Source organism: Opisthocomus hoazin, chromosome 3, assembly GCF_030867145.1.
Source record: "Opisthocomus hoazin isolate bOpiHoa1 chromosome 3, bOpiHoa1.hap1, whole genome shotgun sequence".
Taxonomy (NCBI): Eukaryota; Metazoa; Chordata; class Aves; order Opisthocomiformes; family Opisthocomidae; genus Opisthocomus; species Opisthocomus hoazin.
The window spans coordinates 60364809-60941524 of record NC_134416.1 but is presented as its reverse complement, the minus strand read 5'-3'; the positions used below and the strand labels follow the sequence as shown (position 1 = coordinate 60941524).

Genomic DNA, 576716 nt, shown 5'->3' with positions numbered 1-576716 from the left:
GACATTTGGACCAAGCTACTAAAACTGTTTAAAATAACCCCCCCATATTTGACTATATTCAAAACCTGCCGTGCCAGTTCTCAAGAAGTGTGCTTTTTCAGTGAATTGAATGGACCCATATCAACATAATGCTACCAAGCTAATAGAAAATAGCCAAGAAAATAAAAATATAAAAAGAAATACAACATAACAATATGTAAGTAAAAATAAAGAATAAAAATATATAGGGGAGGAAAAAAATACTGTTTGTTATAGTTATTTTGCACTACAAATATTAGAAAAATGAGGCAGGGCTAGCCAAAACCTACGGCAATTATACAAAAATATTTTTCTGTTTTCTTATTGACACCTGAACAAACACAGTGCTAGAGAAGTTAAAATACATTACTTAACATGTGTTAAACTAAGGACGCTATTCTGAGGAGGTGCACATCATTAAAACAAAGCTTGATCGTTGAGTAGAAGTAAATTTTATGATTGAATTACAATTTTAAAAATGAAAGTATAGCCTTGTACTTCAGCTATCAGAATTTTTAGTCCTGACAATATTCTGAATAACGTGTAAAAAATTCATTGCTGTGAAAATGATGACTACCATAGATGAGAAGTTAATAGAATTATTTTCTGCAATAAAAGTATGACATCCTCCACATGTAATGAAAAAGACTTAGTCAATTATCTAATTTATGGATTAATTTGACATTCATATATACTTTCTGAAGACAAAGAGACAGATTGTCATTTTTGCGTCATTGGGAACTTTCAATACCATTGTAAAATCAAATTCATTGTTTCTCTTGAAGTTTCATGGACTTGGTAAGACTTGATAGTTCCTCAGACAGTTTTACAGCTGCCTGCTCCATGCCAGTGACTCACACAGAGCAAAGAAAAGGAAGACGAGGGAGAAGTAATCTTGCCTTCCTCTAGTTCTTGTCACCAGCCCAACATAAAAGCTGCTAGAAAATAATTCTCTTGAAAGAAGAGATACAAAACTTTGGTAAGACAGTGCATGAGCATAAGGAATCATGGTGGGTTGATCCTGGCTGGATGCCAGGTGCCCACCAAAGCCGCCCTGTCACCCCCCCTCCTCATCTGGACAGCAGAGAGAAAATATAATGAAAGGCTCATTGGTCGAGGTAAGGGCAGGGAGAGATCACGAAGCAATTACCATCACAGGCAAAACAGACTTGACTCACGAAAATTAAATTTATTACTAATCAAAGCAGACTAGGGTACTGAGAAAGTAAAAGCGAACCCTAGAACACCTTCCCCCCACCCCTTCCTTCTTCCCGGGCTCAACTTCACTCCCCATTTCTCTACCTCCTACCCCTGAGAGGCAAAACAGGAATGGGGAATGGGTGTTGTGGTCAGTTCATCACACGTTGTCTCTGCCACTCCTCCCTCTTCAAGGGGAGGACTCCTCACACTCTTGCCTGCTCCAGGATGGGTCCCTTCCCACAGGATGTGGTCCTTCAGGAACAGACTGCCTCAGCGTGGGTCCCTCGTGGGAACACAAGTCCTTCCAGCAAACCTGCTCCAGCATGGGCTCCTTGCTCCACAGGGCCACAAGTTCTGCCAGGAGCCTGCTCCAGTGCGGGCTTTCCACGGGCTCACGACCTCCTTCAGGCACCCACCTGCTCTGGCGGGGGGTCCTCCACTGGCTGCAGATGGGTATCTGCTCCACCATGGATCTCCATGGGCTGCAGGGGGACAGCCTGCCTCACCATGGTCTGCTCCATGGGCTGCAGGTGAATCTCTGCTCCAGCGCCTGGAGCACCTCCTCCCCTTCCTTCTGCACTGGTGTCTGCTGGGCTGCTTCTCTCACATGTTCTCACTCCCTCTCTGGCTGCTGTTGCGCAACAGAGCTGTTACCACCATCACTGATGGGCTCAGGCTTGGCCAGAGGCGGGAGCTGGCTGTCATCGACTCTATCGGACGTAGGGGAAGGTTCTCGCAGCTTCTCACAGAAGCCACCCCGGTAGGCCCCCTGCTACCAAAACCTTGCCACGCAAACCCAATGAAGGAATCCAAAGGGAAATAATTCCAAGAGAAACCCCAAGTGGTATATAGAGGGGTGGAAGGAGGTTGTCACTTCAACTGCGAAAGAAAGGAAGCCTGGGAAGAGGGAGCGCAAAGGGGGGTCAGCATTGGGAAGAGGTGGTTGGGAAGCAAGATAAAAGAATGGAATAAACAGGATAATGGAAAACGGAAAACTAAGCTTATTTGATTGATTTTTTTAGTGTTAAGCAGCAATGTTGACAGTGGGAGCTGGATGTTCTCTCAGTGTGGTATCCTGTTGAGATCCTCAAGCAGTATAGGGTTATGAGGCTAGGGAATGAGCCATCTATGATTTTTGAGTGGTAAACCTGAATGTTAGCCTGATGTGTTTAAAAGCTTCTGTTTTATGATAGTGCTATAAAAAGAAGCCAGAATATACCAAGGTGTACACAAACCACCATGAGGCATGGTGATTCTCCTCCCTAGAAAACTAGAAACTCATTTTTATCCCAGTCTGTGAGGTTGCTGCCTTCTCCTTTCCCTTGGAAAGAAGGGGCTTCCATCTCAGTGCTCTGGAAGTGCTGGGAGGGTGATTCATGCGGCGGGTGGCTCTGTTCACTTTGAGCCCAACACAGCTCTGCAGTGAAGCAGCATGCTGTCGTGGGAGGTGCTGGGTGTCGGAAGATGTATTAAAACCAAGGTCTCAACTTCTGACGAACAATTCCATGGTTCTTTTCATGGCACTGAGTATTAACTCTGTAAACTGGCCAAATACATATTTGAATAATTATACTCTGCCTTCTGCAGAACATATTCCAGGTAGTTCAAATTGGAAAACATTTTTCTGTTTTGTTTTATTAAATTCTGGTTTCCAAAACAGACTTGTAAAAAATGACTGTAAAAAATCTGTTCTAGCTCAGTTCCATTCACATTTCAGTGATGGGTAAATGACAGGTCTCAGCTCTTTTTTATGCTTTTGATGAAGTTGTGTTTAATTCTAGTTTTCCTTAGGCTGCTGAAGTGTGTTGTATCAGAAATTCCTAAATTATAGTTTATGGGTGACATGGTCAAAATCAAAACTAGAAAATGCAATTAAGATTAAAAGTGCATTCAAATATATAACGTTTAAGAAAACTGAGAACAAGTCAATATATACATTATAAAATTACTGTACCACAGTGAGGGAATCCACTGGAAATTTTTCTTGAGCACAGTCTTCAGGACTTGACCTCTCTTAATTATTTTCAACAGCATTGTCAAAATATCTTGCTCTTTTCATACAAAAAATATGTCTTTGTCTCTTGGACTGAAACAATTTGATTTTAACATGACCTCTATTATGTCTCAGGATATGCCTGAAAGAAGTTATAATAATTTCTGGAAACAAAATATCACCTACACCATGAGCCTCTCAGGATTTTCTAGTTCTAAAACAATTTGCAAATTGTGTCCACATGTTCTTTGATTGGAGATAACATTTAAAAAAGACGTGTGTGATAGAGTAAGGTTAAGTCTGCAGTGTCTTTTGATAGTGTATTTAAGGCTGAGTACAAGGCTTATGAAAAAACTAATCTGCAGGGTCCCCGTACTGCTGATCTGTTGGGGTGTGTCTTAGCAAGCTGGCTAGTTCGCTTAGGGGAAAACACTCCAGCACATCTGCACTTCACTCAGGCTAGAGAGCTTGCAGTCTGGATGGGCTCTGGCTTTCCGTGCCTGGTGAATTGTTTTCTTGTATGACTTTGTGGTGGTGTTTGACAGCGCTAGAAGACTGACGTCAGGTAGACAAGCCATCCAGCACCATTTCTTGAAGGGCCGTACTATTGTCTTCAGGAAGGGAAAACAGACACCCTGGGAGCAGACTGAACCAGGCTGGCTACAGGGCAAAGAAGAACTTGGGAGGAAGGTTTTGGGAACGCTGCTATTTAGGTCTCTCCTGGCAGCTACCAGAGCAAATAGAGTATAGATGTAGACAGGGAAGTTATAAGGCAGCTTTCACAAGAACTAGGATTTTTGCCCACACTTTGAAGACTTTTCTCACTGGCCATAGATGCCTCTTGGGAAGTAGTGCATTTAATCCTGTTTTCTGTTTCCACTTGTCATTCTCTTAAACATTGAAAAATGTACAGCATTTACTTGTTGATGCAGTGGTGATTTGACTTTCAAATAAATAAAACACTTATAGTGAGCGCAGAAGGCATTGTCTAGTCTAGCGTTTTACAAGTTACAACTTCTGGGAATTTAGTCATAGTAGTTTTTGTAATCTTCCCAAAAAAATGACTAGACCACTTCCTCAGCCCCTTAAATTTGAACTTTTAGAAGCTGGGTGAGCCTCAGAAAGTCTAATAAAAAATCACTGTGTGTTGCTCTTTAAAAACGTAATTTTAGCCATTGTATGGTCTACACCTGTGCATATCTGCTAATGAACTCCTGAACTACTTTTTGGCAGCATGCAGGTGCTCTCTTCTAAAAGCATTGGCTTCCTCAGCTGAAAGTAATTAGTAAAATAGTAAAGATGAATTTTTACTTCCAAAAAAATATTTTTTTTTGCTTAAAACATGGATGGGACAAAACTGCATCAGGGCTCTAATGCTTAAGAAAGAACAAAAAGAGGAACAGCATTAAATTAAGGAGAATTTTAGGAAATGAGTTTAGATGTGAAGTCTAAATAATTGGCATGATTTAGGCCATTAATTTGCATATTTAAATATAGGAATCCCCCTTAGTGGGAAAATTTCAAATTGCTATTCAGGTCTGCTATGCCTACCTGTCAGGGATCATTCTTTCATTATGCACCAGTGTACAAATGGCAACCGATTTGAGGCTTCAGTTGATGGTTGGCACACTTCCCCCATCAGCAGCACATAAAACTACTCGTATAACTCCTGGTAGCTGTCATACTGTGGCAAAAAGAAATCGGGACAGAGCTGATAGGTGCTATAATAGGGAGGACAGTACATTAGCAGGTATCTGAGATGGTGTATTCAGGTGGGTGAGTGTGTATTGGGTTTACACTTGAATTAGCCAAGTCATGTCCTGGACCGCAGCAGCCCCAGGTTCGGAGGCAGCCATCCTCCCTGGCGAACGAATGATGATGGGCTAGTCTCCTCATTGCGAGCTCCAAGCGCCAGCCCGAGTCATACTGGTCCCCGTGAGCTGCGGGCTGGAGCCTCACAGGAGAGGGTGGGTAACACCTGGCACCTCTGCTCTCTGTTGAAACTGGGTAGGATGTAACTGCCATACAGAGCTTAATTCCTAGGCATAGATATCTTATGGTTATGAACTTGTCTTCAAAATCTTGTAAGCTTTGTATTTTTGTTATTCTGTAACTTCACCTGTGTAACTGAGATTGTGAGTTTTGGTGAAAAACAAAGGCCCTCTATCTGAGGAACGTTAATGAGTCCTTATCTCTTTTTTGCCCTGTTATACATTATGCTATACTCAGGAGAAGGTATATCATCACCCAAAGCTTTCCCCCCTTTCCCACCCGTTGAAAACCGCATTTGCCAAGCAAGATTTTGTGGGCAACACTATCACAAGTAAGGGTTAAAGGGCTAAGAAATAAGCTTTATATTTCTTTTTAGCTCATTGTACATGCACAGCACAGGTGGCCTGCAGATGTGTAGTAAATCTGATGCTCCAGCGACATGTTAGGCTTAGTGTTCATGCTCAGGCAGCGTGAGTACACTAAGTCCAGGGCTTCCGAGAGAGTGTGCAGTGTGCAGTTGTGTTGTAGCTCTGAGGTTTCCTAACAAATTGCATTTACGGAGTCTGTGCAATATAACCCCAGGCATGCCAGATTATGCAGTAACAGGTAGGAGTTACCGGGCTTACCTACCGATACGATTAGCCTATGACATGTAAAGAAGTCCTTGACAAATGCAGAAAACATTAAGAACCTCCTAGATATAATTTGCAAGCTTCCATCCAAGAAAACAGTCCAAGAAAATCCCCTGCAGAGACTACACTGAGAATCACCACGGATCTCTTAATACTTTCTGTTTCACGCTCAGAATATTTTGTGATTAGCAAAACCTAAGATATCACACACTGACTAAAAGAAATCCACTCTAGTTATTTGTTTTGGAATAAGAAAAAGAAAGAACATGAACTTCCTCGTCACGTCATGTGTTGTGCTTTGGGAAAGAGCTCCGCTATAATGGTCATAGGTGTAGCATGTGAGACAGAGTAGAACACAAGTCTACTTAGGAAATGGCTGAAACTTTGCATGCATATGTATTCTTTAACAAGGATGTAAAATAACCTTGAAAACTGTAAGATGAAACAGGAGGAGAGGATAAGCAGAAGAATTTTTTTTTTCTCTGATGGATTTGTACCTCCAGTCTTGCTCATGTTTTTGGGAGCTCTGAATCTCTGCAAAGCCATCATGGTTTGCATGGGCTCAGTTCTAAGCAAAGCCCCTTCCCAGCCAGCACCTGAGAGAATGAAGAAGGTCCTTTACTTCAAATTCGATTTTAGGATGTATTTCTTCAATCAGCACTCTTCATCTGCTTCTGCACTTCCTTCCTTAGCTGCAGCTGTCTTGAAATAAGCTTTGAATTAACTCACGATTTGAAAAGCAGCAAAGGAGGCCCTTTGTTTACTACCGAGACATGTGAGAAGCTGTATGCTGATGGTCTTTCACGCACAGACTCAAAAGGGTGTCCCACAGGCAAATTTTGAACTTGACTCCCTCTTTCTTTGCCAATAACTGATATGTCACATGTAAAATGTAGAGACCATGATGATTTATTTGGCATTTAGATTGCGGTTGTACCAAGGGTCATTGACCAGATCAAGGATCCCTAGTGTAGTACAAAGATGCAATGAAAGGTAGTTATGTCCCCGAAAAGAATGTATGCGCACTAAAATAATCCCAAGTTGTTCCTGAGGAAGCAAGTGTTTTAGCGAATTGACTTAGTTGGATTCTCGGAGCACGCATGTGTGTTATGCGTGCTTAATGCGTAACTTAATGCAGCAGCTCTGTTGCGTGAGCATTTCTTCTCCTCTGCCTATACCCAGTGGGGCAGTGTTTTGCATCACTGTGTTGAAATAGTTTCAAATGCAATCTTGGTCACTGGAATTCTTTCCAGCCTTTTTGAGCTTATTATCCGTAAATCCGTTGCTGCCACTGGAGAAGTGGGACTTGGCAGCGCTGAAGCGTGCAGTGCCAACTGAAGTTAGCCAGCGTGATATAGGAAGATGACAAACTGGCTCAGAAAATGCAAGTGCTCTGCCTGCATGTCAAAAGCCAATATCCACTAGACACAAAACCATGAAGTTGGTTAGGAAATATTGTCAAACTAAATAGTTTCTGGGTTTGCTTTAACCCTGATTGCTTTAACACTGCCTGTGGAATCTTTTGCAGTCTACTGAGCTTGTCTCAAACTAGTTGAAGAGGAAGTTTTAACCACATTGCTTTAATTTCTTTTACTCTGACTTTTTAGGCTAACATTTGCAAATGTGCTTCTGGAATCTTCACACACACACTTGGGAGATCACGTTTCCTAGGAAAATCTTTAGGGTCAAATGAATTTTCCATATGGGGATTCTAGCCCCTAGAACCATCCCAAGAAATAGGAACTATCAAGCTTAAGAGACTGTATACATTTAAAATAATATTTTTCTCACTTGAGTGGTGAACAAGTGCTACTTCCCGACAGTGCCTAGCATGTTGAACATATTATGCTGTGTTTGTCCCGAGTTCTGTTGAATTAAATCAGTTGAGCAGTTTCTGGTATGGAAAGGTTTGGTTTCAAGCTTCCTTAAAGTTAGTGATTAAGTTTGCTCTAAAAGTCATGATAACTCTAGTGACAAAGACAGTATGTCTGGAAATGCAGCAAGAAAAAACAGTTTGTGAGATTTGTGGAAATCAGCCTTCAGTCACTTGTTCACAGCTTTCTCTTACACTCTGACAAAGAAGTAATGCAATCTACTTCTGAGTTCAGTATTCTCTTAATGGGTAAAATGGCAATAATATGTACTGTGTTCCAGCCATGCAAGTGGATACACAGATAAAAAGTGAAATGGATTCTGTACAAGGAAGTACTTCTATCTCGGTTTAGCTTTTTTGAATTTTGGTGTGGTGTCCTGAGAATGGTGAGACAGACAGAAAGACAGAAAGACAGACAGGCAGAAAGTCCTCCCGTTGCAGTGCTTGGATCCTTGCAGTGCCGGCTGTGTATCAAACATACATTTCTATGCTATAGACAACATCTGATCTACTTGCCTGGACTCTTTGCAGACAAGAGAAAGGAATAATTGTTTTGAGAGAGGCAATCGTCCTAGACAAACACTCAAACTGTACAGATCAATCTTGGCCTAGAATTTCCTATTTCTTTCCGTTGATGATGAAGCTAGACAACTAGCTGGGAAGGAAACGTTTATACTACAGACATTTAAAGTTGGGTGCAATGAAATCTTATTCTAGGAATTGCAGTATTATAGTATTATAGGAATTAATATGCTAACACTGACCTTTCCTAGTAAACATGTAAATATTATCAGGGCAGGGAGTGAAAAGCTATAATTGAGACTTCACTTTTGGTGGTGACCATAACAGAATTTATTTTCTGCTTTTCCTCATTTCTCCTACCAGAATATTTCTAAAGGAGTAATTATTTTGATGGCAAGAATGTAGTAGTCTTTATTTAAAGTATTTTCTTGGATGGTTTATTATCCACTTTCTCTTGGACAAAATTTCTCTTTATCATAATATCTTCTCCTTACATTTGACATCCATCTCACCACTTGTGTATTTTGGTATTTACTTGATCTCTCTCAGCCTTTGTTTTTCTGGACTAAACGAGCTAGGCTCTTTTTGTAGTTGCTTTTCTGGTATATAGCAATCCCTAATTTCCCTTACGAGTTTTTTGGTGTGCAAATAACTATCCTGAGTGGATCCAGTGGCTCTTCCTTTACTGTGTTTTTTCCAGATGGTGATGTATTTTTCACTAAATTTATTTGGTTTCTGTAACTCCATTTCTCAAACCCGTATTTCTCTATTGTTTTGCAGTCCAGCTCTATGATTGCACAGATTCTTAACTTTCTCATGAGTGAATTTACTAGCACTCTTATGTTTTTGTGCCAGAATGATTACTGCAAATATTAAATAGCCAGCTCAAGAAGGCCATTTGTAGTGTCCTCCCATTTTAATAGTTTTTGCTTTCAGCATAGTTCATTACTCTTTTCCCTTTAATGAGTTTTAAATGCATCTCAAGTCCTATTCTTACCTTTTCTAGTGTTTGTTAGCTGCCCATGTAGAACCACATTTTCTCTTCCTTATCAAGCACAGTCATCACACTAGTTTTACAGCTATAGTTCATTCTGTTTTCCTTTTTTCCATGTTTTTATTATTCTCTTCTGCATAAATACAACTTTCGACTAGCAGACCTGCAGTTGAGATGATAACATCTTTCCTTTTTTTTTTTAATAGAGGCAGTACATTTACTTGAATATTTGAATTCCTTCTTTAGATCGTCATGGTTCTCAGGAGGGTGATAGCTTATAGCATTATCATAAGGTTACTAACCTGCAAAAATGGAAAATTAAGGGAGAGAAGCAAAAGATTACTCGTGAAGCTGCCATTGTACAGGGTCAATGAATCACCTCTGTAAAAATCCCATTAATAGGAAATGAAAGTCTTTTGTTAGGGTGTTTGTATTCCAATTTCTTTCACTTCTTTGTCAGAAAGCCCTGTGAGATGGGTTCATACCACAAATGTATGGAGGATTTTTTTTTTTAAACAGGTATGATTGTTTGAATTTACCATCTAGTTAAAGCTGTTCTTCATCCATCTTCGAGGCTGTGCCGTTATGTAATATGCACAAATGTCCTTTTTACTGTCGGTGAAAGCACCTGGTGTGGTGTAAAGTGGTGTGAGACTGTTAAATGCAGCTTCCCATCATGGTGTCATATTTACGAACAAGCCAAATTATTCTCCATAGAATTTTACCGCAGAACAATTATATTTATACAGTATAAAAATATGTATCACTGCAGCCTGGCTTTTCCTTCCAATTCTCAAAAATGAAACTGCATCAAATGTCGGAAAGAGCTAGACCTTTTTCTTTCCGTCTTCAGTCACTTTCTCCGAGTTGGATGAGTACTCTGTAACTAGACTCTTTTGGCTTCTTTTACTACTGAACTAAAGCCAGATCTATGAATTAATTCAGCTTTTGCCTCTTTTAAAATGGATGAAATCCCAATGAAAGTCCCTTAGCATAAAATTGTTTCGTAAATAGCAGATTTAGGGGCCATATAAATACAATTATTTGGATGATTACATCTCTTCTTGGTAAAGTTAAAGAAAATATTTTAAAATGAATCATTAGCTGCCCGTTACAGTTTTATGTGTAGAGAACATTGTTAATAGTCAATGACACTTGGAAAGACAGCAGAGTTGGATAAAAATCATAGTAATAAAATATAAAAGCTATTTGAGTAGACTTGTCATTCATCAGTTAAAACCAGTTAGAAAAAGACAAAAATACCTACCAGTAATAATGCTTGACCTAATCATTCCTGTGGCAGTTTTTGATTAATGTAATAAGACCATTCATGAAAATCACATATGTACTTAAAATATAATGGAATAAAGTAGATTGGGATGGAATAAATTTTCAAATTGCTTTCAAGGACTGGAGCCTTCATAATTAAAGCTATTTGGAAGATACAGGAAGCCAAAGGATATAGTCCGTATAACTCCTCCATTAACTTGTGAACATATGGAGATACAAACAGATGAATGAAGTAGCTATGCCTAAATAACTTTGGTACTTTATGTAATTTAGATGAAATCCATTTGTGGTGTCATAATTTATTCTGCTGTGGACTACTGTATCACCTATGACATAATCAATATTTTTTTTTAGTGGAGGGCAACTAGCTATGAAAGCTAATGTTATAACAAGCTCACTGTAACTTGACTTACCAGTCAGAATGTAGTTGATGGTATCAGTATACCATACTTGTTCTGTAGTCGACAATAGGGCCTTGCTGAGCTGCTGTAATGAATATTAACTAACAGTGTTTTCACTGCCGTTATTTCGTACTGTGTATTGGATTGTTATCTGAATAGTCAATTTGCTGTTTGTGATTTAAAAAATAATATATGTATTTTTTAGGAAGAACCTCTGGCTTCAGGCTAGTGTTGGAATTTATTTAAAATTCCATTAGCCATAGCCGTAAGGGACTAACTTAAAACTTCCAATAAGTATGTATCTGATAAAAATACAAATATAAAGCCCTTTTTTTTCTTTGCTGGTACCACCCCACCCCTGCAAAATTTATATAGACCCCACAACTCCTATGCACTTCAAGGAACAGAAAGACCATAAAGTTCCAATGAGAAGTCAATGGTAACTGCTTAAAACAGACATGAGAAGACAGAAAGACCTCTGTTTCTGTTTAAAATGAGGCGGAGATGATCTGGATCTCAAACAGGAACAGAGTCTCCAACTGGAGGGTCACCAAAATGAAAGCCTGGTTACTGGCCAACTTAAACACAAAGGAGGGTTTCATAAGACATAAGCAGCACAAACAATTTCTAGTAGGAAATAAAAAGGGAAATTTAAGGCGTTTTCCCATTGATTTGAATTTGAACAGAATTAAGTCCTCAAATTATTGTCTCTCATTTCAGGTCCTTTGCAGTGTGCTCTTTTATGAGTTGGGAACTACTCAGATGGTGCTGTACTGGACTTGAATGTTCATATAGTCTTTCCCTCATTGGCCCCATCTTGTACCTATCTAGGTGAAATCACTCATGTTTTGCACAGAAACAGCAGGTTTTGTTGCCCCTTCAGAAGAGAGGGAATATTTAAAAAAATAGTTGATCCATACATGGCAAAAATGCATTTTTTTAATAATGTCATTTTAAACTTGACTTATCCCTGCAGCAATGAGAGCATTCATTTTACTTATTGGCTTTGAGAAACTATGTAATTTGGATCCCATTCATTCTGAATATATTTTTTAACTGGTTGTAGAGCTTTGTGTTTGGGATTTAGAGTGAACCGAGCCTCAGCTGGATGATACAACTTTAATAAAGGGAAATAGAGCCAAGCTACATGAGAGCATCATTAACACATCCATCATATTCCTGAGACTTGAAAAAGAACACCCAGGAGACTTCACAAGTTAGGAACATAGCTAGGTTATTTAAAAGTTCCTTGTCTGTATAACTATGCTTGCTTAACTATAATATTGAGATCTGGACTGTGTGACGAGTTTTTTATCCTTGTAAGTCTAAAAATAACAGTAAGTATGAGTGAAAAGTTAGCTTTATTTAAAACTGCTTTCTTTAGTTATCAATAAACCTGGCTAATTCCCTTTCCTCCCCCTTCCAGGCTTTGAGAAACAAAGAAAGTTATTATCTCTTGGGCTAGTGAGATTTACATGGAGTAGAGAGTGTGTTTTATAGTAGTGAGATGAATTTCACCTCCAAAATTTCTAAATGCTTGAAATGTTTGGCTTAAAGCCTATCTACGGGCATAAGTCCTATTATTTTATCCCAATAAGGCCCTTAGTACATGGGCATGGGCTCTACACTGAAGATAAGCAAACTGGATAACAATGGTTAACAATGCTGTTTTGTTACTTTTAACAAGTGAGAATAAAGGAAAGATAAACATAGACTGTGAGCAATAAATGGATTGTAGCAGAAATAGTGTGGCCAGCAGGAGTAGGGAAGTGATTGTGCCCCTGTACTCGGCAGTGGTGAGGCTGCACCTTAAATACTGTGTTCAGTTTTGGGCCCATCACTACAAGAAAGACATTGAGGTGCTGGAGCATGTCCAGAGAAGGGCAACGAAGCTGGTGAGGGGTCTAGAGAACAAGTCTTACGAGGAGCAGCTGAGGGAGCTGGGGCTGTTTAGTCTGGAGAAGAGAAGGCTGAGAGGAGACCTTATCAGTCTCTGCAACTACCTGAAAGGAGGCTGTAGTGAGGTAGGTGTTGGTCTCTTCTCCCAAGCACCAAGCAGTAGGATGAGAGGAAATGGCCTCAGGTTGTGCCAGGGGAGGTGTAGATTGGATACTAGGAAAAATTTCTTCACTGAAAGGGTTCTCAAGCACTGGAAGAGGCTGCCCAGGGGAGTGATTGAGTCACCATCCCTGGAGGTATTTAAAAGACATGTAGCCGTGGTGCTTAGGGGCATGGTTTAATGGTGGACTTGGCAGTGCTAGGTTTATGGTTGGACTTAATGATCTTAAAGGTCTTTTTCAATCTAAATGATTCTATGATTCGAAATAATGGCTACACGAGTAACAATTTTTTCCTATAACTCGCGGTGGAGATCTTGCAGTAGAAATTATACATGAAATAAACCCAAGCACTGTGTGCTCAATTTAATTAAAAATATTTTTCTGAAATGTAATGCTGGATGACTCTATCTCTGTATAACTTAGGGGTACAGGAATTAGGGCTACAGTGAACTTTGTTTTCTGAAGATAACCCAAACAGTTTACAAAATATTGGAAGAGAAAGACTTAAAAGATCTGAAATATCTATTGGTTGCTAAAACCTATTTAAGGAAGAAGTTTTCAATAGGGAATTTATTTAATTCAAAGAATGCTAAACTCAGATTTGATTGTACTGTTTTGCATCTCTTATCTAAGAATACGTAGTCTAAACAAGCAAATATTTAACAGGAAAATGTCAATATTCCATAAAAAAGATTTAACCCCCCCCCTACATCAAGTCATTTCATTTATTAGAAATTATCTGCATTTAACAATGCTTTTAAGATTCTGAGAGACTGAAGATGGCAGCTTCTTGGTGCAGTACGGTAACTTTATTATCTCTTGTTTTGTTGCTATTTTCTAGTGTTAGAAACAACATGGGCAGACTGAGCTAAATACTGAGAGCAGAAGGGATACTAAAGTGCTAGAGATGCACAAGTGTTCAGAGAAATGCGTACATTTTTCTTTCCATAACTTAATCCAAGAGGATTACAATGTGAGATGATCTTAATATTCATTGATTCAATGTTGATAGTCATCTTGCTAATATAAATGCATCATCAGCTAAATATGAATCTTCATGATGAAAAGAGACTGTTTAAGCAATACTTTTTCAGTAAAGAATCTGAAGGCTTCAGTGGCTTATTCTCTGAGTCAGAGTCAGCAACACCACACTGTTTTGAAAACAGCAAAATCATTACAGAAGCAGAAGCCTTGTGTAATAACTACATGAAATAATAATCTTTCTGCTCTGCTTAGTGGTGGCAAATCCAGCCCTAGGACAAATCCAGTGTCATTACTGCTCTTCAGAATAGATATGATATTGCCAGAAAGAGAAAACCAACAGGAAGGATCAACAGTCCCGAAACAATCTTAAATCTAAGAGGGAAGTTTAAAGACTCTTGGTTTGTACAGTTTAGAAAAGACCACGACAAGATACAGTAAAAGTCTCCGAGTACATAAAAAGTATTTGAAAAGTGGAAACAAAGATACTGTTATTTATATCTGTGTGGACAACAAATAATGGTTTTAGACTGCTTCAAGGGGAATTTAAACTAAACTCACAGAAGAGTTTTTTATGGGCAGTTGGGTGTTGGAATAGATTGCAATGGTTGCGTTATCTTGGGCAGAGCGACTGGATAAGGGACAAATGGATAAGGGACAAATAAATAAGGGAAGAGTGACTGACATAACCTATCCAGACTTCTGCAAAGTATTTAATATAGTTGTGCACAAAATCTTTGTCTCTGAGATGGAGAGGCATGGATTTGATGGGTGGACCATGTGGTGTATAAGGAATTGGTTGGATGGCACACTCAAAGAGTTGTGGTCAACAGTTCGATGTCTGGATGGCGACCAGTGATGAGTGGTGTCCCCCAGGGGTCTGTATTGGGACCAGCATTATTTAACATCTTTGTCAGGGACATGAACAGTGGGATTGAGTGCACCCTCAGCACGTTTGCGGATGACACCAAGCTGAGTGGTGCAGTTGATTCGCTTGAGGGAAGGGATGCCACCCAGAGGGACCTTGACAGGCTTGAGGTGTGGGCTCATGTAAACCTCATGAAGTTCAACCAGGCAATGCGCAAGGCCCTGCGCCTGGGCTGGGGCAATCCTAAACTTGGATAGAGGCTAGGCAATGAGTGGATTGAGAGCAGCCCTGCGGTGAAGGACTTTGGGGTACTGGTGGATGAAAAACTGAATACGAGGTGACAATGTGTGCTTGCAGCCCTAAAAGCCAACTGTATCCTGGACTGCATCAAAAGAAACATGGCCAGCAGGTTGAGTGAGGTGATTCTGCCCCTCTACTCTGCTTTGGTGAGACCCCACCTGGAGTCCCGCATCCAGCTCTGGGACACCCAGTATAAGAAAGACATGGACCTGCTGGAGCAAGTCCAGAGCAGGGCCAAAAAAATGATCGGAGGGATGGGACACCTCTGCTATGAGGAAAGGCTGAGAGAATTGAGGTTGTTCAGCGCGGAAAAGAGAGACTTTATTGCGGCCTTCCAGTACTTAAAGGGGTCCTACAGAAAAGATGGGGAGGGATTCTTTATCAGGGAGTGTATTGATAGGTCGAGGGGCAAAGTTTTAAACTTTTCAGTATAGATTTAGATCAGATATTAGGAAGAAATTCTTTACCGTGAGGGTGGTGAGGCACTGGCACAGGTTGCCCAGAGTAGTTGTGGCTGCCCCCTCCCTGGCAGCGTTCAATGCCAGGTTGGCTGGGGCTTTGAGCAACCTGGTCTAGTGGAAGGTGTCCCTGCCCATGGCAGGGGGGTTGGAACTAGATGGTCTGTAAGGTCCCTTGCAATCCAAACCATTCTATGATTCTATGAACTTGCTGGATAAACTTCATGTTCTCTTTCAAGCTGAATTTCCTATGATTCTTAAATTTGATTACTAACTGGATGTTTTTCTGCTTTTGTAGAACACTATTTTATACAGGTTTTTGTTTGTGCTTTTTTCAGCTTATTTCATAAAATACCTCTGTAGTCCCATCAAAAATTTTCTTCTAGATGATCACAGACATTCCTCTTTCCTATAAGTAAATAATGCATCTTTAAAAGTCCTTAAACCTGAATTGCTATAAAATAAATTACTGCCTCATCTTTCTTGCAGTGGATATTAATCTCTTCCCAGAAGATATGGTGTAAGTTAAACATTCATGGATAAGCAATTCCCTAAATAAATTTTGGTTGGATTTAAATACTCTTACAGTGCAAAATTTTCATGGAATAATTTTATATAGCCCTTCAATATATCAGCATCTTGAAGGAGGCTTCAGCCTTTTTAGTAATTTGTAGCATAAAAATTTTTAGGAAATGCTTAGTAATGGAGATGTTCTTGTTAAATCTTTGAAAACCAATTTAGAGTCTTTATGAAGTAGGTAATTTTTGAAAAGGATGGCTTGAGAATGACTTATGGGGTATAAAATGAAACATTTTTCCTTGAACAGGTAAGTGACAGAGATCACTTATGACTTGGTGAATGTCCTAGAATCTTAGTGAGTGCTACATCTGAACGTCACTGCGTTGTAATACATAGTCTAATTAATCGACAACATCTTCCCATTATTTTTCATAAATTGATTTCTTTCTAAAATGTAAGACAAATGTCTTACATTTTGTCCCAGTGACAAATATCCTTGTCTCAGGCAAGCTGAAGTATCTTTCCTCTTTGACATCATGATTTGTTGTTTTTATCTCTTTTGACTGAATGGAGTTGGTCACATATGTGTGTAGCTTGTCCCTTATTAGTCATTTAGTAATTTAACGATCTGTGACTAAAAGCTTTTATCAGATGTTCTGTGTGAAGCACGAAAACCAGTTGCTAATGTTTTGCATATATCTGTATACTTTGTTCAAAGGCACAGTACAAAACAGAGTAGAATGCTAAAATGAAATAAAAAACATCAACTTAAAAGTTTAATAGCACAAAATGAATAAAATCTTCTAAAGCAGTGAAAATGTTTTTATTGTTAGGTAGATGACCTCCTCTTCCATAACTAAGATATCTAATGGACTTATCAAATCAGAGATTTTCCGGCAGTTTTTTTCACTTAGGATTAAGTTTTCCTGTAATTTGATGTAAAATATGTAAATATGGGAACAATAATATTATTTTTCTCATATTCTTCCAAGTGATGAACACAAATTCAAGTCTTGAAGATATAAATTAGATGGCATTTCTATGTATGAAGACTGATCATCTTCCTGGACCCTGTGCCTGTTCTTCTATAGAATCTGCATCTGAGCAGCAGCAACCACTGACAGGGCTTCTTCAAACAGGGAGTCCAATTTTCTTTGTAAACAATGGTTCACAAATGATTTCTAACTGGATGCAAATGCCATAATGGACCAGGTTCTGTGCAGTAGTAGCCTGCTGTCCTGGTTTCGGCTGGGGTAGAGTTCATTTTCCTCTCAGTAGCTGCTGTGTTTTGTATTTAGTACCAGAAGAATGTTGATAAAACTGGTGTTTTCAGTTGTTGCTATGAAATCAAGGACTTTTTCCAGCTGCTCACATACATCTAATGAGTAGGTGTGCAGGAGCTGGAAGGGAGCATGGCCAGACAGATAGCCAAGCTGGCCAACGGAAATATTCCATATGGTGGACACCATGGTGAATTTATGAATGGGGGTTGTCTGGGGGGCATAAATCTGCTCTACTCATTTCCATCAGTTTGAATCCTCTCACCTAAGAGTTCAAACTTTTCTGGGAGTTCAGTCTATTTTGGGAGTTTTGCAAATTTTGCGAGCTTGGCATTCTGCTCCTGACTGTGAATCAGTCATCGGGTGGTGAGAAAATTGTACTGTATATAGTTTGTTTTGCATATTCATTATTATCACTATTATCATCATTATTATTAGTATTTGCTTTGTTGCATTGGTAAACTGTCTTTACCTCAACCCGTGAGTTTCCCCTTCTGTCCATTTCTCCTGCCCATTCCTCTGTGGTGAAAGGGGAGTGGTGAGTGAGCGGCTGTCTAGTGCATAGTAGCTGGTTGCTGGGTTATACTATGACACCTACTCATGTCCATGGGGCAATAAAATATTGCCATTTTATGCTACAGGCCCGGTTCAGTGCTTTGGGAAGAATTCTGAAGTATGACTTCAATCTTTCTCTTCTGGACAAAGGAGACTGTAAAAAATATGCTGTGCTCTATAAGACTAGATATTATTCGTGTACATTATGTATATATATATTTAAAATAATTTGGATTGTATTTTACTACTGTATAGTTTCACAGACATGATTTAGATAAACATGCACCTTAATAATCTCTGAGAAGTTTCAAGGGGGATTAGCCAATTGCCTGGAGTCGTGGTCGTCTTGCTGCTATAAAACAAGAACATTTGCTGAGAGGTTTGATTCTCATGGGTCCCTTCAGAGCACCTTTGGGAAAACAGTGGGGCAAGTGAGTTTGCCGTCTTTTAGTGTTAAACTTCTTTTTTACTGAGCTCATGAGCGTAGAATCCATCTATAAACTTTCTGAGACCTTGATTTGCTAGAGCCGGCAGCCAAAGATGACCAAAATTGTTCTTGCTCAGTATTTCTTTACGTTAAGCTTCTGATGAACAGAACAGTCAACTATCAGAAGGTATATTATTTATTAACTATACTCAACATATTGGGAAACCAAAATAAAAAATCTCTGTTTGTACTTCATGGCATAGTGGAGCACATTATTCTACCATGCAGTTCAGATCTGAAGAAATACCTCATAGCTATTTGCACTCATATTATGAATGTGAAATAAATCTCTCTACTGTCTTTGGAGTGCAATGGAGCAGAAGAAACCAATGTCTCTACGAAGAATCTTAATGTATGGCCAAATGTAAAACAGGTTTGCGATTTGAATATTTTCACCAACAGTGGTAATGTCTCCTAAACAAAGCCGAATCGATGCCTGCCAGGCAACCTGGAGACCAATACTGCAGCGTTGTTGCTCATTCTGTACCTTTTCTAGCAATAACATGGGAATTCACTTCTCAAATGTGTTATCTAGTACCACATTAGCCAGCCAGCAAATAATGACAAAGAATGCGACAAATCCAGTCTGTAGAAGCTGTGTGATGTTTTTAACAGTTTCCAGGATGATTCAGGAAGAACAGTAAAAATCATTGCTTATTTGATAACAGATGTGTTATAACAGTGTCTCATCTAGTTTTTGTTTGATTTGGATTATTCCCTTTTTCTGTGTTTTGAGGTCTCGTGACTTCAGAAAATGTCATGTTCATGTCTTTTCTAAAACATTTCTTATATAGGTATACCAGACTTCAATGGGGAAGTTATAGAGGACCCTCAATTGTATCACAGCTACCTAACAGCTGGCTTCAGCATAGATTTCTTGGCTGAAGATAGGAAGTTAAATATCTTTCATACCATGGAATCAGGTGAAAAGACTCGAAGTTTTCCAAAATTCTCCAGAATAACAGGTATGTGTTAAGGCTAACCAAAGAAAACCTCCCTATCTGTAATCTGCCTGTTTTTCTGCTGATAGCATATTTTTCAATATTTAAATATTAATGTCCTTTGGCAAGTGCATTAGGACTCAAGTGATAAATCTGAAACATATAGTTGCTTATCTCAAACATTAAAGTTAGGCTGATAGTCTCCTGAGTATTGGGGATTGACCGTACATACATTATTCATCCAAGAGGGTTACATGTCATTAAGCCCAGACCGATTTTCATTTTACTTTCTCATGTGCTGTAGGCAGCAGGACTAGGTATATATTGACATTTGCAAAGTGTATTGCAGATCAATATGATATACTTTAAGGTAGTCACAAACTTGTGAGAAAAAACTGCCCTTCATGAAGTAGGAGATTAGTGTCAGCGTTTTACCTACATATACACTCAATTCTGCTCTTTCTGTTGTAAAATTAGCTACTTTCATTTCAAGGCTGTCTATTCTGAGAGAATGGATTAAACGATATTTCTTTATTTCTCAAACATTTCCTTTCCTGCCCATGGTATCCCCTTTGGGCTTTCTGAAGATGCTTTGCCTACAGAATTCAGATTGTGCTTCTTTGGTACAACTCTGATGTCAATTTATTACTGCATCAGTCTGCTTATCTGTTGCATGGTCCACCAAAGGCAGCTGCCAGAGCAGGAGACCAGGGTGTGCTTTGCATTAAATTTCTGGTTCTAGTCTTTAAAGAAACATTTAGCAGTAAGTTTATCATGGTGCCTTCTGTAAAAATAGCAAATAAACATGGCTGCTACATCTCTATTGTAATGGAACCACGCAAGAATGTAGATCTGATCTTTGGACGTGACTGCATTGAACTGAAAGTTGCTGGGGTGCACTAGGTGATGACGGTGACGTTGCCAGAGCCTGTCGTGTACTGACTGACTGGCTGTAATACTGCTGAAGAAGACTACAGTACTAAGAACTACAACTACTACAATACTAAGACCAGAATGACTGTTATTGCTGCACTGATGCCGTTGCCTCTTAGAGCCCTTATACTAAATGCAAAGCGGATCTCACATCACCTGCTTGACTCCTCCTTTCTTATTTTGACATGTAGGGCAGCAGAATCAGAATTACTACATGAACAAAATTTTCTAGGAATGCAGTAGGTGTTTTAGGTTTTGCTCTGTCACTGACCTGCCATAAAGAGAACCTGCCAGGCTGGAAATTCTGGAAGAGAATGTTTCATAAAGTTCCTTGGCTTCTACATAACCCTGCACTTTTATGTCCTTGTTTTCTTTTGAAAGTGACTGCACACAGAGTGTCTCGGAGCATGTAAACATACTTTAGCTGCAGCTGAAACAGAAAGGAAATCTAAGCTTACTGATATGCTTGCGTGTTTGAACTATGACTAAGGCCTACAAAGTTATGTTTCTTTCCATTGCTTGGTATTTTAAAAAACTTTCTATTTTTCTTAAGCTGATACAAGAATAATCACCGTCATTAATGATCTGAAAATTCTGCCAGGCAATTCCTCCCTCCTTGTAACTAGAGATCCCTTACGTGACTGTAATGATCATATGCAGCAAGCTGTGATGTTAGCATTTTGTCTATAAAAGAAATATAGGACCTAGATCTGCTCTCAGAGAAGTCAGCAGGTGATTCACTTGCTATTAACACGTGGGGGAGGAGGATTGGGTTGAAATTCTCATGATGGAAAATATGTAAGATCTCCTATGTATTTCTGACAGGTACTCAAGACATATATTTTTGGTGTGTTAGATAGAGAATGCTTTTGTTTATGGGACTAACAATGCCAAGACAATTTCCCAGCAAAATGTTCTGATTTTGTTATTTATGGTTTGTATTATAACTTCTGCTGGAAGCGTCTGTAAAGATATGCAGCCGTGAATGCATATTAACAGTCCCTGCTCCACAGGATTAAAAGTCTAATGAGACAGCACAGATGGTGGATGTGGAGGATCATGGGAGTAAGAGCTGAAGGGTATATTTTAAGAATGGCCGGAATGGAACCCAAACGTCCAGGTCTGCCACCTTGGAGCAACAGAACTCCACCAAATGCTGGCATCGTTCCCTCTCGACACCTTGATTCGTTCAGTTCAAATGCCTGAACTCTACAGGCACCATTTTTGTTTCTGTACTGAAAGCCCTTCAAGAGAAGGACTATCTGTATTGATTATTTCTGCAGAACAAGTTCTGCCTCTGTCTACTGGGGAATTCACCCATGAGTCAAAAGTTCTTCTGTCTGTAGCACATCTTGTAAGAATCATCCACGTGCCAAAGTGCAGGGGATAATCATAGAATCATAGAATGGTTGGGGTTGGAAGAGACCTTATAGATTTATTCTAGTTCCAACCCCCCTGTGAAGGAATTGTTTTAGAATGAGTTTTAAAAAACCCAAGCAAACTCTTTTACAATTTTCTTCCGGTTATAACTCATGCTATGTTACTGGAGAGCCACAGCTGAAAAATGTGTAGTAGTTACACTTATAGGAAAAGCTCCACAATTTGTTACTATTTTTATTTAGAACTAACAGAAAAACACATTGCCTGGCTATAACGGGGGGCTTTTAGAATGGACCCCTGAAGATATATCCTATCTAGAAGTCAGTTAGCTTGCCCAGTGTTCAATGGGAAATGGTGAACAAGTATGATCTAATAATTATATTAAGATTAGGTGGGACACTTATGAACATGGATATATACGTAGAGAACAGAATTAGATGACTGAACAAGTATGAACATCTCAGATCTCTAAGTTCCTCTGGTGATGTGATATGATATCAGGCTTATGCACTAGGCTATGGACCATTTTCCAGGGTGAAATGTTCATTGGCCTTGAGGCCGTAAACAAAGACCTCTTCTTCTAAGCGTCTACAGTCCATTATGTCATAATGTGCATGGGACTCTTATCATGTGAATAATATTCCAGTTAAATATAATAGAAATATATTTTTTTTAAGTCCCTGAACACCAATTTACTTGATATATTGTAAAGGCTCCAAAAATGCCTGTTTCTGAATCATTACAGTCAATTGGACTCTTAACTGGTGTAGTAAGGAGCTGAGAATTAAACTGTTCCCAATTAGGCTGTAAAAAGTATTTTATAAATGAGAAACACACTAGTGATTTGAAGCCAACTTAGAAACAGAGCACTACTGTTTCAAATACAGGACTGAGATGGGAGGGTAAAGGGCTGTTTCAAGAATAGCAGCTTTATACTTCATATGCTTTTATGTTCGAATAAGCCATTATGTTATTCAAAATCCACTGTAATGATTGTATTGGAAGGGGGTAAGAACATGGCAACTCACTTTGTCTGCAAATGGCCAAATAAACCCAGCACATGGCTTCTTTCTGAGAAACTATATCCAAACTTTGCCTTTCTCAGGTTCACCCTCTTATTTGCAATCTTGCTGCAGCTACCAACAACTCTTTCAACTCTGAATGCGTGTGGAATATGCCTGGATTACTTCAGTAGGCGTTGCGTGTCCCTGAGTACTTGTTCTTAGTGGCTGTTGCTCAGCCACAATGCAAAGCCAAAGCCCTGATGCATTTCAACCAAAATTGGTCAGGAATGTGTTCAGATACCCAGGTTCAAAGGGCTTTGAAACAGGTAGAAGGTCTCTGAGCTCAGAGAAGGGCCCTGCTTGAGAAAGATCATGCTGAGGGTCAGAAAAAGTCTCTAGTGATGCAGCTGACCCTCTGACTCAGAGCTGATGACTGGGTCCATGCCTGCAAGCAAAGCATTGAAAAGATACAGCTTAACTAAACTAAGACTGTGTCCTGCGGTCTGCCCTTCACTTAGCAGCGGGAGTGCATTTTCTGTGCTCCTGAATGCACCTTCCTACTTAGTTTTAGCCTAAAAGAAAACATTTTGTGTGCTCCAGGATGGCTCTGTAACATGATGCAAGGGTTTGTCTTCTTTTGAAAACTTCTTTCCCCATTATGCTTCATTGTCAGTGATTGTTTACTTTGATTGAACCAAAAAACTGCTGACCCAGCACTACGTTTTGTAGTGGGCTCCTATTAACACTACAGATAAAAGGTCTTAGAAAAATAAACAAAATGACAGCTGCAGAAATGTTTGCATCATAAAAAAATGAAGCTGAAGTTTCCTGCACTGCATATTAAATAGCACAAATGACTGAAAACTTTCTGTATTATCACTTCAATACTCATAACCTCATTCTAGCAGCAGATAGGCCTATTACCATCCTATTGATACTCTTGTGCAGGGTGAACTGTTCCTTCTGTCCTCATGATGGCTCTAATTTGTCTGTGTTCAAGACCAAACTGAGGACAAACATCTATTTAGAATGACTGTCTCTTGCAGCAGCCACTGCGAAATGCATTAACTGGACTCTTATTTCTGACAGCAGATGTTTTGTGTCTTCTGTTTGTGTTTTCTGGGTGCTTCAGGAGAATGAGAAGTCGCTGACTTTGATAGTCTCAGCCCAGCTCTGTAGCTCTTATCCATGTGAGCTCTCACAGGCAGTATAGCTTCGTACAATGGCCAGCACTGCAGGTCTTGGGATGTTCTCAAACTGAGAGTCTGGAGATCACAGAGGAAACAGGCACCCACTGGAACTAAAGGGCATATGAGGATGCTTTATTCGCCGTGATAGTGCTTTTGGACAGTTTCATGACCCAGAGAATCACACTGAGAAGTACAGTTAACAAGCTGGTCCATGAAGTGTGACTACAGCAAAGGTGTTCTAGAAATTATGAGTGTTAGTGTAGTTCCACTGTCCGCTGAAATTTGGAAATTGCTGACCTCCATAACTGCGACACAAGTTAAGACTAATTTTCAGCGTTACAGAGATATGTTCCCTGAGTCTGCTCCTTAATGTTTGATGTGGTTTGGTATCAGCTGCGACCAAGTACTTCTCAAAGGTCTGCAGTTTAAAATTAAACAATCACTATTATTTTTTTTTGACATCTATCGCTTATATCTCATTTATTAATGATAGTGAGCAAAGATCATAAAACCACACCACCAGAAAATACAGGTGACTATGGATGGGGACTAAAAAAGCATTTGCATTCTTAGCTGGAAAAAATTAAAATTTGGATATTGGCAGAGTTGCCTACTGGCATAACACAATTTCATGTTTATCCTTTTCAATACTTTTAAAATATAGTGGGTCTTTGAGATTTTAAAATTATTATAGATTTACATACACAAAATTTTTAATCACATCTGTGTCTGATTTCTTTTGCTTTTGAAAAATGGGGCTGAGAAATATTTTTTCAAGTAGAGATGGTTATTATTTATCAAAATATTCAAATATTAGATAAACATCCTTTTTTCATATCAAGCTTCTGAATATTGTTTAGTAGAATAGAAAGCAAAAATACAAAGCCTCGATTTTCTACAGAACTTTGAAAAACACAATAAATTCCCAGATATGGAGTAGTGGAAAACAGAATTTGCTGAAAAACTAATACTTTTCTGTATAATAGATATTCTGATTTGGCTTTAATGATTTAAGTGATTTAGATTGTAAAGACAAATGCTTTGATGCTACAGAGAGAGGTGCATTAGTAATCCCTCTTTATAACTCTATTGGCTCAGTAGCAGTCTGTGGACTATTGACATCTTGTTGGCAAGACCGGTGCTAATGCAATACATTGCAAAAAACCAAACCTTTTTCTGACTCTTCTGCATCAAAGTCAAGCTGAAAGAGGCACCTGTTCACAGTAAAGGAAATATAAGGACATGTTATGACCTTGACATCATTTTTCAAGTCTTCTACTGGAACCAGCCACTTTGTGAAGGTTTGCCTCGAATTTTTGTGCTTAAAACTGGCTCTGTGGCTGCTCAGGGAAGTCCATGGTGACATGGGAGGTTGTGGAGTCTCCTTCTCTGGAGATATTCAAGACCCACCTGGACAAGGTCCTGTGCAGCCTGCTGTAGGTGACCCTGCTTCGGCAGGAGGGTTGGACTAGATGACCCACAGAGGTCCCTTCCAACCCCTACCATTCTGTGATTCTGTGATTCTATGCGTCCACCAGTGCAACTGTCTACCTTAAGAGCAACACGTGATAGTGCTTTTGGACAATGGGCAGTCTTGGGCTTTTGGACAATCTTGTTGCCTAAGACCAGTATGAGGTGAATTAAGATGACAGAAAAGCCCCGTTCCACTTCCACTCCCTTAGCTCTTTCCAGTCTGAGATCATTAGAGGAAGACAGCCTCACGTTAGTGCAGAGCCTTTCACTAACATAGCACAAAATGCAATCCATTCTGATAGTTTACATTAAATACTTCTAGACGTCTTTCTCTTGCAGAGAATGTAGAAATCAGTTTGGGGTGTGATGGTCATATGTGAAAGATTGGGGGTCTTTGGGGGGTTACAGATGAAATGTTCAATTAGTAATATAACCAGTCACAATAAATATAAATACTTTTCTGATAAAAATAATAAACTCTTACCTACACACAGTTATTGTAACAAGAATCAAACTGAATGTGAATCAATGTGCATTCTGCAGTGGAAGCCTTAACCAAAATATGTTCTTCTTCTTCTTGACTTTGTTGACCAGAAAATTCCCTGTGCTGGGAATCTTATTAATAAGTTGGGGGAACTCTGTGATTCTCTGTTTGAAGTGATGACACAGCACAAACCTAAGGAGAAGAGACCAAACCGAAGTGTTACAACCATCCCGCTCTCGGACCTGGGGAATAGATGACAGGTAAATAGCTTCCTGCCCATGGATTCAGTGCAACTCAAGAGCTGCTCTATGTTAAGCAAGAAGAATGGGCCCTGGGAGGCAACCTACCAGCCAGGACTGGGAGGTGGCATTGCTCTCCGACTGGCTTTCGGGGTTTTGTCTTCTCTTTGGGATGATGAACTTGGCAATTAAATTTAAACAAACTTTTCTCTAACCTTAAATGCAAGTAAACTGAGGAAAGAAATCTTTATTTCTTCTCCCAAAATGGGAACAAGTCTTGAAGAACAAGAGTCTTCATGTCACTAAACTTTGAGGTCAGTCTGAAGTGACCTTTCAGTTTCTCCATCCAACTGAATAAAATACTTCTTCTCACAGCTTTAATGAAAAGACTAAATTTGTTTGACCAGAACTTTTTTGCTCTTTTTTCTGTTTTCCTCTTACTTCAAATTTCCAAAACTACATTCTATTTGCATATAAATGCACTATGTGTGTGTATGGGTGTGTGTGTATATATATATATAGCAATGAGTATATATAAAAACAACTGAGCTTTATTTCTAAATATTTTTCTTTTAAAAGAAAGCTACTTTTGAATCATACATAGAGATATTTATGGTGCTATATTTGGGAAGGACTTAGATGTAAAATATTTAGTTATGAATCCAATTAAAAGTGGTTGGCAATCTATATGAGCTGCCATTTACAGAAAGACTTTACTTCTACTGAATTTGTCTCTGGGTTACAGCAGTGCACGAATACCCCAAGAAGGACCCAGGAGTTTATGTATAAAACAAAAGATGAGGCAGGTGCTTTTGACCCCACTGATTTTTTTTTCCCCCAGCTGGTCTAAGACTTGTCTCAAAAATTGTGCAGGAAATTTTTCAGGGAATCTTTTTATACAGATTCATAACAGAAATGTTTCACTTGGAGTAGGGAGAATTTTCTGGAACATTATCCCCCTGGCTTTCTCCTACTTGCTTTGTGGCATTATTTTTACGTTCAGCCTCTAGTTATGACAACTGAATGACTACAACTACCCTAACTGCTAAAACATAAACCCTGCTTGATATAACATTATCATATTGCTTAGATTTTCGTTGTAAGTTAATTTGCATTTTATCTAGAATTGAAGTGACTGAGAGTACACTAAGTTAACTGGAAGTAATAAAATAAACATAAAATCCCTATGGTAAAATAGATTATTGGAAGTATTTGAAAAAAATATTATTTATTAAAACTTGAATAACCATGTTAGAAACTGTTACTGAAATAATCTTCTTGCATATCTTTAAATTGGAAGTTATTATTTCCACATTAAATTTTCAATACTTTGTTTCCTTTTGTCTTTCAAGTAAAAACACACTTTAAATAAAAGTAGTTTTAAATGGAGATGTATTAGAAAGGCATATATTAAATTTTATTTATTGATCCATTTACTTAAAATTTGTTGTTTGTCTGTCTAGCCAGTCAGTGTGACAGCTAAAGATAAGGATGAGGATCAGATAAATCTATTTAATAACAGTTGAGCTTTTCACTGAAATGTGGTTTGCCTGTGTTTGTGATTATGGAAATGGATTTTTCACTCTAAAACTCTAGACACTAAGAAAGGTTATCGGAGAACGTTAGATCTTTCAAAAAGATGTTTCTCCATCATTTTATGAAACACCTCATCTCTTAGCAGGCCTAACCAGTAGCTACTTCAAAGTTGCTTGAGCTCATCAACAGAGACCTCCATTGTTTTTCCCAGACCCCGGCTAGCTGGGCTGGGCTCCAAACACCTGGCTGGCAGAGGAGTTGGGCAGCGGGATGCCTGGGGCAGCGGGATGGATGCCTGGGGAGCAGGATACCTGGGGGAGCAGGATGCCTGGGGGAGTGGGATGTATGCCCAGGGCAGCGGGATGCCTGGGGGAGCGGGATGGATGGCTGGGGGAGAGGGATGGATGCCTGGGGGAGCGGAATGTCTGGGGGATCAGGACAGATGGCCCGGGGGCAGGCCGCCGGCAGGTCCCCTGCTGAGCACCACAAGAGGGTGCGAGTGCCCTGCGCAGCCTCCTCACTGCGAGGAGCATTTGTTTTTGTGAATGACATCAGCAGAGAAAGGCTTTTCTGTAACATCGAGACTGAGGTCCAGGGAAAGGAGTCAAATTAGAGGGTCTAAGCCTCAGCTTGTTCCCTCATTGTTGATGAGGCGAGGTTGGTCAGCACCAGCTGTGGGCTGCTCCTGGATGGGCGAATGTGTCCTCAAGGGAGAAGCTCTGCTTCTGGATCGCATAACCCAGCCCCTTATAAGGCGACAGTGGGAAAACCCCTGAAGCTTAGTGTGTCACTGCGAATAGGAAAAATGGCTTGAACTGAATCACTTTCTAGGACTTTCTCGTACTGGAGGAAGTACCTAGTGGGTGTGTAAACATGTCGAGGAAGTAAATTTCAACCCGCAGTAGTAAAGGAGAGCTACCCTAGGGCCAGACAGCAAGAGGTAACACTGATGGCAAAAATGTTCCCTACTCAGGGCTTCAACAGTTTCTCAGTTGTTCCTCAGTTTCCTGATTATTTCACACAGCAGTAGTTAGAAGTGGCTGCCAAGCTGAGAGGCATTATTTAAAGATACTGTGTGCTCTTCTTCAGCTGCTTGCTCTTCACAGCAGCGGCCTTTAGGGGCTACTGCAGTACACGGCAGGCAGTGGGTGATTCAGATCTGCTTTTCTGATGTTATGGGAAACTAACACCGAAATAAATTTTCTACACTCCTCATTTTTTAAGCACTTGGGGTTTTAGTTTCTTTTTTTTTGTTTTGTTTTGGTTTTGTGTTTGTGTTTGGTTTCTTTTTTTTTTAAATTAGGGATAGTTTTTCAGCTTTATAAGCACTTTGCTTTCTCAGGCCACCTTTCAGTTCTAGTGTTTTTATGAGGTAAATTTCAAAGTTTGTTCCTGCGGGTTTTAGCGTTGATAAAGCCAGCAGTAAATCAAGCTGGAAGTCCCAGCGATAGGCAAGGATAAAGCAGAGCCAATATTCCTTCCAAGCTTTAAATACATCATACTTATTTACGCATTTATGCAGGTTTCCCAGAGAAGTTTCTTCATATCTGGTCTGTGGAAAAGGTTTTTCTCTATCTGTGCTTAAACACCCCAGTGCAATTTTTCTGTGAAAGTTTCTGGAATTTAGTAATCCAATATTGGAATCTGATTATATAAATTTTTTTCTATAAGAATTGCATTTGAAGTGTAACTCCTACAATATGATGACAAATGAAGAGTAAAACCAGAACAGATACAAAAGTCTTCTGAAGTACTGATAAATCGGTAAGTAGGAAATGTAACAATAGTGAAATATTGTTAGTCTGTGAATCTAAAAAGCAAAGGAAGTGCAAGTACTTAATGTGGCATACTTGGGAGGGACAAATTTTAATCCAGGAAGAAAACCAGCTCTTTAAGTGCTCTGATTTTACTTCTAATGGAGAGAGTAAAATATTTCTTAAGAAAACAAAAAGAGAAGTTAATAATTTCTAGAGATTTGGGAAGAGTCTGAAGATGGCTACAGCTGTTCTAACTGCAGTTGACATTTTATCTGATGATAAATCCTGCTGCTTAGTTTGCTCAGTAAATACACAGAAGGAAGGATTTTCCTTGTTGATACAAGAAAAACTCAGAAAAATGAAGAAACCGTGTAATGCAGATTCAGAAACTGGTAGTATTTCCTTTTGAACAAATGGAACAGTTCATTTCAGTGTTGAAGTTTCTACATGAAACAAATACTGAACCCGTTAAAGACTTGATCATGGTCACTTGACTAGCCACAAAAATAGAAACATCCATCCCGATCATCGTAATGCTCTTACGTACCTTCTATGGGCATTTTCTAGTGAATGTAATATTGTCAATTTTCTCTGTTTTTGGGCTTAGAAGATCCCACAAAACAAAATGTTACCTAAAGCCGAGGCCTGTATGTAAATGGATGAGTAATCAGTTTTTCAGAATTTGGAGGTTTTTTAAATAACTGTAAATACAGTTTTAAAAATTTCAGGCATCTTTCGTCCCAAATATTGCATTTGCGCCACTTTCAGTATGTATCTACCAGCACTAGCTGTTAATTTTTGATATGATATTTTGCTTGGATTACCTTGATTGAGTATTTTATTCATAGACCCTTTGTGATACTCTAGAGTACCCTCAGGGCTTGCAAAGTGATGAGATTCTCCATACTGACAAATGCAGACCTCGCTATATGTTTTCCATTAAATTACTCATAATCTTAGACATCTGGAAAATATTTACTGGTTGAAGAAGTGTGGGGTAAGACTACACGCATAACCACAAAAAATGCCCCATCTTACGTGTGGAAATAAAGACAATGATGACACAGTTCCTTTTCCAAAGATGTTTTAGGTATTTGGCATAATTTTACTGCCCATTACAATACAAAAAAAATTACATGACATGATGACTGCTTATTCAGAATTCTCTAAAGAAATAATTATTTTCACCGCAGAGGTTTTACTTAGTTCAAGTCAGTTAGACCTCTCATATAGTTCGGTCCTGGATGAGTGTGTGGCTGTGTGTATGTGTACAAAAGTATCGAACATGCATGCATTTCACTGCTTGATCTTGTCATTACACCACCAACAGAAGATTAAGGCTATTTTGCCATACATTTGGAAAAGTTATGCACATATGCGGACATATAGGCATAGACATGTAACATGTAGTTGGATGAATATTCACTCTTTTTGTGTATCCTGGCTATAGGGGTACATTAGCACCAAAGTGCTCATCTGTATGTAGGTTTTTTAACATCTAGAAATGTGATAAATTCACATACTGCTGTAGTTATATCCTTCATTTCCGTTTATTTGAGAAAGTAACTTCCTTACACATGTTCTTCCTCCTTGTAACACATGAAGAATTCTTCCTCCTTGTAACTCTGCTTGTCTGTTACTTTGGGGTAATTTCTCCAATTGTTGTGAGGTATGTTCTTCTTTTTAACATTTTCCGGCTTGTTTGCTTCCTTCCTTCCTTCAGGTGACTCAGTGCTTTTGTCTAATTTTTGTTAGTGCTCTACCACTCTCCACCCGTATCATTTATAGCCTCAATTTCTAGCAGTGCTTTTTTAAAGCTGTTGAAACAGTGGAAACTTAAAAGCAGCTATCATTTTGTGAAAAGAAAGATCTATAATAAATATGTTTATAAATCAGTTGCTTTTCTATTAATGCTTCAAAATGCACATGAATTGACACATTCCAGTTTTACATACGAGGAATCATGGTGGATTATTTTTTAATTCTGTGACATCCTTGTCCTGATGGGGATGTTATACTGGGAGAAAATACTCTGGCAACCAGGCATATAATTCCTTACCAATAAACTTGAAAAAAATAACAGGCAAGCTGAGAGTGGAAGAGAAAGTGATTCAAGTGATTTGGATCACTGAATTTAGAGAAGTCAGACACCTAGAAACAAGGATTTATGGCTTACGTACAGACAGAAATGGAAAAAAATGGAAGTAGTGGTAAGAGTGGCACCGAAAAAATGGGGCTTGTGGTGAGTAACCAGCACTGCAGTGGAGAAAGGATTAATGTGATCTTTAGAAGCACAGGCAGGTGAATAATGTATCAACTGGGAAACTTTCTGGCTTATGTTTGGCTTTTACTTTTGCATAACCGGCCTTCTATCTCCGGTTTTGATATCCACGTTCAAAGAAGGCCATTGGTAACTAAGGAAAACCATAAGAATTATTAAAGAATTGGAAAACATGTTTTATAACGGCAAGTTTGAGTGCGCCTATCAAGCTGTTCTTGTTCTTATCACTGAAATAAAAAAACTATGGAAAGGATAAATATAAATGGAAGATCTTGGAAGGTATATGGGGAACCACTTGAAGTGGCCCACACTTTGGTTGCTTGTACAAGACAGAATTTTATAGCCGATATACCACCAACATTTTCAACAGTACTACAATTTTCTACAGGGCCCCAGAGCTTTGAAGAGCACTGAGGCGTGCCCAGAATACTGCTAGAAGCTCCCTCCACTGCCCCTTGAACTAGTGATGGCTGCAGGTGCTTTGGAGCAGACAGTGTTTGGCAATCTTGCCTTATTCCAGCTTTATTTACATCAGTGAAGTTGACAGCTTCTCAGAGGTGGCCACTCTGAGATGACAGCTTGATAAAATTATTAAGAAAGACCTGCCTCCTGTTTTAAAATTAACATGGGCTCTATCTCTGCTTCTTTGGACTCCATTTACTAGCTTTGTAATTTCTCGAGCTTTCTGAAAAGTAAAAATATTTTATACAAAAATGATTAATTTGGAAGAAGAAATAAACTCAGAGACACTTTCCATGTAATTCAGAACATTTTCTAAAATTTAAAACTTGCTTTAAATGAAACCAGGACTTTATACTATCTCCTCAACAGTTATTTGGCATGAGGTATGGCTCAGGAGACAGTTCATACACATGTTACGACTGAGGGAATAAGCTTTTGGGAGTCTCAAAAGTCAGAAACAGGCTGATTAAACAAGTGAAAACAGAATTCAGAAATGAGCAAATAGAAAATGAAGAAATGCATAATGAAAAAGTTTTACTTTCTGATTTCCTATGTAAAAAGCACCCTAAAATCTTTACCCTGCAGTCTGATATGTATGGGCATGACTTCACCCAGTATTTAAATGGCTATAGATGACACCCCCGATTTTATGTAATTTTGCACAAGGCAATGGCAAGATCCACTAAAGTTAAATTCTCCTCTGTCTCATTATGACAGAACTGCTAATGAAAGCAGTGGCAGTTTCATAGGAGCAAGGCAAAGAATATGGATTCTGAAAAGCTCCAGGACTATTAATTTAGGGATTGTTCTCAAAAGACTCCAGCCTCCATTGAGGCTTATAAGAACTTTGAGCACTCATCGGTTTGTTTTAAGTGCTCAGCATTAGACAAATCACAACAGCACTTTACTCAGCGAGAAATAGTAACGGGTATTTTGTGAGCAGTGGAATAAAACACCATCTTCTGAAATCTTTCAAAATTTTAACAGACAAGTGCGGTATGAGAGAATGTGGTACAATTCACTGTGAAATACTGTTGTCCTACCTTTAAGGAAGGATTGTAACAAAGCGTGCAAAAAGGCCTTTATTGTACTTACTTGGTGGTATTCCTTGCATTTAGTACATTTAAACATTCACTGAGGATATTCAATATTTTGACCATGAGGATGCTTCCTTAGGAAACATCTGGTGCTAACTACAACTGGAAACAGCTTTCTAGAACAGATGGACCACTGGTCTAGTACAATGATGTCTTTGTTCTCAGCGAGTAAATTTAGGCAGATGAAGGGGAAGGAAACAGACTACACACAGAGTGAGGTCAGAAAGCAGCGTGTCTCAGAAAAGCGTCCGCTTGTCGAACAGAAAATTGCTGTTGCAAGATATGAATCAAAGATAAATGAAAACAAGTAGAGGAGAAACAGTCTCCAGTTTTGTACTAACATATGTGTGAACAAAATGATTCCCATGCTGCTTTTGTGGGTCCCCATCATCTGCTTTGTGGGGGGTGATGCAAAGTTCTGTCATTAGTTCTCTTCACAACACAAAATCTAGTCCTGTCTGTGGCCACAGTTTCAACTACCATCTCTTTGTGGAAAACCTTTGGGCATATGTCTGTGCTGCAGCCTTGTCATTGTGAGTCTTGATGTATTTCTCCACCATTTCCGTTGGTAGCTTGGCTGTCAGTCTGAGGTCAGCATAACAAAAGCAGGGCTCTCAGTCCTACCCCGGACATAGCTAATGCACTTGTAAGGCCTTTGTCATCTCAGTTACGGTCACAGTTTCGTTCCATCAGGCGTTGGCTATGGAATTGTGCAGCACTCTTACTCATTTGCAGTGTTGCAGCCCCAGACAGATATTGAGCTTTACATTGACTTGAGCATGCTATTAGTCTGGGACAACTTACAGCTGATGGGGAGATGCAGGAAGCTGTTTTAACTTGGGGGGCCTTTGTAGAAGGGAACATTTTAGCTTGTTACTACTCTTTGTCTTTATCTACTCTCTTCCCTGGGAGCATAAAAAAGAATCTGCCGCTAACCTCTTCTATTTGATTTTTATAAAAATGTCTGTGTTTTATGGAGAGTTTGAAAAGATGTTACAGGTTGAAAAATTGTTGAATGAACTGTGTTCTGCTGTTAAAGGGGGTCCAAAAGACAATTCTGAGAGCTGCTTATTTCTTTTCCTGAGTCTCTGCTGCAAACAGCACGTTCTCAGGTAGTGACTAGTGAAAAAATCTATACCTGAGCTTAGAGCAGTTACACTACATCACTATTTGCTATATTAACATACTGAGGAAGCATCAGAGAAAAAAGCTTTTACAAGAGAGGAGAGGCCTCCATATTTAAATGCCTGTGCTATTCTCAGCTTGTGTTCAGCAAGTCTAAGATTTCCAACAGCCAATGTCTGTTGCTTTACATTTTCTTTTTCAAAAGTGAAGTATTGCAATATTTCTCAGTGGTCTCCTTTATCACCTGGTTCTCAAAGTCATTTCAGGGTTTGCTCTCTGCACTGTTGTCCTTGGTCTTTTATCTCCTGCGGTCTAATCTACTGGCTCTTCCGTGGCCTGCTTTTTTTCTGATGTTTCAGGCAAAGAGCAAAGACAGGTATCTTTTTTATTCTTTTGTGGGAGAGGTTGTTGTGCCTCCCACTCTGTGTACTAGACTGCCTTTCTTTAATTTAAGAATCAAGGAGCAACCTCCTAAGAAATTATCACTTTTTGGTGTCAATCTGCAATGATATAGATGTAGTTTAGATGCAAAAACTTTAGCTCAAGTGATTTTTTCTTGCAACATATATTCTGTTTGATCATTTCCCATAAAAAGGAATTTTGGGAAAATTTTTGATACTTCTGTTTTCATCACCAGTGACCATACAATCAAATAGTCTCATTCTAAGACTTACGCTAGGCATTTCAGATAAAAATGGTGCAGTGACAAATGAAGATCTTGATTTCTTAGCTGTTTAACTGTCCATTCAACAGCTTAGCACCAACGGGAGGCTGCATATTCAGCAGCTGTATTCTGTAATAACTCTGTTGCTAGTTAGTGAGAATAATAATACTGAACCTGTTTGCAATTTTCCCAGCATATGGACATGGAATTTATGCCATGATTGGACCAAAAACCTGACCTAGATATATTACATGGTAAGTTCTTCTGTTTGGCATTTTCTGGATTTTGATCATAACTTTGGGTACAATATCTTGCTCTGATCTTTGTTCTACCTGTGTAGGTTTCTGTCCTTCTACAAAATACATGGAGTGACATTTAAGGTGGGATTCAGTTCTGCTGACATTATATTGTGCATGTCTAGTTCTGAGACTGTCCTCTAGATTTCAAAGAAGAAATGGAAGAAACTGTCTTAATTCATGTAACCATTTAAAATATCTACTTTAAGGCAAGACAGTATGTCTAGAAGTAACTGTCTTTTGCGATGCCTACTTTTGAGCAGATTAATCTTACACAGAATGTCTGACATTTCCAGCAGCAGAAAAGATATTTTGTGAAACAACTACATACCTTATATTTTGGGGGAATTTTTTTTCCTTTACATTCAGCTTGTGCGATGGAACAATTTCTTTGCTGTATGCTTTGAGTTTTACCTGGCTATGTTCAACTAGGTGCTCCTTCAAACTTGCTGTTGTATCTTCAAGTGTCACATAGATCATGCATGAGTGACAAACTTCTGGGTTATTTTTGTTCAAGCTAATATTCCAGTCACTGGATGTAGCTGGCACTGTGTAGTGCCTGTGAATAATAAACTCTTCATGTTTGATTATCTCTGTGCAAAGTGCTGTAATTTTCGTTGTACAGAATGCATATTTTTCTCTCCTTTTTAAGTGCAACATGTTCTTTTCTGCAGGTTTTTTGAAGAAAGATTTTGTACTGTTAAAGTATAATAGCTGTGTCCCAAGTCAGGACACTGCTTATACTTTCATGAGAGTAAAATCCTCCAGTGATGGTTCTTCCTAGGCTTGATCTAGAATATGCTGTAAAGCTTTCAGTTTTATCTGCTGCCGCATTTTGCTGCACATCTGTGCTTTTTTGTCCTAGGTGCATGAGAAACAGTTTTATTTTACCTCAAAATACTTCAGACTGATCTAGTTATGTTCTAAAGTCTGGCAAGTTTTAGTCAGGTTTCTTAAAAGTGAATTATCATCTTTTTAAGCAGTTATTTCTTCAGCAAGTGTTTTCTGAGCTCCATTGCAATCTGGTCTCGTACAACAGATTCTAGAGTTCCTCCAAAACCTCATGTAACACTCAGCAGTCTCAGATCTACTATGATCATTTCAAAAGCATCTCCTTGCTGGATGCTTATATAAAATTGACATGGCTCAGAAGTCTCATGCGTTCTAACTGTGCAATATTCCTGACAATTTTTGGCACATTAATATGTTTTTCACTTAGCAGTACATTAATAAACAAGTATGGTAGCGCAATATTAAAAAGCCCCACTTTCATCCATTGTTTTGTTCAGAAGATCTCTGCTTGCTCTGCAGATAAATCAGATATTGGTTTTGAAACATTTTGCATTTGTCCAGCACGTATCTAGAGAATTCGAGCTGCAGCAGTAGCCTTAGCTGTATTTCACTCTCCGCATTGTGTTGGTTCTTGGTTTCTATACACATTTATACTTCATGGTTTTCCACTGACCACTCACTCGTGTAGGATTCTCCGATGACAGCTAATGAGAAATCTCACATGTTACTTCTAAGAATACAGAGCTTTTAATGTTCTGCCAGATAGGCTAAGCAACATTAGAGAGAAGGACATGGGAAGGAGTGGTGGTGATCTTTTCTGTGCAATGATACTACATGGAACAAACACTAACCGGTTTGAACCAGAGCATTTCAGTGGGTGACACATTTCAGCGTGGTAGGTACTGACTACCCAGCCAGTAGCTTTTTGAATCTACAATGTTCTTCAAGGGATGTTTTAACAGCCTTTGCAAGGAGCATCACCATTTTTTAGTGACAGTCATTAGCTTTCATGCCATGAAATTCAGACTGATTACTCATAAATGGTAGTACAATAGATTAGAAACAAGTATATGGTTTGAATATATGGAGTACAAAAGCTTCATGAGCCATATTTCATGCTTGGGTGATACAGGCTTGTGAAGGACGTGTTGAGACTGAGGAGACTGCCGATGAACTTTGATGACTGCCTTGGTAGGGGCCTCCACTGTGTTTCTTGCATCAGATCCCTTTTCCACAATTGTTCACAAAAGCACAAAAAGAGAATATTCTGTTCTCACACTGGAACTTCATCAATACTTAAAGGAAAATTTAAATGTCATTGTGTGAGGTTACTCTCTGTTGGTGACATGAAAATCTCAACTGACATTTAATCAATTTTTGGACTCTCAGATTTCAGGTACTATGTAAAACTCGTTTTGCAGCAGTTCCGAGTAACATACTGCTGAAGTCGCTCTGATCTGGAGTTATTTACACAAGAGTCAAGTCTGGACTTCTGTCAACATGTATTTTTAACCTTCTAAATTTTCTCTTGTTATTTTAATGCATATTATCAGATTACCTAAGAAATAACGCACATTCCAATTCCAGTCCCAGAATTACATGGTCTAATTTTGAAGCTGTAGAATTTACAGTGTCAGTGATTCCATTAGGCACAGCTGCCATTAAGTAACGAAGACTCCTCATGCCAAAATTTGTTTAAATGAACATAAATGTTAGGGGTAATAAATAACTTGTCCTGAAAGTCACTCTGTTCACCAGCCATATTCCCTTCTTGCCACTACAAAATGGAGTAGATCAGAGCACTTGACCTCTAATAATGCTGAGCAAGATGGAGCTACCATTACAGTGTTCAGTGAGATGGAAAACGTGTTCAGTATTTTGTTACTATTATGACCTATTCTGATCCGTTATATTGCAAACCTTGATTAGATCATGCTGGCATTTTTAGCTCACATAGTCTTATCATTAGAGGTATGGGAATTATGGTCTGTTGATGATCTCACATTTTGAAAGGCACTTCACCTCTACCAAAACAAACCAGCAAACAGTTTATATAGTAAACTTCAAATGTAGCAGAGGAAGGAAAGGTTAAAACATAAGGATGGATACCAATCCCACATATCCACTAATAATTTGCTTCTTAATTAGCTGTTAACATCAAGGTACTTTTCTGATTATGCTTTTAACCTGTGGGATTTCCTCCATTCCCAGGACAGCTGCTGACTTCTGCATGATATGTGGAAGGCAGCTGTGAGTCTTTGGCTATGCCGTGTCTCCCCAGCTAAGTACATTTCTTAGACTAAGAAAGCTTCCCGTGGTAGTCAAAGACCTCTGGTTAGATCATGACTGAAAATCAGGTTTCTTCCTAGAGTAGATAGCATGCAATTTAGTAACCATTATGAACGTTGAACCACTACTTCTACCTTGACTGTACACTGTGTATTAAAGAATTGGAAAATACCCAGCTACACCTCTTTAACACATTTTTATCTATATTTTACATTCCTGTTGTGCAACTTAACTCATAAAGTTTATATTTCCGTATGTAATTCTCAACTTCCATCTTCATCAGATGCCTGATAGTACCCGAACTCAAGGCCTCAGAGTGAATAACAGAATTAATTAGTGCAGGTCCTATGAAATCTGGGGTCTTTGGACTGTATGTGTCCCTCAAGATGTAAGACTCTCAAGGCGAGCTTAGCTGTTCCAAGGGCACAGTCAGCAGAACATGATTTTTTAGTTTTCACATGCGTGATATTCAAAGCTAAAGTGAAGGAAATTGTGTACTAAAAATAGCTCCATGGCTACTATTGCAGCTGTATTAGTGCAGTGCTGTCTGACCAAACCTGATCTACGGTTTCAAGAAATTCCCTATTACATGACTTTTGTAGGCAGGAATAGGAAAGAAAGAAATATGTTCACTGAAGTGGGAATTAATATAAGGTATCTTTTCTTGTTAGTTTTATTAGATGTTATATGTATTATTGAAAAAACCTCTAGGGGCTATCTGAAGTGGAATTTTCTGTTCCTTAATATCCTGCTGCAGGGTCTCTGTACTCTGGCAGGAAAAGGCTTGTCATGGAAGGGATATGTTCATTAGAATTTCATATTTATTGTGCTGAAGGAGCTGGAGACGTTCCCCTTTAATCAATATCCCTTCATCCCTTCATTGTTACAATACTGTTTAATATCTTCATTAACAGCATAGACAGTGTGATTGAGTGCACCGTCAGCACGTTTGTAGACGATGCCAAGCTGGATGGTGTGGTCAACACGCTGGAGGGAAAGGATGCCATCCAGAGGGACCTTGACAGGCTTCAGAGGTAGGCTCATGTGGACCTCATGAAGTTCAAAGAGGCAAAATGCAAGATCGAGCATCTGGGCTGGGGCAATCCCAAACATGGATGGGCAATGAGTGGACAGAGAGCAGCCCTGCTGAGAAGGACTTTGGGGTACTGGTGGATGAAAAGCTGGACATCAGCCACCAACGTACACTCACAGCCCAGAAAGCTTATTGCATCCTGGGCTGCATCAAAAGCAGCGTGGCCAGCAGGTCGAGGGAGGTGATTCTGCCCCTCTACTCTGCTCTGATGAGACTCCACCTGGAGTCCTGTGTCCAGCTCTGGGGTCCCCAGCACAGCAAAAACATGGACTTGTCGGAGCAAATCCAGAGCAGGGCCAGGAAAATGGTCAGGGGCTGGAACACTTCTCCTATGAAGAAAGGCTAAGAGTTGGGGTTGTTCAGCCTAGAGGAGAGAAGGCTTTTGGGAGACCTTATAGCAGCCTTCCAGTCCCTGGAGAAGGCCTACAGCAAAGCTGGAGAGGGACTTTTTACAAGGACAGGACAAGTGGCAATGGCTTTAAACTGAAAAAAGGAAGATTTAGATTAGATATAGGAAGGAAGAAATTCTTGACTGTGAGGGTAGTGAGGCACTGGCACAGATGGCCCAGAGACGTTGTGGATGCTCCCTCCCTGGAAGTGTTCAAAGTCAGGCTGCACGGCGTTCTGAGCAACCTGATCTAGTGAAAGATGTCCCTGCCTATGGCAGGAGGACTGGACTAGATGATCTTTAAAGGTCCCTTCCAACACAAAGCATTTTATGACTCTATGATCAAGGCAGGTGACCATCAGCTCTCACTTTATTTTTCTGTATAACCAGAATGAAAGGCTTAGAGGAAGTCTAAGGAAAAATCCTGCATGAACAGAACAGGTAAGAGACAAAGATAGGAATGTCTTCTTCTGTGAATGGCAATGCAAACCTCTGTTTGCTCTTATACTTCTTGTTTCCTTCACCTTCTCAATAATGAGTGTTCCTGACCGTGGGAGTGGGGTTGGCTGTCCAAAGGAAAGCTTTTGGACTTTTATGGAGAGGAAATATGTAGATGGGCATGTCTGGAGAGTAGAAGCTAAGAAGAATGAAAGCCTCACACCTTCCTTTTGTCCACAGTCAAGTTCTCTTTAGTTGTTTCCTTTCTGCATCCCCTTTGTGGAGTGTTGGCGTGTTGTTCCTTCTCCACAAGAACAGAACAGAGCTCTTAAAGGGCTTGAAGAGCTCAACATTCTTCACCTGTTTTTTTCAGCTTGCTTTATCCTCTTCTTCGGTATTCAAGAAACCCCCAGAGCTGTCTATCCCCAGCATCCTCATGCTCCTCTGCTAATGCCTCTTCTCATCCCATCAGCTCAGCTAACAATAGCAAAGGAGCAGAGAAAAGGAGGAATAATCTCATGGCACACGAACAGGAACCAGTGCCACACAGTGGAAAGCTGCTTGTGAAACTGGACTGACAAGGGTTTGTGCAGGGAAGAATTAGTGAATTGTCTAGGTAGTGAGGAAGGGCAAAATAATTACTTGGTATTTCTTTGTTGGATTTTTAGGTACATTCACAAATATTTAGGCATAGCTAGCAAAGAGAATTGAGGAGGGAAGGAAACAGAAATGAAAGATAGTAATTGTTTCCTTCTTCCTCCATTCCTTTAATGTATCTCACCTAAATCTGCTTGATATTTTCCAAAATTTTTATTCTTCACTCACTTCTTCCTTGCCTTGGTCATTATGGGTAGGCTATAGGCAGAACAATGTCTCTCAAATCATAGAATCATAGAATCACAGAATGGTTTGGGTTGGAAGGGACCTTAAAGGTCACCTAGTTCCAACCCCCCCTGCCATGGGCATGGACACCGTCCACTAGACCAGGTTGCTCAAAGCCCCATCCAGCCTGGCCTTGAACACTTCCAGGGAGGGGGCAGCCACAACTTCTCTGGCCAATGTTTGAAAAGAAGTTATTTTCCTTGAGTCTTGCTGCCGGTCTCTTGCGCGTGAGACCCTGGACTTCAATCCACACTGCACATGTTTCTTTTTTAAAAATTCTCCACGATCAAAAAAAATGTTGATTTACAATTAGTAACTTTACTTTTAGCATGAAACTTGAATTCCCATTCTCCATCTAAAAAAGTCAATTAAGCTGTCAGTTGCCACTTCTCAGACAAAATGGCAGCAGTTCAATTTCTTCAGGTCTGGGGAATATGCAATAGCTGTAATTACTGGCTACAAGTGTTTACATCAGCCAAAAAACTATTAGCCTCCTTTAATTGCTGGTAGCAACTCTGTTTCCCCATTGCAGACAATTAATACAGTCTGTTCTCGCCCCACAGCAGTCTGTGACCCACTTTGAACTTTTTCATGGGCCCTTAGGGGCCATGTTTGTGAAACACAGATACTGAAAGAACTCGAAGTGGTATTATGGAACAGAAAAGAAAATTCTCTGCAGTGTGCTCATGCAAAGAAAGATGTATCCCAAACTGCTGAAACACTTCCCTCGTTTTCACCAACTAGAATGAGGACAGTCCAAATAAGAGCTTCAAAATCTTCTCCCTAGGCATGACTGGAGGACCCAGGACTGTGTGTGATGTGTCAGAACTTCTTTTTCCTCAGCTCTCATGCTAACATGACCATCAGTTGTATTTGTATGATATTGTGTGGTTAAATACATTGCTGCTGCTTCTTTTTTTTTTCATTTCTTTTTTTTTTTCTTTTCTTGACTATGTTGTCTGAACTGGGACGCTTTGCAAACTGTCATGTAATTCAATAATGAATGGGTAGCCAGTGGTGACAGGATGATGCGGGTCCTGTCAACATATATTTGACTTGGCTGAATATGCTGGTGGAGGGAGGGTGAAATCAAACTGGTTTTAATCTGGTTTTCTTCCGTCAGTTAGCTGCTATCTGTCAATATGCTGTCCTCTGTAACACCTCACTATCAGCAACGTACTAAGCTCCACCTCCTCTTTCCCAAACTATGAAATACTTTTGTTTGGACTGTATGGATGACATTTTTGTCTGGAGTAGGGCACAAACTAAAATTTTTCATTTATGATTCATTTGTTCTAAGAGCTGATATTGTACTGCAATTATTGCTCTTTGATGCCCTTCTGAGGGGTAACGGAGGTAATGGGAATATACCATGGGGTTTTTTAATGACAGTTTGGTGAATAGCTTCTAATTCCCAGTCCCTTTTTGGGTTAGCTTTAGTTTGCTGGAGCCTGTTTAAAAGTAATGTATATAAATGTAAACCAACAATATCCATGTTCTTTTATATCATAATTGTCTCACAGGCAGACATCAGTCTGTGCTCCTTATTTCAAACCTTTGATAGTAAGGCAACGTAGACATAAATGTGACTAGATCTCTTACTGCTTTCCCGTTTCTGTCTAGCTTTCCATCTGGAAAAACATTCAATAATCAATTTTCAAAACAGTTGTTGAAAGTCTCCCTTGATTCCCTTTTACAGGTGAGAGAACTTAAAGATGACCTCGTCAGGCTGAAGTATCCTGGGGCTGCTATCAAAAAAATCATCTGATGCAGCAAAGTGCCAAAGTCTTTTGGCTACACATAGGGAGAATCTTTTGTTTTTCTTGCAAGTGCATAAGGGATTACTGGCCCAGGCTTGAGAACCTGGGAGGGAGAATGTCTATATGCTGGAGAAATGTCAAAATATAAGCAAATCCCCATACAACATACTGTAGATTCCTGGTTACTGTTACTGGCTGCTACTGAAGCTCATTTTATTTCACTACAACCTAGAAATGATTCCAGCAATAATCTAATACCTCGTCCTCCACCATGCATATCCACCCTGGAACTCAAAGCAAACCATTTTGTGTTCTGCAACGGTACGTAAAGACCATTTCCCAGAGGCTTGAACTATTATATACCCTATTATGTAATGGTCTATGATACATGAATCAGATCCTGAGTGGGAGAAATCTCCAATGCAAATGAATTTCAAAAAGGATATTTATATTCAGTTGTGAAATTCCTGCTTAATGTTTATGTATTGGACTTGCTGTATTGTGATTTAGTTGCAGGAATACACTCCAGCTTCTGAGGAAAACTCATGATATAGCTAGTGCTGTCATGGATGGATCTTTAGTGAACTTTCCCATCCCTCTTGCTGAAGTAGAAGGAAGTAACGAGACTTTTCTTTTCCAGGGTGGGTTTCTTTTCCTCATCCTGAAATTAAAACTTCCATCATTGAAGCTTTCTTAAAGACTGTGAATTATAATGAATTATAAGACTCTCCTTTGCTGCTTTGAAATAAAAAAATCGATGTATGAGGTGAACAAAAAAACCTTTCCTTTAATTCCAAAGTTTACACTGAATTTTATGGACCCTTGCTTTTTCGAAAAAAGCAACCAAGAGTTATCAGAGCAATGAAGGCTCTGCTAAGACACATAGAGGATGGGCAACAGTGGGAAGGAAGGCAGAACTGGGGCAACATACTGGTGGGGTTCCTGGGAGCCACTCAGCCTGCGATTCAGGCACCATGAGACTGTTCTCAGCATTAATTTAAAGGCTATAAGGCCAAGATGTTGAACACTGTGGAAGCTTTCAAGTAGCAACAGTGAGGTGGAAATGGGTATAATGCTTTATCGTGTGGAACTGGAAAGATCAGCTAAGTTTTAGAAGTTTCCCCATATAAAATCCTGGAAAGAAATGAAGCACCTCCTGCTTCATGCGAAGAGGCTAAAAGCATTTTCTCCAGCCCTGAACTGCCAGTAGGGAACCATAGCACAGTTCAGACATGACCCCTGAAACAAAAACTGAAAAGCTCATGAGTAACACTGAGCTGGGTTTCAAGAGACGACACGTGTTGTCCAGTTGTCCAGTAAAAGCAGTATTATTGCTGCTAGTAACAGGCTACAAGCTTTACCAACCGTGCAAAGCCCTCATCCTGGCCTATTGCATTCATTATCAAATTCTTACATGGACTTGCTCTGTCAGCTGGAGCTTGATACTAAGTGTATCTCATTATGATGTGGTTTTAAATGTGTGTTAATAGTAAAGGTCTTGAAAATATGAGCTGAGGTTGGAAACCAGTCTCAAGAGTACAAGCAACTCACTGGTAGTCAAGTACTGGATGCTGATGAGTATCCTTAAGAACTAGGAGAAACTACTTTAGGGATAACAAAGAAAAGAAGCAGCAGTGAAGCAAGAAAACATAGCTGAGCAGTAGGATAAGACATCTGATGCAGCCTGGGAAAGCAACACCCTTAAGCATAAGGCAGCACATAGATGAGGGCGTGGAAGTGCCTAGAAGCTCAAATGTCTTCTGAAGGGACAAGACATCAAGTGTGGGTGGGAGGTGGGGGAAATAATTCTGCTTTGACTGCCTAGAGCTGCTTGTGGGGTGGGCTGCCTGCTCTCTCTGCCTGCTTCTAGGTCCCTGGGTCTCCTTCTGTCTGCCTGCCCACCCCAAGAACCCTGACTCTTCAAGCATGATTTTGACCTGCCAGCTAATCGCTTGGGACTGTGTACAACAGCATGACGGTGCATCTGCATGTGTGTTGTTTCTCACAGATTCTGCTCTGCAATGCTCTAACTCCTCAACAGAGCATTACTGCATATAAACTTCATTTTGCTAGTAACTCTTAACTATGGTTTGGGACTGAACGTAAAGTCCATACAACAGAAACCACAATGGTGGCAGTGTGTGTACAGTACCTTTCAAAGCACTCTAGGTACTGTACATTTTCCCCTTTTGTTTTAATAAACCCTGAGGTTGTGTCTTTGCTGCTATGAAGGTGGGAATACTAAGAGGTTTGTTCTAACTCATCCCATCTATGCCATCAGTTCTGCAAGCTTCACCCTGAGTGTTCATTTGGTTAGCAGTCTGAAAAAGATCAGCATTGACAAGAAGACAATACTACTAAAAATATTTACCTAAGGCCTGTCTAACTTTTGGTAGATATGCTTGGATTTTATTCTTTTGTCTTCACTCGCTTTTGAAAATTTGTGTAGATAAACACAGGACCTGCTTATATATGCTATTACAGTACTTTAGGTGTCTGCATATGAGTATTTGGAACCCAGATTAAAAAGAATTTGACCTATCTTTTCTGGCTGTACTACACCTATTTTTGATTCATTTTTAATAATGTGAAGATCATTGCTCATTTCTGCTTGATTTTTTTTTTCTGTTTTTTTTTTTTGACTTGTGCCACTACTCAACAGTATCTAATTAAAAACAATGCTTACACAGAAAATGTATCTCTGATTCCCCTAAAAGGAATTTTTTGTTCTGAGACACCAGACAGTTTTGGAACCACAAGTTTTTGTGCAAAATGAGATTTGAAAATAAGTTATTTGTACAAATGACAGAAAACCTTCAAGTTTGAGAAACGGGTTCATAAGAAAGTGTTTTCAAGTAAATTGTTAAAAATAATACATTGTTCTAAAACTTTCATAAGAATGGAAACAGTTTGGATGGCCGCAATGCAAATAATTCAGATTAATATCTGACTGCTTCTTCAGTGGATGCGAACGGTGGGCATTTTTCCAGGTGGACAATATAGCAAATTTGGCATGTCTCTAATGAAAGGAAGTCATGAATAAATCCGAATAGCAGTTGTGGTAGAAGTTTAAAGACGAGGAAGGATAAGTTTATTAATAGCTTCAGTTCACAGTTAAAAAACATTGTAAATTGGATAAAGGATTTGCTTTCCAATAATGTCCTATGTGCTAACAGTAATCATCGCCATTTAAAAAAGTGCCAAGAGGAACTTTAAAGTTATTACACAGGTTTTTATCAGTAACAGGTTCTATTATTTTATTAGAAACACAGACTTCTTTACCTCCGTTAGGCTCCTGTCTGGAGAAGATTTGGATCAGACAGATGAGTAATCCTGATTCGTAGCAGTCTTGGGGTTGTGATTATAAAGGGATAACTAAGTGCTCCACCATTCAAGATTAGAGAAAAAAAGTAATTTATGTACATCTTCTAGTTCTATAATGTGTCAGTTCAAAAGGGAATCTGTTGTTCCGTTCCTGAAGGAAAACCTTTGTGTAGGTGATAACACTACATAAAGAAATCGGGTTTAGCTTCCAGAGTTAGTTCTTTGGCTGCTAATGAAAGGCATATGTAAATAATGAAGATTATTTTTTGCTTTGAGAAGTTAACATGACACTTGTGTCATATGTAATATACTTTGTACCTAATTGTTTTGAATTTCATTCAACTGTTCTCATGCTATGTGGCTTGCTGGCAGAGAGCCTAAGCAATGTGGTAAAACAATCATGTTCAATACCTAGGTACCAAAATTGGAGAAGCGCAGTCCAAATTTCTTACGTTTAAGGATGGAAAAAGTGTGTGGCATTATATATTAGGGTGTCTTCTAGCAAGATTGTGGTTTGGCTTCTACGTTCTCTCTATTGCTGGCTCAGTTGTTTGATTTTAAGATTTTATTTAAAAATAATTTTTACTGTATTTTAATTAGGTTGTTTAAAGATGTTTTTACTTTGTGCTCGAACTTTTAGGTGAGCTTCTTTTATAATAATTTTACATTTTAGTTTCTCAGTATTTATTTTAGCTTGCGTACTGTTAAGAACGTCAGTTTCCAGCAGCCAGTCCAAGTTTCCAGAAGTGTTCAATAGTTTCATGTGACACAATTTTTGGGTGACCTATCTGAGATACTTTGTTCTCAGAAACATTTAGGACCCTTAGCTGCTATTGAAACCAAGTATTAAGGAAGTGTGTTAGACGCAAGTGTGTCAGCTCACTCTGGATGTCAGAGGGGTTACTTTAATGAGTTGCTAAACACTAACCTACCCCAAATCCTGCTCCTGGCTGTGTGAAATTGATTCAAAATCATGATAATAGTTCACTACTTATGCAGCTCCCAAGAGTTTGGTCATACGTCAATAGATCATCTCAGCAAATAGAGAAGACTTGTTGGTTTGTTCCTCATCCTTTTATTTTTCCTTTCTTGTGTGCACATACTTACACCTGCATGCGTATCTATTAGAGATCAGTCAACGTTGGACTATTAACTGTTACTTAGATTATGGAACAGTCACTTGCTTTTAAAATTCATTGCCAGTAGAAGTAAGGAATGTGCCAACATTGGGGACTTTTAAATCTAAATTTAGAAGCTACTTATTTCATTCACCATTTTTAAAATATTTGTTTTGGGTCTAGCCTGTGGCTTGGCAGTTGTACATGGCATGCTTCAGTGTGAGGAAATCAAATTTCAGAAAGACTAGAATTTACTGGATCCCCAGAATTCAGTTTGAGAACTGAAATTGAGTTCTGACTTAGGATCCCCAGCTTGCTCTTTTCCTGGACTGCATCGAGTTTATGCAAGCTTGGGGTCTGGGGACAGCCCTGGAGAGGGGGTTCTCTAGGGAGAAGCTTTCTCCCCTGAAGTAAGTTATGTATTTCCAGAGTGTGCTAATCTTCACCTGTGGTCACTTTTCTTAATGGCACATTGAATATGTAGCTTGCTCTTGGGTAACTTGGATTGATTGTTAGTCTCTTCTCCCAAGTAACTAGGGGTAGGATGAGAGGAAATGGCCTCAAGTTACGCGAAGGGAGGTTTAGATTGGATATAAGGAAAAATTTCTTTACAGAAAGAGTGGTCAGGCATTGGAACAGGCTGCCCAGGGAAGCGGTGGAGTCACCATCCCTGGAAGTGTTCAAAAAGCATGGAAATGTGGCACTTCAGGACATAGTTTAGCAGGTATGGTGGTGATGGATTGACGGCTGGACTTGATGACCTTAAACATCTTTTCCAGCCTTAATGATTCTATGATTCTATGAATATGCAAAAGAAGGGCGTGGGAGGAGAAAGGTGGAAAACTACCTTTTAGCCAGTTCAGAAACAACTGAACCTTCATACAACAACCAACCAACCTTCTTTATTGTGAGCAGCTGCTGTATTAGGAAAAGTGCTGTGAAAAGGGACACTGTAAAACTAAATACGAAGGCTGTCCTACAAAGCTATTAGAGGACACACAATAACGATCACAAAAAGGAGAGCTATTTAATCGTTAAAAAGTTTTTGAGTAACACTAGAACAGAAGTACCAAACCTCCTGCTTATTTCTTGATATATACTTAATGCCATAAATAGTAGTATGTATAATGTTATAAATGTATTTAACTTCAAAGCCAGATAACAAGCAATATATCTGAATCAATATTACTTTTAAATATTGAAATTTTAATACAATCTTAACTAGCATAAGCTCTGTTCTTCTGCTGACTTTCCTTTTAATCTCTTTTTTCCTAGCCTTTTACAGAATCACAGAATCACCAAATGTTCGGGGTTGGAAGGGACCTCTGTGGGTCATCTAGTCCAACCCCCCTGCTGAAGCAGGGTCACCTACAGCAGGCTGCACAGGACCTTGTCCAGGTGGGTCTTGAATATCTCCAGAGAGGGAGACTCCACAGCCTCCCTGGGCAGCCTGTTCCAGTGCTCTGTTTTAGAAGTCACTTCAATATACTGGGTTACACGCCCTGTCTGGGGCTTTCGTGACCGGTTGCAATAGGGTGGTGTGATAGCTCTTTGAATGCTGTCATCAGTCCCTAGCATATTTAGCTGTCTAGTGAAGATCAGTTGGCAATCATGGGTGAATAGCACAATGGTGTTCCTACGTCACGGCAGAAGCCAAAATAGCCTGACAAATAGTAGCAATTTTCAGAGTTTCAAAACGGGCAGCTTTTCTAATGTTTAGCACATGTTCTGTGTTCGGCTGCATCCGCATCAGAGGGTACCATTGGCTAGGAGGAAACCCAGCTTGTTTTCATTAGGCTTTGAAATGGTTTATTCCCAGCATGCTGTCAGGTTTTAATACAATGAAAATGTAGTAGTCAGCTCTCCTGGGACACACTGGTGTCTTAGGTGAAAACAGGACTTCTGGAGGGAGAATATCTGCGCAAAGGGCAGGTGCTATTTTGCTGATGCAGCAGGTTTTCATGAGTCTATAGAAGCCTTGACACACTTCCGTCCTGGGCAGCTGGGTTATAGTTTTGCTGCTGGATTCCACCAGATAACGTCACTCTTGGCTCTAGACAAGAGTAAGAATTCTGTCTGACAAAAGCCAGGAGGAACTGGGTGCATGAGGGGGACGGGAAGATATGACCAACCAGGCTACATTAACAACACTCCTTAACAAAAAAAAAAAAAGTCTTTATGGTGGAATGCATGATTATGACTTACTTAGACTCATGGTCTTTGAATCTATAATATTCAAAAGCATGGAATTAATTGCTTGATAATTTTCACTGAGGACATGTTCATGTACTCCTGGAATTATTATTATTATTTTTCTTTGAAAAACCCACTCTTTAATAGCTGTGGTTTTCTAAAGAGAGTCATATTGAAAATTGAATTGACAGGTCTTCCTTCTCTTCCTGAAGTCATCACCCATGTTCTAGAGGGAATTTCTACAGTTTGGCCAAACATTAGACATTAAATATTTAATACAGAAGAGAAGCAATTCAGAAATACTTGGAAACAGTCTTGTGCCTTATAGCAATTATGATCTCCCTGAGCTACCCTTAAACAAAGAGCTTTGTTCTTTTAAAGCAATTACCAGAAGTTTTTAAAAAAACAAAACCAAGAGAAAAAAAAACACAACATACAGAGCAAACCTTCTAATGCCAGTAAACTTTAAAATGGCACACTTTTGTCCAGAAAGTGTTTTCTGTCATAGGCACTATACGAATAGCTAGTTATCCTATGTGTGATTCACATTACAAAACGAGTATCCCTTACTCAAGCAGTTTTCTTGAACTGACAAAAAATGTTTTTCTCTCACATTTGCTTTAACACAGGAAAAATAAAACAGTATCTGAGCATCATTTCTTTGCTCTGAAGTGGAAAACATTTTAGTTTTTTTTGCCGTCCACCGGATACATACCTTGTGCCTTGTTTAAATGCTGTGACTTGAACAGTGATTGTTAAGTCTGTGTATGCAAACAGCTGAGACAGTTTTACAGGTGAGGCCAGCTTAGGTGTTCATTTTTATTTTCTGTTCCTCCTATTCCGAATGCTATAGGCTAAATTTTTGAGCTTTTTAGGGCTTGTCAACATTCACTGGAATAAACATAATTTAGTCTCAAGCCTTTCTTTAAATGCCAATAACTTTCAAGGATGGATAAACACTAAGGCATGTGATTTACTTCCTGCGAGTTTCTTTATACTCTGAAGTTAACACAGAAGAAGGTTCTGTGCTGAGTTGGCTGCAGCATGGTAGGGCCTTGGTTATAAGACTGTTGCAGACAGTATGTCTAGTTGGTTGGTATGATCATCCCATGAAGCTGAATCATAGTGCTGTGTACTCCTGAGTGAGGGAAATTCATGTAATGTGTTTCCTCAAGCTAGGACAAGCATGAAGCACTCTACTGAAGTATGAGCTGTTCGACCATATGGAACGCCAGGCTCATAGGCCTAGGATTGTAGATAAATCGGGTTATCACCTGTTGCTCTACAGATACTGACTCAATTTCTGCTCAGGTAATAACTTAACTCATTCTCTCTCAGGCAGACCATGATCTTAACTTCTGAATGACACAAACACTGCTGGATATTTTTGAAAGCAGTAAGTTTCTTGGCACGTTAAAACTTCTAGTGCTTATATTCTGCCAGGGCATATGACCCTTTGGATCTGTCTTTGTTTCCCAGGAACTTGTTTCTTGCCTCTTGTTTTGGCATCTTCTGGGAGAAATCTAGGAGTATCAAGTGTCCTCTGCATCCACTCATGAATACCATCTTGATTTCTCCCTTGACACCCATTTCTTCAAGAAGGAACGTAAGTCCATGCTGTTCTGTCAGCTCCATTCCCAGCTTTCTTCCCTTTGGTGCTGGTTTCACCTGTCACTCCTAAGCCCCTACCTCAGGGGCCTTCTACCCTTGTTAGACAAGGAAATCAGCACACAAATTTGCTAGACCTTCAGAATATACAGGGCAAGTTTATGTTTATTTGCACTATCAGTGAACCCAGGAGGCCAGACCACACACCGAGCACAAAGCTGTTCCTCATGTATATACTGTGCAGTGTAGAACAACAGAAGCCTAGCCTGAAACATTCACCAGCTGAGACGAAGATAGGACTCATCTCATGTTTAGAGAAATGGACAGGTGGAAAGAGGGAGCACACAATAAGCCAGCCACAAGATACTACTAACTGCCTTCAAACAGCAGTGGTAGCAATGCTGCCCCAAACCCTGGAGTTCATTTACCCACTGTGCAATACGCTAATATACACACAGAGCAGAGGTATTTTATTTCATATTTGCGCAGATATGGGTGTCTGTCCCAACACAGCACATCTCATTCACAAATCGACAGTCATTTGTACACTGAACATTACCATAATACATATGCATTTTTATTCTATTAAATGATTGGTTAAAGTCTCTTTGTCCAGAATGTAAATTAGTACACATGCTCAGTTTCCTCATCTTTTGAGTCTGGGGTGTGATTGGGGTAGGTGGTCCATGAGTCGGTGGTTGTGACCTCCCCCGGCCAGACTTACCTTTGCCCTAGTTACCTGTTTCTTTTGGCAACTCTAAGCAGCTTTTCATAGCTTGTTAGCTATTCTTACGATTCGTCACTCTCTGGTTCTACTTTGGACAGGTACATCCTTCTTATGAAACAATAACAGTATTCAAAATCCTGTTTCTTAGTTTCTCTAAATCTAATACAGTTAATTTTAAACTTACAAGATTACAAAACTTTGAACTATAATAAGGCTAGGGCTTTACAAAAATACCTACAGCAGCAGTAGTCTGATGAATTTCAATTATAATTTCACATTTTGATTCCCCTTTTTATTTGTTAGTATAACAGCAATGCACGTGTTGTCTGCCCCTTTACAAAGTTTTGACAGTAGTGCAGGGAGACATAGCTTTTGGGAGAAACATCTTTAGGGAGAGACTTGAAAGGCAGTTAGTGAATGTTTATAGGGTGTTCCCCTAATACGAAGGTGAAAGCTCTGAAAGTCAGCTCCGTAAAAAGGTATCTACTTTTGGTACTGAATGAGAGATGAAGAAGGAACAGGCTGTGAATCTACCTAGGGTGAAATCACCGACAGCTGAAGCAGCAGAAAAGGAGCGTGTCAGTGGAGAGAAGCAAAGGGAGAGCTGAAATACCTAAAGCTAAGAAAGCGATCACTGCAGATGTTGTCTGAATAGCCATCACATGAGGTATTTTGTATGGTAAGGAAAGACAGAGCTGAAGAAGGGGTCTAGGGGTCAAGTACAGTTAAATCTCTACTCGAAATTGTGGATGTAAATCTTTCAAGATCAGGACCTTAATGATTCTATGTGAAACAGATTGTTATCTTGCTTAAATTACACATATGATAACCGAAGTTACATTAGAAAATTAAAATTATTCCATCAGGCTTATATTGTTAGACTTAGGCGTATATATGTTTTTTATCCAAACCTAGATGTTTCTAAAGTTATATTCTAGCCACATTTCATATTCATGCAACATGTGTTATTGGGAAGTAAAAAGATAAATTGTACTTTTTGCAGGGGTGGGTGGATTATTATTCAGGTTTACTAAATAGTCTTGTTCACTCTGGTTCCATAGTATACAAGTTATTTGTTTCTGAGTGTTTTGGTTCATGTTTACCTGTATAATCAAGCATAATTCAATATGTAGAAACATTATCTTTTACAGTGTTGACAGTGTAACTCTGAATTCAGACCTTACATGACAACATTAGCTCCAGGTTATTATCATGTTATAATCATTGTGTTAACAAACAAGGAGGGACTGGTGGAGGATGTGAAGGTCGGAGGTAGACTCGGCTGCAGTGACCATGAAATGGTCGAGTTCAGGATCCTGCGTGGAGGAAGCAGGGCGATAAGCAGGATCAAAACTTTGGACCTCAGAAGGGCTGACTTTGCCCTCTTCAAGGAGCTACTGGGAGGAATCCCATGGGCCAGGGCTCTCGACGGCAGGGGGTTCCAAGAGTGCTGGTCGCTCTTTAAACGACACTTCTTCCATGCACAGGAGCAATGCATCCCCCTGAGAAAGAAATCGAGCAAAGGAGGCAGGAGACCTGCATGGTTAAACAAGGAGATTCTAGCAAAGATCAGGCGGAAGAGAAAGGTCCATGGAATGTGGAAAGAGGGGCAGGCCACTTGGGAAGAGTACAGGAACGTGGTGAGAGCATGCAGGGATGCGACGAGGAAGGCCAAGGCCCACCTGGAATTGAAGCTGGCAAGGGATGTCAAAAACAACAAGAAGGGCTTCTTCAACTACATCAGCAGCAAAAGGAAGGCTAGAGACAATGTGGGGCCGACGCTGAATGAGGCGGGTGTCCTGGTGACGGAGGATGCGGAGAAGGCAGAGCTACTGAATGCCTTCTTTGCTTCAGTCTTCAGTGCTAAGACTGGCCCTCAGGAATCCCAGGCGCCGGAGGTAAGAGAAGAAGCCTACAAAGAGGACGACTTTGCCTTGGTCGAGGAGGACTGTGTGAGGGATCGCTTAAGCGATCTGGACGTCCACAAATCCATGGGCCCCGATGGAATGCACCCACGAGTGCTGAGAGAGCTGGTGGATGTCATTGCTGAGCCACTCTCCATCATCTTTGAGAGGTCCTGGAGGACAGGAGAGGTGCCCGAGGACTGGAGAAAGGCCAATGTCACTCCAATCTTCAAAAAGGGCAAGAAGGAGGACCCAGGGAACTACAGGCCGGTCAGCCTCACCTCCATCCCGGGAAAGGTGATGGAGCAGCTTATCCTGGAGGTCATCATCAAGCAAGTGGAAGAAAAGAAGGTTATCAGGAGTAGTCAGCATGGATTCACCAAGGGGAAATCATGCCTGACCAATCTAATAGCTTTCTACAATGACATGACTGGCTGGGTAGACGAAGGGAGAGCCGTGGATGTTGTCTACCTCGACTTCAGCAAGGCTTTCGACACAGTCTCCCATGATATCCTCCTAGGGAAGCTCAGGAACTGTGGGCTGGATGAGTGGTCGGTGAAGTGGATTGAGAAGTGGCTGAATGGCAGAACTCAGAGGGTTGTCATCAGCGGCTCTGAGTCTAGTTGGAGGCTGGTAACTAGTGGTGTCCCTCAGGGGTCAGTACTGGGCCCAGTCTTGTTTAACTTCTTCATCAACAACCTGAATGAAGAGTTAGAGTGTACCCTGAGCAAGTTTGCTGATGACACCAAACTAGGAGGTGTGGTGGACACACCAGAAGGCTGTGCTGCCATTCAGCGTGACCTGGATAGGCTGGAAAGTTGGGCAGAGAGGAACCTGATGAGGTTCAACAAAGGCAAATGCAGGGTCCTGCACTTGGGGAGGAACGACCCCATGCATCAGTACAGGCTTGGGGTGGACCTGCTGGAGAGCAGCTCTGTGGAGAGGGACCTTGGTGTCCTGGTGGACGACAGGTTAACCATGAGCCAGCAGTGTGCCCTGGCTGCCAAGAAAGCCAATGGGATCCTGGGATGCATCAAGAAGAGTGTGGCCAGCAGGACGAGGGAGGTTCTCCTTCCCCTCTACACTGCCCTGGTGAGGCCTCATCTGGAGTACTGTGTCCAGTTTTGGGCTCCCCAGTTCAAGAAAGATGAAGAACTACTGGAGAGAGTCCAGCGGAGGGCTACAAGGATGATGAGGGGACTGGAACATCTGCCCTGTGAGGAGAGGCTGAGGGAGCTGGGCTTGTTCAGCCTGAAGAAGAGAAGGCTGAGAGGGGACCTAATAAATGCTTATAAATATCTTAAGGGTGGGTGTCAGGAGGATGGGGCCAAGCTCTTTTCAGTGGTGCCCAGCGACAGGACAAGGGGCAATGGGCACAAACTGAGGCACAGGAAGTTCCGTCTGAACATGAGGAAGAACTTCTTCCCTCTGAGGGTGACGGAGCACTGGAACAGGCTGCCCAGGGAGGCTGTGGAGTCTCCTTCTCTGGAGATATTCAAGACCCACCTGGACAAGGTCCTGTGCAGCCTGCCGTAGGTGACCCTGCTTCGGCAGGAGGATTGGACTAGATGACCCACAGAGGTCCCTTCCAACCCCTACTATTCTGTGATTCTGTGATTCTGTGTGATTCATTCTCTCATGTTTCCTAACCTGTGTAGCACTCCCTCTCGTTTATGTGAAGATGAGGTAACTATCCTACGATTACAGTTAGAAGTCAAGCTTGCTGATAAGACATATGCAGAATCTTACAGAGAACAGAGGAAACAAAAAGAGACAGGTGTGAGGGAAAGCCAGTCGTAAAATGAAGGGCATTTAGTGAGACCACACAATCAATTGCACAGGAAACCTATCTTCTCCTTCACCATTGTGATCGCCAGGCCTGGATTTTGTAGAAAGATGATAGAATGTATAATAAGAAATGTGAAACTATAACAAAGAAGAGTTAATATTTTCTAGTGGTTAGTAGTTTTGTTATTAGTTTGCATTCCTGCATACGTAGTGATCTAATGATGTTAACTGTTATACTAATCCCTGTTCCTACTAAGGAATGTAGTGGATGAAAGTAGATACAAGTTATCACTTGAAGTTGTTAGACTAAATAATTCAAACAAAAGCTATTTTTGTCCTCAGCGAATAATTGGGATAACTGTAGGATAAAAGAGACTCCTAAACAATTCTCCTCCAGACAGCTCGGCCTTGGGAGGGCAGATGCACCAAGCTACAGAGATAAAGATGCGCCAAGAGGGCGACAAGACCAGAGCAAAACAACCTGGAAGGACACGGTATGCATGATCTTAGAACTGAGTTTGCGCAGAAACAAAGGTCAACCAGTGGACACTGTGATGAAGAGTATAAGCCTTCATCTGAAGACCCTCAACGGCCATTCGGGGACGCTAACAGACATGCGTGAAAGATATCAACTAATTAGTTTTCAGAAAAGTCATGAATATGCAAAGCATTTCTCAGAAATACAATGAATATGTATATTTTGCTTGCATTTAACCTGGAATGACAGGGTGTTTGGCACGCATGTTTGGAGGAGAGATCCCCCGTGTTCCCGGCGCTGTAAAAAAGAATACCTGCTTAACAGTATACATTGTACTGTTAGGTTATTACCGGATCTTCGAATCGATGACTCAGTGGACTAAATCTAATCTGACTTTGCGTCTTTGAGAGCATCCAAGTAAATTTGACTAAAGCAGTGACCTTCACCTGCGGTATAGACTGGGCACCTTTCTGGGGATTTAGTAAAGGGAAACTATATTGATTATGACATTTACAGTCAGAACTCTCTGTAAGGCTTTAACACTGACAGTTTACCTGTAAGTGTCTACCAAAGTACGATCTGCTTAAAACCACCTCCAGAAGGACAGCAGTGTTATTATTGAGCATACCTCCCTGCATCAGAACCAAGGGCTCATTTTATCATTGCAAGGTAAGCTGGAGACAAATAGACTGTGAACTTCGGAAGTAATAGGTATTCCTGAGCAACACTCTTTTTAGATGAGCCCTATGAAATATTACACTATTCATGTTGCAAAAAAGTGTGGTAACTTTGTTGGAACGGCCAAGCTTTGTTGCAATTGCTCTCACACTATTTAAATATGGGATTATAGAGTTGTTTATGAACCCAAAAGGGAGACAGTCAATCCAAATTAAGAAAACAGCAACAAATCAAGAGTTTTCCAGCAAGCATTTCAGTGGTATTCACAGAAAACTTTTCCCAGAAATACTGGCTTATAAATCACTGCTGTGAAGGAGCAATAGTAACTTCGAATAGCATGTTGCTGGCACAGCTTTAATATTTTCTGATCTTGTAATGATATGTACAGTACATTACAGCTTCATTTTGAAAATCCATTATGCCCACTGGGGGAGAGTGTCAGGACAAGTGAAGAGTGAGATATTAGTGATTTTTCCCATTATACCTGTAAGTAGGCTTTGAAACAAAGCACTTGAACATTTTCATCACTTTCTTTTAATACAAAGAAAAACTTTTTTACTTAAAACTTGGCAGAAAAAATGTGGAGAGCAAGTGCTGTCATCAGTATCAAAACCTGAAGTGTCTGCTTTTGTGATATACCTCAGTGCCATGGCAAAAAATGTGGGACCAAGACACAGACCTATAAAAGCTATAGTTAGCTTTCTGAGGTAGAAGAGAATGGATTTCCTGAAGTGGATGAGGTTAACAGCTGGAAAAGTATTTGTTCTAGGTCTGACTGGGATGGAGTTCATTTTCTTCACAGCGGCATGTATGGTGCTGTGATTTGGATTTGTGATAACAAACCAGTCTTTTGGCTACTGCTGAGCATTACACAGCATCAAGGCTTTCTGTCTTCCCCGCTCTGCTCCACTAGTGAGTAGGCTGGGGGTGAGAAAGAAGTTGGGAGGGGACACAGCTGGGACAGCTGACCTGAACTGACTGAAGGGCAATTCCGTGCCATAGAACATCATGCTTAGCAGTAAAAACTCGGGGGAGGTGGTTTCGGGGGAGATAGAAAGCCATTGCTTTGAGACTGGCTGAGCATTGGTCTGCTTGTGGGAGGTGGTGGGTGATTACCTTTGCATCATTTTTTTCCCTTTCTCTTTCCTTCACTTATTAAACTGTCCTTATCTCACACCGTGAGCTTCCTTGCTTTTTCTGTTGATATCCTCTCCCCCGACCTGCTGGGTGACTGAACTACTGCCTAACAGCAGCTGTGCTACCTCCGTGATCTTTAATGTCCCGAGTGCAAAAAGGGGCCTTCCAGGAGACAACACTACCCCTTGTAGCATTTTTGTCTTTATGCAAAGCATGAAATTTGTCAGGAGCATCATATATCCTGAAGCGTCAGTTACTGAATTGAATACGCCCTTCTAAGTATGGGTAGGCTGTGTGTCCTTCTTTCAGAAATGTGATTTAATGGATAGTTTCCCTACTGCCTTGCTAGCTCTTGCTTGCAAATTTAAACTTGTCCAACTGTATTCAAGCCACATTCCATTTACACAGTCTCTGGAGCCATCTTTGTAACTGGAGTATCAGCACAGATTCCTAGGGTGGATTACTGAGTGCCCGTCATGTGTTTTCAGTGGCCTTACTTTCCCACAGGCCAGGCGTGGGTGCAGCACAGTGCTTTGTTTTGCCACGTGTAAAATCACACACAGAATCACACAGAATGGTAGGGGTTGGAAGGGACCTCTGTGGGTCATCTAGTCCAACCCTCCTGCCAAAGCAGGGTCACCTACAGTAGGTTGTAGAGGACCTTGTCCAGGTGGGTCTTGAATATCTCCAGAGAAGGAGACTCCACAGTCTCCCTGGGCAGCCTGTTCCAGTGCTCCGTCACCCTCAGAGGGAAGAAGTTCTTCCTCATGTTCAGACGGAACTTCCTGTGCCTCAGTTTGTGCCCATTGCCCCTTGTCCTGTCGCTGGGCACCACTGAAAAGAGCTTGGCCCCATCCTCCTGACACCCACCCTTCAGATATTTGTAAGCATTTATAAGGTCCCCTCTCAGCCTTCTCTTCTTCAGGCTGAACAAGTCCAGCTCCCTCAGCCTCTCCTCGTAGGAGAGATGTTCCAGTCCCCTCACCATCCTTGTAGCCCTCCGCTGGACTCTCTCCAGTAGTTCTTCATCTTTCTTGAACTGGGGAGCCCAAAACTGGACAGAGTACTCCAGATGAGGCCTCACCAGGGCAGTGTAGAGGGGAAGGAGAACCTCCCTTGTCCTGCTGGCCACACTCCTCTTAATGCATCCCAGGATGCCATTGGCCTTCTTGGCAGCCAGGGCACACTGCTGGCTCATGGTTAACCTGTCGTCCACCAGGACACCAAGGTCCCTCTCCACAGAGCTGCTCTCCAGCAGGTCCACCCCAAGCCTGTACTGATGCATGGGGTCGTTCCTCCCCAAGTGCAGGACCCTGCATTTGCCTTTGTTGAACCTCATCAGGTTCCTCTCTGCCCAACTCTCCAGCCTGTCCAGGTCACGCTGAATGGCAGCACAGCCTTCTGGTGTATCCACCACACCTCCTAGTTTGGTGTCATCAGCAAACTTGCTCAGGGTACACTCTAACTCTTCATCTAGGTCGTTGATGAAGAAGTTAAACAAGACTGGGCCCAGTACTGACCCCTGAGGGACACCACTAGTTACCAGCCTCCAACTAGACTCAGAGCCGCTGATGACAACCCTCTGAGTTCTGCCATTCAGTCAGTTCTCGATCCACTTCACCGACCACTCATCCAGCCCACAGTTCCTGAGCTTCCCTAGGAGGATATCATGGGAGACTGTGTCGAAAGCCTTGCTGAAGTCGAGGTAGGCAACATCCACGGCTCTCCCTTCATCTACCCAGCCAGTATGTCATCATAGAAAGCTATCAGATTGGTCAGGCATGATTTCCCCTTGGTGAATCCATGCTGACTACTCCTGATAACCTTTTCCTCCACTTGCTTGTTGATGACCTCCAGGATAAGCTGCTCCATCACCTTTCCTGGGATGGAGGTGAGGCTGACCGGCCTGTAGTTCCCTGGGTCCTCCTTCTTGCCCTTTTTGAAGATTGGAGTGACATTGGCCTTTCTCCAGTCCTCGGGCACCTCTCCTGTCCTCCAGGACCTCTCAAAGATGATGGAGAGTGGCTCAGCAATGACATCCACCAGCTCTCTCAGCACTAGTGGGTGCATTCCATCGGGGCCCATGGATTTGTGGACATCCAGATCGCTTAAGCGATCCCTCACACAGTCCTCCTCGACCAAGGGAAAGTCGTCCTCTTTGTAGGCTTCTTCTCTTACCTCCGGGGCCTGGGATTCCTGAGGGCCAGTCTTAGCACTGAAGACTGAAGCAAAGAAGGCATTCAGTAGCTCTGCCTTCTCCGCATCCTCCGTCACCAGGACACCCGCCTCATTCAGCGTCGGCCCCACATTGTCTCTAGCCTTCCTTTTGCTGCTGATGTAGTTGAAGAAGCCCTTCTTGTTGTTTTTGACATCCCTTGCCAGCTTCAATTCCAGGTGGGCCTTGGCCTTCCTCGTCGCATCCCTGCATGCTCTCACCACGTTCCTGTACTCTTTCCAAGTGGCCTGCCCCTCTTTCCACATTCCATGGACCTTTCTCTTCCGCCTGATCTCCACTAGAAGCTCCTTGTTTAACCATGCAGGTCTCCTGCCTCCTTTGCTCGATTTCTTTCTCAGGGGGATGCATTGCTCCTGAGCATGGAGGAAGTGTCGTTTAAAGAGCGACCAGCACTCCCTGCCTTCGAGAGCCCTGGCCCACGGGATTTCTGCCAGTGGCTCCAAATGTTGGCACACTTCGGCATGTAGGCCATGCCCAGCTCTGTGCTTGCTTCACATTCACTCGGTATATTATTCATCTTGTCCAATTGCCTAAGTCAATTAACTGTATGAAAAGCCCATCTCAAATAAATCAGGGAAGGCAATGTTATATGAATTCTTATAAAAATCTTACGCAACCTATTTAGATTCTTTTCTGCTGGATTACGTTCAGATTACAGCAAATTAAATCAAATTTTTTTTTTAGTGCAGAGTTACTGGACCTGTCATGACAACTTTAACCCTGAATTTGTAAATATCTTAAGGTTAAATTCTCAGCATTAGATTTGATTTCTCTATGACTTTAACTTCATACTGAATCACAGGTCTGTCTTTTTTTGGACCACTGAACGTGGGGCTTCTGATTCTGTTGTATGCAAACTATACAGGCAACCCTCATTACACCACTGTTTTTTCAAAAAACTGATTTTTAACGGAGTCATTAAAAAAGTGAAGTACTTTTATGGAAAAAGCTGTCAAAGAGTTTATATTTTATAAAGAAATAGAAATATTACACGGTGCCTGCATGTTCCGTATGTACTTATCTAGCTCTTTGAAAAAACCACACAGGTACCAAACTTTTTTATGTTTAAATTACTATGTCCTGTGAATACTAGAAATAATAAGTTTTCCAATAATCTTTTCACTACCACATTTTGACACAGCCATGGTGAACTTCAATACTTTCGCTATATCTTAAATTCGGAAAATCGAACAAAAACCTTATTTAAACTGCATTTTGCCATCAGGTCCCGATACTGGAAAGTACATTAACTTACATTCTGCTCCATGCCTGTCATCACAGTGCTTATCCTTTATCTGTTAACTCAGTTCTAGTCACAAGCTTTTTGTGGATTATCATCTCATCAATACAAGAGTTTTCCAGATACTGTGTAACAGGCTTGTTTCTGGAACATAACCTTTGCAAAGAATTGCTTGGATACGGAACTGGATGAACGGATTTTTTATGGAAGGAAAAACAAATGCAACAATAATAAACACAAATTAATAATTTCTTGTCCAATATTTGAGGCATTCTGGGAACATCAATACTATTTTATATTTGCAAAGTGCAAATATAATTCAGCATGCTAGCAGAGTGCCCAGGATGTCCCAGTTCTTCGTTCACCCCTTGATATGGTATATAACAGTAAGACAAGTACAACCTCAAAATGAGAAGTGAACTTGGGTTTGAGCTTCAAACTGTACTTTTCCTACTTTCAGTGTGATTTTGAGTAGAAAGCTACATGCTGACTGACAGAACCTCATCCTGTGAGAAGCAGGTGGCTGAGATGCAGCTAGGCCTGCTCCTGTCACACCCTACTCCTTCCAGAGGAACTGTCATGACTAACCTTGATCCATGCGTCTAATGTTCCCTGATGTAACAGGCTAGAAACAAACTTTTACTGTAGTGCTTTCCCTTTGCACACTTTCCATGTCAAACTGTCAATCTTGTCCTGAAACAAATCTTCTCCTTTTGAATGTTCTTCAGTGAGGTTTTCTTTTCGATTTACATCTGAAGGTTACCAGACAGTGACATGCCTTGCCTTCTTCTGCGTTGTATCTAGGAATCGTCAGTTAGCATTTTGCCAAGAAGTACTCCAACTAGTTCATGTTTCACCATAAACTCTGAAGCTTAATCTTTTGGTCTTCAAATTTGATGTTCTTCAATTTAACACAAAATAAGAAGTATTTTATTAACGTATTCTTTATGAGATCTGTCTCTGAAATGGCTGCTGTCTGTGGGAAATGCTCAGTTGCTCAGCATGTTATCCCACTCCTTTCAGCAGCATGACTGATTTTTTCCTACTGCTGCAGAGCCCCAGAAACAAGATGTGTGACTGATAACATTCAGTAACATTGAGTTTCCTCTTGTTCCAGTGACAGTGCAGCTTGTGACAAAGGCCTGTTTCTGTATTCTGAATAGTTTGAAAGCTTGAATATAAATGGTCTTTGTTAGGAAGAAATAAAGGCTGTGATAATCAAAATAGTGCAAATAATATGTGAAGATAATTATAGTGAATGTCTGCATGTATAAAATATACACCAATAATGTAAACATCTCCCGAATTCATACAAAGATTTGTTATTTATATATTAACATCAGGACACACACATAACCTTTGTCAATGTGCTTGTTACTTTGCTAAAATATAGAGCCCTAACAGGTAGAATTTCAAGAACTTGGCAATGATAAGAACAATGGTGGGTGTTAGAATGAAAAAACTAACTTTCTGTGAAGCCAACATGGGATGCCAATCAAGACAATCGAGTTCTGGGAAACAGAGTTTGGAAGGACCTCTTTATCTGACTTTGAGACAGTTTATATGCTTGTGCAAATACACACTGGTGAGAAGAACTTGCAAGTCTGTTCACCCTGTCATATTTTATATCAGCTCATATTATTTTGGAACATCCTTCAACCTTAGTTTAGTGAAACGGTTTTGCTGTAATAGTTGTGCCTCATAATCATGCTATCCAGTCATGATTAATGAGCTTTGAAGAATTTTAGGAATTCAGCATTGTCCATCTATCAGGGGCTGGAAGCATTTTCTGGGACAGCAGAAATTTTACAGAAACATTTCCTATAATCCTTAGTCATCTTTTTTCAAAGCTGATGAGTCCTCATCTCATTTTGTGTGAAAGCTGTCCTATTCACATCATTCTTCACCAAACTTTCTCTCTGTTTCTACTATCCGTTATGTGCTTCCTTAGAGCAATTGAGACTGGTATTCAAGAAGTGGGTACACTTGTATTCGTAGTGGCAGAAAAAGATTTTCTGTTTCCTTTCTTACTAGTTTCTTAAATGCTTTTGACTGCTGCTGAGCAGGGAGATACAGTTTTCAGTTTACACCAAAATTTCTGTTCCTGAGTCATAGTACTGATTTATAACCCATCATCTTTATTTATTTCGAAATACTTTTCTCATTTGCAATACTTTGCACTTATCAACACTGAATTCCACCTGCCTTTTTATCTCCTGGTCACTCAGTACCAACGAGAGTCTCTGCAACTCCTCGCAGTAGATTTTTGCCTATCCTGGGTAAGTTTGTACCACCAGGAAACTGTGCCACTTTTCTATTCATCTCCTTGTTCAGCGCATTCAGCAAAACTGAATCCTCAGTATAGGAAAATGCACTTGGTAATTGAACACTGAACTATTTTTGGTCAAGAGCATTTATTGTTGAATCCACAACTTATTGGAAGTCAGCCGTTTTTGGAATACAGAGATACAGTAAGTATCACAGAGTATACTCAGATCCTTTCCCTTCCTGGATCTTTTGGACTATGGGAGCTGAACTGGAACAGAGCATGTCTGCTGATCGGGAAATGCACTGAGATTTCTTTTACAGACTTAGATTCTAATTTCATTTCTAATTTGGAATGGCTCCCAATGCTCTGCAAGGCCTGTATAAATGACTAGAGGGTAAGTCTTTAAAATAATAAACCAAATTAGAGATTTAATAGTGTAAGATGTTAACTTTGAAATGACAGCGGTGATTTCTCCTTAGAGGCATTGCATGGGATATTGTCTGCATCACAGTGAGAAGGAAATTGCTCAGGTAACTCACTGCATTCCTGGAAGCTTTAATGAATACTTAGTCAATTTTACCTTCAAATGGTGGAACAAATACAGTCTTTGCAGCAGCCCCTCAATCCAGATAATAATGATTTGTGGCTGTAGTTGGAATAGACTGTATATGTCTCATAGCTGAGACAGGCCACAGAGCTGTCTGTTCTGAGATTGGGATTTTTTGTTCCTGTAGCATCCTGATTCCAGGCAAGTGGGTTTTTTTTTGGTTTTTTTTTTTCCCCTCATGTAGACAAGTGTCTTCTTTCCCTAAGGGATAATTTGCATGCCAAGTAAGTCCATGTTTGATGGTGTGTTCAAGCCAATTTGCATAATCATGTATGCTGTAGGTAAACATGTCCTCCTGCTCTGAATCTGTCACTGACAGCCAGAATCAACGGTAGCTCAGAGATCAGAACTCCCAAGTTCCCAGCTCTCAGCTGCATGCTTGTGTTGTCAGCCAGTCACCAAATTGTACAAGAAGATAGGAACTCTAGGTTTTGTGTATGACACAGGAATGAATTTGTGAGACAGAAACGGTTCTACATCAGAGCTTTTGCAGGAGAAGTGTGCTTTTGAGGCAAACAGCAGGACTGGCCCTTTTACTATGTTATGGTTTGCACTGTGGAGTGATCTGAAAGCGACCACCTGGATCGCTTTTGAAGGAAGCTAAACTAGGAGGTATGTTTCAGGAGTGAATATAACGTGCTTCAGCTATTAGTAATTGTTTAGTTGTTTAGAGCTAGTCTGATGTAAAATACCTGAAATACACATAGAGTAAATGTTGGGTACTCAGCACCAGCTCTTTCACCTTACAGATCTGCTTCTGTTTCACTACACTACTTTTTCATATAGACATGCTCCTACTGCTCAAAAGTTTAAAGGAGCTGTTATGAAACTGGTCTGTTGAACAAGTCCCTTTCTGGGTTTTGGAGCAGTTGTGAAGAGAACAGAGAGAAGCTACGTCTGACTTTAACACAAATGAATCAATCTGCATAGACTGCTTTCTCAACAAAAGGAACTACTTATAGGTACTACCTATAGATATGCACTAAAAACCCTGTGTAAAGCAGATAAGGATACTGTGGCTACTACTCAAAATGCCCACGAGTTAAGTCTGAAATATAATGGGAGGTCAGTAACACTCTGTATTTTATCTCTTTCCTACTTTTTCCCCCTCTTTCTTATTATTTACTTTTTGAAATACATTCAAAATATATTTTCCCATTTAGCTTGGAAAGGCTGTGACATATGAGTTTCATAGTTGACTCAGCCACGTGGTTCCTCTGTGATTTGGTCATTCATCTGCGAAATGAGAATGATACTTTATAAAGGTGTCATGAAGATAAACTTAGTTAATTTATTGTGAAGCTCTTGGATACAGAGCCTCTGGCTAGGTTGTACGATTCATTCTCTACATCTCCACTAGCAGATATGTATTTTCTATCATTTTCCCTTTCACTAATTTTAAACAGCTACCTTTTCTGTTTCTAATAGTGTAGCTTGCCCTAATTCAAATAATGTAAAATATTGTTTATTTGTTTATCTTGTTCATTTGTTTGTTAGATGGCCTTGTCTATCTTGTACTATTTCATTCTATCTGGATATTGCTGTAATAAGTTTGTCTTGTCTTTGCTGTCTGCCTGAATTTCTTTTATGAAATGATGTATCCGACACATCCGACACATTGTCCTTGACTGATCAATGAATTTCAGGACTAGAGGTCACTATACAATGTGTTAAGCACTGGATTTTCAAGCTGAAATCCTCACTTTGCATCCAAGTTTTTTTCTGAACGCTTCTCATACTTTAGACTACACATGTGCTGACTTTTCCTAGACTTGCTTTTTACTGGGCTCATTGATCTGGTTAGAGTCTACTTTGCAGACAGCTGAATCAGCAAAACTGGAAGTGCAGCAAACTGCATAGATCTTGAGGTGGTTTTGCCACTAGAGAAACCATAAAGTGCTATTGTGGCTCCTGTCAGATTGGCAGTTTTAAGTCTGCATTCAGACTATTTTAGGGCTGACACTGGTATGTACACTAGCTTGCCTCCCTTCAGCAGTCCAAAAGAAACTGCAGATTGTCTTTGAGTAAAACAAAAGCAAGAAAACACCATAACCTGCTTCGGTAGGAAGATTCTGTGTAACCAATAGAAAAGGGACAAGGAAAGGGCAAGGAGGAGTGTAAAGCAATTTGAAACAGATAACTTGGCACCCTTATTGAGGTACCTATCCTGGTGTACCAGGACACTGTGTCGAAAGAAAAGTCTGTGAGGACTGAGAGTAGAATAAACACAACTCCTTCCCTCTCAAAAGAGATGCAGAAACAAACTGGGTACTTCCCTTAGTGAATGTTTAAGGCCTCTCTCAATGTTTATTTGGTAACATAATTTTATTTTTCACACTTATTTTAAACACCTATGAAGTCCCACTTAGTCCCTTGGCATTAACAAGGTATGTTGCAAATAAACAAGGTATTTACTAATAGGATTCCAAATTAATAATTCTGTTTGTTAAAAGTCTCGTATTTCCATATTAAATTAAATGCTCCTATGAAGAGAATGAATTTTTTTAAGTCTCTAGAACTAAGAACACTTTTAAAGAAAAAAATTCTTAAATAGAAAAGTAAAAGATACTTATTTAGTTGAAAATATGTTACATGTTTAGAGCCATATGCATTTGCAGTGTTCTAACAATACACTTCTTTCATAGCTTTTTTTGGAGCATTTTATGGTTGTGTATCTACCTCCTATAACAAAAGTTTTGGGACTTCAGTTGCCCTCTAGAATGAGTTATGCAAGCATTTATGCAACAGCTTCACTTGACGTACAGTGAATAGTACAAGAATCATTCGACAGTGTATGCTTCAGCAATCTGAAGGCTCAAAACAATAAATCAGATCCCAGAAGCTCTGAGATTGACCTAAATTTTTTGAAAGAAAGATTATACTGCACTCTGTTGTCTTTTCAGTGGTTTCTGTCTCTCAAACATTATGTGTTTGTGAGAACACATCTGTATTTGACTGCTGGGATTGCCCTGTTGCCTACTGGGCCTGTCATATTCGTCCTGACATCCTGACTATGAAAAGGCTCATTTTCCAGGTGTGCCTGCTGTTAGCCTGGGACATCTTGCAGGGCATTGGTGGCTGCTGGAAGGGACTCAGTTCTCCAAGGGGCACCACATGCTGGACTGACAAATCCAAGAACATAGATTAGAACACAGCAAGAGGGGAGTATTGCAGTGAATGTGCCCCTCCTCATTGTTTCTGTGTTTTTTTTATGTCTCTGGTAAACTATGCCCTACATGTGTCTCCTAGTTGCCTCAATAAATGTAGTTCTAAAATTACATTTTCCCTGTCAATCTTCCAGTTAGCCAGCCCTGACCTGTTATGTGAGCTCTCAGACCACACCTCACTCTCACTTCATGTTTTTTTGCAACATGCTCTACAAGGCTTTAGAGGGATGAAGCTGCACTGTGGGATCTTACCTCTTATTCTAGGCTGGGATAAACCTGTCCAGAAGCTCCTGTTTTGGAGGCAGGCTGGATGTTAAAGGGAGAAATCAAGACCTATCTAATACCTAGAAGAAGAGGAGAGGCAAAGGAGGGAGGGAGGCTGCCCATAACTGCTTCTTTCTTTCTGTGGCTCATTTACTGAAGAAGTGTGGGGATGCTCAGATGTGAAGGTGGGTGAGCTCTGATGACCTCTTCCAGTGGCCCTGGCTTTTTGGTCTATCTCTCTCAGATGTGAGTGAGCATGACAGGCAGTTGCAGGGGGTGCATTTTGAAAAAGGCTGTTGCTAAGCTGGCTACAGTTTAAACCAAACTTGGATCACATTCTAGCAGAGATCTCAAGAGCTGGCAACACTCAATATACGATAAGCCTTTGGCAGAGGCTTTCAGAAAAATGACTGCCTCTCCTGCTGCTGGGAAGGAAAACTGTATGCTCTGATAAATAAATGTCACAAAAGATGAGCATCCACAAGCAGGGGGGAATTTTACTTTGTCTTCTAAAGGGAAACAAAATGTTATGGAAGATAATTCATCACTATATCAAAATCACAGAATCACAGAATCACAGAATGGTAGGGGTTGGAAGGGACCTCTGTGGGTCATCTAGTCCAACCCTCCTGCCAAAGCAGGGTCACCTACAGTAGGTTGTAGAGGACCTTGTCCAGGCGGGTCTTGAATATCTCCAGAGAAGGAGACTCCACAGCCTCCCTGGGCAGCCTGTTCCAGTGCTCCGTCACCCTCAGAGGGAAGAAGTTCTTCCTCATGTTCAGACGGAACTTCCTGTGCCTCAGTTTGTGCCCATTGCCCCTTGTCCTGTCGCTGGGCACCACTGAAAAGAGCTTGGCCCCATCCTTCTGACACCCACCCTTCAGATATTTGTAAGCATATATTAGGTCCCCTCTCAGCCTTCTCTTCTTCAGGCTGAACAAGCCCAGCTCCCTCAGCCTCTCCTCATAGGAGAGATGTTCCAGTCCCCTCACCATCCTCGTAGCCCTCCACTGGACACTCTGCAGTAGCTCTCCATCTTTCTTGAAGTGGGGAGCCCAGAACTGGACAGAGTACTCCAGATGAGGCCTCACCAGGGCAGTGTAGAGGGGAAGGAGAACCTCCCTCGACCTGCTGGCCACACTCTTCTTGATGCATCCCAGGATCCCATTGGCTTTCTTGGCAGCCAGGGCACACTGCTGGCTCATGGTTAACCTGTCGTCCACCAGGACACCCAGGTCCCTCTCCGCAGAGCTGCTCTCCAGCAGGTCCACTCCAAGCCTGTACTGATGCATGGGGTTGTTCCTCCCCAGGTGCAGGACCCTGCATTTGCCTTTGTTGAATCTCATCAGGTTTCTCTCTGCCCAGTCTTACAATCCACTCATTATTTTCATTTGTCTGAGGGTACAGACACCTCTTGTGGTTGCGTACCTCTCTCCTCCACGTTTTAAAAGGTTTAGAAAAATACTTAGTGCCTACCGGGACTGCGGAAAAATGGCAGTCTGAAGTAAAAATCTCTGTACGGGATGGAATTGAAACTGTGACATGATAATACTCCTTTTGTGATGTCCAGCTAGACAGACTCAGAGTATGGAGCTTTGCTTGCACAAATTAAGCAGGAAAGAATACCTGTGGCATTTCATACCAAACAGGGCTATGTTAAAAGTATATTTAAATTCTGTAGTCTGACACGCAAACATCACAAAATGCGAATTGCAAAGTGCTATTCAAATACTTAATTCTGTTTTCTGGTATTTTTTCTACTTCAATTAATCATGCTGTAACAAGTATAAGCTTTACTTCCAGAAGACTGTAGTAGACAGGATCTCTGAAATAGAATATCCTATGTCTAGTAAAACTGCGGTTTGCTGCAACTCTCATGTAATTCTAGTGACTGAGAATAAGTCCGTGGTAAGAGAACTTGGCTGTAATAATTCACTTTGAATATTTTGAAGTGGCTTGTGCTTTTCTAGTATTAAATCAGAAATTTAATATAGATTTTTTAATTGTATGAAAGCATAAACATGTTGCTGGGTTAGCAAGGAAGAAATTGTATTCTCAGAGGATTCTTAGCTTTCTATACAGCACAAAGCTCTGTTTATCTTATCCTCTAGAATGTGAAATATGACCACTTTTCCCAAAGAGATAGAAAGGTAAAAATGAAAGAAGGGAATAAAGCAAAGAATATTGTCCATTGATTACTTTGAGTTTACTTCTGTTTTCAGCCATGCTCAGACAGTGTTGACTGTAAAAGTCATAAACAGGTACTTGAAAATTCCCACTGTTGCATATGAAACAAAACAAAGATCTCTTTCACTTATAGTGTTTTCAAATAAGTTTTAGAAGCAATAGGGCTTTTCAGTACTGACATTATGAGTTTTGTTTTCAAAGTAGAGTCCCAAAAGAATTGTGAAATTCTCATGGTACCTTACCTTCCATAAAGCTTTAAATGTTTTTTTCTCAGGCATATACTTTCTACTGGCAAGTTCTTGTGGTTTAGCAGAAGCATAGTGAGACATCTGTAAAGTTTTTTTGTTTTTCTTAGCCAAGCTTTTAAAGACATAGAGAATTAGCTTCATGCCACTGCTCACAATTCTGCTTTATGAAGGAACTATCCCTCTGAAACACAGTTACATTTACTGTCATCTCCTTCATCCCATTGTTTCCTAAGGGAAAGATTATATCCATCATGAATACATTTTAGCCTTAAGAATGGATATTTCAGATCCACAAAGAAGACAGCGAAGATAAACCAACAAACATCCATATAAGTGTGTCAAGAAAATTTAAACGTTTTTTTTTTGTTAATAAAGTATTCAGTTGTTAATATTTTCCTCTTGGTACATAAGAAAAATTTTCAAAATATATTACCTATTTCTTCTCAGCTCTTTGCCTTCTTAGTATCTCCAGTGACAGACTGGTATTTCAGTAGGACAAAAGAAATTATGGTTATTCCTGTGCAGGGAAAATTTAGTGATATACATATGCAAATGGTTTTATGTAATCTTTGTTAAGGTCTTTTGTTTCGATCTTTCAAAACCCTTTTGTTTTTGGAATAAGACCAAACCTCATCCATTCAGAAATTTCCTTAAAACCTGCTAGTATTTTGGATAACAATGCTAATGGTTGTTTCTGCTAAAATTTCAACTTGGATTAACTGAGCTCCCTCATTATTCCCTTTACAGTATGTATAGGAATTATAATTGGTTGCCATCTAAAAACTATGTAGTATTTCTGATACACAATTCTGTTTTGTATACTTGCACGTCATTTCCTATTGACCAAATGACGCTCACAAAAGTGGATGGTTGCATTACAGATATTTGCTGTAAGCAAAATCTGTTTTTAGAATTAGAGTTGGGAAGAACTACCTTCTCTTTCCTCACTAGTCCCTCAGTTTCACCTGTACGTATTTTAGGCAGATAACATGTGTAAAAACAGGAATTAAGAAATTTTGTTTGTGCTCAAGGAAACACAACAAGAAACATGTTCCTTTCTAGAGACAGCAAATCTTCTACAATGATGAAGTTAATGCTGTACAGCAGAGTACCCTTTCAGATAAGACATGCTGCATGAGTAACGTATTTAATGCAGAATAAACAATGCAGGAAGAATGGAGCATGTTTGCTGACTCCTGATTGGGGAAGGCACAACAAATTCCATTGAAATAAATAGAGATTGTTGGATTATTTGGAGTTATAAGGGTTACTGTAGAGACATAATATTTAAAGTATATTTTCATAGCTGATTATCCTGGCTATACGTTTCCTTTTCAAGACACTTGAACTTCTACTGACAGAGGAATTTCTAGTATTACTTTTTGTGGATAGGGCTCAAGAAGTAGCAATCAAGAAACAGAATACAAAATTAATAGGCAATCACAGCAGGTTTGTGTGGTTCACATCAAATAGCTGTGATAAAAATCTGATGGTTTTTGTTATTATTTACTGAGGTTTAAATTCTGCAACCTAGTATTCATATTGCTATACTCTCAATGACTTCCATGCAGGCTTGTCACCCACAGAACTGTATCAAAACTGTTGCTCTGAAGCCACAAGGCTTTTACACAATGGCTGGCAGGTTAGATACCTTTGCTGCTCTCTAGTCCCCATTAATTACCCATCTTGCAGTTCTTAAGCAGTGTGTCTACAACTGTATAAATAACAGATTTGTTGTGGGAGAAAAGCTTTGGGTTACAAGTTGAAAATAATTTCTGTTAACATGTTCTGGTTTGGATATCTGAATAAGACTTTATTTCAAAACTTCTGGGGAAAAAGAAATAAATAATATATATTTTCTTCAGTTTTAAGATTTCACCTGGCATGAAAATTTTGCTTGGAAATGCTGAATATGTTCAAAAGAAATTCTGACAGTTCCTGAAGTACACAGTGGAAATATAGTTGTGAAAAAAAAAAAGGTTTCAAAAAAAGGACTTGGAAACTTTTAAATCTTTCTGCAAATACCTCATCACCCCAATTTTCTTGGTTAAATCGTTGCTGTATTCAATCTGCACGTGTAAACAAAGCCACTCCAGCAATTTGCACTTTTAAGTGAACAAAGAATCGGGAGACAAAAATTCTTCACCCCTCACTTACCTTTAAACCTTCTTTATACCAATCATTGTTGTCCTTTGACTTTCAGGAGCTGTCCTTCAACTTCTAGGAGCAACTGTAGTGCTGTGAGAGGCTGTCTGGTCAAAGTGTTTTTTAATTTTAGTGGATACAGAGTGGTTTGTAGGAGGAGGATTTTTTAAAACTGTTAAACATTTAGAAGTCAGTACCCTTCCACTGTATGAGAGCCATGTGTGTCTTTGGTGGATATTAGTCTCATTCCCACTAAGCATTTATTTGACATCTGTTATTGCCTGTGACAGAAAGTGTAGTCTTCACAGTCTTCTTACAGTCTCTTTTTCTGTTTTTCCCAGTATTGGCAAAAAAATTGAATGATACATGCTTTTAGGCTGAAAGCTAGTGTGTGTTCACTATTCACATTTTCTTCTAACTTAATTCAAACATTTCTTCAGAGTTATCTTTTCTAACATAATTGTCTTCCAAACTTACCCTACAGGCCTAACTGCAAAATAACTAATAGGAGTAGTAAATGTTTGAGCTGCTGAGACTGAGGAAGGTAAAACAAGCTTCAACCCCAGCTCCGAATTGCGTGCTGAGTTACAGCCCCCCACCCTGCTGCAGGCCTGTGTAGGATGGTCAGTTCTGTAGCATTTGGCAGTCTTGCTGTGAAAAAATACACTTTTTTATCACTCCCCATTTCAGATTTTTCAACATTGAGCACTGAAGGATTTTATGTTATTTTTGCGGTGTATCAGAGATAAGATCAAATGCATTAACGAACCTTGCGCACAGTGTGCTGCTGGGCTGACGAGACTAGCTAGAGCTTTGTGATTTATGGTTTGATTTGCAAGATTCATGGTCATGCTTGATATTGTATTGATAAAACAAACATTTGTTTCTTCTGCATTACCATTATGAACTTAAATATCGAGACATTATTGAATGCTTTCAGGTTTCCCCCCAATGGCCTGGCAAATCGAAAGTCTGATAGCGTAATTATTCAGAACTTTGGTATATACCTCTTAATGCCGTTTAAAACGTCCATGGTAAAATACAATGAAAGGAACGATATTTTTAAACCCTTTTGGGCCCCAGGGCGTGTGGCTGGGCCGTACAGGCACACTGTCAGTGGCAGCCATGCAGCCGCGCTCTGTGGCTGGTGCCCTTCTACGGGCGCACTCTCCCTAGCCCAGAGCTTTCACCCACAGCTAACACTACAGGCTTTTTCAGCTCTGTTCCTGCTTTCTTGTTTTTCAATTGTGCAATTAGATGTGCACATACAAAGTGTGAAGTGTAAAATATCCACTAACCACTTCAAAGAACTGTAGGGAGAGAGCAGTAAAAGATGGGGTGATCTCTGATTGTCTTGTCTCTCCGTGGCTGCAGGGACGGGACCACCTCCCCCTCCTCTGCCCTTGGTGTCATCAGGGCTGTTTCTCACACTTCTTTTCCCTTATTGATCGCTCCCAGGCAGTGTTTTGCCCTTTAAACCAGTTTTCCAGGCCACCATCTCGGCTGAGGGGCTCAGCCGTGTCCTGCAGTGGGTCTGTTGCAACCGGCTGGAGCCCGCTGGAACCAGCGCAGGGCAGCCCCTGTGTCTCCTCACAGAGCTGCCCCGGCGGCCCCCCGCTGCCAGCACCTGGGCACCTGGGCCCTCTACAAAAAGGACAATAAGCTGGCAAATGAAGGTGCCATCACAGTGACCTGTAAGTAACATGACAGAAAAATTGTGGTGTTGAACTGTCCTGACAACCCGAGGAGGTGGGAGGGACTGGTCCCAGTGATGTTTTGTGGTCTCTCTGGTGGTGGGTTCACTCTGACATGGCTGGGTGGGTGCCACTGGTATTAATGGACCCATAGTCTCATCAGCTTCAACGAGAAAGAAAAAATCAGTTTGCCCTGTTCAAGCTAACAGACCCTTGTTTTTGGTACTGTTGTTTTGTTGTTCAGCATCACCATTAAAGGTATGTAGGTTTAGCAGTAAAAAGCTCTACAGTAAATGTGTTTTACAATGATTCAAATCCTTTAAAACACTGCAAGATTTCCCCTCCCCCCATACAGGAACGAATACTGTCTTTTTGTACTGATGGATCTTGTACATCCAAAATCAAGATCTTGCACACAAAACTATTTGTTTTGCCTGGAGTAAGACCTGAACCATACTGGTACATGGGACAGTGCTATGTTCTCTGCTGGAATATAGGGTTGTTTTTTTTGCCAACATTGGTATCTATTTGGCAGATTCCATTTAGCTTGTTCCTCTGGGAGCTCAGGAGCAAGGACAGCAAATGGACCTGCCACTGCTACAGCGTGTAGCCATTCCGGCAATTCCTACAGGATGTTCAGGTTGTCTACAATGATAAGCTTAAAAATAACCAGGAAAAGGCAAAATGTTATTACTATAACTGTGCCCAAAATACCCAAATAGTGTGCTCATTGGTGCAGAAGAGATTGCAAGAAATGTGGAATGCACTCAACAGTGGCTGGCACTATTGTATCACTCCTGTAATTTTAAATCGTCGTTCCTGATGCTGTAATATTTAGGGATGGGTGAGCTGGTTAAGACCACATAAGCATCTAACCTAAACATTTGAGGTTTGAAATAATTTGGTTAGCTTCCCAGCTCCACTCCCAGTTTTCGTATGCTTCAGCACTTCACTGTTGGGACAAATCCAGAAGGGGAAATATCAAAATACCATGAGAAAGGCTGTTCTCTGAAAGTTGATGGCTCCATGCCAGTGACCTGTGAACCTAACAGCCAGATGAGCCGTGCTCGTAGGTAATGCATCAGTGCAATCCACAATGCACACCTTGTTTAATGGCTGTGCCTGGTTTTTCTACAGTCTGCAACTGTTGGGACTTAGAGATGGGGCTTTACTTTTAGAAAATATTCCTGAAATCTCAAATAGCAAAATGTGTACTTGAAAGTAATATGTGTGATATTGATTTTTTATAGAAAAATACAGAGTTGAAAAACAGAAAAAATTAAAATTATGACTCAGAATGCAAATATGTCTGTCAGAGGCAAACTCTTCATGTACCTAGACAAGTATATCTCATTCAAGATGAATTTGAGGCTGTTGCCCAATAATTCCTGATAAAATAAATTAATAAATTAGTATCAGAAAAAAGAACATTCTCAGAAGAATAGTTTATTTTATAGGTTAAAAGGCAGAACAACACTGAAGTACCTTGCTTAATCCAGGATTTAGAAAAAGTAGGTTAGAATAAACACTATTCATAACTGAGTACTTTATCATGTCATCTATATATTTGTATCTCTGTGCTTGTATACACACTTACATGGAAATGTGGAGAACATCAAATGCTCAAGAAAATTTTACATGATTGTAAAGAACAAGTGGTGAATGTAATCACAGCTTTGGTGCTCTTGGGACATCGCTTAAGGACAGATCTGATCTTACACCCAAAGAATTCCTTTGCTGATATCTTCAGGGTTGTGAAAGTTTTGGGTTTTTTTCTCAGTAGAAAGTCTCTAGAACTTTTGGCAAAGCTATACATCTTTGCATGCCCCATTTTGTGTGTGATATGGCTGTTCATCAACTAGGCTTGGTATAACAGAATGTCTGGGTAACACTTGTAACATCAACACCTCAGAGCAACAGGTCTAGTTTCCTAACAAAGGTGAAGGAGGGAACTGTAGGATCTTCTACCACTTCCATTAACTAAGAACTGGAGAATTTCCCACAGTGCTTAAGAGACATGACTCACACTTGTCACTTCTGGTAGTCATTTCTCTCACTCTTGTCTCTAGGCTCGTGTGTTTTGTTAGAACTTTTCTTTTACTTGTTCTAAAATATATGTGTTGCTTTGCTAGAGAAGGCATGTGTTTATAAAAAGCATGCCTTTTATGTGGATGAAAAGTTTGCAATAGTCGTCAGTTCTGTAATTAAAATACCAGTAGCTATTGCTGCTCTATAGCAGTGCAGGATCATCAACGATTGCACCTCAGTTCTCTAGAGAACAGGGTAGGAGCTGGGAGCAGAGCGTGTCTTCACATGAGGTGATGAATGGGAGAAGAAAAATGGAGAAGAGGAATGCACTGCACCCTTGTTTGCAGCACACATGAAGGCAGAAAACAGTGCTTTCTAAAAGTCAGAGGCTTAAAAACTGAAAAGCATTCTGGTGTTTCCATTGAATATACAAAGCAGAACTGACAAATCCTGATGCTATTTATCATATGGTCCAAGGCTGAAAATTTCCAACCACACATGTCTAAAATTAAGCATCTAAATGCATGAATAAGTAACAGATTTAAATTGAATTTGGAAGCACTCATCACTTGCAAAAGTTAGTCCTTTTGGAAAGAACATAAATGGAAGACGTAGATACTCAGCGTGTGTAGAAAAAAAGTAGTTCTGAACAGGTCTAACTTGGTACAAATTTCATCCTTGTTTTTTTACACTGTCCTCACAGGAAAGTCTTGTATCATAGAGGTGGGGATGGTTATGATTACTTTCTACTTTTTTCCTGACTCTTCTTTCATAACTGAGAACTCATTATGTCTGGACACTTCTGTTTATGCTTTCTAGTCCCTCTGAAACTAAATATTCAACTGAAGGTGAAAGCCAAAATGCAAACTGTCTTAGTACTTGTCTATGTTTTCTTCTCCTTTTATCTGTTCCTTCTGCCTCGATCTGCTGTACTGAAGTTTACAAATCCTTGTATGAGGCCATCTGTCAATTATTATCCTTGTTCCCATTCTACAGGCTTCACATTTGATCTAAAGTCATTGCTCAATTCATGAAAAATCTTGTTGTTTGCTGTGAAAAAGAAATACTGAGGCTGAGGTTACAGGATTTTCGTTACCTTCTGGGGGAGCATATTTGGAACAGATGTGAATGGGCAGCCAGCCAGGTCTTGTCATCTGAGACATGGCACATGGGCACTTTTTGGTGTAAACTCTTTTAAACGTAAAATCACCCAGGCAGCAAAACAGATTGACCCATGTTACAAAAGGACTCTTTAAAAAGACTGTTCTCTATTACAAAACTGGTAGGCAGCTAAGCGCCACACAGCCGCTCACTCGTTTCCCCTGCTCCCCGCAGTGGGATGAGGGCAGAGGAGAGGCAGAGTGAAAGCAAGAAACTCATAGGTTGAGACAAAAAATATTTAATAACTAAAGGAGAAATGGAAGAAGAGAGAAAGAAAACAAAACAAGTGACATAGAGGCAATCATCCACCAACTCCCATGTGCAGACAGTTGCCCAGACAGTTCCTGAAAAAAAGATGGCTGACCTACCTAAATCCCACTCCTCTCCATTTTATTTCTGAGTGTGATGTCATCAGTTTGGGTCAGCTGTCCCAGCTGTGTCCCCTCCCATCTTCTGTGGCATCCCCAGCCTACTTGCTGGCGGGGCAGTGTGAGAAACAGGGAAGGCCTTGACACTGTTCAAAAATAGCCAAAACACTGGTGTGTTATCAACAATATTTTGATCAAAAATCTAAACCACAGCGCTGTATTAGCCACTATGAAGAAAATTAACTCCGTCCCAGCAAGACCCAGGACAGTAGTTTTGCACATCTCTATCATCAGACCTACAAATATTTCCTTTGCTGTTTACCTGAGAAATATAAAGTATGGAGCCATTTCAGGCCACTGCCCTTTTAATAGCATTTTTTAACCTTTACTGATTCTAAAGGTTGATATTTTCATTTTTGTGCCCCTGGGTAAAATTGTATGAGGATTATAAATTTCTGGCTTACTTCCTGACATGTTTTTTTGGAAAACGGGGTATTTTGCTACCAAAATAAAAAGATTCACTGTATTATGAAGTCTAACATACTTTGCATTGTTAATAAAGGTTAAGAGATCTCTGTCAGGCAGCAATGTTCAACCAATGTTTAGTAATGGGTTCCCCTAGTGAATAGATCGTTAATCAAGGCAGGATGTCTATGTACTAGTGGTTTATGTGCCACAGGGAAGGTGAATGATAGATTTAAAAAAAACCCAAACTCAGTTGTGTTTTCTCTTAATTTTGATAAAAATGGAGGAGACTTTTACCTGATTGCCCCAGTGCAAATGAATTCTTTATACTTGATACAAGAGAATTTTGGAAAACATACCTTGCTGAAAACTGTAATTGTGCATTTCCAAAATGCCCCACCCTCTGGCTTCTTGTTCAAAAACTAGTTCAATATACAGCTTCTCTTGTTAAAAAACATTAAAGGATATCCCAAAATGCAGTATTGAAATATGTCCCAAGACTGCTCTGGAATGATGGGTTCTTTATAGCCCAGTATTCATTTATATATGACATATTCTTCCTTAAATACTGTCAGTAAAATTGACTCCCCAAAGGACCCCTTCAAAACCCTGCAAAACCTTGTCGTGCATTAAACTTCAGCTCTTTTTTGTTCAAGTTATTGCAAGCTGTAGTCCTATGTTTGGTTATTATATATCAAAACACATGTCAGCATTATTGCTTTATTTTGATACTGATGTCTTTAACATTTGGTTTGTAGTACTAGACATTTTAATGTATGTGTATTTTACCTTCCATTCATTTTTGTATTTTCATTATCTTATTTTCCAAAGCCAATGTGTAATTTAGAAGTTTTTCAGGCATTCATATTTTATCTTTGATGCACTGTAGCATAAAATGAACAAGGAATCTGATCTAAAAAAATTGATTTGTGCATCTGCTCAGGTACATTTCATAGAGATAGAGATAGATTTGAAAGATTTTTGTTGATTCCACATTAGGTTGCAATTTAGATTTTGTTTTTTAAAAAAACCCACAAAATCCAACAAAAAACTATGGTGAAATCGTAAGATTGGCAGAAATATTTACATTCCTTGATGTAAGAATTCCAGTAAAAAGAGTTTACTAAGTAAATATGGCAGTGCTGAGAGCTCTGCCGGGCAGCATGGACAACCAGAAAGTAAAACTAAATACATACTAAGGGGAGTGTTTTTGTTATCCAGGTTTTGGGAAATGTCAAGAATAAGCAAACAATATAAGGGTACTGAAATTTTAAGCCTGGACTTTGAAGTTCCTTTAACTGTTCTCTTTCATTAGCTAAATGGATGAGACATTAATTGTTTTGATGATTGTGTGTATGTAGTGAGCCCCTATCTTCTTATATGATTGTACTGAGAGTGTATAAAGAAACTTGGTCCCGAGACCTGGAAGTTTCTTAAATTTCAATTATTTTTAAGTAAGACTTTCAAGAATGCAATTTTCAATTAATCATGAAGTTAATTTACTGGGAACATTCTCAACATTTTCATGTGAATTCTTCTGGCAGCAGGTAAGCCTCCTACAGTACATTTGCTGGAGTTTTATCTAATCTAATTTCCTCATCCGAAGGGAGAAGACTGACTCTCCAATTGATTCATCCCTATTCAACCACACTTTTCTTCTTAATCATACCTCCTCATCGTTCCTTTGTGTCTGCTTAACAATTGCATTACTCTCTTTCCTTGGTATTGCATTGCTTCTTTTCTTAAACAGATTGTGAAAAGGGAAGTATCTTCAGTATTTTCTTTTTTTCTTTTTGCACCCTTACCTGTTGCACCCATCAAAATCACTGTGCACAGTTCATGATGTAGCTGTGTTCACTGTTCACCACCAGGTCTTTGTTTTCCATGTTTTTGTAGCACTAAGCTATTTTTCCTTCTGCTCCCAACCTTCCTTGAAGTACATGTCCTTGAACGTTTAAACAGAGATATGTCTTCCTCTCTTTTTCCTCACATTTGTGTGGAACTTAGCTCATCTGCCATTAATTGCAGTGGAGATTGCATGACTGAAAGTGCTGTAGAAATGCTGGAGTTAATGGCAATCAGACTATGAGAAGCTGCCTCTAGCCAACGATGACATTATAAAAGTCCAAGTTGACCTTATGTAGCATTGTGAATAAGCATTAACACAAACCAAATTTGTTTAAATCAGTCTAGCAAATGGAAAAACTTAGCACTTGTCAAATGGTCAGTGTTTGTCTCGGCACTCCGGTGCCAGGGCACTTGCACACCCGGGCACCTCCCTTCTCAGATTGCAAGCAGGCCCTGTCTAATCTTGGGGACCTTGTCCACCTTGTGTGGTCCTATTGGCACCAAGTGCCCGCAGAGATTAATGGGAGTGTATCTGTTCAGCTACAAGAGACTAGAACCCTCTGACTTTGCCCTTTCCTTGTTGTATTTTTTTTCTTTGCCTTTTTCATGCTGGTCTGCAGCCTGGATGCCAGCCAATTTGTACTTCAAATAAAAAGTTGACTTGAAAGTGCTGCCTGCCATAAATGCTACAGAGGTTTGCTGAAAATCACAAAGGAAAATAAATGCAAGGGCCTACTGCATTACCTAATTCACAATAAATACCAATTCATATGCAAGTTTATGAGTAAGAAGGCGTAACTTGTAGTATGAGTTTAAAAAAAATTTTGCCTTAAAATTAGAGAAGAAGGAAATATGATCTTGCTAAGTGCTTGACTAAAGATATTTTCCTTGAAAGTACAATTCATTAACTAGTAGTAATTAAATGCCATTTTGGTGTAGAGTTGTACAGGCTTGTAGACCAAACAAAACCTTGATGATAACTCAACTAAATTTTAGATGTCATATGGTGAAGTGAGAGTTTGCTCTGTACGATAACAGCCAAGATTTATGGTACGTACAAGTATATTTGAATGTCTATTTTTGTCATACAAATTAAACTGGACATAAAATGAATGGTAAATTTTAGCAGTAAAAAAAAAGCATTCATAGCACAGCAAAGATTCATTTGGCAGGACCAGAGGCAATGGGTAGAACCTGATACAGAGGAGGTTCCCTATGAACATCAGGAAACACTTGCACTGAGGGTGATTGAGCACTTACACAGGTTGCCCAGGGAGGCTGTGGAGTCTCCATCTCTGGAGATATTCAAAAGCTCTCTGGACATGGCCCTGGGCCACCAGCTATGGGTGGCTCTGCTTGAGCAGCAGGGTTGGACAGGATGACCTCCAGAGGTCTGTTCCAAGCTCAGCCATTCTGTGGTCCTGTGATAAGGAATACGTAGCTAATGGCAGCAGCACAGTTGACTGTATGCATATGGCACATATAGTCCTGATGTGGTATATTGATGGATCCTTATTGGAAAGCATAACCTCTTATTTTGCTGAGCAATAAAGAATTATTTAATCACATACAGAAAATGCTAGTTTATTTATTTTTTAGAGAAGATATCCACACTGGTTTTAGGTATCTGTTTCTGAATACATTTTCATTTTTGGAAGCCTTTTCAGCTTTTCATATGTTGTAGTGGAGAGTAACTGTGTGATGATTCAAGAGGAGAAATTCTTGACAGACTAAAATTTAACACAGAAGAGTACTGAGATATTCAGTTCCCTATTGTGTAGATTAGATGTAACACTGGAATTTGTATTCCCCTTGTATTAGCTTTGTCATGGTAATGTACATTTATCTTTACTGCTAATATGGTAGTACCTTAGACCACAGGTCCCTCCACTTGTCCTGTGCTTGTGGATTATTACGACCTTTGAGAGTGTCACAGGATCAAGGACTGTTTGACGTCTCCCCTGAACTACAAAGCACAAGATCTGCTGCGTTGATACGGACATTTTCTGCCTGAATTTCCATTTTTTGCTGGCATTCTAATTTTTTGCCTACACCTAAACAGACGTTGCAGGTACTGGGCAGGACATTGTGGATGTGCTAGTTATTTAAGAACACTTGAGAGTTAGCACACTGTTACAAAGTCATTGATGTTATCTGGCTTCTGTGCTTTCATTAATTGCTTTGCGCACAGATGCCTGACAGAGTTCAAAGGATCAGTTATCCTTTATGGAAGGGGACAATATGGATGGCAAGAAACAAACTTGCTTCGTAAATCTGTTGGAGCATGAACATTCATTGTCATATTAATGAAAATGATCATTTTCAGTTCTTTCAGAGTAGGAAATTAAAACATAGTCAGTACAGATTTTGAGGCACAGAATAGACAATTCCTGAAGCAGCCAGTGAACAGTGGTCAGGTCAAAAACTAGACTAGAGAGGGAATAGGAAATGCCATTTATAAATAGGAAGCAAAGATAGTTCACATGAGTTTCCTGTTCTCAGAAGAGACCCCAATCTACAGTCGCCTCCAGAGGCTGGTTAAGAGGAGAAGCCCAATCTAAATGCTTTAAGTCAGCCTTTGGGAGACCTCCTCTTTGCCAATGCATCACAGGAGAGATCCAGAGAAAGTAGCAGCCTGTGCCTTTACATCATAAGTTGTAGTGTAGGACCTGACACCAAGGTACTTTACATTTAGTCTTTAGAAGATATTTCCTGCAAGATGTGTCACCATTTTATTTTATTTTTTCCTGAAGGATTAATTTAAATGCAGAGAATAGTGCTGCCATTTTCCTCCCGTGCAGACAAAAAAGACCCTGGACTATGGAACACATTCTAATATTGTGTCGTGTCCCAGATGGGCACTAGAAAAGTATTTTTGTACTTATCACGCTTGCAAATTCCCTTGTCTTATTCTGTGTGCTAGTACAGAGGATGTTTAACTAACCCAGTTCCTGGTTGGAGCCTTTATCTACTTTTTATTCATTTTGTAGAACTGCTAAATCAGGGTTTGAGTATACCTTAGTTGGAGATGTAACAGTTCTGCCAGGGTAAATAAGATGTCAGTGTTATTTTGAGTCGATGCTCAGGAGAAATGGGCTTAAATGGGTTAGTGTAAATCTAGACTATTTCAAATACCCTCATTGCTGACCTGCCAGTAATCTTTTTGTTTGTTTGTGTTGTGCTATAGTGCTTTCTAAAGTAATCTAATAGCCAAATTCCCTCTCACTTTCCTTCAGTGACTCCACAAGGGTGTGCAGGTTGCTTATTTCTGACTTCATTATCACTGACTCTTTGAACTCTGTCAGCAATTCAGTCATCTGCTAATTAAGGATCTAGAGTTTCAGTTGCGAGAAACGTAAGGTATTTTCATTTCTTAGGTACTCCCAAATCACATTACAACTCAACATATACAGTGGATTCCCTTCGGTCTGTCTCTGAACACTTGAAATGAACTTTAGAGACCACCTAGAATAGAAAATGGCAGTGTCAGCTGGTCATGACATATGCACCGTAAACACACACAGTGAGGCAGATTCCTTCATAAAACATACGAGTTATCAGGCTCTGCCCAGACACCAGCCAGACTATGACCAAAGTTTCAAGCAATACATCTTTTATTGTTCTTCTGGGTGAAGTATTTCAGCAGGTTTGTGCCCCAAGCCAAAAAAGGTTTTGTAGGGTAGTCCCACCTGCTATTCACTGGGAAAACTTATTTTTAAACTGTTTCCATGAAGTATGCCTGGTATGGGATCAGACTTTACAAGCTGAATGAGGGTTCTGCTGAATACATATGCAGTACAGTGCCTCAGTGTGTGCACCGGAAAAGGTTCAATACTGGACTCTCTCCCTCCACACCTCGTTTTTAAACTGTTAACTGTAAGCTCTCATGGTAGCAACGCTGCATCTGTACCTCAGGGGCCATTTTCAGGTGCCAGTAACCTCCTAAAAAGTACCCTTTGTGTACATGCCTTATATAGAAGTTCTCAGGCCAGAAGTGAAATGTGGAAGGTTCTTGATACTGTTCTTCTAGATTGCCCGCACAATGAAAGTGTTAAAATAATATGGAGACATTTTATAGAAAGTAAAATCCTTCTTTTTGTGATCAGATCACTTAACAATGATCTGTTAAAGATTCCAACTTGTCTCTGACTTGTTTGTCGATAAAGAGAAGTGTCCTTTGACTTGACAAATTGGTGTAGTTTAAAAACCAGTTACAATACAGCATGTGATCCTTTACAGAGACCAGGCTTTTAAAATTCAGAACAGGATCAGAAAATAAGTGTGAATAGAACATACATTTTTATTCTTGGAAAAATGCTTATTTACTGGGTGTCAGTGTGATTTGCAGAAAGGTTTCACCAATGGTTTCAGAAAAGTAATAGTCACTACTATCTTTCTAGTTATTTGACATCTTCACAATAAGGTGATGCACTAAAAAGCCAAATGACTAAATGGTTGTTAAAATATTGTCTTCGCTAACATTATTTCCACTCTTTTTTTTTTTTTTTCTGCAGCTCTGTACACTTTGATAGAAAATAAACTTTTCCTGACACAAATAAGCTATTTTGCACAATGATAGGAAATCTTCCCTGTATTCTGTTCATTTTGCACTCCTTTTTTGCCTTTGGTTTTCAGGGTGTGCTCCATGACACTGTTTACATGTTTCATACTGGGAAAATAATCTGCTAATCAATTAAATATGTGTAATAATCTCTAGAACTGTGATCTAAATTGTGTAGGCTTCTTGCCTACAGTTTGTAAAAAACAACATAGCCTTTTTTTTTTTACAATTTTATTAAGCAGTTTTGTATTTGCAGTTTGTATTGTAGCTATTAATTCTATAGTCCATGACTCAAAGAATACAGTAAAGCTAGTGGTGCCTGAAAAGCAAGCTATGAAGTGAATGATGTGGTTTGTGTTTTCAAGTTTATTGCTTTATGCTTTTAATGTCTAGTGTATTTTTATTAACAAGAGTTGCTACTTAATGCTGGGGGGCTGTGAAATCTGTCCTACTGTGATTGGACTTAGAGAAGAAATAATTTTTTTTTGTTTAAAGAACAGCAGAAATTTTCAGTCCAGTGCCTTTCTGTATGTATCACTGGCAGTTTTTTTGGCATACCTTCATTATTATGCCTGCAAGCAGACATTGCCTATTTGCAAAAATATGAATTTCTTCTGGGGCTGCTGGTTTTTAGTATAGTTTGAAGTTATTGTAAGGTCTAAAACTTCACAGATATATCATCCTGCTGAAAGAATGGTATTATTCAAGTGCTGAACCTGTAGCTTAAATTCTTGTAGTTTGAAAGCCTCCTCTCATTCCAGGTAAAACATGGAGGTGGTATCACAGCACTTCAAACTTGGGTGGCCCTTAGGATTTCAGATTGCATTGTTTGGGCAAATACTGAATGTACTGGTGCATATTCCAGAGGGCTCTGTGGCATAAAGTTCTAAGTGTTATAAGAATGTAATGGAAAATTGTAACATAATAAGGTGCTCATATGTATATCTAGAGTTCTGCATGTATACTTCTGGAAGTCTACTCTCTGGGATAAACACAGCTGCATTTATTTGAATGTGTGAAACAGATTTATATACGCTGGAGACTAAATCTTGTGTTGCACTCTTGAATACACCAGAGCACAAAATTTTAGTTGGCTGTGTATCACTGTCGTGAACTTTCTCTTTTTCTGTTGTCTTCTTAGTTGCATGAGAATTACTTCCTCTGATTTCAAGTTCAGAATTTAAACAATCAAAATCCAGGTAATTTAGCTATATACCCCTCCAAACGATTGTTCCAGGAAACAGTGAATAGCACTGCCTTAGTAAGATCCGAGACTAATGACACTTCTTCATAGGTTTAGCCACTGCTGTGAGTGTGAGGCAAAATATTGCAGTGGGAAGGATCAATCTGGGATCTAAATTTAAATAAACACAATGTTGTCAAATCACTATGATATGAATTTTAGTCTTAAATGATTAGAATTGAGTTGTAGATGTTACACTTGCCTCTCTGACCTCCTTTCTCATCTTACAACTGTTATTTGCAAATATAAGCGTATATCTGTTCACTGTTACTTTGAAAGAAGAGTGCAGTGGTGGGATTAGTTCTCATTAGGAGTGAGTATTAGATGCTGCAGATGAGTTTTATCTGCACATCCTCCAGCTCAGACCTCTTTGTTCTGAGGTCAGCCAGGAAGACAAAGGACAAGTCCCCCTTTTTCCTCCCAGACAGAAACATGGAGACAGGATGAGTAACCCCACAGGGACAGAGTGCAGATACGGGTCTGCGGTCACTGCAGAGGAAGTAGCTGATGACAGTAGTTCTGACAAGAACTGCTTAACGAGAAGAAGTTGTTCTTGTTAAAAATCTTCAAAAACATTTCATTAAATAAGGCAGAAAGAGAGGGAATGCAAAGCAAAGACACCAAAGAACCCAATCTACACATTGATTTTCTAGGAGACAAACTGTCTGAATCACAACATTTCCTAAGTGTGCCTGTGGATCCACAATGAAAGATGAATAAATTAAGATTGTCCTTTAAATAGATTAACACTTCCTATACAAACCCCAGTGCTGTGTCCTGCCTGAAAACAGATGCACGTGCATTAGAACAGGATGTCACTGTCTTGTGTAGTAAATAAAACAGAAGTGGTTTTTTTTTTTCCCAAGACGGCTTCCTTTCCTTTCTTGGACAATTCGTCTGCAATGGAACAGCCCATCTGCAGGAAGGTGACTGATAAAAGCTTGTCCATGCCCGGGTAGACCTGCTTTCCAAGAGACGGCAGAAAATAAATGATCTTTCTGAGACAGCTCAGCAATGTTTCCCAGCTTTCCACTCCTCTGCTACACTAGAGCAAACCTTTCTCCTGCAAGAGAGGAGAGCTACTTTTCTCAGAGGCTCTGCCATTCTGCACATAATTTTTAAGTTACTCTTGCTTCTCACTGCCCCAAATGCTCCCCTGAAGGCATGCCAGTTGCCTTTAGTATCGCCCATCCAAAGCAGCCTCAGACGCTTCTGTGGATCCGGGAGGCCTGTCAGCACTGCCACTATATGCAAGCCTGCCGGTGTTCAGCTCTCACAGGCCCTGGTAGTCAGAGGATACAGCTACTACTGATGCCACATATCTATTGTAGTTACAAAGCAATGAAGCCTAGCCGTACCTAGACTGACTTGCTCTCTTTGAGATGAGTCAGTCAGATATTGCAGTCAGACCATAACCTGCAGAGCACCTAATTCTTGCACACATTCACATCATTTCAGCTTCACTAGAAAATTACAGATGTAGGTGTGATGTTAGCAGAAGGAATCCATCTTAAAGCTGCTCTGGAGAAAATGTTATGGGAAAATGGAAATGCAGGATGTTGCCCAGCACTAGCAGGGGTACTCTGCTCAGGCCTAGAGGATGAAATGCCCAAGTAATACAGTTACAGTAACTTTAGTCCACGGTGGACCAATAAACATATACTTTGGTATAAGGATTAAGAATTTGTTTATAAGTGAACTGCAAGGATCTGAAAAACTGCAGCCCAGAACTGATATTTCTAGGTAGTCATGTAAGTGGTTTGCTCAGAGGTAGCCTGTTTAATCTGAGAGGAGGGAAAGAAGTGGGAAAAATTTGTTTTTGTATCAAGTTTGCATTAATTTTGTTAAAAAAATATGTGTATGATCTTGATAGCTTGACTCTTTTGCTCAGGAGCTGTTCCTTTCCCATACTAAAAGAAATGGGACCAGTGCGTACATCTGTGTGACGGAAAAAGGCGGGGAGATAAAATGCTCTAAAGAACTGAAACTTCTGAAGTAAGGAGAGAGACCGTTTGCAGAAAGAAGTAAGGTGGAGTTTTTGGCTTTAAAGAACATAATGTTTTCTCTTGGACAGGCTGTCCTCCCATAAAGCTAGTATTAGCTCTCTGGGACTTATTGGAAGCACTCAGGTACCTTATGTGCCATTAGGTCTGAGTTAATAGGGAGGAGATTCTTCAGCAGAGTGTACAGAACCATTAAGCAATGCGTTTAGTGGATCATGACTAATTGAAAAAAAAAAGTCAGATGTTCCAAATCTGTATTTATTGCAATTACTGGATGACTAAACTGGTATTCCACAGTCCATAGAGAAGGAAATTCCTCCATCCGTTAGGGAGTGTCTGTGACTTATCCAGCCTCATTTTTTTCTGGTTCAAACTTCTTTATGTGACTGGAATAAGAACACTTCCTTGCTGTACTTGTCAGAGCAAAGCACTTCAGCTTCTCGGACTTTTCTGGTTCAGAAATAATTTGCAAGCTGCTGAGATGATGATCCCTAGTTTTTTAGGCTGGCCAAACTGTTATAGACCAGCTTATAAACAACTGTAGCAAAAATGTAAAAGATCTTTCTAATATTAATTTACTCATTGCAGTCATGCCGAGGTAGAGACTTTCTTGAGAAGTCCCTGTGTTGTTCTGCTGCCTGTGAGCAATAGTCTGTGCTAGTAGACTTCTGAAGCTATTCAGTAATTAGAAACACATCTGCCAATCTATTTTTCCTGTACTTATGATGCTGTATTATCATGGTGTTTGAGGGTATTTAAGAATAGATTTTGAGCAGAATGTCTAATATAAACCAAGTGAAAATATGGTTCTATTAAGATCTCTAGAAACCATTGTTGACTAGGTCTGGAATTAATTATTAGAGCACAATCTTTTTTTGTTTTTAAATTTGTTTTCCTCTTTCCCCATCAGTGATATCTATAGCAGTACAAATTGTTCAGTATACGTTCATTTAGAAACAAAGTTTGTTTTTTAGTGTACTTGCACCTATCCTGGGCCTATCCTGGGCTTGCTACCTCAGGAAGTTCTGGCAAACAGGTAGTTGGCAGGAAAGCTCTCACCTCAGATTGCTTTATTCTGCCCTGTTTCTGTTAGTTTCAGCTGTATACTGAAAATGTAGTCTGGTGGTATGAACAGCAAGAAAGAAATCTATAAATTATCTTTGTACCACTTTGTTCCACTTATAAATGATGGCAACTGATCCAAAATACTTGGGTTCAGAGCAACATTTTGCCTCATATATGTACCAGAATGAACAAATAGTCTCTCTTCTACCCATTAGCAATCGGCATTTCCTGGCTTTACAGACAATATATTTTTTGCATCTTCGGTTATATTCTTCTGTGGCCCACAGTCTGGGAAAGAACAGATTAGCCACAGCTTTCTTCATGCTTGGGCAATATTTATGGCTGGTTTAAATTAGCAAAGTATACACTTTCATTCCTGGATATCTGGCCCATAGTGTGATGCTCAGGAAAAAAAATTCTTGTGGGCATTAGGTCAGGTTTCTTAGCTGGAAATATAGGAAAAGCTGCAGATCGATCAGTCTTGTCAGCTTATATGCTGTCATAGAATCACAGAATGGTTTGGGTTGGAAGGGATCTTAAACATCATCTAGTTTCACCCCCCCTACCATGGGGAGGGACATCTTCCACTAGACCAGGTTGCTCAAAGCCCCGTCCAACCTGGCCTTGAACACTTCCAGGGAGGGGTCAGGCACAACTTCTCTGGTCAACCTGTTCCAGTGCCTCACCACCCTCACAGTAAAGAATTTCTTTCCTATATCTAGTCTAAATCTACCCTCTTTCAGTTTAAAGCCATTATCCTTTGTCCTGTCACTACAGGCCCTTGTACAAAGCCCGTCTCCAGCTTTCTTCTAGGCCTCCGTCAGTACTGGAAGGCTGCTGTATGGTCTCCTCAGAGCCTTCTCTTCTCCAGGCTAAACAATCCCAACTCTCTCAGCCTGTCCTCACAGGAGAGGTGCTCCAGCCCCCTGACCATTTTCCTGGCCCCCCTCTGGACTTGCTCCAACAGCTCTATGTCTTTCCTGTGCTGGGGGCTCCAGAGCTGGATGCAGGACTCCAGGTGAGGTCTCACCAGAGCGGAGTAGAGGGGCAGAATCACCTCCCTCAACCTGCTGGCCACCCTTCTTTTGATGCAGCCCAGGATATGGTTGGCTTTTGGGGCTGCAAGCACACACTGCTGGCTCATATTGTTTTTCATCCACCAGTACCCCAAAGTCCTTCTCAGCAGGGCTGTTCTCAATCCACTCATTGCCCAGCCTGTATCCATGTTTGGGATTGTCCCAGCCCAGGTGCAGGGCCTTGCACTTGGCCTTGTTGAACTTCATGAGGTTCACACAGGCCCACTCCTCAAGCCTATACAGGTCCCTCCGGATGGCATCCCTTCCCTCCAGCCTGTTGACTGCACCACTCAGCTTGGTGTCATCTGCAAACTTGCTGGGGGTGCACTTAATCCCACTGTCCATGTCCCTGATAAAGATATTAAATAATGCTGGTCCCAATATGGACCCCTGAAGGACACCACTTATCACTGGTCTCCACCCAGACATCGAGCCACTGACCTCAACTCTTTGAGCGTGACCTATGCTAGTTGTAAAACCACTCCAAATGAAGACATATTCCATCCTTTTGTGCTGGTTTTGGCTGGGGTAGAGTTAATTTTTTTCATAGCAGCCAGTATAGGTCTATGTTTTGGAATTGTGCTGGAATCAGTGTTGATAATACAGGGATGTTTTCATTACTGCTGACCAGTGCTTGCACAGAGCCAAGGCCTTTTCTGCTCCTCACACCGCCCTGCCAGCGAGTGGGCTAGGGGTGCACAAGAAGCTGGGAGGGGACACAGCCAGGACAGCTGACCCCAGCTGACCAAAGGGATGCTCCATGCCATATCACATCATGCTCAGCATATAAAACTGGGAGAAGAAGAAGGAAGGAGGGGCGTTCGGAGTGATGGCGTTTGTCTTCCCAAGTAATCATTACGCGTCACAGCCCTGCTTTCCTGGAGGTGGCTGAACACTGGCCTGCCGATGAGAAGTGGCAAACGAATTCCTTGTTTTGCTTTGCTTGTATGCACAGCTTTTGCCTTACCTATGAAACTGTCTATCTCGGCCCATGAGTTTTCCCACGTTTACTCTTCTGATTCTCTCCCCCATCCCACTGGGGAGGAGTGAGCGAGTGGCTGTGTGGTTCTTAGCTGCCAGCTGGGTTTAAACCATAACACCTTTCTAGTTTGAACCTGCGGGACATACAAAACCTTTATCACTCCCCAATCCTGAAGGTGATAGAGAAAATGAGTGCCAGCATGACAGACAGAGAAATGTAGTGTAATTGTTGAGATGCTATTCTCCTTTATGGTGCTCATTCAGAGCAAGAGCAGGTCTCATGTACTTGGTTCTTGTGCAGGCTGGAAAGGTTAAAAGGTCTAACCACTCCTCTTCCTGTGCTTTTTCAGTCTCTCCACCTGAGGAAACAGAGGAGTGTATAATGCTGTGAGCCCCCAGGGGTGAAAAATGCATTGGCACTGGATGAAGGCTGTATAGCTTGGCTAGTTGTGTGGAAGCAAGCACTTAGCAACTTCTCAGGGGATGGTGGAAAGCATCCCAGTCCATCAGACAGCTTGACACAAGTGCGCACAACCTCCCCCAAGCTCTTTTTGCAAAGGTATAACTCTATGCTGCTTCTTATGTGCTGCATGCAGCAATTTAGACCTGAAAACATTAAATGTCAAATGAACACCACAGATTTTAGGGTACCTGAAAGCCATCAAACCATTTCAACTAGATCCTCTTTTTGTAATAGACTAAATGGTGTGTAATTTTAACTGCTTTGTCTATGGTAGCACCATCCACCAATGTATCTCCAACATGTTATTTCCTAGATACCAGAAGTAGCTTAATACAAGATTATCATGTAGCATAAAACTAACTCTGGCACTTGATGACACTTCACATTTAATAATAAAACATAATGAAAGCCAAAAGATATTGAAAAAAATCACCTGTTGAATATTTGTATATTTGTTTTGACAGGTGTTTTTTGGATGGGAAGTTATTTATGACTTTCAAGACAACGCCCTTTGTCTATAAACAGCGAGTAGCTGGTCCTCATGAACTCTGAGTAGCTTCTTACTTCCCCACAATACTTAATGATAACATGCTCTCTAGAAGTCTTAAAAATAGGAATTTATAAATTTGGATTTGGATTCTGTTACTACACTTATGTTGACAAACGGGGCAAATAATAGGTTTTCTTTTGACTGATGAATACCTGAAGTTTACAATGTTTTGGTTTGAATGATTTGTAACATACCTTGATTTTTTGCTTGTAATGGAAAATATAATTTGTTAGAGTGGATTTTTTTCAATGACTAACCTGACCTGATACATGCATTTTTATGTAAATTGTTGTTTGAAACAGCAAAAACCACAGATTTTCAAGTATAGCTGTCATACAAAGTACTGCGACTTTGAAAGTGAATGCAGAGATTGCAAATGATGACTATTCTGGTTAGTTAGGCCTTTATAATCTAGCTTTTATATGAAAAAAAAAACCTTACACTATGGTAATTTTTTTCATTGTTTTTCTTTTGTAAACTATTTTATTTATCTGTAGCAATAGAAACAAGTGTATTTTGTATCTATACACACACCAGGAAAGCAGATATTCTGATCTGAGTGCTAAAATTCTTAGAAAATATAAAAATTGTCTGAAAGTCCTGTTAGAAAAATACTTCAAACTTCAATGTTTTAATATCAGTAATATCACAAACCTGATTATGTCAAAGTATAATTTTAAATTCATACCATATATACAAAAGACTTCTTTCATCAACAAGTAGTATTTTCTAAAAATAGCCAGCACATTATCATTAATAAACAATATACAAAGTCTCTACCAAAAGATGAGCAGTATGGCCTTTTTTTATCCAAAACGTGCTATTGTATTGCCTCAAAACCTGACTGATTTGCTTGTGTGACTGCCTCAATGGAAAACAAATAAGGTTTTTACCATAGTGTTGTTCTTGGCTTTTTAAATTAACACGACTGGAAGACTCTGATGAACTTGAGCAATGAGGAGAACAGGAGAAGAGGTGAACAGGTGAATAGCCTAACAGACTCCACCATAGATATGTTAGACATGGAAAGTTACGTTATGGTTAATGTTGTGTAGATGTGTTTACATGGTATGTGAAATGGGAGAGGGAACTTTCACTGTCACCTTGATAGTTTGATATAAACCAGTGAACATATAATTGAGCTAAAGATGCAAGAGTTGCCTATGGAACTCAAAACTGTACTGCATACAGAGCTGAAGGGAAGCTGATGGCAGTGGCAGTGAGGTGCCTGTAGACAGAGAAATTTACCTATTGATAAAACATATTCTAGGTTGTGAATGTCCTTTATGTCCTCTTTCCATCAGGTGGAGAGTAAAGGGCATTCACAGGGGCTGGCTAGAGGAAGACTGTATAAATAAAGGAGCTTTCCCTGTGTTTTTATACGAAGAAAATAAGACTGGACAGTGTGCATTACAGCAGAGCTTCATATAGCTCTACAGCTCCAGAGCTTTAAATTATTTTAATACCTAAAAATTATTTTCAAAGACTATTTCCTAAGGCTGTGTTTGCAGTGTTAACTAGTGTGCATTTCTCCTTGCAGCACAGTTGATCAAAACCTGTTATTCTCATTGTTCATTCTGCCCTATTGGGTACATAATGGTATGTGATGACTTCTTGAAAGTGAGAAGTTTAACAGTTATTTTGAATCTGTAGTGAGGTGTAATTCTGATTCATACTTTTTCATCAAAGTGGTTAGACAGTTTTTCAGATCTTTTGAGTTTTAGGAATGCCAGGCAGTGGAAGATTCAGAGTGCTCCAAACATGAACATAGCTCCAGATAACTGGGAGACAGGGTAAAAAGAGGGAGGAGAGGGAATGTTATTTCAGCTAAAAAGCTTTGTTCCTTAAATGACTTACCCTAATACATGCTAGAAATCAGCAACAGATCTAGAAACAGAATGCAGTTATATTGCTTTCCAGTCTGAATTTTGTCCTTGCTCCAGTCACAACAAATCTTTCACTTAAAAATACTTAAATGGTTGTGTTTATACAATGGAGTAGTTTTGCTTTTGCAATGTTATCCCAGTTCTATTTGATATTTTGAATGTAGGCTATTCGGATCACATTTTATCCAAATCTTAATTAGTCATAGTGTGGTATGATTCTGAATAGGATTAGAATAAAGTATATTTTATCAATGCACACATTTTTGTAGCATGGATTGTGAGATAAACTTGGCTATGCCTCTGTTTAAAATTATGCAAGAAAAAAAAAATCAGTCATTTTCTACCCATTTCTTTTCCCTTTTTCTATCCTACTGAATCTATTCCACTTACTAACATTTGCAATGTGCAGATATTTTGTGGATATAACTGGAAACTGGTAGCTATTATACATTGGCTAATCCTGTTAGAAAACTGTGTTGAGAGCAACAGCTCAACAGGAATCTGTGAATCCACCTCAGAAAAGGAATTATTAGTGACAGCTGGTGAACATAGTTATGCAACATAGTTCTATTGGGAGGAACGCAGCTAATTTAACAGATCTGTCTGCTGGAAGAGCTCAGCTGAGCTAGAAGTGTGACTAGAAAAAGTATGTGTAGGTCAGCAACCTAGGTTTAATAGAATTAAAGGCAGGATTTCTTTTTACTCCGTTACAAGGAAAAAAACAGAAATATGAAAGGAGCAGAAAGTCATGCCTGCAAAATGTTCAAGTTGAATTTTCATATTTTTCTGACTGTAAGGAGAAGGCTCCCGTGGAGAAATCCTTGTTCATGGGACACTGAATGAAGAAATATTTTGGAAGAGAAGTCCAGATGTCACACTGAGAAACAATGCTTAGCGTGGCAGTGTTTTAGACTGTGTGGTTTGGCCTCTGATGAACAATTCTCGCTGTAAAATGAGGAGTGCTAAATTGAGTTGTGCTCAGGGCACTGGCTTGTGAAAGAGTCAGGCTGAAGCTGACAGCAGCACTTGTTGGTGTCAACCTTCTGTTGTCCTGCTCTTAACCCAAGGCACTGTACCACTAAGGCAGCTGTTACAGACGTGCTTTGTGTTGCATCTCCAGCCACTGTCGACTAATGGTATATATAATGATAATAATGGGTCAAGGGTATAAGCCAGGCTGCAAATAATGGTAGAGAGCTAGGAAGAAACTTATTTTTGGGAATGGTCTTTGAATATTGTGTCCTGTGGAGCTTATTACTCCTTCCTCTCAAATGTCTGGTACTGGTCATAGCTGGAGGGCAGTACCGGAGCAGGCTATCGATCTGATCCAGTTTAGTGGTTCTGTAGTGCTATTGAGAATAATCTGGTGCACTATGAGCAACTTACTATAATGTAGTTTTTATATTATTCCTAACATCATAACATAATCCATTTTACTTAAAGCACTGATCTTTCTAGTACCACTGTTCAAATGAAGCCCAAGTAAAAATACACAGGGGCTCAACAGCATTATGAACAGAGCTTGTCCCACATTAGAGTTCAGTCAGATTCATAAATTCTTAGACTGTATTGATCGACTATATGGCATGTATTCATTCTCTCTGCTCCTGAAAACTAGCGCTGTCCAGAAAGGAAGTTCTATGTAGTGATAGGAATTCTTCAATACTGCAGCATAATTAACACTGTTTCTACTGTAATACCTTTCTCGCTTCCCCAAAACAGATTTCCCTCTTCAAGTGACGCAACTTTTTCTTGATGATTATGCACCTATCTCTCTTCTACTGATGGCCTTTTTTCCTGTTGTCGCTGGTGCTGCCTTCACAGTGGTTCTCATCTAACCCCATCCATTTGGGCTCTGTGCTGGCTCCGTTTTTTTTCCCGTCTTAGTTGTTATGTCAAAAAAAAGGAACTGGCATGGAGGCCTTGTGGGAATTGTGAAGTGGGGATTGAAAGGGGCATATTCCATTTCTGAAAAGGTATTTAGGGTAGTGAATATCACCCCTTTGTAGTTGGAAGTTCCAGTATTCATCTGTTGGTTGGGCCTAAAGGCGTCCAAGTCTGTTCTGCATGGGGCTGGGGAGTTTCTGGGGTTGAGGTGAGAGGAAGAGAGGAGAGAGACAGTGCAGTTTCTTTCTAGATCTCAGTCAGAAAGGCCCAACAACAACAAATGTCTTAATAACTGCTTTAATGAGACAGAATAAGAAAATAAGTATAGATAGCAAGTAAATCTTACATCCCTTCAGATAATGGACTCTCTGCTTTTGCACAGCATCAGATGGAGCCCAGATGGATTTTCCTCTGGTGCACTGCACAGAGCAGATCTGACACTGTCAGTGGAAAGAACCGCTCCCTTTTGGTCCTTCAAGCTAATACACAATTTCCTTACAAGGAAATGACTCTGTTCCTCCAGGATGTTATCATGAGAATTTCTCGCCGCACTTTCAGAGAAGTGCCACCCAGGCAAGGCCACCCAGGTAGTGTAATTGCTGGTATTGAATGGGAGCTGCCAGCAGGCTCCGCTGTTACAGTCAGCTGGGTGAGTTTAGCCTGCAGCTAGGGCATCTGTGCAGCACAACATAGGCTAGACAGCCATGCTGTACATGCAGCACGGGCCTACACCCACTCAGGATACTGTTCGGTGGATTGCTAACTCTTCAACGTACAACAGTCTCAGACAGGATCGATACAAAGACCTTGAGTGAGAATCAAAGAAACAGAGGTTACATCATGAATTCTGGTTTTAGGTGGTTCAGTTACTCAATAATGAGCACATCACTTCTCTGGGACAGCTCCCACGTCAGCACATTATCAGTGCCAGCTTTTGTGCTGAAACTGGCAGGTGAGAGCATTGATGTCCAGTCTTTCACTGGCCTAGAGCCTCAGCTGGCTTTCCTGTCTCTGGGCTGCAATCTTGTCTCCAAAATTGCTTACTATCCCATACTTCTCTCTTCTGATAACTGTTCAGGGGGTTTGTCTCTGTTGGTCCCCTTTTGGTTTTCCCTGTATTTCCTTTCCTGGTGCTTCAGGAAGCTCTGAGCACACTCCTACCTTTATCCCAGTCTTAAAATTTCTCTAGAAAACCATTTCAGGGGAAGCTCTTTGTTTTGACGTCTCCCTCCACATTTCAAGGAACCAAGACTTTTCTCAACAGACCAGGAAAATCATGGCCAAATATATTCCTTGGAACATCATGGCAACAAGCTTGTCACACTGGGTATCTGATATTGCCTATACCTGCCAAGAGTATGTAATGGGTCTTGGGTGTACCTGTGTCTCCTGCTGTCCTATGCCTTCGTTCTGATGGAGGCACTTCTGCCACATGGTTACCACTTAACTTGTTTGCTAATCACAAGCAGGCAGAAATATGGGACAAACAGGGAGTTCTTACTGTGTACCTGGATGGGTAACCATGGAGGAATAACTTTACTTGTAAGTGAATGCAGAACATAAGGTTATATCAGCTCTGAGTAATCTTTAAGAGTGCTCATTTCCATACAATTCAGCTTATTTCATGAAAGCACATGGTGGCAGAAAGGGCCCTGCTTTATTTGTAGATGAAGAAAAGGGGATTGGAGAGCATTTTGGATCAGGTGAGATCACTTATTTTGGTAACTCAGATAAGCTGAGAACTACCAAAGTATCATTCTACCTGGCAAGGGTTATACATTCTTATATTGCTGAAGAGACAGTCATGTGATTCCATCTTGTGAGTCTTGACTGAAAATGCCTTTAAATAGCAAATATGTCTGTGTTTAATGTGGTTTTGCATTGTTAGACTCGACATACAAACAATGAAATGAGAGGAGTATTAAATATAACTCAGTGCTTGGAATGCCATGCTTATGCAAGAAACCACACCAAACTGCGAGGGAAACAAGGAGAAAAAAAATCACAAGTATTAGTGGGAAAAAAATGTGCTTTGGGGTTGCCAGCCAAAGCATACAGGGGTAATAAAACAAAGGGGATTTTGGAGAGGGAAAAAAGGCAGAGCTGAAACTGGGAGTCTATCCTCTTGTTTCCCTCACCTCTCATTGTAGGTGTAGAACAATGTACCATTCATGTCTGAAATGCCTCACAGATGTTCTGCTGGTGGAATGGGATGGACATGTGTCAAAAGCAAAGTCCACATCCTGTTTATGTTCTGACTGCTGTCTGTTTTAAAGGCTTTCTGTGGGCCTTAAGACAGCAACAAGACTCAACTCCAAGTTGAGTTCTTTCTAAAACATCTGTGTTAGTACATTAATGCTTATTTAGTAATGGTAGTGCCCTAAATCTGCTGGTTTCACTACAGCATGTAAAACCTATCCATCACAAATATTTACCAAGTTATTTGATACTTTAAGATCTCTTTCTACCTCTTCCTTCTGCTGTGTACTTAGAAGTTGTGACTTTCTCTTTTTATAGCAAATGTGGTGATACTGTAGGTTTTGTCATCCCAAGTGTTCACCTATGTAACTGAGGTCCTTCTAACCAGGGGCAGCTCTTGCCCTGGGAATAGTGTAATTCATTCACACCAGCGGTTTATAACCCTTGATAAAGTGTTATTGAGACTCATTTCCCTCTTGTGCTACACAAAACCAGGCACCATGACACACAGGGAACACAGGAAAAGACAGCATGCTATACCTGGACAGTAGCCCTCACTGGATATTTTCCCATCTGTTCCCAAAGCCGTGGAGCTGCACAAGGCCAAGTGTGAAAAGTGACGCATGGGAGAACGTTACAGAGTCACAGCTGTCCTGGATTTTGTTCATGAGACAAGTGGTCATAATTTATTGTACAGTGGTGTGTTTCACCCTTTCATTTTAAAATAATGCTTAACAAAGGTGCTCTTGCATTACAGAGTCCCCATGCATTTGCATATTGGCACAGAAGACCTCAGTGGGGCTTTCATGAGCTGCATGCAAGCTATCACACAGCAACCCAGGCTAAGTGTGAAAGGGACACGCAGGAGAAAGATACAAGGTAATGGCCATTTCTCCTGTTTTCCACTACATAAACAGATAGCATTCTTGCCTCATTAGTGTTATCTTGATAATGAATAACCTATATCATTCTGGCTTTTAAAGTGCTTTCCTCAAATTTCAATTCTTTTGTGTGTGTGCAGAGAGGCACACACATCTGATGTAATGTTTTTGAGGCGATATTCACCAGCTGAAAAGCATTATCGCCGCCACTGCTTTTAACTATTTGTTTCTCAGCATTTAGTTGGTAGAAAACAATTTCTCTGACTGCACTTGGCAATAATGAAGCACCAGAGTCCCTCTAATAATGTTTTAAATAGGAGAAACCACTGCCTACACATCTTCTAATAAGGAGCATCCACTGAGTTTAATTAAATCGCGTAAATGAGAGTACTATTGTTCTTATCCTACACAACCTCCTCCTTCTTAAGCACCAGAAGAGCTCAGTTTTAAAGAATCTGCTGGAAGTTAATAGATCCAGGCTGTGATGACTGGAGTTGAGGAAAGAGTCAGAGACTTTCAGAGAAACTGTCCTGGCAGTAAATACTTTTCCTTAGATTCAAGTGGCTGCATAGCATGATGCATGGTGAACTTGTTTGGCTGCAGTCAATGAATGGTAGCAGAAGCAGCCACAAGTAATACTGCGGGCGAAGGTTGTTTAGTCTTTTTATTTCGTTCCATTTGTTTTATATTATGCTACGACTTCTGAGGAGGGGGGATGTAATAACCTTTCTGTTCCCTGCCACAGAGGGGTATGGAGAAATTCATGAAGGAAACAGCTGGACTGCCATTGCACATGGGTAGTGGGAATCCGTTTTATTTTTGTTCCATGCTTCTGTAATGTTGGGAGAGGAATAATGAGCACTTTGTTTCCTTCAAGTGGTATGTATTGGAGAGAAGGTGAAATGACATGTGAGGTTTTAACAGTTTATGGAAAGCAGCTGCGATGTGAAGAAGAATAAAATGGTTAGAAACACTCCCAGGATATGAAGCATTACTCCAGAGCTTCAATTTTGTGCCGTTACAGACCTGGAATAGACTGTTTTCCAGAAAAAGGGGCACAGTGGCATCCTTGTTTTCAGGGATCAGGTGCTCTGGTTGAGGCCTATCCTTTTTGGTAAAATTTAGAGACATATTTCCCTCTGTGACCTTTTACCTGAGCTGAGTGGGAACTGTGCCCATGCATTGATGCTATTTGGGGAGAAATTTGGTCATTGGTCTTCATATTTTTCCTTTTCTATGAGTTGTCCTGTTTTCTAAGTTTGACTTTCTGAGACAATCAATGATCTGTGCAGCACTCTGTTGCTAAAGAAATGTCCAAAGCACACCTTACCGTGTAAGATACATAAAGGATGCAGAGTTGACAGATATGCACACAATTTTCGTGCTTCTCTGCTATGACCAGAAACTGTAAGTACCTGTATCTAGAGATATTAAAATGTTCCTTTTCTTCCAACTTTGTCCTTGTAAAGAAGAATTATTGGGGTTGGAAGAAACACATCTAATCCAACAACCCTGCTCCAATTAGAGTAGGTTGCTCAGGGCCTTCTCCAGTTGGATTTTTATTATCTCCAAGGATGGAGACTCCACAACTTCTGTAGGTAACCTGTGCCAGTCATCAACCACCCTTACAGTAGAAAAGGTTATGTTAAGTAAGTGTAATTTCCTGGGTTTCAGTTTGTGCCCAGCGCCTCTTGTCCTGTCAGTGGGTCCCACGGACAAGAGTCTATCTCTGTCTTCTTTAATTTCTCCCATCAGGTGTTTATACACATTGATAAGATCCCCCCTAAGCCTTCTGCTCTCCGGGCTAAGCAGTCTCAGGTCTCTCCTTCCATATCAGATCCTCCAAGTCCGTTAATCATCTTCATGACCCTTTGCTGGACTGATTCCAGCATGCCCATCTCTCTCTTGTACTGGGGAACCCAGAACTGCACCCAACTCTCCAGATGTGGTCTCGCCAAGGGCTGTGTAGAGGCGAAAGGTCATCTCCCCCAACCTTCTGGGAATGCCCTACCTACCGCAGCCCAGGATACCACTGGGCTTCTTTGCTGCACCAGGGCACTTTGAAGCTTGTTGGCCACTAGAACTCACAGGTTCTTATCTGCAAAACTGGTCTTCAGCCATTCAGCTCCCAGCTGGTACTGGTGCATGGCATTATACCTCCAAAGGTGCAGGACTTTGTACTTTCCTTTGTTGAACTTCATGAGATTCCTGTAGGCCTATTCGTCCAACCCATCAAGGACTCTCTGAATAGCAGCACAACCTTCTAGTGTATCAGCCTCTCCTCTCAGTTTCGTATCATCTGTGAATTTGCTGAAGATGCACTCTGCCCCATTGTCTAAGACATTAATAAAGAAGTTGAACAGTGCTGGTCCCAGTACTGATCTCTGGGGTACACCACTTATGACTGGCCTTCTGCTGGACTTCATGCTGCAAAACACAACCCTGTAAGTCTGGCAGTTCAACCAGTTTTCAGTCCATGTCACTGTCCACTTACCTAGTCTGTATTTTATCAGTTTGTCTATGAAAATATTATGGGAGACAATGTCAAAAGCCTTTCTAAAGCAAAGGTAAGAAATGTTCACTGCTGTCTCCTCATCTACAAAACAACTCCTCACATTGTAGAAGACTACCGGTTTGCTCAAGCACAATTTACCTTTTATAAATCCACGCTGACTAGTCTTAGTTGCCTTCTTGTCCTTAGCATATTTTGAAATAATTTCCAGGATTACTTGTTCTATCACCTTTCTGGGCACTAAGGTGAGGCTGGCCATCCTGCAGCTCCTCACATTCTGCTGCTTGCGTTTCTTGAAGACAACAGTCATGGTTGCTTTTTGCCAGTCCTCCGGAACCTCCCCCAGTTGCCATGACCTTTCAAAGATAATTGACACTGACCTTCATAAAGGGGGAAAGCATGAAAATTAATCTAGCTGCTCTGGGTGTGTGTTGTCTATCTGCCTGCTTGCCTTGAACTTAAGTCAGCCATTTCAAACATAATTACATAGATTTGAACGTGACACAGCTTTTGTATGCACTTTTCAAGATATGTTATTCACTTGTGTTAAAACATGAAGTGGTAGAGTTTGACTCCGCCTCTAAGACCAGATTCTTGCTGGTGCTGATCAGTATTGTCTTTAACGGCATCACACAAATGAGAACATGATACAGGGGACGGCTATTTATGTGATTATAACTATTCATTGTAGATGTTTTTGATCATGCAAAACCAGTCATCTGTTTCTTTCTGTGCGATTACATAAACACTGAACATCTTGACCCTTCTTTGTAAGAAGAGTGATGTTATGAAAATACCCATCTGTGGTATTAATGCTCAGCAGCTGTGATCCTTTTATACATAAATAAAAATTCGTGTGCCCATCCATGATATCTGTGATATTTCTGATACCTGGTTCTTTCAACAAAACTGTATCATGGGAATCTATTTATGAAAATCAGTTGCTGCCCAGCCTCAACAAGACATTATGTTCATAACTTTAAATGACTGCTCTTTTCCCTTAACAACTCTGCCTGCCCCCACCCCGGCAGTTAAATAATTAAAAAGGAATGCACAAGAGTTCTATTTTTAGTTCCCATATAAGATTTTAAGCCTATTATAATTAAATACAAGCTTACAAATTGCTTTTGGGAGTGTTAAGTATCTACAATTTCAGATAACATTGCTTGTTATCAACACGCCTGTAAACTAGGCCTGAAGATCTCAGATTTGATAGCAAACTAAATTATTTTAAATTAGTGGTCTTTCAGAAGTTTTTTGTTTAAACTTTATTGTGTCTCAGTTCCTAAGCTGTGGACTTAGCCTAGTAATGCTTTATTCATTATGAAGTATCTTGCAGTCTTTCAGAAATGAGTTTAAAAGACAAAGCAAACAGCTAGTGTCGAAGTATCAAGCCACAGAAAAGGAGATTGTTTTCTGGAGAGAGAAAATCAGTCTTTTCCTAACTTAATAGTCTCTACAATGTTAACCCTTTTGAAGATTAATTTTTATTTATATAAAAAGCATGAAGAAATTAATATGTCATGCTTCATTTTATTTCTCTAGGTCTAGATTACAGGATTGGTTCATATGAGCAAGGATAACAAGTTGTTTCTGAAAGAGCAAAGTTGAATTAAAAAAAACCTGAGGATTTATACACAATGTATATATTCGGTGTAAATACATATTTATATAGTCAGTATACAGTTTGATACTGCATCAGAACAGTAGTCTTAGTTAAATCAGAACTGATTGAAATCACTGATGAAACTTAATAAAATTTAATATAAGTGCTTAAGGCTTGAGAAGAAATTAATGTGTATATTAATAACACCATCAATGTTAATGATGAGTTAATAAAAACAATAGAAACAGACAACAATGCTCTTCCCCTTCTGCGTTAATGATCATAAACCAGCATTTTTTCATAAGTTCTGTCTGTGCTGTGGGAGATACCATGATTGACTGCATGAATGGGCACCTTTGGTCCTTACGGAAAAAGGATGAAAAGCTAAATACAATTTCTGCAAACTTAATTCAATTGTTTGATTGCATAATCAGCAGTAGACAGCAGGAGTCGGGTGGAAAATTTACTTAGGTATTTCAGTCTTTTAATTCTACTCTCACAAGTGGTGCAACAATTTCAGAAGGAGATATTGGCCTAGTTGACCAATGATAGAGTGACACAGTGATGCATACGTCCTCTGTGTGGTAGATGACATAAGTGAGAGTAATTCAACTTTCTATAGGGAGAAAATCATGGAGTCAGAAGCATATTACTGTGTTGCTAAGGCGAATCAAGTGTTATCATTCTAAAACTGCGGCAGAGTATATATGAAATCTCCCAACCTCAGACCCCATAGTTTAAATGTCTGCGTATTGCAAAATTACTTCTCTATCTCTCAACTACCATTAAAATATGAACATGCTGCTCATTTTCCAGTTACTTCAGCCAAAATTTTTTTTTTTTTTTACTCATCATTTTGTATGGAGGACAGCTGTGGGGTGTACTTTTATGTCTTGGATCAAACATGAACATTATTTCCATAACTTTCTTGATTTCGGTTGTCTCATATCCCTTAGAGTTATCTTTTGGATTTTTTTTTTTTAATTTGAATTTTCATAAACAATGAATCTAAAAAAAGAATCCTACCTGCTGTCCTTCTCTACCACCAAACCCAACCTTCTCAAGATCAGTTCCAAATGAATCTGACAGAGTTTTAAGGGTTTCAAATTAATCATATTTTTACAAATGTCACTAAAAGTGGATATCTAGATGCACAGCAGAGAGTCTATTAATGTTCCTAGTGAGAGAGAAACTGCAATACATTCATGTTGTTTTTTGACTCTCAGGGTGTCCAGAAAGAAGAGAGACTTCTGGAGTTTTCTAACCACTAGACATAATCATTTGGACTGCTCATTTGTTTGGATGTCAAAGTTAGCTCCAGAAAACCAAATTATTTTGTTCTGATTGATTTTTTAGATTTTTAGGCAGAACAATTATACATTATTTTCCTATTGTGGGTATCTGTCTGGAAGTTTTGTTAGAACTGCTGGTATCATCAGACATGAAGCTCATGAGAAAATTGACCAAGTTATTTTCTAAGTCCAAACAGTAATATGAATACCTTAAAAATGGTTGATACTATGAAAACTCTAAATTACAGCAGGTGGGATTTCTCTTACACACAGGTTTTTAATTATTAGGCTGTGAACCTGCTCTAACGTCTACTGTTCAGGAGCTGTAGTTACAAGTTTTTGAATCACCTTTGAACGTAAGCAAATATTCACAAACATTTCTGTCAAATGCTATAATGAAATGAAATAAACTTAGCTTCCTCCTGAGATCTCATGTGCAAGTAAGGTACATTCAAGACATGAACTGATGAAACGAAGTTATGAACCATGGGGTGTACAAACCTGAAGTTTAAGCCAAAGCTATAGTCTGGGTGGTCTGATTTTGGCAAATCTTCAGGGCTTGCTACAGCAAATAAGAATGGTATTGATGTATTGATGAATTGGAGGATAACAGTAAAGAAACTACATTATTGGGATGAAAACTATGAGGAGGTAGGTGGAAGAAAGTGTAAGGACCTGTTTGAGTAAAATAATGAATATGAAGGATGCTGGAGTTATTGTCTAGGCAGTTGGAGGTTTGTTGATTTAGAATGGAGTATGTTAGGTAGGGAGACAAGAAACTGCCCTGGTAGCACGCAGTGAGGAAAACCAGGATGTGTGTTGCCAGCTGCCTACCTCCCTTCCTTGTCAGACTGGTTCAAAAACTGGTGAATCGTTGCAAAGGGAGGGGTTTTCTTGTTATTCATACACTTCTTGATTAATACAAGAGAGGCAATTGGCCCTGCTTGAGCTGGAGGAGTTGGACAAGACCACCTCCAGAGGTCCCTTCTGACCTAAAGCATTCTGTGATTCTGTGAACAATGGATTTTGCAAGGTTGGAAAAAAAGACTTTTCAGTAAGAACTCTGAATGTGGGCCTACTGAAGAGGCACAGCCTTACCTATGTACAAAATTGCGTTTTCAGATCCTTTGTGGGAATAATTGTCTATGGTGTCTCAAAACTCATATTCGCCTGTCTCCAAGATGACACCACAGTTAATGACCACCGGTTAGTGGAAAGATGGTTGTGCTTCTCTTTCTCAGTCAAAATAGATGTGATACAGACAGGAACTGATGATATATAAGATAGCAACACTATGCAGAAAGTACTAAGTGGTTAATGTACAGTTGATAAACTATCTAAGATACTGCTCAGGATATCAGGTTACATTATTAATGCTACATTGAAAGGGATGTCAAGGGGCTTTTGTGGTTTATGAAGTAAACTGTTTTCACTTGGTAGTAAATACAAGACGATGATGCAGGCAAATAGCAATCATGAAACCACAGCAAAGAAGCTTTAAAAATGCCAATGCATAGACAATGAACTTAGAGGGGAAATTACTAATTTTCAGAATCCTTTATTTTCTTTCACATAAAACTTAAAACTTTGGTGGGAGGTGTAACTGGCTATGAGATAAGTAGACTATTGTCCCAAACTATCAGTCACGTGTGGCTTTCTGTATTGGGAGGACAATCCCTTTCAGAATGACGTCACTTGCACAAATGAATAGGTAGATTGCAGCTGTTAGTCTCTGCCCACATGGGACAAAAGGTATATTTTTCCTCAGGAAATGAGAGCTACCACTTATTCTTTAAGACAATTAATCAAAACCCTTTTAAGCAAAGAATAGGAGGATAAAACACAGACACATACATTTTCTGTCCTGCTACTGTGGTCTAGGTAAGAACTTGACAGTAGTCCAAATGCTTGCTCTGAGAAGGATTTGGTGGTAAAAGTTAATCATCTGCTCTGATTTTCTATTTCCATGTTGGAAGATTCAAAGGAAAATTACTTTTCCTGGTTTTGTAAGATTTTTTACTAGAAATAAAAAGGAATTACCTTTATAGAAGAAACATATATCTTTTTATCCCTAAACCCTGCTGCTGATATTTCTGTGTATTGAAGCCAAAGGATTTCTTGGAACGCATTCGAACTTGCTCCTTCTAGTGTCTTTGGTGTCCTATGCGCAGATGTTTTCCTCCGAAGTGTTAGGATTATCTTGATTTGGGAGGAAACCCATTTAAAGTCGACCATGTCTTTACCTTTCTGCCAACTTTTTTAAAAAAGTCAACTATGATAAAAATAGTAAGGATAATAAACTCATTGACTTCATTCAAACTTCAAAATCAAAACTTGATTAAAAAGACAAAGTATCATCACTTTTCTTACCTTGGAGGTCATTCCTACAAGATGCTTTTATTTGTTGGGGAAAAACCTGGCACTTTATACTCTGGAGCTCTGGAAACTTCCACATTTTGCTACTTAATGTCTAAACTTCTGAATGAGGTTTTTAAAATATCTAAAAACTTTGGAATGCACTTTAAGAATGAGTCATGGGAAGTAATTTAAATACGCTTATCATTTAGGAGCTAGACTAAGTGATTAACTTGCAAGAATCATTCCTTACTAAGATGCTATATTTTTCCATGTATTTTATGTAGACGATATACGTTACATAATTTCTCTGAATAGTCACAGTGATCTCTTATCTTCTTCTCTTATTTTTTTCACCTTAAGTCAAAATCCTCATTTTTCTTGCTACAGAAATGATAGCCAGTTCCTAGGTCTTGTTTTACTTGGAAGTATTCCAGAACAAGCTTTTGGAATGATGTTCCTGTGGATACGCAAAATTCTGCATCTCACTGGACTAGAGGGCTTTTGCCATTCTCCCTGCCACTCCACACAGCATAGCTCCTCATTTGCACCAAGCAGCAATCTTCCTTGTATGCCTGCTATCCTAGGATCACTTGTCTGTATACTTATTCAAAAGCTCTCAACTACTTACAAACCATTTTGTATCTCTCTGTACCACATGCTGGGTGTTCTAGTTATTAGCCCCATTCAGTGCTGTTTGTGAGTCTAGTCGTATGGCATGGCTTGGATTATTTTTGCCCTGTGAGAAGGGAATCTTTCCTTCTCAGCAGTCAAGACCTATGAACAACTGTCACAGCAAATGGTAGCAGAATGTGAGTCAGAGCAAAACCAAAGCTCTTCAGTCAAGCTGTATTTGGGTAACTACAAGTAGTGCTCCTGCTGTATGTACTGAGAGAAAGTGACTGTAACTCTGCAAGAGATGTTGCCACCCAGTTCCGTCAGAGATGTTTGCACTGATAGGGGCAGAACCTTAAATCCAATTAACTTGCCTTCCTCTGCCAGTACCTGCCTTCTGAGAAGGCACAGATCTACTGGACATCAGATTCGGAAAGCACATTACATCTCAACGGAGACACCCATGTTTTCTCGGTTCTAGAAACCAGGCAGAGACTGCTGTGGAGCAGTCCTGCTGGAAGATATAAGAGAAACTGCAATAAAATCCAGTAGGCGCATTTAATAAGCTAGTTCCAAATGATGGCCAAACACTGCTATTTCTGGTGTGTTGGTCCATATGCCTCTTTGTGTGCATAGTATTTTACCAATGCCAGATGGTTAATGGTTGCTTGCTAAAACTAGAAAATTAACTATGTAGCTGACCAAGTATGTTGCTCATTCGTCTTCTTATTGGAAGGCTTAATTTCTTCTGTTTGGCTGGCTGCTTACCCCAAGATGGAGGTAATCATCGGCATTAAATACAATGAATAGCATTGTTGCTTGATTTCTAGAATGGCTTTTACAACAGACAAGAAAGCAAGGGAGGAAAAGTACTTTGGTATACAGTTCAGTGTTTTGAGCTCTTATTTATACTATATGCATAATTCTGGCAGTTTTCCTTGAGACTGAGAATAAAACTCTCTGCATCTTGAAAGGTAGCAACAACCATTAATTTTCTTTACTAAACAAGAGTCCTATGAAAAAAAGATATGGCAAGGTGTCCACTGCCTCTTGCCTGCTTCCCTTTTTGTCTACTATTCTCACTTTCCTATTGGGTGTGGTCAGACAGAGTGAGAGTAAAACAACTTGTGGCATAGCTGTTTCTTCTGATTAACAGCTACATGATATTTCTTACTGTCTAAATACTCCAGGCTTTATGACCCTCAGGCATGCTGATGTAACAACAAAACAGTCAATTTTCATATATCTGGAAACTTTGTTCCATTGGCAGAATTGTGATTTCTTAGGATAAAAGAATGCTGAGAGATCTTCCCTTATCCTCAAACAGGCAACAGTCCAGAGCACTTGCCTTGTACCCAGAGCAGAGTGGCGCAGGGTGGTGTCTATCTGTAACACCAGGTACATCCTTTAACAATGGACTATTCTATGACAAGGGATCTGTTTCTGGATTTTCATGATGCTTCACAGCATCTCTGATTTCTCCCAATAAAGAGCAGGGGAAAGAGGAAAAGGCAAAATAGCAATGTCTTGTGAGATTAAACTTGTTCTGTCTCTGATTTATCATCTCTAGGTGGTAGCTAAATTTTATGTTTAAGCAAAAGAACAAACTTTTATTAGAGCTTTTTGTCAGTGTGCTCACAAAGCAGAAGAAGGGATAGAAGAAGGCTCTTGGAAAAGGCAGAGAGCTTTCAGGAAACTATTCAGATTAAGAGATGGTAATTTGAACAGATATAGAATGCAGTAACTGTGCTTGTGAACCTTGAGACACTACATATTCTCCACAGCATGTGAGGAGATTCAATGCCATCTGTGATTTTTTTCCCTCTCCCGCATAGTTAGCTGATGCTGCTGTAAAATGCCTCCTCTGGAACAGGAAGAGTCTCCTAAGGCTTTCTCAACGCATTGTTTGTGATCACAGTGACTTGGGTATGTCACTGTCATGTACTAAGTACATATGTGTACTCAGCTTGCTGGACTTCTGTTTCTCATGTCTTAAGTCCATCCTGTTGTGTTGAATCAGGGGTTCAGCTTAGCCATATACACAGCCCAAACCAGCAATGACTAATAAATGTTTACACAAATATAGTTAATTTCCTTCTTTGCAGAATGCTTTCTCTCTTCTTACAGCCAGCATTTAATCTCATGAGTTTGGGAGATTTTTAGATGCATCATTTTAATATGACTGGTATGCTTATAAAGCTTCTCTCTTTCCCATTTGTTGAAGAAGCTTTTTCACTTGCTCATGAGGAGTTTGTGCAAAGTGGAACTTATGCTTCAAGAAGCAGATAATGCCTTTTTCTAGTGGGACCCCCATGTTCTCTTTTGAACCCACAGGTCAATGTTTAGCCAATTTATTTAGGTTTTGGATAAACTTGTCTTCCTTATCTGTCATCTAGGAAAACATAGAATATGCTAAATGTCTTGGAATGACAAAAGTACCTCCACCATTCTTACTGAACAGTGTGGATGTGGGAGCAAAATGCTTTTCCATTGCCATCAAGCAGTCCTGTCATTATTCATTACACTTACTACTCAGGAACTTTCCACAGCTGTCAAAACAACCCAAAACACCCTGTAGGATTTGTGACTTGGTGCAAGAGAAAGATTAGGTGCTAGATACATAGGATATCTTGTTTAAACATAATTCAGATAATCAAAGTTCAGAGACTGAGTTCCCTATACAGTTCACGGAGACAGGTAAGTCTCTGAAAAAGAAGGGAAGCAATTCTGAACTCCTTTTCTGTATACCTAAAGCAGACAGTCTGAATAGCACTTCTAATACAACTTTGTGTCACTAAGTGTTGCCTGCCTCCAGGAGAATAACTTGAAGGTTGCTCTAGTACACTAAACTGGCTAGCAGTCAGTTAAAGGAGGCTGCGATAGTAAAGTTTCAAATTGGAATGACCACTTTCTTCACACTGCTAAAGAAACTGTTGATGTTTGTCTTCAGCTTCTGTTGCTCAGAGTGAGTTTGCACTGGTTTCTAGAAAAATGACTTTGCATAACACCATTCCTTGCAGGTCATGCCAGATCTGCATTAATGCTGTGTCCAAGCTGAAATCAGATGTGGTGTTCCACTGAACAATGCTGCTCTGAAACAGGGTTTTGTGGATTTTTCTTGGTCTTATCTTCCCCTGCTATCTCACTTTTGAAGTCTCCCAACTCATCTGCAATCAGCTAGACTCATGGCTCCTAAGACCTATAGAACTGCTGATGGTAGTAAATGACAAGATTGTAACATCTAATAACACCTTCCACATGTTGCTTTACTGCTATCTAAAACCTGGACTGCATTGTTGAAGCAGATGATTTATGGGATACTGGAAGATTTAAGTGAAAAAATTGCTTCCTTTATCCCTTTTAAAGTCCTAGAATCCAATTAGACATTGCACAGTGGGCTACAAAACAATTATCGAGTGCATACTGTTCACTGGAATACTTTGCATCATGCAGTTTTTCCCTCCAAATGCCATGCAACTGTTCTAAAAGAGCACTGAGCTGTGTGTGAACATGGAGATTAGCCTGTGCCAAAATACAGTCAGACATAGGTGGACACAGCTGTAGTAGAGAAAGATGTGCTTAAAAGTAAGATGCTTAACAGAGCTAAGATTATCTTTTGTTTTGCTTTCATTACTGAGATATTTCAGCTCCTAAATAACTGTTGAGGACTTTGGTCAAAGTTAATTGCAAATTAATTCGTTAACTTCTAAACATTTCTGTAAAAAAAGGAATAGGAAGAAATTAAAACCTCAAACCTGAAGTTTAATGCAATCCTGCACATAGATAGCAGCAGTTCCTAGAAAGCACAATGGCGGCGAAATATAGCCAGTGCTGTAACTGTTGAAAAGGTGTCTGTGTCTTAAACCCTGTAAACTGCACACAGAACTTGCTATATTTGTCCTTCTGGCTTCTGGCCTGGGCAGCAGTCAGAGCAGATGTGGCAGTAGAGTTGTGACCCAGCAAATGTTCCTCTCTTCTTGTTTTCCATGCTTTGTAACACAGAAGCAGAGGATTTGGCCCTGGAAGAAGTATTGCCCATATGCTGAGAGAAGGAACACTGGAGCTGTTTGTTGAACAGTATGGGATTTTTCACTCTTACTGACAATCCTGTTGTATTCTTTTTAAACCAATTCGAGCAGATGGAGGATGGTAAGATTTGTTTTTTCAGGAAGTGAAAATTCTCAAGACTCCTCAATAGCAGTGTCAGACAGAGAACTCCAGAGAGGACTCCTGAGAGGAGCTGGGAGTAGATAGCCAAATCTTCGAAGTCATAAAATATCTTAGTGACAGAAACTGAGTGGAGGTTGCTTCAACTAAGATAATTGCTGTTTCTAAGCCTGGGAGCTAAGTCAGGACTAAAAAGATACAATGGCAGGGGGAAAGGAATGTTTCAGTATTTCTTGAGTTTAGGCATGTGTCGGTCATGCCCCCTGACCCCCAGTTCTTTAGTTACTTTTCAAATTTAAAAGTCTATTAGTTTTCCTTAGGGAAGTCACTGAGAGAGAAGATCAAGGCAAACCTACCTTCCTGCTCTGATAGTCTTTTAATCTCATCACAGTTGTCTAGCAGGAATGGAAGGCATTATACCTTCTGAGGATACTGCTTTTCATGCCAGGAATCAACTTCAAACAATTCTGCTTACATGGGGTGTTTTTGTTTTATAAGCTTTTTCTTCTTGCGCTATTGTGAGCTGTTTACTTGTGGCATGCCTAAGAGCCAACAGTAGCTCCGATTTTCTTGTTCCTGCCCTTTGATGGTGCCTAATCTCCAATATGATGGCTGCTGGTGAGTCGGTGCCTCCCAAACCCCAGGGTTGAGCTGGCATTTCACACAGTATGCTGCTAGAGGTGGCTGAGCTTTTGATGCAGCTGTGGTTGCCCTTAGAAGATAGAGGAGAAGTTCTTTACACAGAGAATTATGTTGTGATTCAGATTTGATTTCAAGTAAATAAACCAAAAAAGATTAAAATACAACAGTTCAGCAGAAACATGTATGTTCTGTTTTTGTCAGTCTTGTACTTTGGTCTCTTTGCAGTAACATTTGTTGTTTTAGGTGGAGTGTCTTTTCCAATAATTATCTCATCTGAACAATAATTAAAAAGAATTTCAGTAGTCACCCCAGTTACGCAAGAAGTACGCGAAGGAACCAATACATTTATCTGAAAACAGAATCACAGAATCACAGAATAGTAGGGGTTGGAAGGGACCTCTGTGGGTCATCTAGTCCAACCCCCCTGCCGAAGCAGGGTCACCTACAGCAGGCTGCACGGGACCTTGTCCAGGCGGGTCTTGAATATGTCCAGAGAAGGAGACTCCATAACCTCCCGGGGCAGACTGTTCCAGTGCTCCGTCACCCACAGAGTGAAGAAGTTCTTCCTCATGTTCAGCTGGAACTTCCTGTGCTTCAGTTTGTGCCCGTTGCCCCTTGTCCTGTCACTGGGCACCACTGAAAAGAGTTTGGCCCCATCCTCCTGACACCCACCCTTCAGATATTTATAAGCATTTATTAGGTCCCCGAAAAAACATTTGAGTTTCCTAGTGTGGGTTTTTTTTCATGTGGCTTTTCTGGTACTTTCTCCTGTGGAGTATCCTTTTTGGGAAATTCCATGCTCTCCGAAAAACATATTCCAGCTTCCACTTTTAACCAGAAGACTATGTCTCTGAAACCAGATCCTTTTTCTTTTTATTCAATTATTCTAATTATGCTAGAAAAGCTTTTTATAATGCCTTCTGGGAAATACGTGTTATATGAACAAGACTTTTCCTGATATGGACTGAACTTGTATATGTCAAACATTAAGATGGTGGTGTCCCGTTTCTCCTGAAAAATAAATAACACTCAGAAATCATTTCTAGTAGATAAATGTGAATTGACAAGAGGTTCAAATCCAAAAAATGTACTCAGGGCTATCACTTTCTTCCTTTCCTTCCCTCTCCCTGTGAAAAGCAGTCCTCAAGGATCTGTTTGAGAAAAGACGAATTTGTGGTGCTGTGCAGAAAGCTACTTAAACTGACAGCAATCTTAGGATAATGCTCTGAAGAAGTCCGCTTGGTAAGCTCCTCACTCGTCTCTTGTTTTTGCACCCTTGATGGTTATTGAGTCATTACATTAATTATATCCAGCAGAGGGGAATAATCACCTGAGATACAGGTCACTCGGTTTCACTGTGTGTGCGTGATGGGTCCTTAGGAAGCAGTTATTCAGAGGACTTGCCTAGAAAATGATTTTCTGTAGAAAAATGGCATTAGATCATTATTTTTCCTCAGAATGCCTTTAAAGATCAAGAACAGAGAATAGCATCTCAGAAGAACATGTTTTCTTTCCTCTCCACTCCAACATCCTGTGATCAAAGTTCTTATCTCTTGGTATACCGTATGCGGATAACACTCTTGCTCCTGCAAGGTTCAGAACGCTTGTAAATCTGTCATTTTAATTCATAGCTGATATAATCAATCAGGTTAGTTTTAAGGAAAATGAGTTATCAAATGGACTGGACATTTAATAATGTCACTTTATTCTTTTCTTTGCTGACCTACATCTATAGAAAATGTATGACGTTCAAAATGATAAACATATACACATTGACAAGAAGACAGCTTCCAGTGTTCTGGCTTTTGAGAGTTGTGCAGCTCAATAGATGCTTGATTTGTCATCTTTCCCAGTTATTTATTTATTTGTATGGAGTGAGTTGCTTTATTTTTCAGAACTACTCTCAAAGAAGAGGACTGGAGTGTTGGTGCTGAATGGGAACGGTCCCTTTGCTTTCATTTGTAAAAATCCTCCCCCCCCCCCAGTTTAGTTAATATCAAATCATGAAACAATTTTCTTCCATTTTCTTTTCATTGTGCATTGTGTGACTGAGAAATCAGTCCTTCATAGATTAATGATTTCTTAGAACTCCCCAGAGGATATACGTACTGTTGCCACCTGTAGCATCATTCACCTGGTAGCACGGTTACAGCCTGATGCTTCCTACTGGGAAATCTCCCTTGTGATTTCTGAAGGATACTGTTGCAGATCTGTAAAATTCTCGTTGCAGACATGGTGTGAGACCTTCACAAGATTTGGGGAAGGTCAAATAGAAGACTAGCAGGGCCTGAACCTGTTCTGAATGCTGCTTACTAAAGTGATATAATATAATATAATAGGGTATAATAATATCTGCCTTCTTTTTGCTTTGTAAGTCTATTTAGATGAGTTTCCCGTTCCCATTTCTGCAACAGAGTATCCTGTTTTTCAGCATTGATGAAAGTAAATGTTACACCTTCACCTCCTCATTCCTTATTATGTGTCCTAATGTGCTTACAGAAAGAAAAAAAAAAAAACATGGGCAAGAATATTGTATTTTCTCTTGCAGGCAAAAGACATTTGATGAGAACTCAGGCAAAAACTCCTGTATTTTGCTACTTACTTGGCTGTCATTCTTCACTCCTCCTTTTTTTCCCATGCCTTCCCAACTACCTTTTCTGTGTTGCACTGTGAAGGCTCTGGTGTACTGCATTATGACTTCGTCTCCAGCAAATTATTTCATCCAATCTAAATGAAATGTTACAGCACTGTTTCTTTAAATCTCTCAGTGCCTAGAGTGAAAGCATTTGCAGATTTCTTCATGGATTATTGAAAAGGAAAACTTTATGGGAATGATTGGTAAGGTCATGCTCCCACAGGATAATCTATAAGATTTTGATGTCCATCTACAAGCTATATCATTTATACAGGACGAGCCACCAAATCAGGAAATGAAATTTTTAGGGAGGTTTTCAGGAGCATTTTCAAGCTCTAAAGCATGCTGATAAGAGACACTGAAATGCAAAGTAGACAGTTTGCAGGTCAAACTCCAAATTATTTTTTTCCTTTGAAATTGCTGTAATTATAACAGAGGGAATTTTTTTGTATGTGTGCATTTGTAAATTTCTTTCAAAAAGGGCTGTAATGATAAAATTACAAAGTTGATCAGAAGCAGAATTACATAGGTCCAACACTTATTACCAAAAGTTTTACTAAAACCAGCTGTTGTAATATTGATACGAGACGGAACAGAACGGCTTGTTCATAGCAGGCAAAGTTTCACTGCTTAATAACGACTACTTTGGATTCAGTCCAGTGAATAGTTTAACTCTATAAATAATGCAATCTTGCTACAATTTCCTCTCTCAAGATTTGGTCTCCTTAATGATTTCAAACCTGCCCTGTCCCATGATATTATTATACCACTTTAAATGGCTGTGAATTGCTGACTCTTGGTAGCTATGTGGACTTTTTTCCTGCTCTCTCTTTCCAATCGACCCTTCAGTTAAAAGTAACTTATCATAAAAAAAGAAAAGAAAAAACAGATCGTACTCTCCCTGTGTGACTTTTTCTAGTGGAGATAACCACAAAATGAGACTTTTCAGTTGTGGTATTACTTTATTCATTTCACTTGGCAATTACTTATTTAACTTATCTAATTTCACTATTTTTCAAAGCCAAGGGAATGTGCATTTCTTTTTCATGCAGCTAAGAGAGTGGAGAAGTTGGGGAGATCAGTGGCTGCACATCTCCACTAGCTGAAGGAACACAGCTTCTGGATGTGCACTTTCATGCCAGGTATTGCCCATAAGAATATCTCCCTACCCCGTGAAGTTTCTGGATGTTCTGCTGTAAAAAGTGTGTGCCTTCTTCCATGGTCATACTTGGTCTTCACTATACAAAACACTCACTGTATCCTCAGAGCATACAGTTAAGAATCGGGAGTCATAGCCTCCCAGCTCCTTAGGGCTTAAAAAAAGATGATGACCCTACATTTTGGGTTTGAATCTGTGTGTTTTTACTGGCCTTGTTTCAAAATTTTCTACATGATTGCGGTGGCAGCTTTCATTAGCAAAGATCAATATCTGTGCAAGTACATCTACAAACTGGATCAGAGACATTGCAACACCTGCCAGTGCCCTGGATCCCACTTCAGCCCCTTTTTAGTTGAAAGGGGAATAAAAGCAGGGAGCTGAAGTTTCACCAGCGGAGGAGTAATCTCATGTTTGTGCATGCATTTGTGTATGCTTGGTTTTCGGTTTTGCTACTTTCATTGATTTAAAGATGGCTAAGCAGGATTCAGATATCAGCTTACTCTGACTCCTGTTAAATGTGCTATAAACATGTGTCTTGAGTCTTGTGGTTTGTGTGTGTTTTGAATTCATTCTGCATCATCTCTGTTTACTTGTGAAAGTAAGGCTGCTAACAAGCATTATAATTTCTTAAACCATTGAAAGGAGTGAATAGAGACTTAATGGCTGTGGCAGACTGCACCATCTGTCATTCACTGAGCCTGGAGACAAGATTTTGAAAACTTGAGGCAGCTGAAATGAATTTCAAATGTGCTGGAAACTTACTTGCTGCAGCAACCTCCATCTGGAAGCAGTAGTGAGGGTAGGGTAGGTACTAAGTTGTTCAGCAGGACAGGTAATGGTCAGTGGGTTTATTCTGTATCGTTGCAAGCTGCTTGGACATTTGAGTAGAAAATACAGTGGAAACTGTGGCTGTATCAGGTCTGCCTGCTTTCCTGATTTTATTGCAAGACTTGCTGCTGTTTTCCTCACTCCATCCCAACAATTGTAGTCATAATATTTCACAAGAATTTTGTCTTGATTTATTGAGCAAGAATTTCTAAACCCCAGGTTAGGGAGAGAAGGCATGAAGAAGTGAGACCACATATATGCACGAGATACTCAGAGCTACATAAGAATGAATTTTACATAAAATCTTTTTGTAACTTCATTGTTTTTTTGCTGCTACTCACTAACTTTTGGAAGCTTCCTCAAGATTTTTTCCGTGTTTGAGGTTGGCAGGAGTGGTGTGTTTCCTTTTCAAGGCATATCCTTCACAAGGCAAACAGCTGGAAGAGGCTCCTACAGGAAGTAAGTTCTGTCTGAAGCGGGGCGATTTGGAAGGACCCAGCGCAATGTCTCTCTCTTTGTCTTTATAGATTTTCTGAAGTATGAAAGCAAGCCCACAGTTCAGCAAAAGTCTTGCAAACAGTATGTTTCCTGTCTGACTGTAGTCAGTAGTAGTAACCATCTTAAGTTAAGGCAAACTTGAGCTAGTAGGAATTCCGTGTGTTAGTTTAAGGGACATAGACACAATGGCATTTTTCTGGACTAACTTTCACAAAAGAATGTCTTCTGAACTGTTTCTCAGAGGAGAAAAAAAAGTCTTTTTCCAGAACAGGTAAATAAATTTGTAACGATTTTTAGGTGTACTACCTGTATCTGACTTTCCTATAGTATTCAGGCTCATCCTACATCCACCTCTTCACTTAAATGGACAGTAAAGGCTTGAATGGCAAGATGTCATACAGTCATCATGCAAGCAAGGAACTTTATTTGAGTTTATGCATAGTGGAAATACTGAACAATTATACACAATACTACGCGTTATGACAAGAAAGAATAGAAATGAAAGAACTCAGTAAAGAAGATAACAGAGGTGATGTTAAATATACTAAATTCATGCATATAGTAAACAGAAAAATTCTATAATTATGGAAGGATTTTTTCCTCATTTTCGCTCCCTAACTTGCTTGCAAAATTCACTTAAAGTATAAGGCAAATTTTAAAGTTACACACTTTCCTGTAGTTCCTACTTATAATCATAACTAATTGTAACACAGATTCTATTGTCTAAAATCTTTAATTTCAAAGTCTCTAATCTGCTTCACCGTTTAGATAGGATACAAGAAAATTAAGATTCAGTGATTTTACATTTTTCTATAACTATCATATTTAAAATCACTTACCACTTACATTGTCTGCCTTCTATCATGCTCTGTCTTTCTGCTGAGATAGAATCGTCTGATTATAAATGAAATCTCTGTATTTTATCCTCTCTGTAGAATCCACAGTAGAGATGACAGTGAATAAGAATTTAACTGAAATGACGAAGTTAAAACAAGAAATTTTACTGTTTGAGTCCTAGCATTACAAAGTGTGAGCAAAAAATCCCTGAACCACCATGGAAGAACTCTTTCTCCTTTTTGTACCTTCATTGCTTCTCTATGATTTACATTCTTCAGATGCTGAATTCCAGAATATAAATTGTTAAGCACAGATTTTTATTAGAAGTACCAACACAAACATTTTCGCTGCCGTTTTGTAGTAAATATTTTCTTTTAAAGATGCATAGATAGCTGTTTCAACAATTTCACATGTATATTTAATTTGTAAAGTTTTTTCATGCTTGTGATCTATTTACTTGAAAATGCAAAATTATTGTACAGCCAGTGCTTCTTTTTTTGCCCCATGCCTATCTCATCCTATCCCTAAATGGAACATGATTAGTTTTTAAAAAGCAGAAAACATTCTGAAGCTGAAATCCAGCACATTAAAATTGCCAGTTCTAACAAATGCTATATAAAATTTGTTGGAAAATGGTATTAACTTAAAATAATCTGTTATAATCTGTTCCACGAGCAGTTTGCTTACAGCTTTTAACATTTGTTTCTTCTGATGTTAATTTTTGCCGTGTACATTATTTCTCAAATGCACGCACATTATTCTTATAATGGTTTATTCATTTGCAGAAAACTACAGAAGTACCTAATCATGTCTATTTGGGCCAGACATTCCTAAACCAATTGTCTTAGGCATATCCTGAACACCCAATATAAAAAACCACACTCAGTCTGTAAGTGATTACTAGAGATCATTGCAAGCAATACAAAGATTATTTTTACATATCTTCATATTCTCATTTCTGTCTGTCTCTCTGACACAATCATAACTAGGCCAGTAATTTTCTGAGGAGGAAGAGCGTCACTGGCTGACAGTTCTTTTGGGAAGACCATCCCTGTAATTTTGTCTGTCAGGTGAATAACCTGCGGCTATTGACATTGCAGAGCACAGTCTAAAGAGCAAGCTCTCACTGTGTCTTCTCAGACCTAGTGATGTGAGAAAGAAGATAGCCACAGAGCTGGACAGAAGTCTGGTAGCACATATCAGTCCTGCGCTGTTTGGGTGGGGACTGCAAGTCAGTGCTCCAGAGAGGGCTCTGTCAATGTGTACCTGTTTCAGTGCTTTCTGGAAGGGAGTGATAGGCTTATTTGCTTTGAGACAACTGGTAGATGAGCACTCAAAAATATTAGCTTTCTTTTTCTGACGGTTTCATTGACATCTAGCAGATTGCATTGGTGTACTCAGTAATAGTTTCACATATATTCACTGGCTTCTCGTAGTGTTTTAAACGTAGGCAATGATTACATGCTTCTTTTTGTCAGTATTCTTTTATATCCATTTTATGTCTTACAGCTACCGCTACTTGCAGTGTGGCAGTTGTTTTGGAAAGAAAGAAGTTCTTATGTACTTCTAACCATTGGTCATACTTTCTACATTATCTAGCATTTTCTTCTGTATCTTATGGTAGAATCTTAGATCTTGGATGAAGGTGCAGATTGTCCATTGTCCATGGAAAGACATGCGTATGATTCTTAAAGTAGAGAAATTTTGCAGTTCAGAACAGATGTGTGTTGAAAGAACTCTAGGTTAGTCATACTAGGTAGATTCTTAGCCCAATGTTGGTGTAGTTTGTGGCTGAAAATATGACTAGCATTTAGGAAAATCCAAGAAGTGTCAATAAAGTTGACAGACTGATCTTCACTGGCTATTTGCACATCTGCAGCCATCTATTCCTCCTGATTCATCTGCTTTTTTTAAAAAAAACACTTGGATAGGAAAGTGGGATGTTAACCATAGTTGCAAACTTTGGGTGGGGTTCTTTAAGTAAGAGTAACAGGAGAAGGAAAGATACAATCTGTAGGTAATTTAAAAGAAATGCCTGCCTAGGATTTCTGAAGTCTGAGAACTGTTAAGGCAAGTCTGGAGTAGTGTCTTAGACTGAAGAAATAATTACATAAAAATTCACTTTTACTGGGAGTAAAATAGGATAATTTGGTCCTAGTTTTTTAAGCAGAGAGTAAGCAGAAGTATTGACAGGGAAAGCAGCAACACCTACATGTTTATATTAATTTTACCCAGCTGCTGCCTTCTTATTCTGTTTAAAGTAGTGTATTTATGTTTTGCATGAAAGTATCTGTGTATGGGTGTATAATCTTTACAGGTATAAACATATACTTACATGTACATACAAATGTATGTATATTGTTTCTGTGCCTGTGCAAGTAGTAATCATACAAAACAATACTGCATATAATAGCTTTCACTGTTCAGATTTTCTAAACAATCGACTAAGTACTATTTGATTTTAAGAGATTAGGTTGTGGGACTTGGATGCATTATGTTGCAATATCTTTTGCAACATTCAGCCTAGGAGAAATGAGGGGAAAATAGTAAATCTAACAAGTTACATCCCTTATCAGTTTAATACACAACAGAATCAGGCTCACTAAATGAAAAGAAACTTGATTCACTTTTGGCAGTTCAGTTATGATGCACTATTGCGCTATGAATATGTTTAGATGAAATCTGAAAGCAGTTGCAACAATATTTAATGAAATAATTCCTACAACAAGTTTAGAGGATAATTTTTAATTATCCAGGCTTTGACTGCTTCAGAGGTGGTTAGTAAAATGGATAAGAGAGAATTAAGTTCAACTTTGACTCAAAATTAGAATTAATAATGAATGTAAATTTTTTGAGATTTAAAAATAATTTACAAAGTTCTGTGTTTAGTTTTTGCATCTTTATACTTCCTGAGTCTAGAATCAATAGACTTCTGGGAAAGGTTATTCTAATTGTTCCTTGTCAGACACAAATGGAAAGCAAGGCATATAAAAGTATTTGGTGAGAGCCCATGAATTTGAAATTTCCAGGTCAGTTTTTCAGTATTAGGAGTTTGAATTCTACAGATTACAAAGCAGCAGTGGTGAAGATAATTGTCCAGTGCTTGTTTCGGAAAACCATCAGCTGTTACTCTTGTTACTTTAATGAAACCTTAGGAAGATAAAAACAATCATCTTAATTTAAGAAAGATGTTTCACTTCTGTGCGTTGTGTGAGCTTCATTGATCTCTATACCATTCAGACATGGAGTAAGAACATTAAGTTACTCCTTACAGGGCATGGGAGACTTTCTAATATATCAGCATTTTGACATGGGCATTATTTTAAAACTTGTGCAGTGTTTTTCTTATCTTTGTCCCTGGTTGCAGTAATTGTCTGGGTATGTTTGTAAGGCACAAGTACCAAGAGCCGTTATTTGAGTTTTAGCCCTTGCGCAGTGATGATAAAGGGGGCTAACAAATCTTGGAAATGTGGATTTGCTGTCCTGGTGCGGGGCTGGAGCTCATTGCCAGCACACCGCTGCAAGTTCCCTCCAGTTCTGCTGCTGAGTGTGAGACTCAACTGGGAACCTGCAGCCCTGCGCAGCAACCCTGCTGTGTGACACGATGCAGAGCTATGCCTGTGCTGTGCCCTGTGAGTAAGTAAAATGGGGAGGATTGTGTCCACCCCCAGCCGTTGACATCAGGTGAGCATGTTGGGGGTTGGACTAGATGACCCACAGAGGTCCCTTCCAACCGCTACCATTCTGTGATTCTGTGATTCTATGTTTGGTTCTACCATTCTTAGACAAAGCAAAACCATTTCTGAGCAGGGTTTGAAGGAGCTGGAAGTTTGCTGCAGTTTACCTACTTGCCTCGGTGGATTGGAAACCAGGTATGATTTTAGCTTTCTCTGGAACCCACCAATGTTATAATGCATGTGTAGGAGAATATACCATATGAATACTGAGAGCTTTCTGCAGGCTCCCACACCTAAGCAGCAGACACAACCTTCTGCAGATGAAGTAGTTGCCTGAGAAATTATTTTAGGAAGTATTGAAACAAATAATTCTGGCTGTGGGTCCAGACACCCACAGGCAAATGCAGAAACATCCCAGGACAATTAATGCCTTTGGAAGTGCTCTGCCAGACTGTGCTAATCTACTGGTGAAGATCCCAGGATTATTTGCCCCAGTTAGCAGTTTGTACACAGGCATAATCAGAGGATGGCTTAGAGACATTGCAACAGGCACAGACTTAATCCCTGTACTATTGAAAAGAGCAGTGGTATCACAGCAGGACTTACAGCCGGAAAAGCTGACATGCTTTTGTTTTCCTCATCTCCTTGCAAATTTTAGTAACACATGTCCAGCAAAAAATGGTTGTTAAAGTAGAATTGAACTCCTGCCCTGCAAGCCGTTTCAAAGAAACACTGTGTTGTAACTTGCTCACCTTTGTATTTTTCTCAGAACTTCATGGGAGACATGACAAGCTGTGTTAAAACCAAAATACAATAAAGAATTGAAACAATCATGACTAATCAAGCTAGTAGAAGAATTCAACTGTAATTTAAAGGGTGCATATTTTTTTTTTAGATTAATAGTTTGAATTATGTTTAGAGTACAAACGACTGCAGAAAGTGGTTCAAGGGTTTCCATTTATATTTGAGTAACCAAAACCAGAGACAGTCACTTACCAGCACTGAGGATGTGTTTTTTTGTGGATTTAAAATGTGTGTTTTCAGTGTTAGGAAGGTAGGAGGGAAGACCAGGGTCTGCACTGATGCACCACTGTAAGAAAATGTACACTTCCACTTAAGACTGCACTTACAAACCGGACTACAATGACCCCGGAAAAATTAACTATTCCCTTGTGAATGTCCTTTTCAAATGTTTCACAGAATCACAGAATCACAGAATAGTAACGGTTGGAAGGGACCTCTGTGGGTCATCTAGTTCAACCCTCCTGCCGAAGCAGGGTCACCTACAGCAGGCTGCACAGGACCTTGTCCAGGTGGGTCTTGAATATCTCCAGAGAAGGAGACTCCACAACCTCCCTGGACAGCGAGGGAAGAAGTTCTTCCCCATGTTCAGACGGAACTTCCTGTGCTTCAGTTTGAGCCCATTGCCCCTTGTGCTGTTGCTGGGCACCACTGAAAAGAACTTGGCCCCATCCTCCTGATACCCACCCTTCAGATATTTATAAGCATTTATGAGGTCCCCTCTCAGCCTTCTCTTCTTCAGGCTGAACAAGCCCAGCTCCCTCAGCCTCTCCTCGTAAGAGAGATGCTCTAGTCCCCTCACCATCGTCGTAGCCCTCTGCTGGACACTCTCCAGTAGCTCCTCATCTTTCTTGAAGTGGGGAGCCCAGAACTGGACACAGTACTCCAGATAGGGCCTCACTAAGTCAGTGTAGAGGGGAATGAGAACCTCCCTTGATCTACTGGCCACTCTCCTCCTAATGCACCCCAAGATGCCATTTGCCTTCTTGGCAGCCAGGGCACCCTGCTGGCTCATGGTCACCCTGTTGTCCACCAGCACTCCCAGGTCCCTCTCCACAGAGCTGCTCTCCAGCAGGTCCACCCCAAGCCTGTACTGGTGCATGGGGTTGTTCATCCCCAGGTGCAGGACCCAACAGATATGAAGTAAGAGTTTGCTTCCCTGCAGTAGCCTTCTTTCAGGCAACAATCATCATCCTAATTGGTTATAATTTATACCTTTATTATTAGGAAATCCAGAGAATGAAAACTAGGAGACCACCACAAAATCTGCTGATTCTGGGTCCCACATGTAATGGTGGATAAATGCTTGCACATATCTGCAGAGTGGTGCTTGCACACTTGGCCTCCTTGCTGTAGACATAAAGGATTTGGCTTTAAAAGAGTTAAATCTGGGACCAGCATGTCCACTGCAGAAGCATTCAGAATGCCTATTCCATGGCACCACAATAATACTTGTGATGACTAAAATGCCCTTCAGATGAATACGCTTTGCCTCAAACAAAAAGAAAACAGCATAAGAGTTGCCAAAATACAACTCTCTTTTATGGTGAACATGTTTTGAGGAGCTTTCCAGAAATGTTAAACTGTTTGAAGATAAGCTTGTCACTGGGGAAGAGATAACTACACAAATACTAAGAAGAAACCATTTCCAGCCACTGCTGCTCCAAGAGAAATCTGAATTATTCGGAAAGAAGCTTATACGAAAGTGTATGGAAGGTCTTTTAAAAATGTCAGAAAATGGGAAAAAATATGTAAAGATCGTGTGAGGACAAAGAAATTGGTGAGGGAGATGCAAGAGAAGATTTGGTCAGAAGAATGACATTTTTAGTAATTTATCTGAAAAAATCACAATTACTGTAGGTAATCTGTGGGCTGACAGTGGGTGTTTGCATGTGTATGCATACAGAGAAATGGTAAAGCTTAGTCAAAATGTGGTACGTCAGCCTCCTGGTGTCGTAGCTGAGAATATTCTTGATGTCGAGGACCAGATCTCAGTTAGATGTAAACTGGAGTAGCCTGACTGGCTTCCAAGCAGATCCATGGTTTTGTACCACTGACAATCTGTTGCACACATCATGGGTCAAACAGGACCATCTGCATTGTTTTCTTCCTGCTAGTATCCTGTTTACATAGTTTAGAAGCAATGATTTTGGACTTGCTTTTTAGGCAGTTCCACTTCATGTTTTGCTTTCCTTTCCCATACCTAGCTGATATTGAAGCTACTAAGAAAATATTTTGATCATGATTATAAGCCATTAACTTCCCATGATGAAGATGTGTATATGAGAATGCACTATCTTATTAGATATAAGAATTATCAGGCACTGCACAAATTTTCCTTCAACTAGTAAGCTACATCTAGATTGCTCTGAACTTCTTGCCCTGTCATGTTCGATGAGCAGGCAGCTCTTGGTTTGTTCACAATCATCATGCTGTTGTTTCCTGAGGAGTTTAACATCGGCAAGGGAGTCTGTAGAACTATTTGGAATTTATAATAAAGGTCCTTAATAATATGAGATCCTTAGAGATACTTCTGGATTTTTTTTTTAAACAAAGTACATAAATTTAAAACACTGGTGCAGTTGTAAGCTAGCTGCGTAGTTGTGTTGCTCTTGTCTGCATTTCAGGCTGTTGTTGGCCACCATGATTTTACAAGATGTGGGTGTAGGCTTTTGCCTCTGAGCCAAGAGTAGGAGCCTGCATAATGAACTTGTGTCCTTGATCCTGACTGTAACTATGGAGACTGGGAAAGGAATGAGCTATCTTCAAGGGCTTCTGAGCAGGAGCAGGGTCATAACTGGAGAAAAAGGCCAAGCAACTCTGCACTCAATAAACTGAAGCAGGAAACCGCAGCATGACTCATTTCTTATGCGTAATGTATCATCAGAGCTCTCCTGTTACAGTTCACTGGTGGAAACGAAGTTCATCTTTCTCTGGCTTTCAGGAAACTGCTGAGAGAAAATTCCTTTAGGGAAGCCACAGCTCCATTGCTGGGTGTTTTGCAAGCAGAAAGGCAACACTGGCACCTGACTGCTGTTAGACACAAACTGATAGTTTTACATAATCTTACCCCCAGCTGAAGTGTCAGATTCTCTTCAGAACGTGTTTGCTTGGTGAGAACTTCAGTAGCCTGGTACCTACAGTCTCGTGAGGGATGCCAGCATTGCAGACTGGGTGGATCAACTCCTTTCTTGTTATTCTCTTGCTGTTAATTTTTATGTCTCAATAGTGATGTGAACAGCAAGTGAACTAACTCTGATAATGAAAATCAGCTAAAACAATGAAGTGTGTTGCTGGTTTTTTTTTGGACAACGATTATCAGTTAAACCAAGTCTTTCATGGGAACCAAAGTAGATTTCTTTGCTATTCTGATTTAAGAACTATTTTTGAAGGACTGTAATATGGGACTCTTACTGAACTTCACAACAAAAACAAGTGATTCTCTTTCCAGGTTTCCTGCAGGATTTTAGGTCAGGGGAAAAAAAGCACCAAGGATGTACTGGCAATGCTCAGTGATTTGGGGAGATAAAGAACAGCGCAGAGCCACAGACACAGGCAATGCTGACCTAGAGCCATCTTGCTTTTTCGTTCTGAACCAAAATGTCCATAACAGAAAATTCCCATCCTGAAATATTAAACCCTGGCCCCATGAGCTGCAGTCTGTATTTTAAATCTTTTTTTGTTTTCATAAAAAGCTACAATAATAATATCTTGGCATGGTACTGAGCACCATCAATTGTGTAAAATTCTGATGCCTGCTGTGCTCTTCTATCATTAATAATACATCCTAAGACGGGAGTGAGAACAGTCTTGCTATGCTAGCTGATAAGATAGCTGAAAATGCTTCTTTCATTCCAGCTAGGGAGATAAAAATAAGGAGGAATCTTTTATACCGTAGATCACAGATTCAAAGTTGAACTGAGAGCATCTAACCCCAAAGAAAGTCATGGAATTTTACTGCCTCAGAGGAAATCAAGACTGAACTGAGAATTGAAAAAGGAAAAACATCCTGGAGTCAGTTATATTCCTCAAGCACTGAGTTGAGCCTTGAAATTATCAGCACGATTTTCTTTATGCTCTGGTGATCAATCAGTGTCCCATAAAGTAAGCTGGTGCAATTGAAAAAAATTGTATTTTTTACCTACTTCTTTTTTTCCCCCAGTTTTTGAAGTTTTTTTTCTTCCTGTCCCCTTAAAAGTTGTCTTCAATCTCATCTGAAAATTTTATGAAATTGTTCTTAGAATGTTATTGTTCTTCCACACATGTTGTTTTTGAGAGTAATGTCTATTAAAACAGTGGTAATGAGCTGTTTTTTTGGAGGTTGATCAAGAACCCTAAACTTGAGCCCACAAACAAGACCCTAATCTTCATGGTTTCCAACTCCATCATCTTGGAAACCTATTTTTCATCCAAATGAATCTTGTGCAGCATTAGATATCTTGTGTAGCATTATATTTCCATTCTGTCTTTCTGGAGTGAAAACACTGGTGGTTTTAGCTAATGATGACATTTATTGTTTGCTTAAACTTATTCTGCTTTTCTTTTGCAGAGGACAATTCAGGTAGATCTGGGAGCACTGGTGTGCTATTTTTCATGTTGTGGTATCAGAGAAGAGACAGTTGCCTTAATTTCAAATGAAATTCTGGATCTGTCTCTTAATAGCTAGGGAGGCCAGCAAAAGCTACTTTGAAAGCAAATAAAGATATGTTGTTTCAACTCTTTAACCTGGAGAATAATTTGGCACAAGAAAAACATCTGGACTCGCCAGGAGCAAAAGAATGCAAGAAATTTGGAAAGGGCTTCCAGCCACAGGCATGCTGAGGTTCTGAAACAGCCTTTCTATACAATCATTTAGATTTGACAGGGGTTTCTTTTGCATTATCTTGTTTTCAGATTATAGTTCCATAGTTCCGAATGGGATTACACAGTGTGGCTGCCTGCTTCTGCAGACAAGCAGTATTATTTACTTTGATAAGTATTCCTAACACATTTGGTAATCTGTATTTCAAAAGAGGGGAAAAGAGATTCTTTCTCTGATGTTGCTCTGTGTTGTTTAGTCCAAATATTGCTTGATGAAACATTTATAGACAAATTATTTTTTCTTGTTAAAGAAATACTCTTCATGAACTCTTTGATACCAACAATTAATACCATGGAACCAAATGTAACTTATGAAACGAGGATTTGAAGGGGATTTTTGCACAGTAATTTGCTGCTATGCCTAGAAAACATTTTGGTTTATTCATTACTGTCAAACAGATCTGCTTGTACAGTAGAGGTTAAAAAGTCACTGAAACTTCTTGCCACAGTACACAGTAAAATAAAGAACTCCTTCTTCTGGGAAAGAAAAATGGTTAGTAAGCGGGAGGGTGTGGGTTCACAAGCAATGTGAGCCAATCTAAACTCAGGTTACAACCCAAAGGGGCCTTCTTGTTCCCCCAGGAGTGTTTTTTCCCCACCTTCTCCCTAGTGTTTGAACTCCTATATTAGTATTTTTTTAAGTGAGGTTGAATTGCGAATTAAGGTAAAACTTGGTATTGTAAGACAGGAAGAATATTTGAAAGCATAGCAGAGACTCTGAGACAGAGAATGTTTTCATGTTTTCTGATAGATTATAAATTGCCAATATTAGCTGTTAACTGAATATAGTAGTAGGTGTGCATGTAGGGGCCACATCCAGCTCCAGCAGCGCACAGGCAGAATATGGTGGGAAGCATTCCTCCCTGTCAGACAACAAGGGGGGCACTTGCTGTAGTGACACATGTTTTTCCATTTGATTTCCCAGCAGTACTTGGTCCTCCTTGGAACAATAAGTACTACTGAACATGTCAAGGTATACCTCTTACACTGTATTTTGACTGTTGCTGCGTTCAGATAAAAACTGGGCAAAATGCCTTATCTCGTCCTTCATCTGCTAATCCACAATCCCACAGCTTTGATTTTTCCAAATGGGGGGAAGAGGATGATGCTAGGAAAGAGATCAGAATAATGTTTTGTGGGATTCTGCCCCTTTACTCCACTCTCGTGAGACCTCACCTGGAATACAGCATCCATCCCTGGAGCTCCCAACATAAGAAGGATATGGATGTGTTTGAAGCGGGTCCAGAGGAGGGCCACAAAGATGATCAGAGGGCTGGAGTACCTCTCCTGTGAGGACAGGCTGAGGGAGTTGGGGCTGTTCAGCCTGGAGAAGAGAAGGCTCCAGGGTGACCTTATAGCAGCCTTCCAGTACCTGAAGGAGGCCTACAGCAAAGCTGGAGAGGGACTTTTCACAAGGGTGTGTAGTGATAGGACAAAGGGTAATGGCTTTAAACTGAAAGAGGACAGATTTAGGTTAGATATTAGGAAGAAATTCTTCACCATGAGAGTGGTGAAACACTGGCATAGGTCGCCCAGAGAAGCTGTGGCTGCCTCCTCCCTGGCAGTGTTCAAGGCCAGGTTGGATGGAGCTCTGAGCATCCTGGTCTAATGGAAGGTGTCCCTGCCCATGGCAGGGGGGTTGGAACCAGATGATCTTTAAGGTCCCTTCCAACTCAAATCATTCTATGATTCTATAAAACAAAGCAACAGGTAGGCCAAGAAAATTTCAGACAGCACAAGCCTAAAGAGTGTCAGTTCAGAGGTGCTGCAAAGTCAGACAAAGCTTGTAGTCCGTTACTAGCAGCGGTGACACATATTAGGGGACTACGTGTTAGGTTCCATTTGAAACACATCTGCTTGATAACTCCCGTCCACAGTTGTCAGGACAGCAGGCCCAATGGTATTACCTTCTTCACCTGAACTTGCAATTTCACCTCAAAATTATGTCAGTTTAGTTTGACAAGTTTTGCTTTACAAAAATTAATACTAATATCTATTAATTAGATTACTCTTCTTTGGTTCACTGTTGAGTTCCATATCAGCCATTTTTACTGCTTCTGTCCATAATCAGTGCTTTGCTTACAAGCTTACTGTTACTTGAATTATATCTGAATTACCCTTTAAAACACTCCAGCTTCCTTCCAGTTCTTCGAAACTCTCCCAGTTTTAAAAAGCTTATTAAAAATCAGTGTTCTCAGAGAACTCTTTAGGTGAATAATTTTAAAATCCTGGATTTAAAATATCCAGATCTGGTTTTGACACGTCTGATTTTAGTAGATCAGAGATGGGTGACATCTACCAGATACTACATTTGCATTTTGCTTATAACATCCCCCTCAAAAAAAAAAAAAGTTTCCAACTTATACTACAAAATTCCATGGTGGCACAGGGAAATCTGGATATTGATACCTGTGAGAAGGCCAAAACCTTATCACTGATGAGTTTGTTTGTTCATGGGAGGAGCTAAGCATTCTGAGTCTGAAGGAAAAGACAATGACTCTCTGAAGTGTTTTGTTAATAGACTGGATAGTTAGATATTTCTCATTAGGTTAGCCTGAGAAAGTGACAAGAATGATAAAAAGATAATGAACCCATGAGAGTAAAAAGCGGAGTGTAGAAGCGGGGCTTAGAAGATCGTTAGATGCGACCTATTTGACAATGTTGAACTCTATAGGAAGCTACGCAGGCACCCTCTCCACTTTCAGAGCTTGTTTTTTTTTTGCAAAGGTGTAGAGTGAATCTGTATTTTATTTTTTCAGTTGTACAGAGCCCCTAGAAAGTCCAGTCCAAGTGGGAAAATGTCTGGGAGACTGTGAGGCTGAAATTGAAATTTATTCTGGTCAAGTCTATAGAAATGAATGATCATAAAAACCAATGCAGCTAAATAGAAGCTTTCTTGGAGGCAAGGAGATTTCAGAAAGGATAAATAGTATTAAAAGCAAAACACGAAAACCTAGAATCATGGACATAAGAAGCAGGACTGAATATTTTGATCAAACCAAACAAATGATTCTTCACTTCACCGTAAGCTTCTTTATACAGCAACTAGAATCTCTTGTTCTGCTTCCTAAATGAAAGAGCGGTTCTTAATAGCATATTTTTATCCTGTATGAGTATGCATAATTAACTTTTTAAAACTGGAATCTGAGAATATGTTATTCTTTTCTGTGATTTACATTACACTACCATGGATTATTAGTAGCTTTGAAGTGTTAGTTTCAAGATTTCAGTTGGTGGCTTGATGTTTTCTAAGATGGAAAGATCAGTCCATTTATGTGATTTAGTCTCATCAATTGTTTCTTTATTTTTTGCCTCTGGATAGATTTTTACCAACTTACGTTATTTGACTCTTTCATATAATTCTACTTGTTGAATTTCCCTTTGATATGTGTTCCAGAAATTGTTATGTTTTAGTTCTCCATATTTCAAGGAATTAGCAAGGGAACTAAGTTCATTAAAGTCTATCCAGAGCCTTTCATCTAGGACCAGCTAGTTGTTGATTTGAAATCATATGTCCAATGTTTGCTCTTGTTTATATTTATGCAACTTTTCTAGATTTGATATGGTTGTGCCAGTATAATTAAGGAGAACATTTGTACAAAGAACATTTCTAAAAACAGATCAGTGATCTGACCTGTAAAAGCAGCTTTTTGACCTTATCATGAAAAAATTATCAGTGAAGGTAACTTCTATGTCAAAAAAGGCTGAAGATAAACAGATAACCCAGAAGACTCCTGTACTGAAGTGGTTGTCCAATGTCTGTAGAGCATGGGGAGACGGCAACTTTCAGTCTTGCATGTAAATGGGTAAATCCGGGCTCCCAATACACTCGTTAATCTACACTGGAATGCTGCAGGAGGCTACAATCTGGTGCAAAATCATGAACTTTCTGACTTGCTTCCTGTATCATGGAAGTAATGCAGGACTAAAACTCACTATTGTTCCCGTTGCGGAGTTGCAATCTGTACAGTGTGGGCCAGGAAAATGATGTACTTATGTTGGGAACCCAGCTCCTGCTTGCACTGTGCATCACGTTCTGGTTGGTTGACTATTTTGAGTGCTCCCAGTTTCTGTCATGTGATCTTAAAATTATACATTTCCTGGAAAAGAGAACGGGCTTTCTTACACTTCAAAGCAGATGTTTGTGCCAATGAATGGCATTCATCTTGCATTGACACGCATAGAGTAAATTGGTTTATAATTTGGCTCAGACTTCAACTTTCAGCAGTCAACAGAGTTCCCTTTTGCAGAGTCTGAGGTTATCTTCTTGCACTTGTCCCTGCCATACTGCAGAGTTGGAATAAGCAATCTTTCTGCTGTTAATGTAGGCTTATAATGCTATATTCAGATCTATGACAAATGCAACTTTAATTGAATATACTATTACAGTTAATGGATTTACTACTGCTTAGAGCAGATTTGAATTTGGCTTCTATGTAAGGAAGGATATTTCAAGCCTATTGGTGCAGTTGGTTTTTAGCTTCATTGTGCCAACAAGCGTCAGTGACTTTTTTTTCACTGTTTCACTGCAAGACCTGAAACCGATGTTTAACTTGTGGAAGAGTGGCCTTGTAATTGTCGCTGCTTCAACTGACTATCTTTCCCCTGAATAACAAAAGTATTAGACGAAGATTGTCTTTATTTATCTGTTTATTCAGACTGATATATTCAAGGCCTTTAACTTGGTAAGTACCAAAATCTCAGACTGGAACTCAGTTCCTAATTTGCTGAGGAAAACCCTGAAGGAACGTTATACTCTTCCCAAAGATGATACTGAGTGCTGTTCAGATATCACAAAAGGTTTAAAATGTTCTTGCCAAAGTTGCTACTTAAGAATTGTGTTCAGTAGATTTCACTTTGTTGTAATTGCTCCGTCCTTTCCCAGTTTCAGTCCCCCAGAATGCTAATGTTTTGTTCCAACGTGCTCTGTAAAAGCACCAAAACTGTTGATGTTTTTCAAGGAGGAGATACAGTTCTAATAAAATTGCATGAGGAAGGGGAGTTAGGTGAGAGAAAGAAACTGGAAGCTTTTAAGAGTGGATGTATTCCAGAAGAGATTGATGTAGCAATCTAGAAGCAAATCTGGAAGGAAAAATAATCATTCACTGGTGTATCACATGATGTTTGAAAAAGCTATGGTATGTATTACTATACCCTCCTTAATACTACTTCTTGCAGGCATTATATAGATGGAGGAGTACGTGGCAGTAGTATCTATCATTAATGTCTCTGTCATTACCATATATGTTTCTTTAATCAATTTGTGCTTGCTGATCAGAAGACGGTTTTCCTCTTGCGGAATCATGAGATGCCATTGCCAGATATACCTGTGTTCCCTCCTGGAAGTTCTTGTTTCCCATTAACTACAGAAGGAACAGTAGATGCAAGAACTTGCTAGATAAAGCCTAAAATCTTGCCAAAAACATGCTGCAACAATTTTTTAAAACTTTATGTAACATGTCCTGTCTCCTGGTAGTTTTTGTGTTCAGCCCAGAAAGCAGATGGATGTGTGGGATTTCCCATGATGTTCTCAGCAATGTGCTTTTTGTTTAATTGAAAAAAAAAAAAAAGAAAAAAGAAAAAAGAAGATTTCTTGGGTAGCAAAAGGATACATTTGACTAGTTAATAAATTGCCTGAGTTATAGTCATTACAGCTGGGAGTTTTGCTTCTGTTAAACAGCCCTGTTGTTTGTGATTCCAAGAGCTAGTGCAATTAACTGTTTTTTAAAATGTCTCATCCTTTTACATGTTCTTTGTGTTTTTATGACTTATTCCCTTCTCATTTAAACTGAAATGGGTCTGTTTATGATTTGAGAGCAAGTTTTAATGGCAGCATAATGACAGCCCCCGGCGTGCTAGCCGGAGTAGGCACTCCCTTCCTTCCCATAAATAGGAACCATTTTATAAATGGAAACCCTTTTGCCTACTCCTTGAACAGTGCCTTTGAAAGCATTTACTTCTAAGACATTTGTATGGACCAAGTGTTCCTGAAATCACTGAAAATTTATTCCTTTAAATGTTCTGATGACTTTTTTTTTCAAACGGCAGTTACTCTGGTATAGCTGGAAATAAAGTGGTATTTCAGTTCAAGAGAATAATATGGTTTTTGTATACTGCCATTAAGTGGTTGTGAAAGAAATTCAAGAATTTTTTTCAGTTTCTGATGTCTGTTGGTGTGTGAATTTCTAGGCAATTTACATACTAAGTATAGGAAAGGGAAAATAAAATCTGTGCTGGGGTGTGAGTTGTCACAATATAAGATATCCTAACACCATAGGTTGAGGAAGATATCCATTCATAAAAATCTTTCATTCTGATATGAATCCTTTGACATGAAGACTTCATAGTGAAGTTAAAGAACTGCAGTTAAAATTCCTAGTTGATTTCAGAGTTCTCAGGGGCCTAAAAAATGAACATGTGTTTTGTGTTAAATATTCACAGAAGTATGCGCTCCAGTAAAATGAAACTTTAAGCCAGCTAGTGAAAAAATGAAAATATGAATGAGAAAGCTAGGTAAACAAGGTGAAAGAGTTTGAATGTGTGATATCAACTAGTCTGAGCCACAAGAATTTTAATAACTGTAAAAACATAAAGAGTTCTTAGCTGGAAAGCATGTAACAGAAGATTTATTTAACTATGTTTACCTGAGGTAGCTCTGTAATTAAAATTGCCATATATAACAACAGGAACCAAGGATTTTTAACTGAATGTTTTTTTTTTGCCTAGTGGCTGAATTCTTCTCTGCTTTAAACTGATGGGAATTTTCCCATTGGCTCAAAGCAGAAAAAGGAGTTGATTTTTGAACTTCAGATATCTGCTGGATTTTTTTGTTGTTGTGGCATCAGTTTATGGCTGATTTAGGTTTGGTTCTTGCATCTCAAACATTAAAATGCACCAATAATTGAATGTGAAAAGAATTTGCAGTTTGACTGGCCTGTTCCAAACTTGTCTCTTGTTGACTGTCATATGGACTGGTGTTGGGAGGATCCAGAATGTTTATGCCTACAAGAAAAGAGGTGTTGATCAAACCAGCTGTAAGTTATGTCATGTTCTTGACCTTTAATCAGGAACTGAGCTCTAGGGAAGTGTAACAACTGTCCTTTCTCCTTGAAAAAATAATTTTTTTCCATAGAAATAATAAATCCATAGCAATTAATAATACATGTTTAATGTTTGTTCTCACCTTTAAATTTAATAGTGCCCTTTTTTCTTGGTGCTCTTTTCAGAGGGCTAATATGTGTGTGAGGAAATGCTTTGTGTCAGAAGAATTCAAATTGTGGCTGATGTGCCACATGTGGCCCATTAAACCAGTTTATTCAGCTTATTGCCAGAAGCATCTTGCAAGCCAAATGAGTTGTTCTAATCGGGACAGCAGCAGCAACCTGCTTCCAGTCACTGTCTTTCTTGGCTGTTTGGTGGCTAGTCATGCCTGGTGCTGTTGCTCTGCATTGGCTTGCTGTACCATATGATACGAAACTCGGCAACAGGTACTAAGCAGCTGTCCTTTTTTCCTCTCCAGCTCCCTGTTTCTCAGTTTGTGACCCTCTGACTCTCATATCCACCTCTTGTTTTCATTTGTTGTTTCCTGAAGCCATAAGGCTTATTCCAGGTTTCTTTCTGTATCTCATATTCTTCTGTTTTAGGGTTAAGGGTGGGATTTAGTTCGATAAGGGACAGGCTGATGCCTCTTCTTAAAGAGGAAAATTGACTGCAACTATGAGTAGCTCTAGAAACAATAAGCTCAGGCACTTAAAGCTGAAGGCAAGAGGAAGCCCCTTCATAAGGAGAAGGAGGTGTTGGAGTCACACCTGCCAACACCAAGGTTGGTCAACATCTCTGAGTCATACAGGGGGAGCTTACATATATATATATAAACGAAGAAATACTGTGCTAGCTAATGGAGTACTGGTAACTTTTTCTTGATGATCAGAATATCTCACCTGTAATAACATCCTCACTAATGTGATCTACAGCATTTTCAATAATGACTTCATACAGACAGAGTTCCTGGTGCAGCACTCCAAATTCCGCATTGCCAGCAGAATCATATGGGGGAATGGTACACCAACACCCACTCTGTTGGATGCAGTCAGAGTGCTAACCTGATCCTTGAAGAGATGGAAATCTGAATGAGAGACATTCAAAGAAGATTCAGAAGAAAAAAGAGTAAAAGAAGAACTCCAAAGCAAGCAGAATCGGTTCTAAAAGGGGAAGTTGCTTGTAGTTCTGTTTCTAGACCCTGACAAATGTGTCTGAGCAGACTTCTATATTCTATATTTTATAGACTATATATGTTCTATAGGCTATATATATTCTATATTCTATAGACTTCTTTATTCTGGAAAGCAAAAAGTTTTAAGGACCATCTTAGAGTGATGAAATATCAGGAAAAGCAAAGAAGTAGTTTGCTGGAAGACCAAATTTATTTTAAGAGTTTTGTCTGATAGAAACCATCTCACCTTCCCCTGTAGTACGTAGTGGTGACTCCCTAGAAGAAAATGCCAAACTCCAATGGTTATAGACTGAGGGACTTCTATAGTCTGAGCAGATGTCTTTCTTTCCCTCTCAAATTCAACAGGACAACATTCCAGGCTGTCCTGATTTCAGGTGGGATACAGTCGCTTTTCCTCCCAGTAGCTGTTGTGTTTTGGATTTAGTACAAGAAGAATTTTGATAACACTGATGTTTTTAGTTTTTGCTATGACATCAAGGACTTCTTCCCAGTTTCTCGTATTCAGCTAATGAGCAGGTGTACAGGAGCTGGGAGGGAGCATGGCCAGACAGCCCAAGCTGGCCAATGGAAATATTCCATACCATAGACGCCACACTCAGTTTATGAATTGGAGTTGGCCGGGGTGCAGAAATCTTTCTGATTTTCTTTTTTCTGTGAATTCAAATCCTCTCTTTGCAGGAGTTCAGTCTTTTTCAGAAGTTTTCAAAATTCACAAAAATATGTGAGTTTGGGGTTCCACAGTCACTGCTCAGGGACTGACTGTAAATCCGGTGCACAAGTGAACTTGTATATTCTTCAAAATCACGTGGCAAGGAATTCCACAACTTCTATATACAATGTTGAATAAAAAAAGAAAAAAGACAAAGCTTTTTTGTTCTTGAACCTGCTTCCTCCTGGTTTCATTTGCTGCTCTTAATAATGCATACTGCGTGTTGCTTGCATGAGATCTACTGTATTAATACAGAAGATTATAAAAAATCGACTATCAGAAGTGTGGGAAAAGGGGGATAAATTGTTGAGGAAATTCATGCATTTACATCAATAAAAATATATTCCTGTTTGTAATATTAGAATGCTGATGTTGATATGAAGCAAACTATACAATGACTTGTTACAAGACATGGTTATACGTGTAGTGAGAAGTAAATGAGGGGTTGTGTGAGTATGCACAAGTATCTGATATGTAACTTGTCATCTATCTAGTAAGGTTTGTTTGTTATGTAGGCTACTAGCACGCTGAAGGAGTAAGCAGTCGAACACTTTTCCACTCATACATAAGTTCTCTGAAATTTTTGTCTCTGTCCACTGTTCACGAACTGTGTGTCTTTGCACTTACCATGAGCAACCTTTCACAACTAAGAACATACTTATTAATTATACGTCCATATTTCTTGGATATTAAGGAAATTAAAATTGCGTCCATAGTTTGCACAATAGCATTATCTCTGTGTACTGATCTACATGGGAATTTAGATAGAAGACAATTTAATCTTTCACATGCAAATTTTACCTTAAGCAAAAATCTTTAATGTATTATTCAGCAAGAATTGTTAACAACAGTTCTTGTGGTAACTATAGCCCTAGTTAGCTACAACTAACAGTAATTCCTATACTTCAGTCCAAAATATTACATAAAGTAGGCAAGAAAGGGCAAGCATTTTAATTATGGGATTCTGGATTTCCATAGTAATACCATTTATTGGGTTTTTGATCCACAAGGAACTGAATTATTAGTGAAAGTCTCAGAACTTCATAGAATTCTTGCAGCACCTTTGGAGACTGAAAACATGTGTCACTTACTGGGGCAAAATATCCCTTTGCATGAGGAATGGTTTGGACTTAATAATGGAAAAGCATGACCTCATCTGAACTGTTGTTATGGAACAGAGGGATATAATTTTAAAACAATAAGTAATGACATTTGCCTAATTAAAAACTTATTCTTTAACTGGATCAGATTATTCTCATTTTTTTCTTCAAATTTTTACTTGAATTTACTTCTGTAGGAAGATGGAAAATCAGATTTTATTTCTCTTTAACCCTGTATTTTGTGTACTATGATTTGAATACTGTCATTGAAGGAAGAAATTGGAACATAACTAACAGTCTAAAATCTGAGCATTTCTAGTAAAACTTTTATTTTATCATGCCAGTTCACTTTCCCATGGTCATTCCAACTGAAATTCCATTCTTACATACTTCTGAACAGGTTTTATTTTTAGCTATTCAAAAAAATGTGTATTTGCTAAGCAACGTCACATAAAATCTCTGTGGTATTTTCAGCACTTCCTATTCTTCTGCCACAACCCTTTTTCAACTTGAATTTTATATGGAGTGCATACAATAAGCAAGGGTCTCAGCTTATAAAAGATATATTAATAGGGAAAGTCCAGACTGCTGATATAAGGAAAAACTTTTATTTAACAAAATATCTGCAAGCTACAGAATTCAATGCTTTTAACAATGATTGATGAAACCATGATTGATGCATCTTATCTAGCTTTATAAACAGTCACTACCACATTTGTTGCTATCTTAATCTGTGACTTCTGAATCAAAATTTCTACAGTTGAAGATGACAGAATACAATTTTTTAATGTAATACACCACCTGTGTTTTAAAAACATGGTCAGGGTAGCCATGCTCTAGTAATTTTTGAACAGTGCTGAATTTTGGAAATATGACTGTCTTAGACTTGTAACACAACTGTATATTTTGTTCTTTCTTTGTTGTGCCATCTGGTCCCCGAGTCATCAAAGAGTGACACGGCCATCTTAGAAAGCTATTATCAAAAGTTTGGTAGATAAAACAGAGGCAAAAAGGCCAGATAAAGAAAATGTGTTCACTGGAGGCCAACGGGGAGATCCATGAGTCAGCTGTTGCTTTGGTAAACAAAGAAATCCAAGATCCAGAAGCCTGCTGTATCTGTAAGAACTCGAATCATAGAACAGTTTGGGTTGGAAAGGACCTTTAAAGGTCATCTAGTCCAACCCTGCTGCAATAAGAAAGGACATCTACCACTAGATCAGGTTGCTCAGACCTCCATCCAACCTGACCTTTAATGTTTCCAGGGATAGGGCATCCACCACCGCTCTGGGAAACCTGTTCCAGTGTTCCACCACCCCCATTGTCAAAAACCTCTTCCTTATATCTAGTCTGAATCTAACCTCTTTTGTGTTAAAACCATTACCCCTTGTTCTATTGCAACAGGCCTTGCTAAAAAGTTTGTCCCCATCTGTCTTCTAAGCCCCCTTTAAGTATTGAAAGGCCGCAATAAGGTCTCCCCGCAGCCTGCTCTTCTCCAGGCTGAAACAGCCCCAACTCCCTCAGCCTTTTCTTATAGCAGAGGTGTTCCAGCCCTCTGACCATTTTTCTGGCCCTCCTCTGGCCCCACTCCAACAGGTCCATGTCTTTCCTGTGCTGGTGGCTCTAGCTAGGGCTGGATGCAGGACTCCAGGTGGGGTCTCACCAGAGCAGACTAGAGAGGCAGAATCACCTCCCTTGACCTTTAATTAATTAATTAAATTAATTAAAGAAACAATACCATAGTTTTCCCTCATAACTCTAACATAAAGCTATGCCTGTCTGACCCGTGAGATAATTCTCTCCTCTTTTTGTGCTAGTCCTAACTGTTGTTTGATATGGTTATTGTCAAGCTGTTCACTTTAATTTCTTGTGTACTCATATATGTTTGGCAACCCACATGCACTCTTCCTCCAAAACCTGGGTAGAATTGCAATTGTTTTTAATTAGAAATTATTGAAAACTTGGATTAAAATAATTCCAAAAAATTGTGTTACTTCTAAATCTCACAATGAGACAGTAAGAATTTGCTAACTCTGTTTCCAGGCTGTCCCTCTAACACATTCAGTATGGGATAATATTACTGCTGACATCAGAGGTCTAATTCGTCCTGTGTTTTTTGTTACTAGGGTACTTCTGGCTATTCACTAATGTCACAATTCACACCTACTCTTGCAGTTTCTTCTCTATATATTTTCAGCAACAGTGAAAACTCAGAAGAATTTATTTCTGACAATAGAACACAATCTTTCCTTAAAGCAGGCACTTTTCAAAAAGGAAGAAACATCCTGTGCAGAAAATTACCATAAGACTCATGCCAGTGGAGGCACTGGATATTCATATCAACTATTTGTGGTCTTTTTCTACTAGTTCTATGGACTTCTTATACGTGTAGAAGAATACATACGGACCTGAATGCTGCTGATCTACTCAAATCTGAAAAAGCAGCAGAATGTGAGGAATAGCACGAATGCAGAACATGCACAGATCAATTTAATAACACTTGCAATTTGAAATCGCTCTCTGGTGAAAGTACCAAAACCTGTTATCCTAGAAAAAGGAATACCAGAGTTCTTATTTTCCCTCAAAATGGTTGAAAGTGTGAGGAATGGAAAAGGACATTAAATAAAGGTGAGTTGTTTCTTAGTCATACTTCTTACCTTCTTTTTGTTCTGAAAAGATGCCCACCTCTTCAAATCATCTACTCTTAATAGTTTACTTTTCCTCTGCTTGTGCAAGATACAGACTGAGAATTGGTCTATTCGACACCGTACGAGGCTGGTCACCTGCACTGATTGCAGACTGTGCTATGTAAGTCCCGAAACAGTTTACAGTTTAGTAAGGAGCATTCTGCCCAAGGTCACTGGTTGAATAACTGCTGAGTACTAATAGGGCAGAACAATAGTGTTTCACTGTTACTATTATGTTAAAATAAGTACTGTGTTCCTTCTTAAGAAGTGAGGGTATTTGGTGCTGTAATAGTTGTGGGCTGCACAGGACTCCATTTGCATGTGCTGAGATAAAGGGGAAAAAAAAGTATGCTGCTCATCTGCTTTGTTTTGTTCTGAACTTACCCTACCTTGTGGCAGTCTTTGACATGCAACTTTTTTGTATTTGCTGGAGGAAATTTAAGATCTGGACTTTCCCGCAAAACACAAATATCTCCTTCTCAGATGATACCTCAAGACAAGTATGCAAAACTAAGAATTGTAGCATTATAAGAAGTATTTACTCCTTTATTTGCATTGGAAGTTGTGTTTGTATCCTGAGATGAGATTTCAAAAGTTTTAACTAAAAGGTTACTACAATGTTTGTGATCTTGGCTCAGGTCAATATCTTCTAATTCTGTTTGAATGACTTTGCAAAATTATTAAATAATGTTGATCAGTTAGGAGGAGAAGTAATCAGTTGGTGGCAAAGTATGGTGAATGTGGAAGACATTAAAGCATATAGATTTCCCACTTTTATTTCTTTAACTTTTTTTATATGAATGCTCATTTTAGAACGTTCCATAGTAAATCTCAATTCCCTCTTGACTCTTTAGTACTTAAGAAAAATCTCTTACTCCAGAATCATGAAAAGTCTGAGACAGCTGTCTGTAATGCCAGAGGAAGTCTAACAAAAACCCAACTTTATCTGAGAAAAATATTGTTTAAACTTTGGTTTCATAGGTCTTCTAAGGTCCTTATTAGTAGACGCATAAGGAGTATAGGACTGCAGAATGCATGCTTTAAAATATGTCACCATGCAGGGCTTAAAGAGTAGGTGTCAGTTCACAGAATCACAGAATCACAGAATCACAGAATGTTCGGGGTTGGAAGGGACTTCTGTGGGTCATCTAGTCCAATCCCCCTGCCGAAGCAGGGTCACCTACAGCAGGCTCCACAGGACCGTGTCCAGGTGGGTCTTGAATATCTCCAGAGAGGGAGAATCCACAACCTCCCTGGGCAGCCTGTTCCAGTGCTCTGTCACTCTCAGAGGGAAGAAGTTCTTCCTCATGTTCAGACGGAACTTCCTGTGCCTCAGTTTGTGCCCATTTCCCCTTGTCCTGTCGCTGGGCACCACTGAAAAGAGCTTGGTCCCATTCTCCTGACACCCACCCTTCAGATATTTATAAGCATATATTAGGTCCCCTCTCAGCCTTCTCTTCTTCAGGCTGAACAAGCCCAGCTCCCTCAGCCTTTCCTCGTAGGGGAGATGCTCCAGTCCCCTCATCATCCTCGCAGCCCTCTGCTGGACTCTCTCCAGTAGCTCCTCATCTTTCTTGAAGTGGGGAGCCCAGAACTGGACAGAGTAGTCCAGATGGGGCCTCACTAAGTCAGTGTAGAGGGGAAGGAGAACATTCAGCTAAAATTATATGAACCTTGTAGTATCCATCATCCATGATGAAATGCAACTTCAAGTTCTGCAAGAATGAATCAATTTAAACAAGTAATCTCTGGACTTCCCAATGGATACCAACTTTCTAGGTTCTTCTGTTTTGATTCCAGTCTGCTCAATATAAGGACAATATTTATTTTCATATATTGTGTACTAGCCAAGCACACCATTGCCAATATACAAATGGCCCCCTCAGGTAAAAAATTTTATTCTTTCCAGAGCATTTGGGTCAACAGACATAGACTGAATAGATCCAATTTATCAGACACAAAAGGAAAACTGTTTACTGAGAACTGTTGCTTTCATGGCAAATGCTGACTCAGAAGCTCTATATGTGAGCAGAATTTTCTTGTTATGGATTGAATTTCATAATCTCGTTGGTATCAGTAGACAGATGACCTATATGCATCAGACACTGTTTGTCATACTAATCTGTATTATTCTCAGTGCACAGTAAGAGTGGGGATAGGAACCATCTATTTGCTCTGTGTTGAAGCAACATAGGAAATGGTAACACCTTGAATGGTTTCCAATGCCGGTGGGCAATCCTGTAAGACAAACAAAGAAAATGTCAGGTCGTATAGAGTGCACTAAGAGACTTTGTAAAAAGAAACAGTGAGCATTGTGAATATCATTTAAAATCTGACTCTTTAGGACCTGTTGTAGTTCAACTTCATACAGCAGGTTTGGAATTTCTCATTCTAAACATAGAGGATAACAGGAATACCTTGGTAAAGGTAAATACAACTTTTCAGCAGAGGTCCATTTTACGAGGATACGTACATGTGAGCTTTCCTCCAAATCATAAGAGTACCAATCTATATAGAGTGCCACACATACCTTAGTTACAGGAAAACTGTAATTTGTCTGTAAAATGCCAAGCAGATTACTAGAAAATAGACAAACTGCAAATTGACCTTTTTGCTCCTACCTAAACAGCTTTGATGAAAGAGCGAGATCATATTTCAGAGCATGTAAAGCAGGAAAAGGAAGAAACAAAGACATCTAATCAATCAAAGAATGAATAGAAGCTGAATAATAAAAGTAGCTCAGGTAGTACAATAGGATTAAGAAACTTGTTAGAAGAATTACAAGAATAACACCTACAAACTGTTGACACAGTAATGAAGTAAAGACTTCACAGTGCAAGCTATTATTCCTTAAGTATTTTTCTGATCATTTTTCTGCTTGGAAAACATATTTAAATAAGTTGAAGTTTCCATTTTCTTGCTGGTACCCTGATTTTCAGGTTAAAACTAATATGGTAATTCCAAGCCATTTTGCGGGGTGGGAGTGGAGTATTGGTGAACTTTACTTACCACATTACTACGTTTCCTTTTTGAACCTAAAATGATTTACAGCAGTGCTTCCTCTTGAACCTGGACTTGATGCAGTTTACAGTGTGACATCATTGGCTCCTCTTTTTTGCTCCTAGTTAAAGCACAAGGAAGAGAAGGACAGGTAATTAACAACACATTGAAACTGTGGATTCTCAGGAGGTATCAGAGTTGCCATGGCTGTTCTTGGACACCGTCCACCTTTCTGTTTCTGCCCAAACCTTATCATTTGTTGCTGGAGGGAGGGGAGCCTTGTCTCCATGTGCACACACTTCAAGATAGTCTCATCTGCTCTGTTTCCTTCAGTTTTGAGGAGACAATACATGATCTCTGGATTAGATACATGCATTTTAGACTGTTTATTAATGAGGCAGTAATGTACAGCATGCTGTGAACTCTGATTTAGCCAGCTGAGCTAGTGGCCTTTTCACAAAGCAGCTTGTTACCTACTCCATGCTAGATGATGTTCTCTGCTGCACTTGTCCAACTTGTACTGAATGGGAGATCTCAAATGAAATGTTTAAATCCTGGAGTTCCTTCAGATCTTTGTGTGCTTTCTTGGTTGCTAGGACATTTTTGAGCTAACATCAGTATCAGTTGACAACGAATGGGTCAGCCAACTGTGAAACATATAAAACTGGGTCAAGAACAGTTCTGCCCAGCCCAGTGTGAGTGAGGTCTGAGCCAAAGGAAATAACCTTTTCCCTTGGCTATTCGTTTTCATATAAATGTGGAGCTTATTGTACCGGATTCATGAAAGGTAAAATCAAAGCATGTATGAGCAAATATAATGATTATTAAAACAGGAAAATATTATTGATATTGGAACAGCCTTTGCTGCTTTTAGGGTAAAAGCTGAACTGATCTTGAAGTTATCTGGCAGCGTGTGAAAGCTGATCCACTTATTTGTATTCAAGCCCTAGGTGCAATCATAAGAACATTTTTTGATGAATACGTTGGAAAATATTACAGCTATTTTGAAACTACATCAGCTCACATACGTTCTGAGATATTAACTTGGCGTGTTCCCTCCTGATTGCTTTGTAAAATATGTAAAATATGTCCCTCTTCTTATGATCTCTACATTGGTGCCGAAGGGCATTTGTGCTACGGATACGCATGGCTAACTTCTTATTTTGTATACAAGCTTATCAGGGCAGTACTTTATGTCGGCCTATGCCTGTGCAGTATGCACCACAATGAATCTCTGTGCTTGGTTTGTTCACAGAGATACTGAAATAAAAAAGAGTAATAAAAAGATAATGGGAGTGAAGGTGTAAACATGACTGAAGATGTTTTCTTAGAGGAAGATGGATTTTTTTTTTTAAAGAAATGGCTAGCAAGTGAAGATAGGTGGTTTGGATTGAAATGAGTGCATGTATTGTTCATTAATAAATACTCTGCATTTCCATAACATCAAAAATATATTTTTTTAAAAAAGATTTAATTTTTTTTCAATGTTCTTATTATCCTGCTAAAAGGAGTACTTTTTCTGTGTGTTCATATATCTTGGGAGGGCCTGTCTTCAGCCCTGTCAATTAACGTACTTGGTTTTGTTGTTCTTAAGTATCAAGATTCTCAAGTATTGTGTATTAAATACTTGTTTCTGGTTGACTTTATACAGTCATCCAATTTCATGCTAGTTAACTGCCACCAGAGCAGAGGTGCTTTTGTCTTTACCTTGCAAATTTTTATTTTTACCTTGCAAATATTAATAAGCTATAATATTACTTGTGTGAATATTGCCATAAAAATGTATGGGGCTATTCAAATGATTAAAAGTTTACAGGACCAGAGTTTCTCTACTTCTCTGTTGAGTTTCAGTCATGCTACAGCTACAAAGTCTAATACAACAGTTTTTGAGGCATTCAGTTACTTAACGTGTGACTGAAGGGTATTATTCTTTAGCTGACTACTCTTCAGTAATTGTTGTACAGTGATTGTGACGTCCTGACCGCCCCCACAGAAATACCTACACTTGCTATAGCTAATATTAAGTTTGTATTTTGATGCTTGGATTTAACTCTGATAAAATCACCAACTTTTAATATGTGCAGTGTACTGGCTGTTAAATGCATAAAAGATTTTTATGGCATGTCTGTTACAATTTATGGGCATTGCTAATCCTTCTGGCTGTTTCACTGAAGAGAGGTAACTGAATTTGTGAGCTGAAAGATTGCTTTACTTTAGAGAAGTACACTGATTTTGTAGCTTGCCATGAACTTGCTGCTGATGGATGGGTTTCCAATTATTTTATGTGTCTGGGAAGAGAAAAAAGAGAATGTATGATAGTGAGGCTGAGGGCACCAGATGGAGATTTACATCTGAGAATTTCCTGCCTTTCCTGTCTTCTCCAAAATGTAAGAAAAAACCCATCTACATCTGGTTTTAATCCAAATACTGCATTGTTAGAGAATGCTCTACATTGTGGATGGCAAAAGGTGGCACTGAAAAAAAGTCTGAAGTTGTCTGGTGTCCTTGCTGCTGGATGTGAATGTGCACATCAGGTGCTAGCATCAGCTCTGGAGAGTGAACAGGACTCTGGCACAGTGGAAGACAGATCCCTGGAGTATAACATGTTCTCTCAACCCTTATAATAGGAATGGGAATCTAATGCGCTTACTATTGCTGATGGGGTCCCGTTTACATCAGAGAGTAGTTTCTTTCCTTTCTTAATGAATGTATTTTCTGGGCCCTTTGACTTCAGTGAAACTTGAATCTGCAGTCTGCCATCACCTGTCACGGGCACCCCACAATCCCTTGTTTCATTTCATTTAGTCCACAAATCTTTCTTTTCATTACATTTTCACTATAAATCAGAGACTAACCCATTCTACAGCAAAGTCTGAAGATGTTTTGTGTAAGCTGGTAGAAAGAACACCTCACAGCACCTATAGTCATGTCTAACTAGCACTAGCAGTCATAGGTGGATCCCTCAGGGAGTGATGCAAACGAGGGCTGCATCGTGCTCCACTTCCAAGATAAAGAATGGAGCATTGTGCAGCCCTTTAGAGCTAGCAGCCAAATACCACAAGCAGTTATGTGGATCTGGCTGTGTCCCCAAACCATCTGGCTACATTTCTCCAAGGGCAGGGTACACTGCTGTTCTCCTCACCAGCCCCTGTGCAGGAGAGCTCCAGTCACTGCATAGGGCAGGATGTAGTTGTTTATTTCCACTTGTTCTTGGTACATCATTTGCTCACTCCTGCAGCCAGAATGTCTTTCTAATGTTTGGCACTAATGAACCTGAAATAGGTTTTTTATTGTTGAAGAAGCAAGATTTGTTTTGTTGTGGCCAGCAAAGGGCAAAAGCTTTTTTTCTTTTATTTTTCATTTCAGCATGTTCCTTAAAGCTCCTCTTATTCCCTACTGTGAGTTACATATCTGATGTTGCTTGGTGAATGCTGTTCCCCAAGTCAATAACTGTGGTTTTGGAGGTATTTCCTCTCTGGAATAAGTATACACCTGTCTTGAAAAGAATGAATTATTCACACCACCAAGTAAGCAACAGTAAATCTTCATCCGAACACCTTCAAAAATTGGCATGTTTAAACAAATTGTCCTTATAAATAACATTTTACCCCAAGGTGGAATTATTTTGCATCTCAAGGAGTGTAGGAACCTAAATGTCATAAATAGTGTGGATAATCTTTCCTCTTTGGTACACCTGGAAATCCTTCTCTTCCTCCAAATAATGGAAGTTTTATAGAATACTGATAGCAATAGAACAATTAAGGTAGGATCTGGCTATGTTATCTAATCCGCTTCTTGTGGGTGGTGCAACATGTAGTCCTTTTGGAAATAATTTTGCATTATTTCTAGATGTGAGTTTGTTGAATATACTTTGTTATTCAGGGAACCTACATTTTTCCGTGGTGCCCTCAACCATACATATTATGGAGGCAGTAAGGAAAGTACATATAATTTTAACACAACTTTATAGATCTCTAGTTCACACATTACTGAAGACAGACTGCATACCTGGGAAGCATAATTACGATGTTTGGTCAAAGTCACTCTTTCTTGACAAAAGGAAAAAGTAAAACTAAAGTGAAACACACCCCATGAAATTAAGGCTACTACATGTCTGAATATCTGTATTTTGTCCTCCTTTTTAATATTTGTTTGCATTTTAATCTCTCAGAAATTTTGTCTGAGTGGAGAAGGAGAACTTTGGGCACTTACTTAGGGCTAATGGATGTCTTGCAGCTACTTGCAGAAGAAATAGCAGCTGCAATACCTGTGAAATGACTGGAAGTCTGCTATGTACATTGTGTCATAGCTAGTAAATATTACAAGCATTTTTGTCACAAGCATGGTGTGGTTAGACTGGCTGTAGGTCATTTGTGCAGCGCTAGTATTTCTGTCTGGGAAATCCTCTAGACACACTGGGGAACCCTCCTGTCAAGGCCACAAGTCTGAATAATAAAAGCATTAGATTGTGACTCAGGAGATCCAGTTAGCTTTGGTGCCAGCTCGGGGATGCGGGAAAAGTCACTTTACTACCAGATGTATAAGCTTCCCTACATTTGTAATATGGGTAATGACAGTCACTTTTTTTTTCCAATTGTTTCTGATCTATGGATAAAGCAACTCTGTTAGAGCTAAATGTGCCTGCTCAGTTTAAAATACTTTTCACTCCAAAATAACCGTGCTCCCATTAGAACGAGAAAGCAGTGTTGACTGAGCTACAGCTGTGGCATAAAGGAGGAAATAATAGCAAGGATGGTGAAGACAATTGAAAAGAGTTTTGATAGATGCGTATTGCAAATCTGGAGTAAATCTGCTGATATGTACAGAATCAGTCAAGGGTAAGGCATGTGCTGCTAGGAACATTATCTAGCATTGCAGTTGTCATTTTAATTGCAGAAAATGAATGGAGGATTGGTCCATTTAAAGAGAAAGGAATCAGTTGACTGGCATTTAATTGACGGTTGAAGTTTCAGCCAGAGGCACAAGACAGAGGTATGTGTTTTTCATTAGTCCCTGTTGCTTTCAGTCACTCTGGAATGTTAAGAAAGCAAAGCTACAGCAGAAATTAACACATTGTGTTATCCTATTTCCATGAGTGCTTGTGTTCAGTGCATGCAAACACGCTTCTTGCCAGGCTGAAATGTCAGGACATTGGAGAGATGTGAATTTAATGAATGATCAATGACTCCATGTCTGGATGGAGATCACTGATGAGTGGTGTCCCCCAGAGGTCTGTATTGGGACCAGTACTATATAAGACCTTCATCAATGACATAGAAACTGGGATTGACTGCAGCCTCAGCAAGTTTGCAGGTGACACCGAGCTGAGTGATGCAGTTGATTCACATGAGGGAAGCGATGTCATCCAAAGGGACCTTGACTTGCTTGAAGGGTAGGCCCATGTGAACCTCATGAAGTTCAACAAGGCAAAGTGCAAGGTCCAGCACCTGGATCAGGGCAATCCTCAATATCTGTACAGACTGGGGAATGAAGGGATTGAGAGCAGCCCTGTGGAGAAGGCCTTGGGGTACTAGTGGATGAAAAGTTGGACATGAGCCCAGAAAGCCAACCATATCCTTGGCTGCATCAAAAGCAGCATGGCCATCAGGTCAAGGGAGGTGATTGTGCCCCTCTAGTCTGCTCTGGTGAGACCCCACCTGGAGTCTTGCGTTCAGCTCTGGAGCCACCAGCACAGGAAAGACATGGACCTGTTGGAGTGAGGGCCACAAAAGTGATCAGAGGGCTGGAACACCTCTGCTATGAGAAAAGGCTGAGGGAGTTGGGGCTATTTCAGCCTTGAGAAGAGCAGGCTGCGGGGAGACCTTATTGCGGTCTTTCAGTACTTAAAGGGGGCTTAGAAGACAGAAGGACACAAACTTTTTAGAAGGGCCTGTTGCAATAGGACAAGGGGTAATGGTTTTAACATAAAAGAGGTTAGATTCAGACTAGATATAAGGAAGAGGTTTTTGACAGTAGGGGTGGTGAGGCACCGGAACAGGTTTCTCAGAGCAGTGGTGGATGCCCCATCCCTGGAAACATTCAAGGCCAGGCTGGATGGGGCTCTAAGCAATCTCATCTAGTTGAAGATGTCCCTGCTCATTTCAGGGGGGTTGGACTAGATGACCTCTGAAGGTCCCTTCCAACCCAAACCCTTCTGTGATTCTATGACAGAAAGAAGTCTGTGACTGACTTTCCTGTTCTCCTCCTTCATGACAATCCCAGGATCAGCTTTAGTTGGCTTCTAGAATCCACTCTGCATGGTGTGTCCTAAGAGTAGAAAGACAAATAACAGGTTAAGTAAGGGGAAAGTTTGATTGCTGTCTATGATACAAGGTGAACTAGGAGATTCTGGCAGAGAGGAAGGACTGTTCAGGTACGAGCATTTGGGTTTTTGAGAACTTAAATGATATACTCTCAGCATGACTCCATTCTGCTGTTTCTCCCCTTCCCCCTGACAGTAGATACAGTGAGGTGAGATGATAATATACTTTTATGGAAACTGACTTGTCTATGGCTCATCTGTTTTTAAAACTAAACTAAACTAAATGAAACTAAAACAAAGTCACAGAAAACCTGCCCTCACATATTAATCAAGTCAGTGCTTTTACTTACCATGCAGACATTCACACCCAGAGGCTTAGATGTTGCGTACTGAGGGATAATTTCTTTGTTAATGGTTTCACAGGGTAGTGTAAAGCAGTATGTAAGAAAAGAAGCCAAATTATGGAAATGGCAAGACTTAAAGGTACCAAAAAAGCAGGACTGTTCTTGGGCTCCACGACTGTGCTGTAAGGAAAGATCTGCAGCCAAAGAGGATGAAGAACTTGGCTTTCTGGATATAAAACTACAGCAATATCTGTCCAGTACCAAGAAAGTCACTCTTTACTGGAAAGTGAAGCACAATTTACATTAAGGCAATAAAAGTAGGAAATGAAAACAGATGTGCAACATCTGGGAAGGAGTAGGCAACTCTTTAGGTTTTGATTGTAGAAGTCCTCCAGCCTCCCAGGTGTGGCATTTTTATGTTTACAGTATGTGTGTTCTGAGCATGCCATTCATTATGATTGTCTGTATTCTAGTTTCAGAGGGGTAGGTTGCAGTATGCCTGGACCTGTTGCAATATAAAAGGTGTGATTTGTAACATGTCATGGCCACAGCGTGAATGCCCCACACAGTGGGGCAAGCTGGCACTGGTATCATAGTATTTAATTCCGCATCTCACCAAAGGAATTACACTGCTCTTTTTTAATAATATTTTTTTGTCTTGCTGTAACAAGGATTTCTGCTGTAGGCACCTGCTTGCATATCATTTTTGGGTAGGTGAGGAAAAACTTAGCACAGGTGATCAGACAAGGGAGAGGTGTCAAGACACAGAATGGATGTCCTTGTGCTAAAGCCCTGAGACAGTGTCTGACAGTCCCACTGCCCTTCAGCACTGTCAGTATAAAACCACTTCCAGTATATCACAATGTCAGAGAGGATGGGATGCTGTAACACTCAAAGTGCAATTTTTCGGTTGCTGCAAAAAGTTCCCACACTGAATACGTCCAGTGATGCTAACACCAGTCGCTGTACACTGCTGGTGTACTTATTTTGCATATTAGTAATTGTTTAACTTCAAATCTTATAGAGAAAATGTCACATAAAACAAAAATTAAAGTGGGTAAAAAGGAAAATTTACATGTGTTTTTGCCAAATGAGGAAAGTGTCCAGGCACCACACAGGCCAGGACCTCCCTGGAGACTGGGAGCGATGGAGGATCCCCTGGGGTCCATCAGGGCAGGGCCTGGCATCCAGGGCAGGTCCCACCGCCTCAGCCAGGGGTGAGCAGCCGGGGGCACCGGGGCAGCCCCAGCCCCAGCATCAGGGACCTCCTGGCACAGGGTCGGCCAAGGCTGGGCTGGGATGTGGGCCTACTGGTGTACCTGGCTCAGAAGAGCCCCTGGCCAGGCTGGGCAGGGCAGTGGGGAGCTGGAGACTGGCCCTGCTGTGGTTGTGCTGGGGCAGCGGCTGACGGCCCCAGGGGGCTGAAACGGGGTCCTGGGCTGTGGGCAGGGTGGGGGGGCCACAGGGTTTGGGCAGGGTCAGGCAGGGCTGGCAGGACCTCAGGGCCATGGCAGAAAGAATATGAATTATTCTCTGCTGTTTTTAATTTTTTGAAAATATCGCAGAAGAGAACAAAATGAGTAGTTCTGTATGTATTTACCAAGGATCTTATTTGTGTGGAAGTTTTTCAGAAATCTTACCAGGGTAATTGGTTTGAATGTTAAATTGTGTAATTGCTAGTCCTGAACTTTTTTGCGAAGCCCATGTTTGATTTTTTATGTGACCAAAGAGAGTAAAAAAATCACATAATTGTTTCTTTACCAAAATTTGAAATAGTACTGTAAAATATTTTGATTTGCAGTGAATCTACAGTTGTCTTTCCTGCTTTTTGTTATTACTTGTGGATGTTTTTGTAGTTGTTATATTATAATTGTATATTGTAGAAGATATGTGTAATACAGGCAGATTAACTGTATGGCTTATGACCAGGCTGTCTTGCATCATAAGACTTTACAAGCTCGGGATTAGTAGGTGCTACCAGAATTTTAAGTTACAGCATCTCCAAGAACTTGCTGCAATATATGGAGATGACTTGGAAAGTGTCATCTTTCCCTCAGTACACACACTCAGCTAATATGTGATTCAGAAGAGTATCACATGGCTAAAAGTTTAGACAGATGCACAGGAAAAAAAATCAAGCTGTAGCTGTAACAATGTTACTATTCTGTTACAAATGCTGTTTAGTCAAGTTCTGACACAGATGACTGTATTTTATTTAAAGTTTGTTTCACAGCTTCAGCTAGTTGGAATGCGTTCTTCTTAGCAGAATTGCAAAGAATGCGCATGAATACTGTATTCCTACCTAGGGACTCTTACGCAATATTCCACTTACCAGCTTCTCCCCTTACACAGCAAGCCAATTTATTTTGCTGAATCAAACAGAATAAGGGGTTTATAGAAGTTTGTCATAAACAGTGTGCCAATACTTGGAAAAGTGCAGTGATATGAGTCTAGTATCTGGAGAGCTCAGGTTTTTGCATAGCTTGCTTGTTGACCTTTAAAAAGCTTTGGTAGGTATATCAAATCACATTGAAGATGTAAAGAAGCCTTTGTAGACAGCCAGTAGCTCCATGAACCTGGAATTTCATTGGCATTTAAAAGGCCATCTTTTAAAACATAAGGAGAGGAACTGATCTCTGGAGTTTGCATGATTCAGTATTGCTAACGTTTCAACTTTCTTCTGCTGTAGCTAGAGCTCCCCTAGTTTTAAATCTCTTCAGACTAAAAGTTTCTAGATTTGACATTGTCTGGTTTTGGTTGTATCTGAGAAGTCTTACACGCATATTGTCAAATAGGAAGTAACAGGAAATAATTTAAAAGAACTGCTGCTTGAACGTACTTCTCAGCTAGCATATGACTTGACTACATTTGGCATACCTATTATGGTCTATGTTTTGTTGATCCTATCACAGCTTTTGAATCAAATACAAAGGTCAGTAAAAAGAAAGTCATATAAAATTGAGCTTTCCATTGTTCAATGGTGCTGAAATTGACTGTTAAGTTATTTTCATATAGACTTTTAAAACATCTTTAATACTGAAGAACTGAAGAAGAGAAAGGGTTGGCTACATTGGCAAGTGGGCACAGAGATCCATGTGTTTTCGTCTGCTTAAAAAGAATGTGAGCATGCGATACAGCCCTGAGCAGTTTTTGCCATTTATTTGAAAAGAAAAGAATAAAAAGAGCTGACAAAGTTCAGCAAAATCTGCAGTCGTGTCTCAGGGGATGCTCTGTCTAACTGCTCTGGAACATATCCAGGTCCAAGGAATTCAGACAGCAGCTCCTCAGAGACAGGACATGAAGGAAAATCAGAGAGGATGCTTGGATTAGCTTCTTCCCCTCCCACTCTCTTTCCTCTGCACAATGGTGCATCATTCCTCTGAACACACACAGGACTGGTTCAACCTCCAGCATACTGAATGGAGTTGAGGTCAAGAATAAGGTTTCATCCATGTAAAATATGAGGCATGGACATAACACAGTGTTCATGCCTGCACATGACAGTTGGATTTCTTTTTGTAAGAGCTGCCCTTTGTTATTGGCTTCCTCTACCTTTTGAAAACAATGGCACTTAGGCTTGTCAGATGTCCACAAGGATATTCAAGCCTCAAGTAGAATTAATTTTCCTAGTGACTGGCTTCTCCAGGACACGTAGAGAAATTGCTCTAGGACACCTAAAGCTCATGTCCATGCCTTAGCTGAAATAAGGAATAGAGAGACTGAGTTGTTAAAAGAAAATCTGTGCAATTTTGTAAAGAAAATAGGCATCAAAGCAGTTTTAAGAGAGAAGAAATAAATCATGCAGATTTTAGAGATAAATTCAGTGGCCAGTTGAAAAGTGTTTGAATCAGATTATGTATTTGTGCTATGAAATAGATGTTTCTTAAAATTGGAAGGCATCACTTTCATCCAGTACTGAATATTTATCTCTCATTTTCTGCCTGCCTCTGTTCTTACACTGAACCTGTGAGTGTACAGCATAGCCCAGTTTCACTCTTGTGTCTCAGCTTGTAGTTCGGTGTTTCCAGTGTTTTCTTCTGCTTGATGTGCTCTGTCTGTATGCAAGCTTTTGATGTGGTCTGCATCCTTCCTTCTTTAAAATATGTCATCAATAAATGAATGTGATGCATTTCAAGGTCATTTAGTTAAATCCTACGGAATTAATGTGGATTTTTGTCGAACATTAGATATATTCGAGGGAATGGCAAAAGTGATAGAAGAGTTCAGTCTTTCTGCCTGCTGAAGTTCTGATCTGAAGTCCAGAAAAATCAGTGGAAATATTCCACCTGACTTTTTTTAGGTTTTCATCAGGTGTTTGAGCCAGTCACCCATTAATAGAGAGCAACAAAAAGGAGAAGAGTGAACAGATTTTCCTGTCTGCTGTGCACAGGTTAAGAAAAACTCTTGAATTTTTATTGAAGGACATTTAAGCTAGACATATCTGTCAGTCATTACAGCCTAACTAACTGATTAATTTAACACTGATTGCTTACAATCCATTTTCCTCCTTCCGTTTTTGAGACATTTGATCTTCTGTTGACTGGCTTTTAGTAACCGCTGTAGCCAATTATTCTTTTTATCTCCATTACTGTAAACGGGTCTTTTCTAACAAGCAGGTTTTTCTATCACATTAATATGTTTTCATTTTCTTTTAGAAGATACTCCCAAATACTCAGTTCTTAAATTGCATACATACAGTGGATTTTTGTAACTCAGAAGTTTGGGGCTTAATTGAGCAACCCATAACATACAGAAATCGTGTTTGTTTCATAAAGCAGCTGTGCATGAACTACTACTGTTCATTGTTTTACAGTATAATACCATATTTGTGCCACAACAATGATGAGGACTGAAATGTTAAACTCACAGAAAGCAAGCCACAGAAAAATAAGGACTGAAAGGCTAACTTGTGTTTAAGAAAGAAGAATCAGAAAATCTTTTCATGTCTAAAGGCTTGAAAAAACCACTGAATTTGGGAATGTGCTACAAGTGAATCCTGGATTAAAAAAGAAAGCAAACCCGTTATGAATGTATATACTTTTGTTCTTGTTATTTTCTTTTATCTTTTGCAAGTAGGGAAAGTAATCTCCATGGATGACATGAATACAGGACTTAAGAACTCCAGACTTCTTCAGATTAATAAACAAAGGGTTATGTAAATTAAAGTTCTGTTTTCAGTTTTGATTCTCAGCATAATGTTTTTGTGGAACATTATATTGTCGTAGTGTATCAAACCAGTAGTATGTCTACTCTACTGTCTTTTATTTACACTATTTCTATACACTTCTTACTGACCACATCCAGGAAGTCTTTCTTTTTTTTTTTTTCTTTTTATTTAAACCTTTTTTTTAGCTCTACATATTTTTAAGGACTTCTGTGACTTTCATCATGCTGACTCCTTGGTTTGATTGTACAGGAGTATATAAGTTTGAGTAGTCTCTGATACAACAGAAAAGCATGGAAAAGTGGAGAAAGCTGAATTGTGTTTGGTCCTTGGAACCCTGCAAGTGAGTTATTATGTTTAGAATATCTTTTCTGCTTTAGCACAGTCATTCTTCTGAATGAAGAAAGCTGAAGTTACCAGGGGGAGTGCTGACGAACAAAAGCTATTGGAAAGCTAGGCAACAGAGGAACCAGTTTTGCATGTATCAATAAATAATAGAATCTTAAAATAATTTAGGTTGAAAAAAACCTTTAAGATCGTTCAGTCCAACCATAAACCTATCATTACCAAGTCCACCACTAAACTATGTCCCCAAGCACCACAGCTACATGTCTGTTAAATACCTCCAGGGATGGTGACTCAACCACTTCCCTGGGCAGCCTGTTCCAGTGCTTGAGAACCCTTTCAGTGAAGAAATTTTTCCTAATATCCAATTTAAGCCTTCCCTTGTGCAACTTGATGCTCTTTCCTCTTGTCCTATCGCCTGCTACTTGGAAAAGAGACAGACACCCACTTCTCTACAGCCTCCTTTCAGGTAGCTGTAGAGAGCAATAAGGTCTCCCCTCAGCCTCCTCTTCTCCAGACTGAAGAACCCCAGCTCCCTCAGCCGCTCCTCATAAGGCTTCTTCTCAACACCCCTCACCAGCTTTCTTGCTCTTCTCTGAACACGCTCCAGCACCTCAGTGTCCTTCTTGTAGTGAGTGGCCTCAAAATGGAATATAGGATTCGAGGTTTAGCCTCACCAGTGCTGAGTAAAGGGGCACTCCTGCAGAATCAGTCAGTAGAACTCTTCTGAATTGATTGAATACTGAAATATATCCCTAGATATTACATATTTACAGATTATTTGTATTATACTTTGACTTTGCAGGCCTCCCTCCCTTAATTTTTCTTTTAATGAGTAGTTGAACGAGTTACAGTGAATTTCATGCACACATTAATAATTAAGTCATTTATATTATTATATACATGGACATAATTTCCATAAACTTCAGTCGATCTGTTATGCTAGTGCCTATCATTAAGAGGTTTCAATATTTGCATAGGAAATTTGGTTTTTGTCACTCAGACTTACTTCACAAATGGTTCTGGATGCACGATTCATAATATAAACCATTCAGCTTGGTAATATTTTGCTGCTGAGTACGTGCTATGATGCAAACTGCCTTTAGTAAGGACTTTGCTTTCTGGAGATCTAGTTTTGGTGTGAATGGGAAGTTAACAAAGTCTAGAAAACACTTGGCTAGTTTTCCTCAGCTAAAATTGTGGAAAGCCAGTTTTAGCCAGCTGTGCTAAATGTATGTATTGGTAAATAAACATGAATATGTTTGTTAAGAAATAATAAGCGTAAGATGCAAAGTTTTTCTCTGAATTTCCACTGAATTTAGTAGAAATTTAGATCCAGTTGTCTGTTTCAAGCTCATGTCCACTTTGAAATAGCATATGCGCTGCTTGCATTCAGGCCACATACCCAAAGCAAAGTCACTGTTTTATCTACGGGCCACATGGGTTAAGAAAGCTCCTTAAATAGTGTGCTGGCTGGCATTCAAAATATACGTGCGTGTTGCATAGCTGGCTTCACCTCAACAACCTTCAGTTGCTGTAGTGATTATTCAACTGCCTTTCTCTATTTAAAAAAGGTTGGAAATGTACTTCTCATTCATGTCAGCGGCAGAATTCTGCAAATAGAATTCTTTCTACTGAGGGAGAAAGAAGTGGAAGCTCAGCAGTACTTGTGGTTTATTTCCAGCTCCTACAGCGAAGATAGGCTGGAGACACAGGCCTCGTTCCTTGCCTCAAAGCAAACTCTCCTGTATTGAGTTACTCATCTGGTAGCTCTGGCAGTTTCTCAGCCAGGTTGAATTCACACAGTGGAGAAGGGAAGAGTATGAAGGGGGAATTTAGACACAGAGACTTCTGTTTTGCACAGCAAGCTGTCTCAGGCACAGAGGCTGGATCTGGGTGTAGTCTGTATTACTGACTGAAGAAAGTCCTTCCTCTGCCAGCTCCACTTACTAATGGCTTCCTAGCTGCATGTTTCAGAAAAGAGGCAATGCAAAACAGGAGAAAATCCCTCTGCTTCCTCTTTCCTGCTGTTGGGGCAGAAAGGGAAACAAAGTCTACTCCAATTTCTGTGTTCAGGCCTCTTGATGGATACAGGTTTTCAAGGCTGTAGAAATGGCCTCTAATAACAAAGAACAGCCTATGGCTATTTGACTGGGAACTGCTTTAGAAGTCTGTACGTAGAAAGTCATTGAATAAGGAACTTTAACACAGTTAATCTGAAGCATGCTTACATTTCAGAAAGAACATTTCACATCCCCATCGTGTGATGTTCAGGTGTTCACAGTAGAAAATAATTTTCTCATTTCATATGTTTTCTGTAAAAATCCATACTGCTATACAGATACACAGGACAAATATATTGAAAGAGTCCCAAATTTAAGGAATATATGAATTCTCATAAAACTTTTTGCCCTGGTACAATACCGTATTTCCAGAAGCTGTCAATTTGTATGCTTTAATGGAATATGTAGAGATAATGTAAACATATTTTTGCATTCAACGTGCCCATGAAATGCTTGTTAACTGGAAATAAGCTATTTTCTTATTCAATTAACCATTGCAGAATATGGACTTGAGCCCAAAGAAGTCAGCAGAAGTCTTTCCATGGACTAAAATAGGCTTTGAATCAGGCCTTGTGTTTTTGTAATTAAATTTCTTCATAGAAAGCTCTTTAATTGGTACAGTATGCTCCTTTCATACAACAGGGAAAAGTGAAATTTCTTTTAGTAGCAGATATTCATAGATTAGAAGGATGGAATATTTTCCTTATTTAAGTATCACAAGAGATTAGAACTGTGTAATTGTAAAGGAAGTGGACAATATGGTGTGACAGACAAGACAAATATAAAAACCAATGAATGATAAAGTAGATAGGTAACATTTTTTTTTTGGTGTAAAGAGCAAGAAGTTTCCTTCAGTCAGGGATGAAAACTGATGTGACTGTCTTGGTGTTTATCTGTTTCTAGGAGCTAGAGGATAAGACATATGTTTTTGTATTTTTGTATGCTTAGACAGGCCAAGGAGGTAAATGGTGCAATGAAAGCAATTCTTCCTAGGCTGAAAAAAATTATCATCTACCAAATAGTACCAATCCAAACATCTAGAAACTGTAGCTGTAGTTAAAAAAACATGCCAGAAAAACACAATTTTACCCTTACCTCATCTAATACCCAAACCATGTTGAAAGCTGTGTAAATTAATGACATTTTAAGAAAGAATTCACTTTCATTTCTTTAAGAAATCTTGTAGTTTGAGCCCTTATGGTACACACTTACAAGCCTTTCTCTGTAGACTTGCATGCTAGAGTCTTCTTAAGAAAATTAATAGATGAAGATAGATATGTCCACTTAACTATTACCATAGGAGCTGGGATTAAAAAGAATAAGAATCTAATGTTGCTTGAAGATAGCCATAATGTGGAGTTGTCCTATATTCTCTGAAAGTTTGTTATATAGCTGGCAATAAGTCATGTCTGTTCAGACGTTTCAAATCTCATTAGCTTTTTTGGAGTTTATGATGTTACAAGACCATGATTAAGTAGACTTGGATTTCTAGTGGAGCTGCGCAAGCTATAGTCTGGAAAATGACCTGTGAAATACTTTGGAGAGCAAAGCCTAGAACTTAGCATGGATTTGGCAGTGTGTCTGCAGCATCTAAAAGTTTCTTGCCCAAGACAGGAGCTTAGAACAAATGTTTCAACTTTTCAGTGATGACCACTGTTTCGTTTTAACATATGAGAAAGAGATATCAGCTCTCATATAACATAAATCAGCTGCTAATTTTGTTGCTGGGTGGAAGAAACCTCCCTGATGGCATGTTATTCCACACTTCTTTACTATTGCACTGTTCTTTATAGATTCTACCACAGAAACCTTACTATTGCACTGTTCTTTATAGATTCTACCACAGAAACCCATCCTGCTAAAGGGGATGCTGCACTCTGTGGCTCATTAGACTAATTCAGCATGGCAGTTCCTATGTTTCTCGTAGAAAAGCATGATGTAAACTGAGAAAAACTGAAAATACTCATATGCTTCTGATGGGCGCAACTCCTTTTGGTTAACCACATGCCCAAGAAATTTCGCAAGATTGTGCTACTAACATCTTTATGAATCTACATGCCATATAAGATGTAGTAAGAGTGGGTAAAAGGTAGATTAATCTGAATTTGATGGCATGGATCACCTTTGGTTGCTACAGTTGGCTGACTACCCATCTGTTCACTGATTCAAAGAGGACTGAGGATTTGTTATTCCTTCCTGCAGGAAAGAGAGAACCCAACATCTGGAATTGCCTAGGGCCGTTTGAAGAATTGCTAAAATTTGTCCTGTGACTAATTGCTAGAATCCGAACATCCTGCACTAGATTCTAGTCCCAGCCCTATCTGCTGGGACGTCTGGTGTAAAAATGCAGCGAGATCATACAATATAGCTCCTCTTAAAAAGTAGTTCTGAGCACACTGTGTGAAAAGTGCTAAATAAGGGCAGCACGTGTGGAGTTTCATTATACAAGAATCTCACTGGGAAATAGTTTTCAGTAAATCTTCTTCCCATGTTCTCTAATTTCTGTGTGAAAGCCCTCTGAACAGGAGCATGAAGACCATTTCCTGGGCAAAGAGGAGGGGGCAGCAAAGGTGAAAGAGAAAACTTGGCTCTTAAGGATAAGAAAGAACATGTCTGGAGAATTAATGGAGAGAAAAGTTGACAGCAGCGTAAAGCCATTTTTTGTTGGTTAACAGTGAGTCTACCAAAATGAGTAGTTTCTTCTAAGTAAATGCTGCAAAGTGATAGGTTTAAAAGAATAATAATAAATGGTCAGGAATTACATGACACTTTGATGTTGAAGAGCGTCTCGGTTTACCCACTCTTCATTGTGCTTTAAAATCATGGATAACCCTAATACTTTTCATTTAGTTTAAAATGTAGAACACATGTGCAATACTATCCCCCTGCCCCATCCATCTTAAGTAGAGCCAACAGCAGCCACAGTGGTATAACAACTAGGCCTGGCAGAAGGCCTGGTATTGCTCAGACATTTCTTAATAGGTGGATCGGCTGGCATCTCTAAACATCTGTAGCCTGTCCAAAGTTGTCTGATGTCAACTCAGGCACGGGCAACACTTTAAAAAAAATGTCTTTGAAACCCATAAATTAAAAATAAATGAAATTACCAGCCAAACTGGCAAAAGAAAAAATGACATGCACCGTATACTCTTGACATTACAAAATAGGTTAGAAAGTATGTTATAGTTATTGGCACAGACACTGAGCTCTTCCATCCACAGTGTGGGAAAAGCTACTTTAATCCATACAGCTTGAACACTGGTCTCCCACATCGCAGTTGAGTGGTCTGACTGTGGGCCATAAAATAGTTACTCTCCCTTGCTGCCTCTACCCACTCCAAATTATTACCTAAATGTGTATAAAACACAGAAAAAGTCCAAAAGGGACCTAAAGGGGAAGGTGCTGAATTCTGGCTTCTATATTTGTCAGGGAGGTGGGAGACCACTGATGATGTCAACACTCAGACTGGGGCAGAGTAGGCTTGCATGTCCAGGATCAGCATTTGTGTACGTGCGTTGCTGGCTGCTCTGCTGTGGGCTGGGACTGTTGCTGAGGAAAGAGTTCATGTGCCTGTGAAACCATGTCAACAGAAGTGTAACTGGAATGTAGACAACTCTGAAAAACCTCTTCTCATTTTATAAAAAGCGAAACAAAAAGAGTCTCAGGTAACACTTGTTTTATGGTACCTAAAAACTTGCTGGAAGGTGCTTGGAAAGTTGAAACTGAAATGCTTACGTTAGAAGAACTCAGGAACCAATTATCGACAATGAATCCAGGCAGGAGAATGGGAGATCTGTAACAGGAACAGATACAAATTTCTAGCATTTCAGTCCACTCAGCAGAGTCCAATGAGATAAGACTCTCATTAAGCAGAGAAAGCAAATTGGGGGAGTATTGGATATAAGAACTGGCATTAGAAATCAGCAATGGCTTGACTGGCAACTTTCCAACATTTTCCCACAACCCAGGCAAAGCCTCCCAAGCAGTGTAACATCTGAGACTAAAATTTAACTGAAATTAAAAGATGAACTGCTTGAACTAACCCTGCTCTTGGAACATAATTTGGTTTCTGCAGGTCTAGGAAGACGGGACTTATATGTACTCACAAACTGAAAAATAACCCCTGATGATTTCTAAGCAAACAAATCTGTGCAAAGAACACAGAGTTGCAAAGCACATTGAATTTTTTACTTTACCTTTTTGCTATGTGGTTTGTTGCACATTTGTAGTTCAAATTGAAGCAAAGTCTGTAAGAATCTTGCTTCTTGGACCTGGTACATGGAAAGACATATTCTCATGTAATCAGCTTAGAAAGTTTAATGATACTAGAACTGAGCTGGAAACCTAATTTGATCTGACATCCAAGCCCATTTATAGTCATTTTTAAAAATCATCCTTTACATTAAATTACAACAGGGGGAGTATATGGGGAAAACAAACATTTTTGGACTTCACAGGGAGCAAGATGTGCTCCTGTATTAATTCACAGTATCATTAATCTTGTCTGTTAAGTGTACAGCTTTCTCACCATTAACGTCATTGTGAATGCACACACAATTCACCTTGCCAATTTGGATCTAAGACTTTTTTACTAAATACAAACCACTCTGCTTCTATACCTGGTGTAGATGTAGAAATTGACAGTTATAGGCAGCTAGTTTTCATTAAACCATACTTAGCTGCAGGCTCCAATGCAAAGGAGTTGTAAACCATGAATTTGAGTCTTTATAAATTTAAAAAACCTCACTTTCTGTATTTTTTTCTACATTTATATTTGTGTGCTTATTTATAAGTAGTAACAAAACAGCAACAAGCAAAAAAGAGCAAATAAAGAAGGCTAAAACAGAGAGAAGAGGCCAAATCTTTCTGACTTGCTTCTCACCCTAGTTTCAAAATAGAACTGTTCTTACAAAGGTAGGTGTTTTAGGGGATGGATACTAAAAAGAATTTGTGATGATGTGGAAATAAATAGAAAGTGTGTGCTGGGGTTACAAGAGGATGATGAAAACCACTTGAGAATGAGTGGAGGAGCAAAAGACAGCACAGGAGGCATGAAAATTGGAAGGCGGTTGAAGAAATATGAGAGACAAAGACAGAAGAGGCTCAAGAAGAACAATTGTGAGAAAACCAGATTAAAATGAAGATTTTTGTGGGACTATTCTTTTCGAATATTGCTGTTTCCAGCAGAGATCTAGCCCTCTGGCTGTGGTTTGCATTTTGTCTAGAGACTGGGATCGGTATTTTGCTCTGATATTTCTTGAAGCTATCGCCAGTGAAGTCTGAGACTCAGTTATATAAGTGTTTGGGGTGAAATTAATTTTTTCTAGCACAGTTTTGCAACTCCATGCTTCCCAGTTATTTGTAGCGTAAGCAGTAAGCTTCCTTGGAAACCATGAACTATTTGTGTCAGAAGTTCCTGTTGTGAAACTGGAATGGCAGTCAGCTTGTCTGCTGAAGGACTGTGCTTGCATTTACTTGGAAACATAACCTGTCAGTAAGATCAAAAACATAAAATACAAAAGAACTATGTCTACCCAGTGCGGAGACACTGAACTAATTGCTAAACCCTAATGTTAGACTATCTGCTAAGTCCTGGCTTCTGAAACAGCTTGGGATAGACTCCTGAAAGTTACTGAAAGCATTGCATGTTTCTGAATCATCTAAAAGACTTCCTCCTATCAAACAAACCATCTTTTGGAGAAGTCTCAAGAGAACTCTTAGAACAAAGTTCTGCATTCAATTTTCAAGTGAATTTATTGTTACACTTTCATTTTTCCACTGAGTAATGCTGCTCCTGTATAACTGCACTACAGGGCTCACCAATCCCACAAGTGAGAGATTTCTGTAAGCTAGAAACCTGCAAATTTTCAAAATGTTGATTTGAAATCTGAGATTTTAAAACGGACAAATACATTTCATTCCCTTCCTGAAAATAAAGCACATTGGGTGGATATGAATGTTAATTATTGTTTTTGTAGATAATAAGCTTTCATCCCACAACCTGTACAATTGTAAATTGTCTTGTGGCTCTCGGCTCTTAGTTCTTACAAACTAAGACAGATCCTACAAACTAAGCCACTGCCATATCTGCATCTTATTCATATCCAAGTGCCTGACTGTAGCCAGAACTACCAAAAAATAAGATACACTATCTGTACCAGGTAGATGGAAGGTTTTTGAGCATTTGTAGTGCTACATTATGATTCTGCATCTAAAATGGATTCCCTGCCTGTGTACAGACACTTAATCTCCCTGTCATCATTTGTCCATTAATAAATTTGCCAATGATGCTTCAGATGATATTCATACACTGCAAAAATTTTATTTGTGAGACCATACTCCAAAACACCTTAAAGGCAGGATTTAACTGTTAGACAGCTCCTCTTATGACGGCAGTTGTCCCGTGCAAAACTTATTTACATGTACTCAGTTTGGAATTGAGTTCTTCCCAGGAAACAGCCTTTATTGGTGGCAGGAACATTGCGAACACCTAGAAGTTCACTTCCCCTTATTCTACATGTACACAAATTATAACTTTTCTCTATTAAGACCTATTTCTGTTTTAACATATTAAAACAGATGACGTTCCAAGGGACTTCCGCAAAGGACTGTCACTTAGCCTCCTTGAAACTCTTGAGCTGGTTACGATTTGGGCATGAAAATGTGAACAGCTCCAGTCAAACTGTATGGCCTTTTGCATGCAACTCAATGTCCCGATCCAATGTCGGGGAGGTTTCGATACGATCCCAAGGATGAGATGAAGATGCAAATGAAGTCAGATGCCACACAATCTTGTAGACTTTATTTCGGTGAACTAGGAACCGGAGGTAGGGCAGGGACGCAGCGGGTGGAGGATGGGGGCGGAAAAAGAAGAGAGAGAGGAAGAAAGAAAGGAGTAAAGTCAGACAACCCGAGCAGGCGAGGAGAGGAGTGCAGGGGAGATCGGTTACCACCACCATGGATCCAGCGATGTCCAGCGATGTCCAGTCAGCTCAGTCTCTGTGCAGGCGTGGAGGTCCCAGTGAGGACGGGTTCTGAGAGAAAAGCGGCGAGAAAAGCGTCGAGAAGAAAAAAAGCGGCGAGAAGAAAAAGGCTCCTCAGGGGAGCATGTGCTGTCCTTTTCTAGGGGCATTCACCCATGCGCAGAGCATTTTTGTGTACATGCAGTTCGTGCCATACGTGCTTCCTGCTTAGGCAGCCCTCTCTTGCCAGTTCACACACTGGTCCACACGCAAGCGCAATATGGTTCTTTTCTGCAGGTTGTTGTGACGGTTTCTTCAGAGGTCAAGAAGAGGTGACAACGGCAATGTTGAGACAAAATCAGTTCATAGCGGTCTTCTACACTCAGGCACCAACTCATTAGTGTGATCATTCATTATGCAAATAGGACTGTCCTCACCTTAATAAGTGGGTTGAGTTGTGAGAAAGCAGATGGGCTTTAATGGCTTTAAAATTAGAAAATGTAGAGACCTCTATCAAAAACCGTGTGGCCATCCAGTATATTATTTGATATCCTACTTGCAAAAACACTTCCATCCTTCACTTGGATAATTTTAACTGGCTGCTTCCATAGGACTTCTATCAGCAGCTTATTCCATTAACTTAAACGTGTTCTCTGAGTTACTGATGTGATGGTCTTCTCCTTTAGTTTAACTTGCCATGACTTGGAATGACTGAGTAGCCTGTGCATATACTTGCATTTACAGTTCTGTCCTTACACCCTTTTCTTTTTCTAAATGTTGCATTCCAGGCCACATTGAGCCAAGCTCCTTACTACTTCGTTTTTCATTGCTCTGAGATATGCCAGGCTGCCTTCTGATATGTGTTTCTGCATCAAGAGAACGTAATACCTTACCTAAGCAGACCTACAGCTCCACTAGCCCAGTGTCCTGCCTCTGACAGGTGCCACTAGACGAGTGTTTAAAGCACAACAACAATAAAATGACCCTTCCCTGGTATACCCTCCCAGCTTCTGGCTGTCAGAAGTTTAGGGACTTCCTGAACTGGTGGTTGCATCTAGTGTGTTAATAGACCCTAATGGACCTATCTGCCATGTATTTGTAGTTCTGGCCTTTACAGTGTCCTGTGGCAATGGATTCCACAGCATAATTATACGTTATGTTGAGAAATATTTCCTTCCATTTGCTTAAAATCTGGCACACAGCGGTTTCACACAATTTCCTTAGTTCTCGTCTTATGCGAAATAATCACCCCCTATTCACTCTCCTCATGATGTTTATGATGTCCTTGTCATTCTTTTTGTTTCAATTACATTATAAGAACTCTGTGTTTTAAATGTTTTCTCACTATGACTGGGCTTAGTGTCAGAGTTAAGAATATACTTTCTCAGCACAATAGGATACCAACAATTAATTGTTCTAAAATATTTATATTATATTATAAAACCCCCTGTGTCTAATGGGCTGAAACTTCACAGAGCAGGCTGGTGTTTTGTTCTCCACAAATGACATAGCTCTCCCTGTTTAAATAACAGTTGTAACTTAGTATGTTTATATATTCTGCAAAAGTGGTCAGTTTTGACCCCAAAATTGTTTTTATTATCCATGCTTTTCATGGTACATTTCCTTTGTTCATTCTCTCAGGACACAAGCTATAATACTTCAGCTGCCCTTCCTTTGGGTTTACTGGCCATTTTAAAAGAGAATATAAGACACACATTTCTTGGGAGCTCCAAGCCTTTTAGACACTACTTTAATGTAGCTAGTACAAAGGTACTTTACATCACTTTGGACAAACCTCTGATTTTGGCACAAACAAAATTTTATATTACTTATAATATAGACGCAGAAATAGTCTTGGTTAGTAGCCTCCCCTGAGACTTCTCCATGGAGAAGGAGATTTGTTCTGGCCACAGAAACTGAGAAAAAAGGAGGGAGAATGTGTTACAAAATTTGGATTCTGCTGCTCACTAGGTTTGATGGTATGTGGCCAGCTCGCCTAGAACTTATTGGGATTCACGTCATGTGTGGGGATGGATTTTATGCAGAATTCGCCTGATTATGTCCAGAACAGAAGTAAGCTAGAGCTGAGTTCAGGTTTCCGGTTTCCATGTCTACTAAGGTGGCTATCAGGACTCAGCAAAGTGCTGCTCAGAGAATTAGAGCAGCAGGGTTCAGGACTTTTCACTGTTGCTTCAAATATTGCTTCTGTCCCTCTGTGCTTTGCTCTTTTTCTTTTTTCCTCTGCCTCCTCTCAGTGCTTTACACTCAGCAGTTTAGCAGTGGAACTGGAAATAATCATACCACGTCGGTGACAAAGTAAATATTTGATATTCACATGACTTGCCCAGCTTCTTTTGATTAAGGTGGGAAGAACGTCCGGATCTTCTGATTCCTAATCCATTGGTTAACAAACTAGTTTCTGTTTCACAAAGAGGTCATGACCATCATTTCATGCACAGAAATTCACAACTGCTCTCCCCAAATCCTTGTCTGTTCAGAACTCAATAGTTGTCCCTTTTTCCTAACAGCCTTTATTTTACCATGATCTGATAAGCTGCCTTAGATTGATGTTATTGCTTTCTACATTATTTCTTTAGTTAGAACTTCCATACTTCTTACTAAGACTGGCACACTTTTGTTCCTCTTTGGTGGTTGCACATATTGAATTATAAAGCTATCACTACCAGATACAAATGCATACCATCAGCTTGATTTCCTCTGTCTACTACAGTATAATCTATGTAGAGCTAAGTGAAGCTTCCATTTACCACCACTTTGGCCTCTGCACAATTTTCTCATTTTAACCATGCTGTTATTCATTCTGATCGGCTGGCCAAAGATTCACTTTATCAATTGAATCTCTGAAAAAGCTTTAGTAATAACATAGGTTCACACAGGTACTGCTTTTCTCATATGCTTCTCATACCCTTTAGTAAAGAGAATCACAATTAGAGTGTTTGCTTTTATTTTTCTTTCTGGAAAATCAGCATTTATTATGGTTGCCGAAAAATTTGTCTGCTTGCTTAAATCAAAACATTTTAAAAGTAAAATAATATTAAGGAGGTAGATGCCATTTGGTGATTGTCTTTTTTTAACAATTGGGTAAATAAGAAAATTTAGCAGATTGCATACTACAGTGAATTTCTGTCACTGGAAGTTTTTACCGTCAGAGGTGCAGAGGGCAGCAGTTTTAGTAGCACTGGTTTAGCTTAGTTGATAATGCAGTTCTTGATGACTACAAGACAGAAGTTACAAAGTAAATAACATTTGAGAAAGTCATGATCTATTGGGAAGAAACAGCAGGAATAATACCAAAACCAGCATCACCACAAAATTTTAAACTACCTAAAACCCCTGAGGGTTTTATTTCCAAGTTTATTTGCTTTTTCATTCCCTTGTCACTCTAAAAAATTATGACAACACTATTCTAGACAAGAAATAAAAAATGCTTTTTTTATTATTAAAGATATATATCTGGAGATTCAGAACACAGATACACCTTTATAAGGAATTCTAATATTCTTTTCAATTTGGTCTTCGAAAAGTGCTAGAAAACTTTTAGAATGATGGAGTATAACATCTCCTAAGACTCTTACATTCCTCAAAACTTCTTGAATTTGAGAGCAATAGTGGTTGGATTAATATATAGTGTGTAGAATATGATGGATTTTTTCTGTAAAACTGAATACTTACATTCAGGGACTGTGGGAGGACAGCATTAACATTCCTATTTCCATATTTATTCTTTCTTTTTAACTGATTGCAATAACTTGCTAATATTTCTTGTAAAAGTAATAATTTACACATATTTTAATGCTGAAAGTTGCCAACAACACGAAAGATCAGAAGCTGACACAAGGCATAGAGAAAATGTGGACAAAATTCCAGGTTTCATGCTGTGGGATTGTGAAATACCTATTTCTGGGTCAAGAAAAAGATTTTAAAAATATGTATGGGCAGTAGCTTAAAATTCTGTAGATAAGCAGAAATATAAAACATTTGATGAACACATGATTTAAAGAAATATACAAAACAAAGTATGAGTTGTGAAATGGATTTTTCCTTCTTTTTCTGTCATGTGTCTGTTTGAGATGTAGTTAAGGTCTATTTGGTAAATCTTTAAACAGAATCACATACACAGTTTGTTTTTCCCTGTTCTCCACTGCTTTTCTGTTCTTTTGTTACTTGATTTGATTAAATGATATCTGACAGCTAAGACAACCTCATTTTTGTTAAAATGTGGGGTTTTTGTTTCATTTATCAGATGCTTTGCTCACGCTTTGAATGTAGATGCTATGGTACTAGAGGAAATCTCTTGTATACATACCTGTTTACTTGGCAGAAAAATAAAAAACCCGCTGTTAATGATTGCAGCTTTGAACTTTCCTTTCAGGAATTCAAACAGCAGCTAATTACTTGATCACCTGAAATAAACTCATGCATATCCATGTCCTGTATATCATTTATTCACTGTGGAAATATTTTCTCTACTGTCTACCCATGCACTGGCTGTGCAGCATAATCATTTTCCTGTTACGGCAATTAATATTCAAAACAAATATAAAGAATTCATAGATCACACGGTATTAAATCTTTACTCTTACAGTAAGCAAAGACATGAAAAAATCATTGCCCTTCTGTAGGTGAATTGGTGGTTTCAGGCCAATTGGAGATGCCAGCAACTCTGAAGCACTAATTGATGTTTTCTGGTAGTTTTAGCAGAAAGGTAAAAAATTCTGTGTGAAGAGAGCTTAAACTAACTTCCAAGCTTTACAGATGGTCCCTTCATAGTTGTTTTGAGTCATGTTGGCAAGGTGGCTTCAGAAAGCTTTTGCTCCCTTTCTCACTCAATAGTTATTTCATCCTGTGGCACGAGCCCAGACTTTGAAGTGCTAGAGGCTAGTCAAAGAGTAGATTTTGTGCTTACAGGAACAATTTCCAGAGAGACCTGAATAAAAATATACTGTCTTGAGCAACTGTGAACACAGGGAGTGTTCTGGTCTGAATCTGTGCTTTCTGGTTTTGCCTAGAGCTCTCTAAAAGTATTACCTTAACTATGCCCCTTATTCCAATAGTACATGTTGCAAAATATTACTTTGGTTTGTAAAAAAAGCAATTTCTTTTTACTAACTAATTTTAAATCATGACAATACACTTGCAAGTTAGATTGCTACAGTGGGAAGATACTGTGCTGATGAAAATATCAAAATACTCATATATTAAATTCCTAAATTTAAAAAAACAGTTTTTTTTGATACTTGAATATGTATTTGGTTTTAAAATATTGTTTCAGTTTACTGGCTTGTTTTGATGAGATAGATAATTTGGTACAGTTAGTTATCAGATGGATTTGTGTTTACTGTATCTGATTAAAAAAGAGATAATCTCAATCATAGAACAAGAGTTAAGCCTTTCAGCACATAGTTCCTGCTCAGTTCCAAGCTGACAAAGATTAACTTCTGAAATGTCTATAAATACAGGACTGTGCATATGCTGTATATGATTCATCTTCTATTTCAAAATTCTAAGGTCCTTACCTGATAAAAAAGTTTATAACTGAAAGTCCAGAGAGTAAAAGAGAAAAACTCTGGAGCAAAAATGGTTATGTTAGTACATAAGAAAGGTTGGAAAATAAAAAATTACCTTTGTTGAGCTGCACACGCTCAGTTTGGATCTGAGGGAGCTCACTCCACTTACTGGGGAGGTGAAGCTTTCAGGGAGGTGAAGCACCAGCTGGCTAAGCCCGGGTGCCATGTCAGACCCATACTGCAGCAAAATAATACTCTCAGCTGCACACTCTCCCTCCAGTGTCTTGACTTTTGTGGGACTAAGTACCCATGGAAGTATGATTTGGGTGTCTGTGGATGGTGTGACATGTTATGGGGATGCTTCTGCCTGCTGCCTATGCATGGTCTGTATAAACAGGGTATAAAAGGGAACCAGTAAAACCAAGAATTCATCATGTACTGTCATGCTCAAGATTTGACAAAGCAAATTGTAACTCCTGGCACATACTGTGTTCCAGGGCCTCTAGATGGTACTGCAACAGTAAAGCTCCATTGCTGAGATGACCCACAACTAGAGAATTTATTTTTGGCATGGCTGGATATTAAAAAGACTTTGTGGTTTTTGTTGGGTTTTTTTCAGTTTTGCAGAGATAACCAGGAATCCCCCTGGTTAGAATCTCTTCACCATATAACATGGATATGAACAAATCTTCTTTCATGAACAAATGGAAGAGGATTTTGTTTGTTTTGGAACCTGAACAGACATGGAGGGGTGATGAGCAAGCCATATGTAGATGTAATGTGAGATGTCTGGGGCATGACTTTGCACTGCACTATATATTAAAAAGACTCTAGAAATTGGGGTGAAAAAAACCCAAAGAAATTATTATTGCTGATGGATTTTTTTCTCAGTATTTTCATGATGCTAGTGTGTGGGATATAAATACTCCTGCAAAGGATCTGCTTTGCTTCGGCTTTCAGTGAGCCTTAATCAACAAGCCAAAGAGTTGCCTTTACAAGAGGTGGGTGCACCCATACCCACTGTTCTTGGATATCTTCTCTTGCTAATTGTACACGGTGATTTTCTTTCTGCCTTTGAGTGGCAGGCTACTGAAGTTGTTTCGCGGCAGAATTACCACAAAGGCATGAGGCAGGAATTAAAAGCTAGTGAGCTAGAGCATTAGCTCTTGGTGCAGAGCACCACTACTAACTGTTGCAATGATAAACAGTGCGAAGCTGCCAAGTGCTTGCCATCACACATGAAATATTCACTGAATTCGGTGCATGGTTCAATGAGCTACCTATACCTTTGTGCAATGCGGAAATCATATGTAATTTCCGATGTCATTTTGTTGGCATTAGACATACACACACACATACACACATAAATTAGTGCTGTTCAGAAATTGGACGGGTAGGCTTTGAACTCTTGGGGTGGGGGATATTTCAACCGTTTTCTGGTTTTGTTTCTTCAGGATATGAGCCCTGTTACTGGCTTTGCTTTCTGCCTTCTTCCTCTTTTCAAGGTCACAGCTTTAAAGGGACACGATGGATACTTAGAAGTGGAGGGGCAGAAGCAGGACAGTTTTATTAACATTCTAAAAATACAGAGTTTTATTTATGAAGTGTGTGAAGTATTTTAAAAGACAGTCTCAACACTTTAATTTTTATTGCCACTTGTCTTCAGTCTCTGCCAAAAAGCTTTGACACTATACAAAGGTGCCTTTGTGGCCTAATGCTGTCCATACCTAAACTTCAGAATCTAGCCATTAAATCCAGTTATACAAGACCTGTGTAAATTTTCATTATATCCATTATAACTGATTTCACACAAAAGAGCACATTCTCCACCTTTCAAATGAAATAAAAAAGGAAGGTCCAGAGCAAGTCTAACTATTAAAAGAAAATCCTACGGCACATTTCACAGGAGTAAGCATGTTACTTGGCGTCACTGGCTGTATTCCATCTCCTGTAATTAGATTTTGCCTGCTTGAAATTCCCCCTGTAGTTCTAACAGCATATGTTTATTTTTCACTTCCTGCATGAAAGCATGTACTAATTTAGATTAGCTAACTTCTGCTCTAGAAGTGGCAAAATTTCATGTTAGATTACACTGTTCTATTCATAAAAATTATTTGAGCATGCAAAATGTTTCTTGCAGGCTTTTGGTGTTCCCTAAATGAAGGAAATTCCATCTGTCTTGCTTTAAATTCTTAGTCATGACACTATCGCTAGCAATACTGAGATATGGACTCCGCCTGACTGCTGTGTGAAGTATCAAAAATTCAAAAGCTATCATCTCACCTGGACTAATTCCTTTGAATTCATTGTAATGGTGTAATAGGGGCATTGCCCCCCTGGATCAGAAAAGCAGCCCATTTCGTCTGGTGTGCTGTTGCTCAAGTGCTGCAGATATCTGCAGCTCTTGGTTGTAGGGAAAGATTTTTCCGAAGATCATCAGCTAATAGTTGATGATGCGCTGAAGCATTGCGGGTTTGTATCACTAATTGATTTTTCCGGTTTTGTAGCTGTTTTAAGTACGTATCAGCTCTGTGGTGTTCATTTCTAATTCACTTTGGATTAACTGAGGTCAACATTAAATACTTCTGTTAGACAAAAAAGATTTTGCATGGTGCTTGACACTACCACCCTGGTAAAATATTTAGGTGCAGTAGTGTGGGCTTTTCAAATTGATATGAAGCAGTAAAGAATTTTGGGTTGTTTCTGTCTTTCATGGCTCAGTCGCTTGTAACTGTATACCTCCCTGATGTCAGGCTCTGATCTAATCTTTTGGTCTCATGTAGGGGCAGTGGCCAAGTAGCTTACAGTTTTGAAAAATATATTATGGACATATAATATCCCCATTTTTTCTTCTGGACCCAGGTAAATTATATTCTTCAGGATTATGTGAAGTACTGTGCACAGAGGCATGTCTTGCCACAGCAGCTGGAGACATTTTCTTCCCTGCTGCTGTCTTTTGATGTGGTTTCCTCATCAGTCCAAGCTAAGAGCCTGTGGCACTGCATTGAGCAAATTCGTGACGAAATTTCACCCGATACATATTGCAAAAAAATCCCCCACCACTGAAAAATCCGAACATCTGCCCCCACCTGCCCCATCTTGCAAAATAAAACTTTCCAAAGAACGTCTGTACTGTCCTCAGCATCTTGCACTTTTTCCCAATAAGCTCAGTTCTTTGTTTTAAAGTGTCTGTTTTGGAGTTAGACCTCTCTCTGCAGAGCTCTATTGTACTTCTATCCTATGCTTTGCACTTTGCTCAGGGCACTCTGAGCACTTTATCTGCATAGTGTTCTGCTCACAGCTGGCTGAAATCAGAGGGAGCGCTAGCTTTGGTAATGAATAAGTGGGAATTTATTCAGAGCTGAACATGAATAAAGGATGCATCCATATCTCTAACAAATCAAGGGTGTACTTATTCAAAAGAGAAGCTGTGTCTAAGGAAAATGGATCTACCGCAATCAGCCCACATGTTTTTAGAAAAGATATTGGGGAGGGCTATGCATCATCACTTCTATTGTGATAAATAGTGGTGAGAGAAAGATAAGATGCAGGCCTGGAATTTGGGAGAACCGATTATTTCTTTGGGTATTTTCAAATGCCTTAATAAAGTATATGAATTTCCACATAGATACTAAAAAACTTTTTCATAACTTTTATCTTTCAGCCACCTGGTTTTGGTCAACTACCTGCTAGATATGCACTACACTTATCCACACTTGAATAATAGTGATCCTACATTTTAAAATCTGCTTGAGCCCAAAGTAAGGCTGTTTGCTTTCTTCCACTTAAGGTTCTAGTAGATATCTGTTTCTTTCAGGATGCTCATAGTGAGCAATTCTGTCTTTTACTGAGGATTTAATATCAGGATGCTTACACTATTAGAAATGCCGTCAGTGGGCTCTCTTAGTGGCATCCCCCATGATCTGGCTTAATAGAACCACCATAGACTCAGCAGGAACGTGATTTATTTTGAGTATTTCTCCAGAATACAGTTATTTTTGTATGGTTCTCCCTACGGACATAGGAAAAGTTCCTGCTTTTATAAAGGGGGAAAAGCTAAATGGCAACTCAGACCACATTATTAATGAGCACAACATAATTCACCCCTGAAAATGAAATTCTGCTACAGATTTCCATAGGACCCTAAAAATTTGTTTAACTTTCATTTGCCTCAGTTTCTAAACTTCAAAGGTAGACATCTACAAACAATGTATTATCTATTTAAAACATGTTTTAAAAAATGGACTGGGGAAAATTTCAGGAAACAAAATTATTGTAATGTCTCTCCAAGCAGTCATTACTTGTACGAAGCAGGAACTGTAATACTAGACATTTCATGCCTGAATTCTGAAGAGATTTAACCAGTCCCAGGTTTAAACTTTCAGTATGACTTGCATAGAGATTAGCGTTTAAAGTCCTGCAGTTTTGGTATCTTTCTAGAATTTCCGACTAGTAGCTCTTTCCATATTTTTGTGCAGTTTTTTTTATTTCCTTTTTGCATGTAGGAATGAGGGAAACATGTTCTTTTATGAAACACTAAATCACAAACTGCCACCTCTGTTGGCAGTGGGAAAGTCTGACAGTTGTTCATTTTGCACCCTGTGCACAAAGATTCAAAATAATCAAAATAAAATTGGACCCAAAGATAAGTAGGGCAGAGACTAGGTGCAGCTTCGTTAGTATTTGAGCCCACATAATGGGTGTGCTTCTGAAGCAAAATGTCCCGATTTTCCCTGCTTAGGTTGCAAACCAGTCCCAGTGAGCTTGGACCAGACTCCATTTAGATGAAAGCAAATCAGCAGATGTACTCTGGGAGCACAAACTGTGTGTTCCGCCTGCTCATAAGGGCTCAGTCCACGGGAACAGAGTCAACTGAGTCCGCAGTAGAGATCCCAAAGTGAGTGGAGGATCAACACCAGCCCTTTGACCCCACCAACACAATGCCATTGGGTCTCACTGGTTGTCCCCCGGCGCTCCCCCTCCCCACCCACAATGTAGCACCCCATTTCAGCTCCCCAGGGCTGTCAGCCCCCTGCCCCAGTGACACCACAGCAGGGCCAGTCTCCAGCTCCCAACTGCCCTACCCTGCCTGGCCATGGGCCGCACTGAGCTGGGCCCACACGGAGGCCCACAGCCCAGCCCGGCCTTGGCCTGTTCCTGTCCCCAGTGAGGTGCCCGATGTCCGGGGCTGGGGCTGCCCTGGTGCCCTTGGCTGCTTGCTCCTGGCTGAGGTGGTGGGGTGGGCCCTGGATGCCAGGCCCTGCCCTGTTGCCCCATGGGGGGCCTTCAGGTCCCTACGATGAGTGTCTGGTTCTCGACCCTGCCAGCGGGATCTTTGGGATTTGTTGTGTTTGTCTGCTGTCACAATTTAAAGCTTCCATGTTTCAACCAGTCTGTGTGGGGACTTGTGTCACAAGTGCACACCCTGTTAGATGAGTAATATAGATCCTGCAGGAGCTTGCACTCAGATCCAGCCATCTCCAACCTGTGTTCAAAATATTCAGTACGTCCTGTCATGATTGCTGTTTGCTGTTCGTTTAGTGTTTAAGGGTCAGGCATGTAGATTAAAGTCAAGAACGTCATGTATCAGCATTTCCAAAAGTAAGAGATGTACCATAAGTGTGATGAGATATATACTCATGTAGACATGTTTGGCAGGATAATACAAGATTGCATTATTATCATGTTTTAAATTCATTAAGGACACCTGCAACAGTTAAACCGTACCCCAGTTGTTGCTGCTATGCTCTTTTAGCTCAGTTTTGTAAGCTAAAGTACTGTGAAGCTTGTATGTGCCAAAAACAGGTCAGATTAATCTATTCCCTAAAATTTGATGCCTGTGTTGTACAGGTGGAAGCCACGATGACCACAACGAGTACGTGAGGTTTGCATCTGGAGTTCAGGAGGGAGCTAATGGCCTAGTGCTGCCTGACAAGTTCGTGGAGGAAAAGCTTTACCATACAGACGTGGTGCATTGATTTACAGGGTGAAAGCAAAATGGGGCCACACTTAGGAACTAACCACATGTAGACATGGCCATATTCATTTTGTCATGTTGTTGTTTTCGTAAGAGGTCTGCACTGACCTTAATGTTCTCTGCTTGTGTAGTGCTGGCTATGTCTACTACTAAGTACCCTTTAAAAATGGTTAGCTGATTATTATTAAGTATTGGAGCTGCTGTGACTGAGCTGGGCAGCCTGTGCTGCTGGCACAGGCATCTCATTGCAGAGGGCATGAAATGTTGGTGGGAGCAACACACTCAGGAAAGAGCACCTGAAACCTCTGTCCTTTGGGTCATTCCTTGCAGGTTTGCTTTCCACATATAGAAAATGAGAGAGCTGAGAAGCTGTCAGGGCAAGATGCTCTGTTTTGCATTCCTCTGAATATGAAAGCATGAACTCACCAGAGCTCAGCGCTGGCAGTGTCTTCTGGAGCTGTTACTGCCCCAGATTTGGGGGCAGGCAGGATGGAGGGAAACGGGAATAGTGAGACAGTGTGAGGGCAGTGCAGTGCTCCTGTAGCTCTGCTGCCATTTCCTATGTTTGATGTACTCTCATTACAGCAGCACAAACCCTTGCCTGTCTCTAGATGAGCTCAGACCGCTCCTAACACCTACTAAAATAAAATTAATTAAAAATTACTGATTGTAGAGATGTGTTTGGAAACTGGTATCTGATGACATGTTCCCCTCCATATATGAGTGCTGCTTTTTAGCCGGCTTCCTCCCCAGCTCTCTGTATGTTGTCACAGCAAGGTGTGAATGTTTTGGAGTAGTGATGTACATTGCTTTCTACACATTATGAATGATTGTTTGTATATGAAATGACACGGTATTGAAGACACGAGACTTAAGAAATTGATTGTAAGAGGTAGATTAGAACAGAAAAAATGTTGTAGGGCGGTTGCACACACTGTAGTGTCCTTGAAGCTGCATCACGATACAAGAAGGCTCAGTATGTGAGTGCTTGACTGAATCACAGAGAGAAGTGAAAACCCATGTGTTTAACCTCTGTGTTCAGAGGCATGTTCTTCTTCAAATGTTGCATGGTTTTCCCCTATGTTGCTTCCCTAAAATCATTAATTTTTAACCTTTCTGAATTATGAATACTTTTTGTACACCTCTAAATTCAAACCTAAGGTAGCATTATTTCTAAAATCTCAGATTGTAAACACTTGCAGAGTATTTATTTACTCGTTTTGTTTGAAATTGATTAATTTGATATAATACTTTACCCAATCTACTGCACTGTCACAATCAGCCTGGGGTTTGCTGTTAGGAATAGGCAGAATATTCCTTAAGGTTTGTGACTACATTAGGAGAAAAGCAAACTTCTGTGCCTCAAGGATTTTCCTGGTGTTGAGTATGTATGAAACAGAATAAAAATCCTTTTTTAAAATTTGATTTATTTTCCAGAAAAGACTTGAGTCATATGCCTTGTAACTACAACCACTGCTTCATTCCTTCTTAAGATTCTAGATATGCTTGGATTTTTATTTCACCTTTAAATATGAATTCCTGACAAGAGCTGAAGCACCGTGAAACAGACACTTGCATTATGATGATTCACCTTAACAAGGAAAATGGATCTTCTGATTATTGTTATAGTTGACAAGGCCTTTTCTAGCAATTTGTCCTCTAATCCTTCATAAAGCTGTTTCAGCTGACGTATTTATACTTTATTTGAAATTATTATCATATTTTTACATATACTGTTGATGCTCATCTCTAAGATATTTCAGGAAAAAAGAGGTGATACAGACAGAGCATGAGTTTGAACTGTCAGGTTTAGATGTGAAATTTCACAAAAATGGAAATTGTCAAATAAAATATCTCATGTGTCCCTAGGCAGGATTCAGCCAGGGTGTGCACCCTTCCACAGCTGACATAATTCCTCTCAGGATTGCCCCAATGCCCTGTACAGCAAGAAGGAGAGCACCTGAAAGGCTACTTTTTTCATCTCATGTGTAGACATCTATCTCTACTATGTTCAACTTTAAAAAACCCTACTCTGTTAAAAAAAGAAAAACCTCAAGGAAATATTTATGAGCAAAAGGATGAAAGGGGATGATCATGGAGTGCTAGGTATAAACAGACATGTGAAAAAGAAAGAAGCAGAACTCAGTGCTAAGCTTGCTTACTGTTGTGTGTTGGTTTGCTGCAGCAGTTCAGCCTCTCCATTCTAGCATTTCAGCTGGAAGCCTGCTCTGAGAATAGCCCTGGAATAAAGCCAACTTTAAGAGTGTGCTGCAGTACTACTCCTCTCCAGCAAAACGTGTCAGTGTCTCTTCAAAGTTATGACTTGGGAACTGTGCAGAGCACTTCCATGTGCAGCAGAGGATGACGCAATTCAATGATTTTAGCTCCTTGCTCTCAGCTTCTATCTGTCGTGTTTGAACTCTTGTGGATTAACTCCTGTGGAGCAGCTTTGGCTAATAAGCTTTGGCAGTAATATAAAAAGACTAATGCACATCTAGCTATCTTCCATGTTGTTTGTACTATACAGTCAAAAAGGAAGAACTATAGCCACCTACATATACAGGAACAAATATTTCCTTTTGTCCAAGAGAAGTACTTATTTCTTTTGGTCTAGAATATAAGGACATATTCTGCCTCTTTCTAAATTATCTTCAGAAATGGCATTATATCCTGGAGTAACAGCAAGACAGCGTCAGACATCAGACATGACATCAGAGCTCTTGTGCCTGATGGTTCCAGGATAGTGCCTTCAATGCAAAATCACTTTTTCCCACCTGGTGACCTGAAAGGTAACAGAAGAGTGGTGCTAGGGGAATTCTCGAAAGTCCGGAATCAATGCAACTCCTGACAGTGAGCAACAGCTGAATGGATGAATTCTGATGAATACGTCTAAATGTATTCCAGGGACACAGCTTCAGTACAACCTTGAGAAAATGATGAAACGAATATGACAAAAAAGAAAAGTTAAGTAGAAGGAATACTTCAAATTATGATGGAGAGCACAAGATTACAGAAAATCAGAAAGTTCAGTTATAGGTGAAATGAGCAGTTTCTGTTTAAACAAGCTATATAATAGCATAAGACTGTCCCTTTCCATTTCACCAGGAGCAGGTAGAGCTAGTAAAGAAAAGGATTCCTGTGGTTGAGAGGTCTGGATAACACACCCTTCGTAGCTTGTGTTAATGGCACTAACATGTTTTAAGTAAGATAGATGTATGGAAGTTTATATTGTAGTCCTCTTGCTTTGCATTTTAGAATATATCTGTGCTTTATAATGTTTAGCTGTGTTGACACAGCTTCAGAACATGCTTAAGAAGGAAATGAGATACTTATCTATGCACCAGACTGGCATATTTGTAGGAGAATTTTTTGAGAAGTTAGTATTTTTCTATAGACGTTCAGCCATTTCAAAAAGTTCACCAGGTAGGATTAGCACAGGGTATTATTTCAGGGACAGAGAGATGCCTTGCTCTGAAGAGATTCTCCCCCTGGATTGGACAGCCACATCTTGGACTGGACACTGTCCTGCTTTCCTGATCTGAACCAGGTGCTTTGGACTGTCATACTGCAGGAAAGTATGCTCACCACGAGGTTTTTTAGGAGGCAGATGTCTCTCACACTTTCCTCGTGTTTTGAGCTATTCCTGTTCTTTGGAGCTGAGACTTTACAGAATCACAGAATGGCTGAGGTTGAGAGACACCTCTGGAGATCATCCATGTAAATCCCCTGGTTCAAAGTAGGGTCAGCTATGGCAGGCTGCTCTGGGCTGTGCCCAGCTGGGTTTTGAATATCTCCAAGGATGGAGACTCCACAACCTCCCTGCCTAGAGAAGGAGGCGTTCTGTTCCATTGTTCAATCACCCTTCTGTTTAAGTGGAATTTCTCGTGTTTTAATCTGCGCCCATTGCCTTTTGTTCTGTTACTGGGCACCACAGAGAAGAATCGGACTCCATCTTCTTTATTCTCTCCCACTGAGGGAGCTGGGGCTGTTTAGCCTGGAGAAGAGGAGGCTGAAGGGGGACCTTATTGCTCTCTATAACTGCCTGAAAGGAGATTGTAGTGAGGCAGGTGTTGGTCTCTTCTCCCAGGTAACTAGTGATAGGATGAGAGGCAATGGCCTCAAGTTGCATCAGGGGAAGTTTAGATCAGATATTAGGAAAAATGTCTTTACTGAAAGAGTGGTCAGGCATTGGAACAGGCTGCCCAGGGAGGTGGTGGAGTCACCATCCCTGGAGGTGTTTAAAAAATGCGTAGATATGGCACTTCGGGATATGGTTTAGTAGGCGTGGTGTTTTTCGGAGGATGGTTGGACTTGATGATCTTAGAGGTCTTTTTCAACCTTAATGATTCTATGAATTTTGTGTTTGAAGGTGCAAGGAAATACTGTTGTCTGTTGTTCATTTTAAAGGATGCTAACAGGGAAAATATTAAACACATTGATTCAGGGCTCTTTAAACTGGACTGTTTTAACGTAGACCAGAATTATTTTTCACAAGAAATGCTTTATATTGTGTTCAATTTGTTAAAAAAGGTATGGAGGGTTATTGCTCTTTCCAGCACAGAGAGTGTGGATAGTTAGGGCCTGGCGGTCGGAAGATGTCGTGCTGTACGGAAAGGTAGGCCCCCCCCTCCTCTCCTGATAACCAGTAGCGTTTAGCCCATAGGTGTAAGCAGACGGAAGTGACGCTGTAAACCTAAGCTATATAATACTGTGCTACCCGTCAATAAACGCCATTTGCCGTCCACCACATTGGTGTCTGCGAGCTGATGGCCCGAGCGGCCGGGGGGTAGGTCGCCGTGCCGTTCCTGAACCAGGTCGCCACGCCAACAAAGGCAACAAGAGAGTATCTCAATTAACCCAAACTTCAGTGCCCTAAATGGGTAGACAGAAAACTTTTACTAGCTCGAGAGGTAAATAAGGAAGCAAAGGAGTCATCATGATAAAAGACACAAAGCAGAAAAGTAACATTGACAGCAGCATTTTGAATGGATTTGCGGAAGCCATCTTAATACTGGGAAACAAGGCCAACACCTGGAAGACAGAACAGTTGGGACATGAGATGAGTAGTGACTGGGTAAATCTCAACAGGCAGAACAGACTGTATCTGGAGATGTTTCAAAGGGAAACTAGTAAGACTTGAAAACAGCCCAGATGTGAGAGACTTTGGAGAAAGTGAAGTCCAAAAATCATCTAGGAGAAAAACCAGGGGTTTTCTGATTTTGCTGCCTGCACGCTATCAGTAAAAAGCTTTGCATTAATACTGTGAAAAGAGTGTTTTTAAGATTTTGCTTCGAAATGGCCTTGTAACCTCAACATCAATGGTTAAGGGACAGTTCTTAACAGTGGGTTTTTGTTAGTGGTTTTTTTTTTCAATTTCAAGTCTTCCAGTGATGTTTTACCCTGAAGTTTTTGAAGTCAATTATATTGGGACATAACTTATACGAAATGACATGGCTGTGGTTGCTACTTCCAAAGAATGACCAAGTCAGAACATAGTTCAACCAAAGGTGCACAAGTGAAATGGATTTTGAAATCAAAATACGCTGTTAGATAAACAGCTCAGATCTTAAATACTCTAAATCATTTCCATTCCCTGGCAGTCAGTGTATTTACATAGATTTATTCTTGTTGAGGATTTGTCCTGTGTTTGAGTTGCTGAAATTTAATGTAGGGCCAAAATCATCTTCTAGGCTCAGTGGGGCTTACAGACATCCATCCTCCTGTGTTGGTAGCTGTCCAGCTATGCCAAGTTATGCCAGAGCCCTGAGTGAATGCCTACTGGGAGCTAGCTGGCATACAAAGACATGGCTGTAGTTGATGCCCTTTCACGGGTTGTAATTTATTAATTGGTCGGCTGCTGCTTAGGAAGACTTGGACAGGTTTCCTTATTCCTCTTCCCCTTCCCCCTCACAGCATCTCTTGGGTGTACACCCCCCCAAGTCCACATTTAATGAGTGTTAGACGGATGTTGTATAAAAAAGACATGCATGTACCTCTGAACATGGTTAGTAAGTAATGTCCTGGTAAGTAACACACTAGGAAACTTAGCACCATTCCTAAATTTTTGTAAAATAAATCATGCTGTGTGAAAACAAAACAAAAAAATCTTCCAGTGTGCAGCTTATTCCAAATTGTGTGGATTATTGTTCTTAGCTTGCTCTGGCATCAGCTTTGCAAAAGGGAGTCATGAAGAAGGAGGGAAGGGAATTTCTTATCCCTTCCTCTGTGTGATGACAAGAAAAATTTCATCTACAAGTTTCACAAAGTCTTCATTCATGTAAAATTTCTGTTGGATTTAATGTGCTGTAGCCATTGACTTTTATGAGAGCTTTTCCATGAGCCAAGAACTTCTAAGTTTAGACATTAGTGAGATTTGATTTTGTTTTTGAAGACAAAAGAGAATAGGTCAGGGTATGACTGACTCTCTACATTTATATTACTAACAGATAATTTAGTTATAAAATATGTTTATGGAAGAACATCATTACTGATGCAATCCTTAGTGAATTAGAGTTTTCCAAATTACTGAGTAAGCGAATAAACACAGTGTAAGTGCAAAAATCAGCTAATATATTTTTTGCATTGATTTGGACAATTATAGACCTTTTTAAATTATTTACAATCTTTCATATATTAATAAATGATCTGTGGTGTATTTTATAAATACAATGAAATCTCAGTATTATGTCAGCTCACCACAGACTCCCGTATTAAATCTTTGCTGAAAGGTGGGGAAAGACATTCAATGTTTATACAGATTATACAATATAGCCGCTATATCCCATGGTATTAATTTGCCCACTTTCAGTCTGAATTGTTTTTTTACACAGTCTGGAGTATCTAGAGGTGCCACAGAAGTTCTCTTGCCTGCATATTAAATGTGCAACTTAATTTCCTCTTGAATTGGCAACACAAGCCTTTTTTTTCTTCTGTAGCATTTGACCCTTCATAGAGATATTTAATTTAAGAGTGCTTTTGTGGTAATTACAATGGCCAGGGAATGGTGAGGGCAGGCTGTTCCACCAAGGAGGATGAGCTGGAAGCAAAGGGCAACCCAGATGCCCAGGATCTCACCAAGAAGGCGCAATCCCACAGCATCAGAGCAAGGCCATACTCGTTATAGTGCCAGGTCCTGTGGGCAGTCACCAATCATCAGACAAGATGAAGTGATTACCTGGGATGGGGTTCATCCAGGGAGTGCAGTAAATAGCAGCAGCAGACAGAATTAGACACAGAGCTTTGGACTGGCACTCCTGTGGTGTAGCTCAGGCAGGGACCAGCTGCCCAGGGCTGAGCTGAAACTGGGCTCCTGGACCAAGAGGCAGCAGATATGTGGGTAGGGGTCCCAGATTAGGCTGGTCTGAGCCATTAAGGCCCATCGGTGCATGCAAGCCCTTCACACAAATATTAGGAGTGAGCTATTTTATAGGAAAGTGAGGTCCAAAGAAAATTTGAACTAGGTAGTTTTTTTCCAGCCTTTTTCTAAATAGTTGTACAAATACTCTGTAAGCATACTCCATACCCTTTAAGTATGATGTCATCAGTACATATGTATGTACACCCATATGACAAACTGCATTTGCAGGCCCTGATCCAAGGCTCATGGAGAGGCAACAGAAAGCTGTCTATTTCTATGATCTTTTGATAAGATCTCCATCGACCATACCAGTTATTTCAGGACTAAGGGACTGGTGCCACCTGATGTGAGTTGGACGGTTGTCCTTCTGCAGATTCAGGAAGGAGTTTGGTAGCGCTGTGCTGTCTGAGTCTTCTTTTTACACATGCTGGTAAAAAAGGCCTTTCCCTATATCAGATTGTGCCTCTATCACTTTGTCTGAAGATCACAGAATCCCACACTGCTCTTTCTTTCTGGCACTGCCTTGCGCACTGGTGTGCAGCATCTTCATCCTCCTCCTGTGCCATTCTGCTGTGCTATCCAGCCTCTTCCTGCACAGTTTTCCCTTTAGTCTGCTGCCAGGCTGCTGCCAGGCTTCCGGATGAAGCTTTGTGCAGGAGAAATGTCAAAATTGTGCTTCCCCCTCTTGGCTATGTCAACAACTTGCTTTTGTACCCATAATTTTTTTCTTTTTTTTTTTGATCTGACATGGTTAGAAGTGCATCAGCTGAGCACAGACAGTCCCTGTGCCTCATCTCCCTATGAAAGTCTTCACATACCAGCCTTTGCCAGGTTTGTGTCATCACCGTTTAAAAGCAGGACTGTGAGTATACACATTTTGAGCAGAATCTCTGTGTCCAGAGAACATAGATCTCTTGAAAGTTTTGGCGCTTAGATAGTATCTGCTTATTCTGCTCCGTTAAAACAGAAGAATGCTGGGAGGTAGATGATTGCCAATTGTGCTGCTGAAACTGGATAGCACAGGTTGCTTAAGACCAGTGCTGAAGATTTTACCTCTTCACCAGTGTTTTTTGAGCAGTGCTGGAAACCAGGTAAATCTTTCCCATAACAGTCCACTGCTGTGTACACCAAGTGCATTTTGGTAGTAAGTGCAACAGGTGCATTTGTCCTGCTATACTGGTGTGCAGGCAGTGCCAGGCCCAAGCGTTGTTGCTCTGCTCCCTGTTTGAATGCTGTAATTCACCCTGTTGGGTCCCTCGAGCATCATCCCTAGCCTTGACTCCAAACAGGCAAATGTCCAATTAGACAATCAGCTACTAGCAGATAATTTTTTTACTAGCTTTCCTACCTGTGATGAATGTAAGTCCAACTTCTCCTGTCTTTCAGCAGAGTCCTTTCTTCCCTTTTCCTCCTTAAGTATATTTTCTTAAGTTTTGGGCCAACATTGTCTCTGTTATTGTAAGATGACAAATCTCAGAAATATATTTCACACTCTTCATTGATTACTGAGTAGCAGATGTTGATTTTAGAAACATAATGTACCTTCAAAGTTAATGGAGCATCAAAATATTGCACACTTAGTGCTAGATTTGCCCTTCAGATTAGCAACCTTGATATCTTAATAGTGCGCACAGATTGATTTCGCAGGTTGCATATGTAGCTAGTCCAGGTACGCAGTATCCATCGATAGCCAGTCTAAGAAATCAGTTTTACACTGTACCACCTGCCCAACTATTCTAACATAAATGAATGGCTAGGGAATCTTGGGCAGCTCTGTACATTTTATTTTCTTCTTTTTTAGTTACTATGATCCATTTCTCCAGCCCTCTATGAACCCTCAGTGCTTCTCTATTTTGAAATCTTTTGTTTATAAACAATTTTTGCAATGGTTTAGATTATTCATGTTTACCCAACATGGTATGGAGTTTTATCCTCCTTTGTGGTCAAATTCGAAAAGCACCCAGTGCTCGTAACTTAGTTCACTTATTCAGAAGAGGTTTAAGTTATGAGATATTATCTTGTCTTTTTGATATCACAAGGAACAGAGAACGCTGTCCTCTGGTTGCTGGAACCTGTGTACACTGAACACAGTGCCAAGTTCTCAAGGTCTTGAATTGGGATGCAAGCACAGGGATCTTTTCTCTGTATGTTATCTCATGTGCTAACAAATGTTTAAAAGCGGAGCTCAGTAGGCTTTCCTTAATTAAAATGGGTTTAGGAGCTTATTAAACTACCTAACTTTGTCACTATATTTCCATTCTTACGGTCATTGGGGTGACACAGAATAAAACCTATGTCTTCCAGATGGATAAAAATAACAACGCTGCAATAAGAACGTGTTTTCTTTTCTTTTCCTCTATTATAGAAAACTAGTGAGAATTAAAAGTGAAGTAAATCTATTTTACAGACAAGAATTCACATCTCCAGGGAAGACCATATGAAAGTAGCATATGGAGGAAAAGAGCTTTAAGAAGTAAAAAGCTCTCCTTCTCCTTTGTGACAGTATACAGCCTTTTTTTTGCGTGTCCAGAGGTGTAGTAGGAAAGGCAGTTTTTTTATATCTTTCACAACAATATCTTCAGTACAGTGTAGACGAGGGTGAAGATATTTGCATTTACTTACCTATTTTTGATATCTAATTGATCTAAACATCTATAAGAAAATTGCGTTAAATCTTTTGGCAGAGAGCACTTGAACTCCTCACTCTCCCCTCCTTCTTTCCCACTCCTAGAAAAAAAGCAAGCAAGTCTGTAGGATTCCCAGGCATAGCAGGTCAGTACTGTGAATACCCCTTGCATAAGCTACGACCTGTCTTATTGGTACATGCCACAAAAAATGATGAGAACAAATTGATGGAAAGACTATTTTATTACGACTGCAAAGAATTTCTATTCTGATTGCATCTGTACTTGATTCCTTCCTAGTACATAGAAGCAGACAAGATGATTTATTGAGTTTTTTCTTCCTAGATCTACTGTCCTAAGGTCCTACGCATTTGCAATAGAGCTTGTTGGAAATGTTCAGATGAAAAACACAACCACCAAACATTTAACTGAAAAATGCAGTTTTCACAAGATAGGAACGTTTTGTATGGTATTTTTGATATTTCCTCTCTTCACTGTAATTTCAAATGGAATTTGCCTAAACTGAAACATTTTTGTTCCTTGATATGACTTAAAATTTTTTGTTTTGAGTTATGTCGACATCATCTATCCAGAGACAAAACAAAATAAGAATCTCTTTGCTGGAAAAATTGCCTGTAATCTTGGTACTCAAGCAGAGGGGATTTTCCCTTGCTTTCATCATCTTCCAAACTGAATTCCAGTCAAGTTTCTGCAGCCTTATTTTCTCTGTCACAAACTCATAGACATTAATGTGTAACACACTGTAAGAAAATGCCACTTACATACACGGTTTCTTTGGGAGGGAGATAGATAGACAACATGCAGCAAATGTGACCCGTGTTCAGTAGGATTCAGGCTAGCTGTGGGTGAGTAGCTCACACAAGGTAACTCAGGCTGCCTGAGGTAGACCGGGAATCATAGAATCATAGAACAGCTGGGGTTGGAAGGGACCTTTCGAGGTTGTCTAGTCCACTCCCCCCTGCAATAAGCAGGGACATCTTCAGCTACATCAGGTTGCTCAGATCTCTGCCCAACCTGATCTTGAATGTTTCCAGGGATGGGGCATCTACCACCTCTCTAGGAAACCCTCTCCAGTGTCTTACCACCCTCACTGTAAAAAATTTCTTCCATATATCTAGTGTGAATCTTCTTTAATTTAAAATTATTGCCCCTTGTCCTATTGCTACGGGCCCTACTAAAAAGTTTGTCTTCATCTTTCTTGTAACCCCCCTTTAAGCGCTGAAAGGCTGCAATAAGGTCTCCCTGCAGCCTTCTCTTCTCCAGGCTGAACAGCCCCAACTCAGCCTTTGCTCATAGGAGAAGTGTTCCAGCCTTCGGATGTGGCCCTCCTCTGGACCTGCTTCAACAGGTCCATGTCTTTCCTGTGCCAAAGGCTCCAGGGCTGGACACAGGACTCCAGGTGGGGTCTCACCAGAGCAGAATAGAGGGGCAGAATGATTTGTCTTGACCTTCTGGCAGAAGACATAGAGAGAGTTTTATGTGCATCTTACAGACGATACAGAGCAGCCCTGAGCTGAGCATAAACAGCCTTGTGCTGAGCATAAGGGACGCTAGTCATGTCAGTGTGTCTCTGGAGGTCACACATGAGACTCAGGGCTGCTCATTAGCTACTGCCACTTACTTGGGATGCCAAACCCTGAAAAGCTGCGTCAAGTCCTTGCAAAGAGGTCTCTTGACTGAGGAATTCAGCTACTCTCTTCAGATAGACAGCATTCAAAGCCGCAGCTAAAAATTGCCTTCCTGAGGTCTCATTAAAATACTGAGATAAAACTGTCATCACTGTTATGAAGTCAACAGTATTTTTTTATTTATTTATTGACTTTAGTAAGTCTAGCTGGTGTCCGCCATTGTCTCTTTACAAAATCAGAGGCCACAATGAACTATGCCGGGTAGGATTCAGTTTGGGATTAAGGCGTTCAAATTTAAATGCCTGCCTTGACATACCCCTGTGTGTGCCATGGTGTCTAGGCTGCCCTAATTAAAGCAAGGTCTAGACATACAATGGTGAAGCCTGGAAACAGAGATTTCGCATGTCCCATGGCTATGGCTGGCCAGGTCAGTAACCCTTGGGCTAAGGAGAAGCTTAAATTTCAATGTTATTTCTGAGGTTGACAGTTTTGTACTTATTAAAAACAGAAAAATTCACTGTAGCCTTATGCTATTAAACTCCTTAGACAGTAACAGCATCTCGAACCCCTACCTACACAAAAGATCGTTATAACATGCAATTAACAATACTGTCAATGAGTATTTGAATTTAGCATAACTGTTCTGAAAGTGAAAGAGCACCAAATATGTGATTGCTCCACTACAAGAGATTTTAATGTTAATTTAGAAATTACTGTACAGTTTGATGCAGAAAATCTCATTCCCTAAGAATGATATTGTACTGGCAGAAAGTGGCATGAAATTATCCTCTTTCTCTTAGAGAATAGGTCCTTTGGGTCTACTATAAAATACCCTTGAATGGAATATTCTGGATTTTAATCCCTGTATGTGAAATTGATTAAAAATGTAAATAAACAAACCACATCATTTGAAAATCAAATAATGCTACCACAAATTTGCTCATTTTGGAGTGCTAGTCAACTTTTTTTTGGTCACTGTTTTATACAATGACCTTAAATATCTTAATGTTTGCCTACTCAATGTTATAAAACGATGAATAAAGTGTTCATTGTTTCTTTCAATCAGCCATTGACATATATTTTTACTAAGATAGGTTGATATATTAATACAATACAGCACTTACAACCAAATGAGGTACATAGAGTTCTGTGCATGTACATAGTTTAAGTGGCAAAAAATTTTCACCTTCATTGGATCACTTAAAGATAGTTGTACGAGATTATGAAGCATGACATTATCAACCACAAAGAAGATGCAAACATTTTCTGCAAAATCCTTCATCTAGTTAAAATAGATTTGCATACTTTTAAACTCTGCAGCTGTTGTGGCATATCAGTTGGCTGTCACTATGTGAGCTCTATTTCCTAGCTATTAGGGAGAATCAACACTCTTACATGATTTAATTAGTTACTCAGAAAGAGAATGACTTTCTTTTCCCTTCAACTCATTTTCACTCTCGGCCGTACATTTACATTGACACGGCATTTGAGACGGTAAAATGAAACTGAGATTACTTTTTCCTTAATGGAAAAAAACGGAAAATGTTCTTGTTTCTGCTAAAATTGCTCCAAGGTGAATAATGCTAGGTTTTGATCATTGTAAATAAAGCCATATTTTTTTCACTGATACTTGGAAATTTTCCTGACGAAGAATGGTTTTTGAAGAAAGCATAAGCTTCTGGAAAAAAATCAGTTTTTAAATTAGTGTTAGCCTAGGGCAAAATTTAAAGAAATTAGCAGGACTGCTAAAACTCTGTCACTCACTTTGAGACAAATTAAAGATATTTTGTGTTTACTCTCAGCTAGAGATGGCCATGCGGAAAATGGCAAAGTAAAATAGAAATTGCTTTCCATATGAATTCTGCAGTGTCTCTTTCATCTGCAAAACATTCTAAGATCTTGCAATACACTTCAAAGAACTTTTTAGGGTGATTTGAGACAGTCAGAAGACATGACGATGACATCACTCAACACAGAGAATTATGGATTATGTTTAGAATCAAACTTCAAAAGAAGCCTTAGTAATAAAAATATGTCTGGGGTTCCTTTCAGTTTCTTGTTATTCCCATAGAGACAAATAGGTATGAAGGAGCGACCCGTCATATAAAATTTATCTGTTGTCAGCACAGTCATTTAACATGCTCCGTAATTGCTGAGCTGATCTGTTACACTTGCATGCATCCATTGGAATGGATCTTTCTTTCTCATAAAATGTACACATGCGTACCTGTGGGATGAACTCAAGAACTCTCAGGGGTTTTGTTTCCTTTGACAGGTCTGCAATCTATGACTTTAGCTATAATATAGTGCATTTGCTAGCAGTTGCTGAGGTACCATAATTAAATTTAATTTTTAGTCACTTTTTTAAGATAACCTATACTTTTCAGTCAAGAGGTAATTTTAATCAAATTTGTTTTTCACTTTGCAGAAATGTTTCCAATATTAACCAGCTTGACTGCCCTTTAATTCCGTTATGTCACATTTCTAATTTTTATATTAGCTCCTCTGTACAGATGTAGACAATAAAGTACCGAACGAACTATACTCCAGACTGCAGTTTCATTTGAGATCGTTTTATTTGCAGTAAAATATGCAATATTTAGGAAATTCAAATAACTGGTTAAACTGTACTGAGTTTTCACCATTTCAAAGACTGTCTGGGAATAACAGTGTATTTTCTTTGAAATAAAATGTTGAACAAGAAGGTTTCATGTTTTTGTATGGGTGCACAAAAGCATAAGGTGAGTATTTAGAAAAGAATCGGAAAGTAGGTAACATTCTTCTGAAAAGCCTGCACATGTACTTCAGAAGTTGGAAAATATTAGACTATTCAGTGAAAAATGTTCATCATCTAGTGTATCTCAACATATTAGATAGAGGGGAAGCCACAGAGATAGTTACGTGCAATGGCATTTCAGTTCTAGAAGCCAGGATCACAATTTTACTTGGGCCCAAAGACAAATCTTCCTCATGCCTTTGATCCTGGCTTTACAGTTGTAACGGCAGATCATTTACATGGGACAGGAAGAAACAGAAGATTTGACATGTGGAATGTTGGTAGTTAAGGGAAGCATCGTGTGGAAATAAAACACTAATGATAACTGCTTAATGCTAACTGACTTTTAAAAGACTGACTGACTTGGATTGTCCCTGGTTTGTTTCTTTTTTTTATGTCATAATGAAGGTCTTCACAGACTTTCACTGGAGCTGCTCTGCCATCACAACTGCATCATTGTACAGGGTAGGCTTGGACTGAGTCACAGTGCTACAGTGCCATCACATTGCAATAGTATATTCTCATGTCCACTTTAGTTTAGCATGAGATCATTCCTCTAGCATAAAAATGAATTTAAACTAAATAAAATATCCCATTAGTGTATACCAGTAGGGAAGTTGTCTGTTATGAATCCTAAGTAAATGCATTTTAAACACTTTATCAACTTGTCTGTCTTAAAAGTTAGTCAGAAGCACTTACTGAAATATGATCTGTTAGCAGAAACACTGCAATTTAAAAAACAATATGCATTCTTCAGAAAACATTAAACAAAACATTATTTTTGTGCTAGAGGAGATGTTAGAAACAGGTTATAAATAAATTGCTTAGCATTGCTGCCACAGAGAACGGAATTACCAGAATGCCCACTGATACTTCAGGAGCCCAGTCCCTTATTCAGATGTTTTGGTCAGGAAGTGGGTGATGCCTGGGGCACATACTGAAATAATGTGTGTAATGCAGAGGGGATAATTCATAATATTTCCAATTATGGTTTAAAATGTGTTCTTCTGGAATACCAGAATCCTCTTTTACTCAATATCTCATGGCTTCACTCTGATATGTTGCAAAAGTGGGCCAGGATCCAGCTGTTGGATCCAAACATGTGGTAATTTTGGATCCAGAACTACTGCGTAGTTAGAAACAGGCCCTTCTCTCCCTCATACACTGAAATGAACTAGCTGTGAAGAAACCTGGAGCTTTGATGGATAAGATAGAGATGTTTGTGATTTAATTGAATTGGAATCTGTTATCCAGACTGTATTTAAATTCTAATAGTGATCTAATGTCAATACACATCCACATATAACCATTTTTTTTGAACTCTTATCTTGAGTTAATGCCACTGTAAAATGTATGGTATATTATCAATTTTCCATTTGAAGCTTATTATCTTAGCATGCAATGATACTTAACAGTAGCATAAATACTTGATAGAGATGTCTAATTAAAGCTGTAAAACAAAAGTAGCACTGAATTTTCATTTTGAAAATTGAGTTTTTTTGAGTGTTTTCCATGTCAATTTATTCTGACATTACTGTAAGAATTTACGATTGTTACCATACAGAAGAAGTTAGTCAAATTCCTAGTACTTCATGTGGTTTTGTGAATATTTGCTTGGCATAGAACTGACTGTTTAGTGTACATATTTTAATCTTGTATGGAGGATTTGTGATGTGATTGCAAACAATTCTGCTAGTTTTAGTAAAAATACTATGCACTATATAAATAGAATAAAGCTCTCTTGCCCTGGTAACCAAGGCTTATTTAGCTGTCTAGTTTTATTATTTGAAGTTTTGACATTCTGGACATTTACCACAATACATCAGGTTTTGTAATATTTTCTTTGTAAGGTTTTAGGTTGGCAGGTAATACAATAATATTTATTATAAATATAATAGGTAATTTTCAGTGTAAAATTGAGCAAATAATAGACTGTAAGCTATGTATTGGTGCTAGACCAGATATCAGCTAAGGAAGATGTAGTCTGAGCTGGAGATCTCTTTAAGGTTTAAATTTGAAGCAGGGATAGATATTGATTCTTATGAAATGTGACAAACATGTAATTATTTATGAGCACAGAATTTGTGTTGTTTCTTAGAGTAGCAGCAAAAAGAAAATTAGTTTTTTTTCTATAATGTGAAGAATTCCCCCTCAGAAGTTTACAGCTATAAATATTTGTTACTTTAGTGGAAAATGGAAAAAAAATTCTTTTGTAAAAATATCTGCAAAAAAGTAAGGTTGTCTCTGTAATTTTTCTTTTTGCTTTTTACATATTTTTTCTGATACAAATGGCAGTTTCAAATGAGTGAAGCTTACCTTTCTGCCTTGCTGTTCCGTTTCAGACACCGACAAGCAATCAAGACATGAAATTCATTTTCTTTCCGAGTCAGATACCTGTGAAACTTGAACAAAATTCTTCAGAAGTGTCATCCTGAGTAAATATTCACAAAATATTCGAAGAAACTATAGTCCCTCCTTCAGGAGTTTCACCACTAAGAGAAGGCAGATATTTGAAAAGTGTGCTCATGGTCGAATTATCTCTTCATATTCCTTGGAATTAAATTCTACTCTTCTAATATTTTAATATACTGATTCATTTTCAAAATAATGCAAATCAATGAGAAAGAGGATTCTTTTTTATCAGGAGATAGCTCTGTTTGTCGGAGTACCCATCAACCAAGGTAAAGGAAGAAAAATATCAGATAATAATTTTTTATGAAGTATGCAGGAATGTATACATCAGGTCTGGCTATTTCTTAATGAATACTGGTGAAAATGTAATTTAAATGGTACTCTAATTTTTTCTCTCCTAAGCAATTTTTAATGAAATATATTTATACTTTACCAGGATAATACAATATTCTCCAAAAGTAATTTCCAGTGTGACATTGATAAAAAGCTTGAAGGAGTTGGGTTGGGGTTTTTTCCCCCTTTTTTACTTGATTAAATTGTAAAAGTAATGGAGCGATGTCAGGTCAGAGGTGTAGGAACAGTTTTGTATTTTTTGCATCCACTAATACAGTAAGTGCATAGAAACTGTGACTGGTATTCTGATCACCAGCTCACAGCTTATACAGATGCAGTAGTAAAGAGACTTAAGTCTATGCAGACTGTACTAGGTAACAACACATCTGAAAAGATTTGAAAACATGAACTTTATCTTCAGCAGTAATTTAGTGCCTGAATTTAAGACAAACTTGTTTGCAAAAGAGAGAAGAAAATAGATCTTCAGCATTTTCCTGCACCTTGATGAAAACACAGCTTTTTTTAGGAGTCTGGGATTTCTAATGCAGACAACATGCGTTTCCTAGCTGGACAAGAACAGATCCAGCATAGATGGCTTCAGTCTTTCACTAATGTTAAATATTACTAAACACACCCAAAAAGCAAATAAACAAAATTTAGTTCAGTCTTCAGGGCAAAGTTTGATTCATAGTGATAAGCTTATGAAAAATGCCTTTGTTTTTGCATGTATCCCTTGGTTAACTGCACCATTTGGCTCCAATAGCTGGCCTCAAAGAGCCTAATATACAGGAATTGCTTTCTGTGTAGTTGTTGCTATACTATAGCTGGCAAAAGAACTGAACTGCAACAGAGAGTTGCAATCAGCTTAACACTGACCCATTGTTCAAATTATAATGCTTTATTATTGCCAGACCATGTTAGAACATGTCTATATTTTATTAGCACAATTGCATATGTTGTGTTATCTGTGGAAATATGAAGCATAGAATTTAGATGAAGTGTATCAGTAGGCCATTCCACAATCAGTGAAGAACTGTTACACAATTTTAAATGAGTCTTTAATTTGGTCTTTAATTTGTTGATAAATGTTACAGAATCACAGAATCACAGAATGTTCGGGGTTGGAAGGGACCTCTGTGGGTCACCTAGTCCAACCCCCCTGCCGAAGCAAGGTCACCTACAGCAGGCTGCACAGGACCTTGTCCAGGTGGGTCTTGAATATGTCCAGAGAGGGAGACTCCACATCCTCCCTGGGCAGCCTGTTCCAGTGCTCCGTCACCCTCAGAGGGAAGAAGTTCTTCCTCATGTTCAGATGGAACTTCCTCTGCTTCAGTTATGGAATAGTCATCCCTGGCAAGAACTGGTAGGCATTTGCAGGATCAAAATACATCTATGTTCCTCCCTGCAACACCAGCTCTAGCTTCTTACTTGCTGTTTCTGAGAGGTCTGGACTTTGGTTTTGCTGTATTTCTCCTTGGGACATTGTATTTTTTGTGATACATGATGTAATGAGGGCCAGCTGCTTGTTCAAATCCATCATCTAATAAGAAGATGATAATTACACCTAGCCCTTAAGCTACAGAGTTGACTTCTTGTACACTGTGTCACTTTACGTAATTAATTGACAAAGAACTTGACGTGTATCTAGTTTTCTCAAGACACATCCTGGACTGGATGTGCTATGGTGTACTGGCATATACAGGAGAGAAGTGAACTAAGATTCTGTTTGCAAAATATCTGGCGGCCACTGGTGATCATTCATTTGTTATTAGTACCAGATTCACCCGCAGATTTAAACATAAACCCATTTTCATCACATTAGATTACAGTAAGTATTTATGAAATGTACCACAACACTGTAGGCATAGATGGTAGCAAAAAAACATTAACTTACTGGAAGGAGTTGAGCAGAGGGCCACGAGGATGGCTGGGGGCTGGAGCACGTGATGTAGGAAACGCTGCTGAGAGACCTGTTTTTTCAGTCTCAGGAAGGGGAGGCCAAGGGAGGATCTCTTTGCTGCCTTCTGTTACCTAATGTCTGGTTATAAGGAAGAGGAAGCCATGCTCTTTTTGGAGGCGCACAGTGAAAGGACAAGAGGTAATGGACAAAAGCTGCAACAACAGCAATTCCAATTAGATATTAGGATTTATGTTTCTTTATAATAAGAGTCATCAAACACTGGAGCTGGCTGCACATTTTCCATCCTTGGAGACAGTAAAAACTTGACTGGAGAAAACCCTAGGAAACCTGGTCTAACTTTGAGGCTGGCCTTGCTTTGCGATGGGGGTTGGGCCAGAGGTCCCGCCTCACTTAAATTATTTTCTGATTCTATGAAAATCCATGTATGGATTTAAAAAAAAATGGAAAGGTGATTTTGAGTAATATTATTTTGTGGTTTTCACTGCTGTGCTTACAACAGAATAGATGAAGTGGAGGTTATTGTTTATACTTACCATGTAAATTTTTGTGACCGTGGGCTAGTATCCAAAATGAAGGGAAAATAATATTCAGCAAGAAGTCTGAACCTTTGGCAACTACTCTATAATCCATTTGTTGGCCGTTTGTTTTTCTGTAGATGTAGATTAGTTTGCCTGAGCCAAAGATCTTAGAAATTAATGTGTAAATATGTGTTTTAACCTCGTTGCCAGTAAAAGAAACAAAGTAAAATGAGATCAGTGTATAAGGGAGAGTTTCATTGATGTGAGTGGCCTCATCTTCAAAACAGCCAGGAAACAGCAGAAATAGCCCTAACGCATTTTAATGGAGCAAAGGAGGCACAAATTGTGGTCCGTTTCTCTGTATTAGACCTGTTTTCCCTGTAATCTTTTTCACAGTCTTACTCCAGAAGGTTTCTTGTGAACATGCAATGTAGCAGATGAACCTGAAATGAGACCCCACATAACAGCACAAGCAGTCTACCTTCCTCTATGCTTTTACTAGTTTTCACCCACTTCCTTTTTCTGCTTCTGTATGTAGAATCTAACAGCAGGAAAATGTTCTTTTCCCAGGAAAATACTTGATGCTAATCAAGAAAGAAAACATCAGCCTCACCAACTGAACACCTATTAATGGTATCTCTGCATCTTGCATAGTTTTCAAATACTCTAGAGAATTAAACCTGTCGGACACAGATGTGCATGGAAGCAGCTTGGCAAGATGATTGCGGGGTGATACTAACAGCTGCAGAGTTCAGAAGTGCAAACAGCTTTGGAAGGGTGTAGCAGACACCTGGGTCCATTTGAAGTCGGTGGGTCAAGGTTTCTTCTCCTTTACATTGATATCTGTCCAAGTGCTTGCAATGGAGGTGACACGTGGTTAAACCTTCACCCATTTTTTAAAGAACAACAGACCATCACCTCCCTGTGAATGCAATTACTCAATTCCATGCATTAAGAAACTGGGCAATTAGTCAGCATGGGTTTATTTTTCTCAGTGTAAAAGATGCGGGATCTTATATTTATCTTTATGGATATATGAGGATTCAGAAATTAAGGGAAGACAGAAGAGGAAATTCACATGTCTTACAGACACATATTAAGGCTAACACTGAACCAGAGAGGAAGGGAATTTGAGGCTGAAGCGCAGGCACAGCAGTGGAAATGCATCCTGAGAACGTATCTGTAGATGTTCTGTGTTCATGGAACAGCTGGAGAGGTGGCAGGAGCATCCTAAAGGGATCTGGGGATTCTGAGGTGGGAACACTGGAAGAAACTAGCCCTGCCTGCCTCTTCCACATGCATTTCAGTAGGATGGAAGATCCATCTCTCTTTACTTTGGCTCTTGATGGCTCAAACAACAATAACGAAAGATCCTGAGGTCTCTGTGGCAGTCTCCTCCTCTCATCCTGGGGGGGGCTGATCAGTGCGGGTATGTGGACACTGACAGTCTTCCTTTGGCTTCTGTATGGCAGAATAATACCTCAGGTGATTTGGAGAAAGGTTATGTCAAAGGTGCTCACGAAAGAGTGGCTTTTGCTTGGAAACTGTCAAAACACAGACCTTTGGTGAACTTGATCAATTTTCAGCAGTATAAACTGGGTCTGTAGCCCTCAAAAAAATCCATGGAAATACTTCCAGCACTGGATGGAAAAGCTCAAGATTAACGAACCTTTCACATCTGTTCCCCGTCACCAGCTTAAATTTAACCTATGATAGTAATGAGTGAAAGTCCATGTGCTGTTTGGCCTGTGTAAAGACTTTGTAGTCATTTGTGTACATCACAAATGGCGTTAATTAGCAGCCGTGTCAACAGCCTCTTTGAAGGAATTGGGAGTTCATTAGGCATGTGGACAGAGCTGGTCTTTCCCTGCTAAAAAAATACCCCTTTCATATGAGGCACTTAAGATGGAATAGCGTGGGGAAATTTGCGAAGACGCTGCCTGGTTTCTAGCCATGACAGTAGTCACATTGCTAAGGACTGCTCTTACTCGGCGGCTGTCTCGTGGTTCCGCTGCCTCCGAGGCTCAGAGGAGTGACAAGAAGTCGGGGCTGTGCTCCCTTGTCCGGAGCAGGCACTTGCAGAACTGAGCTCTGCTTTCACTTATCTCCAGGCAAAGGCAGAACTGCCTGCCTGAAACGAAGAGAGAAAATCGTTAAATCCTTTAGAGCTGTTATTGAATGGCATTTTCTCTTTCTCTGTCCTTGTTTCTGCCACCTTTTTATTGTTGCAAACTAACTTTGTGAGAACAGACTGAAATCCCTGAAAAAGCTCTCTTGTAATATACATAGACGAGTTTCAGTGAACAGTTCCATACTCAAAGATTCTTTCTGTCACTTTTTTTGTTAGGGGCATTTGCCCACTTTTTCATTAAAAGTTTGTATAAGAAAACGCACTGGTGAGAGGCATCTCTCTATCTCTTTGTTTCCCCCTTCTAGTTCTTTTACTTCACAAATGTGTTTTTTCAGTAATTCAGTGTGATATTACCTACACCCTTTCTGTGGTATGTAAACGTTCCTTTCCAGAACTGAAGCTTACTGAAAAGTGCATTAATTGAAGGTATTGGTGTACTGAAACTGAGTATGTCTGCCCTGTTTCCCATGACCCCTCACTGATGACTATATAGAGCTATTCTAGAAAATCACTCAGTACCCCTGTTAAACTTTTAAGTCTTACATAGACTTTTTAAAAAAAAGATTGGTGATTCCAGCTGTGTTTGTGAATGACCACATTCCTAAGTTGTTTGTGGAATACCACATTCAAAGGTTTTGCTAAGGGAAAAATAAGACAATAGCTGTACTGAAAGACACAATGGATAACTGTTAGTATAACAACCAGAGGCTTCTGCATAAATGGAGGAATTTTTCCATCTCGTTCCATTGCATTTCTATGGGTTCTCAAGAAAATTGCTTTCATTTCTATGCCTACGTCCTGGCCCATATATTTCCTTGCTGCACCCTCTCTGCTGCTCCAGCAAGTGGAAATGGGCTACTGTGAGCTGTAGGAGATAAATGGGGTTGCTGCATGAGAGAGGGCTGGCGTACCAAAGAGCCAGGTCACAGGCAGCAGAAGTGTGCTTAAAATCAGCACATTAGGTAATCTTAGTGCCTGCAGATACAAGGAAGGAGATACAGGTCAAAGAGAGAGGACTTTTAGTTTTATATTTAGCATAGATACATTATATGGCATAATAGTGAAATCTTTTGTTTTATGCTTCGGTATCTCCAAATGAATAAAGCCTCTTATTGTGTTAGCATTGAATATCAGATTCAGCTTGAAAACATAAAATCATTGCCTTATATTTTTTAAAAACCTCCTAACCCCCTCTCCACCCTGTTGCAGTGGATGGCGGTTCTAGTATTAACATCTGACCTGATGATTTATATCAGATTTGGACATGGTCCTGCGGGTTGGACTAGATGATCTCAACAAGTTCCTTCCAACCTAAATGATTCTGTGATGTGTGGACAATAAGAGCTTTGCCACTGTGAGAAATAAAGACCCATAAATTATTTGTCCCAGCTATGAAGCATCTTGTAGATTAGTGAAAGTGTGTCTCTGTTGCCCCATTAAAAAAAATTACTTTATTGCAGACACATAAAAGCAGAACATAAAGCTATCAAACCACTGTTTTAGTATGGATCACTTGAGCAGTCTGATTTTCTGTACATTATACCTACAATTTTGTTTCAATAAAAGGATAGTTTGATTCATTTGCTTAAATCATCGTAATGATTCTTTTAACCTTCTCCATAAACCACAAGTGAACAAACAAATCTGTGACACAGTGTAGTGTCCTGTGTCCTGGCATTTTTTTTGGTACGTGGAAAATTCCACTGTAAAAATCAGACAAATTTTATATTAACATTTTCTTTAAGCTTATATGCTATTTTGAATTGTATTTCCTTTAAGCAAATGCTATTCTTGAGACTAATTGGCCTAGGAGCACAAATTGGATAGGATAGCACTGGCCACTGTATCTCAGCAACCGACCTAAAATTTAAATTCTTGGAGGAAAACAAGTAACTGTTTAATAAGAATTCACTGTATTCTGCTAAGAACAAAATATCTTGGTTTCCTGAGAGCTTATACATGGGAACAAGCTAGGTCTAAGGAAATCTAAGGGTTGCACAGTGACCACTGGAATTAGTTTATGATTTTTTCCTCCTTTTCCCAACTCAAACTAAAATTTCAGCCAAGAACTTTAAAAGTGATGCATGTATCTCAATTTCCCAATGTCCAGCTTCATCTATCTTGAAGAATCTCAGTTTTAGAAAATGAAAAGCACATTTTCTAACAATCAAAACCCTGATGCGTAAATAATGATAGATGACGCAAATTAGGGCATTTGGAGTCACTAGTCATTTCAGAAAATCCTAAGAATAAAGTATTGTTTTCTAATAACATTTTTCCCATGACCTATTTAAGGCATTGTGCAGTTACTACCTCCTTATCTATATTATTTTTAGTAAAGTCAATGCCCAGAGGAGATAATGTATTGGATTAATTATATGTGAAATACATATTGTGATTTTATTATTTTTTTTTGTACTGGAACTATAATGCCTTTCTACAATTATTAATACAGACAAGCTCTAAAAAAGTCCCCCAAATGAAAAAAAAAGGGCTTGAACTTTCTTTCATCTCTCCTGTCCAAGCCTGTAGAATCAGGAAATATGGGGATACCACATTTTTAACTGTTTTAGAGACTACATTTCTTCAATTACGAGCAGAACTTTAACTTCTAAATTATCTGATGTTTGTGGTCTTTTATATTGTGTTATTAAGTCAGGATCTATGAACACTTGTGGTTAGTTTGATCATTTGTTAGCCGGTATGAAGTGCAGTATAGTTAGGTTATGTTAGCGAAATCAAAAAAGCAAAATTTTGTTCAAGTATTTTTTAATAAAAAAACTGTCAGACTATTCCCTGTTCAGAGTTCATTCATGCAAAGAAAACAGCTAATATTTTAGACCCATACCTAATAGGAAAAAAATAATAATGTCTAAATCTGGAATAAGACACACGCAGATACAATCCTTTGGGGTTTTGTTCCTGTTTCCTGTATAGAAGCTGTAGTTTCTGTAGTATCCTTCCACTTCTTATTGCTTGTGTCTAGACATAAAATGACCATAAAACAATATCAATATTGTATATTGCCCTGGTTAAGCGTTTTTGTTTGGCATCAGGGAAGAACTTTGAACATTTTAATGGTACTTTCTGTAGCACAGTAGTTGTGAATGAGCTTATTTTCATGTAGAAATAAATTGGTTACTGAAGGTATTTTTACTATGCATCTCCTTGTAATTTCTGCCAAATAAACAAAATATTCCTCAGATAATTGGCCTATTAGTCTGCCACTTTCTAACTATTTTTTCTATGCTGAATTAAAGGGCCCATAAATCCTAAATTCTTTATTAGCTTGCTGACTTTGCAGAGTTTGATGGTAAATAAACTGGCACAGCATTAAAAGCTCCTTATTGAAGGAAGACAATAAGTTTTTTTATATCGACTTCTGCATTACTCAATTTTCACTAAGTATCACCATGACCTTTATAACAGCACCGTGAACTCTAAAAGCCAGTATGCATGTGGTGGTTAACTTTCCTTTGTATAATGTGGTTTCAAAAATTATGACCTAGCCTTTCCAGACTTGATAAATGTCCAGCTGATAGTCCAATAATGAAAATAAAAGGTCTTCAAAAGTGCTGAGAGCAATAATTAAGCATTTTGAGAAGTGGTAAATTTGTGGAACTAATTACATGTAAATGATTTCTCAGTTTCCTCTGCAAATTATTTAAGCTTTTTTAACTGAAGGATCTTTCTACTGTTTACATAAGAAAAGGCTTTGAGACTTTAAGTATAACTTTGAAGTTATAAAGCCTGATAACTAAATCAAACATAAGATATCTATTTCCATCACCCTAAATGTTGCTTTTAACTCTTACATTGAACTCATTTCTGTGATATCTGAGTGCGGATGGAGAGTGAGGTCCAAATTTGATAGAGAAAGCTTAATAATTGGGGAAATAACTGGCAATAAATTTTCAACTTTGCATGCTTTTTTTCTTTTTTTTAAACGTGGCATGTTTGGATTTGATTTTAGGTTTAGTTTTTGGTTTATTTAAGTTACTATTAAGACAAATGAATAAACTGTGTTGGCACAGAAAATCTACAAATGTAAGCCAAACTTCATGAGAGAATGCTTCCCTCTTGCATGCTTTGTAAATCCAAACAAACATACAAAATACATGCGGATATCATTTCTGGCTGTAATAGGCAGAGTGCAGGACAGATGTGTAAGCAGAAGAAATTTCTATCTGTTTTGCAAATTCTCTTTGCTTTAAGTCTTGCATACTTTGTCAGGGTTTGCTTCTTTAAACAGTTGCAGTGCCTGAGGTTTAGTGTTGATGTACAAAGTTTTCTTTACTACTGTGCTTATGACAATTATACTGACTAATGTGCGCAGCATTTGTTATAGTTTCATTGAATTCAGAACAAATCTCTCTTCTTCAAAAGTAAGTTTTCATATAGTGATTTTCTTTTCATTCTGCTTTCCTCTTATTCCCCAAGACTATATAGGATTAAAAACAGTCCTGCCTGTGAAATAATAAGGGTCTTTACAGTAGGACTGTGTGATTTATGCCAGGCAATTAAAATCAATTCCTAACCTACACGAGGCACTAAAAACGGAACTGCTCAACACACTGGGCTGTTGAGCACTGTGTGGTAGATTTTATTATACCATAAGTGCTTTACTATACTGTAAAAGGGAGAATGTAATTGCTATATACAAGTAATATATTCAATTAGGTAGGGATAATGTTTAATAGAGCTTTTTGTTGGTTTCGGTTACAACTTGTGAGTTCAAAAGAGAAGCTGGAGTTGGGGAATTTCAAGATGCAGAGCGTTCTAAGTATGACATACTCTTCAACAACACAGCAGCAAAGCTGTCCTGCAAGGACAGGGTTAGTGTGTGCTTCTGCATTGACTGAAGTGGGAGGGCAGTCCTTAGTTCATATTGATCCAATCTGATAACTGGGATAACTGGAAGCTGTTGCAACTTGTTGAAAGGGTGTTTATTTTTCCCAGCGTGCGGCTCCTTAGACACAATCATGTCAGACTGTCTGTATCCTAAAAGAAGATATAGGAAAGCTTCTAATTTTTAAGCAAAGATGTGAGAACAGCTGAATATGATAACAAGTTGTTACAGTGACTTCATTGCGCAGGCCTTAAGTATTGTTTTGTTATACCCCTGTGCAGCTTTGTGAAGATGGGTTTCCCTACTTAGCTATTCTTTGCACAGAACCGTGTAGGGCTATAGCAATAGGACTGTGATAGATGGCCCGGAGCTTCCCTGGGTGTCTCCACACACATTAAGATGACAGATTCTACAAGGCAAGCACCTGCCAAATCTATCTACGAGGACTGCTGAGAACTGGGCACTGGGGTGCCCAGAAGACAGCTTTTTGAGAATTATTTATTCAATGATGGCTAAAAAATGCACAGAACAGCCCTGAGGAGAGTTGAGTTTCCTTTTCTTGCCTCTCTCTATTTCTGTTTTATCTCCTTTCTAACCACTGAACCACTAGTCTTGACAGGCCAGACTCCTCATCTTCCTTAACCCAGCACCTCTATGGTGTGAGAACAACTTTCTTGCTAAACTTCCACCACTGCAAATAGCTAGGGGCTTTTTAAGCTGCCTTCAGGCAGGGCTATTGCCCAGCTAACACCCAATCAGTTTGGTCCTTTAGGATTTCTTCTTCCTCTTGCTTTCTCATTTCTGGCTTTCACCTTACTGCCCAAGGATTTAACCCTAATGCATTTGATAGTAATGAAGGAAAACAGTGAAGAACATATTATACATTCACAGCAAAGTAATTCGTGTAATAAACCCATTGTTCTCTCTAGGACTCAGTTTTCAGTGGGCACTGATCTCTTGCTTACATGGTCACATGTGCAATTTATAGCATTTCCTCTGAAAAGATCCAGATACAATAAGACATGGGGCCAGCTTCCTTCTTTTCTTTTTTTTTTGTTCTAAAAAATCTACCTGTTATTTTTGTTTTATTGTTCACTTGAGGATATAAAAAACGCAAAAAGGAGAGTAACAGTCTCAAAGTTGTTTCTGTGTGCATATGTTTTTTACATAATAGCAAGTTATGATAGCTGAGTCCCCAGTGTGGCTGATTTATTTTTAAAATCTGCTTTCAGATGAGGATTCAACACAAAGAAATTGATATATCCATTTTCATTATTCCTCAAATCAAGAACATTTGCACACCATGGAAATTCATGTGTGCCACAGCAGCAGGGTGTTAGCCTGTCTTATCTCCTTGCCCATTGACAATCCTAAGGTGTCCCAGTGATGCTGATGGGCAGCAATGCCTCTGTTCTAAAAATGGAGTCAAGCAGCAGAAGGTCTCTTGCAGCCTTCTTAAGCTGGGAATGCCAGACTCCAAGCTGGATGGACCTTAAGCTGCCTGACAGCAAAGGCATTTCATTCCTGACCACGCAGTCTAGCGAGGACTGTGCAGTCAGAGTATTCAGTGGAGGGGGAGAATCAAGCACTGAACATAAGCCACTCTCTGCCTCCTACAAGGCTCTTCTTATCGAGCCACTTGGTTTCCGAGATATTTTTGTTCGCCACCATTCTCCTCCTCCACTGAAAGACTGGGGCTAAAGCCAAAAATTCAGTGAATTGTCTCTGCTGTGCACAACAACAACCAAGTTAATTATGTGCTCAATGGCAGCAGTGCTGCCTGCCCATGGTGTTTATAGCAGATACCTGGGCCCTTGGAGAAGACAGGGAGATTTGAACTGGACTGGGTTTTTGTCCTGAAGAGACTTCTTCTGTGCCAGTCTGTCAGTGGTTTCAGGCTTGTCCCTGAACTAGGATCACTGGTGTCATCAATGTGACACTGAAGTCAGTGTCTGGGTTTTTTTTACTGGTAGCTCTGGCCCTGCTCTTTGCTGTCATGGCTATGCTGGTATCTGCTCTCCTGCTACTGTCTGTGTCAGAAAGCTCCCTTGCAGGCGAGTCCACAGTGGCTGGATCACAGCTTCTGGGAAAGGATGCCATGAGTGCTCAGGCTCCCCCTCATTTCTGCTTGGCCTCCCCCTTTGACCCCTCCGAGCTCCCCTTTGAACAGAAATCATGGATAGGAACCTGTCTGGTGAGAGCTCAGACATCCCGACTCGGGCTGGTCACGCCAGCAGCAGTGCAGTTAAGGCCTCTATAGCAGGTCAGGGAAGCCAAGCGCACAGATCTTGCATATGTTTTGTTAAATTTGGCAATATATGAACTGCATCTAACGTGTTCATTTTCACTTGAACAGTGTCCCCGATCTCACCAATCCTTTCCAAAAGTGCAGGCATTTGAGCACCAAAGCAAGCAGTCTGTGGTCTTCTGTCTCTTAGCTCCTTTCTGCAAAGGCTATGAAAGGTGCAGCAGAACGGAGGCCAAGGACGGAGCTCCATGCATCCACTACAGAGGGATTACCTGCTCCCTGGGCCAGGGAGGGGATCACGAAGGGACCGCTTGCTTATGACAACAGGCTGGAATGGGCTTCAAAATCATGGTGGAGCCACTCCCCCAGCCAGGTCTGGACAGGGAGTCCAAAGAAGACTCAGAAGTGTCTGGTTTTGGCTGGGATAGAGTTAATTTTCCTCCCAGCAGCTGCCATGTTTCGGATTTAGTACGAGAAGAATATTGATAACGCTGATGTTTTCAGTTGTTGCTAAGAGATTAAGGACTTTCTTCAGTTTCTCATACTCAGCAAATGAGCAGGTGTGCAGGAGCTGGGAGGAAGTATAGCCAGACAGATAGCCAAGCCGGCCAATGGAAAAATCCATACCATGGACATCATGCCTAGTTTACGAATGGAAGTTGGCAGGAGGGCAAGAATCTTTTTTTCTCATTTTCATGGGTTTGAATGCTCTCTTCCCTCGGAGTTCGAACTTTTCTGGGAGTTTGGTCTTTTTTGGGAGTTTTGCGCACTTTGCAGACTCCACGAGTTCCAGGTTCCATGATCGCTGCTCAGGGACTGCCTGCAAATCGGTCATCAGGTGGTAAGAAAAATTGTGTCATGTATAGTTTGTTTTCCATATTTTTTGTGATTATCATCATCTGTAGGAATAGTAGCAGTAGTAGTGGTAGTAGTAATAGTAATAGTATTAGTAATTCCTTTGTTGTCTTATTGAACTGCCTTTATCTCAACTCATGAGTTTTCCCTTTTGTCCATTTTTCCTCCCCATCCCTCTGTGGGGAAAGGGGAGGGGTAAGCAAGCGGCTGTCCAGTGCTTATCTGCCAGCTGCTGGGTTAAACCACAACAACAAGACATTACAAAAAAGCAATTGCAGTCCCTGTACCTGCTTCTGCCCTGCTTCTCTGTGGTTTTGGGGAGCAGTGCATAGGGACAGTCACACCGGGGGGGTGGGGGGGTGGGTTATGGTACTTTCAGCCTCCATTGCCTCCTGCTTTTAGCCAAAAGCAGTATTTTGTTGAGTACAGGAACAAGTGTGACAGGAAGGTAGGAGTGGGATCCATCCAAGAGTTAGACTTTAAAAGTGAGCTTCTGGAGTGGGGAAGTGCGCTTGGCTCTGCACCTGAACTACCTCTCCCAGAGAAGGGAGGGATGGAGGGAGGCAGAGACAGAGGCACCATGAAATCGTCTGAATCTGAATGCAGTTGTCATATAGTTGGCTTACCCACTGCTGGCAGCAGTAAGATTTCTTTTCATTAGGTGAACTTAAAAATCTGTGGAGAGGTCATCACTTTCTCAGATTATTATTACATACGTATATACATACAGGAGAAATATATATTTCAATAGAATATATACATTCTCAGGGTTTTACAAGCAGGTTACATATTCTTCCCAAAAGGAGAAAAGCTATTCTTCCATGCTGCTGGAAAATATGTTACATTTCTCATTCTCCAAGTCTTTGCTAGCACAAAATGTTATTCTTTTCTCAGTGGCCATGTTGTCTGTGTGAGCTGATCACAGTAAACCTTTGGCTGTCTCCATTTGGTAACTACTTCTCTCCACTGTTTGCTTTGTTTTCATGGGAAAAGGCTCAGCAAAGTGAATTTACAAGTGTAGTAGCCCCGGGTTTTCTGTGTATGTGCCTGAAGAGGGAAGCCAGGATCCCAGGTCTCCAAGGGTAGTGAGGGATGAGTCTCTGGCTGGATACTAGGTCCAAGGAGAAGAGGTAGGTAGTTTCAGGGAATGGTAAGCACAGATGGAGTAGTCTGAAACTAGATGGTATGAATGAAAATATGCATGCACATGCATCTAGAAAAGAGCTGCTATTTGATCTTCCATGTATCAGAGCCTATATGCTTAAAAATAAGGAACTAATTTCTTATTTAGCACTGAAACTCTCTTTGTAGTCATTTATATTCGTTGACTCCATGCCCTGTGTTTAAAATGCCCCAAAACTAGAACAGCTGTTTTCCTAGAGTCATACAGCAATACACATTTTAGCACCAATTCAACTTAGCTCAAAATCCAAAGTAATGCTAGTCTGGAAGCTAATACACTGAATTATATTTTCCCTCTGTAGTCAGAGTTTAGTCTGTGGAGTATCAACTCTTTAAGCTTAGTGACATTTTACGTCCACTTGGAAAGTAAGATATATATTTTCTACTTCTGTGAAAGTCATCCGACAAGGAACTCAAGAATTTGGTTCTCTGATGTGAAAATTACAATATTTTGCCCAGCTGGAAGGTAATGCTAAATATCTTCCTTTTCTGGACCACTTCTCAGGTCTACAGAAATGTCAGTTCTGCTACACAAAGGGAAAAATTGACATTCTTGTAAAACGTGTCTTATAAGAATTGTTTCTAGGTTTCTGCAAGGAAAGAGCTGTGCTCTTGTCTATTGGCACATTCAGATACAAACTGAAAAATGCTCAGTGTAAGGAAAGGGTTAAAAATAAATTTGAAGTACAAAAGAAATCTAATAAATTGGGTGAGTATGGAAAAATTCTGACAGACTATATAATTAAAAGGTTTTATTTACCTTTTTCTCTGTGACCAGGAGTATAGAAAGCCCAAAGGGAGGAGAAGTGGAATGAAAAACAATACTCTGTTAATAACCCAGCTGGTACAGACAAAGGAAGTGTCTGTGAGAGAGAGCAGAGGGGATGTGGGAGAACACTGCCTGCTGTCTCCGCGTTTCCTAGTAAAAACTTAGCAGAATATGATGCCTATATTCACCCCAACTCCAAATTCTGGGGAGATGCTGTCAGCACCTTTCAAGACCCAAGGTACTTGGTATCTAGGCCCCAGTAAGTCGCTGGTCAGAATATACTTCTGGTGAACGTTTTATCTTCTGGGGCAAGCATGGACCCTGAGTCTTTCATTCCTTTCTTTCATCTCTTTAAGCCATAACCTGTTCCCCGAAGTCATTGTTGTCATGTGATTTCCTTTTAGTGACCACAAACTGCATTACCAAATTGCTTGTGTTTTGCCACCATAAGCAATTCTTGCAGTTTTCTGCAGCCATTGGAAAGCGCATTACTAACAAGGAGGGTGAACGGGTCACACAATTTCCTCTTGCTGCTTTTGCAGCCAAGAAGATTTGAAAATGCAGAGGCAGCTCCTTATTCTCGGAAGCATGTTCGTGTATTCTGTTGGTTTCTGGTCAGGTTTAACCTGGTATGATGATATAAGTTCCTTCAAGGAAATTTAGATCTAGATCTAAATTCTGATACTGTGTGATTGCCTTCAGCTTAGAACTGGGCAGCAGCTTCATCCAGAAGACATGAGGTAGAGGTGGAACTAAGCCAGGTGGTAATAGAAATCTATTACGTCATGTCATTGTCCTCAGCATCTTCCTCTCCACCCCACCCCCACCCCCCACTGTGAATGTGTGTGGCTTGAACACTATCCATCTGTATGGATCTAATGGTGATCATGATGTGGGGTGCCTGTGGCAAGACCTAAGGAAAGGCAGCAAACTGAAAGGCAGCTAGCGTGGTTTCACAGACTATGTTGATTTAAACAAACGTGCATGTCTTGGAGCTGCTTGAATGCTCAGTGCTTTCAGAGTGGAAGATGAGAGCGTGGAAAGGGGACATAATATATACATCCTCCTCCTTTGATGGTCAACTTATAACCTTTTTAAAGTAGACACCAAAATTTGATGGCATTTTCAGCATTCATTAAAATAGATTGAAATGAGTCTGAGCCACTCTACTGTAAAATCTCTGCAGTTTTGAAAGGCATGGGGCAGCCCTGATGAAAGTCAGAAAAAAACAGAGAACAAAGAACAACTATAATAAATAATAACCCTGTGAAAAAAAACACCAGAAAGACTGAGAGCCTGCCACCATAAACATTATGTTACAGGAAATGACAGTTCCTTAAAAAGACTGGGAATAATTCTCTAAGGGAGGGAGAAAAACAAAAAACCCCTTTCAATTTTAGAATTGCCAGTGATGTCAAGGCTAAACCATTCCTGTCTTGTGATCTTGACTAGATGGTCTCTGAGTACAAGTGCTGCAAGAATATAAATGCAGCTCCTCCTGTAACACCGGATTCAGCAGCCCTGGTCCGAGCAGGACCTGTACAGTATGACTGCTGATCACGTTAGCAGTCTTTGTGTCTTATTACAGCACCTCACTACAGAGAGGCACAGCTGCACTGAGCTGTTTGCTTGTGGTTTGGACTCTGTTGTAAAGACTCTGCTCTCTCAAGCATGCTACTTACATGCCTTAATGGTTGGCACCTCCATTTTGGATGGGTGTTGGATGCAGATCTGCATCTTGGTGCATGAGGCAGGTAGGAAGCGGAGACATTTGCCTAATGTAAGCCCTGTCCTCTGTACAAAAAAGCCACATTACTGCAGAGATGAGGGATGGCATGCTCCCCTCCTAGATATGTGATGTCTGTGAGGTGACGCATACTTCGCACAGACACACAAAAGGACTGCAACTATTTCTACCTCTGTGTCTTGAGCAGTTTGTTCATTAGAGAACAATTCACTTCTAAAAAATTGGGGCTAAGCCTCAAGTATGCCGCTCGTTACTTTCTTACACTCAAGTAATAGTAAACACCGGGACATGGAAGCTCAGCATTAGTTTAGAAGCCTGTGTTTCACTAAATACTCCAGTCTGTATGCTGGGAAAGTAAACACTAAGCACAACTCCTATGTTTAGACTGCTTTACGAGCACATTTTTAAGTAAGAGAATGGATGTTTTGCCCAAAATTGTGGTTTAATAAATATACAAGCCATGAGTTTTGTATTGATAATAGCTAGTTTACTATTAGAAGATGCTTTCGAGTAATTTCACAGCTTTTTGTGCCATTAAAAGTTTTGCATTGAGCCATTTGATTACTGTCTTCGTAAAAGCTTTTCTTCCAAGGACGAAGCTTCAAAACAAAGCAAACAGGAGACAATAAGGGAAAACATTTCTCTGAATAGAAACTGAAGTTCATTCCTCTTATCTAGTGTCTTTTCATTTGCAAAGAGACATGCAGCATATGTTTAATAAAAAATTTGGTCCAAATCAAAAAATTCCTATCCTCCTCCATGAATTTTAATTCTGTACTCTGTCTGGAAATAAACAGAAGCCACTTTGATATGGGTATGGAAAACAGCGAGAGAAGACGAACCTGGAACATTAGGCTGCATCAAAAGCAGTGTGGCCAGCAGGTCAAGGGAGGTGCTTCTGCCCCTCTACCCTGCTCTGGTGAGAACCCACCTGGAGTCCTGCATCCAGCTCTGGAGCCCTCAGCACAGGAAAGACATGGACCTGTTGGAGCGGGTCCAGAGGAGGGCCACAAAAATAGTCAGGGGGCTGGAGCACCTCTCCTGTGAGGAAAGGCTGAGAGAGCTGACGTTGCTCAGACTGGAGAACAGAAGGCTTTGAGGAGAACTTATAGCTGTGTTACAGTACCTGAAGGGGGCTACAGGAAAGCTGGAAAGGGACTTCTTACAAGGGCCTGTAGTGATAGGACAAGGGGTAATGGCTTTAAACTGAAAGAGGGCAAATTTAGATTAGACATAAGAAAGAAATTCTTTACTATGAGGGTAGCGAGGCACTGGAACAGGCTGCCCAGAGAAGTTGTGGATGCCCCCTCATACAGCCCCAGGCTGGGGTGGGCAATTGTCTCAAACGTCCCTCTTGAGAAACTGATAAAGATGATCGTAAGTGCTTTGGGAACTTCCTCATCTTGATAAGGGAGTGTGGAAGGCAGGCGGAACCCTGCAGAAACAGGGTGTCAGCTTGTGAAACCTAAGTCATGTAGGAAAGCAAGTTGAGCATGTGAGACCACCAAGACCCCCCCGCCCCCATGCCCACTGATTCATTTTTGAGAACTTTCAGGAAGCTATGAGACAGGCACCCGAAGGGTATAAAAGGAGAGGGGGCCAGTCCCTTGCTGCGTGCACCCACCACCAGAACACCCTGGCCACCAGGTGCGCGCCCACCACAGGAGGACCCTGACAACCAGCTCAGAGACCACAGCTGGATCCAAGGGTGGTGACATTTTTTCTCTTCTTTCTTCTCTTGCTCTATCTCTGGCTTTCTCGGCACATAAGGGTAATGTTGGTATAAGTTTATTAGTCTGCTGTACTCTGTGGTTTTGTGGAATCAGACATTGTGTTGTGGAAACCTTTTGCCAAGTCAATATCTGTTTCCAACCCCACTGCACTAGAAGTAATGTTGTGAAGTTCCAAAGTTATTATCTTTTCTAGTTCCACTACCATTCTGAGTAAAGCTTTGTTCTTAGTCAAGCCTCTTGGTCACTGTTATGACTCTCAGTACTGCACAGAGAATGAAAAAGATCACCTTCCCCTATTCCCTCTGAGTGGGACGGGACACCTCTCCCTGGAAGTGTTCAAGGCCAGGTTGGATGGGGCTCTGAGCAACCTGATCCAATGGTAGATGTCCCCGCTCATTGCAGGGGGGTTGGAACTAGGTGACCTTTAAGGTCCCTTCCAAACCAAACCATTTTATGGTTTTGTGATTCTATAACCACTGCAAAGCTATTTGTGGGTATTTTACAAATACACAGAAGGGATTGGAAGAAGGGAAGGACTTATATTTTACTTGCAAGTGCAAGGGACAGGAGCTAAGGGAAGGAGCAGATCTTCCTGTCGCGTCACTAGAATGAAAAAGTTCATCTCTCCCTCCAATTTGTGTGAGATTTGAAGTGACTCATTCTCACTCTGTGCTCAGAGTGGTTTAGCCAGATACCTCCCTGTAGTTCTGGAAGCACCAGTCCCAGGTCTAGGCCAAATCCTACATCCATACTTGGTTGGCTCGTGCTTTGGTGTCCAAGGGGGATAGTGACAGCATTTAGACTGGCTTAGTATTTTTGTCCTTTAACTACAAAGCCAGCATGTTTTTATGACCTTAGATAAGGTGATAAAGTATAAGGTTTAGCCTTATGCTCGATTATGTCCCTCCTGGAAATAAAAACATAGCACACAATGACAGTAGCAAAATATTGTTTTCTAATTTTTATAGGCATTCCTTCCTCTGTTTTTCTGATTTGCCTTTCTAGCCTCCGTATTAGTGCAAGAATATTTTTTTTTATTGCTTTTGCCTCTCTTTTGAAGGAAGCTTGTAGGAAAGGGACAGAACGTCACAACAGATCTTCAGTTAAAATGTCATTGTGCTCTTCATAATTGTTCAGATTTTTCTGAACACGTAGAAGTGAATGCAAATTGCATGATGAGATTCATCAATGGGATGTTGACCATTTGCAATTTGCAGAAAGTCCATGCAGAGTTTTGCAAAAGATGTAATCATGAGCTTGACTGCCCAGGTGAAATACACACTTGGGTAATGCTGTGCCACTGATCTTAATTCTCCATTAGAAGACAGTTTGCTCTATATTCAGCAATTCCCTTAATGTCCAAACTCAACTGTGCATATTGCTCTGGGCTGATCAAGACCTGTTGCCCTCCGCTGTTGCATCTTTGATGGAAGATATGCTGATTTCTCTTTCCAGCTAATCTGAGTTGACCAAGGAGAGGCAAGGATGCAAAGGGCATGTTTGCACAGCCTAACGTCAGGGATCTAGGGCTTTACTTTAGTGACGGCAAACCTTGTATCACAGGATGCTACTGCACACAGGAGCTGGAGAGTCCTGTCAGCCTGCTGCCCTACTGCTCCTACTGCCCTTAAGGGCTTGTAATGGGCATGTAACCCAGGAAGGGCGCTCACTGTCATCCCTCTGCTCTTGCTAAGGAGTCAGCGGAGGGAGAGATGAGAAACTTCAGAGAAAAATCCATCACCTCTAAAACAGGAGCTCAGCTTCCATCTAATTATATGCTCTGGATTGCCCTCTGGAGGCGCCTACAGCTCGCTGTTGGAAGATTGGGCTCATACGTTGAGTGGTGAAAACATCCATAGAGCATTGATATGTAAAACTTATCACAGATCTAATCTTTACATGTGCCCACTACAGTAATTGAACAAGTCACTGTGTGAGCAGAGGTTTGTGCAGCAGCATAAGCACCTGGGAAGGTGAAGCAGAGCAGATCCTTTGGCCTCCTCACTGCTGATGCTACGTGCACGTTTTGGGGCTGGGAACCGCCTACACAAGACCTGTAGGAGTAGAACAGATGCAATGACTTGTGCCTGCATTGTTGCTGTTTGTGCCACTTGCAGGCAGATGCCTCACGGATCTGTCACACATATGTTGCCTGGATGCCAGCAAACCTCTCTGCAGAAGATAGAAAAACCCAAGCAATTGGTTTATAAATCACACATTGTCGGGGAGCTGCAAGACAACATTTGAATCTGATACTGTGGAGCTCCTTGTGGTCCTCTGAAGACGGATTTGATCCTGCTGTGAATGATAATTGACTGTATTCACAAACAGAATTCACTTGTGGTATTAAAACACACATTCCCATTTCTACCGGGCAGGTCCAACAGTGTGTTCAGTTACTATTGTCTTCTTTTCAGTTAGATTTTAGTAATTTTGAGTGCAGAAATATAACCGGAAGAGAAAAAAACAGAGTTAATGGGATAACATAACAACTACCAGGGTAGGTACAAGACCTCAATACTTAGCTTAAAGGATCTATTTCCAGAATGGATTCCAAACCTTCTTGTTTATGCTCTCTCTATAATGTAAGTGGAAAATTTTACGTCCCTGGATAATGTTCCAAAAGACTCAGAAGGAGTGAAAGGAACCTCCACTAGCTATCACTGCAGAACACTAAAAACAGGGCTGCTTCTAAAATTCTCAGGTTTTTTATTTTTTATGTAATGAAACCAGTTTGGAGATGCCTATGCGCAATCCAAAATATTTTTCCTGGTCACTTGCTTGCATCGATTGCACATTGAGATCTCAGTTTGTACCCCAGACCACAGGAACACATAGAATCACAGAATCATTTAGGTTGGAAAAGACCTGTAAGATCATTAAGTCCAACCATAAACCTATCACTGCCAAGGTCACCACTAAACCGTGTCCCTAAGTGCCACAGCTACATGTCTCTTAAATACCTCCAGGGATGGTGACTCCATCACTTCCCTGGACAGCCTGTTCCAATGCTTGAGGACCCTTTCAGTGAAGATATTTTTTTCTAGTATCCAGTCGAAACCTCCCCTGGTGCAGCCTGAGGCCATTTCTTCTCATCCTAGAGAGAGGACGATATTTAGCTTCTTTGCATTTTTATTTTTAGTCTGCGATATAATGCTGAATCAAACTGGTGTCTGAGTGAAGAGTAAGAATTGAGCTTTTCTTAAACAAAAATATTAATTAGGATTGCACCCTGTGCACTCCAGCCATGTGCTGCATCAGTTTTTTATTCCTTTTCCAGTGGCTTTCTTCCTCTTATGAATGAACGTAGTGTTTTTCCAAGACAAACTTTTCCTCTTGCCCCGTGAAACAGATGTGTTACAAGCAGTAGCATTACAGGTTTTCTCGCACTGGCCAATGTGCTTGCTTTTTGCCAGCTTTGGCTCCTTCGCTTGGAGAAGAGTTTGCAGTCCATGCCCATTGTCCAGGTCATCAAGGATGTGATCAGGAGCCAGCTGTCTGACCCTTGGTGTAACAGGATTTTTGAGAGCTCAGCTTGAAGCTCTCTCGTTAGCTCAGCATTGATTCTTTGGAAGCACTGAATTTTCAGTACTAAAGAAACGTCTGTCTGACCGTAGAAATAGTCCCTGTAAATGAATTAGAAAAGTTATTTTTTTTTCTTTAGCTGTCAGGCAGTACATATGACTCTCCCATTTCACCTCAAAGCGGACTAAATTTCTAATACTGTTATCTAATTATAGTACTGCTCATTGGAATGGAAAATTATTGTTACTTGTTTTTCCATTGTTGGTTGCTCCAGGGACAGATACCCCTATCCAAATGAGTTAGTTCTAAAAATTATTTTTGAAAGCACACTACTGTACAGAGCAACTCTTCCAGGTATTCTTTCTTTTGCCTAGAGCTATTAATCAGCTGACTTCCTCTGCTGCTTCTTCTCAACTCTCTGTTTTGTACCTAATACAGGGATGAAACACACATGCACGTGCACGCACAAATCATTTGCTTCCCTTCTCTTCCTCATTGTGCTTCTCTCCTCCAAGCCCAGCCTCTCCTTTAGCTGCTAAGGGAGCTTTAGCTGCTCAAGGAGCTTTGTCCTGCAAGGACAGAAAAATAAGAAAGCGGGAGAGGGAAAGGGCTGAGCGTCTGCTCACACGTTAGGTGACGGGGATGGGACATGCTGGAGTGCTAAGGAAGGGCAGCAGCTTTCCCCGCAGGGCCCTGCTGCAGCCCCTTCCCTTTCTGACCCGAAGTGCTCATCTGCTTCCTTACCTTGCGGAGCTGCTTGAGGCTGCCTAAGGTCTGGTAACAACACAGGCAGGGTTTGGAAGGACTTTTTCAGCATCCCTTTAAAAGGAAGAAACGGGAGAGGATGTGCTTCTCCGGTCCTTTCGGAGAGAGGGTGTTGCAACAGCAGGCTCTGCAGAAAGGCAAGGAGGGATGAGGTGGAAGAGATGCAGTGAAACGGCAAACAGACCGACGGGCCGGAGGCGTTGCATTGTCTCACTTGAAGGGAGTGCTCCCTGCCCGCGAGTCCCGAGTGAGCGGGGAAGAGTGTTCTTGGGACATGCCTGCCCACTGTCCAGCTGTCAGGGATGATGCATTTCAGTCACAGTCAGCCTGAACTGGATCTGAACTAAGGACCTGGAGGAGTTAGTGGTTTCCTTGATTGCATAGGCTCAGCTGGAGGAAGGAGCTCTGGCTGAAACACAGGTGTGTGTAGCAACGTCTGCTCTTTCACTTGGGTAATAAATCTATTATTTTCCTGTTATACTGCTCCGTGGAGAATTCTGGTTTTGGTCCAGTGTGCTTTGGGATCTGCTCAGCCTCATTTCTTGTTGCTCTGAGCTGATGCCACCAGCAGAAGTGTAAATTGCGATGGTGCTTCTGTGATGCAATGGCCTGGCTCTCCGCTGGCCACTAAACCAAATGTAACTCACACCAGCACCTCAGCAGAGCAAAGTTGACAGCCATTACCAGAGGAGTCCAGAGCAATGTTTTATGTTTTTATTCCAGCTAGCACAGATCTGTTTCATAGCTCTGTGTTTACAACTATCTGCGTAGGACTGTCTTGGAACCGCTTCATTTCATTGCGCACGTTATGATCACTTTGTAATTAGCCAGAGTCAAGCCAATAATCTCACTTACAGAGCACAACCAAGAATAATGGTATTTTATGGCATTCTTCCAGGCTCGCTTTAAAATTTTCTTGAAACTACACTTAAAATGTAATGTATTTAACAAATACCCTACATGGTTAATTTTTATTCAGTGACGAGTAGGAAGTTTGTTACCTGTGGTTTTTTCAAGTTGAAAATTAATCTTGACAAACTATGCTCTTATACTAGACAGTTTTAATTATGTGACATGCCTGTTTGTTATTTGAGAGTCTGCTCATGTTTGGACTCTTCACACACAGTAGAAATTCGTAGTTCATTGTTTATTGAACAGTCCTTTCTGATTTTGGACAAACTTTTTGAAAAATCTTTCAATGTAATATGTGATTACACGCAGGCAGGTAACCACGCACATTGAATTAGAATTCTTTTTCCTACTTGTTTTTTCACAACTGAGGAGTGGTGCTTAAAATTCCCTGGCATAATTTGCCCTAGAGATCTTTAAATACTACTAATAAAATTCCCTGGCATAATTTGCCCCAGAAATCTTAAAATACTAATAAACTAATAAGAAATTATTAAGAGTACTAATAATCCTTCTCTATAGAAGCTATCCTGTATTCTTATTCTAAAAAGAAACTTGCAAGCAATCAAAGCAGTGGCTCATCTGCTGAAACTTCTTTGATTTGAAAGGAGCAAACATAATTCAGGTATAACTGCCAAAATTTGCTCCTAGTATGAGTAAATTCATAGGTATGTAATGTCACAGCTCCATGACAAGATCCCACTTTCCTTTCACCTCATCTAGCCTCTTGTGTTAATGGATCTCAAAGAGCTTTCCTGTATTATTGACTCAGCCTCTCGATGCATGCATGAGGAGCTCAGAGATGCGTTTCCATCAGTTCAGTCAGCAGCTCTGTTTTGTTAGTACCCTGCACTAACCACTAGACAATTCCCTTTTTCTAATCACTCATTATGAATGCTGCTCCTAAGAATTAATTTCTGATATATGTGGAAGCATTCAGTCGTCAAGAACAGATTTCCTTTCTAATTGCATCTACAGTTAGCAACACTTAAGAGACACCATTTGGATTCTGCCAGGTTCAATGTCCTACAAAATGTGACTAAACTAGAACTGCTTAAGTACGCAACAGACCTCTCCTATTGGGTTTTACATTATTCTCAGGTGAAGATAATAATGTTTTGATGCTTCCTAATCAACCAGATTGTGAAAACCAGCAGAAAATGACCACAAATCAACAAGGGTTTCTATCAGTATTTACCGTGCAAGAAAAAAATTCTACACAGACCCTGTGACACGAATGGTGAAAATAAATGAAGATTAACAAAGGCTAGGAGGGGAAAAAACCCAGACCTTTAGTAATGCATCTGATTTTAGAAAGTTTTCTGCGAACCTTGTGCCCAGTTCTAACTCAGCTGAAATGAGTGATGAAATTATGGATTAACAAATGGGAGATAAATCAAGTGTGGGGGAAATTTGGAGGCTGCTTGGAGACTTTCCTGCTCTGCTGGGGCAGCCAAACATTTCTAAGGATGTCTACTCAGCATACATTTGAGGGGAATGAATTTCTTTACTGTAAGGCAAGACAAGCTCATCATTTAAGAGGATAAAATAGTTACTGACTACTGCTGGTACTGTGGAGTCAAACTGACTCTGACCCAAAAATCAGTTTGAACTGGTTTTTTTAACTTTTCTTGAACCAGAACTGAACTTGAACGTTATTTTGAAGTTTAGCCGACTTTACGCTAGAAGTGAACAGTAACAGCTTCAGTCACAGCTGAACGTGAACTAAGCTGAAAACCTTGACTCCTGGTGGGCTGCTGTAGGTTGTTCCCCCGGCTGCTGACAGGGCTGAGCAAGAGGAGGACTTCCAGAATAGGTAAGAGGAGCAGAATGTTTTCTTGTAGTCTTAGGGAGCATGGATCAAGAGACATAACACGCCAGTTAATCATCACTGTAAATGTTAAAGCCATTTCCTTCCCCGCAGGTCCCCAAAGCAGGACTCTCATATTGTAAGAATAACAAATATAAACCAGCTTTGTACAGCAGTGATTGCCTTGAAAAGGCTTCAGTAACTTCTTGGGCCTCTCAACGGGACTTCATGCCTTGCCGCTTCTTTGTATAGGGGAGTTTTATTTCTTGAGCTAGTTTAGCACTCATTTATGGAGCTCACCAACTGTATGGATTGTGTAGGCATCTGTATATACACATATATGTGTAGGCATATATATACATATCTATATGTAGGCATATATATGTGCGTGTAGATATATATTTACCCCCACACAAGCCCTTGTTTATGTTATCCTGAGTCTGTGGATGTTAGAACAATGCCACGAGTTCATGATTCAAACAGCTAAACAAATAACATCGCTGAGGCAATTAGAAGATGTTTCTGAACAACGCTATTTTGGACAGTCAGCTCAACACAGTTAATTTCAATTAGCAGTTCTCACTGATTATGTTCTACCTGATAGAATTGGTGATGCGGTATATTCTGGACTCTTTTTCTCCCGGTAACTCTCTTGGGCTCTGAACTCTATTAACTGCAACTGATTTTGCATATTGGGTGAAGCAGGGACAATGTTTTTCCAAAATTCTCCCAAGTTATTGCTACAGGAGAAGCAGCAAGGTGAGGTGGAGCAAATCTCTTCACAGCTGAAGTTTGTTGTTTTATTCTTCCCTCTCTTCATTAAGGCTCCTCAGTTTCCCTGCTGCTAAAATGTTTTCACATGAGGTGAGTGTTACACACCTGGTTGTGAGGGTCTGAGATCCTGGTAGTTGAAAAGAAGGGAAAGAAATGCTGGTAGGCAATGAGATCGCCGCGTCCACTGTGAGCACGTTTACTGTACGTTGCAAGGCTCACACAGTGTGGCTTGCAGAGGGGGAAAAAGAAAAACTGTCTGGCCCACAATGTGCTTTCACTAAGTTGTATGCCCTTAGGCAAGAATATATGTTTATATACATTTATATTTGAATATAAAGCCCTCCTGCTTTATATTCAAATTGCTTTTCATGTCACTTGCAAAACTGGTCTCAGCTAAATCAACTCCCGGCTATCCTCTAGACGTGGTTCTCTATTATGCACATGTAATTCAAGAGACATTTCCCCATTAATTCAGTTTCTCTTTCTGAGTTACATATTTTAGTCAGAGCCCTCTGCTTTATTGCTTCCACGCTGGCTAGCTGCGCTCCTCCAGTTTCCAGGCTAATGCATTTACTGTTCCCGTCACCAGCTGACCTGTGGAAGGTGTACACGACTCCTGGTAAGGCTCCACACGGTTTTCTGTGCTCCTTACTGCTGCAGAGGTACAGTCGGACGATGGATGTGATACCCGTAACCATCGGCTTTTCAGGGTGTCAGATGCCTCGCTGTTCTCTCCGTATTACGTGTGTGCACGCAGCTGACTGCCGGCAGCCGTGGGGAGGAGATGCTGTCGTTTACCCGAAAGACTTTTTAGCCAAAAGGTGGCACTGCGGCCGCACAGATTTTGCAGCAGATGAACAGTCTGGCAGAAGGCAACGAGGCACTCCATAAGTGTATTTTAACTCCGCTTTTCGTACATTTTGAACGGTAAGCATTGCAAACTGCCTAATTATTTCCCAAACATTAGCATAATATCATTGCTTCAGGAAGCAAACAAATTGATAACTGCACTACAAAAGTAATAAATACTTCATCCTGGCTTTAGCGAATCTGCACGACTGAATAAAAAAACCCCAATCGGTATCTGAAAACGTGCTGCCGAAGCGCAGGGACGGGTCCAGCTGTGCACGTATCCGAGGCACGCAGAATCCTCCTGTTTGCTTTGTAGCCTCTGAGGGAAGGAGAGCTTCCTCAGTAACTTTGAGTTCCTGAGGCGGATCCCATGGTCTTAAAACAACGCTGGGGTTGACGTTTCCCATGGGCTGATCAGGTGCTTCTGCGGCAGGTGAAGCGCTGCTTGATCCCAGTGTCTCACCAGCGATGGACATCATTGCTGGGTGTCTTCACGAAGCCCGGTGGGCACAGAAACCTGCGCCAGGAGACCGAGAATCAAACACCCGGGCTCGGCTCACTGTCAAGCCGCACCAGGCCTGAGCGCGGGAAGGCAGGGAATGGTGTTCCCGCACCGTGCCCTGACGCTGAGTTTCGGCGTCGCATTCGTCCCGCCGGGATGGGGCTGCGTGTCAATCTCTGTTAGCGCAGACGGATGATACGGTTCAACTCCACGCACACGCTCACGTCCGCGTGTGAAATAACAGAACCTCTTCCAGGGAGGCTTCGGCTCTTTGTCACACGGATCTGTCGCGACAGGGGTCCCTCGTGACGCGGGTCCTTTTCATGCACCCGTCAGGCACATTGATTAGCCTCTGCAGTTGAATTTTCTTGGCTTTCCTGAGCGTTTTCATACATGTAAGTCTGGAATTCTTTACTTTCCCAATGTGCTAGTATCAGAGTTAGGCCTGTTACACAGTATTTGAATGGCTGAATAACAGCCGTTATTCATAAACCAAAAACTAAGACATCCACACTGTTCAACACATTGTTTGAACCCCTGAAACGCAAAGGTTTTCCTGGTTTCTTCAAAAGTCCCTTTGTATTTTCCCGTGAGTTACACTCACACTTGCGAACAGTTTTCTCTGCAACGAGGATATGAAAACATTATTTTGAACAAAAAGCATGGGACAGCAAAGGATGCTGAAGTAATTCTAAGGGTCAAGAAGCCAGGATGTGAAGAGCAAATCTAAAGCTTCTTCAGTTTGAAGCAAGACTGGATGAGGCCCTTCGCCAAGACGAAGCCCTGAGAATCTACGCGAAGGACGGCAGGGTCACTGCTCCCTCTGCCTCCTGCGCCGGGCCTGGCACGCGAGCGAAGCGCGGTCTCCAGCAGTGCCCCCGCGACCAGGACGCCCCGTCTACACCCACCCCGTCTAAACCCGCCTCGTCTCAGCGGGAGGGATTGCAGTCTACTGCCGCAGATTAAAGGGAATTTTACTTGTATGAATAATAGCTTTAATAACTTTCACCGCTCTTCCGACCCCAGTGATCAGGTTTGTTCAGCAGAGGCACAGGGATGCGCCGGCGGAACCCCGAAACCGCCCCTGTAAGCCCGCAGCGCTCTCTGACCGCGTTTCAGAGGGCAACAAAAGCTTCCCAGAAAAGCCGAACAACGCTCCAGCTGCCGCAGAGCTGGGGAGCAAAACCGCGACAACAATTTAAGTGAAAAATAAATTTAGGGGGGGGGGGAAAAAATCAAGTAAAACAAGCAAAAAAAAACAGTAAAAAGAGCGCCCCCGAACCAACACAAACAGAAGGGTTAGGGAAAAGTGTGAAGTTTCAGGTGCGGACGGGGGGTGGGTGGGGGGGGTGGGTAGCGCAGGGGCAGGCAGCGCGCGGCTGGGTGGGGCGCGGCGTGGGCTGGCGGCGGAGGGGCCCGCGCCGTCGGGGAGGGGAGGGGAAGGGGAAGGGGGAGGGGAAGGGGGGGGCGCTCCGCTCCGCGCTGCCGGGGGAGGGCGGTGGGGGGAGCCCCGAGGGGGCGGGCGTGTGCGCGCCCCGGGCCGGGGGCGCGGCGCTGGTTGCGTGGGCTGCCGCCGGGATGCGGCGCGGCTGAGGCGAGGCGAGGCGGGGCCGGGCCGGGCCGGGCCGGGCGATGCTCCGTCGCCGCGGTGGCCCCGCGCACGGGCGGACATAGGGAGCGGCGGTGGCGCGCAGAGAGGGACGGCTCCCCGGCCAGCCGGCCGCGACCCCCGCCCCGCCGCGATGGCCACCGAGGTGGTGTGCGGGCTGACGTTCCGGCTGCTCCTGCCCATGTGCCTGACTGCCGGTACGTCCGTCCGTCCGTCCGTCGGGACCGGCCTCGCTGCCCGCCGGGCCGGGGGGATGCTCCGCTCTCCTTCCTCGCGGCTGCTCCCGCGCTGTTTTCCCAAGAAACTTTAAACCCCGCAGCTCGTCCCTTATTTCTTAAATGATTCGTTGCGGTTATTATTTATTATTATTATTATTCGGTTTTTGTTGCTGCCCGCCCGGGGGTGCGGGGCTCGTGCGTGCGGCGGGGCTCCGCTCGGGGCGGCGGCACCGGCTGCGCGGGGACGTGCGGGGCTCCGTGGCTTCTCGGCTCGGCGGGAGTTGCGGCGGGGTCCTGCGCTCCGCGTCCCCCCGCGTCCCCGGGCCAGGCGTGAGGGTGAGGAGGGTCCTGGCCCTTGGTTAGGGCTGCGGGGGTGCTGCGCGAAGGCGGGGAGCGACGGTCTTCCAGAGAGAGCAGCTCTCTGGTTCGCGGAGGTTTTTCGGGGAGGGAGATTATTCTTATTTTGAGGGAGAGAAATTTCAGCTTATTAAATCGCGTTGCTTAGCAGGCAGCCATCCGCGAGGCGAATTATTTTTGGACGGAGAACTGCGGTGTCCGGCGGCGGGTGGGCACGTTAACGCCAACCCGTGCCCCCCGCGCAGTTTGACAGCAGACCCCCGAACAAGCAGCGATCGCCCGTTAGCTCGGCAGGACGAGGAGCTCGCCGCCGTGGCGGGGCGGCTCGGCCCCGCGGGGCTGGGGGGGGGACACAACACAGCGGCGGCCGGGGACGGTGCCCGCCGCCCGCACGGCGCGGGAAGAGACCCCTCGGCGGCCGGCCCCGGGGCCGCGCATCCTCCGCGGGCGGCCGAGCGGGGCCCGGCCCCACCGTGCGCGGCCCCGCCACGGGGCTCGCGGACCCGTCCCGGCCACCGACAGCCCCTTCCCCGCCGCAGCGAGGGGGCTGTCGGGGCTGTCTCACACCCCCGGCGGTGCCCAGGGCTTTGCCCTTGGCGAGCCCATGGTGGCCCGGCCAGCGCCCCTCGGTCTCGGCGTCTTCCCCCGCACTCCCTCGCCCCAGGCACCCCCCGCTGCCTCCCCGTTCTCCTCCGGGAAGGCGGACACGGGCCCCGTTTTCAGCCCCGCTGGAGGCGTGCGGGACCCGAGCGGCTCCCCGGTGCCTCCCGGTGCGCGGCCCCGCTTGCTTCCCCGGACTGGCAGTGGAAACGCACTTTCCCCCCCCCCCCCCCCCCCCCATCGCTTTGCTCGAGGCGGTGTGGTGGGCGCTGTGAGCGGGGTTGTACGAAGGGTGGGATGCAGGCAGCTTTCCAGCCCACCGCCAGCACCTGCGCTTGCTTTCTGCGCTTTCCAAAGCCCGTGGGCCCCCTGCTTGGTGGCCACCACTGAGGCTGGGGAGGCCATGGTTCCCCAGGCCCACGGCAGCAGGTGAGGGGCCCCCATCCTTCTTTGAGGCCATCCCTGTGTGACTGGGTGTCAGTGCCTTGGTGGCTGGCAAGAGGGACCACGGTGTGTGGAGGAGCTCAGTGGTGGTGGACGGGGCGGGCAGAGGAGCTGAGTGGTGGTGGATGGGGCAGGTGGCCGGTTGCCCTCAAGGCCAAAGGGTGGTGGTACCGGGCAGGTCTTTCAGTGCCAGGGCTGGGCACAGGGCACCTGCCATTTGAAACCTGTTGGGCCCTGTCGTATTTTCTTTTATGGAAGATGGTTGGGTTATGGATGAGGATGAATTTGCTGGAAGGACATGTGGGAAGAAGGAAAGATTCTAGAAGATAAGTTGTGTTCAGGTGGAATTTGTTGGTACTACTCCTAATAAAGTAATATCTAGCTGTGATAGTAAAATAGCGGAGGTAGTGTTCTCTCAGGTGCTCACTCTGCTTCTTGCCAAACTCTTTCTGTACCAACACAAATTCAGATAAAATTGTTTTGCTGTCCTGGTTCCTGATATTTAGTCATGCAGAGGTACTTTCACATTGCAGTAATACCTCCACAGATGAGAACTGATGTTGTCACAAATTGCTTATGTTTGTAAATCTTGTTCATCTGAAAATTAATCGAAATATAAAACCTGAAGGAGGGACTTCCCGTCTGCAGTATGAAAAACAAATCCCACTGCGGAGCTTTTGGTTTTGGAGCTGGTGATCTTGTTCAGAGAGAGGAATCGGTAAATGGACAAACAACTTCACCCTTACCTTGGTTTACTGTGGGTGTTACTCTATTCCCCTTTAGAAGCTGTGAGCGGAGTCCTCACCAGGGTAGTTCAGCCTGCTTCACTGCTCCACGTTTCTTGCATCTGCACCTGAGTTATGCCTGAGCCAATGCTCTTCTCCTTTCCAAAGCATCAAGGAAGTGTTTCGTGGGCTTCTGGAAAAAGGCTTTTTAGAGTTCATATAGCAGAGTGGTGTTTTTTACGGTGAGGTTACATCCGCAGCTGAAAAGCTGCCACAAGGACTCGCTGTGCAGAGTGATGCCTTGTGTCTCCTACCCCTGTCTGGGCAGTAACCGTGTCCGACTGTGCCAAAAGGGTGGAAATACAGAGTTTTTCTTTTGGTTCAGGATCCATGCGGGTGTGATTTTAAAATGATAGATTACTGTAGTGTCTTACCGCGGTATAATTTGCATTTCTGCTTCTAAGAGTAGAAAGTAACAAGCTTGGAAAACCCTGATGAGGTGTGTGGACGGCAATAGCAGCTGTGGCAAACTTGTTAAAAATAACATCTGCTAAGCCGAAAAATGATTCTTTAAATACTTTAAAAATAGTTAATGCTTTAAATCCTTATTACTTTAAATAGTTTATTTTAAAAGTAAGCAAAATTAAATACTAATACTAGTTATCTGTGCTGGTATGAAATACTTTCCAAGCATTGATTAATAACATGTAATTGAGGAAACACAATTCATAATAAGAATTTTTTAAGATCGGCTCTGTAGCACTGAAGAGTGTCGTCTTGTGCATGTATCCATTTAAACCTGAAGAACGACACGTCTTGAGTCAACTGAAGACAGGAAATTTAAGGTGCAAAATGACAGACTTTGGAGATTGAAAAGCTGAATGTAAGCTTGTGACTTCACAGTTGATCCACCATTGTGTTATTTTCATGATGAAATCTTATATTCCGTTTGATGTGAACCTACAGTTTAAACGATAACTCACAGTAATGTGAAACTTCCTTGCAAATGAAGTACTGTGTTCTGTAAGAAGACAGAGCATTGTGTCTGTTGTTGGTTCTTTTTCTTTTTTTTTTTTGTGAGATTAGTGCAATGTGATACTTTCCTGTATCTTAGTACTACAATGCTGAGAAAACAAATAATAAAATGGATGAGAGGGAGCTTTTGGCACTGGTGGTGGGAAGTGGGCTGTGTGTGTTTTCTTTATTAAGGCTTGAGCCTTGGCCTAAACCTGACTTTTTTTGTTACTCCTATGAACTTGAAACATGAAAAACGTGATTTGTCTCTCTCTGAAGTAAGGCATCAGAACAATCTATTCCTAATTGCTTTATTTGGTTTACAAAGACTTGAACCACAAAGTTGTGGTTTACATCACTTGATAATTTTTAATTATTCTACTTCCAATTGTTTCACTTCACACACAATTCATTCGTTTTCTTTTAAGCAAAATATTATTATTTTCAAATAGGGTGCTGGGGAAAAGAATGCTTAGAGAGAACCGCTTTCTGTGGGTTTTGACTGATGCTGCTGGATTACGTGTTATCAGCAAATCAGCTTCGGTGAGCTGGCTGCCTGGCCCAGGCACTTCCCAGAAGCTGCACTTGCTTTCTGAACTTTTGAATTTTGACCCAGATGAAGTAGGAACTATAGGAGCTTCTAGAAAGTTGGCTTTTTTTTGAGGAGGTGAGCACAGGTATCAGCGTTTGGTAAGTGGTGGCAAGTAAAAACAAAATACTTCAGAGTTTTTATAGGTGATAGAGTTCAGGTATTAGTTGGAAGTTTTTGCTTGTTTCTTCAAGCCAAATCTTTGAACTCCTGGTAAATAGTGGGAATTGCTTTTATTCCTCCTTTCCGTGACCATGATTCATCAGAGTGGTATTGAATGAATCAGAATGATCATCTCTTCAGGATATAAACGATGCGTTACTACTTTTTAAAGCATACACAGTATTTTTAAAAATGCATATATTCAGGTGTTGGGAGCGCCTCAGTGGGACTGAGGTCATTGTTCTGCCTTGGAGGAAAAGGTAGACTCCAGCATGCTTGGGTGCTCTGTGTCTTTTATCCCCAAATGAACAAGTATTGATGAAAACTTTGGAGGGGAAATATCTGCATTGCTGCATTAGCAGGTACTAAAATACTGTTAAAATTATGTGTTTTAAGGAGTATTTCAGAATCCAGTACCTCCTTATATGTTCTGATGCTTTGACTTATTACTGTCCGCATTTTCTACAGATAGATTAAATTGGACAACTCTGCAATACTAAGGCAAGTTCGTGGAGGCAGTGAACCACGCCCTGCTTGGGTTATCGTTTTTTGGGTACTTGTCATTGATTTCACTGGAGGTGGCTGTTTAAAAATGAGGATACAATATGACATTGTGTTGCACTTTTCAGGAGACTGAAGGATTTTTATGTGCCAGTCTGTACAGGTGGTATTAAGTCAAGGTGATGACAAAGCAATTTGTGATGCAGGACTGTGCAGACCAGAGGGTAATTTGCGTAGTGATGTATGTGATAGTATATACATATGAATGTGTGTGTACACATTCGTATGTAAAAATGCTGACATATTTTTCAAGTTAATTTCACATAGTTAGCAAGAGTGCTGCTTGTTATGCTTTAAAATTGTCCAGTTACTGAAAAAAAAAAAGGACAAAGAACAATCAAACTGAAGATATTTTTTTTTGTCATTATGGTGGCACTGGGGAATATTTTTTATGATGTACTGAGAAGAGTGATAGGGAACAGTACGAGAGAGATTCACATAGACTTCCCGTTACATTTTAAACTCTGCTGTTGTCCCAGAACACTCATAAAAATGTTAGTCACAATAACAAAAAGTCTAGGAACCCCTTCATGAGTAGCATGCTGAAAAAAAAAAATGAACTAAGATGCCTGTTTGCACAAGAGATCTCAAAATGGCTGTTAGGTTTCCTTCCCCTCTTCAAACGTTTTGGAAATTTATCTGTCTTCTTTTATTAAAGGAAGTTTTGCTATTTGCCCTCTTCAGTGGGAGCAGGTGAAAGGTGTCAAGGAGAAGAAATATATACAGCCTGGCAGGAGCGATGTTTTCCAGGCTTGTAGACACAGAGCTAGATTTTCTTGTGCACAAAATGCAAATGTCATTTAAATCTCTGCGGCTTCCATCTTAGGTCCATTAAGATCCAGGGAAAAGTGTTTTGGGGAGAGCAGGGAGGCAGCAATCGCCCACAAGCACAGAGCTTGCTCTCTTCTGTAACAACCATCTCATGTTGACTGCATCTGCTTCCCCCTAGCACGCAGGCTGGGAAAGTCTGTTTAAAGATGCACCCCACAAAAAATGGGAATAAAACCTCTCTCCTTGAGTTCTTAACACCTCTGCTTATTTATCCTAAACGTTCTGTGAAGTAGTTTGGATCCGCTTAGTGGTTAAGATGAGATAAAACCCAAACCTATAAATTTGCAGGGCTGAGGGGTTGCCTGGTAGGTGACTTAATCTACAGACAGTATTGAATGTGGGAATGGAAATCAGTGGGAGGCAGCTGACTGGGAGAGAGTTACATGGAGAAAGTGGACGACTTTTCTGTGACTTGTAGGAACTGGAAAGCATTTGAATCCTGTATTGGTAGCAGTGGAGCTCATGGGTATCAGTTGCAAATAGTGTCATGCGTGGAATTCCCTCTCTATCTTTTAAACTGCAGGTACAACACCGAGCTGTATTCTGTTTATTTTAATCAGAGCAGTCGGATCATAGAATGAAATGACAGAACTGTGTGCATTTTGGGAAGAGGTAACTCATCGTCTTGGGGATGTTTCTGAGGGAGCTCAAGGAAGAGAATGGTACTGTTACTGCACTTGTACATGTGTAACCAAGGTGCTCTTCCATTTCAGGTAATTTGTTAAAAGTCCAAAAATGTGTGAGACAAAAATTGTAAGACAGCAGGCTGGGGGCGATGGAGTGCAACAGTTTTAACTACTGAAGGACTGAAAGAATTCCATGGTGCAGCTGTACCGGCATGTTTGTTGGAGTAGCAGAGTTGCAAAGGCTGGCAAAAGCAGACCAACTTCGGAATGGTTGGCACTGCTAACAAGATTCTTGGAAGGGAATATTGTCAAATGGGTCCTATCTTGGAGGGACTTCAAATGATGCGCTCCTTCATAACAGTAAAACCTTTTTCACATGTGTGTAAAGCTGCTGGATGTTTATGCTCCAGCTTCTCTTTGCTCCATCTCTTTTCTGCTTCTCTTTTCACATTGAAATGATAGCCTTTGTGAAGCTGAAGCATCTTATTTGGAGGATAACCTTTCACTTGAAAAACATCAGTAATGACTTTCTCCTCTTGGACTGCAGCACTCTAAGAAACACGCTGTTTGAGGCTGTTTGCTTTCTATCTTGAAGAATGATGGTAGCAAGGGCTAATTAGTGAAAAAGTCTGTGTAGTCAAGTAGATTGTACAAGCCTTTGTAATATCTTTAGGCAGTTCTAAAGATACTCCAAGTACCTCTTGGTAAGCTAGTAAAATGCTTTGGTTTTGTGGGTTGTTTTTTTTTTGGTCCCCCATGCTACAGCAGATTGGTTAATATTTGTTACTAAATCAATCCAAATTTGTTTTCTAGGGTATAAGTTTTCTGTAACATTACTTTTCTGGTGATCACCGGTCTTCATGCTGTCATCTTGACAGATCTCTGAAGCTAAGCAGGTCAGAAGTTGGCAGCATGCAGAGAAGTTTTCAGAAAAAGTGCAGGTGTTGCTGGCAGGAATACGAATGACGGAGTCCTCTGATTCTTGTACTCAGAGAAATTGGTATACTGGGGGTTTCTTTGGTAGATAAAGCAGCTTAAGATTTTGAATATTTTTAAAAAAAGTATACAAGTTGAATTATATATCATATTTATTTTGGTGCGTTTTTTAGAAGTGTATCCTTTGATGCATTGCGTTCAGGATGTGGTTGAATTAATGTACTTCTCCTCTTCTCCCTGAAGAGTCTTACCTGTCCATTTGCCGTCTCAAGTAGGCAGTTGTAAAACCTGAATGTCACATTAAGGTTGCTATTCCATATCTTAATTTCTTTTATATCTTTAATTCCAAGCTGCGGTGTGAGCTTTGATAATATCCTGTAGCAATGAATTCCATGGGTGAACTCTGCTGTGAATAAAAAGGAGTACTCTTTAATCCATTTTCAGTTTGTTGCTTTAGTAAATAATCCTTTGGATGGGAAAAAGTATGTATAATCACTTAAATCAACAACAGTCTAGTGTTCTATTTACTCTAACACTTTAGAATAACATTTGCAAGGCATAAAATCAACCGTTAAGATTAACTGTAGAAATTAACAGCTCCGAGTGTCCTAACAGTTGTCCAGTTCTGAAGAGAAAGGGATGAGGATTATGTAACTCTGCTCTCCCCTTGTAAGTAAATAGTTTTAAGATGCTATACTTTGACAATTTGGATCACTGGAGAGTGCAGCGTAACATGTCTTCTCTGGGCTAGTTCATGTAGTCTTCAGTCTGGAAGCTCTTTTGGAAATGAAGCAAAACCTAAAGAAGTGAGTCTGTGTGTTTGTGAGTGATACACTAATCACTCCCTTTTTGGCAAAATATTATAAAGCACAGCATTGCAGACATTACATACTCTGTCTACTGTTTCCAAGACACTAATTTGTTAATGTAGCTTGACAGAACCATAAGTTAAAACTGAAGTATTTGCGTGGCATTAGAGTGAGGGTCAATCCCGCCCCTTGTTCAGAAGGTGCACGGGAGACTTTCCCAATAAGGAAAATTGTTTCCTTAACAGATAAGGAGGTGTGTTCTGGATTTTCCCTGTGCTGCAGGATACGCAAACCCTGCATGGGTGAAGAGATGCTAAAGAAGTGCTGTCATTTCCCTAGTCATGCTAACACCATTCAATAAACTGTATGTGGATAGATTTTTGGTAAAATGTATGCTATTAGGGAAATTAGCTCTTGGGTAATTTGAGGAATTTTTGTAAGGCCTCTTGCTAGCAGTCATGTATTCCGAGTTGCAAGTATTTGCTTAGCCTTCAACTTCAGTTTAGATTTTGTTGAATGCAGATAGAGGTTGCAATGGTTCAGAAAGGAACGATCAGTGAAACATATTGGATAGTCAGCACACCCCTCGTATCTGAAAATAACCCTTTCTCCAAATTGATAAATCTCCAACTGTAAAACGTGAGGCTGATTACAGCATTATGTATCACAGATATTGTTGATTTGCTTGTCTAGGAAATCACCTGCTGACCTCTAGCAAGTCAGTGCAGTGATATTTACTCTGAATTTCGTTTTGAGACATGCCCATATGTTGGAAAATCTCTGGAACATGCAGAGTGTTTGCATAGTGGCTGCACCTGTCTGCGTTGTGTTTTTCTTCCCTTGTTACACTTGCGGCTTTTTATCACATCTTTCAGAAGAGCAGTTTCCTGGTCCCTGAGAGTAGATTAATTCATAAGCCCAAGGCAAGTGAGGGAGATTTGTCTCCACAAATCCTGATTTATGTAGAAAACTTTTACTGCCATAAATAAATATTAGCTCATGTCATTTTGTTGGCCTACTTCTGTGAGAGTATTGTTAGACAGTATTCATAGCTGTAATGTGATTGCTAAAACGTGTTTCGATTCATTGGTCCTTCGCTCAATGCTTAGAATTTTAAAGACCTGTCCTATTACATTCATTAATAACGCTACCTTTTTTTTTTTTTTTTTTACGAAGATGCATGTGTACATCCACTTCTACAAGATGAAAAGAAACTACATGTTTTAACCTTTTGAAACTTTGTCAGAGACCAGATCACTTTCAGGGACATTTATATTGCAGGGCATCTTTTTAGAAGGAGCGCACTTTCAGTTGCAAGCACAGAATTACAATTACATTCTACATTTTTGCAGGAGTCATCGATTACATCAGTGTTGTTGTTGATGGCAACAGTTGCATGTTTCTGTGTAGAAATTCGTAGAGAAATATTTATACCTTGCTTTAGTGCTAGATTATAAAATTGCTTTCTTCATGTTGTAGTGCTGTGGGTCAAAGAAATTCTGTTGTGACACATTCGCCACCAGCCAGAGAAGCTGCGTGATCTTTTGATTCTTCCTCTTCCTTCTTTCTTCTCTAGACATTTAACACCTGTCAAATTAATGTTTAATTTGGAGAAAAAGATCTGTGAAGTATGACTCGTGTCTCTTATTTGTTAGCTACATGCTAGGCATGTATATTTGCTGTATAGTGCTATGTAAAGAATAAATAACATTTCCATGGCTTATTTTCTCTAAATTGAAAGGAAATCGATAAACAGTTGTTTGTTTGTTTTTGTTTTTTAAAGATTGGGTAAAATGACATCAATCTGTTCTTAAAAACAACGTTTCTGGTAAAGAGAATGAAGTTTAGGTCTTTCTTCCATCATTTCAATGTACAATTGAACAGAAAAAATCCCAGTGTGGTACTGTGCCTGTCTCTTTGTGAAAATATGTTTCAGCTGGAAAGATTGTAATCTCCACGGTTCACAGAATCACAGAATCACAGAATCACAGAATAGTAGGGGTTGGAAGGGACCTCTGTGGGTCATCTAGTCCAACCCCCCTGCCGAAGCAGGGTCACCTACAGCAGGCTGCACAGGATCTTGTCCAGGCGGGTCTTGAATATCTCCAGAGAAGGAGACTCCACAACCTCCCTGGGCAGCCTGTTCCAGTGCTCCGTCACCCTCAGAGGGAAGAAGTTCCTCCTCATGTTCAGACGGAACTTCCTGTGCCTCAGTTTGTGCCCATTGCCCCTTGTCCTGTCACTGGGCACCGCTGAAAAGAGCTTGGCCCCATCCTCCTGACACCCACCCTTCAGATATTTGTAGGCATTTATAAGGTCCCCTCGCAGCCTTCTCTTCTTCAGGCTGAACAAGCCCAGTTCCCTCAACCTCTCCTCGTAGTGGAGATGCTCCAGTCCCCTCACCATCCTTGTAGCCCTCCGCTGGACTCTCTCCAGTAGCTCTTCATCCTTCTTGAACTGGGGAGCCCAGAACTGGACACAGTACTCCAGATGAGGCCTCACCAGGGCAGTGTAGAGGGGAAGGAGAACCTCCCTTGACCTGCTGGCCACACTCTTCTTGATGCACCCCAGGATTCCATTGGCTTTCTTGGCAGCCAGGGCACACTGCTGGCTCATGGTTAACCTGTCGTCCACCAGGACACCCAGGTCCCTCTCCGCAGAGCTGCTCTCCAGCAGGTCCACTCCAAGCCTGTACTGATGCATGGGGTTGTTCCTCCCCAGGTGCAGGACCCTGCACTTGCCTTTGTTGAACCTCATCAGGTTCCTCTCTGCCCAGCTTTCCAGCCTATCCAGGTCACGCTGAATGGCAGCACAGCCTTCTGGTGTATCTACCACACCTCCCAGTCTGGTGTCGTCAGCAAACTTGCTCAGGGTACATTCTAACTCTTCATCCAGGTCGTTGATGAAGAAGTTAAACAAGACTGGGCCCAGTACTGACCCCTGAGGGACACCACTTGTCACCAGCCTCCAACTAGACTCAGCGCCGCTGATGACAACCCTCTGAGTTCTGCCATTCAGCCAGTTTTGAATGCACTTCACCGACCACTCATCCAGCCCACACTTCCTGAGCTTCCCTAGGAGGATATCATGGGAGACTGTGTCGAAAGCCTTGCTGAAGTCAAGGTAGATAACATCCACGGCTCTCCCTTTGTCTACCCAGCCAGTCATGCCATCGTAGAAAGCTATCAGATTGGTCAGGCATGATTTCCCCTTGGTGAATCCATGCTGACTACTCCTGATAACCTTCTTTTCTTCCACTTGCTTGATGATGGCCTCCAGGATAAGCTGCTCCATAACCTTTCCCGGGATGGAGGTGAGGCTGACCGGCCTGTAGTTCGCTGGGTCCTCCTTCTTGCCTTTTTTGAAGATTGGAGTGACATTGGCCTTTCTCCAGTCCTCGGGCACCTCTCCTGTCCTCCAGGACCTCTCAAAGATGATGGAGAGTGGCTCAGCAATGACATCCGCCAGCTCCCTCAGCACTCGTGGGTGCATTCCATCGGGGCCCATGGATTTGTGGACATCCAGATCGCTTAAGCGATCCCTCACACAGTCCTCCTCGACCAAGGGAAAGTCGTCCTCTTTGTAGGCTTCTTCTCTTACCTCCGGGGCCTGGGATTCCTGAGGGCCAGTCTTAGCACTGAAGACTGAAGCAAAGAAGGCATTCATTAGCTCTGCCTTCTCCGCATCCTCCGTCACCAGGACACCCGCCTCATTCAGCAGCAGCCCCACGTTGTCCCTAGCCTTCCTTTTGCTGCTGATGTAGTTGAAGTTCATTCTTTTCACTATGTTTCTTCTTATAAACCTGTATATAGACTTTGATGTTGCATTTTCTCTCATCTTGTTGGTTTTCCTCCTGAAGTCTGTTCAGGTCTCTTCTAACAGAACAGAACAAAAGCCTCTGCTGTCGTTTTAAAGATGCTTTATTAATAATTTTCATACATTTGCTGATTAAGAGAACTTTGGGATTTACTTCTGTGACAAATGAGCTTCTCCTTGCCTGATGTGACACATCTTTCTTTTCCTAGGCTTTCATGTGCTTCTCACCATATGGTACATTGGTCAGGACCTTTGATCTTTGTTCGGCAATAATGTACGTGTCCATATCACTATAAAAATGCATTTCCCTTCTTGCTCCCGAGGAGGGACCTGTCGTTTCCGTGGGGTGGAGTTGTGTTTGAAAGTCTTGCTTATATGAGCCTACTGCTGTGCTTGTTAGCATGGCGGATTGTACAGCTCAGCTCACAGCTTCACTGTTTCTTGCTCTCAGATGAAGCAACCCTCATATTCCCTAAGACAGACCACAGAAAACACAATGAATGGAGGGCAAAAACCTAGATGGCCACACAAGCTGTGTCTGCTCTGTACCACACAAGCCTTAAATTTACTGCCAGCTCCTTTTGAAATAAACCAAATAATTGACTTAATCTCCTTGTTTAACGGCTGGTTGCTCTTAACAGTGGGCCCTGCAATGTTCAGAAGGATTAGCATTCAGTGACGTTTATTTTCCATCACTCCTCTTCAAGTGATGCCTTTGTCATGAGAGAAGTCCTAAGTCTGACCAAATTGACCCTATTTTACGCTTCCTCAACCAGTACAACTTTTCTCCCCAAGTTAAAATTTTTTGATTTGTTTGACTTTGAAACACAATGTCTATGTGTATACTCTGAGGCAAAATACAATACCAGACATACTATGTATATATACAATTTTATTGATATAATGTATCTTAAAATACCCTTCTTCAGTGTTTAACCTGTCAGTCATTTGTTCTTATTGCACTGAGTCAATAAACTCAATCATCATGCCTAATAGTGTACACAAACATGAAAACTTGTTTCTCACAGCTTTTCATCGTCATTTGCAAATACAGCATCACAGATGCTCAAAGACCTTTACAAATATGTTTCTTCTTAATTTACTGAAAGCAAAGGTAAACATACTCTTTTTACATGTGTTTGTAGCGGATCCTTGCAGTTTGCTATATCACTGTGCTTTTAAACAAAAATTGCTCTTAGATACAATAAACTTATATGAAATAAGGCACTGTCAAGGCACTGTCAACCTCTGGCAGCCTCAGTAAATCATTCCTGATATCTACATTTTTATTGTAGCATGCAGACATACTGAGGCGTGTAAGGCAACCCCACTGGGCCATTTTCAGGGTCTAGAGATGAGGGTTAACCTAATCATTGAACAGTTTTACCTCTTCCTGTGGAGAAGTCCATATTAAAATGTTGAAAAAAAAGTAATACATAAATCTTGTTTCTTACAACTTGGCTGCCCAGTGATGAGCTATACTGGCAATAGTAAGGAAATGGTAGGTCCCAAATGGTCATAATGTGCCCCAGAGGATGAAGCAGTTGGAATTGCTAGAATTGCAGAAGAAGGATATCGGGTTATTTCCTGCCTGTATTCACCGTTACTGTGTTTTGTTTGGGGGAATTCTGTTTGTTTCTTTCCCCTGTGGAAGAAGCTGTTGCCCCTGAAATGGAAAAGTAGCATGATTATTCCAACACTACACAATATTGCAAACTGGAAGGAGCAAGAAAATCTCATTACCAGAGTATCCTGCTTGTATAATTAATGCATTTTAGTAGTTGTTGAAATACACTGAAATAAGAATGTAGCAGTTGTTTAAAAAAACCCGAAAAGGGTCAGATAGCTAAGTCACTGAAATCAGCATCTGTTTTGAGAAGAAAGAATAATGTTCTCCTATGGGGTGAGTAATTCCATAGTTACTCAGTTTAGGTTTCTCACACATGCTTTTGAAGCAGTTGAGATTGGCCGCTCCCCCACAAGGTTTCTGGGGTGATGACAAGGTGGACCCTGGGCTGTCTCTGTGTTTCCCTCTTCATAGCGTTCCAGGCTGGAATGAACGTCAGGAGGTATCTTCTCCAATCTCCAGCTCACTGCAATACTGAATTTAAACATGGTTGCTCGGGGCTTTTTCTTGTTGAGTTTTGAAAGTCTCTGAGAATGGAGCTCTACAACCTCTTCCAGTGCTTAGCTAGCTTCACAGTGATTGGGGTTCCACCCCCTGCCCCCCCCCTTACATCCTCCCAACTTCAGTTTGTGGTCATTGTCTGTCAGTGCACACCTTTGTAAAGAGCCTGGCTTTGTCTTTACTATGACCTCTCCTGAGGTGTTGGGGAGCTACTGTGAGGTGCCCCCGAAGCCGTCTTGGCTTGGAGCTGAACGAGCCCTGGTCCTGCAGTCTCTCTTCACGGGGCTTTAAGCTCCAGCCCTGACCGTCTTGGGGGCCCTCCCTAGACTTGTTAAAGTTTATCAACATATTTGCTGTCCTGAGAGGGTCCAAAATTGCATTTCGTACTCCAGATGTGGTTTAGTAAGGGCTGAGTAAAGAGGAATAATCACTTCCCTTGGCTATGCTGCTGTTGTTACAGCCCACTAACTTACATTGAATGTCACAGGGGAAATCCGATCGAAAACTTCTTCACCTTGTTTGAGTGTGAGTAACAGAAAGTAGACATTGACCATTTTTTATTGTTCCTTAAAAGAAAAAAAACAACCCCAGAACTTCTAAACTGGGATCACGGGACCATAAGTAAAAATAAATTTATGTTGGATAATGTGTCTGAACAGTCAGTATTGGTACCCACGCAGAACTTGTAAGAATTTTTCTGTCTTATTTTTTATTTAAGGACCAAAGTATTTAGTCTTTACAGTAAATTCTGTGCTCTCTCTTCTTACAGGAAAGTAGATGCCTAAGTATGTTTCTCAAGATGTCTTGGTCATGGCTTTTGGGTTTTGGTTTTAAACTGTACAGGAGCGGGTCTTGGAAATCCTGCTGTGAGGAATTGTTTCTTCACTCTTTTTCTAAACTCACTGATACCTCAAATCTCAGAGAGTCCGGTTTTCCATTCTTGGTTTGAAAAATAAATAAATAAACCACAGCCACTTGCTGTGCCTTAACACATACAGTATGCATCCGAAGGCTCAAAAAGGTTGAACTTGCGTTTCTCAGCTGGAAGTGCTGATTATTAATGAATGTTATTCTGTAACAGTGGCACAGTCATCTGTCCCTGACTTGCAATGAACGGAATGATGAATTAAGAGAAGACCTACACCATCTCTTCTCAATTCCAAGAACTGTCCAATGCTGGCATTCTCTAAGGGGCTAACTAGCAAGTAAATTATTGGCATTATTTTCCCAGCAATCACGCACACGTACTTGAACGTTTTTAATTAGTCAGTATTTCTTGTTATTCTGTAAATCACTGACAGCTAGTTTGTTTTAAAACCGCAGGAAAAATTCAGTTCTGAATGTTTCTGCATTGCATTCTTTTCTCCTAGATGTCCTCCATCTCATGTAGTATTGACAAATTACTTTTAGCAGTAGTTATTTTACTGTTGGGTTACAATTTTGAAGCAAGAATTGGAAAAGCTGGCTTATGTTTTGGATGTATGAAACACTTGGTGCTAGTCATTCACAGAATCTGTTGTACTGGGTTTTGTGGATCCAGCAGAATGAATGGTTTCCAAATTTTTGCCTGAAAACTGCAAGATTTATGTATTTCTTTGACTGCAGTGTTTAGTTAACTGTGCTGCCTTTAGAGGGTCAACCCACTGTATATCGGAAATTCTCTTCCCTAACCTCTTTCATTCTACCAGAAGCCCTGGAGAAGCTGGAGTTTAACCGCATGAAAAGCTGAAATGTTCATTGCGTGTAGCGTAGCTAGCATCTGTTGCAGAAAAGGCAAGTTACTGGTATCAGAAGTTACATGCAACTACTGTTTTTTCTCCTGTTCTGTACATGTCTGCTCTTAAGTAAGAGATGATTTCAGCATGGAAAACAATAACTGCTGTGGTATACTTGTAGCTGCCCAGGTGACTTTTCTGAGGGCTAGTTATGCTGTTAACTGTTGTGATTGTGGGAGATGTCCTTGTATCTTCCTGTAGCTTTTTTAATTTTCTGCATCTGTTTCTCCTTCCCTTCTTTGAAAGATTACCACCACCCCCCATGCAACACCACAAATAAAATATATACTGTGTCATCTGAGCATATCATTGCAGAAGCATCACACTCAATTATTCTTTTCATTTGGTTGCCTAATTTGGCATCCATTGCTCAAACTGGTGTTTTATTGTGAGACCACCTTCTTTTCTAAATGTAAAACATATAAAAGATGTATTTATATGTACAGGGAACTATCAAGATAATGCGTGTTTTAAAAAGTGGTTTTGAAATATTAGTAACTTTAGAGTTTCATAAAGATTGTATATCCACAATGTTGAAATATTTCTGATACTCTAGCAAGTAGTGTGTGTACCTTTCCTAGCATATGCGAGTAGAAAAATTGCTGAAGAAGTTGCGCCTGACTCTCAGAATTGACAGACTCCATGTAATTTACTGAATCGTGCTTGCCTGGGGATACCCATGCTTTTTGCAGATTGGACCTGATGTTTCCTGTTTGCATCTTGCGTCTGTGCAGGAGGAGCGAGTCAAATCTTGCATAGATGGGGAGAAGGAGCATGCTGCAAAATAGCATTTTACAAACTTGTAAATCAAGGTAAACATGCTGGTTTCACATATAACACCTTTTTTTTTCTTGAAGTGGTGCTTTTGAACCATTTTTTTTCTTGAAGTGGTACATGTGCTCAGGTAATTCGTTCTGTTAGCAACATTTTACTAGAATTGATACAGTTTTATTCTTTGACATGTTATTGTTGGTAGCTAGGATTGGTGCACATTGGTTACGTAATTGATTTTAAAACATCACCTTTCAGATCAGCAGATTCTTTAATGCATGATACAAATGGCTTTTTTAAATTTTATTTTTTTTAAAAAGTAATGATTCTCTAGGCTGTTGTCCAAGAACAAGTGCTGCCAATGCCAGAAGGTTACTCAGAAGGGCCAGTGTCTTCATTCCATGAATTAGATAACGTATAACACGCTGTCTGATCTTAACAAAGTTAAGTAAATCAGAGGAAGATGTAAAACAGAATTAGAGACTGCTGTTGCTGTGTTATGTAACTTAAGGTAACTAATCATTAGCTTGTCATTCCCTTAATTAATTAAAAGGTACGTTTGTATCTAATTAGATTGGTCCTTATACTCAAAATTAGAAATAACTGAGATTCAGCCTCAAAGTCAGCAGTAGCAGTCTGTGGTTAGTGTAAGACCGCAAAAGATGTCAATAAATTAATGATGTCATGGGTATGCACAAACAGCGGAGAAAAAGACATCAGGAATGCAGTCTTGGGCACAAGAGAAGGAAGGTGCCTTTTAAGAAGTGGTTAATCAGAACTACAGGAGAAGATATTAGCAATGTGTTTCACAAAGCTCTAGTTAGCACATTAGAGTGAAGTTGTTTATTTCATGTTGTTTTTTATCAAAATCCTGGTAGAAAACACTGCCCTTCAAGGACCACTGCCACAGGCTGTAACATCATTGTCTCTCCTCACGAACAAGTAAAAAAAAAGATTCCTTAGGCTGGCAGAGTATAGTAGCCTTTGCTGCTAGCCTTTTTTCCTTCTTCTTTTTTATTTTTTTAGCTGTTCCTGTCTGGTTGTATCCAGAATAATACATTCAGGGCCCTCAGGGATGAGTGTTCCAAACAAAAACACAAGTAAATTGCCTCTGTCATTTAATATCCTCTTTTGCACTTTCCTTTATGTGCTTTTGTTGGTAACCGTGCTAAGATTGCATCTTTCATTGCAGTTCGCCCCAGTTCCCTGTCTGTCAGTTTAGTGTTATAGTATAATTAAGCTAATTATATCTTTAGATTGCTTCTAAAAGATCAGTTACTAATAAGGTACAAGTAACATAATAAAAAGTGTTATAGGATAGAAGAGAATAGAATCATTTAGGTTGGAAAAGACGTTTAAGATCATCGAATCCAGCCATTGACCTAATACTGCCAAGTCCAACGCTAAACCATGTCCCTAAGCGCCACATCTACACTTCTCTCAAATGCCTCCAGGGATGGTGACTCAACCACTTCCTTGGCCAGTCTGCTCCGGTGCTTGATAACCCTTTAAGTGAAGAAATTTTTCCTAGTGTCCAATCTAAACCTACCCTGGGCACAACTAGAGACTGTTTCCTCTTGTCCTATGACTTGCTGCTTGGGAGAAGAGACCAACACCTGCCTCACTACAGCCTCCTTTCAGGTAGTTGTAGAGACTGATAAGGTCTCCCCTCAGCCTCCTTTTCTCCAGACTAAACAGCCCCAGCTCCCTCTGCTGCTTGTTCTCTAGTCTCTTCACCAGCTGTGGTGTTCTTCTTTGGACATTCTTCAGCACCTCAGTGTCCTTCTTGTAGTTAGGAGCCCAGAACTGAACACAGGATTTGAGGTGCGGCCTGCCCAGTGCTGAGTAGAGGGGGATGATCACTTCCCCAGTCCTGCTGCCCACACTATTCCTGATGCAAATGGCCTTGACCTTGTAGCATTTGAATCTTTGTATCTTGCATTGATTTCTTGTCAGTTTTGAGTGGTCAGCATCCCACAGTGACCATCTGTCTTCTTTTTTAGGAAATAACATTAGTCAAATATAGAATGGGTAGTGCTACCTGAACTGTCTTATAATTTGAAAATAATTATAGCAAAGATGCAATAAGACTGGTTTCTTTGAGTCAGAATGACTGAAAGTGGTAATATCAAAAAACTATATCCTAATAATTTAAATGATGCTTCTGTAAAAGAAATTGGAATCCTTTGCCATTATTTAACAGTTGGGGGAAAAGGTCAGACTTAGCCCCAAATGTGTCTCTTAGGTATGTGATAGAGTTCTGGTAACTTGGAAAGTAGTTAACTTTCAATGCACCCTGTCAAATCTGAAACTGAGGTTATGACCAAAACAAAAATCATCTGAGAAAACTGTATGAATTGTGAATATTAATTATGATATAATGTTAACAATTTAATTAAGGTATGCAGTTCATTAGATACCAGTAAGACACATGACTAAGACTGAGTACTATGATATGTATCACATTTTTTGCTGGCTTCCTAGAAGTGGAAATGGAAGGATTTAACATTCAAAGGGTCTCTCTGCATGTGTTAGCAAATCCAAAGTCCTTGTGAAAGAGCTAGCTGGCTAAGAGAAGATGAAACACGCTAATAAAAATTGGAGATTAAAAATTATGAGAAATTAAAAACTGTAAGAATAAATATGTTCACAATGATGTGAGAGAGATAAATTTGTTGTGGTTAAATCAGAAAAGGTGTGAAAGCTGTTTGCACAGTTCAGAGCATGACTGGCACTGTTGAAAACATCCGCTGGGTTGAGGGTCCAAGGCAGCTACGGCACATGCAGAAAATAACTGTGTGCTTGGTCAGATGCCTACTTCATCTTTCACTGGTACTCAGCGTCAGCGGACGTAGCGTCTGCACGCTCTGCTAGTGCCTGCTAACGTGTAGTGTGACCATTAACCTGGAGAGCAGAGTGTGTTTCTTTCTGAAGATCTATCTCTCAGCAACTTGTGAATTATTTTGTTGGTTAAAATGTTTCAGAAGGGTTTTTGGTTTGTTTGTTTTTCCTGCAGTGCTTGTGGAAACATAACCAGATAAACTGCCTGGTTTATTGGCTGGAGTGATGATTGCACTGCTTCCCCTAGAAAGAGCAAAACTTTGCAGAGGGAAGTCCAGTTACATCTTTTGTGCAGTAGTAGTGGAATAACTTGCTGATCATGTTGTTTTCATGGCATTACTGAATTCCTTAATGTGTAGGGAAGTAAGCTGGATTTCAAAAACATGAGACTGCAGATGTACCTAGTTTTACTACATAGAATCATAGAATAGTTTGGGTTGGAAGGGACCTTAAAGATCACCTAGTGCCAACGCCTGCTAGACCTTCTGTGCTAAATGCTATACATCCGTAGCAGAGGTATAGATAAATGTTTGCTCCAGTACTAGAATTGTTAGGTAGAAGAGTTTTACCCTGCGTTATCCTCCTAGGTGGCATTAGAGAGAAAGGGTGTGGAAATCCTGTCTCTGAAACAAGAGTGGGGTAGCAGAATATTAAAATTCAGGTCTAGTGGTGGGAATGGATTTCTTTTTTACATAACCAGAGGATGTGTGAACACACAGAGGAGGCATTTGGAAGTATATTTAAAGTACCTGGTGGGTGAAATTAAACTCTTTCAGCTAAAGGTAAACAGATTTCCTTAGTCCCCAGTAAACTACTGGATTATTTTGTTCAGTTGCACGAGGATACGGGTATTTTCTATCCTTCTAGTGCCATTATGCATTGGCTGATCTTTCTGTTTATGTAACAAAATTTATTTAATAATTTTGGCAACAATGAGGAAACATAATTACTCCACTTTGCCTGAAGAGATTGACTGAGCAGGACAGGTGCCTGCTGCCACGTGGCCAGTTTGCTGTGGTGGATGTTGGTGAACATGTTCATGAACAGTGAAGTGTCCCGTACTTAAAGAAGTATTAGACATGATTTTCCTTGCTATTAATGTATACAGAAGTTAATCATATTTATGTATGTGTAGCATTTTTTCTTTGGGAGGCTCTTGTGAAGAATCAAGATGGAGCACTGTACCAAGATGAACTGAGGTGGATGACTGTTGTTTTGGACAGATTTCAGCACAATAAATACTCATCTGAAGCTGTAGCTTTGTTGGTGTTTTGCCTTTCCCCTTTAGAAACCACATGCCCTTGTGTGGGAGCTGGTCTGCTTCTGAGCTTGCCATTTTTCTGAAAGAGTGAGCCATGGCTTATAGGGATTGTGTTGGTGTGATTCCAAAAAAAGTCACCTTCATTGGAAGCAAATTGAGTTACATTTGGAGAAATACAAATGGAGTGTAATTTACTGACCTACTGAATGTCACAGGAGAGAATCATTAATGAGGAAGATAATTATGTAATAATGTGATCGTAATGAGATCATGTGTTTCAGAGTATTTTAAGCCTATTTTATGAAGGATTTGAAGGCAGGCAGATAAGGGTAGCTAACCGAAGAATAAGAAAGAAGGCAAATGCAGTATGAAAGCTGAGAGTACAGAGAATGGAAAAAAGGAAGATGTTAGTAGAGTGAGAGATGGGGTAGGAGGTGTTGGTAGAAAAGAGCAAAGAAATCACTGGCCAGTGGTTTTTGTTTGTTTTTTTTTGGAGAAAAAACAAGTAGCTGGGTTCAAACAGATGAATGATATTTGGAAGCAGGCTAGGAAGATGAAGAAGGCAGCCAACTAGGCCAGATGGGAGACCGATAATAAAAACAGCAAATAACACTGTCAGTAGAAAGTGTTTTAGTAATTGTGGCTAGCAAGAATGTGTGAATCCTAGAAAAGACAGGGAAGGAAGTGATAGGACTTCTGTAAAAGACTGAATGTAGTGGAAGGGATGCAGAAATATTTGGGCTTGTTTTTCGATTTCAGCGAGTGAAGGGTGTTACTGTGGAGGTAATGATCTGGTTTTGTGACTTACATGAGACTCTAGTACAGTTCAGAGTAATGTGATTTTCCCAGAGATGACTGAAACTGTGGAAGGATCCGTGGTAAATATTCTTAACTGTTGGAACATAGCTGAGGTACAGACCCAGCTACTTTGGGAAGCAACTGATTCTGGCTTGCATTTAAAAAACAAAAAATGGAAAAAACCCAAACACACAAACAACAAAAAAGGTGTCTATCATGCTAGTGTGTTTTTTGTTTCATCCTAAATTATTCCTAAATATGGTTTCCGTCCTTGTTCCTGCTCTTCCCTCCATCGTGTGTCCTTCTTTCGGCTCCGTGGTCCATGGAGATCTCTGGGATGCTCAGTGGTCTGCATTCCTCACCCTCCCTGGTATGTGATGTCTCCATGATGACTGGAGGAAAATGAAGTAATGGCTATGACAGTCTGGGACTGGCATCTCAAAATTTGATCAAAGTAGTGGTGTGAGTTGCTATGGGAGAGGTGACTTTAAAAAGCAAAGTAGAGCAGCTGCCTGACTCAGTGCCTTGTGCTTCCAATGTTGGGCTGGATGCGGTCCCTGAGACATGGTCCCAGCATTGCATGCGGTGGGGTGGCTGTGGGCTGGGGGGCTGTCACCAGCAAGGATGGTGGTCTCTCAGCAGGTGCAGGGTCTTGATGTCCAGGGCCGAGCACTTGTGGAGATGATGCATGTGGCCATCAGCTTAGCAGAGATGGGGGCTTGCTGTCCCAGCGCACAGAGCCTCCCCCGGCTCTCCAGCTGCAGCCCTAGGGTCCTTGGGGCTACTGGTGTGTGACTCAGGGAGGCAACCCCTGCTGCATCCTCACTGGCAAGAGTTCCTGGCTCCTCCACCTCCCTGTTCCTCAGTCATCACTCACACACAGCGCCCGCTCAAGTTGTCACAGTTTGCTGCTTAGTGCAGTGGTGATCTGTCCCGTTCTTCTGTCTTAACTGTGTTTCACAGTGAGCCCAAGGTTGCTGGGTGCAGTGAGCGAGCTCTGAATTAGGCATTCAGCCAGTGTCAAATACATTCTCGTTTTGTGAGTCAGGGGCTCCCTGGTTCGTTAAAAACATGGCCAGTCTTATCAGCCGCAGGCCGCCAGTAATGGTGTTCGGTGGTTTGCTTGCCCAGGGAAGAGTCTGCTCAGTTTTGTCTTATGTCTTTGAATTGTATTTTATTTTTTGATTTAAGAGAAGTATGCTTTTTCTTATGCTTTGCAACAACTTCAAAAAGCAAAACAACGTCGTGGCCACATGGAGATACTTATTATAAATTAACTACATTCTTCTACGTTTCAGGAAATTTGATTTTTCTTGGGAACATTATTTTAGTCATCTCGTGTCTCACTGGGTTATGACCTTATTGTACTAGCGCAGCAATTAGGTCTTTAAGTTTCTTCTTCCAGGACATGTAAAAATAATTAAGTGGTGCTGTCATACACTAACTGAAAGGATTCATGCAAGCGCATTTGTTCTGTGTTTCATTTCGTATCACTGGATCAACTTAAATTAAATAAAATTCATTACATGCCTGAAACATCAATCTTTATAGATTTTTTTTAAATTTGGAAATTAATGTATTGACATTTACCTTTTTTTGTTCAGAGAGAGAAAAGTTGCTTGTTTCTCGAGTCTTCTGTTTCACTAACTGTCTGGGTGTCTCATTATGAGGATTCTTTAATAGTATTTCAAAACAGTAACTTGCCTAGTTTTTAAAAATATGAATATTTTATGTAAAACTTGAAGGTCGATTTGTTTCAGTGATCTCAGGGAGGGAGAAAACCTACAGGATTTTTAAACGCTGATTTGCTTTGAGAGTCTTGCATGTTACTGTTGTTGAAAAATGGAACATGTTTATCTGGACAATTGTGAAGTACTGAAATGAGATAAACCATTGCAGCTATGGCTGCAATGCTCTTGGGACTCCTTAGCCTTGTCTCCACTGGGAAGCTAAGCCTTTGCTAGAAATTGTTGGGAGTTTTTTCCTTCTGTCTTTGTAGCTGTTCTCTTAGAAGAGCTTTGAATGCTAGCGTAGGCTGGTTAGAATGGTTTTCTGTAAACATGTTGCTTTGATTTGATACATGTGAAACCTCAAACTGAATTTACGTTTAAGCCAAACACAGCTGAGCAGTGAAAAAGTAATCACCTTAAAGTTTAGAAAGTAGTAAATCGTGTATCGTTATGCATCCTGATTTGATCAAGGGTATCTGACAGTAGATTTACTAGCTGCTATGCTATTTTTCTGGTGGAGAAGGCTGTAGCCTGTGAAAGGAGGGAAGAATTTTGCCCTTCTGTGATGACGTGAAAAGTGTATAGTCAGGGACCAGATGTATGTGGAGGAAAAGGTAAATTTACACTGAAGTTGAGAGGGAGAACATGAAAGTGAGAGCACAAGGGAGTCACTAAGTGGGGCAGAGGCCATTTATTGATTTGGCAGGAAGAAGGAACAAAGCTTTGAAAGGGAAGGATTTATGTAAAGGGAGTAATGCATTTTCAGATTTGCTTGTTAAGAGTGCCTCGTAATAAACTGTCTGTAGGCTCAGGGTGCCTCCTTCACTGCTGTATCAGTTTTTTTGGGTTCTTGCTTCTGAAAATACCAGGTTTTTAATGTGCAAAACAATAATTCTTAGGCTGGATACCAAATTATGCATCTGGATCAGCATTTGCTTGTGTATAATAACTGGTTTTGCTCATAGAAACAGAGTGTTAACATGTTTTAATGGATGTGCATAGAACTGCTTGTACGTTTGTACACAGAAGTAAGAAAATACACTTTTAAAATATGGTTATCAGTGGCTTAGTGACTAGGCACTGAATGTTGTATTTACATCTGTTCTTTTGGGATGCTGTTGTGATGTTTCTTTCACCACAGGTAAGTTGCAGTCCTGTAAGACTTTCAGAAGGTGCTGTTCTTGCTACTTGTTTTGTCATTAAAATAAAGTTGCAAAGTGCTGGTAACAACTAAGTGCCTTTTTTGTTGGCACCCCAAGGAATACACTATATATTAACAAGAAACAGCTATGAAAAATGCATGAAGTGCCAGGAAGTCCTGCAAACGAGGGTACTATAAACAGAACCATGATAACCTGGTACACTTAGAAAGAGACTCTCTCTGTGGTAAAACATCAGCCCATCTTATTGCCAAAAAAGGAAAAGGAAAAAGAAAAAAAGAAAACTCATTTTCTCTCCTTCAGCTATCTAAACGTATTCCCCAAAGTCTGTCATCTGTTGTTTTATGTTAGCTTGCATATCAGCGCTGGACTTAAGATGTACTTTGTGATAGCCCATCGTTGTGCATTCTTAGGCATGTTTGAACCAGACCAGGCATAAAGCTGATTTCTTTAGGGACCTTCTGATTCATAAATGTGTTCTGCTAGCACAGACTGAGGCAACATAGGTTTCCACACAAACACATCAAACTCCACTTTAAAATGAAACTTTTGTTTGCCCTTCTCTCATGTTCCCTGGGAATGCTTTTCCAGGCCTTCCATCAGTCTTACAAGGGTAAAACCCTGTTAACTCCCAATGAAAATTTCTTCATAGCCAACCTGTGCCTTTTTTATTGTGGGGAAAAATATTTCTTTAGCATAAATAGCTTTTATTCCCTGTTCATTCTTGGCTTTACTGTCTTGCCTGTTACATGTTTACAGACATGTTTTCTCTGTCCTTTGTTTGACTAAACAATTTGAACACTTTTATTGTTCCCGAAGTCTTTTACTAATCCTTTGCCTTACTTTGGATTGACAAAGGATAACTAAAACTTGCACATGCCTGTCTAGATGAGGTTTTAGCAGTTATTGGTATAATTGCATACCTATTTCCTGTATCCGTGAAATTGTCTTTTACTACACACTCTCTTCCATTATAGCTATGTCATGCTGGTTTTGTTTGATCTGCTAATAGGGCAAACACTGTTGTTTATAGCCACTCAGCTACATTTACACCAGCTTGTTTTGTTGGTACTAGGTACGTAGTCATTCTTTTTTGGTGTTACTAAATGTAATCCCATTCTTGTTCTTTCAGTCCTGAGGTTCATGCAGTTCTTCTGGGAGGCTGGTTTATCTTCATATTGACTGCACCTCCCAGCTCTGTGTTATTAGCAAGCCCCATTATCACTCATATTTTAATTGCCAAGTCAACTAAAAAAATAGTAAGGCCCATGCCAAGATCTGTCCTTGAGGAACTCTGCTAATGACCTTTCTGCAGCTGGAAAGTACTTCCAGCATTACTCAGGCCACTTCTTCTGTAGCCCCTTCCATTTTATACTTTTAATCCTTGTTTTAACTCATTTCCCATGTAATATATTATCAGCCACTTAGAAGCTGAAATAGAAACAAAGACGCTGCAGTAGTCTAGACTGGTTAAGAACCGTATTATGTGGGTCTGGTTTTGGTAAACCTGCACTTGAGTTTTACACCTTTCTATGTCTGTTTTTCTTCCCCTTGGAGCTGTTTGTAGAATTTTGCATGGAATCCAAATAAGGCTGACAGTGTTCTCCTTTTTATTAATTTCTTTTCCTGATGTATTTGCTCTCCTCTTCTTATGCTACCTCTCCTGACTGAGAAGCTGATTAGCAGCTTTTCCTACTAGATGAGATTTGTTCATTAATTCTTCCAGTGTCAAGGATAGACATTATTTTACCTCTGGGTTTAAACAGGTTAAACATCTTAAATTTCCTCCACCCCCATGTACATGATTTTATTACTCTTTATTATTTTGTTGTCTTTTGTGCCTGATGAAGATTTTAATTGGAGATTTCCACACAGAGTTTTTTCCAGCTGATGATACTATTTTTTTTTTTAGTTTATGTAGTCAGTGGATTGAGCTAATTCAGCCCCGTCTCCTCTTTTTGGCCAGAGGAGCTTTTCACCAGCCTTAAATTATCATGCTGGCAGTAAAAATGCCAATAAAATATATTGCTGCGAAGTGGCTGAATAACAGCAAGGCATCACCAGTAGAGCTGTCAGATGTGTGGCTCTTACATTATGCAGGCTGTTTGCTCGCTGTCATTGCTAACCTGCTGCATTGTGTGGCTGGCATCTTCCCATTTCCTCCAGGGGTAACCAAAACAAAGGTGGCGTCTTGATGTGCCAACAGCTTGCCCTGCTGTTTAAAAGTGGTAGAAGGTGCTGACAGATGGCATGAATGAATTACTTTAGAAAACCACCTGAAAAGAAAACCTTCCTAGCCACATTAACAATTAAATAGATAAGAAAAATCATCATCCAGACTAATTCTTTCTCTTTGTGTGGAGCAGGCAGGGTTTCCCTCCTGCAGCAAAGGACTGAGGGGTCCTATATATGCTTATATATTTCTCTCTGGAAATGGTCTGATTGCTTCAAAGTCAATCACAAGGGTTGCTAGAGAGAACAAGTGAAAAATATTTGCTCTCCCCTTCATTCTGCTAGGGCAAGCACGATGCCTTTTTATAGCAGTTCCAGCCTCAAGAGCCAGAGGTAATAGCTGACCACCAAATTTTGTTTCTGCTTGGCTCTTGCTTCAATTTATTGATTATCATTCAGGAGCAGAAAACAGAACTTGACTTGGGAAGTTGAGTAGCTTTCTGATTTCCCCTGTGTGCCTATGAATACTGCAGAGCCAAGTCACTGGTGGTAGGGGGGCTCCATCCACTGTACTTTGGTGAGGAGTGTTACAGTAGAGAAAATGAGCTAATGAATCCTGTTAACTATTCTAAAATACGTTTTCCTGGGAATTTCCAGTACTGGTGATACTTTTCTCTAATATATTTTCGTTGCTGGAGAATGAATGAACAGAAAGCATTTTTTTATTTTTTCATCTTTTCAGTGTTATTTCTGTCCAGTGTATTCACGGTTGGGTACCTTTAAATTGTTAAACAGGAGCTGCTCTGTTCTATTGTATTTACAGGAGCAGAACTACCATTAAATAAGGCTTCCTAAATTTCTCTTTCTTTAATTGAAACCTCCTGAATGCAAACACTCTTAGCCAGTTCAGTGCTAAACCGAAATTTATGTTAGTTTGGGCTGTGTCCCGTACCATGCCCGTGAAGGCACGTTATTGCCAGTTCTCATAATTTTGTTTAGAAATGTAATAATGTTTGCTAGTATTTTTGAACTCCAAGGGATCAGTTTATCACAGTCGTTCACATTTGTGATGTACGGTCTCTTTGAGGTATACTTTGATAAGAGCCTGCAGAAATTTTTTGTAAAACTTTGCAGCATAGTTCTGACAAGCGGTTGAGAATCCATGTTGTGGAGCTCCATGGGAGTTTGCATTGAGGCTAATGATTTTTTTTAAATAAAAAAATCCATTTTTTCTATGTGTAATTTAAGACCATATAAACTTGATACTTGTGCAGAGCACTTAAACATACTTTCCAATCTTAGAGAAGATTTCCCATTGTTTTCAGCGGTATACGCGGAGACACAGAATGAACATACAATGAATACATTACCTGAATATTTAGGAAGGGCTGGGGAGGAGGCTGCAGTGCAAAGCTGAACTGCCATCTGTTTATTTTCAGTGCATAACTTGCAGGTGTAGGTAATCTAGTGACTACTCCAAACACGTTCCCACCTGTTTACATAGTTCTCTGTGTGCCTGTGACTGTAATCCTTACACTGCATGATGCAATGAAGGCAGTTTTGAAAGAAAGAGGGAAAAAAATCTAAAAAGAAAAGCAATTAAATTTTCACTTTAAAGAGTGTAAGTGGAGCATGCGGTAAAGCTCTTCCAAATTAGTTGGATAACAGTAATTTTCAGCCTGCTTTCATTTGCAAAATACATTTTTCATAGTTTCTGATGTATACAGTCTTATTAACAATTACAGTGGACTGTTATGTCTTGTTTCATTTTAGGATTAGGGCAAGGGTATTGAGAATAATGTTGTGTGAGCTATGAGTTTTGTTACTGTCCTAGCTTTCGAGAAAACTTTTGCTTATTTTACAAAATCTTTATTGATCCTGAGTTAGTACTTTGACTGTTCTTGTTGTGGTGTCTTCCAGTGTTTAACAGGATTTGTGCATCCCAGGCTGATTTTCTAAATTGACTCTGTTGTGGTTGTCTTTTTTCATTTTACCTAGCTTCTAACCATCCTACCAAAGAAGCTCTAAATCCAATACAGAATTAAAGTTTAGCCCTTAAACACAACTGCAAATGTCCTCTGGCAATCTTGTATTGAAGAAGATGTTAAGGAGAGAAATCCTGCTATGAGAAAGGAGTATAAAATTTGTGAAAATCCGCATAGAACATTTCTTCTCCCTTTCCACCTGCCCTATTTGTAGTAACATGCTAATGTGCAACAGGGTACAAAACCAATATAGCAGTTTTGGACAATTTGAATTTATTTGCTTTTTATGAGCCTTGGAGGTCAGGAAATGCAACTTGTGAAGACTAAAGGAAGAATGCAATTTTTCTACTGGAAATAGGACAATTGATAAAGATTAACAAATAAGCTGGACTTGTAGCTTTGTATCATTTGATAAACCGAAAAATAAGAATCCCAGGGCAAAAATTAATTATGAAATGACAGGGGGCCTGAGGCTATACTTAAGATTAGTCAGCATTGACTTGCCTAATGCCAAAGCACAGGTCAAAGAACGTCCTTATGGATAAGAGATTAAGCAAAAATCTTGCATGTATTAGGAGTTGAATAAATGGATTAAGTATCAACAGATGTTAGTTTAATTACAAGCAGGCTCCACTTGTGACTGAAATTATGTGCTTGGTGCATTACAGAACAAGACAACAGCCTGGGCTTCAGCTGTCTTACAGTATATCAATAACACATTCCTAATTGGCAGTGATAATTCGATAGCAAAGGTTCCTCCCCTCCTCATAGACCTTCTCTCTTTCATCTTGCAATTCACAGGCTGCTGCTTCCCCAAATGGCTCACCATCCCTTCTTCAGACAGCAAGAGGGTGTTGAAGTGGGGGAAGGCTTGTGCCCGGCGCCTGCAGTAATTCCTCCATCTCTTGCATTAGGACAGTGCAGACAGAAGAAGCTTTATGGTCTGTCCATTGACTCTTAAATTTAGTGGTGAACTTTGTAAAGCAAAGTTGTCCTCTTCCCTCTCCCTTCCCCTTTTTATATCGTGCTTGAATCCTCAGATTAATTCTTCTGTAAAACTTTCATATGATATTAAAAGAATTATTTTTTTCACTGCAAGTCAATTAGAGGATCAGGTTTAATTTCTTCTAGAGGAGGCTTTCCTACTTTTTCATGTTGCGGTTTGTTTTAATGTTTCATTATTCTGTGTCTTCGGGCGGATAATTGCTTGGACTGAGGTAAGTAAGGCTATGAAATGTTGACTTGACTAAAAATGCAATGATTTTATCTGACTGAATTAATTCCAGGCTTAAGCTATGCAAAAGAACTTGAAAATAGTTTCAAATAAAAAATTACAATTCTAAGAAGTAGGTAGGATATCACCTGTTTAACTTGGGAACAGTGGAACAAAGCAGTTACGATCATTTGTAATATTAAACTAGAAACATAATACATGGTTTTGTGAGCGGATGAGAATAAGGTGCTTTCATCTGTAGTCCTGAATATCAAACAGAATAGAACCTTATTATAGTGTTTCTTTGTATTAAGGCATTTATAAAAGTGAGGTACAGTATCTCTGGCATTGTTGAACAGAAGTTGTCCATATCATGTCTACAAAAATATTCAGATCAGAAACAAGATTTTTATGAGTCAAAATTACATATTGATGACATTTATAATTCATCATTGACGTTCTTTCCTCGGGTTACTTTTTATTTATTACATCATCTACCAGTAAGTCTCCTGTGCTATATCAGTGTAGTATATCAGTACTTACTGATGTCATGATCATCAAGCTTCACTAAGCTTCTGTAGATGGTATACTTATTTAGAACTTCTCTTCATTTGAGACACGAACATATTATTGTAGAGGTTTCACAAATACTTCCACTTCATGCAGATCTGTAAAATTAATCAGAACATATTTATATTCACAAGTCACCAAAAAGAAACCTTGTGATTGAAATAACACACATTTTAAAAAACAGCTGTCCTGGAGGTGGCTGACGGTGAATATATGTTACAGTATTTAATGTGAAAACTATCCAATGTCTTTTTCAAAAAACTCACCAAAGCAAAGCACCACAATGAATTTTGTTAATGGCTAATATTAAAAGGTATATTTTGAAGAGAGTAAGACTTACGCATTGGCATTTGCAAACCTTTTGAAGTGTCAGCATGGGAAATCATATGAGATTTGAACTGTAGTTATGATTCTTTTAATATCCTTTTAAAAATCTGGTTTGCATCATATTCATTTTTACATTTGGCTGTATTAGTGCAGCTGAAGTTTAAGTCATAATGGTGAGCCTTTTAACTCAAGTTACAGATTAAGAAAAATATGATTAAATCCTGTGTCTAGATTTTTCTTTCACCCATCTGATGTTACCCTGAGTATAATTTATTAATAATAATGGCTTATCTCCTCTGAAGTTCTCGCTTTCTGTTATGCTTTCAGATCTGGTTTCCCAGAGTTTATTTAAATATTCATCAAAAATGCTAATGCAAAATAACATTTGAACTCTTTTAACGGTGAGCATCTGACTTTGAGCATTGTATCTGAAATATGGGAAGTCACAAATGAAAATGTGCAGATATTGAAGAAGCAGCCTGTTTGCAGCATGTGCACCCGATGAAGTATTGATACTGGTTGAGGAGCTTAGATTTTGATATGAGAGAGCTGTGGTAGTTTACCTCAACCTGACCTAAGCTAATGCCTCTCATGTATCCTGTTATGGGGATTCAGATTTTTTCCTTTTCCATTGTCTCAGTAGGGACCATGTGGACATGGCCCACTTATTCTGCCTCACTGGGTAGAATTAGTAGTTTTTGTTGGCAGGTGCAAACAAAGAGTAGTGAGGGCAGTGTGAGCAGCAGCAGCGTCTGAGGGAGGCAGAGACAAGCTGGTAGAAGTGAGCAGGGGAAAACAAGAGGCAGGCGGAGGAACTCCAGCTAGTCGTATTGCAATTTGGGCTTTGGAACCTGTCTGCAAGTTGTAGGTTGCCAATATCTGAGAAGATACCCTTTCCCACATAAAAATCCAAGCAAAACTCAATTTCAGGGAAGCTTGTAAGCCTCCTGTTATGTGAATGTAAAGGTAGCTTCTGAAGATGACTTCTTTGATGGTATTTGTTAGCTTTCTGAAATTTTGAACCAGTGCTAGCTATGAATTTATTTGGTCTCAGGCCATAGATGTCTGTTCTTCAAGTCCAATGTACTTCACAGAGGGGGGGGGGAAAAAAGTCCTTTTTACTGGAGACAATGTTCTTCATACTAATGCACAGCAGGAAGAATGTAGGAAGGACTTTTTACTGTTTATCTTTCAAACTGCCCCTATCCTTGGGAAATTATAATTTTCAGAAGATTTGGGAAATCCATGAGGTCCATAAAGGCTATAAACTCTTCTCCAGTTTGTATTAGTTCTGGAGACTGGTGTGCAGAAGGGTTTGTGCGAATAATGCCATCATGATGATCTTTTCTTAAAGGTGCTCTTCTGCTTGTCGTTTAATCTTAGAATTATAGAATCATAGAAAGTTTTGGGTCGGAAGGGACCCCTAGAGGTCATCTAGTCCAACCCCCCTGCAGCAAGCAGAGACACCGCTAACTAGATCAGGTTGCTCAGAGCCCTGTCCAACCTGGTCTTGAGTGTTTGCAGGGATGGGGTCTCCACTACCTCTCTGGGCAACCCGTTCCAGTGTTTCACAACCCTCATTGTAAAGAATTTCTTCCTTATATCTAGCCTAAACCTACCCTGTTTTAGTTTAAAACCATTACCCCTCGTCCTGTCACTGCTGTCTCTACTAAAAAGATTGTCCCCATCTTTCCTATAGTCTCCCTTTAAGTACTGAAAGGCTGCAATCAGGTCTGCCCGCAGCCTTCTCTTCTCCAGGCTGAACAAGCCCAACTCTCTCAGCCTGTCCTCATAGGAGAGGTGCTCCAGCCCTCGGATCATTTTAGTAGCCTTCCTTTGGACCCGCTCCAACAGTTCCATGTCCTTCTTGTGCTGAGGGCTGCAGAGCTGAACGCAGTACTCCAGGTGAGGTCTCACCAGAGCAGAGTAGAGGGGCAGAATCACCTCTCTCGACCTGCTGGCCACGCTTCTCTTGATGCAGCCCAGGACACGGTTGGCCCTCTGGGCTGCCAGCGCACATTGCCGGCTCGTGCAGCTTTTCGTCCATCAGTACCCCCAAGTCCCTCTCAGCAGGGCTGCTCTCGATCCTTTCATCCCCCAGCCTGTATTGATACCGGGGATTACCCCGACCCAGGTGTAGGACCTTGCACTTGGCCTTGTTGAACCTCATGAGGTTCACACAGGCCCACCTCTCCAGCTTGTCCAAGTCACTCTGGATGGCATCCCGTCCTTCTGGTATCTCAACCGTAGCACTCAGTTTGGTGTCATCTGCAAACTTGTTGAGGGTACACTCGATGTCGCTGTCCATGTCATTGATAAATATATTGAACAGCACCGGTCCCAGTATGGACCCCTGAGGGACTCCACTCGTCACTGGTCTCCATCCAGACGTTGAGCCGTTGACCGCTACCCTTTGGCTGCGACCATCCAACCAATTCCTTTTCCACTGAACAGTCCACTCATCAAATCCATGGCTCTCCAATTTAGAGAGAATGATGTTGTGGGGGACCGTGTCAAAGGCTATACAAAAATCCAGATAGATGATGTCCATTGGTTTTCCGTTGTCCACCCTTGTTGTTACACCATCATAGAAAGCCACTAGGTTGGTGAGGCAGAACTTGCCCTTGGTGAAGCCATGCTGGGTGTCTCGAATCACCTCCCTGGCCTCCACGTGCCTTAGCATATCTTCTAGGACAATCTGTTCCATGATCTTCCCAGGCACAGAGGTGAGGCTGACAGATCGGTAGTTCCCAGGGTCTTCCTTTCTACCCTTTTTGAAAAGGGGCACAATGTTTCCCTTTTTCCAGTCACTGGGGTCTTCCCCTGACTACCATGACTTTTCAAATATCATGGAGAGTGGCTTGGCAACTACTTCAGCCAGTTCCCTCAGGACTCTGGGATGCATCTCATCAGGTCCCATGGACTTCTGTACGTTTATGTTCCTCAGAAGGTCCCGAACCTGGTCTTCACTTACAGCTGGAGGGATTTTACCCTCCTGGTCTCCTGCATGCCATCCATTGACTCGGGAGGGGTGAGGAGAGAGGTTGCCAGTGAAGACTGAGGCAAAAAAGTTGTTGAGTACCTCAGCTTTCTTCTCATCTGCTGTTACCAGTTTGCCGGTCTCGCTCATGAGTGGGGGTACGCTTTCTTTGACCATCTTTTTCCGGCTGACATACCTGTAGAAGCCCTTCTTGTTATTTTTCACATCCCCTGCCAAGTTCAGCTCCAGCTGTGCCTTGGCCTTCCTGACCCCATCCCTACACAACCGGGCAGCTTCCCTATACTCTTCCCAGGAAGCCAGTCCCTGCTTCCACTGCCTGTGCAGTTCCCTCTTCTTCCTTAGTTTGACCAGCATCTCTTGCCTCAGCCATGCCGGTCTCTTCCCATCTCTGCCCGACTTCTTACACTTGGGGATCGAGAGCTCTTGAGCTCTGTGGAATACATCCTTAAAGACCTGCCAGCTCTGTTCTGTTCCCCTGTCCCTGAAGACCATTTCCCAGGGAGTCCTTCTGACTATCTCCCTGAAGAGCTGGAAATTTGCCCTCCTAAAATTTAGGGTCCTGACTATGCTCTTCATTATTCCCATTTCCCTCAGTAGCGTTAGTTCCACCAGCGTGTGGTCACTGCAGCCCAGGCTACCTCCGATCTTGACATCCCCAACAAGCTCACTCGCACTGGTGACCACCAGGTCTAGTATCGCATCCCCTCGGGTAGGGGTGCTTATTACCTGGCTTAAGAAGTTGTCCTCAATGCATTCTAGGAACCTGCTGGATTGCCTACAGCTTGCCGTGTTGCTTTTCCAGCAGATGTCGGGGTGGTTGAAGTCCCCCAGTAGGACGAGAGCCTGCGAGTGCGAAGCCTCCTGGAGTTGGAAGAAGAACGCTTCATCAGTCAGCTCCTCTTGATCTGGCGGCCTGTAGTAGATACCAGCCACTAGGTTCCCTTTGTTGCCTCTCTCTCTGATTCTTACCCATAAGCTTTCGACCTGCTCGTGGCTATTCTTCAGGGAGAACTCTTCACTCTGTAGTGTTTTCTTGATGTAAAGGGCAACGCCCCCGCCCCTCCTTCCTCGCCTGTCCCTTCTGAACAGCCTGTAGCCATCAAGAGCTACATTCCAGTCGTGGGATTCATCCCACCAAGTTTCCGTGATGGCAACCAGGTCGTAGCTTTCCAGCACCACGGTCGCTTCCAACTTCTCCTGTTTGTTTCCCATGCTGCGTGCGTTTGTATAGAGGCATTTCATCTGAGCTGTCGGCCTCATTACCTTCATAGCAGAGCACCCCTTTTTTCCCTTGAGGTGTTTCGTGGGTATTTTCTTGTTGGCACCTGATACCTCAGGCGCCTCCAGCTCCCTTCTGCAAGACTTCCACATTGCTGCAGTGTCCCTCGCATGCTGCTGGGCAACGGGTTGAGGGCTCCTACTAGCCCCCCATCCCTCTAACCATTGTGTATCCTCCCCTAGCCTGTCACTGTCAAGCCTGATAGGTTCCCCTTCCCCCTTCCCCTCTAGTTTAAAGCCCTGTCAATGAGCCCCATGAGCTCCTGGGCAAAGATCCTCTTCCCCCTTTGAGAAAGCTGGTTCCCATTTGATGCCAGCAAGCTTGGTGCTGTGTATGTCATCCCATAGTCAATGAACCCAAAGTTGTGGCGGTGACACCAGTCACGCAGCCATGTGTTAATAGACTGAGTCTGCCTATGTCGCTCAACGTCTCTGCCCACCACTGGAAGGAGCAATGAAAAGATAACCTGTGCTCCAGATTCCTGTACTAATCGTCCTAGGGCTTTGAATTCTTTTTAATTACCCTCAGGCTACTTACTGCAACTTCGTCCGCACCCACGTGGAAGAGCAGCAGAGGATAATAGTCTGAGGGTCGGACCAGTCTAGGAAGTTTCCTAGCAATGTCCTTGACCCGTGCTCCCAGGAGGCAACAGACTTCCCTGAGAGGAGGGTCTGCCCGGCATATTGGACCCTCTGTTCTCCTCAGCTGGGAGTCTCCTACAACTATGACTCGTCTCTTCCTCCTTGTGGAGCTGGTAGTAATAATCTTCATCCAGACTCGCGCCTACTTCCATACTGGGGAAATGGATGGAAGGGGCAGGGGTACCAGTTGTAGCTCTTGCAAGTGAGATGTGAAGAGATGGATTAAGTAACTTCCACACAGATAATGGCTTTAATTATTTCACAGTTATAGCCACCTGGCCTTCACATGGCCTCCCAACGTCTGTTTCCTTTCCAGGGTGCCTGGGGATGATAGATACCAGTAAAGCGGAAGTAGAAAAGGGTTGTATCTGGGGAGGGGGGAGCAGGTAAAAGGAGGGGGAGGAGCATTATCTGAAGAGTGGCGTTGTTTTAGGTTTTACGTTGAATGTGCCAAGTGAGAAGACAGTATTTGAAGTCTTGTATAGTTCAGAAATCTGTCTTTGTGCTTTGCTTGTAAAATGCTGCAATAAAATCTTCCAGATTAGCAGAGGTTATTCTTAACTCACGTGATAAGTATTTTAGGTTTCAGATTTTGAATGAAATACATCCCAGCCTTAAACTATTTTGGCTTATGTGTTACTTGTTAGTGTTTCAGTGTGTTTTCAGACCTCCTGTATGCAGACACAAATGACATAAACACAAAAAGTACAGCATAAATATTTGCAGATGGGTATGGCATAAGGACAGATGTTCCCACTGGGCATTTTGTGAATCTAAGCTCAATTTACGTTTGTCAGGGAAGAACACAAAGATGCTTGTCTTTTCTATTTCTCATCTCACCCACGCGCACTGTGATAAAGACGTTATTTCTCTTCTATTTCTTTTCCTTGGTTGAAGGGCAAGAAAATGTCTGTCTAGCACTTAACAATTTAGCAAGTTCCTGCTGTTGCCAGTGGGTCTGGTGAGAGTGTGCTTTGATGGTTTATGAAGAGGTCTAGTGTAGATCCAAAAGGATGCAGGTACTTGTACCATAGTGATACTAAAACTAGCTAGAGATTTTCTGGATGGCCTGTTCTTACTAGCAAGAAGAGACAGTTAAGAGCTTTGACTTTTTTCTAATATTCTTTGTTTAAATGTTGGCTAGACCTTCTGTCACCCTCCAGCAGCTGAAAACTTGGGACTGAGTACTTGCTGGGGAAACCAGTGAGGTCTGGAGTTGACAAATACTCTGGAATGGGGAAATAGTTAGGCAAATATGAAAAACAACTTGGTTAGAGTCATTTGGCCTGACAGTGAGGGCATGATGAGCAAGGAGACTAGAATAAAGACCTAGTGATGGCAGAGAGGATGGCAATTTTTTTTGTTAGGCACCTTTGTGTTAAGGAAAAATTATTTTTTTGTGGGGTGAAAGCCTGAGACAGCGAAAAAGAGGAGGTGGGTAGGTGAAGAAGAGTCCTGGGTGACTAGAAGGTGGTGTGGATAAGGAGCCTAGGGTGAGAAAGCTTTGGTCTGGGAGGATCATGGCCTTAGCCAGCCCGCAGCGACAGGAAGACTCAGCTCATTCAGAAAAGGGGTAAGGGCTTAATTCTGGTGGCTTTGAGTTTCTGTGTGCTTGGCTTTACAGCCTTAGTGTTCATCTGCAGGCTAACTCAGAACATACAAAGTAGCTTTCTGTTGTTTTTCTGTCTTTTGAATTGATTAGTTCAGTGGGAGTTGGAAAACATCTGAATTTGACAAATCAGTCGTCAGAAAACAAAGCAGCCATGTTCGTAGAAGTCTCTGGTCTTGGAGATTAGGCCACAGAGATGTGCTAAATGCCACACGAACTCGCATTCTGTCAGAAATGCCTCTTGCTAGCTTGTGCTGTATAGCTCCATAGGACAGTTTCTCACTGGAACCATTATGGCTAATATGAGTAGCATCTTTTGGGTAGCATTGATAGCATTAGGGAATCTTGTTTACAATGAAACAGCCAACTTTGAAAGAGTTGAACTAATGGTTTATGGGGATCATGATTTTCTCTATGAGGTGAGAATACTTGCAAAAAACTTCTTCATGATGTACTTTATTTCAGTCAATGTGCTACCAACTTTCTGTTTGTCCTAGCAAAATTAACATGGTGGATTTAGATTGTGTTAAACATGAATTTTCTGGGTTTTTTTTAGCATTTGCCACCATCTCTAATTTTCAGAACACAGATCTCATCTTGGGGAATATGAAGAATTGGATTTGTCAGATTAGGTTGTAGTAAATATCTTTCAATTACCTAGTTTATGTTGCTGCAGGCTTTAATAGGAATGATTGTCTGTTTTATGGCAAGTAAAAATAGTCCTTAATACTTGGTCTCAGCTGTACTGATCACTGTGTGAAATAAATTACCTCGCATGCATGCCTATTTCAGAGACAAAGGCAAGTAAATTATAGTCAGTGTTAAGATTCTCTTAACTTCTCCCAGTCAAAATACATTTTATTTTCATAATGTGGTATCACCTGCATGATAGTGTCGTCTTTGTGACAGGATAGTTCTGAAAAGTTTGCTGTCAAGATGGCTGTGATAGGGAAAGAGGTCTGGAGATCTTTATATGCTTTCTCATGGTCTAATCTTACCTCTCACTTCCAAATACAGCTAAATTTTGGTGCTACAGGATTCAATTAAATTAATTTGTGCTATTTTCTGTATTCTTGCAATTTCTGTTTCACATTATCTTGCTTGTGGATGATGGTCGACATTCTTGGTATTTCCTGTCTTGCTTATGATCAGCCTTTTAAGCTGTTTGTGAAGCAAATTGGAACTCTCATAAATAAGTACATAATAGATAGTATTTAATTTTTGTAATATCCTAGTCACATGTTTTTTCCTGCCTAATATTCCACAATACTATTTGGGAAGAAAATTTGTAGCAAGTCTGTTGAAGTCTTTCTTTCAGCAGTGTTGAACTCTGGATGAACAGAGGAAAAAAGATAACTCTTTTATTTTTCATTCCTAAAGAAAATTCTGCATTTCAGAACACCTTGAAAATAAATTGATGAAGAAACAAGGTATCTATGAAACTGCTAACAATGATTCTTGACTTTTTTTTAACCAAGTGTGTGAAGACAGCAGATGATTTCACTGTAAAGGAGTATGCAGTCCAGAATGAGTTTGAAGTTTTGGTTGGGTAAAAGTGATTGTAATTTATACAAATGAAGGAAGTCTGTGATAATTTATTGATGTCTTGTACATATGTGTTTTGAGTATTCGAATGATAGACAACTAATGTATTTTATGGGAGGAGTTTAGTTAAATTGTTGTCAGCTTCGAAAGACATGAACAAAACTCCCTTGTGTTTTTCTGTTAAAAATACCTTTAAAAAATTCTTGCTTTGGTGTAGAGAGTGATTAACTCTGTGTTCTCCCTGTGTCACGTTTTAAAATTTGTTGCTCGCTCATTGTTAGCCAACTGACGTGTTGCTTGATACCAGCATTTTCATTTAGCTGAAAGCCAGTAAAGCCTATTTCTTAAACAGTTAATGGGAAAGGGCCAGGCAGGACTAGTGTGCTCCTGGGAGGTGCCAGTGGCTTCCCAGAGCTAGTGGCACTGTGCCTGCATCCCAAGGCCGCTGAGCTCCTGTGAGTTCATCATTTCTTCCTGTCAGTTGTGTTACGTAGCTCCAGCTGTGGAGCTGCCCTTGAGTTACTCAGGAGGCGCGTAAACTAATGGAGCCACAGATTGGCTACCCCTAATCTTTTGCATGGAAAATGGGTAGTGAAGGAGGTTACAAAGGAAAGATGAGAATGTGGTTCATGAGGTAGCTGAGATCACAGTTGTCTGAAGTAGAGGGTAGGTGGTTTTCCTTGTTTATCTGTTTGTTTTCTGAAATCTCAGCTGAATTCACTAATTGTTTCTTCTCTGTGATTTTGATTTACACTAATGTAGGGAAAAGACTAAGAGCTGGGATAGTGGAGGATGCTGTGAGACTGATGAATGAAAAGGGAAGCTGGAAAGTTGCCTACGAGAGATGTTGTCAAATTCGTAGACAGAAAATTTCCGTTAGATTTTGCAGGTGAAACTGGCTGAAGACCTGCCACTCAGTGGTTTAAAAGCAGTAATGAAGGAAAACTTTAAAGAGATATGAAGAAGTAGAAAATTCAGGAAATACAGTAAAAGAATAATAATAATTAAAGAGAGTAATATTAAAGCATGCGTCTGACAGTGTACTTGGAACTGCAGAAATGTGACTTGTATTTTAATTAAAAAAGCTATGCAGCTATACTAATCAATGTGTTTTAATGATGCTTCTGCCAAAGACAGAATGTGATACTAAATTCTAATATGCAGCTACAGATTCTTGTTTATTTTAAGGTCCACAGACGGATCCAGATATTGATCTAAAGACAAACTCCTTATTAGTATTTCTCTCTGAGCAGCATATTTCTATTCAGCAAACCAAATCCCAGATGAGTAATGATGCATAATTCATTGCACTAATCATACAAATTAGAGATGAGCCCAAAGAGAAATTATATCTGAGAAATGTGTCTCTGTGCACAGTGGTGTTTGGGGACTGGAACTTGTGATTGCTGTGCCTTTCCAATGGCTTAAACTCAAATCCAGGATTTCAGAGAGTTCGATGTCTTTATGCTCACTTTGAAGGGTTACCTCTATTCTAACCTAGAATTCTAATGAAATAATTTTTTTTTTTTTAAATATGTGATCTCAAGGGGAGTTGAAATTAGCAGCCTGTCAGGAAGCAGGATTTTTGTTTGCATGCAAGACGGAGTGAGGAGGTGATTTTTTACTTTAGGAGAGCATCACTACAGAATTCATGCATATTTTAACGCAATCATAGCCATTGCTTGTTTCTAAAATAATTTAAAATGTTTTACATTGAGTTGGAATTTTTTGTGTGCCTTTTGCTCTTTCTTTTGACACTCAACTAGAAGAAATAGGAGTTGATTGCATAATGTGTATGACTTCATGCCACTTGGTATTTTGCCATTGAGATTTCACGCCCTGCAGGGATTAACCTATCTGTCATTATGCGACATCTTACATTCCTCCCTATGAATTAGTGTAACTTGCTATATCTTTGCTTTTTTAGTTAATCGCAGAATCAGAAGCTGGAGATAGAGAAGCCCTCTTGGATTGCCCTAGCAAATACAAAGTTTTTCTCCTCAGCTGTGCTAGTCATGAAAATTTTCTGAAGCAAATTTCTTTTTCATTGGGAGTTGCCAATTAGTTAAAACAGATACTACTTCCACCAAGTGACATTCATTTCTGTGAGCTTTTAAAAAAGTTCAGAGACCTGAACAATGCTGAAAGCAAACCTGCTTTTCAGGTAGCTTACCAGTCTACCACTAACGTGTGAGTTGAGCAACCGTATTTTGCAGCCTACTCTGGGTAAGAGGCCTTTGGGTTCTTTACTCGGCTTTAGTTTCTCACTCCTTGTCAGTCTGGACGTTAATTTGGGTACTATGGCTAAACCTGATGCCCAAATTGCGCTCCCACACTTGATTTAGTTTTGAGGATTTCTACAGCAGTTGATTTTGTTTGACAGTAGACCTTCTTTTCCCCACTCCTGTAGAATTTTATGCAAAATGGTAAGTAATACATTGCCACAGAATTTCTACTAATCTGCTCAAAGGTAATTTCTAGCTTCCTGAAGAGTAGTAAGTCCATCAGTAATGCACCTCATGTTGGTTTTGGGGGTGGGATTACTGAGGAAGGGAAAAAAAATTTACTGTTTCTTCAATTCAGATAAGGTCGGTTCACTTAGCAATCCAGTATGTAATGCACTCGCCCTTCCTGCTCGGCGTGCTCTGCCCTTCAGATATCTTTTTATAGAATCTTCCGCTTTGCCTTAGTCAAACCATTAATCTCTCTTAATCTTGACAGAGATAGTTAACTTCACTCCCCAGTAATATACTCTGTGGACTCCCTCCAGTGTTTTGTTAGTATTTTAGCAGTCCAAAACTAAAAGGTTATATCCAGACTCGGTGGCACAAGGTGTATATACACAGGGCTATTGAGTCTCTTTAACTGAATGCCAACTTACATAAAGCATGATTTAAATATAAATAATATGATGGAAAAAGATTACACAGAACATGTCACAAGTTTGTATTGTGTAGCACTGATGAATAAACAGTATAAATATCTCAAAAGAATTCTTGTGAGGGCTTTTTTGGGTTTGGGACTTTGAGAATGCTTGTAAAGGTTTATGTTCTCGCACTGTGAGATCATGACACTTGCTTGGTATTCATGTGAAGAGGAAACCCAGTGGTTTGAAGTCACAATTTTTCTAGAGATCAAAATGACAGGAATAATCCAACCCCTACCCTTCTGTGATTCTGTGATTGCCTTGGAACTACAGTAGTTTATGTAAGAATAAGGTACAACAGGATGATTAGCGATGCATATAACTTGTTTGCTGTCCAGAATGTGTAGTGTTAATGTGTAATTGTGTTACAGTGATTAGAACTTTTGCAACGTGGGGGGAGGAAACCAGCCTGCTTATCATCACACGGTACAGCTGGAAGGATAAAGTCAGCCATTGCTCTTAACACACTAAATGACAATTTTTGATCTCTGAATATTGAGATAACCAACATTTATCATAAGGATAAGATATGCTTGAAATATTGTATAATTCCAGTTACTCTTAATTATTGATTCAGCCTGATTGCTGTTTACATGAGACATGCAGGCATATTGTCAAACTACTTATAATAATATTGATACAAGGGTATGTGGCTGGTCTAGCCTACGGTGTGTGAAAACACATGTATAAGTACTAGCATATCATTTTTATTTTTCATTAGAGGAATATTATTTGGGTTTTGTTTCTTTGGTGGTGCTGCTGGTTGTGTTTCAAGAACAAATAGGAAAACAAAGGGTTCCAGGAATAGCTTAAGTGCAGCATGCAGAATTGATTTCTGCTTATTATAATCTTGATGCTCTGATTCTGAACATCACTCTCCCCCCTCCAAAAAAACACCCTATATTTTGTTCTAGTTTCTTCATAAAGTAATCGTGTGCTTCTCCAAAGTCCCCTGAGATTTATCAGTAGTACAAACTCTTGGCTTCTTGAATCTTCCTTCAGCTATATGGGTGCACGCTGTAAAACTACCAATTCTTGCCAGGGCATATTTACACTTAGCTGAGTTTACGTGATGGTGTTTGTGGTGAGGTGTTTTTTGCCCCCATGCCTGAGGGCAGAGTCTGCCTTGCCCATGGAGGAGAGAAGCATGCACTTCTCATCTGTATCCAGAAGAGTAAAAATAGAACCAGAGAAGACATTGCTTTCTGCTGACCACGATCTTAACATGGGTGACTTTGAATGTTTATAGAAAAATGGGTCAAATGGAAGCATGTCAAGGATTGTACTTAAAGCATCTTTTGAAGTATCTTGTCTCCAAAGAATAGTCTTGGTCCTCTTGTTGTTGTTCCTAAGTGAATTAATAATAGGGACAAACAAAAAAAAGAATAGGCTAGTTCACTGAAATTGTGGCAGGGTTGTAGTACTAGTTGAATGCCTTGATTTTCTTGTTTTGGTGCTATACTATTACCAGCCCTGATGTTGCTGAAATAATCCTGGGCTAGAGTTTTACTCTTTCTCCATTTGTACCAGCAGATGGTCTTAACTTTCAGATGGACAGATCTGAATTCAAGAAATGTGGTTGAGTCTGTTTAAATCTGTATAAACTTAACAAAAAGAGAAGAATTTTACTTTTTTTGTTGTACTTTGGTGAATGGAAGTTTGCCTAGGTTAAAGGCTTTAGGATCTGGCTCAATGTTTAGTTTAAATCCTCATTTCCCAGGCACAAACTGTTCTAATAGAAGCACCCAGATGTTTTAGAATATGCTGCAACTGTATTTTTTGCATGCTCCAGATATGCTTTGACTGAAAAGAAATAGCAGATGTTTGAACCATGAGGTATAGTTTTCCTGAGGCAAACCTTTGCTGTGTTGCTGTAGCATGGTATGCCTACCTGGTGGACAGGGTTTTTATTGTTTTGAGGGGGATTTTGGTCTCTCCCTCCCACCTCATCCGACTCTGGGTACAGTGATCAAACATTAGAGATACAGGCTGCATCTTTTTGCACTAATTGGAAGCTAAATTTGGTGACAAAATAAAAAATATAGAATTGGAAGGGGTCAGAAATAACTCTTTTGATACTGAACTGAGGGAAAACTGACTTAAAACTACAGATATATTTTCATTATTGTGTCTGAGATGATCTGCCATTTTTAGTACCGTGTGTAGCTTCTACAGGCTTGGTTGTGGGGGGTTTTTTCAGTGAACTAAGAAGTGCAGGTGGCTGAGGTTGGAATGTTTGGGTACCAGTAGCACTCAAGTTTTACCAAGATTAAGGATTTCTTTGAGCCCAGAACTTTTGATCTCGAAAGCAGCATTGATTTAGAGCTCTACTGTTAATTCTTGGCGTATATTTTTTTTTTAAATAAGCATAAAAATGCAAAAAACTTTTAGATGTTGAATTTGGAGGGAAGTGATGTTTCCTCACTCACAGCATCTGAAGCTAATTTGAAATCTACTGATTCTGCTGCCTGCAAATAAACTGAAAGTCTGTTCCAACATCTGGGCAGGGTATTATTTTTGGAAATCCTGTGGACCGCTGAAAAAAATGGGATGGAGGACCCACTTTTCCTTACTCCTCTGCACAGGGTTGTTGGAGGAGAATAGAAGCTTTCTTCTGAAATGTCAGATTTATTATGCAGAGATCGCACAAAAAAGGGTGGGGGTCAGATTCAGGTTGCCAACTCTTCCCAACCACAAAACAGGATGTGCTCCCCTCTCCCCGCCCCAGGACTCTGTGTAATAATCAAACCATTCATACTCGTTTCAATCAGCATTTTAGTACTTGCCTTTTTTTAAGCTCTTCAAATATGTCTTAGCTAAAAGCTGATAAATGACTTTTGGCTTACTGAGTTGACATTCATCTTCAGGAAAATGCTTGCATTTTTGGCATGATGGATGAGCTAAATTAACAAAAATGTATAAATTTAATTAGGAGTCTTCCTCATGCATAATCACAAATACGTTGCATGCTTTTCTAAATCTGGAGTTAAGACTCTAAGTGTGTGGCAAGCATATCAGCCACTTCACTATCCGTGTTCTGTATCAACATCAACAAAGGCAGCCTTGTGAGGCTGTACGATGCAGGATGCAGTTCACGCAGCACTTCAGAGATTAGAGGTACTCCTGTCAAGCTTGATTCAAATTGTTTTCCAGACACAAAATAATATTTCTTCTTCTTTGGGTTATGTTGGGCTACAGTTCCCACTTTGGGATGAAACCGTTCTGTATTTGGCTCCTTTTGGAATTGCTTTTTTATTCCATGCTCAAAGAAACAAGTTTACCAGTTGACTAGTAATTTGTGAGGTGACTGAGAGTGTGAGAGCATGGCATGCACATTGTTCTCTTGTCATGCCGATGAATGGAGCTTAACTAAAAATCTGCTTACTTTATAAAAATTATACCCACAAACAAAACAGTGTTCCCAGACGTTTTGAGATGGTTGTATTTTAGATCTAATCTTGTTGGTTCAAGGTCACATAGCATAGTGCAAAAATTTTCTAAAGGACAGGTCTCTAGTCGGTTGTTCTGTTTTCAGAAATGGTTGGGTGTCAAGGATTTTGAGTCACTGTGGTTGATGGCGTTACAGTGGTTTGTAAACAAGCAATGTATTTTCTCCAATGCAGAAGCAAGTGTAGCTACTAGATTGTGGATACTGTTAAAGTTTATGAATTCATCTGCCCTTACTGCAACAGTCCTGGAAAGAGGACAGAAATGCCTGACTAAGGAGTGCAGGATCGGAGTATTGCTGTGCTCATTGGAGTGAGCTCCTTGGGGTTCCTGTTGTTTCCTTGTAGTTCAGGTGAGGCAAGCATCAAATTTTGTATGATTAACCAGTGAAGGCAGGTATTAGCTTGTTTCAGATCGCTATATAATGTTTGTTGGAATTTTAAGCTTTAAATTTGAACTTTGATTTTTCTGGAATTGCTGTGAATTTGAGGGAAGAGAGTAAGATGAAGTGAAGGGCAAGAGAAGCCTCAATGACTCTTCTAACTTAGAGGAAGAAGAAAAGCACCTAATGGTTTGGAATAAAGTATGAATTTACTTCTGCTATCTCTATAAAAACCTAATCTCCCCTTAAGGGCTGATGTGTTAGTTTAGTGATACCAGCACTATAAATTTAAACCAACCTGTTGGCTTAAAACATAAGACCACCAGGAAAGCAAATGTACTGTTTTCTTAAAGGGGTATCATCTTGCACTTGAGTTTTTTTTTGAGTGTCAAAAATTGGTGAGTTCAATCATAAATACAGAAACAAACATAGGTTTTAGACAAGATATGGTTGAGAATTCTGCGGCATTAATATTAGATTTATGGTTTCCTGTAATACAACCTACTATTAACACACATGTTCTCACCAGTATTTTTCTATTTGAATAAAAGTGTCTGTGGCTAAAGGGCCATCTGTCTTAAGATCCTGTGTAAGGTTACTGGTGAAAGCATTTGGAGGCAGGTGAGGAGCATTAAATCTGTCATCCTGGAGGGTGGAAATACTGCTGTCCTCATACACTGAGGCTGCATCACTGGACTGCTGCTTGCCCCTTTACCACCTCTGTTATCTCAAAAGGCGTGGCTGTATTTGGCACGTGTGGACCTTTGCCTGAAAGGTGTTCAGGTGCTGCAGAGGTCGGCACAGTGTAAGAACGTAAATGTAGTGAGAACTAGTGACTCAATCCATGATGTTTTCAAGCAGAAAATTATGCAAATAGGGGAAAATAATGGGAAAAATGGTGCGAATATGACTAGGAGAGTAATTTTGACACTTCAGGATTCCCTGTTGCTTTGTGTGATTAAAAAAATGATCAATTCCAGAGTAAACTCTTGCTTGTATGTACACCTGCCACTATCTGGGAAGAGAGGCAAGAATTTCTTTTAGCGGAGAGGCTGTGCTTTTGAACTGCAGGTTTAGGTTTGGGAACTTGGGGTCACTTTGCTACAGGGCTGTCATGTAAATATGGTAAAGTCAAGTAATTTTCTGTGGTTTGGTTTCTTATTTGTATAAACCAGATAAGGATATTTCCCTTTTCCCTCGCTCTAAGTAGTCTTGTCTGCTGAAGTTGTCTGCTCTTTAATGTGCTTGGGTAGTCCCTACCACAGCGAGGTACTACTCTTGGTTGGATTTTTTTTTTTACTGGAAAGATTTCCACGTACTTCTTCTGGTCAGTGGGCTTTTAGAAAGATAATTCTGCATGTGTCTGGTTGATAATTAGAATTAAATCCTTCTCTTTAGCATACTTAGAGAAGTATTTGGTTTTTCCATATTTTACCCTCTCCTTTTTCATCTTTAAAGTTTCTCCTTCTGAGAAATCTGTGTGAAGGTGGGGAGGAAGCAACAAATTGAAAGAAAGATATGAAACTAAACGCAAAATGTCTTTTTGATTTTACTATGAGTAGAGTTGACATTAGTGCTTTTCCTGAAATCCTAAGTGACATAACATTCCCAATGAATTCGCAACTCAAGTGCCACTGAAAGTTTCTTGCTTCTTCACCTTCTCAGCGATGTGCCTTGATGTGCTTGTGATGGTGACAAGACAAGGTGCCTTGTAAAAACTTCAAACAGTTTATTTCTGCATTTTAAGCACATAGTTGCACCGTTGTCTCCAGTAGGGTGTTTCTCGAGTTCCTGGAGACCCCTTCTCGTGGCTTTCCACAGGGTGCTCCCTGCTTCGGTCGTGCCAGCGCTGCGTGCCACAAGCATCTACGCTGGCATGACTGCAGCAATGACACTTGGCAGAAGAATTCCTTAAGCTTTGCTGCCAAGGGAAACACATGGCCCCGAATAAGAAGGCATAGGCTAACATGCTCCATTGCTTTGTTTGTGCATCAAGTATTTTGCCTTCAGAAAACAGTGCTGCTGTTTCCATGCCAGCAGAGCTGTCTTAGCTGTTAAATAATCTCGTGTCAGCTGCTGAAGAGGAAAAATGTTGGTGCCAGGAGCCCTGTGGACTGTGCTACTAGAGATTTGCTCAGTGTGGAGGCAGCAGCATCTGGAAGTCAATGCCTTCGCTGGCAGGTCTCAGCTGGGGCTCAGCAAAGGGCTGTTTTAATGGCTGGTAAAATTCTGCAGGCCCCAAGGTGGGATGATGACTCCACAGTGGTCAAGTCCAAGTGGGGTACGAATTTCTCTTGTGCCACTGATGGCAAATCATGTCTGTGTAGCTGGGGGCTGGGTATTCATCCTTCACTCTTAGACTGTACGACATCAAGAGAGTGGCTGTCCGTCACAGCTGCTCTGCTTCTCCTCTTTGATTTGAGTTGGAGACTAAATGGTAATTTAAGCATTTTCCAGTGGAATGGGGTTAGGCACTGTGCTGTGCTAACAACCCTTCAGTCACTGATAAACTGGATTTGAAAGGGAAGAAGTCTTTGAGACTGGATACCAAACTTGACATCCCACTCCTTAACAGCAGACAGATTTTATGTCCCTTATGGACGTGGTGTCTTCCGGAATGTTATCCGTGTGTCCCTTTTTTCTCATCTTGAATGGTTCCTCTACATGTGTTATTGACAAAGTTCACTTTCACAGTGTTTGTCACTATCTAGTTCTTTGGGTTTTTCAAAGCATTGGAAAGATGTGTTTCCTCGGGTATATAAGATACTAATTTCATTTCAGCTTAAGTGTTGAAGTGAAAATATCCTTACACCTCCTTGTCCTCTAGTGCAAAACAAGCCTTTTTCCTGGTATGATAGATAGCATACAGATAGTAAGGAAATGGATGCATGTGCATCCAGCATACTACAGAATATTTTCTCATTTTCTACAGGTACGAAAATACAAGCTGAAAATGGGTGAGCATGTTTTCTGAGTTGTTTTTAGCAGTTGTCTTAAAATCCTTACCTTAGATCATTTATTGGGGAATGGTGTCAGATGGGATTTTTCTAGAACTGTTCCAAAATTGGAATCCTGAGCATCTTCCGAATTGGTAGAACTCTGGGGGCAGTGATAGTATACTCTAGCATTTATAGAAAAGTGATTTTTTAAAAAGTAGATCATGATGCTCTAAACAAAGGATAAATGCTTGTAGTCAAGCAGGCAATCTCTTGCTGGTTATGAAATCACACTAACTGTAGCTTTCTTTAATGTATATTAGTATTAGAGTCCTAACTCATTATATGCTAGCAGCTGATGTGATGAATTTTGTGAATTTTTTTGCTGCTGGTGTGCTTTTATTCTGATCAAAGTGCTGAGAAGGCAGTTGTGCTTTTTTTTCCTCCTTTTTTTAAATGAGTATATTTGCTTGTAGCTATGATGAAATAGTTTGGAATTTTTAGATTCAAAACAATTTAGTTCTCAAAATTGTTCAGTGGCAAACCCCAAGAAAATTATGTGGGAACACTGAATATTCAAAATGAACTATAATGCCCCTTTGAAGTCTTTTATAAGTGAACAGTTAATTGCGGTGAGGGGTGATATTGTAAAAAAATAAAGTAGGAAAAAGTGCCACAGCTGCAGCTTCCACACCATAAATATTTCAGGCATTGTTTTCCCCTTTTCAAACTGAAAATTGGTTTAATTTTTCTTGATTTAAAAAACCCCCAACAACTAATTTATTTCAATGAATCCTTTTAACAACGGTTATTATTACTACTACTGCTGCTTATTGGAAGAACCTTCTCTTGCCTCTGTAGTAAATAGTCTCTCCTCCTTTGACGAAGTAACACATTACTAGAACAATAAGCTCGTAAGTGGCTGCTGTTCTTTCTGCAGCTTCATTTTCCCACTTCCATCACTTAATGTCATGTGGTAAAGCATGAAGTTAGTTAATTTTCTGGAGTGACAAATAAGACTTGACAAACTGACTGACTGTTGTACATTGATCTAACTGTTAATGAAGGGGATCCTCTGTGTTTGAACAAACCCCAACATTTTACTTACTCTGGCACATTTATGGAGCTACAAACTTCATCCAAGACTAATTCTGTTCAGTTTACTCATAAAGACCACTTTGAAATCCATGGTTTATGTTGCAACTGGTATAAATTTTGTCAGTTTACTGACAAAAATACTTTCTTGACCAGATAAAAATTTATACTAGTGGAACCACTCATAAATAAAGTTATAAGGATAGTGTAAATCTTTACTGCTGTTATCTTCACTGTGTATAGAACCTTTGTCAGTTGGGGATCGTTGGCTTCTCTGCAGAGATTGTGAAAAAAAACCACTTTTTTTTTTTACTTGAAAGACAGCTTGGTGTTTATGTCTTTCTTAAATTTTCTGGAGATGTTTAAATCAAATTTAATGTGCCCTTCACTTAATTTTAATCCTCCAGGATGTATACTTTGGCTCTTTCTCAGGAAACGGATCTTCTGAGATTCTCAGCGAACAAATGTCTCCAAATTTGAGATCTTGCCCAATTAAAGAGATGCTGGGTCTTTTTTTGTTTCTTTGGTTCTTGTTCTGTTTTGGTTTTTTAAGTGAGAAAAGTACACTATTTCATTTTGAGAATGAAGATTCACATTGCGACTCCCTGTACTGGTCTTCATGTGTTTAGAACATACCTAATGATGAGAAGTTTTTAGTATCTCTTTCTTTCCCTGCAACAAACAATCCTTTACTTTGTGATTAGCTGCATTGAGAGCACCAGAAGTTATGTGGTGGTAAGCTCAGAACCCTTATTTCCGTGGTGGAATGTGACTGCTTTACTTTTTATGCTGATGGGATACTGCATAATATCATTGAGTATCTTTCAGGACAGTGGCTTGACTCCAAAGAAATGCGTAGTCAGACTTCATATTGAGCCTAGCTATAAACAGATTAGAATTACTAACTGCGTGGGAAGTTTTCTTCAAGTTAAACTTCTTCTTAACTTCCCACATTCAAATATTCTTGGACAAGGACACAATGGTTTGTTATATAAACATGAAAGAGATATTAAATAATTTTGAATTTCCAGTCTTGTTCTTAAAATTTGGCTGGGAGCTTATCAAAGGTCTGGGGGAATGTCTGCAAATCGTATTCCAGGGCAAGAAAACATTGCTACAGATGACGTGTAATAGAAAATCGATATGTGGAAGAAGGCCTCCCACAAGTACCAGAGGTTTGGCAACCTGAACCAAGTACCATAGATTGCAACACTTTGGGGGCAGAGAAAGTGTTTGGAACAATGTGCATCGAAACAGATGCAGCATTAATAAATGTGCCTTGTTCTTTCTGAGGAATGCCCAATGAAGATGATGTTTTCTATTTTCTTAAATGGCTATATGCACTCTGTCTCTCTGAAAACTGTACAAAGCCATGGTCCTATTTCAATGGTAGGACTCCTCATAGATGTTTTTCAGTCAGTGCTATATAAGTGTTGCATTTGAAACCCATAGTAAAATGCATCTATCACAGAAGGTCTCTGTCTTGCAGAGACTGTGGTCACATGCATGTGAAATATTGAGAATCGGATGGGTTTACGTACCGCTTCTCCAGAATAAGCAATCTTACTCATCAAACCAGATTTGCAGTTATAAAGTCTCCCAACATCTCCCTGGGTTCTGCGATTCTTTCTGTTCTCCGTGATCCTTTCCTGGTTCCTAGATACAAGAAATAGTTCACAAGACAATTCATGGCATTCCTAAGTAAATTCCTATAGTAGATTGAAACTTAATTTCGTCACAATAAGAGAAAATTGCGTAGCATATTTTAAGGAGAGAAAGAAATGCACATTTCTTCTTCAAACAAAAAGTGATACATTATTTTGTACAAGAGACATCATTCTGGAATAGTGACACTGCAAGAATGAGGGGCTTGCATCTGCTTTACGCAATTGACAGCCTGGAGACAGCTATTTTTAAAGTTCTGTTTCCTTTGGTAAACACTGCGGCTTTGTAGCACTGTCTGAAGTGCTCCTTCATCACCCTGATTTATGGCTTGCAGTTGCAACCCTCTGAGCCCTTTTTCCAGTGATGGACCAAGAAAGGAAGTTTATCTGTCCTTTCTTCTACTGGAATAAATAATGGCAGTTTTAAACACTGCACTCATATTTGTAACTTCACTCATGATGCTCATATTTCTTAGTGTTAACACCTCTGTGATGTTTAGTTGTGTTTATATTCCCCAGAGGCATTTGTCTGGGTTAGTTTTTTTGCTGTGTCCTTCATCTGACTCAGAGTTTTTTAGGACTGGTGTCAGTGTAAGCAACAGCTGGCAAAAAGAATGACTTGGTTCTTTCTGCATCTTATGTCAATTGATTTATGGTGATTGATGTATTTTAGAAGACGATGAGTGTGGATGGCTGTGGGGGATTGGTAACATATGCCAAAATTTTCATTTCCAGTTGCTGGAAGAATTTGGCTGAGTAGCTGTTCCTGGTGTCTGATAGCTTCTTAGCGGCTGGAAATGAAGGTCTTGGTCCCTTTCTGCTTGTGGAGATCTCACTGTCTCAGAAGTGTCTCTGCAGCTGTCCCTGGCTGATGTTGTGTTTAGCAGTAGCATTGCGTGACATTTGGTAGTCATCTGTGTTCTGTGTTTGCTGTTATTTTTAGTTTGAGTCTTGCCATGGTTATGCAACTGTAACAGCACAACCGACTGCTTTCTCCGGACATCCAGGGGGCAAGGAACACGCTTTTCTCATCCATGAAAATGAATGAGGAGTGGAGCGATTTCTTCAGCTCCCACTTACTTTCCTAGAGAGGGGATAGGAAGCTTTGAGACAGAAGATAAGCTCGTGATTTCTGACATTATAAAAGTCAGTGGATAAAATGCCTGAGCTGTTTCTGGAACAGGGATGAGAACACGGACACAGGCAGCAGCCTTGGCGGAGGAATACAGCAATGTCGTCTTCCTATTCCCAGGCCAATGAACGAATATATACGTAGTGCCAAGTGTTGTGACTTCAGTGAAAAGAGCTCAGGATGTTGAGTGCTCACAATTTTGGTAGTTGACACACTTTATTGATCATAAAGCCTGGGAACAATGTAGATCCCAGATTTGCCATCTGTTTTTGTTATGTAAAAAAAGGGAGACTCATTGCAAACTGCGTGGGTTTTTTTGTTTGCTTATTTGACAGAGATTAGGACCACTGGTTTCTGAGTGAAGCTTTCTTTGGCATGTATTGATCGTATGAGGTGGGTGAGGGAAGGGAAACAGTGTGCCCGCAATGAATTTTCATCACTGTGAGAGGAGGCTGGAATTGAAAGGTGTATGTGTAAAGAAGTGTCAAAACATCCTAAACACCTTCAACCAAAAAAACCTCTACCTTGTCTCAAATTGATTGGTTGAATAAGGCATTACCAACGCAATGTAGAAATGTCAAAACCTTAAGGCAATGTAAGAGAGAGTAGAGAGCCTTACTTTAGTTCTAGTCTGCCACTGAGCTTGAAACAAGTTGAAAATGTTAAGCGGATCTTTTTAATGGGAGAATGTACTGATGATGGTGTCCATCATGTTTTTTACTTTGGAAATGCTTGTATTCTTAGTCACGTCAATAAAGCATGTTGACATTGGATTTGCTTGTGAGAGTAGACGCTTGTTTAAAACACGTTATTCTGAGTAAGGTGATGATTGTGGTACGCTCATGCCTGAGGTCTTTTGTTCATTTTCCTCATGTCAAGGACAGTTGGGGAGCATAGCTCCTGTACCAAAGAGCTGAAAGAAAGAGGTGAACAAGGTGTTTTGTCTTCTCCTCTCTGTGCACTCAATTCCCAGACAATATTTACCACAAAGTTAAAATCAGTTCCAGATGGTTTCTGATGGAGAGAAAGCTTATGAAACTGCTGCTCTGAGAAAGAGGAAAGGGGGAAGAAGTTAGAGGAAAAAAAGAAACCAACCCCAAAACCCTTTGAAAAGTCTTCACTGTCCAGCAGTCATCTCTCCTGATGAGCACTGACCGGTGAAAAAATGTCATTGCCGAAGTGCTGACATGAACCAAATGCATAGTATTTATCTGTTTATTAAATCATTCATGTTTTTTTCCAAAAGAAAAAAGTTTTCTGTCTGTGTGTAGCACGCACTAGATACGCGGTGCTGCACAAAGCAGCACCATGTTGAAATGTTGGCTCAGGAGTGGGATGGGGGGTGGTGTGCATAAGCACAGCGTTAGCAGCAGAGCTGTTTAGTATGGAAGGAAGGAGTGCTGGCGGCTGCAGTAGGTAACTTGTCCTGAGCTAACACAGTTTTTGTGTGTCACTGCACACTGTAGGCTTAGCCATTAATTTGCTCTAAAAGGGTGATAAGATTACACACATTTCACTTAATTGTCTTGCACAGTAGTATATAATTCCAATCTCATCTGTCACGAGCATTATTTTAAGTGGAATTGCTCAGAAGCGAGTGAGAGCAAAATTATCCCAGGGTTAAGCCGTTTTTCTGAATTGTGGTGAGAAGAAATAAAGTTTACAGATAGCGAATGTTCGCTAGGCACTATGCCTATCAGATGCCTGTCATTAATAGAAGGTATAGTTCTTGAAGAGGGACATTTTTGGTCACTTTGAGAGATTTATTCTTAAAAGTCGGTTGTTTACATCATGTCTAATTTTACAATGAGTGGCAATTGTTTCCTTGTTATTGTAAAAAATAGTGGACGAAAAATTTCTGAAACAAATATTGTATTTCTGAAACAGAAATTTGAAATGTGAAGAAGTGTTACAAGACAAAAAATAGCATTTATGGAAGTTCTGCGACATTCCTTTCTTCTTCAGAAACTGGTAACACACATTTCTTATCACAAAAACCTTAATTTTTAATCTACTTGTTTTACTGTTTTTACTGCATTTGGTCAGTCATGGCCATGTGAGGTAAAAGTGAGAAATCCACAGAGACTTAGTAAGGTTTGCGCTTGTGTTTCTGAGCTGAAAAGGAGATGTGAGGTTTGCTCCCCCTTGTACCTCAACAGTTGTTGGCTCATAGCTTTATGGAGCAGGCGAGAGTAACTGCTCCATCATCTTCCTGAGAGATTCTGTTCTGTGACTATTTGATACTGGATGGTTTTATCCAGCCAACAGTGAATGAGCTTAACATTTTACTACGTTGGTTCAAAAACAATGCTCATCAGACATCAGAGCAATGTACAGCCTTTTGGGTTTTCCAGTTTTGATGTGAGATTGGGTGGACTTTCTCCTTGAGCACAGCCCTGCTCCCAGGGGCAAAGGCACCAGGAGCTGTAAGGAAATACTGGAGGGCAGTGCGCATGGGAGTGTGTTTTGGTTAAAGAATGTTGCATGCTCGAACCCTTAGAAAAAGGCGGAAAATTCTGTTTTCCTTTCTTCTTACATTTGCTGGTTGGTGTTAAGAGAGAGTATTACTATAAATTAAAAAACTTTAAACAAAAGCTTTATGCAACTACAAAGAGCAGAAAAACAGACTTTCCTCAGCAGTCTTGACCTCTACTCTCCGTATCATGTTGTTGGAAGTACTTGTCTGTCTGGCTAATGGGAGGTGTGGGGGTTTGTTTTGATTTAACTCCTTTTCCTTGAAAAATCATTTATTCACAGTAGTTCTTATTCTGTAAATTTTAAATCGCCTTACCTCTTTTAACGTTTACATTTATCCCTTACTGAGCTCTTGTATACCCCTATAGTCCACATTGCTGTGGTTTAAAATGTTGTTCAAAACTTCTGAATTGTTGTTGCTTTGTCAGCAAGGAAAGCTGCGTTTACGTTTGTAACTGTGAATTGGATTGCCGTGACATATGGGAATGTGTATACAGAAGGAAAAACTGCAGTGGCTTACATTTTTGCATCTCTTAAGCTGGTAGCACTGGACAGTGAAAAGTAAGTTCTTCTGGAGTTTTTGCAGTGGAGTGCCACTATAAGGCAGTATTTTTTAAGTTAAAGTGTGTATGTTTGGTGGGGGGGGGGGAAGTGTATTCTCTTTCTTGCTGTGGGTGGATTAACTCCTGCTCTGTCACCGATTCTGTGATGCCTTTGCCTGTCTGGGATGGTAACTGAATTTAATGCTAATGCTTTTAGAAGCACCACTGATAGTTTCTCACGTACTTTTATTCTTATCAGTTGACTTTCTAGAGCAAATCTAGTCTGCTGAAGGGTGAGTACGTATGGCCTAATGCAGAACCTGCTTGCCTTGATTAGGCAGCTTTTGGTGTCCGGTACAATGATTTGGGGTAAAAAAATAGTGAATAAAAAAAAAATTCCCCCAATTTTCAGTATTCTAAAGAATGTGGGAACTGGCTGATAAATGTCTTATCTTTATGTCTTCCTGGAAGAGATGACCATTCATGACATGCATTCATGGATAGTTTTGTAGAGCACCTTTGTCTGGAGGAGGAGATGTATTTGCTTTAACAGTTGTTTAACTTCTCAGACTGGTCTTTTGTATCAGAAACGTTTCATGTTGTGCGTATACCAGTCTCTTGTTCACATGTTGTTCCTAGTAGCAAAGGCTGTCTTCTGAAGCCTGATTTAGTCATCTGAATTAGGTGTCAATTGGGTGTTTTCAGAATTCTGAGCATGTAACTGGTAGAAAATTTGATATTAACCATGGGATAACCATGAAAATTTATAGCTTTAGAGACAGGAATCTGGTGCTGAGCTCTCCTAGCTTTGAGAGCTGGACGCTTGGCCTCTTGGAGACCAAGTAGTTTCACAGATTGATCAGTTACCAATTTCCTTTCCCTTTCCTTTTTTTGATACCTTGCTTTCAGAGATTTATTTCAGATCAGCTGGGTATAAGAATGTGTGAACAGCATCAGCTCTGTCTTTCAGCCAACAACCATTGCCTGCTCGGGGTTAGACATGTTTTCAGCAGCACTTTTTCCAGTGAATATTTTCACTGAATGTTTTTTTTATCACTGGAAAAATAAGCATGAATGTTAAACCCAATTTTAGTCTACAGGTAGCAATCTTGAAGAATATCCTTGCATAGCTTTCTTAAGAATCTTGCAGCTGTGAAGTTGTTATAATAGGATGCAAACACTATGCAACATCCTGCTGAATGTAGAAGACACATGATTTCATTCTAGTTGGCTGAATCAATTCCTTCTCATCCTAATGCACACATTAGCATGAGCACGTTAGTCTGGAGAGGATAGTGCTAAGAATGATGTATAATATTCTCAAGCCTATGATAGAAATATGTGGTAAAACTGTTTGTACATAGTTCTTGAACAGAAAAGGGTATAGCAAGTGATACGTCATTCTGTTAACATTAATGCCTTTTTAGTAAAATAAATTCAGAAATAATGAGTGGATGGCTAATTCTGTCTTCACTTGTCCTTCATATTGTCTGTTGTCATGGTTTTTGACACAATTCTGGCTTACAAATGAGAAGTCGGTAGCCCTTTGACACCCCTAAAGGCTGATTTGTTTGAACAGGTAGTTTCCACTTTTGAATGGAATACCTTTTAAAATATGTGTAGAATAAAACAAAACACATCTTTTGTGGGACTATATTTTTCTCAGTTCCAAGGTCAAGCTCAGTGCAAGTATCTCTATCGCCACCCACTTTGCTCTCCAGCATTTCTTATTTAACAGGTAAAATACAAATTCTATACAAATTATCCTCTTTAAGTAGAAGAAAGGGAAGAACTGATGGTATAAATGTGAAATGATAACGTGTAGTAGCTGTTAGAATTCTGAAGTTGGAAAAACCCAATATCTACATGTAGAAACTTGGTGGTGAGTCTAAGAAGCAGTAGTAGATATCTTTAAGTTCAAAAGCATTCTTCTTTGGCGATCATATACTAATGAAAAATAAAATCTAGAAGGACAAGGTTACAGGATGTCAGGTGATTTATGATTTTCTGTTTTTTTAAGATTCCTTTTTATTTTTGGATGGTGCATACTGTACATATGTATGAAGAATGAATTAAATCTTTCAACTTTATTGTAATAAAAACTTGAAAAAATATTTTTTCTAATTCTGCATTAACGATGTGGTTCAAAACAAAATGTTTTGAGCGAAAGTTATCTGTGTTCCTTAACAAGCCATAAATTGTGGACTGTCTGGGAGTCCCTTTTTTTTTTTTTTGGAATGCATATGTACAGAGCATGTATATACCACAGTCAGGGGCATTTAAAAGTGTATTGTCTAATAAAGGAAAAGGAAACATAATTTTAAAAGGTATCTCATTTAAGAGCATGCACAGAATTTTAGGCAATGACTTTGTGAAATCTCAGAGAAATGCATGTTTCAATTTTTTTTTAATTTAGAAAAAAGCAACATACAATAATGAATGCCCTCTTTTAGTGCTGAAATATTGACTTTTTATTGACTATGCCGAGAAATATAAAAGCAGCCCTTAATATTAGCAATCTATAAGTTCCCAGGTGTAATGTCAACTCTTCTTGATTTCAAAAAGAGAAGAACTCAGTTCTTGTCTAAGGCTGTCTAAGGAGTTGTTCTTAAACCTAACATACTCTGATACTTTTATCTAATAGAAGTTATGGATCATCCTGTTAATAATACTACTCATCACTGGGGATTTTTTTAAGGCTTTGTACACACCTTTTTGCTCTAGCAATTGTAGCGTAATAGGAAAGATTTTGTATTATAATAAAACTAATACTCTCACCTGAGTAGTTTTACCTGTATGAGGTAATTATTACACTCACTTCTTAAAAAATCTTGTAAAATATTTTAAAATGTGTTCTTTATTTCAAGATTTAAGTGTTTGGAGCTGATCTCTGTTAGTCCCAGAACATGTCAGCAGAGCAGGCTTTAGAGATTTTTTTTCTTTGTTTGTCTTTTTTTTTGAGATATGTGTTACTTGTAGCAAGATTAGTGAATTATAAATACATTTACAGATACGGTGAAAGAGAAAAGCATCAGTTATCTGTGACCATAATTTTTCATTTGTGTGAACAAATGACCGGATGCCAGAAAGATGAAATATTCTACAGCTGTCATTTTTTGCTACGAATAACTTGCATGTCAGTCTTTTGTGAAAATTTTATGCATGTGTGCTACTATTTCTTTCTGACAGCTATTTTATGAAGATGTATGAAATTATCATAATTTTTGTCTTAGATGACATTCTGATCATGTCTTTAAAGGTAGTATTTTTTTTAGCACGCTATGCATTAAAGCAAAAATATTTCAAATACTCACCTATGAATGGAGAAGTCAATCCTACATGTTATAAAGCACTCTTTTCCTGCCATCCAAGGGAAGGTGCCCTGAAGTACTTCAGCTGATTATGAGAAAGCTAAGTTTACTTCTAACACATTAATATGCGGTATATCAATAGCTCTTTTTTTTATATCTTTTCACAATATGTGTATTACTGCTATCATTGGACTCTGAACAGCAGCAGAACATGAGAGATGAAAATTGTGTTTCTGGAGTTTTGTTACTAGAGGCTGTTAGAAAACACGGTGAGAAATGTAGTTTAAAAAAAAATGAAGAGAAGAAAGTGTATCTGGACTTTGCATGTATGGTATATTTACCTATGGAAGCTTTTTGTTCAGTGTTCCTTTTAGGCAAACCCATTCTTCTGAAACTAAAACTGAAGCATTTCCTGGGTACTAATAAATTTAACACTTTCAGCTTAGGAGGATATATTTCTTTTAATCAGATGTCTTTAAAATATTTTAATATTTTTGCAGAACACTTTATATGAAAAAATATATAAGGGAAGGTTTGTATGGAGAAGTAGTCTCTACTTGTCTGGTTTACATAGTTGCAGAGAACAGTAGTTTTTGAGAACACAGTCTCCTCAGGTCTAGAAATAGAAAGCGGTAAAATTTGAGGTAAGTATAATTCAAGAATAATTCCTGTAAAATAAATTTCACTAATCAATTAGACAATTTTGAGAAGGGGTAACAAGCCTAAAACACTAAAATTACGTTACTTGTGATACAGAACTGAAGAGTGCAAACTGACCAATGTAACCCACATACCCAGAAATTTCTATATCACCTGGTTTGCCAAGAAATTAATTTGTGTAGGTGCTTTTTCTGTTGATGGAATTCCATTGACCTCAAATGGGACTTTCCACTGTGATGGACATCTGCATACATCTGCCTTTGCAAAAGCAGACCTTTGTGAATGCCAGAGGGAGTGCAGAGGATGGGTTCATTTGCTTTTTTGGATATCATCCTTTGTTGTTGTATCAGTGACAAACTGAAGCTGATTTTATGCCCAGCAAGTTTTTCTAGATGCTAGTTTCAAGTATCAGAATTTAGGAATACATATATTTCATAAATAATGTTGCAGTGCGGTGTAAACATGCAAATACAGTGCAGCTGCTGTTTTCTAATCTTTTATGTTGCTAAAAGTATGTTCAATCCTGGCTCTCTGCTGTGGCATGTTAGCTTGGTAAGGCACTAATGTCTTCAGCAAAATGTACTAGACAAATGGAGATAAACATGATATGGAAATAGTGAAAGGACTGAACTTAAACATATTGCAACTAAGTTTTGGGTTTTTTAATCTATTAATTCTGAGAAGTGTATTTCTGGTGCTCTTGCAACTGCTTAAATAAATGTAAGTTTTCCAGGCAGTGTCTAGCCAAGGTTACTAGTTTGCCAGAGGACGCTTTGATACAGAGGTTCCAAATATTTGACGTGGACTTGTTAGCAAGGCATTCATTGACATAAGGCTCATAAAGCACAGAGTTGCTGTTTTCTGTCTTTGTACTAAGAAAATGGAGTGCTAGGTGCTCTACAAGAAGTGTAGCGTGCTCAGTTCTGAAAAAAGAGGAAAATGTGTATAATATTGCACTGAAATAAAGTAAGCTGTTAAACATTATTTAAAGTTGATTGACAGAATCCCTGTAATAAGTGGATGATAGTATTACCTGCTAGTACTCTTTTTCTGCTACCAGCATGACTGAGAACATCGATCCTTCCCCTTGAATAGCAGTGGAAAAGCCTTCAGTCTGTGGATCAGCCTTTAACCACTATTGTACCTTTGTCTGTCAATGCCAAAGACCTTATTTCCATCCCAAATTAAACTTGCAGACGTGCTGATTGAGGGATTAATCCTGATCTCAGGAGTGTTCCCTTTGCCATTCATTCCAAGAAGGCCACTAATGGCCATAGCACATCCTTGTGCTCCTCTGCAGAGCACCCTGAGAGGAGGCACGTAACACTGGGGCTGACTCCCTCTTCTTGAGTACATTCACTTTGAAGCTCTGATAACTGCTTACAGAATTCCCAGTGGCATAGGTCCTACTTACTTTACCTTGCAGTTTGCCTTAGTTACAAGTGTAGGTGTAATTCTTTGGATGGCCTTTAAAGGCTGTGGCTATAAAGAGAGCTGCAGTAGTAAGTGGCAGGAGCAGTCTGAGTTTAAATTCTTACAGGTGAATGAGAAGCTGCTCTTAAGCCGTCTGGATTTTACTCAGAAAAACCCTCTATCGAGCTTCAATGGATTTTGTAGTCCTTGACAGATTTTTTTGAAGGCAAGTGTCAGTTTAGAAGTAAGGCATAGATGCTTCTTGACCTTCCTTCTTGCCAGATGTACCCATAAAGTTCACACACTTCTTGGCTCAGCTGCAGATGTGGAGTGTAGATCCAGAGTCTTTCTATCAGGGCTATTAAGGAAATTGAGTCGGTTGTTCAAAACATTAGTTAGTTTGGAAAACAAAAATTGTAGCTGTTGTATGGATTTGTTTGTTACTAAAGAGACTTCTCAGTTTTGTATTTATAAATAAAATGGACAGATGTGATGAGGACCAATTAATGCCTACGTTGTTAACTCCTTTCCAGTATAGTCACCATGAAATTTTGTGAAGTGGTGACCGGAGAAACATTTTTTCTTTTGGGATACATGTTTCTGGCGAGACTAGGGCTGTGTCTGTCCTCCAAAACCAAGTTATTTTGGATATAGCTGGAAAGACTTAATTGATACTAGTTATGTTCCATGAGTAAATAAATGTAGAGGTTAATTCATCTCCGGACACCTCTGCAGATAGCTTATCTTATGGGAATGGTTGAGTGTGGTGTGTCTCATAATATTTCAACACCTGCTGTACAGTGGAATTACAGAGTACTTAGTCATTTTTTGTTGTTTTTATCCTTTCTGTATGGAAGTCCATACACTCCTCTTTCAGCTCAGAGTATGCATGACATTCTTTGAAAAGACGTGCCTTGGTTATAGCAATATTGCTGCTTGTTGTAGTGGCCTGCTGACCTGGATACTTTCAGAAGAATACACTTACACTAGATTTTTAAAATTGGAAGGGAAATACTAGACAAAGTTAGCAGAGTAGTTTCAGTCTTTAAAAAAACTTGTGTAACGCCAGTTCCAAGTTGCTGTGAAGCACTTTTTCATTTGTAGTTCACAATCTTTTCACTAGAAGAACTTTGTGAGAGCAAACAAATGGGTTTGCCCACCTCTGTAGTGATTTGAAGACATTGCTGTTTTAAGAAGAGTGTGTGATTTTAGGCATGCTGTAATTTGAAATCTGAATATACTTCATCATTTTTCTTCATTATTTACCGATAATCCTTAATTGTAATATAACGACCTTTACGTAGCTTCTTAAAGAGAGCCCATAAATATTGATTGATGCATCCCTATATGTTTTTGTGGGGAATGGTTTAATGAGTTTGTCTGAGGAAAGTGAAATGTTTAGATAACAGCTAACTTGTCTATCGTTCTGGACAAAGTCTTTGTAGCTTCGATGCATCTTTTGTGCAAAACTCAAAATATATATTTCTCAAAAAATACTTCAGAAGAGTATTTAATTGTTATTGATTTTAAACATAAACTTGAATACTTGTGTAGAAATGGTTTAAATAAGTGGTGAAAAGTTAGTAAGGTAACTAGTAGTTTCAAATGGGAAATGCTTTGTGCAATTGAATTTGCTTATGCCAGGCTCATTAAGCAATATGTTCTTTTTCTTTTCTCTTATTGCAGCCTGTGCTTTCCGTTACAATGGGCTCTCCTTTGTCTACCTCATCTACCTCCTGCTCATTCCTCTGTTTTCAGAACCCACAAAAACAACGATGCAAGGTGAGATATTCATTGCTTCATTCTTCAGAATGTGTGGTGGACACAGTACGTGCAAAAGCCTTTGTGTGGTAGAAGGTGAAGTCCTAAACATTTTCCCCTCGTTGAGTGAGCTACCTTATAATACATACTGTACATTCCCTGACACTGTAGTTTCACTATATGGTGGCTTTGGTGCTGAAGGACCATCATGCCGTTCTTTCCCCAGGGTGCAGCAGGGCTGTCTGACAGTGGTACTGGAGGATCCTTTTTATGGCATTATTTCACCTGGAATACTGACACGATCTGGGTGAATAATGAGCTTTCAGAACTGCCCAAAGCCATCCTATCATAGGCTGTGCCCCATGTCTGGATTTGTGGTTACTTTTGAGAATTAAATGTCGTCTCATATTTTTTGTCCAACTGTATTTTGGGAACTTATTTAAAGATCACTATCATCCTGACTTTATACAACTACCTTAGTAAAAATATCTAAAAAGCCTTATTGGTAGACATGACAAATAACTATCTACATCAGGCTTTCAAGCATCTATGTATCACATACCACTCAAATGTGTACAATTTAAATATGAAAACAATTATGCAGACCTATAAAGACAGAAACCATTTCAGAAGTATTACATTCTTGCTGTATGTAAGGAGCCTGTTGTCTGTGTAAGGAAGAGGCTTCTTGAAAGTCAACCGAAATGGCTGTGTAACAATGTCTAAACTTAAGGGTTTGCGATCTGTTGGTGGAATGTGCAGTGAGGATGCAATCACAGATTGTCTAGTGGTGTGCTTTGTCACCAAGTAGCCTGTTGGATGAGGTTGCCGATGACTGCATTTCAAAGCATTAGTTCTGCTTGAATCATTGCTGTTTCTGCTTACCTGATTCTCCTTCAGACCACTATAAAAAATAATGTCACACAATGCTAAAGACAAACGGACTCATCTCTTGTCTTTTCTGATGGAAGTAAAGTGAAGAGTATCCTTTAGATGGCTGATGGAAATTCAGACCATTTTAACTGACACAGTTCCCTAACAAGAAGAATTGGAAAGTCTAGAGTCTGACTATAGTGACATCTGAGTTTACAGGGCCTCTGAAAAGAGCTGGAAAGTCTAGAGTCTGACTACAGTGACATCTGAATTTACGGGGCCTCTGTGAAGTTCTTACTCAAAGCTTTTGGCACTTTTTGTGGTTTCCTGGGCAACCTTGATCTTGACTTTTTTCTGCCAGTGTAGTTTCTTAGCAGTTTGCATTTACCCCTCAATTCATGTATTTTCCTGTTTCCTTAGAAGAGCTTTTAGATATTCCGTATTCATCTTCAATCCCATGTTTGTCTTCTAAACACTGGTCAACAGAAACTGATACCCTTTCTCTCCTGAAGAACTGACTGTGATTTGACTGAGCAACAGGCTGACACCAAACATGTAATTTTCCATGTGGTAGCTGAAGAATGACGTGTTTTCAAATGGTTTATAGATTGGTCTCCTTCTAAACATCAATTTCTGTGTCCTACCTATAGTTATGGCCATTGGTCCACTATCCCTGAGAAAAGAAATGTATGAAACTTTTCTTGAATTCTCTGAGAAGAGTTCTTGGAGAGTCTCAGGTTCTGATTTGGAGTGACCCCTCAAGCTGTCATCCTTTTTTCTCTTTACTGAGAAGATGAAGAGGGAAGCAGGTGTTTCAGAATTTTCTGATGAACTATTCATTACAGCATGGCACATAGTGACAATACCAGTTGGATTTTACAAGTGGAAGTACAATTTTTCTGGTACCTTTTTTTTTTTTTTACTAGTGTTTTCCATTAACCGTTAGTTTGAGGGAGGAAGGAGACAAAGCTAAAGAAAACCTTCTTGTTTCATCTGTTTGTGCATGTGGTATCTGTTGATGCAGATTTTCACCCAGTCTCTGTCTAGGGGAAGCAGCATAAGAAAGTGAACTTTTTCCTCCAGATTCTGTCAGGGAGAAGCAAGGCAGAGTTACATTTATGTTGTGGAAAGTGTATCCTGACCTATCCTAATTAGATGACTTACTATTTTGCTTTTATTTTAGCTAGAATAGATGCCGATCCTTTTATAAAATTTTTGAAGGACTTACCAAAATTATACCCTGCCACAGTGCATTTCACAGGCTAGGTTCACTTAAAAGAGAATTTGAATTGAATTAATCCATTTTGCATTCTTTTCTGGTTTTACATTATAATTATCAGATGGGATTATAGTAGTGTCAATTGACAGAGATACCCATGGGGCTACACAGTCTTGAGACCGAAGCTAAAGAAGTGCAAAGGATTGCACAAGGATAGGATTATTGCTAAATGTTATTCATAAATGGGATATGAATATAGAAATAGATCAAAGTCAGATTTCAAAAAATTGCTTACAGTGGGATAGTTTTGAGTTATACCAGATTTGGAGTCTTTGTGAATTGCAGTTGAAGTAATAAAACAAGGCAAAGAATCAGGTGATAATTAGGGTGCTTTTGAGACCTGGTCCATTAGCTAGAGAGTTCAAATCTCTCACCCCTTGGTGAAGAGGCTATCTTCACGCAGTATTACAGTGCAGAAGTGGAAAAGCTCTGATTAGCATTTGTATTTCATGCCTTAATTCCTACATTTATGTCGTGTATCTCCATGCTCTGCTACTTCCCCACACCGTTTTTCACCCGGTTTCTACCAGTCAATCTAAGAAACTAACACATTGTCTTTTGGCAGGGACCCATACCAGTTGGGTGGGCTTAGTTTATGTTGACTGTGTAAGTATCCAGTGGAGCCAGCAAAAATAGGGCTGAAAATTAAATAAAATAAGCATAAAAGGTAGGAAATCCCACTCTAGGTAGGGCTGTCAGTCATTTTTACAGTGGAAAATTACTAGGACAGTGTGAGATGGAACATCAGTAAATGCCCAGCTGTGAGCTGAAGTTTCTCTTGAAAGTGCTGAAGGTGGCAGTTGAGAGGGAAGCGCTCACTGGGGAATTTGGGTGCAGTTTCCCAGATAACATGCAATTACTGTGGTGGTTTTGTGTGTTGTACTGCCTGTTCTGTGCCAGGAGAAGTGATTGACAGGATAAACAGAGCCATTTTCTAGATGCCAAGAACGACACTAGACAGGCATCCTAATTCTCTCCTTTTAGAGTCTAAAAAAGTCTATTTGACTAAAATTAATTCCAGTGTGATCTGATAGACACTAGATCACCTAGTTTGCATCACTGATGGCAGCAATCTTTCTTCAGAGGGAAATATTTTCTTAGGACTTTGGATAGTTTCCCCATATTGTGTGTCATACTGCGTTACACTTCTCCTGAATTTCATATTATGATATGTCTATGAGAATTAATTTCTTAAATAAATCGGTATTTCTGAGTGTAACCATTTTGGCCCACTATCCCTGTCATCTTTTTAAATTGTGTGTGTATGTTTGTAGAGATATCTTTCTAGAAAGTATTGAGGGGTTTTTTTAATGTCCAGGGGATGGAAAAGAAAGGGGAAATCAGTAACTATTTTAGCCAAAACCGGCCAAGCTACCAATAAATGAGAGTCAAAAGTTGAATAAAACAAACTTTATTAAAAAAACCCCAAACAACAAAACCCACTGCATGGCTGTATATTTTACTTGTCTTTTCTGTTTTTTTTTCCCTTTCATTTCTGTCACTTAAATAGTATTTTTGAGTCTTCTGTTTCTGTTTTGTTGAAGTTGTTTTTTCCTAAAGTCTTTGCTTCCATTCATCAGGTCTTCTTATTCTTTTGAGCTCTCTGGTGTCCTTCCACTAAGCTTTTCCTTCCTTGTCTCTTCCTGGCTCACTCAACTCCACAGTCACAATCTTTGAACAACATTCCTAAGTCTTGCACTTCTATCTATTTTCCCAGTTTAATGCTTTGCAATTTCCAGATATTGAACTTACACAACTTCTCTCCACCAAGTTTAGGGTTTTTCAAGGCTATAGAATTAGAAATTAGTCTGGAATGGATGATGTCAGTCTAGATTAATTTTAATTTTGACAGAAACATAAAAGGTTAGAAACACCGGGGGAAAAAATATTATACTTGCCAAAATAGTTCAGATGGTGTTTAAAGCTTAATGAGTAAAGCTTTTTTAATTTTTTTTTTCTGCCTTAAATATTTAATCTTCTTTAAAACCTTAATTTCTAAGATAAAGCAATATTAATCCTTAACCATGAGGCATGGTCTCCTGTCTGTATATATTCAGTGTACCTGCCAGGTGAAAATTTTAAAGTATGGGAGACATCCCCTTCAGTTAGAGCTGAAACACTGAGTTATTTAAGATTTAGCTGAATGTGTTGTTTGCAGACATATTACTTAATTGTCCATGAAGCTGGCTTCATAAGTGAAAATATATTCATGAGCATTTGTGTGCAGCTGAAAATGTATTTAACTCTCTTGTTCAGCTCTAGTATTTATAATCCTTGAAATCAGTAATTACAAAGCTCGTTAAACAGCAAAATGTACTACTCTGCATGAAACGACTATGAAAAAAGTTTCATTGTAAATATTTCTTATCTACAGGAGTAATTTAAAATTTGAGTAGACCATTTTTTCAGGGGTTGCTGATAGGAACTGCTTTTGTGGCAGATACCTCTCTGCATTTATTGTAAAGCCATGTGATTTTGGCAGTTATTTTCTAAATGAATTATCTCTAAAATCAGCAACTGGTTGGTTACCCAGATCTCTGAAGATGACAAACAGACAGTAAATTGCATTAGCCTAGTTTCTAACTTTTTTGATTGTGAGATTCTTGTATTGGTGATCTTTTTTTTTTGTGTCTAAAGTCTACTGTGATGATGTCCTTGTCATTAACAAAGGCTTGTATGTGCTGTTGGGATAGAAATAATAAAGCATGAGTATATGCATTTGCCCCGTCTTGGTCCAATAACTCATTTGGCAATACTAAATAACTATTTTATGTGGGTTTTTTTATGTAACAAAGGTGAGTTTGCATTCAGTTAGTTTTGTTAGCTTTTCTTTATTTCATTCCATAATTTCTGATTAATAAGACTCTGTAGCCAGTCATCATGTAAATAACAAAGAAAAAAAAAAGGTCTGTGTGTGTGTAAATCTGTTAATGTCATGCATGGACTGGATTTTGCTGACTCTGCTTGTGTTAAAGGCAAAAAGGAAAGGATTGCTTCTGAATTAAGGTACTGCTTGGCATGACAAAACTTGTATCTCTTCTGTATTGAAAAAATTAATTTGACATAGTAGTCAGATCAGTAAAAATGATGTTTTAAAAATGTGTAGATTGATAAATTGATGAAAAATATTCAGATCATAGTAATTGTTAATTGAGCATTATTTTCAGTATGGCTGAAAACATGATAGAGAAATAAAACAGTGGAGTTTATTTTGCAGATATGAAAGGGCTTCAGATTTGGAATAATCTGCACAGAACTACAAGATGCAGAAGGGTTGCAGTGGCAAATCTGGATGAACAAGTATAGCTGAAGAGGTTTTAGGGAAGTATTGATCTGAATGAATGTGGCAAAAAATTTTATACCAACGTTATTTTGATTTTCCTATGTAAACAATGCCCCTATGCGTATGCATCAGTTCTATAATGCATCTGTATTATTAGCAGTCTTTTTACACTCAGCTGCACTAGTTTTCTGGAGTTTCACACTAACTTTAGACATCTGACTTTAGATATCTGACTTAAATGTTCAAGTTATGATTTGGGTCATCTACTCAGTGAATAGAAATAGGCTTCTCATGATGGTGCTCTGAGTCAGACATCTGAGCCTCCAGTGAGTCCAAAAATCTTAAATTAGATGCTTAATTTTATACCTGGTCTACATTGCACGGTATTAAGACTTCTGTACAAAATAAGGAGCTTAAGTGAATATCATCATGTGATACTCATAGAACAGAAAACAGACTGTTAACCTCCTAATTGTAAATTCTTGCACTGAAATCTTCATGGATGAGTGGTTTGTAGTAAAAATAAAAAGTACTTTCTATATTAGTGGATGTTCTGCTCTGAAACAGGTTCAGTTTTTAGCTTTTCAAGATTTTCTGAACACTGCTTGTGAATGAACTGCTGCCCAAAGTATATATGCAGAAATCACTTGAAAATAGCTTTAAAAAATGCCAAAACCAAACCACTGATTTTGACCTATATGTTTAAAAAAAGGTTTAACAAAATTCCTCTCCCTCATTAGTCCTGTTACACCATGTCCTACTGATGGCAAGTGTCATACTTAAAACTGTAATACAGGACCATCCACAAAGAACGAAACGTTCAAAGATTATAACCTCCTAATGTATTCACTAGTAGACACATTGGAGTAGTCTTTCATGTCTGCTACTATGGATTGGTGATGTTTGCAAACTTACATGTCTTTCTCTGTATCAAAAATTTTAAAAAGATCCTTAAACTTTTTGCCTTTTCCTTTTAAGCCAGTTCTAATAATTTTCACAGCAGCTTTATTAATAGGATTTGTCGGAAAACACAAATATTGTTGCTAATTTGGATGCTTTCGTGCATTCTGGTTTTCCTAAATTATATGCATTAAAAATTAGTTTGTAGGTTGGAAATACAGACTCTAATTTTGAAAATATTTGTTTGCATGGATTCCTGTTGCCTGCTTTGAGCAGAAATTCAATCAAATGTGCATCTTAAGGCTCACAGGACTTAGTGCTACAGTCTAAGAAGGCCTTTTTAGTTCAAGTAGTTGGAATTCATAACTGTTTTTAGTTTGATCTAACAATTAGATCACTTACTATTACTGTATTATTTTGAGGGCATTGTAGTTGGACTGCTCCAAATAGGGAGTAACAGCCACCCGTTTCATCATCTGAAAGCGCAACCAAAATAGTGGTACCCATTTTGTGTGTTTGAGGTGTATGATTGAAATCCTGTTCACTCTGAAAGGGGTAAGAACTGTACCTGTTTACTGGATTTTTCAAGAGTACTGACAAGTTGTACACTGCACTTCGTTCTGCAAAATAGTTTTCTGTCATGTCTGCCAGATGGACATTGACAGGCCATAGACCTAGTCATATTCAAATCTTGCTATAAATTAAAGTGTATGAGGTCACTACACTGGGAAGGGAGCTGTTTTAAAACGTCTTTAAAACATAAAACATATTTCAATGAAAAATCTTCATGTTTTTGTGTAGTACAACTTGAGTTTTGACCTTTTTCTCTTTAGATTTACTATATGTTTATATGCTTTTGAGAATGGTTTCATCCACCTTTTACCATTTAACCACAAAGGTGGATTGTTCCTTTTTTTGAAAATGATTTATTACTTGTTGATCTTAAGTGGTCACTAGAAAGTACTCCGGGCAGTAACAGAGATGCTGATTAAAGGGAGTTGGAGAACTCTTTAAGATGTCTTTGGAATTACTGAGTTTCTATGTACAACCCCAAAGCATTAATATGAAGATTTATTTATAACTCAGAAAATGCTTTTCAGCAATTAAAAATGGGATTTCTACTGGATTGGGCATGTGTTTTGCTATGGAGGCATGCCAGGCTGCTACATAAACATCCTTTGGCTCAAAATACTGCATCTCGGATAGGTTTCTCCACTTCCAACATTGTAAGTATTCTCTTGGGAATGAACAATGGAGCGTGTTATTTATAACCAGTGGTCCAAATCCTGAAGCACTTATCCATGGAAGTTTTAGCAATGGATGAGTGAAAATGAAGCGATACTTTTACATTAACCAACCTCGGAAATCCTCATGCATCTTATGAGCCAGAAAACATTTCTGTTAATGATTCTGCGTGCTTTCTTACTATTTATTATAAAAATATTTTCTTAAGACATTAATTAAAAAATTTCTCCAGCTAGGTGAAAGTGTATTCAACAAGAAGCATTACACTGGCAGCACTGGGTACAGAAATATTGTATCTGTCTTACGTTGTTGCATATGATAAATAATACGTGTGCCTTTCACTGCCTTGTAATGCAGTTCCCAAATGGGATATTCCACTCCGAGAAGGTAGTCTTTGCATTTTGGCTTTCACAGAAGAAATTGTAAGCAGAGACTCCCATTAAGAGGTTTATTAGATGATGTGTCACCCATTTTCATTATTATTATTTGAGCGCTGGCAATGTTTTTGGACCCCGATATGGCAGAAACTCAAGAGCATGTTGATTGAAGCCTTGCAAAAAAAGCAAAGCCAACAGAGTTGTGACAGGGAATGCAGAACCCAGGAGGAGAAGATAACTAGAAATTTATTTTAACTTGCAATTAAATAATTCATATGGGCTTTTTTGTGTGGTTATCAATGACCGTGGGTCTTTGGAAAGATTCAGGGGGCAAGAATTCTTCAGAGGACTTTGATGTAAGGTGCTTGCAATTAGACTGCTGTGATTTTTTGGGGGGATGGTGGTGGAAATACTCAATTAAATGGAAAAGAAGCCATTTTAAAGGGGGTTGACACTATCAAGTTTACTTTCAGCAAACTGTTTTCATTGTAAAACTGAGCACATCCATAGCTGCATTACTTTTTGCATTCTTTATTTCTCCTTAAATATTGAATACCTTTTGTTTTAGGAAAAAAAAATCAGTTTAGGTTGATCTGGAAGTGATTATTTTAGTGTTTCAAGTTGATCCCAAGCCTATCCCCTGCCCTGGTGATAGTCAGCTTCAGACTGAATACGTCACTGTTTAATTAAACTCTAGCAGTGAATAAAGATATATAGCCAAAACAAAGCTTCCGTCTCACCCCAGGTATAGGTAAATGCAAATACATTTAATGGAGAAGTAATTCAGAGGCACCTCTTGGCTAAGACTTCTTCTTGGCAGTAACTCTGAAAACTTTTTTTTTTTCCCAAATCATTAAGATACACGCAACACCGAAGGAATATCCATTTTCCTTTATACAGTTTGTGAAGTTACTTTTCTAGCCTGTCTTTCGTGTTTTTCTTTCTTACAGTCATTGAAAATTAGTCAATCTTTTTCCTTTCAAGGAAGCGTGCGCAAAATAAAACTTTTATTATTGTTGTAATTGGAAGGTGAAAGGGCAGAAATGGGAACTTAATCTAGAAGAAATATGGCAAATTAAGAGTTTGCTATAAGCTAGCTGTCCTTCTAACTAACACTACTAAAGCCTAAGGAGAGATTTCTGCCATGAGTTTGAGCGAGACAAGTGTAGAACCTGTGCTTTAGACCCAGCTGTGAAGTTGAGCACTGACAAGAGTGCGTTCCTGAATGTGCACGCTTTCTCAAATTTGGGATCTGATGTAGGCTTACTGTGAATATGAAAGGATTTTAAACTTGGAATGACCTTGTGGTATTTTTTTAAATTGAATTAAATAATGACATTCTGAAAATGAATTTTACAAATTATATGAAAAATAGCAGCACAGTAGGCTGTAGAATATGACTGAATATGCATCATGTAGTCCTGCAGTCCTAATACTGATCAGTCAGCCCACAGATTTTGATGGAAAGAGGATTGTGCTGAGTATGCTAGAAAATCCAAACTGTAGAAACTTGTTCTTTCCTTTTTGTCCTGAAGCATGAATTTCTCTGAGTTACATTGCTCTTTTTTTAGCATGTTGCATATGTAAATGACTGATAAGTCTCACAATGGTGTTCCTCGGGGCTCGGTATTGGGAGCAGTGCTGTATAACATCTTTGTCGGTGACATGGACAGTGGGATCGAGTGCATCCTCGGCAAGTTTGCCAGCAATACCAAGCTGTGTGGCATGACTGACGCTGGAGGGAAGGGATGACATCCAGAACACAGGCTTGAGAGGTGGGCCTGTGCGAACTTCATGAAGTTCAACAAGCCCATGTGCAAGGTCCTGTACCTGGGTTAGGGCAATCCCAAACACGAATACAGGCTGGGAGGAGAATGGATGGAGCACCTATCCTGTGAGGAAAGGCTGAGAGAGCTGAGGTTGTTCAGCGTGGAGAGGACTCCCAGGAGACCTTATAGGAGCCTTCCAGTATCTGAGGGGGGCCTACAAGAGAGTTGGAGAGGGAGATTTTACAAGGGCATGTAGTGATAGCACCAGGGGTAATGGCTTTAAACTAAAAGAGGGTGGATTTAGATTAGATATAAGGAAAAAATTCTTTACTATGGGGATGGTGAGGCACTGGGACAGGTTGACTAGAGAGGTGGTAGATGCCCCCTCCCTGGAAGTGTTCAAGGCCAGGTGGGACAGATTGATCTTGCATATGAACTCCTATTTTTCAAATTTTGGAATATATTTGGAAGAGAAGAATAAATAAATACCTTGAGGCAAATGGGAACAAGAGATGAAACAAAAATGGCTTTTCTAAAACTGAGTTGTGCTAAACAACAAGGACTGTGTAGCCACTCAAGCAAAGAAAGATGCTAATGTACAAGAGTGAGAAAGAAACAGCATATCTCACATATCTTAAAATAACTTTTCTACTTTTTCACTTTGCAAGGAGAAATCATTGTTTTGGATCTGGATATTTGAGAAGCAGAAAGGCTTTTTGGGTTAAATGAGGATGCTGGCACACCATCTAGAGACTGTGTGTACATGGTGGACCATAGATTAGCAGTTTCCTAGGTGTCAGCTTCTAGTACAAACAGTGAGGATTAAGACCCATCTCATTTTAAAGTAGAATATGATCCTTTTATAAATATATTCTGTGGTCACCTGGGATGGAGGGAAGTAGAACTGGTGACCCAACTGATGCCTCTAAACTCATGTTACCCAGATCATTTGCTCAATGTCTCCAGCAAACCTGGGCGTATACTATAACAGTCAGATGGTTTGCAGAAGATTCCTGTCCATGTATTGAGTGCTTTGGGGAGGGTTATTGTGTTGTTTTACATTAGGCCCAATTAATAGTTGCAGGCTCAAAACTTTCTGGTGATTTGGTTAAGGTGGTGGACAATGTTGGAAGACCTTGGAGCATTACTGTGGTCATTAGTACTGTTTCCAAGAGTTCAAGAGTCAGAGGAACTGTAAGTTCCATTTATGCTAGAAGAGTGGTTGTCTTAGAGGATTGTGCTTAAGTTTGGAAAATAAAAGAGCAGGAAGAATATAAAACACATTTTGGGCCTCCCTGTTCTCATTTCTAATACCACTGTATGTTAAACAACCATGTTTTATAGTGCTGTCATAAAGGAAGAGGAGGAAAAGCCAGTAAACTATTAGGTATGTGTTTTTATTATTATGACTGACCTGTAGGTGAAAGGAATTCCAATAAAAGCACTGAGCAATTTTTTAAAGGCATTGCAGCTGTTCCTATTTACTCCACTGCTGTTGCTGTTGCCTTGCTTGAAGGCAGCCACACCACAGTAGGGCATGTCCTGAATCTGCCACACTAGGTGATATCTGAAGGAGCATTAAGAAGTGAGCTCTGGACTGTATTAGCCAGCAAGGTGGGTGATGGTATTTGCATCGCTTCTTGTTGCAGTGCCTTGGCACCAGCTTTTTGCTATGAGTTACTCTCTGGTAACACCAGAAATTTGTCCACCGATATAAACACCATTTCTTTAAAATTCATACATATTTTATTTTTCTTCTGTGTTTTCACTTCTCATCCTACCTCAGTTTATTTCAAATACATTCTGGTTAGCAAGAGAGAGACCTGCTGCGTTCCTCAAATTGAGTGCTGAGCATGTGTTTAGGGTTTGTTTTTTTTTTCTTCATGATGAATTTCTTCCTTAGACATGGACGAGCGTGTACATCTTTTGACGGGAAAGTGTTATGACAGAAAATAATACTGGCTGTAGAGCACGGTAGTTGGTAGATGTCAGGTCCTCTTCTATCAGATTTCGTAGCTGAGCCTGGCTTCCTGTGTCTATAATGGATTTGAATCCAGAGTCTGAATCCCTAGGAGCCTGGAAAACCTGAGGTAGAGATCTTGATTGGTGTTACTTTTTTGTAGATCAACACTTTCATGCCATAGTGACCCTCAAAGACAATCTCCACTCTAAGAGTATTGCGGCCTTGTCTTTTTCTTTTCTTCTCTCAAAGTGGTCTGCCTTCCTTTCTTGTGGTTAGTTGTGTGATTTAACGTTTGTTTCTTGATCACCCAGTGCAGCAATTTGTGCTCCCATTGCTTTGTTCCTTTCATGAGCACAGAACTACTCTTGAATTATCCCTTGGTGCGAAGTGGATGAACAAGAAGCCAGGAGGGCACAACAGACAGACACTAGTTATGAACTGCTTTTTTACAAAGACTTTGAGAGTAAAAGGAGAACTAGGTAGCAAAATCTTGGCTGTTTACCATTTGTACTTCTGATGGTTCTGAGAAATCATTTAGTAAGTACTGCAGTCATACAGACCCTGGCGCTTTTAACTCTATCTAGGTAGATATCTACGTAGGTTGTATAGAGCTGGTACCCTACTCAGCCTGAGGACCTGTCAGGTCTTTATGGGAAAAGAGTGAGTGCTGGATTTGGACCTCATGCCTGAGAACAGGAATACAGAGCTGGTTTTACAGAATCACAGAATGTTCGGGTTTGGAAGGGACCTCTGTGGGTCATCTAGTTCAACCCCCCTGATGAAACAGGGTCACCTAGAGCAGGCTGCACAGAACCTTGTCCACGTGGGTCTTGAATATCTCTAGAGAAGGAGAATCCGCAGCCTCCCTGGGCGATTGGAAAAGACCTTTAAGATCACTGAGTCCAGCCGTAAAAACATCTTGGTTCTTAGTGTCTCGCTCCTCTAGGGTGCCTTATCATCTACCCAGCTGCTGACCTGGAGGTGCTTCTCTTAATTTCCCTGGTTTCTGCAGTACTAACTGCAGGTTGCTATCAGAGGCATAGCTGACAAGCAAGGTTTTCAAATCAGTGGGAACATGTAGGTGCAAGAGGAATGTCCCATCCTCCGGCTATCACCATTGTCTGAAATGTAGGCAAGCTGCCTGGAGTTGTGATCTCAGGGATGGAGTTTACAACAAGAAAACTGCTCATTTGCAAGCACTCACAAAGCTTGAATTAAATTATTCATGACAGTGCTTTTTGTCACTAATGTTTATATTCCAATGACAGTTAATGTGAGTTGGTCCTGTTAGTAAAATAAATAAATAGCATTCAGCAGGCTGCTCAGGGCCAGGGGTGTGTGAGCATGTATGTGTGCAGTGGGAGCCACTAACAAGGTGCTGATTCATTTGTCTTTACATGCCAGCAGCAGCACCTGACTGTCATTAAGCAAGAGGCTGTCCATCAAATATTTAACATGAAGGAATTCCAAAAGGCTTTTAAGGGCCTATGCAAACACCACTGATGAGCAGAAGGACAGAAGTTTTTGTGGTGTTTTTTTTTTTTTCTTTTTAATGATGTGTGCATGAGGGCTTTGCAACATTGCAGTTGTAGTTTGTGGACATGTTGAGAGTCAGATACCAGACCTGCTTTAAATTGAGTGGGCTTTTTTGTCATCACAGAAGAATAAACTGTGCCCTCATAGAAGGCACTCCTTTTTCAGTGCAAGGATGTTTAGCTGGTCAGATTTTGCTCGCTGCTTTGATTTCTGCTACTTCTGTAGCTCTGGTTTATTGCATCTGTCTTCACAACTAAAGAAATGTTTCTGGGAAGTAAATAGTTCCATGACAAAGATGTATTGTAGTGAGCAGCTGTTTCACTGTAATGGGAGCCTTAATTGAAAGGATTATTGCAGCAAAACGTGTCCTAGTTGTTTGTGTTGGATGATGTGGCTGAGAAGGATATAATATAGTAGCAAATTTTAAACAAGAATGATATCTGTTTTGCTTTCTGCTAGATCTTCAGGGTAGCTAAGCCCAAAGATCAGTTCAGTCCCTTGGGACCAAATCTGCTGACCTTACTCAGGGAAAACTCCCACTAGCAGTGGGAAATTTGCTTCTGTAAGCAGCTCAGGAAGTGCCCTGTAATATATTAAGAAACCAAGTAAGCTCATAAGAAACAAAACAAAAGGCATTTAAAAGCATTCCCATTACTTACAGAGGCAGAAAATTAATATGCACATGCTCCATAATTAACATTTTAACTCTGGTCTTAATGTGATTTAGGCAGAGCTGTGAACTCTTTAAAATGAAGCTGTTGGTGCAGATGCAGAGCTAGGTGTGCAGATTCTTATTACTCAAATGTTTCTGTTCTGCCTCCAGATGAAGCGTGGAACTTTAAAATGCACCCCCCCCCCGCAAGCAGATTTGTTAACATCCTGTTCTAATTCAGAGCAGAGACCTGAATCTGGTTCTCCTGTATACCAAGTGTGCTCGGCTAACAGGGCCTTTTTGTTATCCTTCCTCTTCTCCAAATCCCTCTCCCTAAATATTTGATTATTGTTGCAAAATAGAGCTGCTCCAGTACCCGATGCCCTCCTAGCATCCAAGTAGTCACTGCACTCATCCGACGAAGTATGAAACTTTCAAACTGCTGAAGGTTTTCTAGTGTTGAGTTATATGGCAGTGTCTTGTAATGGGCTTGTGAAGCACATGAAATAGTAGCAGCAGCTTCGTAGATACGTAGTCTTTCCCCAATCCACTCACCCATACCCTAGCTTTACATCTTTCCTCATGAAGTGTTCATCATCATCACAAAAGTCAGCACAAAGACAGTAAATCTGAATGCCTATTCAATAGATAAATTTTGGTTTGAAGAAATTAAGAAACATTTTCATTTAAGTGCCAAACACCAACTTGAATGTTGTTGTACCTTTTTGGAGAGCATGTATGCCCACAAAGCTGCTTCTTTTATTCTTTTTTTTTTCCTTGTTTTAGCATCTAACACGTATGACTCAGTTTGGTGCTGATTGTTATTGTGAGGAAAAGCAAAGTGATATGTGTAGTGGTTTTCTTATTTAAATAATGTTTGAAATAATCATTACAGGGCTTAGTAGATCTTCAGAAATTCTCACTTTTTCAGACAATTTCAGTATAATCTTGTTTCACTTAATTTAGCCAGGAAAATAAGTTAAATCTCCTCTTCTGAGAGCTCTCAGTGAGTAAGAGCTTTTTGTGTAGCAAAACCCAGAAAGGCAGGGAACGAGGTTATCATCACAGTTGTGCAGTTGTGCATCTGGATTATATTCTGTAAATTTTCACAGAACAACAACATTAATGAGTAAAAATGATCAGATTAGGAAGTTTGTGTAAAACCTTTTCAGAACTGAGAAAAAAATTTTCAACTTTTTATGGTGATTTTCATTCAGGTTTTGAAAAAAATCCATGGTGGAAAGCAGGAAGTGGGATAACACTTCCAGATTCTATTGTGTTAAGTTGGGCAAAAAAAAAGTCTTTAAAATGAAAGGAGACAAGGGAAATCATAGGATTTATGGCCGAAATAACATTTTATCTTCCTTTGTACTAAAAGTTGTTAGGATTATTTTAATAATGATTTTTTTCTTTTTTTTTAAAAGAGGAGTTCTATGCTATTAATTCTGATTATACGAAGTGATGCTCGTACAAGAATCCAAAGGAATTTACTCCTACTCTGATTTTATTCCCCCTTTTTATAGAGAGGGATATAAAAGAAGATATAGCCAAAAATAGTGCAGCAATTCAAGTCACACACATAATGGTCTCATGTAAATGACGTTGTAATATAAACAATAGCTACAACACACAATCCTCCATTTTTTACTTAATTTTAAAAACTCACTATTTTGGAAAAACAGTGCAAGGGTCTGCAAGGAAATGTAGGATTAGTTTAACTTACCTTTTAAATCCTTTCTTTGTTCATTCATAAAAGTCTGTGGCGAAGCTGCTGAGGTCATTGCCTTCCCCTGTCTCACACAGGACTCTTAACAAATTCTGAGCCTGTTCTTTAATTGATCTTTTTGGGTGCCCTGTGATTAAATTCTGGGAAATTACTAAACTATGACTCATGCCATAAAAACCAATTAGTGGTTGGTTGACAGTTTGTCTCCCAGCTGAAGCCTCCAAGTTTCTGTTAATACCACATCAATATATAGGTTATTGCTGGCAATGGCCTCAAGTTTATTTTGTAGAAGAATGTTGAGCAAAGTCACAAAGTTTATATTGGATACTGCTAATACTAAAACAGTTTTGTCTGAATGGGGCATACTGTCTCTTTTAGCTTCATTTGACTAGTCCTAATGCATATTGAAGTGTTGGGATGAGTGGGGAAAATCAGCTTTGAAAAGAGACTTTTTTTTTTTAATAATCTCCTTATTGAGTTTTTTTTTGTTTGGGTTGGGTTTTGGAGGTGTTTTTTTGATACAGCTTTTTCCTTCAGCAGTAGCCTTTTGAGATCGGTAGCTTCATCGCAAAGTTACTTCTGCAAGGTGGCACTGTTGTGTCTTCTCCTCCCTAGCTGCTGTTGTGAGTGGGTTGTAGGTGCAGGGCTTAGGACAGTCCCTTTTTCATCTTCCTCTCCGTGAGGACGAAGGACAGGAAATAATCTCCAGTGTTCCTCTGGGGTCACTGCATTCTGGCACACAGCGAGGGGAATTCTGAGCTGGGGAACGCAGGCTCCTATCCCGAACAGATCCGTGCACTACTTTGAATTTTAGGACAAAGATACTGTGATCCAGTACATTAAGTATAGCCCCACTTTGATACCGTACGTGGTATGCCAGTGTTCGTCCTCTATTGGGCTGACCTTGCTGTGTATATCTTTCAACGGAGAAACTGAGCTGAAGAGGTTATGGTACGAAACACCTTTTAAAGTGAAGCAGTGGCGAAGTAAAATGATAATGAATATTTCTGGGGTGGTATTGAAAGTTTCTTTTTTTTTCCTCCCAGAAAGTTGATGCTGTACTTATACTTTAGTTACTAGCAGCGTATTCTTCAGCACAGTACCTTTCCATACAAAATTTAAAGCGTAATGTGGGCTAGTGGAACATTTTAAGAAATTCCTTCAGAAAAAGTTCAAAATGTAAAAAATTTATAGATTTGAGGATTTCATTTTAAATACATAGATTTAGAAATAATAATATGTGTAAACATAACAATATAATTTCTGTAAATTAATAATGTGTAGGTTAATTTTTTTAATGACGAAATTGGAGAATCCTCAGTTTATAGGCAGTGTTATAGAAACCAGCGTGTTCTGAGTTGGTCATTACTGTTGCTAGAGCAACTCAGTTCACAAACACACAAGGAGCGTTGATGACAAAAATTTATGTAAACGTAAATTGGACCATACACCACTTAATGCCTCCCACTATGTAAGTTTACAACACCGAACGAAATCGTCTTTAAAAGTCTTTTGGTTTGGAATAGATGTGCTAGTTGTTATTTTTCACATTTGCCATGAGAAAGTTATGTGCCTGTCTCTGCATTTAGTTTAGATTTTTTGCTTTCTGTTTACAACTAGCAGTCTGCTTCACTATAATCAGAGAGAAAGTGATAAACAGAAGCCTTCAGTAAGGACAAGTTCAGTCTGTAATGGAAGCATTTGCTTTTAAGTGGAAACCAGAATTTATTAACCTTTTTTTTTTCTTTTTTTCAGATGCAGATACTAGCATCTGAAAAAAATTTTGGTTGCATGCAGATACTGACAAGCAGAAAATGCACCCCTCATTCAGTTTGCTTAGATCTTGGCTATAGTCTTTCATGATTTTAAGTCTTGCAAGCTGTAGTGTTATGCTGTCAGAGTACTGAATTAGTACTGAGCGAGCTGCACTGGAGTATAAGTTACGTTAAGCAGTTAAATGGTTAGTCTGGCTCCTGAAGCCAGTCTGGCTCTAGGCAAAACACACGTGGATCACTCTGCTACGCTGCTGCTGCAACTGCTACTGCTTTGAAATTTAACTTTAAGCTGTCTCCGGCAGTACAGACACCCTCCAAGCAGAGGGGGTTGCCATTTGCCACACGTTGCATGGGAGCAAGGGAAAAAACACACACTGCAAAGCTGGGAGAGCAGAGGATCTCTCAGTCTGTTGTTTTAGCTGTGAATCCCCTGCGTACTCACTGCGCTCAGTTACTCTGTACTTGCAGAAATGTTTTCATTATGGTATGGTCTCCAGCTCCTCATCTTAAGCAGGCCTTAACAGTGTCTTGTTTTGCCGTGGCTCATTTGTGTGCTCTTGTCCAGGAGATGTTGTATGTATTAGACCATTCTAGAGAGTGTAGTACACCCATCACCACCACTATGACAGTTATACTTGCACTTAGCCCTGTGCTTTTGTTTGTCATATATATTTTAGACTGGAAAAAACTCTATGCTATTATAGTTCATTATTATTTATAATAGAGTTATTACGAAAATGTGTAAGGTGCTGTGTGGCCTCGCAGGCCAATGTACTTTCTGCCACAGTTTACTGACTAGAAATTGATGAGATGATAAAATTCATCACTTAGAAGGGCTGCTTTTTGTTGCTTAGATGATTCCACCTGGATATTTATAGATGATGTGTATTTGGGCTTTTAGGTTGTTTGCATCGAGACGTCCCATAAGAAAGGCACAACACATCTTTATTGGCACACCTGCATGGTAGCAGTACATCAATAGTGCCTTAATATATCCAGAAGTGGTCATCCCGTGGATAGATACATAAACATTTTCCTGTAAGCTCAGTTTCCATATCCCTAGGATAAGTATGGAAAACAATAGGTGTATTATTACATGTGGTACCTGTGTAAATAAAGTTTGAAGAAACTAGCTGTTCTGTTACTTTAGGAAAGCATGAACAGCTCCCCAGCAATTAAGATCCATGTGAGATGGATTCTCCATGCTTGCAGAATGCTGCTTGCTCTCTGACGAAGATTGTTCTTGTCCTGACTGTACAGCAGGACTGCAGACGAGATAATTTTGTATGTCTGGGGAATCAAGGAGTCTGATTTCAGATGGTCTTCCTGCAGTAAAGCCACTAAGACAGTGTTTCATTGTGTGCAAATGCTTTGCTGAACAAACTGTCAGTCTTTGTCTCCTACCAGGAGAACTTCACTTATCATGTTGTGTGGTGTTTTTTTTCCTTAGTAAAATAATACGTGAGAATAATCCACATGCTTTTTCTTTCCAAATTCTTCAAGATACTTGGATTTCTCCCTAAAGTCATCCCACCCTGAGAAGTTCTTCCACTTAAAATCACAAGCGTGCAGCTGCATGTAGGAGAAGAGAATACAGAAAGTGCATCAAATTTCTCTTGCAGGAGCTTTTTTTGTTCCTTGGGTTGTGTGGTTTTGCATTTTTTAGAGTGGATCTCCTAGCTGGGAGGTTTCTATTGGTCAGTTTTAGTCACATATTCTAGGTAAGAAATGTAATAGAGTCAAGCTGAAGTCCCGTGCAAATACGTTGAGACCAGCAGCAAAAGTTAGGGTTGCTTGCAGTCCACTGATATTTAGAATATGAGTTTTTGCTGGTCATGAACCAAGCCTCACATGTTTGTCTTGGTTCACAAGATGCTCCTGTTTAAAAAAAAAAAAAAAAAAAAAGAGAGAGAGAAAATAAAAACGAGTCTCAGTAGGAGATTCAGGTTTGTTTTTAATATTAACAGCTTCTCTGCTTAGAAAAAAAGAAACAATTTGCCTCTGTTTGCAAGGTGAACTTAAAGGAAGTGCTGAATAAAACAACAAATTCCCTCAGAGCCTCCTTCACAGCAAAATTCATCACAGAAGTATTTCTTGTGACATGGATTGGGCAAGTAACTTTGAGCAGAGTGCTTTGCGTTATGAAGCCTGGCTATTTTTTTCTGAAGCACTGCTGTCCAGAAAGAGCAGCGCTTCTCAGCGGGGGAGAACAAGTCATGGCTGTTGCTTTGTGGCCCACTGTCCATGCAGTAAGTGATTGGAGAAGATGGCCATGCTGCAGCCTGGGGAGGGAGAGGGCCTTTAGGGCTGTGATGGGAGAAAGGTGGCAAGGTGGTAAGAAAATGGCCTTAGGACATCGTGTATTCCCCTGTTGGGCACAGCTTCCGCAGTTTTGCCTTGGCCTTTGGTGTTTCTGGTGCTGCAGTAGTTACTACTGCAGCAATAATTGCAGAGTCATTTAACGCTAATTTGTCTCGCCCAGCTCCACAGCCTCTTGTGTACTGTGGGGCAGATCATCAAGTTACAGAAACCTTCTACAGACACGTGGCGGTCTGTGGTGAAAGGCGGTGGGGTCACAGAGCTTTCTTCCTTTTCTGGTTTACTAATTACCACAAGCAAAATACCTGGTTTGAAGAGATTTCTATGTGAACACTTTTTTTTTTTTTTGATTGTAAAAATTTCCTCAGGTTATAAAAACACTGTGAAAGTATTTCATTATGGGTATTTGGTGTCTGTGTCTTCTGTGGTGTATAATTTGGGACTGAGTCTGGTTTCAGTAAATTATACTTATTTTGACATTTGGGTTGATACAAATAAAGTAATATAAACAATGGAGCTGGCCTCTGTGAGTCAGATACTTGTGGACTGCTCCTAGCAAGTAAGTGCAGCCATGTTGTCAAAAACTGTAGCATAGTTACAATTTGTCACAAAGATAAACAGTGATATATACCTGCCAACATCCACTAACCTAAACATGACCCTGGGAGTTTACCCAAAACACTGTTGTATTTGTAGGTAATTGTTCAGGAAACATCGGAAATTTTCTTATTTATATGCATTCTTCACTATATCCCTGCTAGTGGGGAGTCAATAAATAGTCTCCCCCATCCTATATTTTGAAACTAGGTGTAAGTTCTTGTGCTTTTTCATGATGATAATTTGTAACATGATGGAGATGAAGGTTAGTTTGTTGGTATCCCCTTGAATTTAATTACTCTCATATCCCTGAAGTATGAAAGAAGAAGACTTACTGCATTAAACGACTCGTGAGTTGGCTTCTGTAGAAGAAATAGTCCTGACATTTTACAGCTCTTTTCTGGAACTTCAGAGATTTTTAGATTTAATAAAAAAAATCTGTAAATTTTTAGATCTTTTTTGAAAAATCATAGAATCATAGGTTGGAAAAGACTTCTAAGATCATCAAGTCCAATACCACCATGCCTACTACACCATATCCCAAAGTGCCACATGTACGTGTTTTTTGAACACCTCCAGGGATGGTGACTCAACCACCTCCCTGGGCAGCCTGTTCCAATGCCTGACCACTCTTTCAGTAAAGATATTTTTCCTAATATCTAATCTAAACCTACTCTGAGGCAACTTGAGGCCATTGCCTCTCGTCCTACCACTAGTTACTTGGGAAAAGAGGCTAACACCTGCCTCACTACAACCTCCTTTCAGGTGGTTGTAGAGAGCAATAAGGTTCCCCCTCAGCCGGCTCTTCTCCAGACTAAACTGTTTTATTAGCTGTTTTTCCAGACTTCAAAAAACAGTCAGAAGAAGGTTGAAAAGATTCCTAAGCTTTCAGAGGCTTTATGTGCTTTTTTTCACGTTCAGTGAAAGCATTGCTATAGCCTTCAGTTAGCACAGAATTAGGCACATGACTAATATCAAGCTGAAATAGAAATGCCTGAAAAAAAATGCACTTTACGATAACAGAATGGGGGAATTTTTGGTAAGGCATTATGGTCCAAACAGTTTTTTTTATTTATACTTGTAGAGGCTCTGGCCCTGTATCATGCAGTACCATCTCTTAGGTTCTTCACTTTGTTTGTCTGTGGAACAGTTCAATGCTGGTGATATTTCTTTGTCATTTCATTTCTTAAGAAATTCTGTGTACTCTGGCTTGGGTCTAGGTCAAGAAAACACAGAGGCTGCTATAATTTCTCTCCAGACTCATAGAAAGTGACAGAAACTTGCAGTTGCTGAGGAAAGGAGTAGGCTTAGCCAGTCTGCTGCTAACATTAATGCCACATTTGTTTTGTCCGGGAGTCAATACCAGGCAGTGTGGTAAAGCCTTGCTAAAATCAGAAGCAAGGACCTCAAAATTGTGCTGACTCCTGAATGAAGTCACTGTTATGTGTATCTTCTTTAATGACATAGCCCCTGGTTCAGTGAAGCAGGTGATTTTTAAAAAGGCATCTAACGCTTGGAAACTATGGGATTTGGGTGCCAAGTCATGATTTTATGTTTTTCTTTAATACCCCAGAATTAGATGTGGTGGTTAGATCTGTTTCACATGCACACTTTCACATAGAGCTGTAGGTAGGCAGTTTGGTGCTTGGGGCAGTTGCCTTCTTGCTTTTCTCCCTTACTCTCCATACTCCACTTATTTTTGTACACTGTCAGGTAATGCAGAGGCGAGGACAGGCTGTTATCTCCATTTATACATCAGAAATTTACCTTTCCTTGTGCATTAGAGGGACTGCAATCAACCGTGTGGAAAGGAATGTTGAGTTATCGCAGAATGAACTTCGAGAGACTCCCTAATGCAGTGTTCAATCTCTGCTTCTGTCTGCATCATTCCTGTTGTTTGAAGCACTGTGGTTTTCAGTCAAGATATTAAACACTGGTTTGCCAGGCAACTTCTGCTCAGTGGCTTATTGCATCCTCATTCAATTTCTTGACTTGAGTATTCTGGGCCCTAGTTACCAGCATCGCTTAAGTAAAACCCTTAGGGGTAGTTTATGTATGTCATTAGGAGTTTAGTGAGCTTCAAACCGAGTAGATTTTGGTACCAAAAAAAAATGTGTGAAATGGTAGTAACCTTAGCTATTAAATTAATCCTTGAAGAGAGGAAGGATGCTGCACAAATTTGTAAGAGACCTCTTCCTGAGTAATTATGGATTTGAGAATTTTGAATTCCACCATTAACTATCTCATTTTACTATCCACTTGTTTTGTATATTGATTGACAGTGACTCTCTGTTGTCTGTTACATTTAGATAACTTATTTTTCAGATGAGTTCTTACTTCACTGCTGACCTGAGTAGTTTTTTGGATTTTTTTTTCTGAAATTATTTCAGCAATTAATATCTTTATAGTGAAATAAAATAAAAATATTTCAGTGGAAGTTAGTAAGTTTTAGTGAAATTCATAGTATATATTTACAGCTGTCTGGCACTTGCTTGACTGTTTGACATAAGCCAAATTCATTAACCAAAATGTATTCTGCTACTCTAAATAACCTGGAACCACAATAATTTTGTTTCTGTTTTTTTGATGGTGAGTAAGGAATGAATTTTGGGTACAGGGCTAGAAGTTTCCCCTAGTCTTGGCCTATACTGTGCTTAAGGGAAAGGCATTTGTGCTGTGTGTTCAGCTGCTTCATCTATGAGCTTGTAATTCTTATCTACCTGATAAATGGTATTGGGAAATTTAATTTCATACAACCACATACAGGCCTGCTAATTTAGGTGTCTAAGTTTAGAGACTGGTCTCACACCACTAACCACTGTGTGGGTTTCATCTGTGTGTGCATGTGGTTCTGACGTCAGGGAGCCAAAGAAGGATCAGAGCAGGTGAGCGTAAAGTCAGCTGGGTGAAAACAGGCAGTCTCTCTAAAATTATTTGGTTATTTCTTCTGGTTCCCCTCATAAAAAATAACAAACACTGGGAAAAAAAAAAAATCAGTTAATTGGAGAGCTTGTAGAATCGGGCACAATGGGAAAGTGATTTTTTTTCTTCTCCATAGGCTGAGGCTGCATGTGCTTGGAGTCTATGCCACGAGAAAAGATAATTGACGTTTTGCAAATCTGGGTGTGAAAAATGATGTTCTTTGTCAAGGGGTGTTAATTAACATGAAACTCTCTCATACAGATCTAGATTCTTTTTACATATCATCTCTGTGGAAAAATCTGTCTGTTAAATGGGGCAGTTAGATGTTTCAGTGTTTTATTCCATGATATATGTTTTTCCTCGGACAATATACCAGGTGTTGCAGCTCAGAAGAGTGCTTTGGGATTTGGGACTTTGTAGTAAAAATGAGGGCCTGGTGTGCCAACACTACCCTTTGCTCTACAGCAGTGAATTATCCTTGATAAAACAAGTGAAGTTAGATGTCTAGATTATTCTCTAGTTGCTTATTTAAAAAATTGCTAGGCCTGATGTCCATCAAATACTTCCACATCTGTTGAATGTGTCATATAAAGTACTGCTCTTAGGAGAGCATTTACAAGGTACAACAAATTTCAATGAACTGACAAAATTGGTGAACAAGTCCATTGATTGTTTCAATATTTGCTAAATAATTATTTACTTGCATGCAGACATCTCTTTTATAGAGTGTTCCTAATATTACCCTGATCAGTATAGTCTTCATAGAAAACTTGTCATTCTGTGATAAAAAGCAATACATTGAAAACGTGTCAGGTTTCTATTACCAAAATTTTTAGTAAGTCTTTAATGTTTTTGGCCAAAAAGTGAGGATTTGACATTCAGGGTGAAAACAGTGGGATTTTGGCTTTCTAGTGAAAAATGTCCTGAAGAAAGCAGACACTTTCCATGAGAAGTTTTCATCTCCATGTGAAAGATTTATTACAGAACAGGCACTGGCACAAATATTTTAGGCAGCACTACTACTCTAGCAGAGCCCTGCATAGATGGATCAATGTTGGCCTTATATTATGTGTATGCTGTGGTGTACATTTCTTCTATATATTTTTAGTTCCTGTCCATGCACTTGATGGAAGAAAGCTTACTTTGTGTCTCACAGGTGAAATGAAAGCTGATGTAATGTATGAGAAAGGCAGTGTAAGCATGTGAGCTTGATGAGTATCGGTATCTAGAAGAGTTGTAGTCTGTCCGCCGTCAAGCTGGACACTGGTTGTGTCAGCACTGTGGGAAAATGAGTTTCATGGTGTACCCCTTCACCCTCACCCCCAGCCATCCAGCCTGGGAAATCCATTAGAGCCCATCACAGCTCCTTCCTCCTCTCCCATTCTCACGTGCTGTGGGTCTTCCTCCAAAGGAAATCCGTGGAGAGCGACAAGGACAGCACCTGCCTTGCACTGCAGATGCAGCTACTGGAGTCTAAGAGGGTAAAGGCTTTTAGGAGGCTGAATCTATCTCTACAGAACAGTTTACTGTGGACAGAATTGAGTAAATGGAGAAATAATAGAAAGGAATCCACTCTGTCCTCCCACAGGATCCCAAAGGGATAGAGGATGCAGTGCCTAATGTTGGAATGGAGTTGAAAAGTGACTCTTGCGTAGACATTTGTAGCTAGTCTCCTGGAGCTTGAGTCTGGCTCCTCTGGGCCAGCCGGTGAGTGGTAGGTTATGGCTAGCCAGTGTGTACAGCATAGGTATACCTCCAGGGAGCGGTCAGTCTGCTGAGTGAAATGACCGTAATCCAATAATTCAGGTTAATTTACCTCCCATTGTTAAGTATATGTGTGTTAGCACTTGAAAGTGCTATTTATAAACCTTAAATTGAGTTCTCTTCATTGTTTTCATGTGTAATTAATCCCATGAGTCTTCTTTGAAGAAAAGAGATGGTACTTAAAATGATTAGTGAGACTATGGTGCCCAGTGCTCTTGGTGGACAGCTCTCCACCCTGGTATTTGGGCCATGTCTAAATCTTCTTGGTGGTCATTGATGAGTTGAGGAGTGGGGGATGATCCCTTTTTTAAAAAATCTTCCTAATATTAGAATTTTTTTCATATTATAAATCTGTTCCTTTTTTCACCATGATACTCTGGAATGATGAACTTTCAGAAATACACAGAAGGGTCTCATTTGTCTCACCCTCCTTTTTTTAGAATTTGAATATTGGCAGAGGTGATCTCGTGGAAGGTGTCCCTGCTGATGGCAGGGAGGTTGGAACTAGATGATCTGTAAGGTCCCTTCTAACCCAAACCATTCTATGATTCTGTGATTCTAGGTAGAAAATATGATTAACCTCACTGGTTTTTTTTCCCTTCATCAGGTGTTTTAATAGACTGCACTGCTTGCGTGTATTTGCATTTATCACTTGTGAACGTTGGCTTGGAGAGAGATTCTAATGAATCAATAAATTTCCTTTAATTTTTTTTTTTAGTGATACCCTAACTCTTTAGCAGTGGGGTTGCTGTGGCCATGATGCCTTTCTATTTCTCTGTGACAACCAGTTTGAAAACTCTGAGGTGCATGGTGCTATCTAGCATGAAAAGCAGACTGATGAAATGTGTCTGATTTAACCATGTGCGGGGACTGGTAAGAATGAGCACTTATTTACATACGTACAAACAGGCATTGATCTCGATTGCAGTTGTGGGAGTGCTCAGTGCACCCTAATGTTGCTAGGATAGAAACAGTTACAGTAACCACAACAGAAAGGAATTGCTTTCTGGCTTAATTCTGGGGAGTTTACTCCAAGTCTTGACCTGGTGATTCGAGTATATGCATTTTGTAAAGTCAAGCTGTGTGCAGTACATATTGCTGGCACCTTCAGGCATTTCGTATGCATGTGGTGCAGTGTTACAGGTCCTGGCCTATTTTTCAGAGCCAAATTCTATATACTCAGCTGGCAACGAACAAAAAAATGTGCTTTGCTGAATGGATTTTGGCATAGGCATTCTGGAGCCCCAGAACTTCAACTCTTGGAGTTGTAACAAAAAATGTTTAATTAAACTGGCAGCTTACACCAGTAATTGTTTAAATTAATTTTAAGAGGAAAACTTAATTGACATGTAGCAGAGATACAGATCTTGTGTGTCTGTTCTTTACTGAAGGAGTGCAGTTGTTTTCGCAGCAGTCTTTGCTTGGAAGCAGTGCTCTGGACATGGAGATGAAAGGGGCAGAAAAGCTGAGCAGTGGATAGGTCAGAGGTACTGTGCTTCAGCTATTCCACATCTTATAGTGTTATCTCAGAATAATTTTGAAATATGAGTTTTTTTATGTGGGGACTGAAAATAGAAGAGTAGAGAGAAAGTTAGAGGCCAGTTAGGTTTAAAGGAAAATTTGGGTCTATCAGCTGTCTTCCACGGTACTCGAATAGTACCTTAGTAAGGCGGCGAATTTAGAATAAAAAAGTTACACCATGTTCATGAACATCATTAAAAATTTGTGGGAAAATCTTTTGTAAATATGGTCATTAGCCCTTTTTTCCCTAATTAAATTTATTGGCCGGATTTCAAGTTGGATAATTAAAACTAAGATCTTGTGAAGAACTACAAAGAGCAAACCACGAGGACTCAAGAACAAGAGATCTGAGCAATCAGTTGATATGTAGCATTTATTTTTGAAAGTTACCTACTGGCAACTTATCAATTATTGGAATATTTACATGTTATTAAACTTATCATTTATAGAGCACTCTGGATATATTTATATTTACTTTATTGGCTGTAGAGTTTCCTCAGTGAGGTTCAGTGGATCTGGCATTTTCTAACTCTGACATAAGCTGCTGTGCAGTGTTGCTTTGATTTGCAAGATAACTGTTGTATTCCAGCCTGGAGGCAGTTGCGTTTCTGCTGGGGGAAACTTAGCTCAGAATCAGGAGGCTTTGTAGGATCTTCCTAAAAGTTTGAGATACTGAGCAAGCTAGCATGCACAGTACTGGTATTTGTCTTAATAAGATGGTTTCACTTACATTAAGAAGACTTTTCTCATGATTGCCTTTAATAGTACATTAGTTTAGTTTATGATACTTAGTTTTACACAAAACTCACCAGAGTCCAACCCCTTACACTCTCAGCTATGAAGTCATTGACTTGAATCCCTGCTTCAACCCCCAAACTATAGCTTGGCTCTAAAATAAAGATCTTGTTTTGTGATTTAAATCTGTAAATCCCCATGTGAACACTCTGATTTCATATCTGAGAGGTTTATTTTGGATTGCTCTGAACAGATTGAGAACTGTTTTCTGCTATGCTGCAACAAGACATTTTTTGCCCATACAGAAGTTTTAGGTGCTATAACTCTTTTGATTTTATTTTTTTTTCCACTTTTTCTGCGTGGATAGAGCTCTGATGAGTATTTGCTCATCATTGAGGAAGACAGTGATCCCTTTGTGGAACAAGTGAAGTATTCAGAGTGACAGAATACTCACTTACTATTCAAATGGACAGGCACTGAAAATATAACTAGGAATCTGTTAAAAGGTCAGAAGAGACTGCTGAAAATGTAAAAATGTGTAATTTCTGTGCACAGTCTTCATTGTAACCTATGTTTAAAGGTGGGTGAAAGCAGTGAAAGATTGTAGTTTTGGCAGTTTCAAGAGTTTTCTTAAAAATTATTGGCCAATACGGACAGCTTTGCATTCCTTTGTGCTGTCCCCTGGCCACCCCCTGCCTCCACCTCTGCAGTGCGAAGAATATACTCTATCAAAATCAGGATTTCAGTTCATCTGATTTGTCTGTAAAATGTGCAAATCAGCTGCTAATTTTGAGTGTTAGATTGACTCGATGATAAGAAGTAATTATGCTAAAGGGCTAGATCGGGGTAAGCCAAATAGAAATGTTATTACTGGAAGTAGTTTTGGGAAGACTGTTGCATCAGCAAAGGAACTGTAACCTGATAATGGCAGTCTATGTTTTAAACCATTAACTGTAAAACAGTTACAAGGTCAAGGCAAAGTATTGAAATCCACATTTAAAATATATCTAGTATCATAAAAGACTGATTGGAGTATAGGACAAGCCAAAGACTGACTGATTTATTACTGTCTTTGGCTTTTGTGTTTTTTTCACTTGCCAGATCCTGACATTAACGCAATAATGTCTTCTGAAAACAAGTAATTCCAGGTGGAAACCTCACATTAATAAAATGACCCAGACAGTAAATAGCTAGAAGCATCAGCAAGACTTTAAAATGCTATTTTATCATTCCTAAAGCTGTATCCCTTTCCCTTTTTCCTTTCTTTCTGTGTTTTTTTTTGGGAGGTGGAGGGGGTTGATGTTTTGGGTTGTTTGTTTTTGTGGGTTTTTTTTTCAGAAATATCTAACTTCTGTTAGATACTGTTAGATCTTGGTGAATGTTTTAATCGATTTCCTCACTCCTGTGTTTCCTAAACATCTCTGCAGTTATATGACATCTGACCTGGGCAGCAAGTAAGCAGTTTGGGCAGATCATGGATAGGAGGTTGACAATAATTTTCCTCATACATTCGCATAAAAGCTAGGGGTCAAGGTTTTTCCATTTCCTTTTATTGAGGGCATTAGAAGGTCTTAAGTAATATGATCTTTTGTTGTACTGCCTAGGAAATACTTGGCTTGACTGTACATAAGCAAGCTATCTCTGTACTGAGATACATAACCAAGAGAACTTAGAATATGATAAATTTCTAAAAGCAAAATCTCCATTTTGCAATGATGGGATCAGTTTTGGCTAGATCTTTTCCTGTGGTAGGTCAGCCAAACTGTAATTGGCCTCCGCTGATACTCAGAAACAGCAACAAGCTGGACCCAAAACCAAACAGTGTGCAGCATGACTTGAAATTGTTTGCTTTCTTTGGGAACTTTGAAAACACTCACTAACATTACCAAATGTGCAAGCTTTTCCTTACAATTGAGTGACACTAATGATTCATCTTGACATAAACTTTGAGCCAAAATATGTCAGCATCTGTGGGCACCAGTGAAGCCACTTCTCACTACATACAGCCATATGCTTGACTATTGCAGGAAAATAATGATTGGAAAGAACAGTCTCTAAAACTGAGTCCATTTTTTTACTACTACTACTGGTGCTCATCAGCATCATAAGCATTTTGCAAGCCATCTGGGGTAATTTATGGTACTGTGCGCTCAAGTCAACAAGAGATATATGGAGGTTCGTTACGCACAAAAGCTGGTTTGAGGTTTTGCTGCTTTCTTTGCTTCTCCTGATGGACTAAGAGTTTATATACAGGGGAAATAGTATGTAGGCAGTACAAAAACGTTTTACTGCTATTAAGATGATCTATTGTGTCCTAAACTTGAAGTTTTCTTCTGTGAGCCTTTAGTTTTATTTCAGCACAAAAATATGACTGTTTAGAGAAATCCACTTTTAACCTCAGCTTCTTTGTTTGGTGGTTTAACCATTTCCAAATCTGCAAAACAGAAATGACCGATGTATGGTTGGAGACAATGTCCTGATTATGAAAGAAGAACTTGGGTGAGGTTTGGCAGCCACTTCCAGGACATGCACTCTTTAGTGACCTTCAGGGATTTATTCTCTTGGGCACATGGGAAGGAGTCAGGTACTGGAATGTGACTTAAAATCAGAAAGGCATTTTAATACAATATTGCAAAACATTTTACATATGGTTGCATAAAAACTTGCCTCATTATTACTGTTGTGAAAATACTCAGATGGCTAGACAGAGTACTTGCTTGTGCTGTTGTATATCTAGACAAAGAAATTAATAATAGAAATAAATAAGATAATTCTGGAAACTAGATACCGTTATGATAGGTCCTGGAAAATCCAGAGATAAGCCAGGTTCAGGATTTACCATGGGAAAACACTCACTTGTGATTCAATGCCCACAATTCCCATTTCCACTAAAACCCTCCTGTACACATCAGACTGCTTGAAAAGAGCTTCAGTGATTATTTGTATAGCTGAACATTAGACCACATTACATTCCTAAAATGAGGTATAAGTCCCTCACAGCCTTACAAAGTAATAAAGTTTAAAATTTTCCTGACTTCCTCTACCCAGCAAAACACATTGCTTTTCATTAAGACATAGCTTCAGAGAAGGGTATTAGATTTGGAAGCTGCAAAATGGATTTAGGCTGTGTCTTTGTCTCATTGCTTCTAGGTACTTAGCTCTCAGTTAAATGATATAACTAGATGTGTGTGGGATAACAATAATTGAGATTCAGCAATAAAATTCATTATAGTGCTAGATAAAATCTTTTGCAGATGCTCTGATTGAAGTAAAATACTGTGTAACGATTAGGAAAATGCGTGTGGGGTTTTCCCCTGTGTTCTTTGTTTATTTAGGATGTATGTATGCCTATGGCTTTTTCATTCTGAAACATGACATTATTAAAATTCCTGTTACTTTAATGGTGACTTGGAATGTGTACCACCACTTTTTGCTTTCTAAAGTAGACGGTAGTTTTTGAATAGCATTTTTCCACATGCACACACATCCTATCCATTAAAGTGTTGTGAGCAGATACTTTATTTGTTCTAAAGATCAATAAGAGCCTGCTCAAGGAAACCAAATTGGATATTAATGGCAAAGTGACTTTTGAAAAATGTATGTGACGGTACGCATTTTACATACTCAGAGAACGCTTTCTTCCTAAGTTATATTATCACCATTGTAGATATTCACTGACTGTACACATTGCATGGGAAGATGCATCTGTCACTTAGCATGTGGCGGAAGGGGATGTAGTCGCTTGTTTCATGACAACGAAGATCCTTCCTGAAGATTCCCTCTGCTGCTGTGGAGGTGTCTGCTGCCAGTGTCCTTGCAGCAACATCTCTAGGCCTTCCAAACTTGTGGTAAAGTGACATTTGGGAAGCCGTAGCCTGCACAACTGATATTCACGGGGCACGTACTATCGTGAGGTTCACCAAGGTTTGCATTAGATAGGAGTTGGTGCCCAAGGCATATTTTGAGGTTCTGTCTCATATACACCTTTTCTGAATATTTCACCTGTCTTGCGTCAACTGCGCTGGTTTAGCCTCATCCTGAGCCCTTTGTACTTGTGAAAAAGGCAAATTTCATCTTCTCCCTTATATTTGAGGAGAAGAAATCTGTGTAGCCTTAATTTGTCTTGTTCTTCCAATTCTCCTGGAATTATCTTGCATCATTTTCTGTGCAGCTCCTCTTGCTCGTCGTTATCAGTATTGTAAATGAATTTAGTTTGCCTAGACTGTTTCAAGATGAATACTAGTACTTTTGCAGAACACAATGTGTCACATTGTTCCAGTTGTGACAGAGACACCTTTAAGTTTGTTGTGTATTAATACCATTGTTTTGACATGTTGCCTTGTTTCACTTCATTCTTTTGAACTTTCACAGGGAGTGAGGAGATCAGAAGGAAAACATTTTTTAGTCCCTCTCAGTACAGGTTAAATGACAGATCTGTCCAAGGAGAAATTTAAGAATCAGGCCCTTAGTGAACTCAGATAATACTTAGAGTCAGAACTTGTCAAATATGAAAACTGAAGTGGTAAAACTTAATCGGAGTACAGATGCATGGAGTACTTTATCGTAGGCTTGTATTCTGCTTCAAGCTGGAAAATTTGTAGCAGAATTGCAAATAAAAAAAATAGAGAGAAAGCTCTTGAGAAAATCTAAACAATACCCACACAATCAGTTGTTTTATGTGCCACACTCTCGTTTTAAGTTATTTTTCTGGAAGCACAATAAAATTGTTTGTGTGCACACATACAACACATACCAATGGTGTACATATGCAAAAAAAAAGAAACCTTGAGGAAAGACTTTAGGTGCAGTGTCATTTAAAAACAAGCATAAGGTTTTGGTACAGTGCTGTACAATAAAACTACATTTTATTTGAGACTTCAGTAACAGGTTGAATTTTTAGAATAGCTTGGTTGTAATTTAAAATACAGATTGGGTTCCTTAAAATGTCATTAAGCTCATTTTAAAACACTAATTAATTTCAAGGATGGTGATTTTCAGATGACTCACATTATTTAAAACAGTCTTACTTCTACATGGGAGATAGTCTCTCTTTAGTTAAAGTGTTGCCAGGGTTCATTATAAACTCTACTGTAAGCCAAATATAATTGAGTCAAAAAATTGGCCTGGCCTGAAAATTGCCGTGTTTGCTCAAGTTTACAGGAAGTGTGTGAACCAGGAATGGTTTTTGGATGTTATCTATCTTCTGCAAGTTCATACTCTAAAAAAACCCCAACCAAAACCTGTCCCCCAAAATAAGTATTTAAATAACTCTAATATTCTTCTGTAAAATTTGACCTTAAAGATAACACTGTCTGTTATTTTGTGCTGCAGAAAACACAGATAGACACAGTAGTTCTAATTATGTTCTTGATGTCTTAAGTTCAAGCTACGCAATGTTTGAAATCAGTTATTTACTGTCTACAGCAGAACCGTGCCAATACATTTCTGGAATGGTGCTCAGCATTATGAATGCCACACTGCGGTCTGTGTGCTCCTTGTCAGGTACTGGAGAAAATGACTGAGCAGTACAAAGGAGTATTAAACCAGATCTAATTCTTTCCTCGCTCCTTGAGACATTATTTTCTGATGACAAATAGTTTTAGCTCAGTAAGTCATCTCCCCTTTCACTTCCCATAAAACCACAGCAAATTAATTTCTTTTTGTGGTGGTCACCCCGTGCTGCATTGTAGTTCAAGAAGGACCAAGAAAGGTGTGATGGCAGTATGTGTTGGCAATACAGGACAGAGGAATTAATTTTTTTTTTTAACTTAGAATGGAGGAGAAACTCCAGCAAGAGCACATGCATGCAGATGAAGATTATTCCATCATTCCTGTAACAATGGCTTTATTAGTTTATAACCATATTGCCAGCAAGCTTTTTGTGTCTCTCTCCCTCTGTCCTTCCTTTGCCTGTTTAGATTAAAAACTCTTCTACGCCACGCCTGTCTTGATGTCAGCATGGACTTTGCTACTGAGGTCTTTATCTTTTCTTAGAATCTGTATGCCTTACCCAAGATACTATTGCCAATAAAAAAATAAACATATTGATCAAGGCAGTGAGAAACATGGTCACAAGGCAGTAATTCTTTTTCAGAAATGGAGAGAGAATGAGGATACTTAACTCTATGGAGACTCTGGCTCTCAGGGTATGAGTCACACTTCTACCACATTATAGCCAACTCAAACAAATGATGTCCAACAGATGACAAAAAATGAAAACGACTCTCTTGTTCAGAAACCAAACCCATGATTATTATTCATAAATGAACCAGGCCTGACCAATTAATCTACTGTTAAGTACTTGTGTGTTTTAGTAGTACAGGAAATAACAGTAGTGTCAGAAAAAGTATTTCATGCATTTTAAGCAGAGGAAAATCCTCTCAGTAAATCCTGTGAGGCAGTTGGTGCTTTAAGAGATACATAAAATTGGTTGTGGAGGGTAGACACCAAACTGACTGGAGTCAGTTCTAGTCTGAACCCGACAGCCAGCATCTTATAACCTGGACAGTTACTTCAGCCCTTTTGCAAACAATACCTCAGCTAACTCCATGATAGTTTTCTTGAAAACCTTGCAGAAGTTTAGGTTCATCACCTGCCTCCTTTTCCCCTCCCTGCCACCTTTTTTTCCCCTCTAGGGAAAAGTAGAGCAAAATCAAGCCAGCACTGCAAGTGTTCAGGATGACTGCCTTTTCTGAAGACGATTCAGTGCCGTGTTTCTGTATTCACTGTGAGACCAATAATTTCTAGGTTTGAATGCTGACTGTGCAGCGACACCGATCCTAGGATAGAAACCTAAAGCCAAAGCCCACCTTGATTTCACGGTGTTCTGTTTTGCTGCATGGTTTGTTTGTTTTCTTTTTGTCTGAGAATAAAATCACTCCTAATGGTAGAACATCACAGCGCATTTTCAACTGTACTGTTATTCCCAGTGTAGTGTCTTGAAACCTCAGCTGAAACCGATGCCGCTTCCTGAGGCGGGGAGCTTACACGCACAAAGGCGTATTCAGAGCTGCAACCTGCTTCCTTTCAAATAGAAGGGACTGAGGGTGGGATAGGAAGCAGAAGGATAAACACCTTGTCAGACGTCAGCGACCTGCACAGATGTGTGTGCTGCACCGAGGTGACTCTCAGCAGCACTGAGTCCAAGTTTGTTTCCAGTTACGGAAATGGTTGGAACTGCTTTGGCTCGCAAGAGAGGTGATGAATAAGAAAGAACCTGGTAGTTATTTTACTGTGATGAGCATTACATGAAACGTGAAAGGGAAGCTTGTAAACACACGCAGGCAGCCAAGGATAAAGGCACATCTAATGAAAAAGAAAAAGGATTGCTAGATACCTGGGAACAATACTACTTTAAAAAGGTGTACCCACTTTGATTTTGTCCTCACGTTTGTTGTATCCTCACTTCCAGCTAGTCGCAAAGGGGAGATCTTCAGAGGTTTCATGCCTAAGCACTTGGAAAGAAAAAGTTAATTGAGAGCAGCTGCCAGCTCTCACCAACAGCACACACTTGAGTTATCCTTTCTCCTCTCCTCCGGCCCTGTTCTGGGATTAGGGTGTTCCAGGGTGCTCTCCTGTCTGCCACGGTCATGATGTGCATAAGAGATTCAGAGTCCAGCTTCCCATTCTGCTCTCCTGCTGCTTGTGTTGGCTGGACTTTGTACATTTTGTCTAATGGTGGAAGTAGTTATGGCATGACAGTAAAATAATTATAAATTTTGTATTTTTTTAGTTAGTAGATCTGCTGGTAGAAGCTAGATCATTTGTTCTCCTGGACGTACTAGTTATTTTGCCAACACTATACCTGTGCTATTCAACACCTGACCCTCAGGTGATGTTTTGGTGGCATATAATGGGGACCACTCCTAGTTCCCAAGCTGTTCATAGTGGGAGCAGGTGCTTTGCTATTCTTCTAACCAGTGAGAATATGAGCCTCCTCTAGGGCTCAATGCAAGGCTGTTAGGACTCTGAAAGGAAGGAGGTTGTTGAAGATATAGATCTGATATTTGCTTTTAAAACTATTTTCCTTGTTAGTTTCTCACTTATCTGAATGCCCTGGAGTTTAAAGACAGACTGACTGAAACACTTCTCTGCAAATAAACCCAAACATACTCTTAAAAATAGCTTTTTTTGTGTAAGTTTTGTTTTTTTAATCCAATTGAATTCACAGCAAAGGAGCATATGGAGTGGCAAAAAGACAGACATAAAACAGGGCATTCCATCTCCATTACAGAATTCATCCATCTTTCCTGAGTCCATCTGGTAGCTAAAGATAAATCAGTTTTGTCAGTAGAAAAGCAACAATATTTTTAAGCTCATGTGGGATGTTTGCAGAAGGCTCCCTTCTGCCAGATGTTGCCTACATGTTACCAACAGGGAGTTGTATAGAGCCATTTCATTTCTACTCTTGAATCGGAGGTGAGAAATGCAATCTGACTGGCATGTGAAATTTCAGCAGAAAATTGGGAATGTTTGCCTAATGCTTGTTTATGTTAAACAGGGCATTGATCCTCAGCCTCTTTGAACAGCGTAGTTCAGCTGACTGCAGTGGAGCAATGTTGATTCACACCAGCTCAAGCGTTCACCCTTCACATTTAGCTTGCAATTCTTTTTTGGAAGAGCTGTGTCCGTTAAATCTCAAATTCATATATGCAGATGCTTCAGTGTAGATTGTCTGGCTGGTTTCCTAAGCTGGTGCCTTATGTTTCATTTACAGTATTCAGATTTCGGTAACAGAAAAATCACTTAAGTTGTAGAAAATAAGGTAGTGTTATGTCTCAGTCTTTTTGTGTGTTTAAGCAAGCAACACTTGGTGATGACTCAGAGTTTCCCTTAATTGTCTGTCATCTCTTCAAAGTAATTTTGGATGGCTGACAGCATCTGTTCTGGTCTTTAGGCCTTTTAAGCATATTTCAAATTCCAGAATATTGCTCTTCGCCAGCATTCAGTAGCCTGTAATTTCCAGGTATAAAAAGGGTCCTTTTAATTTACCATGCTATTTCTTCTGCATGGCACAGATCTGGTTCTGCTGTCTTTATTTTTTTTCTTTAAATACTGTGTTTTTATTCAGAACTTGTTTCTAGTACTTTATTCACCTGTCATAAAATGACTTAAGAGTCCTTACCTGCTGCTTTGTTATTCCTTCTTCCTTCTACATTAAATCTGCCGGAATGTGGGGGGTGGGGGAGGTAAGTACGCATACTATGTGCATGGCAGGTTTTCCTCCTTGTCTTTGCAATCCATGAGCCTGAAGTACACTTCTGCAAAGTACTGCCACATTCCTTGAATCTTTTCACAACCTGCTTCTGTACTGACTCTCTTTAAACTGTTAACATTAGTAACTTTTAACAGGACCATGTTAGGTACTTCATATACCCTCTTACGAGTTTGGTAGTACATTTGCACCAGCCAGCGTCTTTGCTAAGTCTCTTCTTCTGTGCTTCCATAGGCTGTCAGGCTTGGGTTCCCTTCTGAAACCATGAAGTCCTACAGTTATGGTAACACAGCAGGTATTATACTGATTGTGATGCTACAGTAAGAATGTTCATGGTATCTATAAAAATCCATTCAAGAGGTACAGAGGTTATTAAAGGGAGAGTAATGTTTTTTAAACTTTCAGTAATACAGAATCTAAATGCTTCAGAGAGTCATCATTTGGGACCTTTCCTGGTTACTGGAGTCTAGTGCATTTTTATTCTAGATGCTTATGAGGACCTAGACATGTGTTTTCCTAAATACATTTTTATTTGGAAGAGGAGCAGTGATAGCATCAGTAAATGTCCCTGAAAGCTGCTCATCGTTTTCAGAATTTGGAGTTTGGCTTTGTGGCTTGTCACTCATTATTTACTTTGAGACTCTTTTGAATGATTATGCTAATCACCTAGAGCTGCCTGTGTTCCCTACTGGCCTTAGTAAGTCTTTAGGAAATATTTAGGGGACTGGGAGTGATTGAGAGTCAGATGACAGATAACAATTACTGAATATTTTTCAAAATATGGAATAACTTCCTTCTTCCCCCCCTTCCTTTGTCTGGATATCAGCTCTAGAAATTTCTAAGCTACCAGAGGACTCACTGATTCACAGAAGAGTTTGTGTATTAGAGCTGTACCTGTAGATAAGTGTAGCTGTGAAAGGAACTGGGTGAGAGATTGCTCTTGGGTCAAGGCATTTCTGAAGGAGTTTGGCGTGAGAAAGTAGAATTGCAGGAGCGATTAGATGCTTAGTGCTGCCTAAGCTCTATTTTAGATGTACAAATAAAAACATTGGCTCCTCAAAATCTCTGACCAGCTGCCAGCTAACCTCAAGTATCTCAGATTCATAATACGTGAGCTATCTCCACCATCATTCCCCAATGTGGCTTGGCAAGGCTGAGTTGTCTGGTATCAGTGTTGTTCCCAACTGAAAGGCACAAATTCATGTTCCTTAGCCTGTGCTCCCCAAGGACAAAACCTGGTAGGTTCAAAGGTGGAACAGGATGTGGTACTTTGGTTAGTGGTTGTGGCACAGGAAAGTGAGGAGAGCTGTGATCAAGGACTGTGCAGTTCATCTGACCCTTGTGTAGCGTCTGTTGGAGCTGAGTAGACCCCGAAGACTGGGTGGGCTCAGCCAGCAGCCTCTGGCAGTGGCACACTGGGCAATGGGGACCGAATCCCCGTACGCAAGGGAGGAAGGTGAGGCTGAGTTGCGCTCAACATGAATGCGTTGCCACCTGAGATGTGAATGCTCCTGTGTCCCGTAGGAGGTGCGTGAGCACTGGCAGTGGGTGGGATGCTTTGCCCTGCTGCCCTGCTGGGGATTAGGCATACTCTTGTCGCGCGCTCTGTGAGCCCATTTGTCCCCAAAGTGATGTGCTCCCTTTTTGCATATGATTTGACAGCATTATCTTGCTATCAACAGCAGTGGAAGAAAGCTTCAACTTGTTTGGCATCATCCTGGCAAGTAAATGTGATCACTGAAACACTCATAAAAAAAAAATCTTTTGGAGGATTGAAGTGACTAAATGAGAGTGGTATTGTCAGTGCAATTCTCCCAGTTATTTTTTGTAGTGTCTACCTACACTTTCTTAAAGGTCCCGTAGAGCTTGCAGTGTTTTGCAGAGGATTGCTGGTCGAGGTGCATCAGTGCTGTACCATCTTGCAACACGTCTGTAATTCTCATCAGTATTCTCTGGAAAAGTCTCTGTAGAGATCTTTATGTGTAGAAAAATGTCATCTTCAGAATACTGCAGACAGGAACTTTTTACCATATTGCTTAATCTGTTATCATTCCTGTGTTAGAAGTTAGGTATTATCTTGGTCTAAGAAACAAATGTTGGTCAAACTGATTTCTGTCTTGTTCTAGATTTCTTTTTATCTTACCTAAACAAGAGATAATGGTAGTGTGAAGGCTGAGCCAGAGTTGTAATAATTATGTAAACCTCAGAAACATGAGTTTAATCTTGAACTTTAGAGGAGGCTCCTTTAGCTTCAAGACAGAGAAAAGTTAGGTCAAATATTAATCATACCTAACGGAGATTGACTCAGCTGTAATTAAAATAACTAATGTACTTTGATCCATGCCAAAGTTTGCGGTAATGACTTAAATATGTGGAATCATGTCTTGCTGATACATTCACAGTAATTTCATTACAAGATGGCTAGGATATGCTACCATGAGGTGGCTACATAGAAATGTGTTCATATCTGAGCAGACAAGGCTGTAAATAAAAATGTTAATTCCTTCTGGGAGTTTCTTTAAAATGCTTTAAAAAAATAAATAAAATTTACTCCATTTCTGAAGATTCACTACACTTGTCTGGAAAGAGTACAGTTCTCTGTAACTAAGGAACAGTTGACATACACAAGGAAAAGTGATATAATAATAAAGCAGAATACTGCTTCTCCCTGTGTCTGAGGAGAGCAGAAACCCAGAAAGCTGTTCAACTACTGTCATGGCAGGCTGTCGCACTCCCAATGTTTGTGCTGGGCGTCACTGGAGGGTCAGGGAGTGAAACGTCCATATTGTACTGCTGGGAACTCAGCTTGTGTCCACAGCGAAGCAGAGCCCAGCTTCCAGGGGAGGACATGCGTGCCTCTCGTGGGACACTGAGGCAGACCAGGGGCTGTCCTAGTCCATCTCCCCCAGCAATGGACAATTCAGGCAGCAGTGGGGGGTTCTGCATCTCCCCCCCAGAGTGCCTGGAGCAGTGTTTTTGCAATGGGACCGAGTTGGAGTTTTATTTAGCTTTTAATGCCCCAGCTTTTAGGTGTGGGACAGCATGAACTTAAAGTGATGCTAATGTGACTGTGCGTGCTTGAGTGTGTTCAGACTTAGATTAAGCAGAGAGCTATCATATAGAGAGATCAAATGTTGCCGTGGCGGTGTATAAACACAAACATTGTTATATTAGCATGGGTTTGCAAGGCTGCATCGTTTGCATGTGGCAAAAAGCCCTGAATGTGCTGCAGAGGTTATCCCCAGCAAATGCCCCTGAAACCTTTGTAGCAGCCCTTGCTGTCATCTGTTTCACAAACCCCATGTTTGTATGAAAACAGCCAACTTAATGCTGCTTTAAAGTGTCACTAACTCTTCAGAGGATGCTTGCTAATGCTGTGTGTTGCTGTTCTTACTCCAACATCCCTTCTCTTTCTATGATTTCATAACTTTCTATGAAAAATTCTTAGTGAAGTGTTATTAATTTGGATGTGCTTGTAAAGGAGGAATATGTGCTGCAGCAAAATCAGGCGCTTTTTTTTCTTGTGAGTAAATGTTGATATTTCCCAAAGTGGAAATTCCTCACTTTGCTGTGTTGAAAAAATACAAAGAAAATACCTAAGCTTTGGTAAGTTCAAACTAAATAATTGTATTTTTGACTTCTTGAGCTGAACAGTGGCATTTCATCCCTCTTGCCAAGCGTTGTAAAAGTTCCTTTAGCAGCTTGAATTTCAGCCTGAATTATTAAATTCTGGCAATCAAAAATAGAATCAGACTTCCACTTTTGTGAACTTTGTGAACATCGCTTCATATTAAATATTTTTAGTATGTTGTAGACTAAGAAAAGGTCTGAATTTCTCTGAGTGGAAAATAGCTTAGGCTACTGACTCTATCCTGAATACAGAAGTAGTTTATACCAGAAGTATATATTTATATGACATATGGCTACTTTTTGTTTTAACACTGGACTCCAGTGTTTTAGTTAAGATGCTGGAGTATAACATCATATACACATTTTTCCCTTCATTATTACACTTCATAGTCAAATACTTTTTGAATTGTAATAATCGTACAAAATTCACAGAAGTATGATTTTTTTTTTTGACACTTCACTCTATTATACACAGTAACACACTACGCTGGAATCTGAATTGCTTGTTTAATCTTACAGACAAGTAGCAAAGTGTTATGTATGAGAAAATGGAAGCTAGCAAATTATTTTAAAGTGGCTTTGTGTTATGTATATTAACATGAAACATAGCCAGATGACATTTACATTTGGTTCTGGTTTTGATATAGAGATACTGCTGTATGAAGAAAAATCTTTCCTTTCCCAATGTCCAGCACATGCCATACTGGAACTGTTGAAAGGCAAGCATTTGCTTATAAGGCTGGATCTAGATGACAAAATAGATTTTGCCTACTGTTGCCTCTCTGTGTACAAGTGAGACTATTAACTGTGCTGTGAGCTGTGAAAAGACTGTCTGCTTATCATATATTTGTGGCATATTTATATTTATATCATATATATATATATACATACACAACACGTATGTATATACTGAAGTATGTCCATTCTTGTCTCCATAATGATTTCAAAAGCAAATTTTGTTTCTTATTTCATAGCAGTATTTTTGATGTTGTCTAAAAGTAAAGACCGATCTATATGCAAGTCAACAAGTTGTATGTTTCAGTTTCTTTCATATTGGAAATGTACTCATTGTTCTTTCCTAATCATAAAAAGCTTGTGTTATTATCTTTCATGCAAATTTTTATAAAGTTTTTCCAGAGGAGTTGTAACAATAGTCACGATAATGAGATTATGCTATACTGCAGATTCGGCACTGTGGTACTTCAGTGATGTAAGTGACTTAGAGGACATTCAGAAGTCATATAGCCAAACAGTTTTCTTCTTGTCCTCCACGCTTAAATCTCCAGACGTGACAATTATAGATTAATTCTTCTTTGATTGCTTGTCTTTTTTAGAATTTCAGAGATAGGAGAGAGACGTATTCTGTGCACCCAAGCTTGGGCTCTCAGGGGCTTTTTGAAGACTGTTCCTGAAACCTCTAGTGCCCTACAACATTCAACAAAAGACACAAAGTGCAGTATCACAGGGGTCTTTTGACCACTTTGGTAGCTTTGAGCTGATATTTTACAGTGTTGAGGTCTCTTTGACTGTTGTATAACCTTCTGGCTGCATCGTTTGATTGAAAACCCCTAAGCAGTCTTTAGAGGTATGCTTTGCTCCTCTTCCTACGTAGTCTCTGAGAATAGAGATAGAGATAAGTTTTCTGGTCCTTGCTCCAGACTTGCAGCTCACACTCCATGGTAAAGAACTGAGACACTACTTTTATTAGTTGTGAAGAGCACATGAGTATTTTCATCCCTCATACCCCCCATAATATCCAAACTTTATGCCTATCATCATTCTCTTTGTTCTTTTTTTTGTTTTTTGTCTGCAAAGGCAACATTGGTAATTATTTAAAAATACAGGCCATGAAAACAGTGAGTGATTCTGTTGCACTTCCTTGCTTTGCAGAATCCTAAAACCATAGCCTGTGAAACGTGGTAATACATGTATTCCAATCCGTCATCTTACATACCTTTTCCATATTGTTATATACAGGCTTTCTTGTTCCACACCTAGATCTCCTACCACAGGGGAAATGTATTTAAAAGTGGTCGAGCAGCAACCCTTTCTAACAAGTATCCACAAGAAGAGGTGTAAATAGTGCAGTCCTCTATTCCAGTCCCTAGTCCTTCTTGCGAGAGTTGTCTGAGGTTGTTGTCCCACCGGCCCTGCTGTTGTCCAGGGGATGATTCCAAATCCTTCTACCAGAAAGACAGATGTGTGAGAAATCCCAGCTGAATCTCAGCGACGTCTCATATACCACTCTAGAGGCCTCTTGGATCCTGAAACTCTGCTTGGACAACAATTGGACTACATGTGTGCAGAGCATAGATGCCAAATTCAGCTTCAGTGTTGAAGAAGTTTTACTACACTTGGCTGCAAGATCACCGTAATTTTTGCTGTACGTGAAAGAATGAAACTACCGATCCTTTTATGTCTACCCCAGAGGACAAAATGCCAGACATATTAGATCTAGTTGGACACGAACATTACTCAGCCAATGTCTTGCAGTGAATGCTTGGTAATTGGTAATTCTTAATGGAGAAATATAACTATTTTGAAAAACCTTTATAAAATCCCACAGGGCTACAGAGAAGAACGCAAGTATTTATCTTTGAAGACTGCATGTACTTTCCTTCTGGTTCGTTTTTGATGTGTGGATAAAATAAGTCGGTCTATGACGAGCTTGATTCTGTGTTAGGCAATGTTCCTTACTATAGGTTCCAGGCACTGCAATAGATAAATTGTGTTTTGAGAGAATTGATTTATTCAGAAGCAAACAGATAAAACTTATAGTCTTTGAAAGGGTCTGATGTGACAAGAGAATTTTGAAAGTTGTTTCCCTTAGTGGAGACAGGTGGAATTTCCAAATAAATATCATGTGTTTAAAAGGGCATGCATCTGGTAACCTTTATACATTAGCTACACCTTTGAGGAAAAGAAGATGATCCCTTCAGTCAGTGAATCCACTGGTTTCCTTTTACCAGACTTGTGTTCTTGTGGGACAAGCATATATAGAGTTAAAGTTAAAAAAAAAATAAAAATCATACATTAAACAGTGGTCATTGAGCTGATATTGTCCCTTAGGAATGCAGTCCAGGGCTTGTGGTACATACATTGATGGAAACATTAGTTCAGAACCTCAGCAGATGTTGAAAAAGGAAATATGTACATAAAGGAATAAAACAGAGGATGAAACAGAGTGACATTGTACTGCTATATAAAGCCATAATATGTCTGTATTTTGTAGTGGTATTGGTGCCGTACCCTAAAGGGGGTGTAGTAGAACTGGAAAAGAGTTTAGAGATGTTTGGTGGAGATAACTAAAGTATATGCAGCAGTGTTTAAGGAACATATAAGTATGCTAGGGCTCTAGCTGTGAAAAGATGCAAGTAAAACTTTGTGTGATTGAGAGGTACAAAATTATGAGCGATGGGGAAAGGATGGATAATGACCAATTGTTCTCTTTTTCTCATAATGTGAGAAATGGGAACAAGCAAAAGGATGTTGTTCATACAGTGAGCAGTTGACCTGTAGCAGTTCCTGCTGCAGGATATTGTGTACACTGAAAATTCACATGGCTGAGTGAGGCTGGGGAAGTTCATGGAGGAGAAATTTACCAAACAGATTGGTTCAAGCAATGTGAAGAAAGTTATAAGCTTGGAGGGAGTATTAATCTTCTTGTATGCTTCCCTAGACATCTGCTTATGGTAGCTACTGATCACTGGTGAGAATGGACTTTTGGTTTCTACTAATGTAGATACAGATGTTCTTAGCTTCTTTTATGTTCACAGTTTCTAATATTGTAACAGTGGACTGCAGGATGATGGAGATTCCAGATCGCTAGTCATTTCCACTGTTGGGTTTTTTCCCCCTTGACATCTCACTCTTTTTAGTTTCCTTTTCATAAGTTTTCATTTCATCAGAAGTTGAACTTCAGCTGCTTGAAAATAATTCTGAAAATTCAGAGAGAAATTTTCCCCCGTCTAGTCTTGGCCTTGTTAAATCTAGATCTCTGTTCATAGCCTTTAAATTAGGAGGATAATCAAAAAACAGTCAGTAAATTTCTGCCTCCCAGATTTGTGTACTAATATGCAACTCTTGACCTTAGCTTACCTGTGTTCGTAGTGTCAACCATTAATTTTGTTCACAGAAGCAATTTTAGATTGTGGATACCTGGTATGGATTCTGTCTTTTAGCCTGTGTCCTGGGTTCAGCTGGGGCAGGGATAATTTTCACAAGAAGCCGGCTGGGCTGACCCAAACCAGTCAGTCAAACAGGATATCCTGTACCATGTGATGTCATGCTTACTGTTTAAGTGGCGGAGCTGGCTGGTGCATGGTGATTTGCTACTCAGGAGCAAGCTCAGTATCGGGCAGTGAAATCGTTGCATGCTGTATATTCTTTTTATCAGTATTATTGTTGTTATTTTTGTCCTCCCTTTGCCGTTCTGTTAAACTGTTTTTATCTCAACCCACGAGTTTTGCCTTTTACTTCTGATTCTCCTCCCCATTCCACCAGGGTCAGGGAGGAGTGAGAGCGCAAATGTGTGGTTCTTTGTTGCCAACTGCGGCTAAACCATGACAGCCTGTAAGTATTTGGACTGCTGCCACCAAATGCCTGGGCCAGGGTAGCAATCATCCTAGGAAGGAAAGGCATCACTGTTGGTCACTTATCTGAAAGACACCTTACTAGCAAGGACTCAACTTACTATAATGTTGGCCCCCTTTTTCCACTATGCAAAACACACGATGCATATAATTTGGTGAAAATTAACTGTTTGCTTCTCTCTGCAGTAATCGTCCAAAAAACACAACAGGTATCTTCAAGTGGAAATGTGATGGCTTATTTATGGTCGTGACCTGTAGGCTTATTAAGGAAACTTCATAATCAACATTTTGGAGTTGAAAGTAATGGATTAAGTGTGCGAAATTCCTTTGTCTGATCTACCTAGAACGTGATAGATAAAATTACAGCTATGCTTTTACATATAGAGAGATTAAGAGGGGAGAACTGTTGTGCATGCACGCATGGAATTGATTTAATAGTGATAATACAGATCTAGTTGTTGTTCTCTGCTTGGTCTGCAGGTGTTCCAATGAATGGCTTTTGCATACTGTTTGCAAGAAAACACATGTGGTGTCATTAGGATCTCAGCATTTCACTGAGCTCCACTCTTCCTTAGTGTAAGCCTTTTCTGCAATACTGAGAAATGTTGTGATTTCTTCTCCTGAAGAAATCAAGTGTTTCTGCAAGCATAGATGAATTCCTTGATGTCCAGATTTCATGTATATTTACAGTCTACTGTCATGGTTGAACCCCAGTAGGCAGCTAAGCACCACACAGCCACTCCCTCGCTTCCTCCTAGTGGGATGGGGGAGAAAATCAGAAGGATAAATGCAAAAACTTGTGGGTTGAGATAAAGACAGTTTAATAAGTAAAGCAAAAGCCGTCCACATGAGCAAAGCAAAACAAGGAATTCATTCATTGCTTCTCACTAGCAGGCAGGCGTTCAGCCATCTCCAAGAAACCAGGGCTCCATCACATATAATGGTTACTTGGGAAGAAACATCATCACTTCAAACATTCCTCCCTTCCTTCCTTCCCCCCCAGCTTTATATGCTGAGCGTGATGTCATATGGCATGGAGCATCCCTTTGGTCAGTTGGGGTCAGCTGTCCTGCCTGTGTCCCCTCCCAACTTCTTGTGCACCCTCAGCCCACTCACTGGCAGGGTGGTGTGAGAAGCAGAAAAGGTCTTGGCTCTGTGTAAGCACTGCTCAGCAGCAACTGAAACATCACTGTGTTACCAACACTGTTTTCCTCATAAATCCAGAATATAGCTCCATGCTAGGTGCCATGAAGAAAATTAACTCTATCCCAGACAAAAACAGTACATCTGCATCCGCTTAATTCCACACATAATACGAGTACTGGGCAGAAAGTAGCAAATAAGATTAATTCTGTCATTAATGTGAAAAAAAGTATTTTTGTTCTGAACCTGTTGCAACTGGGAGACAAATCAAAAGTTACCATCAGCCAAAGCTGGTGTTTCCTCCATTCCCATGACAGATCATTTCCTGTAAGAGCCTTAGACAGAAGTTTGTTCTTCTGAAATACTCACCAGAATTTTATTGAAAACTAAGTTTGCTGTGTCACCTAAAATATTCTTGTACACATATTCTGTGATTTCTGTGAAGATTTCTAAGATCCGTCAGGCATGACCATGTTCTATGGTAACTACCTGGGTGCCTCCTTGGCGTATGGTCCTTAACTAACTGTCTAATTCTCGGCTGTGTTACAGTTTTCACCAGTTTGCCAGTCGTGCAAGTCAGCTTTATTGGTCTGTCATTCTCTGACTTCCTGTAATCTATTTCTCTACAGAATTTGACAGAATATACAACATATCTGGCCTCTTGGGAAATATATATTTTAATTTCTTTAGGAAACCGCCTGATTTTGGTGAAAGGATACTACTGATATTAGTAGGAAGCTATCTGGTCCACTTCCATTTGCCTGTTGGAATAGGTTTTTTGAAAGTAATCATATTTTTTTTCAGAAAGAAGAAAGTTTCATGGCTGGGTGGCATACTAGCATCATAGTAGGTTCTTCAAACACCAGGAAACTTTTACAACCAATTTTTTTCAATAAATAATTTACTTTTCCATCTTGTCTTTCTTCTTCCCTAAGCACCTCTGACAAAGAGGGAACAAAGCTATGCCCTTGCATAGGTTACTTCAGCTCTATGTAGACAGGGCGCTTGGCAGTTCAGATTATTTGCATTTTTGAAATGCAAAGTTGAAACGCCAATGCATTTCAGTTCAGGGGTTCTTCAGCTGGGTCGTGAGCTGCGGTATGTTGTGCTAGAGATAATAATGCGAACTCTTCAGAAAGATGTTAAACTTTTTGCAAGACTTCTGCCTTAGCTGGGGAAGCCTCTAGAGCTTCTTGGGAAAGTTTTGCAAAGGGAATAAATTCATAGCACAGCTTCCACTGCAAGTTCAGTACAAGTACTTATGCACTTACTCCCATGTGAAAACTTTGTAGTATAGGGTTCGGTTTGCCATAGCGGCATTAGTCCTATTCACATAGTGTTCTAACCTTCCCTTTTCACTCTGCCTTGCATCAAATTTGTTTGCTGCTTATGAACATCTGTGGGTAGGTATTCAATAGAGAAAGTTATTTACCTCCTAGTAAGTACCAATTTTAAAAAAGCACATCGCCTGCTGTCATCTCCTATTACCTGGGAGTTGTTTGGACTCTCTGTTGTTGAGGGAGCTTCATACTGGGTAGAGTTATCTGCTCTTTATGGCCATGACAGAGGAATGAGAAAAGTAAGGTGCAAGCACTGCTTCTAACAGATAATAATGGCTGAATTAATTTCAATTCAAAATAAAGATTTTCTGTTAGTGGCAAACATGGAGAGTCTGGTTCCTCAAGGAGAGTAACTGGAACTCTATATTAAAAGCCTCAAATTCTCTTGTGAAAGAACAGCTCTGGCTTAAAATTACTTAGAGTTCGTATGCACTGGTATCTGAGATGATATTTATTTCCTGTATTTAGCTTGGTACAGTCACCTGTCACATTAGGAAGCAGACATCAAGTAGTTGTTGTTTTCTTTGAAAGCTTATGTGTATCATCTGGAAAAAAAAATGAACGGTTAAATTCTGAGTCTTGTCTGACAAAATATTTTGTTAACAAAATGGGTAAATTGCCTGTGTAAACTTGCAAGTCAGAGATTATGGCTAGCTTGAACGATGGTATTGTCTATTGATGCGGAGGATACAGCTCTGTTCTAATAGTATTCTGGGCACGAAATCTTCTAGGAAAAACAGGAAATCCCGCAAGAAGCTAGAGTAAGTAGGCATTTATTATCCTATCCAACACTTTTAATATTTTCATTTCTAGATCAGGTTTTCTTTTTTAATTACACATAACATTTTTGGCTATGTTTACCCAGGTCTGGTTGGCATTCCTGCAGTGTATGTGTCTAGCTCTGACTTGTTTCCCTTCTTAGAGCTCTGCAGCATTTTAAAAAGAGAGAGAAACAGAAAGAGAACTGTAAGGAATACATTATATGAAAGACTATTAAGGAACCTGCATTTTACATGCAGATACACAGCCTGGAACAATGTGTGTTACTTTGCTTTAAAAAGTAATGTAAAATTTTTACCCAATTCAGTATTTTTTGAGAAACTGTTACAAATTCTTATGTTTTTATGATCTAAGATATAATATAATTTGAAATGCAAAGGAATACATTATAGTACAAAAAGTTGCTTGAAATTGAGGATCATGCCTTTTTTGTAAACTTATTAGAAAATTTTTCTGTTGGGCACAGCTGTAGATTACGATACTTGGCTGCATACGGGAATAACAGGCTTGTTCGGGAAAGCATGGGGAAAACTGTTCAAACATTGGGAAACTTTTGCTGGACATTCTGAATCTGAAATCTTGTACTTCTCTCGTCTGGATGTCACTGTGGCTGCTTGAGCACATAGCTTTAAACATAGCTAAAAATAATAGCATGAAATCTTGAGCTGTTCTTTGTGGATACACATTTTAAGGCTTGGGCCTGGGTAGGTACAGAACAGACCATGGCATTAGTTAATTGCTCTCTATTTTTGTCTTGCTGCTGGAAATCCAGCAAGTGTGAACCTAATGGGTTTGTATTTTTTCAGTGGTGGTGTCTGCCCACTGCTTAAGGCTCTAGTAAGCTCAAAACCTCTGGGTAGAAGATGATGTTGAAATGTAAGATACTCTTTGGGGGGAAAAAAAAAAATAATGATTTTTCTATAAAGTTAAATATAGATGTACCAGTAACTGTGCTTACTGTGCAGTGGAAGGAAGGCAGTGCTTTCAAGAAAGGAAGATGTAAGTTTTGTTTTTATTTTGGGTAGGAAATGGTAGCACTTTTTTAACCATTAATTCCTGGCAACTTCAAGATGATTTAAACATTATCTTTTTTGAGTCTGCTTAAGAAGTACATGTACGACTTGGTGAATAGTTGCTGATATGCCATTACTTTACTTTGTGAATCGATGGCTTGCCCTTGCACAATATGCAGTGTACAAGGTACACCATTATCAAATTTTCTTCTTAGTATAGTCCTTCCAAATGATTGCTTTCCTCTATCACTTGCACATAGCTTTGTCCCATTGCATTTCAGCACTCAAGAGGCCAAACCTCTAAGTGTGACTGTACTGTGCATGTAGAAATACTATGGATATTTTACATCTAGGAAAGACTGTTTAATAATAGATGAAACGGGCACTAGCAAACATTTAGCATCGTTCTTACAGAACCTGCAACTGGAGGGCACTGTCTCTCTGCACCTCCAAAAGTGCACAGGAAAGAGAAGAACTGAAAACAGTAGGCTGTGCCTACTCTGCACACTCGGACAGAAGTACACATTCTAACTGTAAGGAAAAATAGAGAAAATTAGTCTCTACAGATCACCAATTTCAACGGTGGATGGTGTAGAGGTATGTAAAAGGGTTTGACTTCCACTGGCTTGCAAGCTGTGTGCTTTAAGACTGGGTCACATTGAGTGTCAATACCTTAGCAGTGAAGCACTGAGTCTTATTTTAAGAATCTTCTGTCCAACATTGAGAGCCCTTCAGTCCCTTTTCATGTACTCAAAGATGTGCATGTGCTTAAATGCTTTCTTGGACAGGGCTAAATTGCTTTGTGCCTTGCAAGCTTAACCCTTTAGTGATTACTGAAAATCTCAGCTGAATTAAGAACTCGTATTTGAACCCTTTCTTCATCTTCTGTGGTCATCAGGAGGTGTCCTGCTGTATTAAGTGTCAATTAGTGTACGATAGACTGATGAAGTCAAGAAAGGGGACTGGCCCGTATTTTTTGGTGTTGCTGACTGCCTAACCTGAAATACAAGGTTTTCCTGTCAAATGGAAGATTGATATATCAGCACTTATTTCATGCTTATAAACTTTCATCTCTTTACATGTTTACTTGTGTGAATCTGTGTTTGACACCTGTGGCCAAAGTGGCAGATGTTCTTGTTGGACTCAGTGATGACTTTTTTTCTGATGATTAGCTGGAACCAACTCTGTCTTTTATCACCTCTGAAACTTTGGCAGAAGCCAACTTCAGAACTCTTTCCTTGCATTTATCTCATTGAGTTAGTTGTGGTATCTTGAGTCACTTAAAACAGAGCTGACCAAAGGTGGGATTTCTTTTATTTGGGAAATTATAATGTTTTGATTTTTTTTATCTCTTGCAGATCATATGACCCCCAAACTTCCAGATTTTTCCAAAGGACAGATGTTTTCAATTAAATGTTTTCTTAGCTTCCCACTCCCAGCTGCCTTTATCTTCAGTATAGATGATGTTGACAGACTCCTGTTTGGAACCATGGAGCAGGAGATTAAAGTCTCTGGATCCTGGTTCCATCTAGGCTCTGAGGTGATGCTAGGTTTCCTGATGGACAAACTAGAAGTTAAGATTTTAAGATTTCTAGGTGAAAAAAATTCTGTGGGAGTGATGCTGTCTGTGCTGTAGATATTTACTGCAACCAAGCCTCTTCCTTAGAGCTCTTTAGTTTTATGTTTGTTACTTACTGCTGAAGAGGTTTATTACAAAATAAATCCTGAATGACTGTAATAGAGTATCTTTATTAACTGAAGTGTCACTAGTTCAGGAGATTAATGCCCGTTAATATTTATCACTCAGTGTGTGCTATCAAAGGTTAAGTGAAAAATGACTTGTGCTTTGGTATTTCATCTGCTGTGATCTGAATAAGAAGCGTTGTGTAAAAAAATTCCTAAGAAAAGCTGTTGAAGTAGAATTGAAAGTGTTGCAGCAGTTTGAGGTACAATGTATGGCTAAAGAGAGGTTAGAATTATCGAAAACCCAACTGACTTCAGAAAATCATAGAATCCTAGAATGGTTTGGATTGGAATGGACCTCACAGATCATCTAGTTCCAACCCCCGTGCCATGGGCAGGGACACCTTCCACTACACCAGGTTGCTCAAAGCCCCATCCAGCCTGGCTGTGAACACTGCCAGGGAGGGGACATCCACAGCTTCTCTGGTCAACCTGTTCCAGTGCCTCACCACCCTCATAGTGAAGAATTTCTTCCTTATATCTCATCTAAATCTACTCTCTTAGTTTAAATCCATTACCATTACCCCTTGTGCTATCACTATATGCCCTTGTAAAAAGTCCCTCTCCAGCTCTCTTGTAGGTCCTCTTCAGGTACTGGAAGGCTTCTAGAAGGTCTCCCTGGAGCCTTCTCTCCTCCAGGCTGAACAGCCCCAACTCTCTTAGCCTGTCCTTGTAGGAGAGGTGTTCCAGCCCTCTGATCATTTTTGTGGCCCTCCTCTGGACCCGCTCCAACAGGTCTATGTCTTTTCTGTGCTGAGGGCTCCAGAGCTGGATGCAGTACTCCAGGTTGGGTCTCACCAGAGCGGAGTAGAGGGGAAGAATCACCTCCCCTGGACCTGCTGCTTTTGATGCAGCCCAGGATGTGGTTGGCCTTCTGGGCTGTGAGCGCACATTGACGGGTTGTGTTGAGCTTCTCATCAACCAGTACCCGCAAGTCCTTCTCCTCAGGGCTGCTCTCAATCCATTCTGTGCCCATCCTGTATTGATACTGGGGGTTGCCCCGACCTAGGTGCAGGACCTTGCACTTAGCCTTATTGAACCTCATGAGGTTTACACAGGCCCACCTCTCCAGCTAGTCCAGGTCTCTTTGGATGACATCCTGTCTCTCAGGTGTGTCAGCTGCACAGGTGTGTCAGCTTGTTTTCATCTGCAAACTTGCTGAGGGTGCACTTGATCTCGCTGTCTGTGTCATTGATGAAAATATTAAACAGCACTGGTCCCAGTACAGACCGCTGAGGGAAACCACTTGGCCTTGTTGAAGTTCATGAGGTTTGCACAGGCCCACCTGTTAAGGTCCCTCTGGATGGCATCCCTTCCCTGCAACGTGTCAGCCGCACCACACAGCTTGGTGTCATCAGTAAACTTGCAAAATGCAACACTAAGGCTGCACTTAAAAATAATCCCGGTGGAAAGTAATAAAAGCTTCAAATAAAACACCTAGACACTCTTAAATCTACTGTTCAAGTGAAGCCATGCAGTATGCGTATGAGCATAATGAAGGAATTACACTGTTGGAAGAGTAAACGGTCTTAAATTATTTTTTAGAACCTGTTATTTTCCTCCTCTGTTTTCCCTTTCCTGATATCATTATGGCATGGAGAATGGATACTGACCCTTAGAACTTGTCATCTTCTGCATATAGATGTTTTCTTATTAAAAAATCAGAATAAATTGTTAGCAGTATTATTAACTTTGTTAGAGACTCAGCCAATTTTGTGTTGTGCGCCATCCAATAGATCAGAACGAGAAAAAAAAAAATGTGTGGAATGAAAAGATACCTTGCAAGCAACTGGAAATAAGATATGATATAATATAATATGATAAGCTCTTCGCAATAACCTAAGGCTCTGGGTCAGATTATACTGTAAAAACTAATATTTGTGATTCTAAAGCAGGTCTCGGTGACAATTGGCCGTTCAGTTATTTGATGTCTTATTAGCACACCCTTTTGGAAGAAGCTCTTAGGAAGTTCCAGGTGCACAAAAAAAATGAATTCTGTCATACTCTGCTGTTTTAGGGAATGGGGTAGCAGAAAAGATCACAGGACTGCCTGTCTAAACACGAATGTACCGTGAGCAGCAGGCACCACCTTTGCATACAGTCCTGATGTAGGCAGTCAAGAGGTGCATGTGCTTGTTGCAGGCAGCAGTGCTAGTCAGGCACATTCAAATAATTACTTGTACTGAGGTTACATGCCTGTGGCTGGGGGGGGACATGCCGTCACTAAGCCAGCTCTTGGCTGGATTACCTTTGAAAAATAAGAAATGGATTCCTCTGCCATGTGTGAAAAACTTTTGGCCCTCTTGAGTCCAGTTTAGTGTCACAGCTGGGCTGGAGAGAAAGAGGCTAATGAAGCCTTTGCATTCTGAGCAGCTTCCTGCAGGCTCAGTTGAAGGGGAGAAAGTCCTTTCCCAGGAGCCTTGTGCTGACACGTGGAGGCTGGAGCAACCTTCCCTGTGTGTTTCCGAGACACACCGGCGTACATTTCTCAAGCCACATGCCAGATTTTGGTCCCACTGGGTGCCATTAGGAATGACACACCACCTGAAAGCAAACCCACTTTTCTTAGTCTTTCAGGCCAGTTCTGAGACAAATCTGCTCTCTCGTTTCCATCCACCACCATTTACTGAAGCTGGTGGTGCCACACTGGTGTGAGTAAAATCATAACCCAGCACTCAAGCTATGACCTCACGTGTTTGTCAGAAGATTTTTCTTATTTTACTTTTGATGTACTTACATGAGTCTATACATCTAAGACAAAAATGAAGGAATCAGTGTTGTGATTTCTGGTGTGGGCTGGGGTGATCTGTCGCCTATCAGTTCTGTCCATGCAGGTTTGTGAACAACATGTATTTCCTTCTCTGTGGGACAGTCAGCTTTCGTTCATGTCCCCAAAGACTTTCACGTTAGGGCAACTGGATGGTTAAGGTAAGTTTTAGCAAAAGGATTGTGACTGTGAGTGAATTAAAATAAATAAAAATTAAAGAAGGATGACAAAAATCTTTCTTCCTCCTCATAAGAAGCTCTCTTTTATTTCAGGAGTTTAATTTTAGCTGTCTCTTTTCCCACCATCTCAGTTCTGTATACATACAGTTAATTTTTTCTTTGTGTAATTTAAAACTAAGTTTCCAGTAGAAAGAAAAAAATGTAAGTAAAAATACAGTCAAATGGGTTTATCCAAAGCCCACTATAAATTGAAGCTCATCCCTTATCCAAATCTGTCACTTCTTTCTTGGCATAAATTACATATCCAGTAATTCACTGATTTTTAGCACTCCCATTTCTCCCAAGTTGTTGATGTCGCTCCAAAACTTTTGAAGTCAGGGGCACAGTATTTCTTACTTTTCTCCAAATACTTCTTGTGTCTAGTTCCTGCTGGCACAGCTGAATACAGTGCAGGCAAAGGGCTTCTGCTTGGTAGGATCTGATGATGGTCCTGTCCCACTGATGGCCATGAAGGGAGCAGCCCTTGAGGAATGCTGTAACCTGCACTGAACATGTCTACCTGTCTTCCAGCTGTGTGTTTCCCCTGCCATATTTACCAGTACACTGAGACACTCTTTATTATCATGGGTGTTAACAGTCCTTTAAAATTTTCCCTAGCTTTGTGCGGAAGATCTTTTTTCAACATTTTAGCATTCAAGAAATATATTTTCAACATTTTCTACAGTTCCTAAAAGGAAGACAATTGCAAAAGTTGAGGCTTTGTTAAAGAAATGCTTTGTTCAATCTGTGATTTAAATATGTTTCTTTTCAAGCTTTAAAAAATGAGTGCTAAAATCGAGATACATTTTGGAGAGATATGGCATCTGAATTATTGAAAGATGGACCCAAGATTTTTGATAGTTTTATTTTTTTATGTGGAAATAGTTTGGGAAGTGAACATGTGTTGGTTAATTGTGTGGCTTGTTTTTCTCCTTTGGAGACTGACTGAAACAATTCTATGAAAAAACTTCCAAATCCACTTCTATATGAAAAATTCAGTGCTTGATACCTATTGAATTGTTAGCTCCCATGCACTGAGGAGTTTGTGACTCAGAACTTCAGAAATCACCAGACTGTCTTTAAAATCTGTACTTTTTAACACAGTTGTTAGGTCCATGGAGTTTGTGTGGTCAAACTGTTTGTCTCCAGCTTTGAGATATGTAATTTTTCAGTATATTCTGAACATGCAGCTCTTGTAATACCATGAGTATGGGACCTGGTAATGCAGGAACAAGCCATCAAATACTGAAACATGCCAAAAAAACTGTAAAAGCTAGCAGCCCTTGGATTGCATTACATATGACATCACATGTAATGAATGATTTAATAACATGTAGCTTGTCATATATTCCTTCTTCTAATGATTTTGAAAATATGAGTTATTTTGTTATTCATGCTTTCTCAGTGCTTAGAAGTTGTTGTCCTAAGCCAGGACACCAGGCCAGCTTCTGTAGAAGAGAAGCAAAAAATGGCCTCTGATACAAAGAATTTAAAATCTGATCTTTTTTTTTTTTTTCTGTAATGCTCTGCAGCCCAGGTTATCTCCTTTCTGTGTGGACTCTGGTGTCTTACCAGTAATGAGTAGTGAATAGCTCATACAAAGCACGTATTTAGTGAATGTAGCTTCCTTTTCAGATCACAGAAATTCGTATGTAGGTTTGCTATTGTCATTTTTTGTTTGTTTGAATTGTTTAATGTCTTTATTTAAAAAAAAAATAACGAAGTTCATTACAGGCATTTGGTATTCAAAGTCTGCAGTCAAGAGAGTGATCATACAACAAAGGTTTTGAGTCTGATGGAGTTAATAGTGTATAACTTTTTCTAAAATTGTTGAATCATGTTTATCTGATTCTTTGCTTTATAAACTACCATTTGGACCATCAATGACATGCTTGAACTATAACAAATATAAAACAAAAAGCTGATTTACTGGCTAGATACAGGATATGAACCATCATCTTATGTCTAGTAGATGCTCGTAACAGACACATGTGGAATTAGTATGAATGAAACAAGCTGCATGTAGAGTGAACCTTTCCCAGGTATACTCTGCTAGTTTTGCCCTCCATAATCTTGGCTTTATTTGTAACCTTGGGTAAGAATTCCAGCACTGCTGTTTTTTAATCTGTAAATAAAAAATGATCCTCAAATGCATGAAGCAGGTAGTGTAAAATCTAGATATAAAATGCTTTGGAAATAGAACTTTTGCTGCATATAGGTCAGGTAGGGTGATATTTAATGTTGTCTTTTATCAGCAATACAACTTCGTCTTGAAGGTGCATATTTTCTGAAATACTAATGGGTTACTTTATTTATTCATACCTTGCAAGTTTGGCTGCCTGTGATTAGCTGAGTGTTTCCTAGAGGATTTATAAAGCATTTTTGAAGTCTTCATCAAACATTTTCTATTGGCTTTTGGCTATAGATATCCAGTAAATCATAGAGGAACTATGACCAAGTGTATCTGGCACAGGATTCTTCGGTGTGTACTGAAAATTTTTCCAAAAACTTCTAAAGGAAGAGAAAGAGGGCAGTGTGCACAAAGCAAAACATTCATTTGAAAGTATGTCTATACTCCTGAGCCAAACTGAGGTTTTTGTGTTGTTATCCCCCCTCTCCCCCCTATGTAATTTGTTTTAGAAAGAGTAATTAGATTAACAGTTTTTTATTTTCTCAAGATTGGAAGTATCATCCGTATTTTGTCTTTGTACCAGATAACATGGTAATAAGCATCGGGATGTTGTTAATGATGTAAAATTTCTATCCGGAGACTTAAATGGGTTTTTTTAACCAAAAACTAAAAGAAAATTTCAGCAATAAGAATAAATGGAGTTTATGATTAAAGAGTACTCAAAGACACTGTAATTTAAGTATGCTTTTTGCTATGATGTTGACCCTTAAGGGGCAATCATGAGTAACGTGAAACTGACTTGTAGAAATATCTTTGGTCAGGATATTTTTACTGATTTTATACTGAAAATATTTAAGCAATGTTTAGAAATTCACCAACTATATGTATGTATATTTTGTCTTTTAGGGCATACGGGACGATTATTAAAATCTCTGTGTTTCACCAGTCTATCATTTCTGCTGCTGCACATCATCTTTCAGATTACAATAAACAGTCTTGAAGCTGGAAAAACTATTGAACCTGGTTTTAACTGTGAGTAAAACCTTTTAGTTTTTATTAATATTTTAAGTGTCAAAATGCTTCAGTGATTTGAAAGGTGTTGATGAGAAGGCACTTACCATTGTGCTCCTGTGGGTTTGCAGCTTGCTTCTGTTTCCCAGCTTGTTGCCTTAAGAATTACTGTCAGTAGGGCAAGAAGACTAGATTGGTTTAAGAAATGAGAGAAGTGTATTAACTAATTTGTTCCTACCAAAGATGTCTTCATCTTTTAGGTTTTCTCAGAATTCCCTCAGAACCTGAGGTGACTACATGTTTGTGTTATTAGATCATAACTCAATGTATTACAATAAAATAAGATACAGTAATGAAAACTCCTCTACCTGTGTATTATGCCTTTGTCTGATGGAACTCTCTTAAGTTGTTTGTTTAATTTAAATTTAAATCTTGACCCCAAGATTTATGTTTCTAAACAATATTTGTCTTTTTCTTGTCTGTGTTGAATAGGAAGAAGGATTTTTAAATTTTTATTTATATGTAAACACTACTTAAAAATCTATTCCATGGCATTTTGTATCTTCCTCTCTCAGGAAATGTTCTTCAATAATTCAGAAGCAAATGTTCTTTATTGTGCAGAAGTTAATTAAAATATCTATCCAGTGATTTGGATACGTAACCTCCAGGTAGAAACTATTTGTACTTGTCTCAATGCTTACGTTTAACATTTAAACCTGTCAACTTGCCTTTGATAAATGTCCATTTAATTTATCACAGAGTATGTTGCTGCCACTTGAGTAAACAGTTGTACTACAATTCAACACAAGAAACCTTATGTGAAGTAAAGCATTTAGTCTAAAGTAACAAAATCCTAAGGAAACTTGGAGCGAGCATTACTATTTCACCTTTAACTCAAATCATTTCTTAAAGTAAAAGGCATAATTGTGTTTATGAAATACCAGTTTTAGCTGGAATGTCTTTGGCTTTGTGGGTTCAAATCACACCTTCAGAGTCTAAAAAGATATATATTTTTAAAAAAAAAATGTGTATTATTGATTGAGTGACCTAGATTAATTGCTTTCCTATTTTTATGACTAAAAATATGTGATTTTTACTCAGGTTAGAGTAATGATGTGAGCTAGACACTGTACGAGTAGAGTTCCTAACTGTCCAAGACAGAGATGCAGTCACCGGCTTTTTCCTCTTCCTGTGGTGGGAACTGGGGTCTGAAATGATTAAAAGAATTACTTCATTCTGAAGAGTCCACTCGTGAAGAAACAGAGAGAATGTATCATTTCTGTCTGTTTATAAACAGTTGCTGCGTGGAGCAGCTTATATTCTAGCTGCCATTTTAAATGATTTCCTTACTTGGGGCCTCTCAGGACAAAGGGTATGGCTGTAGCAGTACGTTAAATGTGTCTCAGATTGCCCTCTGACACCGAGGCCAGCTGACATGAGATGACCCACGTCCTCACCATTAAGCTGTCTGCCTGCTGGGTGCAGAGGGTGGGTTGAAGTTGCCTGTTGGGAATGGCATTTGTCCCACAGGAACTGCCAAGCTGTGCCTGAGTTGTTTGGGAGAGAAGCTGGCCGCACAAAGTTGTTCCAAGAGTGTTTTAACTGTTTGTCAAAATGAAGAGTTCAGCTGTTTAATTTCAGTGCCTGAATATGTTTATGGAATAAACTGGCACCCTTTAGTTTACTGGTATGGCTATAGTCGGTGAGCTTCAGGTGAAGCTGATGAATGTGATGCTAGCATTACGGATGCTGGACCCCCAGGGTGCTGCAGGAGAAGTTAAAGAAGGTATAAAGACCACTGTGAATGAAGGGGAGAGAAAAGGCCAAGGCCTTTGCTAGATCAAGCAAGATGATCAATTATTGTCGTTAAATGGCACCAGAGAATACATGGTACTGTGTAGGTGAGGAGAAGACAGAATTCCTGCTCCAGAAAGGAACTACTTTGGTAGTACTTCTGCTTGTAGTTATTTGGTGACACAGCCCCACTGTATTTCCTGTTCCCCTGCTATATGAATAATGCTTTGTAGAATTGACTACAACACTGTGCTAAGCCATAGCTGGAGAAATGACAGCACTGTGCCCGTGGCGTCTGCACAGTGTTGTCATTTCTGCATTTCAGAGTTAGTCAACTCTTCACTCAACAAGAAGTACTGCTGTGTAGACTGGAAGACTGGAGTTTTCTGTTTTCCTATACAGACCTGAATCAACTATTAATAAATATATTTTTTTACAGCTGTTTGTCTTATTCTTAAGCCCTATGTACCCCTCTGGAAATATTCTACAGTATCTTCTGATGCTTATCGTTAGGAAGTTATTCTCTTGTTAGTCAAAACATCCTGTCTTCCTCCTTCAGCCTGATGTGGAAATGGAGAAAACTTTTCTGTCAGTCTTTATAGTTACCTGCTACGTAATTGAAGGCTGCAGTCATGTCTGTCATGTGTACTCTTTTGTCTCTTTTTCCTCTCTTTATACCACTTCAGTCCCTCCAGACTTCCTCTATGGGTTGTTTCCTAAGGAGATTAGTCTTATCCTTGTTGAGGATAAGACCTTGTTGATCTACTTTCATTTGCTCCAAGTGATCTAGATATTTCTTGAAGTTCAGTGCCCAAAGCTAGGCAGCATTTCAGCTGAGATTTTATTTGCATCTACTGAAGTATAACAATTACCCAAGCGTTCCCAAGTGACACTCCCTGTTTACTTATTGCTATATGGTACTTGTAGCAACGGTAGCGTTGTCTCACACTTTGTGAGATGCGCAATTAGTGATTCACTGTAACCCACAAATCCTTCTCTGCAGAACAGATTGTTTTTTTCAATCTCATATTTATGTAAGTGAGCATTCCTACATTATAATGGAAATCTAAGTTTCCCCATTTTTTTTCCAAAATGGTTTCTTTATCATCAAGACTCTTCTCAATTCTGTCTCCCAGTTTGCTTATACCTGCAAGTACCACTGTTAAGGGGTTTTGGATATACTAAAATGATTGATATTTCCTTTAAATTTAATCTTTGCTTTGATTTTGCTGGAATTGGAATATCTCCCTGAGTTTAAATAAATTAAGGCATATATTGCCCTCATGTAAATGAGGTGAGAGTAAGTAGTGTAGATGTGCACTTTTGGTACACTACTTGCTAGGCTGAGTAAAAAGACAGTACAAGGAGGAAGGGAAAAAAGTGTACCAGCAGAAAGGAGAAAAAAACCTTGCAATTATTTTAGTTTATATTTAATTGTTTATTTTTGCTGTGATGAAGTATGAGACATTTCCATGCGGTTCTACAGTGATTGTTCCCTCTGTTGCTTTCATCCTGCAGAGAAATTAAAGCTGATTCTATGACTACATAATTTTTACCTCAAAAATTAATGGTTTCAACTTAATTCTGTATTTTTTTTTATATTGCTGCCTTTGTGTAGTTAATAATCTAACTCCTGACAGTTTCAGAAATGGGTGAGAGGGAGGTATACCTTTGTCTTCAAAATGTGAAGGTTAGTTTGGCTGAGTGTGTTCGAATGCCAGCTTCTGAATCAAAAGATCATTTTCTGGTTTCAGTTTTTCTTTTCACACTGCTGTATTAAAGCCTCTGAAAATATTTTCATTTTGGTAATAGAAACACTTGAAAAATGTTTAAATTAGAGGTGTGATACAGACTATCACCTCTTAAACCTTGTAGAGTTATAGTTTCATTTTGGAAATGGAGAACAATCATCGCTTTATCTTTCACATCTCGAAGCAGTTGAATTTGGGCCATCTGCAAGGACAAAGCAGTCACGTAGCATTTCAGGCTCATTTTAAAATGTTCTGCTCTAATCCTGGATTTACGTTATTCATAATCAGTGGTAGATAGTCTTTAGGATAAGTAAGTCCTGGAATGTTTACCTTCCTCAGTTTGTTACTTTCTTCATCCTGTTCCTCTTTTAGAGCTCATCCACCTTCTCTTTCAGGATAACTATACAGTGTTACAGCATTCTCTGGGTTATATAGGAGATGTATGTTGGTGGGTCGATAGAGGTGTTTAAAAATGCTTAGCCAACAGACTTTTCCTGTTCCTTCAGAGTCTTGTGAGTATTGCCCAGCACTAATAAAATGTTGTTAGAACTCCTTATTTACCTGAATGAAAGATTTCTGGTTAGCCACAGCTGCATTGTATGGAACTAACATTGAATACCTCCCAGTTTCTTTTTTAAATCAGAGTTTGTATAGGAAAGGAAAAGAAGAAACACAGAAAGGGTGAGCTGGGCCAATCTGTTTAAGACATCAAGAGCTCTGTAGTTCTTGTTTCACTGATGATATCTCCGTATAACACAGAATCTGATGTTAAGATGTCATATTATTCATGCAGTAATACAATTTCATTATTAAATTTGTACTTCTGATGGAATAAAATTCTGATTATTAGATTAGGTAACGTCTTTAGAGTATAGAATCTGTGAGACAGGCAATTGAAAATTAGATCACAAGGTAATATGGAATCTCATTCTTCAGTATGCGTGGTATAGTTCTTTCCTAGGACTAATTTTAAAAGTCTTTAGAAATGGCATTTCCACCAGCAGGTATGTTTTCCGTGATGTTCATTTAAACTTTTCTTGCAATAAATTAGTGCAATCATTCCTCATCATACTACTCCTCTGTAAGTTCTTTTGTTTAGTCCGTCTGTAAAAATACTCCATTTTCTTTTTCTCTTAGTTGTAGTGGTGTACATCCTTTTTTTTTTTTTTATTCTGTGCTGACTCTACCCTTGGTCTTGAATTCTGCAAATGGTTCTACTGAAATGCTTATTCTTTCAGAAAAATGTTTCAGTCCATGAGAAATGCAACTAAGAATGGTTCAATTATTCACTAATTAAGTTTGTATTCAATGTTTGTTAGAATAGCAAAATGGACATTTTAGGTATTTCTTGATATTTTTCTTCTATATCAAATAATAGAACTGATGGAGCTGAAACAGATACCTTGAAATCTTTCTAAAGACTTGCATCTGCATTTGTTTATGGTGTATAGTTTGGGTGCTTTATTTACAAAATGATTATGTGAAGAAAAAGGGAAAACAGGCTTAAAGCACCAAGTTGCCTAGATAGCTTCTCTGTTAGATCATGGGAACTAAATTCAGAAATTTCTCTGTCCTCAGTATGCTGAGTGAATGTCAAACAAATGCATGCCACCATTGTGGAATCATAATAACTTTCTGCTTTAGATAAATTTTGAAATGATTTCTTGGCTGAAAGACCATCCTGTGTTTGGAATACTACCAGCGTTTCCCTGAGGTTTTGGGTTATATTAGGAAGCAGCAATACCCAGTACAAATAAATTAGGTTTCACCATTTATTGAAAGCTCAGACTCAGGACTGCAGCTGACCTTTCGTAGGAATGAGTAATTACTTTTTCCTGTGTACCTGGTGAGATTTCATGTCTTCTGTACCCTCCTGAGTATGCCCTTAATTTTGTACTGCTTTTGAAAAGTACTACATCTGCAAAGGCTAGCGTATTTCTGGTTGGATTTTTTAACCCATTGGAAATAAAGATGCTAAATATACGGGGCTAAAGATTAAGAGTTTTCATACAGAGTTTCATATTTCTGTTTGAGGTGTGTGGCAGATGCATGCATGTCTTTCTAATAATTTGACTTACTGGCCCAACTCCGGCCTGGAGTCTGAGCATAGCTTATGGACTCTTGTCATCATTTCACGATAGGCTGCCTTGAAAACAAATATTTTGAAAATATTGAAAATGAGAAATACTATTTAATTAAACAAATATTCTGTTAATGTCCTCACCTTGAATTCTCTTGATATTTTTGACAATTTTAGTTGCAAACGTGTTACTTCATATGAAATTAAATGAATCCAAATGGCACTAAGAAAGCTAGTAAATTTACATAACATTTTTGAGCAGAAGTCATGGCAAAGTAAACGTTTCCTTTTAATACTGAAAAATTCACTATGTCCTCAGGAATTATTTTGCTTACCAGAATCAAAGATAACAGTTGCTCACATTATACAGTGCCCAAGAAAACTGATGTTGTATCCCAGGCAAGGCAGCGTGTTCCTTCCTGACACATCCATTTCTCACGGACCAGGAAGATGCTCAAGACACTGTACAGACAACTGGTTTAGCTGCAGAGTTGTGAGATCTTCAGTCACCTCCATCCTATGTGTAAAATACTGTTCCTTTTTTGTTTAATGAAATCTTCATGTCAACATTCAAGTGTCCACCTCAAACCTGAGGCCTTCTATTGTCCTCATACCTGCATTTTCTCACATTTCTTTATTCGGAGATGTATGAAGACTGAAGTGTTTAGTCCCTTCAGCAACTGACTTGGGCTATTGTAGTTGAAACTAAAATGGTTGTCATTTGTAAGCTTTTCTCAGTTTGAAAATGTATGTTTAAAAGCAAACCTTTATTCCATTAAGAGTGGGCATTATCTGCAGGACACCTGCTTGTTAATCCTATTTTTGTGTGTCATCTCGAAGATTCCTGTCATGGCCAAAGTCTGAGTAAAAAAATGCTTTGAAATGTTTCAGAAACAGTTTTTTCTATTATCACAGAAGGTGTTAGATTGTGCTCATGTGATATCTGTAGGAGGGGCAAGAGGAAAAGATTCAGAAATGAACTCCTGTTTCAAGAACAGCTGTGGAATATCCTGTATAGTAAACGTTTTGTAGGATGAAACAACCAGCTGTAGTACTTCAGAGGAGTCAGAATAACCTTTCATTGAGGGGATGTATGTGTTGAGCTGGACATTGTCTAAACCTGCAATGTCTACTACAGCAAATATAGTACAAACATACAGTGTTAGGTGTTTAACTAGACCAGTGCCAGAGCTGGAAGTGATGGTTCAGCTGGGATTAAAAAAAAAAAAAGCCAATATTTTTATAGAAGTGATTGTACAGATTCTGGATGCTCTCCAGCACCCATGTAAGACTGGCAATACTAAATCCCAGAGTACAAAAGTTTAGTTTTAGTTCAGTTCAGATGCCTACACATTTTTGGAGTTCTGAGCTACAGTCTTTATTAATTATTAAAGCAGTACAGATAGTTAGTTACCTGGAAAGAATCTTTGTTCCATTTTTATGAGAAATCAGTTACTTCCTATGTTTTGGTTTTGTGGCATGTCCTCACCAAGCTCTCTGAAGCTTTATTGCTTGTATTATTAGCAAGATACGAAAATACTGAGCATATGAGAAGCTGAAAATGTTTCCAGAGTGCAGGTTAATGCAACTTCTTTTTAAAAATGAAAGTGAACTGTGAAAACCACTGTTCTTTATTCAAAGTCAATATATGGGTTTTATTCTTGCCCCAAGCAGTTAAGACTATCTCTTCATGGTACTTCCATCTGCTCAGTGCCATGTGGATTAAAAAAACCCAACCCTGCCTTGATTTAGCTTGTAAACTCCTCTGAGAAGTGACTTTTCCTGTTCTGTGGTTTGTACTGTGTGACCTGCAGCGAGGGTTGGTTGTATGGCTTGGGGCTTACGGCGATTCCACAGTTTAAAGGATTATGATAATAGGATTTCTTGAGAGCCTCCCTCTTATCATCGAATATCCCTCCAGAATAATGAGCTTAAAAGCAATGAATAACCATTTATCCAAATCTCCACTGAGAGAGAGAAAATTCTGCAGAGATTAGCACAGTTAATGCCCGCATGGATTCTAGTAGAGCGTTCATAGCTGAAGCTCCTGTCATGCTACTTCACATGGCAAGTACCTCTGAAAACCTAACAAATGACAGGAAGGCAGGAGACATGATGTTAAGAAAAAAGATAAGTTAATGTAGTTCTTATCATTCTCTGGTTTCATAGTGTGCTGTTTCTTGCCATGTCTGAGTCATGAAATGTATAGAAAGGAGTTTCTCTGTGGAGCCAAGGAGAACTTGGGACTAAAAAGAATGCTTAGCCATGAACACCACAAGATCAGGGTGTGGTGGCACCAGTACACTATGGTCATTATACAAGATCCTAGAAAGGCATGTGGTTGTGCAGTATTACCACAGCCATTTCTGACTGTCACTTCAGTGTTTCCAAGAGTCAAGAGTGTATGGCATAATGCAGTAGATCATGTGGAATAAGCCTACAGTAAATTTTTAATCAGTCAAAGGTGTTAGCATGCTTTTTTTTTTGCCTCACCAGAAACTTGCAACAATAGCTTATTCTGCACATGAAAGCTAATTTTCCTTTAATTCAGTATACATTGAAAGTCAACATTGCTTTGACGCTTTTAGTGCAACTTTATACAGCCAGGAAATTTATGACTGGGGAAACAGAAGCTTCTGTAATTGCTTCTTAGGCGTGTATGATAAGTCCTGCTTAATTTCCTGCTGTGTGTTACTGCCTAGCAGTTTGGAAAGTTGGTGTTTGTTATACTTATGGAGTCTTTATTTCTGGACTCACATGCTGCCATGTGAAAATTAAGCAATATTCTAAATATTCATTTCCAGCTCTGACACATAACATCATCTGTATAGTTACGCTGTAATGATGTTAGCATACTCACTTGCATTCCACCATTTAAGAGAACCTTATGCAGGAGAGGATCCTTCTCACTGCCACTCGCAGTTTGTGTTTTTGACAGTCAGGTTTGCATTGGAGAGAAGAGCTGGGAAACTGCTGGGTGGCCAATGGAGTGCACAGCTTCTTTCTGAAGCTGGTGGACTTCTGGAGGTGGTGTTGTGGTGCACCTGAGGAAACACCCAGCATGCCAGTTGATGCTGTGGTGCAGACTTGGGCAGTTTTCTTTGCTGTGTCCCAGTGATAGCTAGGATGAGTACATCTGACTGCAGGATAGTAGAAAAGAAGGGTGACCATCACCTTGGTTTTGGGACTGTTGGTAGGAGAGGTAAAGTAGCTGTCGTCTGTCTCCCTCTGCCCTCTTCAAAGCAGGAGCAGAAGTAGCAAACAGAAGGAAGAGATCATGGCCAGCTGTGAAAGAGAAGGCACTTGATAAAACTTTTGAATAGCAGAGAGGAAAGCAGAATGTGTGTGTGGAGGAAGTGGAAGCAGAAGAGACTGTTTCACTAATTGATTAGTGCTCTTAGTAAATTAAGAAGTAGACGTGGAAATTGTAGCCTCCTGTATTTTTGGAAGTAGCCACTCCCTCATCCCCTAGTTATATGCTTAACCTTCCTATGAAAATCCTACCAGACAGCATGCATTGTCAGCTGCTTGTAAGTTCCAAGTTACTAGAAAGCCTGTTTGCCATATAGTGATAAGTTTTTGAAGACCAGCAAAGTCAGAAACGGGCTGCTCACACAAACAGTTCCAGTGAGAAGACTTGTCTGCAGGGTTAGACCTTCACCCTGAGACCAGCCCTGCTCTTACAGGGGTTATCCTGGCTCTTTGACAGTGTTTTGCTGGAGCAGTATGGTGTGTGTAAAGACCAACACCACAGTGCTTTAGCAACCAGCATCTCTGAGCCGGTGTAGAGCACCATGTTGAAATGTTCCCTTGTTGATCATTCAAATCACAGTAACATAAATATTTTACTGGGGATTCTTTGTGTAGAATTACTGTTCAGGAATAGGAAACTATATTTGTGTGTTGGACACTGTTTAGACAAACGCTTTCCACTGAGAATAAATATTTCACTTTATTTCTGAGGATTTGGCTTTCCTGTTTGGCTGTTTACATCTTTATATATTGCTCTTCATCACGTAATCATTCTGAGTATTTGTAGAAAACTTGATTTGTTAGTGTGATACTGGGAGACTTTGGATGTGCCCGTGCCCACGCTGGAAGTGTGAGGTGGTTTTGGTCCCAGGGTCCACGCCCTTGGGATTGAGCCTGCTGTGCCTCTTGATGCTTTACACAGGCGATCTGGGTCTCAGCTGGGAAGCAAACAGCAGATTTGAGTTGAGATGGTGACAGCTGCTCACCAGAGCCGTTCTGCCACCAGCTGGGCATCTCAGCTGCAAGTACAGGGGAGGTGTTGTGCCCCGGGCGTGGCAGCTACAAGAGGCTGTCCCTGGTAGAGCAGCACCCCGGCAGGTGGGCTCCTCTGGGCCCAGGCAGCAGCCTGCTGCCCCGGGCAGTGCAGGCTGGAGCCTGCACAGGACAAAAGCCAGGTCTCGTCTCGAGGTTAACCTGAAGTGGAAGGGACTGGGTTTACTGAGCTGTTCTGTGGAACCTGTGACGTAAAAGAAATCACCCCAGGAAACAAAGCAAAAGGCGTTGCTCGCGTAAATATGGCTTGCAGCCATCTGGGAGAAAATGTTTTCTTTGTGAACTTGGACTTGAAATGCCTTGGTGGACTCTCCTGCATCAGTGTGCTAGAACGTAGTCCTAAACCTGGGTCAAATACAATGTGAACTTGCATGCTTTGAGTTTACTTCCAAATGGAAAATCTGTCTTAAAATTCCCTTCAATTTCTGCCAGACATGTAAGTCTGAACCAATAACCACACAGGATGCGAGAAGGTGCTGTACCTTACACCTTTTGCATAAACAATGTGCAGCACATCTGTCATGCTTATGTTTAACACAGAGAAAACTAAATAAGAAAAATTCCTTAACACTCACAAAAGAAGAAAAAATATCCTTCACATCTTTGAAAGGGAGAGAACTCATTAGATGAGTTTAGAAGGGTAAACTTGATTTCCAAAGTCTTAAACATCCCTCTTTTGTTTCATTACAACTCTAGCATGTTCCTGATATCTAGATCTGGAGCACTGCACAGTTTCCATCCATAGATACTATGTTTATTGCTGAATTTTATCGTTCCCCATTCCTTTAGGGATTTGTTTAAAGGAATCAATAAACTGAATTTCAGAGATGTTATAGTCATCATCTAGGCTAAAACCAGAAAGATTTTCAAGATCATCAGTGAAAATTGTAGTAAATGAAAAATATTTCATGACAAAACTGTAATCCTATTTTTATGTGTCTAGAAATAAGTAGAACACACTATCTTTCAAAGTCCAGTGACCAGAGAATGAACTTGATTTTCAGATACCATCAGTGATACCAAATGTCTGTTTTAAAATTGAAAACAGTTTTAACACAGTTTTCACACTGAAACATGAGCTGAGTGTGAAACACCGAAAAGCATTTATGATACAATGCAGCCAGTGGCTGATAGGAATTTTCTCAAGTTTTTGGGGGGCGTATTATCCTCAGTTTATTACTGTACTCTGTAGAAGGGTATATAGACGTAGTCCCCGAGAGGTGTTGGGAGTAATGATTCAGAGTATGTTAATTAATAAAAGCTCCTACTAGTATTTTTCTGTTATGTGTACAGTCACACATTTCAGAAGAAGACAGCCAGCCCCCAATCCAAAGGGCGCAGTGATAAGAACTGATAACGTTTTACGCATTTTTGGTTCATGCATCACCTTACCTACAAAGTCAGTATTGCCAAGAAATGTCATACAGCAAATTTTTTTTCGGGTTCTTTTTGGCACACAAATGAAGAACATTGGAATGCAAAAGTATGATTTTATCTCATCCTTTACAACTAATGGAGTTTGATCTGGTCGTGGATGGTGTCACTGAGGTTTGTTGGCGATGTCACAGATAGCAATGTAGCAAGTTCCAGGAAATTCCTGCTTTTTCACAGGTTTGTGTGAGAATAATGTAATGTTTCATGAGAGAACCCATGTTCTTACCTCCACCACAGAAATGTCAAAGGACTCAAATTACACCCAGAACCAGCTCCATTGTAGAGTCTAGTAACTTACCATCATTCTTAGAAATGCAGTCCTTAGTTAAGGTGCCAAGGTGGATTTTAATGATCCTAAAAAATCTTACTTCCACCTGGAGGGTGTGGTGATCTGGTGCTAATGAAACACAGCTGCAGTATAAAACTTGTGGGATTACATGACATGCTGGTGAAAGCCTTATTTGTAAGTCTGGACTTTTTTTTTTCTTTTTCCCTGTTTTAATAGTAAGGAGATAAAAAATGGGTTTTTTTTGTAGCTAACTTTTTCTGTTTACATGCATATGTGAGGTAGGGACTGACCCAAACTGCAACTGATATCCTACACAAACATCGCAGGAGTTACAAATAACTGAAGCTGATGTTATTGTGCTGGCAACAGTTCCAGCTCTGTAACACCTCTGGTCTCACAATTCCCATTGTTTCATAGTTATTCTTTGTCTTGGCTGTCTGATGTTTCACATTTGCCTAAGAGTAAAGTACAGGACTAGCAGAAACACAACAATCAGTGCCATGTGAAGGGGGCAAGGGATGAATTGTAAACTGCTGTCAGATTGTGCTCGATTTTTTTCTGTTTATATAAACACGCACACACATTTTTGTCTTCAGGGGCCTCATTCACTACAGCAGGAGCTTTCTGTGATTAAGTTTTAGTGCTGCACAGCAACCTATGCAATTTCAGGAATCAGGCTGATTGAATTACCCAATTAGGCAATCTTACTAAACAGGGGGAGGACATTTCAGCACTGTTTTTTCAATAATAAAATCAAATTTCTTGAGATTGTGCAAAGTTCAAAAACCCATAAGTATCAGTGAGGAAGGAAAGCGCTCTGTAGTGGACAATGGCGTAGATGCTCAACTTTGACTCCAAGTGTGGGTGCTTCCAAAAATGTCAAAAGAGATATAAAAGAGGCAAGATTACAGAGGATGCAATGCTTTGAGATCAAACAGAAAAAAGAAGTCAGTGATTTTATTGTCAAAATGGAAATAATATTATCTGCAGTGCATATGTTTGTCACACAGTAAATCGCTGTTATCCGCAGAACGGAGACATTGAGCAGCAGTGATTTGATGAACTTGTACTTCTCCTTGGTCAGATGCTCAATAGCCATGAAATGTACAGGAGGAGGGGATGCAGGAAACTGCGGGTAATTCAGCAGATTTACATGCAGATTGTCCACCAATCTCTGGTTAAGCAGCTCAGAGTCCATGGTGGACTTTCTTTTCTGCAGTCCTTGAGGCTGCTACTTAAGCAGCTGATGCCTCAATTAGATTTGGAGGAGGGAATTGACATACAGGAATATTCTTTTAGTCACAGCACTGATTCAAATAAACCCTTCACTTTCCAGTACCACCTCTAAATGTTGTTAAGAATTTAAGGCAGTTCGTAAATGAAAACTCTTGGGGATTGGCTGAGATCAGATTTGTCTTATCAGCATATAGATGTGTGCCACAGTTTTGCCCAGTGTGGTAGTTCTACAGCCACACAGGGCTGGCCCTATCTTCTGCTACTGTATTCTCATTGTATCATATTTTTATGAGGACTTTTAAGCAAAATAAATTTCAGCCCATGAAATTCCATTGCCTTGAGAGTGAAATATCACCTGTTCATTACCATCAAGTTTTCTCAACAGCCTTTCCACAAGTTAGATTACATAACACCTGTGATCACAAATTGTAAAATTATTCTTATGACTTTTCATGTCTTCACTGAAACATTGTCAAAATTCTCTCATCTGTGACGAAAAAGAAAATCCTGAGCAAGGAAGTACACAGAGTACACATCCACATAAAACAAAGCTGGAATGCTGATACAGTTCCACAGACATCTGGAAAAAGTCAAAGATGGGTTTCCACATCTATCCTATGTCATTCTGGATAACAACAAGAAAATGATATCACGTTTCCTCTTCAGAGCTCACAGTTTTTCCTGCTGCTTGTTTTTTTTCAGTTACAGCAAAGAGTGAAAGGTTCTACAGCATATTGTATTGAATTGGCAGGCGATGTATTTCGTCAGAAGATAAAAATTAACGTTTGTGTTTTGCTATGTAATTTTCTGAGAGAAAGGCAAAAAATTTTACTTTTTAAGTAGTGGCAGCTCTTGATATCAAAGACTTCTCTAAAGTTGGTTGAAATATCAGTTTTGTTATTTGAAAATACTGAGCATCAACCACATAATGAAATTCAGTTAGTTTATTCTTTTTTACAAGAGTTACATTTTGTTGTACAGTAATACAGTAAAACACTATGAAGTGTTTACACTTTATTAGGATATTAATTTATGGAAAGGATATTTAATTTTAAATGGATGTCTCATTAGCAATGAGTGACGTGACCTGAAAGTCATAAAACCAATCCTGCATATATCGTTGCTGGTGCTACAGCTAAGCTGTTGCATACGCTGCATTGATGTACCACTAGCACTGGGTTAGTGCGAGAGAACTGCCTACAGCTGGTAGCTCACTGTTTCCTAAATGCACAAAGTTTCTTTTTTGCTCTCTAAAGTTTTCATGTGTATCACAGCAGTTCTCTTTTACATGAGCAGGTAGAAGGTGCATTGTTAGGCTGTTTCATGGAGGCAGAATACAAAGCTTAGCTGAGTATCTGCCCACGTTGTGCAAGGAGTATTGAGCAGAAGCAGTCACAGAACCTTGCTTTCTGTTCTCTGTTCAGAAAGATATGATATGTAACTCTGAAAATTAATAAAGATTAGATGTCAGACTTACATGATATTATGCTAGGTCTGCTAAGATTTGCTGATAGGGTTTTGATATTTTAGATATGAAAAAAACCCACCAGATTATGGAAAGCGGGAAAAATACTTCTTGCTTGCTCTGTTTCCCTTCACTCACCGCCTGCTACAGGTCACACAGTGACTGCATTCATCTCTGAAACCTTTGCTGTCATGTTCTCTGAGTTAGGACCACTGCCAAAGTGATCCTATGTTTATAGAGGAGGGGTTTCTTAGTTGTTTATGTTACTGTTTGTGGTACAAATAGCTACTTTCACCTTGGAGATGTACCGTTTTTTGGATGTATTTAATACTGAGGTATTATCCTCTATATTTGGGTCAGTGCTCACAAAGGTTGGCCTCTATAATTTTCTGTTTATATTAATATGACCCATACCCCTAGCATGTGGGATACAGAAGACACTGCAAAGCAAGCTGTTATGAAGCCCAAAAAGGTTTATGAGCTGAAAAATTTGAGTTTGGAGAGGCGAATATAGACTTTTGCGATTTCAAAATGCTGGTGCTAAATCATTCAGATGTAAATCAAAGCCATCAGGAGCACTCTGCTCCTTAGATACTTTATCTGAACATGTTTTTGTTTATTATTCCTTCCTCAGTTGGAGGTTGTATATGGAAGCTGTTGAAATAAAGAATGTATTCCTATGAAGATGATTAGTGTATTTTGGAACTCAGAAATAGTAGAAAAGTTGGGTAATATTTCAGCATAAATAACAATGTGATTGACTTTTTCTGTTTTGAAGTTCTTAGTCCAGGATGTGGATAGTTAGGTCATAATCTCTCTGGATATTTGCCAGTGTTTGGCTAGGCTTTGAATGATGATCTCTGTTACCAGCAATCTTGTGCATCTTTATGCAGGATAGTCAAATAATAGAGGCTTTGAAATGAACAGCGGTCACATATGTTTTCATACATTCACATACATTTCATATGTTTTCGTACATTCACATCCATTTCACCTCAATGTTTGTTTTAATTGGTGTGACAATATCTGACTTAATGCTTCTGTTTTAAACTTCATTAAATTTGTTGTGCACTAGAAATATCTTACAATAGAAGCATTTGTGTGGCTCCATCTGTACCCTGTGCTATTCTGGGAGACCTCTGTGACTGATCTGTCTCTGCTGTTGCTCTGTCTTGGGAATTGGATGTTGGTTTCCTGTTTAAACATTGGCATTCAGTCAAGATATACCCATTTGTAGTTGTTGTTCTTGGAGTTTGTGACAATTCAACTTCCTTGCTGTTGAGTCTTTAGTGATATCTCCAGGAACTGTATGCAAGTCTCAGTCTCTGCATCCTCTGTGGAAAGGTGAAGATGAGGATGAAATATCTCTTCAAATAAATTGTTGAAGCCATTATTAGAAGGTTTCTTTGAACAGAGTGACAACCAATATTGTGTTCAACATATATCAAAAGCAAAGGTCTGAGAAACTCTTATGCAAATAGCATAAACAAGGACCAGGAGCAGGTGTGGTCCCTGGTCTTATGTCATTCCCCCAGCTCATAGTAAGTTAGACTGGATTTTATCAGCAGTTGTCATCATGGCTGTGAAGATACCTCCAGGTGAAGGAAGAACACATTTAATTCAGGATTGGTGTGCTTTGACCATGGAGAGTTGATACTCCTTGGTGCACAAGAGGTTGCCTCGTTGCTGGGAGACAAAGAAGATTTTCGTTTCCCTGCAATAGACAGCTTTTTCATATTGTGGTCCACCAACCACCTAGCCTTGAGCATAGCTTGCCTGCCAGCCCATGGGAGGAAAATTCTCTGCATTTGAGTATTTATTTCTTACCTTTGTGGTTTAACTTACTGTAACAAAATTAATGAACCAGTGATCCCCTTTCTAACCTGTTTGTTTACCCTGATGCTTCTCTTGGTACCTGCAGGAGCAGATTTCATAGAGCTATCTCAGGGGTCTTCCTGCAGACCTCCCCTTTGGTTTACCATGTTCTATTTCTCTCTCTTGCTCAGTGTTTTTTCATAGTTGAAAGTATACCATTTCATCAGTGCAAAAATCTGACAGGATTTTTCCCTACAAAAGACTTATTGTGATACATAAAAAATGAGCAGTACAGTGCCAATAATGTTAACATTTGATGTGCTGAATAAGCATTATAGAATTTAATCTGAAATGTGTATCTGTCTGCAGAGGTCCTCAGCTATGGATCTAATATGCTGCTGGCAGAGATGCTGAGCATTCCTAAATAGGAGCTTCATCTTTCTAGTAGTGCAGGGCATCTAGTGAGACCCTCACGTTGAAGAGCATCAGTGGGGAGCTCCCACTGGCTTTCCTTTCTGTCTCCTTCCTTCAGAGTTCACCTGCTGATGGCTGCCAGCACGTCAGGAACCACAACTGGCCCAATGAGATGCAGCGCCCTGTGCATCAGACACAGCAATGGTTTCTCCAGGGTCGGTTTCCAGTCCCTCAGTCAGGTGACTAACTGGACTTTTCAGCTTATTTAACTTTCATCAGGCACAAATCTTGAGACAGGAGGGTTATCCTCATTCGTGTCGGGTCATTGTAGGGCAGCGTAGTGACAAGTGTGATAGAGTGGACAGAGTGCAGCAGGGTCAAATTGCTCAGCAGCCTGAATCCACAGAAACCAGGCTGTGGTTTGCTTTTGTATCTATAAAATCAGTTCCTTTTGAGTAAATTGTACCATTATTACTTCTTGTCATCTAATGTAATTTTCTTAATTGGCTAATTGGTTTATCCATATACCAAGCATAAGTCAGCCTTCATGGAAGTGTCATTCATTAGCTGCATCTGTGTTCGCTTAGTGTCCTGGGTTTGGCCAGAACAGGGTTAATTTTCACCGGACTCCAGGAAGGGGCACAGCCGGGGGGTGGGGGCTGACCCCACCTGGCCAAACAGAGCCCGGTATTCCATACCATGTGCCGTCACGCTGGGTTCCGGTGGGGGGGGGGCGGTGCGGCGGGAAGGCTCTCGCGGCTTGGTCGGGCGCAGCGCCGGTCCGGTTTCGGGAGAGCGGCTGTGTACGGTTCGTGGTTGTGTTTTCTCCTTATCTGTATCGTTGTTGTTCCTGTTTTCCCTCTGTTTGCTGTTCTGTTAAACTGCCCTTATCCCGACCCACCAGTTTCTGCCTCTTTCTTTCCATTCTCCTCCGCACGCCGGCGGGGGGAGGGGCGGCCGCGTGGCGCTTTTGTTGCCGGCGGCAGCCGAAACCAAAACATTTAATTGGCGCCCAGACGTGGAGCGGGGATAACGGCAGGGCTGAGCAGCGGGTGTTAAAACTGCTTTCATAGATTTTGTTAAAATTTATCATACGCATTTACTGTGTTAGTTAAAGTCGCCGGTAAAAATGTTTCTGTCTGTGATCAGATGGCTGTGGTTTTTGAATCCGTACTTGCACTATGTTTTCCCTGTGGTGCTGTTCATTACCTCGGGGAAAAGGATCAGGGTGATGATTTTGCTATACTGTATGATGTCGACTTATGACATGATAACGTCAATGTGCATGAAATTAGGCTTGTGTTTGCATGCGGCACTGCGGTCATTTCCGTACCTCGGGTCCTATGTCTTAGATTTTGTTAGTAATCAAACCCAATCTGTGGGGAAAACCGAAGGGGATACCTTCCCCCACTCTTTCGCCCCCCCTCTCTCCCTCAGGCTGGTCCTAACGGCTTTTGAGAATTTCGAGTACCCGTGGGATGCTCAGGCCAGCACTCTCCTTTTGTTCTGCCTCCTGAATGGGTTCCAGCTTTTGTTTAGGGTTAAGCAAGTCGTTAAGAACATCGTGCAGAGACCTGCCCCGGGGCCGGATAGCTGTGAGTGGCTGGGTGTGTGGGACAGCATGGGCAAGTACCTAGGGCAGTGGGCACCACCGGTGTTTTTTAAACTCACCCCTGAACAAATACAGAATCCAGACAGTCTAGTAAAATATCTGCAAAGAGTGTGCTGCCACCCGGGGAACTCCAGAGAGACACAAATCACTGCAACGTGCTGGGGTCTGGCCCACGCCTACCGAGCCCTGTTCAACACTGTTCAGTGCCCTAAAGGGGAAAGGGGGGGAAACGAAGCGGCAGGCACTGCAGCTGGCGCTGCCCCCCCAGCCGGCCCTGCAGCCCCTCCAGCCCAGCAGGCAGTCCCAGCCCCCCCGACCGGCACCACGGCTGCTGCAGCCACAGCTGCAGGGTCTGCCTCGGTTTCCCCAGCGGGCACAGCAGCTGCTCCAGCCCCAGCTCCAGCCACAGGCACAGTGACTGAGCCCAGTGACCAACCTGTGCTGGTAGCAGTCGCCCCTGTAAAACTAAAGAAAGACGCAAAGAGAGCAGATCGCTCCGGGAGGGATGATGATGAGCCAGGGTCATCACGGGAGATAGAGACAGAGATCATCACCCGGTCCCTGTCCCTGGGCGAGCTGCGAGACATGCGGAAAGATTTCAGCCGCCACCCAGGAGAGCACATTGCCACCTGGCTGCTGCGGTGCTGGGATAACGGGGCCAGCAGCTTGGAATTAGAGGGCAAGGAAGCCAAGCAGCTGGGATCCCTGGCCAGGGATGGGGGCATTGACAAGGCCATTGGGAAAAAGGAACAAATCCTCAGCCTCTGGAGGAGACTTCTGTCAGGCGTGAGGGAGAGGTACCCCTTCAGTGACGATTTTGTATGCTATCCTGGCAAGTGGACCAATATGGAAAGGGGTATTCAGTACTTGAGGGAATTAGCTGTGCGGGAGCTGGTTTACTGTGACACAGACGATGAGCAGGTACCCACAGACCCAGATGAACTCCAGTGCTCACAAGCCATGTGGAGGAAGTTTGTGCGGAGTGCACCCTCCTCGCATGCCAACTCACTGGCAGTTGTAAACTGGAAAGGCAAAGACGCACCAACAGTGGACGAGGTGGCTGTCAGACTCCGGCAATATGAGGAAAGTCTCTCTTCCTCCCTTGTCTCAGCCGTGGAGAAACTGGTCAAGCGACTAGACAGGAATATGTCCTACTCCCCACCTGTGCGGGCCCGCATCTCAGCTATTAGGGGCAGGCGTTTCTCTGCTCAGGAGAGGGAATACAGAGGCTATACACCCCGGGGCACCCTGTGGTTTTACCTGCGTGACCACGGAGAGGACATGAGGAAGTGGGATGGAAAACCCACCTCAAGTCTAGAGGCCCGAGTACGTGAGTTGCGAGGTAAAACAATCACAAAAGGGGACTCTGTTAGGAAAAATGCCGCTCCAGTTTCCAAAAGCCAGCTCTCCAGACCAGGTAGACAGTTCGACCTTGATTCCGATCCTCTGGAGGGGACCTCCAAGTCATTTTTACAGCAGGTGAGCAGCAATTTCTCTGACGAGGATTAGAGGGGCCCTGCCTCCAGCCAGGTGGAGGAAAGGGACAACCGTGTCTATTGGACGGTGTGGATTCGGTGGCCTGGCACGTCAGATCCACAAGAGTATAAAACTCTAGTGGACACTGGTGCACAGTGTACTTTAATGCCATCAGAGTTCAAAGGGTCAGAGTCCATTTGCATTTCTGGAGTGACAGGGGGGTCCCAAGAGCTGAGTCTACTGGAGGCTGAAGTGAGCCTCACTGGGCAGGACTGGCAGAAGCACCCCATTGTAACTGGCCCCGAGGCTCCGTGCATCCTTGGGATAGACTATCTTAGGAGAGGCTATTTCAAGGACCCAAAGGGGTATCGGTGGGCTTTTGGCATAGCTGCTGTGGAGGCGGAAGAAATTAAACAGCTGTCCATTTTGCCTGGTCTCTCGGAGGATCCTTCCGTTGTGGGGTTGCTGAGGGTTGAAGAACAACAGGTACCCATCGCGACCACAACGGTGCACCGGCGACAGTATCGTACCAACCGAGACTCCCTTCTCCCCATTCATCAGCTGATCCGCCAGCTGGAGAGTCAAGGAGTGATCACCAAAACTCGCTCACCCTTTAATAGTCCCATATGGCCAGTGAGAAAATCTACTGGAGAGTGGAGACTGACAATAGACTACCGTGGCCTGAATGAAGTCACACCACCACTGAGTGCTGCCGTGCCAGACATGCTAGAACTTCAATATCAGCTGGAGTCAAAGGCAGCCAAGTGGTACGCTACAATTGACATCGCTAATGCATTCTTCTCCATCCCTTTGGCAGCAGAGTGCAGGCCACAGTTTGCTTTCACCTGGAGGGGCATCCAGTACACCTGGAATCGACTGCCCCAGGGGTGGAAACACAGTCCCACCATTTGCCATGGACTAATCCAGACTGCACTGGAAAAGGGTGAAGCCCCAGAACATCTGCAGTACATCGATGACATCATTATATGGGGCGACACAGCGGAGGAAGTTTTTGAGAAAGGGGAGAAAATAGTTCAAATCCTTCTGAAAGCCGGTTTCGCCATTAAGCGAAGTAAAGTCAAGGGACCTGCGCAAGAGATCCAGTTTTTGGGAATAAAATGGCAGGATGGGCGCCGTCAAATCCCAATGGATGTCATCAACAAAATAGCAGCTATGTCTCCACCAACCAGCAAAAAGGAAGCACAGGCCTTCCTGGGTGTTGTGGGTTTTTGGAGGATGCACATCCCAAATTATAGCCAGATTGTAAGTCCTCTGTACCACGTGACCCGGAAGAAGAATGATTTTGAATGGGGCCCTGAGCAACGACAGGCATTTGAACAGATTAAACGGGAGATAGTTCATGCCGTAGCCCTTGGTCCAGTCCGGTCAGGGCAAGATGTTAAAAACGTGCTCTACACCGCAGCCGGGGAGAATGGCCCAACCTGGAGTCTCTGGCAGAAAGCACCAGGGGAGACTCGAGGTCGACCCCTGGGGTTCTGGAGCCGGGGATACAAAGGATCCGAGGCCCGCTATACTCCCACTGAAAAAGAGATTCTGGCAGCATATGAAGGCGTTCGAGCTGCTTCAGAAGTGGTCGGCACTGAAGCACAGCTCCTCCTAGCTCCACGATTGCCGGTCCTGGGCTGGATGTTCAAAGAGAGGGTCCCTTCTACGCATCATGCCACCGATGCTACGTGGAGTAAGTGGGTCGCTCTGATCACCCAGCGCGCCCGAATGGGAAACCCCAGTCGCCCAGGAATTCTGGAGGTCATTATGGACTGGCCAGAAGGCAAAGATTTTGGAGCATCGCCAGAGGAGGAGGTGACACGTGCTGAAGAGGCCCCACTGTATAACCAGCTGCCAGAAGATAAGAAACAGTATGCCCTGTTCACGGATGGGTCCTGTCGCATTGTGGGGAAGCAGCGGAGGTGGAAGGCTGCTGTATGGAGCCCTACACGACAAGTCGCGGAAACTGCCGAGGGAGAAGGTGAGTCCAGCCAGTTTGCAGAGGTGAAAGCCATCCAGCTGGCTTTAGACATTGCCAGTCGAGAGAAGTGGCCAGTGCTCTATCTTTACACCGACTCTTGGATGGTGGCCAATGCCTTGTGGGGGTGGCTGCAGCAATGGAAGAAGAACAACTGGCAGCGCAGAGGCAAACCTATCTGGGCTGCCCCATTGTGGCAAGATATTGCTGCCCGGCTAGAGCAGTTGGCTGTAAAAGTCCGTCACGTGGACGCCCACGTCCCTAAGAGTCGGGCCACTGAAGAACATCAAAACAACCACCAGGTAGATCAGGCTGCTAAGATTGAAGTGGCTCAGGTGGATCTGGACTGGCAACATAAGGGTGAACTCTTTATAGCTCGGTGGGCCCATGACACCTCGGGCCACCAAGGAAGAGACGCGACATACAGATGGGCTCGTGACCGAGGGGTGGACTTGACCATGGACACTATCACACAGGTTATCCATGAATGTGAGACATGCGCTGCAATCAAGCAAGCCAAGCGGGTAAAGCCTCAGTGGTATGGAGGACGATGGCTAAAATATAAATACGGGGAGGCTTGGCAGATTGACTACATCACACTGCCACAGACCCGCCAAGGCAAGCGCTATGTGCTCACAATGGTGGAGGCCACCACCGGATGGCTGGAAACCTACCCTGTGCCCCATGCCACTGCCCGGAATACCATCCTGGGCCTGGAAAAACAAGTCCTGTGGCGACATGGCACTCCCGAAAGAATCGAGTCGGACAACGGGACTCATTTTCGCAACAGCCTCATAGACACCTGGGCCAAAGAACACGGTATTGAGTGGGTGTATCACATCCCCTACCATGCACCAGCCTCGGGAAAGATTGAACGTTACAATGGGCTGCTAAAAACCACTTTGAGGGCAATGGGGGGTGGGACTTTCAAAAATTGGGATACCCATTTAGCAAAGGCCACCTGGTTGGTTAACACCAGAGGGTCCACCAACCGGGCTGGTCCTGCCCAGTCAAAACCTCAGCGCCCAGTAGAAGGGGATAAAGTCCCTGTAGTGCACATGCGGAACATGTTAGGGAAGACGGTTTGGGTTAGTCCTGCCTCGGGCAAAGGCAAGCCCGTCCGCGGGATTGCCTTTGCTCAAGGACCCGGGTGTACCTGGTGGGTAATGCGGAAGGATGGGGAAGTCCGATGTGTACCTCATGGGGATTTAATTTTGGGCGAGAATAGTCCATAAATAAATTGTATAAAGTTAGTTGTTAAATAACCCTGTCACTGTCTGTTATCACTGTTATAATTGTTATATTTTGTACCAGTAGTAGCATAGTAAGAATCGTCCAGATTAAAGAAGGATGGACTTTTTCGATGAAAACCTAGCAGAGCACAGCGATGATGGAACTGGACCTGGTTTTCAACAACTAGCATCCAGCAACTTCATCAAGATCAACATCTCCTGCAGACTGTGGGCACGGGCCGCACCAGATACATCAGCCGTGAGCTCCGGATGCAGCAAGTGACCGCCCATCACCACACATCACCTCCCCTGCCACGGAAGACCATTACGACAGATGGAGCCTGAAGTCATGGATTAAATGAACTCAATGGACACTTTAGAGTGATGATCCATAGACTAAAGGAATGATATCTGGAGACAGGAGAAGTGGTGGTGATCAACCGGACAGTGGGGGACCTGGGCATGACGTAGATGGTATGGAATAAGGGGTGGATAATGTCCTGGGTTTGGCCAGAACAGGGTTAATTTTCACCGGACTCCAGGAAGGGGCACAGCCGGGGGGTGGGGGCTGACCCCACCTGGCCAAACAGAGCCCGGTATTCCATACCATGTGCCGTCACGCTGGGTTCCGGTGGGGGGGGGGCGGTGCGGCGGGAAGGCTCTCGCGGCTTGGTCGGGCGCAGCGCCGGTCCGGTTTCGGGAGAGCGGCTGTGTACGGTTCGTGGTTGTGTTTTCTCCTTATCTGTATCGTTGTTGTTCCTGTTTTCCCTCTGTTTGCTGTTCTGTTAAACTGCCCTTATCCCGACCCACCAGTTTCTGCCTCTTTCTTTCCATTCTCCTCCGCACGCCGGCGGGGGGAGGGGCGGCCGCGTGGCGCTTTTGTTGCCGGCGGCAGCCGAAACCAAAACACTTAGACAAACATATCTTTACATGCTGTATTTGGATTACTTCTGTGGTGTGTTTCCTCTTGCAGTACCACGTGTATCCTGTGTAGACCCTCCCTAGTCCTTTGGCTACCGGCATCTGGCTCGTTACAATAATTGGACACCTTATATTTCAGTCATGTTGAACTCTCCTTTTGCTCACATTTCTAAGTGTGCTTCCTGGTGCCTGCTTCCTGAGATCAACAGGAGGTCTCCCAGCGTTAACACTTCTTGCAGCAGTGCAAATGCCGTTGCTCACCCATTTGTCACGTAAGCATTTGACCTGAGTATTTGTGTGTCCCCTCTCTCTTGACACTGAAAGAATCTCTTGAAAATAAAATAGAAAATAAAAAGCTGTTTTGGTAGTAATTTGAGTCTCATAATCCTGATATCACAGCTTGGCAAATGCACTTTTTCAGGCATGCGTGCCAGCAGCTCACTCCAGTAGCTCTCAGGACATTTCCAACAGCCGGGAGCTCTGATACGTCTTAGGCGTAGACCGAAGTTCCACCTGTCAGGGTTTCAGGCACTTGGGAACAGCAGTGAAACAACTGCTCTTCTTCAGTGACTTCCGGTACTAATGGTGAAAATAGGATGGAGACAGGGAGAGATGTGATATACACTAAATCAAGAAGTCATGATTTGTTAATTTTCTTACTTTATGTGGGTTTTCCATGCAAGCAAAGGAGACCTTCCAGGACAAAGCCATTATCCACAGCCATTCTGTTAGGGCAATTTCGAAGAGGAAAGAACAAGGGAAAGTGTTTGAGAAATACATGGATTTGTTGGACCTGATACAAGAGGTGATGGACAGTCTCTCTGTGACCTGAGAAACTTCGAGCCATCTGCAGAAAGATGAGAAGGTGCAGAAGCATGTTACTGAACATTGTGATTCAGTATTGTGCCCCAGCTCGATACAGCCTAGAGTCTCCTTTTCTCTCAGCCTTTCCTAATACACTGGGTCTCAACAATTCCCTCAGCTTTTGTGCCCTGTCTGGATTGCAGAGTTTTTGAGACAAGCACTGCCTGTGCACTTCTGTGTTTTTACAGCCCCCAGCCCAGCTGGATCCCACTGTTGCCTGGCCCTTGGACAGTGCTGATGCCAGCAAATCCAACAGAAAAGGTATTTTCCTTCAATTAGGAAAGTGAGTTTAGAGAATTGAGTTCCTGGGCTAGGAATGCATAAAAGGTAAGATATCTTAAAACAAGTCATTTAGATCCCTGATGAGCTTGTGCATAAATTAAAGTGCAGAATTTGTTTCTTGGTTTCCCTTTGATGTGTGCTGGAAACACATTAAAATTACTCTTTATTTTCCTTTTTATACTTTTAATTCTTCGCTGGTTCCTGTGGAATTCAGTATTTGTGTCAGTTTTAATGCATACTTTTTAGCAGACAGGGTAATAGAAACTTATGTTCACCTCTCAAAGCTAAGAGCTAATTCTGCCCACGGCACCCACCTTGCTCCATGAAAACTGAAGAACAGCTGCACAAGAGATAAAGCCCTGAATTATTTAACAGGGTTTTTTTTAAAAAAAAAAGTCTCTGGTGTCAGTCCTCCTCCTTTTCATTGCCAACAGTGAGCTAGTAGGAGGTGGGGGTGTCTAGCATCATTCAAGGTCCATAGTTCAACCAAAAACCACTCGTTTGTGCCCATTTTTTATCTCTCTTCAGAGAAGTATAATGTATTATTTTTGATGTAGAGTGCATATTTATTTGTTCTCTGTGGTGCAGAAAAGAAGCTATTAGTTATTTCTGTCAGAGGTGTGACCCCCTCAGCTGAATCGCTTGAGCTGACTTGGTGCATTTGTTCTCATTTTGCAGCTCACGCCCTCACCCTTTAACTGTTGGTGAACGTGGGCCAGCTGTTGCACCTGTACAAATCCCACCAGGCGCTCTGCTCTCAGCGCTGGTGCGTGATGCACGGAAGCCGTATTCAGCAGGGTCACATTAGCGTTAGGAGTTAAGATACGATTTGTCCCACCGGTTTTGGCATGACTCACGTTCAGTAGAAAATTAGAACCTCGTGCCAGAATTTTGCTGTTCATATTCTAAAATGGAGCAGTAATTTTTTTCACACGTATTAACTATAATTGCTTGCTGGGATTGACAAATGTATTACTAATTCAACAATTACTTCGTTATGAGGCACTAATAGGAAAAAATTTACTTGAAGTCTAAAATCTCTCTCGTGAATTAATCCTTAATTCTGTACATAATTTTGACTTGAGCAGGTACTTAAAGCTAGAAATTGCTTTAAAATCTCAAGTAATGTGTAACTAATGCCATATGAGAAAACAAGTTGGATTAATTACGAATAACCTGCAGTGCTACATCCTTTCCTTTCTTGTACATAAGTAGTTTTGAATGGGGGGAGGGTGTTTTGTTTTTTGTTTTGTTTTGGTTTTATTTTTCTTTTCTTAAACTAGACTGGCCAGTTTTTACCTCTTGAGAGAGAAGCAAAATTCTTGAGAAATTTGAATACAGCTCCTCTTCCACGGTTGCAATGAGTACTGGAGCTGGTGGTGGGGCTGACTTAGTGCAGGGACTTTGACCTAGTCAGCATCTTTGTCCTTGGGAGGAGATGAAGAACAGGGATGTAGAAAATGAGTGATGTCTCCTGTAACTCTCTACCTGCATATCCAGCCTTAATGGCGTGAGAGATTTCCTTTGACATTTGTGGACTATTCTTGGGGTTCCTCTGTGTTTTTCCTTTGTAAAATTGTCCTTGCTTGCCTCAATACTTTTGACTCTTTGGAGTTTTTGGTATAAGGAGTGTTTCAAGCCAGGGTTATGAAGAGTCCAAATTTTTCCACCCACTGTGGGGAGGAGTATTGGGGTGGGCCGAGCAACACTGGACGAGGAGGAGAAGGAACAGGAGGAGGAGGAGTGCAGTTTGCTCTGCTGTGGCTTGAAGAGGTGGCCACTAATATTTCATTATTTTTCTGTAAAGGACAAGTAACAGTAGCAGTAAAGGCTTTCCTCTTTTGTTAGCGATGTGATTCACTCAAATTCTAGAAGATGTAAGGTGAACTTGACTAAATTTTTTAGAGCGACAGGTTTCTGCCTTTTAAAAAGACTGGAAGTTTGGATCATAAAATTGGATCCCATTGAGTTGGGCAGTGCCATTTGCTGCTTTTTTGGGTGCCTTTTCTGGTGTGCACAGTGGATAGTAAAACTGGCATTTAAAAAAACGCAGCAGGAATTGTTTCACAGAGGCCTCCAAATACCTGTCAAGTAGTATTTGTTTTTGGTCACAACTTTTCTAGTCTGACCAGTAGCTAGCAAACTTTGCTATATTGAATGTTTGTTAAGCCATCCACTGACCCCTTTATTGTATGTTGCTGTTTTGTTAAGGGTGAGTGAAATCATTACTAAATTGACACTTTAAAAAAAAAAAATCTGTGCAGATCTTTGAAGATTGGTCCACCTGAGATTACAAATTTCTGAATCCTCTGAAGAGATCACACATTCCAGATCTACTTTGCTCCATGTAGTTCCTGTGGGTATGATTTTCTGAGTTGTTGGCCTGGTGATACAATTTTCTGTTCTGTCGATGAGGATGCTCCAGTTAACCATCTCTGTGGGAGTAGTTTTCATGTTTGTTTTGCACTGCAACAGCGGACAATGCATAGACTGTTTATATAAAAGCTGATGCTCAGATGTATCCCAGGCTGACTGACTCCAGCCAAGACTTCTGCTGAAGTACGCTAAATCTCATCAGTTCTCAACCACTTAGAAACAAAGTACATTTTTTCAGATTAGCAAATCTACAATAAACCTTTAAACAACAGTCATGGAGACATTATTAAATGTGCATGAACAAAAGCAGGGAGATTAGAAATAGCAGTAGTCAATTTTTATCTGTGAGTTTTGGCATTTTGGATTACGCTTAGCTGACTTCTTTTATTTTGCGGTGGGGACAGGTTGTGTACCTGCTGGGGAAAGCTGGCCCTTCCATCATGGCTGCCCAATTCAGACTGTAGGCAGCTGCATCAGCAGAGGGGAACAGTCTCCATAAATCACTTATCCTCCCACTGGACCTCTGTGCAGGGAGGTGTGGAAAGCGCTTGCAGTCTGGAGCTGCTCATCAGCAGACCTCGACGGATGTGCCAGTGGGTGCATACCTGGCTGCGTGTAGATGCAGCTAACACTACAACTTGGTTTTCCCTGAGCTCAGATGAGGGGTGCGATCCTGACTCTCATTCAGTATCATCTGCTTTGCAGCCTGATTTTGGAGGCCAGATGTTGTAGCACAAACATCTGTGAGCACAAACAATTGCAGCATGCTTTTGAAGTGAGCCCCTCTTGCATCTGCATGTGTTTAGTTATTAGTACATGGAGCCCTCTGCCCTTTTATCTAGAGCCCTCTTCCTCCTTAAACAGGGTCAGTCAGACATCATTTTTTTCTTCTGTCCAATGCTCATATGGTGATGATGTCACATGTGTAAAATCTCCAGGCAATCTACCATAGAAAATACAATTTTTAAAGCTGGATGAAGTATTATTAAGAGCCTTGGTGAAGTCTTGCTACCTTACATCCACTGACTTTAAAAAAGAAATGTAGATTAGAAAGGGTGATCTGCAGGTTTTAGACTCTGAGATTTATTTTTTTTTTTCATGCAAATTGTCTTTAAAGAAGTCACTCCAGATAAAAGATGATTAAGTTTAGATTAATGAGAGAGTGCAGAATTTGGCATTTACATATCTTTCCAATGTAAATCAATGTTCTTATGTATGACTTGTTCTTTTTTAGAAATTTATCCCTTTTATGCTTTTCAGCCCATTTTCCTGTTGAATGTTTTTTTTCTCTCCTCCACTTCTTTGCTTCTCTTTTAGACTGTAGTGGGTACAGCGTCCCCTGCTGCTGTGAACAGCTCACATCTGCAACCACATAAAATATACTCAATGCATGCCAGATGGTAAAGACAAGAAGTTTTGACAGGCTTTATGCCGTGCAGAAAATGTTGCCAAGATGCCCTGATTTGTATATTCAGTATAAGTAGTTTTCTAAAATTGATGCAGAGAAAAGTTTGGGATGAGACAAAATGGTTTTAGAAATTGGGCCAATATCCTTTATATCGATTGTCTTGAATTGTAGCATTTTTGGTGTGTCTTATTTTGAGCACAATCAGAATGTTTTCAGTATGTTTTTTAATACCACCATGAAGATGCCTGTTCTCTAAGGGCATTAATTGCACCTTTGCTCCATCACCTGATACACCGATCCCACTGTGGGACCTTCCCGTTCTTCAGATCTGCTTGGACTGGGAAAACTCGCCAACTGGCACTAGCCTTGAAATGTTGCTGTTGTTGGCCACATATCTTTGGAAGGAAGCAAACAGTAGTGTGCTGTTTGTCCTTTTTCTGTTAGGCCTGAAGTAAAGGCAGTGAAGGCACCTCTAAAAGCAATGAAGCAGCACATGAATAAATAAAATACCTGATTTAAAAATGCATTTGAGAGTCACACATCTAAATTGCCCATGATTTCTGTAACGTGAAAATCCCTGCTGTGTAGGAAATTATTACTGCTCATCATCCTCTTCAGTATTTACTCAAAAGGTATGACTCTGTTAATACCCTAATGAAGCACTTAAATAAAACACATTCCAGTGAGGACAAAATAAACACACTCTAAGTGTGAGAATACTCTTGTCATCTAATACCTTATGAGAATGGCAGAAGTTTCAGTGCTTTTACTGATTTTTTTGGCTTAGATTTAGCCAAACAAGCTAAATGGGGAGAAATAATTCTTAATACTCCTAATTAAGCATGTAACTGTAGACAGAGCAAACCATTTGTAAACTATTTGAAGCATGCAAGACAAAAAGCATGGACTGCTTCTGAAAATGGGAATGATTAGGCAACCCATTGATTTCTTTAATTTGTGCTCATGCTATTTGTGGCATCCTAGTGAAAACTAATTAAGTGTTGTGAAATGATCTGCTAGTATGCTGGATTCGGTCCTGCAGTCTATTATAGATGAAACTGAACACAGTCACATAGCGCTGGATCTTTGTGAAGTCTGTCTGGACACTGGTAGTGGCTCAGCCGTGGCTATTTCACGGGGCATGAGCAGAGCACAGATCAGTAACGCTTTGCCTGTGCCTCTCGTCCCCTGCCAGGACAGGGGCAGTGAGATCCAGCAGATGTTCCAGGTGTGCAGGGGAAACAAGTTGCAGGAGGCAAAGCCCGTGCCGCTCGTCTCTCCTGGCTTTGCAGGGGACCCCGAAGTTCGTGTGCTTGTGAATTGGGAGGGAGAGGTGCAGGTGGGTGGGGGGTCTCTCTGCTGTTGGTGTGTCTCACCAGTATGAGTTGCCCAAACTCCTCCTCACCACCCCCTTGTCCGTGTGGGCTCCTCACTCAGGGAGTGGCAGCAGTGTTTTAGAAACACCCATGTCTAGAAGTGAGGGATTGGGCTGAGTCTGTGTCCAGTACCCCACTGACTTGTGGTTTCCTCAGTTCTTTTGCCTGTTTCGTTTTCCCTGATCAACTTAATAGCTACACAGTCAACTGTCTCGATTGAGATGGCTGGGAGCTGGAAGGTGGAAGATCTTTGTCCTATCAGTTCTCACAGACTACAGCTTTGGGAAAATTTGAGTGAAATCACAGAATCATAAGCTCTGCAAAGACAATATTAAGACAAAAGAAACCCTTTGTTCAGTGCATACTTGTCAGCTGAACTATATAAGGCATCTTTATATTTGCTTAGGGAGGAAAAATAGCATTGTTGGAAGCATTTCCCTCTTCCTGATTGTTTGAGTCTGCATGCTCGCTTCACACTTCAGCCCAGAGCGTGTCCTTCTGCAGCCAGATTTCTCTTCTGAAGAGGCATCTGGGAATGGGTCAGTTTTCATGCCCCAGATGTCTTGCTGCCTGGTGCAGTCACTGCTGCCTTCACTTACTGGCATGCAAGCACACAGAGTTTAAAAGTGATGTTTTCTGCTTCTGTGGAAGGTGGTGTGCTGAGGATCTACACATCTCAAGCTAGTTTTCTGAAGTTTATTCTGGATATCATCCTTCACATGTCACTGCAGGTCTTTGTATCTAGTGTCATTTTAGCCACTGAAACAATCTGGGGGTTTTTGCTGAAAAATTTGAATATGGGCAGGTCCTCAGGCCTACCAACAATGAGTTGCTGTCTTCGTCATATTATGAGAGTGTTTTCTTAATCTGTGAGGGAAATAATGTGAATGAAATGGTTTTAGCTTTAGAAAAAGCTATGTAAAAAAAAGCAATTTCAGAGAAAAGGCATGCATCACAAAATGGTAGCGGAGTCAAAAATATCACCACTGGAATGCTGGTTTTCTGTCATCTTAATGTTCCTCCTGTTTCTGGGCAAGATTTCCTGCTTTCCTATCCTTATTTATCTTGTCTGTAATTTCTTGTATAGGGATGTGCTACTGAAGACATACTTTTTATTTCACTTTCCCTTCCCCTACACTTATGCTGCAGAATTCACGAAGAAACATTTGTCCACCTCTTCTTCTGGTGAGACAAAAAGAGAAAATGAGACAATGAAGCAAATTCCTTACGCTGGCACACTGCACACATTCATCACTGCGGGAAACTAGCTCGACATTATTATTCATAACAGTATATTATGTTACAATAAAACTAAGCAGAGGGTAGCTCTCAAAATTGGAATCATGCCCGTCAGTTACGCTCTGAAGTGAAAACCTTGCCTCTAAGATACTATTCAGCAGACAGAGCAATGTTCGTTGGGGTGGGAGAGGAGAGAATTTCTCTGCCAACAAAAATGGAGAAAAATCTCCTTTTCTTCAGGTTTATGAAAAATAAAACTTACTACAAGTTTTCTTTAAGCTGTTTTGCTTTTACTTTGAAAACCAAAGCAAAGCCTGTCTTCCATATTTGAAAAAAAGGCCCGTTGAGTTATTATTTGGCCTCCTTTCAGGTCTGGAGCAGATCTTTGATGCTTTTAAGCTCCGTGTCTCTCTGGCTTGAGTTGACAACCCCCATGGCTATGGCAGGAAATCTCGGCCTTCCTTTAAGGCTGCTTCAAGCCCTAACACTCATTTCTGCTGTAGAAAAGAAGATGAGATTGGTTGTATCTGTGGACCATCTGATTCTTTCCTGCTTGACTCCTGCAGTGCGATTCTGTGCTGGTGACCTACAAAGTTCTGCTTTGCACAGCGTGCAAAGTCTTTTGCCTCATCCTTTTTTGCAGCAGTCCACTGCCATGGGGAAAGGAGAGCAGGTCTATTTACAAAGAAAAAAAAAGTAAAAGGCACCAGAATGAACTCAGATGTCCAATATCCTTGGAAATTTGGGTTGAAAACCACCAACCAACCGTTACAGCAAACAAATAGATAAATAATAGATTAGTTTAAACAGCAAAAACTTTCTATTAACTAGCTATCTCGGGTTTCATCTGAAACACATTCCCCAAAGATTTTCAAGTGCTGTGGGTTTTGCTGTTTTGCTGCCTTGTTCAGCAAACAACTCTGAAGTGAAATGAGGTTAAAATAAGAGTGGTTTTAAGCATGTGTGTGTTGAAAGGGAAGATTGCCTGTAAGTGTTTTTGATATAGTATATTTAAGCAGAAAAAAGAAGTCATTATTGTTATAAAAACCATGGAACCTGTCATCCTCGTGAAAAAGCTGATTTAAAATAAAGGTCAAGCAATTCAGCCAATTTCAATTGGCTTTATTACCTGGTATCATTTTAAACAAATCTGGCGTGGAAGAACAAATGTAGAAAATACTTTCCCAAATTTTATTTTTCCAGGTTGTTATTTCTTCTGCACATCTCTTAGCCTGCTGTTTAATTAGTGAGTTATCTTCACTTATAAACTAGGGTGTGTGATTCTCATATAAAAAATATAAAATTCACATTTAAAACAAGCTATGTCCCACGTATTTAGTGTTTTAAATGCTGAAACTTTTTCTTCCTCTGCTCCCATTCTCCTCAAATGAATTATCAACAGAACACTACACCTCTTTTGTTGGTCAGTAGTTTATACTGGGGTAGAAAAAATAGCGGTTTCTTATGTTACTGAAAAATAGATTTTTTTTTTTACTGTTCCTTATTGGTATTTGTTTCCATTTTGGACAAACTATCAAAGACCATTAACTCAATGCAGATCTTTCCAGTTATTTCAATAGACTTTGGATCAGACTCAGGGACACTGGTCTTACCATCACACAAACTGAACTGGGATCTGTCCCTGCCTCCATTTGGCACGATCTGACCAGCGAGCAGTGAGATGCTGGATCACTTACATACCAGGTGCACTAGGGACTATTTCACATCGTGTTATCTACCTTACATAAAATGATCATTTTCATAAACAATCATTCCTCCAACATTCAATTCTGAGGCTAATCAAGATCAAAACAAAGAATATGGATTAGACCTGTGAAGCGGCTGCTGTTAGGGTCCCCACTTATCTATGGGAGCTTTGATGTCTCTTCTGGGCTCCCAGAGAAGCTGCAGGACTAAAAGAGGTGACTGCCAGATATAGTTGTTAGTCGCTTTACCGTAGCTGTTGCCCTTGTAATACTCATTTTAAAGTAATATGCTTCTCAGTGCGCACACACAAGCGTAGTATCAGTACTACTGCACTTTGCTCTATATTCCTAGTCTTCTCATTTTGTTAGCAGAAGTTCCCACTCATTAAAATCTCCTTAGAGGAGTAGTGTTTTGGATGATGATTATTTTTCCGGTTAACATGGAATGAGTCAAGATTTCTTTTTTAACAGGAAAGCAATTTTTGTATCTTGTGATAATAATTCAATATTTTTCTCACAGAATAAAATACATAATAAGTCTTTCCCATGACATTGTTGTGTAGGGATCAATTGTGTACTCTTTATGCAGTCAAATATCTGTTGAAACCCTGTGTGAGTGGAAGGCACATGAAGACTTGTGACGTCTGGTCTTCGCTCTTGATATGACCTCTTTCTTGGTATGTATTCAGTAATCACTTGCTTCATCTAGCCAGAGTCCTAGACCACTGGCCCTGCAGTTCTGTTTTACTGGTTGTTTTCATATCTTCAGTGTGCACAGCACACCATAGTGGCCCAGATTTTTCCTTATTCCTTCTCCTTGAGAAGCTGTTCTAAAAATGTAAGAATCTGCTGTTGTGCCTTGTAGAACAAGCTCCCTGGGGTTTTGTGCAGAGTGTGGCTGCACAGAGCATCCAGGCCAACATTGCTTCTACATCGGGGCAGTAGAAAGGCTTCTGCTCACTGTAGCAGATGGGATACAGCCTAGAAAACAATCCTAAGGGTGAGCACCCTGACCTGTCCCTTCATCCCTTCAGGTGACTGTAACTGGAAAGCTTTTCTGGGAGCACTCCAGGACTGGACTTTTACCTTTGAGTTGATGTAATTTACAGGTATTTTGTCCTATTCCAGTCATTGAAGATCGTCATACTATTCCCATGGTATACTTGAATTCTGACAGACTCACTTAATGCTTATTGAATAATGTCAGACAATGTCTTTTGGTTCAATTAAGTCGTATCTTTCCCTCTGGTCCTTATGTCAGATCACAGTGAGAAAAGAATGTAAGAAATATTATTCTTACTGTTAGAAAGCTTCAACAGCAGAGCCAGACACAGGCATACGGTTCTTAAAGTAGCCACTAACTCTGGAGGAATGAGAATCACAGAATCACAGAATAGTAGGGGTTGGAAGGGACCTCTGTGGGTCATCTAGTCCAACCCTCCTGCAGAAGCAGGGTCACCTACAGCAGGCTGCACAGGACCTTGTCCAGGCGGGTCTTGAATATCTCCAGAGAAGGAGACTCCACAACCTCCCTGGGCAGCCTGTTGCAGTGCTCCGTCACCCTCAGAGGGAAGAAGTTCTTCCTCATGTTCAGACGGAACTTCCTGTGCCTCAGTTTGTGCCCATTGCCCCTTGTCCTGTCACTGGGCACCACTGAAAAGAGCTTGGCCCCATCCTCCTGACACCCACCCTTAAGATATTTAGAAGCATTTATTAGGTCCCCTCTCAGCCTTCTCTTCTTCAGGCTGAACAAGCCCAGCTCCCTCAGCCTCTCCTCGTAGGGGAGATGTTCCAGTCCCCTCATCTTCCTTGTAGCCCTCCGCTGGACTCTCTCCAGTAGCTCTTCATCTTTCTTGAACTGGGGAGCCCAGAACTGGACACAGTACTCCAGATGAGGCCTCACCAGGGCAGTGTAGAAGGGAAGGAGAACCTCCCTCGTCCTGCTGGCCACACTCTTCTTGATGCACCCCAGGATCCCATTGGCTTTCTTGGCAGCCAGGGCACACTGCTGGCTCATGGTTAACCTGTCGTCCACCAGGACACCCAGGTCCCTCTCCGCAGAGCTGCTCTCCAGCAGGTCCACCCCAAGCCTGTACTGGTGCATGAGGTTGTTCCTCCCCAGGTGCAGGACCCTGCATTTGCCTTTGTTGAACCTCATCAGGTTCCTCTCTGCCCAGCTTTCCAGCCTATCCAGGTCACGCTGAATGGCAGCACAGCCTTCCGGTGTGTCTACCACACCTCCCAGTTTGGTGTCATCAGCAAACTTGCTGAGGGTACATTCTAACTCTTCATCCAGAAGGTATCAGGGCTGTGGCTAACCACTGCACAGAGTCACAGGGACCATAGGATGTGTAGGGACCTTCATGCATATCTGCATGGGGATGGTATAGCAGGCATGTGTTTTTGCTGTGCATTTGCAGTCCATGCCAGACTTCTCCCTGAACAGCTACAGACCTCTGCTGTACTGGCAGATAGAGCAGGATATGGCTCAAAGTGGATAGTTGTGCAGTCTCCATGAATGGCTGCAAATCACTTACCCAGTATGTTATGCTGTGTTTCCCCTAAACCTGCCATTGCACTTCAGCAGCTAGGCAACTTCATGGTCTGTGAAGGTGAGCAGCCCAGCAGCAGATTATGAGTCCTCTCATTCATAGTGAGTTTGTAGTAAGCAAAGAGTTGCAACCAAACCAAATATGGAAACTGCCATATAAATGAACGCCTACCTGACAAAGAAGACAACTTTTCATTTCAGAAAGTTGTTTTTCATTGTATCTTATTAAATCTTGTATTCTTATACTCTCATTCTTATGCTAAGATTTCATTGAGTGCATATGTGAGCATGATGTGCATTTTACTATTGTTTGTATTAAATGTGAGCAGTAATTCTGGAAGTACATTATGATTCACCTTTTTGAAGAGTTTTAAAGCTAGCGCTGTTAATGTGAAACAGAATCTTTGGAACAGATGGGAATGGTCAGGCAATATCTGGAGCAAATACTTGGAATAAAAGCTTAATTACATGGATACCAAATTAAGGCATTCTTATAAACAGTTGTGGTATTTTTGACATGGTGGTAAAAAACAGAAAGCAAAGAGAAGCCAAATTGACTTAGCAACCAAAGTGTGGCAGTAGATTGATTCTGAAAGTCGACAGGTGAATGTTTTCCACAGTCCCAGCAGAGAGAAAGGCTGAACTGAATAGCCAAATTCCTACTGATTTGTTTGGGAGCAGGATCAAGTCTTTAATTCATGAAAAACTCCTGGTTTGTTTTTAATGAGAGTTACGTGACTTAGATCTTGTTTAATGTTTTGGAAGCACCCGCTAAGGTTTAAATCAAATAATAAGTTTTCTAGACTTTTAATAGCGTTCTTCATTGCACTGCTGTTACCTCAGGGTGTTTACTTTTGGCTGTTAGTGCAGCGTAGAAGTTGATACTATTGAGAATGGAATTGGCAAACCTTAAAAAAGAATGTTTAGATCATAAACATTTTAAAACAAGACTTCATAAAAAAGATGTATTTTTTTTTAATATGAAATGTTAGTTGTGTTCTTGGCAGACTTTGCTTCAGAGGAGTCACATGCATTTCAAAGAGCGTCCTGCTAGCCAGCTGTAGCCAAAAGATGATTTCAAACCAGTGAAGACTTAATTCCCTTTTCTCTTTTGCTCCCTACCCCCCCTTCTATAGGACTCTTTATATATCATACAGCTGAAGTGTAGCCAATCATGGGGTGAAAAATTCATACAACTAGTATACACAACAGTGGAAAGCATAGAAACACTGACTAAAGATGCCAATACTAGTCTGTACTTTAAGAAGTACTGTTGAGATTTCTTTTCTTCAACACTCTTCAAATCTTTAAACTTCAGAAACGAATACTCTTTCAGAGCCAGCAGGACTGCATAAACTATATGGAGAATTGCTTGTGTCTGCCCTGCACTTACCTGTGGAGTGGCACAGTCGTCTTTTTAGCAATGACTTGATTCATCAATGCTACATGAAAGCATATGTACTCCAGGGGCATGCAGAAGGTGGTGGGTTTGGGGGATAACTCATAATAGAAGATGTTGATGGAGTGGTTCTTGATTTATATCAATGAAGTGTTGATGGTTTATTGTGCTACACGTGATTTTTGGTTTTCATGTTTATTTGAAATAATAAATGCGTGTGAGAATGTTTGTTGTCCTGATTTACAGGTGTCGTTAGAGGACTTCTTTTTACAAAATATGAATTTAGTGTTGATGAAAGGTACTGCATGTAGGTAGCTGTGCAGGCAGAACTCTTGCCTCACCTCAAGCAATTACGGATGCCACAGCAGAAGTTTTCTGTACAGATCAAACAATGTACATTGTTCAGTTATTCCAGAACAGAACTTAACCCATGTTTTTTCTATAATGTGAAGGTGGAGTGTTCTCCACCTCAGTACTGAAGCCTCTTATTATTGTGTACCTTGCTGGCCTGAAATCCCTGCCTGCTTTGGACTGAACAGGGACAATTAAAACTGTTTTTACATTGATTGCTTGCTGTAGCTGTAACAGTCCTTAGCAGAAAAGCTTTGTGTCCATTGCCCTAAACTACTGTTAGAAAAGGTTTTTAGAGCGTTTTGCTGAAAATATGTCTGTGACTGAAGTTTGAAGTGACTGGCGGTGAGAAGATGAATGAAGAAGGGGCTCCAGAGAAGTGTAATGAAGATTCTTACTGACCAAGTTTGGAACTGGTCGTGAACCTACCCATTAGCTAACCCAAATCCTTCTTGTATGGAGAGAAATGTCAGACTTTGGTTGATTTTAGAAGCGTATACTTTAATGCAGTTTCTCTTCCTCTTTCTAAAAATCAAAGATTAATACAAGGAATTTATTTTCTGCAGGCCCATGTTAGCTTCATTCTTTGGCTGTCCAGTTAGGAACTGTGGAGGGAGCCCTGCACATCATAGGCATATAAGTATATTAACTTTTTTGGTTTTATTAATCTGAGTTTTTATTTGCTCAGGCTGTGATTTGCAAACCGGTCAGATGGAAGATAAAATTGGACGTAAAAGTTATATAATAACTTTAGAAATTTACCACATTCTCCTTCGGCTGAACTGGAAAGTTTTGTCAATGGAGTAGAAAGAATTCTGTTGCTAGGTTTAAAAAAAACCAAAACAAAAAACAACCCCCCAAACCCAAAACTTAGAAGTTGGATCTTCAGATTCTTATCTAGATCTGCAGTAAGTGCCTGAATGCAAAGGTGAAAAGCATCTACTAGGTCTTATTCAAATATTTAACATGTTGCAGATTAGAGATAAATACCGCACTACAAACAGGGCAGGTCACTGATTTCCAAGCTGATACCTTTAACAGAATGGAAAGGTAGTAATGGTAAGATACGCATCTATAGAGATTTTTCTGAGTGATAATGTTATGTCACCCTTTTTCCCTCGGCAAGTAGGTCTTGGATTGTCAGTGGAAATGTTCTAATCCATGATTTTGTTAGGATCTTTGTATGGGTATTTGCTGCACCATATGGATTTCATTCTGAAATTCTCCAGATTTAAGTCAGACAAAATTACTTTCTTTCATGTCTATCCTCTCTTTCTCAGTACTTCTCAGTGACGTTGCTGCTTGTCTCTGATGTCACTCACATGGAATCGGTTTGTTCCCAATGTACATTCCCCGTTAGGTGACTGGCTGCATCAGCAACAGGAGTTATTGTCACTTCTCTGATTTCAGTTATAAGTACAGTGAAGCATTCAAAAAGAACCATAGTTGCTTACATTGCCTACAGTCCTGTTACATTTCCCACAGGACTGTAAAAAACAGAGAGCAAACTATGACCCAACCTCATGTCCGCCTACATATCTGCCTTGCAGACCTGCATGACTTGAGATATTTGTGCTCTTAGAAGCCTGTATGTATAATGACCTTGTAATGGTATCAAGAAGAAGACTGGCAATAAAAAAAACTACCAGGAGCTAAAAACTAATCACCTAATGGTTCTGGGTGTGGGGTTGTGTATTTTTGAGACAATCTAGGTAAAAATTGTATTAAGTGCATCAGAAATACTGAGGGCAATTTTTTTAATAGGTCTGCCCATTTAAGTAGTTTGTGGGGCTGAGTCCTTGATCATTTCGAGAAAGAGTCCATTACAGCTCTTTGTATGAGTACGAAGGGTTAAACAATAAAGCAGAAGTACATCTTCATGCTTTTGCTTTAAAATAAAAAGACTGGATTTCAGAAGCAGCTATAAAGCTTTCAGCAAGAATCAGGCGAACACTACAGTAAAATGAAAAGCTGCAATGTGAAGAGTGCGTGATGTGAGGTGCCAGCTCAGCGCTTTCAGGGGATCATGTTGCTCTAGGAGAGGAGACCACCCTTGGAATCGCAGTGAACTGTAGCAGCAACCGGCTGCTTTGCAATGTAGAGGGTTTATGTAGGCTGATACCCCTCCACGCAGTTATGTCACTCAGTGGTAACCTCTCCTAACAGTTCTTCACTCTGGGGAAAACAGCTGTTATTGACAAGTACTTCTCTAGGGGTGGAAAATTCACCTTCCTACACAGATCCCAGCTGCACAAGGAAAGCAGAAGAGTAACAGTGTTCAGACAATAAAGGTTCTTTACTGAGGGTGTTTGTTTTTTCTCTTCTTTGTATAGGTTCAACATGGGAGAAAACATTACGGCAGATTGGTTTTGAAAGGTAAGCCATAAATTTGTTTCCTTACCAGTGCAAAAAGAAAAGGAAGAAAACCTGCATGGGCAAATTTACAGTATTATTAATTTAGCTGATCAAATGTACCTATGACCTCAAATTTAGAGGGGAAGTTATGCAGTGTCATGCACATATATGTTCAGCTTTTCCTTTTATGTCCTCTTCTCTTTCTCCAGTCAATCTGAAACAACTAATTCACTATATGAACTTAGCTCATAATGGTTTTTGCTGGCGACTATATAGCATGTTAATATTAAAAAAAGTGACACACTATTTGGGCAGAAGTCTTACTTATGAATGAAAATACTGCTCTCGCTCATATTATTTTTTCCATGAAACTTCTGACCTGTGACATATTAGTTGACGAAAGTAAAGAAAGTTGAAAGAGGATCAAAGCTGGCAGAGGAAAATTCAGAATTCAGCATTCCTTAAGTGCAAGAATTTCTTGCAGCCAAACTTAACCACAAGGTCATCATACCAGAAACATATGTCTCTCTTGGAAGTTAAACTAGGCCAAGCCCAGTGAAGAGTGATCTGATGTTGAGGTTCAGATGCTCAATCTCATGTTTATTCTTCTACAAATGGTAAGCAGAAGAATCTACTCTCCACTTGAATAAAGTTTTGCTTTTTTCCCTCAATAAAGTGGTTTGCAGTTGTACACCAGTGTGCTTGGGTCGCTGTTTACCAGGCAAGAAGGGATTTCTCTCCTTTGTGTTGCATGAGTGCATACTGTACATGCTCCCTGGGGCATCTCAGCAAACCCTAAAGACAATTAGGCCTTTCTGAATTCAATAAATAGCCATACAAATCATATGAAACAGAAAACTAATTATTTGCTTCTTTTCTCACAAACAGAAAGCAAGCTACATTTTTCTTCTGAACTTTACCTTGCATAAAGTTTTTATTACACCAAAACATAAGTTTTTGTACAACAAGACTGATGCTTAAGTTTAATTACCTTAACTCCTACCTGTAATTAAGATTCTCAGATCTTGGCAGCAATAGATGGGGTTTTTTTCTGTATCGTAGAATGAGTCTGCTTAACTGACACCACTTGAAGAAATAAATTTCTAAATACTTGACTTTCTTTGATCTCCGTCTAGAAATGTGGCACCTGGGGGAAGGATTAAGGCTATCTCTAAATAGCTTCCAGGTCTTCAAGAGCTGTATCACAGACTTGTGGTCTCTGAAATGTGGTCACCCATCTCTCTATGAGAATATCTGTTTGAAGTGTCTAAGGAGATGCTAGTGCCCTAATGATTAGTAATTCTCTCGCTTTAGAAGGTGATTTTGAAAGTGTCTATGTTGTGATCCTGAGTGAGAATGCACAGGGTCAGCCTGGTTTATCTGTTCAGCTAAATATATTAGATTTCCACATTAGACATTACATTTGCAAAAATTGAAGGACAGTGCACTTTTCAATATAGTAGACACAGAAGTGCATGGAAAGATTATGTTTTACTGTTGTTCTCAGTGCCATAAATGTTACGTTGGTACATATTATTTTGGTTCTTCAAAGGGAACATGGAAAAGCAAATCACTGTTGAATGTGGCAACGATCTGTCTTGGTGGCATTTAGCTTTTCAGTGGTACACAGCTATCTTTGTAGCTTTACAGGTTTGGGTTAGTTTAAAAGTAAAATATTACGGAACAATGAAAACACTTTTCCTCCACCAAATAATACATAGAGGTCAAATTAATTTCTATTGTAAATCTCTGGATACCAACAGAGTCATTACTGTAAAGACTTTAAAGACTTTGGCCAAAAAATTTTAAACAGAAAAAAAAAAAAGGCATTTTGTTGCCGTATATTTTTATCACAACTTGAAAATCCAGTCTGAAATAGAATACTTACCATTTTCTAGCTGAGGAAACATGGAAATTTTCCCAGTCAGAAACATTTTCAGACTTTAGTCAGATCACTAAATATCTCTCCTACTGCTCCATAAGCTTAGAAATGCCCCAGTAATATACACAACCTGAGTAGAAAATTGCAGACTTTGTAGTGCCTGTACTTAGTAATCCTGGATAGGTTTCTCATCAAAATCAATTTAAAAATGTTTCTGTCTCAAATTTTTAGTACTAATAATTTTCTGAAGTTTTTTCAAATAACTTTAACTAGCATAAAGTGAAGCATACTACTTAATCTGCAGTTTCTGTTAAACCTGTATGTAGACAGCATAAGGCACAGTGTTGATTGAAAGGAAGGCTGTGATTCCATTTTGTTACAGCATCAGGGGAGGGGCTGTGGTTCATAAACATCAACTTGAGAAGGTGCAGTGCCAAATCAAGAATCAGACTAGAAATTCCTTACCTGTGACAACTTACTGGACATTGTCTGTTTAGAGATAGAGTATTTTTAAAAGTACTGAAAAAAAAGTTGGATATTAGTGAAAATTACACACTCTCAGTTGCTAAGTGTGATATTGTTGAGGGGTTCTTTTTAATAGGTTGTGCTTTTTTCTAAAGTTAAATCCAATTTGGTTTCTTGATGAGCATTTCATTCAACATGATATCATACATGTCTGAAGGGCACTACATTAAAATATTGCATCTTTCATCACCCCATTCTTCTTTTAATATTACCAGTTAGCACCTGCTGATGCTGTTTGTCTCCATCAGAATGGAAAAAAAGTAGTTTTGAGGAGTGCTGGAATGAATTGATATCTTGGGTCTATGGTTTGAAACTGTCAACGGGAAATGATCAATTTTTTTAAGCTGAGTTTATTACAAGTTCTGTTTGTGGCAATTTCTGACTTGTGAGATGTTTCAAAACAAGAGGAGAATGCATGATACCTGTGTACGTGCATGTGTACCACATGAAACATGGGGAGTTCTTAACAGACAGAAAAGCAGCTGAGAAGCCTGCCTGAGAGGGGGCAAATATGTAGAAGAGATTACTGTCTAGATCCCATTATTGCCATTCTAGTTTGAAAAGAAGAAAGGCTTTCAAATGGTACTTCTGCACCTGGAGAGACTGATTGTCAGCCTGGAGTAACTTTAATTGAAGCAGCGTGTTAGCACGGATGGGGTGAAGATTTGAATATACTTGGCTTGCCATAAATATAGAAGCAAATGTATTCTCATATCAGCTTTTTCAGAGAACAGGCAAAGAGAAAACAAGAAAAATAAAGTCCTTTAAACAGGTAGAACAATTAAGGTTTGGGTTTTTTTAATTAATAATATTCATCTTCTTCCCTGTATTTTTAACACAAGCTTTTGTATAAGGTGAATGTAGCAGCAATAACAAGTTGGTTGACTAAAAGATGCATGAGTAACATGTATATGAAGTCTAGGGTTAACTCCTTTATAGCAATATTTGCTTAATATCATATTGTATGTGATTGCTTAAGATCAGTATTATTTCTTACGCCTTAAGGAATATTTTCCAAAGTAAACAAAGGGATACACATTTCTATATGTAATACTGTGATGCAGGAAGCATCACTCAGCTTGCATTCATGGAAGGAGAAATCTCAGGTCAGCAAATCTCTCAAACCTGAGAGATCATTCTGGGGGTGTATCGCTACGTGCTTTCCCAAGTCTTACTCTCTTCGGTAGACATCCCTTTATGGGCACTGATAGAGGAAGGATAGTGGGCTACATCTATGTTAGGTGTGATCCCATACACCTCTTCTCATATTATGTATATCAACTCTAACAAAAGAAGCAGCAGCAGCACATGTTTTGCTATTTAAAAGCATATTCTCTGCAAGCTGTTGACTTTGACACACCTGAGTCAGCTTTGAAATATGAATAGCATTTAAATGTGTTGTTTGAGCAAGGACATTCTTATTCCAGGAGTAAGCAAGATTTTTAGATGTACGAGAGCAAAGCCATTCAAAGCAGCGTCCTAAGGAGGAATAAGCCTTTGCTTAAAAACTAAAAAATTCATATAAAATGTTCCTCTTAACAGGCTGTTTTAGGGTGGATTGAGGAACAGAAGGAGATTTGGACACTCAGTTTACATTGCAGAAAATTAAGCCCAGATAATATACAGGTTATGTCATCACTGCTTTGTGGTTGCATGGTGTTTATTCTGCAATAGTAGAGTGTTTACATTGCTGTTATCTTCATATCCTGAAAAGTATAGAGGCACCAAGAGATCTGACTACTAGGCTTTTATGTAAGCATTACTTATGAGCTGAGGATGCTGCTTTTCAGTGCGAGAGAAATTAAAAATGCTGAAGCTTGAGTAAAGTAGCTTTATATCCAGGAAATGACTGGAGTTAAGAGCTTTTCAATTAAATGGAGTGTATGTGGGTTTGATAGATTTAAATGAAGGTCTTTGTGTTATTGATTGGTTTTTGAGACATTACAAATAAGCTAACTGTAACATACTATAGTGGCCATCACCTTTACCCAAGATGATCTTGACTACAGTCGCTGACTGCATTTTCTGCAGAACATTTTGGAGAATTTTGGAGAATTAGGAAAGATGCTAGCTTGTATTAAGCTGTCCTACAAGAAACATGCTTGAAAACATTTAGCATGTGTGATAACTGCATGTCATGTGAAGTGTCACCTCACGTGGTTTCTTCAAAAGCCAAAGCAAGTAGATTTGTGGATGTGTAGGATGACTTCCTTGCCACTATTAACCTGGAGATTATTGTTCATTATTGGTGTGTGTTTAGATGGCACCCACATATTCATGAAAATGTCTGGAAAGTGGTCAACTTTGTTCTACTTTGTTCCATATGTGACTAAAAATGTGTTAAGAAGGCATTGTTCATCTTACCGGCTTAAGATTTTTTCAGTCACACGCTGGACCCACTGTAAATGGCTCACTCAGACTCTCAGGTGGAATAGTTACAATTAACAGTGACTGTACTTCTTTCCTGGCTACTTTGGCAGTTAAAAAGAGAGCTTAATGCACAAAGCCTGTTAAAATTCAAAAGTGAAGAGGGTCAAGTCAGTCATTGAGCTGGTCTTCTCCTGTAATGCAGCCTGTGGGGTCTTTCCAGCTCGTGGCTGGGGTGAGGCTTGCAGCGCAGAGCCTGGAAAGAGCCACGACCAACACTGGGGAAACTGCCACTTCCATGCTGCAGAAAATTAAAACCAAAAGAAGGAATTCTTTAAAAATCTAAATTACTCTAATTTGTGCTACCAGATGATGGAGTTTTATGTCCTTGTCTAGTAGATTCAATAGCGATTACAAAAATGTCTCTGTTGTTATATATTTGTTGACCTAGAAATGATCTAATCCTTTTAAAACTTTGAACGAACCATGTCGGACCTCTTAGAACTCATTGTCCTGCATGTTTTCCAGACTTCCAGTCTTCCTCTTACTACTCTTCTCTGAGCTGCAGTTTCTAATGTGACTAGTAACTGCTCAGCTACTAACAACACATCTATTCCCTTGTTACATTTGTTCCCATGGTGTTTCTCTCGTGTGTAATGCTTTACATTACGGTTCCACAAAACAGACTTAAGAATGCTTTAATAACTGTTATTATATGTTAAGTAAATACCAACCATTTTAAAAAAATATATATTTGAAGAATAACAGATGTGTGCACTTTTGGCAACATTTGATAGATATGTTTTTCATAATAAATAGCTGTTTCAGTGACACAGAGAAAGGAACTTTTGAATGCCGGTTTCTTAGTAAAATGTAATTATCTGTACAAAAACCTGAGTTTTCCATCGTGAAGATATAACTTTAGTTGATAGCTTCAAAATGATTCTGAAATAGTAGTTATTTTTGTGGTATGTAAAAATTTTGTATTAATTTGAAGTTACATGTTTATATATGCAAAAGTATCTGACTCCCGCTCTACATAAAGCTAATATGACATGTCTGCACTATTTGTATGCCAGCAACATCTATTTAGAAAGTGCGACATACAGCATCCCAGATCCTGACTTAAATGGTGATGAGTGTAATCAACAGTGAAAGCTGCTTCTGTTAGTAAAGTGCTGTGTATTGACTTGTGGGCTTGTTATGCTTTTTGTTTAACCCTTTTACTGTTTCTGAAAAATGAAATGGTAGTTGGAGTTTTGTAGCTCTCATACTTCAAGGAAAGAAAAGGGAAAGGAGGTAGGAGCAGGGAAGAGAATTAAGATTGTCAAGGAAAGAAGAAAGACCAAAAGGTTGCTATGCCAAGGCTAGATCCCGGGTCAGAAGATTGGCTCCTATTAAGATAGATTCCAGATCTTCTGCGTATTTCAGTAGCTCCTTCAACTACTCTTCAAATCACAAGGTGATATGGGGGACAATCTGCATAGTTTTTGTCTGAAGCAAAATAAACACAACAGCCTCACATACCACAGGTAGGGAGACACAGCTTTCCCGGTAGACGCCAGGAGCAAGGTAGCTGTCATCGCTGAGATCTGTTTTTTTGTTCCTATGTTGGTCTCTGAGAGTAGATGGATGTCTGCTTTTGCAGCTGCTCCACACATGCCCCTGCTCAGTCTAGCCAAAAATGCTGTGTATATCTTCCCTACCCCTTGCAGAGACCAAGAACTCAATTTCCGAAACCACTCGTGACATGTGGTGAGCGCTGGAATCCAGGCGCATCAGAGGCACTTCCCAAGCGCCTCCTTCTAGGTCTACATTGCTAATTACGAGCCTAGTGGTGATCTGTTTTCTCTCTTTCCCCCATGCTTAGATTGCTTGTAACTTGCTGGGATATTTGATCGGTGCTTGGCCAGAGTTTCTCTGGGTGACATGTAAAGAATAAACAGAAAGAAGAGAATACCACTGGATTTTATAAATATTTATTATGCACAACTCTGGCTTGGAAATCCAAGTACCATATGGTTTTCTATAGCGACATCCCCCACTCCTCCCCACACTCTTTAGTGATTTAGTAGAAAGAATAAATAGATGTTTGAAGTATAAAGTCTTATCCTGATAGCATGTTCCACAATTTCAAGCGCTTTCTTCAGATACAGCTGAATCCTGTAGCCTTTCCTTGGGCAGGGCTCCCATTGACATCATTTTGGGAGCATTGCCTCAGCCAGGGGCTGCAAGAAGCTGCAAGGTCTGGCCCTTGAGAGCTTATTTTAGGAGAAGCAGTCCACTCTGAATGTTCACTGTGGTTTTTTTGCAAATATTGCATAGTCTAGGAAGACAAGGCAAAATGGCTGCAGTGATGCGATTGGAGGAACATGAGGAGAGCCCTGCCAAGCACCTCTTTCACCAGTTTGGAAGAAAATAGCCGTAGTAGCCTATGTGACTGTTTGATCTCCTGTTCTGCAAAGCGCTTAAGCAAGTGCTCAAGTTTTGAGCACCCAGGCACACCCGCTGACTTCGGCAGGGTTCTCCTTTACAGCGTACCATCCTTTAATTGGTTCATATCAGAAAAATTTATTTAACTGATGTTTTGTTTAGACTTTTTGTTGCTGTGCCCACTCAGGCCTCACACATGACAAGGCTTAGTTTATACCCTACCTCAGAATTCTTGGCACAGCTTTGTCTAATATATGACCCCCATCGTACTTTTATAGGAGTTAATGAATGTGAATTTATTCTGCAGTGATTACAGTTATGTATATTCTTTGAATAATATGGCAGATAAATGTAACATAGGGAGCTGAAGAAATTCCGCACCTTCCCTTGGGAGGCTGAGACTGAAAGAGCCATTTATTGCTTATAACAGAATTGTTGTCTTCTAGGTGATACCCCAGTTTAGTTGTTTCTCTGTCTGGCTGTTCTCTAAGTGATAGGTAGGGATCTGGGGGCAGAAGACCACGTCAGAAGGGCTTATTCATGTCCTTCCAGCTGCAATGCTGAATGTGTTTTCTCAAGGGGCGATGGATGGGGAGTGAGGGGGGCTTCCCACACGTGTGCGCTTGTCTCCAGGCGAGGGGCAGCACAGGGTCCTGAGTGCTGGGAAAACAGAGGGACTGAGGTTGCTTTAATTCAATTTTCAAAGCTTCCTTCGTTTTGTTACTTCGTGGTGGCCGGTGCTGTGGAATTTGTGCTTGTGTGTGCTGAAGTATTCATGTTGTTTACAGTGTGGGAAATGGGGAAGAAATGTGTTTTCAGTTTCATTTGATGTATAATGCATGCCTGAGGTTCTATCTTAAATTGAGTTTTCTTCACTGCTCTGACAAAAGTGAGACGTTGAAATAAAAACCTGAGTTACAGAGAAAGCCAGAATAAAAATTAGATTATATTTGCGAAGAACAAAAACATTACATTATTTAAAAAAGTTTTTTTTTCCTAATACTGTGTCAGTTGAAATCTTTTAGTCAGTATTAAATACTGAAATAGAAACACATTAAATCTCATTTTAAACCGGTTTAACTTTGTGGATTTTATTGCAATGTCCACTTTTATTCCAAGGTTGAAGAAGGCAGTGTGTAGACAGTCCAGTGTGCTCAGACACAAGTTGCTTTGAGTAAAGCTTTTTCTGATTGCCTGTTAACGTACCCTGTACTGGACATGCCGTAGTGGCCTGTGAAGGAACCCAATCCTGTTGCTGCCACTGAGAAGGAAATCATTTCAGGACAGCTGCCCTCACCCCTACAGCGAGCATAATCTGAAATGGGATCACAACTACTAAGTCCTCCGTTTTGGACTATTATCCCATTTCCCACTTCCGTTTCATGGTGCCTGAGGAGCTGTGGCCTATGAAGGATTTCTGCTTTTAACTCCAGCCGTGGGCTGTATCTGAAAGCCAGGCAGCCGTTCTTATTTCAGGGTGGTTTTGTGGTCGGTGTGGAAGGACCTTCAGGGGGGTTCCAGCTATCCTAAAGTCAATCTTTTTGCTGTGTTTAGTTTATTTTTCCCCAGCAGTGTAGGGACATTAGTACCAGCACTTTCAGTGTCGGGTGAGCAAGTACCCTACTCTCCAGAGCAAATACATCATCTGTCAGTTATCTCCCCAGACTCCTGCTTAGAATTTGATTAATCTTCTGCTTGTTTTAATATATGGATTATATTCTGTTATTTGCCCTGCAGAGAGTGACCTGGGGGTGCTGGTTGGCAGTGGGCTCTGCATGAGCCAGCTGCGTGCCCTGGCAGCCCCGAGGGCAAACCGCACCCCGGGGTTTGTGCATCAAACCCAGCCCGACTAGCCGGTCAGGAGAGGGGATCATCCCGCTGAATTTAGTGTTGGTGTGGCCTCACGTCGAGCTCTGGGTGCAGTTCTGGGCCCTACAATTTAAGAGGGAGGTGAAGGTCCTTGAATGCTTCCAGGGGAGGGCAACAAAGCTGGTGCAAGGGCTGGAGGGAATGTCCTGCGATGAGCAGCTGAGGACTTTGGGCTTGTCTAGTTTGGAGAAAAGGAGGCCAAGGGGCGACCTCATTGCTCTCTGCAGCTTCCTGAGAAGGGGTCAGGCAGTTGGGCTAGACTTCCAACCAAACTATTCTGTTCTTCTGATTTCCTCTACCAATGATCTTTTTAGCATACTTTTTAAACTGAAGCTAGTTATAAGAAAAGCTGACTTTTGTCAGATGTCATTTGTGTAAGTTTTGCAATATACTATCCTACCTGTTGCAAATTAAACACATTTCTTTTTAACAATCACATCAGAAATAGTTTTTAATATATTGCTAGTGATGGTTTTGTTGCCTTTTGCTGCACATCTGTGAGACAGTAAAGAGAGATTCACCAGATAAGACATTTTTATAGATTTTCAGGAGAAGGTCACCATATGGCTAAAAACACTTAGACTAGTAGTTGCTGCCTTACTGGATTTTCTCGAAGCTTTCCTTATTAGAAAAAGTGATAAAGCTATCTATCATGAAATAAGTAAACATTCACTGAAATATCTTCATTTGTTTTGAGTGGATTTAAGAGGTTTTCTAGCTTTTAATCCCCCATTTTTCTGTTTAAGCAATTATCTTAATGTTAACATAAATAATCTCTACCTAAAATAATTATAGTATTCATGGCTATTCTCTAGAGTTCATCACTGTAATATGCCAAGAAAGGTATTTCCTCTGGGTTGATTGCAGCTATTTTGACACCACCTTTTTTAAACAACATTGAAAGCAGCAACGTGAATTTTCTAGATGTCTGAACACACAGTCCTTAATTATATAAGTAACTCGGTAGATTTCAAGGGTGTATCTCGTGAGAGTAAACATGGAACCAAGGTGCAAATTGACTGTTAGCTGTGTAAATAAATTAACTAGATTTTAGAGAATATAGTTTATTCTTTCGAATTTAGAGCATTCTAAATTCTCCAATTTAGAGAGAATTCAGAGATTGACAGTCCAAGGTGGACATCACAGCAGGTAGCCCAGAGGAAAATCACGTTGTTTGTTATACGAGTAAAGCACAGTTGCACCATCACTGTGTTTTAGTCCTCTGCATGGATAGCTTAAAAGTCAAGAAGCCACTTAACTCAGGGGAAGCATGACAGTCTTGCTTCCTGTTCAGCCTCCTGTGCACCCACCAAAAGATCTGGTGTGCAAACATCCTGGAGGCAGAGCTTTGCAAATAATGAACCTCTTAGTCCTATGACATGCCTGTGATAAATCTCCAGTTCAGCCACGTGTAGATACAAGATGGTTTATGAAAAGGCAGGTATCCCCTTTTTTGTTTACTATTCTTGGTTTTTTTTGAAGTTGGGCTTGTTGGGCTTGAGAGGTCAAATTGGATTTATGTCCAGATCTAACAGAGGACCAGCAATGTCAATATACATTTGCCAGTGGTCCTCTTTCCTCACTAGAGACTGTCTTAAAAACACTTGCAGTGGTGTGAAGACTGCCTGATCCTGGGCATATTTTGGCTAATTTGCTGAGTTTGGCAAAAGGGTTGTGAAGGGTCTCTTCAAAAAAAAAGGGACTCTTGGATTCTGGGAACATTAAAAATCAAACAATTTAACATTCTGAACTGTTTCAAAGCATCAAAATAACATCTTTCAAGTGCCTGAGTCACTTTTGGTATTGGGTTTGTAACTCAAGAATCCTTGTGACTCTTGAACATTTTATCTGTAATCTTTCTGTTGCAAGTGCTGGGAACTTAGCTGAATCAACGCTGTGCTTCTGATTTTACAAATGAAAGTGCTGCCCAAATCTACTTCTACTGCAGTATTTCAACAGCCAAAAATCGACTAATCATTTTCCTTGTTCGTGTTTTTTGACAAAAGAGATCCACTTTTACTGAAAATAGTTTTGCCTTAGTCCTATGCTTTGTAATATGCCTGATCCAAAGAAAATAATTTTATTTCATTTAGCATTCATCCTCTCCTGCTTGCACAAAATTTTAAATAGAAAATGCTACTGGGGAGAAATCCATGTAAAACTTCTCTTGAGCTGTGCGGTAGTTAAGCGTTGTAGAAACTTTATGGTTGTTGCTTTTTCTTAAACCACACGCTGGGGAAATGTTCTTTTATATGGTTTTGCATTGTAGCTTTCGTACGTGTTTTGTTCTTTAAGAAAAGTCAACTTTGAAATATACCTCAGTTGGAGAAGTCTTTCAAACAAACCTGAAAGTTATTTATCAGCATGGTAAAGGTTGCTGACATACATCATGGTATTTCTCTAACAGTAGAGCAAAGGTATACTTAGAAGCCAAGCCAAATACTCTTATTAAGTTACTTTCCAATGCTTCCAACGTTGTGGATAGCTTTTGCGAAATGGAATAATTTAATAGCCCAGGACAAAACAGGAATTAATATGGTATTCTCCCATGCTTCCAGTCTTAAAAGTAGGTCTACTAGAGTAACTTGGATCAAGACAGAAACTCAAATTTTGCACCTTAAGAGTATCTCTAATTATAACACCTTTGTAATTCTTCGTATTACATGAAGGACAAACCTCACATACAGAAGTCAGTTTAGGAGTGGGAAGTTTTGGGTTTTGAGCATGGCAATATAAATCCATAATTTTGAGGCCAGTGAAAATTTTGATTTCCAGACAGAATGTCAATGTCTATAATTTCTGAAAAATTTGCCACTTATTTGTGACCTGTTTGGAAAATGAGAATATTTTCCAAGATGCCTTTATTTTTCCTGTCTGTAAAGTGGTATCTGGTACTGGATAAACTCAGATGAAGATACCAAAGATATGTATGTTTCAGTATGTAATACTGTTTAGCAAAAACCAAAAAATAGTTTTCCTTTTCCCTGCCACATTGATCACTACTTATGTAGATATAAAGGTACACTCCCTGAAGTATTTTCTGCTATTGCCAAACCTAAAGGAATAATAAATAAAAATAATCGGATGCCAAAAATAATCATGCATAGCTTCGAAGGATTTAAAATGAATGTTATTTTTCTCCTGGTTTCTAACCTTTAAGAGTGAAGTTGCTTCACATTTCAAAGCATTTCTTTGTAGCTGTGAGAGCTGAAAATGGATATGTATATTCTTTGTAAGGAAAAGTTGGTGATTCTCACAATCACATGGCTCCAGAAGACAAAACTTCAGGAAAACGTAGGGTCCTCAGTAAAGCTTTGGCAACTATCAAGGCAATGTTTAAGCTGTGAAAGACCCTTTTGCAACACTGATCGTGTAACTACATCTGAGTCTTAAAAAAGGAATGGTTTTAAGCTACGTTTTCTCCATCATGCGAGCCTGATTTCTGCACTATGAGAATGAATCAAGTGTCTGTTAGATATCATTCTGTAAACTGCAGACAACCACACTGCTCGGGTGAAAATTGTAGTACAGATTTTATATTTATTCCATATTGATGCAAACAGCAGCGCATATATCTTCTGTCTGTCATCTCTTCTTCCCTTCCCTCCAGCTGTCACTGCAGTGTCATAAAATTTCTTTCTTCTGCTTCAGCGTGTAAAAAACTACTTTGATTACTTTTTATTTATTTGCTGTTTTCCTGTAGATTAAGTTTATGTGTGTGTTTGCCATCAGACTGCATCCCCCTGCTATGTGATGACATTGGCAAGTGATTGCACAACCAAAAGATTCATTGCTATAGCATATGCAGTGGTGAATGAACAGTCAAATCAGTTGTAACTTTTAAATTAAAAACTAGTCAGTGAAAAGAACAAAGCACATGAATGCAAAAACCAAGGATAAGAAGTCGTACAGTGATATAAAAATAAAGCCTGATACAATTTGAAGGTGAAAGAGTACCTTTGGGGAGTCTGTAGTAGGATTCTTTCACATTAATTTAGTAATTGTCTTACAGCTAATAAAGTTTTTTTCTAAGTAAAAAACTATTTTTTTAAAGTAAAAAGCTGATTAGCTCTGTATCTAAAGTATGTTCATCATGGTACACTATTTGCATCAGCCTCGCTGTGTGTAAGTGCTAAAATACATTTGAAGTGTGGTCAAGTACTCCTCTTCTTGAGAACTCTGGAAATGCTCAGAGTGACTTGAAAACTAAGACAAATAAAATCCGGTACAGGAAGGCCTTTTCCATAGGCAAAAAAAAGAAAGTAGCTGAACGAACAGAAAATTTGAGTAGGCTTTGTCTGTATTAAAAAGGAAGTTTATTATTAAACGCTCTGGGCAAATGGTGAGCTAATGTGAAAGAGTAGTAGAAATTGGTAAGTAATTAATTAGAAAAAAATAGAGGAAATGAGTGAGGTTTCTTCTTTTCAGAAAATAACATTTGTGTTGAAAAATTAATCTAACCCTGGAAGAGAGCTCCGTGGCATAGGGTTTTTCCCATTTTTTTGACATGAGTAAATGTTCTGTACTGACTCTTACAAGCAGCCAGTAAATATTCTTTTCCATATGCATACGATGAGAAAAATGGAGCGGAGGTTAACACCCCCAGTTCACTGGGGACTCCTGTGGCCTCTGCACACTGTCAGAACGCAAAGGAATATATACCGTTATTGTGAAATCTGGATGAATTATGGGAATTTACTGAGAAGCCAAGATTTGCTTTCATGGGCTACCATTCAGAGGAGAAAAAGACATGTGGGAGGAAAGAAGAGAGGCAGGACTTGATGCTCACATCTGCTCCAGTTCAGTGTTGCTAGAAATCAGATCAGTCTGCCCCCATATTTAATTTCCTTCTGTAATCTTGAACAATAATTTATGATTGGTATCAGTTGATCATCTGGCTCTCTCTTTCCATGGCAAAATGAGTGAGCAAAGAAGTTTATCCCTCCTACTCTTTACTGTCCAAGAGACGATAAAACTTTGAAAGACAAAGATCTCTATTAGTTTTTAATGAAGTCTCTGAAACATCCTCCTAGTCAATCTCTTTTCATTATGTCTGGTATGCTTTTAGAGACAGGAGGCACAGTGTCTTCAAGCCCCACTGCAGTTCTGTGTCACTTCTGACGTCTGTCTCGGTCTGTGTGATGTGGTTCCTGCAGTGGGAAAGAGGGAGACTGGCACTGTCAGGTGAAGTTGCTTAATGATCCAGTTACTCTAAATACTCATCTAAAACTCTTAAGATCAAGACTAAACAAGTTGCACTGTGCACAGCAGAATAGTGAAGTCTGTGGGTTCTCATGTTTTTTGTGTTTCTGGGTTGTTTATGTTCTCAGGTAGCCCGCCCGCTTGCATGCCTGTCATCATGTAGTAAGCCTTGGTTTTTTTGGGAAACAGGGTTTTAGGAATCCATGTGAGCTTAGATACAGCTTTGTTAATCGCAGGCCGTGTCAGTATGATTTTTCACCTGGTGTATTAGCTTTCTTCAAGTCTGTGTTGCAGTGAAGGTGCTTGGAGAGGACCTCTGGAGAGCAGTTTCTGAGTCAGAAACAACACCTATGCTGCCACAGCCCTTTGCAAAACCATGTGCACAGCCCAGACCCTCGGCTCCAGCTGCTGCTTCAGTCCAGTCTCCACTCTGGGACTTAGGCAATGCTGATATTTTTGCAGAAGTGACTGGTAGGATTCCAACAGATGGAGTGAGGCCTTTCATGCCATTCCCGCTCCTCTCTCATTAGGAATGGTACAGGCTCTAACCTGGCAGCTTTTCATGGAAAATGCTTCAGTTGTGTGCATGTTTGCAAAACATTGATTGCACATTCAATTTAATATGCAATATTAATAGTATGACCATGTGAGGACAATTCTAATTAGTGAGTAGAAAGAGGGTGATTCCTCTTGTTATTACATGCAGCAAGAAGTCTGAAACCCAGTAGGTCAAAACTGGATTATTTTGAAGGTAGATGACATTGTAGTCTATAGCAGGAAGATGACAGTAATTAAAATCAGTGCTTTCAGAAAAAAGTAAGAGACTGTGGTGCACCTAGTATTTCCGCTGGATTCGGTGTTGGTGCGGTTTCACCTCGAGCTCTGGGTGCAGTTCTGGGCCCCACAGTTTGAGAAGGAGGTGAAGGTCCTTGAACGTGTCCAGAGGAGGGCAACAAAGCTGGTGCAAGAGCTGGAGGGAATGTCCCGCGACGAGCGGCTGAGGTAGAAATGGGGGGCTTGTCTAGTTTGGGGAAAAGGAGGCCGAGGGGTGACCTCATTGCTTCCTGCAGCTTCCTCGGGAGGGGACGTGGAGAGGGAGGTGCTGAGCTCTTGTTCCTGGGATCCAGTGACACGACGGGTGGGACTGGTTCGAAGCTGGGCCAGGGGAGGTTTAGACTGGACATGAGGAAGCATTTCTTTACCAAGAGGGTGGACAGACACTGGGACAGGGTTCCTGGAGAGGTGCTCGATGCCCCAAGCCTGTCAGTGTCTGAGAGGCATTTGGACAACGCCCTTAACAACATGCTTTAACTTTTGGTCAGCCCTGAAGTGGTCAGGCAGTTGGACTAGATGGTCGTTATAGGTCCCTTCCAACTGTTCCATTCTATTCTATTCTATTCTATTCTATTCTATTCTATTCTATTCTATTCTATTCTATTCTATTCTATTCTATTCTATTCTATTCTATTCTATTCGGAGATGGATTTCCAAGAGGTGGAGCTGTAGAAGGGGATCATTCAACCTAGCAAATGTTAGCAAAGCACAGTATGCCTGTTTTCACTGCTTTCATCCTGATACTTCTCTGCCAGCCCCCTCCACAAAAGTGTTATACTGGCTGTGTATTTATGACATGACAATTCCCAAATCCCACAGTGGCAACTCTTAGTCTTTTTTATGTGACACTGGTAGTTAAAAAGCCAAGAAGACTTAATAATGCTCACAGGTGGGCCCTAGATAAAACCAGGGAGACAAAGAAGAGATCATAAAGCACAGGGATGTAAATCAAATAGGTAAATTTACTTCCTGCTAACAATGGTAGCACACGTACAGTCAGAAACCTGATGAGATTAAAGGGGAATTAAGCTTAAAGTTGTAACTTAATGAGAAAATAATCCATTTCTACCACATGGAAACCAAAAGCTGTAGTCCTGCTGAAAACTGGGTGATTATTCCTCTATGCCATTTTGTGGTAGCCTGCTACAGTGGTCTAGATACTTTGCAAGAAGAAAAGCAGCCTGATTCATGTCACCCACAGACTAATAGATGCTATGACAAGTAAAGGAGTATCATGAAAATGGGGGAAGGAATTGATGACACCAGTCTCTAACTGAGGCTTCATGGTTAATGTATTAGATTTTATATCTCAGATATGTTCTCCTTGCTAACTGCAAGTGAGAGGAAATTTTCTCTGCACTCGGGCAGCTGTATAATTTCCCTGTACAGTTCTTGCACCTCTGAAGTTTGTGTTGTTGTGTCATGCTGATCTGATGGTCTGGGGTGCCTCAACAATGGCATAAGGTCCTCTCAAAAGTCATATCCATTCAGTAGGAATCTTATTTGTCCAACAGTTTGCATTAGGTTTTTAGGTTGCTCGTTTCCTGCCACCCCTTGTGCTTATTTTCTTTTCAGCTAAATTAATTTCAGCTAACTTTTCTCATGCCATTTAACCTAGGGATTCCAAGGAAATGAACATCTGATAGAAGGTATTTTATAGCTTGCGTTGTTTGAGCACTGGAGTTGTGAGACTGTTGTCAGTGTTTTTCTTGGCACAGCCCAGGCTTCTGCAGTACAGTGGTAGCTGGGAGAAATACAGTGGTAAACCCACCAGCAGCAGAATGTGAGACAGTCTTTGTTTTAATCTGGAGAGCAATCAGCACTGCAATTAGTATCCAAAAACTCTCTAGGACACATGCTTAACGGTTTGGCTTTGTGTTTTATTTTGGTTTTGTTGGGTTTTGTTCATGAACAAATCTTGTGAGACCCCAAAATATCAATTGGCACAGGAAACACAGGGAAGCCTGTGGCCGGTGGAGTACTGAGAACATACCATGTGCAGCCTGCTGCAGTGTGCTGACAAAGGGCACCCAGCTTGCAGGTAAACACGGGAGCGCTCAACGTCAGCTCCTTTTTGCCCCATATGGACCTGAAGAAATTCTGTCCTTTTCAATGCTCAGCTAAGGTTAGAGTCTCCCACATCGGCAACCCAATACCACAGTTGCCTTCCGCACCTGAGGGAGGTCTTTGGTGGCCGCACATCCCAGCTACCGAGCAGAGAGCCTCAAGCAGTGCAGGGAACTAGTCCTCTCCCCTCCCGCATGTACGTTGGGTGTTTGTCACCCAGAAATTCGATCGTATGCTCCATTTACAGAAGAACAAGAAGCGACATCTCAGGGTGTTGGGACATTTAGTTTGCCAGTGATTTCTGCCGCTCTTCTTTTTCCACTCGATGCTGTAGAATTGAACAAAGTGCACCAAGGATAAATCAGGATGTCTCTTTTGTCCAGTTTTAATGGCAATCAGCTGGGGGGTGAAGGGAGGTGTTACACACATGCCCCTGACGGCTGGAGCCTGCTTCCCGCAGTGGCCGTGTGCTTTTGCCTCTAAGACACTGGGAGTTTCAGGCAGGTGATGGTGGGGAGGGTTGGGCATTGCCTTCTGTCCTGTCCTGTCTGATGCTGCGAAGAGAAAGATGGGCATGTCCAGAGCAGGCAGGCTAGAGTAGGAGCTGTTCTGTGTGGAAGAGCTGAGGGTCTTAGTGAATGGCCCCATCCCTGCAAATGTGGCACTTGGATAGTTTTGAATTAGGAATGGGGCTGGGGGGGTGGAGGGATCCCTCATGCAGTCGCTGGAGTGCAGCGGGCACTCTAGCTTGAACTTCGGTATTTCCTAGTGCCTTTCTGCTGTATTAAAGGTAATCTGGCTTTGTAAAATAACAGTAATTTACAATGTCACTTTCTATAATTGGGGGAAATATTATTCCCTCCTCATCTGCAGCTGACTGGAAAATCTAGACGTGTCTTTTACTTTCTGTGATTATATTATATGCTGGCTATAGAATGAAATAAAAAGTAGTTTGAAATGATGATCTGTTCATGCTCCAACCAGTGAAAGCTGCAGCGAGAGGGAGCAAATATGCTTTGATATAATCACTGAATGTCAGCCTGCTTCAGTCTTTTCAGCACTTTCTTGTAGTCAGGAATATTGTGGAACACATGGATATATGTATGCCTTTATGTAAACACTTTGCTGTCAATAACCAAGTATTTATGAGCATTCTGCACAGATTTAACTGTGACTGTTTTGCAGTGATCAGTGAATACTGAATTAGTGCTTTAGCCAAATCCCTATACAATGTGTGCGTAAGTGAGAAGCAAGTGAGATGCCTATATACTCGCAGTGGGCAGTCTCTGAAGATTTCAAACCAAAATGCACCTACAGCTGAGGTGTCCTCAGGTCTCTTCTGCTCACTTTGGCTTTGCCTCCTTCCAGGATCATATTCCCATTCCGACGTGACATAATTTGTGCTGCAGATGGGCTTGGCATTTCCACAGTGCCGTGGGGCTGGCACGCACAGCGCTGTGGGTGTGGAGGGGAATGCGCTCACTTCCCCTTGGCTGCGCGACATCGGTCCTGCTCCATGTTTGGAGCCGCGGGACACGGGCGAAGCGGGCTGGATGTTGTACTGTCACGCGTCTGGCAGCAGCACAGCTGAACGCTTAGCGTGATAGCTGCTAAATCCCAGCCAGATTTTATGCCTTCTGCCTGCTGCCCTGGGCAACCTGGAATTTGCCCTTCATTGGAAGATCAATGAGCAACAAGAAACAGTGGGTGCTTTAAAAAAGAGATGTTGGCGTGAACCGACATTTTACATATTGCACATATCCCTAATTTCTTAACGTTGGATGTTTTATGCAAGCAATGAGGAGCCAAGAACTTGGCAATGTGCATTTAGTTTCAAATAGCTGCTCTCTCTCTGCATAGCAGTGTTTGGAAAGCAAATGTTTGGTTAATACGTGGTTAAGCACTTTTGCAATACAGAAAGTGTTCTTCATTGCAAGGTATATTTCCTGAGAAAGCGAAGTGTACTTTTGGTTTTTGAATCCATGCAGACATAGTTTGTAAGCAGTGATTAAGATTTTACAAATATTTCAGGAGCCCTTTGAACTTGTGTGTTGTGTAGGTCAGTGCATGCTAAATATTTTTGTAAGTAGCTTTCTATGCATTTTTCTTCCCTCTTCCTCCCACTCTTTTACTTTGCATGACCAAAATTCTCTCAAAGTGCAACTTTAGGTATTTTGGGTAAAACACATGGCATGTTCTGCATAAACTGAGAGGACAGTCACATTAAGGCAGTACAGGATTAAGGGTGATCATGCACAGCCCTGTGGATATTAATATTAATATTACTAAGTTCATATTTTGGTTTTGTAACATAATTTGTTTTCAGTTTGTGGGTGAGCATGAGGTAAGGAAAGGACTAAAGGCAGACCTACCAGTGCTCAGCAGCTCGCATACTTTACCCACGGTGGAGGTTTACCCTGAGGGTCATATCAAGGTCGCCACATGACCCAACATCATATCTAACTTGTCTTTTGAAGCAGCAGGGACAAGTCATGGCAGCATGAACGTAGACTGTGAGCGTCCTGTGTTCACTGACGTGCTGGCTGTGGCTCAGACCGGGTCCTTAGACCCCGACAAGTGAAGTGTGAGTTTCCTGGCAGAGTAAGTGCAGAGGCAGAAATTTCATCCTTAATTCAAACTGAGAGAGGACAAGGGGCCTCTTTAACTTGTCTCCAGCTGTAGCCATCCCCAAAACCCATTTCCAACAGCAAGGATCAGCAAGCACATCTCTAAGGCAATCTGGTTTCCAGCCTTTGGTACCCTCAGAGTTTCCACTATTTTTGGATCACAGAGAGGATACCAGTGATAAACAAATAATTCCCAGTACGGCATAGCACCTATGTGATACTGCCAGTCCACGTTTTTAGGGGACCATGCTTGTGATTCTTTGGTATCATTTAACATAAACTTGACATTACGATATATTATTGATGCTGAATTAATTTGAGTTCTGTTTAAGAAAGACTGGTTGTTCTTTTTTCTTTCTTTTTGTTTGTTTGTAACAAAATATTAAATATTTGGACTTTGAAGATATAGTTTTTCATTTTATATGTGGAGTATTTTATATATTATTATGCATGTTGCTTTACACGTGTGTTACTATATGTTTTACTTTTTTTCTGTTGAAATCATTGCAGTTTAGATTCTAATAGCTCTGCTACTTTTATGGTTTTATTAATATTTTAATTCTTTTAATAATTAATAAATAATAATATTTTAATGATTTTAATAATATTTTAAAATTTAGTTGTTTTATTAATTTATTATATTTTCTTAAACCTGAAATAAAGAGATAGGTGATGTGTCTGCCATTCTAAAGAAACAGGCAAGGCAGTTTTAACACTTCACTGTTCACCAAAGCTTTGTGCACTTAGTGGAAGATGACTAACTTTAATTTGTGATAAATGATTATTTTAGAAAGGAAAAAATGGAAAATTTTATTTTCAGAAAACATAAATGGTGACTTCTAGAGCACCAAGCAAGAAAGTAAAGTTTTAATTATGCTGGCTTTGCTTCTTCAAGGCGTTTGGTTTTTGTTTGACTGCCAGTGAGTGTACATGAAGTCGGAGAGCAGCTTTAACCTGTATCTCCACAGCTAACCTATTCTCAATGCGGATAAACTGGGAAATTTTGCCTAGCAATTTCTTTAGCACCAATGAAATTCAGAAGTGGACCAGGGTCACTCAGTCATAGAAGATTTCTGTATAAACACAGAAAATTAAGGTGATCTCTTTCTAAAGTAGTTTAAATTTAAAGTATACAGCAAAAAACAACGGGGGAGCCCAGATAGACTAATGAGGAGACTGTTGTATTAGGGGTCTGTTGATATGATAAAACAATTGATGCAGAAGTCGTAAAATCACTTTTGTCTCACAAAATTAATTTCTGTTTACAGAGGAACTCTTGCAACCCAAACTGTAGTAGTCCCTTGTCTTAAAAACTGTGTGCAGTGTGATTTAATTGGTCCAGGGAAGGCAGAAAAACAAAAAAAGAAAAGCTGCTGTTTACTGTACTGCATTTCAGAACACGTTTCTGGCTGAGTTTTATATGCTTGTCAGAGGTATCTATTACAATTAAAGTTGCCCTGCGGGTACATTATTTAGTTCAGGTGAATAAATGATGCTGTACCAGTTGTAGATCAATGGCTATGACCAATTAATTGTACACTGTGATATTTGCAGGCGTTAAAAAATACTGTTTTTCTGGGAGATCTCTTGAATAGGTTTCCTGTGCTTCTGTTTTAACTTCATCGTTAGAGAACCTCTTTTGGAGCAAAGAGCACAATGCATAGACTGTTATCAAACGCAAAATATGACCATGTGTGAATGCACAAATAAAGCGAGAAACGCTTGTGGAATAATTGCAGTATTTACCATGCTTTTTTGTACTGCCAGACATAACAAGTGGGAATAAATGATTTTTGTTTTAGCTGTTGCTGTGAAAAACTGGGGAGCAAATTGCTTGGGATCAAATGAAGCAGTTTATTATTCTGCTTTACAGAAGAATATACATTTCTCTATTTTCAAGTGATCTTTTGTTTCCTTTTTAATCATCGCACTGAGGTCAATTTGTTTTCCTTTTCATGAGGAGACGGGGACAGCGCACATTTGTGACTGGTTTTGGTGAATAAACTATTCATGTGCAGAATTTTTCACTGCCTGTTGGTGAAGTATCACTGTTCTGGCTCTCTATTGCTAGCCTGAACTGTACATTACATCTTTCACAACAACATGCTAAATGATTTATTTTGAAAGATCAGAAGCACTTGGTTTGGATTAGTGGAAAGAAATGTGAGCCACGACAGAGGCAGTGCTCCTGCTGGGGTCTCCTGTTGTGCTGTGGAGTGGGATATGTGGACGAAGACCCAGCGTGGCTCCATGGGAGTACAATGTGAGGAAGGAGAACCTGGTGTGACTAAGAAGCGCTGGTGTTTGAAGGCTACCACCTTTCAGTTTGATTTGTGTGTGAGTGGTTGCATCCAATGGACTTGTGCTTAAAGTTCGGATGTGATGCAAAATTAATTTTAGATGGGTCTCCATACCTGTGTACAGAAAAAAAGGACTTGCAGAAGTACTACGTAGAAGTAATCTCATCCATTTTTCAATATGAGACTAGCAGATTTATGCTGTTCTTACACTAACTAATACTAGATTTGGGGTTTTTTTCAGCTCTTTCTGAAAAAATGCCTGGGTGATACTTTCAGAATCAAGAATTCAGATTTTGTTGCCACTTATTTTGTAAAACCGCTTTAATAGGCAGGATTCAGCATAACAATCAGGATGAGTAAACTAGTTCATTATTGCTGTTGTGAATCCTGGATACGCTGTTGTTGAGGATTATGTTCGTAATACATACTCTTTACTGCTTGCTGGCAAAGGAGAAAGTGCAGACTCAGTGTCTTCACTAGCTGATCTTCAGTGACAGTAAAAGCTACGGTACTGCAGAATGAACTGACACATGTCAAGCCTGTATTTTCTGTAATGTTAAGCAGATCGGCTATGCCATTGTATGCCGGTTGACTCTACAGCATGCTTTGCGTCAAGCAGCGGCACAAGAAACATGCAAGCAATCCAGCAAGGACTTTACCATTTAATTCTTTTACAGGCCTTTCAATGATTGACAATTTTTTTCTCTGCTTCAGTACAACTTGAAGCCATTACCAAAACATTTTCGAACTATTTAGCTGCCATTCAGGGTTAAACTGTAACTGGGAAGAGCATGAGAGGAGGAAGATTTCTGCTTGCATGGTTGCAGTTTCTTTCTTTAACAAGAAGATGCAGTTTCAAATCTTAAGCTGTTTTCCTTAGACAGCACCTTGTCAGTTTGTTCTGTGTCTATGTCTGAGCATGAGGAAAAAAACTAGAGCTTGAATTTTCCCTCTCCTGTTTAGAGCCAGTTCAGCAGAGGACTTCTGGGTCCATTTTATAATTGGGCTACAGGACAGTATCCCACAGACCTGCACATTGCTCACTGCTTCCCACGATACACTCATTTGTACCTGTTGAAACAAACATAAAAGCTAGCTTTGTGGTCACTTACCTTATTTCCCCTTTGGACATATGTGATTTTGCAAGGTATACAGCAGTGGAAAAGCTGGGTCAGCAGCAGTGATGAAAATATAGGATTTGATCTTTGATATGTGAGCAGGCCAACAAGTTTCCTGACCAGTGGTTGTATCGTAATCACATTGGAGACTTTTGAGAGACTCTAGTTCTGCAGTTAATCGCAGCAGTTTCAGGTAATTACTTCACAAATAGCCTTTTTAGGCTTCAAAACTACTAGTGTTATGATAAAGAAAGGCCAGAAGTGATCTCTTCTTTTGTGTCTGTTAAACAACCTATCAAGGTTTTCTACCAGTTCAGGTTATGAAGAGCTAGTCTAGCTCATTCGTCTATGCCCAAGGAGCTATACAGGTGCCTCACCTGTCCTCAGAACTGATTATGGACACATAGCCCTTTAAAAAATTTAAATTAAAATTGGAGCTGCATATTTAACATGTGTTAACTTCAAGTTTGGCAGGTATATGCTGTACACTTTCAAATAATTAAGATTATATCCTGTCATTAAAAGTTCAGTAAGTCCATGCAACAGCTTAATAAACTGTTCATTGTGCCACTAAATCTGAATCCAAGCTCTCCATTTTAACAGTGAACCAAATTCAGACACCACATCCAAACCCATAAAGTCATATTTCCCAGCCTAAACAATTAAATCTGCACAATGAAGCAATGCAAATTGTTTTCTACATAAAATTCATCCAGCCTTACAAATCTTTCAGAGGAGAAGAAAGGTTTTCTTGGCGGGGACCTAGAACTTTAATTAGTATTTAAATGTTTGTACTTAACTATAGTACTTAAATACCCAAAAAGGTATTTAAGAGGTCTGGTTGAATAAAACGTGTTATTCCTCTGTGTGCCAGGAATGATTAAGGCATGCTTAGGGGTGATATGAATGCTATCTTGTCTTTGCTTGACCTCCTTGGTGGAGCTGGATGCTCTTGTCTTTGCAAAGGATTCCAGTAAAGGGATTGTGATTTATGGTGATTTATACACATGGATCTTCTAGGAACTCAGCGGAAATCTTTCTTGTTGAATCTGAAGGTTGTTCATGTGCTGCTGTCTACAAAATGGATTCAGAATTCGGTTAATAAAAATTCTAAATATCTCTAAAATATGAGTCTGTGAACTCCCAGTGAATAATCACTTATTCTGTACTTCTGGAGAGCAAAAATATCTGTCTGTCTGAAGTTCCTTGAGCATCTTCATATTTCCCGTGTTGTGAAGCTTTCTTATTAGTGAGTTATTGAGTTTTTTGTTTTCCTTTGCCTTGAGCTAACTTTCTGTTCCAGTTGAAAGTGTCATTAGAAGTAACAAATGTTTCTTCTTTTTTTTTTCATCCCATACAGTGTGAAAGGAGCAGATGCTGGCAACGTGATCAGACTGTTTGTACCAGATATTGGGATGTTCATTGCTAGTCTGACAATATGGCTCATCTGCCGCAACATGTTTCAGAAGCCAGTAACCGAGGATGCAGCACAGTGCAACATGCAATTTGAAAATGAGGAAATGGTATCAAATACACATTTCTATCTGTACAGCTTTTAGCTAATAGTGGGCTGTTGGTATTCCTGTCTGAGATGTATCCTGAAAGGGTTTCATGAGCATTGGGTATGTTAAGAAGTGAACTTACTTTCAGGAATATTAACAATTGTTTTTAAAGTGGACAAGTTACAGTAGTCATTATCTTGAGAAAAAAAAGCAGAATATGAAAAGTAGTAGATACGCTACTGAATTTTTCAAACCATTTTGAGTTAAGAAATGATCATGACAGTCGATCACAAGTTGTTTCTTCACCAGAGCTGCTGCTTACGTCTGGCAAGGCTGTTTTGCTACATACATTACTCAGTTTCTTAGATAGCATCCGTGTTTCCAAACTTGTAATCCAAGAATAACAGCAGCATCTGAGTGATTATCAGAAATGACGCTTAGGAGAAGGGAAGAGAGACTGTGTATTACATTCATGGAAGGAGTTATCTAAAACTGTCATCATACTGAGTGAGCTTGAGGATAATTTTGGGGAATGGCTTAGCTGGAAGTGTTGGTGCGTTAGCTGTGCATTTTACTAGTGAGAAGAAAAATGGCAGAGATACCAAATGCAGAAAAATCTACAGCAAGGGGAACAATTTTATAATATAAGAAGCTGCAGTGGGAATTTAGCCCAGGGTGCAGAGAAATTCCTACTACTAATCTTAACATGTTTTTTATCAGACCGTCTAGCATGCCTTGGGTCTCATTTTCTGTCTTGTTTTACATATGGGTGTAAAGTTTTTTCTTTATGCTCAAAACTCCATTTTTAGGGGAGGCAGTTGCAACTTGCTCATATCAAATAGATATTGCACTTTGAAGTGGGTGAAGTATTTAGGGGAATCAGCTGCCCATTTTGGTACCACTATAGAGAGGAAAAGAAGCCTCTCTGCGTGTTACCATGTTGTCTGGATTGTGGTATTGCCAGACGCTGGTCGAGTTTCTAGCACAAGAGAGATCAGTATCAGGACTGTGCTTTATATGCAGTCGCTTGTAATTCTGTCAGGCTCTCCTGGCAGCTGAGGATTGCCTGAAGATCGCAGGCTGTAACTACACATTGGAGGATACGTAGGCCTCAGTCTGATGAGCGTAGTCACGGTTTTGCTCTGTCTCCTGGAAACTGGTTTTATCAGGTTTAAATTTGCTTTATCGTTGGAGCTGTGTAGAATGGATTTAGCAGCGGACTAGAATCTGGGACTGTACCCATAAGGGGAGATGTCTGAAGTATTAAGAATTGTGACTAAATGACATGTTTCATGTTCAGCTCATCTCTCTTTTTTAAAAGAGTTGCATTTTACCAAAGTGGGCTCTGACAGACTTCTTTGAAGAACAGAGTGTAGCTTTAAATTGGGTTGGTCCTAGAGTGGCTACCTCAAGGCAATCCAGCAATGCAACTAAACGGGCCAGAATATTCCACAAAGGAAGAGCGTGGGGAGAGGAAATATAAAATTTTGACTGCAAAGAAATATTGATACTGAACAAATGAAAATCTGCGTAAATATATTTAACTTCTTCACATCAAAACCCAGGAAATATTATTTATGTTCTGTAAATGGTGTGTATTATAGGTTATCTAGTGAACTCAGAAGCTGCATTTTTATTTCATGACACCCAAAACTCACAGGAAAGTTTTTAAAAAAGGGATAAAGGTTACTGTTATGTGAGGTGAACCCCAATGCTTTAAGGAATTGTGATTTTCACGGCTGAAATGGTGAATTTGCATCAGAATAACCAGCTTATTTTTCAAAGATGGAGTGAAATGGAGAGTGGAAAATTAAATACCTATTAAACATTTTTTTCCAACTTCAGCTATCTCTTTGTAGGTGTCTGCACATAACATCCTGGAATAATTTCTGCTAGTTAGGAGAAGGCTGCAGAAGCAGCTGAATCTGCTAAGAATATGGATTTGGCAGGACTGACTGTAAAGAACCTAATACATATGCAGAGCATGCAGCTGAGTGTCTGAATTTGGGAGAATATTGGCATGATCTAAAATGAGTCCAAACTGTGGGTTTCACATAATTTTCATTTCTTGCTTGGTAGAGTCCACTGGAAAAGGGAAAAATAAGTAAGTGATCAATTCTTTGAATTCTGCATTAGCTGACTGATTTGTGTGGCTGTGTGTTGGTGCAGCTCTACTGATGCTGTAACTCCAACGAATTAGAAAATGCAAAATGAGTTGCAGCAATAACTGCCCTACAAATAAATGCTTCAGGAGAACTGTTGAGCTTGGTACTGTGCCTCCAAGGGAAATAGTTCTGGGTATGTTAGACCAGCCCCGTAGCCAGTTTCAGAATTAAAGAGCTTTTGCTGAGAGTCCCTGCCGCCAGTCCTCAGGGACTCATGGTACTAGATTTTGTTAAGAATGTGTCAGCTGATTTGAACAGGCTCAACAGAGCCAAAAGAGAGGTGACTTTTCAGATCACTAGATGCCTAGCCACAGGTGGCTCTGTAAATCAGGAAATCAACACCATGACTTCCAGGCAAAAGCAGAGAGTTTGTCTTGCAGCTTTACCTTTTTGCATAAAATTATTTACTTTAGAGTGATTCTTAGACCTCTGCTCTGGGGAAGAGTGAAATGCTCTGGGACTAGGCTTAATTAAAAAAAGAAAGGTTAATCTATCTACTGCTTCCAAAATTTATGTGTAAGAAAACCTGTTAAATAATTGGTTTAATACTTCTAAAGATAACATTTTCAAAGCTCTGTGTGAATCCATCACATTTCAGTTGTTATATGGACATGCTGAAAAAAAGCCTGGAGTTGAGTGGCAGTTTGTGATACTCAAGTTTTGTGCTGTACTTCATCATGGCAGTAGCCTCCAGAAGCCAGCTGTAGAGTACAATGGATCAGATTGCCCATGGATTTGAGATGAAATTCAAAATGAGAAAAAGTGTCAGAATCCAAATTAAGGACAACAAGGACTCATTGAAAAATGGATGTCCTTCTTCATTACACTACATCCAACTTTAAGGGAAACAGATGTCCATCAGAAAAGTGTATTCTACAGAACCGAACTGGGGGAGGAGGCTGTAAGGCAGTGAGTGACTCTCAATTATTTGTAAGTAATGCTATCCCAGGAATAAGCAAAGAGTGTGGTTTTAATTAACAGTGAGTCATGAAGTAGGAAGGTCTGCCAGATACCAGGCTGCAGTCCAACTCATTACCACCCCTAAATGGTTGCACACTTGGAGCAAACGTGTCTGCAGACCTTTTTTATTAGGGCTCAGAAAATTTAAAGCAGGTGAATTCAGCTGGAGACAGGCCTGGATTGCAAATGCCGAAAAGCACAATGCCAGTCACAAGGTGTAAAAGGTGGAAGAAAATAAGAAAGAACAGTTAACTCCCAGCTGGAGCTGAAAGTTACGGCAGTTTTGGTGCAGATGGTGGTTTATATGCCAAAATGCAGATACAGTATATACAGTCTGATAAGTATGAAAAAGGACATAGTTTTTTCTTGAGACTGAAGATGAATTGCCTAATATTGCAAGTGACAGTGAGGGGGAGGAAAATCCTTCTGAGATTGCACTACCTAAACTTCCGAAGAGGTGTTGATCTTAACTGAAGTATACAGTTGTAGTCTTCAATGCAACTTCCTCCCACATCACTTGCTGCCTTGCTTGTTTCTCATCCACGCTCTTCTAGAAAGCAAAGGGGACCACTGGGTCAGTATTTTGTCCCATAACCTGAACAAAACTTGATCCCAGAGCCCCTGCCCCTCCTCTTTTCTGTGGAAGGCAGAGATTTGTTTGGGATCTTAAAAAGGAGAAAAAAAAAAAAAAAGGAAATTGTTTTAAAATAAGCTAAGGTTTGAGAAGAATGTGAGGAGAGCTTGGCTTGGAGTCAAGATACTTTACTGGAATCAGGAGGACCAGCATGGTTCTCACTTTGGCTACAAACTTGGTTTGTGTCCTCAAGCCTATTACTTCATCTGTCTTTCAGCTTCTATGTCACTTGGCAAACAGCAACCGGCCTAATGCTCAGTTGCCTAGCTTTGTCTTTCTAAACAGTGACAGGGCTGTTTGTCCTACGCCTACATTGAGCACGTAGTACATGGAGAGCTCTCTTTTGGTCCAGGTCTCCAAGTGTGACTGCAAAAAAACACACAGGACAGAGTAGATGGATAGGCTCTGAGAGCTACACACAACTTGTGACTTGTCCAGGGACTTCCTAGTCTAGAAATTGCCCATTTGGATGAGTACCCTGATCCTAGAAGTAGTTGGTACCTGCTGGATAAGGACAATAAGCAAGTAAGAGAAGACCTTTTTTCCCCCCTCTCCAACACTACAATTTATCCTGGTGTCTCCTAGTGAGAAACTGGCTTTAATCCCAAAACATGTGGTTTCAAATCCCTTCCAAAAAGTGTTGTTAATTATAGCTACTCTGAATAATCTTGTTAAACATATAATTATCCAGACCCTTTTAAAACCTCATTAACTTCTTGGCTTCAGTGGCATCACGAAGCAAGGACTTCCACTATTTAATAAGTGCTCTCTGATTTTATTTTAAATGTAACTCCCTTTAATTTTATGGAAGGTCACTTGTATTCCATGTTATAAACCAGAGTAAGATGGTATACGGGAAATCAAATATATTTATTATCTTGCATATTTGACATTTTAAAGTTGAGCAGCCCCTGTTCTTTTTTCCGCTTCTTTTGTTTCCATCATTTTTTCTGAACCAGCTATAGTTCTGCAATATTCTCTTGAATTATAGGGAATATCAGTTCCTCAGCACTTTAGGGAAGGTCTTACTGATAGTTTGAATGATGGTATTAGGAGGTTCGTTTTTAGATTCAGGGATTGTTGGGTTGGAAAATTCTACTAGTGTATCACCTACCTAGGCCCGTAAAATATGGATAATTAGTTCAGCTTAGGGCACAGCTCCAAGCAAGATCTGATGTCCCAGTCCTTGTAGTTGTTAACACCTTGTCAATTTTCTTGCCTTCAGACATGGAGATCTCCTTTGAGCTGTTTACAGTGGTGCCCATGGCCCTGTCTAGATGGCCATCCCATTTTTCTTAAAGCCTTGAATGGGTATATTTTTCCTGGGATTATTTGTTGGTTTGTGTTTATTGTCATTTAATTTTCTTTTGCCAGTATCAAGCATTCACCTTGTTTCAATAGCTCTCACTGATACGGGACTCTCTGGCCCTGACTTCTCTAAACATCTTCCCATATGCAACTTCTGCTCCTTCAATATTTGCTCATCTTCAGAGACAGCAAATGACAGCTATTGTGGAAAATATTGCAGAAGATACTACAGGTTATAAAGAGGGAAAAAGAACTTCTTAGAGAGGGTTGGAACTTCTTGGCTTCTTTTAGCTTCTTGGTGACACCTCTTTTTTTCCTTATCTTTTTTCTTTTTGTTGGCACGTCTATTTAGCATGGCATTTGCTTACCTTCTCTAATTGGTTATAAATATCTCTTTGGTTTTGACCTCTGGAGAACTGTTCCAAACCCAGCTGGTCTTAGTGTGCTTCGAATGTGGCATAAGTAGGATTTAATACCTTATTTGTGTGGTTTAAAGAGAGTAGGTGAGGCTCGCTTATCGCTTTGCTTGCAATGCTTGTAGTGCTGAAGTTTGCCAGACCTTACCCAGCTGCCTCCCCCAGTAACAATTCTGATGCATCTCATCTTAACAAGGGTCAAAAGTTTACAAGTTACATTAGCTTCTTGGTTTGATGCACATGTCTTTGGATAAGTCTTAACACAAATATGTAATTATACTACAACAGTGCTTCAGCTACATAACGTTACACAGTGCAATACGTTATGTGTTACCGAATGCTGTTAATGTGTTCAGCATGAAACTTTAACATGCACCTGTCCTGTTCTGGTTAGAAACATGACAGATGTATGATGAATTTCTTGTGGCAGCTCTTCATGGGGCTTACTGGTTTGCTCATCTAACAGTCCTCAATTCCAAATTTTGAGATACAGAGGTGATAACCAGGAGATCAAAATACTGGAATATTATTGCCTTCGGACAGCCTAAGTGATGAATACCACAGTACAAGAAGGAATCTTCTGGGTCACAGAATTCAGTGTGCTGCTGTTGCAGACAGCTGTATCACACAATTTCCTCTGGTAGGCAGCAAGCACCACCACAAAAAAAGGGCAATTTTTCTTTATCCCATTGCTCCTGACAGGACCCTGTTCTGAAATTTTACTTTTCTGGTGGTTAGAAAACCTCTAATTTAGATTGTACATGTATTCATATTTGCATTATAATCCCTTTAGTTCTTCTGGTTTTTTGATTGAATATATTGTTTCCTTCCCGTACATTAGTTTCTCTGGTATTTTGGGAGAAAAAAACCCGTATTTATTCAAAGTCTGTTCTGGTATTTTGGGAGGAAAAAACCCATATTTATTCAAAGTCTGTTCTGCAAGACAAAAGAAGTCAAATAATTTTGGATTCACTTGTAGATTAGATACTCCATTCTCCTGTTCATTCCAGTAGTCTGTGGCTCTTCAGGGTGTTACTGGAGAAGTAGCCAAGCCACTTCTGTATGAGCTGAGGCAATACTGCAAATAACCACAGCACTCCAGTTGGGCTATTTATCGTGCTTCTTAGCAAGATGGATAATGGTACAATGTGTGTATTTCTTCGTCCAGGAATTACTCCATGTGAGTGCTGCACTGCTTCACATACCTGCACTAGCTCATTCAGAGCTTCTAGTGAATTGTGCCTTGTAGTCATAACCCAAGTCTTCCTATTTCCTTTTCTCTAAAAAAAACGTGTTTAATCATCTCTAGCCAAACCACCAAACTCAGCCTGTGAGTTCCCTTCTCTTTTGCATTTGGCTTACATGCCTGACAGCTTTTTGAAGTCAAGATGTGAAACTCTATTTCCGTATTAGCCAAGTGAGTCTTTTGCTGAAATTGCTTGATGTTTGCTCAGGTGCAGTAGGTACATTGGGAAGTGAAATAATCTTTGTCCCTCTCAGTACAATATGTATTGTATACAGAATTTAATGAGTTGCCTTCCTGGTACCATGTGTGCTTCCAGTAAATAGCTGATCCTTTTTTTGTGACAAATTACTCTTTCCTACAGGAGATGTTACTGTGGAAGTGGATGTATATCATTCATTACTAACACTGTAAACACACTGGATTTCTGAAGGTAGATCCCTGATGAATTTATCTAATACTGTGTAGGCATTTAACCCACACTTTAGCACACTTCAGATCTATCAGTGATAAATTTTTTCATTGAGATCTATAAAACTTAAAGTTAATTTAGGATTTTTCGTTTCAATTGTTTGGTTGTGTGGTATAAATTTTAGAGTAGTGTTTAAATTCCAAGATACCTCTATCTCACTAATTTCACACCTACCAAAATGTTCATTGCAATTGTCTCACACTTGAGGAGTTCAGCTCATTTAGCAGGGCCTTCCCTGAAGTCACCCAGTGCCTGTGAGTATCGAGTGCTGGGCTTTGAGAGCAGCTTTGTTCTTCTGTTCTGGCTTGCAGTTTCTGGCCCTCCCTCCACACGCACCCCCAGTGTGTGTTTGGAGTTGTGCTCCCCTTTGGCTTGCTGCAGACCTGCCTGAGCTCCCTTTGAGCATCAATCCCTGTCTCACACAAGATGGCCTTAAAGAAGATACTTTTGCTAGGCAGCCCCGTCTCTGAAGAGCTCAAGTAGAATGACATTTGGGAATTGTCGGTGTGGAATTGTTTGTATCTATGTCAGAAGAAGCAGGGAGATCCGCTCCTCATGTGCTGACGCTTTCAGAAGAACTGTGGAGTTCAATTTCTTGCAAAATTGGAAATTCAGTAAATGATTAACTTAACGTGGCTTAGTATTGACTGCAGGTTAAAACTACAGTCACTTATATCCCATTAAGGGTTGCAGTTCCTTTGATGCTAAACCAAGTAACAGTTAAATTTCTTTTCCAGCTTTTGTACTCACACCAGGGTCTGTCTAAAGAATATTGTGTTATTTTTCTATATGCATTTTTGCAGTATGTGCTTCTCCGAAAGGCAGGTGGGTAATGAATTCTTCCTAATCCAGTAACCAGTAACTATCTTATTTCTAAAGATAAAGGTTAAATATCTTTTTCTGGGGGAAAAAAAGACATTTTCAGAAAGCTTGAAAATAGGGACTCAGTCATGTTATGATACGTTCCATCTAGGTTGAATACATCAGCTTAGGCACTATGGAGGAAATTTAAATAGCACAACGTGATAGTAGAGAGAGAGTCTATTGCCGTAGTTTTGCTGGCACTAACGTTGTTGAATCAAATAGCTTGTCTCAGATGATTCCTAAACCCAACTGTTCTATACATTTCAAAATGAAAAGAAAGCCCAGAAATTTGGACATAGTAAAAATTTGAACAGACTTATTAAAGATGTCTAATAAACTGCATCTGTGCTACTCTGTCACAGGTGTGGAGTAAAAAAACGGTTTCTAATTAAAGGTAGATAAATAGTTGTAGGAAATGGTTTCTTCATTGTCTGCCAGAGAGAATCATGGGTTTACAGTAACAGTGTCAGCAGGAGGCCATGAGTGTGTGCCTCAGGGCGTGCAAACTGCTGGGCATCATGAAAGCAGTCCGTCCATCCCTCTTATAATCAACAGCAATGCATCCCCCTGAGAAAGAAATCTAGCAAAGGAGGCAGGAGACCTGCATGGTTAAACAAGGAGCTTCTAGCGGAGATCAGGCGGAAGGGAAAGGTCCATGGACTGTGGAAAGAGGGGCAGGCCACTTGGGAAGAGTACAGGAACGTGGTGAGAGCATGCAGGGATGCGACGAGGAAGGCCAAGGCTCACCTGGAATTGAAGCTGGCAAGGGATGTCAAAAACAACAAGAAGGGCTTCTTCAACTACATCAGCAGCAAAAGGAAGGCTAGGGACAACGTGGGGCCGCTGCTGAATGAGGCAGGTGTCCTGGTGATGGAGGATGCAGAGAAGGCAGAGCTACTGAATGCCTTCTTTGCTTCAGTCTTCAGTGCTAAGACTGGCCCTCAGGAATCCCAGGCCCCGGAGGTAAGAGAAGAAGCCTACAAAGAGGACGACTTTCCCTTGGTCGAGGAGGACTGTGTGAGGGATCGCTTAAGCGATCTGGATGTCCACAAATCCATGGGCCCCGATGGAATGCACCCACGAGTGCTGAGGGAGCTGGCGGATGTCGTTGCTGAGCCACTCTCCATCATCTTTGAGAGGTCCTGGAGGACAGGAGAGGTGCCCGAGGACTGGAGAAAGGCCAATGTCACTCCAATCTTCAAAAAGGGCAAGAAGGAGGACCCAGGGAACTACAGGCCGGTCAGCCTCACCTCCATCCCGGGAAGGATGATGGAGCAGCTTATCCTGGAGGCCATCATGAAGCAAGTGGAAGAAAAGAAGGTTATCAGGAGTAGTCAGCATGGATTCACCAAGGGGAAATCATGCCTGACCAATCTGATAGCTTTCTACGATGACATGACTGGCTGGGTAGACGAAGGGAGAGCCGTGGATGTTGCCTACCTCGACTTCAGCAAGGCTTTCGACACAGTCTCCCATGATATCCTCCTAGGGAAGCTGAGGAAATGTGGGCTGGATGAGTGGTCGGTGAAGTGGATAGAGAACTGGCTGAATGGCAGAACTCAGAGGGTTGTCATCAGCGGCGCTGAGTCTAGTTGGAGGCTGGAGACAAGTGGTGTCCCTCAGGGGTCAGTACTGGGCCCAGTCTTGTTTAACTTCTTCGTCAACGACCTGGATGAAGAGTTAGAATGTACCCTCAGCAAGTTTGCTGATGACGCCAAACTGGGAGGTGTGGTAGATACACCAGAAGGCTGTGCTGCCATTCAGCGTGACCTGGATAGGCTGGAAAGCTGGGCAGAGAGGAACCTGATGAGGTTCAACAAAGGCAAATGCAGGGTCCTGCACCTGGGGAGCAACAACCTCATGCACCAGTACAGGCTTGGGGTGGACCTGCTGGAGCGCAGCTCTGCGGAGAGGGACCTGGGCGTCCTGGTGGATGACAGGTTAACCATGAGCCAGCAGTGTGCCCTGGCTGCCAAGAAAGCCAATGGGATCCTGGGGTGCATCAAGAAGAGTGTGGCCAGCAGGTCAAGGGAGGTTCTCCTTCCCCTCTACACTGCCCTAGTGAGGCCTCATCTAGAGTACTGTGTCCAGTTCTGGGCTGCCCAGTTCAAGAAAGATGAAGAGCTACTGGAGAGAGTCCAGCGGAGGGCTACGAGGATGATGAGGGGACTGGAACATCTTCCCTGCGAGGAGAGGTTGAGGGAATTGGGTTGTTCAGCCTGAGGAAGAGAAGGCTGCGAGGGGACCTTATAAATGCTTACAAATATCTGAAGGGTGGGTGTCAGGAGGATGGGGCCAAGCTCTTTTCAGTGGTGCCCAGTGACAGGACAAGGGGCAATGGGCACAAACTGAGGCACAGGAAGTTCCATCTGAACATGAGGAAGAACTTCTTCCCTCTGAGGGTGACGGAGCACTGCAACAGGCTGCCCAGGGAGGTTGTGGAGTCTCCTTCTCTGGAGATATTCAAGACCCGCCTGGACAAGGTCCTGTGCAGCTTGCTGTAGGTGACCCTGCTTTGGCAGGAGGGTTGGACTAGATGACCCACAGAGGTCCCTTCCAACCCCTACTATTCTGTGATTCTGTAACTGGTGTGGTGATCAGAAGTGAGGGACTCTTTGCTGAGCTCTGGGATGCTACAGCTAGTGCGATGCCTGCAGAGCTTGATTGAAACTTCCAGGAGGAGGTCGGCTACGTGGTCTGCATTGTGGCTTGCTCGCTCTCCCCTCCTGACGAAGTGGGCACACCTGTCTTTTCTGCAAACCAAACCAGGCACCTTCAAGCTAATCTAGATCTTGAAAGCACTTCTCTGGTATCATGAGCAATAAACAGGAGGGTCTACTGCAACCTACGACTCTGCCCTCGTGCCAAGCCTGTGTCCCTGTAGCTGTTCAGGTAGGGCTGCTGCAGGGAGTCCCAGGAGGGAGCAGTCTCAGGGAAGTGGCTGGGTGCTGGGGTGAGCCCTGCAGACCCACTGCCAATTCAAAGGCAACAAGAACGTGTTTAAATCGGTGGTCTGATGCACTGCTCCTCAGGAGGCTGCTTCAGGCTCTCCTGCACAGAGGTACTTTGCAGAGCGTAGCCATGCGACCAGCAGATTGCCCTGGGAGCACGGTGGTGCTGCCATGCAATCTAACTGCAGGTTGCATTTCTGCCACCTGCAGTCCCGACCCTTGGAAAACACAAAGTGTCATCTCGACGTTAAGTTTGGTAATGAGGCTCATCATTGCATCTCTATAACTTTTTTAATGCCCACATAATACGTAGATAAATGGATAAACTGAGCTGACACAGTAGGACCCATTTAACCTTTGTTAAAGATTCTAGAAGCAACATGTTGTAAACAGTTGGTGAACTTCATGTAACTATATGTTTTTCTCAGACTTATTTTCAATTTTCTCACTCCTCTCTCTTTGTTTTCTGGTTCTGACTGGGAGGAAGTGTCAAAATACTGAAAAATAGGCTATTTGTACAGCGTTTTTGAGCCAACTGGAAGGAGGAAGCACCTGAACTCTCAGGAGAACTTACTCTTGTGAGTTTAGCAGTGCACGCTTGAGAGGTCCCAATAATTAATGCAGTGCATATTGCAGGGATGGGAGTTATGTCCATTCTGAGACTTGTATATCCTTAGCTGTAACAATTCTGGCTACTTAAATATTGTTGCTCTCATTATTTGAATTTTTGAAGAGTTTCATTCATGTTCTCTCTAGAATAAAAAAAGTTTCTAGATTTCTTTTACAGATACAGTACTGTTAAATGTAGGTACAAAGCAAGGAGTGTTCTGAAGTAAGAATGGGTTTTAGGTTGGAGTTAAGGCTTCCTATTGGTAAATACATCTCTGGGACTAGAGGATATCTTTGTGCAGTAGCGTTTATACTGTACCAGATGAAACATTTAAAAGTTGGATGTTAATAAAGCAGCCCCCAAAGTAGCTAATGGACATTCTGGCCCTGACCACAATAGTAGCTGCCATAGCTGCCATAGAGGCTGTACTGTTTCCTTGCCTGTTCTCTATCTCAATTTGGCAGTTTAAAAAAGTGTTGTAGAATAAATTCTCCTGGGACTTCTACACGATTGCTGAAAAACCTAAACTGCATTTAGTTTGTTTATAAAAAGTCCTGGAGCCCTGTTCTGTAGAGCAAGGGTCATGGAAACACATGTTTATGGCTTCACAAATACTCTACACTCCTTGAACGGAGAAGTTTATTTGATTTAATCAGCATCCACAGGGATCATGTAATTGCATAATAAGTAATTTATTATGGAAGTAGAAGTATTTTTCTAACTGTAGCCTATGTAGCTTGGGTTTGTAGCTTTACACTAATCCACGTAGTAAAAAGAGCTTTGCAAAACAGTCTGACTGAAGTAATGGTGTTCTGTGATGAGTGTGTACTTGCATGGCTGTTTAATCACCAGAAAGTGTTAAAACAACAGGGACATTATCACCATGTTGGATGCAAAAACTGTTCAATGTTTGCCTGCCTTCAGCAATTTGAAGTGCACAATGTGCGAAACTGGAAAGCCATCCCAGATAATCCAGTTAGTGGGCAGTGAATATGAGAGTGGGGGAATCTAAAGTTTGTCTTTTGCAACATGGCCTTTCAGCTACTTCAGGAATGGAACATGGCCTTTCAGCTACTTGACTTCACCTTGGATACTGAATTACAAACAGAGATGTTTGTATACAAAAAAATATCAAACCTAAGTTGTTTAGCTGTCACAGTCTTTTCACTGAAATAGTCATCGACTGGATCATGAATGACACGGCTGGGAGGTAGACAGAATAAGGCTAAGGACTGAGGTATCATCCTTGAAAGCTCTTGCAGATAGGGAAGGGAGAGATAGGGAAGAGAGAGATGCGGGAGCAGGGAGCATGCTGGTGCAAAGTCCTGGTCTCTGAAACTAGGCAGTCCTTGTGCAGCCTTATCATTAATAATTCAGGCTGTGCTGAAAAGTCACAAAACAGTATGCAACTGTTCTGGGAAAGCTTCCTGGACTGCACATTGTGGTTGCTGTTGATGATGAGGTTTTCCCATTTGCTAGCTTGTCTTCAACTGAGGAGAGCAGTTGAAGAACTCCAACTCCAGACAGAGATTTGTAGTTTTAGAAGGAAAACGGGAAATCAGTTTGGTATTTGCTGAGGTTCAGAATGCTAAAGTTTTCTTTCCAACAGCCGATGATCTCAGTAACATCAGAAGTAGGTTGCTCTGCATTTCCTGTGAGTGTTTGTGAGGTCCTAACTTTTCTGTTGAAAATGAAATGAAATTCATATTTTCATATCTAAATAAAAGTGGAAATACAAGGAAAGTTAACTTCTTTGCTAACTCATCAACCTGCAAGATTTTAGCTAGGCTTGAAGTGTGTAAGCCTCAGTCCATGGAAATTTTGGACCATCATCTCCTTCTCAGCTGTATCTTGGTCCAGTGAAATATTCTCTTTCCTAGTGCTTCTCCCTGGGCATGCTGTCCTGCATGTGAGTACTAGAGCATTAATGCTGAACTCTTCAGACAAAATGTAGCCTAAAGGTCCTTCAGATCAATGAAGCAAGAGTGATTAGCCTGGTCCAGTTAAAAAAATATGGTCCTAGTTATTATGATAGGAAAATCCAAAGACCCATTTGCAGGAGATCTGGATCTTTCTTTTGAGGAAAAGTGTGAAATTAGGTGTTTGGCACCTGAGGTGAGGGAGGCAGGTAAGGGGAAGACACAGAAAAGGATATCACATCCCACCTTTCATTGGGCTGTTTTCTTACTTCTGTGTCCTCTTTTTTATTTTGTTGTTTGAAGGTAAAGTGTATTTTTCTCCAATTTATACTTAAAAATACTTTCATTTTGATCATTTTTCCCTCAAGAACATTTTCTGCTGCTGCATGGATAACGTTTTATTTTTTTGTGACTCTTCAGACTTTCATTTCCTGTTCCTGCATATGTATAATTAAGTGCTGTCTCAGCAATTTAGAGGGGTATTCATAGAGAGATGAGTCCTGACAGTGTCCCATGGAATAACTTCTTTATTTCAAAATTATTTCTATACATTTTTTTTGTAATTCCTCATTTTAATGCATATTGTCTTCAGCAAATTGAAAGCACTAGCTGAAGAAACAAGGGTCTCCTTCACACACACCCCTGTATAGTACGCGTGCCATTTCATAAGCTTTAAACGTCCATCAGCCTCACTCATTCTCTTTTGTTTGGGATATGAACACTATCAAAGGTTTTACTATTCGCTGGTACTGTCGCTCAAGGCACAGAGCACTACAGCCAGTCCAGGAGGAGCAGGATTGGGCCCAAAAGGACTAGATGAGGAGCAGGTTCATCTAGTAATTACAGCACAGGCAGAAGCGATCATAACTTTTGCTTTGTATGGCTTTCACGCTGAAACAGCTGAGGCAGAAGTTAGAGCGTAACGTGTCATTCAGCCTACTGTCTGCATTATTTCTGAATATTTAAGTAGCTCCTGTTTAGGTAGGAGCTCAGATGTGAACAGCAGTGATGAACAGACAGAATGCCTCTTTGTGCTGCATGGCCCAAAATGTGATGACTGCGTGTTTGGACTGCCGTCTTCTCTCTGTTATTTTGCATGAAGATCTGATAGTCCGTATGTTGAGAGCTCTCTAAGTGAATGGTGACAACAGCAAAGCATTTGAAATATTGGCATACTCCATTTATAGTGGGTATAGCTAGTGAAATAGCCTGATAAGTCCAAGAGAAAGGTAGATTTCCCAGATCAGCCCTACTGTATTTAATATGTATTTCATTGTCGGTAAAATATATACTCTTGAGAATAAGCAGGCTTTTTCTGGGCATTCACAACATTGTTAATGCTCCAAAGTAAGACGAGAAAGTTGGCACCAAGCGTAGAGGTGAAATGAAGGAGCTCACAGGGATTTTTGTTCCCTTTGGGAATCCAGATAATGAAATGGTACTGAAGAATTTGGTTAAGTAGGCTGAGAGTTCAGCTGTTCCTACTGCAATCTTATCTGTCAGTGTGGAATTTTTTGCTGCCAAAGGTCACCAACAAATATAAAACTGCTATTCTGATGAAAAACACCAATAGTCTCTCTTTCTCACTTTCACACACGAAGATACTGCTTGGCCAGAAAGTTAGCTAATACAAATTCAGATTAGTGCCAAAGAAGCTATGCCTTATTACACCAAGTGAGAACCTGGCTCCAAACTATGATTTAAAAAAAAAAAAAAAAAAATGCCCCTGCATGTCTGTGAATGACTAATTTTTCCATAAATTGTGTCTCTGGGTGGGCCTCATGCTAATCCTGCAGATTCTCACCGTGGGTTGATGATTTAGTCTGCATCACTCAATAGCTGCGTATGTCTTCTGGTCTCCAAGATACGATGGAGACTTGATGGTGAAGGCCACTGCCAAATCCTAACAAACTGCTCAAGTATGAGGGGCCTTTGCACGTTTCCTTCGTTTCCTTTTTTCCATTATATAGTTCTAAGCCACTGGTCTCATTTCCCCTGCTAAATTGTTGCAGATCACTCAAGCTTTCACTACTTCTCTCTTCCTCACTTTTTCTTCTTTTCTTTCACCATCAGCCAATCTCACCATTTCTCATTCTCTCCCTGAGCCTCTGCTTTGTGTATTTTTTCTCTCACAAACTTCAGTCACCAATGAGTTATCTGTCCATTTATTTCAGCCCTTGTTGCCCTGTCTCAGTTCACTCACACTCGCCCTATTCTAGGTTTTGCCTTTGAAGTCTGAGAAACGGTGTGTGGGGAAGGGTTTGAAAAGTGAGGTTTGTTGAGGAACATCAACCAGTAAGGCACTTGTTCTTAGTGGCTGGAGCTTATACCTGAAGCCATTGAGCCAAAGAGGAGTTTAACAGATAATGGAAAGCAAGATGGAAAGAATGCTGATCAAACCAAACCAAATTTCGTATGAAAATGAACAAGCAGCCTGTTGTGCACATGTAGGAGGACTGCAGTCTTTCTCAGAGGCAACCCTTAGCATCCTTTTTTCCTGAGACAGAGCTGAAGTGGGAACCATCTGTACAACACCAGCTTTAGTACACCTTTAGTGACTCTCTTGTTACTTGCACATAGTCAAAGATTATGAGAAGACTGCACTGTTAAATAATATCTGCATGGTTTTAAATTTTAAATTCCTTTGTGTCTCTCCCTCTCTCTTGTGCATTCTCCGTTTCTTTCCCCCCTCCTCCTTCAGGCTGTAAGAGAAAAGTTAGAGCCAGATGATGCTTTGATGTATGAAGAAGATCTGGATGATGAAGACTGTGGTGAAGCAGAATTTGAGGAAACCATGAAATTAAAACTGCTGCGTAGAATTGCCTCCCTAGCATCCAGACTGAGGGAGTTCATTGGACACATGATAATCACCACTGGAAAAGTTGTTGTTACAATTTTACTTGGTTCAGCAGGTTGGTGCATTTGAAAAATTTCCTCCAGAGCCCATAGGATTATGCATTTAGCAAATGAGTTTTCAGCGCTTTGGCACCTGCGGGAATAACAATGGAAATTTTTAAGGGAAAAGAAATTGCTGGTGATTTTATTTAAATTAACTTTTTGGCAGGCGTTGGAATATACTGAGTTGCTTAATTTTTTTGTACTAGTACTGTGTGGCCCCTTCATTCTGTGTATGATTTTTACAGCTCCTGTTATAACCAAATGTTGAATGGTGGCATATTATAAGTGACTATAATGTGAATTCGTAGACTTGGTTCTGTCACTTGCAAGTGTAAAAAGGAGGTGTATTCACATAGCCTTTAAAAAACAAAAAGAAAATGAAAAGATTAATAGGTCGACTATACCGTGTCTAATAAGAGTGATAAGCAGACTTCATGTTGGTTTTTGATGTGACTTTTATGTTGGTTAGTAAAGTAGCTGTTTTGGTATGATATGACCAACTTTTTTAAGACATTTGATTTAGTACCACATAATCAGCTACAGACATAATGGAAGTGCACAAAATCACAGTAGGTTGTAATGAATGAATTTAAAATTGCATCATACAATTGTAAATCACCGTTGTCTACCTACTCACGTTTGAATTCTTATGTATAAACGCCAAGTGTATACTTAACATAAATATAGTAGTATATGAAGTATAAAACGATAGTACAAAAAATAGTTGGTATTGAATGACGAGGACTGGTCAGCTGTGGCTTTTTCAGTAAGACAGGCTCTTTCACTAAGGTAAGATTATCTGGCAGCCTTACATGTGGCCAAACGCAAAGTAATACATCTAAAAAAGGGAAAAAAAATAGGTTATGTGGATCACCATGGTGCCTGACATTAGTGGAGAGAGGTGCCATTAAAAAAAAAAGTGTGGTAAGTATGGACAAATAACCGTGGTTTCAGTGCCATTCTGAAGTTGCATGGGTGAAGATCACCTAGGGAGGATGAAGTGAAAGGATCACACAGCAGCGGCAGGGTCAGTTTCTTCTGAGTGGCGTTGGGCAGCTTGTCTGCTGGACTCCAACACATGCTGAGAGCTGGAAGGTGTTTGGAGGAGACTTGAAAAAGGACTCGAGGTCTGGGAAGCCTGTATTCCAGAGAGAAACCTTGAGCTTAATTAGTTAAATACTTCCTTACTTACCATGCCAAGAAAAAAAAAGATGGTGAATTGACTGCAGCCTTAAAGTACTGACAAAGGTACAAAGTGCCTACATTTTTTTAACAGACATCTCATTTAGTAGAAGTTATAATATGAGCCAATAGTTAAGTGGTAAAACTAGGCAATTTCAGATCAGAAATAAATGTTGAATTTTTCACAGGCAGAGTAATTGGCCATGATAAACAACTTTTTTTATGGATATAGTGTGTTCTCCTAAAGGGCTTAAATGAAGACAAAGTATCTCTTTGAAAGAAGAAAGGAAATAGTTACAACCTTGAGGCAGAAATTGCTGGGTGAAGTTTTACAGCCTCCATCACGCAGGCAGTTGGAATAGATGATTGCTGTGGTCCTGTCATGCTTTTATATCTCTGAGCCTATGAAAACACCAGCAGGTTACTCGCTGGAGCAGAGGCAAAGCACCCTAGTCTGAAGACTTGGTCTAAAGTACAATGTGAAAGGATGCAATGATGAAGCTCAGACAAAATGACCATGGATGAGAGTCCTTACAGCACACATATTTTGTCCACCATTACATGGTTGTGACCACCACATCTTTTGACAATTTCTGCCAATAACATCCAGCGCGAAGCCCACTATGTCCCAAGACCCTCCCTCGCTCCTTCCCTCTTGCATGGACTCTGCTCTGCGGAGGCTGCGGGTAGAAATGCACAGGGTGAGCCGGCGCTTGGCAAGGCGCAAGTCCTCCTGCCGCGTGGCCGGCCCAGCTGCAGGGCCCGTGGGCGTACCGGGGTCACGGGCCACCAAGAGCCTGCAGATCTGTCTCAGAGGACATGCTCTGGTGAAAAACTTGAAAAGAAATTGAAGCAACATCGCTATTAGCTTCAGTACCATTACTTTAGAGACTCCACTGGACGGCTACGCTGGATGTAAGCTCTCTTGTATCATTTTCTCCTGGTCTCCACTGTTAGACATGTATGTCTTCCTTGCTTCCTCACTTATTTTTGTAGGCTAGCCACAGAGCACTGGGTCTCCTTCACTACAAGTGAAATACTCTGCTACATGTGTGAGGGTAAAACTAATACATGTATGTAAGACAGCAGAGTCTTTTTCATATGTAAATTACAAGTGTCTGAGTTAAAAATTCAGAAAAATCAAACATTTACCTCCAGACACCTTTTATTTTCAGTATATACATCATGGTTTTTTTAATTTTTAATAACTCAATATACCTCAAATTTATATGAGAAGGCTTTTCACTGTTCACCCATCATGCGATTTTAGCATCTTTTACTTAAATTTCAGTTTAAAATCTAACACATTGGCACTCTCAGGCACAGTGTCTCTGTTGGCTGGCCTTGCAGCCACGTTGCTGGTTTTCTCCATGCTTTGTGAAACATCTTTACAAAGAGAAGATTTCATCTTGGAGGAAGGTCTGGACAGTGGTTGTGTACTAAGTGCTAAGGTATGCCATAAGTGAATTGAACAAAAAAAAAAAAAGAGAATCCTTTTCTTCTAGTCTCAAAGCTAATATCAGTCTTAAGAGCTAATTGGAATAATTAGCATAAACACTAATTGGATTAAATTGTCTAACACATTTCTTGTCAGACTTCAGGTTTAAGAAATGCTGATGCTCCTATACCTTTCTGACCCCCATTTTTTTATTTTCACAGGTATGATGGTGCCATCTTTGACATCAGCTGTGTATTTCTTTGTATTTCTGGGCCTGTGCACATGGTGGTCCTGTTGCCAAGCATTTGATCCGCTGATATTCAGCTGTCTCTGTGTGTTAATGGCTATATTCAGTGCGGGACACTTAATTGGACTTTACCTGTACCAGCTACAGTTCTTTCAGGAGGTTGTTCCACCAAAAGATTTCTATGCCAGGTGAGAGAATTCCTTTCCTGTTTAATTGTGGGCATATGATGTGATGATTTGTTGTCACATGTTGATACAAACGGTCTTCCACATAATGCTTTGACAAATTTTATGTGTGGCTTCATGTTCAGTCTTGAAAGAGTCAAAGCGTTTCAGACTGAGTGGTTTTGGATGACAGAGAGAAGTCCCGTCAGGGCAGTCGTGCTCAGAGAGCTAGGGCAGGTTAGGAGGGGAAGGTGAGTTTTGTTTTGTTCAGAGTGATCCTCAGATGTGAGTGAGAATGGTTTGACTGAGATAGGAGTTAAAGGAAACCAGTGGCAGCATTGAGGCAAAGGCAGTGCACACATGCATGTTTTCGGCAGAGGAAAAGAAGTGTTCTGAGGTCTAAGCTTGTAGTGTCTTTACTGGGGCAAAATGCATGTGTGGTGCTGTCATTGTGTGCAGATGCTGAGGGCTGCTCTGGCCCTTCACCTGCTGTGCGTATAGACTGTTAATGCAAAAATTCCCTGTGGTCGTGCAGAACATGCCGGTGATCATATCATCTCTTAAGTCAAAAAGCAGCATTTCTAGTTACTTCTGCAGTAAATATTGATTGGATGTGATTTCACTGAACCTTTGATTTGTTTACGTGCTTTTATACCGTAATCTAAAATAAGATGAAGTAATGGATGCATTTTACTCATTGCTACTCTTTTTTTGTGCTGGATTATGATTGCAAATTGGTTTTATGGTATGTATTTTTAGTGTTGTAGTAATCCTTACATGAAACTAAATGTAAACCATAACTTTGTTCCTAGTAAGCTTACTGTTCCTTTTAAGTATTCTAAGTAGAAGGTGAAAGAAAGGATATTAGGTGTACTGGGGAGAATCAATTAATGATTTATATCTCAATGCACCATTAAAAGCAGTAACAAATGAGCTGCCTAGCTACAGTAGCTGGTACTTTAATACTTGTTTTGACATTTTATTTATACAGGTTAATAGATGTATATTTTGTGACGTTGGAGTTGCTAACTTGGGGAGGCTGATGGGGAGGGCATAACATTGACTGAAAACTGGGAAAAGGCCTGCTTTGTTTAGGTTCTTTTGTGCCACCTAGAGGTCAAGGTAGGAGAATGGATGATTTGTAGTACTAAGTAGCTAAAATACTCACAGCTTCCCTCAAACCTGTATATTACCTTCTCCGTGTATAAAGAAAACAAAGAAAACATGGCTTCAGAAGTCTCGGCTATTTGGCTATGTGGATATAATCTCACAATGTTTTAGCACCAGACAGCAATAACATTTTCTCAAGGAGAGGAAGTATGTGTTTCATAACATTTTGCTAGAATATGTGAAACTCTCTTCATACACATAATTCATGAAAGTCCCTTTTTTCTTTTTAATATTTTAATTATTAATTTTTAACTATTTTAATTTTAATTTACTTTAATTTTTGATTAATTTAATCTCAAACTTATTTATAATAACTTATTTTTTGGCAAATAGTGTAATTCTACATTTTATGATAAAATTTCATTCAGTACAAATGTGCCACTTTAACTTAGTCACTAATATTCAAAATGAAAAAATCTGGTTGCAAGTAAGTTGCCTCTGCCCCATTGTAAAAGAAAAAGCACCTTCAGAGTTTGGATTTTAAAAAGTCCCAGTGTTGGACTTTGGAATATGCACTGACCTTTTTGTAAGCAGAAAATAATGTTATCTTCTTGCAGACTTTCTTTTGAACTGGTACTGTTGGGTACTCTACATTTTACATACGATATCATGTGAGGGACTGATGTTCTAAATTACTTGTTGTGATGTACTAAATTATTCGTCTGAGTATACGAATCACTGATGGCAACTCATCGGAAGGTGCAGTAAATAGATCTTCCATGTTGCTTTAATTGAAGTTGTTTCTGCTGTGGATTTACTTTGATCTACTGTTAGGGAGATGCATTTGAAGAGCATCAAGACAGGTGTTACCAGTGTTTGGAAGTGCAAATCTGAGTGTGAGGAAAAGCCACTAATATGACTTCCAATGACTGGAGTAGGACTGGTATATAAGCAGTGGCTAGGGGAGGAAAACGAGAGACATGTGTACTGGAATGGTGGAAAAAAATATTTTAGCATTTTTCATCCTAGAAGAAATTTGATACCTTGCTATTTTATGTACCCTCTTGGTTTGAAGCAGAGCTAAATATGCAGAGTTCCCATTAGTGCTAGTGGGGAGCTTCCACAGGTAAGTTATATGCTGAGAAAAGAATCTGATTCCCCAAATTCTTCTGTGCTATTCTCACCCAGAATATGCTGTTTAACATATTTTTTCAAGAGGAGAACAGCAGATTGTTCTCATGCTTACTCAGTTGTGTGAGCTCTCCTTATTTAATTGCAAGAAACTCACTGTATGAAAAAAAATACAGCACACAGATACATATATTTGCTTGTGTTAGCTTTAGTGCCATTACAAATGGACATTTATCCATATAAGAAGGGGACCTGAAGCATAAGGAAGAAGGGCTTTCATTTCCCTTAAAATTTTGAGGCCTCGATCCCCAGGTTAAGCTCTCCTCAAATGGAAGGGCAGATGTAAAAATTACTGCTGTTGGGCTGATGGAGGATATTATTTCTCTCTGCAGAGTGTAAGGCTGGTGTTTTAAAAAGCTGATAACATTGGTGTTTCTGGGTTTGAGTTTTCAAGTTCACAAGAAATGTACAAGTTGTTTCTGATCAATTAAAAATGTGTTGTCTCTGAGTAGTAATGCACTCAGTTTACCACTGTATCAATTAATTTCAGGAGGATGGGGCCAAGCTCTTTTCAGTGGTGCCCAGTGACAGGACAAGGGGTAATGGGCACAAACTGAGGCACAGGAAGTTCCGTCTGAACATGAGGAGGAACTTCTCTCTGAGGGTGACGGAGCACTGGAACAGGCTGCCCAGGGAGGTTGTGGAGTCTCCTTCTCTGGAGATATTCAAGACCCGCCTGGACAAGGTCCTGTGCAGCCTGCTGTAGGTGACCCTGCTTCGGCGGGGGGGTTGGACTAGATGACCCACAGAGGTCCCTTCCAACCCCTACTATTCTGTGATTCTGTGATTCTGTAAATTAAACTATACCCAAACAAGCTGGAAAATCTCAAGTCAACGGTATCTTTCAGCTAAGAATTGTGTCGCCCTTGTGCTGCTCCTTCCTTTTAAGAACCTTCAGCTCAAAATTCGGTGCATGTGATTTTAAGTGACTGAACAGTGTCACCAGAGGAAAGCAGTTTGCTTGGAAGGGATAGTCTGAAATCTGATGAATTTACGTGTTTTGCCCTGAAAGCTTATGGCATTATGCAAGCAAAGTATTTCCCCATGAAGTAGGATGCTGTGATAATACAGTCCTGTGTATTTCCCATAATAGTATTAGCAAACATGAAGGCACCGATGCCCTACTGAGTTTCGGATCTATTGTTGTGGCTTTCTGGTTCTGTAACGGGCAGATAGAAGTGACATAAACACAAACAACCACCTAAACGCCATCCAGTGTGCACTAGGATCTGCAGATTGAAAAATATATTGGGTACTGAAAAGCCTAAAGCATGGCTGATGTGTCAGGGTAGGCGTGGTGGTGGCAGAACTTGCATGAAGCTACCTCTGCCACTAAACATCTTTTCTTCTCTAGACGAGCCCTTGGTGGAGAAATGAGCAGCACTCATTCAAGGCAGCGCTCTAACTGCCTTGGAAAGTGTGGTCCTAAATGGCGTGGGAGGACCAGTGCAAGTAAGGCTGAACCTGCCCTTCAGTTCGGAGTTGCCTAATTGCATAAGTTAACACTGATTAATTACCAACTGATCTCAGCTGGTCAAATAAAATTTCCACACTTATTTATTACTTCATTTAGAGTAGGTATCTTCTGTGTTGTCTTGCTGTTGTATGGCAAAATTGGTGATTTACAGAGGTGAGAAAACAATAGCAAGATGTATTCACTCAAGGCAAAACTCTGAAAATATCATATTTCTGCCAGAAAATTCTTTTCACCTGAGTTAATAAAAACAAGCCAATGAGCTAAAATGACTTTAGAAATTATGTACACAGTGCCACAGCCTGAAAAAATATACAATAATATGTTTGCCGTTTTTCAGATTGCTGCCTCCTTTCTTCCTGACGTTGTTTATTTTGGCAAAAGGATGTAATAAGGTCAATGATAAGGCCTTGCCAACGTGAAGAAATAGGATCAGTGCAGTGGTATGAAGATCCTCAGTCAGTCAAGTTATTCCTGTCCAAAACTGTGCTTAAAAGTATATTCATTTAAAAATCCAGTAATGCGTTGTAAATTAAAACTGACGTGCTTTCTTAGAGTTTTAAGTCTGTCTTGTATTGCTGGTAGTTTTCACGCAAGTAACGTTCCAAAAAGTTTAAATAGGAATGGTTTCGTCTATGGGTAGGCATCACCCTTATAAAGTGAGGCAAACCTAGGAGTCCAGGGACTGTCAGCCACTTCACAGTGCTAGGTTATTTCACATCTTCTTAAAGTGAATGGGAATTTGGAATTGCACAACTGTTTGCTTTGTTGCAGTCTGAGTAGGGAAATCTAATCTAAGGCTGTCTTTTCAACCGGACATTTTCATCTGAAAGATGCCTATAAATCTCTTTAAGCAGGACTTTTAAAATAAATTTTACAGTGATTAGTAATAAGCTTGCTTACATGAGTGTTTTATTTTTGGGGGCAGTGTTATACTGATATTTGCTACAGATGGTAGATTCAGAATATCCAGTTTGTTTTCAGATTTATCTAGGATGAGTCCAGTCCAAAATTCTCCATTTGAACCTCCCTGAAAGCTTTGATCTAGATTTAGAATTTGTAGCCTGAATGCTCTGTTTATGCAGGGTAATAAATGAATAAATGCGTAAGCGCAGTCTCAAGAATATTCCTGGAGCTGTCATATCAGGGTGGGACATGCAGCTGTAGGTTTTTTTCTAAAGTAGAGGCTAAATATGCTAAAAAAATCTGAGCAGGAGAGCAGATATTGCCAAAATAGCAAGATGCATCTGATTGATTACCATGTTGGCAGCATCTTGCCTCTCCACAGGGTGAGGCACTGAGCTCCTGCTGCCTTTGCAGCTCCCCTGGAGCCGAGGGCTGGGCAGCGTGTTTCACCTGGGCTGCAACCGGTGGTAGTGTTTGCTGCGGGCCATCTTTGGTACCTGTCTCGAAGGAGGCTCACCTCTGAGAGGCGAAATATCCATACCCCTGTATGAATTTCTGAGGTTTTTACAGTTGCCCTGTAGCCTGGTCACAAGGCAGAGTATCTGAAGTTCATGTGTGTCCTGTACTGAGCTGCCCTTTGGCTGCAGCAGCTTTTGTGCCTTCTGCCTGATTTTTTTTAGCCACTTACCACCACAATACTGCAGCACCTGCTGCCAGGGCAGAGACCCAGGGATACATGCCGTGTAAGGACACTGCACTGCCGTTCTGTTTCTATCATCCTCCATCAGAAAAAGTACACTTTGTAGTTGCAGAGAATGCGCCAAATCATGCTGGACCAGCCACCACCTTTGTCACTATGACCAGATTAGGTTTGAGAGACAGGATTTCTCTCTTGCAGAGGAATACAAGTTAGCTAACCTTATTCTTACAGAAGTTTTGCAGCTGAGTTTTACATTAGTTGTATAAAGTACCACAGTGTAGGAGATGATTAATTCAACTTTAGCCCATATGCTTTTTAATAACCTTATCTTCAGCTTCTTTTTGAAAAAATATTTTGCAAAGGCAATGAATGATTCTGTTAACAGCTTAAAAATGCAAGTTCAGACTCCAGTTGACAAAAGACAGTAATCATCCTTGCTATTATCATAATCTCTCTCTAAACTGTGAGGTAGCCCAGGGTAGGTGAGCTCCTCTAGGCTCCCTTTCCCATGAAAAGTGGGGCCAGATGATGCTCTGAGGTCCTTTCCAACCTGGGCTGTTCTATGGTTCTGTGATACTAAGTGATCTTCCGAATCGCACGATTCTGCACAAGGTGTTTTGTCCCAGGATTTAGTGTACCATACGAAGTGTGTTTCTCAATATTATGCTAGGAAATTTTTCTGTGCTACACAGTAAACAGTCCATTTGCTGTCAGTTGAACCATCAGAGTCCATCTGGTCTTCGTTTTTTATTAACTACCTAATAATGTATATCTGGTGTCCAAAAAGATTCACATCTATAGCTGGGACTGGTGAGCAGACAGTTACCAGAATTCATGACAGCATGGTGGAAGAGTTGAATAAGGGAACCAAGGAGTACTGGAAAACTCATAGTAAATCTTGTAACCTTGTGTGTTACATTTGTTTAACCTTCCTAAGATGAAAGTCTACTGGTTCTTGAACAAGCCTTGGATATTCTTTTGTTCCCTTTTAGTGTCTTATTTCACTGGCACAAGCTGGTGTATCAGAAACTGCTCAAGATGACTGAGAAAGAAAGAGCTCTATTTAGTGAACCTCACTCAGAATTTCGTTACAAATTGAGCTTTTTACAAGACTGAAAAAGAGTAATATAATTTTTAACTGTTTTGAGTTTTACACTTTTAACCATTCTGATAGCACTGTCTGGAATACCCAAAAGCGATATGAGAACCAGTAGTGGAGTTCCCAGTTGTAGCAAGAAAGCCTTGGAAATATTGCAAAACTACTCACTGTTGTGAGATTTCCAGCTTAGTGTTTGCCACACAGGCATTCAGAGATTCATCCAAGATGAATTCACCTCTTTCAACGCTTATTCAGAGGGATTCCTTGGAGATTCACTCATCAGCGGGCATGTAATAAATGTCTGTGCTGTGCTCACTTTATATGAGAGTTGTACTCGGCATTGATTTAAAATGGTTAGCTCAGGTTTTGGTGGAAGTCCAGTGGTGACAACAGGGAAGTAGTCAGTGCAGATGTACCCAGCTCTGCTAGGGTGAATTTGTAGCCCTTGCTGGTCTTTACGTGGTTGTTAATACTCATCTGATTTTGCTACATACCGCGATTCTTTAAAAACAGCAAATTCTTGTTTGTGCCAGGATTTACAGCAAGTTTGAAACTTTCTGAAAAAAGCAACAGATGAACTAGAAAGTAAACTGCAGGGCAGAGCAGAGCAGCCCTTCCCAGCTTCCCTGGCAGTCTGTGCGGTGGTGGCTCTCCATCCCCACGGCAGAGCCATCGGCGTTGACCCTGACTGTGGCCCTGCACAAAGTGCCAAATTTAGCCTTGGCAGAAGCAGGCACAACTTTATTCGCGTTAGTGGTGTTGCACCAGAGGTGATTTGCATCCCTCTATCTTCCCCTGGATGTAAAGCGAGAGACGTTCTAAGACCTTTTAAATGCAAGGGGTTTCTGCACGTGGGAAGGACCGGTTTCCGAGCTGTGTCTCACTTCAGCAGCACGCATGCAACGGGTGAGCTCTCTGGCAGCCCAGTGGGGGCTGGCCCTGGCTGCAGGTCTTTCTCATTAGTGGGGAGAGGGGGGCCTTGGCGCTCCCAGCAATGCACACGCTGTGTCCGGAAACTGAGCATAAGCTGCAAACATAAAAATCACTCACCATTGCATGACTTAATGTTGGCGAATTGCCACTTCCTTGCTGTCTCCTGCCCCCAGCTAGCCCTGTGGTACTGTAAGAACAGCCGGACATGCCTCTGCCTTGGGATGCGTTGAAATGTTGGGGTGAGCATGGCAGAGGGAAGAGACAAAGGTTTTAAAAGTGCTGATGTGCCATGATAAACTTGCCTGCTGATTCTGGTTTGACTGAACTGAGTGTGCCATCGCTCTCGTAACAGAGCTTTCCCACTTTTGCATCCACTTAGGCAGCTGGTTTGCGTTGGACCAGCACACCTCTTCACTAACAGAAGCTCTGCTCGTGGTCAGGGGGAGCTGGGTCGCTCCACTCCCCGATACCCACTGTGTGTCTGTTTGCACGTATCTGATTCCCCCACTGACACTTGAGTACGGACTCCCTGCCTGTCACAGGCTGTCCTGTGTGGACATGCGGAGGATGACTGCGAAGAAGGGACCCTTTAAGTTTCTTTCCATGTTTTTTAAAGAACACAGGTGTGCATGCTATGATCATTGAGCAAGTGCCTGAAAAAAAAGGACAGAAAAAGGATGGACACACATCAGCCCCTTCCCTCCTTCTGGATTCAGATCGTTAATTGCTTTGTGGTATTAGGAGACATGGATTACAATTAGTAAGCTTCTCTTGGCATTAAAAGCTTGTCTATACTGTTTTCCTGGGGTCTGCTGGCCAGCCTTTATTTTCATACTCTGGCATGCCCAGAAATTGTGATGATAAATATTCAGCATTTATGTAGCTCGTTGTGTTTTCAGCTGAGTGCATACACATTGATAACAGAATCATGCTACATTCCTTGGAGGCAGGACAAAAGGCAGTCCTGACTAACTGCAGTCCAGAACACGCAGGGGAGTTAGTCCTCGCCAGCACGTGAGGCGGTCTCTGTCAGTCTCTCTAAACGCTCAGGGTGGATGTGCTTAATCTCTGGTTTATGTTCATTTAGCTGAAGTTGGTAACCTGCTGATAAAAACTGAGCCAATGAGGTACAGTTTATAACTAATTTAAAATTAGCTACGCTATACAGCTTTGGTTTTGAAATTAGTTAATTAGGCTTTTTCCCCACATTTCCCAGGCCTTATTGTTCATTATCCCTTTATCTTCTTCCCCGTATCTTGCTATTTTATTTTCTTTCTTCTGTTTAAAAACAAGTGGGAATCATAGCTTGCATTTCTGCCTTAGTGCATTCTCTGCTAGGAAAGAATATCTACTTTGCTTGTATTTTCTACTGCAGAATCTCTGAATTTGGGTATCAATCACTCTTGATTTTTTTTCAATCCATTTCACCACCAGCTGAGTAAGTGGAAAATCTCTTTATCCTCTGCATGCATCACTGAACCTAGCAGACTGTCCCAGTGTGACTGAAAGGTATCATCATTCCATTTCAGAGGTGGAAAAATTCCTGAACAGAAAAGTTAGATGAATTGCATAACCCCCACAGATAGCCAGAGCTTGGAAAAAATCTCAAAGTTTTTGGCTGTGGTCTGTGTGCATGGGTTCCTAGATCACAGACCAAGTTACCTCAAAGTTAAAATGACTATGGAGCTACACTTTAAAACAATTTCTGTTCTGCATATGTTATTCTAAGAGTAAATCTCCTAAGCTGGCAGGCAGTTACATGGTTGTTGTACTGGGTCGCTTACGCGTTCTGGTCAGATGGTACCACCCTGCTAAACACTGATGCTCATCGGGGTTATATGAGCATGGTCTCATTTTCCTGGATGACTTCTGGTGAAGCGTTGCACTTGATGGACTGGCTGTGTAAGTGCGTCCATCCTTCTCCCAGCACCTGAGCTTAGGAGAATAAGGCTGTCCGTGGACTGCACTACCTCTTTGAATTTCGGGAGCGGGCTGTCCTCCCTTCACATCCCCTGCTCTGCCTGTGTGAGACTTTCTGAGGTGAAACTGTTGGCTCCTATCCTTTCAGCAGCTCTGCCAACTCACTTTGAAAAACCAATAACCTCAGTTACTAATTGGCGTGGAAATATGTTGTTAAGCCGTGCCTCCTGCTGTGTGCTGAGGTGTCCAAGCTCACCCTCTGGCAAGGGGAAGCCTTTGTGCCCATGGATGTTTCTGAATATGCCTGCAGTTTTCATTTGTTTAATCTCTGAGAAGAAAATCCAACTAAACATTAAAAATTTTTCATTTTATTGGCACGATTTGGGTGGCATCCTTCCCCAGGCAGTGGTGTTCAGTATGAGTTGATTTTCATTCCCCCTGTGGTCGCAGGGAACGTGTGTGTACGTGAAGAAGGAGAGTGGGTGGCAAACCACTACGCCTGGTGCCAACCAGCCTCCTCGTCTGGGATGGCGTTTCTTTCTCCATCCTCTCAACCCAGCAGCACTGCCTCAGCTCCTGCAGCCTCCATGGTCCTGGAGTTGCCTCTGGTTTGTAGCTGAAACTGTTTGAAAAAAAAACCCTGCTGCATTTACAGTAGCTTTACTTCAGTGACAGAGCAAACAACTGTCGACCGAACTCCCTACCTAACACATGAACCAGCCTGCTGCTGTTGAAGCAGTAATACTGCTGGTCCTGGGGAGGAAGGATCCTGTTGAAGGAGACACTCTAGCTAAGGTGTGAGGCAGGGGCCCTGAATCAATTTCTTCTGCAGCTTTGTCCCTGTTTCACCTTCTTGTTGCCATCCTATCTAGTGGTCCTTCCTCTGCCAGATGCTCAGCTGCCTGATTGGGATGAAAAGGTACTGCAGTGACTGCTTCAGCACATTTCTTCAGCAGATGATCACATCTGGAAATCCCAGCAAAGGCCCCCAAAGGCTACAGCAACATTGCTGCTTTTGTATCTTGCTGATATGCTGAGAAAAGCGACATCAATACCAATGCTCACCAGAAACCCAGAGCACAGCTGAGCTGTATCATGGGTAATGAAACAGTTTAGGGATTCAGAGAGGAAACCCACTGATAGCGTAAACGTTCTTCATGTGAGGCTTTTGAAGATAGATTTTGTCTCAGTAAACAAAGGATTAAGAGACCCACATCTACTGTTAGTGATAACAGTGGGGAATTATTGCCTCTAATGCAGTGAAAGCATACTGCGAGCTTTTGGAATAGAAAGTCAGTACAAAGCTTGGTTATTGGATGAAATGTGGTATATAGCTCATAAATCTTCATGTTCAGACTTAAATTCCCCTCAGGGCAGCTGCTTTGTTTCAGATTATGAAGTATTTGAATGTCTGAAGTTTGGTCATTTTTAATGGATGTCCAGTCCTTAACAGCTTCCAGTCACATAGTCTCAGAGAAAATTCCATTATCTGGTTACTTTAAAAAAACAGGTTATATAGCAGATACTATTTAACATCCTGTTTTGAAGTTGTTAATTCACTTGAGAGCAAAATGATTTTATTGTGGCTGCTTATATGGTCATTTTGTTCTCCTTGAATTAAGATTTGTGTTGTATTTACAGTTTTTGCAAGCTTTTATATAATTCACAGCCCTTAAAGCTATCTTTTCTCCTCTACAGCTTCCTGGATTAATGGCTGGTAATTTCTCTCTGTCCTCATTATGTGGATGATATTAGCACACAAGTTTTAAATTACTTATTTTTTCATGAGGTTTCTCATGCAATAGACGCGCATTTGAAATCAGTTTTCCTTTAAAAGAAAAGTCACTGATGTTCAGAAGAGGGTGGGAGATATACCAGGGCTGGTTTTGTCATTGCCAGAAAAACTTTGATCCAGTAGAAGCTGTGGAAACCAAGACTTGATAGAAAAAAAAAGTACATAGACATCTGCTAAAGAGCTATAGAAATATGATGACATTAAAACAAAAGTTAGAATGATCTACATAGCCACCAAGCCTATGTTCACTGTGTGTATGCCTGTATTATAGCGTTGTGATAGCAACGCTCTGAAGGAAAACACCTCCTGTCTTAGTCTACATTTTCAAATATTTAAAAAAAAATTATTAACTGTTAAGATGAAATTTATCATAATACTTCTGGACCCAAACAGTCAAATTTTGGTGTTATTGTTAGTATGGCACAGTTCCACTTAGCCAGTTCTGAATTATCCAAGTGTGAACCAAAACAGGATCTAGGGCCTTTTAGTGCTAAAATTACTTGCGGTGCTTTTTAAAGCTTGTATCACTCCAAAGTGCATGAATTTAATAACTTTAGTCCAGCTGTGGACCAAGTATTGTGTCTGCAGTATCTCCCTACACAATTGTTCTGCTGAGCTGAGGAGAAGGCATGAGGGATCAGGTCCTTCTCTGTGGAACCTTAGAAAACCTGATTTGGAAAGACAAATGCCAATTTTCTCATTCATTCTTTTTTTCCCCTTAAAAAGCCATGTGAAACTAAATGCCTCCTGCTCATCTTAACCCCAATTCTATGAGACACTTAATGCATTTCAGCCAACTTTCCCACCTCTTTCCTCCCTCTGTTCTACTATTTCTGTAAAAATGTTGTGTCAGCTCAGCGTACCCTGGAGCATTAGCCCCAGTGTGGTCTGAATTCCCAGCCTATAGCCTAGAGAGTAACAACCTTCTGGAAGGCAAGGATGGTTTTGGAGGTACCATGGGACTGGCTGAGTCCTTTCCAACAGCATGCATTTCTTTGGGGATGTCGCCAAATGATGTACTGGGGGCAGGGGGTGGCTCACAGGATTCCCTTGGAAGAGACTTTACAGATAGAACTTTATAGATCATACCTTGTGTGTAGCTCTGCTATCCAAGTACAGAAAACTCGACAGGATGGTTTGTGTGAACAGAGGTCTCCTGACTTTTAAGAGGGCTGTGTAGAAAAGATATTTTCTGTTTGCTCATTTCATTTTTAATTCTTTCCACTCCTTCCTCCCTCTTCTCCCCAGGGCATTTTCCAATTCAACAAGAGTGTGTACCTCCTGTAAGTCAATGTTTGAAAAAAGCTTCACGCTTCAAGCAGTGCATACAGTTTGGGACATAGCCTGTTCAGTATTTCAAGTACTCTTCTTCATGAATCTCAATCTTTTGGGCTTGGCCTGTGAAACAAAGTTTTGCTTTTTGTCCCTGTATGTCAGCCCTCTTTCCTGCAGACAAAGAAGATTTCTAACGCCATCACCACTACCCCCCAAAAAAAAGACTACATGTTTTCTGAATTTCTGGGGCTTTACTGTTATTAAATTTATCTTTTTGTAAATAAACGGTTGCTCCTTTTTCTGCTCTCTCCTCTCCCTGCCTTTCCTCTTCTCTTCCTCTTCTTCATATTTCTTTTCTTCTTTTGTTTGGCCACTTTTGGCTTCTTCATTTTAGGGCTCAACCTGTTCGAATGTCAGTCAGTCTTGATAGTCCATTCGCCTACCCCAGACAACTGGGCATCACTCCTCTCTCCTTCCATGTGAGGAGAGTGAAGTAAGTATGCAAGAGAAGATATCCAGAGAACATAAAGAGTCAGATGGTTCATAAAATCCAGCAGAAATAGAGAAGTTACACAAAGATGGAGTCCCCAAATCCAACCCAGCACAGCAGAAGTCTTTGATGCCATTTCCGTGAATAACCATCCAGTATGTATTGGCCCCAGCAAAAAATTCCTGTAGTCATAAATACTAAATCAGGAAATGCAGCTCCTGAAGTGGCTTGATGCAGACATTTTCTTCAAATCGTAATCTCCATTGCCCTGTTCTGGATTTAATTTCCAGTCTGCTACCATGTCAAAGAGTTACAGACTTGCATCATTATTTTATTTTATTTTAATTTATTTTATTTTATTTTATTAGTCTATGGTAAATCTTTTCCTGAAACAGGAAGCAAGTCCTGTGAAATAATCTTTCCTGCTTATATCAGTCAGTGTTTGTAATGTACACCCAGCTTACTGTGGATAAAGAGCAAATGTTACATGCAAGAACAGGAATATTTGGATGAAGAAGGCCAGGAATATTTGGATGAAGAAGGCTTGAAATAGCTGTAAAAAAGTCTTGGAAATTGTGAAGTATCGTCTATGATCTGATAATTTTCCACAAAACTCTGTGTATGTTAGTGTTCTAAGTACATTATTAAAACCATAGTTTATTTTGAGTTCTCCATTCCCAAAGTCCATCTTGATTTTATATCGTGCTACAATATAGATCTTATATTGCAGTACACATAACTCATGATGTAGTATATATAACTCATGATGAAGTATACATAACTCATGATGCAGTATACATACTCATAGTAGCAGCTGTGTGTGAGAAAGCTAAAAACAGGATTACTCTTCCGTCCTGGTTGATCTCTGTACCTTTCTGTTTCCCTTTGTCAAAGCAGCTGTGGAGGTGAGACTATAACTTGCAAGTTTTCTCAGTGTTGTAATTACCAATTAAAATCAATGGTGTAGTACTGCTACAATATTAGACCTGAAATTTCTAAATCAGTGCCACTTAAACACCCTCCAACCTGTAAAACTACATTTAGTAACCTTAAAGTAATTGGCGTGGTTGTCTTTAAAAAGAGATCAGCATTACAACACACATTACAGTCATGCCTAAAATCTCAGGATTGTTCCTCCTGCTATGGATGTATTTTTTTCTAGTTAAACACACAATTCTCAATAAGAACGCACATCGTTATTGCTTCTCTTGATAAAAGATAGCGTGATAACATTTGGTCTGGGTTTCCAAACATCCTGCCTTTACATCCTACGGAAACAGCAGCTTTTGGCTTCCAACAAACAGTGTAGCATTGCGTGGAATAGCTATACAGATTTCCTTTCCTGCCTTTTGCCCACTCTGGGTTTTGGCGCTAGCACCTTGAAAAAGGATGTTTAAGACTATAAACCAGAAAGTTGAGTATATTAGAACTCTTGCTGCCTTTCTTTCTTATCTCGTCCTTTACTCTTTCCTAGTAAATTGTGGGGTTTTTCCTGATTTTTATTAATGAAGAGCATTTAAAGCCATCTTATGATATTAACATATGCATTTATTTTATTGACGTAGTCTTATACATCTGACCAGAATGATTTGTAGTAGGTGGTGTTTAGGAAAAAGTTTGACAAATCTGCATGCAGTTTTAAGGTTTTATGTTTGCCAGTGAAGCAAAACCAGACAAAGTCAGTCACCATACACTGATACCTGGCTAGAATACATGAGAGTAAAACAAAGCAGCATGCAAACTCATGAGCATTTGTAGTTAGTCTACTGAGGTTGAGCAAATGGAGACTGAGAATCCACTGCATTCTCAGATCCTTCAGAGGAAAAGTAATCAATAGGACATGATAACAGACATTTTCCTGCCACTATGAATCAGTTCATGTCCTCTTTGATCGAAAGCACTGAATGAATTTTTTATGTGTGTTTTGCACATTGTCAGGAGTTTGATCAGACTCATGAGAAAAGCTGTTGTATGTCTTTTGCTTTCACTTAGTGAGTCAGAAGTGAGTCTGTAAAACATTGTTAGTTATTACCTTGGAGGCTTTCTGCAGAAAACATGAATGTTTTTGTTATATTAATGTATTTTGATGCATATTCCTAAGTGCTATATGCAAGGTAATTGCTTCTGTCACTAAAGTGACATTATTTATGTAATTTTTATTCCTAGTCCTTAAACAAATGTAGCAGCTCTCAAACTCAGTCAGAATTTCAGCACAGTCTCACCCCAAGTTCTTGCAGACAAATTGAAGGAACAGAAAAACCCTAATATATTAAGTTCACCTGCATTCAGATTGGATTTTCTAAATCTCCAAATAGTTGTGGTGAATACTGGTAGTCATGAATTCAGGATTTCTCTCTCTGCCTCCAAATCCTGTCCCGTAGTGGTACTCTTTCCTCCTCTCTCCACCTCCACCTCCACCTCCACCTCTACCCTCATCTCCATCTCCACCTCTACCTCCATCTCCTCCGCTTGCCAGTCAGACATTTTCAGGTAGCTTGGAGGAGTTTAGTGCAATTTTTATGTCATGCGTCTCTGCTGATATTTTCTGGAACTGGTCAGCATGCTCACTCAATGCCAGGAAGACAAAAGAGATGAAACGGTTCCTTAGGAAGACAAGGTAGTAGGTATTACTTGGGACAAAAAAACGGAAGCTTAATTGTCCTTGAATTTTTTCCTTGGTTTTGTGTATTAGTGCATCAAGATTTTTATACTGACCAGTTTACAGAATCACAGAATCACAGAATGGTAGGGGTTGGAAGGGACCTCTGTGGGTCATCTAGTCCAATCCTCCTGCCAAAGCAGGGTCACCTACAGCAGGCTGCACAGGACCTTGTCCAGGCGGGTCTTGAATATCTCCAGAGAAGGAGACTCCACTACCTCCCTGGGCAGCCTGTTCCAGTGCTCCATCTCCCTCAGAGGGAAGAAGTTCTTCCTCATGTTCAGACGGAACTTCCTGTGCCTCAGTTTGTGCCCATTGCCCCTTGTCCTGTCACTGGGCACCACTGAAAAGAGCTTGGCCCCATCCTCCTGACACCCACCCTTGAGATATTTACAAGCATTTATGAGGTCTCCTCGCAGCCTTCTATTCTTCAGGCTGAACAAGCCCAGCTCCCTCAGCCTCTCCTCGTAGGGGAGATGTTCCAGTCCCCTCACCATCCTTGTAGCCCTCCGCTGGACTCTCTCCAGTAGCTCTTCATAGAAGAAAGTTTAGAAACTGCAGATCTAATACTGTAGCAATAAAACAGATTTCACCTGTTTCCTAACTGATGTTAAACTGTCCAAAGAAGCCCAAATGTATATGGATAAACATGCAAATATAGGCTTCTACTCTGATAGCTTGGGTGGTGTCCAATAGTGACCCCAAGCCTGTACAAAGAGGGGAAAGCTGTGCAGTGCTGTGGAGGTGGACTCTAGATGCTTGTTCTGGATCATTGGATGAGGTTGCTATAAATTGTGAAGCTCAGAGAAGATATAGGAAGATGACTCCTGCTCTGGTGTGTAGTGAGAAGTAGTATGTAAAGTAGTACACAGAGTTGTAGGAAGACGCAGCAACTGGAAATCTGATCTAGACAAAACCGTTATAGAAACTATATGCAGTAGAAAATAATAAGGCAGTAAAAGATTTGCTATCATTTGAAATCGAGATTGGATGCCTTTCTAAATTATAAACTGTAATTGGACCACAAGTTTTTTTTTCAATACAGGAATTATAGTCTGTCCTACATTGTGCAGGAAGTCAGAATTATTACTTCCTTTCCTGGCCCTGGAAATTATGAGGCAAATCCTGGTCTGAAATCAACTCCTAAAACATCAGTACATGCAGGATCTGAACTGACAAATATTTTTTTACAAAGAAAAATATTCCAGATCGTTTTTACTGGAGGCAAAATTCACAGACCTAACAGATCTGTATTTACAGTGTTTGATAATTCCATGTTTGAGATATATATTTAATTTGTTTGTTTATGTAAGTTTTTCTTCGTATTTAATACTATGACTAATTACTAACACCAATTCTTATACTATAATTAGTGTAATAAATAATACATGCTGGAGAAGTTCAAGCAATGTACATATTGTAGCAATTAAACATGTGGTACTTCAGCTGCTCCTTAGGTCAGATATCTGTGGGTGCAAAAGGAATTTGTTTTTCTGTTTTCAATTAAAATTGAAATTACTTTTCTAATATTTAATACTAGACATATAAAAAGTTGGTGTTTTGTGTTATGGTCACAGCTTACAGCTTTGTCAGGGAATCACAAAAGATGAAAGTGCATCTGCGAGAAGGATGATTCACAGATTCAGTAGGAAGCTTTGCTGGGAAAACCAGCTTATAGAGTAAGAACTGGACAAAAAGATATCATCTTTATTTTAATAACTGTTTTTCACTGTGTTATTTCAGAGCATTCATCAGTCAGACATTGAAGTTCCCTTTGGCCCTTTACAATTTCTAAAATTTTCCAACTTATTTCTACTATATTTTTTTTTTTAAATAAAATGCATTTTTCAGAATGCTGATAAGGACTTTGAAAAGAAAGAATTTTTGCTTCTTTGCAAAATAGAAAGATTAGTCTATTATATCTTGTAAACCTCCAGTTGTTTTTGATGTTACATGCAATCTTTTGAAAAGCAAAGTATTTCCATTAGTAAATGGTCGCTCAGTATTTGTTTTATGTGTCTTCATGTCTTCTGTATCCAGACATGCATATGTTTGGCATCTGATTTCCCTCTCTTAGGACTCATTCTGACTTCACTGATGTTATACAAGTATGTTGTCTAAGACAAAGTCACACCAAGATCAGAGTTGGGCACAAACATAGCTGATTGTGATCAATACTGAATGTAATGACATCTTGAAGTACGCAGAACTGAATAATGCCAGAATATATGTTGCTTCCTGTAAATGCTTATATGTTTTATGGCAGTCATTCCTGTGTATTTAAAAGCTTTGAATAAGAGAAGATGTATCTATGTCTCCGAAAAATGTTCTGCATCAGCAGTTATGATTGAAGATAATGATGAAGCATAAATATTGAATGAGCAGCAACTAGTAGCCTTACTGGAGGCCAGAACAGACAGAATGAGCATTCCCAAGACGTCAGTGCATTTTTGATTTGATAGACAGAGAATGTTGTGTTGAGTACCTTTGTGACTAACAAGTCTCAAAACCCAAGGAGAATTCAGAACTGAGGAGCAGTTCCTCTAGATTCATGATTTATGAGACAAAGTGAAATGGGTTGAATAAATACGAAGCTGGTCCGGTGGTAACTAAGAGGGAAGAGATGCATTGTAACTTCTGTGCATTTGGTGAATGCAGGACCAGAAGCGAGCAGAATTAAGTCCAATACTGTAACATATGGATAATTTGAAGCAAGCAAATGAAACTAAGAGAATGAGGATTTAACTGAAACATAAAATCTCCTAACTGGTAGGATTAAGTGGAATGTTTCTTCAGTGGAGATAAAAGTAAAACACAAATTTTTGGGACTTCATAGTAAATAATGCTATGTACTATAGAAATTGAGTATGTGATATGAAGATCGTGTCTGCTTGACAGAAGGGTCCAAGGACATTCAGAAACTCATGTTTCCCTCATTTCTGTAGGAAATCACTCACCGCCAATGGAAAGAGTTCTTACTTCACTAAGAATTGGATTTCACTCTGATTCTGATATGTTTGTGAAACAGAAACAGAAATTTGTACTGTGCTTACATACAAAAGCTTAATATGAACCAAAGATGGAGGGATTTGTTGTGAAATAAAGGTAGATGATGAAACTAATAGGAACTCAACAGCCCTAATCATTGATGGGCAAAATTTACAAGTCGGCCGGCAGAGAGGAAAGCAGACAAAACAAGATGTTCCCCTACGCTGACAGAAATATGAACAGAATACAGTCCAGCGTGAATTTCAGTCAGATGGAGCCAAACTGTAACACCAGCCCTGAATGTGCTTGGATGCTATGGAAGTTTGAAGCTGGGTCAGCTCCAAACAGAGCTCTGTCAGCTCCTTTAAGTTACAACAATTTATTTTGTATGCAGGACTTTTTTTTTTTTCTTTTCCAACCTTGGATCCGCCCAAAAGCTCTGAGAAGCCTTAAAGTTTATAGCCTTTGGCTCATGTTGACAATCAGAATGAGAAGTGAGTGCTGATAAATTGTTTAATAAAATGCTTCAGAGCTCTAGGTCTGGCAGTTAATGGTATTATACCCATGCCATAATCCCCTAGTGAACAAACAGGTATAACCTCTCCTTTTTTTATATACTTTTCACTCTATAGCATCCAAAGGGCAGATTTCAGGCAGTATGTATCTGTTGAATATCATTCTTTCTATTCATTCACCTTTTGATGTCACAACTTACTAGGTAAAGGAAGAAGTAATCTTTTAGACATTTACTGTTTATGATTAAACCCTTCAGCAGATAAACTTTTTTTTTAGAGTATTTGGTTTACTCTTTCAGGGTAATGATAGCTTTGGGGTTTTTTTTTCTGTCAATAAATAGTTCTCCTTAAACTTCTCTTAGAACCAAAGCTGTTTCTTGTAAAAACTGACAAGTTTCATACACATTGTGGAAGGAAAAACTTTGTCAATAAACCAAAACTGTTTAGAATGAATACTGACATATGTTACTGGTAACTCTATGCAATATCTTTGGAACTATGCAAAATATTTTACACTGAAATAACTAAATTAATTTTGACTTCCTACTAGTTTTGTTTCAACATCTAGCACATCTATAAAGCATCTAACATCTTGTCTTAAATGTAAAATGTTGGGGATTTTTTTTTATTCTTTAATTTTTTTCCAATTTGATAGAAGTATTGTGAGATACCGTTTTTTCCAGAAGTTATCAAATATCTCATATCGTTGTTATTAATACTACAACTACATTTATACTAATTATGGAATTAGTTTTTCTTCTTTTTTTTCCTTAATGATTTGATCATCTGGAACAATTGCCTTTCTGAATATTTTTCCTTTTTTGTTCACAACAGCTGTGAATTCAATGGAGCTTTCGATGTTTAAAAGTATTTGTATAATTATAAAAATATTAATAGTATTAGCTTTAAAAAAAAATCAGTAAGCTGTTCAATGTGCTGAGGAGATGTACTTTACAGCTCTGTCCTGGCAGAGTGAATGGAACGGTGTTTTATGTCAGTTAACTAAATCACTGTGAAATGTCATGTTGCTGTGATTTGCCAGACGGTCTTGCAGCCAAATTTTCTCTCCCCTTTTTCTGTAGCTCTGGACCTACAGGGCACAGGTCATTTGAAGTTTTCACATTGGACACAGTAGATGTAATAATATTATACTGCCAGTTTTTTATGTTGAAAACCAAATGCCAAAAACATTCCTTTTCACTAAATATTGTGGAATGAAAATAGTCACTGGGTTTTAGATAAGATGGCATATACCATTTTTGAGCAGAGCAATCAGTATTACACGTAAGAAAATATTACTGGAAAAAAATTTTTGAGCGTTGTAAGATTTGGTGTTTGTACTCTAACAGTTGATTTTTTATATCCACAGGTTGTTTGGTGTGACTTCTCTTACTCAGACAAACTGCTCAAGCACTTGGATGATCATCAAAAATCAAGAGTTACATTGGTATCACCATGCTAATCCAATCTTACTGCTAGTGATGTACTACACCCTCGCAACTCTTATCCGTCTTTGGCTACAAGAGCCCATTGTAAGGGTAACTTCTTTCTCCTTTTTAGCGCTAGTGACTGTGAGACTGGCCAGTGCAGATACTTGCTAACAGAGGCGCAAATATTCAAGAAAGTTAAGGGAAATAGAAAGCAAGTGCAGGCTGGTACCTTGAATTTGGTCTTTTTTATAAGTGTCTTCAAGAGTCTGATCTTTCAGCAGTTACATGGATATTCTTCTTAAAGTCAGCAGGACTATTTGTGTAGAGGCTACAGTGGCAGAGAGCTAACACTCTGATGTGGAAAACCAGTGTCAATAAGATGTACTGTAGGTGCGATCGAATAGAAGGCAAACACTCAGGGCTTGTCTAGCAGGACTGAAGTAGGATACAGGCAGGAACAGGCTACTGCAAGACAAGACAAGCTATTTTAACACAGACAGAGATAAATGTTCTTTAAATCTTTCCTCCTGAATCTGTACACCTGAGTGAAAATCCCAGCTTTCATTTAAGAACAAGAGAGAAACGAGACAAAAAGTAAATTTTTACTTCTTCCAGTTTCAGAAGAAAAAGGAAATGGAAGAACCCAAAGGTATCTTAAAAGCTTAGAAGCTGGAAGTATAAAGAGTATGATCCTAAGCATTATTTATTTTAATCTCCTGATCATCTAAGACTTGACATGAGTTTTAGAGTTTTAGCAGCGCTGTAAACCACAGTGAAAATACTTATGACTGAGCTGTGAATTAGTGGAGTTTGTAGTAGCAGTAAAAATGTTGAAGGTTTTCTTATTTTAAGGGTGTTTCTTCTTATAATGGATAATGTAACAGTTTAACATTTAAAAAGGCAGACAAAATACACCACCTCTGAATTGAAATGTCTGATATTTGGGATTTACATATATTGGGCTTCATAATAAAAGGTGAATGATGCCAGAACTGTCAGCTTGAGTTATTAAAAAAATTTGTGTCTTAAGTTTCCAGAAATGTTAAGACTTCTTTTCTGAAGTCACAAGGTTTTAAAAGGCTGTGGTCCAGTGCCCTCTGGCACTGGGTTCTTTAAGGAATTTCTTTCCTATTATTTTTTTCTGAAGCTGCAGCACCTGGAAACTTGCTTTTTTTTTTTCCTGAAGTGAAAACTGAGATTTCCAAATAATAATATGATTTTAGCATTGGGGCTGTAACTAAAACTTCACATCTCACAAACTGCATAGTAAAATCATGAGAATGACTCACAGAGGAGTAACCACATGTGAAATGCAGTTAGTGGGAGCTGTGTGATCTCAGCATCTCTGTGAATTCATTTACAGTACCCTGGTTGTTTTCATCCAACTTTAACCATCTTAAAGTTTGGTGCTGGGTCTAAGTTAGTTACTGTGCTTTTTCAGTGGAGAGAAATGGGCCCTTCTGTCTCAGGATGGAGTGAATCCTGCAAGTTCCTCCAGGGTCTAGTGAGGAACTGTAGTGGACTTGCCTGCATTTCTGTCTTTTAGACTACTCGTGTTGTCTGAGATGGATATTCCGATAAGACACTAAAATCAGTCTCTGAGAACTGGAAACAAGTCAAATTGGAGATGGCTTCTAAGCAATTGAGATAATACAAGTAATAATTGAGATAATATAAGTATTAAAAGAGATTAATTCAAGAAAGTCTGATGTCTCTCAAACCTATGGCTGCATGAGAGGCAATACAAAGTTTTGGCACTCCCATGGGAAATTCAGATGCCAGCAGAGCGATGCTTTCCTCTGAAGATAAACGGGCACTTGAAAAAGAAAATATTGTAAGGAAAATGATACGCATGCATTAATGCTTATTTTTTATGCACAGGATGTAGTGATGCAAGTATTTGTCATTAGAAAGAGATGCTGACATTTGCAATATTTACCATCTTTTAGACACTTTCTCCTTACGGCCTTTTTTGTCTACATGCATTTTGTTTTTCATTTAGTAGTGCCATAGATCAGGAATTAATGTGTCTCTTACTAGCTTTCTCCTGTCAGACTCCATTCTCAATTATTTAAATCCAGAAATAGTTGTATTCCATGTTTCATTGAAATGTTTTTTGACTTGCAGATTTGTGGTGCATTTGATTCATTATGGAACGAAGTATATAACCCGCCTTTGTAATCCCCAGTGATTTCAAAGTTCCACTGTATGTAGGATCTCACCATTAACTTATCTATAGTTGGATGGATGGCAAAGATAGTATGCTATGTGCTGTTTAGTGTAAAGCAGTTGTTCTGTGCATACTGCTGCCATGTGTGGTAAAAAGTGGCTCACCTTAGAAATTTTATTCAAAAGAATCTCTTGAACAAAACCTGTTTGGAAGAAAATGTGTATGATAGATTATGCGTAAGGAAATATTTAATCAGTCTAAAAATATGTACATAAGCTAAATACAATACTGGCATAGCAGATTCTAAAAACTGACTAAGACATGTAGACTTGCTCTTTTTTCCTTCTCATGTGAATGACATCTTGGGGTCCTCCTGTGAACAACAATTTCTGCTGGATTGCAACAGGAGTTGTCTCTGAGACAGACACTGTTGAGACTGTCTCTGAGTACTGCAAGTGATGAACAATTTTGCAAGAACAATGCCCACTTCAAATCTTGAGTTTCAGGGTGAAACGTTTTGTATGTGCACCACAGTCTGTCAAACTACGGCACATACTAGATTTCAGTGTACAGTCTCTGTGTGGGATTTTGCAGGGATCTTACTCATGCAAAACGCCCTTGGCAGTCAGTGGAAGCTTTGCTTTACTTATGCCTGTTATTTTGGATCCTGATTTGTTCTAACATTGAGTCTTGTGAAATTCTACCTCTGCAAATAAGAAGAGGCAATCTGCCTCTGGAGATTTCAGCTCATAGTTGTAACTGCTAGTACTGAATATATGAATAGGGCCCATTCATTCTGTCCAGTGAGTGGTAAGGAATACCACAGAAGTCAACAGTTACAGCAATTTAATGTGGAGTCCTCTTCTAGAATTTTTAGAATTGTTTGAATTAAGAGACAGTCGAGAGTTGCTCAGGTAGTGGAAGAACTGGAAGAATTAGTCAAGTCAAAGGACTGTCACAAGTTGTAGCCATATGACTAGTACAGTGTTTTCTGACTTTTCTTCCTCTGCTGAGAAAGAGGAGACAAGATTTCCTATCCTTCCCTATAGTCTCTTAGGCTAAAAATATGTTGCTAAAATCATTGTCTACATCTTAGGTCTTCTGCCAAACTAAATGCTGTTGATAAACAGGTCTTTATGGTCCACTTTTATATTCAAGTTTCAAGTGACAGTGACAAATATTTTAAGAACAGAATCAGTTTATTTTGTCTTACAGTTTGGCTAAGAATGCCTTTTTACAATCAAATATAAATACACAATCATATGTGAAATGTGCTACCATTGCCTCTGAGAAGTAAAATTAAATTAATAACCATTGTTTATCTAAGTTAAGACTTAAAAAATATGACCTTACTGTTAGAATGGGAATGGAGAGAGTTTGAAAATCAGCTAGGATGTTTGGGTGTCCTGTTCCCGTGGATAGCTTTGCAGACCTCTTCCCAGCATCCTGATTTATTCTTCTTCTGTTGCATCAGCTAATTTTGAATAAACAATGAGAACACTTACCACCAGCTAGTTCCCATTGAAAGCCTAATTTGGGACCCTGCCTTCGAAGTACCTTATGTTCAGACAAAAACTAGCTTTTACACCATGAGGTGTCTCTTTGTTGGCAGTAGATAGAGTTTAAGTAAAAGAGCAGGTACCAGGGCAGACGGATTTTTCAGTTGCAAACCACAAGTCAACTTAGTAGGACTTAATTTGAAGCAGAAATACAGGTATCTGCTAAGCAGAAAGGACAAAATAGGCAAGAGGAAAATCTTAAGTCCTTACAAATGGACAGTCCAGGTTGAAATAATATATGACAGTTGACTTGATCAGTTGTTTTGTAGTTAATAACAGGGTAAATTCAGAATAACGCTACTAAAGCTGGTGTGTATTTTATATTCTGGCTGCAGCTCAGCAAAGTTCCTGAACCTCCACTTCAGTCCTAATGAACTCAGTAAGATCTCATCCCAGGTTCCAAGTCACACAAGCACTTGTGTACTTTTCTAAATAGGGGTGGTTTTATGAAGCAAGACCTTACAGCTGTACAACTGAGGATTTGGTTCAATACCATAAACAGCTGATACCAGTGGAGTTTGTGATGAGAGGAAGTAGAGTTTTGGTGATTCCTTGAATTTGGTAATTCAGTTTGTTGAACTTTGGTAAGTTCAACAGCAATATAAAGCCAGACTCGAGCACTTTAAATTTCTTATTAAAATGACATGTGTGTGTGTTTAGTACTACAGCACGTTGTTGCATAGTAAAACAGTTTTTTTAAAACAGTATTTCAAAGCATAGGTAAGTCTACCTTTCAATCCTCACTATTTCCTACTAGTTTTGAGTTAAACATCCAGGCATTAATGGATGGCAGAGTGAAATAGCCACTGCAAATGTTATTCCATAATATTCACTTTATGTTCTTGCATAACTTCCTCTCAAATTTTGAATATTTATCATTTCCATTGGAGCCAAAAATCTAAAAACCACATGAAGTTTTGGGAGGAGAAACCAGAAAACTAAGGAAGTAGAGAGGGCAAATAGTAATGAAAATAAAAAGTCAGGTCAAGGTCTAAAGTTCAAAATGAGAAATTGGTCAAAGGCAGAAAGCAGAGTAACTTCAGTACTGGCAGCTTCTCTCTCATGGTCTCCTGGGGCCAGTGAGTCCTGCTGAGCAACACTGGGCTGGAGATGCTCACAGCTTTCACGTGCAGCCTGCTGCTCCAGAGCATCCCCTTCCTCCCTTTAGTACCACATGTTTGAGCTTCCTCTTCTCACTGGTATGAGCAGGAAGGTTTTGCTGTTTTGTGCCAGCTCAGCTGTGAAGTTTGAGATCGCAGGAGAAAGGACAGTGCAGGAAGAGGTCTGGAGGAGCCCAAAGAGGAGCTGTAACCTAGCATGGTTTGTGTATGTGTACCCATGTGTGCTGCTTGTCACTGTGCTGTAATAACATCCCTCTTCAGTCTATTTGAGAGCTCCCGTACCCCTGCTGAGCCACGGAATTAAGATAGAGTTAAGACCAGTGCATTAGCAATCCTCCACAATTTAGTGGTAGTAGTTCCTGTCACAGGTGAAGAAATAGAACATGTGGATCATAGACAATCAGAGTCACAGAACAGTCCAGGTTGGAAGGGACCTCTGGAGACCATCTGATCCAACTTCTTATGAGAGCAGAGCCTCAGATTAGGTTGTCTAGGGCCAAGTCTTGGATATTTCCAGCAACGGCAGCCAATGCCCATGATTAATTTTTTTCACGGTGAAATACTTCTTTTTTTATAACCAGGAGGCATTTCCCTGAAGCAAATTATGCCTTTAGCCTCTGGTCCTATAATCATGCCTCACTGTGAGAAGAGTACTTCTGTCTTCTCTAAAACTAGAATTTAGGTATTAGAAGGCTGAAGAAAAACCAATTCCTGCATCCTTCAGCCTCTCCAACCCTCTGATCATTTTGGCAGTTTTCTGGTGGACCGTCTCCAGATTTTCTATGTCTGTTGAACTGGGGGATGCCAGAACTGAATTGCAGGTATGGCCTGAGACTTGCCAGGTACAGTGGAACAATCACATCCCTTGATCTGCTGGCAGTACACTGGCAGATGTGGCTCAGGACATGTTTGCCTTCATTGCTGCTGGAGTTCACTGCTGGCTCGTGTTCAGCTTGCTGTGCACCAGGATCCCCTGGGCCTATGCCACAGAGCTGTTCCCTGCACAGTCAGTCCACAGCCTTTACTGTTATGTGGGATTATTCCAGATGCAGGACTTTGTATTGAACTTTGTAAACTTTGTGCATTTTTTGTTGGCCCATCTCTAATCTATCTCTGGCTCTTGCTTCTGGCCCATCTACCTCACCTCCCAGTTCAGCATTATCCACAATCTTTGTGTGGGTTCATTCCATCCAGATAGTTTTGAAGATACTGAATAGTACCAGACCTACTGTCAGTCCTGGAGGAACTCCACTCATGACCAACTACTACTTTGACTTTGAGCCATTATCCCACTTTAAGCAAGACAGTCTAGCCAGTTCTCCACCCATCTTGTGGTCCATCTGTCAAGTCCATATCTTATCAGCTTGTCAGAAAAGATGTTGTGGGACACTGCATCAAACACCTCACTAAAATCAAGGTAGATGACTTCCACAGCTTTCCCTTCATCCACTGAGCCAGTTTTAGCATAAATAGCAATTACATTACCCTTGGTAAATCTGTATTGGCTTTTTCTAGTCATCTTGTCCTGCATACGAGCATGAGCAGACACAGGTATTTCTGTGGCTTGACTCAGAAGCTAGACTAGATGGGCCTAGATGGATGACCAGCACTGACTTTGTTACATAGTGAGGCACGGAATAGAGAGTTAGGTTAGCCTTTAATGGTAGATGTGTATGCTCAAAAGGTTTTGATCTTTTCAGTTGTTTATGAAGCAGAATTGGCTTTTCACATATATAGGCAGATGAGGAGAGTGAATTTTCTTTCAATACACTGCCTTGAAAATTAAACATCTGTATACTAGCTTATGGTATGACTATATAGTAAGGTAAGATGTGGAGATCTGTGTAATTCTGGTATCTTGTAACTATCAGGAAGCATCTTGGCATTGGCAGACTAGCAGCTGTAGAAAAGCTCTGTCATCGTTTCTGAAAATGTCTCAGAGTCATCTATCCTAGATCAAGTGCATTAGACACTAAAAGATGTTACAGAGACATACTTTGGAGAGGGAGCGAAAATTTAAAATCCTCTGGTAAGACTGTTATTTAGAGAACTGTAACTAGTCTTGTCATTTGTATTGTTTAGCAGATGCCCGACGAAGAGAAATCTGTTAGCAGGGAAGATGACAAAGAAATAGCCTGCAGCCCAATTCCAATGACAGCGGAGAGAAGACGCAGTCTGTGGTATGCAAGCCACTATACAACTGATGAGAGAAAAGTAAGGCTGGAGAGGGAAGGGTCTTTATATTAAATGTATTTCAGTCAGTTAATTTTATCACAGTTACTTTGAAGTTAAGGGAAGCAACATTATATAGGATGCAAGTAAGAAGGTCTTCACATGTGATTATATAAATCAGCTGTGTGGCAGAGTGGGAATGCATTTTGCAAAAATTAAGAAAACAAAAACGAGAGCCAGTGTAAGAAAGTAAAAGAGTGTTTTCAGCTTCTTCATTTAAGTTCAGGGCCAGGTTTTTAGGATGAGGCCTTTGTGTAAAACGGCTAGAAAGTCTGTAAGGAAGCTAAATCCTCCTGTAAAGATCTGCCTTGTACCTACTGATTAGCACTGTCATTGCTAAGGGGGGACTGCCAGCTTATCTTCCTCCAAACACACTGGTGTCCTTGTTGGATGTTTGTAGTGGGATGGTTAAAGCAGTTGGTGTAAAAGGTCCTGGAAAGGTCCAGCTTTCTGCCATCTGTCCTCATCATCTGCAGTGCAAAATTTCATTTGGTGAGTTGCAGTCGAATTTAGGATATACAAACACTCTGTTCAGCTACATATCCTCAAGCCCCAAGAACTCCACCATAGTAATAGTAATGGTAAACGAACTGGCAAATGAATGAAGCATCACATTTTGTACTAGTATAAACATTTCATTGGAGGTATTTTTATAATTACAGTAATTCTAATGATCATTTAAAAACTTGGTTTTTAAGTATTGTATCATTAGAAAGACATTAGAAAGCGGTTAATCAGTATAATGCCATACTGATTAATTCTTTGAACTAGTATCTAAAATTTCAATGCAACATTCTCAGTTTTGGTTTAGAATTCACAGGAACGTACAGTAGTTATGTCAACGCTATGGCACACTAAATACCATTTTATGGAACATAGTGTACAATTCTGCTGGCATTTTAAGAATTCTTTCTGAATTTCGTAGTGCAAATTTGCAAAAGTCAGCAAATACGCATGCATGTATTCAAAAAGTTAGATTTATTAATGCTTGAGCCATGCTTCTTTAATAATTTGTCCTTGCATTGCTTTTTGCAGCTTCTGTCAATGACCCAAGATGAATACAAGCCATCGGATGTTAGTATACTACTAGTCTTTGTAATTCTGTAATTCTTCTTAATGTGTGTAAATACGGATTACACTGATATATACAGATGAAAGCTTAGATGACTTTTTTAACACATCTTTATTATGGTTAGCCTGCATTTACCAGATAACCTTGATTATCCTAAATGTAATTGTCTTTTGCTTTCTTGATAATTGCACTGAGAAACCCCTGATTAGCCCTAAAATTGATCATTTGAAATTAAACTGCTTGTAGTAGTACCAACTGGCAAACGATCTTTGCTACTTCACTGGGTTTAAAAAAGATACCAAAATATGCTTTCTAATGCAAGCCATCTTTAAACTTGATTTAGCTTCTTTGCTGTATTTTTTTCTTTCATTGAAATTTCGTTGAAATGCTGAGGCCCTTAAAGCATGACTGACAACACATATGAGATAAGTTTACAGATTATGGAAAATCCAAGTCTTTGTTTGAACAGACAGCAAATGATCCATTGATCTTGACTGCTATAGACCCCAGCAGACTCTGAAAGCAGAAACATCCCCTCTGTTCAGCATACACAGAAGAACGGAGATATAGATGAACTTTGAGAGCAGCTATAACTAAATCTAGATGCGCTTGACAGCCTGTGCTTGGTATAGCTGCTGAATATAGCTGAACATAACCCAGATACTAGTCTGAAACAGTCCACACATGTCTCCCATCTCACAGTCTAAGCAGAAGTCAGTCTTCAGCATGTGTTACCATCAGTAACCCATTGCATGTGATTTTCTGCCAATATGAGAGATATTTATGATTATGGTTGCTGGAGCCCTAATCCAAACAAGCACAAGGGCTTGATGTCGTGAAAAGCCGGAGCTGAAGACTCAATAGTCAGAAGATTATTAAGCAGATATTCTTTATTACGGTGCTGGGCACGTGGCGGATCGCTCCTCCAAACGTGTGCACCAAACACTCTGTCATTTCAAGAATACCTGCTTAATAGTCTTCCGACTACTGAGTCTTCAACTCTGGCTTTTCACAGCATCAGGCTGAAATTTAATTCACAGAAATGAAACAATGAAAAAGTGTTGAATTAGTACTACCAAGTGGTATAAATGTGACATCAATAACAATAAATACCACAACTGCTTTTATTGATGGCAGCAAATGTAGATCTCACCAGTAATAATTTAATATTGGAAGTAATTTATAATCATTATTTTCGTAACTGCTGGAAATAATTATATGTGAACTGAAGTCTGAAAATTAGTTTGCCTAAGAAAGAAGATGAATTTTTGGTTACATCTTTAACTTAAAGGCAGGAGACAAAATTATACTTTTCTAGCTTGGCTGTGAAAAGCAAATTTAACCTGGGAAAGGTAGGATGTCTGAAGATGGGCTCACTGAGTTATTGTTTGTGCGCTGAGCCGTACGGTCAACCTTGGCCTTCCCCGCCTGTGGATATCTTAGGTGTTTTTTCTTTCACACTGTTTTTTTCTTTCCATTTGATTTCATAGTTAGGACAGGCCAAGAGCATGCAAATAGTCATGTACTATGACTCAGCTGACTGCAGTGACTTGATTGCTTTTGCTTGTGTGTCCTTTTCAAACTGCTTGTGCATAGATTGAAATTGTACCTAATGCAATGTGACTTTCTGGAAATTTGAAGAAGACTTTGAAATATTTTAAGGGAAATATTTCTAGAAGTTCAAAGAAGCAGCATCATTTCATTGTTTGCTAAAGAACTTTTTCACTGAAAACAATTTGTAATTCTATTGATACTGCATAAAAAGCTAACAACAATTAATTTTGGAAGCTGTTATGTGCTACTTTTGCATGCAACATGTCTATAGCATATCAATTTATTTGGAAGGACATAACTGCAGTTATTTGTTAAGTTCCTTTAACATTGGTGATCCAACACTAGCAAAGCACAGAGGTAGGAGTCTCATTCTCGTAAGACCCACCCTGAATGCAGTGCCTCTCTCTGTTGTCCTGGCAGGTGCTGCTGGTAACAGTGAACGGGAACCCTGCTGACTATCACACCATCCACCCCACAATGCCGTTAGAAAATGGTCCGGCCAAAGCAGACATGTACTCAACACCACAGTACAAATGGGAGCCTTCGGATGACATGTCAGGTAGTGAATTGCCTGAGAATTACTCTTAGTTCCATATTTTTTCTTATTCTGTATCTCCATTCACTGCCTCTAGCGTTTATTTTCATTTTGGTAAGCTGTTTGGCCCATTGAAGTTAAATAATTGCTGTCACCTTACAGTGGTGGCTGACCAGATGGCAGTTTTGTAAAAGAGGGCTGTAGGCATATCCTAACCAAAATACTTTGCCTGCCAACACAGCAACTGCGAGTTTTGTGTTGCTTTACAGTGCTCAAATGTAATTTTTCTTTGACTCCCACCTTGAGCTTGCTGATTGCTGTAGAAGTAGCCATCACAATGATTACAAGTGAAACCATTCCAGGAGAGAGTGCATATGCTACTTTTAGACCAGCATGAATTGCAAATAATAATTTCTTGTTTTACTTAGAAAAGGAAGAGGAGGAGGAGGAGGAAGGGGAAGAGGAAGTTGTTCAGGAGGAAAAAGAAAATGTTAAATTACATGCCCTGGTCTCCGTGTTCCAATTTATCATGAAACAAAGTTACATTTGTGCTCTGATAGCTATGATGGTAAGTACTGGCAACAAAAAAAATAATGCAGTTAATTTTACAAATAAATGTGTCTTTTCAGTGTTTTCCTGAAAGTAATCTCATTGATTGGTTTTCAGTAAGCGTTTGCATCAGGTTTAGAAAATATCGATATGGTGTCGGCATCATTTTGGGTCCTTTTTATGTTGTTAATGCAGAATTCCCAGGCCTGTTATAGGCCTATAAATAGGACAACACATTCTGGGTAAAACAGCACATTTCCAGGACTGGGAGGCGTTTTGTTGTCCGTTGAATGTTAGAAAACCATGGGAGCTCAGTTTGCTATTGATTGCAAAGCTTCTGCATAAGCAGGCTTGTCATACTTTTGCTCCACTCAGAAATTTGCCTGCAAAATTAAAGCATTTCATAGTGATATAGTAAATTTTAAAACTATAGTTCCTATTTCAGGTTGAAGCATGCATCCAGCTACTCTCTGAGAAGAAAAGATCTGTGAAGCCAGATTTCCTATATTGACACAGAAAGTTCTCAAGAAAATACAACTTCTTGCCTAGAAAGATTTTGGTGGTTTTTTTACTTACCGCCCTTATTTCTCCTTCTTATGTTGTTGCTTGCTTTTAAGCCGACTTGATGCAAATACCTTGAGCTGCACTGTAGTGAGTTTTCAGCATAATGATTAGATCTTTCTCTATATTCCCAGTGCAAGCTTTGGTTTTACTGTTTTGGAAAGGTTTCAACTGTGATGAAATTAACCATAAAGCTTCTTGGCCCAATTTTGCATTAAAAATGGTAAAACAAATTAGCTTGGCTGCTTCTTGTTTGCATGCTGTCCTTTAACAGGCAAAGTTTCTCAACTAAATAAAGCAGACTTCTTGTGCAGAATCTGGATCTGGCTTGATGCATTCTGAAACATTAGCAAGTAGTTGTTTGCATATTGGCACAATGCCCTTTTTTCCTATTTTTTTAAACTCACGGGCTTCATATGATCTACATTTCCTTTTTAATTAATTTCTAAGGTCCTATCTCTCAATATCAAAGGAGAAGATATATTTGAATAGTTTTCTTGTAGTTAATATCGAGACACTACTAGCTTTTTTCTTAGTGATATATCCCTATTTTATATGACCTGAATTTTTTTATGGTGTGATCTGATGTAAGTTCCACTTACACCATAGCCAAAGACAGCTCAGTGTAAGTTATTTTCTTATGTTGGGACAGAGAAGTAGAATATTAGTGTTTTTCACATATCCTGAAAGGATATCATTTCCAAAGGAGCAGAGCTGAACTAATTGAAATGTGCTTAATGTTTCATACTTTTCTATTTAAACTGAAAAGGAATCTAAAATGTTTTATTGAAAGTTATTCCACAGTTATACCAGCATATATATAGCTGAATTTAGTCCTAAGTCGATAACACAATGTCAAAAAAAAATGCTTAAAACCCCAATCCTTTTCCCCTACTGTTTAATAGAGAAGTTTTCAGTAACTGATTTCTGCAAGCTATATAAAACATTCTATAGTTGTGAGTATTTCAGGTAATCTAACATGGTTAGTGTAGACTAAATGTTCTTCAGATTAGGTGCGTGCAATGTGTGCATACCATAGCTTTCCATTTTAAATGGATTCCACAAAAGCTAGAATAGCATGGAGTTAGTGTAGTTTTGTAAGTCTATCAAAAGCCTTGAAAGTAGTAGCTATTGCTACTGCTACTATTGCAGATTTGCTGTCCCTACTCTGAATTCTTTGCTGCTAGTTTAGCAAGAAGATCTTGTGTGTGCAAAAGTTAGTCTGTATTTTCCATCTCTTTTCGTTCGGTGAAATGAGAAGCAATAAGACTGCTTACAGACCTTACCAAGGTGCAACTAATGCACAAAGCAGGGTTTGGCCTCAGCTGTGGACCTCTTAAGAATCCACTTTCTGCACGTTCTCCAAGGGGTTTATTGTAGCTGGCCCAGTAGCTGATTAATATGGGTGAGAGTCTCATGACAATGAAAATGTGGGCTAAGTAGAGAAGCGTAAGTTAAGTGTAACTGGAAATATGCATCAAGGTTGTTTCTGAATGCGTCAGTGAACTTTTTGCCCTCTTTCCTCCTTCCACAAGGCATGGAGTATCACGTATCACAGCTGGTTGACTTTTGTGTTACTGATCTGGTCTTGCACATTGTGGATGATTCGAGACCGAAGGAAATATGCCATGATCAGTTCACCATTCATGGTTTTCTATGGAAATTTGCTGCTAACATTGCAGTATATATGGAGTATTGAGCTCAAGAATGATGAGCTTCCTCAAGTATCCGGTTTTTTAGAAAGAAAGGATCCCGGGGAGTTGGCATCAAAGGTAGGTGTTACCAACAGCTGAGATTTATTTATGGAACCACAAAATATATTGTCATAAAAAATGTGAATCTCTTGGCATTTCTTTAAGAGTGAGTCCTCAGTGTTCAATATAACCATGTTCAGTAGCAGTTCTACAATAAAGGATAAGTAGTTAAAAAATAGTGTTTAGAAAATTGCTTCTTGCTTGTTAAGCTAATATCAAAGCAAAAGTTCCAGACATCTTTGTAGATTTTCATGACAATTCTGTATAAAATTCTTAGTGGATGGAAATTGCTGGCTTGTTTGATTTTATAAACTGGATGCAAAACTAGATATGATTTGATTTGTTAGATTAATACCCATGGGAAGTCAGGTCTGTCTCTGAATATGATGGCAACTGGAACAATGGTGTCATGGCAATTACTGGTACTTACTCACTCCCTTATGATTTTGCACAAGCAGCAGTACACACCTATGACAGAGCTTTAATTCATTATCCTTACACCCAAAACAGCATGAGTTGCAATCCATTTCAGGTCGGAAACAAGAGAATTTGTTGGCCTCAGTGCATGATAGATTTTTTTTCTTTGGTGTCTTGAAAGCACTACAAAATGCATTTTGTTTGACAGGTTTGCTTCAGGGGGAGGGGATGAGCGTAAATAGGAAGTTGTTTGCTAGAGCACACAAGAGGGGTGTCTCAGAGAGTGCATCTAGTTGGCACTGCTCCCTTTGCGCTAAGTGAATCACTTCCCCTGTGACTCCTAATTACCATTTAAGGTGATTCTGTAAGTGATTTTCCTTATTGGCAATGCCCTTTGGACAACCATTTCTGGGTCTTTAATGCGTTCGATAATTAGTGAGTGCTGTATTATTTCTCTCGTAAAGGTAGGGCTAGTTTAGTAAGACAGCTAAAGCTCAAGGGGTTCTGCAAGAGAAGTTCTACAGTTTCTCTCAATGACTTTGTAAATCTCTAAGGAGTTTTAACTGTCTGAATATGTCAGCCCCTTTGACATTGTTTTTTGTTAGCTATATCATCAAATATCTTATCTAAAACTAGCTGGTGTCAAGACAGGAAACTGTTGCGTATAAATGATGATTTGGCCACACCCATAAAATTAACAGAAGATGTCTGGTGGGTTTTTTTAGGCTGAATATAATACATTCTGTAAATTTCACAGAATCACAGAATGGTTGAGGTCAAAAGAGACTTCTGCAGGTCATCTGGTCCAATTCCTCTACTCAAGCAGGGCCATCTAGAGCTGATTGCCCTGGACCATGTGCGGATGGCTTTTGAATATCCCCAAGAATAGAGACTCCACAACCTCTCTGGGCAACCTGTGCCAGTGTTCAGTCACCCTCACAGTAAAAAAAGTGTTTCCCAATGTTTAGAGTCAACCTCCTATATTTCAGTTTGTGCCCATTGCTTCTTGTCGCATCACTGGGCATCACTGAAAAGAGCCTGGCTCCATCCTCTTTCCACCCTCCCTTCAGGTATTTATAGACATTAAATGAGATTCCACTTGAGCTTTCTCTTCTCCAGGCTGAACAGTCCCAGCTCTCTAGGAGAGAAGCGGCAGTCCCTTCATCTTCACAGACATTCAACTGGACTGTGTCCAATACATCCATGTGTCTTTTGTACTGGGGTACCAGAATGGGACACAGCACTCGAATTATGACCTTACCAGTTCTGAGTATTAAGGAAGCATCACCTCCCTCGATTTGCTGGCAACACTTCTTCTAATGCATCCCAGGATTAGGGATTACCCTTCTTTGCTGTAAGGGCACATTGCTGGCTCATTTTCAACTTGGTGTCCACCAGGACCCCCAGGCCTTTTCTGACAAACTACTCTCCAACTCATCGGCCCCAAGCATAAACTGGTTGTTCCTTCCCAGGTGCAGGACTTTGCACTTCCCCTTGTTGAACTGCATGATGTTCCTCTCAGCCCATTTTTCCAGCCTGTCAAGGTCCGTATGGATGGCAGCACAACCTTACGGTGTCTCAGCCACTCCTCCCAGTTTTGTATCATCAGCAGGCTTGGTGAGGGTACACTCTGCTCCGTCATCCCCCACTCATGCACCATTTATTGAAGATACTGAACAGGACTGGATCCAGTATTGACCCCTGGGGTGCGTCGCTAGTCATTGATCTCCAACTAGACTTTATGCCACTGATCACCACCCTCTGAGCGCAGCTGTTCAGCCAGTTTTCAGTCCACCTCATGGTCTGCTCATCCAGCCCATAGTTCACCAACTTGTCTATGAGGATCTTGTGGGAGACAGTGTCAAAAGCCTTCCCAAAGTCTAGATAGACAATATCCACTTCTCTCGTCTCATCTGCCAAGCCGGTCATTTCATCGTAGAAGTTTTCAAGCTGGTCAAGCATGTCTTCCCATTGATGAATCCACACTGACTATTCCTGATGATTTTCTCATCCTTCATGTGCCTGGAAATGGTTTCCAGGATTAGCTGCTCCATCACCATAGAATCATAGAATTGTTTGAATTGGAAGGGGTCTTTAAAGATCATCTAATCCAACCTGCCCTACCATAGGCAGGGACATCTTTCACTAGATCAGGTTTCTCAGAGCCCCGTCCAACTTGACCTTGGACACTTCCAATGATGGGGCATCCACAACTTCTCTAGGCAATCTGCTCCAGTGTCCCACCACCCTCACCTTCCCAGGGACTGAGGTGAGGTTGACCGGCCTGTATCCTCCATCTTGCCCTACTTGAAGATAGGGGTGACATTTGCTTTCCTCCAGTCTTCCAGCACTTCTCCCGGTCACCACAATCAACCAAAGATTATTGAGACTAGCCTCTACAATGACGTGAGCCAGCTCCCTCAGGACTCGTGGGTACATCGCATCAAGAACCATGGACTTACATATGCTCAGTTTGCTTAGGTATTCCCCAACCTGATCCTTTTCCACCAAGGGTGCGTCTTCCTTTCTTCAGACTTTTCCACAGTCTCTGGGACCTGTGATTCCTGAAGGCTGGTCATGCTAGCAAAGACTGAGGCAAAGAAGGCATTTGGTACCTCAGACTTTTCCATGTCCTGTGTCACCAAGGCCCTTGTCCCACTCAGCAGTGGGCCCACATTTTCCCTAGACTTCTTTTTTGTGCTTGTGTACTTAATAAAGCTCTTCATGTTGCTCTTGACATGCCTTGTCAGACTCAGCTTCAGGCCTTAGCTTTTCTAAGCATGTTTCTGCATGCTCGGCCAATGTCTCTATATTCCTCTCAGGTTACCTGGCTCATCATCCCCAGGCAGAGCCCATGCGTTCCAGCTGTTCCCTCAAGCAAATTGCAACTCCACCTCCACATCTTCCTGGCCCGTGCTTCCTAAAGAGCCTGTGTCTCTCCATTACAGCTATGCAAGCCATCACACCCTGTCTCTGTGTTCCCAACAAGATTATAGCCCTGCACAGATGTCTCTAACTCCTTGTGTTTATTCCCCATGCTGCATGCATTAGTGTACAGGCACTTCAGAGAGGCACCTGGCATGCTGATCTCTTTGTTTGTCAGCCCTGTCCATCAGTCCCTCTCAAGGCTGCTAGTAACTCTGTCCCTCCCCATTATTCCAAGTTTAAAGTCCTTTGAATAGAGCTTCAATTTAAAGAAAGATTGGATGCCGTATTCTGCAAAGAGAGGAAAACCGAAAAAAATGTACTGTAATTCCTTCTGCATGATTTTCTGCACCCTACGTGTGTGTTTCCTGGTCTGAAAAGTAAATAAAATGGATACTGTAAAAGGTGAACTAAAAGCATTTCTTTGATCTGCAACCCTTCAAGACTCTCCAGAGAGCCAGCTCTGGCTCTGGAAATGCCAAAGAGAACAAGGTGTAAATGCAGTGAGGAGACAGAGCTAGTCACTGCAAAACAAATCCCTGTTTTACAATATCAGTGGTTTGTGTTGCAAAAGGCAGAGGTCCAGTGGTTCTGGGGTGCCTTAAGAGGAGTGTGGCCAATAGGTCGAGGGAGGTCCTCCTTCTCCTCTACTCTGCCCTAGTGAGGCCCCATCTGGAGTACTGTGTCCAGTTCTGGGCTCCCCAGTTCAAGAAAGATGAGGAGCTACTGGAGAGAGTCCAGCGGAGGGCTACGAGGATGATGAGGGGACTGGAACATCTCTCCTATGAGGAAAGGCTGAGGGAGCTGGGCTTGTTCAGCCTGAAGAAGAGAAGGCTGAGAGGGGACCTTATAAATGCTTATAAATATCTGCAGGGTGGGTGTCAGGAGGATCAGGCCAGACTCTTTTCAGTGGTGCCCAGCGACAGGACAAGGGGCAATGGGCACAAACTGAAGCACAGGAAGTTCCGTCTGAACATGAGGAAGAACTTCTTCCTTCTGAAGGGTGACGGAGCACTGGAACAGGTTGCCCAGGGAGGTGGTGGAGTCTCCTTCTCTGGAGATATTCAAGATCCACCTGGACAAGGTCCTGTGCAGCCTGCTGTAGGTGACCCTGCTTTGGCAGGAGGGCTGGACTAGATGACCCACAGAGGTCCCTTCCAACCCCTAACATTCTGTGATTCTGTGATTCTGTATCTGGAGATGCTGTGACAATTCACACAGGCTGACAATCTTCTGCTGCAACTCAGTATTAGCCACAGAGTCAGTGAAAACAGCTGTCACTAGCCTGGGATCTCTCCTTTCCCACTTGAAGTACTTGAAGGTTAAATGAAAAACAGAAGAGGTCTTTACATTGTAATATTTGCCTTATCATTCTATTGTATGCAAAATGCTTGGCTTTTACTTGCTTCCTATTTGAGATTTTATTTTTCTACCTTATAAAGTAGTGAAATAACCTTGATCTGCGCCACTGAAATCAGTGGAACCTTTGCAGAATGTAACATAAAATCAAGTGTGTGATGAACACGCATCATGCTGTTTTCTGAATTTTAGCCATCTCAGTATTGCAAACTGTTGAATTTAGGTTTTTGCAAAACACAGAAATGCAGTCTTCATTAAAGAGATCTGTTTATTTTGAAGTATTCTGCTGTTATGGAATTATCATATCTTAATGCTCTTCAAAGGATTAAGAGCCATCTTAAATCTTGTAACTCCTCCAAATGCAAGGTGCGTTCAGTTGGCCATGTCTTTTTAACTTAAAGGCATCAAAGAAATGTTGGATTTTTGAATTAATTGTATTTATGCACCTGAAGTACCAAATCTCCTAAATCAAAAGACTTAAGATATATACCAAACCCTAATAGTGACAATAGCCTCACCTGCTTGTGCTTCTTCCCTGCAAAAAGGGAAAAATGAACAAAAATGGACAGATGGAAATTGTACCAATCAATATATAATGAGAAAATCCTTAAAGTTAAAGACAGGAGTTAAAAACTGAACAGAATGGGGGAGAATAGAACTGTATAGCTAAATACCTTTAAGAAAAGATGCAGAGTGAAAAGGTATTACTCAATGGAAAAGTGCAAATGAAATAAAGTTGTTTTCAATATAGAACATCTCCTGAATGACTTAACTTTCACTTTGACATGGATGCCATCATTACCATTTCTGATGGACAGAAAACAAAGACATGAAAAATTTATGAAAACATATGTTTGTATTAGCAGGATATAGGATATACAATTAGTTTGTTGGTTTTGTTTTGATTTTTGTTTGCAGATTCTTTTCACAATTACTTTCTGGCTACTGCTTAGGCAACACCTCACTGAACAGAAAGCACTTCGACTAAAAGAAGCTACTTTATCTGAGGTCAAAGTTGGAAGTGAAGAAAATGAAGAAAAAGGTAAAGCCACCTCCAATTTAGCCCTTCAGTGATGATAGAAGTTCCAGTTACTGCATTTCTGTAATGCTGAAAGCAATTAGCAAGATATCTGTTATTAGCTAAGAAAGATATTACAAAATCTATGTGCAACTGTCTCTCGGGATATAAAAAATAAAACACCTTTGAACTTCAGAAATGCAGATAAAATGAGAATTCTTTTTATTGAAAGACAATTGAAGTGACTCATTTGAGAAATGTCATCGAACATTCAAGTAATCAGTTTACTCCCGTATCCCGTATTCTAACCAGCAGATTAATTTCCATAGGAGTTTAACCACGGGAGAAGAGTTTACATAGGAAAAGTCAGTTGCTAAGTTCCTTGAAGGTTGTATTTGTAGATAAACACTTGTACAAAGCCAGAAGTTAAACTACTAATTTCAGTGGGAAAATAAGCATAGATATTTTCAGTGCAGGGGCTCATGCTATCAGAAGCATACCTGAGAGCAAAGTTTACTGCTACAGTTTCAGCTCATCTAACAGCTTGGTGACCTGTTCTCTCTTTAGCTACTGAGCTTATGTTCCCCTAAACCTTTCTTGCCCTTTTCTGTCTCTCTGGCTGCTGATCTGAAGAAATTCAACTCACTGAAATGGGAGAAAGCCAGCCCAGGAAGCAGTGATGTAGCTTCCTTCTTGATTAATTAAAATATTTGTCTAACTAAAACATATGATCAGTGTCAGGGCTGGACAGTGCAAGGATTTGCAAGGCAAGAGCAAGGAAAGAGTTTGAGAAGAGGGATGATGAGTGGGACAGAAAGAGTGGGCGAGCTCTTTGGTGGTGAAGGCTCGATATTGTTTTCAATGTGAAGAAGAGCATTACAGCTACGTGCTATGAGGTTGACAAACCCTGCTATCTGGATACTTGCTTATATGTAATTGCTGTTCGGGGGACACTTACCCTGCCCTCCATAAGCTTCACAAGGTTATTAGCTGGGGAATCCTGACCTCTTCATAGGGCAAAAGCAGATTGTCTTTTCTGCAGTGGCTCCGGTACAGCACAAGAATCTGGAAAAGCGGTAGTTTCTTTGAAAAACAGCAGTGTTAGTGCAGCATTTAAATTTTTTAAGGTTGTTTCGTTTTATGTTAATGTTTTCTCTTGGTTGTGGTTTTTGGTGGTAACCACAATATTCTCTAAAGGATGAAAATCAGTATGAGAAGTTCAAACTCCAGATGAGAGTTTAAACTTTAAACTCAAGATGAGAGGTTTCTGGTGGTGCTGGTGCTTTCTTTGTTTTCCAGCTTAAAAGGTTTCTTGCCTGGGAGTATAGGTAGTGTCATGGAAAGTGTTGTGACTGTTATCCATTATATAACCCTTAGGCTCTAATTTTCCAGTACAGCTGCCTGCATTTCGGACAAAGTGAAGATGGGTGTCTGCTAAGGACATATAGGTATGCACCGTATGGCTCCAGGAGTATATTAAGTTAAAATGCTTTCCCCTGCTCTGGAGGCATGTATGATACAGAAGTGCAGTCCCTTGTGAATACTGTGTTTTAGGTTTCTGTGTTGTGTGCAGAGATTTTGTTTCCTACCCATTTCAATTCTTACTAAAAGTCCCAAAACCAGACAGAGGCCAAATGTGACTCTGTGTTTGCAGAAGAGGAGTTGCAAGAGGGAGAAGTGGCAGAAGAACAGGAAGAGGAGAAGGAGGAGGTGGAGGAGGAGGAAGAGGATGATGAGGATGAACAGGATATTATGAAAGTCCTGGGGAAGCTGGTGATGGCTATGTTCATCAAGTACTGGATTTACGTCTGTGGGGGCATGTTCTTCTTTGTCAGCTTTGAGGGTAGAATTGTCATGTACAAAATCATCTATATGGTACTGTTCCTCTTCTGTGTGGCCCTCTATCAGGTAAGTGAGAACTGTGTTAACTAGATTTTGTCTTTGAATACAATGGTTCATACCTTTAACTTGGTAATAAAATAGCTCCAAACAGATTTCTTAGACAGTGTGTTTGTTCTTTAGTTAGATACACCACAATAAGATCATCTGAAGGAGTTAAGACTAATTCTCCTTTGGCTTTTGATTATAGTGACAGGCAAAGTGCACATAAATTAGATGCGTACAATACACACTTCTGCTTTGGGACTCCACCCCACATCACCACAAACTGTGCAACCTGTGTGGGAAAGTTCTGGGCCTGTGTGCAAAAAGTTCTGGGCCAGTTTTTGTGACGGCTGATGCGCACAGCTGCCACACCGCAGTGAGCGTGGAGCCCTGCTCTTCCTGGGCTTTCATCACCTAATGGTGATGAAACTGGGTGACTGAAGCTGTCCCTGGCCTTTATGTCTGTGGCCATGTTCCAACAGACATTTTTACACACAAGTCTGTACTGCAGTGCATGTGCATCAGGAGTGAAAACTGTATCTCAAAGAACTATGGCTGCTGTTGGGTAAGTGTTGTTTACTTCAGACCAGCTAGGAAAAACAGTATTCTTAGTCTTTGTTTTCCAGTACAGTGTTGTCAGTATTTTTGTCAGTGTCTTTGCCTTCAGCTTGTTTCAGCATCTTTAGTGTGTGATTCTCAGGTACACTATGAATGGTGGAGAAGGATTTTGAAATACTTTTGGATGTCAGTGGTTGTTTACACGATGTTGGTACTTATCTTCATCTACACATACCAGTTTGAATCATTCCCTGGGTTGTGGAAGAACATGACGGGCCTGGATGAAAACAAGTAAGCATTTCCATTTAATTTAATTTTTTTCTTTGGACTTCTGAGTTCAGTGTGGTGGAAGGGTCTGAGAGCACTCTTCCTTCTTGTGAGGGAAAAACATCATGAGACCATCCCCAGGCATAGCTGACTTTGAGCGCTCAGCTGTGAAGCCGTAGATTTATTGGTGTAACAATAGAAATCAGCAAGAACAAGAGAGGGGCTCCAAGAATCATATTTCCTCCCATCTGCTGCCAAGGCCTTGGCACCGCTCCTGTTCCCAATACAGTGCCAATACTTCTCTCTACCTCTTTGACCATAGGAGCAAGATCCAAGGAGAGAGTAAGGGTAGATTTGCAGGATGTCTGGAGCTGATGAAGGTGGGCCTCATGATGTGTTGGGCATTTTTCAACAGGGGCTTATGCAAGAAAGTATATGCAATGTGAGTGGAGAGACAACTCCAGTCTGTCTGTCAGAGACAACTCATCAGGTTGAAGAGATCTATGGCGGGTTTGATTAATTTAGATCTGTACGTTTACAGTATCGCTCTACATTACTGAGTCCAAATGCAAGATATTTGCATCATGAAACTTGCTGGCTTAGAAGAATCTAAAGAACTAAAACCACATAACAAGTACCAGCCTCTTATTTCCCATTGCAAATGATTAGTAATAATGTCTCATGGCAAGGAAAAGATTTTGGTGTGAAAAGGTGACTTAGTGGCTTATCTTTTTTTCCAGACTAGCGGACCTTGGCTTAAAAAAGTTTTCTGTGGCTGAGCTATTCACACGCATCTTTATCCCTACCTCCTTCCTACTGGCGTGTATCTTACACCTTCACTATTTCCATGACCGATTTCTCCAGCTCACTGATTTAAAAGCTGTAACCAGCAAACAGGACAACACTATCTACAGGTAAAGAAACAAAGTAAATGGAGCTATTCATTACCTGTATGAAAATGATGTTTCTGACTGTCTTGTAATGCTTACTTTTCATTAGGTGTTATTTGCCTTTGCTATGACTACCCCGTTTAAAAAGAAGGGAGAAAAAATAATCAACACCCCTTAGTATCCAGCACCCCGCTAAACAAACCACAACCAAAGTATCTGTCTTCCCCCACTTTCCCCTACACATGAAAGTTTTTCATTTTGGGGCACATTTTCAAAGGTACTGATAATATTTATTTATTTATTTATCTCATTGTCTTTGACCTTTAATGGGAGTTAGATATTTAATTGCTATGTGTGCCTTTTTGTAAGCCCTGTCAATAATAGAAAAGATGGCTTTTAATTTGGGTCATTTCTGTTTTTCAGTGTACATTTTGAGGGCCAAATGAAGGCTGGGAGATCTTTGGCAAATACCACGTTTGCATTGGACAATTAGGTCTTTTTGTAAAGTTAAACTTCAGAAATGGAAAAATCCCAGACCTATGGTCACTCTTTAAATTACTGACCCTTGGCTATGCTAGCTCTTTGAGACATTCGGTGATCTCATCAAGAAGTTTATTATGATTTTTTCATTATTCTGGGACCTCATTTTTCCTGTGATTATTTCATCCATATTCTCCTGCATAAAAACATATCTGGCCTAGCATCCTGCTCCAGGAGTATAAGAGAGAGAAATGGTTTCATAGTACAGTGTCATATTATGCAATGACATTTACTCTAATTCTTCGAAGCCAATTCATTTAGACAGTATTTTTAGGGTGTTTACCTGTCCACTGATAAGTATAACTCAGCTGCACTTCTATAAATGGGGACGAGCTGCATAACATCAGGTACACCACAGTGTGTTGTAGAATAATGACACTTTATCTTGAGAGAGATTTCTGCTCTAAGACTTGCTAGATTTACAAAAGCATTTCAGATATTTTTCATGCTTTCAATTTGACATGAAGCAACTTTACAGTGTATGGTACAAGTATGTTTGTGTTTCCTATCAGCAGTGCATGTGAATAAGCTCTACTTTCATAGAATGCTTCTGGTTTCTCTGTTTAAATAAGTTGCCAAAACCAGAACAAATCAAACTTGATAAGATTTCCTAAGAATGTTGTAATTTTTTTTAACTTGCCTTTTTAAATGACTGTTTGCATAATACTTTTTCCTTTTGCTTTTCTTGAATTACTAAATCTGATGATAGATTCAAGGACCCTTTGAAATGGGCTGTGAGCAAACTTTCTTTGCCCATAGCAAACTTTTTGTGCAGCAGCCGTGCACGTTAACATCTCTGAACTGGGCAGCCAAGCCCTGAAACCAAAGCCCAGACAAGTGTCTGAGCTGAAACAGGGGTTGTTTCTGGGCTGCGGCATTTGGGGAAGGCACTACAGTCTGCCGTAACCACGCAATACTTTGCGCTTGTGCTGAGTAGCATACAAACAGCTTCAACCTCCCTCCTACTGTGATCCAATAGGCACAAAACGGAAAAAAAAAAAAACAACCCAAGGCACTCCCAGGATTTAGGTGGGTTCATGGTGCAGTACACTGCCTGTGAAAGCATTACTGGCAAATCCTTCTGTTATATGTGAAAGATACCAAACTATTAGCTACAGCTCTCCAAATGCTGGCATGAACAGAATGACTGTGACTAAAGTCACATTATTCTTGGAGGATGGAACCATTGAAAGTAAAGACACAAAATGTTTTCAGTGTCCTGTTGAGAGAAAAAAAAAAAATTAAAGAGAAAAGTAGTATCAGAGAAGAAAGTTGTAGGATGCAAATTTAGTCAGTAGTCAGTGACATTTTTACCAGGAGTAATTTTCCTGGAGATAGGGTGCTGAAAGTAGACATTTGTTGTCGAACCAGGCTTTTTACTGAAGCAATGAGGCAGGTAAAGAGGATTGTGTGATATCATTAGCTTTTTTGCCTTGCTACTTTATTGCTGGTTTTTGAAGTCTAAAAGTGTCCTAGATTGTGATGAGCTGTCAGATAAGTAGCTAGGTATTTTTAACTCTTAAATGTGGTGTACCTGCTACACTTGCCATTTTGCAGTATTTCAAAATCACAGTTATCACATATATTGTTTGTTTCTCCTCAGAAATTTTCACAAGTGTGTCCAATACCCAAATCATAACACTTTTTCTGGTTTGTATTACCATTAGCAATGCTTCACATAGGAAGATCCAGTTGTTTGCTTCCCTCTTGGTGCAATAAATCAGTACTGAGCATCAGCTGACTTTATAGTTCAAAGCTTCAGGATGAGAGCTCAGTTGATGTTTGTATTGGTAATGCACAAAGCTGGATGAGAACTAGCACAACAACCAGCTCCAGCTTAACAGTAATGCTAGCAGTAGAAAGAAGTTGCAGGGACAACTAAAACGCAGATTAAAGACTCGTATATATATGTATAATTTTCTTACAAGGCCACAAAACTTCATTTTCCCTTTTGCTTTGAAAACACTAGCATTCACTCAGCAGCTAGTTTACCTTTCAAAACTGCTTCTGTGCTGATTCTTTTGCAACAAACAAAACATTTTAAATAAAGAAACTGAACCTCAATTTTGAGTAAGCAGACAGATCTCGATCCTTACAATAGCGAACTTGTTAAAACAACCACTGCAGGTGAGAGCTAGTCTTGAAAGTAATAGGCAAAGCAGCTTCAGTTCTTCCATCTGTCCCTGAACTGCTTTGTATGATTATGGTGTCATGTTAGTATCTAACTGAAGAGTCCTGTTAAAATTTTCAAGACTGTTGATGTATTAAGATGCTGCTTCACATGAACAAAGTCTGCAGAGTGAGTTGAAGAGTAAGGCTCTGCCAGCTGCAAATAGAGTGGACAGGAACTGGCACACTGGAGCTGGCAGAGTGAGGTACTTCTCACTATTTATAAAGGTCAATTTTACATCTGCAAGAGAAATAAAAATCCTCTGATTAGGACTTCCCAAGTCCATTTACTTGCTGCAGCATGAATTATGATACGGCAGAGATAAAGGCTGTGAGACAGATAGTTTCTGTGGCATGATGCTCCATTATAATCACCTTTAAATAAAAAAAGAAGCAAAGTAGCTATTTTTAAAAATTTGGAGAATATTCTGTGGCTTACTTGAGATAAAGCAGTAGAGGCTGGTCTCATATTTTGGGGTCTATGAAAACAACCTGCAGTTTTAACTGAAGTTGCATAAGGTCTAAATGTCCAAGTATTGCATTTATAAGCTTCCTAGACTTTTCACTGCACAGTGTATGTTATGCTTTCAGACTGTGCTTTGTTTATGACAATGTGTCTCTCTTGATAGACAGGAAAGTGCATTCATTCCTATTTAACAGTTTCCTTTTCTCTCTCTCTAATTCATTTCCCATTTTCATCTCATGCATTCTTGTGCTTTCATTTCCCACCTCATAGCCATGCCAAAGTCAATGGCCGTGTCTATCTAATAATTAATAGGTGGGTACTTCAATTCTTCCTTTCCTTTAAAAGAAATGTACCTTAACTTTTTTTGTTACTTCTTAATTGCCTGAAAACAAAGTATGTTCTTGCTGCACAAAACTGTGAAATAAGCAAAGAGAGAATGTTGTTCAGGTATTGTAATCTCCTAAAACTGGTGAAGCTCTCCTGTGTATGTATACTTTGTGAATTCATCTTTCAGCTGGGAATTCTTCTCTTAAACTTTGCCCGTTCCTCAATACAGGAGTAATTGGTGCTATTTGTAATTGGCTGCAGACAACAGACTTGGTTGAGGAGGCTCGTTTATCTACCCTTTTTCTGTGCATGGAAAGATGCATGCTTGCATGTGCACAAAGACACACAGACACAAAGACGCACGTCCTTGTCTTTCTTACAACCACCTAAAAAAAAAAATAGAGTGAAAAATTGAGGTCAATTAAATATGCAGTATTTATTATGAGTTTGCATAGACTGAGATTTCCTGATTAAGAAACAGAAATGGAACATGCACTACACTGAAACCACTGCATGCTAAGGTTGTTAATTCATAGGCTGAGTTGGGTGCTGCAGGATCCAAACTACAGAAGCCCATATTGCCATCATCGTCATCCCTTTATAAATGGCATCTTGAAAACAGTTCCATAAGGTAGATCTCTGTCAAAATATTTGATTGCAGTAAAAGTGGGCTTTTGTTTAATAAGCTCCAAGATTAGAAGGACTTCTGTGTTTGTTTTCACTACTGAATATGAACAGAAAAGCTGAGAAAATCCCTTGTTTAGACATTTGTGACTACCTGCTCTGACAAGAAGTTGTTTTACGTGTCACGTTTATGCTCCTTCTTCAAATGTCATCATGTAGTTTAGGCCAGGGTTCTTAAAAGTTCCCCAGAGCTGGAAACCCAGTCTGTAGGAATCCTGTGTGTCAGGGAGCAGTGAGGGCAGGCATGACGAGAGCCAAGGGGCACAGCCAGGAGGCAAGGCTGGCCTTTCACCCACAGGGAATCAGGAACGGGAACCGGCAAATGAGGGTGAGGATCAGATCTGGAGACAGTAACAAGGATCAGTCACAACCTGGGGAGCTCCCAGCAAGTCCACAGGGATGATCCAGATGAGAGGTGAAGGCATGGAGCCAGTCTGTGTGTCAGACATAGAGTCAGGGAGGGGTGGGAGCAGGCGCAGGCATAGCTCTGATCCAGCCACCGTGTAGGGGCAAGAGCCTCAGCGTGAAAGCAGCTCCGAAAGGAAGCAGAGGGACCACCTGCGCTGAAGCTTGTCCACTCATTCCAGCACATACCATCCAGCTGGCCTTGGATGCAGGCAGCAAAACCCCCTGCAAGGTCAGGGAAGGCGCTCAGGGTCCTGCCAATAAAGGTGTGGCATTGTGTGCTCAGTTTGAGTCTTGCATGCTGAATATTCAGGAGATGGGTCACTAATGTTCTGCAGAGCAGAAAGCTCTCTGGTTTTAAGGCTGTGCATGATAGATACTTGAGAATTTGTTTTGGGACAGAAAGTTTCAAGCAATTTACAAACTGATGGCAAAAAACAATCAAAGGCATAAGATGCTTCATCCAGTAAGTTGTTATTAATCTTCTGCTCTAGCAAATTACAAATAGATGAAAGTACTAGGAGTCCAGCAAGGACCTGGGGCACATACCTGATTTTAGCACCTCTCAAATTGAATTTGTTCTTAAAACTAGATCTACTAGTATACTTCTCATTACTGAAACCCTATTTAATTAAATTCAGGGTAAGAAATGCTCTCAGTTAAAAGCATTAGTGGCTGTACCATCAGGGCTTGTTGTCTGTGTTATTAGTTATTTCTCTTCCTAAGTATCAGACACAATACCTATGTGTTTCTTCTCATAATTTCCCACCAATATATGTTTTTCAACTTGAAGTTACACCTGACTAACTGTGAAGCCTGTATGGGTAGCTTGTCTTAGATATTCTAAACTAGTGCAGTTTTCATATCCTAATACCTCAGTGTAGTCTGTTACATGAGATCATGTGATCTTGTAGTGAAAAAAAAAATTAGAAAAGAGGAAGATTGACCCTAGCAATAAATGAGGAGGTCTGGGAAGAAAGATTCCAAGTAGACTAACTTTTTGAATAGTGGGAAGGGATTTTTATCAGGTCTTGTATGTCCTAAGCACATGGCGCTGTGCTCAAGCCTACTGATGTCAGTAGAACTAAGCACCAGCATACTGAAAACTAAGCTCATACTCAGGCTTTATCAGGGGTGTATGTTGCATGTACCTGTCTTTATAACCCCATCACCTTCTGGATCTCCTGGATATGAATGGGGGTTATATGAATAAGAGAAAGATGAGTCCTCTCATAGAAAATCCTTACTGGGTTACTGTGTTTCTGTGCAGTTTACACTGAGGTAAGTCATTAAGTCCTTGATTTACACCAGTGTGAATGTAGATTTTTCCATTATAAAAGTCGGTTGGGAAGATAGCTCGTTAAAATCAATGCTATTACATGTGTGCAAAATCTGTCTGACTATATGGATACTTTCATTTTTTGAGGCATTGCCTTTTAAATGGTCTCTGAAGATTTATAGTAACCGAAGATCTGCTTAACATTTGAACTGAACTCAGAATTCATTCTCTCTTCTTTAATGACCGCTCTGTTGGTACACGATTACAGTTTTAGGTAGATATGCAAAGTTACTTTATGTCATTTCAGGGAATATTATTGTTTAGTCATTTTACAGAGATTTGACTATCCTGTTAGTATGTATGCTAGCTTAAATATGAAAATAAAGTATATGGGAGAAAAAGCTTTATTTTCAATAGCCAAAGCTTGTTGTTTGCTTGTTATATTGTTGAGTATAAGAGATTTTCAGATTATTGGTCACTCAGGTTCATAGCCTGATCCATGATGACGGATTTTAGAAATTGTTGTCATGCATGTATTTATTCGGTGAAATCATTCGGTGCTTGACTGTCTTGTTAAACTTCTGCTTTCGAGCTGCCTTTTCTGCTTCTTGGTAATTGGTATATTACTGCTTCAGGATTGCTTAGTTCTGTAGCTTTTCCCTCATTCGAGCCACCAAAGTTTCCATCCTTAAGAAACTGCAGCTCCCAAATACTGGCAAAATAATTCTGCTTGTTTGACTTTGCTTAGCCTATGCTCTTATTTTTTAATGATCAGGTGGTTAAATCCAGATATTTAGTTTTGTGAACTGTAAAAATCCTAGTTAAAACTGGCAGAATTTCCTGTCTAAATGGTAATATGCCAGAATTTCATATCATGAAAAATAAAGCCCTGAGATAATACTGTAGCGTATTAAAGGTACTTGCAGTAGTCCAGGAAGAGTCTAACAGGTGCTTGAAAGTAGTGACTGAGTGTGGTAAGTACAGTAGCACAGCTGAAAATTTAGTGAATTGATCATGTAGATATGCACTTGCCAAAGGGAGACTTTATTGCAAGAAATCATATTCAAAGGGACTATTTACAGAGTAAACACTGTGCTCAGCAAAGCACATAGTATCAGGGAGTTAGGGAAAGTGGGTTTTCTGCAAATATTGGAGGTGAGTCCCAGCAGCACAGCTCAGGAGTGAGGGGAAGAAAATATCTGAAGCCATAAGAGAGTGTATCTTTTCTCAATAAAGAAAAGTTATATGCTGAATAGATCTCATAAAAATGGTGCCATGGCAACAGAGAAATACCATTTCCATGTATCTCAGTTTTGGTAGTCTGAAAATTACTAACAGATTTAGTAAGAGACAGGTACAAATATAAGCAGACTTCTCTGTGGATGCAGAAAAGAGAGAGAATGAATGGCAATATCGAAGACAGACATGATAAAATATACTGAAGCCACAGCCATGGAATCTTTGCTTTCATTTGTTCCCAAGCCTATCACTGGAAGAATACTTGCAAATTCCTTGGCTTTCCAGCTGCACTTTTGAATTGGAAGAAGGTGGAAATGCATTTACAGTAATTAGTCAGATACTTGTGATGATTCAGCTGCATTACTGACAGCATGGTACAGCACTGACCATGTCTAGCACTGGTGTAAATAGGTTACCCCTTTCCATCTGTGCTGCAAATCCATGTTTCTTTTGTAGAAGCACCCTGTGAATGTCATGATGGCATGCTCTTGGCATCAGAAGGCTTCTGCAGATGGAGTAGGAGAATGCTTTATGACTTGTGACGTAGCATGACGTATTTGTCAGTGACCTTCTTCTGTAACCCCTCTGTTCTCATCTCCCTTTTTCTTTCTGTTCCAATTACTTTGAGCAGCCTCAAGAAAAAAATACCAAACCACCAAAATGAGTAAGTCCCCTATGAAGTCATGAAATGTTTCCTCTTAAACAATGTCATTTCATGCTTCTACATCTTAAACTCTGACCATTTTCTCCAGTGGGGAAAATGTCAAGTTTAAGTGTCAATGCCACTCATTACTAACTAACCATTAGTATCTGAGTGAGAAGTAGTTACTAATACATTCCAACTCAATTTGCAGTGCGTGTTTGGAGAAAGTACCAGAATCATTAACTTTTCCACTTCTAAGGCATTTTCCATTAATGGTTTATTTTTTCTAATTATACATCTTGAAAAAGAGAAAGACTATGATGTCATTACTGCTCAGTTTGTTGACATGCTACTATTTACCAACAGACTGGTACACCAAGATGGAAGCCTGCCGGACATAACTATGATGAATTTAACAGCCAGCAGAGAAAAGGAAGAGGATAAAATGCTGGAAGAGGCTGGTGAGAAAAGAATGGAAGAGCCAGAGGGGGAGGGAGGGAAAGGGAGGGTCGAAAAAGGAAAAGAAGAAGAAAAGGAAGATGAAGACAAAGAGGATGACGATGATGAAGACAATGAATCAGAGGAAGAAGAAACTACAGGTAAGCTCTGCGGATTGCACATTTTGCCTTCCTCAGCCTTAGTTAACTGTGGCGACAGATGGTTCATTCTTGATCATCCCTGCTCACTTCAATCATCATGTTTTCCTTCTAATTTTACATAGAGTCTTTGACAAAAGAGCCTGAACTGAGCAGATGGCTATTTGTCAATTATTCAACAGGCTACAGTCTCTTCTAGGGAAAAATCATACGATTTCTGTAGGATGCTGAGAGGATGAAAACAAAAAAAAAAAACATTTCTTTCTTCAGGAGAGAACTCTTCTAGGTGGTCTGAGTTGGATTAATAGGAGATTACCCCAAATCCTAAGAACTCCTCTAGAGTCAAATCTCTTTGTAATAAAGAAAATACGCATACATATTTAATATCTGATACTGTATGCTTTCAAGACACTCCACTCCAGAAGTCCCAATGGCTTTGCTTCATTATTCATGTACATATTAGTGTCATATTTTTCACTTCTGAATATGGAATGCGTAATTGATGCCAGATGAACATAAAAATGCTTAAGAGCAGATATGGGTAAGGCTGATGCTGTCATCCTTGATATTACTAGGATGAACTCCTAACATGAATTATTTCTGTTATTCAGTTTGGAGTATGAGCCATGAGTGAAAACCAAGGAAGGGCATTTAACACCCAAGGAAGCTGTATTGTTTGGAAACGGCCCTACCACAGATTTAGTTGCTTGTGCCAATATTCACAGGACTGTGACACATAAATAGGGACAGCATCTTTGTCAAGGCAAAACGGCAGCACATCTGGCTTAGCTGTCCCAGGGAAGCTGAGCTGAAACTATTTACCTTTCCTGGCTGGGATGTCTTCTGTCACAGAGATGTTCATGGGCTATGGGAACCTTTCTTGACCAGCTCTCATGTGGTCTACGAGGGGTGATGAGTTTGTTGCACTCTGGGCATCCCCAGCTGAAAGGGCTTGGGGACAGCTGGTGGAGGCTACCCTGTGCAGCGACACATGCAAGCAGGGACTTGGCAATAGCACGAAGTGCTGCTTGCTATGTGTGATCCATCTTTAAGCTGTACATGCATTTATTTCTAATAAAGAGTTATATCATTTTATTTAGCCATGTGGCTGGAGTTTTACATTATTTTAACATGTTCACATGTGCAGACTTTATTACACAATGATATAAAATTTTTCAGTGGATGCAGTCATGACTATATTTTATCCCCTGTGCATGTAGTGCCTGGATATGCTAGACGGAGCTCACTACAGTAGCCTATCCGCCTGCTCCGCTTAAGTAACACTGTCTGGATGTACCTTGCGTGATGTCAACACTGCAAATGAAAATAAATGCAATGAAAAAATGAGTGAGAACATTTAATTCTATAAAGACTTTCCTTAAACACACTCATTGTGCCTATAAAAGTACACATGTAGGATTAGAGTGCTATAGCTTAATTAATTTTTCAAGTATAATTATATACTCATGGAATTTACATCAGCATTCTTATTAGGATTTTCTAAGTTGTGGTTGGAGAAAAAAAGGCAGAAGAGAAAAGAAATTGAGTTTGGTTGTCAGGTATTCAAAAAATCTGCTTTTTCACACAAGTGTGCATGTGTTCTTCACACAAATATGCACAAAATAACCATCTTGGTTTGTTTTATATATAAAATAACCAGAGAAATTATAATAGTTACATACAGAAGCTGATAAATCCTTTGGAATTTTACCAGCTTAGACAGTGATGTGTTTTAGTGTCAATTGCAAATATTTCCATCTCTGATATTAACTGTAAGAATGTTCTCTTCTCACAGCATAAAAAATTTTTCCTAATCTCCAAACTGCTTCTGAAACCCCTAATACAGTGTGAAGACTTTGTACTGATATATACCAGCCTAGTGAAACAGTTTTATAGCCAACTCACAAGCAAAGACAGCACTTAGAGGGCACTGTTCAGCATATGTATTGTCATATATACTCATATGTAATAGAAGTTGACACATACTTGCTCACCGGGGTATTATTTGGGAGGATGATTTTTTAGCAAAATACTGTCTGCGAAGGGATACTTTCATCCAACTTCAGGATCTTAACTTGCCAAAGCTCCCTTTTCAACTGAGAGAAATATTCAACTGGACTACAGTTTGCCTTGCCAGAGATCTGTCCTGGGGTGGCACAAGTCACACTCTACGAGGGTGTGCTGTTTGCCAGACAGTTTAGATAACTCTGACATATGAAGACGTCTGTAGTATAATTGTCTAAACCCATGTGACAAGAGTCATACTCACAGTGTACATGGATCTCTCTTCCACGCTGGCTGAAAAGCATTCTGAATAGCACTAGTCTATGCTTTCTGAAAACCGACTGGGTCCATAGCTTCCAAACGTCAACAAAATTCAATTCTTTCTGAGCTGGCTAAGGCCCAGGGCTGGAGCATCTCAGATCTAGTCCCTGGATGAGTGACGTGCGGAAAGCAGACTCCACAATCTGTAAGACTGTAAAGTAGGTATGTTTATTTGGCGCCGGGCAGCACAGGGGGTAGTCCCACCAAAGTCGTGTGCACCGAGCAGCAACATGTCTCTTCAATTTATACAATCAAATATTACATATACATTAGATTTCCCAATACACCTATAAATATGCATCTGTCCTCATTGCATATCAAAATCAGTTCCGAGAAATAATTTCCATATTATAATTAATTCCAAGAAGTAATTTCCATAGACTCCTCCCAGCTGCGCTTGCGCAGTGCCTCCTGGTGGTGGTCGTCGGGGGTCCCAAGATGAAGGCCCATCCTCTTCATCACAGCGTCCGCTGATTGACCTTTGTTTCTGCACGAACTCAGTTCTCTCCTGGCTCTCATCCATACAGCAGGGTCGGTCTTGACCGGTTCTAGGCAACTCCCAGCCCCTATCAGGAACTAACCCCTTTGTATGGAGATGCAAGACTCTCTGCTTCAGTTAATTTAGACAATAGATAAGCACTATCAGTTTTTTAAATGCACAGCAACTATTAGGTAATGCAACTTCTATTAAAATCCCTTTTAACCCCTTCCTTCATGAGATCCCTAAGTTTAGGTCCAAAGATACTGGAGGAAAATGGAGCCCAAGATGGGCTCTGCTAGAGAGGAGTAAAAGCAGAATTGGCAAGGAAAGCCACTACCACCAATTTTGAAGTGGGGAATCCTTTCAGTGAATGTGGGTCAGAAGGAACAGCATCACAGCTAAGTGGGCCTCAACTCCATTTTGTCCTAGTTAACCACTGAGCCATACCTTTGACCTCCTTCTTGTCTTACTCAGAGGCCTAGAAGAGAAGAAGTAGAAAGCTCATTGTTGTCTAGTGGACCGTTCCTTTTTACAGAGACCTTCTGTTTTTCTCCTCCCAATGGTTCTGCTTGAACGTCTCTGCAGACTTAAGGAACAAGTGGCATCTGGTGATCGACCGCCTTACAGTGCTGTTTTTGAAATTCCTGGAGTATTTTCATAAGATGCAAGTCTTTGTGTGGTGGCTGTTGGAGCTGCACATCATCAAAATCGTTTCCTCTTACATCATCTGGGTCACAGTGAAAGAGGCAAGTAAACACCCACCGTCAAAATCTTACCTGTGGTGGAGGCTTGTCAGCATCTGCTGTGCAGTGGCGCACCCAAGTGTAGGGATATGCCTTCCTCATGTCAGACCTCACTGAAATTGTGGGATCCAGCTGGGCTTGTCAGCTGCTGGGACCTGCCTTGACATTTTCTCCCGCGGTGATATTCTGTCTGCCTAGATATTCTCAGCCCCGCGCTATTCTCCAGATATTAAGGTTTTATTAGTCTAATTCTTTGGACTCAAGAGATGTAATCCCTCTCCTGCTCAAGCTGGCTGTGGGCAACATCCAGGGATAGAGGGTGTAGACCAGGGTTGGGAAGGAACATCTAGGAGAATTGCTTAAACTGGGTCTGGTGCTGAAGAAACAGGAACATGGAACTACGCCTAAAGAAAAAGGGAGTAACACCTTTAACTGTGCCTTTGGTGTGGGCAGTGTGAGTTCTCTACCTGACATAGCCATTCCTTGAACAGTGTAGTAGGACAGGATTCACTAAAAAAACAAAATAAAACATCCTTTTTCTCACATCTTCTGGGGGGAAAAAGTTCAAAAGGGTGAAGGCAGGTTCCACAGACACGCGGATCTGTATCACCTCTTCTTTGTTTCATGTCTACTAAAGCCACAGAACCAGCATGTGGTCCTTCAGATTTCCTGTCTGTTTGTAGGGTGGGTATGCAGTTTTGTGGGTCTAATAGTGTTAATATTATGTAGGAGATAGTGTTCTTCCTAAACCGACTATTAAGTTTTTCATTCTTCACTTACCACTTAGTGTCTGTGTCATTGTGAATATTGTAAATTTTTTTTCTGTATTTTTCTCACAGTTCCTCTATGTCCCTTTCTTTTGAATGATTTTTTTTAAAATTACTGTGGAAAAGGTCAGACTCTCAGTTCTCTTGCTACTCCATGTAATTTCCATCCTGTTTTTGTGTTTTCAGGTGTCTCTGTTTAACTTTGTGTTTTTAATTGCCTGGGCTCTTGCTTTGCCATATGCTCAGTTTCGCCCATTGGCATCAAGTATCTGCACTGTTTGGACATGTGTGATTATTGTCTGCAAAATGTTGTACCAGCTCACATCTATTGATCCCAGCACTTTTTCCAGTAACTGTACATTGGTGAGTACAAGTGCATATTACAAAGGTTTGACTGCTGCCTTCTTCAATGAAGAAGAGCAAAAGGAAGCATGTCAAGCACTGAAGACTACCGTTCACCTGATATTATTGTTGATTAACATTCCCTCCCCAAGCAGCCTTAAACAAATATTTTATAAACTGTTGCATTTTCTTTTTAGCCAGGAGAGAATGAAACTAAGGTCAATTTAGAAGAACTCAAAACCTCAGTCCTCTACAGTGGGCCAGTTGATCCTGCAGAGTGGGTTGGATTGAGGAAGTCTTATCCCCTGCTTGTATACTTAAGGGTAACTTCTTTAATTATTAGTATTGAGATAATTTCTTGTTTATGATGAAATTAACAAAGTCTTTGAAATAAATCATCAGCCACACAAAAAAAATGTCATGCAAGCCGTTGATAATAGGGAAAGTACAGACGGTAAGAGACAGCAGACAGCCATATCTGTTACACAGGACATTTCCAGAAGGGATTCAATACCAATTAAGATAAGCTGCATGTAGAAGTGTGGCTTTCTGACTCCACCATCTGTTAAAAGCACTCTAAGAAATGTGGTGTTTAAAAACTCTAAGTAATTAAGAGGTGCATAGCTTTCAGGTACCAAAGGACTGATGGGTCTAATTGGAGGAACTGGCTTGAATGACAGTATATGCTATAAGCAGTTAATTTTTTAAAGTGCTTATTCCTTAGCTACAGCTTAGAAAATATAATGAGTTAAGGGAATAATTCATTCAGACAGTAGTAAACAGATGTCTTTTGGTTTTCTTCTTGTTTTTGGCTGATGCCTGTGAGCAATATTTTATTATTCCTATCTTGATTAAAAAACCCTGCTTACAATAAAAAATGTGCCAACTGCTGGGGAAAACCTTACATGTCTCTTCTTAATTTCAAGAGTATCCAAAATTTTGTATACACAGTTCAAGGTTGTCAGAAATTTCTTGACTGAACAACAGCAAGTTTTGATCTAACTAGATTTATTCTGCATTTCTTCCCTGAGAGCTTACCTCTGTGTGCCCTGTTTGTGCAAGAAAGACCTGCCAAGCTCTGGTGGTCAAAATACCAGGCCCTGGAAGTGCCTCTGCCTCTCATTCACCTAGCCATACACTTCCCACAGTTAATAATATATGTTGGAAAGAGCAATTACTGACCCATGAGCTCTGCATGGAGGGTGAATTGCCTGGTGGTGTCTGGCTTGATGCTAGAAGCTTTACAGCTATAAATAGGTAATACTTTGGGATTAGAAGTTATTCTAGAAGGGTTTTCATTAAGGTAGCAAATAAAATTCCTCTACACAGAAGGTCGCAAGCTTCAAGTCTTGGTGTGCTTCTGTTATGCCCCTTTAATAACAGACATTCAAAATGTCTGCAGTGTTGAAGTGAGGAGCCTGTCTATGACGGAGTGTGTAAAACTCTCTCCAACAAGAACAGGAAGCCCAGGGACAGCAAGCAAAAATAACTGCTTGGCAAAAAACACCCAAAACCTAAACCGAGAAAAACGGTGTCACCTGTCTCAGGCCATTTTTGTCACAAATATTTCCCAGTGAATCAAGATCTAGAGATTGCTTCTTCAGCTTCAGATACCGCTTCCTTGAGGGACTTTCTCCGAGCAGGTCTTTTTAACCAACTTTTGGAGTCAGTTAAGACGTCTCTTCCATTGAGCATAGGACAGATCTCCCTCCCGAGAGAAAAAAAACTCACTTCAGAGCTGCTCAAGACTGCATCTGAGTCAGTCTGGCTTTGGGACAGAAGGAGCTGTGCCTGAGTGAAGACTGGCAGATAGACTGTTTATCTAAAAGAGTATCCAGGATATATTTGCGCTACCCAGCATCCTTGCGGTTTTAGCAAGTTAGTGCTTGCCAGCTGAATTCCTGCAGATGGCTTTGTGTATGCTTGTATGCTCTATCTCCTGCAAAGCAAAGCATGGTATCTTAAGAGAAGCTGTAAAACATGAGAGGGCCCATGGATGGGTCAATGCATTTCCCTCCCCTTCTTTTCCACGACTAGTGTTCATTATAGTATTTTTTAATGAATGTCTTCAAATGTATCTTCTGAATGTCAGTATGTTTCACCAAAATCCAGGAAGTGGTAGGAACCTTAGTTTATTTCAATGATAATAGCTGGGAATAGGTGCCGGTGCATCCTGGAGTGCAGTAGCACTCGGTGGTGACATCCATTTGAGTGTCCATGGGTTTATGCTTATCACAAAATTTTATGGCTGCTTGTGGTTTTGGTTTTTATTTAATAATCTTCTGATTGTGTCTCCCGTAGAATAACCTACTGATGCTGGCTATTCTGGCTTTTGAAGTTACAATCTACCGTCATCAAGAGTACTACAGATGTCGAAATAACCTTACTGCACCTGTGACTAAAACCATTTTCCATGATATTACAAGAGCGCATCTGGATGATGGACTGGTAAACTGTGTCAAGTATTTCATAAACTATTTCTTCTACAAGTTTGGCTTGGAGGTAAATCACTACATATTAATTTTAGTTAGACTATAATTCCAAACCTTCGATTGTTTTATTTTTGAACACTAACTTGAACTGTGTTTGATGGCTTAATTGTCACTCATGTTAGACCTTGCCACAGTTGCTATCTGTCCGCTAGTAGTCATTTTCCTCTTGCTTTTCCTTATATGACTCACTTCTAACTCGACAAAATGGATAACAAATGGGAAAAGGGACAGAACTGAAGCATACCCTGTCATGCACACACACACAGAGGGAACCAGGGACTGCAGGAGCAGAAGAAGAAAGCAGGGGCTAGCATGCCATTGTCTCTGTCTAAACATTTCTAAGCTCCTTTTGCCTCTGGCACAAATGCATCCTTCTTTTTTATACTTGTTGGTACAGCTGTTAGCAATCTGCAGGATCAAGAGCTCCAGCGAAGGTTATTGCTGCTTTGTGCCATTAGTGTAAGACAAAGTTCTCTCTCCAAAGAACTTTTCAATAGACAAGGAGCACAAAGAGAATTAGATGAGGCAGGTACAAAGGAGTGAAGGGATTTTTCTGAAGATCCACGATATATCCTAAGTATCTGGTAGGTGTCTTATTTAGTACGTCGTCTTGTCTGTTTGCCAGCAGCAGTGGCCCAGACTGCTGGGGTTTAGGTTCAGCTATGTATTCCTTCTATCTACTTCACCCAATCCAGCAGCAAAACATCAGGACTGAACCTGCCTTGAAGACAAGCTATTGCTGCACAAGTGCCAACAAAAAAAGCTTCATATCTGCCTCCTGTCTTCATCTGTTTGTTTAGAGACACATGAAATGTACTTTTAGAAATGTTTGTAGAAATAGTGATTTTTCAGAAATTTCTGTGGCTAGCTGAAGAAGGCAACTCCTAGGCCAATGGATCCCAAATCTAATCCTAGTGGTGCTCTTGACCTATCTATTAAACACTACTGCCCATTGCTACTAATAAACAGAGTAAACTGTTCACAGCCAGTCTGAAAGTTAAGAGTGAGTGAAAATTAATCAGCAAGCTATTTCCTTCAGGAAATAAATTTAACCTCATCCTAATCTGAGGAGAGAGAAAATCAAAACAGTGAAATGCAATGAAGAAATGTTTCACTACAAATTATTCATGAAGTTCGAAAATATGCTTCATGGCACCAAGTAAAGAGACTACTTCAAGTGAAGCCAGAGAACAGAAACGCTCTGGGATGCAAAGCCTTTAGAAGAATGGAGAATGAAAGCTGCCTTACAGCAGTTGACTGGATTTGTCTATAGCCAATAGAAGTTGTATGGTACAAAGCCTTTTTCTTTTTGTCTCGTTCCCACATGAGGATACACTTTAGTTGTTAGTCTTAATAATTCCTCTTCTTTTTCACATCTGTAAGTGCTATAAAAATATATGGCTGTGTAATATGTGCTTTGCTTGGCAACAATTAAACATTTCACATACAGGCTTCTGTGACAATGCTCTTTCCATTCTGTGTCTTTAGATATCACATAATGGAAACCTGCTTTAGTACTGTATTCACGTAGTTGACACTCATAGAAGAGTATCGAAAACTAGGGGGGGGGGGGTTGCTGTTGGAGAGATGCGAACTGTTTCAGCATGTTGGTTTGCACAGGGTTCCTGCAGTCTGCCCCAGCACGTCCAAGCATTCTGTTAGGATCCAGAGGAGTTTGTCATCGTTGCTTTGACTAGCCATCAGGTTGCAGATGTTGCTTATGTTTCTTTACTTCTTTCCCAGACCTGTTTTCTTCTATCAGTGAATGTTATTGGTCAACGAATGGATTTTTATGCCATGATTCATGCCTTCTGGCTGATTGCTGTATTGTATCGACGTAGAAGAAAAGCTATTGCAGAGATCTGGCCAAAATACTGCTGTTTTCTGGCATGCATCATTATGTTCCAGTACTTCCTTTGCATTGGCATCCCACCTGCTCCTTGTAAAGGTAAGGACACTTAACCTTTATGGACAGTTACTGCTGCTTTCTTTTACATAAAAGTGTTGGAAAATTGATAAGTATTCAGAAGTAAAGGATGAAGTAATTGTTATAAAGTTTTGACTGCATTTTTGCTTGCTTCTGTCATACAGACTATCCATGGAGAAGTGGTAATGCCAACTTCAACTCCAACATCATAAAGTGGTTATACTTTCCAGACTTCATTGTGAGACCAAACCCTGTCTTCCTTGTCTGTAAGTATTTTAGCACATAGTTGTGAAGTGTTTACGTGTCCTTTGCTTAAAACATCTGTACAGTGTAATTTGAAGCCAGCCTTTTATTTACTCTTCAGTAGCAAACTGATATATTCTGTGGGAGACTGAATACTAAGTGTGGCTTCATATGTAGTAGAAAAATCAAAGAATTAGTAATTTCTGCATCTGTTTTTTACATATCCCATTTTTAATGATGTGGCATCAAAAAGTGTGAATTATTTCCCTTTTTCAAATTTAATTCTCAATAAAAGTCATAGAAGTTGACAAGTAAAAAACCTGATTATGTTACTAAATTTCAAATGAGTGTTAAATGGATTGAAAATAGCATAGTCTTGGAGTTCAAATTGTGGGAGAATACTCTGGTAACTACATTGTAGTGTATCACCACCATTCCCTACACCTAAATTAATGACTGAATTTTTACTTGCAACCACTGCTTTCGCCTAGATGATTTCATGTTGCTGCTGTGTGCATCCTTACAAAGGCAGACGTTTGAGGATGAAAATAAAGCTGCAGTACGAATCATGGCTGGAGACAATGTGGAAATCTGCATGAATCTTGATGCAGCATCTTTTAGTCAGCATAATCCTGTTCCTGACTTCATTCACTGCCGGTGAGAACTAAATCTTAAAAACTTGGAAAATACAGTGCTTCATTTTTGTAAAGTTCTCTAGTATGATATTTTACTTGGAATTTATATTCATGTACGTTCCCATCTCACAACATACCTTTTATGTTTTATTACCTGTCTTATACAGCAGATGGTTAGCTTCTGGGTAATCAGCTTCTAGTTTAGAAAAGGGCAGATGAAAACAAGTCTTCCTAACTGCTGATTGTTTTAAGTGCTCCCCAGAGGGATGTTCAGTGACAAATTTGCCTGAAAGCATGTATTCCCTCCATGAATGCCTGTGGGGCAGCGTTTATGGTGGACTTCAGCACTCTGGTGGCTTGCCCCAAAACACAGGCATGTTGGGAAGATTCCATTGCAGTCTGAGCTTGCCCATGTACATGTTTAATCCCACAAAGCCATTAGTTGCATCCTGCTGAGTTGTTGTCTAAGTACAACCAAAATAATACTCTAATATAAGAGACTGTCATTTCTGCTATTTCATCGAGGCATAAGAATCTTAAGCATGTCTTGGAAGGACAACTGTTGTGTCTTCCTGTTTCTCAACATTCATATAAGGTTGTTAAAGAAGGTGGATAGTACAAAATGATGGCAGAGCCTGAGACGTTCTGTTCTGGATGGTCTTCAAACAATGGAGCCTGTTCTATGTGATCATTTTGGCAAACACAGATTAGCTCAACTCTTCTGAGTTGTGCTGGGCATGGTCTGAATTGAAGTTATCTCTGAAAGTTTGATGCAGTATTACAAGCACAAATGGGAAGAGTAAGATTTCTTAGCTATTGTGTTTTGTCAGATGAGGTGTTTGCTTTGTGAATGCGTATTACCAAGAGATGTCTGAGTGCAAAAGAAATTTAAAAAAAATGAATTAACATCTAGTAAAATCTCCCTTTTGCTGATAAATGTTTATTTCTTTTACCAGAGAAGTGGTATTACCAGAAACCCTTCTCAAGATCTTTAAGCTGATCCTGCTGTTTCTGTTAGAAATGGTGGCCAAATCTATCTTGAAATAGCTTTGAATAGGAGACCATTGAAACACATTCAGTTGACTCATTTGTCCAGAGATTTATAGTGATTTCTGGGTGAAGGGTGAAGAGTTATCCCCCTGGGGTATTTCCAGTGTACACAGTAGATCCAGTGCTCTAGATCCAGTAACATAAGCAGAAGGAGAGAAGTTTGTAATCTCTCTTCAAAATGCTCCATCAAGTGGGGATGTTTTCCAAAAGACATCTGCCAGATAGGGCCTGGATGAGAGGAATGGGTGGGGCGGGGGGGGGAGTGTGAATTTTTTTCTTGCCACTGCAGCGGTGTCCATCTTAGCAGAAGCTAATATAGCAGTTCCATCAGGCACACCGATGTGATTGGTCACTGGCAAAGACTGTCACTGGTAACATGCTTGCAGGCAGAAAGAAAAGATCAAATTTCCCCCCCTTAATCCTGAAAAAAAAGAGATTGTGAAAAAAACCTCATTAATCATGAGAATTAAAAAATCACATTAATGGTGTGTCTTAAGGCTATGTTCAGAAGGGAAAAAAGAGGCAAGATGCTTTTTGAAGATCCTCTGCTGGCATCTTTTCAAAGTTGCCTGGAATCTGATAGGTGTTTCTGGTCATCTGTAGAAGATATTCCCAAAAGGCCAAACATGAAAAGTTTGAAGCACAGAGGATGTTCTCTGAAGATTTTGGATGGGAATCAGAGTTAGGTTTATAATGGAAAGAAAAATCCAAGCTGAACTGGCCTGCTACCTCTCCACAAGCCTTTGGGTTAAGTTCTTTGTTTGAATTCACATGCATGAGATGCATCAGCATGAAGTCATTGGTGGCATCACATCCATTCAGACATGCTGCTTGGCATGTGCTGACAAAATAGACCTGTGTGTAGGTGAGTAACGATATGCAGCCATTTAATTGGGAGTTTGCAACTTACGTTAAACAGTAAATAATATGGCTGGTGGAGAGTACAAAACAACAGAAAATCAAAGAATCCAATAGTAGTGATGAGCTGAACAAAGAAACTGTGATTAGTTTATACTTGTTCCAACTAAATCAGAGATCTGTGTGACTGTTTCCTGTGATAGTTTTATGTTGTGTGAATAAGAAGTCGAATGAAAAGAGTAAGGCAGAGAAAGAAACAGAACAGGGACATTATTGTTTGAAAAATCCATCAAATGAATAGAAAACCCATTAATTTCAGGAACAGAGGAAATTCCTGTTTATGATATCCTTTCTTGTAGATTTTCGGGCAGGTAAGCTGAAACTCTTTTTTTTTTGTTGGTAGTGTTATCTTCCTGAATCTGTAATGGGAACATACTTGTAGAATGGTGTATATAGGTATGAACAGACCTTCCTTTAGTATGAACTGCATAATAGTTCTTGTGTTCTTGATGGCATCTTTCCTTTCTTTGAACCCTTAAGTGTCTCTGTCAATGATTTCAATACAATGTAGATTTTACCAGGCTTTACATGATGTTATATTGCGCATATACAATCTTAAATGCCTAATTTGCTTCAAGGAAGCACCAGAGAATGGCTGGACAGTCTCTTAAAGTGAATGAATCTTTTATTAGGGATTATAAATCTTTAAAAAGAAGGACTCTCAAGCTCTGGAGAATCCACCAAAGATATACCTCAGAAGAAAATGTATGTATCTGGCCTCTGTTCAAGACAACTTGGAAGTGAAACATTTCTTGCACTTTGCCATAGAAGTTTCAGAATGCTCTAAATGTTTAGTAACATGGACAAGAACTTGGTTCAAAGCTTATCCAAGCAAACAAAATGAAAAATGGCGTTTCTCCAGATGTCAGTTGGAAAGACCCAAATAAATAAGTGAAGACAACCTGATTATGAATAAATTACGAAGAATGAAAAAAAATAGTGCTTAGTATTCATGTGTTTTCTGAAAAGCCCAATGTGTATTTACTGCCATGTGAAATAAGTGGCAGTTGCAGAGTGAAGCACCCTTTCATATGTGTCTCTTCGCTTGAGATGCCAGTTGGTCACTTTTCTGGTAGGCTTGGATAAAAAGCTTTTAACTGTGATATAAACAGTGGCAGAAAAAGAACATATTTCCAAAAGCTTAATTTTCTTCTCTCTGGAGAAATACTTGAGTTCAATAATCATAAAAACAGCCTAAGGAAGAGATTTCCTGAAATTTTCTTGCCTTTCCACCCCCAGATTTCTCAGGGGATATGTGCTTGACCCCAAGGGAAAGCACAACCAAAGGCCTTTGAAACAGAAATAAAAATGAAGAGAAGAAGTAGGAGCTTTTAAAATGAAACAGGATTTAAAGCTACGTCACTGAGGATAATCCTTTCCCACAGTCCCTAATGCTGGAAAATCCTCATTTCAGTTCCCAAGCAGTTTTTAGATGTTCTTCTAAATATTGACAGGGAAAAAAATGGGATTGTAATCTACTTTCTTCCTCTTAAGAGCGGAAATATTATTAACAGCCAGTCACTGAACTGTCCACTTTAGTACCTGCACCCTGGGAACCATCATCAGGTGAGTCAGGTGGAGTCTCTCAAAGGCAGCTGTAATGCCTTTCTTGACACTACACTTCTGCTGACTTAAGATAGTGAGAGAGGATCTGCAAATCATCATTACAGACTTCCCATCATATTTGTTTTATAAAAGAGATAAACATTTTCATGCTAGTAAAATGAGCCTCAATGAATAATGCAGCTTTGGATTTGGGAATTTGTAAAGCAAATAGAAGCATGAAGGAAGGTCCCCACTGGTAAGAGAGTGAGAGTAAGAGAGTATCAGTCCTGAGAGAGGTCTTGATGAAAGAAGAAGAGACAAAAACCTATAGGATCAACGACACTAAATTTGAAGTAGTCCGTTGAAATAAAGAAGCTAATTTTCAAAAGCTTCAAAGTAGCTACAGGCAAAGGGAAAATCAATGAAGCTGCCTTCTGAAGACTGAAATGGAGCTACAGGGAAAGGCTTTGGGGATGGAGGCTTGGTGAGAAATTAGCAATGTCAGGATTAGAAGGGGAAGTAGACTGTGACGTAGGATCACACAGGCTGCTAAGGATGTAAGGAATAGGAGATAGGGAAGAGGAGAAAGAAAGAAGAAATTTGGGGAGTAGAGATAGCTTACAGAATGCATATGTACAGGGATAATGTCCCTGGAGGAGAGGGAGAAGGTAGTCATCAAAGAGGGCTATGGGAAGAGCCCTGGGGTTATATGGAGGTGGCGAGCCACACTTAAAACAACACAGGTGGCTGATAAGGGAAGGCAATGAAGATGCATAACAACAGCTCCTCCAGCATGAAGAAGCATTCAGCTGTATCAGTCAGTACAAGAGCACACTATTTTCTCTTCAGTGTGCAAGCAGAAGTGTGTTCTTTCCCTAAGCTTCAAAGAACTCACTGAGGACATACACCTTTCCTCAAAGGGGTTGTCAGCTTCAGCATCAGCACCTCTCGGTGCCTGCAGGCAGAGGTCCGGACACTGGGCTGACCACAAACACATACATCATTAAGCATGCCAGGAACACAACTACACCTAGAGCAATCTTTTTGCAACAGGCTGGATTGTGTTACAGTTGAAAATTAATTCCTGTGGAAATAAAATATTGAAGAAATCATGATACGACTAATAAAGCTTTAATAAAGAAAAGCATATTGTTTGATATGGAGAGCCATCTGAGCCTAAGATGGCTCTGATGGATGGGTGGAATGAACTCCAGGCTTTGTCTTCCTTGGTTTTGACCGAAGTGATACAGTAAATTTTGTCCAAAATGTTATCCAGAGTATCAGTGGGTTCTGCTAATGACACGGTTAGCAAATCAGAATTTTTTATTTTTCATTCATCTTTCAGGTTTCTTCTGTATAATTTCTCATTCAGAGGTTGTCATGTTACCAAATGCCATAGTTTGATGGTCTTGGTGCACTGGTGTAGTGGCTAATCTTCCTCAGACGTGTGGCTGTATTCCTGGTCTCCGGCTACACACTCCCACCTTTGTATTCATCACACCAGCAGTGAGTTGGGCAGAAAAGTACCCCTTACTTCTGTCGTCCCCCCAAAATGAATAGGCTTTTGCAAATTTGCTTCTTGAAACCAATTCCAAGAGCCAAAGCCAAAGAAGGAGCTGTAACGCAGAGCTGAGGGCATGAAGGGGAGTGGGACTGTCCCCTTGGGAAGCAGCTGCTCAAATTTCCTAGTTGTATTGTCAGATACCACATCCTGAGGGTGGCCTGTCATCTCTGTGACTGGATGTGGATTTAAAGACCACTTAGAAGATGAGGTTTGGAAGATTTACATGGCATTAAGCTAATTATCTGTGTGGTCTGCAGTGAAAGCATAAAATTATGGTATGTGCTATCCAAGAGTAAGTATTTTCTGCTGTCTGTGAAAAAGGTTTCAGAGGGTAAGCACCTTTACTGATCTTCTGGGTTTGTGTAGAGTCTTTTTAGCTGTTGGGGTGGCTTTGTGCTTCAGCCTCCCACTGTTGCATTATAATCTCCAAAGCAAGCAACTGAAACTCCTCATTTCCAGACTTTCTGAGGCTTGAGGCAGAATTTAAAGATTTGCATCTGAGAATGTGTCAAGTGATATGAGAGGCAACATGTTGAGGACTCCCCTCCCAAGACAGGTCTTCGTTCCTGCTCTTATAGCATTTGACCTACCTATATAATTATGAACAATTAATGAAAATGGGGGGGGGGGGTGTGACTCCACACTGTAACAGACAAGGAGTTTTAGCATATTGAAACTGAAAGAAGTGTGGTTTCAGGAAAATTCTTATCTACCTGAGATACTCAACTGTATTTCTGTCCGTTGTGTTCACTGCGGCATTGTTCTGGGGCCAGCACAGAGGTACCTGGGATGGCTGGGGATATTCATTGGTTAGGTGTGTCTTGGATGACTTGTTCAAATACCATTTTGTAAAACACCCACTTCAAGGTGAGTTCTTGGGAGCCATTTTTATGATTTGGCTTACTTGTAATTGCATATTTTTAAAAATCAGAAAGATTACCATCTCTAAGAACTACATCATTTGTCACGATGCAGTTGTATTGCCTTTAGAGCAGCTTTTCTTCGTCTCCTGTTTTGTTATTTGCTTGTTTTAAAGATGTCCAATGCTATTATATTTAGTGTATATTTTGAAAATGAGAAGAACAGTTGTGTTTAATATTTTAGATGACTGCTAAAATGTAGAAAATCCTTTTTGTATTCTCCCTAATTTCTGGAAGTTTTAATCTGAGAGTGATATCTGCTGTTGGACTGTGGCTCAACCAAATGCCATGTGTGTATGTTGGAAAGTTTGTATCCAGCCAGTTGTCTTCAAGGGTCAGAGTCCATTTTTAATGAAGAGCATTAAGATGTTGTTGTTTGTTTTATCAATTCAGTTCCGTTTTGGGCTTTTCTCAAAAGATGCTGATGCATTTTGTTGGTAGAAGAGGACAAGATTTTTTAAATATTGCAATTGTTAGAGCAGTATCAGGAAGGTGATGTCTTTTTAGCTGTCCCATACATCAACATCCAACAGTTATTATTAAAGGAACACCAAATATTAAGGTCATTTTTTTCTGGAGAAAACAGTGAGAGCACCATTTCCTGTGCCTATTAAGTTAGTGAAGACCTATTCAACTGCTGTTTTCTGCTTCTTTATTTTGCCAGCGTGTATAGATTCTTTGTTAATGTCTTATCACCCAAAACCCAGTAGCATCTCTAAGTCATGATATTTTTAGATTTTGCAGGCAGTAGTCCAAAAATTTCTTAAATGTTTGTGGGAAATAAACATAAAAGGGCTTTCTCATTACCTTTCATTAAATGCCTCTCTGGTTGGCTTCAGCAAGTGAAATGTACAATACAGGCCTATAAATATAGGACTATAAATACATACTCCTAGAAAGTTCTGATCCTGAGAACATCAAGCATCAGGGGCCTTTTTATGTGGCTTCATACAGTGCATTTAGTTCATTTACTCCTTACATGGTTTGGCTTAGGTATATGTGTACTCCTACAGTGCTGTCTCTCTGCCTGGTTTCCTGAAAATATAGTTTTGCAGCCTTGGTGAACAAACCCTGAAAACACAGTTACATCTGGAATCAAAACACTAAATGGGGGGAGACTAAGAACTAGTTGGTTTTGCAGTGTTTAGCTATATGTAGTATTCAGTATTGCCTTTGGCAGATATTCTTATTTGAAAGCTCACTGAGTGAATATTAAGTCAAGATTTTAATAAATCTGAAAGTACCAAATTGTTTCTTAGTCTTTCCCACTGTGGGCCAGGCTGATTTCAGATAGCTTTGTCTCATGGCTTCCTGGCAAACTTTTCAGTAAATTCTATCACATTTGCATTCTGTAGAAACCTTTTACCCCTCAAAAGTTTTACAGTTGATCTCCACTGGAGAAAGATATTTTTAGCAACTGTCTTTGAAAACTAGGCTTTTAACCAGACTGAATTTCCTAACAGTCATCAATAAATACAGAACTGTTTGCAGTGGAGTACTGTAACTGGCTTTTGAAGATAGATTTGCTATACTATTGCTCAGACTTCTTAAAAGATGATCTCAGATAGCTTTTAAATTGCATATGTAGCATTGCCAGATAAGATCACTCTATCGTAGACTTTGGTGAGAATATGTTTTTCCCCCTTTCATGATACAGGGCTTGATCCTGCATGATGCAAAGTGCCTTGACAGGGTGTAGCAAGGTGCTTATGCACGAGTGGGCTAGAATTGAGTACATGAGCCAGGCAGACCCACTGACCTTGGTGTTAGTCTTAAGCAGGTGCCTGATTGCTGCAGTGGGATGAGAATGTTCAGCAGACCATAGGCTTAAGTGTCAACCAGTAGCACAGGTAGAGGAAAGGTAGCATTGCCTTCAGAAAATGGTAACTTTTTCTCCTTCTTTTACTTGCAGGTCCTACTTAGACATGTATAAGGTGATAATATTTAGTTACCTCTTCTGGTTTGTGCTTACTATAATCTTCATAACGGGAACCACAAGAATCAGCATATTCTGCATGGGCTACTTGGTAGCCTGCTTTTATTTCCTTCTCTTTGGTGGAGATCTGTTGCTGAAGCCCATCAGGAGCATTCTGCGTTACTGGGACTGGCTGATTGCCTACAATGTCTTTGTGATCACAATGAAGAACATCCTCTCAGTAAGTAGTTGCTGCCTTTCCCCTGCCCTCAGCGCTTTCGTGATTTCACTGGAAGTGTGCGTAGTATGTTGAGTGGTCATTAAAAATCCTTTTTCAGGACTATAGCCTTCTGCAAGCACAAAGCAGACTCCGTTTTCATTCAGAAACTGTAAGTGCATGTCCAGGGAATGGTAATACATATACATTGTAGGAGAATGTGCATCCTTGTCAGTCAGGCTCTGTGAAAGCTCACAAGCTGTTTTCAAAGGGCCAGCTTCTGGCTTCTTTGCCGAGTAAAGTCTCCCTTAGAAGTCTTGTGAAAAACCTCAGTGGAGTGAGAAATGAGTAAGAAGTGCAAGATTAGTCACACTGTCAATAAGTAGTGCACTTTAATTAAACCTTATATTTAAAACTAGAATTTGCAAGCCCAGTACTAAATGAAGTTGTCGTGTGATGTAATTAATAAAGCTGACTACAGAATTACAAACTGCGTTCCCTTTTCCTTTCAAACTAGTCAGAAATTCAGGTGAAAACAGATACATTTGATAATTATATGTGAAATTCTTCTGCAAAATATTAGAGGTTTTCTTACATTAATTAACTCTTTAGAGTGGATTCTTGCAGTAACACTGGTAGGTGATTGAGACAAGCCAGTAATTTAAATCTTTTTGAAAGATAAATTTAGATTTATTCCTCACAATTGCTTTTGAGCTTTGAACGTTTTTAGTGCTGGACTGAAAAGAGCATTTTTATTTTTACATTTATACAAGTCACTGTACTGAAATAAAATTGATTTATGGGTGGTTTGAATTTGCAAATGTTCTAAATGCTTACATATGTGCTTCATTTTATGCTTGGGAATTCAGTGGAGCTATGCGTGTGTTAAGCTTGTCCATGTATGTTTGCAAGATTAAGTCAGTGATTTATGAAAGTTACTTAGCTGTCGCATTGCATCGTGTGCCAGACGTATCACTTTCTCTGCAAAAACACAGACAAAACCCACATATCTCTTATCTCAGTGGTAATCAAAATAATAGATTCTTGCTATTTAAAAGTGATCATGTCACTGGTAAAGACAATCTTTCTTCTAATCACTGTTTTACTAAGGAGATATAATACAGTCAGTGGCAGCCACAATATTCTCATGTAATGTAAAGAGGTGCAATACTTTTCATGTCTTTATTTCTGCTGTGCTTTGTTATGTGAAACAGTTTTTTTCCTTTCCAGATAGGAGCATGTGGCTACATTGAATCATTAATTAAGAATAGTTGCTGGTTGATTCAGGCATTTAGCCTGGCTTGTACAGTTAAAGGCTACCGTATTCGTAAGTATAGCTCATTTTTCTTCATCATTTTCTATAAATAAAGAATCACCTTCAAAATCTTCTACCATATGTAAGTTGTGCTTCCTCCTGACATATTACCTTGTGAAAATATCATACCTGCAAGTTCAGTTGATATAGCTTGGTCCTGTATTGACTGGCAAGAAAGAATATGGAAAATATTTCATAGAACCAAAGCATATACATATACTGAGGGAACTATCAACACTCCCACACACATACCCACAGTCAGCATTTGCTGTAAATGTAAAAAAACAAATTGGTGATACCGGCGCTTAACACAGTTTCTCTGCGTATGCAGGTGATGTGATACTTGAGGGTATGGTTTCACTGTAGAACTTGAGCTAAAATGTCATCTCACCATCACTGCAAGGAGAGGGCACCTTTTCCCAGCTGAAGGCTCCCACTCCTCTCTGTGCCAGGTCTTGCTTTCAGTGGCTCAAAGGGTAAACCAGTTCAGCTCACTGAAATGACAAGAGGCTAAGACAGCATAAAAGCAGCAATTTTTTGCAGGCCCAGTGACTTTAGGCAATTTTTTTGTTATGATTATTCTCATGTTTGCGGTGATAAAAAGGAAGAAGTGGATAATGTATGTGGATGGAGGTGAGAGAAGGGAGGACTGAAGTATGGAGAGCAAGACACTTCATGTCTCAGTGAGCTATTAATTTGGCTCCACTTTGTCCTAACACCCTGGATTGACAGTTGGAAAATGCCAGGGTTTTTTCAGGGATTTTTGCTGCTGAATTTAAAGAACTGTTTTATCCTAGTGAGTCTGTAGCAGAGTTCCGAAATCCTGTCTTTGTGTCTGATCTTAATAGATAAGTGGGGAGTAAGGAAAAAGAAATGAAATATGAAGACAAAAATTCACATGATAAATGGTGCCCAGTAGTTTTTGTATTATCCAAAACTTTTTGAGCAGCAACAGAAACTTAGACACAGGTTTCCGACTCCCCACAGCACGGGCACAGCAGGCTTTGAAGGTCTTGGAACTTGACCTTCCAGACCTATTAGACTGGCTTGCCTGCTTGTAAAGCCAGCTTCGAGCCAGAGGCTGTCCCTTGAGTCCTTCTACTCCCTTCTACAGGGCAGCATAGGCCATTTAGTTTATAGTCTAGCTCCACAAAACCCAGTTTTAATTTTTTAATATCCTCAAGAGAACTTTTTTTTAGAGAGTAAAGAAAGAACGAACGAAAGAAAGAAAGAAAGAAAGAAAGAAAGAAATAGCCCAAGCCAAAATCTAGAGGCAGGAGGGATGTGATTTCCTCTTTGTCTGTCTCCTCCTACCCTAAAGGAAGCAGTTCTGTGGTTTTAAATATTTTTTCTCTTATGCAATGGAAAGAAACATTGAACTGAGCTGTGGAGAGAAAAATAAAAATATTAAGTGGTCACAGTCAAAAAATCATTTTGACAAAAATAAATTACTTCTTTCTTATGTTGATAGGGTTCTTAACAGAAAAATGAGACAAAAAGTCACTTTGAAATGAAAAAAAAAATAAACATGCCATTTTAAGAAATACTGAAATCAAATATTTCAGGCTAACAAAAAATGCTTTTTTCCAAATCTTTATTTTCAAGTACTTACTAGGATAGAGTGAATTTATTTGCAAATGATTTGCTTTTGATAAAGTCATGGTTTTCATGGACATAACATATTGGAAGCTTTCCAGTTTGCTGTAAAACAAAATATGGTGTACTTCAAGTGGAATTGCTTGTCAGTTTTCTTCAGAAATATCTAAATAAAGGACATAAATTCAAATTATTTTAAAGGCTAAGATTATTTAATTGACTAAATATTATGAAAGAATACTTAATACAACAGTCCTTATGCTGATGGTGTCTTTTTCCAGCAACCAACAATCTAGACTGTAAACTGCCCAGTGGAGAAGCAGGAATCATCTGGGACAGTATATGTTTTGCTTTCTTGCTGCTGCAAAGAAGAGTCTTCATGAGCTATTACTTCTTGCATGTGGTTGCAGACATAAAAGCTTCTCAGATCCTAGCATCAAGGTAACATAAAATTTTAAAAAATTAAATGAAACAAGTCTCTCATGGCTACGGTACTTATTTGTTTATGATAGGTAGTACCAAGAGAGACCTGGTATTTAACATTGGTTTAAACAATCCATGCTAAATTCATAATTGCAAACCCAACTCTGATAAGCACACATGAGAAAACAAATTGATTGAGAATCTGAAAGAAAATAAACCATCTTTCCTACAAAACACTATCTGCTGCTCTCATAGTCCTTATTAAAAGCTATGAAAGTTGATGTGTGTTGCAGCATTCTCTCAACATCAATATGTACGAAAGCAAATGCCAGTGTTTGTAAGCCTTGGAAAGAAAACACTCTGCTATCGAAGCCTGTTTGAGACAATAGGCCTTAGAAATCACGACTCAAAAAATGCCACATCAGGAAAAATACAGGAGAGTTACGACATCTGGCTCAGGAAGACTCTGAGCGTCACATCACTAAACACTGACGAGGTGTGGCAGGGAAGCATCACTCTCTTTGGGCCTGTTACTTGTACTTTCCCACAAGCATCCACTCATAGCTATCACTAGCACAACCATTCTTCTGTTTTTTAATAAGCATTAAAACATTTTAACATTAAAACATTAATAAGAATTAGATTACATTAACCTTAAAGCATTAAAACATAATTACATTAACATTAAAACATTAATAAGAACTAGAACATTTTTTTGTTTAAAAACAGAAAGGACTTCTGTTTTTAATTTCAGTAAGATTTCTAAGGAATTACTTTTGTCAATATTGGATTAAACGTATCACGGCAATTTTTCTTCTGGAAAAACATGTGCGCATTGATTTCTGTCTGTGTTTGTGGGCAAAATTTGGCTTGCATGGCCTGAAAGGAAGTCTCTTTTATCTTCCTCTTCCTTCCCCTGCAGATATTTCTTTAAAAGGGGACATGTTTAGCTGCCCATACTGAACAAAATTCACCACTGTAAACAGAACTACCAAAAGATCTATACCTCAGTCCCATATTGTCTCTCTCAGACTTTTGCTCCACGGTGAATTTCACTGCTGATGCCCAAGATTGCTGGATACCACCTTTTTGCAGCTTTTTTTGTACACTGTGTTCACAGTGAAAACAGCACAAAGCAAAGTCTTGGGTATCAAAATGCCTTCTAAATTGGAAAGTTTGCATCCAGAAGGAAGGAGCAGGCCCATGTAAATGGCACTGGGCTGGGTTGAAAGAAACATGTTTGGTTCTTACTTCCAGCTTTGTGTCTTTTGGTAAGTTATTGAACCTACTCAGGCTTGAGTTCTCCTGCAGCAAAAATGGAGACATACTGGCCTATGTCAGGAGCTTTGTAAAGATGAGTGTATTAATGACCAGGAAGTGCTGAGATGTTACAGAAAGGAGGGTGATATAAATGTAGTGATATAATTATTTTTTTTAGTTAGCTGCTTGCCTTGCTAAAATCCAAGCTTTGCATTTACAAGGACAATGGAGAAGGTCAGGTTTTGATTCAGACAGCATGGTCTGAGCCTGTCTTCTAGTTAAAGTTAATATTGTGAAATACAAATACCTCACCTAAGAGGTTAAATTGTGATTCAAACAATAGCACTGAGGATCCAGTGACAGTTTTCAATAGTCCATAGAATTTAGGAGTGATCAAGTTGCTAAGAAGAACATGTCCTTCCTTGTTGTATTTTAGCATACTTTGGGACAATAATGTTGGCCAGTCTTGATTGTATTCCTTTGAAAAAAATGCAGTCGTGGTTATCCTGCATATTACATGGAAGAATGATTAATCTCACAGAAAACATGGCTGAAAAATAAATTAGAAGTAGATTTCTGAAACTATAGCTGTTCTTACTGAATTCTTGACAAAATAAAGGCTTTAAATCTAGGCTCCTTCTTTGAGAGAGACTTGAGGCTCTTTGAGAGTCTTCAAGAGCTGATGAGTGAATAAGGAAGAATGGCCAAGACATGTGATATGGACATCCAAATCAATGAGTCAATTACATTTCTCGTGAAATGGAGTTAGAAGCTGTGTTCTTTTGGTACACCAGAAACTTGCTCAAGGATTTGTGTCATCAGATTGAAAGCACTGTAGTGTTCAGAGGGTAAAAGCTAGAAACTTAATTCCTTGAACAGCTGCTAGAGGAACTTAGAGGCTGAGTAGAGATCACAGCGTTTCCCCCCGATCTTGAAATGATTGACTGTAAACAGGCTAGTATTCTGCAGTAACTGATAATTTCTTTCAGGTCTTGGATCAGTTTTGTTTTATGCAGATGAAGTCATGTACAGAGGGAACACAGAGTTCTCTGTGATTAGCTGGCATACGGGAGACTTGGTAACGTTGAATGTTTCCTCTCCTTTTTTCATTTCTTCTGCTCCCATTGCTGCTGCAGGGGTGCTGAGCTTTTCCAGGCTACAATTGTCAAGGCAGTAAAGGCAAGAATTGAAGAGGAAAAAAAATCAATGGATCAACTGAAAAGACAGTATGTATTTAACATACATTTATATATATACACATACATACACACGCATGTATTTCACTGATTGTTGGTATTTATCTAGCGCCTTCTTTTACAGAAATGCTGATTAGGTTTTGAAGTATGATTTTGCAATTACAAAAATTTCTCTCTGGGACTTCAGGGTATTCCAATATTATGTAGTTTTAGAGTCAGCCTTTCCAAAAAGACAACGTACTGCAGAATCTACGCTTCCATTTAAACACAGAATTACATTTCTAGGACCAAAGTTTCTGAGGTGAACATAAAGAATCAGAGTAGAATGTACTGACTTATCTGCTCCTCAGTGATCCTGAAATTGTAGTGGAAGCAGATGTTTCCTATAAATCAAGAGAGAAGATACGAACCTTCCTGCTTATTCTAAAGGTTCTTCTGATGACAGGTTAAGATGATCAGCTTTTAACTATTCCACACCTGAATATTGTATCAGCATGGCCAGATAGTCTTCTCTTTAAAAGAGTTGATCTGTATCTGTGCTGTATTTTTTTTCTCCGTTAGAGTTTCAGCTCGGTTGTAGTTTTAGGTTATCGTATTTCATGTAGCATGAATGCATGCAATGCAGATGAAATATGGAAAAAAAAATCTGTTTTTTTTCCTCTTTGTTTCCTTCCACTAATTATCCTGCTGTTCTTTCAGTTTGTCTCTGCCCATGTCTCAGAAGAGTAGGACAGTCAAATGAAAATCCCTTATGAAGCTCATGAAAAGAGTAGGGAGATTACTAATAAGAAGTGCCACATTAACCCTGCCTCACCTGAAGGTGCAAGCCTAGATGGTTAGAAAATAGGAGACTGAGACACAGCATCTGGGTTAAAAAAAACCCAAACAACAAACAGAAACTGGAACAGCAAGGGGCCTCATTAGGGAGGCTATAGTTAAGAGCCACCTAAATAGCCTGAAATCACTATGTGCTGAGGAAGTTGACTAGGATCCTGGCCCTGCTACGATGGAGGGCAATATTCTCATTGACTTTACCATTATTAGGGCTTTGTTCTGTATATATGTATTCCTGGTAAAATTTGCTGGATGCCTTGTGCTTCAGTTTCATTTGCGGTTCCTTCTCTAGTGTTTGAGTGCAAATATGTATGTTTACCTTCACTGAAAATGTTTGCATTCAACTTAACTGGCCTGTAGAGCTTTCTCTTTATACAGCAAATAAGCCACTCCGCTTTCTAGTGGGTGCAGCCAGTATGCTTCTTTAGCAACTGCAGAAAGTTTTCAAAGCTCCTCCACTACCATGCATGAAAAGCTGTAACTGCTTCCTGACCAGATGTCAAAACCCACTCCTGACAGCTTCTTCCACACCTGCATAACTGAAGAAGCATCAGAGGCTGCAGAGATCGTGCTCCCTATCTGCAAGCCTGGGGTTTCCCAGCAGATGATGTGTTGGGCTCTTGTGGATGCTGTTCTGCACTTGAATCAGTCTTATTCCAATTGACAGGATGTGCCTGTCCTGGAAATCATTCCCTTCTGTTAATTCTGCCGAGTTTGAGATCAAGGAGATGATACTGCTTGCAATAACGCCAAAGCTAATCTGTGTTTCTCTGAAAATTACTAGTTTATATTTGCAGGATGTCTGACTTCAGCAATAGAGGGTGCTTGTTTTCTTTCATTCTATATTGTTCATCAGTACTTCGTATAGTTTAGGCTGGTTAGGATGAAGAGAACTGTCAGCACAGCCATGAGTTTTGAACAACCAAGTTGTCCTGACTGACACAGCATAACTTCAGCAGCAGACGAATGATAGAGAAGGAAATCTAACCACCTACTTAGTAACAGCAGCTAGCTGAGATGAAAGCGTATTCCCCTCTCTAGTGGGTGGTTTGTCCCTAACAAATGGACAGATTAATAAAAGTATTTAAGTGCATTTTGATCACTAAAATTAGTGAATCATTTGGTTCTAATCCAGTTGTATTGAAAGAACTTATTTCTGTTGATTTCAATTTTCTTTTACTACTATTTTTAGATCATGAAAACTTAAGTCTTAAAATACTAGATTGTAATAACTTTACAGGATTGTGAGAAGGAGAATTGAAGGCTTGCCTACATCTGGCCAGAACTGAACCAATTTACAGTCTTCTGTATTTTCAGATATGTGGGACAAAGAAGAGCTTAAGGGGTGAAGATGTAGCACAAATAGTTCAGGAACAGCCACATCCCTGTGGCAAGTGGCAAGTTTCAGGAAAACCACTGCATTAGGCAGAAGTCCTTTTTTTTCTCAGAGCTTCGTTTGCTGTGTTGTAGCACCTGACAGCAATTCTTTACTTTTTAAATGATACTAATACAGTTGAGGGGGAGTAGGTAAAACAGTCATGTGATAGCAGGCAACCCAGCTCTCACTGACCAGTGAGCGAACATCTAGGCTTGACACTTTCACCCAGCCCCTTCAGAGCCGTTTAACTCATTATGTTTAAGGGCAGGATTCATGACAATGTGGAATGGGTATTTCCTTCAGAAATGTTGGAGAGAGTGTGTGTGTGTGTGGATGTGTTTAACACTTGTTTTTCAGGGTGGGTCAAAAAGGGTGAAGACCTGAATCTAGTAAGATTCTTCTTTTTGCTAGAATGGATCGCATCAAAGCCAGGCAGCAAAAATATAAAAAGGGTAAAGAGAGGATGCTAAGCATGACCCAGGAGTCCTCGGAGGGGCCGGAGATTCAGAAGGTTTCTGAAGAAGATGATGAAGGTACCATTAGCTGTTGTTGTACCATAACTGCAGTTGAGCGCTAAATACCTAATAGACCTTATAGTTGGACAAGTGATAAATTGTTCTTCAAAACTGTCATCACTTAACAAGGTAGTCAGCTGAGTATCAATTAGGAGCTTGATTCAGCCAAAAAAATTTGGGATTTTGTGCTGTAAGAAGGTTTAGAAAAAATTGTTTTCTTTGAGGTTACTTTTGGTTAACTTCAGGTTGTTGGCAAAGAGCTGAACAGCAGCAGAAGTTTGTTTTGAACAAAGTAATTATCTATAAACCACAGCGTTACTAATAGGTAGCATTCACATTTTTCCAGCAGCATTTTCTGGATACTGTGAGGTTTTCTCAGTCGCTGAAATATTTGTATATTTTTAAATGCTGTTTTAGACATGAGAACAGATAAAATGATATCTGTCTAGTGCCATATTTCCAGCACTGACTTGGGATCAGCACTTACTGGATTTAAAATTTTTGGAGCCTGAAATGTAAGGGGATTTGAGAGGAGGGAAAATATTTTCTTCTTGAAATTACAGTCAGCTGTGACTGTATGTTTTAAAACTGAACTTTTTAGCTGTTTTAGAGTAGAATGCTGTTTTAACTGCTGCATAAACCAGAGTATTTCTGCTCAGTGATCATGCTTCTGAGTGATTTTAATATTAAATATATCAAGTAGATCTAACATCTGATATGCTCATGAAATTTTAGCTCTTTTGAGAGAAATTAAAAATTATTAAGCAGTGTAAGAAACATGTTTCTCATTTTGTAAAATTAATATTTGGACATATTTTATTTTAGGAGAAGCAGACAAAGAGAAAGCCAAGGGCAAAAAAAAGCTGTGGTGGCGGCCTTGGGTTGATCATGCTTCCAGTAGGTTTTCTCAATCATCTTACAAATATGTGGATTTAACCCTTATATCCTTGACCAGAATGAAGGCATTCCCATGACCTGTTTGATTTATGCCTGATTTTATGATTGTGACTTGATAGAAGGCTTGTTTTTTTCAACAAATGATTTCTACTTCCAAATCTTCAAGGAGTGAGTTTAACCATAGTTTGAACTTCTGTGCGTTAGAAGCATAGCTAGCTCATGATACTTCGGGCATTCTTAGAAAAATATCAGATAAACATGTGCCAAAACGAATTATTTTGGCCTCAAAAGTCTCAACTCCCCCCTACTGCAAAGTACAGTATATTTAAAAATTGGAAGGTGAGGGTTTGCCAATGCGTTCTAAGATTAGTCATAATTTCTTTTTCATATACACACATCATACATCTTTTTTTATGGTTCATCAGTCATTCTACTGTCAGCTGTAGAAATCTGAGTATCACAGTAAGGCAGCAAGACTGTTCCCAGGACTAGACTGTGTAGAGATCAGATGAATATGTCTGATCACACTTTAATGTACTGTTGATGCCAATTGTTTTGTTATTTCCATTTTTTTGTGTTCACCTGAGAGTAAAAATACATTCAGCCTTGTGTAAAAGAAATAATTAGTCTGTATCACTCATATCATTGTTGCATTATGATATTTTAGTTTGCTTGTAGCCCTGTCGAGGCATACGATAGAGTTCTTCCCTACATTATGGACTGGGTAAAACAAGAAAATTGAGTAGACTGCGATCTCAAATCATATCCTTCTATCGGATCTTTGTTGAAGGAAATCAGACATGAGATATTTAATAACCTCTGAAGATTTAGAAAATATTCAAGTATATAGCACTGATCAGAGTTAAATATGAATGTCTATATTGCGCCTGGTCATTTAGTTTAAAAGAGTTACTCCAAGTAATACTTTTACACATCTACATACTGCTTCATTTACCTGTGTATATTTGTTTATAACTCCAGCCTATATATTTGCCAACAGCATTTAACAGAATCTCATATGCTTATTTCTATCAAGTCACAAGTAAACTGTGCCTCTATTTTTTTTTTCTAAAGGGCACACTGCCACTTTAGAGAGACCTATCCCTTTTCAAAAGTCTTATGAAAATAAACTGCTTGCCCTGTAGCTTCATTAAGAACAACGACAAAAAAACAGACTGAAACTATAATTTTTGAGTTTTTACTGTAGAATTTCAAGCTGTGGTGATTTTGAAGGAATGGGATATGGTCTCTTGTTTATTCACCACTGGTTTTGTAATAAGAACAACTGCTCAGAGAGACATTGACTTCGGCTTTTACTTATTTCACCCTCATTATGTAGTATTCTTAGGTGGCAACTTGCATTTTGGTACTTAAACAGTGAGCATTCTTGAAGTTATTTACTGCAATAATGCAAAACCTTGTGAGAAACATCACAGACCCTGATCCTGCAAACAGTGGTTGCCTGCCGTGTGGCTTGCATCCACGCTCACTGAAACACGGCACTGACAGTAGGTGTTCAGATGCATACAAACTGGAAATAGAGTGATATTCCCCATCTATCCTTTTTGGAACACTGTGCTGTAACTGCAGCATTCTGCTGCACATGGCTGTTCATCTCAGTATATGGCTTTGTGGCTGTGGCTCTCTCTATATATATATTGAAGGCGTTCGAGATTGAAGCTTATGCCAATTCTGATGATTAATTTAGATTTTTATTGTTATTTTTATACCACTTGTTATAATTTTATTATATAGAAAGATACCTTATTTTGTCTATCATAGGAATTAAAATACAGTCAGGAATTTGAGTCGGAGTAGAACAGATAGGAAACATCAGTGAGGGTTTCCTCACTGACGCTCACTTAACTCTCCCTTGCAGGGAGATATGCTTCCTCCTGTGCTCATGGATTACTTACGGAGCCCCGCAAAGATCAGCAGGAGTTAGGGCCACATGCTTCGAGGTCTCAGCTTCTCCTGGGGCACAGAGTCATGTCTGAAGTAGCACAAAAGATGGTGCTCACAGCTGTCCTGGGGAGCTCTTTCCTTCTGGGCACGAGCAGATTATGAGATTATGCTGACTTCTTCTCCATGGCTCCCCTTCTGCCTCCTCCATGTCATCCCACAAGAAAAACCTGCAAGTCCCTTTTCTCAGTAGGAGAAAGTCACATTTTCCAGTAGGAGAGGGGTCCCCCAAGTCCAGTCTGGCCATGAATTCTCTTACTAGTAAAATTTGGTCTCTTTAGTGGTCTCTGTAGGTGACTAACACACTTCTTACTCCATTTTGATGTATGCAAGAATGCATTATTGCTATTCAATCATACCTCCCTCTTTAGCTGTAGAAGAGACGTAACTGCTACATTATAGTGTCCCATCAGATACACTTTAACCTAAAAATTTTAGAGGGAGATCATCGAAGATTTGTTTTCTGCCAGCTCAGGCGTTCCAAGTCTGACCAGCTGCTACTCTGAGCCTTTAAGCAACTGCACTGCAGTAGAGGTTTCCCCTAGATGTCAGACCTTATGCTGCTGATCTTCTGTGTGGACAATTTCTGCTGCTGACTACAAGATACATTTTTATGAAAGAGAACTGCAGACTACTGGCTCTTAAAATGCATTCATGTCTTTAATGCATTTTAAATTGGCATTCTTAGAAGGCCCTGTACCAAATAATTAATTTGCTCGATCCAAGAAATGTCCAAACTTTCTTTTCACCTCAGTTCAGCAATTAGAACAGCTGAAGTGGACTCTTTGTCCCTCTGCAGGATGCTCATTGATGTTGAAAGTCATAACTAGGCACGAGGCACAAAATTCCCTCTGTGAGGGAGTTTTAGATGCTGAAGTTACGAGCCAATAGAGTTCTGGCAAATTTCGCAGTGTGCTTACTCTGAGGTTTCCATGGTAGTTACGTGTGGTCATCTGTGCACAGAGGATCTGTGTAGAATTCAAGGTATGATTGAATTAAAGCAATTGTTACTTTTTCAGAAACCTATAATGAGGGTTAAAAATAATTTTCAATATAAATATGTATCGCTCCATATATCCAGATTGTGTGACATTTCATCTAAGTAACTGTTCCTTTAAATATTTCAGCTTAAGTGTCAAAATTATTTACCAGTTTTCACTGCTGAATGTAATGCTGTGATTTTGATTTTTCTCTTGCTCACTATCTTATTTTTAATTTCTTTTGTTTCCCTTGTTCGTTCATGTAGGCCTGTTACCATCTGAGAAATAAAAACATTGCTTCTGTTCAAGGATATAAGGCCTAGCTTATTCACTGTGCATCTTTACTGTATCAAGGTTTCAGAATCTTTCTGAATCCATGGGCAAAAAATTGAAACTCATTTGTGATCATGTTAATAGAATCCAAGTGATTTGTTTTAAACAAACCAAGGGTTTCCATTACCTCGTCAAAGCTTAAATGTTTGAAGCAAGCATTAACTAATACCATCCCATTCCGAAGTTTAAAGGATGCCTCAGCATTTTAAAGAGAAGTTCTGTATTTTTTGTCCAGTGGTACTGTTTCTATAAATTCATTTACTTACCTGCTGGGCTTTTTTTTACTCCCTCAAATAACCATCAGTTCCCAATTAATTTAGATATAACTGCTATTTTTTTCTAAAAAATGTAACCTAGTCACTTGATATACTTCAAGATTTTTCTTTACATTTTCTTCTCATGTTGATGTTTTCCATCAAATATATTGCCTGAGACCTTTTCATCTCTTGCGTCTTCTCTGTTTTCACCTCTCCTGGTTATGAATTTTTAAATGACTGGCTGGCTGTTCATAGGTCTTGGGGCAGGTGAGAACAGAACTTTTCAGAAAAATAAGAAAATGTTTTGTTTCACTTAGTGGTCAGAAGTGGAAATTATTATTTGTTTGAGACGGATAGTGAAGAAGAAGAGGAAGAGGAGAAAAAAGAAGAGGAAGAGCCTCGAAAAAAATCTGCATTTCAGGTACTTTATGGTAATTTGCTTTCTAGCTGACATCTGGAAAAAAACATAGGCCTCTCATAACACAGGCACATATGGTAAAGCAGCCAATACTTCTAAAGTAGACCTGAAAAGTATTGGAAATGAAATTTCTTGCCAATTCAAAATGCACACTTGCCTGCTTTAAGCATTTCCAAATTCCTACAGGAACTATAGTGAAATTGTGTCTTCATTCACTTGTGCTTGAGGAAAACAAAAACAGAAAAACAAAGATTAAGAATCTAAGCTGTATTTTTTCTGCGTTGCAATAAAGACAAGCAAGGAAGCTGACTTGCCTCTGGCACTGCTGTAGAATGCTTTAGTGGTTTTCTGGTTTTGAGTAGATGTTACCATTCCATGAAGAAATGATCCCCAAAATAAGCGACTTTTCATGGAAAAGAGTACATAATAAAAAAAAACTATTGGTCGTAGCAGACCAGAGATATATATCCTTGGGTTATAAAGAGCCTGACATTTAAAATCACAAAAGGAGACCACATCACTTTCTCTCCTTTCTTTTTCAGGATAATTTTTATTAATATGTTTGCATTTTAAGTGACAGACTGTGTTGGAGTAAGAGGATATTGTACTGTTAAAAAGATAGCTGAAGTTGCCTAGCTGGGTTCCTACACAGAGACTGGCTGATGTTAGACAGTACCAGGCATTGAATCCACTGGCTTAACTGAAGGACTTGTGTCAAGTTAGTGAAATACTCCTGCATATAGGATTGCTTTAATCTTCATAGGATTAAAGTTCTACTTGTTGAAGAATTTTCAGAAATACTACAGAACTTTTTCAGGTCTGTAACTTTAAAAAGCTTAAGTAAACAGGTAGCTTTTTGCACGAGTATTCCCATCCAGATGCAAGCTCACATCACTGCAGAACTGGTCATCACTGAAAGCCCAGCCCAAGTGAGAGCAAACAACTGCCTCTGTGCTCTTTTATTCTTTATGCTAATAGCTTTCAAAGTAAGCTTCCCGTACTACATTACTGAATTACAAAAAGACATATTTTACTGAATTCATTGATACAATGTGCCTTCAGCTTATATACTTACATTCAATTACCAACTGATTACATTTGTTAAACTGCCTGCATGGTAATAACATGGAAGATTTTTTTTCGTGACCTTAAAAAGGGCAAACAAATCTGGATGAAAAATAAAGTGAAAAGTTTTATTTTCCACTATTTACACTTTTTTTTTTTTTGTATATTTTGCATTTAGCTCACCTTGGACCATAAAAATGGCTCATGAATTTCTAGGTCATTTTTCTTTCTGGTTTTCATGCAGATGTAGAGGAAAGTTTGCATTCTTGTTTCTCCTGATTTTTTTAAAAAATTGGTGACAACACTTTGTTCAGATGTGCTGGTGTCAAGCACTGAGATTTTAAAGAGTTCTAAACCTGAGGTCAGAAGCTAATAAGATTCTTCATTTGCTCTGGGTTTTGGGGGTTTTGTTTGTTTGGTCTTATTTTTTAAAGCTCAGTCCTGAAGATACTAATCTGAGGCTTGAGAATCTGGTCTTTATTTCAAAATTCTGGCCAGACATTCTGTATAGGTGGCCAGTTCTGCAGTATGTGCAACATGAAGATGTTGGATGGCTTTATGTAGAAAGGGGCGTTGTATAGAACAGGAAATTGTTCTTGTTTATGAAAAGATTATTCATCATTTGATCATCACACCTTACTCACCTTCCATCACCATGCACATGGTCTTAATAAAAATACTACCAAAGTTAACTTGTTTGTTGTAGAGCCTGATAAAGAATTGTATTTAATGGTTGATTTTTCTTTAAGTATAAATTGTCTGCAATAGTTACTTCAAGCATTAACTCGGTGATTTTATTTATTACAGAATGCAGTCAATTAAGAATCATCTCACTGAAATTTTATTGTGAACATCACAAATGATCTATTAATGTAAATTTGTTCTTAATAATCTAGGTGCAATCACTCTGTAGATACTTTTCATTAATATTTTCTGTTTTCTACTAATTGCTCTTGCTTTGTCCTTCTTTGTAGAGAGCTATTGGGAAATTTGCTTCAGCAATTTTAGCCTTGCCAAAGTCTGTCATTAAACTACCCAAAACTATTCTTCAGTATTTAATCAAAGCAGCAAAGGTACTTGACATTTTGCGAGTGCTCACTGTTTGACCCGTCCCATAGTTCCTGATGTAATGCATGCCTCAATACTTGTCTGCATTTTTTCTCTTATATGAATGATTAAAAAGAATAATGACAGCTAAAGCTTCATTCCTAGTAAATGGAATACATTTCATACTTTTGGATCAGTCAAGCGCAAGATAAGTGATCTATCTTTTTTAAGTGCAACCCCAGAGAGAAAATGCAGACCCAAATTCTAATTTTCTTCTGATACTGCTATATAAGATGGTCACATCAAGTTGCATGTATCTTATGAACACCATGGTAAGTGACCTCAGAAAGCTGGTAAAAGGTTTGTAAAATACACGTTCTGCTCCAAAACCCTTTTTAGCTCTACTTTCCTGGCCTTCATCGTCATAAAAAAGATTTGTCCAACTTCTTTCTTGTCCTCCTTGAATACATTTAGTATTTCCTATCTTTGTGCACTGTTTGTGATTTTACACTCCATATATGTAACATGATATTTGTGAGGAGTGAGCGTTACAGATTAAGTGTACCAGCCCCAAAGCGTAAACGATACTGGATTTCAGGTTTCTCCAGTGTTAAAAAACTAAAGTAATACATATATACATGCACTTGGTCAGCTCTAAAAATACTGCTTAGCATAAGTAGTTACATTAAACTTATTAATCAAATGCCCTTTCTTCATTCTAATCTTCTACCTCCTTCTAAGTCTGCCTTTTACCTCTAATTTCTTTATTCGTGCTATGACTGTGGCTAGCATACAGTTTCTCAGCTAACTGTTCAACAGCAGATGTTGACAGTTTCTGACTTTCAGTAAGTAATACAGTATTAGTGCATATAAGTATCACCATTCCCCTAGATCACCGCCTACTACAAAGCAAAGAGAAACCAATGCCTCTGATCCCACACATTTTTCTCGTGTGGTGCTTCTTTTGAACAAGTCAGACATAAAAATAAGTGTACAGCCCTTGAGAGATTATCTTATCAACAGTACCAAAATGATTTCCTCTCCATTATTGTATACATTGACAAAACAGAACAAAGTATTTTTCCCTTTTAAATTCATTTAAAGTCAGTTTGACAGTTTAAAAAAAAATTGTTTTAATTTCTAAAGTAATTTGTGTATGTAAATTTTAAAAATATAAGTAAACCACATAGAAATTTTACCATTCTCTCCATTAAGGGGCATTTCCAGCTTCGCTGAGATACATGTGTGTTTCTGTCGTCTGCATGTTTCTCTTGTGAATTAAAAGAGCTGCTTTGTTACTGTGCTTTGTTTTTACCCGCATGCCTGTATCCGTGTGCTTCCCTGCTCTGTCTCAGTTACCAACCTGTGTTGCTTAGAAAGAGAAGACACTGCAGTGCCAATTGAAGATGATTACCATTTTTCAATGAAAACCAAAGAAGGAACAAAAGAACATCTTTTGTCCTAAAGAGCTGTGGAGAAGGCGCTGTTAGTTTAGTTTCTGTTATTCACGTTTTATGTCATATAGGGGAAAAAAGATATGAGTGTTACTACTTTTTTTGTATCCTTCCTTCACATCTTGTGCTTTTTTTTCCCTGCTATAGCATTTATAAATATTTTGAGCCAATTCCATGCTTCATGTAGTCACACAGATCAACAGACTGTTGATCTGAGTGAGTGCTGTAAGCAGGATTTGGCCCCATAAAGTTTTATTGATATACAGGTAAGTATTACTGTCTTCATTTTACAACTGGAAAAACAGTAGCAGAAGGATTCATAACCGACTTATCTGAAGCAACAAAGGGAGCCATTGTCAAAATCAGGATGAAATTTGAGGAATTCCAGACTGCCAGGTTGGGACTGTGCATAAATAGCAAATCTGTAAATGTCCCACGGGGATCTGCGGAGCAGAAAAAAAATACCTAAAGTGAAAAATATACAAGCACGAATACCTGTACTGAGATATCATCGCATCTTTTGATGCTTTAGGTAGTTGATTGCAGCACTTTCTTTTAAAGTTTCCATTACTCTGCATCTTGCCTGTAGAAATACAGAATTAGATGGAGAGATTCAGGTGAAGTAGCCCCTATGCACAACAGGGTATTAATTCCCAGAGTTCAGAGCATGAATGTTTGTGGGTTCTAATGAAACTTGGTTCACCCACAAGTGTTTTCACATTTGGTTTTATGCTTGCAAAAATAGGACATGAAAACTCAACAGATCTGCAGGGGAGGTGTTTGATTTGGGATTCAAAATATTTCCTTAGCCCTTCAGATCTGAATGTGTTTACTCAAACTATATAGTCCCGCTTGTGGTTTATTCTATGGCTTACTTTCAAAACATGAAGAACCTTGAAATAAATGGGTTTGTTCCTTCCAGTTTGTTTATCAGGCCTGGATTACTGACCCTAAAACAGCACTACGACAGAGGCGCAAAGAGAAGAAAAGCTTTGGCAAAGAGGAGAGGCGCAGGCGAAAAGGATCTGGGGATGGTAGGTAGACTTTATGATTTAAAAAGCGTGGTGTTAACTAGACTTGCCTGTTGTTCCTGGTAGTGAAAGGCAGCTGACTTTGAGAGGGCAAGCGCTCTCAGTTCTGGCTAGGAACTGGAAAAATGGCCTGCTGTCTCTCCCAGCCCATGACAAGGCTGGCCATAGCTATGTCTTTAAGTTTGACACGATGCACACTGGGGGAGGTAAGGGAGAAGAGGGGATACATGTGTTTTCCATGGAGCTGCAAGACACACACCCAGAACTTTTCCCAGAAAGGAAGACTCAACACATTGCAGAAAACATCAGCTGTATGAAAACATTTGTGGAAGTAGAGTACTTGCAAGGGAAAACCATAACCCTGTAAAGGCACAGTTTTATAAAGCCAATAACCTGGTAGTTAACAGCAGTTCTCCAGAATATGGGCGTGGAAATGCCATGTGTTCTGGCCAGAATCAGGCAGAGCAAGGACATTACTCTTTCATTTCCTCACCTCATAAAAAGGTTTATCTTGCTCTCCAGGTTTTTCTAGGGTTGCTCAAAGTCTCCATTTTGATGATAAATTCATGTGTATTCCCAGGGAAAGTTTTGCATGTGACAGACTTAATGTTTTGTGTTGAAGAACTGTTTCACGAGGAAGTTCCTGAAGAGCTGTAGTTCAAATGGAGCTGTAAGAAAAAATCGATGAAATAGCCACATATTACTGCTTTTTACCACATTTCCTATGTTGTTCCTTAAAAAAGCTTGAGTTGATACATGGGGAAGAATATCAAGAAATGTTTTTCACTTTCCAGGCTGTACTAACTGAGGAACCCAAATATCCATGAGCCCCTAAATTCACAGTGAATTCAACAGGTAGCAAAAGGAAAACATTCAAATGTTAATAGGGTTTTTATGGCACTGTAAAATCATTCATACCTCTGAAAAAAATCAGTTTATAAGTGGTTCATACATCTTCATCTTATGCTCCTTTTTAAACAAGAAGAGAAAACAGAAATTCAGAAGTTTTTCTGGTCAGTATAGATGAGGAAGAGGGAGGCCCATTCTGACTGAATCAGCTGGACTTTTTCTCCATTTTGCGTCTTCACCTGTCAAAAAGAGGGAGCTTTATAATTTGGCTGCTGCCACTGAAACTGTAGCTGCAGTTATTGGATATTAGACAGAAGGAGAGTCATTTGCCTGTCTTTCAGTTCTGCCAGCGACTCTATGTCACTCTTCTGCTACAGACCTAAATAAAAGCACGTAGTAATTTCAAAGCAACTCTGCTGCTTCATTTCAACCCGAAGGTCCCACTCAATTCGTTTGGGTTTGCTGGGTCAGAAGCAGAAGATCTGAGCACTGATGAAGTTGTCCTTTGCAGAAGCCTAAGAAATGAGCTTAAGTGTGAGTGAGCGGGAGGTGAGGCTGCTGAGGGTGGAAGCTGTGTGACTGAGAAATTGCCTGGGTTTACGTCTGTTTTGGTTTCGGCTGCCGCCGGCAACAAAAGCGCCACGCGGCCGCCCCTCCCCCCGCCGGCGTGCGGAGGAGAATGGAAAGAAAGAGGCAGAAACTGGTGGGTCGGGATAAGGGCAGTTTAACAGAACAGCAAACAGAGGGAAAACAGGAACAACAACGATACAAATAAGGAGAAAACACAACCACGAACCGTACCACGAACAGCCGCTCTCCCGAAACCGGACCGGCACTGCGCCCGCCCAAGCCGCGAGTGCCTTCCCGCCGCGCCGCTCCCCCCCCATCGGAACCCAGCGTGACGTCACATGGTATGGAATACCGGGCTCTGTTTGGCCAGGTGGGGTCAGCCCCCACCCCCCGGCTGTGCCCCTTCCTGGATTCCAGTGAAAATTAACCCTGTTCTGGCCAAACCCAGGACAACGTCAACAAATGATCTTGCTCAGCAGCCTATCTAGTAAGAAAATGCCACTGCAAATTACCAGAGAGGGGTGGTTGTCCATGAACACCTTTGCTGTCAGGGTTGTCCCCTCACTTGAGTCCTTTAGAAATGGATTTCTGCTTTCTGTTATAGTGGTAGGTGAGGAACCAGTCACTACTGCTTGGTAACTGTGGCAGCTTCCAGCTTGAATGGCGTTTACACCCCCACTTCTATAGGTGTAATGTTCACTGTTCCGCTCGTTGTTTTCAATAGGTGGCACTGATGCGGACTGTGAAGACAGTGAAGAGGAACCTGTCAAGAAGAAATCTGATGGACCAGGTATGAAGGCAGAAAGGCTTCTCAGCTGTTGCAATGCAGTTGTGACCTAGTCACGGCATGCCACAGAGACAGCATTGCAGTGATCCCAGGCTTATGTAAAAGCTGCAAAATCCATTCTAACCTGTGCAGTGAGAACTTCCTAACTACTTTCAGATTTCCAACTTCCAGGTTTACAAGTCCTGAGCATAAGAACTTTCACTCCTGGAGTATTAGCTGCTGCACTCATTCTCTATGCACATTAGTAAATACACTTGCAGGCTCAGACTTGATCACTTGCTGTATATTTTCCCTACAGAACAACTTAGACCTTAGCTTAGCTTCCAGCCCTGGTCACATACAGCCCTGTGTTAAAAACTGCATTGATTTTGAATGTCTGAAATATTATTATTAGCAGAAAGACCTTGTGGTTTTTTCAGTGTGCTTTAGTACCAAGTCTGGTACTCACCCATTCAGGAAGGTGCAAATATCTCCTCGAAAAAATGGGATTTTCCCTATCTTACCCATTCTCATTCATAATCAGAGTTAAGGATGCTCTGCACAGCAGAAGAAATGCCAACAGTTTGCAAGGTCGTGCTTATATTGAAAATTTGCCTGCAAAGGAATGTAATGGTTCATAAATTTAAGCTTGGCTCTTTGTTTCTATCTGGAGTAAAAGAAGAAAACAGACTCTCCTCTTAATGAAGTCTTCATCACGGCTTATCTTGAGTGAGACTTTGTCTTCAAAAGCTATTTTTCTTCTCTATTTAAAATTGATTCCCACACTTTCAGCTAGAATTGTATTCCTGAGTGAGCCACAGGGTAGAAGATGTTACAAGGATGTGGGATATGTCATTTCTTTCTCACAAGAGCAGTGGTCTCAAATAAAAAAATTGCATTGCTATAGAGGTTTTTTGGTGGGGTTTTGGGGGCTTTTTTATTTGTTACTTACTGATGATGTGGTTACCTGTGTTAAACACTGAAGTGAATCACTCAAACACATCTCTAGGGAAATACTGTTGGTGGTACGCAGGAGTTAGGGAAGGAGAAGGAGGTTTATAATTAATTTATATTGGAAGTAGTCAATTGGAGATGCTTTATATTTTCACTGAAATACTTTCACCATTTCTAAGTAAAATTTGTTAAATAAGATGGTTGGAAAAATTAGACAGTAATTGTTATGAAGCATTAGTATTATTGTTAACCTTGGATCGAATCCTGTCTCACACTCTCAGGCAGAGAGAAGCCTTCTCTGCATTTGACCCTTTAAGTCAGAATAACAGTCTCTGCAGAAAATAAATATTTGTTTCCCTTTTTGAAGATGTTTAGATGCAATCGACCCCAAAAGATTATTTTTTAAAAGTTTTGGAGAACAGCGAAGCTGCCAGAACAGCTACAGCATCATTAAAAATGTATGCTAAATTACGTCTGTCCCAGAGAGAAAAACGACCTTTCAGATTAGACTGGAAGTGCTTGGCAAAGCACTGTGGTGAGACTATGGCATGCCAGTGGTGGGCAATGCTAAAGATAATTTTAGCCTGAGAGCTGCGATTCTCCTGAAGTCAGTAGCAGAAGTTATATACTAGAGAGGACGAGTGTGGATTAAAAAAGAGCGTTTATATGTGGCATATTTCTGTGTATAAGTGCTACATTTTCTTTTAACCTATTCATAGCATTACATCTGGAATTCAAAGGAAATGAATGCTCCGTGAAGTAGAAGCAGCCTTACATTTTATTTCCAATGGCAAGATTTCCTTACCTCCAAGACCTGCATGTGGAAATAAGAATGAATAAAATTTAAGTTTATAAATCATAACACATCTCCAATTCTAAATGACATAGAAAAGGCCTGGAAAAAACAGAAAAATATTGCTGAACTATTTATATGACCAGGTGAAAGGGACTAAATATTCTTACATTCAGAGATATTGGACCAGTTCCATGGCATTGCTTAGGTGAATGGTACATACTGCCATTTCAGCATTCACTTTACAGGAATGTATCACTAATGGGTTTTTTCCTTAGTTTCTCTACACATGTATGTACATACAAGCCTGCCTGCACACCCAGAGGCACATACAGGTTGCTCTATAGGAAATCTTTTGCTTTATTATAGCTTCGCCTTTGCATTCTTTGTAAGGAACAAGTGTGCACTCCACAAAGTTTTGCTTGCCATCTTGTGGTGCAGCTAAGAAGTGAGGTTGTTAAATACATCATGCTTTAACACATAGGTTGGCTCCTTAGTGTCTACTTCAAACATTTTGGCCCTGCATGGCAGATTATTGGCAGTTTTCTATTATTTCTCGGGCTGGTTACTCTAAAATTGATCTTTATAGCTAGTGACCTGGGATTTGCAATCTAGCAGGAAAAACTAGCTCTGGAACTGGCTAGTTCGAAGGAAATTTTTTAGCATTTGTGCAGCACTATGGAAGAACTGTAGTGTAGTGTGGTATGTATGTTTGGAAGCAGAATAAAAATAAGCTGAAAGTGCTGCTTTTTTGGGTGAGAAATGCAGTTGCTAATGCTAAAGGAACTACTGAAATGAGACATTAAATTGAGACAGCTGCACTGAGCAAAATAAAGCTACTACTGTTGTTATAAACCCATAAGCCTTACTCATGAGGAGTGTACTGCTTTGGCGAAATGGTGCAAGAGTAATGTTTTATAAATTACTGATATGATTTGAGCTAGTTAGGCTAGCTGATCTGAGATCACTAATGACACAGTACAGCCTATTTTAAAAAAAGAGAGGCTTTGGAAACAGTAGATGCAAAGAGATGTGTTTAGGTGTTGGGAAAACTGGGAGAGACTGAAAGACTGTTTAAGCAGGTTAGACTTTCAAACTCAGCTAGCAAGGTTCAAGCACAAAAGGCACACTCTGTGCAGAGGGTGTGCACAAGTAAATAGACAGGTAAGAGGCTCAGCAGCTGTTGAGATCACGGGAACTGGTGGTGTTGAATAGCCCTCAGGAGAAGCCCAAATCTTTGGGTTTCATTTTGCATCTCTCTAAAATCAGGGACTGTTTATATGACTAGCGATTGCAGAACCAGGGAGTTACAGGGTGGAAAAGGGATTCCAGATGATAAGCCTAGACATACAGGCAGGAAAATGGCCCACACAGCCAAAAGGCCTCCAGCCATCTTCAGAGATTCCTTGCTATGACAGGGTCTTACAGACTGGATTATTATTATTATTAGACAATAAAGGAAAAATGAATCTAACTCCAAGCAGAAATACAACGAAAGATATTTGCATTCATTAACTCTCTGTTGCTTTTCCTTTCCCTTAGATAACATCATCAAGAGGATATTTAATATCTTGAAGTTCACTTGGGTGCTTTTCCTGGCAACCCTAGACAGTTTTACAGCTTGGCTTAATTCCATCTCAAGAGAACACATCGATATCTCCACTGTGCTAAGAATTGAGCGCTGTATGCTGACCAGGGAGATTAAAAAGGTAACGCCTTTCATCTTTTTTCTCTGCTAATGCCATTTCCAGCTCAGTGAAAAATGAAAGGTTGTCTTTTCAGATCACTGTGTTAAGGAGAAAAATTATATAAATCTTACTTATATGTGCATTTTAGAAATAGGTCTGGACTCTTGCATTGCTTGCTGGTTAGTAAATATATATGTAATAAATTACTTGATTTATTATCTGGACACAAAACAAATTATTGGAAAAACAGTTCTTTGAGAGGTTGATATAAGGATTTGACTGAAACTCTCTTGTGACAAGGTGTGGTTTTGAGGGGACAGGATAGATACAAGTAGAAAGGAGAAGGCATGACATTTTAAACAGCTCAAAACCTACCTCAGCCTGCATATTTCAGTCTATCTGTAGACCAGCTTGCCTTGGAAATGACGGATAACATACAGGCATAATTTTCTTCACTTGCAATTAAGCTATGTGGTCCTCCACAAACTAATTATATATTAGTAAAACCCATTATTATCAAAGACTAATGTTGAAAGTGTAACTAGAAATGTATTTGGGTCTTTAAAATGCAAGTAGATGATATCTTGAAATTGGATAAAGCTCTGATTTCAAGCACAGGTATTTTTACATATGTCGGTAGCTACCCAACTATTTCTGGAAACTTGGCATAGAAGTCTCTCTTTTAGTTCTTTCCAGTTTTTGTTAAAAGCTGCAGACTGTGTCAGAGATGAATAGGTTGAAAAGGTCAACAACACATTAGTACTCTTGGTCTTCATAAAGCCCCGTACTACTTGGCCACTGCTGACGTCCGACAGTAAGCAGGCTGTCCACAACCCCAGGAGGTTCGAGGCAGACTTTCCTGGTCAGGGGGAATCTGTACCGAGTCTGGCCAAGAGGCACAGAGCACGAAAAGAGGGCTGCTTCAGTGTTAGTGTTTAGTTACTGTTATTTCCCAAGGTGTCCAATAGTAAGCAGATAATGATAATAATAATAGCGAATAAATAAATTTAAAACAAATCAAAACAGAGCAAAACAAACATGGCGTGTCCGGAGTAAATCCTTCTTTGGGATATGTCCCAGCTTGTGGCAATGGATGGTTTGCATATGGATCATTATGTTTAATACTACCAAGGAATCTATATTCTTGGAGTTTGGCTAGTATCTTTTTAATCTATTTTTAAAGTTGGCTTCCTGAAGACGCTACAATAAGAAGTTCTGTAGTGTCATTCCATATGGTGTGTTTGAGTGCTTCCTCTTGTTCATTTTAAACCCACTTCCTGATCATTTTGGGGTCTCCTGTAGATCAGAGATGTATTCCGTTTTCCTCTACTATTCCTGATTGTATAAATCTGAATGGGGTCTTCTCCCCAGTAATTCTCTTTCAAGTTAAAAAGTCCCTTTCTTTTTAGCCTCGCTTCACATGGAATCCATCCATCTTTATTGTTCTTCATACAATTTCTAGTTTTAATATGGCCTTATTAAGACTGTTTTCAAGATGTGGGTAAATCACAGATTTATACAGGAGTATGATGTGCTTTATTTTGCTTTCCTAGTAAGATCTAACAGTCAAGCTCCTTTAATTTTACTGAATGCTACCTATTTTCAGAAGACTATACGCTCTGAGTCCAAGACCTTTAAGGCTAAAAAAGCTGACATAAAGCCTGTCATTATGTATATACAGTTCAAGTTACTTTTTCCATTTCATTTCTTGCCATTTTCTATCAAGTCACTCAGTTTTATCAAGTTCTTCAGTATTACTTCAGGCAACTTTACACTTGAATATCCCAGATAATTTTTTTCACCTGCAAACTTTATCATATCGCTGTTTTCCTCCTTACACAGGTTATTTCTGAATATACTGTACAGTAAAACTCCTAGGGGGAACCAGTGACCTTCTTCCTTTGTAAAGAAAAATCATTTGTTTGTGCCCTTTGTCTCCAGTCTTTTAGTGGAGGATTAGTACGAGAGATATAGTCTGCTTTATTTCATGACAACCTAATTTCTTGCAAGGGTCACTCAGGATCACTCCTGAAGCCATGTTTAAGAATTGGTGTTACCTTGTCTTCCCCTGTCAGTGTTTCATCCATTGGTTCCTGCAGAGCTCTTAGGTGAGCACCTTCCACTCAGTGCTCAGTTTATTGTCCCATTCTCAGACTTACCTTTTGTAAAATAATTACTCCAGTCATTCCATGGGTTTCAATTTATTCCATTGGAAACATCGGTGACTTTTTCTGCAGCAAAGAGGAATGCAAAACTTAAGTCTTTTCTTGTCCTGTTGCCATAACTCCCTTACACATCCTTATGCCTCGATCACCTGCTGATACTCTGGCTTTCTGGCAGCTAATTCTTATGATATTCTTGCAAAAGTTTTTGCTAACAGGTTTTTTTTTTGGCATGTTATTCCTCAGCATCTCTCTTGGTCTAATTTGCTGAAGCTTTACATTTAATTTGCTGAAGATTTACATTTAACTCTAGTTTTACATTTAACTCTAGAAAGTTCATTCCTGTTTCTTTTTCCTTATGACTTTCACTTCTTGAAGGATGTCTTCTTGCTTCTTCCTCCTGGTCTTTTCCATTCTGGTGACTTGTGTGTGTGCGTGCAGGCTCTTTCATGATGTTTCATTGTCCAGTGTGGAGATGGGAACAATTAACCTGATGTGTGAAGTTCCTTTGGTCTCTTTTCCAGCTACAGAAGAACTTGAAATTGAGTCCTCCATCAGTTGTGGGGCACTTCTGCTGTCACAGCTCTTGTCCTTTATCTGAGGCCTGCAGTCGAGTTAGAATGTACCATGAGCCATAATTTCAGACGAAGGCTGTCATAATAGCACAAACATTTACTACTGCAGTTGCAACACATCTTGTATACAAGCAAACCTAATTAAAAACCTGAGTTTCAGATTTTGTTCTTGAGATTTATTTTTTTTTTACAAAACTGAAGATTTTGAAAATTTTATGTTTGGGACAGTGTAGAGGACTAGAGTTGAAATAATAGTAACTAATAATTTTAGTAAAGGGAATATGGGTAGTATTTTAGAGTACTTTTATTATTTTAGCTGGAAAAAGTCCTTGCATGAGGCTTCATTATAAGTCAGAAAAATGACTGTTCAAGAATAGCAATCTTCTCTCTCAGTGTATCTTCTGAAGTCAATGCTAGTGGAATGAGTTGAATGTGTTTCTACCTAAGAACAGCTACAAAATTCTCAGTTTTATTCTTATGACATGCTTTTAGAATTCTGATTGCAATATCATAGCCAGAAAGACTTGATTCTCTGCCCAGATCTATGCTGACAGTTAATAAAACCATCCTTTCATGAACTTGCTTGATCTTGAATTCACAAAGAAGGAGTGAAGGTCTTCATGTGTTTTTTTCATGGTTTTCCAACTGTATCCATACCTCATGAGTAAATTCTTATTTTGGGACACTAGTGAAAATCTAGATCAGTTTGTACATGACCAGTTTCTTTTTTTCTGTTTAAAAAAGCTGCTATTGACCACTAATAAGATGTATGATTGTTCTTAGAGTCAGTGAAGCTATCTAAAAGAGATATCTTAAAAGTTGCTGGAGTACAGGTTGAGTCGTGGACCCAGCCCACACCTCATTTTCATGCTGAATGTTCCACAGTCCACCCAGTAGAGTTTTGTTGGCTATGTGTGGCCTGAAACCACTTTCATTGTTCCAGTTTTGCTTGAAAACCCAACACTTTGTACCATGGTAATTTAAGACAGAATCTGACTTGCGGTCTAGAAAGGAACTGCTGGCTGGAGGTTATAATTTACTAGCAAGCTGTTTGCACAGTCCTTAATCTGTTCCTTGCCAAGTGACAGAAGAAACTAGTTCCTCGAAGAATATACCTCCCCCCTGCCAAGTACCTCTACCTCTACTCTCTTCTACAGGGAAACGTTCCAACACGGGAGAGCATCCATATGTATTACCAGAACCACATGATGAAACTTTCTAAGGAGTCAGGACTGGACTCAATTGAAAAAAATGCTGGTCAAGCTTCTGGTTTGCAAGCATCTGAACGAATGGATAGTTTAGATTCAGCAGCTTCTCGTGACAGTATGTCCAGGTATTGATTTAATTTTATTTTGTGAAAGATAGAGGGATCATGCAGTAAACGTAATCTTATATAATCTCGAAGTACTGATGAACTTTCTAATCTATACTGAATCCTCTTTTTGATTTATCGATGTCATTTGAACAGTGAAAACTGCTATATTTTACTGTTCCTTTATAGTGGTGGACTCAGTTGTTGGCTTAACTCCTTTTCCACTGCATGGCTACCCCACTGCTTTCTGTTTCACGTAGAATTAGGAGTCATTGACAGTGGTTGATGACTTTTAAAATGTAGTGGAAGAGAAGAGCCTGCTGAGGATGCTTATGGGATACTGTTTTAGGAACTCAGGTGTGGAGTTTGGGGAACGATCATTCATTGTGAATATTTTGTCTTTGTAAAATAAATTGTTGTCTGTTTTCCACAAATCAAAAAAGGCTTTGCATTGAGGGAGATTCTGGATTTGAGAGAATGAAGTCCCCCGCTCATACACACAGGGAAAAGATCATCTGAAGAGCCCGATTTCCTAATAACTGCTGTGATTATAGTCCAGCAGAGCTACACAGTTCATGGATCAAATACCCATACTAGTTCAGGAAAAGCACCTTCCTCGTTCTTTTCTGAAGACAGATGCTGTCAGGTCCCTCGCCAGAAGTACTGCATGCTCCTGCTGCTCCATCCATATAGAGGCACACACATTCACTTCCTTCTCTTACAGAGGCAGCCTGTTCCCACCGTGTCTCTGGTGTTCTTGACTTTTAAGAGACTGCAGAAATTGTCCAACATGAGGGGGAGAAGGGGGGGCTTTGGAAATCCAGCTGTTTCATAATCCGTTTTATTCTGCTGTCTCCTGTTCTTCTCTGAAGTGTGGCAGTATCGTATTGTGTTTGAGACTCCCAGCAAACTTGGTAGCTTCTATGTAGAGTAAATTATGCTTAGCTTTTACTAATGACATATGGGTAGATGTTAGCAGACTGAAAATAACGAGGGCTCATCTTCCTTTCTGATGTTATTGAAAAGCAAGTGTAAGAGAGTGCCTTTGAGTACTATGCTTCAACAAAATATTCACAGGTTGCTCCCCAGGGTGAGTACTGGCCTTTGAGAGTTTCACTCCAGTAAAAACACCAAATCCGAGCAATCTTTCTCGGTGGCTAGCTACCCAGCTAAGCAACACCTTTGTGTTTTGTCTCAAGATTTTGCTGGAGTCAAATGACGTGAGAAAAAAGAAAAGCCAAATTCTATTACCAGCTCACTTGGAGCCACTTGGATATCTGCAGGGCAGAATTTAACTCCACAAAGTTCAGTCTTACCTAAAGAAAGAATAGTAATAGCGGTCCTGCTTTCATTAAACAATTTTTGGTCACACTGTTTACTATAGATAGCAGAAGTTATCATTGTTATACAGCCATGATAGCAAGAACTTTAACTACAAGCAAAGAGAAGCCAATTCCAGAATGAATATAAAAAAGAAAGACAATTCTTGTAATTTTCATGTGTAAATTCTGCCTCTTCAATGAGGTGGTATCCAATGTTGAGCTCCACTTACGTCTTTTTTTTCAGAATAACCACCCATTTGTCACCCTGCTTTGAGCATTCTTACACATTTAAAATCTGTTTTTAATCTCAGAGAATTCAGTGATTCTGTGGAGCTGCTTTGCAACAGAAAATGTTAAATTTTTCACACGTGTTACTGTCATCTCCGTTTCCTCGCAAGATGTTACAGGATCTATCAACAAAAGAATAGCAAAGACAGTATTATGACTGATTTTTCTAATCTCAAATTCTCTTTCTGGTGATGAACAATCAAATATTCTTGCACTGAGAGTATTTACAAATTGTGCACATCTGCTATAATAATAATGACCTGTAATTAGAGGAAGCAAAAAATGAATCTGTTGATTGAATGATAAAGCCATCTGTTCATTGGGGCACCCTTGCATGTCTCTTCCTGGGATTACAGAAGTGCTTATGAGCTTTTTAAGAAATGTGAAATGTTTGAAACTTCATGTGAGTTTATTGAGAGTTTTTTTTTTAATTGCCCAAACAAGAGGAGGGGGCATTTTACATTAGAAAGTGATGATTTCCAGTAAATGTAAAAGCAACTAATTAAGTCTAAAGCATCCCTATGATCATGGATCTGGGATTGCAATTGAAAACTTTTGGGAGGGGGCAGAGGGTTTCTAACCAGTATTCTGGTTACCCTTCTTTGGTTGCCCTACACAAAATTCTGTAGTGAACATTAGGCCCATGAGTAAGATGGGTGTGTCTGGAAGAACACAGGGCTGCAGAAGCACAGAAGCTATTCCATTATAATAATCTATATTCTTCAGTACTCAGGACAGGAATTACTGTAAGTATCTGCTCAGTGTTCTAAACACTGGATTTCTAGAGAGAACAACCCTCCTGATCAGCTGCAGGAACTGTAAATTTCTTGTGAAGTTCAGGGCTGACCCTTATGATGTTCTTTCCCAAGATGAAGCTCTAAAAGGAGTTTTGCAGAGCATCCTTTGTGGTATTTTCTCTTTTAGTAGGGCTGTCGTATATTTTCAGTCATTTTTCTATACAGTAGCTAGAGGTGTTGTGAGGTATTCATAATGTAATTGTTTGGTTTCTCTCTACATCAGATTTAAGGGTATCCAAGGTTTTGTATCCAGTTCAGTTTGTATTAATTTTTGTCCATTACAAATAATGTATTCAGTTCCCAACTCTACCTGTGTGTAGGCTTTTATAGGAGCTGCCCATGGAAGACCCTGATCCTCCTGTAAGAGTCAATATATGGACACCACTTTGCATCTGTGCTTCCCTCACCAGATGGGAGAGTAGGTGTTGAGGCAGGGAGTACTGTAGACGTAATGTTTGACTTGGGAGGCAGGAGAAAGGATGAAAGGAGAGTCCCAGTTTATGTTTGAATCTAGGTCTGATTTAGGAGTGTGAATGATAGGAAATGTTTGGGATCTTTGCTTGCAGGTGTAGGGAGTGTAGTAATTCATAAAGGTAATGCCATTCAGTCACTAGCCCATGGACAGAAAAAAAAAAAAAACAGAAAAATTTGTAAGTCACCCTTAAGCTAATAAAGTCTCTAAGAAGGGTGAATTTGTTTAGCAAAAAGGAAATCATAAAGTAAGAAATTTCCTGCTCACTGAGGATAAAAACATCTCTGCTATATGTATATATATATATATATCTCCCCATTTAAAATGGATACCCAATCAACTTTATATAAAATGCTTGAAATCGGGGCTTTTAATGAACATTCAATTAAAAATGCCTAGTCCTTGAATGTTTTCAAGAAGCTAATGCTTTGCAAGGTCTCCAAGGACATAAATTTGAAAAGTCACTCGGGAAGATATCCTTGGGTTAAATTTATGTGATAGTCAATGACTGAGTCAACATCAGCTTTGCCAAGTGTAAATCTCTCCACTTTATTGGTGTTTTCATTTCCTCCATGTTCGGAAGCAATGCTCCTAAAGAAATACATAAAGAATATACAGACTACGCTACAGGTGTCATCTCATACACATCTCCTGACATTCAAGGATACAGAGCAACTGCTCAGTAGATAATTCTTCTGACGATTCATCTTTCAGTTAAAACAGCTTTAAACCAAATTATTGCAGGGACTCCATCTGGGCTAATGTTTTTATCTTTTGGGATTAATATACATTTTTCCTTTGATTTTTCTGGGATCCAGATCAGAACTTACATGTTTTGGAGGGCAGCTGACATATGTTTCTTCCATTGCATAGCTGCTCTGATTAAAGGTTCTCTTTGAACTATGTCTGCATTTAAAATACTTCAACACGTTGGTAAGACCTGTTGCTCTTGAAAAGAATAAACTCAGCCCTTGAGATGTAGAATAATATGTGGACAGCATTGTAGCACACAGATAGAAAGGTAATCTGAAAAAATAGGTTGTCTACTTGCTGCCATCTCCCTATATTTTAGCACCAAAACCTCACTGGTAGTACAACGACCTGGCTGTAGTCCATAGGTGTCTGTGCAAAGGGAAACCTCCTCCTGCATAACCCCCTGGAGTCAGCAGCACAGAGCTCCAGCTGATTTCCATGCTGCTGAATCAGACGTCCAAGGTGAATCTCCCATTCCCACCGGACGCAGCATTTGCTTCTTCGCCAAACCCTGCACCAGGCAGACAGCCCTCCAGGTTTTGTCTGGTGGATGCTTGAGTGCCTTTGCGCACACACAAAAATAATGAAGTGGCTTGCAAAGGGTCTTGGCCAAATGAACTGTCAGGACAGAGGTGCCCCTGCCATTAATAGTGTTCTTAAGGAAAGTATTTCACAATACCTTTGGTATCTTGGTGATACTTTTTTTCTATTCAAAGATCAAAGTATGCATTTATCCTCAGCCCATTCTGTCAAAAAAGACCATCGGTGGATGTAGACCTAGAAGAATAACTGCGTCTTCGCTCCACGTATTTTTCTTGTTTTTCTCACCATTTTCCTTAAGGCAAGAATTGCAAACTGTCACTTCATATCAGAAGACTTTTTTCCTCACTTCAAGCTAGCAAGACCAAAGTAACACAGAAAACGCCATCCTGCTTCCCTTCTGACCTCTTCTCCAATTCTCTGTGCCCCTGCACAAACATAATGCTTGCCAAGGAAGCAAATCCCCTGCTGCCGCTGCTCATGTGTGACACAAATGGACTCAAAAGAAGAGAAGTAGAGTGTAAATCCTGCGTTTTGGGGTCCTTCCTTCTCTCATACTGTCTGAGAGACTCAGGCAGGTCACTGTATGTGTTAAAACACCAGATTCCTCATCTTATTTCATAGGTATCTGTGTTTTTCAAAGATTTTTACAGGAGAAATAATTCTTTTACCTACCATATGTCATTAATGTATTTGCTTCTTTCTTGTTGCTATGTTATATGCTTGTATTTAATTATGTACTTTCTTTCTCATAACTCATCCAATTCCTCTTCTTTTCTCCAGTAACACATAAATGCTCAACATGTGGTGTATGTCTCTGGTGTCCTGTTGTATTTGATAAGTGAAAGGAGATAAGGGTTTATTAAATCTGTTCTTTCTTTCAAGATGTGCATGTTACCAATTTTGAAATAGTTTTTAAGCTGTGATTGAAATAAATGAAATCTTCTGGAAAGAATCATCAGGACTTACTACAAAATATCAAAATAAAAGCCATCCCATGCAGAGCAGGTTATATTTGGCATGCATCTACTGGCTAAGTAACATATCCGATTTGGCTCTTTCATTCGGAAAGAGGATTAGCCAATGCTTGACCACTATTTTTCTATTTGTGGAATATGAGCTTATTCAGTTTTAAGCGCTCTTTTAGGAAATTGGCTTGTACCTGTGTAAAAATGTTCAGCACAACATATCATTAATAAAATAGAATTTTTACAGGGGGGCCACTTCCCAAAACATTTTTGTGGAATTTGGAAATTTCAGAGGGAAACAAAGAAAATAAACCTCCTCACATATGTGAGTTGTTGCCCCTGGAAAGCGTGTAGAGAATTGTGTTGGTTTCATATCCTTTAACTAGTGAATAGACGGTTATGAGCCCTCTATAGCCTCTATACGAATATGACCATGAGCACTCTGTGCATAGAAATGTGTTGACACGGTGACTCTAAACAAATCCTTATCTTCTCTCTGAACCTTTTTTCTCTGTGTCAGTGTTTTGCTGCATGGCAAGCATATTTGTTTACTGAACCGTGTGTATAGTATTATCATTTGTATTTAACATTGTCTTTATAACTGTTTGCGCTGCTAGCTGCTACACTGAAGCAACCATGTTGTTCTCAAGGCAGTCAACCCTTGATGATTTAGATGGACCAGACACTGTTCCTAAAACAAGTGAGCGCGCTCGACCTAGGCTTCGTAAAATGCAGAGCATGGATATGTCCTCCTCATCAGCTGACAGTGGCAGTATAGTGTCAAGGTGCTTAAGTCATGCATGCTTTGTTCACTCATTTACCCATTATACTTACTGCAGTGTACGTAAATCTGCATTTGCAGACACGTGGTGTACAGAGTGGTTTGCATGCTTAATGGAAGCTTTTCTCCCTACTGTGTTATGGCACGATTCTGAATTTCAAAGTCAGGGTCATAATCTAGGACTCATTTGCTGTTTCACTTCTTATTCTGTTTGTTTTGGTTTGTTTTTCATCTGTAATTCATGTATTTTTAAAAGATGATTGATTATATTACACTGGCTGTCTAAAACCAGGCTAAAGCGTGTATTTATTCAGCTGAAAAAGAGTCTGATTTTCAGAGTTACTGAGCTGGTGGTTATTCTTATTAAAAATGGAAGCTGAAAGTGAAGTTTCTCAGCTAATCGGTTATCCTAAATATGGACTTAGGTGTCTAATTTTAGAAGCTAAGATAGGCAAATGTTGGCCCTGCTCTTTCAATTTTTACTTTTCCCTCTATAGGAAAGGTTGCTAAATATGTTTTGATTACTTTACCATTGATTTACAGTCTGTGAGGTGTTGGAATTAAGAGAGGGAAATTCACTATGAAAAGGTAGTGAATAATATTAATATCCAGTGCAAGACAGAACTGGTAAGAGCCATTCACTCACTTTTTAGCAGGTAAAAACCAGGGGTTTATTTGACATTGCAAAACACTGTTTCAATTAGTATTATAAATAGTATAAATATAAAATTTTGTGGCATATTAGATCATTCTTCTTCAGTGTTTAAAGTGTTTTACAGATATTTGGTGTCGATCAGTTTTGAGATGATAGGATTTTATGGTTTTATGCATTTTAACCAGGATGAGTGCTAACATGAATCATCAAAACATACATCTTAATAATAGTGTTACATGTTCTGATTAAAAGTCTGCTAGAAATAAAGTGATCTGACGTAGCCACAATAACTTTAGAAGCAGTGTAAAAGGAAAAGGGATGGAAGCTTATTTTAAATTTTGGCAGGAGATGGTGGTGCCAGCTGGCTTTGCCAGTGCCAGTATTTTATAAAAGGTTATACTTTAAGTGAAAACATGGCCCCATTCATTTCATAGGAGCTGTGTGAAATCTGGTTTTGTCTCTGTTGAGATACAAGAACACGCAGCCAACAAAAGACACTGAGAGAATGCCTGTTGTCTAACCTATGGAGAGGGACTGTAATGGAGACTGAAAAGAGAAAGAGTGGTGTTCTAGGGGAGTGGTGATAAAATGCTTGTGAGGGATGGAAAGGGTGAAAGCAAAACCAAGAAAATATTTTTAAAATTATGGTGTCCAGATTCCCATCTGGAGTCATCAAGCTGTGTGAATTTACATCAGCTAAGACTGCTGCAGAGCACAGAGTATTAAGAAAGAAAGTGATTATGGATATGCAAAGCTGAGAATAAGTAAGATGAACAAGCAGAAAACTGAACAGAGAGAATAAGAACAGCTGAAAAAGAAAATAGGTACATACAGAGGAAAAACAGGCAGATAAGGTAAAAATAGAGACTGTATTGAAGAACATAGGGCAATTTAAAGGTAAACAAGATAGCCTGTTACCAGAACAGTTTTGTAATCTGGATTGTATTTCTCAACGTTTGTGATTTACTTGTTCTTTTACTTGGAATCAGACTTGATGTGTGTGTTCAGGTCATGTTCTAGTTCTATACAGCACCCATGTGGTGGTTGTTAAAAGCACCATGCTTAGAAGGAACCCCATGGCTGCCTATCATTCACCATGGAGCATGCTTTAAGTAGATGTAATAGGAAGTGCTGGTTCTGGTCTGAAAGTATTTGAACTGCTTTCAGAAATTTAGTGTAGTTGCTCTTGATAATGATATGAATTTGCCCTTTGTTGGTGTGAGAAGACAGTGAATTGCTGTGAGTTCGCTGGGATGTCATGCAGGGGGCAAAGGGACCGAGGTGGTCTATCTGTGTAAGAGACTATCATGATGATATATTTTCTACCAATTTATATGAACTTTGAAGGTCTGGGAATGCAATGGGGTTGCTCAGCTGTCTGTGTAAAGGTACAATTAACAAGCTTTTCTTGGTGATGAGCCTTGTAAGCCTCAACTCGTTCATTCTGTCCCCAACAGTGAACCTACGCAGGTCACCATGCTCTATTCTCGTCAGGGGACAACAGAAACCATTGAGGAGGTAGAAGGGGAGCATGAAGAGGAAGGAGCTCGTTCTTCATCAAGGCAGGAGGAAGAGGAGGTAGAAGATTATAGCCTGGATTCAGAAGGAGCTGCGTATACTCCTGATACTGATGTGCCATTGTACTCCACTGTGGACAGCAATGCAGAAGCTCCACCTTCCTATAGCAAAGCTGTCAGCTTTGAACACCTTCCCTTTGGCTCCCCAGATGACTCAGCTGATAAGAGCCTCATGATGGTGAGCCCAGATGACAGTCGGACGGACAAACTTAATGATACCATTCTCCCTCCATTGACGCATGAACTAACGGCTAGTGAGCTGCTTCTGAACAAGTAAGAACCTTTGAGAGGGAAAAATTGTTGATCCCAGTGTGTGAAGTATTGTCATTACTTTGTTTTTTTTTGTCTCGGAACTGCCCTACAGTTTCTGATACAGACCTTGTTCTAATTTTGATTTAAGGGAAGAAGCTAATTTCCTGTGCGGTTTTTCTAATTACAGATTTCTAAAATGATTCAAATTCATTTGGAATGAATCTCTGCTTTCTCCCCAGATACCATAGCTAATTGTTCCAATTAGCATTGGATTTCTGTGCTGCAACTGTCATGGGATCAAGAGCTTTTCTAAATATTCCTCGTGGAGAAGGCTTCTCTTCTCTAGGCAGCTGCGATTTCAAAGAAGTTTCCTCCAGGGCTATCTGGGAAAATGTTTGTCCTTTAATTGTTTTGGATTGCTATAAGGGAAACTATGACCTTTGGCAGAGTTTTTGTTTAAGCCAGTAGGAGCCAAGGGCTACGTAGAGATACCAGCTTGCTAAGTACTTTCATAAGGGATAGGATGCTCCCCTCTTTCCCCCTCAGGCACTGTGCTCAGTAGCACAACCAGCACTGAGGTGGGGATGCTGCCACTGCTCTGTTTCCTCTGCTTTCCGGCCTAACTCAGCTGGTGGAGAGCTTCCTCAACTGCAAGGACAAAATCTTAAACCATAGAAATGCCTTTCAGTCTGACTTCATATGGAGAGAGAGAGGCTGTGTAGGTCTGACTTTATAGACACAGTGTCTTTTCTTCTGGTTTTCCATAGCTGTTTTTGCTTTTCAGTGAGATCTTTTCTCAGGCCACGGTGCTCTTTATGAAAAGCAAAGAGAATTGTGAATGTGTGTGAAAGTCATATAATAATTTCTTGCTGCCTTTTATGTTTATTTGAGTTAGAAGAAGTGGAGAAGATTGGACATGTCGAATGCTCAAAGGCATTTATAATGTTCTAATCTCATGTCACAGGACTACTCATAACATACGTCTCCTGATGGACCTCTGGAGTTTCTCCAGATTCCCATCTATGTTGATAAACCAGATATTAATCCAGACAGGGCCACAACATCATGGTGTGATGTACATGACATATGGTGGTTGGGCAACTGCAGGAAAGCCGTGCTGGTAGAAGTTCTGGGGCCAGGCTGACTCTCTGGGTCAATTAAAAACCAGCAAAACAGTGCTTCTAGCCATTTTGCTGAAATTCTTGTTTTCTGTGCTTAGAATCAGGTAATTTGATTATAATATCAAAACCCCTTTTTTTTTAACTTGGCAGCAGAGTTTTATGCTTTTTCAAAAGGAAAAATGGTAGCAATTTAAAAAAAAGGTCTTAAGAAATTAATTTTAATTTCATTCATGGTACTCTGGTCCTCGCAGGATGTTTCATGACGATGAGCTGGAGGAGTCAGAGAAGTTCTATGTTGGTCAACCTCGAGTCTTGCTTCTTATTTATGCCCTGTACAATACGCTGGTGGCCCGGTCAGAAATGGTGTGCTATTTTGTGATCATCCTTAACCACATGGTCTCTGCCTCCATGATAACCTTGGTGCTTCCCATCCTTATATTCCTTTGGGCTATGCTGTCTGTTCCTCGGCCAAGCAAACGTTTCTGGATGACTGCCATTGTCTACACTGAGGTATGCTGCTGTTTTTGCAACCCTGTGTCTAACACAGAAAAGTTAAGTTGTAAGCTTTGCCTGGTCTCTTTTCTGGTTTTGATCTCTAGAATCAGGGCCTTTGGGCCTTCATATTAGTATAAATATTTGCTAAAGTCCTCAGCAATTTCTGTGGTATGAAAAGGTCTTGTTTCTTCTTTTTCTTCACTGCAGTGAGCAATATCCATCCTGGCATGTAAAGCAGTTATCACAAGAATGTGATCACTGCATTTTGAAAAAAGCTACTATGTAATTGGTAATCAAGACAGTAAACACTGCTTGTGGTATCTCAGGTACCACTGAGCATCATCTGTTGGTAAATGTTGTTTGACTTTCTTACTGAGGAAATGTGAACTGGTGCTCCTCTACAGCAATGAATACACTTGTTTATCTTCTCTTAAAACTGATAGATAGTCATATTTCCCTCTCTTAATGTCATGAGGCTATTATATCTGCCGTGCTTAGAAAACACCCCAAGTGTGTTGTGTTTCTGAACAGGTGGCTATTGTCATCAAGTACTTCTTCCAGTTTGGCTTCTTTCCTTGGAATAAATATGTGGATTACACAAAAGACAAACCTTACCATCCACCCAATATTATTGGCATTGAGAAGAAAGAGGGTTATGTGCACTATGATCTCGTTCAGCTGCTTGCTTTATTCTTCCACAGATCCATTTTAAAGGTAATTTGAGCTCATGCAGTTTCTTATTTTACATTTGATTTTTAGTTTTAATTTCTTTAGTCACTCGTGATATCCCAACACAATGAATTTGTCTTCCCCCTTATGAACACATGACTGAGCTTAGCAATGCCTGTGATAAATACTGTGACAGAAATACAAGGTTGAAATGCTCTCTTCTTTTTCCACTAGTGCCATGGATTATGGGATGAAGACGAGAAAGGGGACAGCTCCAGTAATAAAGAGGATACTGATGATGAGCTCTCTCTGACAGGAGGCAGGAGAGACTCTTCTGCCTCTTTGAAATCTGTCAATCTTGCGGCATCGGTGGAGTCCATCCATGTCCACTTCCCCGAGCAGCAGACCGCCATCAGGAGGAAGAGCTCTAGCAGTGTGTCACAGCTTTCACACAGGTCCAGCTTCTCCTCACACAGATCTAAGAGAGGTAAATGTCATGGCACGTCTGGAGTTTGAAGAGCAACAGTTCATCTCCCATAGGATCATCTTGCTAAAACCTTGTGCTGGTTGCTCTGGAGATCCAAGAGGCTACTGAATGCTGCTGCTCCTCAGTGAAGAAATAGGATATGAACCAAAGTATCTTCATGTTTGAACACACTCCAAAGCTTATTAAAGTTCAGATGGAGAGCCATACTTTGTGATTCACTATGTTTTTAAAATGACATTACCCAAAAGCTGGGAAAGGAATGCTCAGTGTGGCCCAGATCCAGAATTTCTGGTTCAGCATAATCTCCAGCTAGAGGGAATGCAAAGCATAAGTGTTTTTAGTATCTACATTCGATGATACTTGAAGTGAGAGAAAAGTTTGATTTGAAACAGATTACCTATCCCATCTTGTAAAAAGGACAGGCTTACTCTAGCCTGAATGTATATATTACCAATTGAGATGAAGGAGTCAGATCAAATACTTGCCTCGCTAGTCTTCTCTTTTTATAGTTAATAATCAAGTTTTGATCTGCCAGTGATTAAACCTTTATTGGATGCTCTCAAGATTGTATCATAATGGAAAAAAAGCATAGGAATTAATTTCAAAGCTTCTTTCAGTAGTGGGTCTCATATATGGATGGAACTCTCAAGATTTATTTCTTTTTAGTTTTTGTATTTAAACTATGAATTTGGATTACCTTCTTTGCCTTCTTTTTCCCTCCCTTTTTTTTTCAGGAAGTACCAGTACACGAAACAGCAGTCAGAAAGGAAGCAGTGTGTTGAGCATCAAGCAAAAATCTAGGAAAGAGCTTCTTATGGAGAAGTTTCGAGAACAAATGATCAAAGCCAAGGCCTTTACAATTAAAAAGTGAGCAATGTGAGAAATTGTGTGGGTTTGGGGGGAGGTTCCAAATAGTAAAGCGGTAAAACAGCATTTAAAAAAAAGCAGGTTACTACTTCTGTTAATTCAAAGGGATGAATGGGTACATGTACAGTTCATTGTATATCGATGCTTTCACTTGAAGTCCCACCAGCTGAACATCAGACAAATCAGCAGTTGCTCCAATAGCATCTGCCTGATAAAAAAGCTGAGTATGCTGTATGAACTTAGTTGGCTGTGTGTATTTCTACTAAACAAATGCTAATACTGTGGTTTAGAAGCAGTCAGAAAGAGGGATTGGTGTCTGTGAAGCCCTGTGCGGGCTGTCAGAGTAGATCTTGGATATCTTTAGAAACACTAAACATATCACACCCAGCCTTTCTTTTCTTCAGTGCAAATTACGGTGTTGTTAAATCACATTGCGGTCTATGTTGTTTTAGGACTCTCCAGGTATATGTGCCCATCAGACAGTTTTTCTACAATCTCATTCATCCAGACTACAGTGCAGTGACCGATGTATATGTGCTGATGTTCCTCGCAGATACAGTGGACTTCATCATCATTGTATTTGGATTTTGGGCTTTTGGGGTATGTCACGGAGGCATCTATCTGTAAATCATCGGTAGGATTTACATGCTGTAGATGCTAAGCATCATGTGACTCGCTGTTCCTGGACCACTCTGTTATATTTTCCTTTTCAGAAACATTCTGCAGCAGCAGATATCACCTCTTCATTATCAGAGGACCAGGTCCCGGAGGCATTTTTGGTGATGGTGCTCATTCAATTTGGTACCATGGTGGTAGATCGAGCACTGTACCTCAAAAAGACTGTCATGGGAAAGGTCATCTTCCAGGTCATCCTTGTTTTCGGAATACATTTCTGGATGTTCTTTATCTTGCCTGGAGTGACAGAAAGGTATAAACCGCATAAACAGACGATGCGAGTTGAATACTGGTGCTCTACCAAGTTGTTTGCATTTAAATTTGACATGGTTACAGCTCAGCTTTGGAATCATGAACAGGTTTCTTCTTGGTCTCATTTCTAAGCAGAATGTTGGAGTACCATTTCACAGCAGTAACTATGGCCAACATAAGTTTCAGGAAGAATTCATTATATAAGTATGTACTGAAATATTCTCAACTTAGGCCAAAATGCAAGCAGTTGAAAGAGAACTTGCCTCTAATTGAGTGATTAGAGCCCTCAGCTGAGGCAATCTTGGCCTCTGATTCAGTTCCCTACTCCCAAGACTGCTCCACGCTGGTTTAGAAGAGTAGAAAATGTCTCTCTCTCAGTATCTTATAATTTGGCACTTTCCTGGAATGTGTGAACTGTGGATTTAACTCTCCTTAGACTGAGGAATATCTAAAACCTGTGTCTATTCTGAAGAGCCAAAGTTCTCTGCTCCATGGCTCTGGAGGCAATGTGGAGGTGGTCACCTGCTGCATGAAATCTTGTATTGCATGCTTGGCCGGGTTCATCCCCAAATCTAACATGTCTAATTGCATGGCTCAAGGCAATTGTCACTCAGTCTGCACTGCAGAGGTGTTCAGGTTCCCTCTCTAGTGCTTGGCTAACTCCCTTCTTACTTGGGACTTTCAATGTCCTTGAAGTATTTACCTCACTCCATTGACTATACAGGGAATTTTGATGTGTCAACTGGGCAAGTTATACTTTGTTAATAGTCACATTACTTTGGAAAAAACAAAAACAAAATAGATGCATAGTGTAAAGAAAGACTGAAAGGTTTTATTTCCTCTCAGAACCAAATGTATTATTTTTCCTCATTGCAGTAGTGATTGTGCCCCAAATTGAAAAAATCATTTTTCATGTGGATCTCCTATCTACTGAGCATTAAGAATTGATATGAAACTTTTGGCTTGATTTGATAACTTGAAAGGCAATAAAATTGTTTTGATTTTTTCTGTCCTTTTATGAAATTTATATCAAGTCGTTAATCTCAAATCTGCTTCTGAAACCTCCTGTATTCCTAAATTAGGCTGTTTCTTAGAAGCCTCTGCAAATTTCTTAATGAAAATGTTTTTGTGGGATGTAATTGAAAATATTGTATCGTGTCAGGCTCACAAATCCTGACCATCATGAGGCATTTCCTGCAGTTCCACCATGCTATTGAACTGCAGCCAGAAGTGGTACATGTTCACCAAGATGGTCAGGAGGATGGAGCACACGACATGTGAGGAGAGGTTGTGGGAACAGAGTTAGTTCAGTCTGGAGAAGAGAAAGTGAGGAGCTGTCTTCAGCTACCTGTTAAGAGGGCATCAAGAAGAAGCTAAGCTGTGTTTAGATAGGACAACAGGTCACAAGTTGGAAAAAGGAAATTCCAGTTAGATATAATGAAAAATCTTTTCACCATGATGGTAATCAAACCCTGGAGCAGGTTGCCCAGACAGTTTGTGGGATCTCCATCTTCAGAGATATTCAAAACTCAACTGGACAGGTCCCTAAACAATTTGGTGTAATTAGACCTGATTTAAGCAGGGAAGTGTGAAAAAAATGATCTTCAGAGGTCACTCCAACTTAAAATCCTGTATGAGTTCACGACCTTCGAAGTGCCCCTGTGAACACAAGTAGCCATTAAAGCTGCCTAGATTCAGTGCAGATATCAGCTCACTGAAAAGCCAAGAGAAGCCGTCCCTACCAAGGGCTCACGGAAGGATGTGCCATCATGAGGGCCTGGGGCAGACTGGCCTGTGTTGGGCAGCAAGGCACCTCTAGCATCCGGAGGGAGAGGGCACTGCCCAGAGCCCTTGCTCTTCGGGAAGCCTGTTCCCAGTCTCTCCTCTGTGACCCTGAGATGACAACAGATGCTGTCTATAGACTTTCTCATCCAGAGTCTTTCAAATGCTGCTTTAACCCTGCAGTGGGTTCAGAAACCAAGGGCTTTTCACAGGATCTCAGGAAAGGGAAACTGCCAGGAGCACAAAATATTTCAAGCAAATTTGGTCATACACAGATACAAAGCTCATCATTTTCCTTTATCTGTCTTTTCCATTACAGGAAATTTAGCCATAACACAGTTGCTCAGCTCTGGTATTTCGTGAAATGTGTTTATTTTGGCTTATCAGCATATCAGATACGCTGTGGATATCCAACCCGTGTTCTTGGCAACTTCCTTACAAAAAGTTATAACTATGTCAACCTGTTCTTATTTCAAGGGTAAGTCTAGACCTACTGCCCTTCTCACTTCTTTTGTGAAATAAGGTTCTGTTATCGTGAGATGCTGGGGTTATTCATGACTTCTCTTCACAGGCTGCTGGAAATGAGACTGTAAATTTTGCACAGCACACTGTATACGCCATATGTCTCCTGTAGTCCACCAAAAATCAATTTCAGGAATGCAAGATTTCAAAAAAATCAGTCTCACACTATGAATCCAGAAGCCTGACATACCAGTCAGCCATTCAGGCCGCTATGGAAGAGACATTTTTAATGCTTCTAAGAAATCACTTCTGTGAACAGAGATAGGGGCTACACATTGAGCTAGAAAACAGGTAATGTTATTTGCTCTGCAGTCCTAAAATGTAGTAAGGCATCAAATCCCAAAGAGATCATTGGAGCAGGTCTACAAGCTCTGCCTCAGCAGGTGAGAAGGATAAAGTGAACGACAATACACATGAGAAATAAGAGCTATGCATCACAGAATGTTTTCTTTGTGTATCTTTTGTGAATTGTTGCACATTTGAAACTCTTCAGGAGTTAGGAGTGTTAGGGCAACAGGCACAGCATCACCTTGGAGTGAAAGGTGGTGTTAAGGAGATGTACTCCACCCTTCACTTATGCTGTTACCATGATGTTGTGATTAAGCCAGTTCAGAGCATATACATATTTCACAGAAAAGCTGGAATAATTTCAGCCTTTTCCCAATATTTTCAATATGGGCTTGTTGAATTCCAGTAGGAAAAGTTACAGAAGATAGCTTTCTTCACATGAAATAGTCTTTGTTACCTGGCCAAGCAGATAAGTGTGGGACTAGTAAAGGGAATGATGCACTTTGAACAGCTGCTATATGCATGTTGGTTTCCTGTTAGCCCACCTTCTTCTGCTGCTTAAGCCTGAGTCAGAACGCCCAATTCCATATGCAGCTGAGGACTGCCCAGCTACTGCAAAGAAGCTGTGCACCACTTGGTATAAGGAGGTATAAAACAAATTCCCACCATCCTGTGGAAAGGGTGTTCCTCTAGTCCTCTCCCAGGTCAGAGGAATTTGGGCATAAAAGAAAGCCTTGTACGATTCCGTCAGTGGCTCAATCACAATTACTGGGCATAATAATGCAAAAACATGTTTATGGCCTAAGAAGGAGATCTAGAGGAACACAAGCTATAACAAAAGATACCACTCCCAAAACAAACTAGCTGTACAATCTCAGGGTATGATTGTACTTGTGTTTGCAAAATCCCCCATTAAACTCTTTTGATATTGGCTTAATTCTCCCTCTTGCCATATATACTTAGTGTGCTCCTTTAATATGATCCTCCCCATTTCTGACAAATTATCTGCTGTGGTCTTCCTTCAGATTCCGCCTGGTTCCCTTTTTGACTGAGCTGAGAGCAGTAATGGACTGGGTTTGGACTGACACCACTCTCAGTCTTTCCAGCTGGATCTGTGTTGAAGATATCTATGCTCATATATTCATCCTGAAGTGCTGGAGAGAGTCAGAAAAAGTAAGGAAGCCCCATATGAGTGATCCAGGCCTCCTCTTCCCCACACAGAAATGAAGAGAAATAATCACGAATCCCTAAATAATTGGGAAATTCACCATAAAGAGAGTTTGTTAGAAGATACACCTGGTGTTTATGTTCAGAAATAGTCAGACTGTTGGGTACTTTATGTTAGTTGGCAGTCACCGCAAGTGAAATTTCAAATGGCTTCTCTTTTGTGCCTAGCTGATTTTTCCATCATTAACATGAACTCCACAAGCATGTGCATGCTAGCTTGATGTCATGCCTGAGTTTCAAGGCTGGGGTTGAAAGTCCTGGTGTTCACACAAGGTCATTTTGTCCATAACAACTAAACGAGTAACCTGCAGTAGCAGAGAAACTGTAGCTGAAGAGAAAGGTCAGTAGAAGGGAGAGCTCCTGCCTCCACCATGTAGGTCCCAGGGACACCTGGTTCATGTAACCACAGAGGGAACTCAGCTGGCTCCTTTATTTCCGGAGAGTCCCCGCACATCCAGAACTGAACTGCAGGCCAGATAAACCCACCATTTGTCTGACTGAAATTTCAGTCCCTTTAAATCATTGAAGCTTCAGTTCAAATTAAACTTGCAAATTCTGGATTCCTTATAACCACTATAAAGATTGCAACCATATGCTTGCTTATTTTGCCAATTTTAAAAAGAAATTAAGCATTCTTTTAAGAGTGACCCAACCAGTCAGAAATTGTACATCTGTGGTGAAACAGCTGTATTTTTAAGTGTTACTGACGTATTTCTACTTTTATTATAATCCTGTCTTTTAATGGCAATTACTTTCCAAGTATGTCACTTAGATTAACTCAGAGTTGGTGCACACAGGTCTTGTATATAGGCTTTTTCTGTACGACTTCCATTTCTGCCGTGAATGGCAGAATGAGTGTCGTGAGAGGCTTCAAGAGTCAAAGAAATAATCATCTAGTTCTACTTTGACTGTCCTTTTCACTGCATTTTTTTCTACGCTAGAACAGGATCCTCTGCATTGTATGTAGCATAGATCTGATGTGGGAAGATTTCCACGTCTAAGCTAGCATGTGTGTGCTAAGTAACTACTCATGACTTTATGAGTGTTGTTCATGGTACTTCGATTCTGTCTCTCACCTTGAGTGGTATGGCTAAGTAATTTGACTGCTAGAGGCTCTCTGAGCTGTTCTGTAACATCGTTAAAGGTGCCTGAACTAATCTCATATAGACAAATAATATACCTCTGGTGATCCTGATATGATATTGTAATGAAAACAGTATTCTGTAGTGCAAGATAAATGACCTGATACACTGCTTTTGAAAAGTAACTGATTTGTTTTAAGTATAGCATTGTATTACAAATTTAATATTCTCCTAGGGTGTTATGGATTCGTGTTGTAAAGCAAGAGCAATTTCCTGAAAGGCAGATTCCTGGCGTGTGTTTGAGGTGCAGTGCAATACAATGCATCTTTATTTCGCACATGCAGTATGCAGTGCGTGAAAGACAGGATCCTAAAACACTGTGTGGAGTTAAATCCTATAAGAGAATACACCAAAATAAATTGCAATGATGGTAAAGCATTTTACAGGATGGTGAAGCTATTAAAGTATTCGATCTCGGGGCCAATAGCAGAGGGTGAGAATTATGGACAAGGCAGAACAGACGTGCTGTGTGATCTGCTTTGAAAAGACAAAGATAAAAGCAAGGTCATGTTTGGTCTCAGAAGCTAAGAAAGGGAAGGTTGTCACATCAACAGTGTCAAGACTTTAGGACCAGCAACAAAACTTTAAGCATTATTTAAATGCAGTTGGTATGGGATTCACTAGAAACAGATTGGATCAAGCCTGTGGGCAACTCTTACAAATACTGTATGTGAGGTGTGAAGTGAATGTGGAAGCAGTGCAGTATCAGATAATCCTACTGATTGTGCATGTCAGTTTTTGGAAAACAAATTTATTTATTTTTTGCCCTGAAATACAGTTTGCAGCTTTTCAAGCTCTATGAGAGGAATTCTGCCTTAAGGATCTTTGAGATAAAACATTTTTGAAGGACAAATAGAAGATAGTGGGTCACTCCCAGTATCAGTTTTTTAAACAAATTGCTGTATCATTGTTGCCGCTATTATTTTACGTTTGGTTCCTGTGAGTTCATGCCTGCACTCATTCAGACAAAAAACTCAAATTACCCGACAAAATTTTCCCCTTCCTTATGGTTGTGGACAATCAAAACCACAGAGGTTTACAATATTTTTCACACCAGACACACACTTGACGTGGGTTCATTTGTCACTTTTCTCTGTTGTCACCTGAAATTCAGTGTCTGTGCAGGTTTGGCTAAAAATCTCAAAATAACTGGCCCGAAAATGGGTAGCAAATTACCACAGAAGACCGGAATCCTTAAGACCATTATATATTCACCAATCAAATCATACCAAGTGTTCCACTGATTGAAGAGACATTACCATGTTGCTGTTTGTTTTTGCAGAGATATCCCCAACCAAGAGGCCAGAAGAAAAAGAAAGTTGTGAAGTATGGAATGGGTGGCATGATTATCGTCTTGCTGATTTGTATTGTCTGGTTCCCACTGCTCTTCATGTCTTTAATCAAATCTGTTGCAGGCATCACCAACAAGCCTCTAGATGTATCAATCACAATAACTCTAGGAGGTTATCAGGTAAAAAAAAGAAGAAAGACGAAAAGCAGACTCTCTTTTTGCACTGTATTTCCGTGTGCTATTTCTTATTCCCTTCATTGAATTGAATTCTCCTGCCTTATGCAAGAGATCAGGCAAGCTCCCACAAATGATCCCTTTTGCATTTAAAAACACATTAGTGATGTAAAATATTATCTTCGTTTGTAAGTTAAAACCAGAAACTACTGGCAGTAGGATAAGTTATCCAGCATCAGATAACTGCCTACAGGTCCACATGGTAGATGTAAGGTCATTGGAGGTAGCTTGTTTCTCAGTGGAAGAAGATCATAACCTTCTCCTGTTGAACTGAGTGCCATAATTGTCTTGGATTGTGATGCACAGGATGCTGTACTCTGTATGTAGCAGCCGGTGTGAAGTAAATGTGACAAGTGTGTGTTCTTTTGTTTCCCAGCCTATTTTTACAATGAGTGCTCAACAAAGTCAGCTCAAGGATTTGAATCAGACTGGTTTCGATACGTTTCTGGGAAGCTATAGGGGTAACACTGTAAGTGAAACGTAGAATACCTCATTACTTAAATTTGTGTGTATGTTGCCATGGAGGCCTTTTGTGAGTTTTGTTTGTGTTGTTATAAATGGTCAGCAGCGCTGCCATTGTTTCAGAGATGTTTCCATAAAGAGAATTTGCAGGAGAGTAAAGGTTCAGACGGATCATTTGTCAGGATGGGGTTGGGTTATCATGAGACAAGTTACCATTAACGGAGACATATTCGCACAAAATCATGGAAGACAGAAATGCTGGTTGTCCCATCACCTGAATAAAAACCTCCCCTCTAAATGACACCAGCCTTCAGGAGATGTGAGGTTGTTGGTGTAGTGCCAAAACAAACGTGCTTGTGCTGTGGGTAGACAACAGTGTTGGCGATTTTATGCCCCATGCTCCTTCCTATAGCACACACAGCTTTCACCTCTCAGTGAGGAGATTTGGTGCTGTCAAAAGAAAATGTGTGTGGCCTGGAAAAGTTTTGACATTCAAATGTCAAAACACAAACATTTAAACGTAGTCTCACTATTTCATGGTGCAACATGCACAAAGTTATCACACGTTTCTACAGCAAAAAGACTAGTAATTAGTAGAAGCTGTTGCTTTACTAAAGTAACTGGGGCTTGATCAGATAAAACTTCAAAACAAGTGCTTGCTTCTAGCCCACTCAAAAATTAATATTTTTTTATATTAGATCCTAGCAAATAGCCCATGTATTATAGCAATAATATTGCAATCTTGATCCACTTTGAAAGTTACCAGTTTGAAGTTGCCTTATCCTTTGCAGACATCTTTCTATGCAGAAAGATGCTTGATGAAAGACAGAGTAATATTTTAATAAAAATATGAAAAATAATAAGACATGCTGTGTGTCATGTGCATCCTGAGTATTGCCAGATATTTCTGGAAGTGTGAGCCTTCCCACAGTGGCCAGGCTTGGTATGTACTTTGTACAGTGACTTACATTTTGTGGTGACCACTGGCACTATTTGGAGCTTCAGAGAAGCTGTGTGAAGTGTCAGAGGTACCAGTCAAAACTGGGGACTGGAAGATTTACAGCCTACCAGATCCACAGATATAAATGGGGTTGTCAGAAACTAAAGGAGTTAAGATAATTTTAAATGGACTCTACAGAGTTTACCTGATGAACTTTCAGGCTCATTTTGGCCTACTTGGCCATCATTCTTTGAACAGCAGGGCCGTTTTATTTTGCCTTCTTGGCTTGGCTATACTTCGTTTATTCCCCTCCCCACCGAAAGCCTAAGTTGGTACTTGAGGAAAACAATCAGTGCAAACCACTGCACTTACAATTAATCAGACATTTGCAATTCTACGTGACTGGAAGATGTGGCTCTGTGTCTTGTGAATATCACCGCAGTGAAATGTTCTTTTCCTCTTCTGCACCTACAGGGTGCTTTGCAGTTTCTAGAGGGCTATGGAAAAGAAGATATAACTCTAGCAGATCTAGAGGGAAATTCAAACTCTTTATGGACCATCAGCCCTCCCAGTAGAGAGAAAATGATCCAGGGACTGCTGGATTTTTCAGCTGAGTTCACTGTAGTTCTTTCATGGAGCATTCAAAGGTAATTAATATGACTGTTATGAGGTTGATGGATCGTTTGCGAAGCGTTCGTTCAACAGAACAGTTCCATGCTGCATTTTTGATTTAGTTTTTCAGAAAACTCTATTGTACTGCAGAGCAAAAATTCCTGAAAATGGGGAGGGAGAGAGGCAGAGAGAAGTGACCTTTGTTACATGTGAAAACATTTGTTTCCTGCAATTCTCAAGAAATAAAGAGAGAAGTGGAGCCAGTTCCAAGTACATTATTTAAAAAGGCAGGGTGGAGTTTTTGAAGGGACTTGAGGGGTAGGAGGGAAAAGTAAGAAAAATTAGCCAGTTTGAGATGGAGGTGTTCAAATAAACTGACCCAAACAATAACCTTGTTAGCATTTATGGGAACTGAATACTTAGACCTAGTTAAAGCAGAAAAACTACGAGGAAATACAAACAGAAGTGCTTGGTCCTCTTATTAAGGGAGTCCGTAACTGACACAAAATCATTTTTTAAATACACACGTACTCAGAGCCTTTCTTATGCAAATAGCATAGCAATGGCGCAGCCCCATTTTGTCAAGACCTTTGCCTGTTTGCTTGTGGTTCCTTTGGCCTCAGTGAACCATTACTTTACAATGAAGTTTTTGCAAGAGACAGGCTAGAATATAAAGTAGTTTCATGCAGGCTAGAGCACACCCAGTCACCAAGGTGGCTTGTTGGCTGCTGTCTGCCAGCTGGGATCCCTATAGACTGCTGGATTATACTGGAGTTAAGTCGTCACTCCATGGAAAATAAGTACCTTTGCAGCCCCAGTATCTACCTGTTTTGTTGGAAGTAGACCCTGTATTGTTATAGCAATCCTCAGCAAAAGACTGTGCACAAAAAGCAGGTCAGCGGAATCACTGCGGGAGCTCTGAACCCAGCGGTCAGTCCTTCCGCAGTCAAAATAGGCTTGTAATGAATCTGCACCCTTCGTTCAACTTTATTTGACAAACCCCCCCACCCCCCCCTTACTTTCCTGGAAGCATACAGTATTAGCTAGTGAATTACATCACTCCATCATTTCTGAACCTTATATTAATTTTTAATACTGCTAGTCAGTTTGCTCATATGCTTGCATAACTACAAACATTCATACACTAGTTGAAAGAGACCTTTTTCACCCTCAAACTCTATCCTGTGGATTACATTGTGACCATGAATGACTGAAAGTGGTAAAGACTTGTGAAAAGTGACCACTTTTTCTCTGTAAAGGCAAACTGCTGTCTTTCCTCTAGGCCAGGAGACCACAATCAGCTGTAAGATGAGCTTTTTGTGTCACTCAGGCAGCATGCACACTTTCTACCTTTGTCCATTGTCTGCCAGGGACGTTTCTCTGCAGCCCCCAGGAGCTGCCTCACCCAGCTGCTGCATCCCAACCACGGGGCATGGCCCAAGGTGTTGTGCGAAAGCTGATCGTGCCCCAGCTGCGTTCTGCAGCTGGTGTGGAGACTGGGGGGAGGCATGGGGGTTCCATCAGCCTGTTAGCCACACGTTCCTGCTGGGCTGAGGTGGGGTTTTGGGAAGCTGTAGCTGACTGCAGCATCCTTAGCTGCCCCAGCACAGAATATATGGTAACGCAGATGGCCCTGTTGCCTAAGGTCAGAGCAGGCGTGCTCCCTTTCCCGTTCTGTTTTCACTGACCTTATGAGCAAAATCATGTTAATCTGTCATCATTGTCCTGTAATACATACAAAGGCATAGTCAGTTAGAAAAATACGCTTTTAAGGCTGCTGCATATCCTCTGTGGGAAAACTCAGCATCTTGGGCACAGGTAGCACAATGCTTGCTTTAACAAAGACTGGGATAGCCAGGGTGAGTGCAGTTAGACTACTAGGTGTAGCGTTCAGCAAACAATTGTTTAGGTTGTACTCTCATTGCAGGTTGACAATATGTCTTCCCTTTTAATTACAACAGAAATCTCACCCTTGGTGCCAAAGCCGAAATAGCATCAGATAAACTTACTTTTGTTCTGCCAGAGAACACCAGAAGAGATATTGCCACAATGATGTCTGGACAGCAACTGGAAAAGGTGTAAGTTTGTCTATTTATAATCAAACCTTCCTTTTTTAAACCTAATTGCCTGAGGAGTGCAGGCTTGTGGAACTGTGTCATTTGTCTGCCCATCTATCCCCCTCTAATAGTTTTGGAGCCTTGTTCACAGAGGCCAACAGCATTGAAGTCACATAATAGTAACATTAAAGGTAAAAGCTTGTTTTCCTATGATAAATGTAGGCTGAGAAGACCATGAACACTGCAGCACCACCAACAAACATGGTGAAGCTATTAGTTACCTTTGATTTACTGGATAAGCACAAGTTCATTACAGTATATTGACAGTTAAACTCTCCTTTGAGTTAATTCAGTTCAATTTGATCTGAGGGTGCTGTATTGGTGATTTTTTTGTTCTAAATAACCATGCAGACTGTATTTCTCATTGTTATTCTTGAACAGTATTAGATTGGCAAGGAAGTGTTAAATCATTGCGGTCAAAGGGTAACATCTGCAGTCGTTTGACATCAGATCTTTTCCTGTAATGGAAATTCACAATATGAATATCAAACATTATTGTATGGATATAGCCTTATAGCATTAACAGCAGTGGTGCCTGATTTGAAAGGAGTTTGGCTCTTCCTCTTCCGCCTGCTCGCTGGGGATTACTTTACAGCAGTAGTCTCTAAATACTGCTAAGCCAACACGTCATCCCTGGAGGCCACCTGATCTGATTTGTGGCCACAAGAGTTGAAAAGTTAAAGCTGAGGCCAGCTGGGATAGTGTAAACTCTGAGAGGTTCATATCTGTTAGTAGGTGGAAATGACATTTGTCTTTTCTGAGCACAGCTATTTTTCTGTGCCCACGCACACTTGTATGTCCAAACAGATTGCTGTTGCACATCTGAACATTGCATTTAACAAATAGTTTATGCCTCTTTTACTTTTCTGCTGTGTGAGGATACGGGAATATTTCCTAAGGTGATGTAGTGCCAAGGAGGGTAGATTTTGCTTTTTTGTAGGAAGGGGCGATTCATTCGTAATTCTCTCTTTGCAGGAGGCAAGCAGTTACATAGAAGATACACCTGCATTTGCCTGTATTGCAATAATTTTCTTGATTTAAGCTTTTTTTACTTTGTCATAAAGGAAAAATAATTGCAGCAGCTAGTAGCCATTTGGTCACTTCAGCAGGGAGCTTTGTGCCACCACCTTTGCTGGGAGCACTCAGCTGCTGAGCTCTTACTTATCTTTTGGGCCTGCTGAAGTGATCAGGAGGGATTTTAAACTGGCTGCCTCTGTTCTTCGTCAACCTAGTGTATGCAAGGTAGTGAAGTGTCACAGGACTTCCCTGAGAGGCCCCCTTCCCTAGATTTTTTCACTCATTTGAAGAAAAAGTTAGGACAGTATCTCATTTTTAAATGTAATATCTCTCTCTCTGGGTGCTGGTAATTTATTCCCGCTTAAGGTGATTTAATTTTGAGTCCAATGGAAGAACTTCTACAAACATCTTTCCTTTTAAGTTTGAAGTTGTCCTGCAAACTGTGAAAATATTTCCCAGTGAAAGATTCTGGCTGTTTTCAGGTGTTACTATTGCAACATCTTGCAATTCTGAAGTAATAACTGTTCTCACCACATATTTTTCTAGCTACATATTTTTCTAACTTGTTTACTACTGGTGATGTTTTGCCTTTCTTTGTGCTGCTTATATAGCTGACTATAAAAGCAGCTTTGTTAGAAAGGGGAACAAAATATAAAGTCTACATTCCTTGCAAACACACATGCCCCAGGTGTGTGGGATTCATGGTGTGTAAATGGCGACATTATGGATGGAGCTCCCTGCTGAAGCACTGACAGAACATAGTTAATAAATCCAGCTAACTTTCAGATGTGACATCTGAACACTATAAAATCATAGTTTAAGCCAAGAATTACTGGGAACTGTGTATAGCCCTGTTAGGTATTTCTAAATTATTTTAGAGGTATAAAAATATGAAATATTTGCTTTCTCATTTTTTCCAGAACATTAGAGACAGTGTACCCGTACTACATCAAGGCTCCTAGTGATTCTCTGGCAAAACCCATAAAGCAGCTATTGACAGGTATGTGTCCAGACCACAGAAAACAGAATATGGTTGAAAGAAGTGCAACACAGTGCTCACACTTGCCCATTCACTGAGCTGTTATGGGGCACCTCAGGCTGAAATGCACTTTTAATGGTTTCTACCTGGTGCCTGCAAGCTTGGGGAGAGATGAGGTAATGCAGTATAAGGCAGAAAATGCATCTGGATGTACTTTAGCTTTGTATTCAACAGTCAAGACTCTAAAGGATGAAGTCAGGCTCCTTTCTTTCAAGTCTGCTTTCAGGAACTGCTTTCCCTTGTTTTTTTGAGGAAGTGATGACAAGTTTCACTTCTCCGCATCTCCCTGCTACCTTACCACAAACAGTCAGTAGTGCTGCATGTCTGCAAAGGTAGCTCCTCAGCTTAAACAACGACACTGGATGACTTTTTTTTAGCTATTCCTTGCTTATTGGCTACAAAGAATCCAGGTTAGATAAATCACTAAATTTCAGAGTGCTGTTACCCAACCAGGATGCATACAGGTACTCACAGACATAGGGAATACATGCATGCACATGCTCATATCTGCACGTGAAAAACCTGTTGGGTTGAAAGAGTACAAACAGGTCTTTATCTAAGAACACTTTGCTCAACAGAGGTTAAATTTGGCACTTGGGTGTAGTAGTAGTACTATGTGGTACATTACTGTTCAAGGTTTAGTAATCATCATTAGATTAACTGGGAAAATTAATTCTTGAGGCTGAACCTCGCTCTATGAGTAGCAATGACTGCTTCACTGTCATTAGTCAGGTCATGTCCTAAAGAACTCTGAATGTGAGATTTTTCGAAGGGGCTTTAATGTATACACTGCTAATGTACGTTCCCCAGAAATTAGGAGCACCAGAGTTTTTGTCCTGTCTGTTTGATCAGTATGCATAATAGGATAGTATGCTTTTCTTGATGTAAGAGAATAACATCTTTTATACCAAGACAAAAATGATTTACAGTGATAGTTTCACTTGGACATATAGAAGCTGACCATTATCCTTCCAGGTTAAATGTGTTTCTTTAGGCCTGAGATGCAGACGTGCTGACCATCAGTGATACTTTGGCCTGAAAATATTTAAATGATTTGACAGTTGTACAGAAGAAAACGTAGGTGATATGAAACAGAAGTATCTGACTCAAAACAGTTTGACTTTTGCAATTCTTGGTATATATATCAACATATCCTTTTTTCAATAGACTGCAGATGGGAAAACATTACAGTTTCCCTGGTCAAAAATGTGTCCGATGAGGGAGTTCGTGAGTGGTGGGTTTTGAATCAGCTTGGAAAAAGATACAAAACGTCTGAAGAGAGTCTTGAACTCTTCATATTCAGTGATAAAGTCAGTCCACCAAGCCTTGGATTCTTAGCTGGTTACGGGTAAGAAGGCATTTTTACATACAATTAAATTAACGTAGGTAAGATAGAAGTAGAGGTGACTTTATTTGCTGGGGTTTGGGGTGTTATTTCTTTTTTGTTATTGTAATGTTTGAAGCTCCAGAAAAGGGGTTTTGTGAGAGTTTCAAATTCATGCCCATTACTATTGTCCATACAAAGTGTCATATTTGTAAGGAATGGTGTTATGCTTGATACCTGCTCTCCAGTGGGAAAAAAGGCAGAAGCACCCTTCGCACTGATTTCCTGTTGAAGTAAAATCCTTCAAAATTTGTTAGTTTAGCTACAGGTCAAGTTCTGCCCAAACTCTGACCAGTTTTGGTGACCTTCCCAATCTCATAGCCAGGACCCTGGGTATGAAATAGTTATAAAATCCATCTCCACAGACAGAAGAAGGCAGGAGACTGTGCCTTCCTGGGACATATGCCCTTCTGGCATGATTTTGGAGAACTCCTTATAGGAGAATTATCAGGGGAGGCCAGGTAAATGTTAGTCTGTCACCAGTTACACGTGCTTTAATAAAAAATATTAGATATGAAACCTGACAGAACATTTGCCTTTAGTAGACAGCAGTTGTCAGATTTCCCATTGTGGCTTCCAAGCTGTAGCAGGCAGGACGTGAGACCATCAGTGACTGGTGTTAAACCATTTAAGTCAGCAGCCTCAGCTGTTTATGTTCCCAGGTTTCTGTGGTGTTTGAAGAGACCTTATTTTCCTTCATCCTGCAGCACAGCAGAAACAAGATCCTAATTAGAGATTAATGTTCACTCAGCTGACAGACTACATTAGCCATGTAGATTACCTCCCTCATACTTGGCTGACCCTTTTTCAAGGTGTGATTTGAACTCTTTCCTTTCTTTCTTTCTTTTCAGCATCATGGGACTATATGCCTCGGTTGTCCTGGTGATAGGGAAGTTCGTCCGTGAATTTTTCAGTGGGATCTCTCACTCCATCATGTTTGAGGAGCTACCCAATGTAGACCGAATCTTGAAGTTGTGTACCGACATTTTCTTAGTGCGAGAGACTGGAGAACTGGAACTAGAGGAAGACCTGTATGCCAAACTAATATTCCTATATCGCTCACCAGAGACTATGATCAAGTGGACTAGGGAAAAAACTAATTGATCTCTTTGGTGTCACACTGCAAATCGAGTTGATTTCATCTGAATTTTAAAGGAAAAAAAAAAAAGCACAATATTCTCTTAAGAGCTAAGCCTTTTATAGTTAGGTAGCAATGATTTTTCACTGAAGGAGTCCTGGAAGCTACGGCCTTAGGAATCCATGCTGCCTTTCAAATTAAGGATCAACAGTGAATAAGGTTGGATGATTTGTTGTTTTTAATGTGCCACTCCTCTACAATCTGGGGACTGCTTTGTAATTTAATCAACAAAAAGTTTGCATCTTTGTCTGGCTAATTTAATTTTCCAGACCATCATTACAACTTCAAGAGAAAAGAAAGGAGTGAACCCACAGATGACTCCAGTGTACCTTCTTAACCCTTTCTGGAGCCATTCAGATTGGATTGTGCAATATGCTGTTGTACATCACTGACTTTCAAACTACAGTAATGGGACGCTGACTAGCCTTCAGGACACCCAAGACCCAGGGCCGCAGTGGGAACTGAAGACATTCTAGCCCTACCCATTTGTAGAAAAGCAGAGGTTTTGATGTACAAAGGACACTGTGGACAAGCCTCTGTTAGCAAAAAGCAAACAAGTAACAATCTCTTTAAATGCCTTATTTTATTTGTACAGTCACAGAAAACATTTCCACCAAACATCAGTGACTTTTCTCAGGAAAAAAAAAAAGCAACTGAAACTTCAAACTTCGTCAAGGTTAACTAATGGCTAGAATAATTATGGTGAATTATTGGGGTGTTCTGCTGGGCCATTCTCTTCAAAGTTACTGCTTTCCATTAGATGAGAAAAGAAAGTGAAATCAATGACCTAAAGAGCTACTTCATTTCTTATAACCCTTTAAAGACTGAATAGTGTGTGCTTCTCTCTGCTCCCTGTGACATGCTTTTTCCCATTTCGATGATTTAAGGCAACTGTTGTTTTGCTGTTAGCTGATATTCTTCTTCCAGTGTTTCAGGTATACGAAAATGTTTACATACTCCAAGTCACATTTTTACATCTGAGACGGGTTTTTTTTAAGTTCCCAAATACAGACATACATACGAGCTTGAAAAATGGCCCTTTTCTTAAATTACTATTATTAGTGACACAAATGGCTCATTAGAGAACATTGTAGCATGAAAATTTACAATTGCAATGCAGGTTTCATTCCATGTTGAAAAAATTACTGAGAAAAAAAATCATTGAGTGGGTAGGGTATGTTAAAAGGGTATACTGTGTAGCTTTGACTGAGTAATGACTTAAAATAAAGCACATGTTGCAAAGTCATTTTGGAAGTATTTTTTCCTCTGCCTTTTTACATGAAATGGGAAAAGTTTGACGTTATTCTAACTCTGTGACAAATAAATCTCTTTCTTGTAGTTAGCTGCTATTTATTATATGAATGATTAGTTAATCACCGGAAAGAAACTAATACAACATAAATTGCTGGCACATTTTACTGCAGAACTTCATAAAACAGCACAACTAAATGAAGTTGCAACATACTCTGCTGAGTGCTTCCATGACAAGTGCTGTCACATCCATTCTATACTGTGAAAACTAACATTTTGAGCACCATGAAGTGCACAAAATAAAAATCGCTTCATCAGATTGTAACAATAAAATCACTTGGTGACTGGAACTCACTGGAAGACAACCTGATCTCCTCCAAACTGTAATGGAAAGGTGGCTGATCATACAGCCAGGCAGCATTCCCCACCGGAGAGTTTTGCTCCATTTCTTCCATAGGACCTGTGAATGAAAATCAAAATATACAGGGCAGACCTGACACAGGATCCAACAGGGATGCTAAAATGTCTTGTGGGGTTAGATGGATCTCGCCTGGGTGTTCAGTGATTTTAAGGAGAGCAACACTGGAATGAAAAATGTGAAGGGTGTAATGTGTTTCTAAAGGTACCAGCCAGCAGAACCATACTGGCCACAGTTGGTCCTGGATCCCTTCCTGGTTCCTTCTCTTTAATGGGCACTTCCTTTCTGGTGAGAAAAATCTAGCTGCAAAATGAGCTGTACAGTTATTTGAGCTTTGCAGAAATGTGCTGCTCTTTCTTTCATGGACTGATCAGACTTTGAAAATAAAATGATTCTTCTGTTGGTTTTTAATTTATTTTTTTAAAACAGCTTATAGTCAAATCGGTGGCATAGGCTGGATGGCTAACTACAAGTAGGTGAAAAGTGTACTGCTGATGACCATCCTTTGAGCCCAGCTGTCCAGATAAAGTGGAACTGGCAGCCAGTTTCTTGTGGCATTCTTTGGGGAATCAGTACTGGGGCCAGTACTATCTAATGTCTTAATTAGCAACCTGGAGGACACAACAGAGTGCACTTTCACCAAGTTTGTGGACCACACATAATCTGGGTCTGAGGAAGTTTATGATAACATAAGTGTGTCAGCTGCGCTCCTGGGGCATGGGGTGGGCAGGACTGACTTTCAAGGGGATCTCAAGATGCTGGAGAAATGAGCTGCCAGGTACTTCATATAGTCCAACTAAGACAAATGCAAAGTCCTGCGTCTGAGGCAGACTTAACTCCATGCAGCAATTCAGTCTGGGCAGGTAGGAAGGGAACAGATTTACAATAAAAGGAGCCGAGGCCGGGGGGGGGAGTTGCATGTATATCAGCAGTGTGCCCAGCATACTTGGCTGCGTTTACAAATCACACCTGAAAATCAAGGGAATTATTAGTCCCCTCTATTCAGCACTTGTGGGACCACATCTGGAGAACTGCATACAGGTTTGGGGTCTCCAGTGCAAGAAAGACACTGACATACTGGAGTGAGTCTGGGAGAGGGCTGGAGGACAAAACATGTGAGGAGGGACTGAGGTAGCTGTGCTTGTTCAGCCTTAAAAAGGAGAAGTACAAGGGGAGACGTTATTGGTCTCTGCAGCTCCCTGATGGTGAGGTACAGGAAAGGTGGAGCCAAGCTCCACAGAGCTGCACAACAATAGATCAAGAGGCAACAGACACAAGTTGCAACAAGGGGGAGTCTGATTAAATAGAAGGAATATTGTTTTCACCATGAGAGTAGTCAAACACTGGAGCAAGTGCCCAGAGAAGCTGTGGGATCTTCAGCCTTGGAGATTTTCAAATTTTGACTGGAGAGGTCCTGAGCAACCTGTTGTAACTGGCCATGCTTTGCATGGGAGGTTTGACCTGAAGCCTCCTGAGGTCCCGTACAACCTGAATTATGCCATGATTTTAGGACTGCGCCAGAGATACTGTAGCTTACCAAAGACAGCGTATTGGCTAATGTAACAACCACCTCCAAAATGTCAGAATAAAGTCATCGTGTTCAAAGCAACAGTATGGTTACACAGGAATATTTGTACCTACAGACATGCCTTAGTAAGCCCCTGTGTCTAATTTTTCAGAGCTGAGCACTGCCAGGGAAAGGTCCTGTTTTCCCTCTTCCACCTTTGTAATCAAGAAATTATGGCTCACAAGATGATAACGTAAGCCACTACCTATACACATGGACCGAATTGGATCGATGGGATTAAATGGCATTTTAGAAGGTTATCACGACAGACTTAAATGAAACAGATCCTTGTGGTTATTCTCCCAGGTTTTAGGACCTTTCTGTTTTGTTCAATACAGGAGAAGCTCTTCAATGGAACAAGCCTAGGTAAGAAAAGAAGAAACAGCCTTAAAATAAAGTCAATTTTATTTTATAAGCATCAGTGTTGTTACTTTCCTTCGAGGACTTAATATTTTAGTGTTTCCAAAGAAACTGCACATTCAAAGCTGTGCCAGGGGAGGTTCAGACTGGACATGAGGAAGCGTTTCTTTACCGAGAGGTTGGTCAAACCCTGGAACAGGCTTCCTGGAGAGGTGCTCAATGCCCCAAGCCTGTCAGTGTTGCAGAGGTGTTTGGACAATGCCCTTAACAACATGCTTTAACTTTTGGTCAGCCCTGAAGTGGTCAGGTAGTTGGGCCAGATGATCGTTGTAGGTCCCTTCCAACTGAAAGGGTCTAGTCTATTCTGTTCCTCAGTGTCAGCAATAAAAAATTTCATGTCCATGGTACTGTCACAAAAGGCATTTTTTCCAACCTAGCCCACAGCTTTTGTGACAAGAAATTGCAAAATGGTTTCTTTATGGGGCTGAACTATGCTGATAGTCCACAAAACCCACCCTCGTACCATGGAGAGTCAGAGTGCTGAACCTACGCTTTTCTGACCATTAGTACTGTTAGGGGAGGACAAACTTCAACATAAGATCACTGCTCAGGGCCTTGGCCAGCTGTGGTCTAGCAGCCTCCAAAGACGGCAACGTCACAACTCCTCCGGTCTGTCCCAGTGCTTAACCACCCTGAAGGTGAACAGAGGTTATCCCCATATCGGTTTGGATTTCCTTCTCGCAGATTTGTAGCATGACAACTTGTCCTTTCTGCTGGGAGCCACTGTGTGTATAAAGTGTCCAGCAAACAGGGTCTGCAGCCTCTCAACTGTGCTGCCCTCATTAGAGGACCACTCTGGAAGTGGCCTGGCCACCAGGCACCTCTTCAGATGCCCCGGACCACGGCCCAGTGAACTAGTTAACAGGTAACCACAGCTCTGAGGCCAAACTAAAGGAGAAATTTGCAAAATGCAGATCACATTATGGTTACCCCATATTAACAGCATTGTGATTAGTACAACCAGCCTGATGAACACATTTATGAGAGAGTACGGTTCCTCTATTCAGCTGGCAGGAAAATTGCTTTCCAGGTGCTGGCAAAGGACATGCTGTTTCTGCTGTGCTTCTTCAGGAAATGGTGACATGGCCTGTTTCAATGTCCAAGATGGAGAACCAGGCATGGAGGAAGGATGCCAAGTCTGATGAGACCTAATGCTGGCACTGTTACGTTGGTGAATACTCAGTCCAAGGAGTGTTTGGAGCATTTCCTGAGTGCTTGGCTATCACCTTTATGCAGGAGCTTCACTTTACATGAGAGCCAGGAGACTGTGAAGGGATTTCGTCTGATTCCTGTGGTGCTTCCTCCAAAATGTTTGATCTCCCAGGGGAGCTGCTGCTGTCTGGAAAGCACCCAGCAGCTCGTTTCAGTAAATGTCACCAAGGTGCTGCATCAGGACAACAGCAACTACCCAACCCCGTTGCTCCTGAGCAGATCAGCCTGCTCTCTCACATGAAATAAGGTGCCAAAGGGGGGTGGTTGTCCCTGAGGTCTGTTACTAGTGAGTCCCTGCAGCTTCTGCACGCCTTTGCCATACACCATGAACTTGTGGCTGCCCTCTTCATACCCCATTTTTATTCTTCTACACAGCAGCCAGTGTCAGAAGACAAAAAAGCCGTGATTCTTTGTGAACTGTTACCACATCAAGGTATCCCCAATTACCATTCTCTCTTGCACTTAAATAAATAAATAATAACTGAACTACCTGAAAATGGACCCCTCAGCAGTTTCTGCCTCAGATTCACTCCTGCGTAGAAAGGGGCACGCAGCTGCCTGGCCAGGGGAGAAGCCCGAGACCCAGAGCTGAACTCTGCTTTCTGTTTCCTCACCTTCCCACAAACTCACCCTTTAAACAGAAGCAATTGCTTTTTATTTTTTAACCCAATTTTCTAGTGAGGTAAAAGGTGAAAGGTGAGGTGATAATTTCCCTCTCTGAGATACAGCACTCATTAGCCAGAGGGGTAAAAGGCCATCACGGTTGTCAGCACTACACTGTCAGAAAACACGTTCTCATACTGCCCCTCTCCCAACAAACTCAGGCAGTTCCTGCAGCATCAAGCACTAAACTGAAGATGATCCAGTTTTCTGTAGCCTCAGGTTTGGCAGACCTGACTCACTACAGACAGTGCTGAGCTTTTATTTTTCCACTACATTGTGGAAATCGTGTTTCGGCTGTAACAGGTCTTCCAGCAACCACCTGGTAGTGGTGAGCATCACCCTGCATTTCCCTCAGTGATCGCCACTGTCAAACACAGGATCCAGGCCATTTATTCCCGTCCAGCCAACCTGTGCAACGCTGCACTAATAGGCGAGGCAGAGCAGGAATGCCATGTGAAGCCTGTGGGCATTTTACCACCTAATCACAAGGTGACAGGAAGATGACTGCAAATTCAATAAAGATTTTCTTCTATTTCAAATAGACTGTTTTTTAAGAGATGAGGAAAACGGCATGGCCAAGCAGATGATGTCATAGTTATTGAAGTTTAAGTCATATGCCATTTCCAGCATTTATCTGGTAACACTGTTTAAAGAGACATCACTTAAAGTACTCACATTTCAGCAGGCTGTGAATGCTGAGGATGCAGGACAAGTTTCCCAGGTCCCATGCAGGGACCCACTGCCTGCAGCCACAGCCACAAACCAACTTGGACTTCAGCTCCAAAAAGAGCCTCAGTAGCAAATTGTGTTCATGACAAAAGCCAAGAAGTTCACCAAAAAGTTAGATTCACGGGCTGAGCCCTGGCAAGAAGCCACACCTCACTCCAGATTGACAGCCTGACCCTGTTCTGGTGCCAGGAGGTGAGGTAGAGGCAAGGATGGGGCAGGAGCAGCTCCCAGCCATGGCATTGCTTCCTTTCACATGCTTCTGCACTGTAACACGTCAGTGTTGAGTTGTGTTGCTAGTGCCTTTGAAGAGAAACAGGAGTTTACGTTAATTGTCTTACTTTTCACTGACTTCCGCTGAAAAAAAAATTCACTTATCAAAGGGTTTTTCTTAGGGAAGTTGGGATTGGATTTTTGTGGTATGAGCAATGGCTAGGCAGGAGGCAAAGCTAAGCCTGTGCTCCCAAGACATGGTTTAAACTGACGTGTACCTAAAATTTAGCATTTATATTGGCCACTCCTTTATCTTTAGCCATTCCAAGAGACAAAACAAAACGCCTAATCTCTTTGCTTCTTTCATAGATTCATGGAATCATAGTTTGGAAAAGAATTCAGATCATTAAATCCAACCATCACCCCAACACCACCATGCCTACTAAACTGTATCCCAAACTGCCACATCTACACATTTTTTGAACATCTCCAGGGATGGTGACTCCACCACTTCCCTCAGCATCCTATTCCAACACCTGACCACTCTTTCAGTAACAAAATTTTTCCGAATATCCAATCATCTAAACCTCCCCTGATGCAACTTAAGGCCATTGCCTCTCGTCCTATCACTAGTTCCTTGGGAAAAGAGACCTACACCTGCCTCACTACAGCCTCCTTTCAGGTAGTTGTAGAGAGCAATAAGGTCTCCCCTCAGCCTGCTCTTCTCCATACTAAACAGCCCCAGCTCCCTCAGCCGCTGCTCGTAAGACTTGTTCTCTAGACCCCTCACCAGCCTTGTTGCTCTTCTCTGAACACACTCCAGCACCTCAGTGTCCTTCTTGTAGTGAGGGGCCCAAAACTGAACACAGTACTTGAGGAGTGGCCTCACCAGTGCCAAGTGCAGGGACACGATCCCCTCCCTACTCCTGCTCCTTCCTTTACTACAAGATAGCAGAATCACTACCAGTGTTTGTTCCCCTATGTTTCTTTCCCAGCCTATGAATGCACTGACACTTGTTAAGCCTGTCGATGGTCCTGACATAGGTCCATCAGAAAACAGGAGAAGCAGATTTCAGCTGCAGTATGTTCACCTCAGCTCAATTTAGAAACCTGAATGTGCTCATGTACGCAGCAGTATTAGTTTGCAAGTCAGTGCAAGGACGGCTGCTCCAGGAACACACCCAGCACAGCAACACCAGGGGTCCCAGAAATCCCACTTGCATGCCTGACAAGTCAGTCCATTCAGCTCCCGCTGCTCGTGTAATCGAAGCATTCGTGGTTTTCACTGTTCTGCTAAATTGGCCAGTCCCTGGGCGATACTGTGAAAGTAAAGCTGCCGCTGCTCTGCATGGCATCATGTGGTATTTAAACAGACCATTTCTACCTTGGGTGCATATGGGCTATTTCAGATCATTTATTGTTGCTTCTTCCTTGAGAAGGAGGAAAATAGAGGAAATTTCTAATGCTTTATTAAAAGCTTGGGGAAAGCAAGGGCAAAGCAACCTGTGATCATGCAACAGGAAAGGCAGATTCCTCATTTAGTGGTCAGGGGAGCAGAAGCTGCAAGTGCAGTACAACCCTGCCCCACTGTGCTGAAGGGCTTCTCCTACAAATTGTTGTAAGGCACAAAAAGAATTAAGACGGACACGTAGGACAGCAGAAAAAGAGCTGGAGGAGAAATAGTATTCAGAATTATTCAGTGAGACTCCTATGAGTGAAAGAACTCCTTCAATCCTATGTTTCAAGTTGATAAAGTTCACGGTATGAGAAATCATTCACAACAGGGTTTCAAGATTTGCCTGAGGGATGTGCTGCACAAGTGGAGAGCCACACAAGTGGTCACCAAGCACCTTTTCTTGTCTCTCCTGGCCTGACAGGCACCTCCGAAGGCCAGTTCCACTGAGTCCTGTTTAGAGCTGTTATTGAAACAGAAATCCAATGAAAATAATCTTTTGCTATGAAGAACACTGGTTGGCCAGTGACTGATGACCAGGGCACCCTCAGACTCTCTCTCTCTCAAGAATAACTGAGAGATTATTCACATACGAAGGAAGCTCTGCTTCTTCCTCACTAATATGCAGAAATGACCTATATGCTTGTGACCAGCAAAATGCATGAGATGAAAATCCCAACCCTGTCCCTCCCTGCTCAGGCTCTGAACTCACCAGATCATGAGCCCCAGACAGGGTCGGTTATCTAAAGAGACACACCACACACACAGAGCCCAGATGTATTACAACCATCTCTTCCTGCTTCCCCTCACTGGTAACATCACACCTAGTCCTTTCATTTCCTTCTCCTGCCCCTTTCTCATTGCCCTCAGTGCCACTAGGTATGGTTTACCACAACTGAGCGCATCAAGATCTCTTGCTAGCATAAAGCTCTCAGTGCTGTGGTTGCAACCCAAACCTCCTTCAAAGGTTTTGGTGAGACGGTATCATTTTTCAGAGGGAACCTTGTCTTGCTGTGTGGAATTTGACACCTTCACAGGGCCTGAGGCAGCCCAGCTGTGCTGGGGCACGTGTTGCTACACCTCTGGATGCCAGCTAATGCCTGCTACGCAGCTTTAGCATCTGGTCTTGTATGTTCAAATAGGAGCAGTGTCTATATGAAACACACACACACATGGACGTTAGGCACCTCTGCGTGTGTGTGTGTGTGTGTGTGTGTGTGTGTGTCTTCTTTTTCAATCGCACAGGACTGCTATATCAGCTCTCATTAATTTTTCATGCCGCTGCCTCCTGCAGCCATGTGCTGGGGCGGAAGAGGGAGCTGCCAGCAGACACAGACGGCTCATGATGGTGTGACCATCAGACTCCTGTAACAAACATTGGGAGAAAGCACATTTTTAATGTTGTGGCAGCAAGAGTGAGGTAATGCAGTAAAATATTAATGAACCCTTCCATCTGACATCTCTAAATACATTGTAGAGGCTAAACTTTGGAGGTCAAGGCAGTGTATTAACTACATATTCATCCAGCTATAAAATTCCCCCTGTTTTAACCAATGCTGGGGAGGGGTGGGAGGGAGAGGGAGGGGATCAGAGAGAGGAAAGGCCAGCTATGAAGCTTGTTGCATTTCACAAGGAAGCACCCAGAAGATTAGGACAAAGTTCGGATGGTACCTTCTTCCTTTTCAAAGGTGAAGGATTCTGCCCTGCTAAAGGTATCTTTTAAAGGTCCAAAATACTCTTCCTCAAAAAGCATCACAAAATAAGGATCAGCTCCAGATACTCCAAGCTTGATACAACACCATGTTACCTGGCCTGGAAAAAGGCAAATGGGGTAAGCAAAAATGCTTTCATTTGTTTTTATTCTTAGTCCATGGCTCACCATCACCTGAGCACAGACATGGCGCTCACTGCTGATGACTTTAGAGATGAGCAGAAATACAAGCGAAACTGCTTTTGGCCTTGTTATTCAAAGGCAGAGGAAAAAAAAAGAAAACAGATTAAAAAACAGATAGTTAGATGAGAAAATAACCTCAAGGAATGCTTCCATCTACCAATTGTTTTCCTGGCCAAATAAACAAAGTATATTACTTAAGTCTGCTTCAAAGGGGCACCTAAAGGACAAAAATTGTCACTTTTCCATAGCTCGACTTTGCTCGTTCTCTTCCTTGTGCCTAATGAGAGTGACATGGCTTTTACTGCGGGGCTCTCTGTCCCTTGCCATCGAGTCTCCCATGTGCCAGCTCTCAGATCCCCTGCACTGCCCCTTAAACATCTGCGCGAGTTCGAAGCTGCCAAGGCCCTGCTGCAGAACTCCCAATGCCAGCAAACCCAGCCTCCTCTGCGGTGGTTCCAGCCCCAAGCAGGCTGTGCCCCCATGCACAGGCAGGCTCCTGCTCCTGTGCTAGCACCAGGCACCGGGAGACACTGAGCAAAGGTTCTCCTTTCAAACAGCACTGTTGTACTCCCGCCTTGGTAAAAGACACTGTGAAAAAACTGAGGAAATCTAGCAGGACAAAAGGTACAGCAATGCAAAATGAAAATAGCTGAAGGCCATTTGTGTGAGCAAGGAGACAAAATGCATTTCAGATGGCTTTTTGAATCATTCTTTTTGATGTTTATCTATCTGAGCTATTTCTTTTGCAGTACTCAGCACATCTGGTAATTAGCTCATGATGTGTGGATTCAAAACACATCCTTAGTACTTTGTTGATGAAGTAATATTTCTCCTGCTTGTTTTGCCTAGACAGACTCCACAGCCATTCCTCCAGAGCTGTGGGATTTATGTACCTACTACAAGTACTTTCAGCTTAAAAAAAAAAAAAACGCGTTGGTAGTCTTGGTCAGGGTCCAAATGACAGGAAGGGTACTGGTCTCTACCAGGGTTTCTGACAGACGCTGACTCAGCTGTGCATGAAGAAGGTGGATGCTTAGAACATAACCCTTGCATTTCTCTTTTCCCCTGCTCCAGCCATCCCTTCCCATGCTTGACCTCAGCTGACTGAGCGTGGATTCAGATGGCCCCGACTCTCCGCCCAAAAGGCATCCAGGGAGGTACTCCTTACGCTGAGCACTTGCTCGAGGCTGGAGGCACCAAACAAGGTGGTCAGTCCCAAAGAGAAGGTGCCTCCTTCTGCTTTGTAGGAAACACCCCTGAATCAGCTGTCCCGGCTGCAGCCTGAGGAAGTCAATTTCAATGCCTACAATCTAGAGTTGAGTCCTTTTTGATGTGGCCAGGCTCAATGACACCCATGCACTGAACTCAGGCTCCTGGACATCAAGCAAAGAGCAAGCCGTGCAGAGCGGTGAAGATGGCATCTTCCTAGCTAACAGCCTCTGAGCAATATGTTGGAACATTTCCTTGCATCTCAGCACAGCACTCTGAGGTTTCCTTCATTCCCGACTACAGGAACATGAGCCATTGGAAACAGGATGAAGGAATCGGGGGGGGGGGGGGGGGGGGGGCAGGCTGACTACACAGGTTCCAACACAACGAACTTGAAAGGGGGTAAAACTGTTCTAGGGCTTAGTGACTCAGGAAAGAGCTTTTCTGCTTTGCAGGTGAGGAGCTGAATAAGTGCAATGAAACAGGCAGAGGAACTAGCTTCTCTAAAAGGGCTCTGTAGATGGTGTACTCATTTTGAAGTTTGTCCTTCCTAGTCATGCACTGGCTCCCATCAGAACTATTCGACATGTAAACAGTTGTAAGCCTTCATTTACTACAACACTTCACCTTTTAATATTAGTGTAGGTCACATGCAAGAAAAGACAATTATTTTACTTGCATTTGGGGCTGCAGCTCAACACAGAATCTGGAAGAAGAGAGAAACATGCACACACACACTCAGAGATACTCTGCTGGTCGAAAAGGTTTCATCATTTGGCAGCAGCACAGATCATAGCTACATGTAGCACCAGGTGGGGAAGTTCATCAGTGAGAGCCCATATCTCTGGCACAAGGGAACAAACTGCCCTAAGGACAACACGAGAGGGAGCCTTTTCATCTCCTCTGCATGTCCCTAGAGGCCACAACAACAAACCTTCCTCCCTTCCTCAACCTGCATGCAGGCAACATGTTTGCTCTCAGGGAAGTGTATTTTAAGGAATATGGATCATCTCCAAGGCAGAATATGCACAAGAACAACAGTAAGATAAAACACTGAGAAAACAAAATGAAGTTATTAAATATTTTTCATAAGACCACACAATTATTTTCTTCCTTTAGGACAAAAAGCTCTAGTAAGGCTATGAAAACAAGGCAAAGAAACCCAACAAGACCCCCCATCCCCCCAACCAAAAACCACACTCAAACGTATGTTCAAAGAAGAACAATGATTTAACACTTATGTTCATGCTCCCCATATGGCTGAGGGCAAAGCAGGCTGCCATCTCATGCATGCTCTGAATTTGGGCATCTCTCTCTGCTGACCATGCAAGGAGTCCAAGTGCTAAACGAGGGAGCTTAAGGACAGACCTTAAGTTGTGTATGTGAATACTCTCACCCAAATAAAGTTCTCAGCCTCGCTAGTTTTAGACATCTGGTGCAGCATTCCATTATATTCTCATTGTCCAAGTTAAAGGTAAACACACAGCAACGTGAAATTTCACTCATCTCAAATCATGCTGGCATCATTACTTAGATACTATGGCAACAGGTAACATGGAAAAATGATGCAAGGAACCAACCAGACATGAAGGATTGTTAAAGAAAAACTAACAGTCTTAATTCTGAGAAAAAAATCAAATGCAACCACTGGTGTTTACAGAAATGTGTTTTCTGTTTTAGCTGGCAACACCTATTTCCAGAAACATTTCTCCTTTGCTATTACAAATTCATCTGGAAGATCCACAAAACAGAGCGGTTAGCCAGCTCTCAGTACACTGCATCTTGCTGCTGACTATGAACTGAAGCTTTGAGGTTTTTTTCTCATCAGTTTTCCCAACCTGTGTTTATGAAACCTATCAAGATGGATCAAAATAGATCAAGGACTGTTGTACCTAATCAACAGCACCATTTGGCTGCATTTCACCAGGATTCAGACACCGTGAGTTAGCCTGAGCCAACACTCTATTTTATGACTTTCAAAAAAGTGTTGCCCATGGACTACAGTTGAATTCAATCAACAGATGAAAAATGCCATATTTTTGCCTGTATAACCCCTAAATCATATAAGCCCCACAAAGAAAAGAGGCAGCAGTGAAGAAGAAATAGGAGGGGCAAGAGCTTTAGGGAGGGTGAGATGGGAGACGACTGTTGGAGGTGACAAAGGCAGCTGGACGTACACGTAGCTCACAAGGACTCTGCGCTGCACCTGTCCTTTCTTACCCCTACAGACGCAATGCATGAAAGCATGGTTCTATAGCTTTGCTGTGGCAGTCAGCATCACCATCACAAAGGCACCAAGACTGACAGAGAGCCGACCTCTGTCCAGCTGCCCTTGACTTTCAGACAGGCAGGCGCTACCAGAGACAGGCTGCAGAAGGGGTTCCCCTTCCCCTACCACCCCTGTCAGTATAGTTTAATGACATCACCTAAAGAAGCAAAAATAAACCTTGGCAATTCACTTCTCTTTTTTTCTAATAAAAATAAAAGTGCCACATTTAAGCAAGACTTGGCTAAATGTTTTTCATTTGTGTAGTTAGATTCCAAGCCATTTGGTGGAAGATCTGGACCTTCGTGCCGTTTAAAAAGCCATACATGCTTATTTTGTTGACATAACAATTAAGACATTTACTTGCAGGTGTTTATAGCCTCATTCAATTTATATGTTTAATGGAATAGTAAGATTGAGAAATTAGACTCACAGAAGTCAAAATGTCTGAAGTATGGATTCCCAAAGCAACTGTAACTTATATCCCACTTTCACATAAAACCAGAAGAGAAGTGGTTCAGATGTCAAGAGCAGTACAATTCAAGATGCAAGTTTTCTTCTTCTTCTTTTTTTTTTTTTTAAGTAGACTCTTTCAGCCAGTAGAATAGGAACTGCACTCTGAATCACGTCTTATTATTTCTGTTTCTGGAAGGCACACCCAGACCTCCACCCTCTCTCACAAACAGTTACCAACCAGCAAACAAGTGGAGTTGAACTCCCAGTACCTCCCACACAAGCCCACCCACCCTCTGCAGGGCCAACTTTGGCAATCACAGCTATAGAGAAACAGCTAAAAAAAGGATCAAAAGCCACACTGAGCCATTGTAGTCAGTCAGTAGGCTGTTTCTACTGGTACACTATTACACCCGGTCCTCCGTCATGCACACTTCCTGAGAAACATCCACGCCGGGAAAAGAAAACCAGCCTCTACAGAAAGGTAGAGACATGACTGTACTGCACCTATTAAGAACATTATAAAGCATACAAGCTGACCCCTTTCCAGCAGTGATCACTAACACAAGTTTCCAGATGGTTACTATCAAGATTTAGTGCCATTCAACTCCAGGTCATAGGAAAGGTTTATGCTGATCAACTCAAAGGTCCAAACCAGGAGTCTCCCCCCTCTCCCCATGACACCCGTCCTCCCACACACTCTCCTTCCGCTTCTGGCACTCCCCAGTCTGCTCACTGGGATCCAGCTTGCAGGACAAATCTACATTAATGCTGTTTCCTGACCCCAAATCTAGTCTCTGTAAGCAATATAATACATTAAGTAGTGTTAGGAAACAAGTAAGAACAGGCAGAGAGACCTGGGGTGGTTAAAGGGAGACTAGCTGCAATCTTCAACTACCTAATAAGTGGCTGCAGAGAGGATGGAGTCAGACTTTTCTCCAAGGTGCACCATGATGGGACAAGAGGCAGCAGACACAAATTGCAGCACAGGAGATTCCCATTATATACGAGAATTTCTTTTTTTTTTTCCATGAGGGATGCAAAAAACTTGTGGGTTCTCTGTCCTTACAGACATTCAAGGCTCAAGGCTCAGACAGACAGCCCCCAACAAGCTGATGCAGCTACGAGTCTGGTCCTGCCTGGAGAGGGGCTACTGCTGAGACCTCCCATCCCAAACTGACCCTTGCTTCTGGGTCCCACTTCGTTGTCCGATGATCATCTGAGTCCTGCATCTTGCTGTGAAACTATTCTACTTAATTTCTCTCTCCCTGACTGCATCAGACTCTGTTTTTAAAGACGTCTGCAACACACAATCTTCTTGCTCCATCTCCTGGGGAAGTGTTATTTCTTCAAAGTTTATTCCTGCGGAGAGTGCTGGTTGCATTTAGGATGTAGCTATTACTTCTTAAATCTGTCCAGGTGCTGATTACATCTGATAAAACAGTCGAGAGTGGTTTTCAGCAGCAGTTACAGTTCTGTCAAAACCAATGTTTGGGTGAAGCTTTATTGTTGATGAAATTCTTTAGAACTCAGCAACCAAACCAGTCGCTGCAGCGCACTCCCCCAAAGTTTTACAGCCACTGCTCTTTCTGACAGCCTTCGCGTGCCTCTCCCTTGCTTTCCATGCCCCGAGTGAATATTGGATTGGAGGGTAGGAGGTGAAAAGAGGGAGGGGGGAAAAAGTTATTTTTGGCTTTCAACTTTTTATGGCATTCCTGTCCCATAAAAGTCTTACGAGCTGTGTGTCTCACCCCAGGTCAGAACAAAATCAGTTCTGAAATCACAGAGAAATTTCTTCATGAGATGCACGCTGTCCAGCTGCCAGCTGGTAGTGATAACGTCCCAAAGCACTGACGCGTTTGGGGCCCCGAGCCAGTAGAATGCAGGCATGGAGAGCTTAGGGGTGCAAACTGCTTATAAACCCACTGGATGCTTAAGCCCACATTCATCTCTGAGGCAAAATTCTCTCGATGGGAGCATTGCTTGACTTGAAAGGGCTGAGCTCAGAGTCCTTGTCCCGTGTGGGGCAGCAGTCTAGACATGACGGCGTGGGCGGGCGAGCGGGGAGGCGGCGAGGAGGCTGGCAGGATGGGAATTGCCTTGTGCTTTCTTCCAGGAGGCTCCTCCACCCTCCAGGAGGCTCCTCCACCCTCTGGCCATCCCTCAGCACCACCACGACTCTGCAATGTGTCGGCTCTCCTGGGTCTGAGACCATCCTTGTCCAGACATTCAGCCAAAACATGAGACACAGCATTACTGCAAGAAACACGTGAGCCTCCTCACAATAGACGCTGAGTTTTACAGAGGTCGAATGAAGTATAATTGTCTAGCCAACGTAATTGCATAGTGTGTCAAGAATTGCCTTCTCTTTTCGCATCTTCAGTATCAGCAGTGCCTGTTGAAAGCAAGGTCAAGACTCTTAATATAAATAAAATAATCTTTGGAGGCTTTTATGGCACCAGTTCTCAACGTATTGTTTAAAAGCTTGAGGTTTGCTTACTTAAAGTACTTAACAGAGATGCAAGCCCTAGAACAGAAGTGTGTTTTAGGGAACAGGTCTATGACATAATTTCTCCCTTTTTATTTAGTTAGTTTTTTGTCTTTTTTCAGAGCCACTCAGGTTAACGGAATTATCACATATATCTCCCCAGACACCATTCAGCACCTAATCAAGTGGTAGGATTATAAATACCATGTGTTGCAGCAGTGGCTGAGCCTCGGTCATCGAAGGTTAGATTGTCTTTACTGCTTTGCACCAGTGGGATAAAGAAAGTGCACCAGCAAAGCAGTGATTTCATTGCATGAGGCAAACACCACACAGAAAATAATTAAAGTTTAAAGAAAACATGGGTTATGTATGTGAGTCATGCTAAACACGTCTTTTTTGCTCTGGTTCTTCAGTAACATAAGGCAGGAGTGATCTCTGAGCTGCTGAATTACAAGTAAAATGACAAGGTAAAATTACAAAGTAAGCAGATGCCTGCTTAGGTAAAGCTGTCTGGCTCTCACTGGGAGACAGACACAGTCTCTCCAGACCTCCCAGAGACCAACATTTGTAACTGAACGAGCAGGAGATCTTGTAGGAAAACAGAGGGAAAAGAAGGAATATGGATTTTACTTGTGCTTGCTAACTCTTTTGAAATAACCTGGATAGAAGAATTACATGTAATTTTTAGAGGGAAATGTATTATTTGTGGATGTATTGCAATAAGCAGGGGAAAAGTGGATACTTCTTCAGCATCCTGGATATAGGTAACTCCCCGAAAGAGGAATGAGCTAGCAGCAGACATTGCTGTTTGTTTATTTTTAATTGGATCCCAGAGATCATAAAGAGATCATCCACCTGAGCTGGAACCCACTTCTGGGATTTCTAGGAGCTTAATGAAGAGGCCACAACTGAGAAAAGAAGCCCAGATCTCCTTTTTGGCCAAGCATTTTTCCAGGGCAAGTAGAGGGAGTTGCCCATTCTCGTGGCTTATTTAACTTTCAGGCTTATTTCAAGCTTGCATGGCTGAGTCTCTCTGTGTTCACCACTAGCAAATACTTTGTTTATTTGCAGCTGCTATGCTCCAAGTAAGACAAACCAGATCAGTAAGACGTATGTGAATGTGAAACAGTAGAGCTAGTCCTAGCTAAAGCCAGCTGAACGGTCAGCCCAATATCTACATGAAGTGATTGGCATCATTTGTAACGAAAACAGAAGGAAAGTGATTCAGGCACCTTTCTCTGAAATACATAAATCAATGGGAGCACTACACAGATGCACACACAGAAGGAAAGGCAACAAAAGGATGGAGGCCTGGTATCCACTAGGATCAGCAGGCAACGGCACAAAGCACTACCTGAAAGACAACAATTGCATGTAGATTTGACAACGTTATAAAGAGCATTAGTTTTTGATGTCCTATATATAAGTTTACCTGAAGAAGTTACATTATACAGTCCTGTAATTGATATAATCTCAGCGAGTCTCAGCCCATGAACTTCTATTTTTTCGATCTCTCTCCTCAGTCATGTACAGCTTTGACCTCACATTTACACATTCCAGCAGCTGTTATATTTTCTTTAGTGTTCAGTGTTCTTCAGCTTTCATCACAATGATCTCTAATCTGTTTCAGAGACAATCTGGCAAAGAAATTCACACTGAAAAACTGCATGCAACAGCTCCCTAAATTCTGCAGGTCTTATGCAGGTCTTTGGAGGACTTCCAGCCCTCTCCCAGGAACTCCCCAGTTCACACTCAAAGAACTTTCAGAGAATTGGGCTGACATTAAATAAAATTTAACTCTCTAATTCCCCAGAGACTGCCATAAAAATGGAAAACACATATAAATTTAGGTATATGAATAATTATACAACATAGAGATAAAAGCTTTAGGTTTCTAGGGGAATTTGCTGCTGTCACAGCAGGATGGCCAGTCCCGGTTAGCTGTGGTCATAAGCAACTTGCTGGCCTCAAGGTCCTTACAGAAGAAAACCATGAAATTTGTGGTAGGAACTTTGTGCTCTCAGACAAACTGGGGGAAGGGAGGGGGGGGTCTGGCACTGCATCCATAAGTCTCACTTCTGATGGAAGCAGTATTAACAGCAGTCTTCATTAAGAAGAAAGGCAACTGTATGGTAGCCTTCAGCAATAAAGTTCCCCTCAATATAGTCTCATTTGTAACAACGTCTGAAACTATGTCATTAGAATCTCTCCCGTTAGATGCTGCACATAGCCACCAGGCAAGAACACAGAGATTCACAGCCTTGTAGTGCAGCTTGGGAAAACACATTTATAGCTTACTCACGTGCACAAGGTGGTATCCTGCAACACATTTGGGTAATGCTGCATTGAAGAATTGCTGTATCTGCTAATACTAATATAATGTGCATATTTGTATATATTACATATGTTCATATGTATTGCATACATATAGTATACAGATTCATTACATTGACAGGTTTATAGTATTATTTATTTTCTTTCAGCAAAACCACAATTTTAAGTCATTTGTGATTTAAAAAAAAAAAAAAAAATCTGCTGTTCCCCCAAGGGAGATTGTTCAGGGAATATTTAAGAGTATAGCAGATGGCCTGAGTTCACATGGTAGCTGGTCTCTTCTATTAGGAGAATCCCAAACACAAGCATTTTAGAGCAGTCCTCCCAAAGCAGTGACTTTTTCCAGCAGTGCAAGGCAGTTAACAAGCAGTTGGTTCTACCCAGACCAGCAAAGCAATATCCAGGGAACGTGCTGGAAGACTACAAGCTGACAGAGTCCCACATTTGCCACCTTTTCCAAAAGCAGTAGATATCACGGAGACACACATATCACTCATTCTTCACATGAAAGAGTTAGTCTCCAGTGTCAACTCTGCAAGCCTGCATATAGCCATCTCTGCCTGGCGTCCCCAGCCCCACAGCTTCTGGTGGCCACAAAGCAGTAACAAGGACTTTGCACAAAGGTAAGGCTCAAAAATCTCCCATCGTACCAGAGACAGACTTGTTCCCCTTCTTCCCTGCCACTTAGTGCACATGAACAGCTGCAGAGCTGTGCCGTGCAAGGCAACATGCCCTGTCCCTAGGATGGCCCAGCCCTGCCGCGGTCCAGCTGGAGAGAGCTGTGACACCTTCACCGCCAGACACAGACAACCTCAGTGCAGTCTTGGACCAAGCAAGCACAATGGCCAGCTTTCCAGTTGGCCTCACATTTAACAGAAGGCACTGCAGCTGCAAGAAAGGGACTGCTCGCGGAATAAAAGAATATGCCGCATAGAATAAAAAAAAAAAAAGTCAGTTGAAGCAGGACAACTAAGCTAGCCTGTGCAACAGTGAGAGGCTGGGCAACAGCTCAGAACAGCAAGTCTGTTTTCATGATCCTGGTGGCTATGCACAATATAGGATAAAAGATCATTTGGTTGCAAGTGTCACTGGAAATGGGAACTTCACTAGAGAGCGCTGCCATATTCTTGCCTCACTTCATAACCAAGACTGCTGTTAACACTTCTTCCTCAGAGGAAAACAACAAAATAAAAAAAAAATCCTAGTTTTATTACTTTAAATTAATGCAGAACTACAAACCACATCCAGACATTAACAACACACAAATTGAAATGATACTGAAATGCAGGAATTTGTCATCCAACATCAATTTATGCAGGAACCTTAGCTTTTAATTTTTACAATAATATGCATTAACGACTAACATCAGGTTTAAAAGCCTAAAACAAGTGATAAAAAACAGTCTTAAATAATATAACCCTGTTACTCTGGAGAATAAAGTACATCAATTTAGCTTCCTACATAAAATTAATATCTATATGCACTGTCGCCTTCTAAAAGAAATGACTGCATAGTCTGAAGATGTTCCTACAATCAGTGGAAAGGGCTTCTTCCATTACAAGATACGTTAACGATATTAGTATATATCGCTATTAGTAAGTGGCTGCTGCAGGGATGTTTTGTTAAAAAATGAACAATAAAAACTTTCAGTGGGTGAAAACTTAATTTTCACCTTCACCATATACTTCACTACTCCAAATTCTCTTTTAACTTTGGTAAGGACTCCATCAACTGGAAATGAGAGCTGTGCCCTTTAAAAATAATAATAAAAAGCCATAGCTACACACACAAAAGACACTGATCATCCTGGACAAGAAAGAAGGCAATGAAAGAGTACAATCCTGCTGACAGCAGTCTGCACAAAGGCAGCTTCACATGCCTCATGCAATCACTAAGATTTAAAGATCTGTAATGTAAGTAAGATTTAAGATGATCTGTGAACATCCAAAGCAGTGCTTGACTGCACAATGTACCACTAGTCACATGAGTAAACTCTTTCATGCAAGTAAATCAAAGGGCTTTCAAGGATTCCCTCCCACCTCAAAGCAATTCTCCAGATTTTATTTGGATATGAAATACTTTCAGAACAAAATCTTGCTGAGTGTTGCTAAGTGTAAAGTTATCACAGGGCTCTCATGACTCCGCTTCGCAGTAAAATCTAAATGTCTATTTTTCCTGTTACTGCCGTGTCCACAGCATTAGCATTGCAGTTTGGATCTGAAGTCCGGGACTGAGGGCAGCTTCCCAAGCATCTCCCTCTTACCAAACTGATTTGAGTTATGGGGTGGCTTTGCAGCACACAAACTGAATCCCTATCATATGAAGCTAATGCAGAGGGTGCACTGCAGGTACACATTTAATGTGCTATAACCACTTACAGGAAATTCAGTCCATGAGACCAGACTTCTTTTGCCTTCAGCCTTTTTCCCTCTGGGAATGAGGCGTGATAGAGTTGAGCATGGACAAGTACAGAAGATCCACAGGACCAGGCTAGAGCTAGGTCACTGTAAAACACCCAGACCATGCGTGATGTCAGTGCTAGAACCTTGGTACTGACTGTTTCATACCACTGACGCATCCTTACTGCCCCATCCCATTCACAGGTGTGGACAGGAGGCAATAGAAATCCTTGGTGGTTATTTAAGAACACCGTCTCCTCAAAGCAAAAGATTTCAATGATGCTCCAAACTTTGGCCTCTGCATATTTTCAGTTCTCTGGTTCTTGCTCCCTTCATCCCTGCTGCCTCTATTTTGTCTCCTGGACTCTAGCACCAGGTGTCACAGATCACCAACATGCTGATGGGACAGTGTGACTAAGGATGGAGAGGTCCGCTATCCTTTCCGTGAGGGAAAGTCCCATGGTGCCTCTTCCTAGTGCTGTAACACACTGCAGGGAAGGCACCCCCCAGCTTCCCCTGAAGTCAGGGCTTGCTTTATCTTGGTGTAACCAAGTCCAAGCTCAGGATCTAGATTTTTCAAACTGTCCTGTTAAGCCCTGGAGAGCAGCGATACATGGGCACTAAAACATGTGCCTTCATCATGGACCTACAGAAAGCATTAAATGCTTTGCTAACCCCTCAGCCTACAAAGCTGTTGGCCTCAGGACCAAATCCATTTGATGTTCCAACAATCAACAACATTACTCTCTAGGCTGAAGTACATCAATAAATCACATTCAGAGGTCTTAGGCCAAGTCAGATTCCCTAAGAAACATGACTTCTAGATAGGAAGAAAACTCTTTTCAAGCTCTCGTGGCTGGAATACTTCATGGCAACATTATAGCTACAGCAAATTCCTCTCTAAGAGGAAAGATTTCAGGCAAAAATTAGAGACAGGATTTGATTTATAATGGAAAATATAAAGTTAAAACTAACTGGCCAAGTTTTGCTTACACTGAATAATACTTAGCACCTACATAGGAAAATTCCCACTGACTGCGGAGCAGATCTGAGGCTTTAAACGTGTAGTCTCCGCTTCAGCTGCAGAATACCAGTCCTAAAAATTAGGTGTCGGACTGGGACACGCCCTTCCGCTGAGAAAGGGGGAAGAAATGGTACGCACGGAGCCCCAGCTTCTCCAGGGGGATAACAGCACACAGGCTCTGGCCTTCAAGGGGGAAACTGGCTTTGCAGGTTCATTAAACACCTCTGGGAAAAGGGTAGGCAGCGTCGGCAGTGCCCAAGTCAGTGTTGGAGCTTGTAGCTGCAGGGAATGAGCTTGGGGAAAGCCATCAGGGACCGGCTGAGCCAGAGTGCCCCAAGGCGGTTGGGTTGAAGCCAGACTAGTTAGGAAATGGGCAAAACCTGTGCTTTGCTGCAGGCAGAGATGGCAGGTGACTGACTGCCTTCTGCTGTCAGCCATGTTATGGGGGCAGTTGGTGTCCTCCTCCCTCCCAGGCATGGGAATGGAGAGGGACCGGGCCTGCGATCGGAGGTCACAGTCCCGCCCTCGGTGAACAAGGCCTAAAGGGAGCAAAGCTGTTTGAACGAGATCCAGCCCAGCTTTATTGCCTCTTGCCGTATCTGTTCTCCAGTTCATGAAGCAACGTCAATGTAACGCGTGCTCTGAAAGCAAAGCTGCCATTTATAGCCTCAGCGGCCAAGAAAGCAGACAAACCTGAGCATCTGCGTTTGCAATCTCCACTGCTCCATAAAAGACAAGGTCAGACAGAAAACATGTGTTTCATATTTGCAAATCTGAGTGATTTATATTAGGGGAGCAGGACTGGACTGCATGCAGCCTCTAGGTTGTTAAAATTTAATTTACTAATCAATTACTATCAGATGCTAGACTTCTTCAGCTGCCCCATACAAGAAGCATAGTTTCTCACAATACCCTGTCTTGATTTCAGTGCTATATCTCCTTCCAGGGGCTGAAGAGCGGCAAGATGAAGTGGGTGAGCAAAAGAAAAGGACCACTCAGTCCCACAAGGTGGTCATATTTGAAATGAAGAGAAGCCACCAAAGCATTATCTCCTCACTTCTGTTGGTCATTTGGAAGATGACATCCTTTTGCCATTACTTGCACAAGGCAGCTTCACCTGAGACACATCAAAATGAGTGGTACATCTCTCACATCAAGAGAGCAAGTCTGGAGGAGATTCAGCATCCCTAGCTGCACTGTCCTCATTTTGGCTGGATTGCTTCTCAACCATCACTCCCAGTTTAAAACATTTAAAACACTATAAATGTATGTGTCTCAGCAGCTGAAACTAAATGAACTAGAATAACAAGACAGAAGCAAGACTATTGCTGATAAGCATCCTTCCTGTTATGTGGGTTACGAGGTATAGGTTGAGTCTCCTGCGTGGTACAGCTTTGGGCTGCATGTTCACAGATAAGTCTGACTTTGGGGCAATGATGTGTGTGTATTTTTCTGTTCTTCTTAACAGTAAAATGGACATACTGAAAACACATGATTCAGATGGCTTACGTGAGCCAGAGGCCCTCAAACGTAAATTCAAAGCAGCTGCATGAACATCACTAATTTCATAGCTTACGCTGTCATCCTCATACATATGGCAAGTCCCACACAGGGTTAAGAGTTGGAGGGTCTCTTCAAACCTCAGGAACATAGGACACAATACCTATCCTTTAAGCTGTGTTAAAGAAACCTTGAGGGTCTGCAAACTTGTTGTGGACAGAAGCAGATGACAGCTGAATAGCTCCTGTCTTCAGCATCTCAAGGATGGCAGTGTCAGGAGCGTTGCAATACACTGGAGATCCCCTAGCTTAGTATCAAGAGTGCAGAGGTGACATTATGCTGCCTTCCCCCACCCCCAAGCAACTTGCCCGTCTCAAAGGCACAAAACAGTACTGACCATTCTCAGTAAGACTTTGCCTATCCAGCTTGGTACTGACAATGTGAGGCCTATATGAATATCAAAACTCATCACAAAGGACAAAAAATATCTCCAAACATGTTTGCGGAGCGTGTTCTCCTTTTGAGAAACAGAGGAACAAGACCAGAGTCCCAACTCCTGTTCACTGAACAACTCCAGTTATATCCAGTTCAGGATACAAACATCAATGCTAATATTGGTTGAACAATTTTTTGAATGTCCTCTGTTAAAATTAGCTCTGTTCTTGGTTAGTAAGTCACGCATGAAGTGATCCTGGCTTCCCTTTAATGTGGTAATCAGAGACCAATAACATTTTGAAATTATGGGTGAATTGCCAGCTCTTCTCTCCAACTCTTTGCTATCTGCATTTTGGGTGACAGGTTCCCTAAGAATAGGTTAATGTTACTACTCTTGGAATGGAAGAGGGAAATATTTTAAACTGGGGAATAATCACTCCAGTCTAAACCTTCAGATGGAGAATCATTCACATTAAGATTCATGAAAGTCTTAGAATTCATTATTTTATTCCACCAAATACCCAGCAGGTCACAGGCAGTTGGACAACTAACTCCACCATAGTAATTTATGAGACTGTCTCATAAGTTAAAGAACTACAGCTGCTGCTTTTTTTTTTTTTTTTTTGAGGGGGAGGGGCAGGGGAAGGAGGCAAGGAGAGGAGGAAGCCAAAAAATATCAGACTCCAGGTCTTAGGAGTATTTTAATGCCATCAATGACTGACTGTAATAGACAGTATATCAGATTGTGCTAAAGCTTCCAATGCATAATGTTCAGAGGTTTTTTTCATATTTCTGAATGCTAATGCTTCAGATACATTTGTACCTTTCCAGGACACTTCATTCAGCCCCGGTTTCACTAAATGCAGAAGACAAATGCTCTTGACCTGATGTTACCCACGCACTATAACTGGAGAACTGCAGCAACGTTACTGTCTAGCAGATTTATTCCCACCTGGCATCACTGCTTAGAAACTAGCTAATTAACAGTCTGCTAAACCAACAGAGTGAAACACGGCAATTTCTGTATAACAAACAGAAGGACAGCAAGCCAATATAAGATCACTCGGTGTAACAGGGCCATGACCACAATATGTGAGTATAAATGCTCATGACGGAAGTGAATAGCTGACAAACGTTTGAACTAAGGCAATGAGGAGAACCAGAAGTAATGAGTGCAGGCTAATCATCCCAGCAATTAGTCTAAATAACATCAAATTTCTAGTTTAAATCTGTCCTGTAGTATTATTTGGAAAGTACTATTTTTCACGTTATTGCACTGTGGGGTTTCTGCATACTATTCTGTTGTTGATGCCTTCGATTCTGGGAAAGGCTTCATTTCAGTAATAACTCAAATAGTCCCAAGAGTAGTTTAAGAAGCTCAAAGACAATTTGCCTGGAATTGAATGGTCTTGACAAATGGTAGATGTTATTTCAACCTCCAACTCATCCTTGGCCACGTAACCTCCTTGTCCACTTTTCTCTTTTCCACTCCGTGCCTCAGCAAGCACGATCCAGTGCTTAGATACCCCGACAGAAGAAGGCGGCAGATATCTTTCCCCAAGAGGGGGAGTTTGTGACTGGTAAACACATACAGGAGTCTCAGTCATGCCCTTGCCTGCCATGGAGGCCTGTCTGGGAGAAAGGGGTGAAAGCCAGAAGTTCGCAATCCTTCGCTGCAGGAATTTTGCCCTGTGGGTACAGTTGGCCGCCTCAAGGCAGCGCACCTTGCACACAGCTGATGATCTGCTGCATTATGTCTGTAGGCAAGCGCATTAAGGGGGGAGAGAGAGAGAGTTTACTGCTTCAGCCTGATGTGCACTTGGAGAACTGGATTCCAACTTATCTCCCACACAGAACTCCAGGGACGTTCAATTGCTGACCCAGATCTGGAACCAGACTTCAGGATTTGCTCCAAGCTCTGTGATCATAACATTCATTGGACTACAAACACATCCATAATTATAAAATTAAAAAAAAAATTGCATCACTGAAGAAATAAAAAATTTGCCATTTCCTTATGTTATTTCTTATCCTTTCCTGAAAGTGATTTTCTGTTAAGGTATGCGCACTCATGGGTGTGGACAGATCTGTGCACAGAGTACCGCAGTGCTTCAGCCTCTCTTGCTGGTTACAGAAATTTCACCCTTTGATTCTTTCAACTTCAGTGCAGTTGGGATTGTGCAGCTCCCAGACTCTTCATGCAGCCTCTCCTTCCTACCATTGAGACCTTTGTATTAAAAAGCTCAACCAGGAGAAACAAGTTTATAAACAGGAATTGCCCTAGAATTCTGCTCCGAACAACTTGATCACAGCATGGCTTTAAGAGGTTGCCAAAGGCCCACAGGCTGCTGGTCATTCATCCAAAAAAGCCTGGAACACTTTGAGAGTCATGAAGTATCACAGTCTGGCTCACGCAGTTGATATGTAACGTGGCATCCCTTAAACAAAATGAACCACAGGGGCAAATGCAGTGTAGAGATTGACAGGGTGAACAAAAATATACCACAGCTGTCTAGGAGTGACTTAAATCTTCATCTGAAATCATTGCCAGAGATTTTCAACCGTTCATTATAGACATCAGGAATATCAGCATCTTTAAACTCTACTTAAAGATGATGTTTAGGAAAATTGGGGAGAGAGCCAAAGACACAAATAACTGCACTGAAATAACTTAGAAGACTGACAAGAAACATAGCATTCATATTTTAAGCAAATAACTTGCATTTAACCCAACTGTCTCAAAATGCTATACTCTGTATCACATGGCATGTGCTATATTAGTGAGCCACACCACAGTTAACTCAAAGGAGTGTGAATTCCTCACCCAAAGAAAAAGAGTTTGGTGATATATGACAGCCCTTAAAAGTCTGCTTCAGAGTGGAAAGTTACTGCAGAATAATTTGTGTATTTTAAATTCAAGCCTTCATTTAACCTACCACAACTCCCAGTGTGGACATGGCCTAAATCTAATGATTATGTGTCACATTCACCCATCATTGGTCACGGATAAAAACCCAAAACAGTGACAAAATGCCAGCCTTTCTGCCACCAAAACACAGCACACCCTGGATTGCTGACCGAGACCAGGAGCTTTCCATCAGCTCCAGCTCCATGACAGTACATTAATTTTATTACTTGATTCTCTCCAACAAGCACAAACCAAGTTTGGCACTCTGTCAATTAAGAAGAAATGATTTTAATAAGATGCCAAGAATCAAGCAAAAAATGGTCATACGGGTGAAGACTTATTAGAATAGCCCACCAGAACAAAGGTTTGGTTTCCCTTTAGGGCAAACTGAAAAAAAAATGGTAACTATACAGCAAAGCCTTCAAGGAATACTCCTGCTGCGACAGCAAAGACAAAATACACACAACT

The 576716-nt window shown here is 40.3% G+C and overlaps 1 protein-coding gene across 2 annotated transcripts; it reads left to right on the top strand.

Annotated features, from left to right (window-relative positions):
* The first annotated feature begins 221367 nt into the window (after positions 1–221367).
* On the top strand, positions 221368–551453 carry PIEZO2 (piezo type mechanosensitive ion channel component 2). Of its 2 annotated transcripts, XM_075416482.1 has the most exons (55): positions 221368–221506; positions 283473–283568; positions 340261–340386; positions 380059–380101; positions 404665–404827; positions 421050–421260; positions 424088–424301; positions 444702–444864; positions 451695–451826; positions 452880–452918; positions 454891–455029; positions 455434–455573; positions 457651–457887; positions 463489–463612; positions 465243–465496; positions 466173–466321; positions 467038–467211; positions 470633–470674; positions 474928–474960; positions 475306–475538; positions 478927–479087; positions 480038–480214; positions 480391–480516; positions 482495–482695; positions 484429–484633; positions 484777–484878; positions 485347–485512; positions 493400–493643; positions 494850–494946; positions 496812–496971; positions 499350–499439; positions 502033–502154; positions 502962–503033; positions 506883–506986; positions 509023–509121; positions 511472–511583; positions 513724–513789; positions 517055–517221; positions 521095–521270; positions 529283–529675; positions 531027–531285; positions 531802–531984; positions 532174–532426; positions 533161–533293; positions 533746–533893; positions 534007–534221; positions 536322–536480; positions 537838–537985; positions 540464–540652; positions 541083–541175; positions 542583–542755; positions 544682–544798; positions 546775–546854; positions 548061–548241; positions 549129–551453. In XM_075416482.1, exons 1-55 carry the CDS (start codon positions 221443–221445, stop codon positions 549379–549381), a joined length of 8400 nt encoding a protein of 2799 aa, XP_075272597.1. In that variant the 5' UTR covers positions 221368–221442; the 3' UTR covers positions 549382–551453. The 2 variants fall into 2 exon arrangements, with proteins under 2 accessions (XP_075272597.1, XP_075272598.1); XM_075416483.1 differs by lacking the exons at positions 470633–470674; positions 474928–474960; positions 509023–509121.
* The last annotated feature ends 25263 nt before the right edge of the window (positions 551454–576716 follow it).

Excerpts from the sequence above, each read along its gene's own strand:
- PIEZO2 (XM_075416482.1), top strand. The coding sequence starts at position 221,443 with ATGGCCACCGAGGTGGTGTGCGGGCTGACGTTCCGGCTGCTCCTGCCC. Across the intron at positions 283,569-340,260 it reads CACAAAAACAACGATGCAAG|GGCATACGGGACGATTATTA; the intron begins GTGAGATATTCA and ends TTTGTCTTTTAG. Across the intron at positions 470,675-474,927 it reads GTCTATCTAATAATTAATAG|CCTCAAGAAAAAAATACCAA; the intron begins GTGGGTACTTCA and ends TACTTTGAGCAG.